Here is a 574,172-nt window from a genome sequence, read left to right as displayed (position 1 = left end):
GATGGAAATCCTTATCTTGCTGCAATCTCACACAGTTTCCTTGTGAAGGCCACAGGACAGAGGAGATTCAGTGTCCAGTTTTCCATTATCACAATGGGGCACAGTTTGTCAAAGTCTCCCAGGGATCCCTGACTTTGTTTCCCAGGAGCAATTAGCAGCATGTTCTGAGAAAATCTTATCTGCTCCTGGCTATACAGCATCCAGCTGAGGAACAGATGGTATGATCCTTTAGGAAAATGGACATAGAAGGGCTGAGGCAAATTAGACCATTCAGATCTACTTATCTGATGAGAAATGAAGCCCTGAGCTGGCATCAACCTTTTCTGAGGTGGCATGGGCAGGAGCACATGTGAAGATGGGTTACTGAGATGATGAGATCAAAAGGCACCTAGTCCAGGATTGTACATCTCCATTGCAGCCAGCTTGTGTGACACTGGCCAGCTGTCTAGCTGAAATTAACATCTTCTTGAGGTTTAGCTAACAAAGCTGGAAGCTAGGTAAGACTGGGTGAAGCTGGCAGAAAACAGAGAAATCTGCTGTTAGAGTACCTTTCCAGGGATTACCCCCTAACAGGGTTTTGTTAATCTTTTTTGGATTCTCGCCTGTAGCCACAGCAACACCGTTTTATCCTGTGACCAGGGAAAATGCTGTTCACTCTTTGTTAGTGAAGGTCTGGGCAACAGCTTTTATGATTTGATTATTTCAGTTGCTACTGTTGAGCAATCACTGAAAAAGCTCCAGTGAATACGGAGGTAACATCCTTGCTGAGGTGTTCCTAAAATTATCTGAAGTGCCTGTGCAAGGGGTATTCAAATGCCCTCACAGAACTGGTCCTTAGCATGGCTGAAGGTGCTACAGAGAAAGGCTCTTCAGGTGGTTCCCATCTCCTCATCCTGAGGCAGATTGGTACATGGGGGTATAGGATCAGACCTTGGAGGCTGCATGAGAGCTCTTTCAGAACTGAATATCTGTGTATGGCATTGCCTTAGCAAGGCTCCTGCCTGTCCATGAACAGTGTGCATCTGGGCTTGGGACTACAGTTTTGTCATAAGCACTTTGCTTTTCCATTCATATGGATTTAGCTGTGCCCATGAGAAGGCTGGCTGAGGTGACACACTGAATCAGGCCCTGTCTTCTTTGCTCAGAATCTTCACTTTTCTGCCTGCCCAGAAGAGTAAATGGGAAAGGCAAATGCAAGGGCAGAGACAAGTTTCTCCCAAACAGTCTCACTCCCCTCTCTACTTCTGTGGGAAACTACAACAATTAAAAAAAAAAAAAAGAAAGAAAAAAAAAAGAAAAAAAAACAAAAGAGAAAGAGAGAGAGAGAGAGATGAAAAAAGGGGGAAAAAAAAGAGAAAAAAAAGCAGTTGTCTTCTCCCCACAGCAGGAATCACAGTGTGAACAGCCACTGAGTGACAAAGTGAGAGTAGGAGGTTGGGCTTCACTATCTTTATTCCTCAGTGCATGGGGCTCACAACAAAGGCCATATGCCCTGATCCTAGACATCTTTAGTCTTTTAAGCAGTCTTCAGCATGCAAGTAGCTCTATTAAGCAGTATTAATTATTACAGCAAATGGCTATAAAGATCAAAATGAGAAATATCAGGCCTTTAAGTAAAATAGCTATACAGCTAACAACTTATTCAGTGTTTGCAGACAGTAAAAAAAGATGAATTAATAGTCTTTTTGGTGGGTGAGTAATTTGAAAGGCACTCCTGATTTCTGCACAAGCACTCATTCTTCATAGAGATTGAAACAAGAAGGAAGATTTAGAATAATACCTATCAAACTATGAGGTTATCTGTGAATTGTTCATTTTGACCATTCACTATCAATGACATGCAATTTGTCCCATTAAATATTTTCTACTACCTCAATGGATGAGATAGTTTTATACAAGAAAAACAGCTGAAGAAGGCTAGGACAGGTTTGTGAATGCCACCAAGTGAACTGCTATTCAACAAAAGAAACGAGACAGATTCTGCTCCTATTTCTCTCGTATTTCTAAGGGACTATTCAATGCAAGATTGATCAAGTTGTCAGTTACAAATGACATCAAACAAAAACCTGTGTGGCTTATTGATGAGTTTATTTGCAGTGCTGTGTTTTCTTTTTCAGCTCTTGCTGAAAACCAAAGCATATTGAATTGCTTGACGTAATGAAACTGATTCTTTATCTGCCATATTTTGGTACTGAGTAGTTTTATATATTCATTTACAAATGAAGCTCAAAGGCATAGCTCATTTCTCATTTTTCCTCCTTGAAAATGGTAGAGGCTTATATACTTAGAACTCAGTTATACCACTGAGTGACAGAAGTGTCTAATGAGATCTCTCAAATTTTTATTAAAAATATGGCTCAAGAAACAAATCCTTGGTTTAGGAAAGCAATTTTACTCCATATATACATTTTGACACAGGCAGTTCACTCAAAAAACAGTTGTTTAAAATATTAATCTTATTAGTAAAAATAAAGCAAACTATTACTTCTTATCTTTACACTTCAAGAAAAATTCTCACTCCAATACAAGAAGACAGAGACCTGAGCATTTCAGTAAAAGCAAACGATAAAAAACCCCGATCTCTATTTTTAAATGCGCCTCAAATTTTGGAAAGAAAATACAGCTGGGCCCTCTTCAGTCTAGTCTGTTAACTAACCTTATCAGGTTGAAATCCAGCCCTTTCCTATAAGCACCAGGCTTTTGTAGTGTTTTCTCGACCCACAGTCAGCCGCCCAGCTCACTAAGTGCTTGCATATGCATAAACAGAACAAGGCATCCTTCCCCCGGCTGCCCCCTGAAAGCCTCAATGCTGGAGTAAAGGGGAACCTTTTAAGCAGGGTTTTAATTAGCACCCATTGTTCCCTGGCTGGCAGGACAGGCAGAATGGCCCAGTGGTTTGAAAACGGCTATCACAGTGGGAATCTAACTTTGCAATTGAATCAATCTGCAAACTCCACAGGACTCGTACACTGAAAATAAAAAAAAAAAAAAGAAAAAGAGGGAGTAGACCAGGGCGTTAATTATAGTGGTGTATTCATACTGCTGCATTTAAGGGCCTGTGAGCATTTCTCTCATATATTTTTAAAAGGAAAATAGAATCATATAAATCCACTAGAGAATGAGACCTGGTCATACAAGTCTAAACATAAAAGAGAAATTCAGCATTAAGTCTACCACTTGCTCTTTAACTTCTAGCATCTGTACTGCAGATGGCTATTTCTGTAGATGTCTGAAATGGCTAACTGGGAAAGTGGGATTTTGGGAGGAAGATATTCTTTGGCTTTAGTAGGCTTGGTATATAATAAGCAGGGGTTTAGCTTTAACAGAAATTCCTCCGTTTTCAGTAGAAAGGTGCATGTGTGATGATGCATGACATGATGCAGCTGTTTCAAGAAAACCAGACTGCAATCATTGACTTGAATACCCCAGATAAGAAATTGTACAGGAGGTTATTTTTTCAAAATTGAACAGGTAAAATCTGACTGATTTTTCTGTTGTTCTGCACCAGCCTGGGCTCAGTTCCAGTCATGCTGGCTGTCTTGTGGTAGGCAGATAATTCACCTCATCATATGAGCTAGTTATTCCTGCAGAGGGCTTCTCCCTACGTTTTCAGGGACCAAACAAAAGTACATCTTCGATGCTTACTTCAAAAAAAAGATGGTAAACAAACATGACCAGTGAAAGCAAACTATACCCAAGCTTATTTGTCAGTACCATTTCTTTGACAAATATACGGAGACTGCAAAGATTTCTGTCTAAATAGAACACAGAAGGAAATCACATGAAATAAAATCTCGCCTTGTTATAGTTATGTTTTAAAAGATTCATTTGGTGTATTAGTTTCATTTCTTGATGTCCTTGAGGAACAATAGGTCCTCTATTCCTTGTGAGAGTTTGCACCATGAACAATACTGTTTTCAGGACAATAGTAACAATAACTCAGAGACAAAAGGACACTCCAAGCAAAAGCCTGTCAGTCAAACTTTGGACTGAATAAAATAATTTTTAAAATGAAAAAAAAAAAATTGGAATAAATCAGGGTTCTTCAAAAGTCTGATTTATGTTGATTTCTGCAATCAGTTCTATGAGGAATTGTGCCTACTTTCAGTGCCAAAAAATACTGTAAGGTTATCTTATTAGCACTTCTTACTTAAGTCCACTGAGGTTCCTTGACATCAAGATGAGGGAGCAGCGAAAAGGCCTGCTCTGAAGAACAGATATATTTATGGACCCTTTTCAGCTGCCTAGAGTTTGATCTGAATCAAAACATGGATGTAGCCAGGAGCAATTTGAGAGCTACATGCAAAGCAAACCTCCTGCTGATTTGAAGAACAATCTTTTAATTGCATGTTAAATGTATCTTAAAAGTTCACAAGAGAGAGCTGGCAAGGAAAGCTTTCAGAAGTTGAGAAGTATCAAAATAAAATTTTCTAAGTAAAGGCAAATAGAAAAGGTAAAATCAGCTCCTTTTCCCATTCCTCTCTCTTCATTCAATGCACAGGATTGGCAGAGTTCAAATAATGAGCAGCTATGCAATATTTGTGCCCAGAGGCCTTATTTACTATACACAATTCATATCCTGCTCAGAAGACAGAGTTATTAAATTCCCCATGAACATTTTCATGGCTCTACACACAATATTGTATCTAAGGGTTTTGTGAGCAAAATGGATTTATTTTTACAGTATGTTTCTGAGGACAGGGACACATTGCAACAGGAAAGTGTTATCGTCCTTTCATTAGGGGGGAGTTTTAGGTCAAAAGGCCAAAAGGATTCTAGCCATATAATTTAAAGAAGCATGACCTGATATTTTTGAGAGTCCTTCAAATTAAGAAGAGCTTTATCTATTTGAAGAATGAGTTACTTTGTTTACTGTATCTCCAAGAGGGAGTATTTTTTCCTCTATAAATCTGCCCACATCGCTCCAGGAAGGCATGCCAAAGATAAGTGACCATCTATAATTTTTGCCTTCATTTAATGGTCACAAATCTTAGAGCAACCCAAAATTTAACAACAAGGTTTTTTTCCCCTTCTTGCCATTAGCAAACTGAGAAGTCCCACAAACAGCAGTGTTTTTGTTAAATAATTTTGATTATATCTCAGAAAAAGTGTAGGTTCTCTGTATAGTGCAGATGATGTCCTGTGGGATAACAGTAGAATCAAGACCATCTGGATGCATTTACATTTAAGCAACTATCTTACAAGCTCCTTCATAGTCAAGGAAGAGAGGTAAGTTGCCTCCAAAGTGAAATTCTGAACACCTCAGTGGGGTGGAAGGTTAGTGCCAGTCAATGTGACTTCCCCTGGATGCCCCTTTGAGCCCACTGAAATGGAGGAGTTTGGGGTTGTGTACTCAAAGTGCCAGTTGGTGGTACTTGAGAAAAAGAAATTTTGCAGGCAAGTTGCCTTCTGGCATCGTTCTTTGCTTAGCTTTACAACATTATAATGTCCCAAGCTGGTACTTAAAATAGAAAATACTTTGGGGATTTACTTGCCTTCTGTTCTCCTAACAAAACCTGTGCTGGACGTCCCCAGAGCTGGAAGGTTTAGTGCCATCACAATAAGCACTGATACTTGTGGTGTGGAAAACTGCTTTCTGCTATGGAACCTGCACCAGCCAGAGCATATCCAGCATGGGCAGCTCTGTTGTGGTGTGCAAGAGCTGTGCCTTGCCTGCAGACAAGCAGGACTCAGAAGCATGGTGATCTTTTCTTATCCCCCAGAGAAAGGTGTGATGAGGTGAGCACAAGTCTCTGTCTATTCCCTCATCTTTTTTACCCTGCATCCCATGCAGGCCCACTTGCCTTAGATCCAAACCTCTACCCACCCCAATTCCTCTTGCAGTATTATTTTTGAACCAATTTCTTTCCCTCTTTAATTCCTCTTGCTATCTCTTTCTAGTATTCCCATTGCTGCTCAGCTTCACAAGCCTTTTTTTTTTTTTCTTTATTCAAATACAACACCTTCTTTTTCCATGTTGCTGGGTCCTGGCAGGAAATCCTGAAGGACATGGTTAAATGGATTTGATAGCCTAAACAGTCCCAGTCTATTTCAATTACATACCCAACTCAAGTGCAAGAATATTCTTTATAAAGAGAGTTACCAAAAGCTTAAAAAGTTTCAACTGAGAGTTTTCAAACTACATTTCAAGAAGGTTTAAAAATTGGCTGGATTTGGGCAACGGAATAGCAGAGCCCTCTTTTGACACAAGGCTGGCCTGAGTCACTTCACTTTGTGTCAGAAACGTGGTTTTGTATTGTATAGGATGGATCCTTTCACATGAGCAACTGAGGAGTGTTTACCTCAGACTACCCTGTATGACAACATCATTGTTTTAGCAAGCTAGAGAACTTTTAGCTGAAGAACATCCCATCTCTAATGTTTGATGGTTGAGACATTGTTTGAGAGCATGGGACATACATGTTTAAATCCTCTGGAGGAGCAGAAAATTGAGTTCAGCTTTCCAGTTCTGGAAGAAAGACCTAACTGGTAGGCTCTCTGAAAAAAAACAAAAACAAAAACAAAAACAACAACAAAAAAAGGGAAGTTACCAACCTTGCTTAACTTGTTTAATATTCCCCTTCATTGCTTTTTCCCAACTAAATGCTAGTTTAAAATGCTAGTGGAAAAAATATTTTTGGGTTACCTGCAGTCCAAATCCCAAAGGTGTTGTCTATTCTTTTCCCTGTCTTCATGGATAATGTTGGGGGTACCTATGATTTCCCACAGAAGGTGACATCTAGATGTAAACCTGGTTCATATGGGACAAAAAAGTCTTTGACAGCAATTCTAATGAACCTGATTTGGAAAATGGATTCTAACTCAATTCTTGTGAAACTTAAGAATAAAGGAGGGAAGAAAGTTTTATTAAAAGCAAATATTTCAGTCACAAAATAATTTGTTGAAAACCTGTTTTCCATAGGAAAACAGAATCAATGGAGTGTTTGACCAATCCCAATAACTACCCTAGTAAAATACACCTTAACATTCAATTTGAGTTTTCCTGCCTTAAACACAGATGCAACACTTTTCTTTCTGTCTTACATTTAAAATTTTTCTATCACATTGTCTGAAAGTAAAGAAGAAAAATAAAATAATACCCCTATCTTTCCTTTGGGAGAAAAAATGCTAAGGAATTTTTCACTTTTAGCTCTCTTTTACTAGCAACACATGGCTTTAAAAGTCAAGGTCACATTTAGCTAGTTGTCATGATGAATGAAAACACATGGGAAATTGGGCATATAGCATTTAGTTTGGCTTTCTGGGAGAAGTAACACACAAGAAACCCTGTCATGAAGAGTCTGTGTTTAGCCAACCCCTGGTACCTTTAACAGTCATCTTTTTGGCACTCGTGTTTAAACACAGTAATGAACCTTTTCCTCTCCTCATCTGTAAATAAATACCACCAATGTGTCCCTTAAGAAAATCATTAACAAATTTTATAAATGCCTGACCAGTCAATAGAAAGATTTCCATTTCAATTGCCCATGAAAAGAAGCAAAACTCTTTTTGCAAAATATTCAGAGCAAGTTCTGGTTGTGCATTGCAACTGTTTTCAAGATACATATTTAATAAGACATAACTGACTCAGTGCTAAATGGGTTTTTTTGGGGAAAAATAATAATAATTTATGTATCTGAGAGTTCATAATGACTGCTTTCTCCAAAGAAGAAGTTGAAATTAGCTAAAACAAAAATAGGGAAATTGCATTTTCCAGACAAATCTTTCTTCTTTTTAAGTACCTTGAAAGGATACCTGAGAAAAGCTTTCTTAGCAAAGCATCTGAACTACTGCAGATTAGGTTCCCCTAGAGGAACTCTTCTGGTAACTGCCTGCTCTAGGTATTAAATTAAAAAGCTGACCTGGGGAGCACAGGGGTAGCATTATGAGGAAAGGGCAGTGATAGGCATCAGCTGAAGAAAGACCAATATGCAGTTGTTGTTTGAGTATCCTCTGGAGGCTAAAAACCATTTGAAGACATTGTAAATTGGAAAGTGAGACAGTTAGAATTTTCACTGGTAAAGTCAAGAAACAGAGCACTTGCTGAAAAAAGACAGCAGAGTGCAATTTTTACAGAGTGGTACAGCAGTTCACAATAAAAACCTTCTCCTCAAGGGACCATGGCAGGCTTGAGAGATGGTCCTGTGAGAACCTCATGAAGTTCAACAAGGTCAATCACAAGGTGCTGCTCATGAGTTGGGACACTCCCCAGCATAAACACAGGGAGGACGGAGAATAGATTGAGTACAGTCCAAAGGAGAAAGGATAGGGCACCCACACCTTCCCTGGGCAATCTCTTCCAGTGCTTTACCACCCTCACAGGAAGGATTTTCTTCCTAATATCCAATCTAAACCTGCCCTCTTCAGCTTAAAGCCATTCCCCTTGTCCTATTGTTACATGTCCTTGTGAAAAGTCCATCTCTAGCCTACTTGTAGGATCCCTTTAGGTACAGGAAGGTGCTCTAGGCTCTCTCTGGCTTTCTAGGGTTTAATGTCTTTCAGTCTTCAGACTGAACAACCTCATCTCTCTCAGCCTGTCAATTCTCTCATTTTGCCCCCTGCCCTTAGGAAGGCGAATGTTCCAGCTCTGTGACAACAGCTCCTTTCAAGTTTGCAGTTTGATTTGTCCTCTGCTTCTTAAAAAACTATTCAAGAGATAATCCGGCACTATATTTATGCAGGACCATGGTAGGGATAAAGGGACCCTAATTACTAGGAGCACTTATTAAAACAATAGAACTCAATATTCCTTGATGGAGTAAACCAGGGAATGAAGAGAAAAAGTGGAATGCAAAAACAAACAACAAGCTGCAGTTTATGATGAGACTGATTGAGAAAATACTATTTTCTAATGCAAGCTCACAACTCTGTATCTAGCTCAGTATTTTAATATAGAAGTGATGAACCCCACATTTTTCCTGGTTGCAAGGAGTGACCCATGATTGTGCAAGAGAAATAACAAAGCCGGCGTTCATGTGAATTCCCTAAGTGTGCAGAGAGACAGAGCAAAGAATGAGAAGGTATAAATGATAACATCTAGTGACCCCAGAGCACCCTAAATGGGCAAAAGGAAAATAAGAAAAGAATGAGAACAAGGATTTCTAACAGCTGTGGCAAATTCCTTATTAATGTGTGCAGACAGCTTCACGTGTAGCAGTGACTGTGGAGAAGTGCTTTCTGACAGCTCGTGCCAGAGCCATTTTGTAATGTTAAAAGGCTAATTAGTCAAGAGGAGGGAGAAGGGAGCCAAACAGACTATTGTAATAATTCCAATTAGTCTTGTAATACTTTCTATCATGCACTGTTCATAAACAACAAAGAAAGAAATGTTGTCACGTTGTCCTATGCTGTATGATCACTCAGAGAGAAACTCTTATCACATGTGCAAGCACAGAGCAGGGTCCTATGGCTGCTGCTGGAAATAACTAAAAATGCCTTTTGGTTTGGGCACACTGGATATGGCAAGGGTCAGTTTCATGGTATCTCTGACTAATACAGGCCTAGGTACCATAGGTAATTAGCTTTTTCTGTAGTACTCAAAGTGTCGAAAATCCTTTACACAAAGGCAAAAGTAACAGTTAATTTCTTCTAAACCATAAAAGTCCTGTCTCTTTCCATATTTTTAATGTCCTTAAACAATGACAGAGCAGAGACAGAGAAATCATTACAACTCTGCCTGTGAGATGTTCAGGCAAGGCCCCAGATTCTCCAAGGACAATGTGCTTCAGGTGTTTAAGTGTGACAAGAGGACATAACCCTGATATTAATTGCACCTTCAAAGTGACTACTTCTTCCAGCAGCTGCAAAAGGAGATAGTTAAGCTTCATTAGCTAAATCCCAGCTCTACTTTGGATGCTAATAAAGGATGTGGTATAGCTGTCAGACAGTAATTTTTCCTCCTTGGAATCAATACAGCTTAAATTGCCCAAACACCGGGGCTCTGGTCTGAGGGCAAAGTCTTCATGGGTGAAGCGTGAGATCAGTGCACAACTTTTCATCTTTCATCCCAGCAATATTATTTCTACATGGTACTTTCAACCATGTAAATCATAGGCAAAGAAAGGCATCTCCATCAAGAGAAAAAAAGATATTAAGAGAAAAAATGGAAGATAATTTTTGTTGAAAATGGAGATGAGATGAAGAGTGTGCATCAGACAAGAACCTGAGGATAACACAAGCAACGAATCAGAGAACATGGGATAGGGAACACATCTCATGGAGGAACAAGGACTGTTGGGGACCAGGATGAAGATGCAGGAGCAGTTGTATTGGGATTAAATATACATGGGTAAAGAAATAAAAATATGTAACTTTCTTGTTCCCAAAACTTATTAATAAAAAGTATTCACTGAATGGGCATGTTTCTGGTCATGTTAGCATGAAACCTAAATCTAATTACTCTTTCAATTAATAACTTGCAAATACAAAGCATTTCAGACAAAATCTGCCCATACCTCCAACATTAGCATATATTAATGAAGACAGAGTACATGTACATCATAGCAGTGTCAACTGTTGCATAAGACAATCTTCTCAAAAGACGAAATTGCTGTGAGTTTTGGCTACTGCAGACTTATGAAGCTAGGGCATATGTTAAAATGGCATTCTGAAATCGAGTTAGAGTAGTATCTTGAAAAGCAATCTTTCTGAAATAATTTAGTGTCAAAGTAGGTAAGCAATAAAACATAAGTGTTCACTACGAGGCTGTGACAAAAGGGCTAATATAATCCATGGATGTATAAATGTAGGAAAAATGAATGACATCTTCATTTTTCTCTATAGCAAAGATGAATTCATTAGAAAGGAAGATATATTGGAAAAAAATTGAACTTTTAAAAGCAGAGCCAAAGACTTATTCAAAAGCCATAGAAAATACCCTACTGGGAGAGACTTAAATACTTCAACAGATTTAGTCCATTAAAAATAAAACTGAGAGACACTTGACTACAGCACAGTTATAAGAAGAAAATAGAGGGCCCTTCAGCAGTCAAGAAGGTATAATAAAGGTTAAATGCTAAAGCTGGACATACTAGAAAAGAGATTATGCACTTTGGCTTCTCGCACAAAAGGAGTGATCAGCCTTTCAAACAACAGAAATTTTGAAACTTTTGCTGTTTTAAATCCTCATGGTTTTCAGAGAAATATGATTTTCCTATGTGTGTTATGGACTAAGTCTAGAACAAGGAAAAGAAAAATGCCATTTTCACAGGTAAATCAACACACAGTAGGTACACTTCGTCAAAACTGAAAAACTGTGGAAAGCAGCACTTCAATTTTAGATGTTTTCTCTGTTTTTAAAACTTAATGAAGGTAGATTTGACCCAAAGCTATAAGGCTTCTGTCAAGTTGAATTGCATCTTTTGTTTCATGTACTGCTTTACCAACATGTTTTGTCTAGCTCTATTCAGCTCAGAGGTAATACTGTGAGATTTAGTGTCTTTGATTTACAGGTCTGATGAGACAATCAAATGATCTAGCCAATTTTAAAGTCTATAAATCTATCAATTTATTCTTATTAACAAAGGAACTTTGCAAGCTGATGTTTATCTACTGAGGTTTAATAACTTCTTTTCCTAATAATCAATGAGTACATTCTCTCATATATTTCACTTCATTAAAAAACCATTCTCTTTATCTGCTTATCTGAATGCTGGAAAAGCACATCCATTCATGCATAAACTATTCAATGAATTTGAAAATAAAGCTTTATGTTTAAAGTAGCATCCCACAGTCTGTTTCGGATGATTCCGTTTTCCCCATAAGCGATATGAGCTGTAATACTGGGTAGTGTGGACTAGTCTTTTAATGACACCACATCCTTTGAAGCAAAAATAGTTTGGTAAAAGACTTGTGGGTACCCCAACATCAAATACTGAAGCTTCTCATGAGAAATTTTCTTACAAACCTGAAAAGCAACAGGAAGAATTTGAAAGCTGGGAAATGCAATACTTAAGTACTTGGCAAAGTTCTCTTTTTATACTTAAATTCTGCTCTTCAAGACACCCCTCTGTGAGACAATGCAGGCGTCAGACTTCACCGTCTGTATTGGAAAACTGGGCTGCCTAATCTGTATAGGCAGAAGGCATAGCAGAGTTGAGGAGTTTCTATGGAGATGGGAATTGGTGAGGAAGTGCATTTTGTCCTGATTCATCCTGTCTTCCCGACTTTATAAGGGGCCATTATAGCCATTTATCTCTCTCTGAAAAAAATGATGAAGTCTTTGGAAGCAATAGTGAAAGCAAGGTCTAAATTTCACCTCAGATGAAGATGTCTGGTTTTTCACCAGGTCCAGCAAAATATACTTCACAACAGGATTTGGTTCTTAGACCTGACAGTGTCTGCTAAATATATATCAGCTTGTAGGCTGATTTTGACACTCAGTAAGAGGTAATAGAAAATAAGAAGCATTTTTCAAGTTACAGTAATGTCATAACACTAACCACTATCAAACAATTGTACCCTACTCAAACTCTCCGCAGAGAAAGTCTGTTGAACACAACTAATTTTTTATAAGTATGTGTAGATGCCAAAAATGTGTGAGTTACTAACTAGGGCATGCAAGCATGCAAATTAGAGGTTCTTTGCATCTGTATACCTGAGGGATGGCTGGAAAGTTTGAGCCAGATTTCTCCAGTTTCAGAATACATAGGATTATTCCAACTCTTATTTCCCTGTCTCCTCTGCCTCTCCCAGCAAAGTTTTTTTTAGGAACTGAAATTTATAACTGGAAAAGGAAATTGTTTGCAGGAAGAGAGATCTACAAAGCTGGATTTTTCTTTTGAAAGCCATTTGTTTGGCTGCTGTTACTGTGCATGGGTTTGAGGCTGCTTCCTTATCTACACATGTATCTTTTGAGAGACTAAAGAACTGGGCAGAGGAGTTAAAACATACCTTGATGGAGTCATCAAAGAGAAATATATGTCTGGCTTCAATTTAGCTCAGTTCAGGGACATAATATATATGGTGGACATAATATATTTGGTGGGTGACACTCATTTTCAAGGGCTTGTAGAGAAATATGTTTCCCAATTTGTATTCTTATGTAAAAGTTTTTCCTTTCGAATCTGTGAAGACCAGATGTTTTTCCAGGCTTTGTAGCACAAGCTGAAGAGGCTGAAGGCAGCCCTTTGCCTTCCTGCCCCCACGCTGTCCCTCCCTCAGCAGCAGTGGTGCAGCACAGTGGGATGCGGAGCTGATGCTGCGCTCCTCTCGGGGAGCACCAGGGCTGCCCCACTCCCCCACGGGCTCCTCCACTGCCCTCCCAGCACGGCCAATACGCTTTGGAATCTAAGCCTGATTTATTTCATAAAACAGGCTTTCCAGGAGAAAAATGTGAAAGTCCCAGTGGGAAGGAGGGAGGTGAAGGGAGGAAGCCACAGAATTGCAAATTCTGGTCCACCTCTCTGAAAAGTCACACCAGAGCTCAGGGAAGGTAAAGGGCCACCACATAAAACAAGTTCCTCAAAAACTGGAAGGAGCAAGGGTTAAGAATTTCCATAAAGCCGTGTAAATCTTGAAGACAGGAATACATGTATGTATATATAGATGCATATCTCACAATGACAACCTGATCACGGTACTTTTTTCTGAGTTTATTCTTAACATGCTCATCCCCTTTGTTTTTAAACTTTTGCAGTATAGTTTCATTTCCAATAGAAGCGAGATTGTAAAATAAGTTTAGATATTACAAAATAATCCACATATATTTCAAGGAATAAAATTTCATAGTTAACTTCAGTGTGCAGAAACAATAAAATTGTGGAACATTCAGCTCACATTAATAGCAACTAATACTTCATTACTGTTTCCAGTAAAACAGATCCTTTCTAAATATAAATTATTTTATACTGAGGCATTTTCAAAAGCAAAAGAAACAAAGATTATGGCCAATAATCTTGTTATTAGTTCGCAGATTCAGAAGACACTATTTGCAATGTAACATTTTGCGTGATTTTTAACAAACATAATAAATCACTTATTATTTACTTATAAAAACATTTTTCTTTTGGCTCTCTTTACTTCAGATTTTTACAATTACACAAAAATATTTTGAAGCTTTTCTAAATTAGATTGCTACCTTCCCCTTCTTTTTAGTTAATCAAAGATACTTCAACTATGGCAGACATATAGTGGCATTTTTGCCAGATCCCTTCTCTCTTCTTCCCCTCTCTTCACAAGCCAATTCCTCAGCTTGCTTGCCAGAACAATTCAGGAACCACATTCTCCTTGGGCAATGTGTATCACCTCAGCATTTTGTGGTTATATACATTTTACAGACCAAAAGATGCCAGGTAAGCCACCACTAGTCTTTTGTTCATTTGCTTGTTTGTTTCTTGGAAACAGGGATAGCAGGCCTAAACTCATTAAAAGTTATATAAAAATCAGCAGGTCAGCAGGGGAAGAAAAAGTCTGCAAGAAAATCTGGCCTCTAGTAGATACAGACGACAGCATTTTGATCTTTTCCAATACAGATATTCCCAGTAATATCACAGGACCTTTAAAGAAAACAAGGTGGCACTGTGGTGTTCAAACATTGCTTTTGCAACCTACACACCTCACATTAATAGAAGCTGTAGTTTTATAGCTTTGGGGCAGCATAGTCCCCAGTCAGGGGCAGAAGATGGAGGCAGAAGGAAAGGGAGATGTAATTCAGAGCAGGGCAAAAGATGGGTATTGCAGATGACAGAAGTGTATGATGGTGCCTTGATATCAGATAATACCATACCATTTTAGAATGACTTTACTTATGATAATAGGTTTCATTACACAGATGCATACACATTGCTGTCTTCTAGTTTTCACATGAAATTGTGAAAAATAATAAGTCTAATATTGCATCTTGATGCAGCAGCCAAAACATGTCACTAATCCAAATTTATAATCAAACTGAAGGAGCTAGAAGGCATAAAATTAATTGTTACTTTCTCTAATTTTGCAGGATGTGACACCAGAAAAGCCAAAGCAATAACAATTCTTCTAGTCTACATGCAGGAACCATCAATAGAAAAAAATTAAACCAGTCTGATTAAAGATGTATGACACTTGAAAACATACTGCAAATAAGCTAAACTCTTCTATGCATGACTGAGAGCAGTAAAACTGACACATCTCAACTCTACATGCAAATATTTGTAACAAGAGCGAAATGTCATCAGGCTCTGCTTTTCTGATAAGGTGTCAGTTTTAGAAGACAGAGTAGCTCATCCTTTTGTGATGAGCAAACTCTTGAGGCAGCTGCTGTCCTTTATGTCTTATTCGTCTCTGCCAGACCACAGAAGTGTTTGTAAGAACAGCAAACACCAGCAAGAATAGGTAAAAGGAGGAACTATAGCTCTAGATGCAGCAGAGGTTGTTTTCTGAGTCTCACCGAGGTATTTGTGCTACCCTTGAGCAAGGGGAATGCCCTCTGGGTTTTTCTCCCAGGAAGGTATCAGGGGAAACCCAACTAGGGAAATGCACAGCACAGCAATGTTCCCAGAGTTATGCCCAGGCTTTCCAGTTCCCTTTGTATTGTCTCTTTCTTCTGTCTCTTCTTTCTCAGCTAGGCATTTTAACAGCTTTTTCATCCATCTATCTTTTCTTATTTCTCCTTGCTTTTCTGTGTCCTCACTCTCCCTCACTTTTCCATTGGTGTATTCTCCTCACAATCCTTCATTCCTTCACTGCCCCTCCAAACATACCATCTTCCTCTTCTCTTCACATTGCTATTAAACCTCTACTCTGACACATCTCTTGTCTGTGTAGTTGGAAAGCACTTCAGGAGAAAACCACTGGGTCCTCTGAGACCATGTTTCTGTGGAAGATAACAGTAGATCTGTGGTCAGTGAGGTTTTGACCCAGAAGAGGTCATACGACTGAGCTTTGGGAGCACCTGATGTGGGATTTATGCTTACTGTGCCAGTGCTGAGAAAACAGGCTGCAGTTTGTTTGGTACCACAGTGGATGGCTGGGGAAAGCATTATTTCATAAAGCATCAGCATTTTGGCTCCTGTGGCTCTGGTGCTTTTGATCCAGTAGTGGGAACCCTGAAGCAGGACTTACTGTGTTCTTGAATGACAGCCTAAAATTGTAGGGCACGTAGCAAGATGAAGTTTACCTCAGCTTGTTCCTTAGGCACTTTTGGAAGAAGCATTATTTTATTACTAATGATAATAGTAGTAATAATATTAATAATTACTCTGTTCTTTAAGCCAACAGCAATTCAGCTGGTGCCTAAATTGTTGAAAATAACCTGGAAACATAATCAACTCAAACCACACTCTCTGCTTCCTGCAGGGGAAGCCTCCAGCATGGTGCTAGAAATGGTGAAGAAATTTCTATGCCTGAACTGCTTTTATATACCAAACCCTCTTGAGGAGAGCAGGGCCACTCTCTCACATGGAAATCAGCCAGGCCACATATTTGTCCCAACATGCTTGGAAATTGCCAGGAAAATGAAGGTGGAAGATTGCTCCCTGTGTCTGGAGCTGTTTGACTACCCTGAAATCTGTTTATCAAAATTTCATCATCATTTCCCTGCAATAAATACCAAAAGCCTATAAAAGGCTGCAAATATTGTGTAACTGGAAAAAAAAAAAATAACTAAGAGCCCTGCAAGATTAGCTGGAATGACACTGCACTTGGAAAGGGAGCTCCTGACTAGGGGCAGAGCATCCTGTGGTTTCAGCCTGCTGGGATTCAATACCTGTTTGAACACAGAGATAACTACATAGCTTACTGCTTTCAGCACATCTCCTTTCCTCTAGACTCCCATACCTCTGCCCAGAGTCTCCCAACAGAGCTGTACCATCTGTGCCCTGTGAGGTCTGCAGTGTATCTGTGATTGCCAAGCACACGGTCCTAACAGTCTGCAGCTGGCCTGTGATAAGCAATGATGTTTGCTAAGAGACCTTGACAAGGGGACAGTGTCTCCTTTTTCCACTCAGACAACAGTTCTGCATGGCAGGAGAAAAAAAAACACAACCAAAAAAGAAAAGAATAAAAAAATTTCCGGAAATGAAAAGGGGTAGCCCTAATTCTCAGAGTCCAATCTCCTGTAGTGTCAAAGATATCACATGGTGTTGAAGGCAGACAAACTTAACTGTGCTCAGCACACAAAAATCAGACCTTTCCTATGACTGAGATATGAGTTGCTTAACCAGAAACCCCAGAATCTGTGACAGTTCAAGCACAGTCAGTTTTTATATGTCTGAGTTCTTGGACAGCTGGATCTTGGCTGGGCTGCACTGTGGTTAAAATTAATTGCAGTCCTTTGTCATATTACCTTTGCTGAGGGTTAACACCCTCCTCTGAGGCTGAAACAGATGATCTGAGAGAAGGAGCTGCAGCATAGCTCAGAGCCACAACAAATTCTAGCCATGAACTTTTTCTAGCATATACCTGCATCTGGATTGTGGTACAAAGTACAATGGGATTTAATAACTGCCATTAAATTGGCAGACAGCCCTGCTCCTAGAGAGGGTTCATATATTTAAGAACTATGCAAATTATGCAGTATGCATGTGACCAAATTCTTTGTAGAGGAAAATCCCTGGGACTGTGTTAAATTAAATAGGATTATGGCTTTCACTAATCTGTATCCAGTGTGACCATACAAGGGTATTAGTTTGATAATATTTAAGGACTTAGCTCTACGGCAGCAGCAATCAGCTGTCTAAGCTCAGTGACTGTGTTGTCAGTGAAAATCTCAACTATTAAAGAAATTGTTATTTACATTGCCCAAATTAAACATGTGACACTCACCAGCTGGCAAACTAAGCACAAGAAAGTTATGCATAGGTCAAGCCATTTTTCCCTTTTGAAATAAGTAGAAAGAGCAAATGGTGTGATGTGACTCCTGTGAGCAGCACTGCTGAGTGCTGCTCTCCTGAAACTGTGGGCAGTGCTCCCATCAGCTCGGTGGGAGTGCAGACAAACCAGTGTGATGCTACCAAAAACCTCACCCTTTCATCCCAAGTCTTTTTCCTGAGTGGCAGAGATGGATTTTTTGAGTATTTAGCAGTATAGCATGGTATCTAACCTGGAAGCTGTCCTGTCAACTCGGTATTTGTTTACCAGGAATTACAATGCTCATCTATCTCCCGTCACTGAAACCAGAAGCAATTGTGGTATACCCTGACAAACACTGTCATTGTAATGGCTTCCTCCAAAGAAAGCAAACAGATAACTCTTCAAGCCCATTTCTGCACAAACACACACACGTGTGTATAAATACATATGCACACATGCTTAACTGGAAAATATTAAGAGTCCTCTCAAATGTAAATCCTAGCAATAAAATTTGAAAAACAAGCAGAGCAGGAAAAAGAACTAAGCCACAGCTTGGTTTAAAAGCCATTGAAATTTTCCCACTCATTTCAGTGAAACAAAGATTTTCCTTACCTGTATTTAAAGTAATATTATATCAATAAATGGATGATATAATCAGACTATTTTTCTATCTTTTACCATTTTTTATTGTGCTAAAGCTATAAAAAGTCTAAAACTACACCTTCAATTATCTTGTATGCATGGAGTTTTTACCAAAAATAGAATAAAACTGATAAGAAATCACTTCTGCTCCAAGAATGAGTTACACGAAAACATCGCCTTTTCCATTAGGATTGTGGTCTTAAGGTATTCAAATCTGCATGTTTTTAACAGGAGAGAAAAATATTTTTAAATATTTCCATTACTTCTACAGCCAGCACAGCTAAAATGAAACAATATGTTTAGCATCTTCTCACATGTCTTTTGTTGTTACTCTACCTGAAAGTTACATTTCTAAAAGAGACATCTGTAAAAATGCTATTGAGGATAACTCTGTGATTATAGTGCTGCAGAATGATCACTCATAAATATACAGAGCACAAGATATAGTGGGTTGATTCTTTACTCCCAGATAAGGCTTGCAGGACTGCCAGGACAAAACATCCTTTGTGTTTAAATGGAACAGCCATGCAGCAAAGGTCAGTCAGGGACACAAGCACAGAAGAAGCCCAGAGCACCTTTCCAGTTCCTTCAATTGGGTGCATCCTTTGCATACGTTTATCAAGACAGAACTACTCTGTCCCATCATACTAAAATCCTCATGCAGCTGGCTATGCTATATTAACAGGAAAGATACAAAGCCCAAAGTAGCCTTGCTCAGTTGGGCACCACAGGTGACTTCTCCAAGTTGAAAGTTCCCTGCAATGTTAGTGTGGTGTTTGATCACCTCACTGTCATTATCACCTCACTTCTAACTGCACACACAGCTCATACAGCAAATAGAGCTATGATCCATCCAGTTACTCTGCACAAGCTTCATAGGTTTACAATGAACTCTCTATGATTAAAATTCAGTTTCTTCATTTTGTTATTTGACTCACTTTTATTCTTATCTTATGATGAGTTGATTGGTTTGCTATGGGGTTGAGTGACCCAGATGAAATAACTAGGAAATGTCTGAATATACCCCAGCTAATTTTTCTTCTGGCTTAGTTAACCAGGCAGGATTTTAAACAAAAGGGGGTAAAAGAAATACGAACGTGAGTTGGAGTCATACCAAATTTCCTTAGACAGTTTTTCCTAAAATCATCAGGAACTCTGCTTATGCTTCCTTAAGCTTTCAGTATGCTTTCCAGATGGATGTTTTGAGATCCCAGCTCTATAAGCAAAACCATCCAGCTGCAATAAATGTGTGTCTGGACAGGTTCTTCATAGTACCCTGGAGCCACCTGAACTTACAGCACCTCACAAGGATTCATGCAGCTATGCCAATGCTAGGGCTCCTCTCCAGAAGTCACACAAGCTGTGTCTGCTCCTGCTTTATTTTTCATTTTAAAACTCAGAGAAAAGTCTAGCCTAGATGGCACAGATTTAAGCTAGAAATATTTTATTATCACACTGACAACAGCAATGTCAAATGGCTAAATGCTAAACGCTAAACTACATTTATTTAAAATAATACTCAACAAGCTCTTTGGACAATTCTTTAAAGTTCACTATATTTTTTAAATGCAATGAGGCATTTTATAAAGGCCTCATCCAGACTTGAACCACGAAAGTATTTGACTTATAAGTGTATTACTATACCATTGTAATGGCACAATGATAGTATCAGTGAGGGCAGTTTCCAGAGCTGAGTACTGTAGGTGTGGAAAAGGGCTTTGGGCAGGATTATCTTTCCTGGTGAGGAGAGATTCCTAAATACTGGAAAGTTTTCATGTTGGAGTTACCTCAGTGGTGCCAAGGGTGACAGTGGATCTCAATGCAACCAAATACCACAGAGACAGAATATTTTCTTGTGCCAATATTTATTAAATTCTCTGAGTTAGAGAAGAGAATTTGAGTAACTCCAATTGGTGATGTGCATTGAGGTATATTCTCTAGTAATTACTTTATCTGGGAAAAGTCAGCATTTGTTTTGCTAAGACAAGTAGAAAATTCTCTGCCTCCATGCCTGAGAACATAAACAGAAACAGAACAACTTATTTACATCAGAAAAATATTACCTATCAATTCATTTGCAGCACTGTCTCTTACTTGAACAGGAATAGGGCAGAGGTTATGACTCTGTGCCTCTTCATAATTGTTTTTGTACATCAAGCATGTTGCCAAGAAACATCTGTGTGTCTTGGCTTAATGTCAAGAGAACAAACAAACAAAAAAAGCTTCAAACATACCTGTATTCTCACATCCAATGTGTCAAAGCAAATCCTAAAGATATGATAGTAGCTCACAACTAATTTTGAACATGGAAAAATTGACATTCAGTAGTATGCCCATGTACAGTTAAACTGCAAGAATAGCCTCTGCAGTGATTTCAGTCTGGGCCAGCTTGAATTCTCCTGGCAGTTTTTGGGCAGAGTCTGGGAGCTGGCACAGTCCAGAGACAAGCAGTTTGCAGGTGGTCATTGTTCAGAAAATAATGTAATTGGGTAGATGTGGAATGCTCCATGCCAGGCTCTTCAATGCCAGAGAGCATTTGCTGGCACTTTTAAATTTACTAGAGTAAGTATAAGCCATGTGTTTTCTTTTGTCATTGTCAAAGGAATAGAATGAGGAAAATTAAAAACAACTGCCAATATATCAATCTACCCTGAGTTTTAAGGTGCAAGGGAAAAATAGGCTGCTAATCATATTGTTATAGACGCAGCTTAAAGGCCAAATTCATCCTTGTTCCAAATTCACTGACCTTTATTTCTATTTCAGATCAATAATAATAAAATATTGGCAAGTAACATGAAATAAGTTCCTCACAACCTTTGAGCAGTGCTTTGTCATCCAAAAAGTTAGGCTAGAATTGAAGTAGTTTGATAAGAATGAATCCTCTTAAGATTAATAGGTATGTCAGCGTCCACCTCTCACAGTGTAATATAGTTGTTTACTTCATTTGTAAAAAGGCTACCATAATTTTTCCTGGTGAAAATTAATTCTCAAGACATTAAAAAAATCAATTACCTAGCACAAAGCTTTCTTCCTAATGATGTTACGTACAGAAAATTCAATCTGGATCTTGAAATTATGGTTAGGGCTTTTTCTAGATTTATGTGTGTACCACTTAAAGGTTTTGCAGGTAACCATTTGCTCAGTCCCACTGAAAATGATGGCACAAAAGAGAATCTGCCTCTGTAAGCACCACTTGGGTGCAAAAAAACCTGAGCCCACTTTTCAATCATCATATTCCTTCCCCACTGTCACATCTTTCACGTAGCCAGCTGTAACTGCACAGAACAGTAATAACCTCCCTGTTAAAAAGCCATTTATAAATCACCATTTTTCTGATTTAAACAACATATTCTTTTTTTGCATAAGATTCTTATTCTAGCTATGGATTCCCAGCTGTATGAAGACAGTTTATGCAAAAGACCAAAACTGACTAGCACTGATTTATGGGTACAATATTTCTCATGCAAAATTATACAAAGAAACCACAGAATGTCACATGTTTAAACGTAATTCATTTGCAATGTGACTTTGGCTTTTTGGATGTGTACATACAAAGAAATTCTTCGCAGGAATTCCATCAAAGTGTAAGCTAAAAGGACTTCAAACATTGTCAGGTGCAAGCCATTGTAACTCATTTTAGTTAAGCATGAAGTTTGATTTCACTGAGCTGTCTCCACTGGTAGGACCTCTCTAAACCACAGTGCTGGCCTCTCCTCTGGTGAAACTAAACAAAATGCCCCATGTTCCAGTGTGAACATGATTCAAGCATTCATCTGGACCTAAGGACACTATCAAACCGACACAACAGGAAATGTGAAAAATTATCACAGATTGTAGCAAACAGTGTTATTTGTGAAACAATAAATTCTTCTTAGACAGTGTTTATAAACATACATTGTTGATCTGAATACTTCAACAGTGACTTAACATTTACAGACCAGAGATATAAATATTAACTCATCTTTATGCCACAAAGCACATCTTTTACCTGTTGGGATTTACTAGGTGAACCTCTTGTCACTCCTGTGCTCTCAAAAGACTAAAAATTTAGAAGGACGTGGGATAATAACGATGAGTGATTAAACGTAAAAGATGGGATTTTTAGATAAACTGCTCAGGAATTTTGAATTTTAGGGGAGGGGAAAAAAGGTTAGATTTAACTAAAAACAAAACCACTGCCTTAAACCTAAAGCAATTATTAGAAATACATCACACTAAATCTCTGTACCAGAAGATTGCAATAGCTCTGCTAAAAAGTCAACTTAAATCCACTGTTAAAGGAGTCTTAGTTGAGACTAAGAGGAATAAAAATGCAGCACCATTACATTATCAGATTCTATTAGAATAGTTAATTGCTCACATTTACCGTGATTTCATAATCTCCCATTATGGCAGCTGCAGGGAGGAGACAGAGCACAGGGACATGTGAAGTCTTGGCACTGAAATAACAGAATCTATGTTAAAGGCTTATTAAGACTATTTAATCCCTTTCCCTGCTGATTATGGATTGTCCTCCATTGTACACTTCCTAGTGTTTTGTCTAACCTAGTTTTAAATATCTCAAGCAATGGGAATGTCTTCAGTTCCCTTAGGAGATTACTTCAAGGCTAATGGATTTCACTGGCAGAGATGCCTTTTGATCTCCTGCCTGAATTTGCCCTTACTTTATTCCTTTTGATTAAGAAAGTTTCTTTCCTTCTCCTTTTTTTTTTTTTTTTTTTTGTGTGTGATAGATACGAGAAGCCTCATGAATATTAGAAATTCCACTCCCTTCCCCATTTTTACAGTGATAGACATTTTGTGAGTGAGGGATCTAGATGATTTCTCATCCAGATAAAGCCAGTAGCAAGCTGCCAGCAGTGCTAACAGTCAGTATAGTCATACTTCTTTGGCTGCTGCTGTGCCACTAGAAGTGGTTTCCATATGCAGCCCTCAGCCAGCTACTTGTCACCACCCTCTTTCCTAGAGGTTATGCACACCCTCCCACTCCTGATTTTCTGGCTGAACTATTGCTAGAATTGCTGCTTAAAATGAGCCAACTTACTTAAAGCCTATTTAAACTGTGAATTATTGCTTACCCATCTCTCTCTAGCTGACATGGGCTAGACAATCCTCCCAGCTCCATCTCTTCTAGCCCAAGGGAGAGATGGTAACCCCCAGCAAGGCAGTGGTGACCTTTGATGCAGCAGAGGGGAAATGCCAATGCAACCATTCACATTTGCCTCCCTGCTCCTGGTGGGAACTGGGAACGACTAGTGATGAGACAATTAGAGATTGAAAGGAGACAGCTGCATTGTTTACAGACTGAAGTGCCTACCTGAGCTTTGCACAAAAGTCACTCTAGTTTGCGTTGTATAAACAACTTGCTTCTTCACCTAATTTGATAAGATTACTTACAGTAAAAATTACTTTCTTTGAAAAAAAATTTGCATGTTTCGTTCACTACAGATGCTGACCATAACTCTGAAAAGAAGGACACACATAGAGTGGGGTCGTGCAGTGCAGGGTACCATGGCTGTGCATGCTGTACTTCCAGCCTAGCCTGAGTGAGGATGGGAGATCCAGACTTCAGTCAAACAGAAGATTCAGTCTGTCACTGGAAGTATTAGGTTTCTGTAGAACACTCAAACTGTACTGAGTTATTTTTGTATTTTATAAATACCCTAGATGCCATCATGAGACCTAGTGATAGAAATCACTAAGAATTAGGAAGCAGTGCATTTTTAATAAATGTAACAACACACACTTGTCCCTCTCACTGAAATAAAAATTTCTGCCTGCAAAGTATAACTGTTAAGAGAAATTTAAGTATTTAGGACTCTTTAATGCTTTGCAAATGGCTGAGGATGGGGTGATAAATACATTTTTCCCCCGGCCTGTTCCAAATTATAATGTTTTGCCAACATAGCTATGTCAGTTGCTGGTGTGAAAAATTCACGTCCCCAGCAGATATTGCTATGTTTGCAGAACTCCTGGTGTGGACGTAACTTTGCCAGAAGGAGAGAGCTTATATTGGCTCAACTTACATCACTTAGGGAGGTGGTGTAACTATGCCAGAAAAACTCCTTCTGTCAGTTTGAGCAGTATGTGCTGCAGGGTGCTCTGCCAGCAACAGCAATGGCAGAGCTGTGGGGTAGACAAGACCGTGATCCTTGTCACTCCATACATTCACTTTTAATTAGCAGATTAATCAACATGCCACAATTGAGAAAAGCATCTCATCAAAGACTGCTGCATTTATTGACATCCTCAGTCTGCCTGTCTGCTAATATATCAGAACTGCTACTTTGATGCCTGTCTTGAAACAAGAAACCATGTGCTACTCAAATGTGTACTCTTAGAAACCAGACAGCTTAAATTATGACCTCCCTAGGTGTGTTGGCACCTTTTTGTAGTCATATAATTTTATGTTTTCTTGTTTCCCTTCTTGGCATCTACTGGCCTCCAGACCTGTACTTTGGAAGTCTAGTTCATCCATCCAATCTCTCCAGACTCTGTCAAAAATATTTTTGATCTCTGTCAAAGATATTTTTAATTTATTCTGATCTAATATTAACTGAAAAATCTTTTAAAATAAAGGAGAAAAGAATTGTTACATTAAATTCTCGTGTCTTTAATATGTCCTTGGTGTACTTTTCTCCAAAATATCACATCCTCTTCTTTCACATGACTCTAAATGCTACTCATGCCTGAAATGTATATGGATAGATACTGATGGCAGCAGTTGGTTTCAGTATCAGCTGGTTCCTTCCTCCAGCTAGAGCGTGCCTGGCAGTTCTTTCCGGCGCTGTGTGACCTCCGTGTTTATGTCTAATATCCTGTCTCCATTTACCAGAGAGCTGTAATATCGTGCACACTCGGTAACATTTATGAAATGCATACAAGCAATAAAAGTATTGCTTAGGGAAGCAATAGCAAGGAAAATATTTCCATGGGAGTGTTCATTTGAACTAGGTCTGCCTTCCATACTTAGTCGCTTCAGCTTTACTTTTCATAACTGTGACTGAATGACCTGCAATATTTCAATCTATGGAGAAATACATGTCTGTCTAGAAAATGGAGTGGTACCTGGTCTTTAGGAAAACAGAGAAGATGTCTATCATTGTCACTATTATAACTGTTATTACTGTCCAGCATGTTTCTGGATGCCACCTTAAAAGCAAGAGAGCTGATACCTGCAATGGCATCTAGAATCAGCCCCTGGAAAATTCCTGACAGTTCATTCCTCTTTAGATAATATCATACAAGGGGTTTTGAGCCAGCAGCTCTTCCACTCCCCTTACTCATTTCTTTTAGCTGCAGTGTCATCTGCACTATACCACTGATTGTGTTTATTGAAGAAAAGGTAAAGGAGAACATCACAACCTCAAAACATCACTGAAATTTGTTGTGTCTTATCAATGTGCATACCAGTAGGTTAGGGATTAGAACAAGTGGAACAGAATTTATTTGGAAGAAGGAAAACGTGATGGTAAATGGCCCTCACAGTTCTGACATGTTTGTCTGGAAAGCAAACAAGAAAAGCAGTGCCACATTAAATACATATGGCATGTGTAAATATGCAAAACTAGCAGTGTATGCATTCAGAGCAAACAAAATTATTATATTTGTGATCAGGTATTTGGAAAAGTTTTGGATTAAGACTTTTTTTCCATTTTCTAAAACACTCTGAATTGTACCCTTAAACCAATATGATCATATGCATTTAAATAATAATTAATTTAAAAATAAATTGCATAAAGGCTACGATAAAATTAATGAAGAAAGCATTTCTAGTCTATAATTAATGCCAAAATAGACCCACACTGAAAGTAAGTTGGAAGAAAATTTCCAGTTGCACTCTGTGTGGACATCAATGAAAGGAGACTACGGTTTCTTTAAATCATGTAAAGAAGCAAGATGACTATCATGCTATTTTTTTACAGTGATTTCATTTCCTGAGAGTACAGCTTACTTTAAAAGTTTGCTAATAACTTAATTAACTAACAAGCTTAGACTCTGAGGCTCTTACTCCTGCCAGTCTCTGCCTCACACAGATATGGCTGTATTAAATTGGCTTTGTCACAGAACTGTTCTCTCTTCCTCCATCCCCTTGGTGTGACACAATCCTAATTTACAGGCAAACTTGAATAGGTCCTTTAAAACTTGATGATGGAATGCCTCTCTCTATGCCTTAATTATGCAAAAAGCTATGAAAGGATTTTAAGGAAGAAGAAATCTTTTAACCTAAATAAAGGCTTCTAATACAGAAAATGAAGCAAAAATTAGAATTCTCTTACACACAGAAGATGTGGCAGAGCAGGCAGGCCACCATCTTACTGATTTACTCTCACTGAGCAGGACTGTTACATTTCAGAGCACAAGGATATTTGGAAAGAATAGCTGGGATCAGCCAATTTGTTAACCTCTCTGCTAATACTGCAGGCTGTGGTGGTGTTTGTAATGTGGGCACATGTTCAAAAAAGAGCGGAACAGAGGCAACTCCCTTTACACAAACTTTTCCATTTTGTGACCACATCTTAAATGAGACCACATCCCTCCCATACAGACTGAGGGCCACCTCCCATTCCACCAGTAACCAGCTAATATTCCTGTAACAGCTACAATAACTGAGTTTATGAACTCAGCGGGGAAGTAAAAAGAAAAAAAAAAAAAAATAAACAGACCGGACTGGAAGGTTTTAATTTCTTTCCATTCTATTTGCTGTCTAGAAATGACACAGCTACAGCTCTCTCCTGCTGACAGGTGTCCTCTCTTTGACATCTGTCAGACTGGAGGTACTTTGTGCACCATCAATAACCACTGTCTGCAGATGACAAGGGCACGGTGTGATGACAGCTGAGCTAGATGTCACCTGAGCGAGGCATCTAACTGCAGCATCTGTGTTAGGGTGCTGGTTCCCCGTATTACCATCACAGAGGGCAAACCACCTCCAGAACTAGTGCTGGAGGGAAAGAGTCTTACTTAGATTAATCTGTTGTTTCCATCCACCGCAAAGGAACTCAGCCATGCACCTTAGTTCTTCTCACTTCTTGCATTCGGCACAAGTCAGGAGCCTAAAATGTGGCCAGCTTTACCTATCAGCCAGTACTGAGATCTATGTGCCATAGGGAAAATACAATGAACCATAAAAAACGCCTTGCAAAAGCCAGAGATGCTCCGGGAACTGTCCCAAGGTGAACTTGCTGTGGGGACTGAACTTGCTGCAGCTCCAGGAATTCCCGCTCCAACACGCAAACAACATGTGATTTCCTGTATCTGTTGCAGTTCTAAGTTTAAAATGTTTACTGCACTCCTGATGCTTTATCCACTCTGAAACAAAAATATTTTCCAACGGAGTGTTGAGCTGTGGCTAACTTCATAAAATGCCTGTTGGTGACTTACTGGGAAATGAACAAATAAACAAACCAAAAAAAACCAACCCCAAACCATTACAACACAAAAAGACAAAAACAACAAACCACCAGAAACATTTAATTTCCTCCACAATGAAGATGAATTCCTCCGAGTCTTTAAAAGTCCCTCAGCGCTCACTGTCCTTCCCAAATCCTCTCTCGTCTCCCTAACACGTCATTTGAAGCTCATTTTCAATTGGGCAATTAATAAAGCCAAGCTAACGTAATTAAGGGGGTTTTATTTGCTTGTCTGTGAGGTTTTCTGGTGTGTTTTACCTGGGAAATTCCTTAGGAGCCGTTTAACAGCTTCCCTCTGCGCGGGGTCCCGTGGGGTTCGCAAAGACGCGCCGTGCCTGGGCGGCTGCGGCAGAGGGACGCGCTCCGGGGGTGGTGGGGAGGATGAGGAAGGGCCGGGCAATGAGGAAGGGCCGGGCGGACTCACCTGGCGGGAGGCGGAGGCTGGGGCCGGGAGAAGCGGCGGAGAGCGGAGCCGGGCGGGACGAGCGCTCCACCCGCGGGTGCCCGGAGCGCCCGGCCCGGCTCGCCCTGTCCCGCTCCGGTCCCCGCTCCTGCCCTGCTCGGTGCCCCGCTCCCTGTCCCGCTCCGTGTCCCGCTCGGTGCCCCTGGGGCGCCGGGAAGGTCACGCTGCGGCCTGGTTCACTCTTTTATTGCTCAGGCACCACGCCGCTCGCCTTGCTGCTGTTTTGCAGAAATATGTCGGTTTGCCTAAAATGATACGGTTTCATACGGGTTGGGTTAGTCTCAGGGAATTTTTAGATTATTGAAACAGATTTGGTTTATAGAGCTATGTTGTCCTGATACCTTCCTATCACCTACCTTCCCTGGGGAAAATCCAGTGGGAAAATCCCTTGGTAAAGTACAAGTCCTACCATTGTATAATGAATCTCTTAAAAATGAATCTCTGTTATTGTTGGGGATAACTTTATAGAAAAGACAAAGTTAATCTCTAGCTTCAGGAGAGAGAACTTTAATCTAAACCTAAACTAAATCTAAATCTGAAACTTTAAACCAAGTTACTTCTACGAGGTTATACCAGTGATGAGAATAGACATTTTACTAAGGAGCTCAGTGTACTGAGCTTCTATAGCAGCACTATAGAAGCCAGAAACGTATAACAAGTGGTTTTTTACAATTGATTTTCTTTTATAAATAGCTTATATTGCTTTTCCAATTGGAAATCTCCACCAGTCTTGACATTTTATTTCAGCCATTGGAAGACTATTCATTAAAAGAACCACAGCTGCTCTGCAGGCACTCACAACTCATTATTTATAATTAATATCCTTCTATATGTGAACATTTACAAAAAAATCTTTTCTCTTTGTCCTAGTGTTTATGGCAGTGATGTGTCAGACTTCCAGTAAATTTGAAACCTGAGGAGTTTGTTTTTGGAGTCTCCAGTGGAGATCAAAGTTTCAATAATCACTCTCTCATTGAAAACTTTTGCCTGTATGAGGCTTATTAGTGGAGTTGTTACTATAAATACTGAGCAATATCTCTTTTATGAAGGTTGGACTGTTATAACAGCAAAATAAATTATTGCTGCACAAAAGTAAGACAGAAAAATTTCCCTGAGCTGGGGACCAATATACTTCAGCAAACACTGGCTGTAAAACAAAGAAATAGTCTCCTTCCCTAGCTCTCACAGACATGGGTTTCCTCTGATACCTTGGGAGGGAAGCTGAGCTACAGCTATTTCCTGACTTGCAGGACTTTGGAGGGATCATTGTCCTTTAGCAAGTGAAACTTTTCTGAAATACACTTATTCACACATAACTCATTAGCACAATATTTATGCATGACGTTGTCTTGATTCTGTCACTGTTGCATGGCCAGAGTCTCATTTTCCATCTATGCCAGTCTAACACTGCTGTACTTCCGTGAGCCTCTTAATTTTGGGCAGAGCACACAGAAAAAGACTAGAGATATTTACAGCATGAATAATCATCCCCATTGTGAATGTGTGATCACACAAATGCTTGGTAAAAACTTTAGTGTGGATAGAAAGAGACTCATTTGAAAGGATCCAAGCCACTCTTAGACTTTCTAATCTTTCCTGCTTCATCAAAGTAATTCTAAACCTTCTTCACTTTCTAAAGCTAAAGGACAAACATCTTTTGAAAGCCTTTCAGACATATTTATATGATTTTTCTAGTAAACAAAAGATAATGCTGATTAAAGCATAATAAATTATCATCCATATGTGCAAAGCATCTGTCCTTGGTCTGTGAAAGTCTTTCATTCTGAAGATGTAAATACTTTCATCTTTAAGTTTTTCTGTGCGTGTTTTTGGCTAGAAGTTAATCAGATAATTGTGACAGTATTATATGAAGTTTGACCTGTTCCAAAAACACTCCAGAGGATATCCCACGCTGTTGGGTGAAAATAGCTTATATGACTTCTTTTTTTCCACCTTAACATTGACAGGCTGACGATAAATAACAGTAACTCTCCAATTCCACTTTGGCTCACATGTGCAAAGACTCTTGCCTGACACGCCTGTGTCCCAACCAGTGCACCTGCTCTAGTACAGTCCTGTGAGCTTCATCAAATACTTCCCTGTATCATAACAGGTCATCCAGTGACTCTGAAACACATCTCTGCTGTTGGCAGAGGGCCACATTGCTTTGGAAACCCTCTCGCTTCTCCCAGCCATGGAAAAAATGTGCTTGAAAGAAATACTAAGAGATGAAGCGTTTTCCATTTTCATTGCAAAATATTCTGAGTCCATGTACTCGATCTCTATTTAAGGGAGTGTAAAATACCCCCAACTCAATGTCCCCAGCAGTTGACTCCTCTTGGATTTCAGTTATGTCACTGGAGCCAATAGAGCTGGGTGGAAGGAGGAGCTGAGGAAAAACTGAATGAAACAGACGCTCCTGGTTGGAAAGATGCAAAATATCTTGACACACTTTGTCTTCTACTCCTAGTCAAGGACACTTCTCAGTACAGTTCTCTACTGACTACAGCCTTTCCTCCCATAAATCTTGTAGTTTTATTTTTCGGTACCAGCCTGGCCGTCTTCTCACACTTATGCTGCCACATAATGCTATGGGACTGCTGGATTGATGTGGTGCTAGAAGTGCCTGTAAGCAAGGTTATCAAATAAAAAGTGCTGCTTGGTTATTTTTCAGCAGGCTTTTATTTTTTTCCTCAAACTAACTAGTCAAAAATGTATTTTTTTCTAAATTAAGTTCAATGCTGTTGCCAATCTGCTGAATATGACAGACCACATTGTGTACAGACACAAGCTTAAGACAGGATTTTACAATCTCTGCTAATTCCATTCGTAAGAGACATGGGAAATATAAGACAGTCCCTCCTGCCTCATTGTTAAGAGGCTGCTCTTCATTTGCTTTTCCCTCCCTACTTGCCATAAAATAGGTTATGAGATTAAAATGGGTTTTAGTTAATTTTTACTTTTAACTGTAATTATGGAACATTTGACAGGGGAAAAGGCTAGTGGAAATACCGAATCTGTTTTATCTAAGTGGATTTAGGCTATGTAGCCATAGCACAATGAAAGACAAAATTCTTCATAAGAATGAAGCAGAGCTTGAAATATGTTTGGTGTTGGGTGAAGTTACCCTAATTTATGGTGGGGAAATAGTATGTTGCTTCATTGTAATGCACTTCTGGGTTGATTTTGCACATTACAGGTATGTCACAGCAGAATTTATAAACAAGATTAACCACTTTTATAGCTTCACCTTGTCATTCTTTCACAGAAATACCATCTAGTAGAAATAAAGTAGAGATGGCTGAATTTCCAGACTTTGTAACAGGACGCTTTTCATTATTATGCTGGCAAAGTTATTGGAATGACAAGAAGAGGCAATAAGGAAAACAAAGCAATGCACATGCACACATGGATGTGTGTGTGTATATGTTTGCATTATGTATGTGTTCATATGTAGGAATGTGTACATTGCTACTGCAGCTTCTCTGGCCTTGGAGCTTCCCTTCAGCTGTCCTAAGTCAGCCAGCAGTTTGCAGCAACTATTATTTTGCCTGTTGCTTGCTGCTTCAAAACATTTTCCTTTGATTTCTTTTACTAGTTCTCTCTACTTGTCAAGCAAATGTAAGTTTTAGCTTCATTTAAGTGGCTTTCTTGATGTGGCCCTTATGAAGGCCTGAGGATTTTTGTGCTCTTCTATCTGACCCTGTTTCTTCTGTCAGAAACTCTCCCATGCCCTGATCTATGCCATTACTGAAGCTTGAATGCTATTTCCTTTAAGATCCTTGCTCTCAATCTTGTCCTGAGATGCTGTTACAAATAATAGGCCATGATGACAAATTACCATAAGCATTTTGAGTTCACCTCTTTTGGGGTTTTGGTTTGTCATGTTTTGTTAAGTCTTAATGATTTTCCTCCTTTTTCATGGCTATAGGATATGGTTATACATGACCAGATCCACTTGATATTTTACCATCATACCTGCCTAGGAACATTTAGTCCATCGGTGACTCAGCTTTGCTCAAACACTTAGAGATGCCTTTTTGGTTCAATTTAGAATACAATCAAATATCAAAATTTTGCACTGAAGCTAAGAAGCTGGCCAGTTCTGCTGTCCATTATATAAATATTTGCTTTCTTATGCTAGAACTTTAGAATAACTATAGTTTGGAGAAAATGAAAATTAATAACTAGCAGTTATACCAAGAAAATATCCATGTAGAGTTATATTCTGCTTGTACAGATTTGAAAGCAAAACCAGTGAGAGACTTCAAGTCAGTAATACAATTTAATAGGAAAAAAAGAGAAAAAATAAAATACATGTAATAATACAAAAGAAAAACCACTGACAGAGTCAGAATACAACCTGACACCCTGTCAGTCAGGGTGTTGGTAGCAGTCCGTATAAATGGTGGCTGCAGTCCTCCTGGATGACAGATGTGGTTCAGTTGAAGCAGTGCTCCTGTAGAAGGTGCAGTTTTCTTCCAAAGGTCCAGCGATGATGTGGAAAAGGTCCGACTTTCCTCTGGGATCCAGTGGAAAAGGCTGCCTTGGTGTTCCAAAGCTCAGTTTTTATCTAGGTAGGAAAGGCTTGGCTCCTGCCCTTGGCTGGAGCATCTCCCAATGGGATGATGTAATTTTATCAGTCACACAATAGGACTTAATGGTCCATTAACGGAATATATCTTCTGGAGGAAGGATGGATTGTGAAAAGATAATGATGACCATCCTCCCTGATTTTATCAGATGGCACATCAGCAGAGGATATCTCCCACAGAGATAAGGATCACCACCCCTCCCACATTTCAACAGATGGTGATAGAATACACATTTTTGTATTATAACCCAGGACACTGCTTTACCTTTATAATATTTCTCATCTCTAAAGCATATTCTTGATTTATGTCTTAAAGAAATGAATATCCAGAATTAAGGGGTAATGTACTGTTTTGTGATCTTTGAATACCTTGTTACTTTACAATGACCAGGCAACTTTCCATCTGTAGTTTTGCAATTTCCATTTGTAGTTTGTAGGTTCCTGGCTGACTCAGAAGTTATGTGTTTTATCTTTGTTGGTCTCCATGAGCTTAGTCAGGTAAAGTAGTGCAGCTTGAGTTACTTCATCCACAAGCCTCCTTTTGAAGTCTTTCCAAATGCCTCCTTTTGTTTTGAATGATTTGGCAGATATTGGGGAAAAAATAAAATCTTGGCTTTGCCTTGAAGTATGTCCACTTTTACTTTGCTGCCCTGTCCCTCATGTTGAAGGAAATTGCTAGCTGAACTTTTAAACTTGCTATGCTGAGATGTTCTGTGTGGTATTAAGTTAGCATTGCTAGCTGGATCCATGAGGCAGCTATGTCAAAAAAACCTGCTTAGGACTTTAGAAAAACACAGACTCAATTATGGATTACATACTGAGATTATGTCTGATTCCGTGATTTAATTTCTTTTATTGATCATGAACAATCTTAATAAACAGGGACATATTAAAGCCTGATGGTAATGAAAGAAAGAAGACTGAAATAGGAGATATAGATATGGAAATCTTACAGGAATTGTGGACCATATTCATCCCACTTGGAAATGCCATTCTCCAGCAGCTATCTCCTGACTACATCCCTGCTGAGCAGAGTGCCAGTAGGGATAGGAAAGGAGAAGCAGAAATGACTGTATAGGTCTCCCAGGTGATATCTGTGGTGGAGAAAAACAAAACACCAGTGTCATCTATCAAAGACTGATGATGCTATGGCAGAAATAAATTACAAAAGGGAAGATAAATTTCATACCCTGATATTAGTTTCTTATCATGGTATTTTCTGCCCCAAGATGGACTGTGTATGGAAATGGAAACAGCATATAATGTTGGATTCAAAATAAAAATATTCAATAAAAGTGTAGGCAAGCCAAAAAATCTGCCCATGGATTTGTGAATAAGTATGTGAGCAAGTTAGGATTTTTTTTGCCTTAATTTACAAGCAAGAACCCAGGCACAAAATTTAGTCCTAGTTTAACTTTCCAATTCCCTAATTCTCTATTAATAAAATCACCTGATAAGAGATGTCAGGGGTGCAGAAAACATTTCAAATGAAGAGTGATTGAAACTGTCTGTGACTTCTTTATTTAGAAAGGAGAAAAATAGGAGAGGCTCATTTGGAGAGAATCAGAATAATAAATGGCTAAATGAAGGCAGATAGAGCCAAGAGAGTTCCCATTTCCATGGAAGAAGAGGCCATTCTTTGAAAGTAACATAAAACCCCAAAGCAGTAAAAAAAATTACACTTCTACCAGTGTAATTGACAAGTCAAATTGACAATGACTAATGCTTGTCACTACAAGATACCATTAAGCTAGAAACCTTGGGAGAATTCAAAAGAGAAACAGAGATGAAAGACTTCCTAAATAAAATGCAGAAGAATGGGAAAAAATAAGTCTAAACTCTAGGAAAAAACTTTCTGGTTGGAAACAGACATCAGATTTAAGCCTAATGTCAATAGGAAGAAATTTTTCCTAAAATTACGTTGTTTGGTACTATCTACTACAAGGTCCTCTGCTTCAGACAGCATTTGACATTAGCTATAGCTAGAAACAAGGGTCTTGCTCAATGGACCACTGCATAACCTTGGTTGTATTGCACCTCACAGGAAGATAAACTAGATCTTATAATTCAGAAAATACTTCTGATTTTTCTCCCCCAGAAATTACTCAGCACATCTTTCCTTTGTGCTGGGAAAGGGGTGGACAAATACATGATATGGGAGCTGGTTTTTTGGTGGCTATTTTGGCAAGCTGTTATTTCATCTCAAGGAGTCTCTTACCTTCTATATGTGCCTGTCTTCTTTACAGTCTTTCTATTGCTCACAGACAACTTCTTTGCTCCTACCTGTCTCATTCTCTATTCCTATTCCTTCCTAATCACATTTCTGGCATGCCTCAGTCTAAAGGATTAATATTGTACTAAACATTGCTTGACCTGTAATTCAGGCATTATTTTAAAAACATTAAGTCTTTTTCTCTCTCTTGCTCATTTCAATCAGCTGCAGTGGGAAACTTTTCGTACAAGATCAGAATGTCAACAGCTTGTCAAATAAAACAAATTAAATGTCTCACTAATGAGTGGGGGGGGGGGGGGGGGGGTGAAATGGGTCCAGAGAACTACAACTATATTGGATATCCATAAACCACCTGGAAGAAAAGAAAGTGCTATTCCTATCCCTTCTTGTTCAGGTGAGAAGTAACATGGAATAAAATAAAATAAAAGGGAGGAGCTGCTCCCTACTGTATGTAGGGAGTTTTATGTGTGTGTGCAACTCTATGAGCTGCATAGAGCCAAGGAAGCACAAGCTGATTACAAATCAATAAAATTCCTTCCAAAAATTACCCATAGGAAGCTGCTCACAACTTCAAATGAAATGTGGACTTTGAGTTCCTGTTTATTATTTGTGCTCTGTGACTGCACAGGATAAGGACCTCTGTTTAGCTTAATCAATACTAAGATTTATGTTTATCTTCTGAAAATCAGTATTAGAAATTTTTTGGTAAAGTTAAATTTTCAAACAGAATGGAAAATATGAGATAATAGTGTTTTGCAGTAATATTGCTCTAATAAACCTAAAGTAAAATTTCTTTCAGCTGATCACTAGATGTGAGATGGAGAAGAACCAAGAAAGTGAAGTTCAGAAAGTGTTCCAGTCAGGGAACAAAATCTCAGATACTTATGAAGACATATAATTTCCTGTTTCGCATACATAGTTACCTAATAAATCCTTGTCTCTCACTGCATAACAACACTTTATATGACTTTGTATAAGTGCATTCTGCTTGATATCTGCGTGACAGCAGTAAAAGAGTATGAGCAATATATTCTCTGCAAAAGAAAACCTTTTTGATTGACTTATAAAAAGTATACAGAAAGCTCAACAATTTACCATTCAGACAATAAGCTATTCTCACAGAATTTATTTCTTTTTCAGTTTGCTTTCTATGTGCTAGCAAACACACATAATCAGCAAAATATAAAAGAGTAAAGGATTTATAACAGCACAATTTAAGCTTTTCTGAAATATCTTCTGCATTATCCCATGAAATCTGGATCTATTGAACTCTGGAATTGTGAGTTTGCCATAGGATGATGCTTGTGATGGTTGTGAAAACACACCTTCCCCTCAGGGGGAAATGGTAATTAACATATCTACTGTTTAGAAAGAAATTAATAACCATGTTTTTTCTATTTTTTCTCCCGGCTTCAACTATTAGTTATGACTGGGAAAAAAAAGCACAAAATGTTGTTAGGTCTTGTAAAGTAAAAAAACCCCACCTCTACTCCCCACTCCATTCCCCCCAAAAAACCCCCAAAAACCCACTTGCAAGGAAAAGCATGCAAGAAAAAGAAATTATATTTATCCAGATCCATCTCTCCAAAGAAACCTCAAAAATGTATCCAATAAATCACCCAGTCTTTTCAAATACCACTTTAATGTTCATGAAGGTGACTGTCATCCAGCAGGACGGTGTTCTCAAACATGTTTTTATCTGCATTGAAAAATGTGAAAATGTCCAAATGTCCAAGACAGGATTCTTGGAAGTTAAAGGACCAACATCCAAGTGTTATTTTGGGTAGTATACACTGTATGTTTTGGAGAAGACTTGGAGAAGTAAAATAAAAACTCCATTAGCAAGAGAACTATATATTTGATTTAATTTGGATACCTAATACATCATGGTGGAATTCTGCAGTGTTGTAACACCAGATCTACTTCTCTCATCTTTGAGATATAAAATACAAAAAGACTGCTAGGAGTCATTTATTGCTTTAAGAATGGCAGTTTTTATTCTCCAAGTTTTCTGGAAGAGGTGAAGGCTGAAGAAGAACCAAATATTGTTTGCTAACCAAAATGCGGAAAAATGAATTGAGATTAAAAAGAGAAAGAAAAGAAAACAACAAAAGAATGCCAAACCAAAACACCAACGAGAGGACTGTTTTAAGCTGCAGATGAATGCTTCCTTGGCAGATGGATAGGTGTTAGAATTTGACACTACAGAAATGCAAGTAGAAATTAATTTAAGGGGTTTTTATCTTGTATCTCTACATAACTTCACAATGATAAAAATGAGTAGTTGGTAAGACTGTGCTGCTGTGTAACCTCTTAGTGAAGGTGGATTGTAAAAGTAGTACAATGAATTGAAATAAATTTTAACAGCTGCTTTGTAAATGCATAGAAAAACATCAGTTCTCAAGGAACTTACTTTATATGATACAAGTCAAGCACGTTACTTAAAGAGAAATACTATGAGGAAGGAAACTCTCGGATTTTAACAAAGAAGGGACATTAAGGACAATCTACCTGTTTTCTACAAATTGTGGTTTTTCTACAAATTGTGGTTTTCTTCAAATTGTGCTTTTTGTCATTTGTAATCTAGTAGCATCTGGAAATCTCTGATCACTCATACTTCCTGCATTTCCCCTGTCACACCTTAAATGTTCCCATCTTTTTAAGTGGAGCTTTAGGACTCATACAGTGCTAATCTCCCCAGAAAATGTTTAAGTGTTTAAAGTTAGTGATGGATGACTTTGGAGAAAGAGCTCACTTCTCCAGGGTAACTGGTGAACACAGTAATACAATCTAAATGTCTGAAACATCCACATCATAAATGGCTCTATTGGAGAGTAAAACATGGAAAATTACTGCAATGACAGCATAAGCCTTTTACATATAATAACTTGATCATTATTTCAAATAACTACTCACAATTTTTTTATAAGTGTCAGCAACTTCTTTTTTCTACCAGTGTGTGTTTTTCTTTATATTTAACAGAGGAAATAAGTTAATTTGAAATTTCCCCAGTGCATAAAAACTTACAATTTGCAAAGTACTTACACTATTTAAAATAAAAAATTAAATTATCAGAGACATGTTTTCAAGAAACAGCTGAATCTCATGCTTTTATTGCCTGAAAGTTTCTATTTCTCATACTTTTCCTAACTTCAATATAATACTCATGAAATGTCAATCTCTAGAGGCTTAGGGACTGAAATTTTGCATTATCCAAGGAATAGAGACAGTACAGTACAAGACTCCACACATAGTTTCATGAAAGTGTTTGAAAGCTGGCCCAAAGGCTGTTAATACAGACTAACTCCGTGTGCTTTTAGGAGGGAACATCTCTGTTTGTAGGAACCTTGCACTGAACCCCAGACATTTTAGGATTTGGCCAAAGGGCCTTTTGTAAAGATATTTATTTGCAGCGATGAAGAAGTTTCACAATGTCAGTGTCTTCTGGGATTCAGTCGCCCTTGATTTATTTTTCTCATTGTCACAAATTGCAGTCTGACATCTTACACCAAGTTATGATGTTCCCTTCTGACATCTGCCTACCTTGTATTGTTAAGCAAAATAGAGAAAAAAACCTCACATAATCTGATATATATTATCTTTCCAATTATGAACAGGCACAACTAGAGCATCTTTTCATAAGTGTAAGTTATCTAGGACCCACTTGTAAAGATGAATTTATTCTTTCAAACTGTGATCATTTGGGATAATGAATTCCTGGTCTCAATGACTTATTTTGTACGGATTCAGGAAACATTCCTGGCAGATCTGGGCCAAGATCTTTGCCAAAATTATTTTGTTATTATATTATTTTCAAGAAATGAGATTTAGCTCAACCTGAAACGTTTTATTACATTGTCCCCGTATACTTCTGCAGTGAAGGAATATCAGTTTAATAACTGAATCCAATCTCACTGGTTTCTGTTGTAATTTCTCTTTTTTCCCCAGTTGTTCAAGAATGAATTAAAGAATGAATTAACTTTCTTTTAGCCATTTCCTTCCATTTCAATTTTTAATCTCATTACTTGACTCAGAAAGAAAACATTCTGGTTTTGTCAGGAAGAAGATATGCTTAACCAGAACAGAAACACAAAATTACACTTTATAAATAGCAGCTAGACAACAACAAGCAACACTAGTAATATCAAAACAAGAATGATCATCTTTTCCAGTTAAGCTAGATGTAACTATTTCCCTCAACTGTCACTGACTCTGGTGTAAGCAGTCATAAATCAGTGATTAAGAAAGTTTTAATTCTCAGTATTGGACTGTATACACTGGGATTTCCTCACAGTGGCTGTGTACCAAAGCCAGTCTTGAAGCTCTTAAAAGACAACTTGATTGTCCAGGCTGTTTCCTTGAAAAATGCAGGACACCCTCCAGAAACTGGTTCTTATCCCAGAGCCAGAGAAAACATCTGAGAAAAATTAGTGCATCAGGAACATTCCCATTGGATAAATCATATTTGGTAACTTGATGAAAAGGAAATTTTTAGTGTTATCTTCAGTAGTAGGATTTTGATGTCATGAAGTAATCTGAGATGTAGTGAATTAATTAGAGTTAATTATCTTCCCCTCAACAGTAAATAGTACTGCACCTACATTCAGATTTTGTGGTAAGTGGTCTACAGTAATTTAAGGAGCAATAAGCTCACAAAAAGAACATATTCGATGTTTTACTGGTATCTGTGGCACCTCAAAAGTTATTGGACCTGCATAACACTTTGTCATATAATAATTCAAACTTTTAAGAATGTTGACGATTCTGTAATTATGAACATGAAAATATTGCTAACACAGGATATTTAGACTTTTTTAGATTTCTTAAATCTTAGATTCATGTATCTCTGAATGCCTCAGTTGATTTGGTTTTTGCACTGTTTCAATTTGATAGATTGGTAGACTGTGAAATAAGATTATGTTTTAGAGTCTGATCATAAGCCAGTAAATTTAATGAATTAAGCCCTTTTGTTTAACCTAGGTTTAGTTTGGACCCTCAAATTTAATAATGAACAATACAAACAAAATCTTCATCTTGTCAAGAAGGCTTGCTGGCTTCTTTTCTCCATGCCCCTTATGAAAGATTATCTCTTCTCACTCACTTTAATCTATGAGTAGAAGTAATTGCAATTCATGTGAAAAAATGACATTTTGGCATTGTACAATTTCTAATGCAGCCAACACAATTAAACTAATCTTAGGAGATACAAAAATATGAGTTTACTAGATCATGGTAGACTCATGGGGACCTGACACTGGGAAGACATGAGTACATAGCAGGAACTACACATGGGCCAATAAGGGAAAGCCAGGACTGTTGTGAGAAGAGGGTGGTGATGTGAGAGGCACAGGCAGCTGAACAATTATTGAAGTAAAGACAGTGAAGACTTGTGTCTGAAATATCCTGACACCCTCAGCCCCCTTCTCTGTTATCTGGGTCTCAGAGCTGTCACAGGGGGCTGTCAGAATTAAGCTAAATTTCTGCGTTTCCCCTCAGGACATCCTGAACCTCCAGTCCTGAAGAATGATTTAATTAAGACAGTAGCACAGTTTTTCATCTTATGTCCTGTGCAAATGAACTTGTGCCTTCTAGAATTTTCCTTTCATTATGTAAAGGTATTTTTCAAGTGTGTTGCTCAACTGGGTGGACACCTCTCATTGTATTGCTTTGTTGACTGTAGATAAATTTATGTATGCTCTGCAAATGTGCCTTTTCCTGGCAAACGTAATTGTGGTGCTAATTTGCACTGCCTCTGCATAGCTGTGAGCCTGAGTATGTAACTCTGTACAACATGACTTCTGAAATGTCATCATAAAACATAAATGAGTGCAATGAATGGGACTCGTTAGCTCATCTGAAAAGAAAATACGTAAAAAAAGATTACTGCAACTGGGCATACAATCCTGAAAATACTGGATGCAAATCAAATACCTTTAGTTTTTCTGACTTCAAAGGAATGTATTTGGAAAAGGAAGTAAACAAAGTTTCTCTTGGACACACTGAATTCTCATGTCAAGATGAATTAAGAAAATGTGTGTTTATTTTTCTTGCTAGATCTTTGTGTTCTGCTTGTATAGCAAAAACATTAAGATCCAATAAAAAGCACTTCACCCATAGATTAATCCCCATGTTGTATTCTCATGTTTGAAAACTGGCCAGTGTGAAGGGCAGTTTGTGTAGTCCAGTAGGAATAAAAGAAGACAGACACCCATAATACCAAAAGTCTATTTAATCTCTATTCATTGTGGCAAGGATCGATCAGATGCAGCTGGAATAGCCCCTTGAAGTTTGTGCCAAGTTGTTGAACAAGGAAGGAGGCTTGTCAAAGTGGTTAGCAATCTCCTCTATGGAAAAAAAAAAGTGAAATAAAATAAAATAAAATAAAATAAAATAAAATAAAATAAAACCTTTTATGTCCTCTGATCCTCTAGAATGGTGCCCATTATAAGCATTAAAAATCACCCATTTCTTTAGCACCTGCATTACCTGGGTAATACCAACAAAGATGTCCTCTCATGTGAAGACTTTCACATATTTGAATTCAATATTTTCATTTAAGAGTTCCTGCTGAAGCAGAACAGTCAAAACATCCTAACATAAATATAAATATAAATATAAACAAATTAAGAAAAATAGGGATAATGAGATACCTACCAGTTACACATGAGGTCTCCTTGAAAGAAAGAACACTATGCCCAGAGGACACTGTATTGTGTTTTTCTGCTACACATGGTGTGTGTATTCATTACAACTCTCCCATGCCTGCATGAAATTTGGTCACAGTTCCTTCACTGTTAAACTATCACAAAATGCCTTGCAAGAAGGCCAGAAAGAATGAACTGTGGTTCCTGTAACAACTGAGAGTAACAGAGCAACTGTTATATGACCTCATTAGCAGGTTATGCACAACCTTAGCCATTACAACATGTTTCAGTAAGAGAGGGAATGTTGGGAGAGCCACTGGACCTCATCCATAAACTTTTAGCAAATGTGCAGTACAAATTCCCAGTTTATTCCCTGCTGACAGCCAGCAAGGATAAGCATAAGAGATTATAACTTCAATCCTTATGCTGATGACTGTTCCCCTAATACAGACCACTACTCTGTGTGAGTATGCACAGGAAAAATCTTTACTTACAAAAGATACAGGAAGTTTTAATTAAATTTTCTAAAATTTGTTTTAAACTGTCTGTAAACAATGGCAAGCAGCTGGTTTGCAATTTTTTTTTTATTTGTATCACATTATCTGACAAAAATGTTGATGAGATCAAGTTTTGGGACAGCCTACTGTGAGTTATTCTGTCTGGATTTAAGGACAAGATATATTTATATTCCCCTTTTATATACTTGTGAATAATAGGATTCCATGATGAGTTACAAAAGTCCCAAATGTCATTTAGCAGTGTCATTAATAAATTACCACATTATTAAAGAAACTCCCAAACATTTTCCTGTCTCTGCCCTGCTAGCTGCATCTGTGTCCAGCTGGTTGGATGAACCATTAGCTAAGCCACTTACCAGGGAGGCAGGTTCGTCACCCAGCCCTAAATTACAGACATCACTTTGTCAGATGAGAGACAATAAGCTACAATTTGGAAAGCACTACAGTGGCATTTAAAAGTGAACACAGACCAGCCGCAACACGATTAAAAATGATGACAGGTAACACATTGATACAGCATTCCAGGACTTAGAAATTAAATTATTAAAACTGACAAGAAGCTGGTAGTGTTGTAGGTTCTGGTCTTGTTGACAGAGAGCCTGCTTCCCCCAGACAGTCGCCAGCTGCCCACTTTGAGCATGCAAAGGGTTCCTCCAAGATCAACAGCTCTAAAGCCTGATGGAGGAAGAGAAGACATGTCACTCCAGCCAAGTCAGAGGAAAATGACAACGACTGTCTGAGCAGAAGCCACTTTTGAGATAAGATCATTGTCCATCTCATTGCTCTTATCTAAAGTCAAGTAGCAGTTTCTTTCATGAATTTGGGAAGGATCAGTGTGTATAAACATGAGTTACTTGTTCATTAGGAGCCATTTATTGTAATTACAGAAAGCAAGTGCTGCCGAAGGTGTACAGGAAAGACATCAGTGCGAGAGGGTTAATAAGCTTTGCACAATGAAATGTTAGATCTCCTTTCTTCCAAATGTAGACAAAAATTAGCAGCCTGTTGCAGCTTATGTGGGGGCACAGTTTTGGGGCTGTCTTATTAAGCTGCCCCTTCCCACATTAGCCATATCAGTTTGTCCTTTCTCAACCTTTCCACTAGTTTCTAGTTCTATGCCATAAAAAACAGTTTCAGTCTTCGGGTTTGAAGGAGATGTAGGAGCATGCTGTATATTCTGCTGGTGCAAAGAATTTCTCTGGATTTATTATACTCCTGGGACAATGCTATTGATGGGTATTTTGCTGAGGACTGTGACTTTATGATTATAGCTGTTTAAAACATTGTCAAAGATGACCAAAATTTAGAAAGAAAGTATGAAAATAGTTTAATAATTAAACAGCAAGGTTTTTTTTCTTGGAAGTGCTTAATTTCTCCCTTTGAATAAAACTGGCCATGGATTTATATTGGCTCTGTGAATTCCCTATAAATATGGTCCCCCAGACTCCATATTGATGGGAAATTTAGGCAACTCATTGAATTAATATTTAATTTTTCTTTTTAATTTCATTTATAGACTTAATTCTTAAACCTGGGAAATATGTACACTTATCTTAAAATTGTTTATTTTATTAGTGAGCTGGAATACATCTCCAAATATATTATTTTTTTAAATAAGCTAAGAAAAAAAACTACAGAGTGGTAAAATATAACCAAATTATCCAGAATGTCAAAAACTCTCCTCTATGATTAGAAGAAATAACTCTTGCCCGTTTAGCTCTTCTCTGAGGAGAAATCTGAGTAAATAAATGGCCTTTGTAACATGACCAAAAGTCAACAACACTCAAGCTCTCTCCCAAACCCACCAGTGTTTGTGCCTAGGAGGGCATCGTTAGGGCAATTACTTGATTAAACAGCCAGTCCATTTTGTTTATTTGTTACACTCCTCAGAGAAGAGCAGTTCACTCTCCCAGGAGCATTTGTGTATCCAGTAAATAGAGGCAGGTTAATTACATGCCTTAATATCACAGGGCAGAAAATGCTATCCCTTTGTCTTCTGCTAACCCACAAGCAGGAGCACAGCTGGAGAAAGACAAGACATGTCTTGCCTGCCTGGTTGTAGGCCTTGCATGTCTCTGAAGGTGCACAGCTCTGCTGAGGATGCAGTTCTCTTTTCACAGAGTTGTAGACAGATTTGCACTACATGAATATTATAAGATAGGTACAACAATTATATATGTCAGTTAAACATCATTACTGCTTATTGCTTTTGAGAGATGGCATTAAGAAGTGTTCACTGTATCTAAAAACATCTGCCACTCTTACTGATATTTGCACACATTTTCTTTCTCCTGTGCTCAGATCAATTTGTCTTTAAGGAAGATTTTCTTTCATTTCAGGTTATTTTGTCCATATATTTTCACTTTTAAAAATCCCTCATGATTTAAATCAAATCTCTGGCAATCAACATACGACACAAATACTTTCACTAGGGGGTTTGGAGTTTTTTCAGGATCGTGTTACCAGTCTTTGGCTTTGTCAATATCAGTCTTAAAGTGGAGCCTTGAAGAAGCCAGAAACATGGCACATTTCCAACTCTGCTTGCCTCTAGTATATGCAGACAACTCCCAGGCAGCAGTTACAGGGATTGCAGAAATCCTTGCAGGCAGCCTGCAGATGCAGAATGGAGGTGTGCCTGACAGCATCCAAAGTGCCTCACACTGAGCTCACAGCACGTCAGCAGTACATGAACCTCCAACTGTGCCTAAGAGGTGGTGTCTCATCTTGTCAGGGAAGCAATACCTGGAGCCATGTTTCCATGTTCACTATCTGGACATCTCTCAAAACATAACATAATATCTACTGTGGCTTGTGGATTTTTTCTGTCTTTTTTCTCTCATCTCCCTTATTCTCATCTTCCTCCTCTCTTACATATCTGGAACATCAGCCAGAAAAGGTCTCTGCCCAATTACTTTTCTCTCCTGAGCACACTGACAATATGCCTCCATGACTTCAGATTTTAACAGGAGTATCACTTCTTACATATTACTGAAATGCAGGTAGGTGCCTCTTCTTGGTGTGATTTCAACCATAGCAATACTACAGCTACCATTCTATAGATATAGATATATAGATATAGATACACATACACATACACATACACATACACATATACATATACATACATACGGTCTAAAGTTCTAGAAAAAATGAAGTTTTTGTTGCTTCATTTTCCCTAGGTCTTACATTACAGTAATGGGTATCAAAACTGTTAATAGACAGTGACATTAAAATATTGATAGTTACCCAAAATTACATATCACAAAGTTTAAAGGGGTGTGATTAGTATAAATCCACAAATCACTGAAATATTTGGAAGAGAAGCAGACTTTAAAAACAATTTTATATGTGGCTGTGATATATTTCACTGTTCAAAGTTATGTTTTCAGATATATAGAAAAGGAAATGCATGATTCCTTTCTCTAGTATAGATGCAAGAACCTCTTCTCCAAGTAAGACTGGAGTCTGTTCAGGAGATTCACCACTAATCTGTTAATAAGAGATGTGTACAATTCTGGACAGGGTGGAGCATCTCTTTTGACCTGCTGGTCTTGGTTCTGTACAAAGCACATTTTAAGGTATATCACACAGTCTCACCGTGTTCTCTGCCTATGCTAAGTAAATCTGATTCTTCTGTCTTATATTTCATGTATAGAGTAAGGGGTTTGTGGACAATGTATTTAGACCTGACCACATGTGTTTTGACTGTGGAAGTTCCTCCTAAACAGGGGTCACACTGGAGGTAGCAGAGTGTTTAACTTTCTTAGCCAACCTGAGTACAAGATAAGGAAGGGAGCAAAGCTTACACAGGAGCATAGCTTCATTTAGATAAATGTTCCCTAACTCAGTGTACTGCCTACATTCAGGTGGCTGGAATTTTGCTTTTGGTAAACTTAGAACTTTGAGGAGAGAATTAGCTGTGCAGACTCTGCTTACATTTTGCTATTTTACTGTGAACTCAAGATCCTTTTGATTAATTTATATTTTTTCAGTCACACTTTTTCTTTCCTTTTTTTTGTTAGGGTTTTGTTCATATTTCATTAGCTGAAATGTGACTCTAATGTCCTTCTATCCCAGTATTTCTTCACAGTTGCAGTACTTTGGCTCAAATAAAAATATTTGCTCTGTTATTACACTTGGGATTTCAGTGATTTGATTCATTAATTGTTCGACATAACTATAAAAGTGACAATAGCATATTATATAAAATCTTTACTGATTGCAATAAATCATGATGAAAGTGAGTCTATTCGAGTGGAACCATAAGCAAACTGGTAGAAGAAAGTCAATGCTCAGGATAAAAAGCAGTGCAAAAAGCATGACAAATATGTATTAAAAATATAAGTATTTTACTCTGTTACCTTTTTCATCTTGTAATCAGCTGTATCTTTTCAGAACCTTGAAACTTTTTCCTTCTCTAATCTTTTCTGCCTTTTTAATTTAGGAGATACATTTTTCTTCTATAGAAGAGTAGAGAGGAAACCAAAATGGACTGCGAGTTCCAAAACAACATAAAGTACTGTGAACTAAATGACCAATAGCTCTGCATAACAGCACTGAATAGTTGCAAAATTTCATCACATCATACCCAGTCATTCAGATGCTTTGACCAAAAAGGAGAAAACTCTCATGGAATATCTTCTGTTTGAAAAAAAAGAGGGGGGAAGGAAAAGAAATGGTTGATCTGTAATTGAAGAACAAAGATGAATTAAGTAATTAAATTAAAAGAGCTTCTGGGTCTAATGAAACTAATGAAATTCAAGTTGTTGACCCTCGAGTGCAATACAACTATTTTCCCCAAGGATAAGAGTCTTTGAACCAGGCAAGAGATCTTCAAATCCAGTGCAAGACAGTGACATGAACTCCCACAGGAGCTAGAAGCCATAATTTCTTTGACCTAGCTCTATTTGACACAAGCACTTTGCTGCATGTACATATGAAAAAGTAAGACCAACCAGAGAAAAATACTTTACTTCGTGAGCAATTTTTGCTTTGGAGAGAGGATAAGAAGAGAAAAAACTCATGTGGCAGGTGCCACTCACGTGTCCCAGAGTACTACTGGCAGGCACTGAGAAACCATGCTAATGAAAGGCAATTGTAACCCATATAAAGGTCTCTGACAACGAAAGTAGTATACATCCAAGCAACTGATTACCCATCCCTTCAAAAGGGAGTTCTAGCATTAGAGCTTGAAATAATCAAGTCTTGCTGTTTTACAGTCTTTAAGAGAAGGTGAAAACCAAGGCAATGTGGAACAAATTTTCTTGAGTGTCATGACATGGCATGACATGAGGTTCAGTAAGATGAAGTGCTGAATCCTGGACTTGGGTCACAACCACGTCATGCGCTGCTACAGATTTGGGACAGAGTGCCTGGAAAGTGGCTGCCCACTGAAAAAAGACCTGGGCTGCTCCTTGACAGCAGCTGAACATGAGTCAGTGTGTGCTCAGGCTGCCAGGAAGACCGATGGCATCCTGGCTTGGATTAGCAATAGTGTGGCCAGCAAGACCAGGGCAGTGATGGCTCCCCTGTACTCAGCTGGGGTGAGGCTGCACCTTGAATGCTGTGTTCAGTTCTGTGTCCTTCACTGCAAGGACATCGAGGTGCTGGATGTCTAGAGAAGGGCAACAGAGCTGGGGAAGGGTCTGATGCACAAGTCTCATGATGAGCATCTGAGGGAGCTGGAATTGTTCAGCCTGGAGAAAAGGACTCAAGAGGAGACTGTATGGCTCTCTACAACTACCTGAAAGCACGCTGTAGCAAGGTGGGGGTTGGTCTTCTCTCCTCTCCAAGGTAACAAGCAGTAGGACAAAAAGAAAGTGACTCATATTAACCCAGAGGAAGTTTACATCAAATATTAGGAAAAATTTCTTCACAGAAAGGGTTTTCAAGAATTGGAACTGGCTGCACAGGGAAATGGGTGAGTCACCATCCCCAGAGGAACTTAGATGTGGAACTTAGGAATATGGTTTAGTGTTGGACTTGTCAGTGCTTACAGCACCTGTTATACTTCATGATATTAAAGGTCTTTTCAATCTAAATGATCCTATTATTCTAAAACCTGCTCACCTGCCCCTCCCTTTTTGTCCTTTTTGATAGAACATTGTTACTCTTTGGATAATGCTGTTCTGTGGTTTAGAGAATCTATCAAACAGATCTCTTGGATGAAGTAGATGCTTTTATTTAGTCTGAAGACTTGGTTTCTTGATTCTGCTTCCCATACAGAAGCAGTTGGCCTTGAAGATGTTTTGGAGTTGAGTCTTGGGCTGTTCAGCTTCCTGGAGGTCATGCTTCTGAAACATTCCCTTTGTTTAGCAGTAAAAACTAAACTCCACTTGACTGAGCCTGCCTTTAGTGCTACAACACTATGTAAAAAAAGTGTTGGTAAATCTCACTGCTCCTTTAAAATCTCTGGTGTTTAGGAGAGTTCTATAAAAGAGGTGGGAGCAGGCATACCCTCACTCTGCTGGCTAGCAAACCATATATTCAGCATTTCTTTTTCTACATCTGTGACATCTGAGATTGTGTGTTTACTGTGGAAATTCTGGCTTCTCTCAGCTGGACAGTGCTAAAAGGCACTTTAAAGGGATGAGACCAAGGTGACAGAAAAGGAGTTAACTCGTGGGCCCAGTTTCTGCAGTATTCCCTGTTGCTGTTGGGCTCCGTGCTGCAGGTCATGTTTGCATTGCAGCATTACAAGCATTCCTGACTTTGTCTTTTTTCCTTCCCATTCAGTACACCAGTATTAATGACCATCTTGTTATCCCTTGACATCTTCATGGAAATATTTCTTGTCTTTCTTGTGGACAATAAAGTCTTTAAACACAGAAAAAACTCTCCATCTGTGAATGGTCTTTGACATTTGCAAACACAGCAGTAAGTAATGTTAAGTACTTTTCAATCTCCATGTTTTCCTTATTACTCCAGAGCACATCTCTCTCTGGTTTTACTTCACTTTAAACTGAAGAAAGCTTCTTTTAATGTAGTGCTGGCCGTGGGGTCCTCTTGGAGACATGTACTGCAGTTATGATATACACACATAAAATAAACAGGCTCCAGAAGGCAAGAGAAATCATGCAAAGATGACATTTCTATAACTGTGAGAATGGCCCTCTAACAGTGAGAAAGTTGTTAATTTAGGATTTTCAAAATAGAAAAATAAGAGTCATATAATCCAAAATCTTTTGTAAAATCACTTTTTAAAAATTTTTTTCCAGATTAAACAATTAGATATTCTAAGTGTGACAATCCTTGGTGCTAACAGATAAAAAGAGTGAAAAGAACCTCACATAGAAGTTATGTATGTTATCTTTCTCATGTCTCTTGTAGTGTTTTTTTATATAGTTGGAAACAGTCAAATGGAAAAATCATCTCTTACCCATATACCCCTACAAATATGACTATATAGAGTGGTGAAATTGTGTGAAACTATGCCATGTGAAGGCTGTCTGGATTGTACCTTTTTCCTGTAACTCTTGCAGAAAGAATTCTTCAGGTGAAACTATTTGCTCTTATAGAATTAGATACACAGGTAGACAACAAATACATGTACACTCAGTACTCATCAGTAATAAATGCTTAAATGGATGTAATTGTATTTCCAAAGTGAGAAAAAATAATCTGAAACAGCACTAAAAAATTCTTTTTAAAAGATTCCTGCTACTTTAAAATCTTGACTGCTGACTGTCTTCTAAATCTCTTCTTTGAAAAAAAAAGTTTTAGAAGTAAGGCAAGGGCCGTAAAACTGACTGAAATTAAAGTTTTGGCAACACTTGCTACTAAGCCTCCAGTAGTCTGTGGAAAACTTAAAAAATATGAAATTCATTTTATCCAAACATTTTTTAGGAAAACTTTATACGTGTTCTGGATTTTCTTTACCCTCATCACTGATTTCTAAGGAATATGTGTGCAAAATTAAACAAATCTGTTTCTTCTCTTTCTTTAGCTATTTCCTGGTGCTGCATTGGCTCTGTTTCATGATGAGCTGTTGATATTGCAAAATCTGGCTTGTGGTGCACAAAATAATTCAGTTAAAGAAGTTAAATGATTCAAATATCCCAATACTCAGCAAAGTGGAGGAAACTAAGAGACCTGTTTAAAATAACTTGCTGAAGTTTCAGAAAGTTGGTACTTGCTAGAGTTCCCTGAGCTTATTTTTTGAGCTATTGAGAAGAATTGGTAATACTTCACCTTTAAGAAAACAAGCTTTTTTTTCTTCAGTCTTTAGAAGTCTTTCAGCTTTTGATGTAGTTATAAAAGGCAAGTGTTTTAAATGTAAGTATTTGCTTTTCTTAATTATCTTTTGCTAGGAATGTGTTCTCAATAGGAATGGGAGGGTATTTTTCACATCATCGGGAGCTGTAATACACCAACAAAGATGGCCCTGGAAAAACATGGTGTTCTCCTTGGAAGTTCTATCTGGTAGCATTATAAAATCCCAAATCTGAGAATTCATTCTAATGTAGGGAACATTAAAACCAAATCCATGTGAGTATCTCTTTTTAGATGTTTTGATGAAAATGAGGTCATGATAATTGACAGAATTGCCATTTAGAAAGTTTGCTGTGTTAGGAAAAAGACAATATAGCTGTCCCATGTTTCATTCCTTCCATAAGGATAGACAGATTGCCAGTGAAAGTCAGGAAGGAAAATTACTAGCTTCATCTAAAGAAATGGAAGAAAAATCTTCTACTTGAAAAAGATAAATGAATTTTGATTTAGACATGGCACTAGGTTACAGTGTAGAACAAAAAAACATCAACAGTGATGTTCCCTCTGGCTACTGAGCATCAACTAACCTGAGTTGCCTATTTTTCTCTTTGAAGGGAAATTGCTTCATTGGCTAGCTAGGAATATAATTATTGTTATGCTATGATATAGACATTATTTGTTATTTGTTATTTGTTATTTGTTATTTGTTATTTGTTATTTGTTATTTGTTATTTGTTATTTGTTATTCATTTCTAGGAATTGAAACGTGCAATTCCTTATTTTTGCTTTCCAAAATGGTTTTGGATTTCCTTATAAGAAAAATATTGCAGTATTTTGGATTCATTTGAGTTAGAGTGTCCAAGTCACACCGTGTAAATCTATTTTTTTGGCCTAGTGAGAGAAAGTTAAAGCTTGGTAAAATTAGCTGACAGTTAGACTCTATGGTCCTTGTGTGTCCCCTCCTACTCAGCATATTCTATGATTCAATGATCCCTGATTTTATTACGAAGCAAGCCTTTCAATATAAAATGCACTCAAAACTGGGCTATGTAGAACTGGATGGGATAAAGTTAGTCAATTTCTTCTTATTGGACAATACTTGGACAATCACTTTCATCTGGTTGGAATACAGATGCACAGCTGCCCAAAGGGAGCAGGGACACAAATACCTCCGCTAGTATTACTGTAATTCTAAAAGACTCCACAGCACCATAATCTAGGAAAAGTCTTTTACACCATCATTGGTCAATAATCAGCATGGTCTTTTACTTAATATAAACACTGTACTCACCAGCTTTGTGGAGAAAATGTCTATGTACAATCTGATAGTGAATAAGGGTGGAACTACAGAGAAGGACAGAAGACACCATTACTTCAGGACTGTAATATATGACTAGTAGGACTGTCCTTAATGTGGCTATGTTCGTGCTTCTTAGATCTAAAGTTATTTTTGCACCTTAGGCTCAAACAAATAAATTATTTTGTCTACTTAAAATAAAATATGACTACTTAAAAAATATCAACAGTATAGATTTTACATATATTGCTTTTCTCAGATTATTTATATCAAAATTACATTCATTCTTAAGCATGAATTGTATGCCAACTCTAAAGGGGAATTTCTATTTGATACATTTAATCTCTAAGATAAATCCTTTGCTTTTGTTATGTCTGTCCTTGCTTTATGCTGGACCTTAATTATAAATAGGGTGATATTTAGAATGACAGAACACAATGTATGCCCACAAATACTTGTGTATACAATGATCAAGAAATTTGAAATAGTTAGCATCAGCTCCAAAATTGTGAAAAATACTCTGAGGAAAATTCAATCCAGAAAAATAATGAATTTTATTCTTAATTTTCTGCTCTTTCATTTATAATCAAATAATCTGTTGGTTTGGAACCCTAGTGAAAAAAAAAACCAAAACCCTTATAGCTTCTTTTGTAACTGACCAGTAGAGATCCTGTATCACTAAACTTCTGATTAGATGGGAAAGTCCATTGGAAATGCTGTCACTTTGTGTGAGAGAGCTGGGGTCTTTTCCAAAGCAAAAAATGGCATCTCTTTAGTACTGAGTTAGCTAGAATTGGCAGTAGATAGATCCATACTAAAGAATAACCCAAGAGGATTGTCACAAGAAGTGACATAGGAGACTTCAAGGGCTAATTAATTCTAACCTCAGCTGGAGAACAAGATTATGCAGGGAACATTCTATGGGAAGGACATCATTTGTTTGATAGAAACAGGCTCACAAAGAATATAACTATTTGCATTACATAAGGCAAAATATATATATGGTTAGAAAAAAATATACACATATATATGTAGTCTGCTTTCCTCCATGCACTTCTACATGATTGTCTAACTGAATTTAAGAGTTGTGGGGTTTTTTTTACTATTCATAGTAGGAGAAGAAAGCAATGCAAGAACAAGCAGTAACCACACAGGTAAGTCACTCATGGCTGTCCCTGTGGCTAGGCAGCCCCAACTGAATCTCATGGCTTTGAGAGCTGATGGACCAGCACCATTTTTCCCTCTACACCAGAAGGCACAGCTCATGTTAATTTAATGTGGCTGGCAGTGAAAACAAGGAACAAAGTTTTGAATAGATCTTGATGCAGCAGTATGTGGAACTGAGGAAATAATGAAGCTTTTTGAGGCAAACACTAAGCCTTCCAAAAGGGAGATGTGAGATGAGTGCCTTGTGAGAAAGCAGAAGATAGTGTCAGATATGCACATTTGACGTGCTGTTTACTTTACTTTGAGGAATAGAAATACAAAGCCTTCTAGTTTAAAACCAAGTACTGTCTTGAAAAGGCAGCTCTGTGTGATTGTGAACAACTACTGATCTTCAAGTTCCCCAGAAAAAGATACCTCAAAGGATAACCTCAAAAGGATATAGACTCACGTGGCAGAAGACTTTATGAGAACCACCCACCAGAGACGCAGACTTCATCCCACTCTGCCACCAGGATGCTGAAATTCTTTCAGATAAACTTAGCTGGTGATTGAAAGGCAATTGTTGACAATTTACTTGGGGATGACTTTGGAATGGAACTAAAAGTCAAGTCTTCCCCTCTATGCTTACAAAAATATGTGTTGGAATAACAATTTTCTGCACTGCAGGGAGACTGAAGGTCTTGTCCAAAATGTGCACAATGTAGCTGGATAGAAAAAGGTGCATCATTCCCACCTTTTCTGCTTCCCTATCTTCCAGGAACAAAGGAGAGGACCTAAGCCCAGGTATTTTCATGTCTCAAAGTGGTCAGAAAAATCCACAGGAGTTTTAAAATCCTGAAGTTTAGTCATCTCCTCAAGGAAGCTCCTCTGTGAAACAAGAACGTGGCTTCGAGCTGCTGTGGAATTAGGGTCTGGTCATAAGGAAGGATAAGATTATGCCCTGAAGCACCTTCTTATGAAGAGAGATAAATCCCAGAAGACTGCAAACCAGCCTGTAAGATGGAAAGTTGAAATTATGGATGTACAATTAGACAAAGAGGATGTCAGAGAAGTAAAGATTGGCCTCAGTTTGATCTGTCTTGTGGGGCCACTCTGCCCCTAGTAAAAGCAGTGATATCCTCAGAGCTGCTTGGCTTCATGTTCTGTTCCTCTCTGTTCCTCATGAGACCTTTACCTGCAAAGTCTGGTCACACCCCCATGTGCTTGTGCAACAGGTCAGGGCCAATCTGCTGCAGCCTCTTGCAGTCACCCTGGATGAAAAAGTCATAAGGAAAAAGTATGGGGATATATATTGGTTTGCCTTTACACTTCATTTGCTTGCCAGAGAGATTTTAGAAGATTTAAGAGAAAATTAGGGAAAAAAACCAGCCCTTTAATTTATGCTTCTTCATATGTTCTTAATCCTTCTTTTTGGGGTTAAGATTTAATCAGTATAAGACATTGCATGTGCATTTAATGAAATGTGGTTTTCACCAGCAAACACTGTCTCTGAATTTGGCCCCAGATATGACACCTGTTTTACACTTGATCTCCCCAGTATTTATTTCATCCTGAAAAGTAATTTACCACATGAAAAGCTCCATTTCTTGATGTCAGGTAACGTGATAATCTGCTTGGTTAATTAAGTAAAAAAACTAAATAAAGATTTCAGATTGGAAAAGTTCCATTTTGCCCTTAACAAAGTAATGTCAAAATCCCAAATAAAGTTGTGTAGATAATGCTAGGATTCTTACTGTAAAATTTTCGTTTGAAAACCACCAGTGAGCTCAGAAAGTTCAGAAACAAAATAATATACCATTTTAAGGAAATGGAAAAACTCTGTTTAATTTCACACAGAATGTAAAAGTGCTTCTCAGCTATGTGTATTTTCACTTATCCCCTTCTATCAGTATAAACCTGTATACTATTTAAAGATGTTTTGATGGAGGTTTTTTTTTTAAGGCAGAACAATTTAAGCAATAGAACAATTTAGGCTTGAGAAAATCATACTACTAGATGCATTTCTGTGAATGAAGAACAATTTTACTACTCAGAGGTAGCATATTGGGTGTATTATATGAATGAATGTGGTCTAGAAATATGATTGTCAACAGAAGCAGATTTTAAAATAGTTCTCAGTTTTAAGCACTTTTTCTCTAAATGTGTTCAGAGATTTGTGTCATCCTCCTGTGTTGCCTGAATTGTACTATCAGGGCTTTTTTTCACTTATAAGTCTGAATAAAAGCCAATACTTGTTTGTTTAAAGGAAAACAACCATAGAGAGTAAAGATGAATATACAATACCTGTATTTTGTATTTTCATTCAACCTGTCAAGGAGGAAATGAATGAAAGCCACACTATGAAAAGTTTACTGAAGTGTGAAGAGAGTTAAATAAATTGTTGAACAGCCAGTACCTGATTAAGTTCTCAAAATCCTTCTCCATTTAGTCATATCATAAAAGGTTAAACTTTCGTATCATAAGACACTTTTATTTCTTTATTCACTCTTCTAGGACATATTACATAATGAAGACATTCTGAATAAACTATATTCATTCTGATTTTGCTGAAATGCAGTTATAAGAAAAGCCCTCATCTAAATAGTTATTTTTCTCCAAAATCCATTAAATAATGGCATTCCTCAACCAATTATGGACATTAAAAATACTTTTCCTGTGCTACTATCTGCCAAAATGGAGTTGAATGTGATTTCCTCTGAAATGGCAAAAGTTTTAACTTAAAAAAAACCATTAAAAATAGTTTAAAAAATTACTTGTCATATTTGACCTTCCAAAATAAGTACTTAATCAGTTTTTCAAAATATATGTTTGTTCTTAGTGATCCCAAATTGCATTTGAAAATCCAATACTAGAAGCCAGCCACACTTTTCCACATAAATCCCAATGATCTTGTCTATTTTCATGCTACATATTAAGGAAAAAGGGAAGGCATATTTATCTTTCCATTAGAGTGTGCAGGCAAACCAAGCGAGCTTTTAACTTGTTGAAAAATAATTTTTTCAGAGGCATAGAAAATGGCAGAATCAGTCAAAAGCAGGCTGCCAGAGGGGGTCAAAAGAATCATTTTGCTGTGGTTTTGCACTGAACAACATATAGTTTTTTGTTCAAAGCTTTCTTTCCCCCTTTTCCTAGAGAATGTAGTGCAGACCACAGGAAATGAAAAAATATTCATTAAGCCGTCTCCAACATCAACTAGATCTTTCCAAGGAAGATATAAATCCCTATATTCACTGAGGGAGGAGGAGAAAGGTAATACTTTTTTATCCCCAGGGCAAAGTACAAAAACAATGAGAGAAGAGTCCTTCTTAAGCTATTCTTGATGCAATGAAATCATGCAGTGATCCCGAAACTGAGTTTTGGAACTCTCATACCAGGACATTTAGTTCTAGCTAAATTTTATGCAAAACTGAGTATATTGGCAAAGAGTCACAAGTTCAGGAACAAATGTCAGGGATGCACCACGAATCCAGACACAACCCAGTGCCCAATTTCCTCTCTGATAAGCTAGGGTATTTCTGGCTCCAAGTAGGAATTCCACTTCTTTCTGCAATATGCTGGAATCCTGTCCATTTGAAGACAAAGCAATGCACTGTGAAGTACTTCAGAGAGTTGTTTTGCCCAGAAAGAATGATTTAGAGCTAAAGTGAATGGTAAAACCATACAGAGGCATTGGGAACTTGTATTCAGTTGCTGAATCAAACAACATAACTTGCATGTTAAAATTACACATCCTTAGTCTGGATTTATGGAAAAAGGAGACCACATTAGAAGGTGCTAGTTTAGGTGTGTTGTTACTTAATAAGAATTTGCCAGGGCAGACAAGGGAACAGGAACTTCACCTAGCCTGAGGTGTTCACTGCAGAAAAATGAATAGGCTAAGCAAAGCTCTGCCTTAGGACTTGCTTGTTCTTCCAGAGCCCTCTGACTCATCTGTGCCTTTTTAAGAGCAAAGTGACCAGGGTTAAGAATTTGTATAGGACTATATTCATTGCTTGCTTGCCAAATTATGTTTGAAGATGTTTAAGCCAGAGGCCAGAGTTCCTAGAGTGGGATGGAAATCAGAGGAATCAGAGGAATCAGAGGAAATATGCAAGATCTGAGAAACCTGAGGAATAGGTGTGGGCATTCTGGAGTCTCAAGGAAAAATTTGAAAAGTACTGCTCCATTTAGTACCCTACAGACTTCATTACTGAAAAAAGGTGGCAGAATCCTTTCGAAAACAAAAAAACAATAAAAAATGGTAGGCTATCAGAGAATCATAGAATGTCCTGGGTTGGAAAAGACCTTAAAGATCATCTAGTTCCAATCCCCCTGCCATGGACAGGGGCACCTTCCACTAGACCAGGTGGCTCAAAGCCCCATCCAACATGGCTATATACACTTAGAGAAAAACACATCCACAACTTCTCTAGACAATCTATTCCAGTACCTCACCACCCTGACAGTAAAGAAGTTTTTTTCTAATATCAAATCTAAGTCTCCTTTCTTTCAGTTTGAATCCATTCTCCCTTGTCCTGGCACTACACGCTCTTGTAAAAAAGTCTCTCCCCATTTTTCTTGTAAGCCCCTTCAAGTACTAGAAGGCCACAATCAGGTCACCCTGAAGGCTTCTATTTTGCAGGCTGAACAATCCCAATTCTCTCTGCCTTTCCTCATAGGAGAGGAGCTCCAATCCTCTGATCAGCAGAAGAAAACATTGTATTTGGAAGCAGGACCTGTGCAGCTGCATGCGGGGGTGATTTGGGAGTACTCAGTCTCCTTCACAGAGGTCTATTGCACAGATATCATTTAGCTCTTAATTTCCTTCTGCAGCAGATCTGCATTGCAGGGCCCTGTGCTTCAGGCAAGAGCAGGATTGCCGGCTCTCTGCTCAGAGACTTTTAGTCCCAGCTGGGATGAGCAGAGCAGTACTATTCAAAGGCAGCATGCATCCTGCCAGGGACCATTTTTATCTTTCCACCACACTGAGTGACACTTATTTGGGTCCAAGTCAAGGGATCATATACAGGTCCCAAAACTTAGTGTGCTCTGATTCATCCCAACTCTCCTAATTGTAACCATTCCACACCAATGATCCCACAACATGTTCTTCCAGCTATTGGCACGCATGGTTTTGTCATTTGTAACTGCTAAATTCTTTGCATAAATATTAAAATGCAGTAGTGTTACAAGACATCAAAGTCATACGTGATTCACTAAATCATTTTCCTACGAAGTACTTTATAAATGATGCATTAATTCTGTCAGGATGCAGCCCTGCAGCATGGCTCATTAAGTCTGGCAGTTGCCTACTTTTCTTTTGATCTTCTGCATGGGAAAGGGAAATAAAAGTCATTTTTATCTCCTCAAGAGCATTGCCTACCACCTGCCCTGAAAAAGAACAAACAACATTTTCCATTTGAAGAGGACTTTTTCCCCTATCAGTTGAGAACTTCTCTCACCTGAGTTTACATGAAGTATATTTTTAAATTTACAGGCTTTTGGTATTACTCTTTCTCTAAATCAAACTGTGCTCTAAGCCACAATGGTGACCTGTAGGCCTGAAGGACACTTAAAATTATCCCAAACAGGTAGCAGGGGTATTTTTCCAAAAGAGAACAGTCTGGTTAATGTAAAACTCAACCTCTACTTGACAAGTCTTTCACAGCAGGTGAGGACCTGAACCATCTGATTAGAGATATATTCTGCACTCTTGACAAGAAGGGCAAGCACTGGTAAGAGGATATGAATTAAATGCAGTTAGCTACTTTTTACATAATAGGTCAGTTGTAAATGCTGTTGTACAGAAACTATTAAAAGGTCTTATGCATTTTAATTTCAAAGTGCTTTCACTTCAAACTTGGCCAAATGAATTTTCTGTGTAAAACATGCCATGTCTCTAGCAGCAGCTCTAGTTTTCAGCACTGCCCCTTGATAAGGGCTTAACAAGAGGAGGTTCAAATGACAGCAGCTGAAAGCTGGAATCAGCCCTGGTTACTGAGCCCAGCCAAGTGAAGCGTTCCTCTATGGATGGCCAGTGGATGCAGGTGTCAGAAATGCATCAGCATCTCCGAGCACCTCCCCAGTGGGCTGGTTTGGTTTCATACAACTGTCTCCACATTGCCTCATCAAAACCCCCTTCCAAGGGATAGACCAAATATCAAGACTAGGAAGATGACAGCCAGTTTTCTAAGCTTCTCTCTGCTGTGTGGGTGGGTGTACTGCTGCCTGGCAGTTTGTGGCTCGCTTGCGAGGGGTTCCTCTCTCAGTCACAGAGAGCAATGTGACAGCATGTTTGACTGGACTGGAGTGGGGCTTGGTATGCTGCATGCTACACTGCTTTAATGAGCACATCTAGGATGTTGACATCAGGAGATAGGTCAAATGTCAGATTTTAGACTTCCAAAATTGTAAAAGGAAGCTTGTTGATACAATGAGATTAAAAAAAATTTTAAAAAAAGCCATAGTGGAAACCTGAGGAGAGTAGATTACAAATTACTGGGTAATGAGCATATGCAGAAATGAGCATATTCTGCCAGAATGGTCTAAGCAGAGCCAACTCTAGATGTGAATTCTCAAAACCTTATGTATAATTATCATACTATACTATAATTATAGTTTGACAGGACACAGGGTAATTTTTAAACCAAAGTAGGTTTAGGTTAGATATTAGGAAGAAATTATTTACTGTAAAGGTGATGAGGTACTGGAACTTGTTGCCCAGAAAAGTTATGAATGCCCCATCCCTGGAAATGTTCAATACCATATTGGATGGGGATTGGAGCAACCTGGTGTAGTAGAAGGTGTTCCTGCCTATTGCAGGAGTGTTGGAACTAGATGACCTTTAATGTCTCTTACAACCAGTCTATTCTATGATTATAAATACTCATACAGAGGTGTAAAAATAGTGATATTATTAATAAACATCAGTCTAAACTACATCATTTTATTGCTAAAACTCATACTTTCAGTATTACTAATGCTGTTCTCAAATTTCCACAAGATTTTAATTCTCATATTTGCCTTTTCCTTTTCGCATTATTTCTCATAATAAGCATAAGTAGAACCATTTTAATAGAAACAGAAAAAATTATATATTAATCTATACGAAGGGCCACCTTCAGTGAAGCAGACTGAAGAAATCCATCCTAGTCTTCTCAAAAATCTGCAGCATGTCAAAGAAACTTTAGAATCAGAAATATTAAGTATTAGTCATGTTGCAAATTACACTTGTCTCAATTTGGACTCCAGATTCATTAAAGAATACTCAATTAGTCACAATTGCTGAATTTCAGCTACAGGCAGCTGTAGATTATAGAGAATGAATATTTAACATATCATTATCTAATTAAGATGTCAGCAAATAGTAGGCTTAACTAATTCAATTAGTTATTTAAAAATGTAATACTGACCAGGACTATTTTAACAAAAATTTGAAGGAGTTATTTTTAATATTGTTTCATCTTATGGGCTACTTTTTGTGCTACATGCAGCAACAGTGGGTAATGAAGACTTGATTTTTAAAAAATTGTACCACTATATATTGGTTCTATTAACTTACCAATAAAGAAGAATATGATACTTACATTTGTCTGAAAAATGGTAACTCCTTTCTTCCTGATTTATTTTTAGAAGCTCTTTATATCTCACACCAGTTCTATTTTAGGGTCTTAACAGATGTTGTCTATGTTGTCTATCCTACACTGTGATGAAAAGAGAATATTTTCTGACAGCTATAACACAGTCATTAAATGAAGAATAATCTTGCCTAAGAAATAAAGCCTCTGGGACATATATGCAACTGCAGCACCCAAATATGGCTCCAGTGCAGTCATCCCCGGTGTCCAATACCTTCACACTGGAATGCACTGCCTTACTTCATCCACAGCTCATACCACAAGTATTTTCCACCAAGGTCAGCTACAGATGTTCCTTTGTAGATGAAGTGAGGTATTGTGTAGCTCCTGGTGAATGACTTACTCTTTGTAAAACACCAGCAGAGGCAGTAAACATGAAAAGTTTTAATTTTCTTGCAACTTCATAGACAAATACATTCATTACTGCAAGTCATCAGGTAGGCTCTGCAATCACAGAATTTTTTTGAAATTTATACAGCACTATTGATATGGGAAAGAAAAACATGAATTATAAAATACTATCTTGGGAGAAATTTATATTTGCCTGTTAAAAAAAACCCTAACTTTTTGCAAAAGAACAGCTAAATGGGATCAGAATAATCTCTCAATGTAGCCAAATGTTTTGGGTTTTTTTTCCCCCAGGGTTAGAAAACCACTTTTTCCTGTCATGAAAAGACAAATCACAATCAGTCTGTCACATATAATTTGACAATTTGCAATGCTCTAACAGCAGGGGACCAAGGCACATATTTCAGACATTGCTACTGATAGAAGAGTTTTACAGTAGCTCCCAATTTCCATGCTGGTTAAAGCCAGTTGTATAACAGATAGCCATGAAGGATTGGTACACTGGAATCAAAGGAGTTGCCTGATTAGTTTTGGTCTTCAAGTTGATAATTTTTTAAACATGCATGAGAAATCAAGTACTATGCTCCAAGGATCAAGCAAACTAACAGGTGTACATCTTGGCACCTACAAATGCTAAGACTAAAAAAAAGGGAACCTTTCCGCATTAATTACAAGTTATGGCTTTAAGTCAATGGGTAGCAATTTATGGCTGGTATTTGGACACAAAAATAAGTAAGTAAAGCTTGCCTCTTCCTCTGAAACGTCTCAAAAGAACTTAAAAAATCTCCACTTCTTGGAGATAATGGCCATCTTCACAGTCAAAACTGTCAAATAATATTGATACCACATTTATTGGACCTAACATGTAAGACGTTATTTTATATGTCATTTTATATTTATATGTCATTTATATTTATACATTTATATTTATATTATGTTATTTTATATTTCTTGACATATAGAAAATATTAAAAGAAAAAGGAGATAAAGAAGATCAAAACTCTTCCTGCCTATGTAATGTCAAAAAACTCTGAGACAAAACAAAACCAAACCTGAATGCATCATAAATCCTACAGCCTGAAAATACTGAGAAAGCAGTTAAAGTATTGCCATTAAAGAGGGTAAGGCAAATGTACAGCCAACTTTCTCTTTGCTAATTTATTTTGTGGCTTTATTCCGAAAACCATGGCATGGGATTTCACACTGATTATCTCCCCACAATTTCCACATAAAGTATGTTCAGCTTGCAAGTAAACAGATCATTTTTTTTCTCTTCCTACAAAGCACTGGAAGCACAGCCTGCCCTCTGAAATGCAAGCCAAGTCTGCTGTTTCTTGTGAATAATCACCAGTTAAAGGCTCAGCCTGCTCTGTCACACGTATTCACCAGCACTGCATGTGAGATGCTGACTGGAACAATTCTATTTGCAATGAAATAGGAGGATGAACCGAATCTCCTTCATTTCCTCCCAATTAGCTGCAGTGCAGGTCCCTCCTAACTTAGTTTTGTGGGACTTGAGAGATAGGAAAAGCAAGAGTTAGAACTGCTTCTGATGGGGGAGGAAGCAGCCGAGACCAGTGATCATGTGTGTAAAGGATTTTTTTTTAAATTGTAGCATTTTGGAGATAGGACAAATTCTTAGTTGGTCATTGCTCCAAACCCTGTTGAAATGCCCAGCAATATTCTCTTGACCAATTCCTGAATTTATCAAAATTATTTTGAAAAGAGACTGTGTCAGGTCAAAACAAATCTCCACCCTGCACAGCTGATATTGGCAGTAGCAAAGGCTGGAAAAGTGTAAGATCAGGTCAAGCTTTAACAATGCTTCTCCAGGATACTGGCTTACCTCCAGCAGCAGACATCTCAGAGATTTTCTGAGCCAGGTCTGGCAGCATACTGAGGAAAGGAGTAACACATCTTGATTGCAAGCTACTGGCAAACAAGCTTCCCTCATTTCTGTGTAGAATCTGTCTCATTCTAGCTTCATCTAATATCCTTTCAATTTTTTTTTAACTGGTAGAAGCAGTAGGCAATTCATACACACTGACTTTCCTTATATCTCACACACATCTATTATATTCTTCCTTATTAATCTCTTGCTGGGCTGAAGGGTCCTATCCTAATTTATTGTGTCTTGCATGGATGGATGCCTTTGCAAATCCCTGGGCATCCTTCCCCAAATATTTACTTGCCTTCTTACTTACCCTTCTTGACATGGGGAAGGGGAAACAGGATGACATGCCAGTGTCCAAAATGTGTGCACATCAGAAATTTGTGGAGAGCTTTAAAAAAACTGTGTAAGTTGTCTGGTTTTTTTGTCATCACAAGGTGTCAGCCTGACTGAAGCCTCTTGGCTCTTCTGACCATATGGAATTGGTTGGGTTTGGGGTGTTATTATAAGCCAGAATTCTAATTCTTGAACCCTGGAATACTTCAGAACTTCAGAAATGAGAATTTTATCAGAAAATAAGTGGGATTGCAGCCCTCAACCTTTGGAAGACTTGGCTGAAAACAAAATAGATCTGGAGGAAAAAAAAGAAAAGTAAAAGTTATTACAATTTTTTTGTTAAGTCAAAGAGTTTATGGATTAGCCAGTTTTTGAATAAATATGGGAGTGATGGGTCAATAGTGAATTCCATTTGTCAGGCAGTGCTAAGTCAGAATACATACATAATCACATATTATTTTCTTTAATATATTTACCAAGTTCTATCTTGAAACCGCAGGGATGCTTTTAACACCCATTGATAATGTAAGAAGACTGAGCTAGAAATCTTCTGATGATTAAGAGCTTTCCATCCTACATAAATAACCAGCCATTTTACTCTCCCCTCAACTTAATACCAGCTGCATCCTTCAGTTCACTTAGCCTTTCCCTCTTTACTGATAGAGAAAAATATGCTTTCTCATCAGTCATTTCCCTGCACTAAAAACAAGCCAGCTTTTTTGCTTGACTCTCCAATATTTTGGTCTGCTAATAGTTTTCTGCTGCTCCAATTCCAGCTCGAATTGATCTATAGAGAGAAAAGCAGAATAGTGCACAGATAAGTCAGACTGGGAAGTTCTTCTGAAATTCCCCTTCTTTAAAAAGGCCTCTGATAATGGCATAACTATGACAAACCTCCTAGAAATATTTCTCAAGCTCTCACATAAGATGACAACTATTTTATTAAATTTTCTAGCTTCAGAATACTTCATGGTACAGGCACATTTTCATCTCATGATCAATTAGTTCTCCAAGATTAATCAGCTTCACATTTGTTTCAGTCATTTCATCTTACAGCAGAAATTCCATTTAATTCAAAAGTACTCAGTTTTTCACTGTTGTACTATTACATGCATTACATGTGTGGAATTTTTGTGTACTCAGAATTTTTCAGCCCCTCTTAAGATATTCCTGCTCCTCTCTTTATTAAGAACACTTTTTATCTTGGTTAATAAAAATCATTGCAAACTCCTACTTTTTTTGTAGGTAGGTCACTAGTGGAACTAGTGGAACCACTCAATTTTTGAATAAAGATATTTTGATTCAGAAAAGTCCGGCAATTCTTCAATTAATTTAATTGTCTCTATTGTAATTAAACATATTCTTTACATGAGGTCACACAAAATTATTTACGGGGTTTTTAAGAAATTAGACTGATTTTTATCTCCCTGTCTTTGAAAATCAGTCATCTAAAAAAGACATTATATTGCTTTGGTAAAATGCAAGTTGGATAAATCTATGCTCTATTTCATTTTCATTTACCTCTACATTTTTGGAATATTCTAAAACCTTGCACATAACTACATAGTACATACTACATAGTACATACTATGTAGTCATGTATGCCATTATTTATTTTTTATTTTGTAAATTCATATCCTATGCTGACTGTTTTCCAGTTATTCCTTTCCTGATTCAAGAGATTTATTTAAAAGCTCTGCTACTGGATCTGCAACTTCACGTGTGAGTTCTTGCAGTACTGCAGGGAGATTATCTAGTTCTCCCAACATGAGTACATTAGGTTGCTTGACTTTTGGTTTCCACTTCCATTTCCTTTTGCACATTCCCACTGTTCTCATGCTTCTGTTTCATATTCAGCATCACTATTCTTATTGAAAACTGATCAAAAGCTCTTAGAAACAAAACTAGTGATCCACAATTGTCTCACTGAAATCAAAAAGTTCAGAATTTTATAATCACAAGCAAAAATCCATTAAAAAATGGTTTGAAGGATTTCTGTGCCAAATACTGCTTCCTAGTGTCTGATAGCTGAAGACTTACAATCCAGAAAAGAAAAAAAAAAAATTCCAAAGCTATTTTATGCCACAGGGAAACAGCAGGAGAAAACAAAACCTCTGACAACCCCAAAGGACCCCTCAATGGGAAAGAATGTAGTTTTGCAGAGTGCTGCTGGACTCCATGAGATTTTTAATATTATTAAGGAGTGACCTTGCCCCATGCAACATGCTCGAAGTATGGCAAGTTTCTGAATCTATAAAAGCAGGTCGTTAGGTACTGCTTCTTTCATTTGTTCTCTCTCCCTTATAAAGCAAGAGAATAATATCTTGATCCTGCTGCAGATAAAGGAAAACTCTTAAGTCTTGGATTAATAAAAAAACATAAACAATAGGCAATAAACATTCAATAGCTAGAAATATTTTCTTATTTTAACTTTTTAGAAGACTTCTTAAAATCTCTGTCCTAGGCACAATATAAAACAAAGCCCACAAGTTCTGTTTTTTTCTGTATGTGCTGAAGACTCAGACCTAACTAGAGGAGGCCTGAAAAGTGTCCTTATTATATACTAATGTGCCTTTCTATCAACAGAATACCTTCATAAAATATTTGCCCTGTCCAAATTGTCTCCGATAAACCCTTAGCCTGTGAAAAGTTTTAGGACCTTGACTATGGGAGAGGTGCTGTCTTCTATAGAGACAGAATAAAACCTGCATAAGATAACTCTTCATGTCTCTTTTAGTTCTTAATAATGAAAACTGGATTTAGGCAGAAGAAGTAACTAGCCCTAAGGTATTCCTGGAAAGATCTGTCCAATAATATTTGTAATGTTTGCTACCCTCTATTTTTAGGTTGGCACACACTTCTTAATTGAGGGATTATTTAAGGCACTTTGAATTTAAATCTTCAATAATAATTATTTTTTGTTATTCACCCATATTATTTTTCCAAATTCCTCTGACTCTGTATTAGATAACTTTACAATACTTTACTCATCCTGTACTGACTTTTAATTGTATTTACAAAAAGCTGTCACTCTCTAAGAATTAATTCTGACACCAGCTGAATACATTGTTAAATCTGAGGGGACTGTGAGTGGAAAACATGCCAGAAAAATAACTCCTTGTGAAGTAAGAGGAAAGGAAAGAAACCACAAATTTTTAAAGTGTTGTTATCTGTGTATCATACTTGGAGATTGTCTTACAGCACCTTTGGTATTTGGTCTCACTCCTTTCTCTTAGTGCTTACAACATCAACTTCATCACTGAATTAAGATGATCCAATTGGGATTTTATCTCACTTATTTTCTCACTCCTGTCAGGAACACTTGATGCTGGCATGTATGGCAGCACATGGGAGGAAAGGCTTGTTTTAACAACCACATTGACTTTTCAGCCCCTCTGTTACCACAGCCATCAAATTCCAATTTATTCTTCTAGGGGCCCTCATCATTGCACAGTCCAGTGAGGACAAAAAGAAAAATAATTTGGTCACTTAAGAGTGAGAAAGCCTATACTCCCAAAACAAAACCAGTCAGACAGCTATCTCAAAATTTACGGGCTCTGTTGACTGACTCCTTACCTCTTCCCTGACTCCAGTTTTCCCAGTGCCTCCCCTTGCCACCATCCTGCACTTTTTCTGGGGGCTTTTCAACAGTTCAGTGACAGAATCATGTGAATACAAATAAATGAGAGGTCAAACAACACTCCTTTTCTTTATTTTAATCAAGATTATTTTGTCCACAGATCAAAAACTGATGGGAAGTAATATTTGAGACCAGCCCATAAGAAAACAAGAGGGAGATAAGAGCAATAAAAGCTCATTCTCACAGTCCCTCCCTTCTAAAAGGTTGCCACTCTGCTTAACCTATTTTGTCTACTGAAAAAAAGTACAAAACCAAAGAAATTATCAGGCAACCAAAATTATTAATTCAAATACTAAAAGATTGTTAAGTCATAAAATTGATGTGCCATGCTTTACAAGTATCTTGGCTCAAAGGTGCAGAGTTAATTTCTGTAAAGATTTTAAAGAACATAGAAGTGTAAATGAAACAACAGCTTTTGCTAAGGACAGCAACTACTGTTGTTATGGAAGAAACAAAATCAGTCTTTTAAAGACTTGTTTCTGACATCGTATTTTTCTACCAAGCCCAGACACTCATAGGTAAATTAATTCCCTACATTTTTTTCTTCATAAACAAGCTTTCCCTTCCATTTTCTTTTTTCTCTTTTGCTTTTTTATAACTGGGAGAAATATGCACTAAATTTTAATTTTCTTCTGCAACTGAATATCATTAACTAGCATAATTAACATAGATTTTGTTTTATTTTGCTAGGTATAACTAATGGATGGTAGAAAAATGCATTTAGAAGTTAATACTGTTCATGTTTCAACAGAATAAAAAATGGAATTCAAATTTAATTTTGAGAGCTCTTAATCTATAGTCTTGTCACTATCTCAGAGGCCTTTGCCAATTTAGGAGATTTAAAAATCGTATGTGTTACCAGTTGCTAAGTGCAAAATATTCCAAAGAAAGAAATTGCAACTCTTATTTATTTTAATGAATTCCAAATTTTGTCTGTGTACCCCACCCTTTAACTTTACTTTCACTTTAAAAAAATTAACTTCCACCACCCACTGATCAAGAAAAGGGTCTGGCTTTTGAAGCTGGAAGCAGTTGACATCTTATAACTTAGTGGCTTCTATGATGTATGATTTCTTTCTATGATGAAAATGCACCTTTTAAAAACATTTAAAACATATGCATGATAAATTGGTGAGCTACAATCTCCCAAACACATATTTTGCTTTCATATCATCCTGTCCCACATTAAGCAATTATGGAAAAGAACACTGACTACACCACAGATGTTTCCTAATTAAGTGGATCAAGGGGAACACAGCTGCTAATTATTTTTTTTTTGTGTGCGTGCTATTTATAGTCTGCCATGCTATATATAGATAGTAAAGTGTTAGTATGAATCTAAATTAAATTACTTTAAGAAAGAGTTTATTAAAATTACTTGAAACTTTATTGTTTCAGATCTGTAATTTAGCATAGATTGGATGTGTGCCTTTAAGTATTAGCTCCTGAGGTTCACTACTATGTTCCTTTTGCACTGTTTTGCATTTTTACTAATCAATGTCTGATGTTTTTGGGAGTGTTTTTTAGACTCTTTCTTTCTCATTCTTTTGATTCCAGTATCCCACCTGCTGCTACCTAAAGGTGTTTCAATATGATAGTAGTTGTTCACTTGAGCCATTCAGGTAAATATTACAGCCTTTTGGTTGACTTTAGTATTGTCTACATTCATTTTTTGACAGTATTTGCTAAACCTTCATGTAAAATTTCTTCTGGTAACTTCAGGCCTCTTCCTGACCCAAATAATAAAGGTAGGGGTGCATTTGAGTTTGAACCAGGGTGTACTTTGAAACTGATGTCCCCGTTGTCCCCATATGTCATCGCTGAGTGATGTTAGAGTGTGCATTTTGGATACTTTCGCATTCAATTGAGCTGGAAGACCAGGAGTAATTTGTTCCAACCACAAATGACCACTCAATATACATGACCAGACTAACACTAGCAAAAAATGAATATCCAAATCTTATACAGTGGTACCTTTAGCTCCTCAGTCTCACTGCATTCTGTTAACCCACTCTTCTGGGTAACCCTCCCTGCCTGCCAGTGTAAAGGTCAACTATGTCACTCATCAGATGCTGTAGATGGAGTTGTCTGTCATTCTAGTACCACCTTCTGGTTCTGAATAAACATTTGTGGTAAATGTCACATAAAGAAAGTGCTATTCTTTGAATGACATTATTGGAAAACTCTGAAATGGCTGCAGGGGATCCATTTAATAAGTGCAATAAGGAGAGAAAACCACAGTTGGGATTTTGAAAACTTTATCTGATGAGGCATACAGATCAAAGGCAGATGCATGAGAGATGCAAAGAGAGAATCCAAGGATAGCAGTATGGTTCCACAGGAAGAATGAAAGGACTCCTACTGAATGAGCAGACTATCTTAAATGTAACCTGGGATTCCTTTGAGGACAATGGAGGATGAACATGTCACAGAAGAATAGTAATTTACTTAAATTCTGAAGGTTTGCTTTCTTCAGATACAGATAAAGTCATTTGAAAAGTTCCCTGCTAATTAATTAGACCTGTACCAAACATTGTTTTTCATTCTGGCATGTAAAGGACTCACTCACAATTTGTGGTAAAGATTTAATCATAGTTAGGAGTTGTCATTCCAGCCCTGCTAAATTCTCTTGAGTTTATGCAGTTGATTCCAATGTACCCATAAACTTCAGTCATGATGGCCTTATCTAAATAAGAAAATTTCACAGACTCAGAGTGATGATAGGCTAAATGATTCTATTTCTAGAGTGATTACTGCTAATCTTTTTACCTGCATCATCTTTTATCAAACAAAATATTTCCCAAATAGAGTTTGGGAACATGCACAGTCCTAGAAGTATTGTCAGCTGGCAATGGTCCACTCCTTACCAGAGTGGCATTATACAGCATGATCATGACCAGAATATACCAGTGATCCAGGCTGGGAAAAGGGACTCTGCAAGCATTTAATTTCCTAATATAGATTAGCTGCTGAATTGAAGAATGAGCTTTAAACTTTTTCTGGCTCAGTGTAATGGAGTGTCCCCAGAGGGATAGGGCATAGGAATTAACCCTTCCAATCTTTAAGTAATACCATTTCAATTGGGAGATCAAATAAAAGAGAATATCTTGGTGAATATATGCTAGTGTAACTAAAAGCTGGACGTGATTTCACTGACAGTTTAAACAAAAGTTAAGTAATTTTTTCTAGAAAGAAATTCCTATGTTTAGAGGCTTGAAAACCCAAGACAGCAGTTTTATTCAGAATAATGCTATTTTTTTACCAGGGTAATGAACTTGAAATCTGCAACAAAAGCAATGATCCACAATGGATGAGTTTGACTCAATTTAGATTCACTCAAAAATGTTTCCATATTTGAAAGGACTTTGAATATATTTATAATCAGAAGTATGGTCAATGCTGCTTCTCTGTAAGTATTCTTCTATCTTTCATCATCTAGGATATTGTGTTTTCAGACTTGCAGTGATAAATTATATAAAAGAAAATAATTTGAAATTTATCAAGAGTTGTGAATTATTAATGCTCATAACATAGTAAAGATAAAAAACCAAACCCAAACCACATTCTTATCAAGATATACACATGTATGAGCAGATAACTATGAAAATAAAGTGTCTGGACTGCTGTGGCACAAACTCAATTCCTTTAAAATTTTAATTCAAAATTAAATGCTATCTTTTAAGAATGCAGGCAGTTTAGAAAAGTTATAACCCCGCAAATCTGTTACATTGAAAAAAATCGAAAAGATTTGTGGATACATAAAAATGATACACTGAGAGATAAGTTCCTGCTCCAAAAACTTTATTGTTCAGCTGAGATTGGACTCAGCAAACAAACAACAAAAAAACTGAGGTATGTAATATGGTAATGACAGAGAAAATCAAGTCTTACAGAAAAAGGTGAGCCTTACAGAAGAGACTGGAGCTAAAAAGCTCTGGAGGTTGTAGAGAAACACTAAATATTCTTGAAGATTTAGGAGAGCAGTGCAAAGAAACAGGACCATGCCAGAAGAGAGTTCATAGAGACCCCAGGGTTCTGGGTTATCTCTTATTTTACTTCTTGGAAAGAATCAAAAAGACTCAGGTTAATGCTGAAAGAATCATCTGTTCACAGTCTGCTGAGCGTCCTTCAGTGTTCAGTGATGAGTTGAACAAGGAATTCTCAGGAACTCACAGCTCAGTGCTGGAGTGTAGTTTGACTTGTCCTTCCTGGAATCATGGATTCTCCACACCCAGTGGAATTGCATGTCTAGTACATCATATCCATGGATTCTGTAAATATATTATTTTAAGGTAAAATTATGTATTTCTTGAAACTGTTGAGGGATGTTAAAACAGCTTAATAAAAGGAAAACAGATTTTCAAGGTCATGCTTAACAGCAAGGATCTTCAGCAGCAGGTATAACTTCTCCAGTAGTCTCTGAGGCTGGCTAATAAGGCTCTGCCATCTTTATTTTAGGTGTTGGTACATATACTCTGATCAAAAGAAGCAGCAGAGTTATGCTGGGTTTAAGCCATTAGAAGTAGAGGCCAATGAAGCACAGAGAGTGAATCACTGATGGACTGAATGCAACAAGATAACACTACACATAATCTTCCTTTGCTTAAATGGAAGCAGTACCAATTGTGCTAAAAACACCACAACAGATAATAGTAAAAATAGACCCTTATTCTAGTGCATTCCTAAATTTGATGATCATTACACATTTTTTATGAAGAATAATCTCATACTGCTGTGTTGTAGGAATCTCTAATGCCTTTATCTTCTGCTTAGAATATTCTTTCTGATGCTCAAGGATCAAACACTTAATGAGCCTTTCAATATTATCTATTCACTGTAAGTGGTAGAGTAAAAGTTTCATGGAAAAGAGTCTATTTGATCTAATACATATATTTTTATATACATTATGAATTCCATATTTTGCCTTTTGATGTAAATTCCCATATGTGGTCCTTATGGAGCCCTTTCTAACTATTTCATTATGGTGCTAAATCATTCCTAATCAACAGATAGGGATTATGATTTCAAAAACATGATTTAGGCCTTTCAGAATGCATGGAAGAAAAACATTAAAACCAAGTAACTGTTTCTTTTCATGCACAATTAATTCAAAAAATTTCTCTAAAAAAAAGACATTATTAACATTTAATAAATGAATTTCAGCTCTCCTTTTCAGTGCTGCAAATTGGATTATCAGATGCCTTGTTAGTACAGAATTGAGAGTAACTAGCTTTGTATTGTGTGCCTTAAAGAAGCCTGGTAGAAGTGATCTGTTCAAACATGGTTTGAAAATTATAGTTATAGTAACTTTGGATATTGTATTTTTTTCTTAATCAAAATTATTATTTAAACACAAACATATTAAAACATGATTATTGATTCCAAGGGTTCATTTCTGCTCCTTCATATAGGTAATTTTATAATAGTGGTTTGAAATACACTTTCAAGTACTTGCCTACAAGGTGTTCTTTTCCTTTACCTAAGAACTGGATTGATTCCTTGACCAATTAATTATAATTTAAGTCTTCAGCCTATTCCAGATTTTATTTGATAATAATTATACAAGGTAACACAAGATATATTTTTTTTCTTCTTCCTTATAATCTTTAGAAATTAAACTTTGCATTTTTGCTATGGAGATCAACTTTATTAGGGGTCTGATGTGTTTTGTGACAATGCTGGACTGAAGAACAGATGGTATTTTGCATTTTTGTTCTCTGACAGTTCCTGTGTGGTCACTAGTGTAAACCTTTATCATGGTTCATGAATGGTACTCCTCTGCTTAGTGCCTCACTCTGAGACTCACCCAAACCAGAGACTGCTCCCTTGCTCCTGCCCCACACCTTCCCTTCCCACTCTAGGGCTGGAGTTGAGAATTGGAGGCACAAAAAGGTGAAAATCATGGGTTGAGATAAGAAACAATTTACTGGAAACAGCAATAAGATAAGAAAATTAATAGTATCAGCTACAAGACCCATAACAAAAGTATACAGGGAGAATGATTAACCTTCAAAAATGCTCATGGTAGACCCCAACCTGACTGGACCACAGACATATTTTCCTAACTGGAAAAGGGAGGATCTTTCTTCTGGGAAGTGAGAGAGAGAGTCCCTTTCCCCTGCCCTCTGGCAATGGTGTAAGATTATATGGAATGACAATAGGGACATATCTGCTTGATCCACTAGGACAACCTTCCTGCCAGCAACTTATCAGGAGCTCTTCAACACACTGCATGTCCTTAAAGCTTTTGTGGTTCATGGAATTTAAGAAGAGTGGCATTGATTACTTCAACCATTTAATTATAAAGCAAAATTTAGAGTGAGAATATATTTTTTCTTTTTTTTTTTTTTTAAGTTCAGCTCGTTTAACATGCAGCATTCCTTCTTAGAAAATGCACGCATTGCATGCAAATGTTTGTGGGTGATTGCTTCATCCACAAAGAGGGACTTCAGTCACATTTTGGAAACACTGATAACATTAGACAACAACTTGTCTATTGTGCTTTTCATCAGCCATGGAGTCTGTAAAGGAATCTTTGGTTAAGGTATTTTAAGATTGCATATCTAATAAAAGATAATTGCTATGATTTCATCCTGGGATGATGGTTCGTCAGGAAGTCTAAGGCTGAGCAAAGGGATTCTTACACACAGTGTGTGGAAAACAACACTTTTGGTGATTCAAACATTCAAAGAAGTGTGTCCAAATTCATCTTCCCATGGAGGATGAGCTCTTACAGAGAGGGTTCTTCGGGGAACAACTTTGTAATAATTTCATTCTTTCTATCAACATCACCTAAATCATCCCAAAGTTACCATCACCCTTATGTTTATTATGCAAGTGTTGATCCCAAACAAGCATTAGAACATCTGACAGTCTGCTCTGTTTACACTGAACCTGTATGTGCTGAACAGGCAAATAATTGTGGATATTGTTGATGTTTTATTCCACAATGACTTTTCTATAATTATAAGTTCTGCAAATTTCAAATAATTTCAAATAAATTATGAACAAAGAAGAAGAGAGGATTATTTTCTCTTTGAAGATATAAATAGAATCCTGTGAAACTGAGTTCTGTTAGATCTGAATGACCAAGGCCATGTCCTGTGTCCTAATCTTCCCCAAACATTCACAGACTGTCTGATTGAAGGTTGCAAAACTTATATGATACAAGTCATGTTAGTCTAGCACTGGGAATATGAGTATGAACATAAGAAATCTTACAGATTTGACAGTCTCTTTAGTTTCCTGCACTTGAACAAATAGTGAATGAGTGCTTCATGCCTCTGTGCCACTAAGGTCTGGAAAGTGTCCAATCTGTTTCAGGCTCTAGACTTTGAACAGATTGTTTCTGGTCCCTTGTCTTAGTCTTTCAGTCTCTGTATTTAACTTGCCTCGACTCCTGAAACTATCATTCTCGGCTGGATGTCTTTTCGTTTCCTATGAGGCCAGAATTTTGTCTCTAGGAAAAACCTGAATTCCTGTATAGACCCTTAAGGCCATGAAATATGCTTCATGTTGGACAATTTTGATATGAATTTCTAGAATTTTTGAGGAAAATTATTTTCGAATGATAGTGATTATTAGTGGTCAAGTATAGAAGTGTCACAGATCCTCCTGTTACAAGCTATCATCATCTTGTCTCATGTGAGTAATTAGGTCCAATCTACCTGTCAAGGTCAAAAGGTATTGCCGAGTCTTTATTTTCTGTTATCTTTCTGATTGTCTGTCATGTTTGAGGCATGAAAAAGTGCAGCAAACTGAGAATAGATAAGAGTTTGGTAAATTTTTGTGTGAACCACTGATCAGCGTCACATCTTAGTAAGATAAGCTTCACTTAGTTTAACTGCTCTCCCTGGAAACTTGGCTTCTAAACAGCAGTTTAAATGTCCCTGCATCACAATTCTCAGTTCCTGTGGTAGTGGAGTTAGATCTAGATGAGATGCTACTGTGCCAAAACTTTGGGGTTTAGTCTTGGGCATCAGCTACTCTAGTATTCACAGCCCTAGAAAGTCACACTAAAAAACCAAAGCCGTTGAACACATGTAGTGTATTCCACTTTTCACCAATTCAGTTTCTTAATAGTGGTTCTTCAGATATTTGGGAGAAACCCTTTTTTATTCTTGCCACTAATAGACTTGTCAATGAGTGTTGAATGTTAAAGTTTTAATCAGGATGCAGCATCTTTGGAGGAGCTGCAGATGACACATTGTGCCTCCTGGGGTGCTCTCATCAGGCCTCTGATGATGCCTTGAGAGCCTGCCTAGAACAGAGGCTAGACATTGTTAAAGGAATAAAGTAGGTATTTATTTTAAAGGCCTTCATAGGATACATCTTGGGCAGTACAAGAGCCTGGCCATGGCTCCACCCAAGATGGAAACCAGACACGAGTTTTCACACTTTTATAAGCTTTGGCCCATTAACATAATGGGGTTAATTGTCCAATTACAGCTTCAGGTTATGAAGTCCCATCCTCCCAGACTGCTCTCCTCAATTCCCTGTTGTTTATACTTTTTTGGGCCAGAAGCTGCAATGGTGTCCTTGGCTCTCAGGCTGGAAAAGGATTGTTTTGTCTAACTAAACTGTGAAGAGAACTTGCTAACACTTTATATGAAGTTCAGAGTTATATACTAATGCAGTACAGGATCTGGAAAATATGAAAGCTAAAACTTAAGGCATCACTGAGTCTTCAAAAGTAAGGCCACAAATTTCTGGCTTTGAGAAGTGTGTTAGCATATTCTCCCTTAACTTGAAACTTTTCTATATGGTTATGTTCAATATTATTACTCATTCCTAAAGACAGAAGAGTTATACATGCTATTAGAAGGAAATTACTTCTGAGGGAAGAAAACTAATTTTAATTTTCAAGTATAAGGAATACTAACTGTAAAAATAATGATGGTGAAGGGAAGTATGTCTACAAGAGCCTGAGGTTGCAGTGTGACTTAAGTTCCCCAATGTCCAAGCTAATGCATTTTTTTGGCTGAAGTATAAATCCTTTATTTCACTCAGAACTACATAAATGAGCAGAACAATATTGAAATAATTCTAAAAATCCTTCAAATCAGTTACCAATTGCATCACCAAAATAATCAGGCACCTTTTAGCCACATAGCAGACAATTCCATAACAAATGAGACTGTCCAGGAACAGCCTGCAAAGCTGTTGAAGTTATATTCAGCACAGGGGTCCAGCATGAAAAAACAAATGTCCACATTAATGATTTCTTTCAGCTCTAGTAATTGGAACGATTGGAGTTCTGGATGATTGATGATTCTTCTATTAGCCATAAAAGCCTTCTAGAAATTATCTATTTAGTTTAAATCACGTACTTAGTTTTCACCTGATCCAAAGGCACAGAGTATTTGATATACGGTTGCTGTCATAGTGCAGCAATTTTGCAACACTAACAATTTGATCTGGAAATTTTGCTAAATTCTAATTATCTATGACAGTAAATATATTTTATTTTCTTGATCCATACCAATAACTAAAGTTTTCATTTATTGAAGTTTTCATTTAAAAAATTCCCATGCAGTTTTATAGCAAAATGAAAGTAAATAATGCCATTGGTATTCCAATGGTATTTCAAATTATTCTAGAATCCTTGAACTGATTAGATGTGATTTATTAATTTCTTTGAGAAGTTTATAAACAGTTAAAAATAAGTAATTTTTAAGTATATTTCATTTTATAGAGAACATGACATTTTTTTCTTCCTCAAATCTTAATTTAGGGATATTTTGGTCATTTTATAAGAGGCAATGAGGCAGGAAGCAAGATGACATGAAAAGAACAATTGCAGGCTATATAGTAGCTTTTAAAAATCAAGTTAATTAATAAATGTCAGAATTTTTACTTTGTAGTTTGATTTTAGCCTTTACAAGAGCTCCATTTAAGCTTGAAAATCAAATTAGATAATTTTTCTGGTTGCCATAATAATGTTATCTATAGTCTTTACAGAGAATTTTGAAATTTTTTTAGATGTATTCTTCAAAACCTGATTGTCAACTAATGAAGAAGATCAAAATAGAATAAAATAACAGTGAATTACACTCCATGTTAACTAGCATTCATTCAACTTTTATATTAATAAACTGGATACAGAATCCTGTATGTTGATGTGCGTATGCATTCTCACACATAATTGTATATACATACACACAGACTTCTGAAATTATTTCTGTTTGTTGGTTAGTCTTTTTCTTCTGAATTTTTACAGGAGATTTGGGTGCTGCTGAAAGAACACTGAGATCTGATTCAACTACAAGTGTGATGTTCTCCTGTTGCTGTGCAGCTTTCCCCATCCTACTCTCACAAACATGAGCATCAGAAGTTAATTCACCAATTCATCAATCTCTATGGAGGACAGAACAAATAAGACTCTTCATTAGTTAGCAGGAAATTGTCTGGCAATGTGTGATGTTTTATGGTTTTCACCTAAATGAAAATAGAGCATATATGAAAAATTGATGTGGATTTGAGACATTCCTTGTAGAATTCTGGATACATAAACCAATGAATGGACTATGTTCATTAGTATACATGCAATTCTTAGGTGAGAGTTTATGAATATGTTGGAGCAAACAAACTGAAACATTCTTTATTTTACCTTTTTCTCAGTGTTTAGTGTATGAACACAATTGAATGCAGATTGTGCTTGCCAAATGGAAGAGAGATTTCCAGCATTTTGCCTTACACCCCCGAGTATTTATGGCTCTGTATAGCCACAACATGTCTTTCTTATCATTTACCCACAGGCTGTGTAAAACCTTACCATGTTCTTTTTGGTATTTAACCCGTTAATGAAATACAGAAATTATGGAACATTTGAGGTTTTGCTACACAACGCCTGGCATTCTTCAAACAAGTGGCTGTATATCCAAACAAAAGGGGCCATTCTAATCTTAAGAGGGGTAGATGAGGTTGGAGAAGAGGTAACACAGCAATTTTGGGCTAGAGCAAAGGCAGAATGATGACAAAGAGTGAGACTTCATACTAGTCCCTTCTGGTCTGGATTACAACTATAACACAAAGCTGTGTGCCAAAATTGTCAGGTCCTTTAAGGGAACCTGCAAGGGAAAATAATGTGGCGATATTTTGGTCATTTTATAAGAGGCAATAGGCAGGGAGCAAGATGACAGGAAAAGCAAGGAAGAAAGCTGGCTAAATAATATAGTGCTACTAGTTGCAATTGACCATTCCAGAAGAAGACAAAGCAGAAGAGACAATAAGAATGATGGGATATGTTTTCCAGGAAAGAGCTTTTTTATCTCTTTGAAAAACTGAGGTTTTTATCATGGTTAAAGGAGGATTGCCACAGGACCTGTCAGGTTAATACAGCTTCCACGGTAAACAAATAGAGGAATGAGTCCTTCCAAATCCATCTATAAGAATGTTGTCCTCCTAGCAATTTTCAAATAGCACAAAGTTAAGTCTTCTTTTTTTTCTGAAGCAGAATTGAGGCCCCTCATTAGTTTTTGTGCCACATGAATCTTACACCAACCATCCTGCAAATATAATAAAAATATGAAGAACTGCTCTTGAAGTGATTACTCCATTTAGTGTACAGACACAGTTCATTAACTGTCTATTATAATATAAACTAACTCTTATCACTTCTAATACTTTGGCTGTTTGCTGACAAGGGAAAAGAACATAATTTCATTTTTTATCCTTTCATATACAATCTGAAAGAGCATTTACTTTGTTCTGTCAGCCATGAGCAAAGGGTCTGGTCCTATTCCTCCCCTGGCTGAACTTCCCTCCTCCCCCTGGCTGGGCTATAAAACACACACTGGAAAATCCTACCTACTGCTATAACAGTTCAGTGAGAGACATTATAGAGAAAAGTGCAAAAGTTACAACAGATACCTTGAAGCTTAACTGAAAAAAAAAAGCCCTCAGTGTATCATGAGACTCAAAACAATATCCAGAGGGGATGAAGTCTGCCATGTGTTTCACCTACGTGGAGTTTATTACAGAGTTGAAGATTACATTTGTTGTCTTGGAACAGAACAAGTATTGATTTATCCAGGACGAATTGCATTTCAGCTCTCTCCAATTTATTCTAAAAAGTAATCTGGGCCCCTCAGTTGTTCTGAAGTGATGTAGGTTATTCCAGAGGGCAGTTCATTTTGTCCTTAAGGCTCTAAAATAAGAAGGATATTGTTCTGTACAGAGGGAGTCTAAATGCTAAATACCCCTTAAAGTTTAAAAAATCTTGCAGAGCCATCCCAGATATTTAACAGCTTAATCCTTTTTTGTTTGTTTAAAAAAATAATAGAAAAAAAATAGAAAAAAGAAAATAAACACTAATTACCAGGACAAATACCTATAGAGTTGTTATGAAATGCTTACAGATTTGGTGCTAGACTAACTGTGGATAAACCACACAGAGGTGTTTTGTTCTACAATGAACATTTCACTTTTACCTGAAACAGATATTTGAAGAATAGAATGGTTGTTTTTATCCAGATATTTCATTTACTACTGTGATGCTTTTAGTCTTGGTAAATTATACTCCATCCCAATTAGCAACCAGACCCGTGTCCTCCCAGGTATTTTGCTGCAAAGCCCAAAGCAGTATACCTGCTCCTCTACTCTACTCTAATAATTACCTAGCAAGCCAGACAGGAAGCTGTTATCCAACTCCTCCTCCAGTCCTGTAATAACAAAAACATTTCTCTTGGCCAGAGTCTCCATTAACATGCTTTCCTTGTCACTTTTGCTTCTGGTTTTTATATTATCTCAAATGGAAAGCTTTGGTCGTGTGGTAGGTAACTAACCCAAAATGCTTATTCAAAACATTCACATTGTTGTGTGAATCCCTGTGGTCTTGATTCAGAAGTCCCTGAAGGTACTTCTTCCCTCTAACACTCCTAGATGGCATGCATTCTGAGCTCTGTAATTCAGTCTTCAGACAAAAAAATCTCTAGGTGAAGTAAACTCAAATGCTTGTTTTAATTCACTCTTGTAAGGGAAAGGAAATTTTTCTCATAAGAAGAGCAAATTTGTCCCAAACCACCCAAATGCAGGACCCAGATGCACTTGGAAACCTGGGCAGAGAGCTGTGGTGTGTTTCAGGCGAATTGCTTCTCTAACACTCATACATTTCCCTTTATCCTGGCTATCTTTCTTTCCTTTTCCTAAATACCTATCTTAAACCTGTTGTACTCTCCTACCCAAAATTGGGCTCATGTGTGAGAGATCTAATCACTTAACTCTGAGCCCTCTTCGTGCTGAAGGCAAGAGTTACATACAGTAATAGATTCTATTATATCTATACATTTTCTCCCTGGAACATCCAGGCCCCACCAAAAGCTGTACTAAGCTTACTAGGAGCACATACCACAGTCTTGTGTAAAATTGTGTATCCTATGGGCTCCCTGTCTGGAATGAGGAGGATATCCTCATGGCCTATAGGACTGCCTCATGTGCTCTTTCACTTTGCAAATCACAATTGAATATATCCACTTAAGTAGTTAATATATCCATCCATATTGAATATATCCATCAATTGAATATATCCATCTTAAGTAGTTAATATGGAATATTGTGAAAAAAATATTTTCAAGTCAGCTGAAAGGACTTCCTTTTCAAGTAATCTTCAAAGAATTAAAAGCACAATCCTTGATACCATTTGTCCTCAGCTATTTTTTTACCACAAATGTAGTATAAAATTTACTCAAGAGTATAGTTGTCACTGTGAGAAAAACATTATTTGTGGTGTACGTGAAAGAAGAGAACGTGTTCTTAACATTCCTCTTAACAAGAACATAAACTTGAAACATATCTATTTATTTTTATCTGATGTTATGTTCAATGGAGGAGGAGACTGAGGAAGATTTTCTTGTGTGCAAGACCCAGTCCCACAAACTCACATTTCCCAGTGCCCTAGTGGGGGATGACACCAACAGTGACCTCCGGGCAAAGGTGTTCTCAAGGGCAGTTTCAGCAGGGCTGCAGGTTCCAGGAAAGACACCAGGCACAGGGTTTGTCACAGAGCAGAGACAGGCACCAGGGACTGCACGCAGGAGAAGCTGGAGCTGCTCATCCACAGACAAGATTGCTGTGGGCCCAGTGCCAGACATGTTTCAGACAGTAAATAATATGTATAATTGGTGAATACACATGACTTTCTCAATTCCACCAGTTAGGCAGCTGATAAAAGAAATATTGTTATTGTTCTGTTTAATTAGCAGTGGAATTCTGGTTCCAGAAATTCTGCTGGGGATAGGAAAGTTAGGAAGACTGAAGGGTTACTGAACAGCCTTTTAAGAAACAGACTATCTAGCTGTCACAAAAGAGGACTTATTAGAGACATATTTCAAATCTTTCCTATATTTTGCTGTATGACAATTTTTCTTTCTTTACTTCATTCTTTTTCACACTTTTTTCTGTCATGTCTTTAATACATTTTTTTTTCCATTATTTTGGCAACTGGACATCACTGTTCAGTAAAAGCAAGCTTCTAAAAGTTTTTCAGAACCATCCAAGTTCAGATTAAATTGACCATCTCAAGAAAATAAAGCTTTATAAATAATTTTGCTCACTTGAATCAACAAAGCATGACTGAAAACAAGTACATTTATATTTAAAACTTGGAACTTTAATTCTAAGACTTAAAGCTGGATCTTCTGTGCATTCTGTGTTTAAATTTTTCTAAATATAGCCATAATACTTCATTGGAGCATGACACTTTCCCATTTTTTTTAGTAGTGCCATACCACCTTTTTATATGAGCCAGTGTTCTATTTATGCATGTAAAGTGGTCTGTGCTCATGATAGGTTTGGAAACATTTTCATAAGAAGAAATAGTTGGTTATCCAAACTTTCTTATTTCTCTGTATCTCATCTGATTATTTCCCATAAGTATATTCTGTCTCCTGTTGAAGAGCACACATGAAAAATGTCATACTCAATACTTTTGTTTCACAAAACTGATATACTGAAGGGTTTGGGCTTTCAAAATCGAGTCTGAATGTGGATTATAGCTATAACCATGGAATTGCTACCACAGCATCATAAAACGGTATAAAAGACTGTCAAACTTTCAGCACTTGAAAAGAAAGCCTTATTTAAAAAAATCTTTCCATATGTTAATCAGATGTTCGCACTACTTTGCTTTATTTTGATGTTAAAGCTGCCCAGAGACAGATATTATTATATTCAACCACCATCAAGTGGCATCAACTTTCTGGAGAAAACTGAAAGGATACAAATGTGTGTTTATCTTCTATGTGCTAAAAGGAGCTTTGCTTTGTTAAACTGGCTTGGAACAATTATGCTGCTAAGTGAGAGCCACATAAAGAAAGATGCATATGTGCAAAAATAACGAGAACAAAACTAAAACTAGTTCAAGGACCTTCAGAGCTTTTTCCAAATCTTAAAGTATGTCATCTACTGGAAATTTTCTCAGGCAAATAGCTAAGGAAGAGTAAATCACCGATTAAGAACTTATTTATGAGGGAGGAGGGCAAAAGGAAAGTAATAGACATCAAAATAAAATAAAGAATAGTGAAACAATTCCATTTGTCCTAAGACACTTCAAATTTCTTGTTATCCCATATATATCTTTCTGGAAGTTCACCTCTCTGCATTTAAGAACATTTAATGAAAGTGAAAATCAGCAACGATACACACAACTAAACAATAAAATTATACAATCATTGTGATTCCTGTGTAGCACAGATTATTTAAGATCCTTTAGTTAGTCATTCAGTCTTCAGAAATCAGATTTACCACATTTTTTCTGATAATCCTGATACTGCTTCCAACATTAAGTATTTTCATGAGAAGTATTTCACACCAGAATTCTCTGTTGAAACTGCCCACCAGTTTAAGCTTGTCTTTTTAACAGCTCCAATCTCTTGGCTCTTTAATTTAAAATTAACTTTTCAAGGGGCATTTAGTCAAGGCCTACAGACAGAGATTTTGTACACTTCCAGAAAGCATGAAGCAGCAAAATTTTATTCAGGCCAATAGCATACTCTTCAAGCAGAATAAGATACTCATAGGCATGGACAAAACAAGAAACACGTGTATCATTACCTCATCATCCTCTCCTGACCACTTTTGAGCAATACATGGGATAGGACCCTCTCAAAATCCTTTTGCTGGGCTCAATTTCTCCACAACATGGAGCTGCTCTCATCTTGGCTTTCTCTCTAACTTCTCTGAAGTTGGTGGAGTGCCTTTGATTTATAATTAAAAGTGCTTTTCTTCTTCTTTCTGACTCCAAAGTCCTTTTATGTGTGACTAACTTGGTCAATATGTTTTTTAAGTGCTTTACTTTCCCACTGAGAAAAATGTAACTGGGACAAAATCTACCCCTCTGGAGACAAACTACAGAAAAAAATTAGCTTCTTAAGGTACTCCTGTATTTGATATGGTCCTAGTGCACATATATTTGCTAACATAATTCCATTATAATTATACAGACATGGAGAACACTCCTCATCTATTTTTATAACACAAGCAGTTTGAGGAGACAGCACAGCAGCCTCTGTAGTAGTCACTAAAGATGCCTTAGTGTCAACTACTGTTCAGAAGCTGTGGGTTTTGCAGGCTGAAGCATCATATGCTACAAATGTGAAGCCACTGTTGCAGTCTTTGTCCATTGATTGAATCAGGAACAGATAACATTAATCCATGCTCTCCCTGATCCAATATTACATGCTTAAAATTGTAGTTAATGTAGTAGTTTCTTCAGATTTTCCTCACAGTTGTCAGACAGGACTCATGCCATAGAGGAGGTAAAGGAGTGGAAGATAACTGACAGAGCAGAGCACTGCTTCCTAAGAAAATGGGTATCATGAACTTAATGATTAGAGTTGGTTTAGTTGGGAACAAAACAAATTTATTCCAAAGTCACGGTGCAGGGTTTTTTCAAGTACCACTAGGAATGAAATATCTGATTTGGGGAAAGGGATGTGTGCTCTCTTGGACCTGAAAAGTTTTGGAAGTTTTGTAGGCAAGTTCATGGGGCAGACTTAGCTTAAATGACTTGCTGGGAATTTCCCTTTCTAAAATCTGGCTGGACTACCACCATGCTCCAGCTATATCCAGCTGTCAGAATAGCTGTTTGTGGCTATTGGGGATATCAGTGTGAAATTAACTGTGAAATGAAAAAGACCTATAACTGAACATTCTCTGGCAGTTAGTCTAGTCCAAGTCAATAAGCAGTGATTAAAGAGGTTGCTATGAACAGTAAGAATACCACACCCCAAACTATTTGCTTGCACTTTGAACCAGAGCATTACAGAGCAAATGTAGTTTCATGTTGTCTCTAGGAAACCTCTCATAAGGTTAATGGATACAGCTGTCTCCCTTTGAGATGAAGTGATCATCTGAGTTTAGCAGGAAAGCTGCAGCTATTGCATTCAGCTTGGGTCCATACTTTTAGAATAGTTCAGGCATCTAATTCCCACATCAGTTTTGCTGGACAGTAACACAAGCAGAAAGTGAGAAACAGCTTCTGGGGCTAATGCACAGATTTGCACTGTGATACAGCTAAAAACACAAAGAAACCTGGGTTCCAAACCCCACTACATCAGGGACAAACTAGGAGAGAAGCCCTGTGCTGTGCTTGTTAGTGATTTTCTCTTATGAAGTATGAACTACGTGTTCTGAATGCAAGTATATTTATTATAAGTAATAATACCAACATCACAAATAATAACAGCAACATCTTGAGTGAATCTTGGCTATTATAATTTAATTTTTCTCTAGTAAGTTATCAGCTCTCACTCTCTCTGGCAAAGAAAATCCACTTGCAGAAAATGTACTTAAATATAAAGCAAAATTTATGTAGCGTGAGAATTCTTTTCTTTATTATTATTTTTAAATAATTTCAGCTGGTTTAACATGCAATATTCCTTCTTAGAAAAGCTTGCTTCACCAATAGAAATGTAGACCAAGCACGCTTATTTCTCAGATTTTCACAGTTGTAGTGATTTTTACTAAAAGTATGATTTCTAATTGTGATGGTGCTCTTAACAGAGAGGACAAATTTCAGCTACCTGTACTCATACTGATTAGGAATACTACTGGGAATGGAAAATTCAGAAGAATTTGCCTCATAACTATCACCATCCTCATGACACAATGATATCAGTTTCTAAATCTAAATCTCTTAGTAAATCTCAGTTCTGGCTTTAGGGCTTGTTGCTTAAGCACTCTTTTTTGTTTGCAGAATTTCTGATCTTTATCAGCATTCAACACTTCTGAGTAAAAGGCATTTCTGCTGAATGGCCCATGCACCTTCACAGCTGCTTGCAACCTGACAACTGGAAATACTGGAATGTTCTTTCTTTTCTCTCCATTGTTCATTAAATGATGAAAGGAGGAAGACTGGCTCATTGCCAGTAAAGACGAAATTGAATATACAAATCACCTTGTCCCACAAATCAGTTAAAGCCAATAAAACTCCAAGGATCTTAATTTAAATCCAACTAATTCAGTTTTCATTTATAAATTAGCAATAATATTCTTGAAAGTTTAGTTCAGAATGAAATAATATTCAGTTATGGTAGATGTGAGAGAATGAAGAAGCAGAGGGACAACAGGGAGGGGAAATACCATTCACTGGGCTGAGCCAGGGTGGCAAAGAGAGTAGAGTGAGAACTGCAGTAGGGGAAATGGCAGCTAAATAATGCTGAGATGTGCAATTTAACTTGCACACCCTCTCTCTAACACCTGTTTATTATTGTGTGAAGTTTTCCAAATAAAATAGGATTTTGCAGTTAGAAACTTCTTATCTGATCAGATAAATCTACTGACAAAGTAACAATAAACTGAGCAAATTGACAGCTGCTATTGTGGTTGCTGGAACTTGTGAGCTATTTCCTCTTGTGAGGCAATGCATTTTCATGGCATATAAACTAAAATTACACAAACAAAAAAGAAACCGAGTTGAAGTTAACTATTACAATAGATGTTCATAGTTCTGAGGAAAGGTGACAGCATGGTTTTGCTTTAAATACTTATTTGTATTTTGTTCATCAATAATATCACTATGGATTTATCTGTAAGAATTAAGGATAATTACTGGGATTGCATGATCATTTAAATCCATCCTCAACAGTAGCAGATTTTGTCATAGTTACTGAACTGGAGGAGCTCATCCTGCTAAAGTAATCCTACCATGTAGTAGTTCCAAAAGGAACCACTGATATAACCTCTTCTAAAACCTCCTTGCATCTTCAGAGTCTTAGACTTCACTTGATATTCTTCTCTTATTTTTTGATTTTTGTATTTTCACTCTTTTTTTCTTCTTTTTTTTTGTCCTCCTTCAGCATACAAGAATATCTAAGGATATTCTTCCCTAAATCTAGCAACAGATGAAGACAGCTGCAGATAAAGTAACTTGCTGAAACATCAGCTGCAGCCAGCGGTTCCAGCTTGTTGGAACGCCACCATCTATATGCTTGAGAGACTTTCTGGAACCATACAGCACTATGGATGACTGCTAGGGGAGTCATAACATAAGACATGCAGATGTTCCTACTTACTCCACCCAGTCCCAGTTTATTTAATACCCTGAACTATCTTAGCTTCTGAAGGAAGCAAGAAATGATAGGCATTAAAATGCCATGGGCCATTAGTTCGTGGCATGTACTTCCCCCTTGGATCAAAAATCCTGATACCATAAGAGCCAAAGAACAACTGAGGTCTTACTTCAGTGCAACTTCTCAAAGAAAGAATACACCTGGGACTTTCTGTCCCTCAGATAAATGTTTACATCAGAGCAGAGTTTAAAAAAAACAAAACAGCAGTGAATCACTAGTAAAGTCTTTGTTAAATTTACAGAGGCCTGAGAGGCTGATGGAAAATTTAACTGATTATAGAAGTCCACTTTGTCTTTTTTTTTTAATGTCTCCTTGCACATTTGAACTTTAATGTACAGATAGGGTGAAACATGTAAAGTAGATGCATAAAGATGCTAGATTTTAAGTATTAAAATAGGAATACTCTATTTTAATAGGATGAAACCCTCTTTCCCTCTCTCAATCACTGCAAATGCTTATGTTCTCAGAGTCACAGCCTGGAAAAGAATAGATAGGAGACAAACAAGGAAAATATGGAAAAAATTATCTCCTGTGTGCTTTTTATTCAGGACATAGGGTTTGAAGGCACAACAGAGAAAATTCCATGTTATGAGGGAGGTCTGGAAAGCCTGGGTCTGTGTGAAGTTTTCCTTTTTGTAGTACCCCAAATTAGATGATGAACAAAGCTCTTGAGCCAGCTGTTCCCAGCCTCAGCAAAAGTGGGTGGAATGTAAAGCTGTTCAGTTCCACCAGTTTCCTCAACCTACAAATGCATATTGGTTTACAGAAGGAAAGAAAATTATTTCAACATCATACCAGTAAGAGGCCTAAAACCTTTCTCTCTTATCTTTGCAAAATATCTTGGGAAGATTCATGCTATGAGAAACTCAGTAGTACACAAGTAAAGGAGACATACAAAAGAGATCTCATTTTAGCACAAGACTGTTTCACTTACTTCCATTTATTAAAATACATCTATTTATCTCTCAGCCATTCCCTACTTCAGATGAATGTTCGTAGTAGGAGCTAGGGGAAAAAAATCACAAGCATCTGAAATGCCAGAAATAAAGCACCAAGAGTGAAGGTTGAACCTATCTAATCAAGTTGACACATCATCTACCTTAACTTCATGACTACCACACTGTGACCTTGAAGTAAAACTCAAGTGAGAGACACCACCATGGCATCCTAAAAGTACTCAGTGGATGGAGTGTGCTCTCTCCAGTGTCTCTGCCATGGTCACCTGGAAGCTGCTCAGGCAGTGCTCTCAAGAGCTCTCTAGTTTTTCTTGCCTTTCTAAAAGAGACCAGGGAGATTTATTCTCCCCCTCCCTTTTTCACACAGTAGAAGAGTGGTAATTAGAAAGCTGAAGTGCAGTATCCTCCTGTCATGCAGGCAGACAAACTCCTATTTCCCAGGAAGCTCTTTAACCACAAGACTATAAACATCAGGCTATAAACAATGCACCAGGGTGGGGTGGGAGGGAAGAAGTTCCCACTTTGAAGATAAGTCATGTGAAGGCATCAGATTCATCAGAGGAGAGGGTGACAGTGAGCAGACCTGGTGTCTACCATCAGAGAAAGGGTGGCAGGGTCTCACACTTCGAGAGAAAACTGTATATAACAGGTTAGAGCTTCATGCTATAAAAAAGGGAGAAATTCCAGATATCTTCCAGCAGAGTTTGATCCTTTTGTAAAGCAGTTATTAACACTTACACTTTGTGTAAGGATCCTCCAGAAGGATATCTGTCCATCAGATATCAAGTGCCTACAAGTACTTCTTTACATCCTGGAGGCACACAAAAGGGCAAGGTCCCAGACAAATATAGCTAGTCTTAGATGGCTGTGTTATATACTTCTGGCACACTGGATCCCTCATCTTTGTGCCAGGCCTACCTCCTACATTAAACGTAGCCCAATGTTTACTATGAACATGAGGTCAGGTGTCCATCAGCAGACCTGTTATAAACTGCTGAATAGATTCATGGCTGGCAAATTAGCTGTCTCACTGTCCTCCTTATTGCAACATTACTGAAATTCATCCAAACACTTTTTAACTGTCCTGTAATTAGAGGATTTTTGGAAGAATTTGAGAATGTTAGCAATCAAGACTCTGCCACTGCAAAACTAAAAATATGAAATTGCCTGTGTTCTTCTGTAAAAAGGAATTTTGCTTGAGTCTGCTCCCACCAAACAATGGATGTCATGCCATTCGCTTCAAAATGTGATCTGGACTTAGATGTTTAGTAAGAACTGGATCAACTGTTTTACTTCCCAACGGGCCACGGCAAACTTGGTTAAAACAGACTGGATTTAATCAAAATGTTTACATTGACAAGCTTGTTTACAGGCCTACAGGATCACCTGTGCAACCTCACTAAATTTGGAGAAGGAAAAGACATGAAAACGTAAACAGAAATAAAAGCTATCCTGTTTTAAATTATCTCTCTTGATAAATCAAATAGTTAAAAGTAAAAAAAACCCCAAAACTAGGAAGCCTGAACTAACAGTTTAGTTGCACAAAACAGCCGAATGAGATCAACAGAAAACTTCCAGGATGATTTGCAATTATTGGAATAAATGCTAAACCTATTTAAATTGACACATCATGGGCAGTAAGTGAATAGTTCAGAAGAGCATGTTGTGGAGATTGACCCTAGCACAAGTGCATGGGTGTGAATGGATAGAGTGCTGCTGACAGTCTTTGCAGCACGAGTGCCAGCACACTTGGCTGGCCAGTGTTCCTCATGACCTATGGTTACCAGATGTGCAATAGTTGTCTCATGATAACCTCCTATCTCTGCTTTTCAAACTCTAAGGATAAGTTTATTTTGAAGAGGTAGTTGACAGTATAGGAAACAGATAGGTTTCTCTTTCAGGATCAGCTAACCACATGCAGATGTGTCTGCCAAGTGCCTTATCCCTTTCATAAAAATGATATCTTATTCATCCCTAGCACAGGAATCTCTCCATGTTTTTCCTCTACTGCCATCTGCAATGGTATTTATCCCTCTGATCCCTTTCAGTCAGCACCCTAAACCACTTCCATTGCAGACCAGGGATGGAGCAAAAATAATTCCTAGGCAAATGCCCTTGTTTTATGGAGGGACAAATGTCCCTTAACTCCCTTTCCAACCAGCATATAAATGGCTCACATGTACTGCCTTAGCATTCAGTGAAGCCAACTGCTGGACAAGCCTGAGTCTAAGGGCATGTATCGCTAACTTTTTTTCTTGGGTAACAACATACCAAAATCTAAAAGTCTTGAGTTTCTTTCCTTGCCTTAACACCTTTAGACTTCAACACAGAGGTGGCCTCAATCATTAATAGCAACCAGATGACCTTCCCCTTTCACAGGTCCCTCACTGGGTTACACATTTTCAGTGAAGTCTCCATAAAAGTGGCTGAAAAGACTATTCATAAAAACTATCTGATATATAATACCTAATCTATAGATGCAAGTACTGCAGCACTGCAACACTTAGAAAGATCTGTTCTAACAAAATTCACATAATTTGCAAGATTTGCTCATGGCCTCAAACTTTCCTTGGTAGGTGGATACTTCTTTTGTTGTGGTTTGGAATCAAAGGCATCTGGCTATGGTCATTCTTTTCATCTTCTCATCTGGATAGTTTTACAGTTCAGGACAAAGTGATAGTTAATATTCTACATTGCTGTACTGTGAATACACAAGTGCCTGAGGATCTCTTCTCTACATTTTTTTTCCTCCATTCCATGAACATTATTTGTACCTGCATATCCAGTAATGATACTGTTTTTCCATAGCTAGAATACAAATACATTACAATCACATAACTGGAAACATTGGAAAAAGCTTTCTGGGCAAAGATGTAATTTATGTAAAAGAAACTTAAGAAGTGTTTTTCCCTTCCTTTACTGATTAGTGTTTTTCTCTTGAGGCCTCCTGGCTTTGGGGCTTCCATTTAGTGTCAGCATTCTGGCCCCTGAAAGAGCTGAATGGTTTCAGAGCCTCAGTCAGGAAAAAACAAACCCAAATGTCAGCCTTACACTTATTAAAACAATAAAAGCAATGATAATGCAGAAATAAAGTGTTTACAGATTGCTTGCCATATTACATTACCAGCCTTAAACATAAGCCTTTAATGAAGGAATGCCACATTAATAGGGCACCAGGAACTACTGAAGGATAAAAATGATGCAAGAACTTCTGGCATGGTAAATCCTTCCTTTAGAAAAGCAGACGGTTTTCCCCAGTAGCTTAAATCTTGCCACTGTTCCCTTCACAACCCATCAGAGGTCCCATAATCAGTATGTACAACTTGCCACACAGCCACAGAAGTTGAGAGACTGTGGAAGCTGAAGGGGGGATTCAGTCTGTTGGGTGGGTTGAGTAGATGTCATGAAAACCACACACAAAGGCTGTGGTTTTCCATGCCATAATTGATTTCTTCTACGAACAGCAAATTAGGGAATACTCAAAAGGAGAAGCAATTCTCGAGATCCTCCTGAGACATGTGTGAATTGGTCTAATACATAATTATTAATTATGCCCTAGGAGCTTTATTAATGGTAATTTATTAGGAATAGTCAAAAGTTATAGAGATATTGCAACAGAGACTTTGAATAAGCATCTATCAAGCCAAATAACATTGAAAGGAACAAAACAACAACATCAAGGCTAAACATCAGAGTAAAGAAGGATAATATGCCAATAATCTAGAAATGAAAGCTATGTCCAACTAGAAGAACAAGAGAATTAGGTCTAAAACAGTATCAATGGAAAAGATGATAAAGGAAGAAAAGAATGGACAATAGTAACAGAACTTCACATTTTCATTCTCCTTTGACAGTGAGTTTTCGTTTTCTAACAGATTTTAAGGTTCCTTGAAAATAAGCTAAAACATAATGCAAAAGAAATACATCATTTGCCTGGTGTTTATTCTATAATTAAACTTTCATATGATGCAAAAAAAAAAAAAATTAGATTAGTTCCAAGCTATCCTGACTGAAAGCACTGCAAGAGGAGTTAACAATATTAGACATTAAATAACAGACGAAAATCTAGGTCAATGAGTAGGACTAGACTTAATTGTATATACAGAATGATGGGTTGTGAATTTGTTGTGACCATTTGACAGGTATTCATCTACCCACAGCTGTTGAATTATTGTATAATAAGTATCTAGTGCATAGTGAGGTTCAATCAGAAGGGCAAACAAACCAGAACAAAGATACTATTGAGGGATTAAGGAACAAAGCATTGAACACCTTCAGTGCACATTCTTCTGAAAAGCCTGTGCAGTTCTGCTTGCCCTTTATCAAAAAAAGATACAATAAAGGGTAGAAGTACAACAAAAATGTTCAATGGTAGTAAATGGTTTCTGTATGAGGGAGAACTTTTCTCTTTGGAAAAGAGAAATCTAGCAGGGGATACAACTTAAGATCATAAGAAAACTTGGTTTGGAAAACACCTCAGGAGGACTCTAGTCCAAGCACCTCTTTTTTAACAGGGTGATCTCTGAGGTTTATCCAATTGGATCTGAAAAACCTCCAGAAATGTTAACTGTGCCTCTCTGGGAAACCTCTTACACTGCTGCACTGCCCTCACGGTGTAAAAGCTTTTATTTTTAACTCATCCAACAATTTCATGTTTCAACATATGTCCATCGTCTTCTTGTCCTCACATCGTGAAGAGCCTGACAGTTTTCTCAGTGATCTCAGGTATTGGAAGACATTTTTAGATCTACATGAAACACTCAGTTCCATCTTGGGTCAGTATAATCGTGACATTTATGGGAAACACAGATAATGATCACTCATTTTTTCATAATATGAAAGGCAGCAAACAACATTTTTTAACAAAGAGTTTATTTAAAAATATATAATCATTCTTTTTTTCCTATGAAAAATATATAGTTGTAGATGATGTATAAGTGTGGGCAATTTAAGGCTTTGCAGAATTAACTGTCATATGATTTTTTTTCTGCTATAAATAGGCTTCTGAACCCACAATTTGTGAAGAAAGTCTACAGGAACTTTAAACATATCTATGTAATGTCCATGCCACATTTAGTTTGGGAAACAACTTGTTCAAAGACTATTAGAATCTGGGAATGTTTGCAAGAAGATGCACCACCCTAAACTTTCCCAATCCTTGTATACTTTCCTGTATTATCTGCTATTTGTTGTTGTTAAAAACAGGGTGGTGATCTAATTCTTGACGCAGGTCTCCTGATACTCTCTGACTTTAGTCACAGACACAGAAATATTAGCACAGGCTCATGGGCCAGGCTCTGCTCCACACTGCATCCCTGTCAATGCCTGTTGGTTGTTTAGTCTTCTTTCTACTGCAGCAGCTTCTGGCTACTGCTGGATTTTCTCTCAAATATACACCCTTGACCAGCTTAATGGGAATATGGTAAACAACAACAGCTTGACTGTGTAAATAGAGAAATGAATGTTTAAAGAACACATCACTGCATCAGATCAACCACAATGAAAATGCAGGGGCAAGCAGGAAATAAACTGATTTTATGGGCTTTTGTTACCATTATGTATGCAGAGAAATACTCAAGTATGCAAAGACACAGAGTGCTTCTCTGAAGGGTGTTATACTTTCATATATAATTTCATTTATCCTTTTGTCCTGTGGCTACCCACAGGAGCTTTGTGAAACAGAGATCTGTTTCCATTCATGCTTCAGTGTTGTCTGCAGACAGCAGTGGAGTTACACTTCATGACAGACAATCTTCAAAAGGTTTGGAGGTTCAAAGTTTGTGTGGGCTTATCTGAATTTCTCAGGTCTGCAAATCTCATGGTATCAGCCTACAGCTTGGTACTTGAAGCATTTCCTGGTGAAATCCCAGATGGAAACAGAGGCATAATTTGACTTCAGAGGGCCCAGGCCAAGATATGCATTCAAGCTCCTGATAGATTTAAGAGGGGGCTGAGGACACAGTGCATGCTGTCAAAACATGAACAGATCCTTTTGTGCATGCCAGATATGCACAGATTTTTTGATTCTTCATGAGGACCCCACAGAAAAAAACCAAAGAAAGTCAATTCCCAAATTCCCACACATCAAAAAAAGAGGCATTTTGTAGAGGTTTTTTTTTGTCATTCTAATCCACTCCATAGTTCAACAGTTTCCTTAGATAATATTTGCAGTGTTGCTTTTTTTGTTTGTTTGGTTGGTTGTTTTGGTTTTTTTGTTTGTTTGGGTGTTTTTTTGGTTGGTTGGTTGGTTTTGGGTTTTTTTTGTTTGTTTGTTTGTTTTTTGGGGTTTTTTGGTTTGGTTTAGTTTGGTTTTTTTGTTTCCCCACAAAGAAAAGTCAACAGTTAAATCTGATAAAAATGAATGCACTTTATCTCCCTCGTGAATGACCAGTCTTCTGGTCTTTCCTTATGTTGTGAGCTGCATTTTGCCAATGACATCTATGCTTTCTCTCTATCTGTTTATGTCATTCTCATCCATTCTGCAGTTGTTCTCTCATACCTGCCTACCTACAACATCCTAAGCAATGCAGCAATACAGCAGTGACCTGATAATGTCATTACTTTAGCTTCTGGGTACTTCTCAAGAGCACTGTAAATTTGCAGGAATGTAAAACCAATGGGGGTGACTATTTTTTCAAGCACAGTCATTCCAATACTGACAGCTCTTTAATTGAATATGCCTGTCTTAATAAAGTGTTTTAAAGTCTTGTTTTTGCTGAATAGCAACATAGAAAGTGCAACTTACTAGTTCATGTAATTCCTGTCTTTCAAGTTTTATAATTTAAGCTTGGATAAATAACTTCCTGTAGCAGCAAAGAAGACCATTTATATATGAACTATTGCTAATTGAAAATTAATTGCAATGTATCATCTAATATACATCATCTCCTCTGAGTGGATCTGGTGTTATAAATGACACATAAAACATGGGTGAAGCAAGTTTCAAACTGCATGACCCTTCCTTTTCCTTCAGATTTTGAAAGTGGGGGAACTACACTAGAAGAACATTTTGACCACAAAGTCTTAGCTAGTTCAACAACAGAGTATGTATGTCAGTGTCCATAGTGCCCACAATTTAGTTCTGTATCTCCCTCATACCGCTTTAACTATGTTAGAGAATATGTTACAGATATTACTGGGATTAAAATAATGTTGCTGCAATGTAGATAAAACAGATATCTTTCTACTTTATATCCATTTCTCCTAATATTTTTCTGTAATGCAGTTCTTTTGTCACCAATAATCATTCCAGTTGAAAAGAATTTATCTGCTATGCAGTAAGTGCAACAGGAATTGCTCCCTAGTATCATTTTTCTGCCCACTTAGGGGGCATATAGTGACAAAATATGAATTGCTTATGCCATAAGAACATTTCTGTAGTAGTTAGGTGAAGAGGTAATTTCTCTGAAATAAGGTGGCAGTATTTGAGTGTATGGAGAAACACAAACTTTTGAAACACTTAGTTACAAGCTAAGAAAAAACAGAATTTTGCAAGTAGACATCCCTGAGTCAGCCTATTTCAACAAGCTCAGTATGCTCAGGTGATACAGTGTGCTCTTCATACTTCCAGAAGTATGGCTTTTAGTTCCACAAATTTTTTGGAGTCATCTTAAGCTAAGACTTTTTATCAGCGAATAGCTACAGAAAGTGCAGCAGATTCAGTACACATTTCATCTTAAATTCAGGAACCACAGCACAGAATGCATTCATTTGGTTCATTTTCCAAAGATATACATAATATGCAGTTCATCTGAATCTCAGTGAAACACGATTTTGAGAGTTTGCCAGCTTCAGAATGTTCCTGGGAATATTTATCACTGGTGTTCTCCATTTCCTTTCTTGATCCTCTCCTTGAAAGTCAGCCAAGAAAATGTGGATAAATATATCTGATAGTTTCTAAAATGTCTCAGCAACTAATCAGAAATAACTGGACCAGCTCTTGCAGAAATAAAACTGAATATCTGCCCCTTAATGTGTGGTTCTTAAATGTAGGACCTTATCTTTAATAAACAGTTCATTTAGAGTACTTTTACTGGGTTTTATAAATATACATGAAATTAAGAAGATCTGTATTAGTTGCATTTTCCCCCCTCTCATGCAAAATATTAATATCCTTGTTCCATACAGGAAAGTCAGTCTTTAATATATAAATTTCAATTTTGTACAATCTTAGGATGCCTTTTTTTCTGAAGAGTAATGGAAATAGTAGAAAAAATGCTGAACAAAATCCCCCAGTTCATATTTAATGCCTTAATAAATTCCAGATTTTGACTATGCAGATGATGAGGCAGAAAAAATCCTTTCTTTTCATTAAAAAACACATTAAAAACCCAAATCCAGGTTGCATTCTTTTTTTCACTTTGACTATCATCATTCATACAAATGTGCCTGTCTGGCAAGGACTTTGAAATATAGATATACTCTTGTGAGATACACTGGCTTTCCTGGAAAGTTAAGTGTTTTATTTCTCCATTAAATAGCGTTGGAGACACCAGCAGTTAGTGTGCTTCTACCCTCATGACACCAAGAACAGGAAAGAATTAGAAGGTGTTTTCTGAAGCTGTTATCTGAATATTGGGCTGTTACAGGACAGTTCTTTCTGACTCTTTTCAAAGTGAATGGCCTGCACTAAGGATTTCTTTGGTTAAAATCACTGACATATTATTAAAATACTTAAGAGTCCTTTCTCTATCATGATCACAACTTCAGTGCTTTTTGTCACGAGTTAAAGACACATACTCCCCACAAGTGTTTATTCAGGATCCTCCCCTAGTAGCACTTGTTGTCCAAAGAAGAGACAGAAAGGAACAGTTCTTTTTGTGTCCCCTCCTGAAAAAAGGATCTCTGAATGAACTCTATCTTTTCCCCTTATTTATTTTTGAATAATATAAATGCAGTAGATGTGTTATCCCTTTGTGCTTCATCTCTCTAGAAGCCAACTCACAGAAGCACTTACAATTGTGATGCCAGTTAAAGTGTCTTCTTCCTCACAGTAATAACAGCCCATGATTGGGTACCAGCAATCTCAAGTTCTGCTTGCAAGACCTTACCCTGGAGGGATCCTGGAGAATTTGTACACCTTTGCATGCCCCTGTAAGGCTTTTAGTGGGTGAGATAGGCTCTGCCTGTCAGTAATTCCCAGGGGGAGGCCATGAAGTGTGCATTCTCTGGTCCTTTAGGTTCCTGCGGCTGCTGATGTTGGGTATTAATCTGGTGGTAAAAATATGCGATATTCTTGGGCTTTCCTTGTTCTGCTCCATTGCCTAAAGCTGTTGTCCACTCCCACCCTGCACTATCTCCCCTCCACATCCCAGTCACGTTGCTTAACAATAACGCAATCAGGTATCTTCAGATTTTTCTGCTTGGACTAAAACATGTCTAACAAAGCTTATAATAAACTCAATGTGCTTTCCAAATATTCACATGACAAAAAAGCTCAATACAAAAAAAAGCCACCATCAAAAGCTCATTGCATGCCTCTGTGGATTTCTTTGTGGTTACATTACACCCCAGCAGAATTGTAGGCACTACGATAAAATGGAAATTTACTGAAAATGACAACTAAATGTTGAGTACATCCTACCCTCTCAGCAATTTCTGTAATGTGATTTCTAAATATTTCATAAATCAGAATCATTTACAGAGATTTCTATGGGATCTAGTAAAGCTCAGAGAAGAAGAGTTTGTAAAGCAGTAGTATTAATACTGACTGCCTAGGTTTTTTTCACTACGTGCTCTTAGCACATGTGTCAATTAGATTAAGTCTCTTCTGTTTGGGCTTGACTAGAAAAAGTGAAGTTGCAAAGGTTTAATTTGAAGAGACAGTAAAATAAAAGGAAAATAGAGCTAATCCCAGGCATAACAATATATCATATTGCATGTTGCCTTGACTGTCCAATCAAGCCATCAAGCATGAATAAGATTCCTCTGACTTCCATTGCCCAGACTAATTTTATCTTTAGCTGTGTTCAAAGGTTATTTGATTTTTTTGACATGATACAGCATGTCCCTGCTTGCAGGGCTTTTACTACCAGCCTTGAAGTTTGTATTAACATACTTTAAAAGGTGGAATGTATATGTGGAAAACAATGTCTCTCACAAATGGTACTGCAGGCTTTAGGATTTTATGGAAAGTTTCATCATTTCACTATTTACCTGAAGTCCTTGCTCTGAGGTTCTTGGGGTTCCAGAGGAATCTTGTCTTTTTTACTGAAGTTTTAAGGCATTAATGGTTGTGCAGAAAAAAAATTAAAATATGTCCTGCTCTTATTAACCTAAAAATTTTAAAAAACCCAAACCATTGACTCATAAAAGTAGAACTATACTTAGAGATACAGTGTGCATGTCAAGTCATATTCAAAACAGTCATTCTGAGTATTTGAGTTTGGCAATGTTGCAAATGTAGCTTTAGTAAAGTCAGTATTTTTATCTAAACTTGATCCTTTAATTGGCTTCATGCTATATAATATGCTGCTCTGATGCAGTGTCACTTTAGATGAGCTAACTAGGTGTTTATGATACACTCATTACCATGATATCATTCTGGATACCACTGCATCCAGTGGAGGTTGCTGTATTTCTGGCATCCTTGCTTAGTATTTCTGGTTATTGTGCATTTCACTTCATAAAAACATTTATATCTATAGGCCCAAATAAGATCTGGTCTAAGCAAATTTAACCTCATTTCAGGATCAACACAACAGTGGATTAGGACCTGTCTGCACCAAGACTACACATTTTCTAAAGCATTTATTTTACAGTGAAGGCAATATTATGATACTAACTAGGAGTACCACAACCTTTGTCTTTTAAACCTCTTTAGCAGCATTAATTACAGGAATTAAAAATTATGTTAATGTAATTTGGAATATATAATATACAACTGAAAATAACATCTCAATACTTAGAAATACATCCCACCAAGTAATATTTCTTGGAATTGAGAATTTAAAATTTTAACCCTATTTTTTTCTGCAGTAAAGGTAATTATAGTATAGATATGGTTTTCATTGCAATCACTGCTGTAGGGAGTCATGAAACAACTCATAAAGGATTCATAAACAAAATCAGTAAAAAAATGAACTTTATAATAAAGGTTATACTTACCTCAGTCTGAGAGAGCCAGAATATGCCATCATTTAAAGTAAATAGTAGTAATTTTAAAACAAACTTTTAAACTTGTCTAAATAGCCACAAGACACAGGAGAATAGTATTACTGCTTAGCATAGGCAACGCATTCACTTCATTAAAAAATCCTCTCCTTGTCACAAGTAGAGAACGAAAGGGTCTTCTCTAATCTACTTGGTTTTACCTCCTACTTTCTAGGTGGGCGCTGATTTTTAGCCTATCTCACTTCATGACCCTCGAGACTTTATTTTCCCTACTGCAGTAAAATCCTTCAAGACGAGAATCAGAGATTATCCCTTCTTCTTTTGTTAGCTCCTCATCAATACCATTTTGTTACTTCATCAGAATTTCAGCTGCCACATTTGCACTTTACAAGTCACTCTCTGCACTATGTTTAATCCATGTTTTCAGTTGTCTTGCAAACATGACAGAAAGATGGTTTGCTCCTGTGTTCTGTCTTCTGCTTCCCATTTCTGCACCAAATTCCAAAGTTGTTACCAATCTTGTTTTCAAGACCCATTCCCTCGTTATCAGTTTAATGCTTCCTCACTTTTCTCCCTCATGCTTTCAAAACTTTGCAGGTCTTCCTGTTCCAAATGCTTACCACTGTGCACTTATCTATTCCCTAAAGCATCTTTTTAAAATGGCTGTCAAACGTTATTTATCTGCTTTCCTTCTTCTTGTCTATCTCCCTTGATCTTTGTAGCTTTTGAGGAATGTCTGTTGGTCTGTCTTATTCCTGTTTCCTCATTAGGCATTCCTAAATGGAAAGGGCTCTTCACAAATTTTATCTTCCAGAGTCCGCCCTTGCTTTAGTACTGAGCCATATAACTCACTGTTCTCGCAGTAGTACCTAATCTTCTCCAAAATTACTTTTCTCAGGAATTTTTCTTCCTCTCTTACAATTACTTTAGCACTGTCTATTTCAATTATTCAGTTAGCATATTTTAATACTTTGTTCATAGAATCATAGAATGGCTGTGTTGGAAGAGATTTTAAAGATTATCTAGTTCCAGCCCCCATGCCATGGGCAGTGACACCTTTCACTAGACCAGGTTGCTCAGAATTCCATCCCACCTAGCCTTAAACACTTCCAGGGATGGGGCATTCAGAACTTCTCTGAGCAGCCTGTTCCAGTGTCTCACCACCCCCACAGCAAAGAACTTCCTCCTAATGTCTAATCTAAACCTGCTCTCTTTCAGTTTAAACCTATGCCCCCTCCTGTCACTACATGCTCTTGTAAAAAGTCCCCCTCCATTTTTCTTGTAGGCCCCTTCAGCTACTGAAAGGAGGCAATTAGGCAACCCTGAAATCTTCTCTTCTCCAGCATGAACAATCCCAGTTGCCTCAGCTTCTCCTGGTATAAGAGGTGCTTCATCCCTCTAAGCATCTTGGTGTCCCTCCTGTGGAGTTGCTACAGCAGGTCCATGTCCCTCCTGTGCTGGGGACACCAGGGCTGGACACAGCACTCCAGGTGGGTCTCATGGGGGCAGAGCAGAGGGGCAGAATCCCTGCCTTGACCTTCTGGCCATGCTGCTTCTGATGTATGCCAGAACCTTGCTTGCTTTCTGAGCTACAAGTACACACTGCTGGCTCCTGTCCAGCCCCACCAGCACCCTCCAGTCTCTCTCAGAAAGACTGCTGCTCTCACTCTGTCCATCACCCAGCCTGTGTGAGACCAAGTGTTTCCCCAAGCCAAGTGCAGCACCTTGCACCTGCTCTTGTTAAAGCTCAAGGGCCCATTTCTCAAGCTTGTCCAGGTCCCTCTGAATGGCATCCTGTCTTTCAGGTGTCAGCTGCACCACTCAGTTTGGTGCCATCTGTAAATTTGCTGAGGGTTCACTTGATCCCTTTGTCTATGTCATTTGTGGAGACTATTCTCTGAACTGGCTAGACATACCTTCCAACTGAATGGACAAGTTGTGATCAGCTATAAAATTGTAAGGTTATTTCTTCTGCCTATCATGGTCATGTAAGTGAAGAACTATCTGCAGTTCCAAAAGTGGTGACCACTGTTTCAAACAATATCTAATATCTGATAATTCCTTGGCCATTAAATTATGTCATTAGGAGTTTAAAAAAAATGTTTGTAAGATTGTTTGAAGCGAATGACAGATTTTAAATTTGGTTTTAATTGTTTACGTCTAACAACACAGATGACAACAGAGTTCATGTTGAAACATTTTGCTCATATGGTGAAAAATTAGTGGAACTTTTAAGTGAAAATTCTGCCATACTATATTTAAAGGACAAAATGGCATATTAATATAGAGAATATTGTACAGATGAAAACAATTTCTCAATGCAACTTTTAATTCCTCACATAGGAATTGACTGTTGCTAATGCTTGGAAATATTATCCTGCCTCATAGGGTTCTGTCAGAATGTAACATAAACCACAATTTGGCACTATATTCCCATGGTTTGCAGTTCTACATTTATCGTGAAAGTTGTGTTTTGCTGTTGCTTCAGGTTTGCCTGTCACATTCCATGCTGCTCCATGTCCATGAGGAGTATTCTGAAGTGAATAGGTTTGCCGCAGCAGTGAAATGGAAACTCACTTTTTAATGACATTCCATCATGCTCTCTCATGGCTTCATTTGAGAATATTTAAGACTTACAGATGCATGTTAAAATGGCACATGGGATATGACTTTAGCTGCAAACAAACAGCAAGTACAAGAGAGATTACCTGTTTAGAATAATAGCTTGTTAATGGGGAATATCAATCACAGAACTAGTTTAACTTAAGCAACAAGATCATACTTTGTAGAGATGCACAAAGTACAGGTGTCCAGCAAATCTCCAACTCTGTGAAATCAGCACCAGTCTTTATAAAGTATTTTGGGGGCATAATAAAGCAAAGTATAAAAAAGAATCAGCCATGACAGATACTTTTTTGCAGAATCTTTCTGCCTCCAATCAATAAAAACAGCAATGCAAAACAGATTCAAAGAACCACAGTGCTGAAGTTACCAGAAAATGCACAATGAGTGCATAATTCATTGTCACACTACAGAATTCAAGTATATTGTTAAAACTCCTTCAATTTGAATAAATCTGCATAACCATGTCAGTTAATTCATTGGATCAATTTCTTACTGAAGTACCAGTCAGAGTAAACAGCTCTCTTCTTTGTAAAATAAATACAAACAGTAAATCTTTGAGATGCTCATCAGCTAGAGGACTAAGAAAAAAACCAATCACTTTATCTGAGCTAGAGAAAAACTGAACAAAACAGACAAGAATCTAATAAAAAAAATACCTGGCCCATAGCTTTTGAGAGCTACTCCTGCTTCTCAGAAGTAATGGGATAGAAAAAGGAACATCTAAATTATAATTGACACTTAGCAAGTCTTCCTTCAAAACCCACCCCCGTATCCACCTGGCAGAGAAGTATCCACCTACACAGCCTTCAAACAGATTTCAGCCTTCCTTTACTGTTGAAGAAGAAATACTAAAAGATACTTTTTCAACTTCATTAGCTTAGATTTCTCACAGTCAAGCCCCAGAAAAGATACAGTCCTTTTGGAATATCCAGGCAACTTTTTTCCTTGGCTTTGAACAAAAGAGTTTATAGCATGATATTATAAGCAATCCTTTCAGACTTTTTTTTTCTCCCCCAGAGAGTTTGCCATACTGTTGTCACACATGTTAAATCCTATCAGCAAAATATTTTCACTCATCTGGATCAACTCACTCAAAGCCTGTCTCCAGTCAACTTACCCAGAATTTCTTTCATCCCAAACTGTCTAGCAGCTGAGCAGACTCCCTAGGATCACAAGTTCAAATATACCTACTTTCCACAGCACATTTTGGCTTTAGGAGTGCACTTCCATAGCCTGCTCTGCTTACTTCTTTCTCTGTACCATCAAATGCTGTGTTCTGCTAACATGTTTTTAATAACAGCACAGTATCCCATGCTCTGGGACAGAAATACCACAACAATAAGATACAACTCAAAATCAAATGGTTCGTCAAGAGGCAAGTTTGAGTTAAGAGGAAAGGCTTACTGGAGTTTTCCTCACAGCCTACTTGGGTGGCATCTTCCACCAAGGAAGCAGCCTTCTTTTCATTCAGGTAAAGAAATTCTCCTGCCTACTTGGAAATGAAGAGATTCTTTGCAGCCTGAGCACCCAAGTGCATGACAGGATTATGACATACCCAGCCACCCACATTGTCACAAAGTGGTTTCGTTTTTAAAAAAAACCACAAACACTAGGATGAATTTTAAGATGGAGAATGCTCTTGAAGCACTCAGCTTAAGTGAAAATGCACATGAGGAACTTCACACACAGACACATATACCAACGAAAACAAAAAAGGCAAAAAAATAACAGCAGATGTATGTTTTTCTATTTTTGCATGATGCAAATATTTCTAAATCAAATAACCAATAATAAGTCCTCTCAACATGCTCTCCAGCAGGGTTAAGTATATATAGTTATGATGTCACAGTCTGTAAGAATTCCCTTGGGAGGGGGAGGGGATTAGGCCAAGCAAGGTTGCCCATTTTCTTCTCACGGTCTTTCTGCAAAGTGACCTCTCAGAGCTCCCCATTCCCTTAAATACTGATGACAAATTGGAATGGAGTTACATTCACATTTAAATCTACAGATTTATCTCTATTGCTTAAAAAGTTTGTAGGTTTATTCTTGTCAAGAGCTGGGTCAGGAAAGCCAAAACTCACGTAGAAAACTAGCTAATTTTGCTCCAAGATATAAACTCCTTGCTGCTTTCAATGCCTGACGTTGTCCCCTGAGTTTGATGAGGCAATTTCCCATCTGCATTTTCAAATGAGAATATAGTTGAGTCATACTCTGGGAAAGGGTTGTTGCATGTGCCAAGGTGTCTCACAGTCAGGGCAGAAGAGAGTGTGTGACAGCAGGACTGCCTCCCTCTTTCCATTCCCACTTTACACAGCCCCTTTACAGAGAACAGTGAGGGTTGCTGAAGGCAGGGAAGCAGAAAAACCACCTTCATCCTGGTAAAGAAACACCTGCTGAGTTCATGTCATTCAAAACCAGCTTCAAGGCAGGTACTATGCAGGCACCATTACAAGCTGCCTTCAAAGTCAGCAGAACAAATGTCTTATTGAAATGATTAAATGGTAACCAAGTATGTCAGCTTTCTGTAAAGTTCTGTAAGGCTGGCTATTTCTTTGTACAAGTTATATAGTTTGACATCTTTAAAATCAAGTTAAAAATAAAGAGATCAGAAATGTTTGAATCATGATTCCACATAATTATTTTATTGTTTTATGTTAATCCAAAGCATGAACATAGTTTCTTGGAAAATCAAAGACAGATTTTAAGGAGCTATTAATGTCAAAGCTCATTACTTAAAGAACAATTAATAATATCCTTGCATCAAATGAAATCTTTAAATAAATGGTTATGGGAAATATTCTCTTGACTAAATTGAAAAGTTGCCATCTGTCTTTTATTCTTTTATATTATCTGTCAGTAAAATAAAATAAAATAAAATTAAATTAAATTTAAAAATCTTATAATTACAATAATGCTGTGATAAGCTGCTGGTGTTTATGTTAGTTTGCTCTCACTCAGAAATGCACATGTTTATAATGCAGCATTTTCTAATAAACGTTCAGGCATATATTGTGAACTTCTTGGCACCTAAGGAACAATTTACCATAAAGAGCTGAAAGAAAGCTGGGGGGTTTTATAATTTCAAAAGAAAAAAAATTAGATCTTGTGTTGTCACAGGCTCTAGAACAAAGAGAAATGCTAATGTCATTGAACAGCATCAACATCTTGAAATATGTGTGCACAAAGGAGGAAGAAGTTTTAGACAGGAGGATGTCTCTTGTAATTCTTCTGAGATCCCATGATTTTTATAAAGAAGACACAGCTTTTCCATTCTGAGGATCACATGCACACAGTACAAACATGGACTCTCTCTTAATAAAGCACACTGGTAAATATATCCAGCATTACCACATCATCTGTATTTAAACCATCTGTTTATCTAATGTCTTAAATGCAGAGAGCAAGGCACATAGCTATATTTTACATCAACTATTCCCTTATTTCATATGATTCCATTTAAAGCTAAGGAAGCCTAGCTTGGGCAGCTGTCCTGCTATATGAGCTGTGGTCACCAAGTGAGATCACCAGCCCATTTCATTGAGAGATCACCATGACTGAATGTTCCTGGAGGATGGTAGCCATGTCTTGAAATTTTGACTAAAACATACTGAGAAAGAAGCATTGCCCAGAAAATTAGTGCTGGTAAGTGCATCAGTTTGTCAGGTAAGACCTTGCAAGGTGCTGCTGGGTCTGTATCTTCACTGAGGAAACTGTCTGCCCATGTTTGCTGAGTTGTAACTTCTTGTAAGCTTTTCTGGGAGAGCCAGCTTTTCTCCGGGGAAGCAGATCTTTTTCTCCCCATCACTTTACACTGTACTTCCAGACCTCTTTCTCAGCTGTGAACAGCACCCACTTGTTTCCTGGGATAGGTTTCAGCCTCATTTCATCTCCCAGGCACAGACCCACTGAGCCTACACAGCCCACACGGTCGGGTCCCAGAGCAGAGCTGGGACTGCAGCACTGCTCAGCATCCACAGGACAGAGAGGGTTTCCTACCAGCTCTCATGCCCTGACTGCTCCTCAGCATGTGGGTCCATCCTTTCAGCCACCTCAGCTGACACACAGGAGCATTTCAGTCATCAGTATACAGTATCACCTTTATCACATAAACCAATGCAGGGAGCTTCATATATTCAGTAAAAAGAAAAAGAAACCGAGATGCCTTATAAGCCATCAACTGAGCCTCTGAACTGAACCCAAGTGGAAGGTGTAATATAACCCTTTTTCCTACAGATCCAGGGAGATACTCAATTCTTTGGGAAGAGAAAATCTTGGCTTTCAGAACTGGTGTCAAAGCTGTAGCCATTTCTGGGCACCACAAAGCAGAAACTTCTAGAGAAGAAGAATATTAACTGGCACAGGTTGATGTAAAGGATGAAGAATCTGCAACTAGGATCTGCAATACCTAAAATCCTCTGAGGGCCAAAAAATAATTAAACCTTACCATACACATGCACATACGTTCAGAAATGAAATCTGGTAACTAACTGGTAAGCTCCGGAAAGAAGGAATCATAGAATCATTTAGGTTGGAAAAGACCTCCAAGGATAAATGAGCTTCTCAGTGCTAACTTATGTTAGCTCCAGGCTCAGGTGGCAGAGTGTGTTATCTGTAAGATAGGCACAAAGGAGAGCTGTAATAAACTCTCTCAGACTTCAGCTTCAGATTCACTTTTCTGTCTGATGTTTTCTCTGTTTTTCTCCTTTTATTATACATGAAATGGCCATTTACATTTGTGGTGTGTGTTTGTAGACTAAATGTGCTTCATTAAATTTATAGGTATAGTGTGCTTTATAGATTTTTTTTCTTTATACAGAGTCTGGTCATTAGAGGTAATAATAGTAAACCATTGCCTCTCAAATTATGTTACAGGACATTATTACAAAGCCTGTAACTGTTCTGTTATTTATAGTCTCTAATTTACTGCTTTTTGTCTAAGCAACCATCAACTAACTGTACTCTTAAATCTTGCTCCTTTGCTGAGATGTTTAGACTACCATTTTTATTGTTACATGCTTTTATTCTTCAATTCATTCCACACAGACTGTTTAGGTGATTTGTTTCCTGCCTATGTGCACTGACAGCCCAGACACTGAGAACTGGATTAAGAGGAAATAACTCATGAGTTGGTTTTATAACTGAGAGTCCTATAAATGAGATTTTGATAGCACATATAATTAATGCTGTTCCACAAAGTAGTGGTTTTACCTGTGATCTGAGACCCAGGACTAATAGTTACTACTTTCTGCCAAAATTGTCACAACAAATTTTTACTTCTATTTTTTTATTACATTGTATTTGAACAAATGCTCCAAATCCAGGCATCCTCTAGAACAGATCATTTCCCTAAAGAAAATGAGCAAATACAACTGGAAGGCACTAAACTGAGCCACAAATTCTCCTTTCATCTTCTATAGGCACACACAAGCATGGTGAAATTCTGAGGCTATGAAAAAAGAGTAGATAACTGCTGTGATATCATTTTTCTGAATGCTTGTCTTAAAATGATAAATTATTATGGTTTTTTTCCAAAAGGAAACAAACAGTTTCCACTTCCAGTCAAGTGGCACCCTTAGTAATTTTCCATGTCGATACCAGCTGATTAAAAACAGACACAAATTATTCCTCCCATAGTCTGCAATAAAAGAAAAACAAATTTAGTAATAAAATATGAGGAAATCCTCCTATTTCACCTTAAATGTCAGCCAATCCTTTGTTCCCTTGTCATGATTTTAAAGGTCAATTATGGAAAAAATGTTCTGGAGAAATTGTAAGTACTGAGGTTTTTCTAACAAGAATATGATACCGGGAACTTGTAACATTTGTGTTTACGAATTTCTGCTGAATTGCTCATTCACTAGTTAAATTCCAGAGTCAGCAATGGAAGCCTCATTTAAGTGTAACCTAAAACCTATTTGTGGATTGAAAATGTCAATACAAAGGTTAATTCCTTACAGAAGTGTCTTTCAGAAGTGGAAATAAAAGTATTATAGCCTATAAGTTGAAATGAAGCCTTTCTCTCATTTATAATTTCTATGCACCATTTTCTCACTAATTAATCCTTCAGATCACTCAGGAATGTCAATAAATAGTTTTTTGTTCAAATCCAATTCAACAAGATTCTCAATATAATTTCTTCCCTCTTGCATAGACTGACTCAAACTGCAGCTTTGTTCTCGCTTATTGGTGCAGGATTGAACTCAGCAAGCAGCTGTACCATAAAAGGCAAATTGGTCGAGTTGGTAAATGACAGACTTCAGAGGCAGTTTTCAAAAACACTTCAGAATAACTTAAACAGTCACAAGATGGATTTTCACCACTAGAACTGGTAGATTGGGTGGAGTGACACCAAAAACTAAAAGAATAATGCTTGTAAGTAGAGTTTCCTTTTTCATTTCCTCATAAGTTTTGAGTAAATTCTTCCCTGTCCCTTTGTGAGTCTGAAAAAAAATATCCAGTCTACAGGGGTTATTTTTGGTTAAGGTGATCATCATCCAAGCATGCCCAGCCAAAAGATAAGGTAGCTCAAAGTGGTATTTGTATGAGTGAATTTTCCAGGACGCCGCTAATTGAAAAACAATGACAAATCATGACTGTGAGAAGCACAGGCAGGAGTCCAAGGAACAGAACAATTCAGATTATTGACAGTTGTATACATGAAATTCACCTCAACTTTAGAAAGATTTTTCAGAAACAAGTCAGAAAACTACAAGGGATTAAGCAAGGGAAAGATATATGGCAGCTCTGGATTATTCTACAATACACATCCTTGAATGTCCAATATATACTACTTACATTTCCTGTCTTTTCTTCCTATATCTGAAGTACAAAACAGAAGTGCAAAATATTTTTCTCAGGAAACATCCACACTGATGTTATTGAAGATAAAATCAATTGAAGACAGCTATATGAGTAAAAGCCTGAAAAATTATATATCTTTCTACCAGCAGGAAGAATTATAAATATCCATTTTCAAATACTTAAGAAATATAATATGATGATAATCCTCTCATATGAGCTTTTCCTGCAGAAAAAGTGAGGAAATTACTTGCCACTGATGATGGTTAGACTTCATGAGCAGGTCTGGGAAGGTAAGTGTAGATCTACATGTATATCTGCTCAATTTCTGCAAGTTATGAAGCAACTTGCCAGTGAGATATTTTTTTATTAAAGCTTCTAACTGAAGGCTGAGTTATACCATGATTTGTAAGGTTTGAGATCCCTTTCAAAAACCCTAGCATTAAAAAAAGTTTGTTGTAACTATTTAACTACATAAAAAACAGTTGTCTATATTTCTTTTATCCTACTATATTAACAGCATTTTTTAAATTTTCAGAATGCTCTTTTTAAGCCTTTATTATTTTATATTACTTTGTTGCATATCCTCATTTTTCAGCTAGATAACCTCAGTCAGAGTTCAAAGGAAGGATCGACATTCAATTGTGTAGTCATTGTCTTAGAATATAAAAATTTTCCATCTTAATTATAAAATGAGGAAAAAAAGGAATATTCATTATATCAATGGAGATGAGTGTTAAACATACTCTTTAGGATAAATAATGAGCATAAAACTCCACCCCTAAGGATGCTTTTATTTAAGAGTAAACCAAAAATCTGGAGGCTGGGGTATCATGGTCAAATCTACTCAGCACCCAAACTAACTTACCACTGTTGTCCTGTTCATGTCTTTTAGACAGGAAGGTAGAACGACTTGAGTTTTTATGGATACATAACTTAATACTGCTTAGAATGCATGTATTCCACATATTTAGTGTCTTGTAATTAAAGTATTCTCTTTTTCTACAAGTCTTTCTTTCTTTTTGATTGTCAATGAAACAAGTATTGTTTTCTCTGTTTATTCTCCTAGATTTTGTATATTTATGTCTTATATTCTGACATCTGTCTCAAAAATAAGAATTCTTTTCTTTTCTTCAGTAACAGTTCTTGGTCAACCATAGACCTAGGGTGAGGACAGAGGCTCACCAAAGTTAAAATCAAAGACTTCTTTGCAAGAGTAGTTGGTTGTTTTACAGCATCCTGTGAGGACCATGGACAGATCTTACTCATTTCATGGACTGCCATGAGCTCTGAGTTTAAAAACTGCTCTTAGCTAACATTAAATGAGAAGTTCTTCTATATTAAAAAGGACATATCTGAGAAAAAGAGTAAGAGAATGATGCAATCTACCAGGGCTCTGCATGTACACATAATTAAAAAAGAAAATCACATCTGAATTCTTACTACTCTATAGTTCCCTCGTCTCAGGCCAAACAAAGGACATTAGTGATACCATAAAACAAATATTATTTGAGTTAACACTCTGTTTGGTCAGATTTTATCTCCACGAGTGATAATCTAGTCATGATTAATTTTGTCAGTGGTTTTTCTCGCTCTACCTTCCCAAATCTTCAGCAGAGCTTTTCAGCAGTTCCAGCAAAGATCATGTAAAAGTGGAAGAAGTGAGAGTAGCATCTCCAAGCAGGCCTTCACTTTGGACAACAAGAATATAAATTTTTTTCCAGGAAGGAAAATTGTACAAGTTCTTGATGACTTAAAAGAAAATATATGAATACTAATATTTCCCATAATCTCAAAAAATGTCTAAATTACCTCAGACGAAATCTCTCAAAGTCACTGTTGTAGGAAGCTGGAGTATGTACTGTGGAGAGATATCTAAAAGGCAGATGTCACAATATGGAAAAGTGCAAAGGAGATAAAACAGCACCGCAGCTACTCTGAACAAAGTGCATTTGTTCCAGGTGGTTTTACTGAAGCAAATCCTCTGCCTCAGTAAAAGCAGACTTTTATTCTAGAAGAGACATAACTATAATGTAAACAAATTACTTCAATCCCCTATTCAGCTGGCCTCCTGTGTCCTAAGATTGTTGTTGTTTCTTCTTTAAGCAGACTGAAATACAGCTTGGCATCTCTACATTCCTAACCTACCACATTCCCTTATGGTCCCAGTTATCCAGCCTGTACTACTCTATTAATTATGGAGCACTAATTTTACACACAAATTCTGCACTAGAATGGCTGAAAAGAGAACTGCTAGAACTGTCTTACTACAGTCTCCTCTACTACAAAATGACATCATGCAACATAACTGTTCTGGCTCCCACAGAATTCAAATTTTCACAGCTCAAGCCAGGAGAGCAAGGTGATGGCATTTTTAATGTTCATAGTTTGAGTTTTATGAGCTAAGGTAGGTGGTCAGTTGCTATTTCATAGGCTCATCTGTCAGTCTAGTGCTATATTTGCAATACCGTGAGACTAAATGAAAATGTTGTGAGGAATCCTTGATGCTGGAAAGAGAATTTTTTTTTCTGGAAAGGCTGTTGCCTAGAGTAACAGGAAGTGATCTAATATTTCATGTAATAGACTTATTATTGTTAAATGGCCTCAATTTAACTTAGGTAGTCAGCATCTCATGACATTCACTTCTTCATTGGTAGTACTTGACAGTGTGGCAGAAAAGAAGAGGAAGGGAATAATAACTCCCTTCAATCACATCTCATTATGTTAAAAGATAAGTTGGCATTGGAGCAGGAAAGCTCTCTGAATGATGGAGTAAGGATTGAGGAGAGATTTGGCATGAAGGTCTTCTATTTTGATGATCTAGGATCAAATGCCATTTTATTGCCTCATAATCCCCGATTATATGATGACAGACATCAAGCTGGAGAGCGAAACCACAAGCATCATGCAGTGGAGAATTTATATTCATATTCTTAACACTTGAAGATATAAAAAAATATACAAAACAGTAAAGAAAATCAGTAATTTTTCCATTATATGTCATACCTTCCAGATGGACACAAGAGCAAAGTACCAGCCTCAGAATAGGTGGTCATTTAGGTAGGATGTAGGCTTGACTTTTACAAAACTAATCTGGGAAAAATAACCTCAATAAGAAAAAATGTCAACAAACACAATGCTTTTGTCCCCAAAGCTCTCCTGCTTAAACTCTTTGAGTTTAGGTTCCCACAAAAGCAATGGGGGTGAATGTTGGTGGGTTTTTTTTCCCATCCTGAACAAGATCATGCCTCTTTCCCAAAAGGGAGTAATGCAACCCAGTTTTATATAGGATCACAAGCAGGAATCAAATCCTTTTCAGTACTGTGAGTTCTTTTTGAAGGTAATTAATTTTGCCTTGAGAGGATGCTGCCTAGGCACCTTAACGCAAGCTCTTCACCTCACTGGGACCTGTTGCTCCTCTTTTGGGATTGCTATTCCTGTGTTTGAGACACCACCACAAGTTGTTCAGAATTTGCCTAAAAAATGCCAAGCCACATCCAAAAAAGGGCAATGAATTGTGCAGAGATGAACCAGCAAATGAGACACCTGTCACTGATAATCCTAAGTGTGCTCATGTCTGTTTAGTCATGATTCCCTAGGCCAACCCCAAGGAAAGTACAAAACATAGGTTTGAGGTCTATTAGGAAATCAGAAAATATACCTGTCCACAATAACAATTCTTGTGCACTATTTAGTTGGCTGTGGTATCATGGGAACTTAGTAGATTTATGGGATAAATAACCAGGTTTTGGACAAATAACTTTGTGTAGGGAGAAACAATATAGTATGCACATGCCTAAAGATAGAACGTTTCTCTTTAAAACATTTAAACCACAGACATTTCGAATCAGATGCATGCAATTAACCAATATATACATGGACATCTCATCAAAATTCATAACCGAGATCCTGCTAAAAATAGCAATAATGATACTTATACACAAAGGTGTCTTAAAAGCCTGGTTAACACAAGTGAAAAGCTTCTAAGAACATCAGTATGAGATAAATGAGACTTAATAGCCTGGACAGTGAGGAAATACTGAAATGTAGCAGAAACCTCATAAATTGTGACAGTGGCATTCCACAGAAAAGAACATGAAATTAGCATCCAGCACATGACTTTAAAAGCAAAATACTTTTACATTCAAAAGAAACAAACAGAAAAAAATCTACCTCCCAAAATTACATTGTCTAATCTCCAGTGGTTTTGAACAAAGAGGCACTAGATTTTTAAGTTAGTAGTCAAAAAAAACACGTAGAAAGCAAGTAAGTTGAGGCAGTAGTTAGAAATATACAGTGTCATTCTCCGTGTCTCATAGTCCCTAGTTTTTTCAGTTTTCATGAGTGTGAGCAAAATAAACAACAGTCATCCCTAGATAACAGTTATGTCTACCTAAAGCAAGCAAATCTATTTTATTTTAAACGGTACTGAAGTAAACAATGATGATATGAGTGTGAACCCAGATTTTTCACCTCAAGGGTACCTCAAATTACACCTTTCTGCACAAGAGAACCTCCACTATCTTATATTCTATATAATATAGGCATTAGTCAAAAGTCTAGATTTATAGGAAGCTGAGACCTTTCAAAACACAGCACTTTGGATATTGTGGAGAAATAGTCAACTCAGAAGAAAATGTTACCTATTGGTTTTCTTATCAAGAAATTTTACTTTCAGCTTTGACTGGCAAAGCTTTGAGTTGTAAGCAGTTCGTGGAATGTCTAGGTTATTTAAAGAATTTCAAAGTTTTTTCTAATTCAATGACAGCAAAAGTAATCACATAAAATTCAGTCAGCTTCCAAAATTAGCCTGAAATAAAGATGTGGTCATCACATCTGCAAATCTGATAATTTGCATAATCCTTAATGGGTCTCCCCTCCTCCATCCACCTCCTTGTTTAAGGGAACCTTTTGAATTTATTGTTTTATTCAATATATACATTCCTCTCTGTCCTAAAAAGAGATCAGCCCAGGAAAGAGCATTAAGGAGGCAAGGCAGTGCAGGGCTCTAAATCTTCGCAGTGTTGTTGCAGTTCCTATATATAAGAAAGCTGAAACTGCAGTTTTTCTTGCACACGTGTATGAACAAAGTTGATAAGTTCTAGTTGCTATAATGACTGGGGCTTGGCAAACCAAGCTAAAAAGTCTTTAAATGGGAAATGCACAAAAAATACCTAAGAGGCCAGACTCAGTCAAAGATTTCTGAGCTGCTCTTCAAGGCAACAAGCAAATTATTTGGAGATATAATTACTCTTGGTACATTGTATCAGTAGACATATCAGGATCTGCTGAGTTACTTTAGGCATTATAGGATTTCATTGCCATATTATTGCCTAATTTTTACTGGTAAGGACCTGGTGACCTGGCAATCAACAGCAAAAGGCTAGACAGAAAGCAGGTATCATTTTCTGGCAGAGTCTAACCATGTAACCAGCAATAAATGGATCCCATATGGTCTTCATCAGCAGAAAATATGCCATTTGCTTTACTTGGCTGCATTTTGATGCCTCATTTTAGGTGGAGAGATATGAGGGATCTTGACAGCCTGACAGGAACCTCATGAGTTTCAAGAACAGCAAAAGCCCTGCCAACAGATTATTTTTCTCTGTTCAGCACTTGAGATACTGCTTTTGGAATATAGCTTCCAGTTACAAGCTCATGATATAGCAGAAGGCCATCAGATAGTTAGTCACCTGCAGAGTACAACATATAGGGAGAGACTTAGAGAAGTCTGAGGTCTTGTAGGTCTTCAGGGACAGAAGGGAAAGGTGTAGAAAAAAACAGAGCCCGACTGTCCTACATACACAGTGATAGGACAAAAGACCTCAGGTAGATGATGATTCAGTATCAGAGAAAGGAAATTTGAACCGTGAGAAACCCCATGGTGAGATCAGGGTTCCCAAGAAGCTGGGGGAGATTGGGAAATTTCCAGCTTTAGAGATATTCAGGATTAAATTAGACAATACTGTCAATAAACAGGAACAAGCTGGTCCTGTTTTGAGCTGAGGGTTTGGTCAGAAGAGCAAAGAGGTTTCTTCCAGCTTTATAGATGCTAGGACTCTGTGACACTCAGCTAGCTTCAGCCTGCCTGCTGGAATTTCATAATGACTAAACAACATGCTTACAAGATTGAGCAGAAGGGGAATAGGTTAACTGAACAGAAGCAGAACAAAGATGCAGAAGACCAGAAACATTTCAGTGAGCTGTGCTGGTGCTGCTGGTGCTAGGAAAGACTAACATTAGATAGTTGCCAGTTGCAGGAGACACCAATTATTTTCCAAACTTGTTCTGAACCTTCATTTGAAATATATATATGAATATATATAAGGTAGTGCTGAATAATAAGTAAACCCAAACCCAAAACGCAATATTTTCTATCACCTGACAGATGCTTAGAGAATTTAGGCATCAGCCACCAGGCAGTTCACTGCTGTACTTTTGTTTTGTCAAAGTAAGCTTACTAATGCACAGCAACTGTTTTCAGACTGTACAAATTGCTCATTTGAGCTGCTTACAATTTTGAGGACTTTTTCTTCATGATTCAAAATTATTCGTTACAAAATTTCAGCAAACAAGCAGTGGTCTGTAGTTTGTGAATGAGCTGTTTGTTGCCAGTGTACAGCATGGACTTCATCCAAATCCTATTGAAGTTGATGGAAAATCTCCCACTGACTTAAAATAGGCTTTGGATTGGCCCTGTTGAGTGGCAGTACTCATTTTGATTGGAATTATAGGTCACATGGAATTTTTTCTCCAATATTCAGTGTTTCTGCCAACTTTCTGGACAATAAGAGCATTTGTCTGAGTTTTGACACAAAGAAAATACAGAACAGCCATTAATATAGCTAGAATGAATTTGTTGAAAAAACTCAACTATTCATGGAAAAGAAAATGGTAGTATCTGCCCAGACATAGTTCTTTTGGATTCACATGAAGGAGAATTTAATGATTAGGGGATTAATGTTTACAGAAAAGTGTACCCACAGTATTTTTGTGCTGAATACTTGTGTGTGTGTGTTCCCTTCCTTACTGCTTTAAAAAAATGTTTATGGAATAACATTGTGAATTAACATGGATACAGCTTATTTTGATAAGGATCAAAAAAATGGGACATTTTTCATTCCATTTTGGTCAATAAACAGAAGTCTCTCAGACTTTGAAGGCAAAAAGATTTAGTATATGTCTTCAGATTACTAGACCTGAACACACTACAGAGATAAACAAGGGGGCTAGTAAGCCTAAGACACTCTAAATATAGGCTAAAATTTCTTAAATTTGAAAATATTATATGCTTCATTTCTCTTGTAGCTTCTCACATTGAAAAAAATTCTGCTTACATACTCAGCTAAGTAAATCACATAAAAGACCATGTCTTTTTTTTCCTGGTGACTGAACACAGAGCTTAAATCCAACTGCACAATATAAGGCACTACTGGGAGGGGAAAAAAAAGAAAATAAAAAGAAATTTGGAGCTCATGTCAACTAAAATATTGAATGTTTTATTTATACTGAAAAGTAATTCTTAAATAAATTACTATAAAACGTCCTACACAATTTGCAACAGCATATCTGGGAAGATGTTGCTTTTTGAAGGGAGCTGCAGAAAAGTTCAGGTATTCAGAATTTTGGGAACTGGATTTCTTATGAATTTAGGCCCAAATTCACAAAAGGCAGACACCTGAAGTTGGCAGTAGGCACCAGTTATATATCTGTTTCCTGAAGTATCATACTGAAATCCATTAAAAATCTCCGATGTGTTTAAAGGCTGGAGACGGGAGATGTTGTGATACAAAATCCTGAAGTGCTACAGCTTTTGCTCAGTGCTTGCCTCAGCAATCTTAGACCTGGAGGACAGAAACACTGAGTTCCTTTCTCCTATGAAGTCCTGCTTTGGTGTTGTTCTTCCTGCCTACCTTCTGCAAAAGTCCAATTTGAGCTTATGTCTCTATAGTTAAGAGCTGCCTGCAAGCATTTATTCCTGCTTCTTCAGATCACATGAACACTAGCAGCAAGCCAGTTCTGGGAAATTATCTGACTGAAAACCTAAACCTTAAAATAAAACTTTTTGTATGAATCAATTCCTGGAATGAACTCACACAGTCACTCACACGAGGAGCAGATCAGGCATGAAATAAAGGACAGCATGCATGGCCAAGTGGGATTCAGAGTGAGATGCAGAGGAATCACCAGATAGAACCAGATTGGGCTGAGGAAATGCAGATTAGAGAGTGGGTTTTCATTGTATCATTATCAAGACAAGATTGATCTGTGTTAGAAAAAAAAGATGTAAAAGTAAATTCAGGCAGAACAGGAGATGGTGGCTCCAGCAGAAGAGCAGCTTCCTCATCTCAGCAGGTTTCAAATCCACAGGGCTCATTCAAGACAGTACATTTGGCTGGAGATGTCATGGTGGGTGTGTGAAGGGGAAGCCATTTTCTCTTTGTATAATGAAAATAAAGGAAAAAACATAGATTTCAGCATTCTTGTCCCAGTGAAACCCACCTGGGAGAGAGGAGGGTTTGTTCTGCCTGTGCCAGTAAACTAAGCTGCACCATGGACAGGACCTGTCCTGGCCACCAGGGCTAGAGCATCCACACTGTTGAACTGTCAGAGATCACTCTGGGACATTTTTGGCACTGGCCAATTTACCCTCCTCCAAACAGATCCTGGACATTGTCTGGGAATTAATGGGTGCCAGGAACAACCCCCACAAGAGAGTTTTAGAGGATAGAAATGTTTAGTAGCCTGAATATGGGCCATTTTTGTGCCATTTGGCCTTTGTGCCAGCACATCTTCCTAGAATAGACACTTCCTGTGGCTTTTATTTCTGTACCATAAAATGTTTGTGCGTTTTATTCAACAGTTGTTTATCACAAAATAAACATTAAGAAATCCCAGAAGAGGGTATCAGAACTCAAGTCTTATTTGCATCAATCAAATGCCAAACTAATCTCTTTCCAGACCCTGTGAATCTTTCTTTCTATACAGTAGCAGATATAGAAAATAACACCCATCTAACTAAATAAGATATTTTATAGGGAAATCTGTGTTTGTTTTTGAATTATCTGTTTGCAACTGATTTCCATGACCAGTTTTGCAAACTGTAATCTGCTAGTTCAATAGTTGATATTGCTTCAAATAAAGAGTCCTGAAAAGGACCTTGGGAGTTGAATGAGAGCCCTCCTTCAGCACGTGCTTCCACACCTCAGCTGGAAACTGCAGGTGGCAGAACCAAAGAATGGGCAGAAACCAGGTGGAGCCAGGTGAGAAGGGAAGGAGTCCACCACACTTTCAGAAAGATCTCAACCACACTTTTGGGACAGCTCTTTGCCTTCAACTGCTTGCATGCCCATCCTGAAACTATCACCTGAGAGAAGATTCCCAGAGAGAGATCCAAGTTATCAGTGTGGCTGCCATGTGCCTAATGTTTTGGTGAGTGCCATAAGCTGCTCTGCACCAGCATCCCTCCACAGGGCTCACCTGGAGTTTCTGAACTGATTTCATCCCAGTCAGCTGTTGTGGCAATTCCATGAATCTCCCAGCATGATCAGACAAATACATAGTATATTCTATCCTTCCTAAATGAAACTAATAATATACATTTCTCAGGTTTTTGGAGTACATTTTCACATTACTGATATTTGTTAAAACCAAGGTCCTTTCAGGTATTTATTTATAAGGCATCTCACCTACCAGATGTTCTCTGTTGAGTCACTAGGGACACATTCATCTTCTTGTGCTTCTAAACTTCTTTTATGATTCATGCTGCATGTCAATCCAGCCCATTTTTTTTCTGAAATATAAACATTCCCTTAGGTACCCCAGTTCATGTAGTTTCAATATAACCATATAAACTGCAATAAAGTGCCTGGTGCACAATTATAGTAAAAATAGCTCATTTTAAAAGTGAACTGCCAAAAAATTCAAATTTTTAAAAAATATTTTTTACAAAAGCAAAAATTTATCAGGTTTGATAATTGGTCAATTTTCATGAGCATTTTTTAAGCTGGAAATTTTTCAGTCTGCAGATGTCTTTTTCAAAAGAAAGACAGACAAAAGAACAAAGAGAGAAGAAAAATCAAGAGAGAAAGAGAGAAAAAAAGAGAAGGAGGGAGAGGAAGAGACAAAGGAAGGAAGGCTGAGTTAAGAGCTGCTGGATCCCCTAACAACTAAAATCTTTTAAAGACACTTTTTTTCATGAGTACAGAGCAGTTTATCTTTGAACTAACTGCACTGTATTTTATATTCACATAATAGATGTGCACCTTAAAAACAACTTGAAGCTTTATCTGATTCTAACTATATAAACCCAATTTTGATATATTTCCTTTCAGCTCAACATGACCTCTAAATACACACAAAAATTATAAACCCAGTTTCATAGCAAAAGATACAGAAAGATGGGTGGTTTTGCAATGGACAAAAGTATTACAGAAGGATCTCCATCTTAAATAATCTATGCTTTCTTAGGATAATACAGTATGTATCTTTATTGCTTGAACTTGGCATCAGTTTTTTTGGCCAAGCACTCTGGTGTTCTGGCTCATGAAAGAGGAAGCATAATTTGAAAAACAGGGGAGCACTTATACCCAATATTTTTGTCTTCCCATCTCTCCACTTTCTCCATAGCTCTTACATTTGAGTGGCCTTCCTAAGACGATGATGTGATTAGGCAACTTCTCCCATTTCCAGGTGGGAGGCAGGTGCACTCTTGAGGAGGGTCCTGACACAAATAAGTGTTAAACACTCAGTACCCCCAGGTTTTCAAATGGAGGGAGGCTGATGCTGTTGCAACCAGCCAAGATGCTTGTCCCTGGTCATGTTCTGAGCAGGAGATGGCAGCAGAGGCAGCTTGAAGGAACTGGGGTGAAAGGAGAAGACAGGAATTGAAGAGGAATAGTTGGCTACCCAAATATTTCACAAAGACATGATGAAGTGCTGTTATTTAGCTGTGTAATCTTTTGATTACTCAGGACTATCAAAAATATATGGCACAGCCATTTTCCTTTTTGTGAATAACCAACCCACGAAAATCCATCCCAAACAAATGCTGGAAAGTGAGAAAAGTGAGGTCTCTCCCTAGTAAAAACAGTAAATCATACCAGTTGACCTAAGGGACTAAAATGTTGGGGACTGCTTAGGAGCCTCTCACATTTTTATGCAGCCATTCTTATGTACTTGAAGGATAACCTGCAAATAAAAGCTTTACTTTGGAATTCAAAAAGTGGTATTTATGTAGATAAAACCAAAGCAAAATGCAACAAACTTGAACATGATAAGGGACTCCAAAGCTGTGGAGGAGTGATGGGTACATGGAATAACATCTAACAGCACCTCTTCAATATTTTTACTGAGCCTTGTCTGAAGGAGAGATGTATGCAGTATTCTAACTATATTTTTGATAGATATTGCAACATAAAGTGAGAAAACTTAGTGCACCAATTCACCTTCCATTTAGACCTCCTCATTAAATACTTTCTAAATTAATGCTAGGGCAAGACATTTGACTGTTGGACAAGCCCTGATAAATGAACTGGCACTAAAGCACTTCATCCAGGTGTCTGAAGCTATGTTCTTCATTACCTTGAAGTTTCATTAAGGTCATGTACAACCCATGGAAAATAACAAATTGAATGCCCTAAGTCTTAAGATCCATTTAATTTAAAATAATTCTCAGATGGGCATAACAACAGAATTATAGTCTCTGAGCAGGGACTCAGGCAGAATAAAAGAGAGAACCAAAGTCACAGCATTTGTTAAGCTGTTGACAGAAGAAATGGGCTGGTCAGCACGTCTGACAAGATGACCTGACCACTCATGTAAACTATTTTTGTTGACCATTCACACAAGCAGATTTTTTTGTCAGACACACTTAGTTTTAATAATCTCTCATCGCCCACATTGTCTAAAGGAAAAATCTAATTGGTGTGAGTTATTAATTGAGTAGCATGCCAGCCTGCAGCTCACTGGAATCATTACTACCTGTCATCAGGAAGAACTGTGTCTGAAAACACCTTGCAGGTCAGCAGATTTTTAATAACCCACACCTACTTGTGTTATTTTTTGTTTGTTTGTCATCACATTAACTTAGTGCTTAACCCCTCGCCCTCTTCAAGCAGATATACAGTGGGAGGAACTGTCAGTTATAAAGTCCTCTAATGGGAAGCTTTGCACCTTCGAAAAATGAAGGATGAAATGGCAGCTTAGAAGAATTAGACCTTCTCGGTTCATAGAAAGCAGATGAAGACAGAGGGATTGAGCTATAAAAAGTCACATGGAAAGGTTAGTGCTATCATCCAGACCATTTCACAGAGGATGCCTTAGCACAAAGAGTAGGGCTGTTTGAGGGAGGTTTAAGGAATTGTTTCATTAAAAAAACAAATTACTTCTCCCCTCCCTAAAAATTACTGAAGTTTGCAATAGCTTTCTGGATTCGTTATTTCTTTGGTGAAATAAAAAAGAATGGCTTTAACCAAGAGACTTTTTTACAGTATTTTACTCAAAGTGTCCATTTGGACTATGTGAAATTTAGCAAAATTTAGGGATAGTTATTGTTTTACTTACTTTTAATGGTTTTAATGGTTATCACAAATACATTCATTTTTAAAACAGCAATAAATCCCAAATTGAAAGTTCACAAGTGAGAGCCAGGATATCTCTTAGTGTCTGAGTACCTCAGATATCAGTAATATCTGGTGACTCCAGCCTATGGGGTTAACACAACAAACAGGCAAAAAAAAATTAACTATGTCATTCTTTGAAACTCCTGCACCTCATCTGATTTACAACCAGAGGATTTTAAGTGTTTGCCATCATTATTACAGAGTCACAAAATCAACTAGGTTCGAAAAGACCTTTGAGATCATCAAGTCCAACCTGTGACTGAACACCACCTTGTCAACTAGACCATGGCACTGTTTAATATCTTTATTTATATCTGTGAAAAGAAACAGTGAGGTCCCTGCCAATACAGTTAACAATACAGGCAACACAAGGAGGGCCAACTTTTGAGCACAGCTTAGAAAAAGGCATGAAGAAGAGATGGCTCCAATTAACCACTCAAGTGACAAAACAGGATAAGAAACTTGTCAATACCTACAGCATAAATAGAGACATCCATCTCTGCTGTTTTTAAGGTGAAATTAAGATGCAAGCTACAAGTTTGTAAATTAAGGTAACTTGACTGTTTAAAACCAATACAAAACAAGTGACTTGAGCCAGCTCAAGTTTTAAGCTTCATGTTTCTCTTCCCTAGCATTTATTGCCCTGTCTCAACGTTGCTGAGAAACTCCAGCCATGATTAATGTTTCCCAGTAGAAGAAATTTATAAGCCTCCAGCTGTAAAAGAGAGTGAATTCAATACCTAAATTTGATAGCTTTTGGTATAATTGTTTTATTGTTGAAATATAACCAGCATATTCAGTTAACTGACATTTTGGTCGTCAGTTATTCTTAGTTTCCTTCCAGAAAACAAAACACTGGAAAATATATACTCCATTTTATATTTTGTATCTGGCTATGCAGGACACAGAACGGGTAGAAAGCAAAATTCATCCTATAAACTAACAGCAACCCAAAATATCACCAAAGGAGATATTTTGGTCAGGTCAGTTGCTAATATACATAAGTTGTTAGGACAAACTGCATGACAGATTGCTGGACACACTCAAGCTGCCTTTGAGTGTCAGCTTTCTATTCCTGAGTAGAGCTGCAGCACTTCCCCAGATGAGCACCAGTTCTGCCTACACTCCACAGACAGCAATTCCCCATTTGTCCCCAGCTCAAACACTGCTCTAAATAGGCCATGGGCTGTTACCCAGTCCTCTTTCCAAAAGGGTTGAAACAGGTCTGTTGAATGTTTATTATTACTGCAGGGTTAGCAGAGGATGTTTGCATTCTCAGCATCTGGCCTTGTGAGTTCAATAAGGAAATGCAGACTTCTCTTCATTTTCAGGTGAGAGGAATAATCAATACTAATCAGCAAAAGGACCAGCAGCAAGGTTACCCAGGCTTGTTAGCTGGCAGGAATGGCACCAGGTGTAACCCTGAAACAGATTGCAGAAGGGAAGGCAGGAAAGGTTATTTTTAGATCTGTTGGCAATTTCAGTGCCTCTCTGTCAAGTATTGCATCTAACAGTGATCTGTGCATTTGTGCCTGATATTGTGCATAAATAACAAGGAAAGCAATGAAGTTGACTCATTAAATAGAAATGCAGTGAATGGGAACATTCTCACATAGTCTGTTAGACTTTCCAATAAATCTGGACCCAGTCTAGGGGACTTAAAAATTTAAAAATCCAGGGCCCTATAAGACAAACACTACATTAGCAACAAATTTGGATTCATATAATAAGAAAGACTCTCACACAGCCTCTCTCCAATCTAAAGGTATTAGAGTGTTTTACAGGACTGCAGAGAAAGATAATGAGCATTACTGCTTTTTGCAGTCAGGGTACTGTCTAAACAGCTCAAGACAGGTCACACTCAGGCTGTACAGAGGCTCAGATCTCAACTTTTCTGTTTTGTCTCTTAAGTGAACTGGTCTAAATAGTTGTTTGTTAGCTCCAAAATAAATCCTCTGAACTGTAAGCATCCTCATTGCCCTCTAGACAGTCTGCGTATTCAGTCTGGGTAAATGCCTGCACTAAATTTGAAGGTGTTCCACATCACACTCAGCTACAAATTCTTCCACTGACTGAAACTAGAATTGAAAAAATGACATATATCTCTTCACATGACCAGTCAGAATTAAGATGTTTATAGCAGAAGAGAAGCTGTTTAAGCTGCTACCACTCCATCATTCTAGCAGATACATCAGTCATTTCCTGTTCCTTTTTCAAGTAAAAGCAGGGGGAAAAAAAAATAGCCAGTCCTTCCCACTTTTGCCTGTGATCCGGGTAACAGTGATGAACAGGATTTGGCTGTGCCAAAAGGGATACAGTTACATCATGGAGTAATTCTTCAAGGGCTTTTTGGCTTGAGTTAATTTTGAAATGCTGTCACAAAAGCCTCCTAGAAACATTGAGTTAAATTTAAGGAAAGGAAAGACATATATCACTGTCACCAACAATTTGATAGTACCTTTCATATGTGCCAGCTCTTGCAGTTGAGTTAACATCTCATTGTCGGTTGGGTAAGTTGTCTGTGAACAGCTTTTTGATTTGTGGTATTATTCTTAACACCACAAATTCAAAGGCAGAAGATCAAGCTTTTGGTAGCTTTGCTGATCTCCTGCTCTTCTTCATCTTAATTAGTTCTGGTTTTGTGAGTGTTAATTTGTAATTTTTTGGGGGCCATGTCTAAGCAAGCAATACTTGTGAGTGTCAATCCTTGCTGTCTTCACTGGCATTGAACCTCATATAAACAAGCACAAAGGGACTTTTCCCTTACTCTCTCCTTCTCCCCAAGAACTTTAAAAGTTTGAGTTACATATGTATTTCAGAGTTGAAATACAGATTACTGTCTTTCAACATAAATCAAAGTAAAAGTGATACAGGCAGGCTACAGGAAAAATCTTCATTAGTACTCTCTAACAGTAAAATAGATGGTTTTATACCGTCCATGAGGTAATATTATTTAGGAAAATAAATACCCTTTATCTATTACAATATTTCAAAATATTTTACCATGTTTTTGTACTGTATTTTAAATTCAAATAATGTCAGTTTAATTAGCATTTTCATTTTGTTACAATAAGGAGCAGTTTCATCTGATATCTGAACACAGTCTCCACTAAAGGACATGAATTCTTCACTGGCACAGAATTTGCTTTGGTGACATAACAGGTCACTCTGATTTTAGTCCTGAGACCACCTATGAGCATGATAGGAGCAAATTAAAAAAGGTTAAAAAGGCCGTGTCCTCCCATGCTTAATTCATTAACACTGAACTTGATAAAATGCTGCACTGTGACTGAGTAAACAATAAAGATACATATTTTACTCAATATACAGTGGACCCACATGTGAGTAATGGAGGCACTTATTCTGTCCAGAGTGTGAATAATGAGAGCACTTATCCCATCCGTGGAGCAGCGCTTCACCGCTGTGCTCCCATCTGGGAATCTGTGCCCTGAACTGGTGCATACATCACGGACCTGCCACGGCCCTGGGACAGCCCCTAAGCAAGCAGGCACTTATTATCCACTGATTATAACTTATGCATTGTTATCCACCAGCATCACACCCTGCCAGCCTGGCCAGGTTCAACACACCTTGAGCAGCAGTGTGATGGCTCAGAGCTCAGCAAGTCAACTCAATCAGTGGGAAGGATGGGGGGAAGGTGTTTGAAATATGCAAACATATTTTCTGCTGTTGATTTCACACAATTCCATTATCTCATGAAGTTTTTGGTCCCAGAAACATAAAACATGTAAGATAACTACTTCAAATCACTGTCTGCTATGCCCAGAGTGAAAAGTAGGCAGGTTTACCTGATTGCTTTGTTCATTAGTTGTTTCAAACATTCAATATTTCGAAAGTTTCATGATTCCAGCAGTCCATATCTGTGATAAATGGTTACATATTTTGCTCTGCACTACAGAGATCACCATGGCTGTTGCATAGCTATTTTAAAGCTTATCAGAGCCTTCCAGATACAGTAAGTCACAAGAGTTCTCCAGTGCCTAAAGAAGTTTGCATTTATTACTTGAGATAGAGAACCATGTCCCATGCTTATAATTTTTGACTCCTCTTTTTCTGATCCACTAATGCTCACTGCAGTTGCATCACATGATCAGAAATAGCCCTTGAAAAAAATACAAACTTATAACCTGCTGTGTTCCCAGGACTTTTAGGATTTTGTTTCTCTATAAAATTTCAGCTGATGACCGAGAGATAGGGCTAGTGTGGAAGTTCAGCAGCCTGCATTTCTGAGATCACATTACAAAATTTTTTTAGAAGTCCTAACAGAATTAATTTCTAAAAGGTCTGAAAATTCTTGGGAGAAAGTTCTGGGACTGATTCCTTTTGTACTTGCCTTAGATCTCCACTGTCAAAGGACTTACTATGAACTTACACAAGAAAGAGTCAAACAAGGACTTTCCAAATCCACAGCAAAGCATTTGTATAATAAAACAACTGGGTGAACAGTGACAAATGTAAAAGGAGGTCAGAAAATATTAAGCTTTTTTATCAGTTCCATTTGTGCATCCCAAACTGATATTTCAATTTTTTACAGACAAACTTTTTGCCACAGTTAACAATTTTGCATATCCAGTATTAATCCTTTCCACTAGGCAGTAAAACAATCTCATCAGATTCAGAACAAGATCAGGTCCAGGGAAATTCCAGTACATAAATTCCCATCCCCTATCTTAACAGCTGATCAGTTGAACAGCTGATCTTTGTGGTAGACTGAAACTGAGCAATGGGGTGAAGCAGTGAAATGGATTAAATGTAGACCCTCACTTGCCTTCCTATTGAACAACTGTGTTTTCATTGTGGTTTTAACAAACACATTTCATATGGGTTTAGAAAGTCATCCTATAAAAAAATAGGTAGCATCTTACTTGTGAATATATATTTTAGGATTAAAGTGCGCAAAATTGTATTAAATGTTATCTGGGCACTTTTATAAGTCTATATGTAGTTGTAGAATTTGTCTCCAGAAGGGAAAAATGAAACAAGCAGAGTAGGTGTCCAAGACAGAGATTTAACCTGCTGGAATACACTGAACATTAGGTACCTGTGTCTTCAACACTGAGAATAAAAGAGACCAGATGGCTATCTTGAAAAACAAGTCAGTTCTAAACTGCTTGTGTCAAAGTGTTAATTCCATCCTTGGAGTGAAAATGCATAGTGAAAATGCCTACTGATCTGAATCCTGCTGAGACTTCATCACACCTACTGTCTTAAATGCAAGATAAGGTTGACACTAACCAAGAATAATAAAAGCAAATGATTTGTAAAAGGATTTGTGTCCTGCAGCCTTTTGGCCCTTTATGGGGCATCGGAAGGGTGGCATGAAGGGTGGAAAGGAAAATCATCACAGCCATTTTTGTTTTTCCTTCGTCTGGCAGTGTCACCAATCAGGTTTGTAGGGACATTCTCAAAGTCTGGTTTAGCGGATTCACCTGCCAAGTCTCACCCAGGCTTATTCAGATGATGTTTTTATACAAACTGAGTCACACAATTCCCCACCTCTGCATACTAATAACAAAATGCTTTTCCCTCCCTTATCTGGCAAAGAGTCTTCATTCTGTTTCTTTGAATGCTGAGTCCACAGAGGGAACTAAGCCCAGAAGCTGCTGACCATGTCTTGGAAGCCTTCACTAGGATTCAGTGCCTGAATGTGTGGCAGGAATTTTAGTGGTGCTTACTTAGGCAAATAAGGTAATTTATACTCATTCAGGCATAGATAAATAAATAGCTGTCCAAATACAGGCACAGTAACATTTGCAATAAATGTGGATGTGTATTTAATACTTACAGCTTTTGGGTGCTAAAATGAAAACCCCACTGAAAAAAACCATTATCCAAATGATACAATTTCGTTTTCCTACAGGGACAACATTCACTTCAGAAAGCTAAATTGTTTTTTGTTGTTTTCCCTGCCATATTTTGTAGCTGAAAAAAAGACACAGCTATAAGTACTTAAGGACTACAGTAGTGTTTGGATTTTATTACTCAAGTAATGTGTCCATGACTACAACCTGGGGTTTAAAGCTTGAGGAAGCATACACTTCTGAAGGGACCATTTCCCAAGTCAAGGACACATACAAAATCCTGCATCTGGGATGAAAGAAGAGCATGTAACAGTAAAGGCTTGGCACTGCTGGGAGAGAAAGAAGACAAGGAACTAGGGTGTTGGTGAATAAAACCCAGCAGTTTACCTCTGCAGGGAGGAAGGACAGTTGCTTACTTGGCTGCATCAGCAGGAGGATACTCTTGCCAGCAGCCCAAGGGGAGCATTTGTTTTCCTATATTTAGCATTTGTGAGACCACATTTGGAGTTATGCCTCTAGCTTTAGGCTCTGACGTATGAGAAAGACAAAAGGACATTGAGGAACTGGAGCAAGGCCAGTGGAAGGCCACCAAGATGACGAGGGGGTTGGAGTACCTGGTCTATGAAAAGCACCTGACAGAATGGATGTTGGTGAATCTGAAGGGGAAAAGGCTAGAGGTAGGAGTATTGTTGTTGCCTTCTACTACCTGCCAAGTGCTTACAGGGAAAATAGTGCTGGAGACACGCAGTCCTGTTACAAGAGGCAACAGACAAACTGCAGCAAGGGAAAAACAGCAGGTGGCTAAAGAAAGGCTGTTGAATATGCATTCTTGGAGATATTCAAAACTTTCCTGAATAAGCTCTGAGCAACCTTGTCTGACTGTGAACCCATGACCTCCCAAGGTACCAAAATGTTTCTGCTTTTATCCCTCTTCTCACATTCTTCCCCCCCCTAAAAAAAAACCCAAAGAAACCAAAAAATCCCGAACAAACAACCAAACGACCAGGATCTTTCATTCATCAGCTCTATACCCTCATCTTACAGAGGACAATACATCAATTCAGGCACATGAAAAACACTTTCGATCACAACTCTTTCATTAATTACAGACACGTTAATGTTTCCATGGCAAAAAGACAAGACAGAAGCTAAGTGACATGGTGATACTGCCACTCTCTGAAGTAATTGAAAACTTGCAGTGAAACGGTCATATTCTGAAATATATAGTAATCAAAATACTTTGTGATATTAGGCCTGTCAGGCCAACTTTTGATGAGAAATGAGTTCTTCCAGAAACTTTGTCTAAATTCTTGTCAGCTCACCTCCTGTGCTCCCAGCATTTCCCTGTCTGTAACAGGTGTCCTCAGGCCACAGGTGTGCCAGTGGGTGGGCAGATCTGGGACCCCTGCTCCAAACCCTGCAGCTGATCACTGCTGAATGTCCTCCTTGGCCACCTTGCATCCAACAGTGCTGTGGGAAGCACAGCCAAGTCAACAGCCCGAGCTCAGGGGCTTCAACAACACAGAGCAAAATGTTCCCACTGGAAGCAGGAAAACTTCCCTATGCATTCTGCCTAAACAGTCATTCCTACATTGAAAGAAATTTCAACTTTGTATCGATGTCTTTTACTTCAAAAATGAGTTTAATTCTCTGGATTAATTCTCTCTGTTCTTCCAGGCTTTGAGCATCTCATCACCCTACTGTGTGAGAGAGGGCTATGAATTACATTGCCCTTTAGTACAGATTATTATCTCTCAGACTCCTTACTTGTGAAATTTTCAACTTTTTTGTGAAAAACTTTTAAAATTTTGTGGGAAAGTTTTAAATGACATGATAAGCATCATGATTGGTTCTCTAACTGGCACAGCAAGAGAAAGAAAAAAAAGTTAAGACTAGCCCTAACTTTTCCAGGATTCAAAGCTTCACATTGGGCCCAAAGAGAAGTGTCTTTACCCAAGACTTGAAGTGAAGCTCAACATTGCTTCAGTCTGTTTAACCTTACTTGTCAATATCACTGCTTCCACATTAAATTTCTCTGTTTTTGAAAGATTACCTTTCAGACTGAGGATGTCCACGAGTAAATGAAAAATGTCTTCCTTTGCTTTGTGAAATCATTCCTTTGTCTTCATGGACTACAGCCAAGGACTGTTTGTGATAGAGATGATTAATGCAGAAATCAAGTCGAATGTGAAAAGCCCTGGGAACAGTTACTTTATTTTTCAGCTTTTACTTTCAGTTACATCAGGATAGGCATACACATATTTCCTTCCATGGGAACCAAACTCCATAAATTGTTATAGTAAATTCCTTACTGCTGGGAAGCTTAGATGGACAACCTCACATAGTATCATCTGCTTCATTACTCAGAGCTTTCAGCTGACTGTGATTATAATGCACCAAAAAAGCCCAGCTATGGTCTTTTTCTTTTCTTGAGTATCATTCAGTTTAAAATGGATGACTGCATTTTTGTAAGAATTTCTATTTCACTATACTAGAATAGTGCTTTTACTTCCCATTGTATCCTTTGGAGAATGCTCTATTACCTTGATCTTGCAGCTTCTTACACTGAAAGCAATAAGTGTTGCAGTCATTTTTTATCAGCAATGATAAAAGCTTTATTCTCCTCATGACAAGTAAAAAAAAAAAAGTTGCCTCTGTTCGTGACTTTGTCTGGGTTTCTTTAGCTTCCTGGTTCCAAGGAGAATAAGTCTCTGGAATCTCAATCTTTAGGTCAAAGCACTGTTTATAGATCAGCTAAAACAAATAAAAATTAGAAAATCATTTCTCTGCTGTCTATCACTCTGGGCTACGAAAAGCTTCTGAAAGCAGACTGGAAGAACCATGTGTCAGGCATTAAAATGTCTGATTTCCTTTTTCTGATCTCAAGTTAAAATCCAAATATTTAAGCCAAGCACTATATTTTAAAAATATTTTTTTCAAAGGGAATTCATTAAGTCTGCTAGTAAATCAGCATTTTCTTTTTAACTGCCCAATCCATTGCATTTTATGCTATTTATGTGACATTACCTGCTATTTGAGTAAATTTAGACTTTTGAGAATGGACTGGTGAATCTGAACTTCTAGAAGTTAATTGCTGCTAGGGTAATTTAAGGTAACCCTTCAAACTGCTGTTCCTGGTCGTTACCACAAAGATCCCACTTGAGACTGTTAATCTTTGACTTCCCTATTGTGAAGTCAAAGTAATACTTGCTTCTTATGTTAGGTCATAACAGCAATATTAAAAGGAATGGTTAAATGTGCTTTATTAGGAGACACAGAATAAGACTTAATGCATTATTTACCCAGGCCTGGCTAACTGAGTAGGTTTATACAGAGATATAATCTGGTACTTAACAGCTGCATTAAATACTAAAACACACAAAATCACACTCTCACAGAGCTCAGTTTCCATTGCATATTTGCTTACAAGAAGTATGCCATTAAATAGAGAGGCTGATGCTCATCCACAGCTTTAAACACACAGCACTGTTGTGTTCCAGGCTGCAGGTTTGTCAGAACCATAGAAGACATCTAAGAAAAGGGATTTATGCCTGTCTGGCTTTTGAGCCTGTTACATCAGTCCCTTGTAAGAGCTGCAGTGCTCATGTCTCTTCAGGAATTAACGGGTAAGAAAGCCATTGCACTAAAGCTCTAAGAAAAAAATGCAAACAGTCTTTCCTAAGGATACCATTAAATATGAATAACTGCAGCTCTAACACTTATTTAGTCATAAAAAAAGCTCACCTGCCATTGACAAAATATTGATGCACTGTCCTTCATGCATTCACTATTATAGAAGGGAAAGGACTTCCTAATAAAAATTTTCTCAGAGCCTCATAGAAGCAATTTTAGACATACCTTCTGATTCCCTCTCATTGCTACCTTTTATCAAATACTTCATTATGCTTAAACTCCAGTATGTATTTGACTTACAGGACTTTACATTAGTAACTGAGTTCTTTCACTCTGTTTCCTAAACATTAAGTAATGCTAGTGGGCAGTCCAATATTAGCTATCAGAAGATAGTTTACATGAAACAACTAGCTTTGAATTCTTCCTGGACATCCTTCCAGAAATTATGATGTTAGTGGAACATTCTAAGCAAAAAGGGGAAGATACCTTGCAAATAATATCTTTTTTCAAGTATTAAGCCCTCAGTTTCTGCTTGATTCGTGTTTGCAGCAAGCTTCTTCAGATGTTTGGTTTGCACAAATATTGTAACAAACCAGTTCACTGTGAGGAATGCTTCATTAGACAGCTTACAGGAAAGTAAAAAAAAATTATAGAGGAAACCAAGTACAACAGGAAACACTATCTGTTTCATTACAGTCTCAATTAAAAGCATTAAGTATTTACTCTTTCAGATGACAAGGAAATATTCTATTCCACAAGATCAGTACACTTTGAATCCTCAGCTTTCAAAAAGGTTTCTTGGTAAGTAGGCTACCCAGAAGATGAGCAACTATTTGCAATCTAGAGCTACAAATGAAAAATAAAGAGGTATTCAAAAATAAAATATGAACAAGACAGGGGCATATTTTGAATTTCAAGTTTTTTTCCCAGTGATGAGCACACTGTTCATCACTTTTCTAAGCCCTGCAGCTGATCATTGCTGAATATCCTCCTAAGCCACCTTACACAATTTAAAAAGTTATGATCAAAGAATGCCAAAGTTTTGGACCACAACTATTTGGTCTGCATAGCCACAGTTCTCATTTCTGATACAAGGTCAGGACTGTTCCATTAGAAATCTGTGCCAAACTAAGATGCTAATTTTGTATACCAGGCAGCAATAAAAACAAGTGATGTTTTGGTGCAGAATTTATCTCTCTACATTAAATTAGGGCTAAATTATTTTCAGTGAACAGATGTCGACTATTCATTGCCTTCATTAACTTCTACTGTACCTGGGTACCATGTAGTGCTAATAAAGTTATTGCAATTGAATTAACTTCATATTTTCATGGTACATTATCCCTTTGATGACTCTAGATCATGGTTTGATTTAATGCTCCTGGTGATCAGAGAGACTAAAAATTAAAGAATCCCATATGGTACAAGCATTGAGGAAGACTTCGGGACTTTTGTTGACAAAATAAAGATTTGTAATTTTCATCCATCCTAAAAAATAACAAAACAAATCCAGGAGAGAGACATCTTTCCCACTGTACCTTTGGAAGGCACACAGATACTAACATATTTTTTTAGTTATTAATTTTTCAGAAAAAAAAGCTCACTTTTATATCCATGTGCTTCCATGTTTCCAATGGAATCACTTTCAAGAAAAAAAAAAGAAAATTGTTGAGGCAAAATAAAAGTGAAACATTTCCCATAGTTCTCCATCTCACTATGAAAATCTGTTACTATTAAGGAAAGGTAGAGTAGAAAAGGCTCTAAGTTCAAGTCCTTTAGAATAAGGCAAACTGTGGCTTTGTTTGTATTTTATTTCATTTTCTTATTATTTTCATTAAGTGAATATTTCTGGTCCCATCCTTCCTCTCCAATTTTTTTTATGGCATTGCAAACCAAAAGAGGGAATGAAAAGGCAGAAATTCTTTGTCTGTGTGGTTTAAAATTCTTCCTTCTGGCAACAATTTTATTTTTAAATAAGGCTACAAAAATTAATTGTAATAATTTTTATTTGATTTAGCATGCCATACAGTTGTTTCTGCCTTCAAAATCTTATACGCCTTCGTACTGTGAAAAACCATAATTACAGTACAAGATAAAGCCTTATTTTCAACTCTGTGGAGTCATACTTGAGGGTAGAAGATACACGACAGATGATCAAGAGGAAAAACACAAATTTCATTTAAATGTTTAACTGCGCATTTAGATGAAACATTTTTAGACTCCCCAGCCTGAAAGAGGATGTATTTATACATGAAAATTGAACTGAATATTTGCTTTCAAATAGATACATGGTGGATAGGAAGACGCATTAAGTTTGCACTACAGAATAATTTAATTTGTAAAAATTTTGTCAAATTGGATGGAGCATATGCCCTAAGTATCAGTGATCCAGAGGGAAGGTGATTCCTATTCATTATATATGGTTTTTTACCCTCTAAAGCTTTATAGAGTTGCAGATTTTTACCTCTTCCTTTCTTGCATGACAGGAGACTATAAATTCATGCAGGGCACTTCTTTATTTAAGGAGTTTTAGATTAAATATTTAACTAAGTACTAGTTACTGAGCAGTAAGAAACACATAAAAACCCTACAGATTTTAATGTGTGCCAAATGTGGCATATGGTACGTAATTAAATAAAATAGTTGCTTAACATTTACAGTTTTAAGGACACTTAAAATTTTATTACTCTACAGATATTTTTTTTTACCTTGGGGGGGAGAATTCAGTCAAATCCAGCTTTCAACTAACCATCGACTTCACTGGAAATGTTCTTGATCCGTTTGAACTGCACCGGCAAAAAATCAGGTGATGCCTATATTTATGATCTAATCTTTCAGATATTGCAATTATGGGAGGAACAGAGGAACAAGGGACAAGTATACTCTAGTTAAAAGAGACTGGAAGGAGAAGGTGAATTTCTAGCCCCTCGTGTTCGTGGCTGCTTTGTGCTGCTGGTTTCCAAAAGAGTCCTTGGCACGACTTTGTCCTGGCCAGTTACTCCTCTACCCCAGCTCTGCTGTGCAGGGCTCAGGAAGAGGCATGGAAATAATCCCAGTAGGCAACTGCAATGCAGTGGTGCAGAGGAGAGCCCCAAGCATTTTTTATTTACTAGTACAGCCCGAGCTGTTGAAGTCAGTAATTAAATTCCCACTAAATTCAAGGTAGTCAGGATTTACCCAGAATTTTTTTGTTGTTAATGAGCAAATCTAGACAATAGAGCTCACTGGTCTTCATAAATTAACATTTCTTCAGCTGCTCTGTGTAAACTACAGTTTCATTGTGCCTACTTTCTTACAGGCCACAGAAAGACATTAGAAATCATGCTTTATTTACTGTCCCAGAACTTGTGAAACCTCAATGAAAAAAAATCGTTGTGTTAAGCCCTTAAAAGCATGGTGAATTGTTGTTTGAAGTTTTGTTTTGTTTTATTTTGTTGTAAAGGAAGTGCTGTATCTTAGGACAGCATTATTTTTAATGACATATCAGGAATCATATTTTGAAATGTTTGTCAGCTTTTTAAAATGTGCTATTGAAACCTATTAAGCTGTCAAAAGTATGATGAATATGTTAAGAAGTAACATGATCCTGTTGCAATTCACTACTTCAGAGTAACAGATCTCAAAGCCAGGAGAAGAAGGAAGAAAAACAATTGTTTGCAAATGTTTTGCTCTGACATTTTGTCCTGTCTGCCTTCACAGTCCACTGAATCTCACTGCTCTCACAGGAGTTTAAATGCTTTACAGGCAGTGTGATCTGACCAAGGAAGTCGGACACAGAAGCAAGTGGGAATGGGAAGAAGGGAGAAAGTACATCCAACGTAGCACTTTTGGTGTTCTGACAATTTCAACCAAGAGTCAACATTTTCTATAGGAAGCAGTGTGGTTCACAAAAGAGTTATTCCATCAAAAAACAGTGTGTCCTTCATAGTTTTGACTGAAGACTTTCAGTAAACCCTGACGTTAAGTTAAATGATACCAGGAAGGATGAACTTGTATCAGATTAAAGCTTTTGTCTTCAAACATACAAAGGTACTTGTTGCTGGAAGAGACACAGGAGTGTATTCTGTGATTAAAAATACTATTAAAACTGAATATTTGTTTAAACTAGGGAAAAGAACACTTTGGTTTAGTTTTGCTAGGAGTGAAATTGCTTGTCACATATACTAAGATAGAATATGGTGTCATATTTATGTGTGATGCTGGTATCAATCAAATGACCTTCCATTTGCTCATGCATTCCCAATGAAAAACAACAACTGACATCTGGAACAGTTTTCAAATCATTTGATGTGATCATTTTCTAAAGAAAACTGGCTGAATAAAATAATTATTCAATCAATTGAAATTGGATTTTATTTGTAACATCTGACTCTTATATTTCTGGCTAGCTGAAAGTAATTCCGTGATCCGTGCTACCTAATGATTTTCAATGGGTGACATAAACACAAAACATATTTGTAAGCTGCATGACCTTTTCTGTTTTGAATATATAAATGGTATTTCTGCTAACAGATCTACTAAAGATTTTCTAAGTGTCTCCCTCCAGACAGTTTTGTGTGGAGTAAGCACTCTTGGCAATTATGGCAGCACCTCCACTGAGTGGATTATGATGCAGACCAAGACTTGGCTGGGACAAAGGTGGTGGTCACTGGAGAGTACTTCTAGCCAGAACGCCTGGGTTTTATTTCTCCAGAAACCATGGAGAGTGCTGATGCATGGCAGGGTCTCACCAAGCACTCAGAAACCTGTAAGACCCTCCCCACCCCAGTCATTTAGATGTAGACCCCACTATTCTTTTAATTTAGAAGGCAAATGTTAAACAGAGGCATGAAACATTAAGTGGTTTGGGCGCTAGAGTAACAGGAAACATATAAGAATCAAAAGGGAAGAAGTATGTGTTAAGTAGGAAACAAAGCTCCATTTAGAGTGATTTTTTTTTTTCATTTACTACTCCTACTGTCTAAATTACCTTATGCAATTTATTTCAAAAGATAGAAAAATAACAATTCTAAACTTCTTTGTGTGAAGAGTCTTCAAATTATTGCTTGAGACTTCCTCGCAGGGACCTCCCAGAGATACATGGAAATTACAAACGCTACCAATTCCTTCCTCTAGCCAACCCATTCATCACATACTCAGCCAAGTACATCAGGGTAATTTGGGGTCTTGGCTACATAGAGGATAATGGACTTGGATGCTTTATAAAAATGAGTCACTTTTTCCCCCAACTGGGTATGTGACTGCCTCAGAAAGCCCTGATCATGGTTACTTAACTCTGCAAAATATCTGGAGTGCTTGAATGCCCATTTACCTTTAAAACACTGGGCAAATATCATGAAACTAAACAAGAAGCTCTTTGAAAATTGAGCACAGAATGGAGTTATTACAAGACCAATGCCCAGTGAGATAAAGTTCAGGAAAAGGAGAATCAAATTAATTACATTTTGCCTAATTTAGCATACCTCATAAAATTAATTCAATACTTCATCTAATCACCATAAATATATTCTTTTTATTTTCTAACTTTTAAAAATTAGAAACAAGCAACTAAATTGTCAAACCACTAGTAAAATATACATTTTGCACTGTCTGCTTCTCCTTACACAAAGTTCATTCTTCACACTTACTCCATTATCAAAACAAAAAAACATACAGTGTTCTCCCTGGAAAAAATAACTATTGATACATTACAATGTTAGTATATCCTTTCCTTGCTTTATAATGTTTTATATGGTTTTGATCAACCTGTATTTTTCATAACTTTTTAATAAGGGCACAATTAACTAGCATAGTTAACTAAATAAGTACTTCACTAACATTATATATTATGTGCACACATATACTTTTGATACTTCTTACAGCATTTTTATGGTATTACCATTGTATAAAAGTATCAACTGTGATACTTAGGTGAACCACTCCTGGTTTTCATTTTTGCTGTTGTATTCTTTTCTGTGTTTTTAATATAAACCAAAGATAGCTGGAATATGAGATATGTGTGGTTTTTTATGTCTGTGTATAAAATCTAGTGCTATATGAATCACTAGATAAACAGCTATTCTAGTAGATTCATTATCAGACAAAAAACCCCAGAATTGCTTATAGACATGTCTGTTTCCGTGGGCTATCAGAACACATGAGCAAGTGCTTGTTTATGTGCACTGAAGACAACAAAACAGGAAGCTAAGCCTAAAATACAGCTTATGGCAGTGCTAGGATCTATCTACCTGAAGTTTGAAACGTGAACTTGAGGTGTGTGCAGTAGGCATTATGGGCCATGTATGGAGATTATCTTCATATATTTTTGTATGACTCTCATAATACTCTGTATGTAAGAAAGATAAGAGGCACAATGACCAGCTGTGCTAAGAAAAGTGAATGAATAGAAAAAACACATCACTTAGCACTGTATTAAAGCAGTGCTGGCATTTTGTGGGCCAATTTAGTGTTGAACTCTAACTGTAGGTTTTCCAAACTGACTTTTAAAGGAGCTAATACAGGCCTTTAGCCTACCTGATCTGCAGCTGGTCTTTGTGAATACGTTCCTCCTTATTCATTAAAGTTATACATTTCCCAGATCATCTTGCTACTTTATCGGATCATTGGTTCTAGCCACTGGAGTGCATTTGTGGCCATCTCCAGTGGACTCCTCTCTGCTTCTGTAGTAGATATATTACATGTACTGATGATGTGTGTCTGAAGCCTGCAACTTTCTAGCGACTTTTGGCAAAAGTGCTGGTGTTCAAACATTATAAATCTGTGTGCTAGACTTAACAGTACAGAACATTCAAAAATGATCACAGTAACGTGGGCCAATTTCAGCTATGGTTTTGATTAAAAGTTTGATAGAAACCTCAGAGAAATGACAACATGCTTCCATAGATAAGCTCTGCAACATTTATATTCCACTTCACTGCACTGGGTTGATTCAAAGTGTATTTGCTTTTCCTGGCCACAGCTTAAGTGCTCAATAAAGTAACATTCTGTTATTAAGTGCTGACGCTTTTCCCCTAGATTAATGGTTTGGGTTGTCCAGAGAGATGAAGCCTTTTGAAGAGGATGAAATATACCAAACTGAGTAACATCTCAGATACTGGGCTTTTGCCCTCTAATGGTGTAAAGAAAGCCAAATGAAAAAAAGCATTTTTCAGATCAGTGGCCTAAGACTATTTCATTTTTTGTGCAATATCTTATGACCCCTCAGGAAAAATTATAGCATTTTTCCTAATGAAGATTGTTAAAATATGCCTTTTATAAATGCCCATGAATTAGACCTGACACTGTAACTCAACCTAGTAATGAAAATTAAAGGCTAGCTTGGACTGTTCTGCAATGCCAAGAAGCTGCACAAATTCGATTTTCCTTACCCTATTATTTAGAAAATTTTGTGATTTCTAAATGATTAAATAATTTTATGTATTCATTCTGCGCTGTTTAACTGATCACATATTATTAACAAACTATGAATCAAATGAGCAAGGCCTGGCTATATATCAGTATCCCCACTGCAGCAAGATTCTGAGCAGTACGTTGCATATTAAATAGCTTGAGAGCAGACTTCTTAACCATCCAATTTCTATTTGTTGCCATTACGTGACTATCTTATCATCTGAATATAACAGAAATGGTAGAATAGCAACACTGTACCCAAGAGTTACTTGCTGCATGCTCCTTGCATATTTACTTATCATTTACCCATCTGAAATCACAATAGAGTCAATCTCCCAATTGCACATTTCAGCCAGACATTGACCATTATGCTTTTCTTTCTTTCTTTAACAAGAGGAATTGCACTGAAATATAAAACAGACACTAGCTGCAAGAATACTGGCAGAGCGGCAAATATGACTCCATATTTGGAAAAAACTCTCAAGGAAAAATACATGTTGGCAACACTGTTTGATCTACATTTTAAGTGTAGGCTTGAGGATACAGTCAGTGTAAACACAACTATCATGAAGAATGTTCCTAGAAATAGAACACAGTAGGTCATTTCTTCTTCCCTTTCTCAATATTCTGGTAAAATACTGGACATTTCTGGAAGACACAACAAATACGTCACAAGAAAGCTACAAAAACTGAGGACAAATATTTCAGATACATATCATACCTGCAAAACAAAAGTATTAGGAAGAAAATAACTGCAGATTTTCAATGAGCTACCTCATGAGGAAAACTTCAGCACCCACCCACTAGTTAGAGGACCAAATAGTCACAGGTTGATACTAAAGAGTTGCCTGAGAACATCCTACACAGAGATACCAGCATACATTACATCCTGTATCATTTCCATAGCAGCTTGGCTTCAGCAGAAAGAGCATTTGCAACCAGCTATATATACACCATTCAGTATGGCAGGTGCTTGGTACAGCACATATCTCACAGTCCAAACTAATGAAAAAATGACCTAAGTAAGAAAATAACACCTCTTGCAGTGTCATGTTGCAGTCCTCTTAAGTCCCAAGGATTTGGGACTGACAGCCTGTCTCACTGAATTAAATAACAAAATATCCTATTATTTCAATAAAACTAGAAATTTTCTCCTTGGAGTATATGCTCAATTGAATTTAAGTCTCTACTCTCTTCCAGGTAGCCACTCTACCAAGCCAGGGATCTTTCCTGACATGTCTTTCCAGCAGAGAAAAACTGTCACTGTCCCATTTCACTTGTGCCTGCTGGATCTTGAATTGCAGAAGCGTGGCTATGGAAAGGCTAATTGCAATCACCCACTCACTTTTATTGTATTTATAGAATTCAGCATTCATTTCACTTATTTGCAGAACATGATCCTGTCCACTCTCTTTTAACTTTTCAGCTGGAGTCACAGTTCTGCAGAAATGGATAATTTGGGCATGCTGGTGGAGTTTGCAGCTCAGAGCTGGCAAAGAGGTAAATATCTAGCTCATTTGCACCTAGCTCATATGCTGTCAAAGTAAGATGAAAGAGGTCCTGTCACCACCAAATAGCAGTAATGAGAAGAAACCATCATGTAAATAAATTCACATGGGTAGATGGGTAGGAGCAGCACCTAGTGCACATTGCAAGTTGAATTTCCAAGTCAGAAGAACCCTCCAGGCTGTGCTTTGCCATGACTATGAGAGGCTCCATAGGCTGGAGAGCACAGAGATTCCAACAAACATTGTCACTTCTATCCATACATCAGCACTGCTTCAGCGCTGGGACATGCTGTATGGCAATGAATTTCCTTCCGGGTGGGAGGAAGAAATTTCTCACTGACAGAAATCTGTAACCAAAGCCAGACACATCTCTTTGTCTCCTTGCTTTGCTGCTATGTCCTGGGAGCCAGGCTGTAAGCATGAAGAACTTAAAGCTGCTATACCTAGGGGGGAAAGAGACTGCACATGAAGAGGCAGTGTTTCTCCACTCTTTTGTTAACACAGTTGCTTATTTTAACTGCTCTTTCCTCCTCATCCTTTGCTTTACCACTAAGGAAGGAGGTGTACACTGCCCAGCCCTCAGACCCTTGCCAGACTGTTTCCCTGCATAATTTATTCGAGTTTGGATCCACTCATTACATGTTATTAAGCTGTTTGAAGGCCAACAAATTTTATCCTCAGCAGACATCACTTCTGCCAGGTTACCTTTCCCCTGGGGGTTTGAATCCATCAAATACAAGCCTGCTGAGGTACACTCTACCCATACAAAAGGGATCTGTGTTTCTACTGCAAATCAAAGCCAGAGCCACTCACATAGCTCTAAGTCCTGTTGGCACAGTGTCCCTCTGAGAAGATGCAGGCAGTAAGTATATTGTCCATCTTAGCACAACACTTGCATGCAGAGCAGATCCAGCAATTATATTTATTTGATCCCTGCTTTGTCACTCTACAGGGAAAAAGACACCAGAAAAAAGACATTCACATGGACTCTAGTGCAAAAATGATGCATATTTGAGGGGCCATCCAACAGAGAAGTTTGATATCCTGCCATTTATGAAAGCTTTCCTCTAAGTAGCATGCAGAGATATTGGAGAAAACTTTTTCAGAGCCCAGGCACAATGTGAGTCTCATAGATGGCAAATACTTGGGCTCAAATTCCTCATGCCCTATTATGCCATATTTCCATCCAGATGACAGGGGACTTGTGCGTTCATGTTTCTAATCCCCTAATCAAATCTCATTATTTTTGTCTGAGCCATATCATAACATTTTGGTCTACAGAAAACACTCTTCTCAGTAACAGTAAATTTAATTCAGACACATTTTCGGGGCCCCAAACTGGCCAAAGAATAGCTCTACAGTTACAGCAAGTGGGGTTGCTTCTGTGGAAAGGTTTAACAAGGTGGACTGAAAATATTATTGGAGAATGTGGGCTGTAATGATTTTTACCTGGTGGGGAGTTATTCATATGAATGTTGTTTTATCATTTCAAATGTTACTTGTGGGAAGGGAATGTCACAGCTCTCCAAGAGCTACATTATGTCAGCTGCCATGCTCTATAAACAGATTACACACATCTTGTATAAACAAACTGTGGTTAGCTAATTATCCTGAACAAAAATACACACACAGAGAAGAAAATTCATTTTAAAATTATTAATAATGTAAATTTTCGTTTCAGCGACATATTTCCTATATCCCCATGTGTAGCTGCAACTTAATAAAACTCCCTATAAGATTACCACCATTTAGTTGGCTTCACAAGTTCAGATTGTTATACAGAATCGTGCCATGTTGTGAATTTAGTGCTAACCACATTGCAAACTATGACCTAACTTGGCAGAGACTATGTATATACTGTAAATAGATACTATGACAGGTGTATCAGCTAGTGCCAACAATCAACTTTTTAAAAATATGTAGTATCAAATGGCTAGAACCATAAATAAGCTGGAAAAACTGTATATAGTTTATTAAAATATTCAGGAAAGTTTTTTTTATTCAGACAGTAATTTCTCATTACTCATCTCATCAGGTAACATATTAGAAGTAAAACACTAAGTTAGGTCAATAAATTTTATTCCTTTTTTTTCCAGAATTAATATATTGCGCATAGTAATAGAATTTTGAACAAAAAGTAAATACTTAAGAGCACTATTAATTTTTGTCAGATAAGAAAGTTCAGTAAAGAACAACACACCTATGTCTTTCATGAAAAACTTAAGTTTGCAAAATATTTTCTGACAGCATAGAAGTTGAAGGAAGTATCACACAAAAGACACCCAAGAAACATGGTAGAAATTACTCTGAAACTGGGTTCAAAGCATGCAAAACACTTCCAAATTTGCAAAGACCACGATTCTTACAGATTCCACATCTCTGGAAGAGATGAAGAGATTAACTAGCAAAGCTAATGATTTTAAATCATACTTCCCAATGCTAACACACAGCATTAAATACAGCAAACAACTTAACTGATGTTGATATAGCCCAGGAATGGTTCCCATATGTGGTTCCTGACTATGTGTATACTGGGTAGTATATTTATTTCAGTGGTAAATAAAACCTTAATTCAGCAACCCAGTGGTTTACCAATAGGGCATGTGTGGATATCCAGCTTTTAAGAAAAACATTTTTAGTGGTATTCATAGCCACATTACAAAACCCTGCAGACAGAAAGTCCCTCATGAATTTCCATTGGAATTCCAGCCTAATATGGAACTCATGGGATATAATAAGGATTTGATTTTGTGACGTCTAAGGCAAAGCACTAGTTATGAACTGCTGGAAGTTTCACAAGTAAGTACAGAACTGACATCTTCAGTGTATTCTTGAATATGTGAACAGTACACACTGCCAGATGATCCACAAAGTCATTGTAATGCCTTGTGTTAAAGTTAATTGTAACAAGAATGTTGTCAAAAAAGTGCACTAAGATCTCATTTTATATAAGTTACAGTTACTAAACCATGGTTCATTCCTTCATCTACCTCAGCTCTCATGAAAGCATTATGCAGGAGAACTGAAACCTTAAATATAATCAAGAGGTAGTGGAGAGGTTCAAAGTTCTAAGAGCTTGTTCCATATTGTTATACAAGAAAGTATTTACAAATATGTAAAAAACCATGGGGAAATTAGAACATTTCTTTTGATTTCCACATCCAAACATTTAGCAAACATTTAGCAAACAATTTAGCAAACATCTTGAAAAATAAGAGGAACTCATAAAAGAAAATACAATACAAAAGAATTTAAGATTGCAATAATTAAGAGAAATCAATGATTAAACTGCCCACATAGCTATTATCCTTCTGCAAGTACATTAAAGACTGTAACACACTATTTTCAGTTAAATTGTCCAATTGACTGAGCAGAGTAGACCATTGCCCAAGACTCACTTATACATAGGTACCTAATGATTGCAAGACCTCTGCTTGCTGCAGAAGTTGAAAGAAACTCAAGGAACTATGTTCCTCTGAACAATTGCATTCAACCTGTCCAAAAGACCCTAGCTGCTGCTCAACAAGGTGTGCTACCTTTATTTTGGCTGTTCTCTTGGTGAAAGCTGCTTATCACTTTGTGTTCGAGTCTGGAACTGTGTACCCAAAATGGATGGGCTACAGTTAAAAAAAAAAATCCACCTTAGTATTTTAAAGTTTGGATTCGTATTTTTCTTGAAAATCTTAATAAAATGAGTTCTTTATCTCATATAATGGAAAAAAATTTAAGTGCTTTGAGAAGAAAACCCAAAGTGATGAGTCTTAGAGAAAACTCAATGAGATGAGTAGTGTGGGTTTTACAGCAAAGTAGTACATAACAATGCTACCAGGAGCACAAAAGAAAGTAAAGATTGGGCAGCTGCTTATTGAGTAAGTACAGCCTGCATGGGTGAATGGGGCAGTGATCTTGCAGGAAAGAAGCACATGATCACAGAAGTTACAGATCATCTAAAAGCTAATCACTGGAAAATTAAATTAATTTCAGAAAACAAACAAGTAACATCCTTAATTCTGGTATTTTCTAGCTTATAGCTGCAAGAGTTTACACCCAAAGGCAGTTTTATGTATGGTATTTACCTTTTTTGAGTGGGAGGGGGGCTGCTAAATCTACCAAAAAAAAATCTTTCCTGTGAATTCTTAAAATTTGTGTTACCAAGGTATGAACTCCTCAGCCAACAGCATGAACTGTCTGAGCTGCAGCTGGTAAGTATAGTGGATTATGTTCTGGTATACTTGTTATATATACCAGAAAAAGGGGACAAAACCTGATGGCTGGTTAGGAAACAGCTGAGGTGTCTTGCTTTCAGCAGTGAAACAGGGCGAGTGAGTTACTTCCCAGGACCTCAACAAGTTCCCTAGAGGAAACGACTTTTCTTCCTGCTATATGGAATATGGATTTGTCTTGTATTCCTACCAGATATTCATTCTCCCATCTCACCAAAGACGTACAGTGGCAGCTCAAATGGTTTCTCAACAGAGAACACACAAACACAAAAAAATGGAAGCTTCAGATCATACTATTTCATCCATAGCAGTTTATACAAAACAATAATACAGGTCCAACCCTGGCTATAATGGAGATCCTAGTTTCTCTTTTCCCTTCTCCTTGGTTGTGGACCCTGCAATAATTCCAGGCAGCAGTCACAAGGCTCCCATTCTAGTCATCCCCATCAGCCGCTCCCCAGCCTCTTGCTGCCTGGCAGCAAGGTTAACATGAAGAATTGAAAGCTCCTGAAGAAATCTTCTGTCTTGCCGGAGAGATTCAAAAGACTGTCAACATTTACTCCAACATGACAGAGAATATTGTGACCTGCTCAGCTGGGGAGAGAGAAAGGCAGGGAGGGGAAATTCTGCTATGGGAGAACTTGGACTCAGACATGCCTGACTCCCAAACACACTCCTCTCATCCCACTGTGTTTCTGCTTTTCATTTAGACTATTTTATGTACTAGGAGGGCGTTCCAACTAAACTGCTTCATGAGGCTCTGATCATGCATTATCAGGCCAAGACAAGCTGCCAGCTGCACCATGTAACATGTCACTCCTTTCTGAAATAAAGGGGAAAAAAAAAGCTTGAAATGGCTTTCTGTGAAAGATTGATACTACATTGTGTCAGCATGCTGCATGTTGGTCTTGTCTTGCAATCTTTTCTCACCTAATTACTACATATAGACACAGTAGTAATATTTAAGTTTATTTAAATTTATCCATTCATGTTTTTCAAGTTTAGAGTAGACCAACTTACTCAATGAATATGACCACCTGCATAACAGGTCATATTAATCCTACATCTAATCAGCATACAGTGTTCACATTTCTAAAAGCATTGCCTTACTAAAGAATGCTTTCCTTCTTCTGCTGTTAAATTTCTATTGTACACAATTATGTACACAATTAGTGTGACTTGTAATGTTATCCAGAAGTTGTTTAAGGGTTAAACTACAACCTTTTCTTCTCCATAAAAACAAGGAAATATCTTAGCAACTGACAAAAATCTTCTTGGAATTGTTATGTTCAGCAGCAACAGCTGAAAGCATTTAGTTTATGAGCCAGTATTCATCTTCAAAGACTCCATTCTGCCCAGAAAATAAAGAACAAGAGATCAATTAAGATCTCGTCCAGTGTGCTAGTAACAGTGGGAAACATACCTCACACAAGTCATAGAATCTTGGAATACATCCTAAGAAAACCAAAGTCTGATTTTCACTTTCTTACTTTTCATAGAGTACATAGATGCGGCTTCAGAGTGAGATGTCCAATCTGGGGGAATGTGAACAAAGAGAAGCTTAGGGAGCTCAATTCCAGAAAAGGAACTCATGTGCAAGGTACCAGGCTTGACATTATTTAGACACATTATTCAGGTAATAGATCACCTGTCATTTTACTTAGTATGATGTCATCCCCATGTAAAATATGTAGAGTATGGAGCAGGAAAACTGCATGTGGTATATTGCCCTATTTAATCCTCAAAGGAACTCCATCGAACTGTCATTTTGATATTAAACATGGACTTAATTATAAGATTATGAGATTTCATAGCAAGGGTTATGAAACTACTGTTTATTCATCTGAAAATGCTTAATTAGGTTTATTTTTAACAGGTTTTCATATTTTGTTTAGAATATTCCACTATGTTCCATGAAGAAATACAGAGCCCTTAGACACAGACCTAAGAAAAACTCAGGGAGCTGTACTTGAATTTTCCTGAAGATGAAAGTTTCTCAGATCTCAAGCCAGCTTGGCTCTCTGCAAAGGTACAGATGAAAACTCTGAAAATGGTAAGAATTTCCTCTAGCTTCTAAAAAGAGAGCTGGTGTAAGCTCCTCACTAATTTTAATGGCAACCAGGAGCTGGTTTTCTTCATGGAGAATAGGAACAAACTTTCATCTCACTGGTTTTCTACATCAAATTCAGAACATTTGCAAAGTTGAATCGTATTTTTGGGGGGTCCTTTTTATGGCTACTGTAAATTCTCTGTTCCAAAGTCTTGAAACCAAAAGGACTGATGTAAGAAAACATATAGCTTGTAACAGCAGTCCTTATAAATCTCAACCCCACACAAAAGAGCAAAGAAAATAAAGAGACAGAGAACAGACTTTAAGACCAGGGAAATAAAAGAAAGTTTATTTAGAGGAGACTCACTACCAGACTGGTTTGACTTGAATGACGTTTGTAATCTGTAAAGAGTCTGTGTTATGTGAGGTGAATACAGAGTAATATTCCTCAAGGGGAAGAGAACACTTTGCAAGACTTTCTTGTGATTCTAGAGCTAACACTTACTGTGGAGTAAGGCTTACAGCATTGAATTGCAAGTGCAAAAATATCTACAACGAGTGGAGGTAAACAGTCCAGTAGAGCACAATTAACTAACATGCATGTCAAGTAAATTATGGTTGTTTGCCGATAATTTTAAAGTAGTAAATAAGTGAACATTTGCCCTGTCTGATTCTCTGTGAAAGCACTCACATGCTTTTGTTTAACAAGGCTAGGGCAAAAGAGGGAAAAGTGGCTGGACAAGACTTTTTCAGTCTTAGTATACTCAGAGGGCTCCAGCAGCTGAAAATGTAGTTCCAGCTACCACAATAATCTTATTTTGAAACCAGCCTCTGACTTTTCTTTTATGTCAATGATTCAGACACAATATAGTTAGTAAGAAGCATAAATGTCTCCTTACCATTTTCAGGTATGTTCTTCAATAGACTTTAGGAGAGAGATTCCCCCAGATGTATACCTGAGAACATTTTCAGGATGTTCTTTGCAGTACTTACACTGCAAGTCAAATCTTTTGCAGTAAGTCAGACAAACTGAAAAGCAGCATCTCACCATATCCTCTTATGGGAAAATGTTATAAACTCATTTTGAAGGAAAAATATTATATAATTGAGCAAATGTTTGAACTACATTAGTAAGCAGAAAGTTAACTCCAGAGACACTGATTTTGCAAGCGCACTTGGAGCTCAGTTTGGTCTTAGAAATCAGGAAAACAGTTAACTGCTTCCATATGGACTTAGAAAACAAGGCCACCTTCAAAAGAACCTTTTACAATGAAACTTTTGGAAGAAGTGACATCCATAATTCTCACGTCAGCAATTCTTTTGTAAGAAATCAAAATTGTGTCTTATTGTGCAAATGCATACAAAATCATGTTTCTGCTTTGTTATGAACGTTTACACAAAGTCATGGAGGTTTTGGGGAATTGCAATCCCATCCAGTGCATTTTCAGTAGCATGATACATCTCATTTGAGATACAGAAATGCAGGCACACACAGGCATTGGTGTGCTACATTTCAGTGTCCTGTCTATAGTCACTATAGAAGAAAAAAATATATATATACATATATATATATATATATATATATATATAGGAAGAATGCCTGTGTCATTTACAAAGCATTCAACTTTCTTACCTGTTATAAATTTCCTGATCACAATTTTATTAAATACGAACAAGTCCCAAATCATTATTTTCCTGATCCTATACAACCTTTTTTCTTCCCCAGAAAAGCAGTATGGTAAGAAACCCCACTTAAACACTCAGCTTCAAAAGCTACCAGGGTTTTCAGCCTGCAGGATGGGTTGATGCTGCTGGCAGGATAGAGATTATTCTTACTGTAAATTGTAGGAAAAGGTACAGTACCTTGAAATGGACCAGCTGTTAATATTTGTAGCAGCTATTTGTATGGTATTTCAGTAGTACATGGTGGGGACAGACTGAAATTGCTGACTTGAACCATTTAGTATATAGACAATGAGAAACGGTGGTTGGATAATGGACCACGGTAGTGCCAAGAATAATCATTAGAACATGTCAGCACCTTTTTATTGAATTAAAACATGAGTTTCCAGGTACCAAGTACAGTGAAGATTCAGTGCCTCTACTTTACATATTCCCTAAGACCTTTTTATCTCAAAAGTTCTAAGGTACTTAAATGTAAGTTGGAGACAGAATAGTCTTACCTCTGGGGTGAAACTGAGCAGCTGTTTAACATCACATACAACAGCAGTTTAGGACAGCAGTTGCTAATGTGGGAAAACATACCCAGATGTTGACTCCTTGTCATTTTAGGATCACATCTTGCTTAGATATTCATACTCAGAAGACTGAACTCTTTCATGCCTTTGAAAATACTCTTTCCCCCTCAAATTCAAACGTGAGAGGAAAACATTACTTTTTTTCCCATATATAAAAGCACGATATTTATATGGTTTTACTCACAATTTTCAAAGCCCCTTATCTCATGGTTTTGCCTTCTTGGACTTCAGAACTCTTGTGACCCATGCATGAATATTTGCATCTCAAAAAGCATTGGAAAAGGAGAGGAGAAAGGACATGCTGCCTTTACTTCCAGACAAGGTTCATGGAAAATCAGAAAGGGTCTCCACAAAGGTCACAGATATGCATAAAGACAGACAGCTAATTTTGACAGCCACATTAAATGTTTTTTCAAGACCAGAAACTGATTTTCCGGGCTAAAGCAATGTGAAATGTCTTAAGTCTTTTAAAATTTCAATTTTATGTTCTTTTATGCACAAAAATATTTTAAGTCACATAGCTACATTTTTGTATGGAAGTCCAACACCCCTGCCCAGGACTAATGTGTTTCAATAGGTGCCACAATTGTGTTTTTCACAATTCAGAGCAACAAAATGCTCTCAAAGTCAAGCAAGTATTAAGTATTACGTAATATTATTGGGGTGCTGGCAGTGAAGAATTTATTTCAATATCTAATTTCAACATCCATGTTTTCTCTTGTCCATTAGCAAGGTTGCATTAGCAAGGCAATGCCACATCCATTGATAATGACTTCAAGGCGCAGTCCCAGAGCAAATGTTGCAAGGGGATCTCTCATCAGGCATAACTTTGGAATTTCCAGGCAGAGCACAAAAAAAGGACTGATCCCGTGAGCTTAAGGAACAGATATTTATTGATGGTGCTTACATGACAGAGTTTTTGGCTCAGTCCTGAGGAGTTTAGGGACTGAAACAAAACTGGAAGAAGTTCCCTGCAAGGACTGCCAGAAGGACATCTGCACAGGGAAAAAGAAAAAAAGCAGTGACCTACACTTCATAGTGGAAATGGGTGGGGCTCAGGCAATAGACAAAGTACAGACACAAAATGAACTGAAAACCCTGCTGCTAAGGAACATAAAGTTTTGATGCAAAAGTGATTCGGAAGCTCTAAAAAAGGGAAAATGTCTTAGAAAAAAATCTGTCTGCAGGAGCCAAAGGGATATGAGGTCCTTAATGACGTCCCTTGAAAATAAAGAGTTTGTTTATGGTAACAGTTTAAACCAGATCCTTGGTGATGATATTTCAACCAAAGTTAACTAATACAGTTAACTACAGATGCAGATCATATGGAAACCAAGGTAATCAAAGCTTTCAAGGCAAACAAGCATGTCTAGCCCTTCCTGCTCAGGCAGAATGAAATATGTTCAACAATACAAAACATGACAAAACACCTCTGAAGAATAAATTCTTTGGAGTCACATCAATAATTTTATGTTCAGATACAGATTACAATTGTTTATATTCTAATATATATATTTATTTAAATTTAAAATAACCCAAAAAAATCAAAACAGTGACAAAAGCAAAGGGGTAACTAAACAAAAGTAAAAAATAGCTAACAATACCAGAGCAAATTCTTCAGCCTGGGAGAGAACATGATGATCTAAAGATCCTTATCTCTATTCTCCTTGCTAAACTAGCAGGAAGACTGAAAGGAAGGCAACAGGGTTAGAAGGAGGATATCAAATCTTCTTGCTTCATCACCTCTCCAGAAAAGAGCAAAGAAAATGGTTAAAGATTAGAAAACACAAAGACAGAAAAATAGTTTGCTGGGAAAGAGGGGAAAGATCATAGCATCCTTCAATTACATGAAAAGCTCTTGTCAAGAAGAAGAAAATCATCTGTTCTACTTGCTCATGGTGGAAAGAACAAGCAGTGACAGCATCAAAGGTTAAACATTAAGAAAGAACTTTGGAATAGATTTTTCTGGGAAGGTCATGGAATTTCCATCACTGAAAAAGGTTAGACAAACATCTTTCAGGAAAAAAAAGATAGGTATAGCTGATCTAAGTTTAGAGACTTCGTGACCTCTTGAAGTCTTTTCCAGGACTATTTTCTATGATTTGACAACTTAAGCAGTGATGACAAACTTTACAGACTCCTTTGAACTCTTTGGATGTCATTAAGATTGTCCAGACCCTTTATTCTAGCAATTATTCACTACATAGATAACAAAGGCAAAATTCGCAAGAAGAGATGACACATTTTATTTTTCCAACTACATCAGGCTGAAAAGATACTATTTGGAGCACGTGTGCCTTTCTGAATAGAGCAGACAGGAAATCAGCACATTTGCATTGTTTAAAAGGACTGTTGGAGAAGTGCAGCTGTACCTTGCATTAGCTCTTAATATGAGGTCATGATATTACATCATTCTCATGCAAAACAATAAAACCTAATATGCTGAAGCGCTATATCTAATACTAGAAACAAATTCTAATCTAGTTAACATCTTTACTATTTGTTAAAATGTACATTTACCTCTAGAGTTGCCATATTTCATACTGAGAGGGAAGATACAGAGAAGGCTTCAAGGGACGAAGTTAGCTCATGTAAACTTAGCTCACATAATTTTAAAAATTACAATTTTTTTTCCTGTCATATTAAAAGGGAATTAAAATGATGGCTAAAAAAGCAAGTATCATCTCTAGCATGTGGTCAAGGGCTTCAGTGACATGAAGAGATAAGCACCAGCCTAATCTAGCATGGTTCTTCTGCAGGACAACCTCTCATATCTGCACTTGATTGTGATAAATGCTCAAGAAAAGAACAACAAAGTCTGGCTTGCAAGAACAATTTTTCCTTCCTGTCTAAGCCCTCATGTAAAACTGTCATGGATGGGAGGAGACAAAGACTGGGAAGGTTTGTTAGTTAAACCCTCTTTGACTTTCTCTGGGTAAAAAAAAGGACATTACAGGACTGTGCTATGTAGAAAAATTACTGGTAGGCAATTTTCACAGGTGATTATAAATAACCTTTCTGCTTATGAGAAGTATAACTTCAGTCATAAGACAGATGACAGTGTTATTGCATGTACTGTGCCTCCCACTTCACTCAAAATAAAACTAGATCCCATCAACATAAGCTGCAGCATGGAGCCTTATTCACAATTCCTGTGCTTACGTCATATTTTTCCCTATTAAATAGTCAGAACAGCTCTTCAGCCTATTTCTGTGCCTTCTATTTTTCTCTAAAATGACCAGTGAAAATATTCAGGACACATTGCTAGAAACTGCTTTCTACAAACTATACACATATGTTATAGGTGAATTTCCCTCATTCCTCCTAGAATAATCCTTCCAGATGTTTTCTTTCTTTCAGGAAAACTTCTATTCTATTCTATCCCACCCTAGTCTATTCTATTTCATTCTATTCCATACATTGTATTTTATTTCCATGCTTTAGTCCAATATTGAAAAAGTTTCTTTCCCCCAGTTTTGTACAGAATTTATCAGATTTGGTATGTACATACCAGATAATTTTAGAAATAGAAGTATGATACCAGGCAATATTTATACTACCACTTACTAATTACATGACATCATTGCAGGCCAGTCTATTAGATCAAACTTTGACTATCCTTTTTCCTCCTTTGCAAATCCCATGAAAGAGCTGATATTGCCATTGAAATCCCTTTTATATGCAAATCAAAAAGTCTGTCTAAGACACAAACAAATATAATTTCAGTTGTTAGCTATAGCCTAGAGACTCTGCTTGCAACATTTGGACAAACAGAAGCAGAGACTTCTCCCTGGTGATCTTCTCTTTTACATAGATCAAAGACTTTCCAGCCTTTTATGGGAGCCAGTTTAGGAATTAAAAGATGACTCGGCCTTATTCAAACATCAGACTTCCATAATACTTGGAATGGAATTAGAAAGCTTTAACAAAGCCTGTGGTTTAGAATTTGCACTTCTCCTTTAAACTTAGAATCAAATCATATTTTCAGTGTGAACTATGTTAAATAAAACAGCCTCTCTGCTAGCTTATAAAAAATTGGAGACATCTTAGCTGTACAAAGTCTGTAGTGTGTTTATCTGTTTGAAGGAACTAAGCCCTAACTTGCAGATGGATCGAGTTCAGCTCTTATTAAAATTAAATCAAATCAGTTTATAGAACATAAATGATGTTCTTAATTATTATGCAAGTATTTTTATCTACTGTTTGTAAATATGTGAGGTCAGCTGTACCTTTGTTAGAAAATAAACAAAGGAAAACAATTCAAAATGGCTGAGCATGTAAAGAAAACTTCTGGCTGAGCAGGCAGTCATTTTCGGAAGAAAAGCTGCAAAACCTCTCAAAATGTTGCTGTGTACAAAGGCTGTGTGTTAGCGTGCTACAGCGGCAACTTGCTTTTTACAAAAGTCTCAAAGGCAGCTGTGGACTTTGCCACAGTAAACCAGAGCTCCGGCTCAGCATCCTGAGCACTTGTACAGCACAGACAGAAGCGGGATGTGCAGAACAAGCCTACAGCAGCAGCATGAAGCACAGTATGTCAGGAAGAGGATAATACCACAGGACACAACTTGTCTCCAGCTCTGAACTTGGATTGACTATACATGCTCCTGAATCAGAAAGGGGCTTTCCAGTTTCTGAAAGCAGAACAGTCTTCTGAGCCTCTAGCACCCAATTAATTTTTGGTTATACTACTTAAACCAACATCTGCTCACCAGGCATGACTGACTGAGGGAAACACCCCCCACACATTTCTTAATCATAACAGAAGTAAATATTGAAGTAAGGTGCCACTACATGGCAGTATGTCACTACAGGAAAAAAATGCTCAATCTATTCTGCCTCAAAGTTATATAATACTTTTTGTTTGTTTTCTCACTCTTCTTTCTTCCCTTTAATATCCCATATTAAAAGTAAATGAAATTCCTCAATTTATTCAGGGAAAACAGATGACTGAAAGTTACCTTTCAATAATTTGTTTATTGATCACATACAGTAAGATTTACATTTCTGTAGTTTCTATATAATAGAGAGAAAGCATTAATAAAATTTTAACAGAGAGAAAATATATTAATATTGCAGTAACATCAAACCTAATGATTTCTGCTCATTTCCAATAATTTCCTGATTTTGAGAAGGAATTTCAACAAATAATGTCTGTTAATGTCCATACCTAGCCAAATATTACTGTACATTTGTAACTATTTCTTTCACATTTCATCAAGTCTCCATAAGTGCAATATTTTTTTTGTCAGAAGCTTCTTATATAATATTCTTATATAATATACACAGCATATCTCAGCCTACTAAACAACCTTACAAGAGCTCAGAGAGAAGAAAGTAAGATAAAAGAAAAAGAAAGAACAATATTCTTTTAATCTTCCGTGGACTCTTTGTAATGTCAGTTACCAACAGATCTCCTTTCTCAAGCAACTGGCATGTGACTTGTTCCAAAGATAGATCAGCAGAGCACCAAGCACAGTAGAATGAAAAAGAAAAAAATAAACAAGGCAAAACTGGCATCAATCTCCTAAGAAAGTATTCCCAAACAAGCCAAAAGCCTGGTTTATAAAGCCTACAGGGACAAGTATCCTTCTAAGCCATCTGCAAATGAAACTACAGTATGTCCTTCCTTCCTAAAAAGCAAAATTCATGTAAAGTCAGATGTGCAGGGAGAAAAAAAATCTTTCATTCCCAAAAGTTTGTGCAAACAAAAAGAATTTGCAGTCTCCACAACACATGAACTTTTGTCCTGCATTTTTATCTGCTGCAAAAACTGAACATAGTACTGTATTACTAACCAGTAGTTCACAGAAGTAAGGTACCATTCTGCTGTTTGGCCTGTCAAAAATCAGCATTTCAGGGGGGAAACACATAGTGTAAATGACAGATAAACAAGTTTGCATTCATCCACTCAAAAATCTATGGTTGATGTAAACATACAGCATAAAACTTCATCAATCCAAGACTGTCTGAGACACACCAGGCAGGTGTACTACCACAGACAAATAGAGCAAGAGCCATGGGCTTGGCTCCTGCTCTTGTGCTCTAAAAAGGTCTCCTGGAAGTTGAGCTCTATGAACCTTGGAGTCCTGGAGAGCAACTCCCTTAACAGACTTTCTCACTCAGGAACTGGAAAATAGCAAGCTCATACCTAAGTGCAGCTGGGACTACAAAGCAGAAAGCCTCTCCTTAGGAAAACAAAGCTAGAACAGATCTCAGAAAGTTATGTAGGATGCTGTCAGTTCTATGCAGGACCCATTATGCCATGCCAATTGAGGCAAAAATCAGAGAATGCCTTCTCCTGTGGGGAGCACTCCAGGAAGCACAGGGGACGTTGCAATTTGCACCATGGGCAGTGTTTGTGATCAGTGATCTGCTGCTTCATGGGCTGAAATGTGCTGCCATGGCAGCAAGGGCTGAACACAACAACAGGCAGGAATTAACCTGAATTAAAGGGAAATGTTCAGTTGTTAAGTCTGTTTTTATAATGTAGAATAACATCATTTAGTCTGCTGGAAGCAAAGGAAGCTAAATCACTCTCCAGCACTCCCTCTCCCACAAAAACCTCTCACTTATTTTGCTGCTAATGACTATCTGTCCCTTCTCTCTTCTCTAAATGCTATTTTGCCATGGTCCTTCCTGTGATTTATGTACATTAGAATTGCAAGCATGAATAAGAAGTACCTCACTTTTTTATCATGCCTTGTAAGTACAACACATTCAACCTAATAAATGTTCATTCTTTAATTTTTTTAATAGTTTTATTACTGATAACGGGAGTTTCTGTACTTATTCATTAAATTTATCAAGCCTTTTCTTTAGGAATTGATTTTGTAACTGATGAATTTATAATACATTTTGCTCCGAATTAATATTAATGTGTAATTCTAAGCCACTTTCGTCCTGCCTTACTGGATTAATTTAATGTCTTTTTAAAGATACAGCTCTATGTGACATCATTCCCCTGCTAGATTTATAACAGCCAATGAAGTCACCATAATAGTTTCTCATAATTTTCTTCTTTCAACAGTGGTCTAGTATGCCATTATTCCTGCTTCTCAATTATGAATCTAGCTTCTGGACAGGTAACCTTTACCTAGAATGCAATATTTAACTCACAATAACAGTAAGAAATACTTTACAGTTTCACTTTGATTAATAAACCATATATCAGTATTAGCAAATTTCAGTATATTTTAGATGCAATAGAGATGAGAAACAGTATAAAATACAAGGGTTAATATTGAAAATGTTGCACGTGTTTCTGAAAGAATCATATTTCTTTCCAGCTTTTAAATCTCAGTTCAAAATCTTGTTATTTGTTCTGTTTGTACCTACTTATAACACAGATATTTCCTTGTATAACGACATGCATATGAAATTACACTCAGTATTATATGAAAAATATTCCATATTGTGTTTTCTTTTCCTTTTACTCTTGTTAATGAGAGATTTAGTATGTTTATGCTCCTTGTCCCAAGTTTAACATTACTAGTATAGAAAGTAGGTGTGAAATTAATACCTTTCTGTAAAAACATTAATTTTGGCAGTTCAAACACTTTCAGCTAGAAGCTCTACCTTGGGCAGGCTGCACCTTCATGTCTGCACACTGGCTACTGGCTCCTTTTTCTCCTTTGGTTTCTCTCAGTTCCAGAGTCCCTTGGATGTCAAGGAGAGACATGTGTCTCATCTTTCTGCCTCAGTGTAGTGTTTGAAGTCCCAAGTATTTATTCTCATTTCCTAATATTTAGACTTTGTGTGTTGAATGGTGCAATGTCTTTGATTATTGACAAAAGGTTCACACCACAAAAAAAATTAGACCAACAGCTGGCCATAGCCATCATGTAGGACCAGGTTTACACGAAGATTCTTTATTGTAACAAAAACAAACAACCCATATATCTGTCTACAGAGTTAATTTACATAGGTACATCTCAACTGATTCTGAAATTAGCTTAAGTTTGGCAGTCATAACTTTGGTGCCCTGGGCTAATATGGCTGCAGGAGATAGATTTATGTTATCATAATTGTATAACATTTTTGGAAATGAGGGAAAATAGCATATTGACAATCTAATCATATGAACAGTATCCTTGTTTCAAACTTCAGATGTGTTTAAGAAATAAATACTTGTGTGTGGTCTTTCTTCCCTTTCCCTCCTCAGCAATTATTCTATTTCTTCAGGGTCAGAAAAATGAAAATGCTGGAGAGGAGAAATAGCAAGTTGAATAAATAGCAGGAAGGAGGAAAAATATGACAGATGAAGCAAACTGAGCACTAATCTTGAGAAAGATTTCCCTGGATTTTACAACATGTATTATTATACTGTTGCACACATTCCTCATTTATCAAACCTCCATTATAAAAATTTGCCCATCAGCTCTATACATTTAACTTCTCTAAGTTCATTGCAGAGCTCATTTGAGAAATATTGATGGAGAGGTTACTCTTTTCATGGCATTCAAAGTGTTTATGGGAGTAATTTTGCTCCAGGAGCATCACTTAACTCTACTGTATGCCACATGGTAAACAGTTCCCCTGATAAATTTTTTAACTCTAAATGTGAGGAAGAATGATTTTTACATTCAAACTCTTTGATCCAGGATTAAATTTGCAAAGTTCCACCATATATGTTTTCCTTCTTACTTACCTTTCGAGGAAAAAAAAAATAGAAATGGACATGAAAAAGAATTTAAAGGAACACAACCACTCCTAAAACAAAAGTTGTGTGTCAGCCCCTGATTAAACCATATTTTTCATTAAAGGATCAAATGTCCTTATTCCTGACAACTGGAGATAATGAAAAAATACAAACATGTGCTTTGTCTTTGTTGCAGGGTCAGGAGATACAATCACTCACTTAAACTATTAAATGTAATGCATACAAGCATAGGGAGATGAAAAGTGCCAGTTTAAATTAGCTTGACCTGTAGTGTTGACTCCTGGACAGATGGCATAATATACCCTGACTTCATTGCTGAGGCATTAGAAGCACACAGCAAGAGCCCATTGTGACATTAAGAAAAAGCTCAGAAGCAAACTCAGACTGAGATCCAAAAACCTGCTGGCCCCCTGTGAGGCTCTTGGCTTCCTTTTGCCAGACCTATTACAATATAGAATGAAGTCTTCTCAGTTTTAGCTAAAGCAGTGCAGTGCTCAGGCAATGAACATGCATTTTCTACTTTGCTGTCTGGAGTGTGTTTTAGGATGAGATTCAGAGTCCTAAAGACCAGACTCACAAAGGGCAAACCAGTCAAAGTCAATGTATTCTTCCCAGGAGAAGGAAAAGCTAACTGTACCCAAACCTCAGTGTTTGACAAAGCTGGCAATCCTTTTAAGGAGGAGTGTACAGGCATAAAAATTAGATAGATCTGTAAATCCACATATAGTATTTCTCATGAGATAGCAAGAGTCATCTAAAGAAGTCTTTCCCCCCATAAATTTTTGTACTGTTAGTAGAAACTGAAAGTTCCTCCACACACACAAAACAACCTCCACATAATTTTTGTAGATTTCAAATTCAAAAAGAAACAAAGTGCTTATCCAACTTCTCTTTTGTATTCATTCTCAAAATTGGGAGGGTTGTCTCTGCAGTGAATATATAACTCTCTGTGTAACCTCCTGAGAAACAGAAGCAGGGGTTTAGAGTGCAGAGCACTAACAAAGTAGCTGGGTATATAAAAACAAAGAGATAAAGGCCAATGGCATCCCACCAAGCAAAAGGCAGTTAGGAAAGCAAAGTAATTAGCCATTTTTACAATGCTTGGAAGTTGGCATCTTGAAAATGGTTGGCTCCAAATATCAGTGACACATCCATCTGCTTCTTCACTAGCATAAGATTGCAGCTACACGTTTTGGGAACTTAGAATTTAGGAGCTCTAAGTAACAATACTGTGATGTGCCCAGAATTCATCAAACAGGGTCACCTGCACCTCCAAAGGTCATATGGGTTTTGTTTTATCTGGTCCTTTATAAAACTAGAGAAAATAATATCCCTGAAATCTCCTCATGCTTCTGCCTCCTGCAAAGGCAGAAAGCATAACAAAGGGCAAAGAAAGTTTAGAAACGAGATGATGACATTGGATGAACCTGGCATGGAAGGACTGTGTGATGCTCTGATGCCATGTTATTACTCTGAATAGACCTGCCCAAGCTTCTCCTACTCTTCAGTAATTTTTATGTACTGAGATAACCGTACAAGAAGCCAGATAGTGTTTTATTCCATAAAATGTACCAGATTCAAATTGTTCTTGCCAGTGACCACACTTTCCATTTTGTTTTGAGGCCATAGTGTAATCTAGTTCTTTTCCCACACCCTCCACAAACTTTATTATTTTACAACCGTAAAGTTTTGGAAGCTCTCATTTTAAAGGAAGGAATTATTTTAAAAATAGGCAAAAATATACAAAAATATTGTCATCTACAAGTCAGCTTAGCATAAAACAAAAATCATTCAACCTCAAAGTCTGGCAGTAATCTGTGGCTCACAATTCAGGCATCACGACATCTTGCAGCTAATCCAGGCATGTGCTTTTAAAACTGTGTTCCACCTTTGTTACATAGCTTGCAGAAAGTCTGCAAGAAATAAAGTATCAAATGTGGTTTATTTTCAGCACAGACCATCTATTACAGTGTGAGTGATTTCTCTAAAGTTTTAAGTGCCTAACAAGAGAATGATTTGTGTTCCCAAGTCTGAGGTTTTTTCTAAATAGTCCTATAAAAGATATTTAATCCTGCAAATACTGCCTTGCCTAAAATTAGGCACCTGAGTAAGAAGGTTGAATTTAGGCATTCTGGCACCTGCTTTGTTAATTTAAAGCACCCTCTTAAATTTAAACATATTTAAGCACCAACACCAAAAGTGTTGGGCAGTTTCCATTAATCTCTTTCAGAAAAAAAAAAAAAAAAGAAAAAAAAAAAAAAAAAGAAAAACCAACATGCATTTATCTCCCTGACTAAATTTAATCATGCATATTAAAAATGTTGGCTTTTATGACTAATGGAAAGTTGAAATACTTTCTCACTGTATTATTTTAAAGGATTTGCAACACAGTGGAGTTTTCTGAGCAATCACAACACTGTGCATACACACTCTGCTTCTTATTTATACCCCAGTAGCACCGAGGCAGTGGATAATGGCTCCACTGTTGCAGTTACTGTACAGACAAAACTGTTGCAGCAACCTTTGCCAAATGTACAGTTTGGGTTAAGACCGAGCTGGAGGTGAAGGTCTAATCAGAGAGCACTCAGAGCAAGTGAGGGAATATTAAAAGCTCCCTTGCAGTTCAGAGCAAAGAGAGGCCTCTAAGTAGGGCAGATCTCCATTCCAGGCTGTCAGAAGGCTGAGTTGTAACATGAGCTGGGCTCCATTTGCTTTTCCATTTATATAAAAACCTTTTTGTTTCTTTTGTTATAAACTTAGACCTCCAGAATAAAGCCTCGAGGAAGGGGGGAGGGAGAGGAACACTTGCTGCCTGGAAGATGTAGTTTGTTGTTTGACCACTGTATGCAGCATACAGCTCCTAGCTATCTGCCCAGTTTGCAGAAGCTCCTCCACACCAGATAAAATTCCTTAAAATAATGCTGTTGTCCACATCCAGAGAATCTGACCCAGCCCCTGCCCCCAAGGACACTACTTTGCAGAGGAAGGACTAAAGCACACCTGGAAAGCAGAGCAAGAAGAATGGTTTCCTTTTACAATACTCCTATAGAAGAGATCAGTCTTTAGGAGACATTTTAAGATGGGAAGACCTTGGCAAATTAAGACTTCAAAAGCAGGTCATAGCAGAGAGGAAGAAATCAATAGGATGGGAATAGGGTTAGCATAATAAGAAAGCTCTGCATTTGACATTCCTGATGGCAAAGGGAGCAGACCTTGGGCAAAAGGAGATAAACCTGGGAGAGGCTATAGGAAGCTGCTCCAGGGGCAGCTGTATCTATCGAGCATGCTAAGGGGAGGCAGATCAGTAATAAACAAGAAAAATGTATTGATTGTGCAAGAACAGCATATACTGACATACACTTCTAAGAGATTAAAACAAGGAGAATAATAAGTAGTAGGACATTACAAGAATTAACATGGAAGACGATGAGTGAAAGCAAAAGTACAAGTGTTTTGTTTTTCTGCAAGAGAAGACATATTTACCTCTTAGTCATTCACAGAGGAAGCAACACAAGCTGTGTTGATGCATTGGTGAAGGAAACTATAAAGAAATTGAAAGGCTTTACTCAGCTGAGAGTTATGAGTAGTAATAAACAACAGCAACTTTGCTTTTCATAAAATCAGTTTTCATCATTGCTTTTATGCAGAGCCCTTATCACTGATCCCATTTTACAGAAGAGGGAAAAATGACATACAGCTAAGTGATACAAATCACCAAGGCTGCAGAGTGTGGCAGTACAGCCAAGGACAGTGCTTGGAAAATCCCTCAGCATTTCACTCATGCAGCTGCATTCCTGCTGAAGCCAAATGCAGCCATGGCTGAAGGGAATGCAGGGGGAAAGCTCTTTTGCAACAAGCAATGTGGGATACTTGAGAAGAGAAAATGAACTTCCAGGTGAGACATCCCTCTGTGAATTTCCATTGAGCAGGTTGAGTACCTGAATAAAATAATTCACTCTGCCTCCAAATGTAAACTCAAGTCCTGTTTGTCTATTCAGTTACCCACAGTGGTTTATCTTAGTCTTGTTGTCAGGACAACAAAACCTGAAAAGAGAGAGTTGCAGTAAATAACCAATTATTAAACAACGAATTAGGGCTGTACATGGTTTACTACAGTAAATTTAAATTAAAAGAAAAATGGATCTCAAAATACAGAAATTCCAGTTTGGAAAGCAGTGGTATGATTAACTTTTAGTGTTTTGCATGAGCTCTGTACTTAAGCTACTGAAAAGGTAAACAGACAACAAATTTCAGAAATCTGCAAAGTGATAGGAAATTTAGTTTTGAGACTGTCCTCAGATGTACTCTCTCATTTAAAAATTACAGAGGAGAGCTCCTCATGATTAATATTTCAGTCACTATCTATATCATAGACTTTAGGGCTACATATTTAAGGAGAAGGATGAAACAAGTAATCAAGACATTTGAAGATAGTAGCTATTTCAGGATTAACTATACACATATGTCTACAAAATTGCAAGTAACTCATAATTGCATATGCCAATGAAAAACCTGCTCAGAAAGACATGAAAAGTACTGTAAATACATATATATGCATTGAGGAAGTTAATCAAAATATGAAGGCAAACACAAAGGAAGAGCCCTGTTGTTCAGAACCAGAAAACTGCACATTACCATTCTCTATGAGCTCCCAGTGATTATGGAAAATAAAAGGGCTGAATGCACATAAGGGGAAGAAGAATTTAATATGAACTATCACTTGGATGATAGCTCTACCATGCCTTGGTCCTTTTGAGCCTCCCTGCTTCCCCTACCAGTGAGGCAAAAAGATCTAGGGCTGGGGCCTGAAATGCTTGGAGGTGAAAGAATTACAATGGGAGAAATTGTCTTCTTTTCTTTTCCTCCTATGAATCCCACAGGGGCCCAGAAACCACATTTTATAGCAGATATTGAGGGCTGACTTCTCAGCCAGTGTTCTGTAAAACATGCTTTTTCATGTTATAAAACCAGAAAAAGCCAACAGCATTAATATTTTAAATTTGATTATGTTAAAACAGGTTTATTTCTATTCCCTTCAGTTCCCTCTTTCTTCTTTTCTTTTTTTCTCCTTTTTTTTTTTCTTTTTTAATTATTCCAAAGCGTATTTGTCAAACACTGCAAGTTTGACATTTGGCCAAGTTTCAGCATGAAATTTTATATCTGAGATAGTACAAGCTTCTGTAAAATGAAGTAGCAAAATGCTTCCAGTTAGCTTTAACAATAAATGGAAAGGGGAAAGTTGCTTCTGAAATAAGGCTTTTTTTCCTACTTGTTACTAACAAGTGCTGGAACAGATTACTTTTTTATAGGTGCTATTTATCTTCTGCTTCTCCTTGTTATTGATTTATTAACATATAAAGAACATGTAAAACATATCTAAGTAAAGCTTTTAACAACACATACACAAAGTCTCAGAATCCAGTCATACTGCTTTTCAGTGGCATAATGTCATTCATTTTAATTGACATATTCCTGAATTTTATTCCTAATTTATAAGCCACAGAAGTAGATCAGAATCTGATCCACAGAGCAATAAGATCTTTCTCTGTAAAATTTGGTTTTAAATGTTAGTCAGTGCCGCAATGATCAAAAGATGCCACAACAGTAGCAGCATCTCTGTTATTCTGAAATTTTCTTGCTTGTAAACTTCAGACAAAACCTCTTTTTGTTTGTTGATGTGAGCATTTTAACAGGAAACAGGAGTTCAGCCACTAAAAAGCACTTTTTTTCCAACACAAATTTCACCATTGTACTGTGATTGACAGCCATCCCAATGTCTATAAACAACCTACAAGCCTCCCAAATTGACCATTCAGTTCCTGCGTCCAACATTTAAACACTGAGCGGTTTTTGCGCTCAATAAAATTCCTTTTCATTTCACCCTGGGTTGCCATGTCTCTTCAAACAGAGACAGAAAAGCAGTGCTCTGTGTCAGACAGATTTTAATTTTCAGTCCTCATCCATTCGTACAATGTAGACACAAGCAAACAAACCCTACCCAAAGCCTAGCAACCCACAGTTTAAACAGTCAATGCATATGAGCTACGGGATGAAGGCCTGGACCTGTTCACACATGAATAAAGAAGATTAAGATTTTCTTTCAAAGACATGAAGCCTTTTTGACAGCCTGTGTCAACAGCGCTGTCTGCCTCTCAATGTGAAACAGTCTTCTATCACAGGTTCCCACAGGGAGGTCTTGCTTATTAGCATGCTTTACACTTCCATTCCTTGTCAGTATTTAATTTAAGAATAAGGGTGCAAAGTTTTGCAAACTCTTACTTACCCACAATGAAAGGATAACTTACTGGAGACACTGAAAGGAAATACCAGCTAACATGAACACCTACAGGGTACACTTTTTAAAGAGGATAACCTAGAAAAAAAAAAAGAGAGAAAAGCAGTGGATACAGTTGTGTTCTCTGTCATTGCAAGAATATGCCAGTAAATTTGTTAATCACAGAAAGTCTCGTCTAGCAGGTTACTTTTGTGGAATTCTCCTCAGCCTACACTTTAAGTGTAATGCACGGGCTGCTGTGCAGGGCAATATACCAACTAAATTTTTTGACATAACAAAAAATATCCATCAAAACAGCAGCAATAATACTGACCAGGTTCATATATGAGCACAAGATTGAAGGAGGTTTTCAAAGTCATCAAATTGAGTCCACTGCTATCATAGGCAATATGACATATAATCCCTCTCAAAAAGTGACCAAGCGCTCTTCTAAAACAACACTGAGGACAACAAAAACCAAACCCATTGTTTTCATTCAAGAGAAAGATTAGTACTGGCTGAAACAGTTTGGATTCAATTTCTCTAAATGAATGACAGCACCAAGTCACCATTACAGATTGATGTTATCATATTGTTTAAAATCAAAATATTCTAAGACTCCAATCTTGCAAACACACTTAGGTAGCTGTTTAGATAAAGAAGTGAGTGGTCCCAGTTAGGGCAATTGCATCATGCAGATGTAGAACACATGCAGCTTTCAGGATTGCAGTTTAAATTTCTGGACCTAAAAATAATAGGAAAAAACCTGTACCTCCTGCAATATTGGCAAAACATTTTTTTCAGGAACAAACAAAAAATGTTGCTGCTGTATTTGCTCATTTCTTGGGTAAGACCACAGATTTGTTATAAGTTTTATCAGCTAACTTAATATTAAAAATTTGCTTTGAAATTATAAAAGAAAGTCAGATTTCAGGGCAAAAAATATTGCAACAAGGAACAGATTATGTCTCAGCAAAATAAGTGGGAAAAGCTCCAAATTTTTCTCAATATTGGACTTAAAATGACATGATTAAATAAGGATAGTCCTGAAAGCCAAGTCATAATCCACATCACTGGAAGCAAGATTTCAGGCAGAAAAATTATAAAGATTTTTTTTCCCAAAATCACTAAGATTTTTCTTAAAGCTCAAAATAATTTGTATCTACATGTTTTAGGGATTTTTTAAAATAAATTGTGCAGCTAAAAGAAAATTAATATTTCATGGCTATAATGTAAAATTCAACATGAGATACAGAAAGAGCTGAATGACCTTGTAACTAGAAATAAACAGCTGAGGCAAGGAAGGATAACTAGGATTATAAGGATCAACATTTAATGCATCAAAAAAATCTTCCTTTAAAGCTGTGTACTGTACACAAAAATGATTCACAGTCTTTTACAAGTATCTGCTTAGCAGATGCTTTCAACAGTATTCCTGATTTTTTCCCCTCTGTGAAAATAGCAAATGAGTGTGTGAAAGCGAATACAATTACATGAAAGATGCACTTGCTTTTATCCTGGTTCAATACATCTCAAAGAAATTATCTAGGCTTTTAATTAGTTATTTTTAAGACAGTACACTTTGAGTTCTACAATTTGATCCTAGCCAACATTTATTTCTGTCAAGCAAGTATGTGACTCAGTGCACTCCAGTTATAATTCATAACATATTTAGTTATGTTCTCAAAGCTATGTATTTGTTTAACAGAAATAAATGTCATCTCAAGTTTTAATTTGCTAAAGTTAAATTTGTCTAGCCATCTAGAGGAAAATTACATAGGTCAAAACACAAAGAAAATAAGTAAAGAAGATGTGCAAATACAATGTGTAAAGGACCCTGGATTTCATTCTCCCCAGTGTCAGTTATTTATAGGTATTAATTTTGAGAAGGAACACTAGGTTCTAGCAGCAGTTAGTGGCAGGCCTATAAATAAAGTATCATTTCCAACATAAAAGCAAAAAACCCCTTCAACAAATAAAATACTGATTTTTATTTTCTGATCAGTTCTTTAATGTTATAATATAAACAATATGTTCATGTCTTTGAATCTTTTTCTTTCTTTTCTTCCCCCCTACAAATTAATTTATTCACTGTCTCTCAGTGTCTCAGGATGCAGTTTTTTGGTTTGGTTTGATTTGGTTTTTTTTCTGTTTTATTTGAGATAGATGCATTACTTGGAGTAAAACACTTTGTATATTGTGATGGAAAATGCATCCTATTTGCAAGGAAGACTTTTAAAGGAATTTGGAGACCCCTGCATAATTTCACTTACACACAGACTTATCAGGGACTTATCAGAGTGCCACATTTGTTAAAAAAATTTCTAACCTCCATAGAATTGCTAGTTTTTGAAAAAATCTCTAAAACTCTGTGATTTTAATATTTTTCTGTTAATTTTCATCAACAAACAAGCTCCATGACAAAGTTGGTCAGTAGAGAAGTTCGACAAAGCCTTGTTGAAGACACCTTTCGACATGGCTGCCACGTCCCCTTATTCTTTCCCAGCTGACCTCGGTGGGCTGTGATTTTGCAAGTGATATTTCTGTCTCTTTGTTCCTAATGGGATTCTCTTGTCTCCATCTCCTCACCAGTTACGAGGTCATCCTTCTCCCTGGGGGCATTTGGCTTTACTGTCATGGAGCACAATGGGAAATAGCCACCCTTCAAGCAATTGTCAGCAAGTTTCTCAGAAGCACAGGAATTGAGGGAACAGTGGTGGTGGTGGTATTTCATAACTTTCAGTACAGCTGGCAGGAGTAAATATGACCACATCTATTAAATATTTCTCAGGAGTCCTCACGCACACTAGATCCACTTGATAGCATAGGCAGGAAACAGGAAGAAACTTGTTTTAAGTGTTTGCCTGACAGAAAGGAAAATTTAGGAATGTGTGCTAGGGGATGGGGATTTAGGAGAGACTGTGCAAAGACTGGCAGATAGCAGGAGAGAAAGTATGGATGTTGCTTAACCATTCCCACTCATTTATCTGGGGGATCTTTGAAGATACCAGTGTATCATATAGACAGGACTAGTGGCTGCCAAAGGCGAGAATGACCAAGATTTGTCTTTTACTGAAACATTCTGGTACTTTCAGCTATTTCAGAAGAGACATGCACACTGGGTCATGTAGCAGGAGTGCTCCAGCTTGCAAACTCAGAAGCACTACCCTTGTACCTTTGTGCCCTTACCATCAGTTTACACAGACTGACAGGCTGTCCCACAGACACCAGATTTCCACAATTGTAATTCATCTGTTACTGTATGGCATGCGTGGGACAAAATTACAGGGAAGCGGATGTTCAAATTTAGTCTTTCTTTAACTTAGAGTTTGTAAAGTGAATCGCTCACACAGCTCATGGGGTTTCTTCTTTTTACTTAATCCATATGTGATATGCCTGTTTCTGGTTGGTAGGGGGAAAGGACATGTTCTGATTTGGGTTTTGTGTATTTTTAATGATTTATCAAAATACTGAAGTGTTTAAACTGAAAACCAAAATCACTATTTATTTTGAGATGTTATTGCAGTACCTTGTATTTTTTTTCATTCACCAAGGCCCCTGACCAGGTTACCACTTTGACTGAAGCTCCTTTCTCCCTTGGTACATAGTCTATGACACTGGAAACTTGTAAAGAAATTTTGTGTTGGGCACAGAAATGCCCTGAATAGCATCTTACAGGCAGTCCCTCAGCTTGTTCTCCTTGATGTGCACAGTTCATAAACAATTTTTCACTGTTCACTCAGTCAATATTTTCAGAGGGAATTTTACAAATGATCATATTTCAAGCATAATTGAAACTACACTGCAGTTCAATGTTGTGTCCCAGCACCAGTGACAAATTGCACGACCCCTCCACTGTGCCCAGCTACAGGAACACAATACAAAATGTGAGGCTGCTCTATTCAATTTATTATCACATCACAATCCTCAAACCTCACTTACTAGCATTAAGATCATGGCCCTTCATCCTGTCTTATTCAGGTTTGCTCAGAGTGTGAATGTGGCCCAAAGTGTTGTACCTGGTATTTCAGGTAAGCAAGAATCAGTCAGGTCAAAATTAAGAAAGAGTTGTTTCTGCCCTCACACCTGTAAGCTGATTGACCATACTTGAGGAGAACACTAAATTCCTTCTGAATATTTTGGGGCAGTAATGAAAGCTTTTCATTACTTTGACACACAGCAAAACTGTGAGAAGGAAAGGGAACTGGGAGGATAGTGCAGGGTGAGAAAAACCAGTTAAAGAAGCCTCTAGTCCTTCTGGGTCCAGAATTCCACTCAAAGGGAAGAAGCAGATGCAGGGGCTGGAGGTATCTCTGGGCATGTAAACACTGAAGAAACTCAATCACACAAGAAACACTGATGCTACCTAAGAAATGGTAGTACCTATAGGACAACAATTTTGAAGAGTGACTTTGTATGCATCAGTGCTGGACTTATCCATAATATTTCAATGTTCTATACCAGGTGATGTGTGATCAAGCAGATTCCCAGTTGTCCCAATTTTTGTTGCCCTCACCACAAAGGCAAATAAGGTAAAAAGCAGTTGCTTAATGTTTTCATAATTTATAGTGTGTTTGACATTCATTCAGTTTACTCATCTTGTTCCTAATCCGAAAATAACCAGTTTTAAAACAGGGTATTCTGCAGATTTTTACAACTTTATAACATCTGCACCAAATATTGTGGGAATGTTTTAACCCAAGTTCCAAAATTATACATGATTTAATAAGGGAGTTGTTTATGTTGGTTAAACAAGTCAGCTATTGAAAACAGATTCATGGAGGATAAACAGCTCTAGAATGTGAATTGTTTAGGTTTATTGCATTGTCCATAAGTATATTTAAATATCAGTTATTAAATTAGGTTACTAAACTAGCTTAGCCTTACGTATTTATGTCTGGGGTCCTTGTATAGCATTTTGTGGCACAATGTTAATCCACCTATTAGCATTTTCAGATTAACCTGTTTGAAGAGTAACTGGAAAACAGGAACAGCATCAACAGGAAATGTTAAACAGCTATCAGTGTGTTTATCTGAGAAGATTTCCTGTCTGTAAATACAGCCAGTTTTGCACTGCTGTTGATGACAATTCACTGTGTGGAGTTTAAAGCTTTCATAGCTATGGCTCCACCTTTATGCATAACTTTTCTCGAAAAGTACATAATGAATTGCTAATTTTGCATGACAGCCTAGATTTGACTGGTTTAATAACAGAAAAATTGCTCAAGGTCTCAAAAAAGTACAGTGACACGCCTCTTTGCGAAATAATTTTCACGTCTCCTGATTGGTGTAAACTCTTTTCTTTGCAATTTCAGTGTAGCTTTAAGAAGCCATAATAAAATGCAGTTCCTGCTCCAGCATGCCAACAGACTAAAATAAGTGGATAAAACATATAAAGAGAAGATGGAACTAGTTAGGATGGCAGTACTAACAATTACTAACTTTTTTCTTAAACATTGTTCTTTTGCATCCACTTTTTTGCAGGTTTCTCCCCTGTAGACTAGTGAGCATGTAGGCCATCTCTACGAAGCATTACCAGAAGATGCAAATTAAGGAGTAGGCTAAGATGTGGAGGTCAGGAGGAAGATGGGTGGGGGTGGACGAGGAAAGAAAATTATGTAATCAGTCATTAGCAAAGCACCTCTCACTTAGACAACACATAAGAAGGCAGATGTCATGCATTTGCTAAAGTATATTTCCACCTGTTCTCTATTCCCCATCCTCACATCCTCTGCATTCCTTTACCAGGACAAAGAAAAGCTTAACTGTGTTAACATCAGGGTTAAGAGTTTCCTTCCAGTGATGATTTTTCTCTGAGAGAACATACTCCTTTCTTTTTAAGCAACATTTGGCTCACTAGCAGGAGAAAGTGACAAAATTTGGGTAAGAAGGCATCCAAGGTTTATAATCCACAGAGCCAACTCTTCCCACTGCTCTCTGCCAGGCTTCTAGCAGATGTTATTCTGCAGGTAGTGCCAGGAGCCAACTGCTGCTCCTGTTAGAAAAAGCCATTCTGCTCACCTGCTGGAGGCAGGAGTTTTGCTATGACTACTGCAGCCAGTTCCTGTTCTCTAACTTGAACAGTCCAGTCTCTCCCCTGGGGTGAAAGGACCCAGGACCACAGGAGACACAGATGCCTTACTGGATAATTGAGACCTAAGCATGGCTAGACAGGGATTGCAGCCACCTGGTTTTCACACAGGCACAGCTTTTGCCCTGCCAGGGAGGCAAGCCTCAGGGAGGCAGGCTTCTGAGAAAACATCATTTCATCAAATGCCAAACACCCAGCAGTGGCACACACTTTGTTCTCTGCAACACAGAGCCAGTGGTCTGATTTCTGCCTTCCCAAAGGCAAGGTTAATTGTCTCTATGTGATCCATAGAGCAGCCACAAAATAATGTGTTGAGAACAGATATCAGACAAGGTAAGAGCAAAAGAGAGGCATACTGATCATTCTTCCTCTTCAGCTGTCAGCAGGCACAGAGATTTGAGCTGTTCTGGCACAGAGCAATATTGAAGCTTCTGTGGCATGGCCACAACAAGCCATGCAAGTGGTGAACCGTGTCTGACACATGCCCATTAGGGTAATAAAAATGGAACAACTGCAAGTAATCAGGTCTCTGATTAGTATCAGTAAAGTCTTTGGCACTATCGTTTATCACAATTGCTTCAACACCATGCACAAGTTCTTGTTTAATATTGAGTCACACAAAAGTGTATCTTAAATTCAAGGGATAAACAAACCCTTCTCCGTAGTTCAGAGTTTTGTTCTTTCCCAGTTCCAACAAGACCTGTCCATAAATTATCACAGGATAGGATCACAGTGTGATTGAGGAAAGTCATGAGAAATCTGAAGTTTTTGGTAAGTTTAGCAGAATAGCAACAGAACACAGCTGACGAATACAGTAACACAAATCATAAAGCCTTATTGTCAGTACTGGAAAAAACTTATTTGACTAGCCCCACTTTAACAAAACACTTACTTTTTCCACCAGTGAAATATTGGGTGATTTGGTTGTTGGGAGTGAGTTGAGGTCTGATATGCCTGGTTAGTCTTTGGTGGGTAATTCATTTGGATCCTGAACACCTAGACCAGATGTTTGTATTTAATAGGTCAGTGAGTCTCATAAGCAAGTCATTATTTAATAGTAGAATTGGGTATTTCAGCATCTCTCTCTCCTTTTCCGCTACCAAGCAGACATAGTGTCACACATACACACTTTTATCACTTGTGTGCAGCATACTGTAGGCATTCAATAGCTTTAAGGGTTGTGTGTAGAAGACTGATGTAATTCTTTGCCGTTTATGAGAGCTCTAACTGTAGGTTTAGAGGATACAAAGGTTTAAGTATTCTGTATCTGGGACAGATTCAGAGGTGAAGCAGAAAAAGAGAGTCATGTTTGGAATATAATACAAGTGTGACACAAGTACCACAACAGTCATCTGTTAAGTCCTCCTACTGCCTAATTTGAACTATGGTTTTATTCATTAAATAGCATTTACAGCTAGATACTTTACTGAGCTGTCAGCCTTTCCTTAATGTGAATCTGGAAGTGAGTTCATTTGGGTAAGTCTGAATTCCAGATCTTTTTCTTCAAGTGTTCATTTTATTCACATAATTATTTTGGACTTAGTCCAGTGGGATAGGGTATGGTTTGGCCCATCGTTATTTCAAAGATTCCAAAATTTTCAAACATTGGATTGTAACTGAATCTGTGATACCCACAATGTATGAAGAAATTTAATTACCAACTGAACTCAGATCTGTATACAAATAAGTAGAAAACAGTCAAGAAGTGTAAATTTGAAGCTTATCAAATATATCTTTCCCCTCTTTCTCCATTCTTGAAGCTGTCAACTCCCACTAAGTAGCGGAGATTTTCCAAAGTGAAGGGCATAATTTGGAGTCACAATTGTGAAAAAGCAAAAATAATTGCTCTTTTTAATACCAAGTATTTTTATTTCCAACTATTATATATTAAAATGAGATTTTGATTAGGGCTGTTAATCAGAATATTTTTGTATAATTCAGAATTTTAGAGTGGGATATTGAAATTATATTTAAAGATGGGGTATAAAATAAAACTAACATCCATTAATATGAAAGAATCGATCCTTTTAAATACATAATGAAAATTAGGTATTTAAATCCAGTAATATAACTGCAGCATATAAACACATCCTCATAGTATCAATACATAGCTAAGTGTTGAAACAAACTTTAAAGTGAATATGGAATAAATTAATTAGAAACCCCAAGTTCACCTCATATTAAATATGAATGGTAACAATGCCTTATTGCATAATTTTTTCCCCCAGTGACTTTTATTTTCAGTTGCACAGAAGTTTTCCATATTTCAATTGTTCTCCCTGAAGTATGTAATGCTGTTTGCTCACTTCAGGCGAGTTCTTCTAGAAAGTGTCATCTTAAATGCTTCATCCAGTTCCAGGAATAATATTAAGGTTAAAATGGTGCTGTCCATGTAAAAATCCTTCCAGCTGCCTCATGAAAGAAGTCTGTTATCCTTGCTGCTTGGAGCAGAGGCACGGATCTGTTCAGGAGGTTTCTTGCCACAAAAATCTATGTCAATTAAAATGTTGATGGAGACAGCTCTGGAAAGCACATTGCTACATGGTGCAGACAGTCAGCTGAAGTCTGGCAGCTGATTTTTCCAAGGATCCTCTGGGCCCTGAGCACTCCTTATCCCCATACATGGACAAGGGGCAGAGCTAACAATGCTCCTGGTTCTAGCCCACCTCCTGCACCACTTTATGTTCTTAAAATGACAACTTCTGAAGTCCTGCTGAGCTTAAGAAATTTTAGTTCTCAATATTTTTAAGAGAAGGTTTCCAGAGCTAATTCTTATAATGAAAAGGCTGAAAACACTGTGTAGCTACATGGTGAAACCTTTAAAAAAAAAAAAATCCCAAGAAGTCTAATAAAAAGAACAACAGAAGTTTGGGGTTTGGGGTTTTTTTAACACAGTCTTGTGACTGTGAAGGCAGTTTCATGATCTGTCGTGGTCTACGTCCTGATATTTTAAATGCTTGTGGCTGAGAATACTGGAAATATTCATATTTTTCCCTGAGAGAAATGCTGCAAGGGATGGAGCAGTTTTGTCATGCCATTAGTCCAGAACTAAGACAGAAAACCAGTTTCTATCCATCAGGCATGCCATTCACATTGGTGTCCTGGCAGTAAAGGAAAGAATCTGATCCAAGGGGAAAGCGAGACAAGGAAACAAAAGGCATGTGTTGAGAGAGGTCAGAAGCTGGGGGTTTGGACGAAGGCAGAAGGGAGCAGGAGAGGGCTGAGAAGCAGAAATAAGCATGTCTATAGACAAGTGGTGAAATTGCTCCCTTTAGAAATCTGGGAAGAAAAGCAGCAGTCCTGGGTCCCTCTGTAGTGCAATGAAACACTGCTGTGAAAACCACTGCAAAAATGTGTGGCTTAACACCAGGTAATGGCCAACCACTGCAAGCATGGACAACCCGGATGACTGAGGTGTGAGCTGCGTTGTGAAGTTTCCAGTCTTGTTGGCCCTGCAGTTGTGGAGAGGCATTCCTTCCCCTGCTCCTTCCCTTAGCTTCCCATGTTAAAGGCAACCATATAAAATGGAACACATTAAAACAAAGAATCCCTCACAAAAGTGAAAATAGTAGGAATTAAGGTTGCTACAGATCAACTCTTCATACATGATCATTATGGAAACTTCTAATGGCACTCTTGCCCATTTCTTGCACAGCCTTCTTTGTAGGATTATCAAACAGACAACAGCCACTACATGGCTCTCAATTCTATACTTTTTCTCAAATTAATGTATTAAATACAGTACAAGTATTTATTCCCTATCTTTGAATTCACTCCTATTGTTAGTACTATCACAATGTTTAACAAATAAGGACGATTTTCCTGAAGTTCTCTTTCCATTTCTTACAACTAATGCTGGGATTGGCAGTAGGCAGCTGTGAGAAAGTTAATTAAAAGTACTTGATCATCTTTGCATGAAGAATTCTGTGACAGAAAGAGAGATAAGGGCCAATTCAATGTTGCTGTGTTTTTCAGTTTCTCGTAGTACTAGTCCTTTCTCTTCTTGAAAGCCTCTGTTTTATTCACTGACACCTTTCAGCTTCTGTAAAAACATAGCAAGTGTTCCCACGAGCAGACTCGTGCCATAAATCAGGTGAGCAAATCTCCGTAGATGTAGGACTAGCTCCCGCCCTTGGGATTTCTTTTTGCAGGTTATGTTGGCACCATTACTTCTGGCTCTGAGCCCAGCTGCAAGGAGAGACGTGTGCCTCCCACCACCTCCTCCCACAAGGATGTCATCAAGGCAACCCCGCAAGGTCCTAGCATCTGGCCAAATGGAAGAACAGCAAATGACTGGATGGAAAGATTCCAGACAGAGCTGGACTGGCAGCTGGATCTTGCCCTCACTATGTTCTGTGCACTTAATTGGTATTGCAATTATCATGTAATTAAAGAACATCATAACATGTACAAGTAGGTTGAATTAATATTACTTAGGCAGTTTAACCCCAGCAATTATTAACTTCTCAGAGCTTGACTTGGAATCTTAGCATTCATGTAGAGTAGTTTTCTGGATGTAACAGTCTTTACTTATCTGACAATATGCTTCATGCTTCATTTGCCAGAAATGTTATGAGCTTTGAGTCAACACATTAGGAGCATGTCTCTGTTTTCAGTGGCAGAAGGCCAACTTTTAATTTCACTTATTTGCCACTGGCTAAACTGTGTCATTTCCTAAACATTTCTTAATTTTTAAAATAAACACCTAACCAGTATTTCAATATACTAAAACAGAGTGTTCAAGTGAGTGGAAGGGGGAACAGAAATATGCGGTAAGGTGTTATATATGGGGGAACTCTACTCCATTTTTATTTTGACAGCATAGGGTGAAAGTATTTTGTATCTATTCCCCCATGCTTCAATTTACTGTAAGTTTTATTTTGGGTTTAGCTCTATTTTGCTTTGAGCAGAATTCTGTTTAATTTGCTTTATAGTTTTGTATTCAAGATATATGATGTTACAGAATAAAAGAGCAGCGCAAAGTACAAGATAGCTTGCATGTCCCTAAAAATGTAGGTAGCATGAATTAACAAGATTTGGATGTTCCTACTGAAACATTTGGCTAATAACAGATTATCATGTTAAGAAGTCAGATGATTTTACTTTTTCTGCAGAAGAGTGGATTTAAGACACCAGCACTGTCCTTCAGCAGTGGCTATCATCTGCATTCCCTGTGTGTGCTGACAGTGTTCAATAGTAGAGCATCTCTATTTTTAGGGGGAAAAAGCTCCTCTAAACTATTACAATTTTTTGTGAATTCTCTGCAATATTGAGACTTTATTATCACCAGCGTGCACTTCATCACAACAGTACTGTCTCTGTTTGACAGATGGAGTTACAGTAAAGTTACCCTTTTTAGAGGAACTGGGGAGAGTTGTGATGAGAATGAGAATAATAATTAAATGTAATATGTCACCAGATTGTAAATGTATATCAGATTGTAAATGTAATCTGTAAACATATTTTTTAAAAATCTCTGACGTACTGCTAAACGTATCGCACATTTACACTGATAATTTTATTATTCACTTGAACACTACATCTTCAAGAAATGGAACTTTTCCTTCTTCATGACTGAAGGGCTTATTGCTGACTTTGATTACTCAGGTATTTCCATCATCACTTGAGCAAACTTCACACCCAGAAGTCATTCCCAATTACGAAAACAAAACAAAACCGGCCTATTTCAGCTTCCCCAAGCTGAACTTTTAATTATTTCCAATATTTTCGATTAATTATTAAGTAAGTATTCAATTACTTTTAAATTTTTATTCATCACAAATATTTAATAGTTTTAAGGAAGATCCTTTTCTGCTGTTAAAAAAAAAAGGCACCACCATTATACAGCTAAGGAACACATAGCCATTAAAAATATCTGGATCAATCGTCTTTTATTTTGCAAAATGATAGGTTGCTTAAAGCTACTGAACATTAAGACATTAATAAAAGTGTCCAGGACAGCAAATAATCATAATAAGTGGTGTCAGCATGACCTTCTAATTTTATAGCCTTTTATTTGAAATACATTAATGAACAAAGCCATCAATCAATACTTCTATATTGAAAAGTCCATTTTGACTTTCCATTGCAATTTTCATTTCACCTATTTATATAGCTATTGCATAATTCAGACATAGACCTAATATTTCCATACATGAGAGAGAGACAATTCACTTTAAATATCCATTACATGTATTTTTAGATTCCATTTAAAGCCCCAAGGAAGTGTATATGATATGCATGAGAACACTAAATTAACTCATTAAGATAAGCACAATTTTGTTAGTGTTAAATCAATTTCTAGTAAAAGACTGCTTTCTTGTGCTGGTAATTTATGGAAAGATTTGACTGTTATAGCTTGCAGCAAATCCTCATGAGCATGTCTGTAATCTTACTATGCTGGAAGTATTACAGATAGTGAAAAATACGCTTAGGCATCATTTTTAGAGAATGCACTGTACCTTAAGGCATTGTGGAATCTTCATCCTCAAGAATATAATTTTTCACTATAGGGAACTTCCAAAACAGTACATGAAGTGGCCTCTCTCTGCCTTTTGGAGTGCTCATTTCTAATGGTGTCATGTGAACTTTCCACTCAGAAAAAGGGGCAACACAGAGATGAATTAGGGAACAGATAGCATTAAAAGGATGGTGGGTTTTAGGATCTGTATCACAATTCATTTTGTTTATTTGGACAATTCCAACTCTTTAATGTTCAGTTCACACTGAATATGGAATGAATGCTTTCTGAAATAGTTACCAGATAAGATTTTTTACTTAAATTTCACGAGCCACGTTCAATAGCTGCAAATCAGTGTAATTCCATTTGAATAAGGCTGCAAATCCACTGCAGTATAAAACTATTTAAGTCTGAATTCCCATGGTCCAAGCTTCAACCCCACTCCTGCCCCTGTCCTGGTCATCCTTGCCACAGCTGTGTGGCTGAGGAATGCCAGTGACCCACCCTAGGTGGGACTGGCTGAAAACAAACCTTTGATGGGGGAGCTTCCTAAACAGCTCTTGTTCAAGCATTTGGGTAACTCAGTGTGGCCTAAGGCAGAGAGAATGCCAGCTTAGAAGGGCAGCCTGGATTTCAATCAGCTCAGTCCACTCTGAGATCTTTGACACATGTCACCGAAACTTATTGCCTGACAAGGCTAAATTGTGTTGGTTTGAGTGGAATAAATCTTGCCACAGTAAGAACAGAGCAGTTTTCCAGGTAAGAGACTTTCAAATAACATATGGCTTGTCTATAAAACACTGAGATTGTGGTAGTTTAAGACACTAACTGAGCAGGGCAGATAGATGCAACAGATCTCTTCAATGAAATTACATTCAATAACAGAAAACCACAACTCCAGATTTAAGACTCCCTGATAGAAGTTAAAAAAAGGAAAGAAAACAACCCCCTCAGAAAAGCCCTGTCACAGAATTGTTCATTGTACAGATGTGCAGCAGACTTTTGGGTTAGTTGCTGAGGCTGCAGTTACAGTCTGCTTTGTACTAGGATCATGAGGAACATGATATGTGACTGTATCTACCCCAACAAATTGTGCATCCCAACATGAGCCAAGCTGGAAAGTGAGACAGCCGGAGCCAAGGACCTGACTTCCAAACTCTCTGTGTTTGGAAGGACAGGGAATACACAGAGCTCTAGTCTGCCTATGCAGAACAAATGCCCATGAGCTGTGGGGCTGCATTAGTTCAGCTCCTGAAGCACGTTTTCTGCTATGGCTTAGCTCAAATAGCAGCCTGTGTGCGAGGAGAAATCTCTGCAACTTGGATTGATAGAGAACTGGATGAGTCTCCTCAGGAATGCTCACTCACCTGGTCTGAGCTGAAAGGCTCACAAAGATGCACCCAGGTATGTGCTGGGATGGGCTGGATGGACATTGTCAAAAATATGATAGAGTCCATCAAGCAAACTGATGAAAGCTGTATGTGTGGAATAAACTGTGGTGTATCTTAGTACTTGTCATTTTTAAATACGAGGCAAAGTTCACCTTTGATACCTGAAAATGGTTTTCTTAGTGGTGTTTTTTTAATTCACGGCCAAATGCTGTATGAAGTCTTATACATACTCTGGTTTATTCCAGGCATTTTGCCTGAGTAAAGACATTAGGATCAGGCTTATAGATTCTAAATTCTTAAGATCCTTTGGGAGACATAAATCATGACTTCATATAAGCTGGCTGATTCAAGTGAAAGAAAATACATGTAAGAATGCGTACTTGTTAGAAATACATTTTTAAAGATATATTGAAAAATCAAGTCCTGTTGCACTGATGTCATCTGCAAAGGTGGGGCACTGCCTGTGAGGTACTTCAATGTTTTGTGGGTTCCTATAAAACCTGGCCAAGGAGCAAAGGCATTTCAGTTTAACAAGCTAATAAATAGTTTTGAATAACTTACCTTGTGTCTCATAACATTTGGAATCAAAACATAAGGCAAATCCAAGGAGGATAGAAAAAAAAAAAGAAATGCAAGGCTGCCCTCTGTCTCTTGCACTGGAAGGGATGTAGGGATAGTTATGGAAGCAGTCACTTTTTCACAGCCGTGATCCATTGGCTTTTCTGTTTTCTACCCTCTGTTTCAGTAAATGGAGCATTGTGCTGTATTAGATAAAACTAAAAAGATATTCTGATACCAATTCAAGATTCATTAAACAAAAAAGTGCTGTGCAGACAATTTTGCAGGGAATTATATGACCTCCACCAGTAAGCCAGAATGTTCAAATATTGCAGGAGGAAATAGTCCTCTATCTTGAGATAATAGTCCTATATCTTGAGATTTAGCCTAGAATTGACAGAGTTGATTTGCATTTAACATTTTTCCTGCATTTGGACTTTTTCTAGGGTTTTTAAATTTTCTGTCAGGATTGCAAGTCACCTTGGTGTTAGCACTGCAGCTTCCCCAACTCCCAGATAATCTGGCAACACTATTGTGATCCAATCAGACATTTCTAAATTGAGAGAAGTGAAAGAGGAGGAGAAAGTCCACATTCATGTAGGATGAAAAATTGTAATGGAGAAAGTCTGCATTTTACTACTGGGAGTATTAAATCCATTGAAGTGACTTAGCCATAGAACAAACATAAGTGAAAGGAACCTTAACTCCAAAATTTTTATTGTTTGCTGATTAACTATTGTCTAAGCTGACAAGTTTTGCCTCTTAACCTGCATTTGAGACACAATGCTTTTCTGTGGTGTCTAGAGGAGAAGGAATAAGAGAAGTAAATTATGAGAATAACATTATTCAATAGTAGTCCTAATTATACTGCACCTGCTTTGACATTTAATTACTCAGTTTAGCTATTTTTGATGAGAAACCTTAGGCTTTTACATGTAAAATAGCAGAAATAAATTTAAAAGAAATAATTTTAAATATTAATTTTATACCTGAAGTATCATGCCATGGATAACATCTGCTTTTTAGCTTCAGAAGGCACAAGACTGAATCCACACATAGAATTTCAACCAGTTCTTGCTGTATTTCATGTAAGAGCACATGAGCACTATGTGACCACTGTGGGGCCATTATAAAGGTTGAACCTACAAATCTTTAGATGTCTGCCATCTTTAGTCATACCTGAGTGCCCTCATTTAAGGTAGGGAATTAAACATGCAGCAAATGAGAATCACATGGGTAACATTTGGAAAATAATTACAATAACTATGTTGATGGAAATCATCCAAGAAAAGCTTTGGCAAAATGAGTTCTGAAGTACATTTCATCTGTGTTTACATTTTTCACACTAAAACACAAAGTTTATATTGTTCCCCTTTACTCCACCTGGGAAATGAGGGATATTTCTCTTCTATGTTTCCAAAAAAACAAATACAAGATTGGAAATAAATGTTAAACTGTTAGCTTAAGGGCGTATTTTCATCTTGTTTGGAGCTATAATTTTTAATAGCATTTCTAAGAGGCATACATACTAGGAGAATAAGTCCACCTGGACTTGTGTCAGAGGTAAGTGAGCTGAGCTGTGCACGTCTTTGTCTTCATGGAATGATCCAAGCAGTTTTGTACCTTATATGCACAACTACCTCAGTCATAGTTTTGCCCTTCATTTTGCCAGTTAGTCCCTGCATAAATAATTAAGAATTTCTGTTACTTGACTAGACAGTACTTCAGGAATCCATAATATCAATTTATTAACCTTTGCAGACTAATTTTCACAGCAAAAAAAGTGAAAAAAATACTCATCAACGCCTGCCTGTGTTAATATATTACAAACACAAGGCTCAGAGGAGTATGAGAGCTAAGTTGAAGGTGTTATTATTTGTACTATTTCTCTATTAGAGAAGCATGTAAGTGTTTCAAACAAGGCTATTGTAGCAAGTTCTGCACATAGTCCCAGACTTTTTCCCTGGAGAGATCTATAGGCCCTCCTTGTGTCCCAGCCACTCACTAGTACCTTCCAGTGGGTCAGGCTATACAAGCACCACCCAGTCAGCTTCCCTCCTGCTGTCCAAATAAATATCAATAAGTAAGGAGTACAGTGGGCTACTTCAGCTAGTGAAATAAGGTAAGGCAGCTCCTCTGCAAGAATAAGCTGAGATGGACCATGAATATGAATTGGAAGTTTATTTATCTGACGACTTCAGATGAACAATCAGTTTTTGACTGATGTCTTGCTTAGTAAAGAGCACTGCAGCAGAGCAGCAGGGATTTAAACAGAAAAGATGGAAGCCAGGCTGGAGTTTTCCCATTAATGTATAAAAGCATGTAAAAGCCATCAGATGATGGCCACTGAGGCTGGCAGCAAGGCTGGCTTAGCCAAGACAAAGCTCAGACACAGGACAACCCAGCAAAGGATAAGTAGTGCAAGGAGGAAATTTTGTCCACTATGGGAATCAATAGACTTTATCAACAAAAAGTTGAAGGAGAGGAGATTGAAAAACAAAAGAGAGGATCCTAGAGGTGGTGTTTTGAGATTAACCACCTGAAACAGATCAAACAGACTTTCTTCTCTGACCTAAGCACGTATAATTTACAGCTACAACAGTAAAACAACTAAGATACATCCAAACATGTTTTTGAGTTGCATGTACTATTAAAGCCACTGTGATTTAAAGCAGCAGAAGGCACTACACTGAGGTTAGTAAACACAAACCAAAAGGCAATAGCACAGATTACATCATTCAAACCAATTAAAAGGAAAATAATCAGAAATAATTTCATGTTGTGAACTAGTAGTGGCATTAGCTCTTAGAGCAAGTGCACCCCCATTCTCTTAAATCACAGCTAACATTTAGATAAGATAAATAAGCTTGGTAACCAGTAGTCCACTCTTGAGCATCTCACTACAATCATAAAGTCAAAACTAGCAAAACAATTACAGTAGTGTCTTCACAAAAGGGACACAATTTTATTCCACAAAAGTGGTCATCTAATGATATCCTAACTTGATTTCTGAATACAATTTAAAATCTTCTCAAAAGTGTTCTACCCTTTAATTCTATGGATCTTGCCATTGCAGATTGCACATACACAAAACATTCAGAAAAGGGTCTGAAAATTCACTCATAAATCCTAGAGCCAAATATAGTGTCAATAGGTATGGGGATCAGCATTTGCAAACTTCCTCCAGTGTCAGCAGTGGGAAAACTGTATTACATGTAGAATAAACAGAAAATTTGCAAACTCATAGGAGCTGATTAGGCTCTTTGTTTTCAAGTTTAGCTTAGTTTCAGCCCTATATATATTGAAAGAACCAAATAGTCAATTAAAGACTGCTCTTAACCTTCATGATTCAATGCTGTTGAAAGAAATGCTAAGTCTATGTACTCCTCTAATTCCAAAGTCTACAAATCTGGGGCTTTACCCTTTCATTTTACAGGGTCTCTGGGATACATAGTGGTAGGACTGCCATTTCTGCACAAGGAAAGAGATTCTCAGGACTCCCCCCAAAAACAGGGTTTCTATTAAGATAAAGAAAACAGGCATAAGAATTCACTGGCAAAGGCCTGCTCATAGCAGTTCTTGTAAAGGTGGAGACACACTGCTGGTAGAAACCATCATTCCTATTCCTGTCTTCAATCTGGCTTTCAGGATACTTTCTGAAAAATCTAAGCAAAGCTTAATTATAATAACCCTGAGGTCCTGGGCTACCCACATGACCTATAACTACATTTCTATTTGGTTTATGAGCATATCCTGAGAACATCTGGAATTTCTGGGACTTCACTGTACTAACAGCCTCACTAAACAGTAAATCCAGCCACATCCAGAGCTGTGCTGGACCCATGTTATTGGTTTTCCTACCTAAAAACATTTCTGAAGAAACGTCAAAAGAGACATTTAAAAAAAAAATGGTTCTACTTTATGCTCCAATGTGCCCTATATTTTGTCTGTCCTGTCTGTTACTTTACCCTGTGAAGTACCTAACATACTCCCCCACAGCTGTCATGCATATTTTTTCTCAAACTTTTAAAAGTCTTCCCTTTTGTTGGAACCAATCTGGAATGTTTGGCCAGCACTAGAAACTCATCTTGGAGGTGTTTAAAGAAAATTTAAGATTGTATCAGGGCTGTTGATAAATATCTACATGAGGGACATATATGAAATTAACTCTCTCTCATTTCGTCATCCTCTGAGACAATAGCAGGACAGCAAGGTCACATCCTTGAAATAATTTATAGCTTTTTTGGCACTTTCTGAAGAGATCTATTACTCAGTAAATTGATTTACTTCCTGTACCAATTGTGAGCAACAGACATTTTGTGGAATCTTTCCCATATTTCAAGAAAGGAACCTAATTTCGTCTCTGCAACATGAGAATGTCATAAGAATCCTTGTGACAGCAAAACAGATAGACTCACGATATGTTTAAAAGCCCTTTGAACAGATATCTGCCTAAACAAACTGCCCCCAGTTGTCTAAATGTTACCTGTACTTATATATGTTACAGAAAGAAAAAGAAAACTCCCAGAAGCTTTCTTCCTGATTGTACGCTTTTTATTTACTCCATGTACAGTTTATAGGAAAATGTGTTTTTTAGTTGCCAATTGCTAATATGATTTCATGCTTAGTTGAAAATCATAATCTCCCTTATAAATTAGAAGCATCACAGATAATTGATCTAACACACCAAGCTTTTTCTTTCTGTCAATTTAGATATAATATTAAAAATCAACTTGAAATGATAGAATGGTTTATGAAATGCAGCTACTGTCGGTTCTACATTTTTTAAGTAAACTTGTGCCAAAAGGAAAGCTCACACAGAGCCAGAAAGTCTGTATGAAATCATTTACTACCCCCCAAAAATGCACTAAAGACAAATTAAGTTCTGAACTTTCACTGATCTCTAATAGGGCCCCCTACAAGAAAATGTTTATTGTTCATGGGCCAACACTAAAAATGTGATTAATTTCAATTTGTGAAATATGCTTTGATCGTAATTATTACATATTTGAATGAATCATTAGAAAACCCCACCCTTGTCTGAGATGGGATTGCAAGTACACTGTTCTACAGTAAGGTGTGAGTCAGGTGGAGTGGTTGGAGGGAAGAGAGAGGCAGAAGTAACTTTTAAAACAGGATGGCGTGACTTTGTGCACACTAACATTGATTGCAATAAATCTTTTCTGCTTCAAATCAGACATTCCAGTGCTCTATCACTGATGAAATTCAGATTTCAAAGGCTGCAGCCAGAAAGCCTGGTTTCAATCCACCATTGGAATGGGGGCATGGGTGAAGGAAGAGAAAAATGAACTAAACTGAAGATGATGAGATCAGCTTTTAAAGTGCAACATAGTGTGTTTTAATTGTGGTTTAACATATATAAATATATAATTTCAGGATGTCAACTGTCACGTTCAGAGAGACAATATGAGGATATTCCAATCTTTCTAGTGGAAGCAAAAAGCTAGCTCAGCAGTATAATGGAAAAACAGAGGTTTGAAATCAAATTACATTGACAAAACAAAGAGGTGATTGATCCAAATTATATCCTAAGAAAACTCAGAAAATAACAAAAATATCCACTTTTTAGGCAGTTCATCTCAGAGTCCAAAAAAAGCACAAAAATTTAGCAAAGCTGCGGCAAATTTTGATTCCTTCAGTGCTGGCATATTGACAGGGTGTAGATAGAGAATGCATGTGGGCATGTTTTTTTCATAGGGCATTCAGAAGAACTGCTGAATTATAGTCTTCTCTTGGGGACTGGTCATATGGTACTGATTGTCCAAGTACATAATCAATTGTAATAAGACATAAACTGTGCAAAAATTATTACATTATCTAATATATGGCTGAGTTTAATGGGCATGTGCTTCAACGAGACTAGATAACAGAACTAATGTAAATTAAGTTGGTCCAAAATAACACACATTTGATGATTTCAGTGTTAATAGAGTTGGGGCTAGCATTCAAATACTAAATTAGCTGGAAACTGAAAGAGCTGACAAAGGTTTAACCAATATCTCCTACCTCCCTTAAACCAATACCTCCTGCCTTTGCCTCCATTAAACAATTCAAAGGGCAGGGACTTGACAAAAGCAAAAAGATCTCCAAAAGCCTCTCTACTAGCCCAACAAAACTTTGCCCTGAGACCAGTATCATCATGACCAGCAGACTCCAACAAACATGCAGTAAGTGTTGCCCTCTTAAAATTAAAATTGTAAACCCATTAAAAAGCAATGAGATGTTATTTAACTAATTTTGCTTGGAGATGTTTAAGCTCTTGTGAATGCAAATAATGACAGTTTTATATAGTGACAGATCAAGGCCAACACCCAGTTAGTAGCTGCGAATGCTCCATATCCTAAATAACTGCTGCCAGAGCACCAGGTTTGCTGTTATTTACTCCTCTCCTTTCAGTGGACACTTCCTGGTCCAGGCTTTGTTGTGAGGAGCAAGCAAACTTCACCACTGCCTTTTGGTCTCCTTCCTGTCCTGGCTCGAAGTCTGGGAGATGGATGCTCTCCCTGTCAGCATGTTTCAGAGCAATGGAAAACAACAGGGGTACGGAGAGCAGGACTGGAGTCTTCAGGTTTTTAGAAAAACAAAGGCTGTTTCCCTAATAAAAGGTACTAAGAGGGAAGAGGAAATGTGGCAAAGGGGGGATATGGGGAGGGGAAAAGTAATTTCTGAGGTTTGGGCTTTGCACTCAAAAGGATGTTTGCCTTGATGGTCAGGGCAGGTGTTTTGCAAGACTGACATTTTGTTCAAGGTCTCGTTTGTTTTCAGTTTATGAATGTCTTTATCATACACAAAAGTCTTCATGATGCTAAACCGCAGACTAAATCAGGAGAGATGTAAGAAATGTGTGGCAAAGGAGGCAGAATACAGGGAAAAAAAGGAAAAAAGATCTCAGAATAAACCAATTAGTACTGTTACAAAACTATATAAAAAGATTACAAAGACCAAAGTCACTGCCATACATGCAATGTTTTAGGGGGTTGTACAGCTATGATGGATACAGCTTTGCGTCTCAAGTAGAAATGAGCTTGGTTTCCATTATATAGGAAAAATAAGGTGTCCAGCAGATGTTGAAACTTGCAAACACTGGAGCAGTTCATTATAACTCACAGATGCTTTGAAGGACATTGACTTGAAAGAAATTTAAAATATAATAGCTGAATGCCTTTTCTACCTGAATATAGCTCAGCTCTTTAGTAAAACAATTTTTAAATGTAAATGTATTCAATATTAAATTAAACATATCTTTTAGAAGTTTACACTCATAGTGTCAGCAGCAGATATAAGTCTTTTAATAGATCGGCAATGACTACAGCCCTTCCCAGCTGTCATCAGGTAAAACCAAAGGATATTACTCTAAAAGCAGCAAAGTAGATTTGAGGTGTCTAATTGTTATAAAAGGGTAATTTTATTAGCTCAATTATATCCAATATGTAACAGAGTTACATCAAAGAAATCAACGAAATTAGCCCCATTAACATCCCCTTTCTGTCAGATCTGATTTGTGACAGGCTTCCCATACACACAATGATAGATACAACAAGTAATAAATAAAAGTCATCTAAATTGTTGCATAGTGTAGAATCCCCCTGAAACTGAATGGATGTCTTAGAGGTATGTAAGAAGTAAGGGAATCAGCCATCACATAGCTGGATATTACTTCTCCCCAGAAATATTAAAATAGGTCTAAGGACAACAAATCTGGGGTTCTGACAGATCACCCTGCAGCCTGTAATGAAGCAAAGGCCCCAAGACCACTTTCCTCCCAGCTATGTAGGCTGACTATCAAAAAACAAGGAGCAGAGCATAAATATTTCCAGAAAATGCACTTAGGCCAAATGTGCTTCCTAATGATGCTTAGTCCTTCCTGTTTATGAAAGCACTGTCTATTTATGTAGGAGGACAAATTAAGATAATTCCACTGATTTCTCCTTTTTGGAGTACCTAGTCTTGGCAATGAATTTTAAACAGAAGTTATGGTGGGATATTTCCTCGGTAATTCTTTGTCAGGAAGTGGGTGGAAAGAAGGAAAATCTATTCTGCAGCTACTGAGACTACAATACCAGACTTGCAGCAATCATATGCTCACAAGAAACTGCCTTCACTATATAAAAAATTATTACTGATTATATCTGATGAAATATCTTTTATTCCTGTGTGATAGCAATCACATTTTATAGCAAAATAAGGGTCTGCCCTTCTAACTGATTCAACAGGGAGATCAGGGCATTGAACCCAGACAAATATCCATCCTGGTAACAAGACCTACACATGTATGATAACCAGAAGGACGTTTTCAGCATAACTCAACCTTCACAGCACTGGCAACTACTGAACCTGCTCACCAAACCAAACCCTGCACGTCTACAAAACCAGTGGCCTGTGATTAAATTATAATATGAACAGACATACTCTTCTGTGTCTGAAGGTTTGCCATAGGTTTTGTGGCAGACTTAAGAGACAATCACTGATTGTAATCAGTAACTCAATGGTTATTTAATACACATATATTTAATATGGCATGGAGTAAATACAAGCAGGACCAACTGGTACCAAATGGCTAATTTAATTTAAAAAGCCAGACCACACTAAACTAAAGAAAAGAAATCAAAGAAAGAAAGACACTTGTTCAATTCCTAGGATGGCATTAGTAAGCCTTACCAAAAGCTGCTGAATATCTTGATGGTTTGAAACAGCTCTTTACAGGACAACCATAGATTGGCTCAGATTGGAAGGGTCCCTAAAGATCATCTCTTTCCAATTTCCCCAATACCTTCTACAGGACTAGGTTGCCCAAAGGCCCATGCAACTTTGCCTTGAGCACTGCCAGGGTTGGGGCATCTAAAACTTCTCGGGCAACCTCTACCAGTGCCTTACCACTCTCACACTGAAGAATTTCTTCCTAGCATAGAATCTAAATTTAACCTCTTTTAGTTTAAAACCCTTTTCCCTTACCCTGTCATTACATGCTCTCATAGAATGTCACCCTCCAAACACCCATTAGCTACTGGAAGGTCACAATGAGATGTCCCTGGACACTTCTCCAGACTGAACAACACCAACTCTCTTAGCCTGTCTTCATAGGAGAGGTGCTCAAGCCCTTTGATCATCCTCATGGCCCATGTATGGAACTGTTCTAAAAGGTCCACATCTTTATTGTGCTGAGGATTTGGGGTCTGGACACAGAACTCCAGGTGGGATCTCACGAGGGCAGAGTAGAGGGGCAGAGTCACCCTCCTCAGTCTGCTGGCTGCTCCTCTTGTGGTGCAGCCCAGGATGCAGCTCACTTTCTGGGCTAACAAGCCCACCTTGTTAGCCCATGTCCAGCTTTTCGTCCACCAGAACTCCCAGGCTGCTCTCAATGATTTCCTCTCCCAGTCCATCCCAATCTTTTCCAGTCCAAACAGCTAGTGCAGAGCCAAGCTTATTGCATTTTTTTTTTCTAACTCTCTTTTGGTAGCTTTCTGCATCATTTTCTAGATGTGCTGGATCTTACAAGAGTCATCTGTCTTTCTACCCTCTCTAGAGATTGTACAAAACTCACTCCATGCTCTGGATTTAGAAGCAGGATTTCAAAAGCTGCCTTTCCATTCACTTATTACAAGGGTCTTCAAATAAGTATTGGATTTGTTCCCAGGTAAGTTTGTGCATGCACACTTACCTGTGCAATGCTACATGATGCAAGGCACAGGATGTACAATACTGCACTTGGCTAAATAATAAATAATAAATAATAGCTATGTAGCCCTTACCAGAAGAGATAAATTGCCTTTCCAAAGAACACCTCACAGATATTATATATATCCTTAATGTAGTGATTGGCTTTACAGTAGATCAAATGGGTCACCATGGCACTTCCGAGAATTAATGCATGATGGAGAAATCTAAATAATTGATTACATCACCAAATGATTATCAGTTTCTTGACCAATAAGGAAAATAGTGGAATATAGAAATGTAATTTAGAAATGTCTACACTAATAATTTCTCAATTTTGCATTGTCTAGGTACAATCAAACAGATTTTTCTTGCTCAGTGAAAACACATAGCAGGAGGTTAGTTGTATAGAATAAAGCAGAAAGATGACCTTTCGAGCATCCATTTTTTTCTACCAGGGCAAGTTCCTGATTTCTAAACAGAAAAAAAAATGTTCTAAACAAATTTTATAAATGTTTCAGTTCCTTCATGGAGGCACAGAGAAAGAAAGAAGGACCAAGAGCTTCCAGTGAGAAATTTGATTATTGGAAATATTTACAGAATCTCCTGCATATGCACAGTCTTTTCCAAGAGGTCAGATGCAAAAGTGAGAGGCCATGAACTCATTCAAGCATGGGTCATCACAACTAGAGCACTCACTATGGCTCTTTAGTCTGGTAGAGCAGTTCCACATTTCAGTATTCAAAAGTCTGGAGCAAAACGAAAAAAAAAAACAAAACCAAAAAACAATTTTAAAAAAAGAAGAAAAAACAAACAAACAAACAAAAAAAAACCCCAAAAACCCCAAAAAACCCAAAAAACAGAAGAGAGGGTTTGGGTCCTATATCTTGCTGCCCAGAGCACTTAAGATGTTGGAAAATCCTATTAAAACCCTTCTTCTGATTCCAAAAGAGCAAACCCATGCCGCTGGTGTTTTGTGGGCAGGACCCTAAACACCAGAGTGCGCTACAGAGTGAAAATTTCTCTACTTTTTTAAGGCCAAGATTTGTGCTCAGTGAGGACTAGTAAAATTTCTGAATTTGCAGCCTTTTAAAAGACAGGATAGATGCTTTTCTGCTGAGGGTCTTGCTGTATTTAAAACCCATCTGTGCTAAAATCTATTCATTTGTTCTCTGCCTGAGAAGATTCAGAATATTTAGGGTTAGTTGATAACTAGAGCTGTTAAAATTTCAGATTTATTTGCAGAGTCAATAAAGTGGGGTCTGTTTGATTAACTCAGTATGTTTTTGATATGAAAATGAGACTTTGCTAGTTCTGATATAATCTATACATGCATATACTGAGATCTCCACTAAAGGAATCATGCATTCTGTGAATTTCAGTGCTTTAGTGTCCATGTGTAGTCAAAAACTTATCTAGCAGTCTTTATTCTATTTTGCTTGAAAAGACAGGAATGAAACAAAGGACAACCAAAACAGAAGACTGAGTGGGTTTCTCTAAACTGTAGGGTTGTGGGAAACAATATATAAAAATCCTCTTGTAAAAAGTTTGATCTCACATCCCAATCTCTTATTGCTCTCAGTGGATATAGGAATATTACTGTAGACATTTAAAAGACAGAAGATGAAACTTGATACTAGCATAGCTTAAATAAGGGCAAAAATTTTGCTGTGATCACTACAATTTCACTTGGCAAATGCTAGTATTCATGTCAAAATTGAGAAATAGCAGTTTCAATGCTGGTTTGTGTTTCTAATGTTCTAGTTTTGATAAAATGCCTGTATTCCATACAGGAAAAGTGTCTGAACTATTAAACTTTGCTATTTCTTGATAGAGAATGAGTATGAATGAGGGTGCTTGAAGAGGCTATTTAACCAATGTCCACATCAAACTTCAGACAAGCCTTTTTAAATTAGCTGTCAAGTTAGTATAGATAATGTTTTGATGTTTTTATAAACAAAGGTCATTAAAAGTCTACTGTAATCTCTGTGGGATTTTACTGATAATGGATAGGAAAAGTAGTGTTGTAATCCAGCCAGGTTTCATGGGGAATTCAATAACATGATATTCTAAAGTATTCCATGCAGTGATTCACAATATAGCTATTTTCTGTATATACTAGATGAACAATAACAGAGAGGCCACAAACTCTAACTATGTTGGCTTAGCTAGAGAATAGCAGGTTTTCCACCTTTATTGTCCATTATTCAAACACTGTTATTTAATAAAAGGCTAAATCACTAAATAGTTTAACAATGTGAGGCATGGCATACTCTCTATAGTCTATATAGCCTCTTTAAAAATGCAGGAATGCACAAATGCCTTGCTGTGAATCTGGTGGCCACTATCTTCATATTTTATGTTTACACTGCAAATACAGACGTGTATTTGAAAACAGATCTCATTTAGGTCTCAAATATTTTAGAATTTTGACATTTGAATGAACTGATTTGTTATTATTACAATGCTGATTTCATGTAACCACAAGTGTATAGCAAACTAATTGCAAGTGTCATCTCTTGGTTAGGTTACAAAAATACAGCCTCGTTTTTTTGGGGTTATCCTGCATGCCCCAAGGACACTGTAATCAAATGGAGGGAGCTATAAAATGAGGCAGGCTAAAACTAGGAACTATTCAGCATTCTTCAAATCTCATGGCATTCATCTAGAGCTTATCGTCTTGGAACAAGACAGCAGCTAGCACTTATCCTCTTGGAATAAGATTGTGTCTCCTGAGCCAACAGCACTTATCATATCGGCTGATTTGACCAGTCAAAATTCGTGAAATTTATACAAAAGAATGTATTAAAATCTAATCATCATCTCTAAGAGAATGTAATTCAGCATTTTCACATTCATACTTAACTGGAGTAGGATAGTAAGATGAAGCTTTTTGAAATATTATTACCCTTAGCATAGAAATGTTTTAAAATGTTAATTTTAATTTAAATGTTTAAAATGTGTATAAAAATTCACATCTCAGCATGCATCTGTGTGTGCTTTTTAGCAATGCACAAATGGGAAAGAGATTTTTTCTGACTGATAGAGAAAGAAGTCAGTGGATGAAGCTACTATGAATTGCAATAGTACATCCAGCTGAGATCCCACCTTAGTTATTCCTGAAGCCATGTCACATTCCATATTTGATTTGCTTCTACTTTGCTGGATTCAGCCATCCAAAGGCAAAGAGTTTCCAATATAAATATGAGGGAGACACTACAAGGGGTACCTATCAGAGCTGCTAAAACCATATTTCAATAGGACATGACTTTCCAGTGCTGTACCCTAAAATCAGAGCAGATTAGCTGAATGCTATACTCATATGGAACAAAAAGGCCATGCCATGAAATACTGCTACATCCTCACTTGTTGAGGAAAAAAGTAAAATTTGAGACATTCTTCAAACATGCTTATGACAAGAAACTATTATTGACATTGTATATCTTAGATAATCTCTATTCAGTATTGAGTTCTGCTCATTTGCAGTGTCAATAAATCAACATATACACATCAAAACAGAGGAAGACATCCATCAGGGTAAATAATGTTAATACTGGGTCCCTGATAAAAAGTAATCTTATCAGATCATGGCTTATTGAATTCAGTTCACAAGACATGAGGGCTTACTCCAAAACATGGGACACAGTGCACTTAGCAACTTAGTGCTTTCACATATGAGAAAAGTATGTTCTAAGTGTATCTGGGGGACAGAGCCCATTTATCACACCAAATTCTGAATTCTCTTTGATTTCAAACTGACTATAGGCATGAGCAAGGAAAGTATCTCCTTGAACAGGGACATTAAATGGTACTTGGCAAACTAATAAAGAAGAGTAGCTGGGAAAACCCAAAAGCTTGCATACAGAATTACAGGTCAGAGAAATGGATGTGGACCCAAAGGTGTGACAGTGAATAGAATCATAATGCATGCTTTATGGAGAGAGGAAATAACTCAAGTGATTTCCTCTTTGCCTTATTTTTTACATTCTTTCCACCATAGACAGCATATTAGGAATTAATTTTGGCAACAGTGAATTCCTATTCTACTATCACAACTCATAAAGTATGGGGAAGCCCTTTTCATGTAAAACACAACATCCCTCTTATCAAGAGACTCAGGAAAGTTCTTATTTACAACCTCCTCTAGTAATAGCAAACTGGTGGCTGAAAGGGATCAGGGACTGCATCACATGAGGGAAGGACAATTAACCTGCTGGTTAATTGTATAGAAGATAGTGCCATACCAACATTTATTAAAAATAGATGGCATTAGTTGAAAGAAACAACCTGGCAATTTTCCAGAGACCCTTTTAGTTAATCTTCCAATGCACTGGGCAGCTTTACAACTGAGAGGGCTAGGTTACTCAGCTCACTGGCAGTAGGTAAAGTAACTCCTCTCTTCCTTTCTGGATAAAGGGTCAAACAATTTTGGGAAGTCTGTAAATGTTCAGGGAAATATGCAACCTATCTGACTTCAGATGTTCAAAAACATTTAAAGCTGTTTTTAAATAAAGAAGAACCAGAATTCTTAATCTGCTAAAAAGAGACACCAGAATGCTGTTGTTATCATTTTAATTGCCACAGCACAATTATTAAGTTTGAGGGATGATCAACTCTCCTGGCATCTAAGAGAAGTCTCTCCCTTTTAATTTAGTCCCAGACCACTAATGTAATCTGAAAGCAAAAGGTGTGAAATCCCACTGCTGGAAATCAGTATCAAAGCTCTTAAAGTTTTACTGATGTTGGTCTATAGCCCCTAGTTTGAAGTTTCTCATCATTTCAGTCTTAGAACTGTACTTTGTTAATCAGTGAAGTTCTCTTTGTACTCTGTTTTCATCAAAAGCAGTAAAAACTGGCCCTACTTGATTGGATGGCAAAAAAATAGAAATAAAAACCAAGTTCCTCTATTTGTTCACTTTTATTGCAGTCCTGTTTGTTTTGGTTGACAGTAAACACTGATGTTTAATATAGAGGAAGTAAGTATATGTTACATTTATATAGACATATTTGGCATACTTGGGTAGAACTTAAAATTCTTTTTCCAAAAATAAAATATTTATTTCTGAAAAAGCATGTGTCAGGCAAGAACAATGAATTCCCATTGGAATTCTTCTAAAGAAACATTATATTCAGTATTACCATCATTAGCAACGGAAGCATTTTTTCCTTCCTGACAAATCAGATTGAGAAACCTATAAACCTATAAAAGTAAAGGGCTTGCCAGTTATAAATCTGCTGTAGCTACAGCGACTTCTACCAAACATAGCTCTTATTTTTTTATGTAAAGACTCAAGAAATGCACATATAATCCAACCTCCCAAAATGAGGGCAGAACTTTTTAGAAGTCTGTTATCACATATATTAATATGGAGCAAAACATAAGTAACACTTTAAACATTCACATTTACAAGCCATATATTTAGGGCCTAAGGATATTGACAAGTCTATGAAAGGACCGAGATACTTTTAATGAAAGTGGTCCATTCTTATAAATTTACTCAATTTTTACAACTGCAGATAATAATACAGAACATCATAGTGATTTCATGTGGCCAAAATGAGTATGGAAACCATGGAGTGTGTCTAAAAAAAGTACCTCATCTTGTTTAAAAAAAAAAAAACAGAGAAAAAAGAAAAAAAAACCCCAAAGAACAAAAAAACACCATCAGGAAGATTAATTTGTTGAAGTTAGACAGGTAAGTGTTCTGGAGACTTATGGAGCAGGAGGCCAGGGAGATGTTCCTCACATGAGGGATTGGTAAGCAGTAACAAGTGTGTTCCCTCTGTGACAGATGGCAGAGACATTCTTTGGTAAGACTCATCATGAAGGACACTAAACCCAAATGCTGACTCCTTGACCATACATTCATAGAAAACTTGGTGTGCAGGACCTGCAAACAACTTAATGTCTGAAAGGACAGAGTGAATGTCACTGAGAGCTAAGAGGTTCCCAGCCAATCTTTATTAGCAATATTGAGGCAGAAGGAGTTTGACATAATAAATTTTTTTCTATCAGGTTATTTTTCTTCTCCTTGACTGCAAAAATTACTACTCTTGTCTTTCCCAGAACTTACTTTTACTCTATCATCACAGTAATTCATTCTCACCACAGTACAGTAAAGTGTCTGAGCTCACTCTCTCCCTTATCACTTAATTTCGTTTTCCATTATAAAAGCAATTATGGTATCAGAAAGCACCTGAGACAACTCCTAATAAAGTCAATAGTTCATAATTGATTGCAAAAGGATCTGGGACCAGGTGAGAGGTTGTAATGGTAGATAATGCCTACTGATCATGTTTTTCCACACGTGGTTTTACTGTTTATTTATATGCATTGTTTGTTTATAGTGAATCACCATTTCTCCCTCCCACTCTCTAACCCCACGTCCATATGCCTATAGTACAATCATATTGTGTCCTGGATCTACTGCTATTTGCATTTCATCTGTGGGTTTCTGTAAACCTCAGCTCCATCTTTGACCCAAGATATAGTTTTAGTCTTTAGGCTTAGTACTTCTGAGCTTTGGGAAATAATCTGGCTGAAAGTGATTGACAAAAGAAAGTGGTCATTTTCAGGTCATCACAAGCCCTGTCACAAGGAAAAAGGGGAAGTTTCTCAGCAGTAGCTGCTGTAGACCCAGTATGAACAGAAGAGGCCCTGATGGCTGGAGGAGGCACTGACCATTAGGCAGTCCAGCTACAGAGCCAGATGATATCCAGCCTCAGTGAAATTATCATGTCTAGCTCACAAAGCTTTAGGTATTCAATAAATCATCCAGCATCAGCCAACTGAAGGGTAGAGCTCTACACTCATCTTTGGCAAAACAAGTTGCCAAATGGGAACAAATATCTTGAGCAGCATGCCCTACATAATGATGTTTGGCATGTCTGGTGGCACTGTCACTAGACAGACCAAAGAAGTTCCCTTTCCAACTAGCCACAAATAACCAGTGTATAAATAAAGTGGGTACAGTGAGGTACCAAGTCGAGTTCACTTCACTTGCACCAACAACACCCTCCTACAGTCCTGCATATCAGCCAAGTCACTGGCATCAGAGAATTCCAGTAATGGATATTTCTATTAGTGAAAAAAAAATTCCAAATTTCTTCTCCAAATATAGGTTAAGGGTTCCTGCTTCCAGTTTTGTTCTAATATGCAGTGCAACAATTAGAACTGTAAAAATAAAAATAGACTGCTGGGAAGAAAAATTTCATTGTGAAAATTTCATTCTCATCCTTCCAGTACCTGCAGGGAGCCTACAAGAAAGATGAAGAGGGACTATTTACATGAACATGTAGTGACAAGAGAAGGAGAAATGGATTCAAACTGAAAGACTGTAGGTTTAGATTAGATATAGGAAGAAATTCTTCACTGTGAGGGTGCTGAGGCACTGGAACAGGTTGCCCACAGAAGCTGTGACGCCCAATCCCTGGAAATGTTCAAGTCTAGGTTGGATGGGGCTCTGAGCAACCTGGTCTAGTGAAAGGTGTCTCTGCCCATGGTAGGGGGATTGGAACTAAATGATTTTTAAGGTCCCTTCCAACCCAAATCATTCTATGATTCTATGAAGATGAAAGCTAGAGTCAAGTACTCCCAATAATATCCCTCCCTCCCCATTTCTTGCATTAAAACTATCTATTAATACAAACTATGTGTAAAATAGGACTGTGAGATATTAAATAAACTAGTTCTATGACACCTTTTTGTAGTCATCTGTTTCAAATCTACAATTTGAAAACAAGTTGGCACACTTGATAATTCAATAGTGTCAAAATAATGCAATGAGCTTCAAAAGCCTCATGTTTATAAAGGATTAAGAGATATCTAATTATGACTGGTTTGTGCTATCAATCAATATGCTGCAATGCAGCATCCTCTGTCTTAGTCACGTTTCCTGGGAATAAGGTTCACTGCTTTGTGTGCCACTGACACAGGTCCTGCACAATGCAGGTGGTGAAAATTGCCATATGGTCAATATTAAATGGAAGTTGTTCTGCTATAAATCAAAGAGTGGTGCTGCCTGCCATCACTGGAAATACACAATCACTTTCCAAAAGGGTCAAACCCTGTTATTTGTTTTGGGTTGGCACTGGGCTACAGCACAAAAACCAATTTTCTAACCCTCACACAAAAAAGATACTTAAGCGTCTACTTTTTATCTATCTGCTTACTCTACCTGTCTCCTATAAGTTAGCCCTAACTAAATCTTGTTCCTCTGAAACATGCCAGTAGAATAGTCACTCAAAATTCTGTAGAGAATAAAGCTGCATAATGGTATGTAAAGAACAGGTATATTTTATTACATGATCAATTTCAACTTCAAGGCAGTACAAGCAATAAAAAAACTCTCAATTTTCAAATATTTCACCATAGAAACCTTAAATCTTATCAAAAAGGAATCTTCTTGAATGGAAAAATTGAATGTGTATAATAAATTTAGAATCCTGTATAATATATTGGAGAGTGTACCTCCTCTCTGTGACATAAATATTGCTTTCCATTGCCAGCAATAAAATGATTTTCTCATTCTGTGAAGTTACGAGATCTATCACCATATGAATAACTTTTCTCTCTCTCATGAAAGAGGAAATTGGTACCTCTGTGTACAGAATGTACAAAGCAAAGGGCAGATTTGAAAGCTCTGTAGGTCAAAACTGGATTGCAGTAAATATTGTCTGTAAGTCAAGTTCTGGGACTGAGAGAAACACTTTCTGGAGTGTTTCAGCACATCAGCATCAAAGAGAGGGTTTGCAGAAAGCATTTTTAAATGCTCTATAACAGCCCTGTCCATAGCCAGATACTTGCTTGGCAGCAAAACAAGGAAGACTAAATTGTATCATTTTGAGGATAAGAACTGCACCATTTACTTGTGGACCTGAGGTTATTCTCATACCTGAGACAGGACAGTTCATCTTAGGACAGCAGCAGGACGCCTTCCTGGGACATCAGTATCAGATGATTGCAGAAGTGTCAAAGGGCTGTCAACAGGGCATGGGAACTATGAGAGCACAAAGGATTTGGGGTGCATCCAAGGGTGTCAACAAGGATCTCTGTTTCCCAAACTGATCTTGCAATCACTTTGAGGGCTTCAGCTCAAAGTGTTGAGGTGGCCCAGCTGCAGTGCTGTGAGTCCTTTGGAAATGCATGACCAAGCAGCCAAGAAAGAGCAGCCTGGAGCAGAGATGCCCACCTAGTTCCACTCCTTCAAACAGAAAGCAGTAGAGAGGTACAGGATTGTCCACATACACAGCACAAACAGCAGCACAGAAACGCCTGTGTGCAAACTCCCTTCACTTCCCAACACATACACAATTTTCTCCACCTGTGAAGACACATCTGAGGCCATTCCAACACTCCACCAAGGAGAGCTACAATGAAAACAGAGCACTCCAGCCTATAAGCAAAAGGAAGTCCTTTGTGTGGAAAGCCACGCACTGAGGACAGACCATTAAGAGAACAAAAAAAGTGCAGCAAAAATGCCCTTAGCACCCTTGAAGGAGAGGAATTCAAAGAGCTTGATTCACTGGAAGAAAATGGAACCATGTGGAACTCAGGGCACATTTCACTGCATTTCAATCCATCTGGCCAATGCCCCTTTGCCTCTACCTGGAGGCAATCAGATTGTCATGATGTTAGCTGACACTCAGCTACATATTCTGGGTGGCTAAATGCCATCCCGTTTGCATTTAAAAAAGCAAAGAAATTATACAAACAAAATCCCAGAAAATTCATCTTGTCTGGTGGCATGTATTTTTCTACTAACACAAGTTAAAACGTAGCTAAAACTACTATTTTTTTATTGAAGAATGGAGAACAGTCTTTAGAAACTCACATGAGCTTGTGAGAACCATAAATGTTAGTTTGCTATGAGGTTAGTTAGTTTGCTAAATTGAACTATGACCAAACTTCTTCAATACTGAAGAAGCATGAAGGCCATAAAACAGAACACTACAGTACTCCTATGACATCATATGATATGAAATCAAAATGTAGACCAGTTGCTGGCACACTAAAGAGAGAAATGAGATTTTTTTTTACTGGCAGATCTTATGAATGTGTTTCAAAAAGAAAAATGCAGCTTTTACAAGCAATAAAACATAACAAAGAATTTAAAATTCAGAAATTCAGCATGCTAAAAGATGAAGTTTTTTATTCAAGTCTCTCTCAGTTATCATCCTCTCTCCCCAAAATCCCATGTTAGTGGTAAATTACAATTAATAGGAGGAAAAACTATCATTGCTTCTTAGAATCACTCAAAAATGCTTTTTGTGGATTAGAGTAGCCACCTCAATTAAGAACTTCAAAAAATATTTAATATGGAGGCAATGGGAAGGAGGAGAAAAAAAATTGTAAAAAAAAAATTGTAGCCCTGTAATTAATCTATGTCAAAGTTCACCTATACTCCAAAGAAATAGTTTAGAAAGAATGATTAAAACCTTCAGATGATATTTTTAAAAGGTCTAGTAATAAAATTGGATGACTTCCAAGCTCATAAAACACGAGGACTACAAGAGCTGGAACGTCACTGTATAGTACAGAATCTGCTAAAACACCATCAAGGATGCAAATGATCCTTCAGGATTCCAAGAAGATGCAGCTGCTGGGAGGCTGCTCTCTGGTAGGACAACTCTGCCTTGCAAAGAGAACACACCAGGTTAAAAAGACAACAGGGCAATTTGGATATGATGCTTGTCACTATTCAGAAATGGGTGTAGCTTTTTGAACACAGAATTTATTAATGCTGTGTATAAGAGAAGACCATTGTAAAGGATGTAGCACATCACACACGGGATAACCTTGTACTCAAACATTAATAGCAGTATTTCCTCTGTATTAGTAAGTACAGGATAAAACTTTATCTCACTGTCTCTGTTATCACATATCAGTGTAATCTCTGTTATTACATATCAGTGTAAACCAACATTTCATAACTACATTAGGCACAGAACTGGAAAGTGTCATGGGTCAGGTAAGCAGTTGAGACCACGTGACCATCACAAGGCCAAAGTCAAACAAAAAACATGTCAACATTCTCTGGAGATATTATTTCTCAGTATTGGTAATGTCTCATGGCACCCGTGAAGAGATAAGGACCCCTCTGCATGATGCTTGTCAATGTTCTCAGGTTTCTGAATCACTAATAAAGACAGAAGTAATATAAAAAGTATTATGAAAGATTGTTGAAGTTTATCTTATGTACTTGAATGTGATTCCAGTGGAATGGAGCACAGAAAGACACACTCTATGTTTTTTACACCAAGCTAGAGAAATAAAGCATTCTGAATACAGATAATTAATCTTGATACTGGAATAAACATTCCTACACTCTCAGATTCATTATCTTACCCTTCTAAAATCTACAGGGTGCAACATTTATTTTTCCTAAATAAGTCAACCTTCTTCTGACATGTCCAAATGCTGAAAAATCAGTGTTCCACCATTTGAACACAGTACTACTCTTTACAAATATTTTGTGTGCAGAAAAAGGGATAGAAGATAACATTAATTCACACTTGGAATTAATTGCTTTAAAGAGAGATAGTGAGTGCACCTCTGTCTCTGGAGTTTTTGCTATTCTTACATCAGGAACTTTAGCTCTGTCTTTTAAATAGTTTCCTGTCTTTGCACAGAGCAGACAGAGAATTAATGATGAGGTTGATGCTACACTCTCTCCCAGGAGGGCTATGCATCACAATACCCCAGGCAAGCCCATCAGATGTTTTCAACACATCCTCATAGGGAAAATATTTTAAATTCTGCAAGATCTGTGTCCAGATGAAAAGTCAATAACGGATAATGTATTCTGGACACAGAAATATAGCTTCACCTGGGGGGATAGGATGTATAAGTTGCTTTGGAATTTCAGCTAAAGGGCCCCAGACTTTATTAAACCTGGAGTTGTGAGTGTGTAGGTGTTGGATTACACACATCAATTGGAAGAGAATGATTTCTGGGGGCACTTAGGAGAGAATTTGAATTATGGTACTTATCAGGCCCCAGGGAGCATTTTGGCAAGTTTTTGAAATGCACTCATGAAATCCTCATGATTTTTGGAGACAGCTACAACGGCTGAAGCATGGACACTCAAAGGACTCTTTGCTGTTTCATGTCATGTCACTTCTACTGGAAAAGCAAGGTTTCTCAGAGTAGCAGCATGTCCACCTCACAGAGCACAAGTCCTTTCTGTGTGATGCTGACAAATCTGTGGGGCTGTAACAATGCTTCTTCAGCACTGTCTGTAACAAGGAATGAAATCCTGCCCACATTTGCATCACTGCAAAAATTCAAAAGGGTTTACAGGACCAATAATTCATTTTCTTGCTTTGGGTGGCATCTCAATTCATTGTTATCTGAGCTGAAGCAAGATATAGACAATTAAGATAGAAAGAATGTATTCGAGGAGAAAAGACCTTGTTCTGAGAAAGAGCTGTCATGCAAAATACAAGCACTTGGGTATATGATTTTCTAAAGATAAAGAGAGGGGTTCTCCATCCCCAGACATTCTCAGGATATGTTAGACAAACATTTGTCACTAATGGTTAGGCTGCAGTTATGCTGCATCAGGGAGAGGAACTAACAGGTATCTGGAGGCCCTTCCCAGCCCCATTTCCTATTGCACTCCCTCTCTGGGCATACACGTGTACATTTCTGGGAGAGGAGGTCCCTGGTGAGCATCAGCAGCTCAGCATTCAAGTAACTCACAAGAGGAACTATTTATTTTTGCTCTCCTGTGAGGTCTCTTCAGAGCTGTGCTGTAGCTGGTTTTAGTGGGCAAAAAGGTCTCTTCTATCTCCCACTTTAGAACAATATTCCATCATTAAGCTTTCAAAAGAAGGTCCAGGAATCTAGAGAAGACATTGGTTCAGTGATTTTACCTAAACATTTTAGAACTAGAAGCATTCCCCAGGACTGGCTAATAATAATTAAAGAAAAAAAAATGTGAGGTTCAAACACAGACACTCTTCATACAATAAAGATGCATGAGCTGAAGGGGGCATCAAATTCTACAGCAGAACTTCTGGAATAACAGCTGGCATAGTATTAGTCACTAAAGCACTGCCATCTTCCAAAAACAAAGATCTACTTGGAGCTTCATAGATTTAATTTCAGTTCTTGATAAAGTGGAATTTCTACCTTTATACTGTGTTTGTGTAAGTGAAAACACCATTAGACAGCTTTGCTGATTGAACTGAACTTACAGTCTAGAGCACTTGAAGATGCACCTTGATAGGTTTAAAGCTGATGTAGAGGAAACTTCTACAGACAGTACATATTAGATTTGCTGCATATCTAGGGCAGACAAGCCACAGAACATAGCAGCTGATTGTACTATCCAAAGGAAAAGAAAAAGTGTGTCATCAAATTAGATTCTATTTGATTATGCTTTAGTTTTATATAACATGCCAAGAAAGAAAACAGCAACCAAAATCCCAATGAACAGTTGTGTCAGAAATTTAACTTAAAAATATATGTCTTCTTTTAACTGGCAACTTGATAATTAAAAGTAATTAAATTCAGCAATAGACCAAGAAATAGGCCAATGCTGTCAAACCAGTGGTCTGTTTAAACTTTGTTGGATTAATCCCAAACTTTTGCAATTTCAGCTAAAACTGCAAAGCACCAAAATATCTACAAAACTAATTGCATTGCCCAACTATCTGCTCTCTAATCCAAAAAAAGTAGAAACCAGGGTGAAGACTGAATGGGTACAAAATTCTCTGAACACATATTTTTGCACATCTTTTTTTCTCGTGAAGCTGCCTGGAGCTAGTAATACAAAGTTAGTAAAAGCATTATAACTTTATGGTCAGCATGTTTACTGCAGAGCAGTCCAGGCTGCTGTAATCTAACCCAGGGGAGCTTTTCTGTATTTTACATGAATAAAGTTTATTGGATTAAATGTGAAGCGTGTCCACGTACAGCCACAGCAATGAAATGATAGCATCACATTCATGCATGTGAGTTGGCTTTCATCTAGTCCATATATTTCTCTGAATTTAGTAGTTGGATTATAGGACTTCCCCTGTACTGATCTAGCTACCTCTGTATAAAACTATTTTTCTCCTTCTTTTGAAAGTATTGAAAGAAGAAAGAAGAAGAAAGACACCTGAACTGTGAATAAGGTCGTATTTTTAGGAAACATATTCCCCCACAGGGCCAGAAGGTTTTGTTAATACAGAGTACAACTGATTGTTAAGTGTTATTAAATTACTGCTGAAGTTTTCAAGATAAGGATTTTCTTACAGAAACCTTCCACTGGATATTTCAAAAGAAATTGTTTAATTATAATCGCTTTATGCATGTAAATGTTCTTCCCTATTTTCCCTCAGTCATACCTACAAATCCTAGAGCTAGACACTGGGGTAGCAAGAAGGCAGTCTTTAAAATCTGATTAATGCTGAAGTTACTTCATATGAGCAGTACAGAAGGAAACCCATTAGTATTATCATGTTATTGAAATGAATATAGATACATTAAGGTTGTTTTTAAGATTAGCCAGATAAAGTATTAAGGGTATGAAGGTCTTAAAAGGAAGCAGCAGTAACTCACATGGCAATAAAACCTATTTTATAATAAATTGGCTTTTGAAAGCAAAACAGCTGCTTTTTAGACAAGCTACATGAATTTTTATACACTGAAACATGTTTGGATTTTTCATTAACAAGTAATATTTAGAATCCTGCATCCCTACATCACTGCATTCATACAGGGTTAAAAAAATTAAGATGCAAACATATGGCTAGGAAAAATTTATCTGTTTCTCATGACTTTTTTCCATCAAAATGCAGGAACTGAATAGCACCAGCAATGACCCATAAAGTATCTTTCTGAAAAGCGCTAAACCTACTCTGTTCCATGCAACTAGACAGCAGCACATTTCTATGCAGCTTTACGAAAGCTTTTTGGATGACTTTGAAGTGCCTGGTGCAGAGTCAAAAACAAACAAAAAAAATCCCCTCCACCTTGACATTCTAGCCAAACTAACTAGAGCAGCATCAAGAGCATCCACAGCTGACTCTGAATTAGACACCATGTAGGCACAGTTTATTCCATAAGCAATTGAGAAACTGCTTCCTGAAGCCAAAAAGGTCAAACAGAAAATGAGTAAGGCTTCCTGCAGCTTGGAGGTGAAAACAAGTTTATCACACATGACTTCTGCCTGGTCTGCCCAGCTGCTGCTTGTACTCTCTGGCCCCCTAAGCCCAGCTGCTTGTTGCCTATTAAGCGCATCTCAGCTCCTCCTTGGAGTTCTCCTGACTTGCTTCACTTCATTGCCAGCTTGTTTGCAGTCAGGGCACCAGGTGGCTGCTTCTCCTCTGCAGTGTTCAGTTGCAGGGCTGAGCACTAATACCAGCCAAAATTGTTTGCCATATGCTTTAGAGGCACTATAGCTAACCATGAGAGTTAAAAAATCATGAGATCGTGTCAAAATTATGAGAACTAAAAGAAAACAAACAAAACAAAAATCACAAGGGATTTTCTGTATGTTTTAGTGTGAAAATAAAGTGATATTTTCCATGGTTTTATCCTCTGCCCTTCAGCTTAGAAAGTGTCCTAGAAAAATATCATTGTTCTGGCCAGTCCCAAGAAGAGCCCTATTTCAGGAGCTCAGGGCTCTACAGCTTTTACAACTGAGACCACCCGACCCATCCTACCACACCTTGAGATACTTGTATACAATTAGTACCTGAGAAATTCTTAATCACTAAAAAAATTCTTGATGCACTCACTATACCTGAAACTGAAAAGCCGTTTTTCCCTCAGAATACCAGTGACATGATTGATATTCTGCCTTTCTGAATAAAGCCTGTCTTGTATTTTTTCACCTGTAACCAAAATTTCAAACCAGACATGTCCCTGGCCAAATCTGCCTGCCCTACCGGACCAAAACCATCTTCAAATTCTCATACATGCCAGAACTTCTAGAATTAAGATGCTGACAAATTCCAATTTCTTTCTCAACTTGCTGTGAGCAATCTCAGTTTTCCTGAAGTCAATGAAATTTTCCCAAGGATTAAATGTAGTCATAATTTCATCCAGTAATGACAAGCAGAAAGCATGCAACTTAGCAGATGTTTAGTGAAGCAACTGAAAGAAGAAAAGGCAATCTCATTTTATATTTTTTAGTGATGTCAAGGTAGAATGTAAAATGAGGGCCACTAAGGAAGAATAAAACTCATGAAAAGGAGATATTCACAAGAATGCTTTTCTGAGCACAACCGACTAAATACAGCATCTCGATGATAATATACCCTCCGATATGCAAATGAGTCCTCAAGTATATTGCAAACAGACACAGAATTAAAGATTTTCTTTACTGATGACAAATTAACAAAGTACCTTCCTGAAATGAACTTAAAGGACTACCCCAGGGGATTTCAGTACGCTAAATATTTTACATATAGGAACTGTACACTATGACACATAGCAAGTACTTGTTCACCACAATGTTAACTTCCATTTAACTGGATCATGACTAACACAGATCATACAGTTTCTCTGTATTTAGCACTATGTATTTGTGAGACAGAAGAAAGAAGTTCACACTATGAAACACTTATGACAGACAACTCATTTTTATTTCTTAAACAAATAGATGCTTTGTAATACTGTATTTTTTAATAGTTGCAAGCAGTTTCATTATATCATTATAAGATACAGGACCCGAGCATACATAATTGAAGACAAAGGAAACTGAGAACACACTTGACAGAATTAACAGTTAAATGAAATCAGTAAATGCAACTGCCACATCCCTTCATTTGATGTCTGTGCTAATGCATCTTCTAAAGTTCCAAGCACACAGCACACACCAGATAGAATATTTTAAGCAGCAAGTTTGGTTCAGTAATCCATATGGGTAACTAACACTCTATCATAATATATAAAATTCCTTTAGGTGCTTTATTTTTGCATGCATGCACCACTCCTTATTATGTTCCCTTTTTTAACAGAGTCTTTATTTATTTTAAAGATCAAAGTAGATAAATTCAATACAAAGCTATGCAGCACGAGCAGCACCTGTTTCTGCTACCCACACACACTCTTTCACTCATTCCCCTGTCTGACCTCTCACTGCAGGTGACTATGAGTGAACAGCTAGCTCTCTGTGAGACCTGAATGGGACATACACATGGGCAGATGCAGCAAATACTTTAATGTTTATTAATCTAAAAAAGAGCAAACATTACAAAAATATAAGGAGTAGAAAACCTTAGACAAGTTAAAATACATACAATCTTTAGGCAAAATTTGTTTTGGTCAGACAGAATTTAGTTTATCAAATGTCAATCCAAAACAACAGGGGTATAAACTAAACAAAATATTATAGTAAATTTATACTAAAATGTGATAGTTACCCTTCTTTCCTAAGGCCACTGTACCACAGTAAATACTCTCATTCAGTGCATTACAGCATCCACATATCAGAGCAGTTCCACTCATGTGCTGCTGATACTAGAAAAATAACTTTAAATTTTATGCATAAACTAATGCAAATTTTCAGGTGTAGTTTTGATCACCATAATTTTGTTTTTTATTAAATTGTTCTTCAATAATCCCACTGATTTCACAAACCTGTGAAATCAAACAGAAAAACACAGAAATTAGGGCTCAAATGTAACGTACACAAAAATGAGAGAAAAGGGAAAATTAATCCTTCACTGTGTTTTCATTTTGTTGGTTTTCCATTATGCTGAATTCACAGTTAAATAAGCAACGTGGATCAGTATGTTAGTGAACTCAATTCTTTTTTTTTGTTTCTAAAATATTCAGAAGCAAATAACAGTGTCCTTATTTATACTATTTGTTCCAATTATTCAGTGTTTTGGCGGGTTTTTTTTCTGCTATTCTTTTTCAATAGTGGTAATAGATTGCAAAAATAGACCGTGTTTCAAAAAACATGGAATATAATATGCATTTGTGATGAATCAGATAAACTGAGATTTAATTTAAACTGAGATTAATTTCTAGTTGTGTTCAGGTTGCAAACCTTCCCCAAAGCAAATGGAAATTTAGCTTTTACAAATATTTACAGATGCATATTGCAATGGACTGTTTTGCAAATGTTGCTGACTGCAACACAACCTGCCCTCTCCAGTGTTTGTATAAGATGTAATGCTGTAAGTGGACCTATTACATAGATCCAGTTAGAGAATCAAGGTTATTAACTGGAAATAAACACCATAACCACATTTAATTTACAAGTGAATGCATAAAAGTCTGTGTGCTACCTGAGAAGCCTTCACCTTGCCATTTTTAAACACTGAAGGAAATCAGGCACAGCAGCTTCACTCTTTTTGAACATTTAAATATGCAAACCCTGTCAGTGAGATTTAAGAAACTTGGCAGGAACAAACTCTTCCCATTATCTCCAGCTGATTAATTAAATACAATTGTCAGGTGGTAAGCCTGGACTTTGCATGTGATTTTATACTGATAATCAACAAAGCAAAGTACATACCACGAAAACCTCTGCAACAACAACAAATGAACCAACAACACAAACAAACGAAAAACAAGACATAAAGCCCAGGAAACCTTAGCAAAACTTTTTATCCTTTATTACCTTTAAATGGTTGGGGGTTTTTTGTCACTTATACCTAATGTTTAGCTGCTTTCCTTGGAGGTGCTTCATTTAGCAGATATTCAAGCTCTATCACAGTTCAATCTTTAAGTAAAGAACTTGTCTTATGGTGGAATAAAGAAGAGGAAATATGTGTAAGCCTGTTTCATTTGCAGATTCTTCTTGTGACTGCTACCCACAGAAAACCCAGGGACTATCCTTCTTAACTGCAGAAGTTAAGAAGTTAACCACATGTTAATGGCTTTGAGTTCATTGCATCCCTTAATTTTTGCTCATAACACTTGAAACTCCTGGTTGCTAGGACAGAGCATTTGATTTCCTTTGTCACAGTTTGATGAGTTGAATCTTTTTTGCTTAAACATCTACCTATAGATATCAAGTTATCTCTGAAGTTCCTGGTTGAATGACTTTATGCGAGCGAGGCAAATTCCTAACAGGGTTTCCCAAACCCTGGGTCATTTTTAATCATCCTTTGAAATCCCTTGAGTAATCCCAATCTGTTTTAATGGCAAGACACCTAACCCATAGGGTTTTTTACTGATATGATGTGGAATAATTACTTTGCTACTTAACTTCTAAGGCATTCAAGAAATGGTCCACTCTTCTTTGTGACAGCATTATGCTGAGAGCTCACACTGAGATGATCTTCTATGACCATCCTAAATCTATTAGGTCACTGCTTTCCAGGACAAAGCCTCATTATTCTGTAGCAGAGACAGATATGTTTCTCTGGTGCCAGATATATTTCATTTGGTTTAAATATACTTCATCTGGTTATAATAAAGTGCATTTTACTGGAATGTGGCCATTATACCAGGGGATTCATATCATTTAATAACTTCAACTTGTCCTTCCCGCCCATTATCCAAACCTATCAGACCCTAATGAGCCCCATTCATCTACATCTTCCCATTAGAAACTCTAGTTTTTGATTCCTCATTGAGCCAGCTTTTAATTTACCTAATGTGCGTCCTGATAATTCTCTAGGCCATTTTTAAAATTACAGTGTCATTTTTTATTACATTAAATGTCTTTGGGAATCCAAGTTTAGTATAATAAGTCAAGCTGTAGAAAAAGATACCTGTAGGTTTGGAAGCTGTACTGAAAAGAGCTTTCTGCACTAAAACAGGTTTTGAATTTTTTTTTTTTTTACTCACTGCAATGGAAAATTCCCTCTTCATACTAAATATTTAGTCCAATGTGAACTTTTCCAGAGTGAAACCAAGTATTAGTCAGTATGTATAAAGCAACATGCCTTAAAGCCTTCATCATATAAGAAGATAACAGCAGTTTTGGATTTAAGCACATACATTCATAAAATAGGAAACTTGAATCTAACTCCAACTTTCCCTAACTGTATTTGAACTCACCATTCATTGTCCAACAGTCTGACTTCTGGTAGAAATAATCTCAATCTCTCTTATTTCATGATAAATAGATAATTAAATCCAAGTGGGCAAGTTTCCATGCTGGAAAATAATTTTCATCTACCTTCAGACTCAAAAAAGCAGTTATATGCAGCTTCAGCTATGAGTGTCACAAGACATCCAGCCAAGACCATCCAATAGGAGAAATTCTGTTTACAGGAGCACAATACTTTCTAGTATTCTATTTCTGAAGTGGAGATAGAACTGTCTCAAGCTAAATATGTAGCCAAGCCAATGGCAGGTAGAATGAGAGACAACGTATTTTCTTTAATATATATAAGTGTATACTGGAGAAATGTAGAAAATAACAGAAGTTTTATGACACTCTTTGCAGAGGTTACATGGAACAGGGAGATACGACTTTTTTTACTGCTTTGTAAAGTTTGTATTCCCACTCTTGAAATAGTAAATGAAAGAAAGACACCAATAAGTTTCTCCAGAAGATTGATGAATTGAGATAAAAGTCTCCCACAAGTTTACTTTTGGGACAGATTCACTTGTGAGACAAAAAAAGCCATGTGTATTTATAGTTAATTTATTATCATAATTTATTATTATGAGAAAAACTGCCAACGACAACAATTATATTCTTACTAACCAGACATATAATTAACTAATATTTGAGTGATGCCTCATAAACACCTTACTCTCTAAAGAAACCACATCTAGCCTTGCAATAAACTCATACCCACTGAAAGAGACATTTCCAATACAGCTATGCTCCATCAGAGCCGAGCACAAACAGCTGAATTTGCATGACAGAAGTGGAATGTGTTTGTGTAAATGTCATAAAGTTTGCAATCAACAGTTGCTGCTCTAACCCCAATTCTGTCATTCTCACTCATACTGAGTAGCACCTGGCTCTAGCAAAAGCAAACTTTCACAGCAAAAACATATTCCAGCAGTAGACTCCTCCATATTGTTAACTCTGGCCAAACAATTTTCCAAGTCTTAAGAATACTTATTTGGATAATTAGGATAAATTGACTGTTTTGGCATGTGAATTTACTCAGTGTAAGGAACTTTACCCATAGACAAATACTGTATGGATTGGAATTTTACTAGAACAGAGTCTGAATTTCTCAAGTCTACAAAAAAACCCCATCTTTCATTCTTTTGGGTTTTTTCTAGGCAGACGTGTGCAAATGGGAAAATGAAGGTTTTCTTCAACACCTGTTGAAGTCATCAGCACAGTGTCTTTGACTGCAGAGTTTCAAGACCAGTGCAAGAATGAATGGAGCAGAAATCCCACTTCTTCCCAACAACCATTTGATTTATCAGCAGTAGGTCTTTCACTGTCAACCTTAGCAAAGAGTTTGCAAATGAAGAGTGGCAAAACATTTAAATTTCCTCCCACAGGTCAGAGGGCAAGAGTTCAAGACTTGCCCAAGATCAACTGAGCTAGAAATGAGCATCTAGTACTCCTTTTGGCAAGTTAGAATGAAGTGATAATAGACACACAACTTTGTGTGCCATTGACTACAGAAACTGGCATTCCTTAAGCAGATTAGCACAAATGAATGTTTTTACACAGATGATCCTTAAGGTGCCTCCCAGTCCTTAATGTTCTGTGGGTATATTTAATATAGATTAACCAAGTAGCAAGCTTTTCAAGAGCCTACTTCATTCATCTATCATGTACATCTGCTAGGTGGACTGACTGGAGGTAGATCCTTTACATCCAAGGCTGTGTGACCTGGGGAAACTTGCTGTGTGGGTTACTTCTTGAGTTTAGCACCCATGAAAGCAGACTCAGGCTTTTGGGCAGCAAATCCTTGCCAAGACTACAGATGTTAGGTCAAATTACACCAAAAACCTGTCTTTGTCTTTTCAAGGTTCTTGGAAGCTAGTGATACTTAAGAAATTTCCAATCTTCAGTCTTTGTAGGACCTGTTCTCAAGAGAAAATTCAAGCAGACTGTTGTCAGTTCCCTGAAAGGATGATTTTTTTTCTCGTAAAAACTGGCTAGAAATGTTCTGGTGGCAGTAGATGCAGTTCTTCTGTTTCTGTGCATCAATACACCATAAAGAAAATCTATTCTTGCCAGTTCAAAGAACTTTTATCAAACTGAAGGATAATGCAAGTGGTAAATATTTTCGCCAGATCCCTCCTTTTTCCAAGAATGATCTCTATGCATTCTCTGAAAACTCTTTGCAGATAATCAGCACATATGCAGATAACGGGGATAATAACTACTGCAGATGATGGGGATAATAATGTCTCCAGAATGACAGAGGAAGAACACACATGAGGCTCTGTCTAGAAACATTTTTAAATGTCTAAATGTTCTAAAAGAACACCACAGGTCCTTGATTTGGGATCATAGTACCTTGACAACTTTCATCTCTCATTGTGTAGAGTGTTTCAAAGGAGAATACATTTTGCAAGCAGAAGAGATTTAGTTTCTAAATTATAATAGCTCTTAAAATGCATGTGTTAATTCCTGTTTTTAATAACAAAATGTACATTACAAGAGCAAATAATTATACATTATCTCTTTCTCTGACCTATTGCCACAAACTTAATTAAGTGCACAAAAGGAAAAGGAAAGTGTAGCCTAAAAATTTAACAAAGGGTTCTTAAAATACTTTTCTTCTTTAACATAACAAATCTTTTAAGCTAGAATAATTTAAACTCTTTTATGTGAGTAGCTACTTGATTTAAAATGTTGTCATAATTAGTATGAAGGTTTAAAAATTATTGACTGCCACTTATCATTGAAACTTGCTGCTAAGGATAAATTTTCAAAATGCTGTCAGAGAGCCTGGAGAATTTAAAATGGAAAGTCTGATTTACAGAAACTGAGAACCAAGATCTCATTTCCATAGGACAAGATATGCGTTGTTGTATGAGTTTTGCAAATTATGTTTGTCAAGAGATGTTGAGATTCCAAAGTAACCCAGTTCTGTTCAGTTATCACTTGTTTTGAAAACAGCCTCTCTAAACTCTTACATCGGAATACATTTGAAACTGTTTCCCTTTTATTTTTTCATTCTTCTTCTTGTAAAACTCTAACCAGAAGGTATTACTTTTAAAGAACTCAAGGTGACTCACACAGTTTCTCTTTTTGCACTTTTTGTTTTCCCACTACCAAAAACTAGCTTTACACCTGGCTGCTATTATCTCAAAGTAGTCAAAAATGTGGTAAATATTATCCACATGTAATTTATTAAAAGCTGAGTCAAAGAACAGCTGTTGCTATTGTAAAGATTAATTCTGCAGTTCTGCTCAAACTCACAAATTATGAACTCCTGGGCCTTCTCAACACTAAATCACACAAAAAATATCCATACAGATTTATTACTTTGGGGTGAAAAATGATGTGCAATCTTGCCAGCCACTCCACCTACAAGCAGTGTCATCAGCAAGTGTGCCAAAGCCCTTCCTGACTCCGCTTTACAATCAGGAATTGGCAGCTTCTCTTTGTCAGCAGTGGCAGTTCTGCATCTTCTTGACAACGTCAATAGCACAAAAACTCAAGGCAGGGACGCTACCTACCATCATTAGTTATTTCTAATAAAATTTTTCACTATTATATTTCAGTTACAGGGAGTATTACTTTGATAAAGCCTTTTTGTTCCATCCCTTTAGTTATAGTAGTAGAAACAGTTTCTTATTATAGAGGGTGCACCAGCTAACTGAACTGCAGTCACCATGAGTTCACAAAGGGAAAGTCCTGTTTAACTGATTCCATAGCTTTCTATGGTAAGGTCACCCACCCAGTGGATGAAGGGAAGTCAGTGGATGTGCTTTTTCTGGATTTGGGTAATGCTTTTGATACTGACCCTCACAGCATCCTTCAGGACAACTTGTCCAGCTGTGGGATGAGTGGCTGCAGGCTGTGCTGGGTGAAGAACTGGCTGAATGGCAATGCTTAAAGGGGGCAACTGGTCACCAGTGCTGTTCCCTGGGGGTCAATTCTAGGGCCAGTTCTGTTCAATACATTTACCAACAACCTGAAGGCAGGAGTTGAATCCATCATTAGCACATTTGCTGATGACCCCAAACTGGGAGGTGCTGATGTCCCTCTTTGGAGGGACAAGAGGCCTTGCAGAGGGATCTACACAGACTGGAGCATTGGACAGTGATTAATGGCATGAAGTTTAACAAGCTGGGATGGACTAATCAGGCAGAGATTAGTGTAAGTATAAACTGGGAGAGGAGTGGCTGGAGAGGCTCTCTGCAGAAAGGGCTCTGGGGGTGCTGGCTGGCAGCAGGCACAGTAAGAATCAGCAGCGTGTCCTGGAAGCCAAGAGGGCAAACCCCATCCTGGGGTGCATCAAATACAGAATCACCAGCTGCCCAAGAAAGGTGATTATTCCAGTGTGTTCAGCACTGGTGCAGCCTCACCTAGAGCACTGTGTACAGTTCTGGACACCACAATTTAAGGATGTGAAGCTCCTTGAATGGGTCCAGATAAGTGCAACAAAGCTGGTGAGAGGGCTGGAAGAAATGCCCTATGAGGAGCAGCTAAGGACTTTGGGCTTCTCTAGTTTGAAGAAAATGAAGCTGAGGATTGACTTCACTCTCCACAACTTCCTGAGGAGGGCATGTGGAGAGAGAGGCACTGATCTCCACTCTCTGGTATTCAGTGACAGAACACATGGCTCAAAGCTGTGCCAGGGGAGATTCAGACTAGGCATCAGGAAGCATTCCTTTACTCAGAGGGTGAAAGACTGAACAGGCTTCTGAGGGAGATGTTCGATACCTCAAGTCTGTCACAGTTCAGGAGGCATTTGGACACTAACCTTAACAACATGCTTTTATTTTTTAACTTACCACTTTGTTTTTTGGGCAGTGACAATGACCTACCAGGATTCTTGGAATATTATAGCACAGGATTTTGGGTGCTCAGAAGTCCTCAGACCCACACAATTCAAGTACAGCAGCTATAAAAAACCATGTTGTGTATTTGATATGTCCTGGAGCATCAGTCTCCTTGGTCACATAATTCGCATCAGTCTGTGTGTGCACAGCCAGTCCTACCAATGTTTGTGGGACTGTAAATTCATTACAGAAAAGACTGAAGAAAAATTGTATACACATAAAAGGCAGGTCCCAGAGTCTCCCTTGAGTCACCTAAAGTGAGCTTTAGCTCACAGATAACTGAAATGCTCTGGTACAAGTCAAATTTGACCTACTGGCCTTGGACTACAATCAGCTGGATGCACAGAATCTCACTGTAACATTTTTTTAGTGTTCAAAAAGACTTGGCACATATTCTTCAGAATCTCAATGTGTAAATTTAAATTTCAGTCAAACTCTAGGCTATGTATGAATTTGTGAAACTGATTTATCACTAAAAAAGATTTTTTGCAAGTGGCACTATTTAAAAATAATTCTGTTTATCTGGCACATTTCTTAAGAATCCTCTATCCCTTACAGAACTGTTCCCTTCTGTACAGAAAACATCTTTTTATATGTTGACTCTTGATGTTTAAACCAGTATTGAGTTTTCTAAACATGCTGATTAATCTTTTCAACTACATCACCTAAAATATGTTAAGAAGCAGTTTGCATATTCACCCTTGCAGAACACAATTAAAAGAGAAAATGTGAAACAGTAAGATCATTTACAGGTACCTTGTAGGCAGGGTAAGTTTGCTACAATTTGAAAATATTGCAATTTTTAGCCTGTTACTTGTTCTGCCATTTGGACTCTGACCTTGCTGATCTTCACTTCCACAATTAGACAAATACTTCAAAAAATTCAGGATATTAAGGATTACTTGTATGATTAAGAACTTTTTTATTATTACAGATGAATTAAAAAGAATGTAAGCAAAATACAGATAATGGAGTTACAGACCTAAGGACGAAAGCTCTGTTTTTCAGACCTGGAGTTTTTTAAGTTTGGAGTTTGGGGTTTTTTTTTTTGCTGGTAAATACAGATTTATTAAACAGATTATCTATTTCAAGTTCATGTTATTTTCTGGAACAGCTACTTTAACATATCAGGACAAATTGTTTCACTTAGCTTAAGTAAACAATGTTCTGTGATCATTCTGTTATTGTTCAGTGACTACAGGAAAGCTTCTGCAAATCAATCCTATAAGGTTCAGCCCTCAGACAAAGAAGTAATTGGCACTTGTGGGAAAAGCTCCTGTGAGCAGGCATGACATCTCCACAGTATTTGAAGATATGGAAAACATTAGTAAAGTTGAGGGCTTTTGAGATATTATCTGATAATATTTGACATACTATCTGGTCCTTACACATATACTTACATTTGTCTTGGTCAGCTTCTACTCCTTCACTTTCTGTGTCACTTGGCAATATCCAAGGTTGATGAGCAAGTTGAAGCTGTTGTAAGAATTCATCCTGCCACAAACAGATCTATTTTAGATAAAATGACAGACAATCGTTCTGTATAAATGAAGACTGCAGCAAACACTAGCCTCAATTAACTAGAGAGGAAAAAGCCTTCAAAAACAAAAAAAAAAAACTTGCTGTGAAATAAAACCACAATGTAGAAGATGTGCAGGCTTCTTTGAAATTTTTGTTATCTATTCAGTAAAACAAAAAAACAACAAAAAAACTACAAACAAAACAAACAAACAAACAAAACCAAAAAAATCAAACCCAAACCCACTAAAATTAAGGGGTCTATTTAGCTATCTCTTTACAATAAATACAGATATGTAAGACACATACATAATCATCCTAGGAATGCAGTGACAGGACAAAACTGCAGATATTAAATCTGACCCTGTAGTTTTTGGACTGTATAGACATTTCAGATGCAATTTATTTAAGTGAGGCTTTGATTTGTCAAAATTTTCACTGTTTCTAGTCTAACAAGAACAAGAACCTGAAACCTGATTTAGAACCCATGGTTTTGTTGCATAAGGAGAAGGCTTAGGAAGGAAAAATATGGAGACTTTTGTCTCCAAGATACTATCAAAACATTCAAATATAAGTGTTTTACATGGTTAAAAATCCATATGCAGGTGAATATATGCTTTTGAAAATGTTTTAAAATTACCTACTTTTTTATATAATGTATATATGCATGTGTATAAAAATATTTTTCCATGCAGACACACACATATCTATGTGAACAGGTATATACACAGACATATAAAATACTTCGACACATTCCTTTGCAATATTCATGGGGAGAGATGAGACTGGAATGCACAGTTTTCTTTTCAAAAGCAGTTCAAACATGCAAGTTTAGTCTCTAAAAGAAAACTTCAACATTGGCCAGATATCATAAAATTACTGGCCAGATTTTTATAAGTTCTTGGAAAAAAAAAAGGGGGGTGGGTAATAACCCTGGTTTGTCTTACATCAGCTGAAACGAGAATTGACAAAGTTAAATTGTATTACGACATAAATTTTATTCTTAGGCTATCTGATTTAAATACAAAATCCAGGCTTGTTTAAATCAGTTTTGGGAGACTGAAGGCTGCTCAATTAAGATCTAACTTGCTGGGAGTAAATTATTAATTCTGTCAGTAATGTGTTAAAAAGTTCCATAAAGTTTGCTGCCATGGCCCAGCAATAAACTCGGGCAGGAGCTCCAGGCCTCACTCATGTGTTGTCATTTCCAATGTGCTGTGCTTGAGAAGGTTACTGACTACAACACTGAACCTGCTTTGGTTCACAGAACAGGATTCTTGAAGTAGGGATGAGTGATTCACACTGATCCCCACACTTTTTAATCTTCCAAAAACACAGAGCAAAGATATGAGCCAGGCAGTGGAACAGAATGAGAGTATCTGACCAAAAAAGAGAGTCCCCATCACAAGTTATGCTCTATAGTCCAGGAAATACGAGTACAAATTTTGTTAATCAAGGCTATATTCAAATAGTTTCCTACTCTTAACAATGACAGACTAATTAGGATTGCTGAATACCAATTTATCTGAATAAATGAAATTATTGTAAAATTTCATGTGTTCAGAAAATGATATGGTAAACAAGGGAATCAGCAGTATTTTCCATCTCAACAGCTATTGACAAGTATCACAGAATTGTGTCACTTTAATGGAATCCATCCTAAAGAGATAAGCAGGGTTCAACATTCCTTTGCCAATTTATACAAAGCACCAAAGGATTAGAACATGCATAAAAGTATCTCTGCCAAAGAATTTGGAACCCTGATTTATTACCTTTATAGAGATAATAAAACTATTTCTCTAGGTAGCATTTCTTTGCTATAATTCAATTCAGCCTTGAACAGAGCTGATAATAAAACACACCTGTTAGAACTTAGTAATATTATGTGTGCCAGGAGGCAGAAACTTGTCCACAAAATCTCAGATTATTATAAGTCTTGAACATTAAAAAACCCCAAAACATTCTTAACAGCTGATATGTTAAGAACTGGCTAAATTATTTAAGATTTGTGCTATAACAAGATTAAACCACCCATGCTGCAGCATGAACTTTACTAAAGCTTAAGAACTTTGAATTTTATTTATTAGTAATATTTTTCTATTTAGACTTATGTTACTCTGAAACACATTACAATCTAGGAAGCATACATAAGGCATTGAGAGACATGTTAAAATTCCCAACAAATAAACAAGTCAATAAGTAAATAAATAAATAAATAAAGCTCCCTAAGGTAAAACATGCTCCTGGCACCCAGTAGTCACATTCTTTTCAACTGACTTTTTCTTACCAAATATATATCAACACTGTACTGATTAATTCCATTAACATCACCTAAGAGTAAGGAAGCAGTTTTTTTCAAAAACCTTATCATAGTATCTTCTATAGGATTGGCAATATAACCACAGTGTATTTACATCTAGTAGAAATTTCCAGTTGAGACCATAAGGCTAATAAGAATAAAGGCAACTTCCCTTCTTTTATTTTAACAGTTTTATACAGGAAGAGGATACAAAACCTACAATGAAAGTCGCAAAATAAATTACAGTATCAGCCTTGAGCTTTATATGTTTGTGATCTGTAAAAGGACAAAGACGGACAGGACTCTTGTTCTCCTACCCCAAACCACCTCTGCCTTTTTAAAATATATCTCCACGGTCCAGAAACCAAACTGTGACACAATAAAATGAAATCATATGGTCACAAATAGGAATAAATGTCTAAAATGGCAAAAAATGTCACAGAACAGATGTATTTTCTGGGTATGTTCTGTCTAAATCCACTTCTCTAAGTGACCAGGAACTTAAGTGCACAAAAGACAGTTTGAAAGGGCTCCCAAAACTTCCAGTATAACACTCCAAAAATGAGACTGGGAGTGGCAGATTGGCCAGATCTCCATCAGCTACTTTCTGATATCCACGGGCCTTCACAACCTGGCAGAGGAAGGTCTTCAGTATGAATGTGTCATACCAGCAGCTTTCCCTTTGGAAGCAGAGATAGTCTGAAGTTGAGTTTGCATTATGTCAAAGGTCACTTGTGCATGTCAGAAAGGGTAAATAGGGTCTGAGCTGGGTCACTAGCAGCCAAGGTACTATTGTACTCAGTGAGCAAAGAGAAAGAAAAGAATTCGTCACTTCTAGAAGGGATTTTAACAGAGGATAAGATCCTGCATAGAAATGCTGAGGTTCAACATCAGCTTTTTACAGTGGATTGCTGGCTGAATCTGGACATGCTACTCTAACAAGAAAATAGCATAATAATATTGCTCACTTCCTAAAATTCTTGAGACAAATATATACATATACTAAAAGTATAACAGGACTGTTACTGTGAGAGCTCTCAGCAAACAGAAGTAACAAGACACAGCAAATTAAATGGGACTCTTCCTTATTATTACTATAACTACAGAAAGGCTGTGGAAGAAAGTATTTTTAATTGTCTGCCTTTTTACAAGAAAGATACAGTGATGGGCAGACTGGATATCTCTCACTCATTACATACACATACTTTCGGGAGTATATACAATAATTTTACTTGGCAACACATGACTATGTATCAATTAAGAACAAGACTGCCTAAAAAGAAGTAAAAGAGGGGTAAAGAATTTACTTGAAGACAACAAAACCCTTCATTTCTTCTGAGCATTTTTTACTTAAAAATTAATTTCAATTCTCCTTTTCTGGTATGTGAGAAAATTCTAACACACAAACACATCCCATACTTCAAAAGAGGACACAAGGTGACTTTTTTCGTCAAAAAAAAAAGAGAAGTGTTAAAATGACTTTTTTTTCCCATGGAAAATATGATTTGAAAATATATTAACTGGCAGTGAAGACACTTTCAGGTGAACTGTAGACACCTTCAGTCCTCATGTCTTTAATCTGGATATTCAATTCTAAGTGAAGAAACAGCTATAGTGATGGGATTAGTGCACTGCCATTCAAACACCAAAATAATGAGTATTTTTTTCACTGCCAAATTTAAGTAAGATTTCTTCCCTAAATTCTAGAGTATTCTGTGCCTCATTTCCTTTCCTTCACAACCAATAATGGACGATATATAATTAATTCCAATAATAGGTATTTAATCACCAATTTTCCTACAAGCAACCCTAAACAACACTATCATAAACTACATTTTAAATTTTCTTTAGAAGTCATGAGACTGATAACATATTTTATCAAGTGTCATACCCAACAGACTATTAAAACAGATGATACTCCTCAGAAACAATCTAAAAGTACGGTATTATTTTCAGTCTTGGAAAAAAGGTCTCCAGCCTCTCACAAATGGATTACAAAGAGATTGGCAATAATGGTGGGAACCAACATATTCGACCACTAAAAAAATTAGCAGTCTAGACATATAGTTCCTTCTCAAGTCAGTACAGAAGGACTGGCATATCCTGAGAAAAGACTCACCTTTGTAAGGCATGTATAGAGATAGACAGCACGGGTTTTCTTTCACAGGTGCTTTTATTTCCACTGCCCACACACTGAAGTTATCTTTAAGGCAGCTAAGGTTAGCAGAGGAGAATCCTACTCAGAATTTACAAGGTACTTTAACTTTTTGTTCTGTTTTGTTTTAAACAAAGACTAGTCCTGTAAAAGCCAATAATATGTGACAGGAAATTTTTATGCTGTAAATAGCCTAATTACCATGTATATAGTATTAGACAGTGATTCAAAAATGTTGAACATTTTCTCTTGCAATTCAGTTCGGTGCTTTGGAAAAACTTGCTCTTTCAGTGATGCCTATCTAATCACTCTAGTTGCCCTAAACTGTGAAATAAAAAGTAGATAAAAAAAATGTCATGCACTGCCAGTTTGGCAGAAAGAAAAAATACCATGGAACATAAAGATTAGATAAAGTTTTGTTTAATATTCCAGAGGTATGCACCTGTTAGAAACTGCAATGCAAATAAAACTGCTATGCATCGTACAGGCAAAGCCCTACTGAACTCATGGTAAATTTGGGGGACTCAAGTGTTTCAGTATGATTTCTGTAATAATACCAACATTCTCTAATGAGTACCTCTCAAAGCTGAGCAGTATTTCCTTGCTAATTTTCTCATCATTATATTTCAAGTTCTTTTCAGCACAGTAGGTTACATTAGGTATACTGACGTTACTTGAACATAAAATGCAATCAAGCCTTCACATTATTAAACATAGCAAAAACATTAAATGGAAAATCTTACTTCTGATAAACTGTTTCTCTGAGTAGTGACAGTTCCAACAACATCTCCACTCACTTGCACAGAAAGCCCTGAAGCAGCACTGAGGGTCCTCCCCATTTGGCTCTTAGATGACAAAGATCTGCTTCTTTGAATGCTAATAATGCTTTCCCTATTTCCTTGGTTGCTAGGGGTAAGAGGCCGTGACAACAAGCTATTTGGGGTCATAGGTCTGCTTCCTGGAGTTGATGGCCGGTTGGTTTGTGCACTGCTGCTTGTGACACTGGAGACCTGTGTTCTGCTGTTAGGGGGCAGCGGTGGCGATTTGTTTCCTTGGAGCTGAATGTTCTTCCCTGTCGGAGTTGGCACCTGAGGCCTTGGGGTTTGGCCCTGTGCAGCTTGAAGAGTGCCTTGATGGTCAGATGTAACTACACTAGGATGCTGGACACCAGGGCTTCTTGAGAGCCTTGCTTCTTCCCACAGTGCGAGGTCCTTCTCAATGTCTGTGCACACACACATGAACAAATGGAAAAGAAAGAAACTCACTATCTGTTTCTCTCTGGTTTAAAACTCTCAACGATTTTCTCCAATGTAAGTGAAAACCTGAAGCTGTGCAGAGAAAATCTGTTCATGCTTAAAATAAAATGCATGCTAATTAACAGTGCAAATGTTTGACAAGCATTTCCTTAAAGTTTGTTTACTTTTGATTCACTGTAAACCCAGCTATCCTGCAGAAATGAAATATTACCTCTTCATTGAATGCCAACACAACCTATAAAAATACCTCTTGTTTCATCAAAATTATGTCTCTGTGGCTTTTGAACAGTTACTGCAAAATCAAGATTAGTACCAAACCAAGATGGAGCAGTGATGTAAACTTGTCATCCTCAACTGCACTGAAGAGCAATCCAATACTGGCTCAAGGCAAAACTTTTGCTTCTGGCCCTGCTGTCTACTGCCAACCAAAACTCTGAGGGAAGTAACTATTGAACTCTGGCACGTTTGGATTTGTGATCCTCTTTGAACTTGAATTTCGCGCTCTGGCCTGCCATCAGTGCAGGTGATGGGGTCACCAATATCCAGAGTCCAAGGAGAAAAGGTGACAGCCCTACCTCACACACAGCCATAAGAAATAAGATCTGCTTTAAAAACACACAGATTAAGGACAGTGAATAAAAAATGTCTCCTGAAATAATTTAAATCATATTAATGCTTCTAATGAATTCTAATCAGAATATACCCATCAAAGTCAGGCGAGGGTAGCTGGAATTTAGGTTAGCATTGATAACATATGGAAATTCCTTGCAAGTACAAATGTAGATCTTAAAGAACAGTCTAATCAAGTTTATTTTATCTTACACTACTGTTATGAATTTTCACTTTCACTGGCATGTGCTCTACCATACTTGATTTTCATAGATACAGCTGATTATCTTTAAAATAGCAATGCCCTTTCTCATGAACATGCACAAGTCACAGTCCCAGAAGCTGCAAATTAGCAAAGCTCTACTGATTTAAACACCTATTAAGTCAACTTGTCTAAAATTAGCATTTATTTTTTTTATTTTGATAACAATTATTTCAGGTTCTAAAAGTCTTAAAAGAAACAGATTCTAAACTGCGTATTGGAAAACAAGATTTTCTTTCACTTGCGTTTACCAGTAGGTATAAAAGGAATGTTGTATGTTAAATAATTAAAGATGTGCTGCCTTTAACACTAACATGTTTTATAAGATCTTAAAAATAGGAAAATAAGCCATGCCAATTTCATGTTTCTACTCTAATACAACATATTGCACACAATTCAAATGCTATTACTAGAAAAGCTAGTAAAACTCATTTAGTTAGATAAAGGTATGTCTCAACTTTTTAAAGATTAAATATTTTGCTCTTAGCAAATTTCAAAACATAGCCAATATTTCTAGCACACAGTTAAGAATATTTCTAATTGACCCCTTAAAATTAATTATTTCCATTTTGAAATTATTACATCTTGAACTACTCTTCCACTGTGCTTTCACTTTGGAACTTCATAGAATCAGATAATGGTTTTGGCTGGAAAAAAACCATAAAGGTCACCTGGTTCCAAACCCCCTGGTTATGGGCAGGAATGCCTTCACTGAAATCATGTTGCTCAGAGCCCCATCCCACCTGGCCTTGAGCCTTGAGTTAGGGGCAGGACATTCACAGCTTCTCTGGGCAACCTGTGCCAGTGCCTCACCACCCTCACAGTCAAGAATTTCTTCACAGCATGTAAATCTCTCCTCTTTTAATTTATAGCCTTTATTCCTTGTCCTATCTCTACATACCCATGTACAAAGTGCCTCCCCAGCTCTCTTGCAGACCCCTTTAGGTACTGGAAGGCCACAAGTAGCTCTCCCTGTAGCCTTCACTTCTCCAGGTCAAACAATCCCAAATCTCTCAGTGTGTGAGAGATGCTCCAGCCCTCTGAGCATCTCTGTGGCCTCCTCTGGACCCACTCAAACAGGTCCACATCCTTCTTACACGGGGGGCTCCCGAGCTGAATGCAGCACTCAGGTCTCGAGTGTGAAGTGGTGAATCACAGAAACACAGAGTGTTCTGAATTGAAGGGAGCCACAAGGATCGTCAAGGCAAACTCTTCAATTTGGCCCATATGGGGATCAAACCTGTGACCTTGGCATTATTAGCACCAGACTCTGACCAACTGAGCTGATCTTAGAGGGGGAAGAAGCAGCTCCCTTAAACTGCTGCCTGCTCCTCCTTTGATGCAGAATGTGTAAGATGCCTGGCAAAAAATCAGGGGCCAATAAATGATACTGTGGGCTACTTCATTTAAGCCAAATCAAGAATATGGTCTTGTAAAGATCCAGCTTAGTCTACTTCTTTGCAAAATTACAGATGTACAACTTGCCTGTAGTGAATTCAGTATGCTAAGAAATAGCATGAATATTGAATGATTTAATAAGAGTTAAATAAACATTATATGCTGGCTTATGTTTTCTTAATTTCATATAGTAATCAAGCCTGCAGATAAACCAATTATTATAATCATTTCTCTACACATAATTAACACGTTTCCATAGCACAATTATTCAGTTTTATTTACACATCTTCTGTTTGATTTTGCTTTAATATAAGCTTTTCAACCAGAAGGAAAAATAAATCACACATGCCCAGCTTTGCAGTATTATCTGATTACACCATATTAAATAATTAAATTGAATTATGACTTAAGATTTTTTTTAAAAATCCTTGTTGATGTCATATAAAGGAAAATAAAATGCAACACAGCAACACAAAGACATTTTGCTTAAAAAAAATAAATCCAGAATAAGGGTATGATTCATATGCACTTACAAACTTTATTTTTTAACAGTTCTTCTTGTGATAAAATATTTTCCATAAGTATATAAAGACCACCAAATCAGTGCAACAAACCACGCTGGCAAGATACTGGAATAAACTACCCAAAAAAATGGTGAGAATATCTCTCATATGATATAAAGCAGCCATAGTAACATAAAAGCCTGGATTTTAGACAAAAATAAATAGTCAAATGTAGAGAAGGAAAAGAAAACTGCTCCAGTATCTGATTTTGTAAAACTGCTGCTTTCAAATATCAAGGTACTGAGGCAGCTGCTGGCAATTTGTTCTAGCTCCTAGTTTAGGCACAGACATCAAATTATGCCTTATGTTAGGCATAATATCCAGCATATAGTCCACAAGGGAAGACCAGGCCTCTTAAGAAGGTGTATGTGAGACAGGAGGCCATATTTCATCATTACACAGGTAATCCAAGTCATAGCTCAGGCATCTAAATTACTGCCTGGATAGGCAGCCATTCCATAGAATTAATAGGTTCCATTACACTTGCTAAGAGAACTGAAACAAGAGACTTGCTGATATCACAGACACTTGAACTTTTGCAATTGTATAAGACAAATGAGGCTAAGCAAAACCAAGGCATTATTATCTGAGGTACTCTGAACTGATTATTCACGGAAATTACGTTATTCTTGTCTTTGAGGGGAGTAATTGTCTCAAGCACCACTGGTGTTACAATAGGACATGAACTATTAGGAATACAATAGTTCAATGTCTAATAATTGGGCTGTTTTCATGTGAAGTTCTCCATCAGACAAAAATTACTGAGTGGTAGAATGGCTGAACCTCATGTTACAGCTTTACTGAAATAACAGACCCAAAGTCAAATGGCAGGAAAAGCACTGATGTGAGAGAGAAAATCTTGTGGGTCACACAACTGCAGAAGGAATATCAGAGATTGGGTGAATGTAGCTGGTTAGTTTACAGTCAATTAAGTATTTAAAATTCCATATTCTATTGAATATTGTAGTTATTACTGTCAGCTTTGCTAAGGGACTGCATTTTTCCTTGCATAATGCATGCAAGAACAGCTTGTATGACCATGGAAATGAGACCAGTTAGGACATAAATCAAAGTAGGGAATCTTCACCAGAATCTTCCTGAGTGACAACATAAGGAAAAACACCTCAGTAGCAGAGCCTTTGGGGTACACGGGTCCCTGCTATGAGACAGAAACCACATTATTGGTTTGATGCTCTCCTGATTCCCACTAGATATTCCTGGGAGTTTCAGTTTAGAGAGAAGACTAATGGATTTTTCAGTCTAGTTTGGCAGTGGCTGCAGCTCTAACAGCTATAAGCTTTATGAACGTATTAAAAAAATTGAATTAGAGCATCTCTACTGTCAGACACAAAACCCACCTAAAAAGGCTTCATTTGCATAGATCATAATTTATAATTCTTGATCCATTATGAGCAAAAGCTATTCCTAAAAATCTTCCCTCACTGTGCTCATAGCTTTGTCATCTGCCCTGACCTCAGCTGCAATACTCCCTTTCAAAAGAGGATACAGCTTTCAGACCATTGTCATTGGCAAGATAAATATCCAAAGTATTTTTAAAAATCATGCCAAAAGTGTTCCCTGCCTCACTCTCTAAATAACTTGCAAGAATGATCAGATAAATTTCATTTCTACTTTCATTCTACATATAGAGTCTTTACATTCCAGTGAAGCATTACTTTTCATAGAATTAGCCTATCAAGCTTTCACCATATGAAAAATAACATGCATAATATAGGACTGCCACACTATAGGTCTCTGTCATACCTTTTAATGAAAGCTGAAGATTTTTATAAAGCTCTGAAACATCTTTTTACCAAAAAACTCCACGCTTTTTGTTTTGTTTGACTTTTCAGAAATGTTTACCCCATCAAAGATGATGCAGATGTTCCAAAGCACACAAATTAGCAGATTTCACTCAACCAGAATTCTCACGAACAAGGTAAGTTTTTCCTGCAAAGCAATCTATTATCTAGTTAAAGAACAACTGCAGTCTGCTTTTAAAGACTATTTAACAGTAAGCAAAACATTAGTATCTCCTTATTGCATAAGTCTGGGTGAAACATGAAAACAAAAAAAATAGGTGCATTATTATGCTTTCAGACCACAGTACATTCAACATGGTTTAATTACTTTTTAAGTAGTGTACTTACTGTGATTACATTGAAGTTCATTACCTCTACAAATAAAACACGAATTGGTGTTTTCTTCAATGGAAAAAAAAAAAAAGAAAAGTTTTCATGTGTTTTCATCAGCATGCGAGTTAGATAATTTTTTCCTTTGTCTGAAATATTGGCAGAGCAAGCTGGGTGAGTACTTGTAAGCATTTTATGGTTCCTTGATCCCATACATACCAGCTAGGTGTTTCTCCATGGTCTGAAGCTCTTTTGCTGCTAAGGAGTCCTTTAGGAGTTTCTGCCGTGGGGAACCTCCAGGTCTGACAGTCACGGCATCCAAGGTCCAAACTGTCTGAGACTTACATAGATAAAAAGAAAATGGAGTACTTTTAATTCAGTTTCATATTTATATATGAAACAATAGAAAGAGTGGTGTCTTCATCTAGGATCAGGAATCTGGTGCTTATTACGTAGAATGTATACATTTTTATGCTAAATACTACAAAATATAATTTCTTAACATACATAAAATAAATCACAGGAATTAGTTAGAAGAAGCAGTTCTAAAATAACTGAAATATACACCTTCACATAAGCTCTTGCTCTATGCTGAGACATAGTAACAGGACAAATTCCTCAATGATTTACATTCTCTGCAGTTCCAATTACTTAGTAAGGATTGCACTTACTTTAAATTACCGTAACATTTGGCTCAGCATCTCTGCAAAGCTGCACTTCTGGGAATATCATAGAATTTCCTAATCAAAATTTCCAGTACTGTTTTATCACTGCAAGAAATATTCCTTTCCGAAATGGCAATTAAATCATCAGGGCAACATAGCAGTTTGAAAGGGTTGTCAGAGAACAGACCATTGCCCCAGTCTCTTCTTTATTGAACACTGCGGTACTCAAAATTATTTGCTTTTTCTGGAACCTTCTCAATCTATTTTCATTTCAGGAAATTTTTGTCAAATATACTATGAGGTAAACTTGATAGATGTGTATGTGAAATGCACAATAAAACATATGACCAATTGTGCAAGACTTCCTCATTAAAAAACCCAAATGAAAACAACAAACAAAACCATCAATTAAATAATTCTTGAAAGCCTATCTGAAATAAATTTTACATTATTACCTCACCAAAACATTTAATCTGTAGTTTAGGAAGTTTTGTTGGTTTCCTAAAGAAACAAGGCTTACGCAATGGTCTCATTGTCATTCACTTCTTACTAATTTTTAAATATTTCATTAAATGCCAAGCAAATGTAGAGAGGCCGCTATTTCAAAGACATGAAGCTGGGGCAATTTCAGAGAGAAGAATGACTGATCGGGGAGGGAGACCCAAGCTGGTGGCCCATGCACAGAGGGCACGCTGGAGCTGCGCACGGCTGACACCGCGCTCTGCGGATCTCTGCCGGGAGTGACGGCACTTCCCTGGACAGACCCTCATCCCACACGGAAAGGTGCAGCTCGGTTCAAAGGAGAAACATGAAAATATAGGTTTGGTATCATTTCCATTCACAAAAAAACCCTGCTTTAAACAGTGTAGCTGCCTTCCCTTTTAGAAAAGTAGGCATAATTCTACAGAAGTAAAATGTTATATGGGATATATTTTAGATAATTCTTAATCCGTTCCAAATAAACACTGCTTTGAATGCAAATGACCATTGTGAACCATGCATCTTTAAAATATAACAGAGATTTATATTTTTAAAGCAACAGCTATATTGTAATACTGTTTGTGCATATGCAAAAAAGCCCAGTCACAGCTACCAGCATACAAAATAGTTTGAAGCTGCAGATAACTCTATTCTTATTAATTCATAATTTTTTAAAAACAGTAATAACATTTATTTTAATTTGCCAAATGTTTTTTAATGCTAATTCTTCCCTGGTTAAAATTACCTGTATTTAATCCCATGCAAATATGGAAGAATAGCTGAATAAAACAGTAAATTACTCAGAAGTGAAATCATCTTCAAACATTTTTATTTCAGACATATCACTAGACCTGATTCACTTGTTCCCCTAAGAGGGCTTGAACATTTTTCACTTGGGTCCTCACTGTGAATTCTCCATCCAAATAACAACTGGGATTGTTGAGCACTCTACAGAAGATTAATCTCTATTAAATTACATCCCTAAATTCTCATTTCAAATGGATATTAATTATCCAATATCTATCTCTAAGTAGAAGAGTATATTATTCTGTGATCAGTTCCTCTGAAATAAATAAAATAAGAGATGGGAAGGAGGAAAAGGTATGGAAGAGAATGCTAATCTTTCATTTTTCAATCTATTTTTAGATATTCTCTGTTCCCAGATTTTTATGAAAAAGAACATTTTTATTTGCATGTCATAGGGCATATTTTCATATCTTGTAAAAAGCACAAGGAAAAAAAAACCCAGGGTTATAAGGATTAATCCTTTTTTGAATATATAATTTCATTCATAAATACAACTCTGTTGAAATATGGAATAAAAACTAGTCAGTGGTCTGTGGCAATACTTGACAACCAAACTGCTCTTTTAATATTCTTACATTGGACTATTTAAGCTTATTATAGCAAATTATTATCAGCTTTCAGTAACTCCTTAACCTGCCTAAAACATACTTCCAAAGCTTAGCCTGATGAGAAGATTTCACTTCCTTCGTCCTGGAAATGCTTCTGGAAATGAAATGCAGTTGGTCTTTCTCTTCTACAAACCTCTGCTGGTTTTCTGTACATTGTACCTTTACTGGACTTCTTCCCTTTATGCACAGTAGTCATGTAAGACTCATACAAAACAAAGATGACTGAGTAAAGGAAGCTCTCCACTGTTACATATTCAAACTCCCTTTCAGATACACAGTTCCAACACTCTGTGAAACCAAGATAACTTTGGATGAATTTTCCCCCAAATTTTGTAACACTTCCTGAGCATTTTCAATTTTATGTAATATCATAAGCTTTTTTTTTTTTTTACATTTTTTCAGCTAACAGCTTCACAAAAGATCAGAACAGTATTGCTATAGTATCTATGGAAGATGAGTTATTTAATATAAATATTATTAACATTTAATAATATTAATATTAAATATTAATAATATCACTAATATAAAATTAAATAACATTAACTTAATATTAATACTATTTAATATTATTAGTATTAATAAATATTATTTCATTTCATAACAAATGATGTGCTTATAATAATAGTACCTTCCAATTAAATGCTTACTTGATAGAGAATTAAATTATCTGGGAAAGAAAAGGGAGTAAGTATTCATTAAAACTGCACTGTAACCATTTTTCGTTCTTTCTTTGAAGCTAAATATTCCACGGCTATAATCAACAATATTTTTGGAGGCAGGCCTAGGTAATTTTTTATATATTTCTAAATAACACTGAGCATTGAAAAACATTTTTTAACGTTTTGAGACTTGAGTTCATCTAGGTGCACAATGCATAAACACAGACAGAGGTCCTCAGTTTCTCCAGCAAACAATTTATGCAACAGTCTTATTCCTAAAAGATAAACACAAGCTGAAAGTAGGGGATGTTATCAAGAAGGCTTTGGAAGCATGTCAATTCAAATGCAAGAATAAATGAATTTGTACAGCTCTAGTAAAATTCCCTGATGCCCCTTCTCTCCACTGGATACATGGCAGCAGTTTGGATATGTCACTTTAGAAAGAGATTCAGGCTTGCAAACCATTTATTTAAACATTTTTACTGCATTTCACCAAAACTTATCCTTTGTTTCCCAGCCAGGAACTGCAGAGATGAAACACTAGACTTGACTTAAACTTAAATGACTTAATCACAGCAGACTGAATGTAAAATACAGCATGTATGTATGAAGTATGTGAATAGAATCCTTCCAATTATTTCAGCATCTTCCAGACTACTATTGCCCTTGCTCATTCATTATGCTTTATAAATATTAGCACAAAATTTATAAATGGCCTATTTGCATTAACAAGATTAATGAGATCTAAGTATGAGGATGTTATTGAAATACATTCTTGTCTTTCTAAATTGTAGAAACAACTCTATGTCCTGTTCATCACCTTCAAACTTTGAAGGTGAGGCAGTGAGTTCTGCACCAGAAATATGTTCAAACAAAGCATTTGGGATACATTTGTCAACCTTGAAGGTCAACTGCGTGTCCATTTCTTAAGTGACTTCCTTTATATATCATCATCATTTCCTCACATACAATACATTCATTATTGCTTTTTTCTTCCTTATATCCCTTAGCCAAATTACTGCTAAAATAAAAAATTACACACAATAATGCCAGAGATAATCCCTTTCAGCACTGATTCCCCAAAATTCTGGAAAAACTGTAATTTACTGGAAATGCCACAGTGTAACTGAAATAAAATTAAGGAGGTCATGAATAAGAGTAAGAAAGTTTTTTCAAGCTCACTCCCTGTGCTTCAATCTGCAGCACAATGCTACACAGCATGAATCAGTACAGCTTTTGTCCCTAAAAAAACACCAGTGCAGATGAGAATATCTTGATCTTGCTGTCAAGCTGAATTGACCTGGGCTATGTAATACCCAGTGACATCTGGTGAGCTCTGCAGAGGTACAGCTTTTCAGAATAGCTAAGACCAGGAGCTAGTGCTCCAGCTTACAACATCACCTGGAAATCAAGCACCTGTTAGAAAATAAATTTCTCGTCCTTACTGGCCATAACAAGTGTTAATAAACTATTCAGCCTGCATTTCTATGCCATTTTGGTCTGTTTCAGAGTAAAACCCAGGTATTCCCGTGCACACACAGGTGGATGTGGAAGACTACCTAAACGGAATGATAACAATGAAATAAGAAAAAGGTGAAACCAAATTAGCTAGCTCCTGGCAATCTGTAAGTATATGAAAAGTGTTTTTATTGCACTTTTGATTCTAGATGGTTTTGCTAATTAAGTGGAAATTTTATTGGTAGCTTCAGGAGATAAGTGTAAGGAATACACCCAGGCTTAGTTTTCTATAATAACATAGCTTTTCTTTGCTGAATAACTTAAATATCTTAAATTGAGGTATTTGACAGAGATCCCTCTAAATAAAAAAAAAACAAAAACAAACAGACAAAAAATACGAACAAGAGGAAAAAACCCAACCAAGAAAAAAAGGAAAAACCCCAAAAAATCTCCACACCAAACAAACCAAAGCCTCTTTATTGAACAGCTTGTTTACAAGTGTCCCTTCCATTCTGTCCAAGCAGGTGGCAAGTACAGATGTTCTGCATGAAGGGCATTTTTTGGGTGCAGTATTTTGTTTAAGAATTCTTCACTCAACATGTACTTTCTGTAAAGAGGTCACCTAATATTTAATCTTTCAGCTTCCGTAATCTGTTCAAGGACATAAGGTGAGCAAACCATCTGATACTGTAAACATACAAGGCTTCTCGGAACTCTGTTACAATATCGGCTGCCACCTCTAATCCCCCCTTCCACACTAGAGCCGTTCTACTTGAAATGCCATGTAATTGAAATTACAAGCTTTTGGCTCCCCGTGGCAGTCAGCCAGCAGCAGATTTTACGCTAAACCTTACACTAAAAAAATGAGTGTTTGAGTTAACTTACACGTAGTTTTTCTGTTTACAGGAAAGCTGGAAGCAGGAAATATGTGGACACCCAGGAATCACATTTCAGTTTTTGAAATGCAACCAGAATAATTTTTTTCTAAACTTCAGTTCTGTATTATTTACTCCTATTTGGACTAATATCTAATATCTCCAAATTTGTCAGGCCCAAGAACAAAAAATTCTAGACAGGTAAAAACTAGGTATTCATTGATTTCCTTTTCTTACATATATTTTTCTAAAGTTCAGAATATTCTTTCAATTTAGAATTATAGTTTAGAGGATTAAGTATTTTCTAATAAGAAGATTTTCACCTAAAAAATGAAAGCTTTTTTTTTTTTGGCTCTATATACAAAATATGTGCCTGTGTCTGGTTTATGGATTTTGTTTGACATAAGAGAGGTCTCAACCAAATAGATTCAGGGTATGCAATTCAAACTACTTAACTACTTGCAGGAATTATCACTTATTTCCCAAGAACCCTGATATGTTCTTCTAACCATCTTGTATTGTTAACTTACCTAACAGTGGATAAACTTATACATTTGTGTAGGGTTTTTTACTACCAGTGGGAGAGTTGAAGTAATCTAATGTTAACTATTATTATTTTTATAGAATATTTAAATTTTGATATTAAAATTTGAAGTGTCACCTTTAAGTGCCTGAATTTCTAAATTACAAAATTCAGCTTGGATTTGAAAACTTCTTTATCAGAACACACCAATTTGAATATAAACATCTTCATAAATCTCCAATTTGAACATAAATATGTACATCAATACGATATAAATATGACCCTTATAATTCCTATTACTGTAAAGGTGCACTGCTGTTGTTCCTGATATGGCAGTGTGATCCTAAAATAACTATTTGAATGACTAACCCACTAAATGCTAAACAGTGACCCCAACCAGTAAATAATTTATAGATTTAGTTAAATACAGAAGTTTGGATGATTTCTGTTGATTATACTCAAGTAATTAAGTTACTTCATATATTATTCTATGGGAAAAAAATGGGAAAAGCTATGAAAATTTCTAACAAATAGAACCGAAATAAGATGACATTGCAATATTATTGTATTCAACATATATTGACAGCAAGAATAAAAGCTTCGTTTTTCCTTGTGCATGAAGCTTCAAGTCACTTTACTAAATGAATTAAAGAATTTATTAATTTATCACAGAAAATCCATGTCTGTATTTCTTCTATGAAAGCAAATGAAATGTTCCAAAGCAGTAGGGAATACAGGAAAAAATTGTTTAAAACAATACACTTCTATAAAACACTTTATTACAGTATTTTTCCCACAGCAATAAAGAGCAAAAACCCAAGGCACATTCATGCAGAAACACTTTTGGCAATCAGACAACTTTTTCTTCCAGTTTCTGCTGCATTTGGATTGGTTTGCCTTACATGGATAATTTACAAAGAAAAATATACCTTTTTATGTGCATGTGCAAAGCAAGATTCACATAAAAACCCCCAAAAACTAAGCATAAGTCCTGCTAGATCCAGGTGGTAAAAGAAACAAGTCAGAGAGAAGGCAAAGACTGCTCGATGTGATCTGCTCAGTGCATGTGCCCTGTTTCTATCTGATAGTCACTGTAAAGTCAGCAGCTTCCTCTGACACCCTGGTTTTCCATTTCAGCTGGAATTCCAGGCCATTTAAATTTTCCCTAGTATCACTTCCGTATTTTCATAGAGTTTTATTTTACTTTATGTTTCTGGAAATGTTCTAAACATTTGGCTAGCAAACTTTGTGTTCACCACAGTACAAAATTCTCAAGAAAAAGATTTTGTATTTTGCCTGGCACTTTTCACTACACAAAATATTTACCAGGCAGTAAACTAGGATCTCTAAGGATATTTTGAATGCTTGCTTCTACTTTGAATTCTTACAAAACACTTGGGGACAGTGCTGATTCCTGTAAATACTTCAACCAGCTTTTTGCTCTACTCACTTATTCATCCAGAATGCCTTGTTTGGGGTTGTGCAGCTCTGAAAATCTAAGTTCTCAATTTTCCAAACATTAACTTTTTAAATGAAAAATACAGCATAGCAAAAGATTCTATTTTTAAAAAGTATAAAGAAAAAGGTCTAACTATAAAAACCAGGGTTTTCAGAAATTTATATAAAAAACTGCAAGAAAATCATAATATAAACATAGTGTAAATTACATGAACCATGTTATAGACATAGATGTTTCCTGTCTCTTTTGAATACTAGTATCCAGATTGTTTTGGTATTCACATTAAAGATCTTACATGTGGATTCATATGTAGGACATGAAAAAAAGAACCTGAAGTTTTTTTCTGAAAATCCTTAGGCATAATTCTTGCTATTTTGTCCTGCAGTTTCTCTCAAAAGACTTATACTCTGAAGGCCAAGGCACCTTTCTGGAAAATTTGTCAATATACCTAAGCAGAGAAAAATTTATATAATCATCCATTTAACTAGCAACAAACATAAATTACCCTATTGGAATGCAGTACCAATATTAAACATTGCACACCTTGAACCACGTCTGCAATTTTTACATATAATATGCACGTTTGAGTGAATACCAAGAATCAATTTGTCAAATTTATGAGATATGTCTGATCAACATCTTATTCTATTTTCCCCTCATCTTGTATCTCATAAAATATCTAAAAATCATTCAAGTCATGAGAATATACTTTGGTATCAATTCTGAAATAATTTTACAGGCATATTTCTTACTGCTTGGAATGATTGTGGAAATCCATTGCAAGATTGCATTTACCCACACAGCCTTCTTATGAGGCATCTCAGTTTTATCTCTGTATTTTGTATATAAAGATTGTCAAAGAATAAGTCTCACTGAAAATTATTAGGGGAGCATGGAACAGATCTCTCCTTCAGAGCCTGAAAGGCAATGAGAACAGTTGGATCATTTGTTTATTTTTGAGGAAATACAGTTACTAAGTGTTGGATAGTTGGATTTTATTTTGAATATCAAGCCGATATAAAAAGACAAAAGTACACAATCAGCTAGCTACACACTATTTAAGCAAGAACACTAAGACACAATACACCAAAAAAAAAAAAAAACCCAAAGCATATGAACTAACAGTAACTGACTCCTTAGGAACTTAGGCAAAGTAGTTTTTCAAGAGCTCGGGATGTGAAACGATCTGCTTTTGCCCTGAGGATGGACAGGCAGAGCAAGAGCTGCAACTGCTCCTTTTTTCTTCCCTTTGAAGCACTGGTAATTACAGCATCAGCCAGTGTGGCTTTCAGGGATTCAGCCCAGGTAACCTTACTGCCTCTGGCAGTTCCATCCTCCAGGCAACCTTAAATAAGCCTGGAACTACCAGAGCACGAAATGAACACAGGTACATACTGTTTGTTTGCTCCTGAGCCTGCACACACAGAGCATACATGGAAAATTGTTCAGCTGAAGGCTGTACCCTTCTGTAACAAGATTTTGTTAATAAGCATAATGAACTTTTGTTTTCTTTGTATTTTTTTCCTATGTAATTCAATTTATTAGTTTCTCTTTCCCTACGTTACATGCCTGCAGGATTAATAAATCAAACTTTGTAGCTATGAGTCCAAATCAATAAGAAAATGTGAGTACAGAAAGTGCTGTAAAATTTATCTTGCCCCTCTGTTTCCTGGTGGGAAGCAGAAAGGAGGTTTGAAAAAGAAGCCCCAAGCAATGCCAGCTGAAGTTCTGTTCTTTACTCTTTTTGCCCAATATCAGCAAATGCTCTGTGAGCTTGCACTCCAAGTTCTCAAAGAACTTTAGGGTTTGATCTGGAACTCCATAACCCTCAACTGCTTTCATAAATTACCTGGTTGTAAATACTTTATGTTCAATAGTATCTAGCTTTATTCACACTGCTTAATCAGCTGCCTGAAAGACTGACATTTGCATTACCATTTTTCTTCTTTTTTATATTGCCCCTTTTTCCTTATCTAACAAATACTGAGCCCTTCTTTCACTTCCTGTATCAACACTGAAGAGTGCAATAAACCAGTACTACTGAACAGACTGAACAGGAATAATGTGTCCTCTTATACTTGTCTAAAATTTTGCAAAAATGAACAACTATTGTCAATTTCTTTACCTTAGGGAAAAAAAAAAAGCAATCCCTTCTTCAACCTATATTCAAACTCCTGGTGCAATACCAATAGCACCAAAATTACAATTATATAATTTAAAAAAAAATATTTTAATGCTGGTTTCCACAAACTGCATATATGCAAAGATTTTTTAAAGTTTCAAAATAAAAGAACTGATGGAGATATTACCAAGCATAATATTGCATTCTTTTTAAAATATACATATAAACTAGATATACATTTTAACTGAACTGTTCTTACTACTTTTCAAGTAAATGGTAACAGAAATCTAAATTATATTTGAGATATTACAATTTCATATTTCAGAATAAAATTTAGAGTTTGAATTATTTTGTTCTCTTCAATTTGTAAAATTGAATATTATCTGGTAAAATTAATATTTGACTAGCATTTAAAAACATACAGACTACGTATAAAATTTCTGTATTTTCAATGGGCAAGCCCAACAACACGTGGTTTTGTAGATTATAATAATTTATTTCAAAATACCACCTTTCCTAGAATGAAAAAATTAAAACAGAGAACTGAAAATTCAGAAGGGTTATGTAAATTTAGTTTTCTTCTCTCTAGGATGACAGTGCTGGCAAACATAACTTTTATCTCTATGCATAATCTATTTTTAAGAAACTAATTTTAAAAATGACAGGATTACCCATAAGGGAAGGTACTTACGGATGCTGCCACTTGAGAAGCACTCTGAAACTCATTAATATCTTCTGTGAGTGTTTCAACCCCAGGTACTTGAGCTGTTCCAAAGAGGTACAAGAGAAATGTAAATCACTCTAATCAAGTAATTGTTAGTCACTTTGAACTTAATGCCTAAAAATTTACTGCTAGGAAGGTAAATGTGGCTACTGTTAACAGTAGCCCAAAAAAACCCTTTAAGTACTGTAAACTATTTTTCAGTTACACTTCAATGGATTATAATTTATGTCTGATTTTAATTTATAACTTTAATGCAACATGGAACAGTGTCTTTAACATGACTAGAGTGATAAGCAAGCTTCCTACAGCTGCCAAGGTATTTTCTAGGTTCTTTACTACCTTTACTATTCAAACTAAATACTGTTTACCCTTTGCACAAGTGAGTAGTGATCTCCAGCTTTAATAAAATGAATAAAACTATATTCAACTAATTCAGTTAAAATTCCTGAAGTAAAAGGATTTGGTCAATTTAGACAAGATTTAAAAGCCTTGCAAGTATAACTTTTGCCCATATTACCACATTTGTAAAGTGACAGAATTTTTGAGGAGTCTAAAATGTCTCTTTGATGCATGTGAAATGACTTAAAACAGATTGTATGTGCCCATGTCAGAGAAAGAAATTTCCAAGTAACATTCTACGCAGTTTCACTCTTTGCCTAACACTCTGCTAAGGCACTTAGATGCTGCATCAGTGGCCTAACAAAACAAGATGTCCTGATCTTCCCCACATTCTGCTGGTATTCAGACACATAGCAGGGAGGCCCTTATGTTTCCAGAACCCAATTTGTTAAACATCTCAGCTATACTTACTATGAAAGCAGAACTTACAGTGAAGCGTGGCGACTGTGGTTATCAATTAATTGCAAACACAAATTGATGTGGAGGGCGAAGAGGTGATCATAATGCAAAGCTATGGTCAGGGAATTGTGTGGGAATTGAGAGATGATGTCACACTTTTGCCATTGCCTTATCTAGTTTTCAATCCTAATTCCCACATACTTACAGCCTTAATTTTTTACCCTGGTCATGCAGTTCCACCCAGAACAACACTACATGTGTTTCTTATGTTTATGTTTTTATTGAATGTCCTCAGTTCAAAACTTTTTCTCTACATTCTAATGTCTCTTTTGAACTTTCTAGTATAATGACACTCAAAAGGAGAAAAAAACCAAAACCAAAACGCCAAACAAACAAACCAGAACCAAAACACCCAACTATGTAGAAACTATATATTTTAGGTTTTTCTTGTTTCTACTAGCTAACTGCAAATAATAAAAACCAGTGACTCCTGTTTGATAGGGAATAAACTAATGGTGAGAACTTTGCTCTAGCAAAATTTATTTAGCAAAATAAGTATTGCATACCACGATATAATCTGTAGAGCTGTAGATGTAATAGCACAATAAAACAGGAAATACCACATTTATACAGTGGCATAGTACCCCAGAACCTATCCTTTTTGGTCCAATATTATTCCAAATATTCCAATATTATTCCAGAGTCACAAAAGAAACAAGTCTTTGCCCACACCTCAGGAATATGTGGAGTTGCACAATACACTGCAAAGAAACTCACATAATAAACTGCTTTTCTTAGATAATTTGAGGAGTGGTTTAGAAGTCTTATACTTTTTATTTATCTTATATTAAGAGATTAATCCCTATTAAATTACTGCATTTTAAACTTAATTCTGCAAGAATGCACAGACTGCAAAAGCTTTATTTGCTATAATGTCTTCTTTTCCTGCTTTATATCATGGCTTCACTCAAAGGGCAAGGTACATTTCAGCAGATGAGAATGAAACGAGTGAAACAAGGTTGCACAGTACTTATAAGAAATTGAGAATAAATGAACAATTATCCTTTAGTGATGCTATTTCTACTTATCTAATACCCCCTGAAAAAAATACAGTAGATTGCTTCTGCAATCCCACCAACCTGGAAAACACATTGGGGGCTGTTGGATGCAGGTTTTTGGCTGAATTCTGTTGTAGTGTGTATGCTTTGGAGCCTCAGCCATTCTCCCCATCCACTCTACAGAACAAGAGCAAGGCTCAGTGGAGAACTGACCAAAGGGACAAACCAGACAAGCTTGGCATCTACAGGGGAAGTCTGCTGTGAAATCATCTTTGCTGCTGCTTCTAATCAAAATCAAGAACCTATTAAATTCTTCCCTTAGTTCTTTCCTGTGAAGAGGTCTAATGGAAAAGGGAAACATTTTTGAGAGGTGTAGTTTAGGACAGTGAAAAGAAACTGCAGCTTTAAAGTGTCTTGTGTTCTTCGATCTTGAGACCTGATTCCTACCTCTCATTTTTACTACTTAGATCAAACACAAGTCTGTCCAATTCAGCAGGATTACACTAGAGGGAAATCAGTGTAGTGGTTAATTAGAACCAGAACCAGATTGTCAGTGGAGTCAGTAGAGTGTCTGATGCTGCACGTGATCTTTTCACATAAGCTACTACATTGACTTTAGTAGCTGGAATTACTTAAAATGAGGCTTATTTATAAGGGCTGTTAGATCAGATGTTCTGCCAATTACTTCTGAGCTTAGTTCATCTGAAATTCACAGGAGAGATGTTCCAGATCTAACAACAGAAACAGATCATTATTTAAAGAAAGCTACTCTCAACTTTGTTGTGCATCAGCACCTTACTTGCTTATTCTTGAATGAATGGTTTGCATCAGCACTTTCCAATGCAGTTTTCCCTCATTAAGGGCACGGGTAGTGATAAATAACAGCAGAACATAAATTCAAATAAACCTGGTAAGTCACTATTTCATGATGTAATACATCTGTATGAGGACATAACTAAAAATTCAGTGTAACAATGCCTTAGTTACTTAGGGTTTTTAAACAGTATCTTTATGAGGTCTTTTTATCATCATCTCATACATAATATTTATTGGAAATAAGTATCAGATGCAAAGAAAGCAAATATTCTGCTGCATTTATAGGAAAGATTGATAGAATGGGCAGTTGCCTGAGCACTGTGTCTGTTTATAGTCTGTACCTACTTGTGAAATGTAGCTGTGTATTTTTTGAAATCAAAGTGTAGCACTAGCCAACATTTTAGGATAAAAAGACCCAACCATATGTTTTGAAACACTGAATATTTCTGAGGGCACCTCTTGACAGAAATTTGGCATTACCTTACAATTGACCTCAGTCTTTTTGCCCAAGAGGCCTTGTTATTTTCTAGCTACAGGACTAACAGGTCTATATATATTCACAGACATGAGACAGATTCTTTTAACAACGTGAATATCATTGCCCCACCTACCTATCTAAATTTTACTCCCTGTATTTTATTGTATTTAAAAGAAAGCATCTTCCATCTTCTCTGTAGCCATATTGACTGCAGAAACACATGAAATGGCCAAAGGTAGAACAGCTATTGCACTTTTGTGCTCCATATCCTGTGACCAAGAAAGATCCAGCTCCAATATAACACAGCATCAGAACTTTCTGATAATTTCACCTTCTTTAATCCTCGTGTCTCTGCCACTTACCATAACCTAACTATTTAATTGAAGCCTGTAATTTCAGAAGATGGCATGGCAAAGTGGGCATATTTTCACTTCAAGAGCAAAGGTACGCAGGAGGGAAAATGGAAACTTTTTTGTGAACTGTAGAACTTTTTCCCACATGTCTGCCTTACCCATCTATTTGCTTTTGCTGCAATAATCTCATGCATGCATATTCCCTTATCTATCCCAAGCAAGCCACCACCACCTCCCTTTCTGGGAATCACTCTCACAACAATAGAATTTTGCCCTCCTTTCACACGGCTTGATTGAAGTCACCAGCCTGAGCATCTCTTGCTGACAATCTTCATGAAGATTGTAAGGACATCATGTTTTGAGATTCTGAGTGTCCTATTCCATTCTTCAGTTAAATGACCAATGGTAGATAAAAGGAAAGGCCAATGTCTTGACTGCATGAAACCATACATTCTCACAAAACCAGTTTTTAAAGATAAATTTTTAAATACTTATTAGTTACTAATGGTTGCTTTACAAATGAGACAATAAGTGAGAACTTAGGTTGCTGGGATACCTAATAGCACATACAATAGCATTAGATAGCAGACAGAGAGTAGGATTATTTTAAAAATACGTTCTGGGGTTTTTTTTGTGTTAATTGATCACCATAGTTAACTTGTCCATGGCTGCTGAAGACTACGCTGCAAATTAAAACATTTGTAATTTTGATTTGCATCAAAACTACAAAAAACATTAAAAAAAATTAAAAAATTTTGTAGACTTGGCTAGTTCTGCCCAACAGTAAGGGAATGGACTGAAAGACTTATCTTTGTAGATTCTCTGTCAAAAGTTCTATTTCTTTCTCTCTGCATTACAGTGGCAGCTAAGATAAAGTTAACCTTCATCAACTTTATCTTTCATAGGAAAGCTGGGCATTCTCTGGAAAGATATCATTTATGCAGTGCTTTTTTCAACATTTCAGGTGTTATTTGGTTCAAAAACCTGAGAAGAAATTGAAATAAGTTTGAGTGTCCTGACTGCAGATTAACCCAACATATGAACATGTTTGTATGAGGAAAAAAGGTGTTTTTCAGAGTTATTTTATAAACTCTTAATTTCTACTGTAAATCATTTGAATCATCTGATACATGTGTAGTAATAAATTAAATATTTCAAAGCCCATTCTTTGGCATAAAAGCAGCAATGAACAGCCCATGTCTATGCCATTAAGCTGTTTTAAATGTTAATGTGCTAACATAAAATCTGTATACTAAAAACAAATTTTGGTCCCATGTACCTCTCAAAATATGCCTAGGAATTATTCTGGAGTGTTAATTGGCCATGAAAAAAAATATGCTAGTGGCTCTTTGAACAGATTTGAAATGCAAATGATCGAGTTCAAATGCCCAGGAACACTCTCTTGGAAGTGTTTCATCTTTTACACACATAACCCCTACTCTCAAATGCAAGATGTTGATATTTGGGCGTTTTTTTATCAGCAGCAAATATTTACATAACTTACCATCAGAGTCTGACACTGCTGGCTCAGATGTCTGAGATACCATGGAGACATCTTCTGGCCTTTCTGCCAAATTATCTCCTTGCAATCTAAATTGTGGAAAAATGCAGTGAAAACATTTGCAGTCATATTCAATGGATAAGACACATAAGAACGTTATCCCTGGCTACCATACCCTGCTCACAATATTGCCCTAATTAAAGGAGCAGCTTTGCTGAAAAGCCCACGCTTGTGGTTCAATCATAACCTGGACTGTCTAGTAACCAAAACTAGCCTCCAAGTGTTGAACAGGCAACTGAATCCTAGCTTATGCATTTTTCTAAGTCTTATTTTACAGAAGTGAGGGTTTGGTGTGCATGTGAAACTGCAAGCTTCTTTCCCTACCTTCAAAAATATTTTAATTGACTAGGACTGCACTGGGTGTCCATGCCAATGTGTTGGCAGTGCAGTGGCCTTGGTGAGGAGAGGCTGGGGCTGCCCTGAGCCAGTCACAGGTGGCTCCATCTGGCTCCAAAAAGAACATGCAGGGCAAGGCTGAGCTTTTCAGCAAAAACAGTGGCACCTTGGAGGAAACATGTTTAAGGAAGAGCCAGCCACAGTGCCACACAGGCAGAAGAGCAGGGAATAGGAAGACTGGGAAACAGCAGAGGACACACCAAGGTCAAAGGAGATGGTGCTCCATACTACAGGCAGATACTCCCCTACAGCCCATGGTGAAATGCCAGAGGCAATATCCCATGCAGCCCCTGGAGGACCAACACCAGGGCAGGTGAGTATGTCTGGGATGGGCTGTGGCAGATGGAGATCCCACACTGGAGCAGGTGAAAAGTGTGGTGAGGAAGGAAGGGCAGAGAGGACTGACCATAACCTCCATTTCCTGACTCCCATGCACTGCTCAGTGGGTGGGGAGAGGATCCTGAAGTGAAGGAGTGAATTTGGGAAAGGGAGGTGGAAGTGTGGTTTAATGTCTGTCTTTTAGTTTCTTATCACCTAAACGTATTTTAATTGGCAATAAATTAAACTAATTTTCCCCAAGTCAAGTCTTATTTGCCCATTGTAGTAACTGGTAAACAATTTCCCTGTCTTTATCTTAACCCACAAGCTTTTATTTCCAGTTTTCTCCTGTTATCTTACTGGCTGGGTAGGGAACTAGCCCTTAGCCAAAGTTAACCCACCACAGGGAACTATATGTAAGAATATTTCCTCCTCCTTTGTTACTTGTTAAAACTAAAATACAGTAGTTATGGCAGGCTTTGTCTTCAGGCTTTCCTGCTGCACCAGCTGACTGCAATGCCCTGACAGCAATTTGTACAAATAATGCTTGTATCTGTTTTTTCAAATGAGGATCCCAAGAGTCACACCATCCTTCTCCAGGCTCTTATGAATCCTGAGTACAAATTCCACTCTGAAGAAGTGCTTTGTAGCTCTAAATGCAATTTAGAGCTCTATAGCTATACAGCAGCTCTATAGCTGCCATTTACATAAAGGTTATCTTACCGTGGATTTATTCAGACATGAAAAGAATAAGAAGAATGCAATTCAATTTTGCAAAGCCCAGGAATCATAAAAATGCATTGAAGTAAAACCTTGGGGAAAGAAATAACTTATCTCTTGGAAGAAAAAAAAAGTTCTTTTCACTCTGTATTCTTACTCTCTGCAGCTGTTTTACACTAAGCTTGAAATTAACCTTTGAAACCAAGTATAACTTCCTTATCTGCCCTATCTAAATTTCACATTTTATGACTCTCACAGTTATCTAATACATATGGATCCTAAGTCATCTTTTTGTTTGTAGGCCTCAAAACCATTTCCCCCACAACCTCCTCCCCCAATTACTTTATCTCCTTTTGTTGCCCCTAGAGCGATTTATTTATGATGGAAAGCTCAGTGTAAATTCATAATATTTCTTATCTAAGGTGGCAGATCCATAGAACATGAAACTCAAGAAAACAAAATGTAAAACTTAGAAGCTGTAAAACTAATTTTGAAAATTACTTCTATGAATCCTTTATAGCTCTGTACCTGGCTTCTAATGCTGTAGTTTCCAGTTCTTTAAAAGCCTAGATTTTCAAACAGAAGCAAATTACTTTCTATCCTAGAGATATTCAAATAGGGAGAAAACAAATTGCAAATGAAATAACTATGCAAAAAAGGGAAGATCTCAAAAATCACATAATTTGCCACTGCAATACAATTCACCCATCCTCCTTCATTACATACACATGCACATTTACTGCAAGCACCTACACATCTTAGAAAGATATGCATGGAATTGCAGGAACCAGAAGTGAGATACTCTTCTCTCCAGCCATGCTGGTAGTTTATTTATATTTCACTAAAAGGATAGTTAATCCAACTTTTTCTGCTTACATTACAATCATATAAAAACTATCTCTAGAAGTAGGAGCTGCTTCTTTTATCCCATCAGAATTTTCAACATTTTATATGTTCCCATTCTGAGCTTCAGTAAATCCAAACCAGACATGAATAACTGAAATTGTTAGAATTTTAACATATTTAAGCGGTCCATTGCCTCATGAAGAACACATACACAAAAAAAAAAATCTTTTCAATGTATGTAATCAGAAAATCCATTTCATATGATTTTACTTTGTAGGAAGAAACGGCTGGGGTATTGGGTGGATGGGTGCATAGGATGTTTGACATATCCATACTTTATTTCCACATCCAATTTTCAATTTATGTATTTCTTACATATAGCTTCATATCAGAATATATTCTCATGAAACTCAAGCAACAAAAAGTTACAAACACAATTTCTTGTCAAAAGAACTCTGGTACTTGAACTATTAAAATTTTTTCTTCAAAAGTATTATTATTCATAAGACATCTCCACAGTAAAATGAAAACACTTAAAAACTCTTAAGCAGAAAAAAGCATAGATTAGAAAGACATAGGTTTAAAAGAGTTACCTAAAAACTACTATCTTACTAACACCTGATGGACTACAGCTTTTAACCAAAACATTATTTCAGCTATTAATTATTTTAATGTGAGTCTAAATTTGATACCTGATAGCAAACATTTTTCCCATATCTGTTTCTAGTGTGATTTCTTGCTTAGAGGACATTTCAGTTATATTAACCAGCTGCATGTTGGCGCTTCAAGAGCTACAAAAGCAAACAGCCTACAGGTAAATATTTCAATTTTCTTTGACCTCAAAATGCATTATGCAGGGCTTCTTCCAAGAAAACGGTTAAGAACTTCAGGACGAAAGATATTCTGAATAAATTCTATAGATTTGGTGCAGAAGCATTATACAGGGTCTATCACTACAAACAAGCTTGTGGATGTGTGAATCACAGTCCTCCTGCCAGTATGATTTTAAAAATACAATTCATAGATTTATAGAATAGGTCAGATTGGAAGGGACCACAGTGGTCCAACTTTCCTGCTTGAGCAGGGTCATCTTAGATGGTTCTTGAATGTTTCCAGTGAGGGAGACCCCACAACCTCTCTGGGCAATCTGTTCCAGTGCATGGTCTCCTGCAAAGTAAAGAAGTTGTTCCTCATATCCAGGCGGAACTTCCTGTGCATCAGTTTCTGCCTATTGCCCCTTTTTGTCTTTCTTGGCATCACCAAGAAGAGCCTGGATCCAGCTTCTTGCAACCCTCCCTTCAGACATTTGTAAACATTGATAAGGCCCCCTCTCAGTCATCTCTTCTCGAGACTGAACAGGCCCAGCTCCATCAGCCATTCCTCATTAGAGAGATGCTCCAGTCCCTCCATCACCTTTGTAGCCCTTCACTGGACCAGCTCCATGAGCTCCATGACTCTCTTGTCCTGAGGAGCCCAGAACTGGACACAGCACTCCAGACGTGGCCTCACCAGGGCTGAGTAGGGTTAGAATCTCCTCCCTCAACCCACTGGCAATGCCCTTCCTAGTGCACCCTTAGGACACCACTGGCCTTCTCGGCCACCAGGGCACTGCAACAGATGTTGTCCACCAGGACCCCAGGTCCTTCTCTGCAGAGCTGCTTCCCAGCAGGTCAGCCCCCAGCCTGTGCTGGTGCATTCTTCCCCAGGTGCAGGACCCTGAATTTGCCTTTGGTGAATTTCAAATGGTTCTTCTCTACCCATCTCTCCGACGGGTCAAGGCTGGATACAGGACAAATTCCTACCTGGGAACTCCAGTGCATTAAATGTAGACAGACACAGTGATTCTCCTCTATGTCAACACTGCTGCTCTATGACATTCTTAACATCAGTAGTTAGAGAAACTAAAGTAAATTTGACGTTATAGCAGAATACTAGAATTTAAAAATCCAACATAGTTCACATAATACTTTCAAGGACTACGTGAGATTAATAAAATAATTACATACACTTAGTAACAACCATAGGTACTTTCTAACATCAGAACCTAAAGAGAAGGCATAAAGCATTCTGAAAACCAAGAAATAGAAATTCTTTGGGTAGACGACTGATTCAAAGTATGCATATTAACAATTGTCTTGTGCTAGTGTATAACGAAGGTTGTACTTTAGGAAATTTCTGAGCAAAACACAATTCAGAGGGTGATTGTCACTTACAGACAGAAAAATTTAGATTATATTTAGGTTAATGCTGTTTTGACCTATTCTTCCAGAAATATGTCACTTAAATAACCAAAATTCCATTCTATTCCTTCCTAAAATGAACCAGCAGAAGGGTTTTCATTTTCGGACGAAATCTCCTTTAATCTCAAATAAACAACTACAGGCAAGGGTTATATAATTACTGTGCATATGGCTGGCCTTCAAATTCTGGTACACAACTAAGGACTTATTTTTATTTTTAAACATAGCATACTAGAGCTGGATAACTGTGCTCAAATTCTGATGTTGTCTAGAGGTGAACAGCAACAGAAACTGAAAGTCCACTTGAGAGGAAATCCTGAAAACCTGCTATTTCAAGAAAATACAAATGCTTCTGCTGACTTTTTAGTAGTGAAGAAAAATTCCTCCATGGGCTCCAGGACACTAAAGGGCACTCTCCAAGGAGGAAGGGGGAAATTACATGTCTAAGCACTGCAGTTCCAGCCATTCTCTCTGCTCTGCCCTGTGTCAGCTAAATTTTGTTGAATTTAAATAAACACTTGAATGAATAAAAACTATTTTGGTTTATATGAAACATTTTTCCTGAAAACATGCATTTAATTGGAAAATTCCCAATCTCCATTGCTAAAGACTCTAGCTGAATATGGTGAGAAGTAGTGGAAAGTTTGGTAAAGAATCCTTAAATCATTCAGCAAAAAGAGCATGTTTTCATGACCGGCCAAAACAGGTGCATATTTTTAAGGGCACAACAACAAAGTTTCTGAAAAACAGAGGTACTGTCATGTTTGTATTAGAATCTCAATTAAGGAGGTTTTGACTTCTTGAATAGCTTATTTTCTTTAAATTATTTCAAAGTATATTACCCATTCTCTTGAAAAAATCCTACCAAATACTTCCACGATTTATAGTTAGTTTCTTTATGAAGGAGTTATTATTTTGGATCAAAAATTCTAATACACATTTTGTAAGATTAATGAATATAATGAACTTATTAACAAAAGAAACTTATTATACACATAACATGATGATGTTCCTTTGGCCGCCACAGGGAATTTAAGTCAGAGATGAGAAGAAGGATAAATTTGACTTATTGGACTTCCTTTTTTATTCTCCTTTCAAATTATCTGCCTCCTTTCTGTAATTTAAAACTTCTCAACCACATCTAACATCTTCTCTGATAGCACTGTTATACTGAATTATAATTTCCCTTGGACAAATAAATTACTCCAGGGAAGTTATAGCAACAGAGATCAGAAAACAAAAGTCGTGAAAGGCCCCACACGCTTTTAGGTTACACTGAATGTTTTCTTGCACCTTTCCCTAGCAACCTCAACACCAGTAAGAGTATTTCAAGCTTCATAGTCATCTGTTCTGACTTGTCTATAATATGGTGAATTTACTTCATTCTTTGCTCTGATCCAAATTTGGCTGATCCAAATTCTGACCTCATGTACCTTGACTTACTGACTCCACAAGTTCTATGCTCCCTTATACTGCTGTAAGATCCAAAGCTTTTTCAGCACCTAAATATAAAGCCAGGAATTTCTGACTTATTCCATTTGTTTTACTAATGTCTTTTACAAATATAAAAATTGTAAAACTGTGACAGAAAAGTTCCTATTGTATTCACAGGTACAGAGATACAAAGATGTCAGTTTTCCAGTACAGACTGTACTGGTTAATATAATGGTAAAATTATATTAAAGAAATATTATTAAAACATATACAGGCAAAAGTACTCTCTGTCTGGTAAAACTCCTCATCAGCTTTAGCTACACACACTACCTTCCTAATGAAGATTAGATGTTAAAAACAGTTTATATGACTTTTAGATCACTGAACTGTAGAAGAAAAATGCCTTAGATCCATGGGAGAAGAATCCTCTAACAGAAGATCGTGAGTTTGGTGAGCAATGAGCGTGGCTGCCATCTCTGAATCAACAATAGGAAAGCTCTGCAGCATGTCACCTTGTTATATTAAGAAATCAGTGTCATAGCTTTTGTTTTCACTCTACACTAAAATACAGGAAGCATCTGCATTGAAGAGAAATGAAACATGAGGACTATTGGATTATCCTGAAAAACATTACCTAGGAAGGCATTTCCAATATTAAACTATAAGACTACATGAATAAATACAGATATTTAATACAATTTCTGAATAAAATGTAGGAATATATGCGTAATGATACAATCAGCATGCTTTCCAATTTCCTTTAAATCCACTTTAAAGAAGTGATGCAAGGCCATCAGGCAGGAGGATGTTGTTATTACCAGCAATTCTATTCATCTGAGATATACAGCATTTGTATTATTTGAGTTTCACCCTGATCTAATATACAGTTAATCTAAAATAACTTCATTTTCACCAATACCATTCAAACCACAGTCTGTTTCTCGCTTTTGCACTCACTTTCTTAAGGACACTATTTTTCAGTGCTTAAACACTAGAACAGAGCAAATTATTTGAAAATTCATTCAAACAGTAGTTAAAAATGGATTTTGGTTGACATTCATTCTCCTTTTGCAAATTGAACACACTATTTTCCAGTCACTCTTGGAGATTTTTGTGGAAAGTTTTCACATCACCAATAGTTAATGCACAGCATAATGTTTTCAGCTGGTAATACAGGAATATACACTTGCTGAGCAAAACTTACACATTGACACAGCCTGCAAAATAATCTTTTTTGTGTGCTGTTTGCCTTTCCAAAATGTCTGAATGCAGGTCTTTGTGCTTTTAAATAAGTACACTCTGCAGCTATTTCTGAGGAGAACCAAAAGTGGAAATATATTTCCCAGAGTAAGGAATCCATAAAGAGACGGAATTATCTAATCCTTTTACAAGATGGGGAATTAGGCCATTCTTATGGCAATCTTTTATCTGCTGCTGGCTTCAAACCATTATCTCACAGGAGAAAAATTACAGTCTTTGTCAGTCTTTTCAGACTTAACACTCTTTCTTCTCCTGTGAACCATTTTTTCTAGGACTTGTGAAAGAGTTTTGTGTGTGAGTGTGCATTTGTGTCTTTAAGAGCCATATTAAACTGCTATCCAGAGCCTCAAATTATGCCCAACAAGCTTCCTCAAGCTCATGATCTCCTGGCTTCCTCCCTGTATCTTTTTAATCCAGAAGAAACTTCTTTGGCTAATATACATCACAGTGTTGTACAAAAACCAGAAAGAATCTATAAACATTGCCATAGAGAATTAGCTTGCAAAGCACACATCAAAGAGAGAAAAGGAAAAGAAGGGAGAAGAGCTTGGTAAAGCACTTGTCTTTTTAAATTATTGAGGGGGTTAAATGGATTTTGTAGGGGAAAAGAGAAAGAGATGTCTTGACAAGATCTGCAAATGAAGGAGAGAATGAAGCAGATGTTGCCCTCCATTAAACTGAGAGAGAGCAAAATAATTTTCAGGACCAGCAAAATAGTATCAATTTCATATTCAAATATGCTCTTCCTTCATTTTTACAAATCAAAACTAGGACATTCAAAAGGCCTAAAAAATCATTTACATCTACTGTTCTTAGAATTTCTCCACAGCTGTTTTAAATGTTCGCAAGTACACCAACTTGCTCAAACCAGTTCTCCTTTTTAAATAACCGGCCTGAAATTAAAAAAAAATAAATTAGGTACTGTTGAACAGTACTTCCTACAAAAGATAGTCTAGTGGCACATCACTAATTCAGAGCATCTTATGTTGCATGCTTCCTGCATAACCATAACCAAAACATATTAATACCCTGTCAGTTAAGTTACAGTAGGGCTATCTCCAGATAAACTTGGTGCACTGTCATGTTTCTGAAACCAGATTTATCATGGTAAGATGATACGTGTAAGATGTAACTCACAGCAAATTTTATGTGCCTAGTGCTCATGTTTCAAGTCTAAGTCTATTTTCATTAACATGTAAACACTTTCTTCGAACAAATGGAAGTCTTCCATTACTTTTATGTTGACTGACAATGATTTAGATCAAAAAAACAACTCTACCTCACATGTGCATGCTATAAGGAAATAAAATAGCTGTTAAATCTAACACAGAGAGAAATATATCAACTGAGAACACTGTTCTCTTCACAGATTATCATAATTTTTGATAACAGATGATTTTTTTTATTATCACAGTATTTTGTGGAACTTCTGATAGGACTGAAATTATTGCTTGGTGAATTTACCAAGTGGGAAATGTAAAAAAAGAGCAAGGAAAGAAATTTGATCTTTCCAGGACTTCTGCCTAAGCACTTCATGTAAATCTCCTGTCTTATATTGTTGCCTTCCCAAAACACTGTCAAGACTTTGAAAATAGAGAGACTTTGGCCATTCTTCCAAACCATACATTCATTGGGATTTTGCCATGAAACTAATTAACGTTTAGGACTAAAAATTATATTGTCTTGTGCATTTCAGAGGTCAAACTTAGATCCATGAACTCAAAAAACAATTTGAAATCACATAAATATTCTCTATTTTGCATACAGTAAGATATTCTAAAGAAACACAAGGCAGTGAAAGAAAAAGCAAGCCAGTGTGTTACTCTGAAAACTTAGCAAGCCAGCCTGCCAAATCTTAAAAAGTTATTTATGGTCTCTGTCTCTGATAACCATTAGGGCCAGCAAAAACATTTCCTGAATTATTTTCTTCTTCAGCGTTTTTCTCTTGCTTTGAAATAACAAGATACCAAAGTGGTACACCACTCCAGGAAAGCAGAGAAGGGGTTCATTTTAACTGTACTTAGCACTTACAAAATCAAAAGACAATGAATACATTATTTTGGTTATTTATGCATCAAAACTGGGCAAGTTAATCACTGCCCAAATGGAACTCATTGAAAAGGCGAAGTGAATACTTACCTTTCTTTTCTTTTTTTGCCACAGCTTTTTCTTTTCCCATAATTATTTTTGTTTTTCTACTTTATAAGAAGTTTTAACTAGCCAAAGGAAAAATATGGGGTTTGTTCTCAATTTTCCAAAGTGAAAGGAGATTTTTAAAAGTTATAAAGCACTACCATATGGAGTTTAATTTACTTATTTGCCACTATTAAAAGGAAAAATATGCAAATAAAACATTTTGTTTAGGACAAAGTCTGTGAAGCTGGCAGAAACAAACATGAGGAAAATTCAGCTCTTTTTAAACAAGAGGTCCAATAAAACTAAGGTTACAAAAAAAATAGATAAAGGAAAAAAGAATGTAAAATAGTGACATGAGTCATCTGGAATGTTTAGTACTTTCCTATAATAATAGCCACTTAGAAATAGTACACCGTCAGAGAGATAATATGAAATACACGACAGGAAAGAAAAAAATACATGTAGGTAATCAAAAGTTTTGATAAGATTTGAAGACAAACTTCCTCAAAGACTGTACATGAACCCTAATCACAGAATTTTTCCACCAACATTCAATCTGTGCCAACCACCTCCATTTGGAAGCACTTTTTTGTGGACATACATTTTAGAGAGCTAGGAAAATTACAGGCTAGAAAATCACTTTCAGGCCGGAGCCTCTCCTGTTCTCTCAGCTCCGTTCCCAGGCTGATAGCATGTTCAGTTTCAGTTAGGGAGATCTTCTCCCAGAATGATAACTTGGTCAAAATAGAATGGAATTAACAACATTAGATTAGCACCTGTTTTGGTGCGTGACCAGGCCTGGGAAAGAGGTGTCAATTTCTCTGAACCAATCATCTCTATTCTGCCCTTGGAGTTGAGGGAGACTGTACTTACACAGTGTGTTTCTGAATAAACTTGTCTCTCTTCCCTATCCTGAAAAGGACCATGTAGCTGTGTCTTATTTTGGCCACATCTAAAGGGTTAAAACCCCTTCCAGCAGCTACACTTTTTTCCCTTTGGTACTTTGAAGTAATTTGTTCCCAGGTTTCAGGAAAATTAACAAAACAGAAATTTCTGCCAGAAACTGAGTCACTAAGCTGGCCTAACCACTACTGGGCAGACATACAAAGACTATTCTTCGTGCAAATACATGTACCAAACCACAAGTATACCTGTGCCCGTTCCCCAGTATTACATCACAGTGTATAGAGTCAAATAAGGGATTATATGGAGCACTTGAGAAGTTATTCTTTCTGACACATATGTGTATCATTGATTAATAATATTAGAGTCCATAAAGAAAAACACGGAGTCATTTTATATTCACTAGGATCAGGTTTTGTTCTAATTCTATCACCTCTTAACACTGCAGTTAAAGGGATGATTACAGCACATGTAAACATACCAGAACCACCTTTAAGTTAGCATCTGCAGATTTCCTTCACAGAGCAATTTTGACAATTCATGTAGCAGCTAAGAAATATTTGCACATGAAGAACTTTTCCTGCTAGAATTCAATGCACACACAGCCTTTTATTATGTCACCCAGGTAGCACACACTGTTACATATGGTCAGGAAAAGATGAAGACAGTCCATGGAGTTTCAATGCCATTTAGTCCTGCATGCATTTTCAAGGTATTACTCCTTTTGAGGTGACTGATGTCAGAATGCTCAGTTTGGGAAAGGAATCTTACAGTCTGATTTGAACAGCAGCAGTCTGCTGAAAATAGAGCAGAAGCATCTATCATGATGGCTTAGTTTAATTTGGTAGAATATAAACCTAGACCTAGTGCCAAAAAAATGCACCAGTAGCAAAAGTTATATCCTTTCTTCTTCCAGGACCTATGGCATCTACAGAGTATGCTAGAGGTTGCCCCTTTTTCACCCTACCCAATCAGCCTCTATCCCAAAGTTGCCTGGTGCAGTATCCATTCCCTGACATCCGGACAAGGTAGGAGAGCCTATCTCATTTCAAAACACCAGTCAACCATACCAACAGTTTCTGTTCAGGGAACACAATCACAATGAGAGCAGACTGGTGATAAACAATAAGGAAGGGAACTTGTGCAGAGTGGAAGCTGAGGAAGCTCAGTAGGCTTCCTTTCATTTCTTGAGGAAAGCTTCCAGGAGCCCATCACCATTGTCTGTTTTTTAAATGTAGTCTTTAATCAGTATTTATGATATTCCTCATAGGGGTAACTAATTTCATTAATTTTTCTCTTTATTGTCTGAAGTTTCAGGAGTGTTGTCTGGGGACAGTGCATACAGTAAAATAGTTTTTTAACAGCAGTTTTTTCCCTCTTTACAGTCATCAGCTTTTCTGCTTTTGATAGTTAAACTAGATTCACTTGTCAAGCTTCAGACTATTTTCTTCACAGGTCATTATCAAGTTTTCCACCAAATGCTTCTTTATGACATCAAGTCTTATTAGTATTGTCAGAGCTTTGTGTTGCTGAAAAAAAGCACTTCCATACAAACCCTAACATTCTAAAATGGTTGAAGATAGATTAATACCATAGAATTTCCCAGCCAATCAAATAATTCCTGTTCTTTACTAGAGATATATATGATAGCCAATTCAAACCATAGTTCCACAATTTCCACCACTAATCTGAAGTTTATGTCAAATTATAGCTGGGTCCTTCATTTCTTTTGTCTCTTCCCCTGTAGGTTTCCTGGTTATCAAGGCTCTATGTCATGAAGATCTGCTCAAATTGCAGAGAACTAATATGTGATTCTAAACGTCACCTAGCATTACATAGTTTATATTATTATATCTCAGGTATGCATGGATGTAGTGGAGACTATACTGTAGAAAACTAAACTTTAAAAATTCAAATCGTTAAAGAAAAGGTAGCTGGTAAATAAACAAGCTAACTTGCAGACTGAAGGACAAAGATATCTTAAAGGAGTAAAAGTCACAGACGATGAGCAGGGTAAGGTTTCACAGGCAACTCACACTGGCATGAGAGTTTTTGAGTACTTTCTTCAAACCAGAAATATCCAAAAACATCTATTACGGCAGCATGCACAGAGAACCTCATTTATTCTAAATTAACAGCACAAGGATATGAGTTACTACACTTGAACTGTATTCCACATCCCAAGGGAGAGAGTAAGAAAAGCTCCATTTTATTTCTTTTAATGTATAGACGTACTTTGTTTGTTTATACCTATATTTTTGATTCCTCTAATACGTTAAAAGGCCTTACTACACTGTCCTTTTGCTTTAGCTAATCGTAAAATATTAACTAAAACATTGCATCTCAAACCTACATTTGTATGCGACTAGTGCTCCTTCCCGACATTCTTGTTCAGAAGCCTTCAAGCTTGTGGCACAGTATGTTTTCTATAATCCCATTTCTTTTTTAATCACATGCAACCCCTTTTTTTGTATTCTATTGATGTTAAAAAGAATGAATGCAGCCCTTGCGCTATTAAAAACAAAAAGCTTCTTACTTTCAGGAATGCATTGGCAAGACTCCACAAGAACAAGATTTAACTTTTGAGCATGGCAGTGGGCATACAAGGCTAATGGGTGGTCCTTAAAAAAAAAAGAAAAAAGAAAAAGAAAACCCCCTGTAATTCATTCAATAGTACATTAATATTATCTTTTACCTTATGGTTGATTAAATTCTTGCAAAACGCTCAATGTGCATGTCACAATACACATGAGAAATATGGAAGTGTTGTTTGGCTTTTACAAACTGTCATTTAAATAACTATTTAACCCATAAAAGTTTTGCTAATGCATGAGGATCTCTTATGATTCATTGGCCAAAACTGAAATTCATTTGTTTTGCCTGTATGTGAGAACGGATTCACAAAAAATGTTACAGAATGAGTCAGTCTATTTTATAAGTCTGTCAGATCAGCTGTGCCCTTAGACAAAGAAGGAATTATTATAACAATTTTGCTCAAATAATCTAAATCCAGATTTGTTTTACTAGAAGCACCCTTGCTAATTTTTCAGACTAAATAGAAAAAGCAAACCTTCCAAATACAGGGTTTTTTTGTAGCCTTTCTTCTGTATCTATAAACCTTGTTTTGTTCCACCTTGTGAATGATGTCACCCCTTCATTTAGATGACTTAATATGCTACTTAACTTGCCCTGTAGTCCAAGAGCAGCTATGGGAATAACATTGTTCTGGTAGCTACTTCCCCATTTGAAAAACCTCTTAAAGCTGTTATCCATCTGCATTTCACCCATCGTGTGTGAAACATCTATACAGAAAACAGTAAGCTCTCTGTTTCTTACAGTTATATGCCAGACTACAAACCAATTTATACTCCAGTAGAATTAACCCTTCCTTTAATTTCTCATCTCCCTCTGGGGACTTTTTTGCAAAGTTTTTTGGGGTCTTGGTTGTTTTGGGGGGATTTTTTAGTTTTTTAAATCATAAGCTGTAAAAACCAAATTGGTGAGACAGTTTGAAAGAATTCCCCATTTGTATTTCCTGGATGTCTGGTAACAGAACTTCACCTTTTTAAAAAATTACTGACCTGGTCTGTGATAACTATCTACCTGTTTATTATTTGAAAATGATTGGTGAAATTATCATGATTGAAGGTTAAATATCAGTTTCTAAAAAAATTGCAAGTTTCGAGTTTTATTCTAGTTCAGATTATGTCAATTCTGAGTCTCATTTCTTACAATACACAAACAAATTCATACTTCTGTCTAAGAGACTTAGGGCAAGTATTTTCCCAAATGCAGTGACTCAACACCATTACAGGTTTCCTCCACATTATAAACTGGATTTAGCTTGCTTTGTAACAAAATTGGTTTTTATCTCTAACTACAGTCACTTCCATTTGGCATTCCTTTTTTGTGGTACAAAGGGAAGGAGCTAAACTGGCACTGAATGAAATCTGATCACAAGCATCTCAGCATGGAGGAAAATCATTGGTTCAATCCATTCTTCTCACAAGTCACTGTGCTCTCATTGTAGGAAGCTCCAGAAACCACAGAAGTATAAGATGTACAGATGCACCCTACTGCAGATGGTTTTACAGGGCATACAAAATGAAACCAGCACTCTTCTCAGGCTAAGGTAACCTACACAGAGCCATACATCTGTTCACTCTAATTCTCAAATAATGAGCCAGCACTAATGATCTATGGCAAGAAAATATAATCCTAGAAACAGGATCATCCAAAACTTACACACTATTTTCATGAAGAAATAGGGTAGAACTTCAATAAGAGTATTTGTCCTTTCCAGGTGAGATACAAAATATTAAGCCGAATTAATTAAAGCTAATTAATTTGTCCTTCAATTGTTTAAAGAAACCCCTCTCAGAAAAGCTCCAATATACCCAAGAAAGTGGGAAAACTTCTGAAGGAGGTGTCATAGAAGGTAAATTGAGTGGAGACTAATGAGAGCAAAGCATTTTTTCAAAAATACAGCAAGGTTGAAAGGAATCAATTATGCAAATGCATGAGTAAAATTCAACTTTTTGTCTGAGCCAAGACACACGTTTCCTAATATTTGGAACTTTGCCAATTAAATTTCAAGTCAAAAGTCGTATTTCTTCTAGTGACAGCCAAAATACCTCCAGCAAACCTAATCGGGTAATCTGACTTGACAAACCCTATTATCTATTCAACATCACTGTAATTAATAGTTCAATTCATTTCAAATCACCTTGCACAACTGAAAAATGAGTAATATTAAGAGGAAAAGATACCGGCTTAATTGTAACCAAAAGCATGCATAACAACTTATATTGACTTCTTTTCAAATTGTATTCAAGCATGTCCACAATCAAATCACATAGTATTTATATATACACTGTACAGCACATGAGACTACTTAGAAAATGAAATATGAAAACATAAAAATATAATTTCTAAAACAAATTAATACAGTAATAGGTTCTGTATTATGACCTTACATTAAATATTAGCCTTTGTCATAACAATGGAAACAAAGGCCAACACTGAGAGACTGAGTCAGTGATCCACATATTCAGAATAATTTTATAGCACAGTATTTTCAATGGCTATATCATTGACTAAGAGAAAATCTAATTGCTCTTGAAACTAAACAGGAAAAAAAACTATCTTCATGACTTTGAAGCAACTTGTTTCATGTAACTGTCTGTACTCACTACTTCAGCTGCTGCAAGAAGGCTCCAGACTAAACCCCTGTGAAGGTATTGAAGAGAGAGCTAGCTGCACTAATAACTGTCTTGAAGAGAGGAAAAGTGTCCTCAGTAAGAAGGAAGGGATGCTCCAAAAGAATGGATAGACTTTATCACCTTGAAAAAAATGCTAGTTTCCTCACGATTGAATCCAACAGAAATACTCATTTGTCTCTTTTGACTTTCCTTGCTCCTGATGAGATGGTGTATTTTTTTAATTCCTCCAAAGTTTAAAGAAACTGCTAAACTTCAATAAGAGTGAAAAGAATCACACTCATGCAGGTATCACCCAGTTCCTCACCTATTTCCTTAAACACAGTAATTATTGAGGGTGCACAGGCAAAATAAAGCATTGCTTTGCATTCTCTGATAAGTGAAGTGACAAAAGAGATTTTGTGAGATCTTTCTCTCCCAGCTCATATTTTAAAGGACAGAATCATTTATTACATGTAGTTAAAGAACAATACCAATAAGCCAAGGTTGCTAGGTTTGGCTCAAGATCTGAGCCCTCTGTTCCCTGGTGTGCAGGATTGGGAGAATATATAGTATCTTGGCACCTGCTGTTAGCAGCTACTTAAGGGAATTCAAAAGTTAATTAACGTTTATAGTAATCCATAAAAGATGCTATGTAAGTTTTGAACTTCAGAATTTAGAGAATTTAAGGTTTCTATACTCCTTACCTCTCTACTTGTTAATCCATGGACAATGGACGCCAGGTGAAAAAATGTGCCACACTTTCATGTAGGTAGTTGTTTGGAAACATTTTACAACATAAGCAATTTGTTTGTATGAATTGGGAAGAATCCCATGACTGACAATGTTTGCTCTTTTCTAAAACCATAAGGCCACACTGCTGACAAGCCAAATTCTCTAGAATTACAAGGCCATCCAGTCACTGCTGCTCTACAGTACTGTGAGTTGAAGCTCCCTGAGGCTCCACAACCCTGCTAGAGATGCTATTGCACAAGTGATTCACTCTGCCTGTAGTTGTGCTTCCAAAGCATCAGAAAATGTCTTGAAGCCCCTCTGTCTACATAAGTGCTTTAGAAAAGTAGCAATTTACGAGCAAAATGGGGAAAAAAGTAGAAAAAAGTAGGGTGGCATATGGCCAAACTTTTGACTTAATTTCACCACAGGTTGCTTTTTATTTACAAGCAGCTAATCCGCTCTCAAACTACACAATAGAGCAGCCATTGGCAAAGACAGGCAGATAAAATTGGCATGCCTCTATATTGTTCTTGTTAATCTGAACCATTAACAGAAGGGTGAGAAGGCTAGTTTTGTCATTTAAACAGGCTTAAATCCTTTCTCCAAATGAGCTTTTGTCTACATAGAAGAATTCATCCAGGAAATTTAAGGGGTTTCTGTTAGTGTTGCATTCTCGAGTTGACTAAGCTACAGGAATACTAACCTGTTTATTTGGTGTTCATACTGTAAATGCAAAAATTATTGCCAGCTGTCAAAACCAAAAGGGGTTCAACCTGAATAAATTATTTCTCAGAGGTGAAACAGGATGAGATTATAAAGTGCTAAGAATCAACTATTTGAAATCCTGAACTGCACCTGTGCAACTAAATCTCCATTTATACAGGTGCTTTTCAAATTGGATTTGAACCCTTAAATTCCCTGATTCATCGCCTCAAAAACCACAGAAGCTCAAATAACTAATGAAATTCAGAGATAGAAGGGATTTAAATAGTTTCAAGCTGTGAAGTAAGGCCTAAGACTAACTATGTTCTTTGATTCACTGTTATGTGACATATCAAGCATAAACATAAGTTGCACAATTCAAATGCCAGAGATCATAGGGTAGCCAGTAGCTAAGTAATTATTTTTTTTTAACACAGGAGAGGTCATCACCTCGCCCATAAGCACAATACACAGACAAATACCTGGGGAAAAAAATGTATTGGTTAGCATGATCTGGTTTTGTTTTGATTTTACCTGGCACATCTTGCACATATATTCAATGTGACCTTTGCTTGAGGCTCAGCCGTATGAGCACTTCGGGTTTGATTGAATTTGCTCCCAGAAGACACCACACTCGTTACTCCTTCCATTCTGAGATCATCAAGATCCTCTGCAACAAGACAGAACAATGGGATGAACACATGATTAAATTTTGTAACAATAAAGGAGCTTCACCTATAGAATCACTAAAAATGGAACTGCTCAAAAATTGGGAAAGAAACAGTTACTTGCACATTTGAGAGTATTTTTATTTTCATGTATTATCATCCTCTTATAAGAGGTTCCTTAAAAAATATTCAGTATCATTTCCACATCAAACCATGCTGCATATTTTTTAAAACTTTATTTATCTGCTTCATTTCTAAAAAACTTGTCATCAAGAGATGCTGTCCAATAGCTCTATTTGACACTGGACATATTGGAGACAAAAATAATTTTTTGAGTGTATGCTATTCCTCTATGTTTTTTTCACCATCTATTCAGTTCGTGATGAAAAAATATTGCTAAAATAAAAGTGTTCTGCTAAACCGAGAAAATGTGAAATGAACATATATATCACATTGAAAGGGACCATAATGTGCATACTTAAATCTACCATATTTCTATAATATGGGCAACTCATAATAAAAACTGAATTTTCAACTACTGTAAAATCATTTACATTTTGAAGGGAGACAGCAGAGGGTCTCAGAGATTTTTTTCCCAAGATGACACTGGAACAGTGTAGCTCAGTTGGACTGTAAATGAATCCTCTTGGTTTTCAGTCTGGCCATTCTTTAGAGATTAATCTCTGTATCTTTTGCTAACACAAAACACAAAATATTTTTTGCTAACACAAGTTGTCTATGCCTCATCTATCTATAAAGCCCAATTTTCAGTTGTTTATAACTTGCTTAGACTCTAGTTGAAATGTAAACAAGCAAAACACTGGCTAGCTTCTATTAAATTACCATATACTGACCATGTAACCATTCCATATACTGAATGATGCCCGTGTTTATGGTACACAGTAGGTCATCATTTGATTAAAATGTCTTTCAGGTATTTTATGCACATGTATTTTCATATATTTACATTTACAAAAGAAACCTAAGATCTGAAATTAAGCAGAAAGTACAAAAATATTTTAAATCTCAATACAAGATGGAGAAAAGTCACAGAAAACTTTAAAATTTAAAATCTTAAATTCTAATAAATTCAATCAGAATTTAAAATACACAAGTAGTCATTAAAGACACAGTGGAGAACTAAGCTGCTTTTCATACACAAAAGAATGAGCTACAATCCCCCCAAATCTTTACCCAAAAATACTTCTGGTTGTCCTTTATAGTTCATAGACCCTATTCTTACCACTATGCTTCAAACTCAGGGCAATGTAGTCAGATTGTCAGGATTATGTCCCGTTAACAACACTCTTTTGGGGAGACATGGATTTTAATAGGCAACAGTCAATAACAGCTAGGCTAAACTCACATGAAAATTTTGTGACCAAAGTCCTTAAACTACATTCTCTTCTCTGAAATGTTTTATTTTAATGCTTAAAAAAACTCTCCTCCCCCCATCCCCCAGCCAATTCGTTGCCTTGATATAAACTGACAAGTGTACTGCAGTTTCTGGCATCATTTTACACCATTTCAACACCTTTTGCTTTAAATTTCATGTATGGTTAATGTACAAACTAATTCAAAGGACCTGGAAGGTTATATGATAGAGAGCTATGAAATCAATCATCTATGAGTCATTTCAGAAAAGGTATTACATATTTGGAACACATTATGTATTAAAATAAACACAGTTTAATTGTGCTTTAAAGAGGTGTGAAAAGTTCCATATTTTTTAACAGATGTAAACCACTGGATGAATTACAGGTTAAAAGAAATTGAAGCATATGCCTCAGGTTTTTCTCCCACTAAGTAGATGTGATTTCTTTAAATAAAGTTTTCAACTGTTCTCTGCTTGATTAACTTTTGGCTCTCTGACGACTAAGTGTTTTGACAAAGCAATGATACACGCTGCCCTTCCTGATACCCTTTATATTTGAATTTGGATATCAAATTCATGCATTTTTGTAATTTTTAGTCAGCTACCAGCCTTTTCCTCTCAAAAGAAAATTAAGTGGAACTTTGTGCAAGAAATGTGGATTCAAGAGCTGCCTGTAGTTCTGGCCAACAGACAAGTAGGCAGAATAGTATGCAGTATTAATTTATTGTCACATGCTGTTAGACCAATACAGTAATGTGCATACAAAATGCAGATTTTAGATGCCAAAAACCTACATAATATACAACGGCTATTTTTCTCAAGGAATTTTAGTTGATCTAATTCAACATTGGATGGAATTTGTCCATGGCAAACTAAAAAAAGCTGTTAATAACACAACTAAACTGGGAAGTGTAACTCCATCTACCAAATCCAAAGAATAACTGCAGCATTTGATTTAATTTGATCACTGCAGCTCTGCATTGGCATGGAATGATTTCAGTTTCGTCTGGATACCTCAGATTTACACTGCAGATATTGAACATTTTCTCATTAAAGCAACTGTGCTTCGAGAAGTTGCCTGTTTTGCAATACCCTAACTTTGGATGGGAATTTTTGAGTTTGCAAACAAGTTTATATGCCATCTTCCAGATCAACCCCATTTATTATTGAAGGCTTTTAATTAAAAAACAAAAACAACAAAACCAAAGCACCAATAAAACAATAAATCATACAGAAATGTTAGCACTAAACTCTGAGTGTATGTGTGTATATTGTTCAATAGTTCATGTGTGCTTTGCAGAAAAATATTTGATCACAAATAAGAAAGTTATTAAAATAAATACAGTCAGTGAATACAACAGTGCTTTTTAAGAGTAAAAAAAAAGAGCTCCAAATGTTCAGATGCTTCTATTGGAAAGAATCAGTCTTAGCAAAATAGGATTTCATTGGAGAGTCAATTCAGTTACAGGGTCTGGACACTGAATCTTTTCTCTTTCTTTGTATTCTTTGCTAGACCAACTAAAGATGATACAGCTGAGTGGCTCCGTGATTTTATTGAGCAGCAATGAGGTAATTCACAGAGAAAAGAGAGAAAGAAAAGCCAAGCCGGTGACTGCTTGTGTCATGAAAGACAAGAATACAACGAAACTTCTCAAATCCTTAGAAAATTGTTATCTCTGTATAGTAATAGGCTGGAAGTTCACATAAATGAAACAATCTCATTTATGCTAATAAAAGTTTGTTATTTTAATACATGATTGTTCACTGTATTTCTCTGATTTAATGTTCAAAGTCTGCTATTCTCTTAAAAGGGTATGTGAAGACACGGCTTCAGTCCTATAGAAATTTCCATTAAATATGTTCTGTGTGTTAAAAAAACTACATGTAAACTGAGCAAAAAGAACCTTACATTTTCCTCAAATCAGCAATTTACCAAAATGAATTCACACAGCTGCAATCTTTATGCTTTGCCATAACAACAACACACAAAAATACTTTAAAGTGAGATAAAGATAACAAGTGTAATATAGTATAGCACAGAACCAGATGTTTTCTAGATTAATAATGCTATGGGTTTTTTTTATAGATATTTGTGATTTTTTTAATAGAAAACTTTCACAAAAAAAAGGAGAGAGGGAAAAACAATTACCTACTTTAACTAAACAAGAATATAGCCCACTAACAAGGCCATGTTTTTAAATAGGATGTTGTTCACAATTATTTATTTCCTTTCCTTTTTGGGAGGAAGGGATGGGGAGAGGGAAAGGGGCACTCACTAGTGCCAAGTCTTCTAGAAACCGTGCAAGATTGCTTATTGTCTTGAGATGACAGGGTGTGGAATCATCTTACAAACACTTACAAGACTTGTACACCGTTCACTTTAAGGACAGACCCCTTCTTATGCAAAACTTCTATAAAATACAGTGAAAGCTTAGTTGCACAGAAGGCTTATGTAATCAGATCATACATTGTATTGTTTTATATGATACAGTCACTTTTGTCTCCTTCCTCCATTAAAAAATGCAGTAGTTTTGCAGGAGTACTTCGGGAAGTATAAGGTTCAAAACTGGAAAAAGTCTATGACAGCTCAGTTTGCTTGTTCAGTCTAATACTAAGAAAAGCATTAAATGTTTTCACGTGAGAGTAAAAATTCAGATAATTAATTCTGATTTATGTTCTTGCATGCCAGGAGTCAATTCTGGTGCACCAGTAAAATAATGCCTCTTTCTCTGAAGCAATGAATTTCTCAAGGTGGTGTTCTTACACTGTGGCAGACATTGATGTATTTCTTGTATATAGCATTGATTTGTCAAGGTCTGTTGGCTGAAGCACAGACTCTTAATATGCTCTACTAATGTCATTTGAAAATGAACAAACAAACAAACCCCCCCAACCAACCAAAAAAAAAAAACCCAAAATGCAAACAACACACCAAACAAAGAAACAACCCAAAAAGCCCAAATCAACAAAATCTGACTGCTGATAGAAGTTGTGGAATCCAAACTGCTTCATATGTCATATTTTATGTGTCTTATTATGTTAACCAATTCTCTCTGGTTTAGACAAATTACCTTGCCAAATATCAAGAGATTCCAATAACAAGTCCACAATAATTCCTAAAGAAATATTGCGGCAAGCAGGAATTAGGCTTACAGACAAGGACGAATCATTAACTTTGAATATCTGATGTTCTACTCCTGAAAAGCATATTTTAAATACTTGTTTCAACAGATGCAAAACTGGAGTTATGTTCTGCATTACACTAACTACAAGACATCTCATTTTGTTTCTTCAGTGTCATGGAGCAGACAATGCTGCTAGTCTGGTATATATGTTCTAATATGTTTATGGTAAAACATCTTCAAACAGCAGAATTTCACCTGGTTCTGACCCATGCCATAGACGTCTGATAAAAATATCATCCTAAATAAATACATCAATAGACTTTCACTCCTTAGGTGTATCTAAGATTTTTGAACACAATGTTCTGAAGGCATCTTACTTAAGAAGCATTTCAAGTTGACAATAAATTCCCTAAACGTTTGTGCTTTCACTGATGGATGCACAGAAATCCAATTGAAACATGATGCTGCTGAGTCCTTGAGTTTGCACATTTACCTCTACCTGTATCAGTTGTCAGAGCCAATCTAGCAGATTCTCACTCCATAGTCTAAAAACCACAAAACCAACGTGGGAGTAGGGAAAGCAGCATTGTTTCAGGTACTGAAATATACAATGAATCATTGATTCAAGTTCTTACTTCTAATCACAAGGGAGAGAGGAATCTTTCTTCAGTTTCTCCCTCTTTCTATTTTTGCCCAGCTGCGGCAGGAATTAACATAGGAGGTAGTCTTTTCTGATGAAGATGTTCGAGTTTCATTAAAGAACACTTCAGTATCTTAGAAAACTACATGAAACATTGGTCCACAGGGCTCTTGTTTATTCTCCCTTTTTCTACAAGGTTTGATATTTATTTATGGCTGAAAACAAGTAACTTGCAGGCAAGACTGATGGAACACTGACCTAGGAGATGAGAGCATCTATAAGATGCAGTGCAGGGGCTTCAGAGCACATTATGATCTCATTTTACTTACAATAGCTGACTAAATAACTACTGTTGCTCCTTACCAGTAGGGATTTCAAACTCATTGGTCTAAGCTATCAACTAGGCAGTTTCATTCAGTGCTAATGAATTATTTTTAAAAAATTATTTTTACATTAATGGGAATCTAGTATTGTTTGGAGCATTTTAATTACTTCTACATTTCCAATAAAATAAAATTTAGAATATTTAACTTGTTACATCACATTCTACAATGCATTACTGCAATTGCCATAATTGTCCACCAGCGTTTGTACTGTAATAATACAGAATTTCAAAAAGGTCATAAGGAGATAATACACAAAACATCCTGAAATTCTGGAGTTCAGAAGGCATCTAAAGGAATGTCTTTTGATTTTTGATGTTTTCGCTTGGTCATTTTTTTTTCCACTTTAAGTAAAGCAACTTCTAAAATTAAAAGCAAATTTTGATCAGTATTTCTAATTAGCTCCAATTCTGATGTCACTCATTCCTGCAACCACTACAGTTATGTGCAATTTGGGCCACAGTTCAACTCTGCATTCTTAAAAAGGCTTTTTTCATAATAATAGAAAAAGCTATGTTTAAATCCCTAAAGTTTCCTTCAATCATAACAAAAATATCAAAGCATTAGAAAATAATATATACTTAAAAGGTTTCAGTTTGTGTTTTTTATTTTTTAACAAAGGAGAGAGAGCCATAATATCTTGAAGTGCACTTGGTTAATGTAGTACAGATGTGCCTTACAATATATATCTGCAATACTGAATTTCACATTATATTATTGCTTACATTTTTCTTTATTAAGTCTATTTTGAATTAAAACTGATAATCCGCATGCTGTTTATATGGAGTTTTACAAAAATGAGCTAAAATGAATAATTCATTCCTTCAGTATTCCTCACAAAACACACAGCAACTACAGTGCATTTTCAGCCAATCAGAGAAAATATTATTCTGTTTAGCATTTTATGAATCAATTTTTGCACTGAGTGCCACCTTCATATTTCTTTGCAGCCACATAAGTTACTCTACCAGTAATCTACCTTGACTGGATTAATCCTAGCTAGGTTATGGAGAGGCCAGTGGAAATTCATATACCTTTTCTTAAAATGAAAGTTGAGGCAAAGCATAAAAATTGCAAATAATCTTATGCCAACCGTTTCAGTAACACTGAACCTTCCAAGAGTTGTGTGGATTTTTTTAGGTTTTTTTTTTTTCTTTTTTTAAACTGTTAGTCCAAAGATTTCTGGAGTGCCATTATGAATACTCTCTTTCATAAACCTACACACATCAATAATTCCTACAGAGCAAATATCTCTATTTCCGCAACTTATTTTTTAAATTAAAATCATTAAATTCCAAATATAATCAAACATTTTACTTGTCCTTCAGAGGATTTTCTTAATGAAAGAGAATCGCAACAAGTAAGAAGCAAGATGCTTATACAGCTTAAATTTTCTACTGATAAACTAGCACATCTCCCATTTTAGAAAAAGTGCCTTTCAGTCATGCAGTATTACACCTATTGTGCTAGAAAAGTTCCTGTTAATTTAGGGACTCATATATGAGTTATCTCAGAGGACAGTTTGGACAGGCAGGAAGAAAGCAAAGAAATCTCTAAACTCTCTGTGTGCACAGGCACATTCAGCAATAGATATTTCATATGTTGTATGTGAAATTTCCTAGCAAGCTCTAGGTGTGTTAAAGTCCTGACTGTGACAGTAACATGTAAGTAATTCTGTGCAAATCACCAAAGTTCTTAGCTAAAAAAACTAGAAAAAACATACTGTGGATCTTTTCTACTGCTCTTCAACTTCTGCCCAGCTGCAAAGGAGCAACTGCCCTCCTTGTTACTTCTGCTAACTGTGAATCCAGGATGACAACGGGTATAGCATGGCATCCAATGAACGAGGCTCTGCCATTTCTTCCAGCCCCATCCATCCATCAGCTTGCATCAACTCTGCTTTGTCCTGAGACAACACCATCTGTTTTGTATCACTATCCTTATTTTGGCCAGACACTGGGACATCTGGAAGACTGCACTGTCTACACTCCGAGAAGCAGACACTGAGCTGGATACCATCAGCATACCAATGGCATCACAGCTGACAGTACATGCTCTTCCTCACTCATTGATTAAATTCATACCACTGACATCTTTCCAAAGAGGGTAGAAAAAAAAATTATAATTTTATCTCCCCAGCTGGGTCAGGCAGATAAACTAGCAGGTATGTCAAAACCATTCCACATATCCAATAGATTAATAATTTAATAAAGTTTCAAATATACCACACAGTTTTCCAATATATATATATATTTTTTTAATAAAGAGAAGTAAATGCTTTTTAAATAAAGTTTAGGTTACTGAAAAACGTGCAGCTGGAGATGTTGTATAGGTGCTGCTTATTCAGTTAGATTGCTTTGTGTAACCTATGAGTTCAGTGCACTATTAGGTTATGTTTGCTCATGCTTTTGGTTTGGAAAGACAAAATTAGGTTTTCAGTTTTGCTGCAATGCTTGTGCAAGCATTCTGCAATGCAAGACAGAGACCTGGCTGAAATGGAAAATGGTCTACGTCTATGTATATATAATACATTTGTCTGCTACACTTTCATTGAATATTGCAGAACAAAATTTTTACCTAAAAATAAATCAGGCATTACAGCATGTTAGGTCATGCAATATTAGTTCAAGTCTAGTATCTAGTATCATAGAGATACGTTTGCTTTTACCCAACAATACTTTATCTTCTGGATATGAACAACATATTTCTCCCGAATATCTCATTTCAGAAGATTAAAACCATTTTGAAAATGAATCAGAAAATTCTACCTGACAATTTTGCTTTTCAAGACACATTAACGTTAATCATGACTCCACTGAACTCAAGAAGAATTTTCCATGACTCCACAGATTGAAAATTTTATCTAAAGTATTTCAAGTTTCTCCCTTTTGGGTTTTAGCTCTTTAATACGAGAGTTGTGAAATGCAGGTAGGTCTTGAGACACCTTTAACTTTGGAGTCCACAACAGTGGGACAGAATGTGAACCACATTCCCTGCCAGTCACTGCATGTCCTTTTCTTGTGGAGGATAAAAACCGCAGGCTAACCATTCTATCTACACTCTCACTAAGAGGGAGTCAGAGACTCTAGACTGGAAAGCAAATTCAACATCAGATATCCTTTAAGAGCTGTGAAAAAACAAGGGTGAATGAAACACAAAACGTTAGGAAGAACAATCATCATATGCTGGATGGAGGCAGCAGAAAAGAGTACATTGTATCACAGAACATAAATTGCTAATTTATTATATTTTCCTTCTCAAAAAGAACCATCTGTACTAATTTCTGAGACTGCAGGCAGTTTGACTGATAGAAAACCTAAAAATGAAATAACGACAGTCACAGTACAAACCATATCAACAGGAAGTACTGAGAAAATAAAGTAAAAAACTCAACAGCATAAAGATCTATTTCAAGCCAAAAGGAAAGAAGTAGCACTGCACCAAGAAGAAAGCTAGGTCAACACAAAAAGGCCAAATAATTCATGGTTTTTGATCTTCAGGCACACTAGCAAACCTCACCAGCCTTGAAATACTGTTAGCTCAAATGGCTGATGAATGAGGTCAAACTGCAAAGTGCTAACCTGCAGTAACTAAGGATGCAGTTCTGTATTTCAATAGCTTGTTTCTAGTGGTGAAGTCCCATTTATTTCTGTGGTCTTACCCCTTTCTACCATTCCCAGTGACAACAGTCCTTGATTTTTACCTGACTCTGGTACAAATGCATATGAAAAAAAATATATTTTTGATGGAATCTTCTGCATGTGTGTTGGTAGAATTGCAAAGCTGCCTTGGCACACTGAGGGTTCAACACAAGCATTAGGATCCATCTAAAAGAAACAACAGGAGCATACAGCTCTGCCTGAAGGAACAGAGGAAAAAGCAGGATCACTTTCTCCAACAAAAACAAGCTCTCATATTCAGTTAGGCTCAGTCCTTCTCCCAGAGCCATAACCTTAAGGGGTAAAAGCATCTGGTATTTAAATAACACTAACAAGTCAGAATATGAACATGTTTATCCAAGCATCAGTAATAAAAGAAAACAAGATATCATTTTTACATTAACAAAATGATACCCCATCTGCGACTCACCACTGCTGCTTTAATGACCTTAAAATTTAGTGTAATTTTGCTTCTTGCTTCTCTCAGGAAGTTCTTCAAAATTGAGATTCTATGAGAATATTCACATGTCTTCAGAAATGCATTCCTAATATATTACCACCATATGATTCTTAATTCTATGTGTTACCACATTAAAGATTCAACTTTCATTTTTTTAAAAGAAGTATTATACATGGCAAGTAATCATTGCCTTTTATTTTTTTTCTTACTTAACTGAGCAATGCCAAGCTGATAAAATCTAATATGATTGAACTTAGAAATAAGCTTGAACATGAGAAGCAGGCTAAAATCAGGTTTGTTATCAACACAGTGTCTTACGTTCTTATCACCTATTCCTAATAAGTTTTAAAATTCCTGAAATATGGTAATGTGCATAAATTAAATTATATCTGATAATATGATACAACTTTTTAAGTGAATGCAGACTTAATGGATAAATCTTGCTACTTTGAAAATTAACACAAATTAGAAAGGTGATCCATAGGCTCAAAGAAATTGTCAAAACTTAATAATTTATCAATTTCCATTACAGATGCAAATATTAGACTGAAATTAGTGTACACATACATTTGATCCTTCATAAAATTATGTCATATCAATTAAACTGCATTCCTCCAAATTCAACCCCCCCTTAAATTTCTTAAAACACAAGAAGCCGTTTGTAACATCTCTCAGTGCTTCAGCATATCCACAGAAACACTTTGCTCAGCTCCCAAATGACCTTAGCAATTATCTATGTACAATCAAAGTTCCTTCTCAGATGAGTACTTTGAAACAGTCTGGTTAAGAAGTCTAAGAAGTTCAGAACCATTTCAAAAGGCTGACACAACTTCCCAACACACCAGTGAAAGTCCCCCATATGATAAATGTTCTGTTTCTTATGGAGCATTTCTCTATGTGAATACTCAATATGATGTGAATTCTTGCCAAACTGTTGCTCATTTACAGACTATAAATTATGGTGAATATAAAGAAATCAAACCCATATAATCCAAATAAATCCCAAACAATAGGCTATCAGAAAGACAATTCCCAAGTCACGGGTGGTATAACTACAATATTCATAAAATTTGGAAGTTTTAACATGAGATTTTAGGTTCCTTAAGCAAATATATTATTCAAGCCATTTCACCAATGCTTTTGAACACATAAACAGAAAATTAATATTCAAAGACAAAAAAAATAGCTACTGCTCTGTGAGATCTTAACAATATTGTGCCCTGGTAACCAGCCATACATTTAGAACAAATTTCACCCAAAAAATTGCTTTTATCAAATCATTGTGTGAATATTCATAAAAAAACCCACAATGATGAATTCAGCCTAATTATTTGCGACTGACATAACCCAGTTGCTACCCATTTCCTGAAAAACATCAGGAAAACAAGATCCTCTCAGAAATATTCAAATATGCACGAAAACCATTTCATAAAATCCCCCACATGGGTACATTTCCCCATACAGCCAAATAGAGAAACAGATCTGGAAACTATTGTCAGACACCTTGACAAGTCTTCCCAATCCCCAACATTACTTAGAGTACTTCTGCAGTTAGGTGATAGTGATTGAATAATTAAATCTGCGACATTCTGAGGAATTGTCTCTCCACAGACATTAACTCACATTTACTTTTAGCCATTTATACTCTAACCAACTGACTGAGAGTCTGAAACAGGAATTAAATTATAAATAAGGTTCCTTTGTATACACAAAAATTACAATGATTCACTCAGCTTCTGAATATTCTAAATAAAAATAGAGTAATCTGTATGTCAAGAAAAAGCATTTTCCTGTGATGTGCCGAAGTAATCTTTCAGAGATGGGGCAGGTGAGCAAGAGGAAACAATTCCATTAAAGCAAGCATAAATTAGAAATGACTGTATTCTCTACATGTTGGAGAGAAATGAGGACTTTGTTTCACAGTTCAATGTTTGAAGAAGGAAATAAATGTTTAGTCACTACTTAGTACTGTAACAGGGCACTATCAGAGTGAATGGCAAGCTCTCTGTAAGGTACATGCAGGACACTCATCCATGTGTCCATGAATCCAGATGATTTGCCTTCAGGTGCTCTGAAATCTGCATGCAACAAGAGCAATATTTCTACATGAAAACTGTAAAACATGCTTATCTTCTCAATCTCAAAGCTTCATATTTTCAGTTTAGTTAGGCAAAAGATTACATATGAGGATAAAATTAGTTAGCCTTCATTTGCATTCCACATAAACTGTACATAATGATTTGTAATAGTTATTTAAAACAATAAATGCATTTTTTATATAATACAAATATTACTTTTTCTAGCCTACTGGACAATACTTTAATTGTCTGAACAAACTTGAAGCTGAAATTACTCATCAGAAGAAACTTGAAGGAAGACTAAAAAAGGATTACATGCAACATTATTTTCATACTTCAATGTCAGCATTTATAGATTCAAAAATGACAAAATACTAAAGTCAAAATATTTTAAAGTTCTGGAATAATGTAGGAATGTTTTGGACAAACAGAAAGTATGCTCTTTAGTTATGTTAAAAAGGACAAATATGTGACTATCATTTATTTTATTATGAATTATGCCTTTAAGAATAATGTAGTTTTTTATCATTTCATTTATACCACCTTTTTAAATTTTTATTCTCGTTATATTGAAAATAAAACAATCTCCTTGTAACTTCTGGTTCTAATAAAATAAAGGGAGAAATCTTTTTGAAGACTCAATTGGATTTGTCTCTCTTTGAATCTGGTTAAAAATCAAAACTGACAAATCCTATAATTTGCATATTTATTTATATTTAATTATTCCCAGGATGGTAAAGTTTCTCTGAAGAGAATTAAAAACAATGCAACGACTATAATTCTTTTCATTTCTATTTTATTCCTTCATTATTGGATACTTCAAAGGTATACCATTTCTTTACAGAGAAGACATTTGGGCTACATCAATACAACTTAGAAAAAAGTAAGACAATAAATGAAACCTCTGTGTTCAAAACTCCTTCTGTCACAAAGGCACACTGGAACCTCTACCATTTAGTACAGGAATGTACAAACTTCATGCATTTAACATCACATATATACACACAAAACTTATTAAATTTTAATTTCTTTTTCAGATGCTCAATACCTCAATGTCTTGCTAACCATTTCCATCCTCACTTTATTTCTTCCAAAGGTGACTCACCATCTTTCTTGCTGTGATCACACTCCCTCACAGCAAAACCTTGGCTTTATATGCATGGTGGCTGAACTCATCTTTTACTGCAGAGGAGCCAGCATTTAACTCTTCTAAGCGTGCTCCCTGTGCCACTTATTGCTCAAAGACCTCAGTGACTCAAAGAGCAGTTTCATAATCAGTTTAAGCTAAACCAAGTCTGTGCTGCCACTGGAAGAGTCAGACCTGCTTGTCCCACATGTCAGCTGGCTAATTTGTCCATCCTCATGCCAGCAGCCTTGCTTGTGTGGCCCACAAGGAGCAGGGCCAAGCAGCTCATCTCTCTGAAGGTCATCTCTTTCTTGCTCCATTGATTTTGAGCTCAGCTCAGACTCACTCGGCAGTATCTTTTCAGATGGTTTTTATTCAGACATAGACCCTCTCAAACAGCCAAACAGAAAAGCTGAGTTTAAAACACAGCTCAATATTTGTTTTCAACTCATTGTCTATGGTATAAAAACAGTTAAATTAAAACAGGATAATGTCTTGTTATTTATTATACCATCAGGAAGCATTTTTATAGAAAATAACAATACTAAGTCATCTTAAAATATTCTTTTTATTTTCCTTGGAATACGAGACTGAAATTCTATAGCCTACAATTTGAGGAATTATTTGGTATCTACTAGAAATTAATTTTAGGATTTAATTTTAATTTAGGATTTTAATTTAATTTTTAAATTTCACTTTAACAGCTCTTGTTTTGCACGTAGTTTATGCAAATATTGTATGTATTATCTTGAGACCACTGCAGTAGTAAAATACAGAGAAACATACAAAAATTGTCAAAACTTTCACAACTCCAAAGCAAAAGGTTAGAAGATAAATGTGCTTCAAAAATTTATATTTAGATTAAACCAGCACTCATGACTGCAGGGAAAAAAAGACTTAAATAATGAAAAGACCCCAAATAAAGAATTATGTACAACAGCCTCCAGTGTCTACTTTTACTTTTTACAACTTCATTGACTTCAAATTATCTAGTATCAAAGATAACTTAGATCCTTATATTTAAATCTAGCATATTTCCTTTTTCTTGCCTCATCTTTGCCCATAGCCACGGGTATTTTTAATGGATTTGTTACTTAGTGTGTTCTTACTCTACTTGTCTCTCCCTTATCCTTCTAGTCCTCACTAATTATGCACAGGGTCTGGTAGCTATTTATGATAACTGACAACAGCCTTCAGTTGAAATCCTCCTTTAGGTTATTTTTTATTTATTTTCCAGCATTCCTATTTTGTGATGTTATAAAGTAATGATTACCCCAACTTATCTTTTCAGTAATTGTGAATTTCTCATCTCCTCTTTTTGTCTCCATAGACTTTCAGTCGGCCACCTGTCTTGAACTATAGCCTTCACTACATTTTACCCTTCTTCATAATTGATACATTAATAGTCAAAATATCTTAGATATAATAGCACCTACTGCCAGTTTATTCACATACAAAGAACGATGTCTTCATGACTGCTGGGTCATTAAAGAAAATGCAGGAATAGGCATTGGGAGCAGCACTACTTTTGATGTTAGCGGGTGCAGTGCAGTTACTACACTGAACTTGCAAACCCAAGGTACTGTGTACCACAGTGACCCTGTGAACCACAGCAAAAGCTAATGAGACTCTTGGTCTACTCAAAATGACTCACACTTAGAAAAGATGGCACTGGCAGTGGTATCTGACTTGGAGTGTTTGAAACTATCCTTTTTTTGCAGGGAAGTCACAACTTTTACTGCAGTACTCCTAATTTTACCTGATGGAAGTTGTATCCTGTAATTTCTTAAGACAACAATCAAAGCAGACAAATGGAATATTGCAATTTTAGGTGGGCTGAAGACCTGCCTTGAAGTGTTGCTATTTATTTCTTTGTTTTCAATCTCACTCTCTTCTAATTTTTATCAAGGCTTTTCACATTGCATTTTAAGTTCTGACAACATCAGAGGAGTTCCCCTTCTGAAAACCCAGATTAGTTCCTTCTGTACTTAGCTATAAATTACCTTCGACTTTACTCTGTTCTTTCTTCCTGGTTATTTTTCCTCTTTGCTCTTTTTTCATTTTAGCAATTACAACCAGTATTCTACTCCCATTTAATTTTGTAAAATAGAACACTCTCAGAAGTTGTTCACATGCAGTACCCTATAAAAAGAATGTCAGGCCAAGCAACAGCTTTTTAGTCTAAGTTTAATATCCTGTTTTCAAGTAAGAACAGGTAACTTAAATAAATTTGCATTTTGCCATGTAATTCACTGCTTTGCATATGATTTAAACGCTTGCAGCATTTACATTTGCATTTATCTTCTAAATTTTAAATTCAGGCTTGCACTTGGTATCATATTGAATGGTAAAAGCACACACCTTGCAACATACCATAAAATTAAAATCCAGCCTGGCAGGGAAATTAAAATACACAAAAAAGGTAGAGTTACTCTGTAAGCTGCAAACCTTATGAATCTTGAATTCTCATGGATTTGTGTTCCATCTCAATAATTCCTTCATGCTAATGTCAGCTGTTTCTCTCCACGTTTTTTAGAGTATCCTCTCCCTAGTAATCCTGCCCACCTTTCTTCTTTTCCTCTCCTTCATTAACTCAAACAGCTTGTCCCAAAATGCTTCAGCAAGTCAGCAGATGCTTTGTTTGTTTCAGAGCCATAACAGTGATCAATCTGCAGTGGTAACTCTTTACCTTGTACTGAAGATTCAAGATGGTACTAATGCGATTGTCTTCTAGCCAGACACCCATTTCCAGGGAATAGGAGAAAATTTCCTGGATTAGAAATCTGTGCGTTTCAGTTGAAATTTGACAGTAGATTTAAAAGGGCTAGAACTCAAAGGCAGAGTTGCACACCTTACAAAATCATCTAAGTCCGCACAAAAACAGCCTCATTGGAAAACGGGCTGAAAACTTTCGGGGTGAAAAACGATGTACAGGAGACATCACTATCGGGTCACATTATGCTAAAATCACTTGTGTTACTGTGAACGTTTTCCCCACTGAAATAAACCGAAGGTAATGCTTTTTTTTCAGTTTTCAGTAGTTGTAGCAAGCTTAAATCCTTGAAACTTCGAATACATGAAGTCTCTGGCAGACTCACACTGCCTGAAGTTGCCACCAGGAGAAACCATCTTTCCCTCCTCTGCCAGACAGTGCTGCTCTCCTAGGCAGGAGCAGCTTTCCTTAATGCACTGGGCTGAAAACAACAGTGATTCACAAGCTGATTTACAAGCAGATCAGATGTCTCTGCCTTGAGGGCTTCCATATCTATTAAAGGCGCGGGGCAAGGCAGATGGCTGAGGGTGGCAACTACTCCAGCCAACAGTCTCCTGCGGCAAGACTGTCAGAAGCCAGACAAGAACCAATTTATACTCACTAATGATTTTGTATGCCCTTTTTCATTCCTTCTCTAAACTGCTATCTATAAAACTTTTCAAATTCTGTCTGTCTTCAGTCGTTTTCCTTTCATTTTCCATTGTCCTTCCCTTTTGCTATATCTGCTCTGAGATGACAGTGCCTAGAACAGAAAGGCTTTATACCAATCTGGGATGGGGATAACTCACTGGATACAAACAGCAAAAACTGAAAGACACTTGAAAGCAGGATATCCAGTGCAGACAATGTATTATTTGGACCTAATAGCATGGGTCGAAGGTATCTGGCTCTCTCTATGTTCACAGCTGTTGTGGGCCTGCAAACATATCATCACAACCATTCATTTTAATTTAGTTGTCTGAAAAATGTAGCAGTAGGACAAATCATTCTTTCTAATCTGTTCATGTATATTTCTCAACCACAAAAGACATCTAATATAACATTGCTAATTTTTAGAGAATACTTCACTTGTTTTTGGCCCTGACCATCTTGGCTATTTTAGAGTAATGTTATAAATATCACTTATCTTATCACCTACTTGCCATTAAACGATAACATTCTAATAGAGGTACTCACGGAGATACTGGATTGCTAAAATAAGAAATATTATAATGCTTAATGTATTTATTAATTATTCCTTTTTTTCCACATGGGCAGCTATTAATCCATGACAGCACTTTATTTTTCACTTTATCACTACTTTATCTCCCTTTTATGCTTTTGTTAGAGGTTTTGGCAAGTTTTTTTACAAAAGTCCAAGTCATCCCTACTAGTACCTCCTAGCTAATATATATTTTGCCAACACCTTCATGAATCATAATTACACAGACTCAAATACGAAAAGATACTTGTACTCAAGCCTAGTCACTAGGAACATCCCATTTTTGTTGCTTTCTAATGAGAAAAATAAACTTGACGTTACTATGAACACACACTTTGCAAAAGCAGAGAAAAATCCCTCATACTCAAATGGTTGGTTTACTAAATATTTAGAGAAAGAGAAGCAGTAAGTAAATATTTAGTAAATATTTAAATATGTTTGAGACCAATATTAGCCTCAGAAGCCATGTTATAGCCCACATCCTAAGAATGTATTTCTTATGAGAAGTTCTAAAATATTTATATGGAAACTCCTCTGATGTCTTCTTTCTCAGAACTGAACCTAGTAACCAACTACCTAAAAATTAATCAGACTGCAAAGGTAAATTCATTCCTTACATACAGTTTTCTAAAATTGGTCATACTCTGAAACAAATTGGGTAATAAATTCAACTGGTTTTAGTTTTAATGCAAAATAAACATTATTTTAAAAAAATTATATTTTCTATTTTCACTACGCAAGATGCTGGTTAATAAACAAGTACTGGGCTCCACAATTTTTCAAATAAAGATATTTCTTCAAAGATATTCAGTGTGAATTAATGACACTGGGATATTGCATACCAGCTGACACAAAACAGTTATTTTACCTATCACCAAAGGGATGCTAGTAACACTAAAAAAAACACATTCTTGACTATTCTTTGAATTGCAGGGTTCAAAAAAAGGGTTCTGATATACACTGGCATTTTTTTTTAATCAGGGAAGCTTAATAAAAAAACAAAATAGAATTGAATTCTTCACAATGAAACATCAAACATGATTATATGTTCTTGAATTCTGCTAATCGTGATTAAAACTCATCTTCATAGAGAAGTTACTTGAAATGCTGTATAAATGCAACATTACACCAACAAGCATCAAAGTGTAACTTCTAAGCTCTCAGAAATTTTATGCTGTGGCAAAAATTATAGCAAAGAAATGTGGTTTTGCCTTGCCTCCACAACTATGTCAGAACCATTCCTTATATTAAATAGTTTTGTAAATGCTGGCAGCTTTCCCTTTCATGCAGCCTGACTACTCCAAGAAAATATTATCTATTTCACAGCCAAGAGCCGTTCATTTGGTATTGGGCAGACTGCCTTTAAGAAATTATACAATGCCTAGGGGGTACAAGCACTATTTATTCTCTAAATTTCAGTTCATTTTGTTAACCAAGCATGCAAAAGGACAATAGCTCAGACCCCATCCTGTTAAAATATGTAAAACTACAGACAGAAGTATTTGCCATACTGTTAGTTAAGCAATGCCTTTCTAGAGGTAAAAAGACCACAAGCTTTTTCAGAATTGCACAACCGTTCTGGGCCACTGAAAACAGAAACCTACCTTCATGATCACCAACAATTTTCCAGATGCTCATTCCTTCTTTTAGGAAAAACAATCCTGAGCTGACAAAGATGACTTTGGTGTTACCTGCTCTGTATTTCAAACATGGTTCATGCTAGTTCTAATTGAACATTATCAAATATATTTCAGTAACAACTGGCTTCACATTAACAGGGCAAGGCTGATGTTCAGATATCCATGTTTCAGCTATATTCAAAAGTACTACATCATTAAGTTTAAGCATATTTAATTAAAAAAAAAAAAACAGGTTTGCTATATTTCTGCCCCATACAGCACAGATTTTCACCAGCTTTTTTTACCCAGCAGCAATGATTTTGATAGGAATTCCTCACAGATATTGTTGCTGAAACCTAATTGTTGTCACCACACCAGCCTAAGAAAGCCTACTGGGCAGCAGTCAGCATCAGCTCTCAGAGTATAAGGGTTGGGAATTTCCAACCTGCAGTTTAAAGAAGCTGGAGCTCTAACCAAAGATCAGGTTTACATGCTGCACACTGTGAAGTGAACATGGCATCATAACCTGGCCCTTAACTGCAGATTTGGACATACACCACACTTGTAAATCCTGAGCCATTCTGAGTGACAGAATTGCACAACCACAGAGGGGCTGCCCCTGAGCCACAGATCTTGCAGGTCCCAGTGGCTCCTCCGTGAAATTGACGTTCTTATTTTTCCACCACTACTAGTAGCTGGGAAATTGTCAAGAATGTCATTTCCAGTAGCCCGCGGCAGCAGAATCATGCATCTTCACTCAAAGGGATTTACAAATTCCTTACTTGGAACAAAACATTTAAGAAAATAATAAAAACAATGTCTGCTACTCATTGCACCTTAATACTCATTCTTTTTCTTTGAGGCATGTCTAAAAAGGCATGTGATTCATAAATGTCAAAATTCCAAACCTGAATTGCAATTTGAAAATACTCTGCCAGTTTTTCAGTAATCCCTGGGGTACAGGAAAACACAGAATAAAGATGTAAGTACATATCACAGGAAATACCCTACCCTTTTACTGGCAACAAATTATGAGAATGCTGCAACATTCATTCTTACACTGTAATTCTTGACTTTAAACTTGTAATATTACAACAATATTCTCCTTCATGACAATGAATTAATAATACCCTATTATTTGTAACAAAAATAAGTAAAATCCTGTAGTCACAGAAAAAAACCCAAATATTAGGCTACAAAACTTGGGATTGTTCAGTCAGGAAAAGAGAAGGCTTCAGCATGACCTAATTGCATTGTTCTAAGTAAACAAAGGGAGTCTACAAGAAAAATGGAGAGGAACTATGTACAAGAACATGTAGTGATAGGACAAGGGGGAATTGATTTAAAATGAAAGAGGGTAGATTTAGATTAGGTATTAGGAAGAAATTATTTAATGCAAGGGTGGTGAGGTACTGGAACAGGCTACCCAGAGAAGCTGTGGCTGCCCCATCCCTGGCAGTGTTCAAAGCCAGGTTGGATGGAGCTCCGAAGAATCTGGTCCAGTGGAAGGTGTCCCTGTCTACAGCATAGAGGTTGGAACTAAATGATCTTTAAGGTTCCTTCCAACCCAAATCATTTTATGATTCTATGATTATAAATGCATATATATGTGTATTACAGACTTTTGCTGGAGATTACTTGAGGTCAGTCACATAAATATATACTAAACTTCACGTGGAAAAATTGACATTTATTTTCTGAAAAATAAAGAGCATGATTCTGCAGATTACTTAATATGATTCTGCAGATTTACTTCACCTATCATCCTGAAAAAATTACTTAAGATAAAGATGCTTGTGAGAAGTAAACTTGAACAATAGTACAACTGCTTTTAATTTTCTTATAATAATGATGAATATATGCAATTTCTTTCTTTTTTCCTTATTTCTTGTACCTCTCAAAAGATTTCCAAGAAAATATTACTGAGTTAAATGGTTTTATAATTTCTAAGTGTAAGGAACACAAAACTGTCTGCTCATGTTAAGATAATTGAGTATCTATTTTACCAAGGAGTTTTTAGACTTCAGACACTGAAACAGGAACCCAAAATTTTGTGGCAAAGCATGAGAACTGCATTACTATCAGACATCTTATTGACACTTCTGTGAAAAACACAGTCAATGTGGCATCCTTGTAAGAGGCTTAAAACTTCTAAGTGACCCAAAGTTAGTAAAAGCTTTTAGGGCTAGCAGCTCACTCTACCTACCATACATGGATACTGACAGGTGTATCCTACCTGGTGAATATCCCCCCTCTACACTGTACATCCTTTTTGAAGGATCCAGTGTTGGACAGCTAATCATTGTTTGTTCTGCTGGACACTTGCCAGCATTGTTTCACCAAGCATCAGAACTGACTGCATGCAGTGCAAATAGAGAGTAAAGTGAAGGATGGACTTGGTTGGAAACAGGCGCAGAGAACAAGAGCAAATGTAATCACATATTAAAAAATGACATTCCTAGCATATATTCTAACAAGGAGTTCAAATGACATATGCAACAGAAGCCTAAGCCCAGTATTTCTCAAGTTGGGATTAAATGTCCTGCCATTTCTCATCCATTCATACGTAAAAAAAAAAATTAGTCCTAGGTTTGATAACCCACTTACTGAAGACAGAGCTTACAAAGGGACTGCTCCTTTGTAAGTCCTCTGGAGTTGTAGTTTTGTCACAAAGTAAAATCACTTTATTTTTTGCCAGCTAAGTTACAATTACGTCATTCTTTTATCTTGCATTCTTTTTCTGCTCGTTGTAACTCACTTCAGTTAATATATGACATGCCCCAACAAAACAATCCACACTATTCTCCATTCTGCACTCTTCTCTCCCAGGAATTACAGTTGAATTGCATCACAGATACAGGTAAATACTCTCTAGTGTAAGGTTTACGTTGAGCTAGTGATGATTTTCAGTAGCAGTATCTTTGCAAGCCTACATCTGTGTATAATAATCATCATGGCTTATTAGATATGATTTCTCTGAAGGGAACACCTGCAATACCTATGCTCTAGAAATAGATACTATTTAAAAGCATCTTTTCAATAGCATTAGCTTGTTTTTTCCCCTAATCATCTGTGTTGAAGTGATCACTCACACTCACACACATACTCACACACAAAGAAGAATCTATCAGCACCGTCTTTTACCCTACAGACTTTTGAGCCATTCATTTTCATAGGGCAAGGACTTCTATTCATATTTTATAGCAAGAACCCCTTAAAAAGTAGGTGATTCTAACCTAATGCTATGTTTCTTTTCACAAAACAATTTGCAAAACAAACTACTTTTTCCCTTATAAGATAAAGAGAAGCATTAGGGGTTTTTTTATTTAAACCACAAGTTCTCCCTTCTTTCAACAGACTTAACTCAGGCAATTATTCGAGATAGGCTTTTGTATAAACAAATCAAATAATAAAACATTCAAGTCGCTAAAATAGCAGCACATTCAAAAACTTGCTAGAAAAATAGTGTCAGGATTAGAACCATTTAAAATTCAGTTTTCCCACATAATTCTAACAAAGTAAAAGATGTGCTATAAACTAAAAGTATGAATTAAAATCTGAAAAGAGAAAGCAATACATACACAATGAAAAATTTTCTTTGCTGGATAGAAGGAAGCTCTTCAAACGCACTTGACCTACAACCTCTTAGAAGAAAAAAAAATTGTTTTAAGTTCAGTAGGAGGGGTTTGACAGCAGTTGTAGAACTAACTTCTTATTTTCTATAGTGATCAACATGAACTTCATAAATTGATTGCAAAAACTGCGTGTACTTTTAATCAAAATTTGAAATAATCAAATGGTCCCTATTATTCCAATGCAATGTCTTTTGAACACACCAACTGAGAAGTTGTTATGTGAACAGTAAAACTCATGTTAAAGAGAAAGTTTCCAATTGGTTAAAATTTAAACAACTGAAGCTGGAGATATTGAGCCCATTTTTATACATTCTATACATTCACATTCTCTTTCCAAGAGTTTATTTTTCTGATCTGTACACATAAGGTATTTTTAAATCTGATTTTGTGATAAAAACTTCATAGAAATAATATCAATGTTATACTGAGGAAAAGGATATAATAACCAATGCAACAAAACAAGGAACAATTCTATTTATTTTGTGGCAGGAGGATGAATGAAAGATGGCCATTTTGATGACGGATTTCACATATTTTTTGTTCCACACTAACTAGCTCTTTCAGCCTACTTTCAGATACAAGTAACTGTAGTTTTGTAGATGTGTTGAATTAAGCAGATGTTATATCATATACTATGTCACGCTCTTGATCTATAAATCATTTTCCAGCACTATTTAAATGTCACCATTGGTAAGTCTAGCATTAACTACATGCTAAGTTAATTACAAATGTAATAAAATTAAATGAAGTTCAAATTTATCACAGCAACAAAGTTTATTCTTGCAAAAATATAACTCAGCAACCTTAACTAAACATCAGCAGTTCTCCTTCCTACACATTTATTTCCTCCCCATATCTAAATAACTGCTTTGCCAGCAGATCTACAAAAATTGGGATAAATTACATATCTAAGAGAACAGCGGTGGCAGTCTTTATGAGCAACAATTGTTGATATGATTCTGTCATATTTTGACAAGTGTTGCTCTGAGTTCACTTGCTTCTACATTAATCAAGATGACACAAACCAGATATTCAAAATTTGTACAATCAGATGAATCACGCAACAGGCTTACAAGACCATTGACCTAGACTGGAAAATCGGGCAAAACTCCGCGCATTTTGTTAAAAAGGACAAATTTGGCAGTTTCAAATAGCCACTATAATGCAGGCTAAATGGAGGTCTGTAACACCTCATTTTTTTGCTGCACATTTAAACATTTCTTAGTTATGCAGAGGAATAAGATGTTTGCTTTCTCCTACGAAAATTTTATTTTTTATTTCAAGGAGTAAAAATCCTATCTGATTCATTTCCTCTATGCATTACTTTTATTTGATGCATATTTCTACAATGATAGTTTTAAAATCAATGTTCATTGCAAAAAAAAACAAACAACAAAAAAAACCCAATAAAACCAAAAAAAGTTTCTGTGGACCACAGAACACTAATTAAAAATTGCTTATCGTTTCTTGCAGTCATATGCAGTCTTCAGTGTGAATTTCCATACAACTCTTAGTAAAATAAAGCACCTATTTTTTTTTATTTTGGTATATTTTGAATGGAAAAATAACACTAAAGGTTTACTCTGCGCCTTTTTTCGCTCCGTTTTCTTGCCTATACGGTATTTCTCTCCTGCAACATGAAGCACTTAGCTCGCTTTTTAAACAGATTAAATCTCATCTAGGTTTAGATTAATCAACCCCTAAGGAAAAGCGCCAGCGCCCCCTGGTGGGCACGGCTGCCCTCTGACAACGCCGGCGCCACTCCGAAGCCTCAGCTCGGCGACAGAGACATTTAATCGCCTTGCTACGCGTTCATTCTTCCCCATCATCCACTAGCCTGCGGAACCAGGCCTGTAAACTGCAGCAGCACTCTCTTCTTTACCCACAACGCTCACCTGTGTATCCGTATTTTTACTACGAAATACATGGAAACAGGTTTATGAGGAATATAATGACCTCTATGCTCTTAATTTTAGCGGCTTCTTTCACGAAGTAATTAGAACTAGTAAATCACATTTATTATGCTGGCTTGTAATTTTAAGATAGCTGAATGCTGCTGTAGAACACGAGAATGACAGGCTGAACCTGAATGGTCCTAGTTCAAATGGACGTAACAGTCCATATGACCTACACGAGAAAAATGCACTAAGGAATAGTCTCCTCCTTGTAGTGAGGCTGCTTGCAGGGCAAAGTTCCCAGTGCCATTCACAGTTTTTCACAGTTTAACATTGCAGATTCCTATCAAGTCTAAAGTTTTCAGACAGAAGTCCCACCTGAACATAATTCCAATGATATAATTGTTATTTCAGAGTAAATAGCAATCACAGTATCCCAGTTATAAAGTCTTCAGAGTATAAATCTTTGGTGCAGAATAAAGACATAATTGCAGCACCAATGAGAAAGAGTCCCAAATGCAAAGCAGCATCTGGAACCAGTGTGCCAAAATCAGTTAACTCAGGAGCCTCTCAGTTCACTTCTGGAATCATGTTTATCTCTGTAGGCAGACAGTGTCTGAGGTCATATCTGAGGCTTTTCATTGAGCCATATGCCAGATCATTGTACCTTCTATTAACAGTGTATTACAGGAAACATTTCCTTTCTGGAAATGGAAAGAAACTCTTCCAGGCTGTCACAAGTGGCAGAGGCATTAGACTGAGTCAGCACTGAGGTGCACTGCAGAAAGTGAAGCCTATCCCAGTCATTCTCAGAGAAAAACATCAGTTTTTGAGCAACTCATTTTGTCTATGTCCAAATACTTGTGCTAGAGTGATACTCAGGATATGAGGTAACTTTGCATCCAAACAAAAACCTTTAAATAAGATTCCACTGAACTCATTGTACTGTATGAAATTAACAGGGACATGTTTTTGTAAGAAATCAGTATAAAGCAAGCAAAAATCTTAAGATTTGGCCAACAGTGAAATAGAAGATTTCTTTATTGACCCGTTTTTTCATTATTGATTTAAAGAAAAATATTGCTTATCCATCAGAAGTTTCTTCTGCCTTTGGATTATTTATTTTCTTAACCACCATTAATCTCATCAATATGAAAAAAAAAATAAATGTTTGCAAATTCTGTTTCCATTTTAAAAAATCTAAATGAATGAATATAAGCCCTAGCAATATAAGAACATTAATGAATTTTGAAGACAACATAAACTGAGGCCGAGGTTCCAAAGTATCCTGACCAGGCTGTGCAGTAGTGGAAAAGGACTAGATGTTTATGACTCCCACATGCTTTTCCTAGCACTAGCATTACCTAGTTCTGTAGCTTCCTCTCTCTTCCAAAGATGTGAATCCTGTAGTTTCTCTGCAGACTGCAGCAGTGAGCAGTGTGACTCTGCATCTCTCTGCAAGATACTACTAAGACCTCATCTCTCGCCTGTTCAACCAGGACTGCTTTGTGCGGGTCACAATAACACCTCACTTTAAATTATTATATTCATTGCATTTTAAATAACACTGCCTCCTCACCTGTGTCATGGTTAAGTGTATTAGCCCTAGTCTCTGTCAGGGATTTTTGAGACATGAGGGTGTTGCTGGTTGCAGAGGTTCTATCTGCCTTCATTTGTAAATTTGTAATGCTTCCTTGCACCAGATATATCCGTATTTTATCACCTCATATTCTACCAGCTAAAGTTCCCACTTGTACGTATATAAATTCATACACTCTCCATTGACTATCCACTGATTTTTTATTTTTTAATATTCCATTAGGATTTTTCTATCTGGAGCACATTGGTTAATACTAAATTTTCATCTAACCTGTAGGAACTGTTTCTTTCTTCTACCTAAATATGGGTCGCTATCACACATTCTGGGATACCTCCAGGGCATGCCCAGGGACTCATTTTTCCATATATCTTGTCATTCTCCTACTCCACCAAAAAACTAACACGTAGGTGTTTATTCAAAGCTAAATGGGCAAAATTTATTACTTCTACTAACTTTTACTCAAAGCATTTCACCTCATAATTTTAACTTCTTGTTACTGCCCTCACAGCTGCTAAGCTACTTACCAACTTTTAAAACCTACTACCATTTTTTAAAATTACTTGTTCTGAAGAGAAAGCAAAAACTGGAAGCCATTCACTACTACTTATTTAGATAATTCCAGGCAGGCATTTCAGTCCACTTCAAAGGCTCAGGAAAGGTGAACTATAATAGGCTGTAATTATTTTTCTAGGTCATTTTATATTAACTTTCTGTCTGTATAATTTTAATATTAACTACTTTGGTGTACCAACTTCTTAAATGTGACACAAAAATGTATTTACTTCTGAGTGTTTAACTGGACAATATCCTACAACCCTCTCACCTGATTTTCTTCCTAAACAAAATAACGTTCTGGTATTGAATCAGCCTGCAGCATCTTTTTTACGCCTATGGTTCTGGAGATAAACATGAGGTTTGACAGAATTTCAGCAACATTAGAGGGCTCATATAATTCCCTTCTAGATGACTGAACTGGTAATCAGCTTCTGGTTAGTTAGAAGTGCAGCTTGTACCTCTAATAGTTGTTACCATATTTGAAACTGTCTTTTTATGTTAAGTATTACAGATGTGAGAGGAATAAGGAAATACAGCAATCATTCACGCATGTTTGCATGACAGATACAATTCTAATACAGGTTATCTAAACCATCTAATATTTTAAACCCCTCTGCATGTCTTCTAATCACACAGAAAGTATCCTATTTCATTACCTATCTTACTTTCCCTCTGAAGCCTAGACCTAATGCCTTTGTCTCAGTCTGTGTGCTTAGTTTGAAAAAACATTTATTTGCACAGTAGTTTACTCAGATATAGATCCAACATTAAGTTTCTGATGATCTCATTTTGAGTATATTACAAGCAGAGTACAGCAAAATTACATGTCATGGCCCTCTATACACTAGCAATTCACTGAATCATTCAGACTCAGAGGGACCTCAGGATGTCTAGGGCTCACTGTCCTGCTCAAAGTAGCATCATCCAAGATGCTCAGCGTTTTACCCAACCGAGTCTTGAAAATATCCAAGGTCAGTGACTCCATAATCTCCCTGGGCAAACTGCTTCAGCAGTTAAGTATCCATACACAGATTTTTTCCCCCTTTATATTTAATCAGAATTTTACCTGTATCAATTTCTGCCCAGTGTCACTCATTCTCCTGCTGTGCACCTCAGTAAAGGGCGTGCCTCCTCTCAGGAGCCTTCATTTCAGCTCTGGGAGGCTGAGTTCCCTCAGCTTCAACCCATAGATAGGACCCCTTTATACTGGACAGTCTTAAAAGGGATGTCTCCTGCTTCTAGCTGCTAGACTTGCTGCAGCATAACTTACTCAATCTCTTTGCTATCACAACTTATATCCTCTGTACTAGTCCATGCATTTAGTTTTTTTCTTTTTTTCTTCTTAAAGGATTGTAAGAAAACACAAGCTGTAAGAACAAGTGAATGTGAAAGGCATGGAAAAGGCAGAACCTCTACTTCTTTACTATCTGCTTATCTCAAAACTGTTATATCCCATCACATCAAAGTATCTACTGCAGCAGTTGAAGCTTCAGGAAACCTGAACTTCCAATTTGACCCACATTTCTGTTCATGAGGTTTTGTCATTTTTAAGAAAAAAAATTAATAGCCTCAAGAAAAAAGGAAGACAAGGCTCTATTTTTCTATTCATCCTCCTAACTGTACTATCACTTCTTCTCTAAATCACTTCCTCTTTATTATTTTGCTCTTAGTAGACAATATCACACATACACGAGACATCAGATGCACTAGCTCACTGTTGTTTCTGCTGGGAATACTAGTTATTTTGAAATATCCCACTTGTGGAGAAGAATGTGTTACTAAAGTTATAATCTTATTTCCCCACCCTGTTACAGTACTTCTCAACTCCAATTCCATTTTGTTAGGTTTCACACTAAAAAATTGCAGTTTTACAGTCCGAGAAAAGATCTTACTTTTAAGATGAATTACTTCTCAATAAAATCACACACCTAATTCTCAGTTTCTTTCTCATACTTACAAATTCACATGAAAGATCTGTGAATCTAAACATAAACAATAACTACCCATTAAAAACTAAGTGACCAGTCCTCTGGAGTTACTAACATCGGTAGTGTCCAATTTAACAGACATTTCAGTCTGATTTCCAAACTAACAAACACAGTCAGCACTCCCTACTTATCTTCTGCGATTCGCACACTTGTCCGAGTTCATCAATATCTTTTGAATAGTCCTTCTATTAATTCTGCATCAATAAACCATAGTGGCAATTATGAATTATACCAGTTACTAAAATGGATGTCAAGTCTCAGCACATGCTAATCTTACAAACCAAAATTAAAAGGCTTTTAATAACTGTTTAGATACTGTTTGAGTTTGGTTTTTTCTCCCTGATAATCCACTAATATTTATTGGGCACTGATTTTTGCTACAGGTTTTGATGGTAGTAGGAGTAACTTTATCATATGATTTGCTGCCTATACATCTTGGAAGATGTAACATCAGCTGCTGTGTTATCCTGCCACATGGCAAAAAACTACCCTGCAGATGCAAGTTAATTTTAACATCACGAAACATTCCCTCATAACAATGGAAAACCCCACCAAAAGGAAAACGGAGTAGCACACAATTTTTGCATCACCTTACCTTTAACTGGAAGTATTTGGGGTAGACGAGATAGGAAATCCTGAAATCCAAATACACAGTCTGTTGGAATGAGCAAGAAACAACAGCCTTCCTGCCCAGAGAAAAGCCAAAAATATTTGGTGTATTCGTTTAATGAAAGGAGACAAGGAATCAGCCCTCAGGGAATAAATTTTAATTTAGCTCTGTGTGCTTTTCCCATACTATTGGCAGAACAAGAATAATTAATACAAGAATGGACTGATGAGTGATTTAGGGGCAAAGAGGTATGTTAAGAGTACCACCTAAATAGAAAATATAGAAAACACTTTACCAAACTTCAGACAACAGGAGAATTACTTACTATTTTAAGGCAAACTACCTAAAACTATTTTGTGTGAAGACCCTAAAATGTACCAAGTACATAGCAATCAAATGCTACATTCCACATCAAAAGACTTTTTTTTTGAGAGGAGAGAGAGATGACAGCAATGTTTTAGATACCAAATTTCTCATTACTATGATGGCATGCATAAAATCCTGCCCACAGCCTCATTTTAGCATTACCACCTTGGGATCAGCTCCATTACATACTCCACTTGAAACTGAAACAAATTTAACTGACCTACTGAGACAGAGAAAGATGCAGAAAACAGGTAAAGCAAAGTACGAAGTGACTCTCTACTCCTACTAAGTGTTATGAGCTGCTTGGGCCTTGCACTGTTTTGAGTACAGCTATGTATTTGAACCACACATTTAGCTTTCCTCATTTAGCTTTCACTTTTAAGAGGTTCAAGCAGATTGAGCTTTTTCAGGGCTTGTTACCTAAATGCTGACTCCTTCTCTTTGAGACTAGGACACAGTTCTGCGATTCTCAATTTCTGTAACAACTTGAAGATATTTTTTCTCAAAATACTCTTTTGTTCCCTTCCACAATCTATTCATATGTTGTAGATGAAGTTCTCATATAAGTGATATCTATCTACATTGAGATGTAACTTTAATACACCTTCTCATCTCTCTTTCCTTTTTCTTAATTGCAGAGGAAGGAGCATCATGAGACCTCAGTTTAACATGTAATTTTTTAGTTTCTCCCAAAATCCTCCTTAAAGAGTCACTGTACTCCACATAAGAAGCATATAAGCTCATGTCTTGACAAGTGCCAACATAATTCCACTAAATCATGTGAAATTAGGCTTTTAATGTTAGGAAGCAGCAAAAATTATATATTTTGATTATGACTGCTTTCTGGTGATCATTTTGCATGGCATACATTATCAGTTCTGGAAATAGACTAGTTTCAAATCTAACTCTTAACAGAAGCCACAAATATAAATTAACATCAGTGAAAAACAGTAATTAAAATATACTTTAATATTCTAGTTAGGAGTAAACCACAAATAACCTATATCTCAAACACATTTGGTGTGCCAAACTCAACTACCAAAACCAAATAAAACAGAAAAATGAAAGCAAATACAGTATAAAATACTGGGAAACAATGTATAACGATTTTTGAATTAGAGTACTTACATAAGTAGACAAGATATTAATAGTATTTCAACAAAACTGCCTTGGGTTTTGGGTCCATGAGATTCAATAGTCTTTTTCAGAAATTTCATACACTTTCCCCTAACTGAACCAGAATGTAAAGCATCTATATTCATTAGGAAATGTAAATAAACCCTTATTTTCTGCAAATGGCATTAAATTACAGTTTCAACAATTGGAAAGGCTTCACCAAGTAATTAATGCATCAGAAAAACCCAATATGAATTTCTGAAAAAGGTGCTGTGGTGTTCTGCAGCACATGGCAATGGAATCAGTTTTTCTACATGGATTTTCAACACCTTCCTCTCAATAAACTCTAGTTTAGAAAGACAGACTGAAAAGCACATTTTAAAGCATTTCGTTCATTGTTTTGGCTTGGTTCATTTGTTTCAGTTCTTGCTTTGTGTTGTTATATATGCCAAATTCTATCCATTATTATAAACAGCACTGTGATTCAGGGTGCAAAACCTAAGAAATATCCTTGCAAAAGATATATTTTGGGTTGGTTTTTTTTTAGAATTTATATGTGTGATTTATATATATATATATGTAGATCTATATGGCCAGCCGTCAAAACCATGCTAAATTTATACTTGACTGAATGTTCTTTCTGGCAGTAATTAACTTATTGTGAGCAAATTATCTGTATATAAAATAAAGGACAATTTATTCATAGAAGTTGATATTTTCACAATTCAGAAAAACATTACAGTAATCATCCACATATTAAAAAGGAAAATACATTTAAGTTCTGCTGTGTTTGGATATAATTTCTTGCCTTCATACCCTTGTTTCACAATATTAATTAAATTCACAAATGTCTCTCTGAAGAAGACCTCTCCCTGTCTATTACTTGGATGAACAATCTCCCCTCAGTACTTGAAAAGAGCCCCAAAGCCAAGGAATTCAATGAAGCAGTTCAAATCCTAGTTGTATGGGGTTGTGATACCCAAAATCCAGTAATCACAGTAATTCTCACCCTGCTGTCACCTCCCTGAATTGTCCGGATAGCTCTAGATCAATCCTGTTCTCCCAGCACAAAAACTCATTTCAAATGTCTTGAACCGAATAGCAAAGAACCCTCACCAGAGCTCACAGGGCTCCCCTGCTCTCCTCTGTATCTCCAAGTGAAGAAATCCTGTAACTTTTACCTAAATTACAAGTTTGACTGTTGTGATTTTTTCCTACTTTCCCTGCATGCTCCAAAAAGAGAATGTGTTTGCTCAGGAGCTGGCAGTGGTTTAGCACATAGACTAGTCAATCAAGCAGGCCACATCTCCCCAGCCAGCTTGTGAACTCCAACATTCGCATTCTGAGCTTCAGTGTAAGCTAAAGAATATATGTGGAGTACAGGAGGATAAAAGTGCCGATTACTAATAGTGGAGAATCAGCACCCTGACTAAAACAGATCAAGGCACAAAAGTAATTACATCCATTGGTGGATTTCCTTACATATATTGCCACAGAATGATTTCTCCAGTATGTCTAAACTAACCTGAGTCTCCTAAAGAAGTACAAAGTAGTTAAAACATCAATTTATGCAGCATTCTAGGGATATCCCATTTCTAGGGATGATACAAAATCAGGGAACGTATATAAAGATACTTTATTGATATGCAAATATGAGAGGTTAGCAAATGTGGCACCCATCTACAAGAGCAGTCAGAAGGATCTGGTGAACTACAGGTCTGCCAGCCTGACCTTGCTGCTGGGGAAGGTCATGGAGCAGATCATCTTGAGTGCCACCACACAGCACATGAAGGAAAACATCACGTCCACATGGGGATCAGGATCACCCAGTATGGGTTTATGAAAGGCAGTGTCTGCTTGACCAACATGATGTCCTTCTACAACAAGGTGACCTACTTACTGAACAGAAACACTGTGGATGGTGTCCCCCTGGACTTCAGTAATTGACACCACTTCCCCAGTATTCTCCTAAATAAACTGGCTGCTCGCAGTTTCAAGTGCACTTGTTCATTGAATGAAAAACTGGCTGAAGGACCAGGCCAGAGAAAGGTGGGAAACAGTGTTGCATCCAGCTGGTGGCTGATTATCAGTGGTGTTCCCCATAGCTCAGTATTGGGGCCACTCCTGTTTAATATCCTCAGCAATAATCTGTATGAAGGGATCAAGGGCATCCCCAGTCAGTTTGCAGATGACAACAAATTGGGCAGGAGTGTTGATCTGCCAAAGGAAGGCTCCACAGAGGGGTCTGGACAGACTGGATTGATGGGCCAAGGCCAATGGTACGTATAGGGTTCAATAAGGCAAAGGGGTGGGTGCTGCCCTTGGGTCACAGTAACTCAGTGCTACAAGCCGGGGCAGTGTGGCTGGAAAGCTGCCCAGTGAAAAGGGCCTGGGAGTGTTGGTTGACAGATGACTGAACATGAAAGAGCTGTGTCCCCAAGAAGGCCAATGGCATCCTGGCTTGGATGAAGAACAGCACAGTCCGCAGGACCAAGGCAGTGATTGTCCCTCTGTGCTCAGCACTGGTGAGGCCAACCTCCAATCCTGTGTTCAGTTTACGACCCCTCACTAAAAGAAATACACTGAGGTACTGGAAAGTATCCAGAAAAGGGCAGCTGATTAAGGGTCTGGGGCACAAGTCTGATGAGGAGCAGCTGAGGGAGCTGGGGTTGTTTAGCCTGGAGAAAAGGAGGCTCAGAGGTGACCTTATCACTTCTACAACTCCCTGAAAGGATGTTGTAGCCAGGTGGGGGACAGGTTCTTCTTCCTTGTAGCAAGTGACAGGACAAAGATCCAAGTCATGCCAGGTGAGGTTTAGATTGGGTATTAGGAAAAATTTCTTCATGAAAGGTTTGTCTAGCACTGGAACAGGATGCCCAGGGAAGTGGCTGAGATGTGTACATGTGGTGCATAGGACATGGTTTAGCAGTAGATATGCACGTCCTCCAGTCTTGTTTAGGTACAGGTTTAAAATAAACTTTGGTTTCTTTTACAAGTATAAATTAATGACATTTTAGGCTTCTGCACATCATTATATTCAGTACACATCTATTCCTTGATAATTAATCATTCTTTTGAAGCTTTTTTATTAGCTCATGTAACTTATTTTCACTCAAGAGAAGCTAGTATCCCTACTATAATTGGTTTTCTCTCTCTACTGTCCCTATAGCAATATGAAGCATAATCAACCTCCCTCTCAATCCATTTTATGCTTATCTAACCAGTAGTTGCAACAAGTGTTGCAATATGTGACTAATTCATTTAATAATTTATTCTAACATTACAAACATACTCTTAACCAAACAATAGAACTTAGCTTACTGAAATTTACTGCAGGCTAAAAATTCTATTTAAACATCAAATACTCCTAGTATTAAGCATAGTAAAATGCAAGAGCAGGATTCTATTAGGACTTTAAACACCAAATCCCTCTTCTTTGAATAGCAAGTTAAAGCTTCGCCTATTCTCAGATCAACTAAAATACTCTCACAGATGTTTCTGTCTCTTAGCAAAGGGCCACAAGATTAAGTGAAATCAATGAACTCCATGAATAACATTAAACAGACCTGCACATTTCTGTTGCTCAGTGACTTTATATATTTGCAGAAAAAAAAAAAAGATAAACAGAATATGGTATTTGCTGAACTTTTACCTCAAAAAGATATTTAAACCCGCACCTGATGGAGCCTAAGTGCTCTTCTAGAGACATCTGTTACACATACACTGGCACCAGTGCACTATATCTGCCACTGAAAACTTCTCCTGTCTCCCAGGAGTGTCATTTTCTGTACATGCCCTACATAGCACATGCCCACTGGTAGTTTTGCCAATTTCCCAATAGCTTCCAAAAACAGAAGACTCTGTGAAAATAATATTAGGAGCAATTCAAACATCTTTCTCCCACACAATCATTCTACTTAAATCACAACAGGACAGGCTACAGGCCAGAAAACTGTTCTGAAGATGTAGTGCAACTCACATTATCCTTTCCAGGGCTTTGTGGTCTCTTTTCTGAAAAATTATGTATCCTAGTCACATAATAGAGGTTTTGTTCATCTGGGAAAGGTAACAAAAAGGAACAACCTGTTGCTAGTATTCATAAGATTTATCATGCCTAGAGTCAGCTTCCTGCATATTGTCAAAGACCTTTAGGAACCAAGGAAATCAGGAATGTCTGTTAAACTGGAGGAAATGTACTGAAAACATTGCACATTGCACACCCTTTAATTAAGAACTCAGAGGCTCATTAGAAAAGCAGATATTTAAGGGGTAGACTACCAGACATTGAGCTACAGTCTTATCCTTCCAGTAAATGCAATTTCCACAATATTCTATTTATCTCCTCTTGTTATAAAATGTAAATATATCACCAGACAACATTTCAAGGGTGTTAAAATGATTAAATAATTAACATTTGAAAGCTCTTGAAAAAAAAAGAAATTTTAAAGATTAGAAGAAGAGTTATTAAAGCAAAGAGAACGTATCAGGTAGCTCCCAAAGCAATAATTGAAAAGTTTATTACCAATTGAAGTGCATTTCTAGCTCTAAAGATTCTGGTTTATTACTGTATAGAAGGAATTACACACAACAAACATGAGGCAAATAATCACTGAACCTTCATTTAAGATTTATACATTATGAAAAAAAAAATCATTATTTTTGTGAAACAAGCTCCAAAGAAAAGAAGAGATGGTTTTACTAGTCCTGGTGCTCCAAACACTTAAGTTCAGCTCAGATATAGGATTATTTGCATTGAAATCAGAGAGGCTCTTCAGAATCATACAGACTGACATATGCATCAATTGCAGGAAATTGGCTTCAGTTATCACCACCTTTCACATAATGACAGTTGTGTGAGTGAAGTTCCTGGGTACCCTTTGCAGTGGTGCTACAGAGTTAACTACTGCACAGCATCTGTTAACATATGCTAACACTTTTAGTACCATGAACACACAGAAAGATTGGGCAAAACCAAGAAATTGCTTCTTGAACCTTATGACTAAATATCATGGAATCATAGAATCATTTAGGCTGGAAAAGACCATTAAGATCATCAAGTTCAACCATAGCCCTAGCACTGCCAAGTCCACCAACAAACCACGTCCTAAAGTGCCACATCTACCTACCTTTTAAATCCCTCCAGGGTTGGTGACTCAGTCATTTCCTTGGGCAGCCTGTTAAAATGCTTGACAAACCTTTCCATAAAGAAACTTTTCCTAATATTTAACCAAAATCTCCCCTGACATGACATGTGGCCTTGTCCTATCACTTGTTACATGGGAGAAGACGGAAAACTCCACCTGGCCTCCTTTCAGAAAGTTGGAGAGTGCAATAAGGTTTTGTCTGAACCTCCTTTTCTCCAGGCTAAATGAACCTTGTTCCTTGAGCTGCTCCTCACAGGACTTGCTCTCCAGACCATTATTGTGTAAAACAACACAGGATGTCTTTCTCATCTTCCTTACTTGTAAAAACTTTAAGAACATATATCTTAAGTCCCAAGCGTGCTAAAAAAATCCTAATAGTTTTACTATGTGTATGTTTATGCACAGCAATACACTTAGACAATTATATTCTTACACTTAATCAAATAATTGATTTTTTAAAACCAAGTGAGTGATGCTTTGGTGACTGTATAATCAAAATTCAGAGCAATTTCAGTGAAAATTAACAGTTCAGTCCTCTCCAACATTCATCAGTGAGATATTGAGGGAATAACATAATTTTAAGGTCTCAGTGGACTTCAGCCAAATGTGAGAGACAGCTTAAGCCCAAACGTCATATAACTCCAAAAGGGCTGCAGAATTTCTCAAATAACTATGTCAGCTCCTGGTTAGAAACCACAATTTACAAAACACAATACTTGGCATTATGATGTGTGAAAAATGAGTCCCTCGACATAATTTTGCCCCAGTCATCAACTGCACGACCCCTTAACATTTACAAACACATGTGAATTAAGTTACAGTTCTCAGCTTTTTGAAGTCAAGAAGATCCTTTCCACTTTGATGTTATCTGTCACTCATCTATTACAGCCACCTGCTTAACTGAACACACTTAGAAAGTCATCAGCATGGGAACAGCCCTCCTATGCATCTTATCTTACATATAAAAAGTGATAACTGAAATCAGAATATAGGCCTGTAACATTCTTTTTCTTCTTTGCACATAAATTTCTTTTGAAATGGATAACAATGTAATCGTTTCTTTTATTCGGAATATAAAATAATTCTAGTTAAAACCTTCATTGACTCATATAGGAGATGGGTTTTTTTAAAATAAAATATGCAAAAAGTCAGCTTCATGCTTTTAATATCTAAATAAATCAACCAAACTCTGAAAAAGATTGTCTTGAACACACCTGAAGATGGATGTTTGTGTTCTGCATTTTAAATATAGTGTATGCTTTAAATTATCTGCTATAAATAGCAGAACTGCTTTCCCAGAATCCTGACTTAAAAGCATAAAGTTTTGTAATTTTTTAAGAAAGAGCTGAATAAACAAAGAATACTGAACTCTGAAGAGAACAAATCAAAGAGCTATATGCAACAATGCCCTGCAATTCAGTGATGGCAGAAAGCCATGATTTGAAATTAGTTATATTGCATACAACTTGTGCAAAAAGCATTGAAGCAGTTAATGGATTAATGTGGTACATAAAAAAAAAGAAATTCAATCACAGTATCAAGCAGTTACTGACCTGGAAAATACAGAACGAAAAATACCTGTATTTGCTGATAGAATCTGAAGCTCTTTATGTTACCTTCAAAGGAAAACTAAAACATCCTTCCCATGTAACACTGTTATATTCTCAAATTTCAAGCAGTTCTAAAGAATTTAGCCTATATCAATGTAGCCATTATATCAAATATAACACATATACTGTCAGTAAATTGCAAAATGAGAATTAAAATAAAAGCCAGTTTTTCAGAAGCACAGCACTTTAAATACCAAGATGTGTAAAATGAACTTTCTCTCAGTGGTTGTTACTATAACATGGCAATATTATAAACACTACAAGCATGGCTACTCCTCAAATATGTCAGGATTTTGCCTCAAAATCTCACATTCATTTCTATAACATCCTACCCAAACTGGACGTCCTGTTCATGAGCTTTCTTAATTTTAAGATTTTGTGTAAACTTAGCCAGTTTTGACGAACTGCAGGACAGAAGAATATTTCAGGTTTTGCATGGCACAAAACTAGAATGTATTCTTACAATGAAGTACTTATTAAAAAAACCCCAAAACACTAGTTTGTACATAGATCATTTTCTACCCAAATGTCAAGACACTAGAAAATTCCTTTATAATGCCTTCTTGGTTCCAGATACCTCCAGGCATTCAAGTTTCTGGAAGAAAATACCTGTGCATCTATTGGATACATTCTGCTCACTATCTGCACACGTCATTAACAAATTAACAAAAATCTAATTAAATATAGATTATTAATTATAATCAGTATAATTAACAAAAAAATCTATCCTATACGTGACAAATAATGAGTGATCCAGGCCAGTCTCTTCTTTCTTGTAAAACAGATGCATGAATCAAAATTACTGAAAAAGTTATTTATTAATTCACAATTAATTAAGAAGAATTTTTTTTTTTTTTTTTACCATGAGTGTGGTCAAGCACCGGAACAGGCTGCCCAGAGATGTTGTAGAATCTCCATCTTTGGAGAGAGTAAAAATCCATTCAGAAGAACCTGCTATGGCTGATTTTTTGAGCAAAAGGTTGGGCTAGATAGTTCCAGCAGTCCCCTCCAACCTCCACTATTCTGTCTTCCTTTGAAGACTATAGTCAGAATGCAACAGAAATATAGAAAGCAAAAGAGCAGCATATGTTTTCCTGATTTTTAGATTAAGGTCCAACCTGAAAAAAAAATCATACCAGAATTCATAACCTCAAGAAAGGTGAGTTGAGATTGTGAGTTTCCCATGCTTTGATCCCACACAAGGTTCCATAGAGCAGAAACTGTGAAAAAATATTGAAATCCATGACTGCCTTTTAAGCATCATACACTGAAACTTTGAAAAACAGCAGAAAAGAAAATATTAGGTACAACTAGAACTATTATTATTAAATACAATTAGTAATTCTAGGAAAGGGAGGCAGCAGCGAGCATCAAGTCTTCCAGAGTGCAATTTAAGATTTAAGATACAATTTTAGACAATATAGTCTAGTGGAAAATTACAATCAAATCCTCTGAAGAGATTACAAATTCACATTACATAAGCTTTGTGTAGCTCATAAGTAAAAAAAAAAATCTACTGAAGTTAAAACTGTAATACAGCTAAGAAAAAGAAGAACCAGATGAAAGACAGTGAAGCTGATTCTGTTCCTTGTATAGAAATATATTCTGCAAGTAGAACCTCGAAGGGATTTATGTAGGAAACCAAATTAATTACTTTAAGCACCTGAAGCGTTTGATTTCATGGAATTTGGATGTAGCTGGAAGTTTATTCACACACATTTATGGTCTTCATTACATTTCTGCAAGTTTCACGTTAAACCCTAATAACCTTCACACAGCTGCTGAATACTTTAGCTTCAAACATAGTGAGCAGTTTCTGACTAATCTCTGTTTGATTTTTTATAATAAAAAAATTCAGAAAATGCACATAATTTTTTGCAGTTACCCAGTAGTTCCATTGCATCATCTTCATTGTCAATGTCTTCTTCAGTTACAGATGGAGCTGTGCTTTGAGCAGAATCAAAGGAGTCTTGAGAAAGCATGGCAGCCAGCAGTTTCTTATGTTGCTGCTGTTGATGTTTTAATCCTTTGGTCTTTGGCTCCATTTTTAAGCTGTGAGGGAGGAAAGCACAATTTTCTCTTACTGGTGCTCTCTTCAAAATACATCACTCATTCTCTGATCACTGGATGTTCTAAGACATTTTGTGTTTTCAGTTTCTACTTAAAAGTTTTGATTGAATTTGGGAGACTTCCCATTGACTTTATGTGCACTAATCAAGTCTACAGAAGCTACATGTATAGAACAGCAGGATGTCAATAAGTAATCAGTATTGCTAAGGCACTGATGCATAGCAAAAAGTTGACAACAAAGAACTCCTCCCTTGAGTGGTTTCGATACCATTACCCCACAGGATTAAGGGCTTTATAACAATTTTCCTGATTTGTTGTGTGTCTGATTTAAATAACAGAGAACTGGAATTGCACAGATGTTAGAAGGGTCTAAGGCAGAACTTGCTACAATTTGCCATTTCTGATTCTCACTGTATCAACATAAAACAGACAGAAGTTTGGTGCCCCACATGAGCGGCACCTCATGAGTACCACCACCAACTCAGACTGTCCTTGGAGTCTGTTGCAGAAGGCAGAATTGTTGCAGATGTGTGATTTTTAGTATAATCAAAAATTGTTCATTTCTCCAGAAAAGATAAACACTAATAAGACTAAGTGCACTTTGGAGATGAAGAACAGGCTTTGAATTTAGGACATCAGGTTATGGATGAGGCCTCTGCAAGCTCTAGTTCATTTCACGCTCTAAGAGACAAGGGTATCATAATAAAAACCACTCAAATTCCCCACTGTGTACATATATTATCCCTGGAGGGAGACTCCAAAGAGCCTTGCATCTTCTCAGAATTCCTCCAAGACATTTTTCATGTAGAAACCTACTAACATTGACTTGGAAATGAGTTTAATCCTATTTTCATGGAGTTCAAATTTCTGAAAGATGAGCTCGGTACTAGCAGGATTTCCATAAGGACTTTTCTATGGTCCCTTATCACTTATTAGTACCTTTCCTTTCTTCCTTACAGCAGCAACAGAGAGCAGTGCAAAACCAGTGAAAAACACAGTCTTTCCTCTGTACCAATCCAGGACATTAAGGACAAAAAGGTGACCATCATTTGACAAGATGTCATTAATACAGCTACCTCAGACTGGCTGCATTATCTTTCCTGGCCAAAGCAGCAGTGACACCTGTCCCTTCAGCTCCTCTTTTTTTTCCTTTTTTTGAGCTACTGGGCCAGATTTTCAAACATAACATGCAGACATGCTTCCATTGCTCATCATCACAGGAATGCATGCTTTCCAGGAGGAAATGGTGGTTCTGTGACACCACACTCGTAGCACTTACTCCACCAATGATTTGTTTATATAGTGTTTCATTTATGTACCATTTCTTTATTTTTAGTGACAAGTAAAAACATAAGACGTCAAAATAATGGAACAATTACAGTTTGGCCTTTCCCATTCTTATATTTTAACTGAGTATTTTAATTAGTTCTAGGAGTTTGCTAGCTTATCCCATAAATCCTGATAAATAATGATCAATAACCTATCACTTTTTATTCAAAGTGTTGCTAAATAAAATTTAACAAGGTAAAATTGGAAACATTGAATGTGGATTTTTCAAATTGCCCCCTCTTTCATTTGCCAAAATGAAACCTATGTTTACAAAATGCAACTTAACTATTTAAGGCTACATTAACTATGAAGTAGATTAGTGAAATACAGATGATGTAGCCAAACTTTCTAAACAACTGATAACGTCACTCTTTTGAGAGCAAAACATACTCTTCCCAATATTTTTGGATGTACTAGTTATTTGCTACATTAAAACTAAGTTATTATTACCTAGTACTTGTCTGGTGCATTTAGTATGTGGTATATTCCAAAATTCTGCTTATAGCACTTCACAGTAACACTAAATCAGACCTTGAAGCAACTGCCAGTTATTCCTGCACTATTATTAAATATTCCGATGAAACTTGATCAACATGGGTCTTTTAAACTTCCATGTATAGTTGGCATCAATTTTAGTATCACCACTATCTTGAAGTTCTGAAACTTTATGATTCCTTTGCAAGACTGCAAACACGATTTTTATAAATGCCATACAAAAGCTGAAGAAATGCTAATGAAGCAAAGAATTATCCCAGACATAAAATCAGTAATCCAAATGTAAATCCATATGCTGCATGTAACTTAGTAGTTACTCATTTCCACTCAAAATCAGTGCTCTCACTTAGCAATACATATTTTTCAATAGGCCTTCAGCACTTACTGCACCTAAAAACAGAGGTATCAGTATCCCATGAGTCTTTCCTGGCATCAAGTTTCCTATATTCTCTTTATTCACACACTAGGCAACCTGATTTTGTCATGATACTCAACAAGATGCCTCCAATACTATTCTCAAAGCCACTAATCATATTTTTATTTATAGCATTAGTTGTGAGGTTTCTCACAGCTTGAACCACCCTCTACAAAGAAAAAAATGGGCTGCTTTGAATCATCTCTGTTGCTCAGAACTAGACCTCTTTGCTCCCTTCTGGAAATTAGACAGAGATGTTTATTTCTTCTCCTTTCTATTGACAGAAGGGATACAATATCCTCAATTTGCTCTGAAACATAGAACAGATCTTTAATCAATGCCTTTACTGGACTGCTGAATAAGGAAAAAGAAACCCAGGCCTGCACAATCAAGCTGCAGTGCCAGTTGCTGACTCCATTATTTTTCCAGGAACTGCACTGGAGAGACCCAGAGTCTGAGTTGTGTTGGTTCCTGTCCAAGGTCTGGCTGAGGGATCATTACTACACGCTGCTACTTCTTTGAAATAGTAGTACCCGCAGCTACCCCCACGATAATCTAATTAAATGAAGTACTCATGGATAACAAATATTCCCAAGATGTGAGGAAAGTTAATGAATGCAGTCTGTAAGAGCACAGCTAGTGACACATCAGCTTCGGTGTGACAGGGAGGTGAATTCCAAGGTAGAAAGCACATGGATGTGACGGGAAGGAATACCTTAGACCTTTTCAAAGGGAAAGTAGAGAATTTCTGCCTTCTAGAAAAAGGAAGAAAAAGGTGTCTGCTCCAGTCAAAGTACTAGTTATAACCCGGGAGAAATGCTACAAGGCTAAGGGAGAAACATAGGTGTTTAAGCCAATTAACAGAGGCAGTGCAGAAGATTTATCCCTTTTAAAGCAAGGCTGTGAGTACTTAACCTTCCGTGATAAACATATCTTTAAATCATGGAAAATGGACTCCTTGTATTATAACCTCTTCCACGTTGCTGAAGCACAAACTCTTTCAGTCAAGCTCAGTAAATCTTCAGAAATTATTTACTCCAGAGAACAAAATTTCTCTTTGAGAAAAACTTGTTATTAACACCAAAAACCTAAGATGTGAAATGAAAATGAATTTAGGAAGTCCTGTTAAAAATAACATAGATACTGTTACCCTTGTCTACCTCTCCTTTAAATGGGAAAATCAGATTTATCGCTAAAGTGTCAAGAAGATTAATAAACAGCTACTACCAGCCCTGGAAAGATGGAAAGCTATGAAGTGTCTGAATGAAGCTATACATCACAACATTATTACACATGGACCACAACCATGTCAGAATACACTTGGCTTTTCACATGGGAATACATCCATAGGATTGCAAATGGGTGTTAAGTTAATCATATAGCAAAGCATGAGAAGAAAAAAGGCACATATTAATGACTTCTATTTATTCTGCATATGCCCACACTATGGAATGGGAATTCAAAAGCCCTGCACTCTGCTCTCAGAAATGGAGTTTTTGTAACAAAGACAGCTGTTTCACAAAATATAAATTTTCTAGGCCAGATCAAAAACCCACCTTCCTCCAGGACTGCTGCTATCCTCGCTGTCCCACTGCTCATTTTTATTTCTTGGTATTGGTGGCTGCAGCATCTCAGCAGCCAGAGGGTCTGCATCATTCTCTTCACGGCCAATCCATTCTCCAATCACACGAGGTCTGAGAAGGGGGGTGTTAAAACCTGCTGTGTCCTGAAGAGAAATGAAAATTTTTAAAAAAGAAACAATGCATTGTTTGTTCTCAATCATAGATGTAAACAGAGAAAGAAAAGAAAAAAAATTGAAAGTACAAAACCAATGCATTGCAATATCATTTCACAGGGCTACAAAATACCCAGAAACAATGATGGACTAATTAGCAAAATTCCAAGATTCCCCATTAACAAAATTCCAAGAAATAATTATGTACCCTGATGCCTCCAATCACTCTTTTTTTTTTTTTCATAGCAACTGTAGAAAAATCACTTAAAAAAAAAATGCAGAACTCTTAAAACCTTCAGTGTATCTGTTCTGCTAAGCAACACAAAGCCATTTGTATAAAAAAAAAAAGCCAAAAGACTGTTGTAGATTAATAGCATCACTCTTATTTGCTTTATGAATTAATGCAAAACTAATAAATACGCCTGCATTTTGCATTTTAAAAATAACCCTGCTGGGCCTTACACAATGTATCTTTCTATTCCGAAAATGGTATTAACATTTGAATAAAATGCATTTCTGAAACTATTTTTAAACACTTACTGGAGGACAATAAACTGGACAGGATTACAAGAAGCAAGAAAAATGTAATTGATATATTCAAAACAATAGCAATAACTTGCACCATCATATTAGAATTTAGATTAAAGAAACCAGTTGAAAAAGAAACCTTAAATTGTATGAAAAAGGAGTCTGATGTAGTGAGTATCTCTGTTTTCAATGGGTGATGTAAAACAGCATAGTAAAACTAAAAAACACGCTTGCATAGCACAAAAAAAAAGAAATTATGGGATAGGAACAATTATTTTTCTTTACTTAAATTGTGCATAGGCTACTAAAGACATTTGAAACACAGTGCGCTTAATTAGGAGAGGTATATTCCTATCATTTAACAAGTGAAAATTATAGGAAAGCAAATCCTTGGCTGTTACCTAACTTAGTACCTCAATAAATATTCCTGCCATAAAAGAATGCTTTCCAAAAAAAAGCATCTGGAAAAAGTACTGCACACAGACTATGTAGCCTAGAAACCATATTTTCTCTCCTTCCTAAAAACAAACCACTTCTGAAATCTCCTCCTAATTGAAACAGATACAGCAAAAGCAGTTTGAAATAGAGGTCTCTACTGAAATGAAAGCAACAAACGAAAAAAAAAACAAAAAACCCCAAGAAAACAAAAAAAAAGGCTGCAAAGTGCTTTCAATATGAATATATTCACCCTCCTCTGGCTAGATGCTGCAATTTTGCTGAGCACAAGAACCTCTGTTTTGAGAGTCAAATGTAACCCAGGCCCTGGATCTGACTCACTCCCGTTATGTTTTGCTTTTTGCAATGTGCCTGTGAGTGCTTTACCACACTCCACTCCCCATATCTCTGTCCAGATTTGTCCATCACTTGACTAATTCACTTTTACACAATGTTTGTTTTCTGCAAGGACCACTGAAAACTGAATCCATGGCTTCAGATGTTTTAGGATACTTAACCACTGGTGTTGGGCTTTTTTTTATGTGCTTACAAATACATGTTTTGTGCATCAATTTGGAGCTGTGGCATAGTCAGGTAATGTAGACTAGATGACAGTCACCTCTGGGCACTTGACAAGTGTAACTTGTCACAGGTGTGACAATTCTTGTGAGCTTAGGAAAAAGATTATTTCACTTCCCACAATGCCTTAAAATTACACGAGGTGCTTACATTAGTCTAAATATTAACCATCTGTCCCCTTCTGAGGCTTATTTTTGTTATTCTAGCTATTTTTTTCCTTCTCTTTCTCCTTAGGATAATTTCTAATAATTACTAAAAATTGTTCCTGGAACTAGTTAGTTAGAATAACTTGCACTGTCAATTTTGCTAAAAGCTTTCAGTCCCTTAAATAAAAGTGCAAAGCACTTAAAAATTGCCCATAAGTTTTTCCTGACACTACACACTGCAAAATCAACATATGAATAACCAAACATGAATTCTGTAACTGTCCTTGCTACGCTAATTTCTTTCATAGGCATTTTAGGGATAAAGTAGCACTTTCATACTCTACTTAACAGAAATGTAATTTACATTACAAAGTCATGCTTTGCCTCACTTTATCACCTTTTTTTTTCTTTTTCAATTGTGTTATATTAGTACACTATGGTTTTAGTGACCTAATTTATCGTCCTCCTTTCAACTATAAAACCATCATCAGTGAAAACACCAAATGGAGTATCAGAGACAGTTCTGTTCAGAACACCAGGATATTTACTTGGCAGTCTATTTCAAAGGCTGCAAAATACTGAGATGAAGTATTCTGTTCTCAAACAAGATTTTATAGTTTTGGTTGTTTTTTTCATATAAACTTTAGAGTCTTAATTGATTTCCAATTTATATTCACCCGTAAGTAACAGAAGAGATTGACAGTGGCATTAGTGTGCACAGAAATATTTTCAGTACAGGCAGGTATTTAAATCTGCACTAAAAAGAAGAGGACTATTTCATGGTGCAGTCCAGGTGTCATCCACTTATCCACATCAGTGACTACCAATTTGACACACTCAAGCTTCCTTTATGTGAAGAAAAGGAAAAGAAGGGAAAGACTGACAGACAGCTGATTCTCCTCTTCACGTTGGGCTGAGATTAGGTTGCTGGATGAAACCTCTACCTGAGAGCACAACGTGTGCGTATCCATTTATTTATGCATCACTTAAAATGCTCAATATTCCTATTTTGTAATATGGATTTTGAGGGAATCTCCATGGTGAGAAATACTTTGGCATGAGAAGAAATTTGTTTATTTTTATGACTTAAGAATAGTTGTTTTCTCTATTTTATTAATTGTAAGCTGTTTTCATTTTTGAATACTACATATGTCCTAGACAGCACAGAAAAAGACTTTTAATATTAACATTACGGGTCAAAATCTACTATTAATTTTTAGATCTTCACTTGGGTCTAACTCTGGTTCTCTAATACTTAAGTGTCTCCCATTATTAGTGTTTGAAGTGACTGAAAGATATCATTGGGAATTCCAGACAAACGTCACAATGTTATGACAGGTCTCACTCTTCAGTGTTTTTCTCTAGAGTTTTTTTTTTCAGCCTAGAATTCAATTAATATCAAAAAAAGAGGCAAACATCCTAGCTCTTCTTTGTTTACATTAAACCCTTCACATTATGCATGGAAGTGTGCAGTTTCCTAAAATCCTTCAATAGTTTCTGTTCAGTGGCAATGAGGGTGAGTCAGTTCAGAAATTTGTATTATATTAAATCTGCATCTTAGTTTTAAAATATGTGACTGACAAGGCATCTCTTCTTATTTTCTTTACAGTGTACTTGCAGTGCCAGTTTCTGGCTTTACAAAGCTTCCATGGCCTAGAGACTTAGGCTGAATCATCAAGAGAGACAGAACACCAAGCTCTGCAAGCTTGAAGTAAATGAAGGCAGTCTCTACAATAAATCTATTTTAATTGCAGTAATTTTAGGATTTTTTTGGCCTTTTTTGCAAGGTTACCAGTGAACTCAAAAATTTTAGAAGATTATGTCAAACTGAAAGATTCTGTATTGACTGAAAGACTGACCTTGTGTGGCTGTATTTTTTTATCCCCGTCTTGGACAAAAACTCTAAGTACTGACAAAAAGCTAACAGCAGATATTTGACAAGAATCCATTTAAATGAAACACTCTTTCATAAAAGTGATTCAGATCAAACTGGTTTTCTAAATCCAAATGCTGGAGTAACTAAGCAACTAACTAATTAACTGGATTGTAGAGGGATTACTTGGAGGAGGAGTTACATCAACCAACAATGCTGATTAAGTACTCTCCTGACAAAGGCAACTAGAGATTACTGAAGCCAGAGAAAATTTTTTTTTTTTAAAAGACAATCAGAAACAAAAATAAAGAAACATACATGTGCATTCTCTGTTTTCTCTAGGTTCGTAATCTAAACCACAGATAAAACAGCGTAATTATAGGCTCTGTCATAATCTTAGTTGCCCAAAATATTCCTGTTCATCAGGAAAATAAAGTGAGGAAGAGTATACAGAAGAGATGCATATGTCTCTCATAACATCTATGCGATTCTGATGTTTTAACAGAATCCAATGCCAAGTTTGGCCATGCTGTTCTAAACCCAAGACACGCACCTCATGAGTTAAATTATTAATCCAAACCACAGATGAACGTGATTTCAAAAATTATTCAGTGCTGGCACAGTTTAGATAAGGAAGCTCTAGTATCAGCATGTATTAAAAAACTAAAACTTGACTACATTTATATCTGAAAAATAAACATCACCTGTGAACATATTCAGGTGAACTAGAACCAAATTCTCTTTAATGTTAAAACAACTATTGTCAGGTTGTCTTTAGCTGCTTTTGGCCCAAGACAAACAATATATGAAGAAACAAGTCACAGGAACGTTTCAGAAATTAGCTTGGGTAAGGGATCATTCCTAGAAGGCAGGATTCCACAGAATGGTTTCTGGCCATTCTTATATTTTTAACACAGACTAGATTTTACATGAATTAAAAATTCTTTAAGGATCAAACAAGAAATAGAACTGTAGTTCACTAAAGATCATGGAGATAAAAAAATCACTCTTCTTCTCTAAGTCTATGCTGAAAGCCTGTTGAGCAGTAGTGCACAAATGATGCATGCTAAAGAGTTTAATTGTTTGGGGTTTTATTTATTGTAGAAATAACTTTTAATTTCAAGAACATTAAATCTATTAAATTAATGTATATAACTTAATTCCAAGTTTTATTTTAGAAAGCCTACCACCCTCCAGTAACAAAATAGCCCTGACCCTTCAAGGCTGGATCCTATGGAAATTCCCCAATTATGATTTTCATCTCAGTTTCATATCAAGTAACTAAATTAAAAAAACATGAATGTTTTTGAACAATAAGATATCATAGTTAAAAAACCCAAACCAACCAGAAATTATTTGCTAAAATATATATGAGAAAAGTATGTGAGACCAGGCTCTGGCCTAAATTTGCTTTTTCCTCCTTCAAAGAATATATTATAGTGTTTTTTCAACAACAAAAATACAACAAATTGAGCTTTTATGAGTATTCTTAAAGGTTAGGGTTCTAATGGAAGGACTTTCTAATTGTGTTTACCATCACTTCTAAGCTCAGTTATGGAAACAGGGGAAGAATTAGGCTATAGTTTGGAAATGGCAGCCACATATGCACTTGACTGCATGGTAGCATATATCATTTTACTTAACTGGCCTTCCTTGGAGAATGCAGTGAAAATATTTTATATGCACTTGTGTCAGAAGAATTTTTGTCCTCATTTGACCAGCAGAAACATCAGTTATTTTAAAAAATTATATTGTTCTATATTAGGCATTATTTTTGTGTCTTATATACCTTTTGAACTCATTTTCCTGAAAGCAATGGTTTCACACCAAGAACACAATGCAAGTTGCTCGGCACTAGAAGCACACTGCTGCTCATGGCTGAGAACAGGGAAGAAAAATTGGTTCTGCTTCCTTAAGTATTTAAATAAACCTAGCTTGATTACTCTTTCAATGTAGAATTTAATACATCTAGAATTAAAATTCATGTTAAATGTGTAAGGTATCAAAAATGGCCAGAACAGAAGAGACCATTTTTGCATTCAGCAAGGAGGTAAAGACTGATCTTTATGCCTTGTGCTTTCCTGAGTAAATCTGAGCAGTAAAAATAATTTCTAAATATTCTCACAAATCATATCTGAGAATGCAGAATTCAATTTCATGGGTAAAAAGTATTCAAGGCTAAATGTTTCCAAAAGTACACAAAGTAATCCAAGAGACTGTATTATGCAAAGATGGTGGCAAGATCAGAAGTATTTCCATGGTCTCATTAAGAGTCTCAAAGTCAGTGACTTTTTTTTCCATACTTGACAGCCTATCCTTGGTCAAGATCTTAATGTATCCACACATACTGTACTTACCCATATAGCCTTCCATACCCAAACCTCCTCTGAACCCAAGAGAACAGACACGTGTATGCCAGGACAGCAGCATGTGCCTTATCACAATCATCTGTCTCTTTGTACTGTTCATTAGACATCTCTTATCAGTCTTACCTTATCGAGTTCATCAGAAATAGCAATGCCTGAAAACAAAACAGATTAAAAAAATTTAGAAAAATACTTTCTATACATGTATTTTACTATGGTAAGTAAAAGTAAGGTTAAATCTGAAAACTATACATACAATCCTCTGCATGCTGCTGTACCATACAAGATATCATATTTCATTCCATTAGTGAAATTGCCTGGAAATAATACACTCTTCATTTTCCTCAGCTGCAGTATTATCAAAATTACTTTTCAAAAAACTATGGAAATGAAAATGGCAGATGTGCCAGTAAAGTGACAACAAATTTGAGCATACTTCTATGTGCTTTCTAAAATTAAATCAGCAATATCAGATTTACCAATGGATACCTTATTATGCAAATCTCACCCTGACCAGCATGCATGACACATTATGCTGCAATTACAGGGCAATATGGACATATCTCTTCTCTCTTTTTTCACAATACAAAGTGGAAATGATCCTATAAAACTAGGCAGAACTTCAGAGAATAAAGTAAAATTTCTCAATAGAATGCAAAATGTTTCCTAAATCCTCTGACCAAGAACTTGTACATTTGCTCATCTTTTCTGCAGATGCCTGCCCAAGGCTTTCCTATGCTTGCTTCCATCATGTCATGTTTCAATTATTCTATTCTGTAGCAAGTTAAATATGCAGAGTTGGTCTCAGAATGTTTAATTTATTACAAACATCAGTATATCACAAGGAGTGCTTAAGTGATCATATATATAATGCTACCATGTTGAAAATTCTGATAGATTCGAAGCAAGCATTTCCTAGATTCTTGTGAGATTTGATAAGAAAATTTCCAGATTAGAACAAAAAACAAAGAAAAGCTTCTCCTGGTGGTGAAAATAAATGAAGTACCCATACATAGGAAGAACACATACTTGAAAATTGTTTTCTAACTCATATCATGTTATAAAGACACCTTCTTTGACAAAATGCCAGAGATGATATTGCAAAATATGTATTATCAGCTGAGTAGAGTTACTCTTTCTAAAATCACACTAAAGAGTACAGCAGTATAAGTTAATATGTAAGCATATACATATATAAGTCTATACTATTTGGTATACCATGAATTCTTTGGGGATTTTTACTGTGCTTTTCATCATTAACTCTACTTGGCTAATTCTCAGTTTAGATGAATTCCTTAGAGCAATTTCTATTTTTAAAGGAACAAAGTGCTAAGAGCACTGCAATTATAATTTAAAGACCTCATCAACACATAAGAAATATGGCAGGAGTTAAATAAATATTTACAGTAATTCAATAGTACTAAAATGGATCAAATTGAAAAAGATCCGTTTTGACTAATCCTTGTATCCCTCACTACAATTAACCAGTTTTTAATAACCTCAGACTTTTACTTAGCCCAGACACAACACTAATGTCCATATAATATAATAACCAGGTTGCATCAACCAGACTTTAAGATATTATGAATTTCTTCAATCCCAAATGGACATCTTCTAGAAAGAAGATAATTGCACTCTTGAAGGTAGTAAAAACCTAAATCAAGCTTCTTTTCACCTCATCTTTGAAGACCTGGCTCTATGAACCAGCTCTCCATCACACAGATCCATTTTGCAAAAACAAGGTCATTCTACAACCACATATACTCTCTAAACCGTCAAACTACTTTGTCAGCAATTTCCCATAATGTTAATATAGCTCGTTTGGTTTTGATACAGGCTTATTTCCCCATATTGAAGATTGGGACCCTTTACTTCTGCTTCCACATATCCCTGAGAATGGATCTTTGTAACTTGGAAGAGGACAGAAAGGCAATTTTATCTTATGTCGACTTACTCCTTAAAAATATATATATATTTCAAGTATGGTAAAAGAAAATATAAAAGGCAATCCTGTCATTTCCAAAAATCTGTTCCAAAAAATGCTAAGTGTTTTTTACTACTCAACTGCCTGTGTTGCCACAAGAGATCAGTACTAAAAGTACAAAGTAGCAAATGGAAAAAAAACTGCAGACACTACTATATGTCTCAGTCAAAAAACTCTACTAACCTCTCTGATTAAACTACATATAAGACATAAAACTTTAAAACATCCATAATCAAAATGAGTGTGCTTTTAGTAAAATGCTTTGTGTAAGTCCTATTGCTCCCTAGAACTTACTTTAAATTTAGAGAAGAGACTGAACTGAATAATTGAATTGACCAGAATTCTTCAAATTTCTTCTTTACTAAACTGGAAACAGTAACAAGACACTAAAATGAACTGTATTTTTTAGACAAGCATGTAGAGAATTAGCAGCTTCTGAGGACATGTTGCCAAAATAAAATTTTACAAATTTACAAATCTTTGATCTTTGCAATCACAGAATTAAACCCACAAATTCTTTTTAGCTCTCTCTCTCTAATGTGGTGTCAAGAGAAAACAAAAAGGATTCTGAGGAAGAAACTTTTTAAGGAGCTTGTTACAGCAGTCTTAGCACAGTGATTCCTCTGGAGGTGGTATTTACCATGTCAGTCACACAGACTTTTTCTTATGTCTTAAGCCTCATTAATATTAACAGTACTCTTTCAGTGTTTGATAATACAACTCCATTACCCCAAAAAAATTTGGATGTAACAGCTCTTATTTCGTTCCAAGACACTACTGCACCACAGTTAGTGTGTGCCCAACTCTTAACAATTTTCTTTGCAACTGCCAAATTCACAAAATGTCTTGGCTGACTCTGAGAGGAGGGGGATTTGCACCCTGTGTGCAGTAGACAGAAAATCCCAACATCATTTTTCAACATCATTTTTTGGGCGCAGGTGTCAGGTGGAATAATATGTTTTCCAGTTTTCACAAAGTACCTCCTCAAAAAATTAAAACTCTTGCATATTTACCATAACATTAAAAAAAACCCACAAAACAACTAAAGAAGCCTTAATCTCAAGTCCCGAGAACAAAACTAGAGACAGTCACAATTATTGTACAGGAGTATTTAGGATTTCTGTTAATTTCTTAATCCTCAGCAGACTCATGACTTTTCAGTAGTCAAATAGGTTAACTGTCAGTTACTTGATTTTCAAGTAATACACTGACAGTTTAAAATAGCTGAATTTCTATAAAGAAGTGATAGAAATGGTTGCTGTCTCCAGTTCATGTAATTGCTAGTATCCAGACAGCAGCATTTTTCAAAAAGAAAACCCGTTTGTCACTTCTTTATATAGGTCACAAAAAGCAATTGATTATGCTTTCTGCACTTTCTATAATTGTTTTCATTTACCTTTTATATATTTTAAATAGGAAAACGGCATTATAAAATCATAGAGTACTAGAGACAAAGGGAAAGCCCATTCCATGAAACTACTAAATGGAAACAACATTACAGTTTTAAGTAAAACATTTATAGGCATAGCCAAAATGTCCATACACTAAAAACTTTTAATCTTATGACACTTTAGTCACTTCTTCAGACTGTAACCTTTTCTATCAAAGCTTTATCCTAATCACAAAAAAATCTCTTAACACAAGAAAAATTGACACATCTAGTTTACTCATCCTTATATTCTATGGCTTTGTTAGAATAAAAGTTACTATGAACAACTATTCTGACTTCCCCCAGCTTAGAGCATTTAAAGCCTGACTCTGCACAATGATGAATGTAGAGAAGGACATTTTAAAGCTGCATCATCATTGCCCTGCTGCAAGACACGGAGTGACAGATAACTGTTAAAACTACTCTCCTGTCTTTTTTGGGAGAGGTCTTCTGTTGTCAAAGGCAAATCCTCCAGAAAAAAAGGAGTATGCTTTACCTTTTCTCTTATAGAAGGTGTTTCTCACAGACAATGTTTGCCATAGTTTTATATCATAATGTGATTGACAGCTATACAATAGACCAACCACTTTTACCATTCCAACTAAAGGGGTGAGAAGTTTGCTTCCCACCATCAGCTAAGGCTCATGGACAAGGTTTAACGTGGTAATTATTTAGGTAGCTAGTTGCCAATTTCATGTCTTTAAAAAAATCCTCCCTTTTACAAGCAATTACTGGTGCTCAAATTTGATCAGGCATCACAAGTATCCAGCCCACTCAGTTGTCTGCTGAATTACACAGACAAATTCAGGGCACTTGTTTCTACTTTAGGAAGTAACAACTCTCTGTGCTGTAAGGGTGCTGAACAATGAAATAATTGGTATGAACATGTTTCTACAGTCCTTCAGAAATGCTCCACAGCCACAACTAGTGCCATCTCTGATCAACAACAAATCTGCAGACGGGCTATTAATGCTTGTACAGCCTCTCTCAGCTGGAGCACTCATTCTGTCACTAGCTTGGATTTTGAAGAGGACTGGAAGAACAATATACTCTCTAGTTGCAAGAAAGTTTTGGCATGCTATGATTATATGAAATACATCTAACAAATAATGTAACAACAATGTAATTTATCAATATTTATTATAGTTTAATTATTATCATGTCTACTTTAAGCAGATTGCCTATAAACTGTATCTCACTCTGTATTAGCATTTACCTTACAGGTTTTTTATATTTAAAATACTAAATCAGTTGTTTGACATGCCTCTTAAAATTAGCATGGATTATTAAAACCATTCTTTATATGACTATCTTAGATTTCTCTTCCCAGTCTTCTATCCCTATGACAATCTGCAGCAGCAAAATGTTAACTATGGAGAAATAAAGATGTAGATCAATACAGAGTTACAGCATCTTCTTTGATGTAAAAGCCACCTCTCAAAACATTTTTATGTAATTTATTATTAAAATTATATTTTAATAAAATAAAATCCTTCTGAGTCTAGAATGAGTATCTTCCACAGTACAGGTTTGCTGCTTAGGACATTCTGCTTCATTTCTATCTTAGCAAGAAATGAACTTTATTTTTAAAGAAAACTGAACATTGTTAAAAACAATTCCATGAGTCTAAAATGCCTAGCTTTTACATATGCACTTCTTAGCAGAAGAGTTTTATTTATCCAATACCTAATGTCTCCACTCAGTGATATTATTTCTCTTTGAAAAGAGATTTTTAAACTTTGATGTTCTCAATTCAACAGCATAAAATTAATTTTCAAATCAAAAGGCACCACACCAGTTCAGGTCTCTTCGAAAAATAGCAATTGATGTCATCTACATGAACTTGTGCAGGGCATTTGACATCGTCCCATACAACATCCTTGTCTCTACTCTGGAGAGACATGGCTTTAATAAGTGGATCATTCAGAGGGTTATTGCTGGATGGCCACACTCCAAAGAACTGTGGTCAGCAGCTCAGTGTCAAAGTGGAAGCCAGTGGTGAGTGGCTTTCCTCAGGGGATGGTATTGGAATGGGTGCTGTTTATTATCTTGATTAGTAACATGGCCAGTGGGGTCCAAGTGCACCCTCAGCACATTTGCTGATGACACTAAGCTGTGTGGCGCAGCTCACACACTGGAGGGAAGGGATGCCATCCAGTGGGACCTTGTCAAGGCCTGAGAGGTGGGGCAGCTGTGCCAGCCTCATGGAAGTTCGACAAGGCCAAATGCAACATTCTACACCTGGCTCAAAGCACTCCCAAACACAGGTACAGGCTGAGCAGAGAATGGATTGAGAGCAGCCCTGGGTAGAAGGACATCTGAGTGTCGGTAAACAAGAAGCTTGACATTACTCTGCAGTGTGCACCTGCAGCCCAGAACACCAACCACACCCTGGGCTGCATCAAAAGCAGTGTGACCAGCAGATCGAGGGAGGTTATTTGCTGTCTTTACCCACTCTTGTGGGACCCCACCTGAAGTGTGCCAGCTCTGGAGCCCCCAAAAAGATGCGCATGGATGTGCTGGAGCAAGGGTCGTGAAAGTGCTCAGAGGGCTGGAGCACCTCCCCTATGAAGACAGTCTGAGAGAGTTGGGTTTGTTCAGCCTTGACAAGAGAAGGATCCGGGTAGACCTTATAGCACCTTCCAGTACCTAAAAAGGGACTACAAAAAAATATAGAGGGACTTTTTACAAGAGCATGTAGTGATAGGACAAGGCATAACTTCAAGCTAAAAGAGGATATGTTTAGATTAGGTATTAGGAAGAAATTCTTTATTATGAGGGTGGTGAAACACTGGAACAGGTTGCCCAGAGAAGTTGTGGATATCCCCTCCCTGGAAGTGTTCCCAGGTTATGTGGGACCCGGAGCAGCTTGATCTAGTGAAAGGTGTCCCAGGCTCATGGAAAGGGGTAGAACTAAATGATCTTTGAAGTCCTTTCCAACTCAAACCATTCTATGATTCTATGAAATGGCAAGGCATAAAATGTGTAACTGCTGCATTATTCCTGATCAGATTTACAGTAGCTTAAAATCTGGCAATATTTTCATATGCTATACACACCTGAAATTACAGATCTGGTGTTCTGGTAAGAATGAAAGTTTTGGAACTTCAGAGATATCTACCACTTTTGCTTTTATTTGTGGTCCTTAAATAATTACAGGAAGAAATAACACAAAAATTTGTTGAGGGGCTTTTTTAAGATTTGCATTTTCCTAAAGGCACAATGTACACTTGAGAAGACTTATGTGCATCCAATCATAAGAAAATAAGATACGACTACTTTAATGTATGCCAGACTACCATTATTTAACTCAATATTCAAGGACATATTTATGCATTTTCCTAAACATCCAGAAGATGGCCACAGAGCTCCCAATAGCCAGTTTTCCTACCTGCCAAACAAAGCTTTCTGGATTTGACATATGGCTTTTGATATTCAAAGTTTAGACATACTAAGACAACCCCAGTGCAACTCTAACTTCACCAAATTCATTCTCAGGATCAGTCTAGGCCAGGGAACTTCTAGATGGCTGGACTGTCAACCTCATAGTGCATGTCACAGATTCTGTGACAAACTCCAGGACAGAAACAGCATTCTTATTCTACCATTATTAATTCTGCAGCTTTGAGCACAAACACAGAACTATTGTATCATGTATCAACTATCCAGCAGTTCACTGCCCCAATGCATTCTCCAAATCTTCAGGGAATGCTTATGTTCTTCTTACTGATGGGACAGGCCATCTTAGATATACTTGCATCTCCCATGGCAAAACCTTGTGCCACACTGCAGCAGGCAGCACTGTATGTTCCTGTCCCTGTATGAACCATGTATTGAAAACAAAGAAAACTGAAACTATTTCACACCATTCTTGGATTATAAAGGACATGAAATGGTTGCTTTGGTTTTATCAAACAAAGCATTCCTCCCCCAGAAAAACTACACAAAAACCTAAAAATATCACTCGTTTCTGTGTAGGAACTTAATGATATCTTTTTTGCTGAATGTCATAATAGATATTCTTATAATATTCCTTTACCTACAGAGAGTCATTTTACCACTTTCAAAATCAGACATATTTCCTCCAGTAGTAACTCAGAGATTTTCTGTGAAGGCATGTTGAAATGACACCCCAGAGACTTTAGCAATGAGGGGCATATGTCCTCATATCATTAGGCAAAACTTTAAACTTTTTATAGTAGTATCTGTCTTGAACAAGGATAATATTCCTCCCAACACTTTATCACATTAAAACAAGAAAAACTGTCATCTTCAAGGCACCACACATCAACACAGGAGCACAGTATATATCTTATAGTCACTGTCTAGAAAACATGGATTTAATCCCTCCTCTTCCTATTGGCTTTAAAAAAGATAAAAAAATTAATCCCTAGCAAAATAATCTCTGCTTTAGACTTGCAGAATATCTATATCCGAGATGACAGTCACACAAATACCAGTTCTGCAATAGCATTAGAGAAACTTTTAGCAAGGTAAACACTAAAGAAAACGACAAAGAAACTCTAAAAGACACTCTAGTCTTGAAATTTAGGAGAGGTTGGATCAGAATGGCATATACTTTCATAAAGTTGATTAAAACATCTGCAGGAAAATGATGCTTTTAACTAAAGTAGCAGTGATCTCCTGGCCATAAAAGCCCCATTTTATAATTGAAGAGTAATATTTATGCTCATATTGCTCCTCTTTCAATCTTAGAAAATACTGTGTTATTACTCATACATCATACTAAAAGCAAGTGGATTTTATGAGCAAAGGCAGTATCAGATAACAGCTGTAGTACTGAGATAAAATTATCTTCCTTAAAGGTTTGATTGAGCTTATCTAAAAATGTTGATCTCAAAATAAATCACAAGCATTGATCTCACACAAGAATAACATGAATTTAAAGTTCAGACTGAAGAGAAGAAGGGAAAAATTCTCTACATGATGACTAGTCTTGTGGTTCAGTTAGCAGAACACATTTAGGGCTAGATGATCAACTGATAAAAGGGAAGTCATCTTTTTAGACTCTTTATAGACTCAATTTCAGATCAACTATATACAATTGAAAAAAAAATACTAACATATTGTGTCTTAAGACAATGCCCCTCATAAAGCAATTGACAAAATTTAGTTATGTGTCCTGAAGATGTGCATTCACAGTTATATCATCACGATCACCACCATCAGAAATGTCAGGCTTCAATAAATGTTAGTGGCATTCAACTGAAGTTCATTTTCTATGACCGGAATGTAAATCATTAATAGTTTCCGACAGTGTAGAAGCTTCTAAATGAAACCCTATTCTAATGTTTGTCAGAGACTACTAAATACATTCAAGTAGTTCATGATGTATATATAAATCTTCTCACATCCCACATACTCGCAGGTTCATCCACAAAACTGAGGATATGATTTTAGCAGTTTGTTAACATATTGTGATTTTGTTTAGAACTTATTCTACCCCCCTAGTTATGAGATTTTTACTCTTGTTGCTTATCTTCTTCCCTGTAAAATATAAACAGAACATACACTTTTACTATTTTACTATTTTATATTTTTCTTAAAGAGATAACATCATGCTTGCCTTTCTTAATATAGTTATAAACAACACCAACTGATTCTAACATTATGGTAAATAACTGTTTGAGATATTCTGGAAGGACTTGGAAATCTTTCATTCTTGAAGGTATTGAAGAGCCTTGATACCTGGCTCTAGATCAGCCTGCTTGAGCAGCAGTGATGGACCAGATGCCTTCTAGAGGTCCTTGCCAACCCTATTCAGAATTCAGTGAATTCAGAATGACAGAATTCTGTGATTCCATGATTTACTATGAATTTCTAGCAGTATCTCCTACTAGATGGAAAACCATGGTTTTCTCATTTACTGATTGTTTACTGATTATTCCCCTTCAAAATTAAGAAACAAAAGAGGATTTTCCCCCTTTGGGTTATACATAGATACCATCATTTCTGGGATTCCCTAAAACTGACTTGGATTCATTATTAAATAATTTTGGTTAATGTTAACTTATTAGCATTTTTTGACCTTACAATGTTAACTGAATCCAAAGCATGATAAATTTGCTTCTTCCCCTCTGATCTGAAGTGTACACCTGGACTAAACAAGGATTCAAACACTACTAACAAAATGTCAGTTACCTTCACTAAAAGGCTACTTGTGATTATGAAAGAGTGCCTATCTCATAGCAGAATATATTTTTTCATCAAATGCAGTTACCTTCAATATGCACATACGCACGTATTTTCAATATGCACCTTAATCCTTAACTGTTCATGTAAAAGATGCAAAGTTGTTCATCAGGTATGCAGACTTCTAACTAATCGCAGCATGATCTCACTGATTTAGTCCTCAATTTTCCTTTACTCAAAACTTTCATAATTCACTGTTTTCCATACCTTGTTATCTATTTTTCCATCCTCAGAAAATGAGGGAATGACAAAGGCATATTCATTAGCAAGATCCTTAGCTATATAGAGTTAATTCTGTTTAAAGGCAAACAGGCCAGAAAGTGAAATACAAGAGCATACATCTGAAACAGGATGGAGCTCTTCTTCCTTAATATCAGCTCAGGAAGAAGGGTGACAGCAATAAAGGTAGGAACTCTTGCAATAAAAGAAAACTAAATATGCACAAGGGAAATGCAGTATATTCCTGTAAATTGCTTTATAATTCAAAATCTTCCCTAAATAGATGACTTGATAGTTACAAATCCAGTTCAGTGACATACAGCTGATTGAAGAAGCAAACATAATCCAGCTCTCCCATGTGGGTAAGCCTCTGAAAAATGGTATACTTAAATCAGCAAGCTCCACCCCACTTGGACCATAATTAGACTAATAATCTTCTCCAGACTCTCAAAACTCCTCAGATACTTTTACCTCTGAGTGTGAAGTCGCTTGTTGGTTTCTCAGACCTACTAAAACACAGAATTACTCACTCTTGATAGTGGTTGGGAGAAGGGGTCCAAATAAAAGCAAGTTCAGTTTTAATCACTAAAACTGAATATAGAAGAGACCAGACCAAATATCCAAGTCTCACCTTCCAAATCTTACAGGCAGGTCTAATTTTGCATGAAGTATACAAGTGTGTCTCAAAGCAGGTATCTAGACAGTATAGTAAATGAAGCATTAGAAATCAGAATTTAATTCACAGGCTATGTCCACTGCCTAACAGGCATCAAAGTTACAGAAACTCACTAAAAGAAACTTATCTTTAAAATGTAAACAAATTCCAGGACTTGATGGAAAAGTAATTTAACTTCAAACATTTCACTTCATGCGTCACTCTTTTTTTTTGATTTGACAAGAATCAGGAGAGGTAGATGTGGGATGTTGTGATGGCGTTTTTAAAATTCACCACATGGGATGTTTGTTTGGGTACAGTAGAGAACAAATTTCATGCACCTCATACTTTTAAAGTCCTAGACCTTCTATTCATTCAAGGCCCATAAGATATTTCCTATGTCCAATCTACATTCTATCTCTGCAAGAACAATAAAATTAATTTATTTTCAAAATTCTACCTTTTCTTTTCTTAAACAATTTTCATATTTTCCATTTTGGTTTCTCAATATCATGCTGAAATGTAAGAAATAACAGTAATATTTTTTTTTATTTCTTGAAGTGAAAATCAGAAGTACAAAACCTGGAAACAAGGACATACAGCTTAGAATTAATCTGATGCAAGTGTTTAAGTGATACCAACAAGAAAAAAAGGTTAAAGTGCAGAGTAACTAAAAAAGAACATAAAAAGCCGTAAGAAAAGATATTATAAATACACTAGAAAATGAGAACAAATTAAAATACAGAACTATTACATCAAAGAGAAGGAAAGCAAGTAAGAGATGATATAAAGAATTCCCAGTGTTCTATACTTTCCCTGCTTCAGTCTTTACAAAAAAAAAAAAAAAAAAAGTCAACTGCAGCCAGATGCTTAACAGTAGTGGTTTTAAGAGGAAAAACTGCAAGCCAGACAAGGGAAGCTGAAAGATGTGCTTGTGATTTAGAGACATTCCAGTTCAGACTCTTGTGAAATTCACTCTAGAGCATTTAACTAACTGATGAAATCTCTAATCCTTTAGCAACTGTCTTTCAGGAACAAAGAGGACAGAAAAGGGCACATACATATCTTTGAATAAGAAAATGGGAAGATGTGGGGAACTACAAACCACCAAGCCTAAATCAGACAACAGCAAGAATCATAGACAAAACTGTTAAATAAATAATGTATCAACAGCTAATGGAATAGAAAGGCGATAAGAAAGAGCTGACATGAATTTATCAAGACTGAATCGCATCAAATTAGTCTAATTGCATTCTCAACTGGGAAACTTGCCTAGTGGGTAAGAGGAAGAAGCAGATGCAAAATACAAGACTATTTACTATCCTAGATGGTACTTCAGTGAAAAAAAATTCGAGAATTACAATCTACGTGAAAACACTGCAAGGTAGAAAAACATCTGGTGGCAAGAAAAACACTTACTGAGTAGCTTTCAAGGGCTGGTTGTCAGATCTGAAATGGGATCATGAAGAGGTCTGACAATATTTCCATTAATGATCTGGATGAAGAAATAGAGAGCAGATTCATGAAAGTGAACTCATTATCCGACTGAGAGTGATTTAAAGCACTCTAGTGGATGGGATTCAAATTCTGTATTATCTTGACAAAACACAAGAAAGCATCAAGTTCTAGCAAGAAACGGTGAAGAATGTTTGTGAAATAACTATGAAAAACAGGCTCCAACAATGGTGACCAGGTACATTCACCCAGTCTAAGTGTAGGACTCAGAAGAGCTGCAGTTTAATGCCCCAGTTAGAAAACTGTGGGGCAAGGAGATGTACAGAATGCTGCAAAATCTATTTTAGGTATAAGGAAGTAGAGGTATAGTTTTATGTAAAAGTGGAAACTTCACAATATTCTGAAGGAAAGACAGATGTAGGATTGAAGAGTGGATTTAGCCATTAATTATTGAACTCTCACATATGATTGGTTTGTATCTCAAGAGAGTGAATAAATATTCCATTCTGAAATTTAAAATATTGTTTCTGTATCTTTGTGGCTACAAGTCTCTGAAGAAGAAAACCTTGAAAACAGCACTCAGATTCATCACAAGCAATAGAGAGGCTGCAAATCAGACACTGACCAGAGCTAGTTTAGCTCCTTACAGGCAGAAATTTTTATTTTTAATTTACTGGAAAAGTATTTCAAAAAAGCTCCGTAACTATACTACTATAATACAAGTTTGAAAATTGCTCAGAATATAATTTTAGTGATCAACCTAAAACATTTTGCGAGAGTGGGACTTGGGAAAACTAGTTTTGGGTATTTGGCACAATTTGGAAAAATGCTGAATCTCAAAATTCCTTGCTAAACAAATCTTCCTTTCCTCATTCAGCTCTGTCTCTGGCCTTTCCATCTGTAAATTCTCCAGTGAATCAAGAACTGCCAGGGATAAAATGTAATGAGAGAAGAAATAAATGTTTCTCACAAAAATATCTCCCAGATCATGCCACACCTAGTTTTCATGTAGCATAGTGAAGGAGTACTTGTCACCATTTCATACTTTAAAAATTGTTAGCAGTATTTGCTCCCACAAGTGTATTTCAGAATTCTCTTCTACAAGAAAGCAAGCAAAAGGGAAAAAAAAAAAAGAGTAGCTATTCCTGATTATATCCAGTAAGCCTCAGAGCTGTCCATTACATGAGTGTTTAAAGGGTAATACATGGGGTTTATTACAAAATAACTGTATTTCATGTTTCTGAGCATTTATGTGAGATCCTTTAAAATATTTTGTTTTGAAAACTAGAAAGTCAAAGAAATCAAGGATATAAAATAGCCAAATGTTTTTCAGTAACAGGTCTGAACTCCATCAATAAGGTTGAGGTTTTACAAAGGTTAATCCCATTTAACTACCACACAAAGGAGCAATCTCCCTGCTGTATGTTCCCACCATTTTTAGTAAATCAGCTCCTTGTGTTGATCTCTTTATGAGTTAATTCAGCTCACTAAACTGGTAGAAAACTAATGTTAAAAAAAAATAAAAAATGGCGCAAGGGTAGTAGTTTCAGTTTCCAGGAAAGCTCCTGAACTATCTCAGACTGTAAACCTTATCAACAGGAATGTAACTGCTGATGTCAATGACCTTGGTCTTCATTTAAATGAAGACCACCTTCCTGATATATACTTCCAAATTACAATTCAGGCCGCATGGTTACATTAAAAAACTAAAATCAATCAACTTACTGCGAGACAGATTCTCAAGGGCTTTTCCAAGCTTTTTGCTCTCTTGAAGAATATGATTTAGTTCATCAAAATCATGGTTCTCCGGTTTTGTCTTCCAATCCCATTTAGGATGCTCTATTGACCTTGGCACTAAATATACACAGATATATAGATGAAGTTTAGATTTGGTAGTTCAGATTCCTACAGTAGAAAAAAATCTGCACAGTGAGATTACAAGCTCAAGTATCTTGGGTGGAAATTACTTAACTGTCCTTTTATTTTAACTGCTGGAAATATTTTCTTTGGTCAATGCAAAGTAAAAACATCTAAGAACAAATGCATACCTGAATTATTCTTGCAACTGAATTAATGTTAAACAGGATAATTAACATTAGTAATTGAAAATATTAAAACTAATGCAATAAAAAATATATTTAAACTATTGCACATGATGGTATATCATTTAAAACAAAACAGAATTGTGTAGCCTAGGGGTCAATAAGAAAAAAATTCAAAACAAAAATAAGCGACTGGTACTTTTGGCTTTGCTAGTTATTTTATCATGAAGAAAAAAATTATTTTAGATACAGCTTTTAAAATGATCTTTTTCTTTTCCAAAAATTATAAAATGTAGATAACACAGCTCATAAAAACAGTAAAGCAAAGTAAGTCCTTATCATTCCTGTTACAGCCTCCAATCTTCATTTCACTACTTAAACAAACTCAGCAGCCTTTGGGAAGCACAGACCTGAGCTTACAGTCTGCTGCTCATTATCTATTACCAAGGCCTTTAATTTTAACAGTTTCTCAACTGCTGAGCTAAGTTTACATACAATGAAGAGGAGTGTCTTGAGATACATAGGACACATAACGAACAGAGCTTCTTTGAACAACATAAACGTTTTGAGCAATTTGTAGAAATGAAAACAAATACAATGCTGTTTCTAGAAGTTCAGTGTTCAGAAGTAAGTGAGCTGCTGCTTTTGCCCCAAAATGCCACTGTTGGGTTGTCTCCATTGGGCACAGCATTAGCATGCTAGTGTGAAGATGATGATGTCCAGTCCACCTTTTCACCAAAAGGACTTAGCTGCATTTTTACCAACCATGATTTACCACTTGCTGATCACTCAAAAGTAAATTCAAAGAAAAGCTTAAAATATCCAATATATCCCAGCCTGCTTCAAAATTTTTGTTTACTATTTTGACAGCTGTCAACTAATCTATGCTCATAAACATCATTTTCACTACATGCTAAGAAGGTAACTTACAGACTCCTACGATTGTGCTAAAAAGGTAGTTTTGTGATAATTTGGAACTTCAGAGTGCTTTTATGATGGTATGGGAAAATCAGGCTCAGACATCAAGTCTGGCGGCTATTACAAAATGTATTCAATAACTCGGTATTGAAATTTGCCTTAATGCTGACTTCCCTCTGTGTGATTACAGAATCTGCTCCACTTTGCATCAACTTCAACTTTCCCTTTGTGGAGGTAAATCAATAGTCACCTTTTCCAAATAAAGAAATGGGACAAAGTTATGTTGAAGTCCTTCTTTCACAAATATCACGATTGTACCTCCTGTAGACATAAACCAACTCATCTTCAAAACAGATATCTATAGAGAGTCTGACAACCCAGAGTATATCCTGATCTGTAACACCCACTCAGGAACCTGGCTATTAGGGAAGTTAATATATTAGACTGCAATTACAGACATTCTCAAAGACAGAAGACAAAAGAGACATCAAGAAAGACCTATAGAGATAAGAATAGAAGGAAAGGGACACAAGAACTCTCAGTAAGGAGAGAGGGGAAGAGAGAAGCAAGTTGGAGTGTCAGTCTTGTTCTGCTTTGTGTTCAAAAAAGACAAGTAATGTATTTCCTTCTCTGGACAATGGAAATAATGAGTAATATATGGAAATAACGGTAATATAAATTTTAAAAATAAAAATAATTTTTTATAAAATGAATTTTTAATAAAAATTAAAAATATAATTTTTAATAAACTAGTAAAGAAATTCTATGAAGAGTTCTCTCTATTTTCACCCACCTTTGTTTTACATTGAGATCACAGGCTCCTTTTGAGGCCTTTTGCAGTCATCTTACCATCACCCTTCTGTGTGCCAACACTATATTCTACAGCATCACTCAGTAGCAGTATTACAGACTTTTCTATGTTTATGCTGAACTTACCACAAAAAAAAAAAAAAAAAAAAAATCTCACAGTAGCACCAGAATACAAACAGGCAGCAATTTAATATAGTAAAACCATATAAAAGGATGACCAAACCTCGGAGCCTTCAGGTTGCAGAAAATTTCCACAACCTAGAATTTGATACCATGTCGGTTTGAAACAAAACACATTTTTCAAAACAAAAAAGGAATTTTGAGAAACCATACACTTTTGAAGGAAAATTTGTGATGGAACAGAAGCTGAATGAAACAAATATAAGTTCCACTTGACAGCTGTGGAGCTTCCAGGATCAACAACTGCCAAGTATATGGACCAACTTATATCAGGAAAGAGAAAGTCTCAAGACTCTTGTTCTTGAAAATTAAGGACATTTGCTCAAGACAGTGACCTGGTTGCTAATTTCAGAGAAATGTCTCACAAACACAGGAAGCTTGGACTGCAGCTCACTAGATGGATAATGGTGGAAATCTGCTTTGCATGCTGGTGTACACTGAGCTGTTTTACTGAACCATTTTGTACTTCAGTGAAAAGATACTAAAATAGATATACTGTCATGAATTATTTCTATGTTTCAATACAATTTGTTTCAATGCCATGATTTTGATTCTGAGGAATCAAAACAGAGGGAGAAGTTAAACAGAATTAGAACTGACTGGAATTTTTGTAACTTCTAGACAAGACATAGTTCTTCCTACTTACCTAGTCTTTCAAATAATGAATGGATACTAAAACAGTATCTATTTATTAGCATCATGTGGACCATGTTTGTTCTTTCAAGTTCATTTTCTTCCTGCTTACAGATTTTTTCAAAATATAAACTTTGATCTTCTCAGCTGTAGGATCAACAAGCACTGGTAATTTTCAAATGAATGGCTTTATTGGAAGTATTCAGAACCGTACAAACACCATATGACCCTTCTTAGGAATCTTTTCAAATACATGATCCTCCTCTGTATGCATGAAGTGTGTCATTAATCATTTATGTGCATGTGTTACTACACACTTAGCAAAATCCTTTCATTATACTTCGACCTTCATCTTTCATTACACTCACTCATTCCACAAAATCGTATCAGTTATTTCAAATCTCTTATTACATTACCCACCTCAACCTCATCTCTGTTGATAGATTTATTATAGTGTTATATATTATAGAACACTTCCTCTTGAAAATATATGCCTACAATTCAGAAGATTTATTACATCTACATTGTAGCATTTGTATTGAAAAATGTAGAGTTTCCCTTTATGGAGCTGAGATTTTACCATCTCATCTTAGGAGACTGGACAGACACACTTGCCAGTATTTCTGATTTTCTGGTGGTGTGCCCTGGCCATAAATGCACATTAGATTCATTCACAATTGTATTATGAATTCTGCCACAAATCAGCACACTTTTATTTTCTACTGGATGACAGTACAAGATCAGTACTGGTTTTATCTACCCACACAAGTCTTTTCAATGCATGATCTGCAGACTGAATCAGACCAGTAGCTCATTAAATGCAATATTTCATTAATGCATTGTATGACCATCTTACATCTCAAAGAACAAAAATATGTATAATATAATTGAAGGTAAAATTACTCATGCATTTAAATTCTGTAATAGCATTCAAATTTGAGTTCTTTCATAATAAATCCAAACTGTTTTACATAGTTCTGGATATAAAAAGGCTAAAAGAATGATGGCCTACAGTCCTACACTGACAGAGAGCAACTAGAAGCATGCAATATTGTACTTGCATATGGGATGTGAACTGAAGCAGCATGAAAGGATGATCTGTGATGTCATTTAATATAGAGGTGATGAAGAGATCAACCTACTTTGCCTAAAAGTAGCTAGCTGGGAAACAAAAAGTCTGTTTTACAAACTATTTTGAAACTTCCAAATTTGTTTTTCTTCATATACAGAATGTGATCATTTAAACATTTCATTTATATATACACAAACACTCCTAGCACTAAGCTTCTTCCTTGCCAGACTACAGCAGCAGCTTCTGCTTAACTCTGGTTTTGTACATACCAAACAAATGGTCAGGTGGCTTAGGTATTAATGCTTGTTTGTGTGTTTCAGGTGCACCTGAGATCATAACAGGCACGAGGAAGTGGAAGTATCTTTCCAGTAAAAAAGTAGAAAGCATAAGGAAGAGACATTTGTGCAGGAATAACATGCACACCACAGTCAACATCATTCTGCTAAGGGGAAAAAAAAATTTCCTAATTAAACAAATCAAATACCCTCATGTTCCCAAAGATTCCTGTGAAGTAACAATTCTGAATAAATGTACAAGTTCTGAATCATTTGAAGCAGACAGTCACAAGACAAAAATTCTGAAACAGAACATAACAGAGCTGATGGAGTCCATTACATTTTGGGTTTGTTTTGGCAGTTTGGGGGAGTGCTTTTTCGATTCTTCATGTGAGGATTTGTTCTTTTCTTTTAAACACAAATCTGAGACTAAATCTTTAGGTCTCAGCAGGTCCAAAATGTTCTGTATCTCAGATGAGTCCTTACTACCTCTTTGGAGATGCTTTGGGAAAAAAAAGTACAAGAGGTAGAAGCTGAAGATACAAAACAAATGGAATATGGTGTGCATATTTGGACAGAATTCCTTCTAAACACGCTTGCTGATCTGTGTAGTTGAAGGGTTATATGGTACCCTTGATTTTGGCAGAAAGAAAGAAATGTCAAAAGAACAGTTAGAATATTAATCTATATATACATATTATATATACATATATAGATTAATATAAGAATATTAATCTATTTGGCAGAAAATAAGAGAAGCGAGATATGGTAAAAAGGCACATGTCTGAAACCAACCTCTGTGATAGCAACTAAAACAAAATGTAGTTCAAATACACAAAGTATTTTCCAAAAGTTGCAGACACAACTAATTACAGGTGTAAGTAATGAAAACAATAGGATTAATTAGGATCACTGTTATGGAAAAACAATGGAAGTGCATAAGCAGCAAATGTTGGAAGCAGAGGATAATTAGGCTGGAAAGGAGCTCAAAGTCTTCTAGCCAGGCCTGGTGGCCTAGACTGGTCCATTGAGGGCAGGTTGCTCAGACTGCTCAGTTCAGTTTTAAATATACCCCATGATGGCAATTCCACAGCCTCTCTGGACAACCTGTTCCAGTGTTTCACTACCCTTGCATTTTAACTTTTGTTTCCTCTTGTCCTTTCACTAAACACTCTTGAGAAGACAAATTTATGTCCTCTCATTCATCCTCCAGCATACTGGTTGATGGTAACAATGAAATCTCCCCTGAGCTTTCATTTCTCCAGTATGACCAAACCAATTTATTTCATCGTTTTCTTGTCCATCATATGCTCCAACCCTGTCATCATCTTGGACCTCCACAGGACTTGTTCCAGTATACCACTGTTTCTCACAATGTACTCCAGATGCTATGCCAAAAACAAACACTGCTGGCTCCACTCTTGCTACTGCAGCCTGGTATGCAGGTCACCTTCAGCACTCCATGAGCCACAGCTAGTTTGTATGCCAAGTCCTTGTCCATCAGTATCCCACATCTTTTTCTGCAAAGCTACTTCCTAGACACACATATCCCAGTTTACACTATTGCTCAGGGTTATTTCATCCAAGATGTAGAATTTTGAATTTGACTGTGTAGAACTCCAAGAGGTTCCTCTCAGCTCATTCTGCTGTCCTATCCCTCTGAATAGCAGCCAATATTATGCAGAATACCAACCACTTCCTACAATTTGGTCTCACCTTCAAGTCTAAGAGAAATTCTATCTCATAGTCCAAGCATCAGGAAATTCTTCTAAATGGCAATCTCACTACCAGTCCCTTGAGAATGCCATTAAAGATAGACTTTCCAATTGGAATTTGCACTGCTAGACACAATCCCTTGAATCCACCAGATGAGTCAACTTTTCATACATAATCTTGTCCACTTATTGAGTCCATATCTTATCAACTGAATTATACAGATACTACGGGAAGCTGACAAAGGTTTTGCTAAAGTCATGGTATGAAACATCCATCACTGTTTCTTTGGTTACAGGGCCAGTTATTTCACCTGAGAGGACAACTGTGTTTATCTGATCAGACATACATGGTCTCATAAATCCATGCTTGATGTTCCTAACCACATTTTCTTCCTTGTGACTAGGAACACCTTCCAGGATAGTTTGCTCAATAATCCTTGCAGAGGATGAGGTTAGACTCATCAGATTGCCCTTCCTCAAAATAAATGAGATATTTGCATTTTTCTAATCATCAGGAACATCCCACAATCATTATGACCTCTCAGTGATGACAGAATGGCCTTGCAATGATATTAGTCTCCTCTTTCAGCATGCTTAGAATCAATCCCATGTAGTGCCATGCATTTATGAATGTCCAGTTGCACTAAGCACACCCTAATTCTACCTCCTTTGTAGGCAAAGCTGCACTCCCACACACTTTCTAGACTTGAGTAGCTTGAGAGTGAGTCTTACCAACTGAAGAGTATTATTAAGCATCTTCAGCCCACAAGGACAGATCCTTGACTCCAGTTGTCTTACAGAGGTATAAAATAATTCCTTGTTCGACATGAGACCTGATAGTTTAGAATGCCCAGCCTCCTCTTTGTCCCTCTAATGGGACAACCTAAGGACCAACAAGCACAGAACTTGCAGTAGGCACACATTTGAGGGGAGTGACATGATGTCCCCCCTCTATCTGGGATAAAGACAGAGAACTCGAGATCTTTAGGAGATGGCATGAAAATTATATGATGCATACCACAGAGTCTGAAAAGCAAGCACAGGGCAGAAGGAAGGAACACAGTATGATGACAGGAACAGCTCACAATACCTTTTGGCCACTGTTTCTAACAGTTAATCTCCATAAATTGCTGTTATCCAGCAAATCTGTAAGACTAGACACAGATTTGCGTGACTGAGCATTTAGTTGGATATCTCTATTATTGAAAATAAACTAAAATCCACATGCTTCTTTTGAATAGACTTAAAAATTCATGTGCCCATTGAGAGGTACAGTGGAATTGATGACCAAATTGGAGTGTTTTTGGAGCAGGGAATGTGCTTCATGAAGAAGAAACAGAGACAAATGTTCCATTTCTAGAAAAATATAATCTTGACAAAATCCCGTACAATGGGACCCAGCTACCTTTAAGAGTTGTTTTTATTTGTTGCAGTTATTTATTTTCAGTAAAGAATGCTTCATAACTAAGACTATTAATCACTCAAAAGTATTTCTATTGCATAAGTTTATCATTATTTACTTTACTCATTGTTGTGTAGTATTGTGACTTAGTGAGGTCACTGGGCAATTTTCCTTTGACTCCTTTGAAGTCTAGACTTTCCCATCCTGCTTTTATAGGAAAGACAACTAACTGTTTAATGCAGCATACTATATCTCTGTTCTCATCTGGTACACCTAATCACACTCAGAGTTATAAAGATTTGGTCATTAAGTATCAAAAAGCTACAAGAGTCAACAGAAGAAAATATCATTTTTCAATTTATTTTGGAGAAAAATCTTGTACAAACAATTCCTCAGGTATGTAACTATATTTGTATAGTTTTTATATGTATGCATATTGTAGATATATTTATTTGTGAAAAAACCCAGCATTAAGAATCAAGCTTAAAAATTAGATTTCTTCAATACTCAGTACACAGGAGCTATATTTCATTAAGGCTTGTTGTCTTCATTTTCACTGATTTTTTACAGGTAGTTGACAATATTCTCTTCAGCCACTCTATTTCTACTCTGCATTTTCTTTCAGTGTACATTTAGATTCCTGCAGCAACTCTCAGAACAGTAGACCTTTTCTGCTGACACTTCTCCCATACCTTGAACTGTATCTGTTCATAATTCATAGTTTTGAACTGCCTGACACACAGAAAAAAAATCTATTAAGACCAATATCAACAGAACAGATTTTACGTGTGCAAAATGGCAGTGCAAACTAAAACATCAAACCATAATCAGTATCTGAACACAAAATAGTGCATGACACCCAGATATTAATCTGTTTTTTAATCAATCTATCCAGAAATCTTTTCCATCTACAGATGACAACATAGGGCATTATAAAATATTCATAATTCAAGTGAGATTAAGGCAAGAATCAAACTCGTCTAACATATATATATAGACATTTCATCTGCTCACAGTTTGCTTTCCATTTTAAACCTCACTCAAACGAAAAACATACTATAGGTTGGAAAATATGCACAAATTATTTATGTAGTGAAGTTTTCTTACATGACTTGGACTCCGGTGATGGTGGAGAAATGTTGGACACAGCAAGGTCGCTCTTTGACTTTTTAGGCTTTTTTGCATTTACCTGCCAAGGCTTATCATAATTTCTAAAATCTCTTCTTGTTCCTTTATTTTCTGTCAAAAGAATCAAATTAGATAATCATAACATTTGTAGGGTCATTTTTCAAAGACTTACAAATAATTAATCAAAAAAACCCCAAAGTATATAAATCCAAATTACAGACAGCTATTTTTTTCTCCTTTTTCTGATTTATTTTATATTTATTATATTTATTCCACGTTTTAAATATCAAAACTTAGAAATTAATATGTTTTTCATCTAAAAAGTCTATTTTTTGTTATGAAGAAGTCCATGTTATGTCCCTGTTTTACTGGCTATGTTAAAACTATACATTTGATATAAACGATTGACTTGTCAGTAAACTAACACTTTGGCTATCAGTAACTGTTTAAGCTCTATATCTGAAACAGATCATTAGCCAATTTTTATACACAAAACTAACATTGTAATAGTAGCTTGTACCAGAATATGAAAACCAAGACTTCTACTCTACAATTAGAGCAGATACTATTTCAGAATATTGTCTTAATGCTTCTGAAGATTTACAATCAAAAATTATTCACACTGGAGTTATAAAGCATAGCATCTCCTCATTAAGGCATGGGATGATAGGAAAATACCTCAATAGAGGTTAATCACAGGCACAAATACACCATGGGAGGGAAAAGGAAAACAAAGAAAGAGGTCAGCAAGGGAACCTCTCTCACTGAGATTGGGACTGTTTCCATTCTGTAACTCTGATCCATACTCACATGATACATACATAGGTTTTGCTGACAGACAGCAATGTATATCAAATTCAGTATCTGCTGGACAAACAGGATTTATTCTGCATGCTCAAAAGTATAAAGCAGTACTTGTTCAGTAGGTGCATGTGCATCCAGGAAATCATGGACATAACTGTGGGAAGATTATACTGGAGACCAGCCCTTTCCAGCACACAAAACATAACATACCTGATGTTTCACTCTCTGCCCAGAGGGCAGCAGAGCCAGACAATGTTCTCTGCAGCTGACCACGGTTTCCCTGCTTGGACTGAAGGTGATCAATTAGAAATGGGATTGGCTGGTCAGGTGTCTCCGTTATCAGCTTGGTCATCAACTCCTTTAAAAAATTAAACCAAACCAAAAAAATAGTGAGATATTGCACCAAAACTAATCTGTATTTACCAAAAGAAAATGAGCATTTATAAAGGAAAAGTTTGTTTTCAAATTTGAAGTGAACAGCTGGAACATTCACTTCCTCAAACTGCTGCTAACTTTGTCCTATGAAGTGCTCATATCTGAAGTGTTCTCAGCCTATACAGTCTCTTATCCACTGGAACATAGGTTTAAAAAGCCAATCCCTGCTACCTGTTCAAATTTACCCCAAATAGTAATACTGTCTATTTAACCACTCCAAACCAGCACCTCTTCAGAGAAGCGAGTAACTTTTCTGTGACCAATATGTCCAAGTTTCTTCTCATTGGAAACTGGAGTGTCAGGGAAGTTTGTGAGTTTTTCATCTCATCCAGACACAGAACAATTGTCTAGTTCAAATATGCATTCATACCTGGGAACCCCAAGGTCTGTCTGATCAAACAGGTAGACAGTTTTTAAAGCAAGTCCTCAAAAATACTACAGTATAGAAATAAACAAATATTTTATTCCACTGTTGCAGACATGGATACAAAGCCAGTGTCAACAGGAAAGCATCTTCTATGCCAGGCATTGGTACTATCCAACTGCTGTTCTGCACCTTGGCTGTGCAGGGCTGCAGAAAAAGAAACACTCTCCATTATTGCTGCTGGAGTTCTTTCCGGCTTCCTAGGCATAAAACACATCAGGAATCCAGAAAGAAGCTGTGGCTCTGCTCTGCACATGTGCTCTGAGAGGAAATGAATGACTCAGGGCAGGTGAGGTGACCCTGAAACCCATGCAGGTCTACAGGAGATCTGTGGCTGCTGCTGAAAAATGAAAAAGCTCCACAGAAGTAAAAAACTATGGGATGTACAACAAAATGAGAACAAAATAAAAACAAACAAATAAACAAAACCAACAAAATTAAACAAAAAAAAAAACCAACCCAAGCTAAATAATTCAGAGCATATATTCTCTCTTCACCTATCCCCAAGCATAAACCTTAACACAATTTAAATACACTTAAGTCTATCCCCACTTCATCTTTTCCACACACTTTCATTTAATATAAATCTTTTCAAATGTCAGTAGTTACTTAGCACTACCATCAGTTGGGAAAAGATACTTCAGAGGAAGTATACCAAACAGCAGCAAACATGAAGAACTGTACACGGGATTTTTAAGGCACAGCAGATTCTCTTTGTCTTCACAAGACATGAGATTTGGCATATTTTCTTCTTTTTTGGACAATCTTCTGTGATGTCATTCTTATACTTATCCACAGTGAAATGAAAACCCTGGGTGTCTTTGGTTTCAAACTGGAACTCCACAGGGAGAAATTAAGCTACTTACTAATCTTAGAATTTTTGAAGCTATGGAGTGTAACTTCATCTAGACTGCCTCTTACCAAGGCAGGAGAAACCCTCCGATATATATCTTACAAGAAAAATTCAGAAATTGGAGTCATTCATATTTTAGTTGCTTGGCAACACTAACAGCAAACCTTTATTCTTCCCCCTGCCAAAATGCAGAATTAGTGACAATGGAAAGATGTAATCTAGTGCTTGTAACGGATCACAATAGCTATAGTAATTCCACTGCAGAAGATTCTATTACCAAAGGAAAAGTGCCAATCTGTTACATCTGACTTGTAATTTAAATAATTTCTCAGAATCATGGCTTGAAAATTATTTTTGTCTTAGATTACTAATACATTCCAATCTTAACATAGTATTGAAAAAGGTAATAAAGAAAAATGAGAAATTTTAGAATGCCTACATATCCCTGTAAGACAAATGCTACTTGATTGTTGCCATAACTGATTTGCTTGTAGCAGGAAGAAATGGTATTTAAGTAACAGAAACACATCTAATAAAATAAAACTGATGACAGTATTCCTTACCTCTTCTGAGATGTAGCAAAAAACCTAAAGATCAAGGTGATGTGAAATTAGATTCTATTAAAAAAGACTTTTCGTACCTACTGTTATATTGATAGTAAAACTTGAGTGATATAGAGAATATAGATTTTTCTGTGCTGTCCCAGAGAATAATCAGAATCAGTCCTATTCTGAGGCAGCAGTAAGAAAATTTTAAGGAACTGCAGATAGAGGCTACTTTTATCTGGAATAATGAATGAGTTGTACCAATCCTGTACACCTAAAATAAAATTAAAAAAAAAAAGAAAAAAGAAAAAAGAAAAAGAATATATAACACTGCTGAAATCCTCGTAAACTGAAGAGTGTGTTGTTCAGAAAAAAACCCTACTTATTTGTGTAATAAGCCTCAAACTAACTTGCCTCAAGCACTCTCAGAAATGTCACTAAAAGTAAATGCAATTTAAAATTAACACAAAGGCAACTCAGGTTACAAAATGTGCCATTTCAGGAAGACAAAGCTCTTTATTACAAGTATTCCACTGCGAAAGGGGAGAAAAGAAACTCTAAGGAATCTGCTTCTCAAGCAAGGTTTGAAAGCAGTCTCCAATTTACCACTTTCCATGGAGTTTCTGAACTCTGGACAAGGTGCAAAGAACACCTCCACTCTAATAACAACAGCTTCAGACATATACTCTGTATAAATTCCCATTCACATGCTGAAGGTGTTATCTTTTCTTCCATATCCTTCTGCCTCACACACTGTCACATATCCCAGAAATAGGATCACAGCTCCATGACCCTCACGGCCTTTGCCCTTGTACCAGTTTCTGCCACCCAGTTCATCAAGGGACACAACTCCATCTGCTCAGCCCTCAACCTGTGCTCTTCAAGCTCACGCTTCCTTTGAGACTTTTGCCATCCCCAGCAAATTGGCAATTGGATGGAAATATGTTAGGCTGTCTGCATTCATTTGCCTGGCCATGCCATGAGGTGGAAGGTTTGGTTGGAGGGGCAAGAAAGACAAAAATAAAGCCAAACCCAAGCCACAGAAAAAAAATTGCACAAAGCTTCACACCAACATTAACTGTACATGGTGAGCGCTCTCCTAATTTTTTAAGTAAAAACACATACTTCTCTGGAAGTGAAAAGATATTACAGATTAGGAATGTCAGCTAAAGGGTATTCTCATTCTAGCACATTCTCTAGCAAAACTAACTTAGACTTCTGATTAAATGATCGAAAGCTTATTTGATGATGTCATCTGTTGCTCGGGTGACATCTCAATAGACAGTAGGAATAACATACTACATGGCACTCTAAATACACTTTCACACGTTTGAAATGTCTTTTAAAAAAAGATGACAAAAGCGAATGTATTAAATAAGAACTGAAGCATACAAGGTACAAAAATAAAATTCCTTTTTGGTTAGCAGCAGTCTGATCTGACTCACAATGTGCTAAGTAGGCAAGGTTTCACAAGAAAAAGAAAAGGGAAAAGACCAACTAGTCTCACTGAAGACGCCTCTGCATTAACAGCAGAACAAGTATGGCACAAGATCATTGAAACATTCATTTTTTCATGAACAAATCATCAGGTAAGTTTCAACTCTTCATAAAAACAGAAATGCAAGACACCTAAAGACAAGTCTCTTAAAAATATTAATTATACTTTTCACACTTATAGCTAAATTTCTAAGTTTTCTGCACTTCAAATAAAGCAAGTCTCTTGTCCTGTGCACAACGTGCCTTATAACAACAAATAAAAATGGCAGATTGGGTCTCCATGCTGCTCACTACCCATAGTCTCTCACCTTCTATCTTCTTTCCACTTCTGTGCCCTCTTTTCACTCTACATCCTGTCTTTTCTATCAGTGGACTCCACACAGTCTCTTTCTCCCAGCTGTGTAACAAGTGAAGAAGCTGTTCAGAAGTCAGTAATTATGAATTCCCTGTGCATCCTCGAGACACACTAGAGCACAGGAAAGGGGCCAAAGGAAACTTCCATGGTTACTACAGACTAGAGCACTAAGATGAAAACATCAGTTTCTGCTACTTCCCAATTATATTGCCCAAAATTAGTCTCTGCCTTGATTGAAAGAAGAATGAAAAACAGCAAGGGGATACAAGCCTTTTCAGTTAAATGTTTCAAGGATTTTACCTTGCAACTGTGCAAAACAGGTCTTCTGTCTTCATTCCCTGCAAAGGTATCTTCATGTGCTCCTACATTCACTAGTTTTATTGAATTGTTACTTAAGACTGCTCAAAAAACAATAACTTGGAAAAGTTCATTTGTGGATATTTCCAAGAGAGATTCATGCACATATAATGAGGCTGCAAAAGATCTTGAAAAAAACACCAGGTCTAAAGTAGTGGTTTAATATATGAATTATTTATAAAGAACATACAGAATTTATAAATAATAATTTATAAAGAATTCTTTATATCTTTCACTATTGTGCCACCCTGAGGTCCTCTATTAGTTATTCAATGAAGGCTCAAATTTTAATTTCCTTGTAACTGTCCATGCATTTAATACAAATGAAACAGTCTTCACAGTCTATTAATCATAGGCCCAATTACAAGAAAGTCCTAATTAGCCCTGTCTAAATGTACCTATTGGGTTATTAAGTTAATTAAGAGACATTCTATCTTGCCCTGTAATTGGCAATGGCAACTACACAACAATCATGTTTTAACTGTACAGACTTTTATAGACTATAGCACACAGCATGCATAGATTCTGGCTGTGTTATGCTCTTTTTTTCATAGATTAAATTAGAAGTTTAAATACAATTAAATACAGCAAGTCTTCACAGTGATGTTAGTAGTGACTTTGTCAATAAAGAAGTCATGAGGGGCTAGATATCTCCCAGGTGACCAGCCAGAGTATGTCCACCTAGGATAAGAACTGCTCTCCTGGCTCCACTGACTTATTGGATATACATGCATTGACTACAGTGAAGCCTGGAAACTTAGACAGACACCTAAATTTAGATTTGCTAACCCCTTCATACAGGCTGTAAGTGAACAAAAAAATTGAGGGAAAATTTGCAGAAGGACTTGCAGTAGGTTTAAGAAACTTTTTAATGACTGACACTTTTGTTAGAATTCCATTCTGATTAGATTACATTCTGCAGTAACAAAGCAAGGAAACAAAAATAAATAATTTTTTAAAGTATATTTTAACATTATTCTTACTGCCTAAATTAAGAGTCTGCAATTCTTAAACGAGAGCAGAAATTACTGCTTAAATGACTGCTTCTATCAAAAAGGAAAAGATTCTTTTCTATGGAAATAAATGAAAAATACCAGCATCCTTCTTTTGGAAAATAGCCAGGCTTTAAATATTCTTGAGCAACGTTAAATTAAAAGTGGTAAAATCACATTATAAACTATGAATGATATGGACTTCAACATATTTTACATTCATGAAATGATCATCACATCTCCCTGTAACATAAATTACTCAATCCTACACAAATTTTCGCATAAATAAAATTCACATGCCTGTACCATACTATTTTCTTCAAACTAACCATAGTAGAATAACAGCTGAGCACAAACAATAGCCCTGTTCAACTTGCTCATGAAAATATTCAGACTTTTATCTAGAATTGACTAAAAAATTTTCAATCAACACATTCTTTTTTCAAAGCCTCACTGATGCCATTTCAGACAGCTGTGCAGTTAAATTTAATATCACAAGACTGTAGTACACAGCATGGGAACACAACCCACAAAGAAATTACTCTGGACATAGAAGTAAAATGGGAGTACAAAGCTGATATGGTGGCTCTGATGCTTCGGTGCAAACAAAATTCCCCGAAAAGTGACATTGCTGGAAAATCTAAGGTATGGGACTAGTGGCACAGGTAACATTTCACAGAACAAGAATAACAAGAGGAAGTCTGAAAACAAACATCATTGAATAGCTGTCTTTTTCAAGTGTTCATCTACTAAATATCTGTACCAATTCAATAAGAAAAGTCTAATTTGGTGGGCTATGTTACTAACCATTTTTTAGGGGGACACTGGAGAGCAGAATGGAAACAGCAGACTAGTTGCACTATAAATCCTGTGCAGATCATATTATCAGTTTCCTGACTCGGATGAACTAGCTCCGTCTGAAATCATTCCAACTCACGCATGTAATACTTGATAAAATATGGATCATTCATCTTTCTTAGGAATGGATGGAGTCTGGTGGACAATTTCAAAGTTTCACTGAGTAAGTTCATGACACTTTATCAAACCACTACACACATTATGATATGCAATATCTATCTGAACCTCCTGCAGTATCTTTTCACTTATTTATCCTTTGACCTTTTTTCCTCTCCTAATCTTAGTATGTCAAATATCATTGTCCCAAATCTATTTCACCACTCCTAAGTTCACAAAATAGCTTCAAACACCTTCAATCTGTGGCTTTACTGAAATGTTTCCTTTCTCCCATTCATGCATTCCGAGAATGCTGTCAATAGAGAAGTCACTGCTACTAGGTTACTCTAAACATTAAATAATTTTCAGTAGAAGAAAAGGTTAAAGACATGCTCTCTGTAATGCCAATCATGACAATAGTTATCACATTTCCTCCCATAGTTTAGTTTTCAAATCACAAAGATTTCCTATGATAGCTTATACTTCTTTCTGCAATCACGTATCTCTGCATGACAATCTCACACTTGTGGAATTGTATCTACCACATCATTATCTGAACTCAGTAAGGATTTATCAAATGAGGGCTGTTCATGTTATTGCAGAAACATTGTAAGGTTTCCCTGAAGCACAATTCAGAAGCCTTCCTCAGTTTCCATCCACTATATCAACCACCAAAATTCTGCCCTCAGGCATGCACTTCACAGTTCAGCCAAAGTAAATGAAAACTGCTGGTTTTCTGAAAGGTCTGTAGATTTACATCAAAAGAAATACTCATAGATAAAGACTAGGAAAGACTATTACAACCTGGACTTAAATTACAGCCATAAAACAACACTGACTGCACACCACTGTCTTACCTAAAAGCTAACTCAATAGGCTGGAGCTGATCTTTCTCTGATCAGCTGAAGTGATCTCATTTCAGTTTCAAGGTCTAAGTTGAAATCACTTGTTCCACCATGTGCAATGACTTATAACTGCAACTGTTAAAAAAAAAAAACCCCAAAACTCATTTCCAGTTTAAGCTGCACTGACTTAGCTTTAACCTGTCTGACACAATTTTTTTGAGAAAGGGTAATGCTAGAAACTAAGGTAGCAGGTATTTTTGTGGCTACCTCTGGTAGGCTGACCCCAACTAGCAGCTAAGCACACACCAGCCACTTATTCATTCCCACCCTTGGTGGGATGAGGAAAAAATGAAAAGAGAAAAACCAAGAAAAATTCATGGGTCAAGCTTAATAACCAGAGGAAGAATAAAAGAAAAAAAGACAAAATCAAAGAACAAGTGATATCGAGGCAATCGCTCAGCACATCCCACTGCTTTGCCAGTCTGCAAGCAACAGTTATTTCAGAAAATTTACTCCCCGGGTTTAATTGCTAAACATGACATTATATAGTAAGGAATATCTCTTTGCCCAGGTTGGGTCAGCTGTTCCAGTTGTTCCCCTCCCAGCCTGTCCCCACCCCTGGCCTGGTTGGTGGTGGGCAGAGAGAACAGATAAAGCCTTGAGCCTGTACAATCACTGCTAAGCAACAGCTAAAAGACTGGTGTGCCAACACTACTTCAGTCACAAATCTGAAATCCACCAACATACAGGCTTGCTGTGAGGAAAATCCAGTCCCTGTCAGACCCAGCAGAGTATCACTATAGAAAGGGTTATTCCCCCCACTCCCCCAGTTACTTTGCATTGCTACACCATTTGATTTACTCAAGTTATACAGAGAGATAAATGTGATATGATGTTTTAAAACATTCTACTGCCCAGTGTGTCTAGCCAAACTTATTAAATATTCTGTGTAACTTCTATGCATTAAAATTACTATAAAAATTGCTTTTATTTTTTAATCTTGACCAAGAATTTTTAAACTGTTCACGTGGAACTTCAAAGAATAACCAGCAATTACAGTGACACAAAATGGAGAATGTGATTTACCAGAGTCCAGGGTGGGGAAGTTCTAACACAGATTTAATTACCTTGACTTTAGCTGCCTACATAAATTAACCCTAAGTTTGCTCCAGTAATGTTCACTAAACAAATGTCAGATAAGTTAACATATGCTCCCTGATTGTCAGAATTTACTTAAATCCTGTCATTTGGAGATATTCCTTTAGTACAGCAACAAAAAAACTATGAGCAATATGCAGCATAATTACAAGTTTTATTCATACACTTTGAATAGATTAATATCTATTCAGATACACATCTTAATTTCCTGTTATTTACCTGTGAGAGATTGTCTTGGTCTCATAAGACTTCATACCAATGTTGTAATCAGCTTTTTAAATAGATCTAAATGTTTAATATGCAACAATACAACAGAGATTTCTGATTGGAAAGGTCAGAATTTATTGCCATGGAAAAATCTGGAAATTAATTTTCACCACAGCAAAATACAAAGAGGTTTTTTATATTTGTAGAATTTATATACTGCAATTGTGCCTCGACTCTTTAAATAATACTAACAAGTGCTTTTTATATAGCATTTTGAGAAGACAAAGAGGTTATTTCACATGTAAGCAGTTGCTTGATTGATTTAAAGCTATTTGTATCCTATTTCCCCCCCAACAGGAAAGGTCACACTGATTTGTCTGTCACAGGTAACACAAGATGTGCAGTATCTTGTCAGGATAATCACCACTGTGGACTCTCTGCAAGATCTCAAATGCTTTTGAGGACACTTAGTCAGGTTCCGTTTGGTTCAACACAGCTTATACTCAGTGATTCTCTAACTCCAACTGGAAAATCTTTTGCTATTACAGGTAACACTTTTATATTAAGTTATTTCAACCTGCCCACCTAAGTATAAATGAAGCTTTTGTTTAATTAACACATTTGAACTTTGATATTTGAAAAAAAAATAGCAAAACCCACAATGAAATTTGAATGAAAGAATTGGTCTCTTTAAATGCAAGAATACAAGAATCTTCTGCCATGCAGAAGCCATCAGTCCACAGATATAAAAAAAATTTATTACAAATGCATGAATTAATAATATTGTAATAAATATCTAAATAACCATGTTAGCTAATAAAAAAGAAATATTGACTAATTTGTTTTTATATGCTAGAGATCTTCCTCCATTTTGTGTACTATCATCTATTAAATGTTACCACATGATAGTGGCAACTATTTCATTTCTAAAAGGTATCAGTGTACCTCAGTCTATCTTCAGCCTCAACCAGGAATACACGTTAATAATTTCAGTTCAATTGGAAGCAAAATCCACCTCTGATAGCTTCCATATGGATTTTCATCATCCATCAGTTCAGCCAAAATTACCTCTATGATTTTCCTCATCAGCAACCAAGATGACAAAGAAAACGCTTCAATGATTTGTTTTTTCTCTTAATTTTTTCCAAAGTTCTGACAGATTTCAAACATTCTCTGCCTTCATGGATTATCTCTATTTCAAGTCAAATTAAAATAGATATTTCTGCTACTTAAGGCGAAGAAACTTCTGAGAATGATGATTCAATCACAGACTAAAAAAAAAATTTAAAAATTGAAGATTAGAAACACACAGTGAAAAAGAGTTGCAGGTGTCCATTTTAACCTAAACAGTGCAGCAGGCTAGAAGCATACAGGTTTAGAACACAGTATCAACTGTGAAGAATCAGGCAGGAGAGACACAGCAGTAAAATTACACAGGAAGAAAGTGTTAACACTGAGTGCAGAGGTACCCATGTGCTACATGGCTCCAGTCGCTTTCCAGGGTGCCCAAACTGCTTCCCACTGGCACTACCAGATTCATTGCTCCGTCTCAGCCCTGAGAAATTACAGTCACTGCCTGTCTCCATCTAAATCTAAATGGATGCCCTGCATCTATGGCTGCAATTTGGGGAGGTACTCCCAGGCTTCCATCTGGGATTCTCCCAGAAATCAGGCCCTTCAGGGTCAGGGTTTCAAAACAAACACACACACACAAGGATGAGGTCTGAGCCCAGGAGATGACACCATCTACTGAGGATGAACACCACGCTGCCCAGCTGGCTGCTCCTATGACAGAAAAGATTACCCTGCTGCAAATGCATGCTCCAAGATCCTCTCCACAGATTTACTTGTTCACCTCGTTTACTGTCTGCGTGATGCCTTGGAATAAGACTCAAAACTCATCAGACAGATCTCCTTTGCAATATGTCCAGACAATTTCTGTCACAATAGGGCATCTTTTCCTCACTACAGCCAGAAGATGAAAATGCAATATGAAAATAATAGATATTTGCAGCAGATAATATTTTTTTTTACTCACGTTTGGCTACTAGAGTCACAAAGGAAAAAAAAATTTAAAAAAAATTTAAAAGAAGCTTTAACCAGTGCACAAGTGCCTTTAGATGTCATAAATCAAAGAGAGAGATCTGATCATCATCATAAGAGACAAAAACCTCTCACTCTACTTCCCTGCTTTCTACAATTGTATTGCCTAAAGCACCATGAGGAAGAATACATCGCCATATAACTTCTGCACAGAAAGAGTCACTAGAAAACTTCCTTCAGACAAGACACTTCCTCCTTAGAGGAAGGATGTTCTGTAATCATGCCCAGAAAAGAATTCTTCAGCAAAAGACAACTGATGAGCAGAAGTGAACATACAGTTGAACTGTAGGAGGAAAAATACCAAACTTTGTTGACCACATACAATAGATATATCGTGGATGACATCTAGGCTCATGTTTAACAGAAGAGGTTCTAATGCCATTATTTGTTTAATTAGAACTAACTTACATGCCCGAGTCCTTAAAAAAACCCACCCAGGGAAGTAATGTGGAAGAACTCACAGTAGCTCTAAAGAGCAGCTGAAAATGGAGAACTGTGTCAATACCAAGCTGCAAAAAAAAAAGGCTCTGAAAAGGCACGATGTCAGACAGCACTATTTGACCTCTGAGGCCAAGTGCATTGGTTGCACAGGCTTAAGGCTGACACTTCTATCATGCCCACAAATAAAGTAGGTCTGAGATAATGGGGACAGCTAAATAAATACTAGCTTACGTAAGCTGGATACGCTTTCCATTCTGTAAGTTATAGATTAGCTAAGCTACACATGTGATGGCAAAATTAAAACCATTTTAAAATAATGCAAAGCACAATTATGAAATAAGAAAAAAAAATATTTATCAGTCTGTGTGTACCAAAAATAAAATCTAATGAATATATTTTTTCTGAATGAAAAAGTAGCAGAAAAAAATATTTTAAAGACATTAAAAAATGTGAGTACTAATAATTAGATCATATGGATAAACTTACTAAAGTCACTTTCTAGCCCAAACAAGGTAACTTTAACACATACACAGAACTGGTATGTTTCTTAAAAGTGTCATTTGCACTTCAACTATCTCCTCCATATAAACTGTCACTATGGATTTAGTCACCATGCCCTCACTAGCCTACCAGGGACATGACCTGCAACATCCAGGAGCTGTCCTCTGGCTCAAGTTTTCAAACAAAGGACTAAAGTTCTATATTTTACAAGAAAGCTAGAGCCTTAGGTGGATATTTAAAGAGGTACTGCTGTACTGGCAATTGGAGACTTTCTATGGGTAGCAACAGTAATTCTTAAGGACAGATAATTGAATTATACCTAGAACTGGAGTTAGGCCCTTCATTTCTCATCAGACACTTCTACCATCAAGACTGCAATGGCTTAGGCAACTAAAAATAATTTTATTTCTAGAAGCTGAAATCTGGGTGATTTTAGATGATGATAGGGTTTTGGAGCTGTGGAGCTACTTTTAATAACAGCCAAAGCATTATTAATCTGATTTTCTAATGCTTTTTTATTTAGAAAACAATGTCTGTGAGTCACTGGTATACATTTTTTGTTTCCGAGACTGCAAAACAACTTCCCAACACTGACAGCGATTGCCCAATTAAAGCTTCCTGATGATTTGATTGCTCTTTATTTAACATTATACTAAATCTGCCTGGTTATGAGTGAAAGCCTTCCTCTTGTAAATCAGACTCTCACAATTGCAGCAGGGCTCCCTGTGGGAATACAGCATGCTCACATGGACTGTGCTGCAGCCTTGAGACTTGTCAGTGCTCTGAATTGCCACACTAAGCAGCGGAGAAGGAGGGAGAAATCAATTTTTTCTTGATTGTATGGCACCAATTAATGGGATTAATAGCACAACCAGGCACTGAGGCAGCATAAAGAAAGAAGAAAAAGCAGAAAGCCCAGAATGAGCTCAGGGTCTTGCTGTGAAAACTCCTAAACCATGTGAAGTCCATAGGAACCAGAGGGGTTTGCAGGCTCTATGCTGACACACAAGACAAAGGAAGAGGAAACACAAGCACAAAATAATACGTGATAATGCAGCAGGACAGCATCAGCAGAAGTAGGAGCTGTAGCCAGATAACTGACTATCATTTTAGTATCCTAACTACTATATTTTTTATTTCCTCTTCTTACTAGTTGACTTTTTATTCAGTGTTTAAGTAAATGTTAAGTGAATCTTCATTCTGGCCAACTTAATTTTTGTAATCTTTTTTCTATTATCACAGGGAAACATGGAATAAAATAAATTCTCTTGAGTTTCTTTTTCTCCCCTGCTGCCTTTTTCTTTTAGGTATTCCTCCCTTAGGGAATAAGAAATCAAGATTAAATCTCTTACTCTAGTAATTTAGTCTTATTTTTGTGTTTATCTCTCTGCACTGCTCCTTATTGGTAAGTCTACATGCAGCCTTTGTCTCCAAATCACTTCACTGTCTTACACTTTATATTAGACTACAGGCATTACTATCAAATGGCATTATTCTGAATCATGACACACTTAGGAGGAGCTCTGAAACCCCTTTTTAAATTTTTTAACTGGGGTTTCTGCATCATGCAAAAGTATGTCCTCAGCACAATTATGGGTGGTGGTTCATATGGGCACACCAGAGGAATTTCTGCATCTGCAAACCTTGGTCTTCTCCTCAGCTTGAATTTCCCTGGACACCTCTGCTTCATCCTCATTACATAGGAAGGACAAGACTCTTCAGAATCCTTAGCAGGACGAACAGGTCACACTGGGTATATGGAGCATGTCATACGCAACTGCAATGGACACATGCAATGAACACAATGTGTCTGGACAGGAACACACAATACCTGCTGTATTTATATGGGATCTGTGTCCAGCACACACAGGATTTTCAGGCCTGACCCAATGTTTCAGAGTGTCTGTATGCATTTCATAGAGCATGTACATGCACACACATTTCAGTCTGAGAAATCCCAGTATATCCAGTCATGGAAATTATCCATCTCTCTTTTCTTCTCCATCAAATGAAATAATATCCTTAATTACACAAAAGCCCCCAATTCCATCTCTACAAAACTATCAGAGTCTCCATCATAAACCTTTTCTCCTCCTAACTGGCCTAAGCATAATTGCTTCTACAGATTGTCTTCAAAGGTCACCTACAGCTGAAACTACCCTTCCTTTTCAGTTCTATGAACGATCTCTCAAGTCTCCAGAAGAGACTGCTTCCACTTATTTAGGCTCCTAGGATGAATTCTGTTACCAACAACACAGAACAGCTTTTCTGCATTAGTGCACCAAAAAGAAAATGAGACTTTTACGGATCATTCAGAATTCCTTTCTTTGATATAAATACCTGACCTAAGGAATATTTCACAATCATCCATTTACATCTCCACTCATATAAATGTCAGTAGAGGCACAATGCCTGTCAAACTGGAGTGTAGTGCCTTCTTAAGGAAGGAGTTCATGACACAGGAGCCAGTGTTAATAGTGGTCCTAAGGACACTTGGAACTCTCTGGCAAATCCACGCCTAAGTAACACATCCAAGATCAAGTACTAGACGTATGAGCCAGACACTGCAAAATATGCATACTCTTTACATAGTAAGTTATATTTTCTTGTATTTTCCCTTTCTCACTCTTTGGTTATAGTCTTAGCAACAACCAGCACTAGAACATTTCTTTTAAAAAAAGGAAGTACAGATTCCAGGTAACCATTTGACAGTAGGGACTATTATAAAAATAAAATAGAAAAGAAAGAGAACATTCTGGCAATGTAGCATTAATCTTTTTCATCTCATCCCCTCCCATTTCCTATCCTTTCTCACTCTTATGCTCAATGTAGTCATATGGTCTGTTTCCTCCTAATTTGTTCAGCCATCCTCCCTAATTATTCAATTCCCTCTTCTGCTCCTTCACAGAATCAACTGGGGTCCATTACATTCCCCCAACCTATGGAGAACTGCACCTTTAAAAGACGAGATCCATAGGAAGCTAACAAGCACACAAGCTTTGCAGATCTCTTATGCTCACCTAGTAGCTTAATACTGGAGAAAAGCAGTTGTCCTTCTGTCCCTCCCTTCACCCTCAGGCCACCTATATTTTCTCTCCCAAGTCAATGCCACATTCCTCATCAGACTATGTGGTGACCCACTGAGCTCAGCCTACTGAACAACTTTCACTTCTTTGTAGGTTTCATTTTCTTCTATTTCATATTCCCAAGCTGGGTAAATGTGACATGACACAACCACCAGTTCTGGAACAAGGACAGCAGGAATGTGCAGCCAGAAATGAAGATGAACAAGATCAGCAGCAAATGGCTATTAAATCAGCCTCATAGCCCATAGTCCTGAATACTAAACCATCAGAATGTCTGGAGTAAAACAAACTATATGAGGAGGAAAGATTCAATTAAAAAGGTTCCAACACAGTTGAAAGACCCAAACTCTCATGATTCCTGCCCCAGAAAGCAGCTCCTACAAAAGCCAATAAAAGAACTATTGTACAGCAAGTATATTGTACCAGACACTAAAGAGAAATATGGTTTATGAATAGAGTGATTTCATTTACTGAATATTGCAGGGAGCTGGAAAATGAGGAAAGAGATAGGATGTTTCACATAAATACACAATTAAAAGTTTCCAGTCTCTGTACGAACAGAAATTTTGTAAGAGGTGGCTAATGTAAAATAGCCTTCTATTTATCATGGGTAATGCACATGTATTCTTCATTTTCTATGTGCATTTCTCATAACTGTAACACATCTCCTCATAGTGCTATATATGCTATATTTATGCCAAAATCTGGGGTGGTTCACCAGAAGCTCCATGTTTAAGGCAAACATAATGAATTTTATGTGAATAAGGGAAGAAAACTGCCCAAATCAGTAGAAGAGCAAAACCAGGGGCATCATAACTACAGCCAAACAATTCTGCCTGAATATTTATAGATACAGTAAGTATTCAGTGAAACTGAGTAGACAAAGGAGAATTGACACAGCACAGCATACAGGACCTGACGCAAAAGTTAAGGTCATCAAAAATGTGTCTGCTGCAAGCTTTTTAAAAGGATACTGCCCTCTATACTAAGAGCAGATTTGGATATTGGGTTGTCTTGGCAAAGGCATAGGTGTGCATTTCAAGTGATCATGCTCTTTACCTGTGTCCTAGGATAAAAATCTCTAATCCTTGTTTCTCCTATCAGCTGTGTGCTGCTTTTCATCGCCTTTAGTAATGTGTGAGACAGCCTACTGCCTTAGTCAGGAGGCCAAGGGTTTCCTAACAATTGTATTTGAAAATGTTTTTGCTTTCACTGATTTTTAACCACATCTTATAGTTTAGGCAGAGGAGATTCTTAACATAGAACCTATCCTTCTGTCATACTTCACAGCCCATACTAACATTTCTGAGGAGAAAAAGCATTCATCTGTTCAAGGGGGGTAATGCAGAAGATAACACCTCATTTTTGTCTGAGTAATTATAGATACTAAAGTGTTTGGGTAATGTTTGTTCCAAAAGTTGATGAACATAAAAATGCTTCCAGCCACCTCTTGTAGTCCAGAGGTAAAAAAAGTATCTCTATCCCTCCTCACTCATACAAAAGCCCATGTGATATTTTATTTTTCTGAGAAATCATAAGATTTTTTAAAATATATTGAAAACCACGGTACGAAAAAATTCCAAGTAATCATTAGACAATTAAAATGAGAAATTAGCCTCCAATTCTTTATTTGCATAGATAAGACAAGTGGAAAGATGCAAGTGAGAATAAAAGACATCGGGAAAAAAGGAAAGAATATTGATTCAAAATAAGAACAAATTGCAAAAGAACATGATGTCAAAATACTTTCAAATATTATGCTACTAACTCAATTTAAACATTATGTTTCTAGCTTCCATTTACTAAGTTACACTTTTAAAATAAGGAACACTAATAACAGGTGTCTGTCTAGGTGTTTCTTTTTAGTCAGCGCCATGATAAAGCAGATAACTAAGAAAACCACTTGCTCCAGAACAATAAAATAGCACATCATGTGTGGCAGAAATGCTGGTTAAGGTAGTAGCTGCTTCCTTCCCTCCCAGAAGCTCCTAGAAAAACAGAAGGCTGAGACTGGTGACTCAGGAGTATGGATAGTATCTAGCCCACTTGGAAAAACATAAATAAGTAACACCAAAGAACACGTTAGAAAAAATGATAGGCTGAGTTAAAACCATCAAGGTATTTTACTTTTTATTTGCCACTTAACATTTGATCTTTTGTACCAAAAAGACTGTATTAATCAAAAGAAACAAAACAATTGAAGACCTTACTTCAACACTGTTAATGTAATCCGAAACTTTGAAGATACTTCCTAATGTGATAAAACACAATGAAATAAGACCAGTAGTAATGGGCTTATTTTGATCCAGATCGAATAATTATTAGATTGAGTTGCCATAAAAAATTTACTATCATATCTGTTCGCTTTATCCCTTACCATTGAGCAGACAGGCTTTGCTGATACGGGATGGTGAGAGCTACTCATCTGAGAACTACTTTTCATTTTCCCAGGTATTTTTTGATGCAACATAGTTATGCCTTCTGCTCTCCCTCTCAAGAAACGAAGTAATTGTCATTCTGAGAGTCTTAAAACATTATAAGTTTATGTAACAAAAGGATGCTATTATGATACTGTCACCTTATCATTTTGTATTTTAGATATAATTCTTCCAATTTAACTACTACTTGGATTTTTATTTATTTCGGTGTCTATTGCAAAAGAATTTTTAAAAAAGTAATTAAGAGAGCCCACTTTTCCATTTCAAGCAAGTAATATTTTTGCCATTATGGAAACAAGGTTTATGTGATTACTATCTGTGTTCTTGGCCACAAAAGTGCATACCTGTATCTATGATCTCTTTCACTGTCTTTTTCCAATTTGCTTTTAAACTCTTCAACTAACTTCAGACAAATTCCCAGAGGAGTCACACCACAAAAATGCAACTCCTTTTAAATGCTGAGAGATTAACTAGTCAGGTAGCAAGACAGTGTAATTTTCCTCATTCAGGAACATTTTTTTCTTAATCTTAGATTACACAGGAGAGTAGAATTATGACTGCCTCAAGCACACAGAAATTTCTGACATTTGCATCTTGTTGGTCACCACAAAAGCCAAGTAATAAGCATAAAGCCATTGGTTACAGAACTGTTTGTTAATGGGAAAGGGTGCTTCTGTAGTATTAATTAGGGTCTTTCACTTGTTTTCCCTTAAAGATAACTATGTCTAAGGCAACTATGAAACTATATGAATTCTCCAAAACGCAAAAGACATGTCTATACCATTTTTCCCTTTGACTTACATTCCCCTTAAATAGGTCTTTTACTTCAGTGCAAGTTAAGGCTACAGTAACACTCTACTGTAACATGCACCAACAAAAATAAAAATTAGAACTTAAATGTGAATCCCTATCCCCTACTGTGTAAGACTGCAGCATTTCTACATCATAAATGGTTTCCACACATCCTTTGAAAAACAGCTAACACCGGCTTCATTGCAACAGACATGGCCAGGCTGAAACAATGTCACTGGGTAATCAGCTAGTGCTGAAAATGATCCTTGTGATGTCTAAGTACGGAAAAACTCAGCCTTACAAAGGCTCCACCTAGCTCCTTGAAATCAAATCCTTCACTAAATACATTTGTGTAATCCATAATACAGACCCTTTCACACTAGCAACAGAACCTAACCCATTAAGTCACCAAAATACTCAAAATTTTGAGGTTTTGAGCAACCTCAAAAGAAAACAATTCTTTGAGGACATCTCTGTAATTCAAATTGCAGATATTACAGCTTAAAACATAATTTTATACTGTGAGAAATGATGAACTGGTCAATTAGACATTCACGTTTACAGTATCTACCTTTGTGTATTTAAGAACCAAGGGTAAGCCTTGTTTCAGAAGACAGTCCAAAACTCCAAAATTCGTCCCCAAACTTTGACTTAAGTCAGTCAGAAGATGCACTGTAGATAGTGTTCATCATCAAACAGGCTAAGGTTTAATGAAGCTTTTCACTAAGGTTTAGTGAAAAGCGTAGTTATTTTATTTAAATAAAGGACACCACGGCATAATATACACCAATAATGCTATTTCATTTAGGGAAAGAAAAATCATCACAGATTTTTTTTTAAAAAAGTTTCCCATTGTATTTGCTTCGGTAATTATGTCTGCCAAACAAACAGCAACAACAAAAAAACAAAACTAAGGGTGGTATTATGAAGCCTTTATGTTGTCTGAAATAAAAATTACAGTCCTAACCCCACATTACTTGGAGAATAAAAAATCTTAGGTAACCAGGGGTTTGGCATGTTTACTTTGAGAAGAGTTATTTTGGCCTTTTATAACTCAAAGAAATTACAGTTCTTGGGTTTGCATAATAACAATGTACCTGCTGGATGCTTTTTTAGCTGCAGCTCTAGAAATAAAAAAATTCCAAAACACTAAATTTATCTCAGAGCTCTTGAAGATTTATTGCAATCTGTTCTCAAGTGTGCTGATCCAGCTTTCAAATTCACAGAAACTAACTGTCAAGTTGCCCACATGACAGCACAACTGGATGCTAAGAGATACAGCTGTACAGAAGAATAGGTGTATGGATACAGGCAGCAGGATTATTCATTGAGATTATTAGCACACAAAAAGAACTTGTTGGATTGGATGCTTGAAATGCAAAGTGGGTCAGTACTTCACTCAGACAGAAATGAGTGGGTGCTGATTCTGAATACTCCGTCCTAGCCAATTTCAGGCACATAGCTCCTGTTCACATTTTAGAATGACGGGAAAAGAAACAACAGTGAAGCTTCATCACGGAAATAATTCATATTTAGAATTCTTGTTGCATTTCAAGTTAATGTGAAAAAAAAAATCTAAAAAATCAGGTAGTGCCATGGTATGTGTTACCACAAAAATCCCAGAAAAGAGGCATTTCTAAAGGGCATTCCTCAAGTCTAAACTCGTTGTCTAACCACAGTATTCTCTGATGCCAACATTCTCTTACAGAAAAATGTCTCAGCTTTCAAAAAGAAAAGAAAAAAGAAAAGAAATCCACAACACAAAAAACTACACAGCAGGATAAGGATTCTCACGAAACCTGACATTATGTAAGGGGTTAACTTAAGACTTACTTAACTTACTGTCAGCACTAACAACACCTTCATGCCCTGGGGCATTTAGAAGTTGAGCTATAGGTTCACAGGAATCTTACCTGCAAAAATCTTGGGGAACTGAAAGATGAAATGTCAGAGAAGTAACAGTTTTGAAAAGCCATGACTTGGGGACATACATTCGAAAGGGAAAAATGAGGCTGAAGCATCAAAGTTGTTTTGCAACCTGTCTTAAATCTCAAAATTGACACAGTCTCAGATGCATACAGTAATTCCCGCCCACCTTCCTTCCCACCTCTAACCTGTAAGTAAGAATTTACCTTGTAAAAATGTTTGGAATCAAGTCAATCTGTGCTGAGTAACCATTCATAGCTGAGTGCATAGGGCTTCCTACTATGTGTTAACACATACTGGTAGTCAGTAGAAGACCAATGCCTGCTGAGTCAGCTTAAGCTCATTAATTCTTTCTCCAGGAGGTTACTCCTCACATTTCTTTACAGAGAAGGAAACAACTTCCTAACCAAGGCAGAGCCTAAGGTCTTCCTATATCTCATGTGTCAGCACTTACCTTGAACACTTCTCTTTCACACAAATTAGGAAGATAATTCAAGTGTCAAATCACACAAAACTTCAGCAAAGATGTTCTTAAGTAGGTACTGCTGGTTAATGAAGTACAAAAATCCCTAACCACTGTAACAGAAAGCCACAAATACAGGACAGAATGGAGAAAAGAGACATAACCAGGATAACTGCAAGCAACCGGAACACAATGACCTACTAGCAAGAGCAACTACTGCTCTTAACTGTAATGCAGAGGAATTGTACTTCACCTTCAGTACACCACCAGCTGTTTCATCCATCAGTATTCTGTGCCTCTGTAATTGTCTAAAATCAACGGTGTAAAGTCCCCCAATCACTTATTATTCATTATGCAAGTATGAAATACAATCTGTTTATGCATCACTAGCCCTGCCTTGATCTCAGAAAGCACACAGTTCCTCTCTCCTTGTCCTCCTTTCCTGTGACTGCCCTCAGCTACCCAGTATTAGTCCACGTACTCCCTAAAATGTTGACTTGAAACATATATTGAGCAATTACAGTCACAAGTTGCTCAGCAAATAACACTGGAGAAAACTGAATCCAAGTCCACTCTGCTCTGAGCTGGTATTAGGAATTTAGTACTCCCTGAAAAATAAGGATGGTTGTCATCTATGACAAGTGATAGTTAATTAGCCTCCAGAGCAGAAGTGGTACAAGAAAATGCTAGCTGTTCCTGGATGAAAGACAAAGCACAGGTCTCCTTTTGCAATGTGTCAGAACTTTTAGACACGTGAAAAACTGAGGTGTTCGTGACTATATCTGACTGTGAACACATGGTATTCTTGAAACACCACAAAGCACATCGAATAGGAATACTAGTATAGAATACAAGATTCATCCTCACATAGTCTTTGATGAATTCTCATCAACTTCAAATACCTGTCTTCCTTTTTCTAAGGACTACAAGATCAAGCACAGGTTGCAGATCTTCAATAAACTGTTGAGAACAAAAAGTACATTAAAAATTAAATATGTAAGTATATTTTAAATGGCCAATCAGGAAGTAGTAGAGATAAGAATGATGATCTTCCTCCCCTCAGTGTAATGGATTAAAATAACTGTAAACAGCTGCAGGAATGCTATACCCCTAGATCTTAAAACCAGTCACTAGTATTCAGGTGTAAGTAGATTACACACCAAAAAGTTTTCCTAGTATAGAGGAGTGCAATGAGAACCCGTAGACAGCCTGCAGCGTTGGCAAAGAGCCTTTCACAGATTCTTTCTATCACAATGAAATTCCTACATTAGTGAAATACGTGGTGATACATGAAATGCAGAAACAAACACAACTTCTTAATCTTTCTCTCCACTGATAACTGAAACATCCTACAAGAATCCAGAGACAACCATCTTATACTACAGAGAAACTAGGTTAAAACACAGTGACTCAGAACAGGGATGTCAAGCGGTTCGCTTGAATTTTAATGTGTAAACCAACGGGTTAAGGAAATTTAGAAGAAAGTGAGAGCTGTCAAGGGCCTAACTCTTGAACAACCCCAAAGCACTGAATTCCCATTGAAATAAACAAGAGTCAGTTATGTATGTAGACCTCGCGACATAACTGATTGAACAGAATTTTATTCAGGAATTGAACCACACAAATGTTTCCATTTTTATGAATTCTTTAACTAGAAAAATCACCTGCTGTTCCCTAGTACCCTGTTACTGTTCCATCAAATGGGGCTTTATATATTGCAAAATAAAAATATCTAACACTGCTAGCACTGAACCGGCAGTCTATTTCAACAGCCTATGCACACAAAAAAATATAAAGCCAGACCATTCGTGAACAATTTTCTAGCAAAATTTGACCCTTTCTTATGGGGGGGTAGCAAAATACACACTGAAGACGAGGTATCCACCACGCCAGAATAAGAGATTTCACACACAGTAAGCTTGATTGAGAGCAAGTTAAATACTGAAAAAGGGAGACTTGTGCCTCGTGATAATACTGCCAGAGTGCAGTGCATAATATATGTGCATTTAGATATTTAAAACTGCATGAGAAACAGGATGACAAAATGGTAATAATCACGATTGCTCTAGTACCCTTTCAAATTCTAAGTATTCACAGCTTATGCACTAAAATAGTAAAATATGCACATCTCTGCATCTACAAATCCCTGCAAGTGCATCGTTGTAAGAAAACGGAAAAATAGAGCAAAAACACGGTGTGTGACTGCAGATGAAAATTTCAGAAAACACCATGGACACGGACTTTTCGCAGGACAGACTTCTTTCCGAGTGTTCGATGCAGAGGGTGTGTTTCCCGGTGGGAGGCACCCACCTGTCCCTCACCGCTGGCCGGTCACGGAGGGGCAGCGCCTCGGGGCTCGCCCGCGGGCCGTGCGGCGCTCGGTGCCCGGTGCCCGCTGCTCAGCGCTGCCGCCCTGGAGACGGGCGGGTTTGGAAGCGCCGCCTCCCCTCGCAGCGCACGGCGGGTGCGCGGTCGGTCCGCGGCTCCCCGCGGCCGGACGGCGGGGCCGGGCGCTGTCCCGCGGCCACCGGGGCGAGGTGGCAGCGCCGCGGGGGCGGCCCCGGGGACTCGGGCCGGAGGCACCTGTTTGACGACCCGCGCGGAGCAGAGGGCGGCGCGTCCGTGGCGGGGCAAAGGAGCGGGGCACATCCTCGGGATAGCCGGGAAGGGACAGGTGCGCGGAGCTCCGGAGGGGCGTGGAGGGAGGGACATGAGGGCACACGCGTGGTGCGGGGCGGCAGGACAGGGCGAAGCAGCTGCCGAAGCAGCACCTCAAACTCATCCTCGCCCCTGCGTTAACCTGGGCTGAGCGGTGACACCCCCGCCCTCACCGCTGCCCGCCGCGGAGGAGCCGGCCGGCAGGAGCGCACCTTACCTCGAAAAGGGGACCGATCTTATTCTTCTCCAGGTAGGCTTGGATCCTAGTCTGCTGGTGAGACGCCATGAAGAGCTCCGGGGGCGGGGGCTTAAGCTCGTCTCCCCCGGCGGCGGCTGCAGTCCCTCCGGCTGCTGGCGGCTCACTCCCCCGCCGCACAAGGGCTGCCACAGCGGGAGAGGGCGGAGGCGCTGCCAAAGTCCCCGGGACGGAGCTAACTCAGGTAACTGGGGGCGGGGGAAAGGAGCCGGGTGCCAGTCGCCCGCTTAGCCGGGCGCGGGGCTGGCTGCCCTTAGGGAGCAGCGGGCGGGCGCTGCCTGGAGCGGAGCATGGTGCAGGGAGGAGAGGAGCTGCAAAGGCGGCCCCCGAGCCCGCGCCGCTCCGTGCTGCGTGTGTCTGTCAGTCCGTCTCTCTGTGTTTTCTCTGCCAGGCAGCGCCTTGGTGACGGGAGCGGCCGCGGCTGCCGCCCTCGCCACAGCGCCGCTGCCGAGGCCGATAGCCGCGGGCTCCTGTCAGCTCCGCGGCCGCCGGCGCCCGTTGACGCCCGGGCTCGGCGCACAAAAGGCGGGAGCGGGGGAAGGGGGAGGAGAGCGGGCGGGAGGCGGGGGCTGCTCTGCCTCCGCCGCTCCCCTGCCCGCCCGGGGACGGGCTTGCCCCCGGCAGAGCCGCGGCCCCCCCTCCCTGCCGGCGTGTGCGGGGCCCCCACCTGGCTCCGGTGCCCCGGGTGGGGTGAGCGCCGCGGGCCGCCCCGCGTCAGGCACCTGAGCGGCACGCGAAAACTTCAGCTGGGGGAAGGTCGCGGAGGAGTGGAACGAGTCGCGCTGCTAGCAGGGAAGGGGGATGCAAGGACTACAGCTAGCGCTTTTCCTTCATTTCTGTTTAAATTACCTTTAAATCTTAAAATGCTACCTTTCTTACGATGCCAATAAAATTCCCAATTAGGTGCAATGAGCATCTTAATGGAATAATTGGAGTAGCTATGTAGGTGCATCCTGGTCGCAGGTTGTGTTGAGTTCCAGCAAGCAGCCAAGGGCGCTCGGCCAAAACGCGAAGGAGCAAATAGGAAATACTCAGCTGGCTTCAGAGAGTAGTGAGTTAATGGCTACATCAAAGAATCAGTATTTATCCTGTCTTCAAGTAGTTAGTATCTCACCATTTCTGGAAGCAGGATCATAACCAGCTTTTTTTCTCTCCCGATTTAGAGAAGAACAAACAAAAACATGCTTCTTGGGGTTTGACACTTCTATTCTTCTGCAATAATTGATTCTTCTGCGCTAACATTAACCTGTTTGGTAAAAAAAAATTACTTTTTTTTTAATAAGGATTTTTTTTTAAAGAGACAAAACAGCTTTGAAGACTATTGGGAACATTCAGCACATCTGCTGAATCAGGCTGCCTGTTCCCAATCAAGCAGTGTTCTGCAAATGCAAGAGTACAAGCGTCTCCTGATTCAGAAACCGCTAAAGAAAAGAATTAATTTTGTCAGAAGTCAAAAGATCCTGAGTTCCGCTCCCGTAGCCATTGCCTGTTGTTTGACTTCAAAGTCCTCCGTACTGACCTAAACCTCAAGCTTCTACCTAGAAGGAGGTCAGGTGTAAGTGTATTATAAAGAGCTTGCAGCACATCCTGTAGTGTAAGCAATAGCCTGTAGAATTCTTTAATGGTTTGCTGTAATGTGTTCATCCCAGTCTTACTGAGGCAGTGTTTGTTTCCATAGTAGTCACTTAAAAATGGCACATTTTTTTATTTGGATTCTTAGTGGGTAGTCTTCAAAAATTCATATCAGCTCAGAATTTTAGCGTATCTTCTTCCACAAAGTACTGCCTGGTGCCACTTAAATAATATGGTGCTAAGCTAGTTTAATCAGCCTAATGAGGATCATACACTCATAAGGTAATTGGCAGTGATGCAGGTTCTCTACAGTGGCTCTAATGATTTCCATCAGATGAGGATATTTGTGAAATTTCATAAATCTTGCCAGAACCCAGACTGCTCCAACAAATAACTTTGTAAAATTATGCCCCCTCCCATGATGCAAAAATGAGAACATATGTTTCTATAGCCCTGCACAGACTGACTTCTCAAAGTAGCAGCACTTCCAGACCTGCTGGGATATGGACATATCAGAACCTGCAAACTGTCACTGCTCTGTGTAGACCAGGAAGAGGACTGAAGAAAAGAAACAAGACTGTCAGCAATATGAATAGAAAAGAGAATTTATTAAGAGAGGTTTTAAATATAGCATAACTGTCTATGGTTGCATATTGTACAATTAGATAGATGCCAAGATCTAATTGTTAAAACATCAGAGTTTTGAGGATTTCTGTGTTTTGGTTGGTTTTTTTCTTTCCTCCCGCTGAATCACAGAATGATTGAGGTTAGAAGGGACTGGTCTAAGCCCCCTGCTACAGCAGACTCACAGCTCGTTACCCAGCACTATGTCCAGGTGACTTTTGAGTATTAACCAAGAATGCTGGATTTTTTTTTTTGTCTGTTGTCATTGTTGCTTCCTTTTTCCCTAGACCATTTTTCCTTCTCTTAATTCTCACCCCGACGTCTAATCTAGATTTTCCAGTTGGCTTGGGAGACACAATAGCAGTCCTGCTGCAGCTGGGAAAGCTTCCAAGGCCAAATGCAGAATTAGCTTTCTAAACAGACATGTCTTGTAACCCCACAGCTCCCATGAGACTTAAGTGACAGGTTATCCTTTGATGTGGATTAGGTATTTTAGGGAGACACAAAGACTGTTCCTTACCAAGAGCTTCATGCTACTGTTACCTAGCTGAAGGTCTTCAGCAGTTCCGTGACAGTAAAGCCTTCTGAGTGCTAAAATATGGGAGTTCATGTGTCTCCTGCAGAGAGCACAGGCTGAGTGACACGGTATTATAGGAAAAGGAACTTCACTGATAGCACTCTTTTCTCTTTTTTTCCCCAAAAAACCGCAAAAACTGTTGCTAGATTTAAAACAAGCCACACCAAGACAGCAATCAATAAATACATGTGATTTGCAAATAAGCACAGAAAGCTGGATATGTGCCTGCTGTCCTCTTAGTTGTTAGGAGAAAAACATTTTAAAAATGTAATTAAGATCTTCTAAGTTTTTGAAACTGGTATTAAAACAGTCTTTTAAAATTAGCTTTCATCTTAAAACCAAAGGAAAAAATCTCTTGAATTAAAATTACTGTTTTAGGCATGCCTGAATTTTTGTTACTTTCAGCAACCTTTTTGTATGAGCAACTGAACACTAAATTACTTTAATAAAATACAGTCTATGTATTGCGCTTCGCTATGGTCCTGGATTTGTGTGTATTTTTCTTTCAGGAGCAGTATACAGTGTGCACATCAACTGAACACTCAGCAGTGAACTGCAAGAGCAGAAGTGACTGAAAAAAATTGCACACAGACATCAAAAAATGAAAAGTATCCCAATTTAAAAATATATTTGCCTCACAAAACAAGATTCCCAAAAAACAAGGAGAAGGATCCAAAAGAACAGAGCTAATTTTAAGATGCTTGTGACCACATTCTATTCAGTTCTTATCCTGCGTCTGTGCCTGTGATATCTGAGCTCCCTGTTTCTTATCATCATATGTTGTTGGGTTTCTCACCCTTCGCTCTTTTCTTCAAGAGAACAGTGTGCATTTTTTGATAGGTCATTTCTAGTTTGACTTACTCAATTCAAGGACTTCGCTAAAGTAGGGAGCCATTAAATAATTCCATAGTATTCCACATCACTTCAGTCATGCCATCTATTTTTCAGGAATAAGTTTGCTGCAGTTCCAATGCTGAGCACTGAATTTTCAAAGTTACAGTCAGTTGCAGTACCCATTCATCATTGCCAGAGTTAAGTTACCCAGGCTTCACATGCAAAGGTGTTCTTCAGGAGTCAGAGCTGCCACTGCCTAGCAGAAAAAGAAATTGATGATTTGGCTGGCTGTAAAGGTACTCTGTGGGTCACAAGTACCTAGTGCCAAGTCAACAATTTTTCCCTTCTGGCTAAAATTTGATCCATATGCTCTGTACGAAGTTTATTTTTTGAGATGGCATCTGGAGTACAAAAGAGACATTACAATCTAAGAGGAAATATAGTGGCAATATATGAATTTATTACAAACCTTTAAATGGCTTTCTAGTTCCCATTAAGTGCTTTATGTTTCAGCTATCAAAAATCATCAGAAATTCCTTAACAAACCTTTCAAAAGCAATTACAGAGAAGAGAAAAAGTAGTAGGCACATCAAAAGAGGTAGTATTCATCAAAACCTGATGCTGTTTTCCTTAGAAAGCTTTCTGTTTTGTCAGTGTTTCCTTTCATGTAACTCTATAACAAAGAATTCTTCTTCCATTACTGTGATTGTTTCTGTTGAGTTTGATATTCTATGCAAAGCCATTATCTGCTTCATGAAGAGCTAAGAGCCATTAGTCAACAGCTGACTAAACGCAGTTCTTAAAGTATCCTTGTGCTTTAAATAAAATGCAATTGAAGTTACATCCAGGAGAATAAAAACCCTGAGTTCCTGAACTTTATAAATGAGGCATTATTTTTTATTGCCAAAGCATGGCCTTGGAACATTACAAACCCCTGTTGTAAAATTTTCTAGAAAAGCACACAGGCACACACACATTGGCTAAATATTGCAGTGCTCCAAGCTGTTTAAAATAATGAAGGTCTAACAGTTCCTGACCTAGAAAGCTGTCATCTTGCTTTTTATTTAGTATTCCCCTAAAAATGGGTCTGCTCAGATGTCATGTTCTCAAAAGAAATTGAAGCATCTTACTGTATTATGCTGAAATACCAATTTACCTTTTATCCCATATCAAGTTAACTGACAGAATCGGGAATAACATCACCAGAGGGCTGATTTTGCACACTTAATTTTATCTGGTGGGATTTTTTTAAATGTACTCAGTAAATGTTAATATATCTATGAGCTTGAGTTTAAGCAACATCAAATATCCTTTGTATGTTTTTCTCTTCACACCAAGATAGGAGCCATACAACTTCAAAATCTGAACTTGACCCAAACTGGCTGTAAAGAGCAAGGATTTCTTTGCATCTTCATTCTCATAGAGAATTCAACCAGTGTTTTGGATATTTTGTCCTTTATACATTGTGATCTTGACCACAAACAGCTTCTGTGATAAAAGATTTCCTATTTTCTGCAGGGCAGGAGCTCTTGAGAACTTGAAAGTTTACATTATCATCAGGCTCTCAATAAGGACAAGAACAAATCACTGGAAAATCCAAGATTCATAAACCCCCCCTGTGCTTAAGGAGGATGAGTGTCTACCTCTTTGACTCCTCCTGTTATCAGATGTATTCTGTAATTTGTTTTCATGCATCGTGTTCACTTTCCTGCTTCCAATGATTTGTTCAGGAATGCTCTCATCCTATTCAGAAAAAAATTCCATCTCAAACTGAAGAATTTAGCTCATATCATTTTAGCAATCCAACCATTAATAGAAATTACTACTCTTTCAAGACTAGTGCAGCTTATATCCATTTTTAGCACCTTTATAGTTGTTTTCTTTCTGTTTGGCTACACATTAGCATAATACGTAAGTAGAAGTAGCAGTATTTATGAGAATATTGGCAATAGAGTTGGCTGTATATATTAAATACATTTCAATGACAAATATGCTCTGAGAATTTACCCTTATTTGCAGTATGGCAGACTGCAGACAGGATTTATTCAGAAGCCAGCTGCAGAGCAGAACTCTTAGTACCCTCCTGGAGATGGATTGGCCAGGTTCACATTTGGCTTCACTGACACCCAGAGACTAAAGTAATTAAATAAGAGACTTGCAACACGGAACTGACAGTTACATTCCTCATTCTTTCTGAGGGATAAAACTATTAATTTAATTACTTGGTAGTGACTAAGAACATAAAATTTCAACCCTTCAAAAACTGTTTCTTTCCCCTCCTTCCATATCACTGCCAGAGCACAGACCATTTTTTCTGTGCTCTGTTGGCGTTCTGGTAGTGTGGATGGCAGCAAGGACTGAACCAAAACCTTTTGGCATGTCCTGCTCAAGAGTCTGGTCTAGTTCTTCTAGCCCTCGACTAGTAACTAATACTATGCAGACCAGCCACTAGAGGGGAATAAAGAATCGTACTGTTTTAACGTAGGTTACTGCATCGCGAACTGCTTTGCAGGGACATCTCAGCCATGGCCATGAGCAAGTGCTGTATCTGACTCAGCTGGCAGTGCTGCTTCATGCTGCAGCCATTACATTTGCATTCAGACAGCAAGCTTACTTAAGGGTCTTTAAACCTATGTTTGTACACTCACTGCATAATTATTATAAATGTTTGTACTGCTAACTGTATCCTAATTACTTGTGGTGGTAAAGTTATGTAGGCTCTGAACCACCAAGCATTTCAGCATGTTTTATTAGCTAAAAACATACATCTAAGTTAAGTTTTTCAGGTGCTAAAGATAAACATATTCAAAGTGCTTTGCCAGATGATGATATTTTCTAGGGCAGAGAGGTATGGTCATCAGAGGAGATCAGTCTAACTAGCCTAGGAGAGCTGTCAAGACTTAGGTGCCTGTAAGACCCTCATTTGGGAAGCTACTGAAAGCAGGTAATGATACTAAAGCTGCTGAAGAGTTACTGAACCAGTGCAGAGGCCAGTCTAGATAGTGGAAGTTTAGGACAACTGATTTTCAGATGGTTGAGTTAGCTTTTGTCTACATAACTTTGACTTCTCTGCTTTTTACAATGCAGGTTAAGACTAGTCAAGAATTCTTATTACCCATCAGGAGTCCCCAAAACATACAGGAAGCTGTTTTGCAGGCTGGTTTTTATTACCAGAACAAACCTAAGAATGAACAGGATTATGTTAAATTAGCATTCCAGTGATGTGATCTTCCAACACTTAAAACAAAAGAAAAGAAGCAGTTCTAATCCAAAATCAGCAAGAGATATCTTGACGTAAATTTTAAATCTTTAAATTTCACAGTTTCAAGACCTCTGAAGTCCCCTTTTCTCCTGCCCGCTCTCCTGACACAAAGCTGTGATCTGTAGTAACTCTTTCTTTTGATAATAAGGCAAAGATTCTGCTGTATCCATTTGATTGCAGGAAGTAGAGTCAGAAAAAAAGAAAAAAACAACAAAAACAACACAAAAGAAGTAGTGGTAAAAAATATATGAGTTGGCAATGCCACTGTATCTTATTTTCCAGGCTTAATAGAGCTGGGTTTGAAGACAATATCCAGGGACAAGAGCTTAAAAATGGAAAATTTACTAACCTAAAGATTCCTATCTTCACACAAAAATCCAAGCAAAGAGGTATGTATTGCTTTTTAGTAAGAGGGAGGCTAGCAATGATCCCATTTAATTTCCTGTAGTAGGAAGCTTAGCAACTATTCAGTAATAATATCTCCTTAGGTGATTGCTGCTTTTACTTGGAGGGATGTGAAATTAGAGGAAGTCCTTGAAATATTAATGCCAATGCCCATTACAGTCCTTGAAGAGGAAGACAAGGACACTGGACTGAATGTGCCATTGAATGCTTGCCCTTGGCAGTGTTTCAACCATCACACACACATCTGATTCTCTCTAAAGTGGAAAAATTCTTGGCTTGGGACCCATCCCCTTGGGTTGTTTCTCATGGAAAATACTGGACACAGGGCTACTTCATCATGACTGATTTGCTTAATTGGAAAGAGAGAATTATATTTCTGCTGTGAAAGTAATTGGTGTTTAACATTTTTGCATCTAACCGCTTTCAGAAAGTTTAAACTGATTTTCCTGAAGCAGTGTGTGCACAGGTCTTCACAGGCTGATGCCTTCATAATCAGTTGTATTTTCCACCTGGTACCCCAAATCTTAGCCATACAGCTGTCTCCCACTAGCAAGTATGAACTTGAAACATTTAAAATAATATGCATTACAATAAGAATACACATCAGACAATTAGCAAAAATGTAATTGAATTTTTCTACTGTCTGAAAATAGAGGGAAAAGGTTGCCTTGTTATTAGTAACATGACATCCTTAATAACATTTTAAAATGTAATTTTAATCTAGGATTAATTTTCCAGCACTTGATAAAGCAATTTAAATTCATAAGCTTCATTGTCCTAAACAATTTGGAAATAAAGGATTATCTGCAGCAAAACTGAAAGGCTCATTTGGAGACTACCTATGTGCCTAAGCCTTTTTATGAAAATATGTAGACAGTTATTTTGCTGGAAACCTTTTTCATGCAAATAGATGGATGTATTGTCTATTTAACAGAAATATTTTAGCTTGAGTCATGTTCTTATCAGGAAACTTAAATTCTAGACTGTATATAAAAAATAATAAGTGGGTTGGTACCAACTTTCCCTCAAAAGAATTAAAGAATGGAAATATAGACCACATACAGAGATACTAATTCAATGCTTATAAACAATACTGCAATTAACTATTAACTGTATTTTATAAGAGTGAGTCAAGATTTTAATTTTTTGGTAACCACTGGCAGATCTGCTTTAAATCATCTTAGTAGAATGTTTAAATGAATTGTTTATGACTGTTTACACAGTTCTATTCTAGTTGGATTTGTGAAGTCAGTCTTGAATGTTTTGTTTGAAATATTCATGCCAATTGACCCATGTAGAATTAATGTGGGTTTTTCATAATGTGCTATAGCATAGTGGCTTTCTTTACAGCAAGAACTTTTTTCTAATTATTAGGTAAGCATTTGTACATGATTTACAAAACTGTAATTTAGAGACTTCAATACATTATCAAAGATAAGAACAAGAAATTTGTCGCAATTTTTCTGGCTTTGCTTTTCAGCAAATTCTGTAAAGGAGAAATTTTTTTAAAAGAAATGGATACTAACAATTGTGAATTTACATAATGACTTTTTGATTATATCTAAATGATGGCACAGAAGCTGAAAAAACATGGAGAGAAGCATAAAGACTAACTGATAGGGAAATCACTAAGGGAGGTAACTGTGTGAGTACATAAGTAATATAAACAGAGTGAGTGAGAAAAATACTAGAATCATGCATTGTACCACATTAATTCACTGGAGAATGTGGAAAGGGTTGTAGACCAGGTATCATGGTTCATTAGAAAATTATATCTGCCAAGCTTGCTGTACTATGCTATGATGATACTTTAGTCAAAATGACAAAGTAAACAACACATTTATCTACTTGTACATAGGAAAGGAGAAAAATATTCCAAGAGATTTGGAATCACACCTGCAAGACAGAGACTGGATCAGTACCAGGTCCACAGCAAAGATAACAGGTAAAAATAACAGAAAACCTGAAGCTTTGAAAGGAATTTTTAAAATTATGTTTCTGCCAGATTCATTGGTGCAGCTTTTTTTAAAGTAGCAATATGCTGCACTTGAGGGGGAAAAAATAAAAGCATGAATGAGCAGTCTGTTCAAACCCGAGAAAATGTAAGAAAGATAACACTATTGTCAGTATCATCAACATATAGTGAGCATGTACACAAGTTGCTATTACTGAGCTTTAGGAAAGAGGTATTTGGAACATTTCAGAAGGTTTGGAGAATCAATTCAGATAGTTACCTGGACTGATACAGAGATGGAGGTGGTGGCGAGCATTCTGCTAAACAATTTATCCACAGGCCCATTTGGGAATGCAGTACCAGTCTTACTCATGTTTTTCCTATTTCTTTTCCTCCTGTGTACTTCCTATTTAGAATTTATTACTACTATCAAGAATTACTCAGAATAGATGATTACATTTTCTATCAGAGTAGATGAGTGCATTATCTACTTCTTTATTGTTTATTAGTAAGGATACTCTTCAAATTCTATAAGAATGTGGGAGTAAAAAAGAAATAAAGATTATTCATTTTTGGAACCTGAGCACATCATACAAAATAATCCAGATGTTCACTGACAATGCATTTTCCTACAGTAAAATCAGCATCTCTCTCTCTCTCTTTCCCTACTTTCTACTGAGTTTTCTATCAGTAAAGGCTTCTTACATACCCCGTTGTCTTTTCTACCTTTTTCTTTGGGATATACGAAGCATTCCTGCCACTGAAAAAATTCTATATCCCAGGATCTGCCCTAACTCTTGTCAATCCAGACACTAACATGGGTTCCAAGGGTAGGAATCTCAGTTACTTTAGGCTTTGTTATGTCCTTCTCATCTGCTTTATGCTGAAACATTTGTAGTAAAGATACTTCTGTGTTTCTTAAAAGACGTTTCTTTAAAGATACTTCTGTTCTGTTTGGCACTTTCTGCAGGTGTGATGTTTCAATTCAATTATAAAGAAGTTAATGAGCTTCAGTACAACTTTGTTCCAATGACATTAGGAGATATTTCCTCAGGAAATTATTAATTTTGTCTTCTGTCTCCAACACTGGTAAACTTTTTTTCAGGGAATCACCATTTCTGCCTTTTTACTCAAGGTCCTTAAGTCAGAAAAATAATTATTTGTCCCGTAGCAGCTCTATGGAAAGAATTAATGTATTGCAAGTGTCCTCTTCCGTCATAATGCACTAGTATTGAAGTTGCACTGATGTTGAAATCCTTCGCTCGTCCTTTTCTCCACCATTCCTTTCTAGAATGTTCCAATCTCGGTTACTGCACTTACTCCCTCTTTGTGTCCTCATTTACATAGTCTGCAATGATAAATGTTTATATTCTGCCTCATATATTGGAAAAATTGTATTTGGGATATTTCTCCAAATCATTTATTTGCTAGCATCCAAGAAAATGTTTACTTATTAATAGCTTACAAATGAATGTCCAGTTGTTTCATTATGCATGACCATAATGACATTATGCAGAAATGTATTTTCTTTCTAGAGTTATGATTGACTGGTCCAAATTGATAAGTTGCTTTCTACTGCAGTGCATTTTAACAGGGATTCCAATATTATAAACACCAGCACAAGTTAACAAGTTACAGTCTGTTTCATGACAAAACCAAATCTCATTAAAAAAAATTTTCTCCTTAGTTTAAAAGTAAATTAGCAATAAGAAGTATTAACCTTCGAGTTAATGTTTCTTGCTGTCTGAATAAGCTGCTGTTTCAAACTTGAATCTCCTTTCCATTATAACCCCCATTTTATACAAGTACATTCCAGCCAAAAGCTGGATAGCATATGGACATCTTCTTCAGATTTTCTTTCATTATGTCAGAAAAACAAACAAACAAAAAACCACAACATTATGTTTCAAAATTATCTGGTTCCAATTTCTGAAAGACATTGAAATTACTTCTACCTCCTGTGAGGATAATACCTAAGGAGAACAGGAGAGAAACACAGAAAGCAGTGCATTGAAAAGGAAGGAAATGGAAAGAAGACATTTTCCTTTACAAGTAGAAAACAGAGTGTAATTTCATTTCAGTTCACATTCAAGAAGCTTGAAAAACAACATATCAAAAATGCAAATGTATACAATATGTTTAAAGAAAGTATAATGCAATTGGTCTGTGTAGTAGCTAAATCAGGAAATTGACTGTAATTGTAGTTTATTTTATGAGAACATAATATAATTACGAGACTGTTGAAAGAGAAGCTTATATACATCAAAATTAGTGGATTAAGACATAATGTTCTTATATGAAATTCTGCCCTCAGACTCCGAGGCAAAGGATAAAGTGGCAGAGAGTGGTAATGGAGCTGAGAGCCCCACAGAGGATTAAAGAAAGCCATACTGCCATCAGTGCTCAGCAGGGGTGCAAGGAAGGAATCAGAGGATCATTTCAAAATGAATTGACTGGAGAACTGTGATGGGATGAAGAAACTGCATGAGCCCTAAAACACACCCTTTTTCATAGGCTGCAAATTAGCCTTGCCCTATGCCCACACAGACAGTCAAGAGTATGAGGATACGTGCAGCATTCGGTGTCCAGCCTGGACTGGAGGATAAAGTTCCCAATGGACAAAATGATCTTCCAGCTGATTCAGAGATGAAAAAATAACGCTGTTTTCTTAGAGCTCTACGATTGCAGAGAGTAAGATTTGCCACTAGCACTGATCACTGAGGGCAGGAGAAGCAATGCTTGTATATTGCTTGGACATAAAAGTGACCTGTAAAGGGATTCGTTCGTACTTCCTACAGAGCTTCCATTAAATGTTTAGAGTAAGTGAAATAAAAATTATAGGATGAAAAAAAAATTTACATGGAATACAACAGTGGCAATGAGCTGAGGGATAAGATCAGTTGTGTTTTCTCATATGAGCTACTGGAAAATAAGATCAGAGACTATTTTGGCTATAGTCCAAGGAGCATGCCAAGCAGAGCAAAAAGATTACGAGCCAAAGGAACATTAAGAAGTGAGTGATTACAATAAAATCAGATATAAAATATGTGAAAAATGCATGCTGCAAGAAGAGCTAGTATGCTTTTAATAAGTGGAGTGGAACTGAGGTTTGGGAACATATAAATTGCAGTGGTTGATCTATCCTAATGACAAAAGTAATGTCAATTTGGACAAAATAAAAATGAGAAATTGGGACATATAGATAAAAAATTCTCTAGTGGCAGACTAGGAATCAAATAGGTTTAATATACATTCTGTACAATGAACTGGGATTAAAATATGCAGTTTTATATTAATATGCCTCCCAAAAGATTCTTAAAATGCTACCCAACACTTTGGCAAAGTGACAGCCACAGCATAATCACCTTTAAAACATGTGTGAAACCTTTCAAAAGTGTGATCCAGCTGGAAAAAAAAATGCTGCTTGTTACAAAGACATTTCTGTGGTGCTGTATTTTCTATCAGCACTTTGCATATGTTCACCTGAGCTTCACTCCTACATAATGCAGGAGAGCTTTTCAGTTTTCCAGAAATTTCAAATTTCTTGGGTCAGGATTCTAGAAAGAGTAATTTTCCTGTTCTGTGTTAGCCTAGGCTGTCAGACTGCCAGGGCTGACTTTTCTGCATAAAAGTGTTACTTTCTACCAGCATTTGAAAAAGGAATTACCTTTTCCAGTTAGGAATTTCTAATGTGTGCAAAGTAGAAATCTTCCAATAAGTTATAATGTTCTGAGGGGTAGTAAAAGTCTTTGGTATACATTTCTCCTTATAAAACAAAAATGTACAGCTTAATGCATTACAAAGGGTGTTGTGAACTTGCCACTCACCCCACCTGGTTTACCTCTTCTTATAAGTTAATATAGAGTAAACAACTATTAAAACTACTACAACTATGTAGATTTGGCAAAGATACAGATTGCTTGGATTGGCCTCGTCTTACCCAAGTCTGCAATGGAGCTCACATTTATATTTGCAATAGAAATACACAAAACCCCTTAAAGTTTCAATTAAAGAAGATCTAAAATCTAAGAATTTTCAGTCAGCATCTTTAACAATAACTCTTCTTGTCTGTGCATGTGGGCATTTTTATGTTCATTCCACAGAATGTGGCAAAAGCTAGTCAGGACGTAGGAAAGTGTTTGGCTTTCACAGGTGTAACTGTCATTGCAAAAAAACCCAACTTTCTCCGCCCTGTGTCTCCCTCTTTTCTTTCCTCTGTCTGGAAATCAGCATGAACTTTCAGAGTCACAGTGAACAGCTCTTGTCATAATTTCCTACTACAAATGAGTACTTTATTTTGCAACTTGTAGCTATTGAGATGGTATTATACATATGTTCATATTTAATTATTTAATGTTATTAGCAAGTCCTTATTGCTTTCCTTTGTATATGGTCATTGTATGTTTTCATGGTGGCAGAAATGAACAGTAGTTCTTGTTGTTTTGTGATCTCGTCACCTCATACAAACTAATTTAGATCAGGCTGCACCAGGTTTGGATGCTCATCCAAAATCCTAAAAGGGGCTTCAGAAGATTGAACTGGTGATTTGCAGTTTGAGAATTAATCTGAGGTGATTTAATGCAAATGACCTGGAAGGTACTAGATTGCCACAGTTTTTGTGAGGTGAAGAGTGGATTCCAGCTCCTGACCAAATTCAGCTTCCTTCCTCAGAATGTTTCTTTCTAAGTAATATTATTATCACTCACACAAATAATAAAAATTTACATTCACACATATATCAAGAATTCCTGTGGACAAAGGAGCTCTCTGAGGTGAATAAATGTAGGATTTTGAGACGTATGACAGAGAATAAAGTATAAACCAAATAGCAAAACAATAACTAGCTTATTGTTGGAATTGGGTAGAAGATTACTGATAAAGATCAGAACTGGAAACATGAATCATAACACAAATTTTAAAAAGACTTTTCTTTCAAGTGTGATTAAAACTTCTAGCACAACAATATCTACTAGATAGTTTCAGTGTTTCCTTTGGATAGCTATTTCAACAGATAACATGGACAAAATTTGTAACTACTTATTACCTTCAACTTCATTGGTCATGTATACATTTCTTCTAATGTGCATATGTGTTAATTTAAAAATCTTTAAAATCTTTTAAGCCAAGTGTTTTCTATCCAAGGGCAATATATTATTAAAAGACATACAAATGTACACATATGACATTTCAACAGAACTAATGCTTTTAGTGGCAGTTAGATTTTGCTTTGGTGGAGGTGTTATATAGCAAAGCCAAACAAGTTGTGCATCTGGAGAACATGTGATACTTTGAAAAAAAAACCACCTGACATCATATAATATATAATACATCCTAAACATATTTACAAATGAGAAGGAAAACTCAGTAATTAAAAAGTGATGACAAATTGAACAAATTTTTTTTGGTCAGGAAAAGATTCACTGCATAATTCAGAATGGTTAGAAATTCCTAGATAAAGACACAGGCAAAATATTTAGGCGCAGAGATAGAAATTGCCTACCACAATTCAGTGGCAATCCACATTACATGTAATGCACAATATTTCCAGTATCTATTAGGGAAGTCAAGGCTAGTAGAATCACATGGGCAATTAGGTCAGCATTGTTGTAATAGAAGTCATAGAAATTGCAAAATTGTGGACACACACATTTAGAGAGCTAGGGAACTACAGCTTGGAAATTCTTTCCAGGCCTGGATTTCTCCTGACTCTCAGGTCCATTCCCAGGCTGACAAGCTGACTGCAGCTTCAGTTAGGGAGGAAGTCTCCCAGGGTGATAACATGGTGAAAAACAGAGTGGAATTCATAATAAAGATTAACACCTGGTGTCTTTCCCGTGGGATACATCCTGAGGTACTGTCCCAAAGATGTTTTTCCCAATTGTCCAATGAACTACTGTCCTGTCCTAGCTGCACATAACACACTTTAAATACGGGATGTCCGTACAATAAAGTTGACCTTTTTTCCCCCAAAAAAGGTCCGTGTGTGTTGCTGTCCTTTCTCTCTCTTTGCAGCACAGTAACCACACAAAATTAAATAGAAGTTATATCCAGATGTTTACATTTAGGTGCCTAGAGACAACCAAGTCCTCGTTCCTTAGAATTATATGCTTAACTACAAAAATTGTAGCTTCATGAGCACAGAGTCATTAGGAGCTGAGTGGTCTGCATCTCAAGAAATGTGAGACCAGACCACAGAGACAAACAGGACAAATGGAAAACAAAAAAAAAGGCAAGGCAAATGCAAAAGAAAAGATCATATTTAAATGTGTGCATATACACATACATTTATGTACGTGTGTGTACATATGTACAGATGTGTCTATATATATGGTGTATTTGTGATGCCTGAGGAATGAAAAAGAAGAGATAAAAAAGTACAAGATTCCATGTCTGATTATAAGTCCCTTGAAAAAATAACACAAAGCACAGTTAATTTGAAAAGTTTCCATATTTCACTGGCTAGGCCAACTATTACTAATATTAACAACAGAATACGAGTAGGAACTTTCCAGTTCCTTTTTTCCAATAAATTTGTAATTTGTTTCCAATTACAACTTTCACACAAGGTAAATCTTCCATTCTTTTTTTTGCCCCTTATCTACACTTTTGGTTGTATTTAGATCTTATACATTACACAATTTATGCAAAATCCTGGTAGGTAAGACAGCAAGAATCGCCCCAAAAGCCGTGGCAAACAGTAATTTTTACTCCTGCAATGGACACACAGTCGTGTTTCAAAGTGCTTAAGTTGAAATAACATTTTGAGCAGACAGAAATGGTTTCATTAATTTCAATAATGCCATTCTTACATATAGCAGACAAAACACATTTAACTTCTATTTTGCATAACTTTAACACAAACTAAAACAAAAAAAATTACTATGCTCAAGTCTAAAAAAACCCCAACACTTTTGTAGTAATGGTTGTTTTTGAAGTAACTTTATGTTTGTTCTAAATGACCAGATACTGTCAGTTCCAAGAAAGAACTTTCAACATTCAAAGTAAAGAATTAAAGAATGGGCTTTTCTTTTCTATTGATGCCAGCTTTTCTTTTCTGTTGATGCCAGCAGACGTGCAAACCCCCAAATGATACAACATTGACTGTATTTCCTTATCAGGCTGTGGGTCTGGGCAAGCTCAGGTTCATGCTAGAATATCATAACAACTTTGAAAATTAGGGCTAAAAAGGGGTTTGAGACATACTTTAAGCCATTCTGTGGTCCAAAGACAAACTCAGCCATATCTGTAACATATGAAATATATTCCTTATGATTTGCAGTGTGAAAGAGTATACAAAAAAAAATCAACAAAATAAACAAACAAGCAAACAAAAAAAAGTTGCTTGATTTCTGGTTGAAAAAAAGATTTAAAAGAAAAGCATACTGAGAGTAAACCAACTCTTTTTTATAAAGTACATTTTTCTTTAGAATATTTAGACAGTTAAGCAAACAATGCTTATTCTTGGCTCTCTAAGTTTCATTGAATCATTGTGCTGTCACTGGTTGCTATACTGTTTGGATGAAAACGTATACTTTATCATCAGTATCTCAGTCACCTATTGAAAAATTAATAGTAGGATACAAAGACCCTTCCAAAAAGGGATGAAGCACAGTTTTCAAGCCATCATGAGGAGGCTATATTTTAGCCAGATTTCCATCTCTGAATTCCCCTGAGGAATCCTGTTATCTATTTTTACTGCAAAGAAAACTAAGTTTTCAAATACTTACTATATTTATATGCATACCTTATCTTCTTTTTAAGCTCTTGTTTGGAATTCTGTTCTCCATCTCTCATCCAGGCCTAAAACTTAGAAGATTTGCTACAGCTCTTTTTTTTGTTGTTTGTTTGTTTGTTCTTGGATTGAAACTTTTTATAATAGTAAAGATATTCTGACTTCTTAGTCGAAAAAGTCATGCCATATTCATTGTTCAAGTAACTACTGTAGGAAACTATTTGATGATCCTTGACTGTAGTTAATAGTCTGGAATGCCCTGTTCCTCCTACTTTTGCTCTTTGTTATGCTTCTTCTAAGTGTGTTTAGTACAGAAAATTAAATCTCTCAGCTCCCATGTAGATGTCACGAATATTTGAGAAGGCCTGAAAATGTGGTATTAGTTTCAAAATGCCATTTACCTTTCTACTTTATTTATCATCTAATGGTTTTATCCAGAAACTATTATATATTTTTTTGCCTTTAATCTGACAGTTAAATGAAATTGCTGACACATTCACCACACATTTGAAGTCAACAGTAATAATTGGATAAGTGGCATGTATTCACATTTTTGGCATGGAAAGATCCATAAATATGTGTCCCCATAATCTCTGGGAGCCATAAAAAGGCAAAGAGCCCAACTACTTATGGGGAGGTCAAGTTAAAGACTAGATCATTATTGAGCACCCTGGCTTCGTCCACTCTGCCAAGCAGCTGCAGTGCAGCTTGACACACCCCTTACCTTCCATCTCTTCACACCTGCACAGAGGCTGCTCATGTAGCACCTGTAAAGCCTCAGGGAAGCAGCACAGCCAGAGTTATCCACAGCTGCCAAGTGAAGTGCAGAAGTAACTGCTGCCTGCTCCTGCTGTTCTTCCTCCTCCTGCTCAGGAGTCCGTGCCATTTGAAGTCTGTCTTTCCCGAGTCTCCACCATTGCAGAGGATGAGCCATTGCTATGTAGACGGTAAACTTTCTGTAACAAACTGGTCTTTGAAACCCAGTGTGTTGGTTTGAAAGCAAAACCAGTGAGAGACTCTAAGTCGGTAATATAATTTAATAGGAAAAAAAGAGAAAAAATAAAATTAATGCAATAATACAAAAGAAACAAACACCGACAGTCAGAAATACAACCTGACACCCTGTCAGTCAGGGTGTTGGTAGCAGTCCGTATAAATGGTGGCTGCAGTCCTCCTGGATGACAGATGTGTTCAGTTGAAGCAGGGCTCCTGTAGAAGGTGCAGTTTTCCTCCAAAGATCCAGCGATGATGTGGAAAAGGTCCGACTTTCCTCTGGGATCCAGTGGAAAGGGCTGCTTTGCGTCCCAAACCCCAGTTTTTTATCTAGGTAGGAAAGGCTTGGCTCCTGCCCCTGGCTGCAGCATCTCCCAATGGGATGATGCAATTTTATCAGTCATACAATAGGACTTAATGGCTCATTAACAGAATATATCTTCTGGAGGAAGGATGGGTTGTGAAAAGATAACGATGATCATCCCCCTGATTTTATCAGATGGCACATCAGCAGAGGATATCTCCCACAGAGATAAGGATCACCACCCCTCCCACATTTCAACAGATGGTGATAGAATACACATTTTTTCATTGTACCCCAGGACACCCAGGTATTCAACCACTGAGCCGTTGGACACCATGCTAGCCAGGCTTCCCATCACAAAGAAGTTTGAATCCAGAGGAGCAGTGCTACTTGTTGAGTACTCCTGGTGCAACACTCCTAGCAAGAGTTTTCAGAGGCACACATATTTGAGACTGTGGCTCACAACATCTAGCACCTGCAGGAAGCCTGTGGAGTCTACAACCCACAGCTTGTACTTGATCAGCTGGCCATCAATGAGGGGTAAGTGTGACTGGGAGGAACATGCAGGTGGATGAGGGCTTCATCTAGTGGCAATTGATTCAGCAGCCAGAGTAATTTAGGTTACTGGGGACATGAAAGCCATGCTGCCTTCAAAGATCAAATTGCTTATGGTTTTCCAGCTGAATGTTGAAAATCTCCAGGATTTTACAGCCTGTTTGGGGCAGAATGTGCTAGGGGTTAAAGTGATGCAAGTCTTTTCCTGTAACACTAATCACACTGCATTTCCCATATTTTATCTTGTGACCATCACATCTTGTGCTTCAACTCTGGACTTATCTGAAGAATCTGTCTTTTCTTCTACAACCCCCTCCTCACCAGGCTGAGTGCCAATCCTTCAACCTCACCTTGTCTGCCATATGTTCCAGCCCTGTCTTCCTCTGCTCTGCTCTCTACAGATTGTAGACATGTCTTGACTCCCATCACTTAACTATGATATGAAGTAAGACAAAGTTTGAAAATGCTAAAATATTTAAAAACAAAATCCCAAGTAAAGCAAAACACATTACAAAAATACTTTATTGTTTTAAAGTTTGATGTAAACAACTTTCATCCTAGTTTGATTCTGTCCCGTTGTTGACCTCAAATGTGTAAGGTGGCAGCTTTCCTCATGAAAGGCTTTGGACTCAGTTTAGCAATACACAGAAAAAAAAATGTCGGGGCTAGTATTTTGGACAATGAGCTGTTCTTTATGGAACTGTCCTTTACGGAAATCCATACAATAAGAACCTAATGAGGCTTGTTCTAGAAAACTCTTTATTTTGGAGGAGAGGATGCATTTCTATGATTGCTTGATAGAAAAATTTATTATTTTACTTTCTTCTGTTACACTTCTTTATATTTTAAACTGTTTAATTACATTATTTCTTGTACCAATTGAATTTGTCAGTCTCTCAGTAAGACAATAGGCCTTATATCTTCATGTTCAGTTTTTCACCAAGATGGAACTGTCTGCTGCAGGGATATTGATGAAATCAGTGGAAATTCCCTTTATGAGTACTCCTCAAAATTTGACCATAATGAACAGATGCTGCTGTCTTGTAAGATCTCTAGAGTATATGGAGTCGCTCCATAAAAAAAGTACTATTCATAAAGAACCTGCATAAGCATTATTTTTTTCTATTGCTATGTATATTTTCTAGAAAAGGAAGGGTTTTTTAAAATACAAAATATAAACCTTCTCAATGTGACAAATTTAACAAAATACTAGAGTATCAAAGAAAATCCTACCTTCTGTCAGGCAAAAAAGACTTTACAGTAAGAGCATTCAAAGTGTTGTTATTTTATACATATCAGAACACAGATTCAAGATGTGATATTGACAGTGACTCATTTTACCAGAAAAACCTGGCAGACATAGTTGCAGCTTGGTTTTATGTTCATAAGCCATCATGCTGCAAAAAGCCTTTCCTCAAGAAGCTTTTTTGCTGTAAGCCTAAATATGAACACTTACGGTAAAATACTCTGGACTCTTTAAAACACAGCAGAGACACTCATGAACTCGGTGGGTATTGACTGTTTTCAGAAATAAAAGCATTCAAGGGCGTAAATCTTATTCCTTTTCACTCAAGGCTTAAGCAGCTTTTGATTGAGTTCTCCATTTAGATGTGCAAAGCCATACAAAGTACTCCTGCATCCAGTAAGAGGCCATGGACCATGCTGAAATGCAGATTCAGTTCTATGTTATAAATTCCATCCAAAACAAGCATCCTGACATTCTGGATACGTGCCATGATTAGTATTTCAACAAGGTGTAATAAAACTGAAGTTACTAGAGACATTAATGAGTCAGAGCCAAGCACACCTCCTCTTTAAGCTAACTACCCCTTTCTCTGCTGCTTCAGTAGAGCCAAGTAGAAATGGCTTTGCTAATACTTATACTGTACAAAAGGCAAATCCATAGAAGGATGGTGTGTTTGCCTCTGGAACCACTGGAATAGCAAACTCCCTATTCTATTAAGGGTTTTTCCTTTCCAGAAGCAATAACACCAATCTAATTTAGAGGCATGTAGCTTGTCTCTAAAGAACAAAGCTCTGGTATTCGTTAGCAAATGTTCAGCTCTAGTAGTCACTCCCGAATAGAGTCTGAAAAACTGAAACGATTGATGCAGTTTCCATCTTACAGCTTTATTTAAATGCTTAGCAAGTCTGCCCAAATGACAAGTTACAATGATTTTCAACCTGTTCACAGCTTCCAAGATGCCAGCCAGCCTTGAGGTTTTTTTCTGAGACAGGTAGCAAGAAACTTTAACTAATGCAACTTACTTGAATATAGATCCCTACAAATTCCTCTAGGGATAACAAGATGTGACAGCTCAACTGCTTCCATTCCTATTAGTTCCTTTTGCCACCATTGAAATTAAAAAACTGTAAGAAGTAGATATTTATTCATGTGTTTATTTTAATTTAAGTTTGAGATTTGAGCCAGGAAACTTCATGCAGGGAGTAGAATCTGAAGGAGCAGACACATCTGAGAATTCTGAAAATACTGTGCAACAATGAAAAGCTATCTTTATGGGTTTTTTTATAGAAGGGGTGACCCTTGATATTTTAAATGCTTCCCTAAAAGTATAGGAATGCACATGAACAATGCCAGTTCTATGTACAGTTCTCATAATTTCAATCCCAGATACTTAGTTTTTCAAGTTTTTCAGTAGTCAATAGTCCTTGTCTCATAAGGAGATTATCTCCTTTATCACAGAAAAAAAAAAAGTTGGATTTTCTTTCCACCAGGTAAAGTTACTTGATGTTACACAAATTCTACTGGAGGAAAAAACAGAAAGGAAATATAAGCAAAGCAGACCCTCCTCTACCTGGAATTAAAGTTTCATTTAGTACACAAAGCTTGCTGTTCTTCACATTTCTTTGTTCCATCACTTGCTTTTGCATTTGTAATCCAACCATACTGAAATTTCTACCTAAGTTTTGGCTGGGTTTGCAGAATTACAAAATTACTGTTTATAACATTTACTCAGCCCAAATCATAGTAAGACTACAAAGCTATTATCTGAGCAAATTTGTTGAGAAAAAAGTCACCCTATATTCAATCCAAACCCTATTCAAATCAGTTTTTTTCTGAATATACAATGCTCTGTGTACTTGCTCAGGTTTCAAGCCCCATGAAATGTAAGAACTGAACTTGGAAATGTTTTATACTGCTATTCTGATCCTTCTTGTAGTTTCATTTGTCAGATTGAGAGCTTTCTCTCATCTTCTCATTCAAATGAAGGCTCCTTTAGAGGCACCTAAGAAGCCAAGAAAGTTTTGCCATTGGATCTGAGTTTTGAGCATGGCTTCTGTCTAAAGACCTTATGCATCTTACCACCTTACTTATCTCTCCCTCGCCCTCAGCTGCTCTTTTCTTCCTTGGCAAGTCCTAACTAATTTAATTTAATTTGGAGGTACTTGAGAAAAAAAAGAAGATTCTGTATGCTTAGAGAATGAGACCATGCTAAATAATTAGTAAACTGGTGTAAAACTTTACATCTCTTACTCATTATGTAGACAGAATACAGAAATATTGCTGAGAATTTTTTTCTTTTTTTTGCACCTGACCCATTTGTTAGAACATTTAGGGCAAAGCAGAGCTAATTATCACCAGCAGAATTACAGACTCAGCAAATTACATAGCTTCTCCTTTGATAGCTTCAGAATAAATACTAACCTAGTAGCCTGAAGAGTACTGACAAGTGCCTGACGTGGCAGGTCTGGTCCGTTATTATAGGAATAATCTATAGCTATGTGGTGAAATAATTAGGGCTCAGCTGTTCCTAAAAGCCTCTGCCAAAAGAACCAAGTGATTCATTACTGCAGGCACTCTCTCAGTTGGTGCTTCTGAAAAGTTATTGATTCTCCAGAAAGTCCAGAGGACACAGATCTTCCTCTTCCACATTCATGGAACTGTATATGGTCCTTTGCTCATAGTAAAATCAACACACACCTGTGGGCTGTATTCCCTGGAGGATGACTGGTTATACTACCTCAATTTCAAGGTTGTGTCAGAGCTCTGATATGACATTTGTATTCTGACAAAGCTCCCACTAATGAAATATGCAGGAGAATGTCTACTTTGTGTTTTTAAAGAAGTTAAATAGATTACTAGATTGTGGTTGAGACTTGCATAGTTTTGGGCATGCCCCAAAGCTGGCAAGCAGGCAGGCAGTTGACTACAGAAGTTTACTGGTGCAAATATCAGGAATTCAAATGTCGGTTGGCATGAAGAGCATCAAAAACTTGGATAGAGATGCTTGGAAGCTGAATTTGAATGCTTTTCTGTAGAGGAAAGAGAAAACCTTGAAGGTCAAAGGGAAAATATTATTTATGTTCTACAGATGTTGAAGCAGAACAAATTCCATGGATTAGGGATTTACCCTAAATAAATACTTAAGTGCATGTTAGGTCTGAGAAGGTTTCTTAACTCCTTTATAGTAATGAACTGTACTCCTTTCCTAACTTAGTTACAACCCTGCAATAGGATAAGGAAAGTATGTGTGATATTTCCAGGTGGATCTAAGAATGATGTAGTACCTAAAAGACTGAACAACATAAATATGTCAACTGTCCAGCAATACTTTCCGATTACTGTGGTGCATTTCATTATCCTCAAGGAAAACTAGTTGGAGATTTGTTCTATCGCTAATGTTTCAACAAATAACTGACTTATTTGAGTTGTGATCTTCCAGACTATTCACAACTTAAAGTCTTTGGACAGTTGATGTGTCTGGGAAGCTGTGGTAGTGCAAATGCAGCATGAATAATAAGGTTCACAGTGAGTGGGAGCTGGTCAGAGAGCTTGTCACTAGGTATTTAGCTGAAACATTCGTATATTCAATGGCATTTTTAAAAGAAAGAGAAGACAAAGTTCTGAATATAAACCAGAATCTTTGGGTAACATTATATTGCCAGTAAGCATTCAAATATAGCTTGCTTTGCACTGGGATTGGCAGCTAAGGGGAAAGGTCTTTCAACAATGACTAAAGCCAAATTAGACAAACATATAGTGAATGGAGTTAAATACTGGAATTGCATGTGAGTGTGAAAAATGTGCATACATAATAAATGTAAGTGAAAGATCAATAAGTGAATGATTAAGCTTGTTTATAATAACTGGTATTTCACTTCTATTCTGAAGGTAGTTAATGACACCATGAATATTACCTCATTCATCTTACATTTGTAGTCATTTAGATGTGATTCTTAAAGCTACTCCTTTGGAAACAGTGCAGATAGCCTGGTGAGATTTTTAAAAGCATTCTGATGCCTAATTACTATGGAAATATGTTGGATTAGGCTTCAGAAATTTTAACAAGTGTTTGTGTTTATGATTAGGTAACCACATACAAATGCCTCATAAAAAGGATTTAAGACTTTTCCTGCAATAAACTGGTAGAACTTAGGTGTTCACTGTAAAATTATTGGAGTTTGCTCATGGACAGGAGCATTAGCTTATTCTCAGTGTGATGGATATATCTGGACAATTGGCATTTGTTGACACCAGTACCTAAAAATGAGGAAAAGTTGCACATCAGAATCCAAGTCCAAAGTTTTGATTCATATCTTTACACCAGTTGGGTATATATGTTTGTGTGTATATATATATATATATACATATGTATATACTCTGATAACTCAGCTCCAAGCCACCTCTGAAAAACATGAACAATTCCTGATTTTACTCTTAGATACTACAATTTCAGTACCTGCACCATAATGTCAATATTGCTCAAAATGGCTTGTGAGTCTCCCTTCTGACTGAAAAAAATCCTGAGTGACTATAGGTCACTCAGGTCCACTTAGGGGGCTGGTAGGCAAATAGATTGCAGTCTAACTCTCATCTAAGTGCTTCTGGAATCTGAAACAAAGAAGGCCTGATCCCAAGTACATACATTAATAACATCTGACACAAATGAGGGTATAAAAATCTTCTTAGAGTTTTTGGCCTGTCAACTGAAAGTTTATAGTCCAAACTAAACAGCGTACACTTCTATGAAAGTGCTTATCCCAGGACTGCACCCCGGTGGCCTGGCTGTGCTCTAGAAAAGGAGCAATTCTTTGTCTCTCCTGCTGTAGCTATACAGGATATATACAGATATACAGCACTGGACTAACAAGAGTGCAAGGCAGAACCACCTCAACACCTCCTCTGTCTGTCCTACCATACCTCCATGCTATTCTGCAGCAGCTGAAACACTACATAGCTGTCACTGCAGGATGCAGAAAGCAAATTATTTTTTCAGCAGACAGACTGTTAAAATCTAGGTAGACGAAAAGTCTAATTTCCTATAGAAGTATAGTTAAACTGGCCTGCATGGGAGGCAGACAGAAAATTTCACAGGAAGAGCAAAAGGGAAGCACATTTCTTCCATTTCACCCCATCACATTCAAAGCAGGCCTGCTTTCATGTATCACAACTTTGAAAAACCCGTCAGAGCTTTGTTATTTCCACACTGCACTGACAGCAGTGCTCCATGACACGCTTCAAGCCAATTCTGAATGAAACAGAAAATGATTGTGGTTCAGTACATTTGAAAAGCCCTCAGCATCTGTGATTTTCTTTCCTTTGAACATGAGCAGAGTCCATTTTCCATGCTGGTTTATTCTTTGTCCTCCCCACTGAGTCTGTTTTAAGGAAGGTTCACAGGGATTATTAGCGTTTTGAAACATGGAAATAGAACTCAGTAGAAGAACAGTAAAAGGAGTTCCTCACTTTAGATAAAATTTTCTGCTTCTTTGGAGAAAATTTTGAACTGCTTTGAAATTTTCTGAAATCCTGATTATCATGAGGGATATGTCCCCAGTTCTTTTGATCTAATGTGGCCTAAGGCAAATATAAATGTTGAGAATACCTAGGGAGAAAGTTAGAATTTCCACTGAGTTTTTTGCCCTTCTCATACTAAAACACAATATAGACTGTTGTCCTGCTTGTATTCTAGCTGATATAGAATATCTGTTTCCTGTTCTTCTGGCAGCCATATATATGAAAGACCATCAGGAAATCTCACATTCTACTTTCATGACACTGAAATGAATTTTTTTTGTTATAAGGTAATTTAGATTATAGAACACCAATGTGCACGGGGTGCATTTTTACCACAATCTCAGCAGAAAGCACTTCAGTCACACCTCCATCTTCAGTCCTCTCTTTGCCTGACTGCTCACCACTAGGAAAAGTGCTCATGCAGGGAGCTCCAAACATACTGTGGTCATCAAGAGAGCTGTTGAAGGCACAGTAAGCCCATATGATCAGTGTGACTGGAATATTAGCTTTACTGTTCCTCTGAAAGGCATCTCACCTAGCTGAATAAATGAGTTCATTAAATTAAAAAAAAATAAAAAAGAAAATTTCTTTAAATCTCATTTATATTGTTTTGTTACAGAAGAAAGTAGAGAGACATTTATTGATTGTTTCCCACATTAGGTATAAAAATAGGAGTTATGATTAGGTAGGGGATTTGTGTTTATGTAAGGATAAGGCCTAAGACCAAATGAGATTCTCTTTCTCCTCATGACTGCTGTGTGGTGAATATCCAGATAATGTAATTTAGTCCTATACTACAGTTTCAAATATTAATGCCTTCTGTCAAAGTCATGGGAATTAGTCCAGAAATGAAAGCCTACTGTCTGTTCTGTCTCTATCAGGCCCACAAATGTCCTTTAAAATTGGCACATTATTATAATTATTTCCCTGTTTCCCAAGCTACTAATTTTCCAGGGTGTGCTGTCAAAATTCCAAACACCTACTCAACTTCTTAATGTATAAAAGCTTTATGTATTTTCCTATCTTGGAACAGCATCTAATATATTGCTAAGCATTCAATCAAGCTTTACTTTGTCTTGACTTTGAATTCAGCTGCCACTCAACATATTTTCAAATGTATTACAATATTAGCAAGTAGCACTGATTAGCATCAGACGTTATTTCCATCTTAATCTGGGTGATACTTTGTCATTAAGTTTTGTGATGATGCACTGGCTGTAGATAATACAGTGCTGATGTTCATTTGCTTGCAGTCATGTCCTGTATTGGTTTGATTAAACCTACTCTATGGCTGGTTGATGACAAAACCTCATTGATTACATGTGGTCTGCTTCTCATTTCCAGTCAAGCTTTCTGTCTTGAGACATGAATAGTTTCATTAATTGGGTGAACTAAACACGTTGACAGCCATTCAAGCTAGTCTGGGTCTGGCATAATAGTGCTGGTATTATGGATTCATTCTCTGCAGTCAATGAAAATTTGGTTATTCATTTAAATGAAAGCAGAATCAAAACCTATTGGTGTTCCTTTCATTTGATTATGCTCCCAGAATATATCCAGTACAATTTCCTCCTACTTTTAGAGGCTGTTATATTTCACAAGGAAAGACACTGATTATTTATTCCAGATGTTGAAATCCCTCCTGCCCTGATAAAGAACTCTAAATGATTAATGACTAGCTAAAACCTAGAGCTTAAAAAAAAATCTAGATATAAGTTAAAATTCTAGCAATTAATATTGAGTCTTCTATAAAGCATGCAGTTGTTTATAAAACATCAACTATGTTAAATACTTGGAAAAACTAAAGCCAGATCTTCAGGACATTCCACTGCTGTGTTTATATTGCTCAGCATTTGCCTTATCTTATACTCCTCCTAAGTACCCAGTGTCTTTTTTTCCCTCTCCCATCCTGATTATATTCTGGAGATCTATTTTCAAATCTTTTTGTCAAATTAGGGATATAGACATTTTTGTACGCTACCATTAGTCCCAAGATTCAAATCAATGGAAGAAGCCTCCCATCTTCCTTGTGACTGGAAATCGGAATTTCCCCTTTCCCCTCCTGCCTCTCCATTAATCTAACTCATTGGTCTGCTTCAAGACAACACAAGGCAGGAATATGTTACACATGGACAAACCTGTACCAGCACTTCCTCCTGGGAAGCAGCAAGGGCAGGTCTGCTCCAGGAGGACAAGCTGGGACTAGTGGGTGAACAGTGTACAGTGGCCTCCCCCCGAAAGGACCCAGAAAACAAAAGGTTCTGCTGATACTCCAGGGATGATCAGACTGGGGAAAATATTGAAGCAGGTTCAGGATCCATCCAGAAAGTATTATCACAAGCAGCAGAAGATGGGATTGGGGACAAAGCTACCTGTAGCCCAGGTTTCAAGGTTCACCCTGGCCATATGATGCTGCTGACAGGAGCTGCCCAGGCCTGATCTGAAATGCTGCCCAGAATACAGGGCCAGTAAGTGCAGGGTGAGGTTATTTTGGACAATTAGGGCATTTTAGTGTCCTCAGAACCCTGGCAGCTCCACAGAGCAAAATGAGTATGGAAATAAAGAAGGGAGGGCAGGGAATCAAGTACTGTCTGGGAAAGTAGTTTCAGAGAATTAAGATTCTACAAGCAAGAATGAAGTAACTGTTAGCAATTCCACTTCATTAGTATAAGCCAGCTATGAGCTTCATCTATCCTATTTCTGCATGACATAATGAGCTATTAAAAAACCTTCAAAGCAATCAAATACATACTAAAAGTAAGTTTATAGGTAGCATTTAAAAGGAAGTGTCTTTACTGTCAAAGCTTAGCAGACATATTTTGATGGGAGGCGAAGATATTTTATCTTTTTTGAATCATTGACTCACACCGTGCTCATTTGACATGTAAGTGTATCAAGTGCCTTTGCACACTTTTTGACTTTCAAATCATGTGATGATAGCAACACTTGCTCATGAAAGATGCAAAATTACTGGACACCCAAGTGTTGCCATGGTGTAATTGATTATCTTTCTCAGCAGTTGTTTCAAAGCACTGTTTATTCCTATTGTATACACTGATCAAGAAAAGAATTACTTGGGCTTTATTTCTGAGGTATTCATGGCAGCAAGACCACAGAAATGAGGAGCACTGAAAAAAGAAACTTCACTTTTAATGGTAGAAAAGCAGACCATATTTGAAAACCTGTGGTTACTTTTGCTGCTGAATACTTTAACATGCCATGCTGCCTTCTTTCACAGAATTAAAGAGAGGAATCCATAGACAGAAGAAAAAAAAACCCAAAACTATCTTTCAAATATAGTTATCCAGAAATACTTAAATCCTCCTCTTTGCTCACAGAAGATGGAAAACAAAAGGGATTTTACAAAGTAATTGTCGTTGCTTTTGGTCCTGTCTCCATTAGTTCCTTTCAGTCCTGGGTGTCTGTTGATCACAACAACCATACCAAAATCGGAACTCACTTCATTTAGAGACAACTGCTCTGCAAGGTCTAATAGTTCATCAGCTTTCAAAAGAAACAGTGCAAGTGCAACTCCTCAACCCCTTGGCATCCCAAAAGATCCCTCTAAAGGATCAGTCATTTATTGGTGGTTTTTTAGTACATGGAGTACAACACTCCACACTGTGCTTGTCAGATTACCCTTGTGCACAGCAGTAAGTGGAAAGTCCTCAGACAAAGAAGTGCAGAAATGGTGGGTATTTCAGAGCTTTGTGGAACAGTGATGGCACCACGGGGCCAGAAAGCAATTTTCATGCCTGTGTCTCTTCCAGCTTTCACACAGTACAACTGCCCAAAGCCAGGGGCTTCTGCTCATGTAGGGTTCAGTTTTCCAATGGTTATAAAGATATATTTCAATTACCAGCAATAAGCCTAAGTTGAGCTTGAGTTAGCAGAAGAGATTCATATTAGAAACATTTATTTCTAGAAGTTTAATTTCTGTTCTCCTGCAGGGGAATTCCTAGGCAGGCACACTGAAAGGGCTGAAGACTCTCAACCCCCTCCCTCCCAACTTACTTCTTGCTTACAAATAAAGAGGTTTACAGTGGCCATATTATGAATAGTTTTATTGCTCTCTGACATTTTGTAATACATTGTTACCATTCCAGTCTTTACTATGTAACTAAAAAAATAAACCAGAGATCTAAAAGTACACAGTTATTAGTCTTGCCCAAAATTGATGTAGTAACCGATTCCAAGTATGCTACAAAGGCACTTTACAAAATAAAGGTAAAAGTAATTTAAATCCATGTTCCAAGGATCTTTAGTTCCAAAGTTTACTTCCAAAAAACTCCACTACCCACAGAACCTCTAGTTTGATTGTTTTCAAACAAAAGCTGGCTGAGACATTCTGTGTATGGCCATACTTACACGTAATATTTCAAAGCAGTAATGGTCTCTTGTGTTTAATGAGATGTTACAAAATATATTCTTAATCTGAAAAATGTGTGCAATACTCAATGCAGAAATTAAGTTCATTTTTAAAGTGTAACACAAGTATAACCAAATACATACACTATATACAGGATGTAAAGAAGTCATTAAGGCTGCTTAGTTGTTTTAATCTGATGTATGGTACTGCAGATAGGACACACATACACACACAGAAGATGTCATGGATATTCCCATGAAAGTCCAGATCTAAGTACTTGCAGAAATGTCCCAAGTACTTTGAACACTCTATTGGACTTTCAAACTGAAGTAGATGCTATTTCTAAAGCAGATTTCTAGTATGGAGATTTATCTTTTTAGAGAAGAACATAAGGAAAAAAAAGCTTGATTAGCCTCTGGACAATCTGAAATTTCTCACTGATGTTAACATCTGCATGACTGTGTGTGCTGTATATTCATTTATACATACGTAACAAGAAAACATAAACCCACATCTAGCAGGAAAAGGGAAACATTAATAATAATAAAATGTCTTTAGGAAAACTTGGTTGATATATACAGTATATAAAAAAACCCTACACAATTGTCAGCATACAAAAATATGAGTTCAATATCTTTTTAAACTTCAAAACCTAATGATGAAAAATCCAGGTATCCTGAGTCAGGTATGTACTGCACATCTAATTTACCAATGCCAGAGGATTGTTGGAGTACAATTAGAAAAGCACTACCTGCATTTGTCAAGTACAGAGATAAAATACATAAGGCAATGCATTAGTTCTTTTCATACTGTTAAACAAAAATAGTGCAAAATACGCATAAAATGCTGGCAGACATATCCGTGAAGGAGCTGTAAAGTAAAAAGTACGGAACAATATGCAGATATATACTACAGCTACTGATTTTCTCATCTAAATGAAAATAAATGAAAGACACTTTCCTTTTTTGAGCATCATGCTTAACCATGATGTGTATACTCACATTCAGGCAATTGTCTTAAATACAACACATATATATATACACACACTACATCTGACAAAGAATTAATAAAACATGTTTGCTTGTGAATTTCTCTGGCTAAAAACAGATCAATAAAAGTGGTTCTTTTTTTTTCCATTAAAGGATTCTAACAAATGAAATAAGTATGACTACTATAAATCCTTCTTGACTGAAGCTTAATTGTTTTGGCTCTAAACCAGTAGAAGAGCAGTTCTGACCATTACTGACTGCATTAAAATAAACAAATACAAACCAATCCAAAAACCTGATGCATTTGCTAAAACCCAGTTAAATCTACCCAAAAAGCAACTAAAGATTCCAGCTGTCTCAGTGGACATGAAATTGGTTGGTTGCTTCAGCTGACAGCAGGAGTATTTACTTTAAAACAGATCTCTAAACACAAAGTCTGACATTGAAAAACTGGACTATATACATTTTTATATTTATTTATTTACATTTACAATCTACAAGGAAAATAGGTATTAAAGAATAACTAATTTGGGGAACTAGACTGAATGGTCATTTCATAGACTAAAGACTGTTTAACATCCTATTATTCATAGATGATGGTTACAAAGGCCAAGCATCATCAACTCTACTTAAAATCTATGTTTTCTCCAAGCATAGATACTATGCCAACTCATAGCAATTCCGCTGTTCCTTGGCTTGTAACACTCCCTTCCCAGGCTAGCATTGAATCATGGTACTATTTGTTAATGTATGCCTCTAGATCCTTGAATTTATTCCCAGAAGAATTACACTTGCCTTGGGCGAAAAAGTAAAAATTACATAGAGAATGCTTTCCCTAAACCAATACAACACATTGTTGCAAAAAAAGGCTACATAACCTGTTTCTGTCAAAGCAAAGATTTAAGAAGCTATAGGTGATAAAATTCTTGTAAACCATCACTCTTGGTCATCTCTTGTCATCTGTGAGTTTAAAAGAGGATAAACATATTGTGATGAGAATGGATATTTTTTTTTGCTCTGCAAGTGCACCTTGCATAAGGGATAAATATGTCCTATGCATATACCAAACAAGATAAACAGCTTTAATAATGAACATATGTAAATTTATATTGTTAGAATGGACTTATTAAAGTCCATTTAATGTTATTAGAAATCAATAGCATGGTGTTAGAATGTTCAGAGTGCTCTGAAAGCAGAGGGACAAGAAAAGCAATCTCAATACTACACAATACAGGCCACTGGAGAATGTTTTGAGAAATCAAGTCCCCACTTTTTAACAGACAATAAGTAGGCCACTTATGCCCCATTTCCTCTGAAAATAGGTTGGACTCGATCTATATGTTGGAGTCAATTATGTCAGAGATCTTTTCCAAACTAATTGATTCTGTAATTCTGTGTGTTACTGGGGAATCATATTTTTATATGTTTTCTGTAATCCTAGAAAACCAGGGCTTAAGTTTCTCAGCTCCTTTGATAACAGGCTAAACAGACACTTTACTTTGCAGTATGGGTCACCAATAAAGCTCATAATGCTGAATAGTTTTTTGAAAACTGTCTCTAGAGAGGGCAAAAAGAATAAAGGACCAAAAGTTAGATAGCAAAATAAGAGGTCAAGATTTCTGATGCACATTCATGAAACAACAGCTAAAGAATTTTTTCCAGTGACTGACTTATAACTATTTGTCCCTTAAAAATGTCTATTATCCCATGATTTCAACAGCAAAATGAAACAGGGAATTATCATACTATACAGGGAGACTATTTTGGAGTATTCGCATTCCTACCATTTTCAATGTTATGTAAAAAAAAAAAAAGTGATGACTAGTTACAATAACGCATGTGCATGCAGCAGATTTTGTCCTCTAGGTTATTTTATTGTATACAGGCTCAGCAGCTCCATGCAGACTACAGCTGACTTCCCTCATAGTAAATCAAACCTCATGTGGGGAAACCCCACGGGAAGATGTGAGCTCAGAGCTGGGCTGACAGCGGCACGCCCTGGGCTTGAGGTGCCTATGGCTTCTCTGTACTTCTGATGTCTGAACAAGCAGAAACTGAAATTACTGGTGCTTTTGCCCGGAGCAGGAATTCCCATAGTCAATACTGCTGCTCTGAATGAAACAAATCTGAAAGTATGAGATCCTGAATAGAACAGCAGTTATAGAAAGCATAGCTCTTTCTTACGTGTAAGCATTAGGTCATGCTAGACAAAAGCCTTTAAAAGAAATATTTTTTTTTAAATTTTGATTTTCATTTTGCTTTTGTATATTAAGTTTTTTAATCAAAAAGATCATAGTTCAATAGCTTCTAGTAACTATGAAAGAGAGTAAACTTTAAAGCACAAAGGTGAAGTTGCTACTGGAGTGTTCATTACTGCATGTCTTTGTTATAGTTTAAAGCAAACATTCTCAGTTTATGGTAGGACTAATTGATATGACTACATGTTGAAATCTACATATATGTCTGCGCATATATATCTGTGGATATATAAAAATATTTATTTTCTTAGCAAAATTAAGGTCTGTGTAAAAACATTTAGAATACTGAAAAAGGTAGGAGCTCTAATTCCTCCTTTGGAGAAAAGTAACAAGTTACCTAAATATCCTCTATTAAAAAACCCACTCTCTTCAAGAGTACAGATCCTTTTGAATTCTCACTTATTGTAGATTTATAGATTCATAAATATTTAGATCATATGCAAAAATTACATTGTGAGGTTTGATTGCTACAGCATAACTACAGGCCGCTGTTGTACAAAAAATAAATTTTATTCGGCATGTGTCTTGCACTAATGGAATACATAGCTAATGCTACAAGTAGAACTATTTCAGAATACAGTTTTTGTTTTAATGTGTTCATATATAAATCCTTATTTGGGGGCATTTTCTCTGAAGATTCTTTGGCCAAAAGAACAGCCAAATGCAGACAAAATCTCCCTGGGCTCTCTAAATAGTTAGTACAATTTCAAAATAAATCTTTAACAATTACTACTCCAAAAAACTGAGGTGCTATACAAAACAATTCTGATAAAATGTGGAAAATGGTAGCATAAAACATCAAAACCCCAAACTATGCTTGAACTTCAACCAGTCATTTCCAGTTTAACAATACTGACTCATCTCTGCCTTCTGTAGATTTGTTAGTGTAGTACTATAGAAGAATATACACAACTCTGGAAAACTCTCAAGTGCAGAGATGTAAATGTAAAACATCTATTAGAGTCTGAAACTCAGCCTAACAATGGATGAAGATCAGACTCATCCTTCTCCTTCATTATAATGGCAGCTGCAAAAGGGCAGAACTTTACCTTGTATGCCATACCATCAGGCACTCCTAATACCATGTAGATCCTCCTTCCAAAGCAGTGTGACAAGCACTGCTTCTGACATGGCTGAGTTTACTGATTACAAGCACACATCCATAGCAGCTGCCTGCAGCCATTAAACACAACTCTGAAATGAACATTCCATCGTTAAACTTCACATTATATTCTTGAAACAGTAAAGTCAACATTCCAAGAAATTATGATGGTGACAGGAATAAAAGCTTTATCAAGTGCAAAGGGCCCCATACGAAGTGCATGCTCATTATCAAGCCTAGTTTATCTAGGTTTCCACAAAAACACATTCTGCATAGTGTACAAGTGAAGACGTTGCCTCTGAACAAGACTTTTTCAAGCTGCTGGCTATACCTGTCATGTGGCTGAACAAGACACATCAATTTAATCTGATTCCAGTGTAAAATTCCCAAGGAAGAGTACTATCCTATGAGTGTAAGGCTGGAGTGCACAGATTTCAGAAATGCTTTTGGGAAGACATTTTTCAATGCCAATGTATTTCTTTCTTTGTCCTGAGTAAAACATTTATTTTCTTATTTATCGAAGCTGCAGGGACATACTGCTATAGTGCAGTTGGATTTTTGTCATATAGTCCCAGTATCCTAAAGGCCATTACTGGGTTGTGTTCTGGAGCAGATCTCCTCATTCTTCTCCAACAGGTGGTGGTGGCTGGCACAGCTTGTATAATCTGGCAATGACAAAAAACAAAATAATTATTATTCTGAGAACTTGGTCATTTTTAAGATGAGTAAATTTAAGGAACACTAACTAAATCTACATCTTTCTGCACTGCAAAACAAAAGATTCTGAATTCAGTTTAATACTATCAATGTGAAACTAATAAAATCTTTTTTGTAAGTAATATTGTTTACATTGAAAGTGGAATCATTAAAACACGTATCTATAAGCAGTCTTATAAACACATTTCAATATAGAAAAATTTTCATATTTTTGAACAGAAGATGCCTTCATTAATCCTATTATCAGTTGTTGCCTGGATTTCTGAATAGGAAAAGCTGCTTGGTGAATGCAATTGCCTCCAATTCTGTTTTGTCTTGGCCAATCAAACCTCACTCTAAAAATATTTCCCTGAAGAACTGATGCTATTTGAAGTACCTAAGACAGGTGTCAGACATGTGACACTAGCATGCAGATTTTAAACTCTCCCTCTTTTTCTTCATGGATGAAGTCAACAGCAGTAAGATTTGGTTCAAATGACAACTTCAAGTACAGATTGAAATAGCCACTGCTTTTATAAAGGTTTTTTGACTTCTATTAACCCCTTTTGCAAGGACTCGGTTATTAACAGGTGTTTGGAACTTTACCCTAACAATAGAAATACTGAAAATAAAAGGCAGTCATTCTGACCTCACACCCTTTGTTCTGTACTCCTATCCAGCATACAGTATCTCCTCTGAAACTACAGCAATTAGAACCAGCCATAGACATGATCTCATTTGGAGATTACACATATTCCTCTGAGAAAATATATCACTGAAGGAATAGCAAAGAGAAATCTCCACCATAATGTGTTCTGAAGATGATTGGGCTCTTCCACATAGTCATATGGCAGATTCAAAAACACAATCATTTGAGGTCACATTATGCTGACACCCAAATATCTGTTTGGATCAATATATAAGGCAATACACATATATCTTATATTTTTATACTGATGAGAGGATAATGTATGATCTTCATTCCTTTACAAGGAAGCAGAGAAGAATAACTAGGAGTTGAATTATCTGATTCTGCTGGCATAATAAAGCAGTAATATTCAAAGCTGGCAGAAGACAGATAAAATTACAGTCAGGATCTCATCTAGAGTAATTGCAATGGGGTTAATACTTGATGTTTTAGCAATATTTAATTTCTATGGAGAAAAGTGCAGAAAACCTCAGCCCCAAGTACTAAGGTCTGTGCATTTTTCAGGTTATAGCAGTAATCACTAAGATTGTCTTTCAGAGCAAGTGATATAAAGGAATTGTGAAGCAAACTAACAATAAGGCTGCATAAATCCCTAAGGATCTAAAGTTGCTGAAGATGCTATAGAGCAGAAATAGTCTGTTCTGGGTCAATATCTATGGAACAATTATTTGAGATGGTACAAATATCAAGAAACAGTGGCAGCTGCAGACAACAAGAGAACCCTGTCAAATGATGTTAAATGAAACCAAATATAAAATTGTTTTCAAAGCAGAGAACTGAGAAGCTATAGTATTGTTTAGTAATACATCAAAAGCATCCTGCTGATGACAATTCTGGCTTGTGCATCTAATGCCCAAACCATGGAGGCTTGGGATATTCCTTTGACATTGCTACTGCTGCTCACTGGCAAGGTGACATGCTGGGTACATCTTTCTATTCTATGTTCTCATAATTCTTCTTCAGCATTTCAGTGCTACATTGTGGGAGCTTTAAAAAAATCTCATTGCTAAGTTTCAACTTTTGAGAACTTAGGTTTTTCCTTTATCACAAGAATCCTGAATCTAGACAAACATTCTGTCATGTTGGGATGGGAAAAGTTTGGGTTGCAAGAATTCTTTGGCTGTCTCCAGAATTATGTCATGAAGGAGTTCACTTAAGGCCCAAATTGTACTATTCAAAATATGAAAATTCTTCTCTCATTAATGCTTTCTTTGCTTTAAATGTAACAAAATGCTACTTTATTGCCATGGATTCCCACAAGGCAAGACATTTTTCAAGGATCTTTGGTCCTGGGCTGCCTCTAAGCTAATCACATTCACACAGTCATCTCTACCAGATTTTACTAATTTCCTTTCCTTACTGAAATTTAAACACCACAGTGGATCTGTTATCTATTTCACATACATGTCTAGCTCATTCAATGTGTTCTCATTAGTCAACAAAAACATTATGATTAAATTGGTAATACCCAGTTTAAATTAATTCTGGGTAACTAAAACCATTTTAAGATCAAATTAAGAACATGGTTGGTTGGTTATTTTTATTCATAAGTATTGTGTTTTTAAATAAACATTTCCCATACCTACAATCCATCACAACATTAAAAAGCTGGATAAATATAGAACAGCCCATTTTTCATTGTAATGCATGTTTCAGAAGTAGACAAAGAGACTACATCATCCCCAAATGCAGCTAGAACATGGTTTTGCTGAGATGCTGTGGTACAGTATTTCATTAAAACAGGGTTATGGATCCAGTTAAGAGTATTTACTCAAACCCACTAAATACTACAAGTGATGAAGTACTTACTCCAGTGTTTTCATAATTAACATGAGCTAGGTTTCATTTTTCAAAAATGGGCATGTTTTGAAGAGCTACATAGCCCGAACTTCTGCAACTAATCACTTGAAGTGAAATTGTATGGCTAAGAGTGCAACTAATTTTATGTACATTTAGAGCCAAATCTTACCAGCTAGAGCATAATACAGCCAATGTTTACTGTTAGTTTTTTAGCAACTAGGACTGAAATTGGCACAAAGTAGACAAAACCATGGTCTAGGACACAAAGAATCAGTTACCTTGGCACAGACTGTGGCGTTCGATCCCTCACTCCTAAATTCTTGGCTGTGTTTTGTACTCTCGCACCCTGTGGAAGAAGAACAACAATTTGACTTCATTTTCCCCACAGTAAATTAGGAAATTTTCTGAGCATTGTAGATGAACAAAACTATTGATTATAATTAATTAACATGTTTCATCTCCCAAAGCAACTATTATCTTCTAAGGTAAGAACCAAGTTAAGCAATAAAGAAAAAAATCTTGCCACTTGTCACCAAATAAATGTTCACATATAGATCTTGCTAATTTAGAAGAGAATCATAAAAAAATTAACATTTAAGGTTTAAAACTATCCAAACACATATCATTTCAATTTGTTTGACTTTTGTCACCCTTCCATGTAGAAGTCATAGATAAAGTTCTGTTCTGACGTGTCACTTATTTCCTAAGAACTATTGAGCAAATAAATATTACAGATTATTTTCTATGAAAATACTAAATAAAACTAACAAAAAATGGCCTAAATAAGGATTAGAGAAATGCAGGTTCTGATCTTCCTTTATAATCAGAGAATTAAAAAAAAAAATAAACCAAAAACCAAACAAATAGGCAGGAACCTCCTGAGATTGTTTAGTCTAACATCCCTGCTTAAAGCAGGGACAAAAGAAAAGTTGGTACCTCAATTGGTCCTTTCAAAAACAATACTGAAAATAGTTTTGTCTCTCTGACTCCTCTAGTAAGGAGGAAATGGATAAAACATGCACAATATTCACATACCATGAACTATCATGTGAAAGACACCCTCTTCTGCAAACATACCAGCTTTCACATATCAAAGAACTTAGTAAAATTTCTTTTTGAATTATGAGATCTAGCTCTTAAAGTGCAGTTTTATTTATGTAAAGTAGTAATAATTAAGAAATATCTGTTAGGCTCACTATGTTTTCTACCATTTTAAAGGAGATGGAAACTACTTGTTCTGTCAATAATAAATATACTGACTCTCCATTCATTTCTCCTGTACTATGTAAATTCAGGACAAAATAACAGAGAATAAAAATGTATGACCTCAGAATTCTTACTGAATGATTTTAGATTGACATGAACCATCAAAGATGTATTTCTAACAGAGCTGCAGTGCCAGATGCACATGAAGTAAAATAGGCACAATAATTGGTTCCAGATACAGAGTAAGACTAAACCTTTCAATTGACTGAAATCAGGTACACAGGTAATTGACAAGGTCATGGGCTGAAACAGTACATGGAAAAGACTGGCTGTTTACACACAGCTAGACTCTCAGATTGTATGTAAATCAACATGTACCACAAAAACCTACTGTGTCCTTACATTTCTTTAAGGCAAAAAAATGGTGATAAAGATAGAAAAAATAACTAGAGTACATATAAAACTCAAGGCAGAATATAAAAATATTTTACTATAGCTGCATCTATCTCAGTAAGACTGTCTCCAACAATTGCAAAGGCACATAACTACAGACCATAACAAACATATGTCTTTCCCCAGAAACTCATCCAGAATTCAGTCATTAGTCATTCAATACTTCCTCTCTTCATCAGCAAGTATGTATTTAATCAACTTTGGTGATTCTCTTCTTTCTCATCTCATCTTGTTCTCAGTAATAAATACACATCACTAACCTTATGAAAGATCCACATCTTTGGTACAATCTTAGCTTGCTACATCAAGAATCAGAGAATGGTTTTGGTTGCTAAAATTTTAGAGATCATCTCGTTTCAACCTCCCACCATAGGCAAGGACGCCTTGCACTAGACCAGAATGCTCAGAGCCCCATTCAACTTGTCCCCAAATATTTCCAGGGATGGGGCATCTGCAGCATCTCTGGGCAACAGAGTCCAGTACCTCACCACCCTCACTGTAAAGACTTTTTTCTAAACCTAATGTATAAAATTTATTCTAAAATAAAGAATCAATCTAAGCCAACTCTCACTTTGAAGCCATTCCCCTTGCCCCACCACCATATGCCCTTGTAGAAAGCCCCTCTCCAGCTTTCTACTCTTTTAATTTCATTTAAATCTGACAGTTTCATTAGATGCTTTAGTTCTGCACAGGTAAGACAATGGTCAGTCACTACCTGTGACACACATTCTTTAGAATCCTGTTATCCCCCCTTCATGAAGCTGAGCAGTCCTACATTATTTTGTGTTTCTATCTGTTCTGTCTATAAACCTTTCCCAACAATTGATAATTTTCTGTGACCTTCTCTGAATCTTTTCCATTATGCTATATCCTTATGGAAGGGATAAGAATATCAGATCGTTCCAAATGCAGGGGCATGACAGCATGATTTCTACTTTGCCATCTATCCCTGCCTAAACCATTATAACTTCTGCTTTACTGATAACTGCTGCAAATTGAGCTGATGTTTTCTCGTCATACCCTGAGGTCTTGAACATAAAATGGAATGGCAAGCTCACAGTCAATTATTTTGAATGTGAACTTAGGGCTTGTTTTTTCCCCAGTGTTCTTCACTTAAGAGTAATCTACACTGATTTTCATCTACTATTTTACTGCTCAATCACAAAGTCCTGCAAGATTATTTATAATTCTTCAAAGTTACATCTCATCTTTAATAAAAGACTTGAAAAGAGTTCAGTGGAAAATAAGATAATTAGTTAAGAAAACACAACTGAAAAATGACAGATCAGATCAACTGATTTCATCTATCTATGAAGTGATGGATTATCCAGAAAATGATAACCAAATTTGGGACAGACTTTTTTGCAGGTGCTGTAGCAATAGGGAAAGGGGTAACGGTTTTAAACTAAACAAAGGTATATTCAGAATAGATATAAGGAAGAAATATTTTATGATGAGGGTGGTAACACAGGAACCGGTTGATCAGAGTATGCTAGATGCCCCATATCTGGCAATCAAAATGCTAAAACTCCACTGCTAAATAGGGAAGAAAATCTGGTTGTTACATTTATGGTATACTGGATAGAAAAAGCGAATGGAAGGGGGGAAAAAATAGAAGAAAAAAGCCACTTAAACGAGGCACAAAGTAAAGCATTCTAATGAAACTGTTAAGAAAACTCTGGAACAGACCACATGGGAAGCACTGTGCAGGAGTCCCCCCTACTGGAGGTTTAAGAATAGATACAACAAATATCTGTCAGGAATGACATAGGGATAGATGTTGGTTTTGGTTAGACATGTTGAGTCCAGGCTTCTGCACCACTGGCCTTTTGTCAGTGCCATTTTCTAAAATTTTATCATAATAAAGAAACCTCACCATGACAGACAGCTGAGACTGGCATATGATTAAAGCACTGAGAGCCAGAATATATATACATATATTTGCAAAAACTATCTAAATTAATCACACGCTGATCCTGGACGTCAGTGCTGTGAATACCTCTGAGAACAAAACCAGCCTATTTTTACTTGCATCACTCACTAGACAAACTAATTTTAGTATCTTGCTCACATAATAAATCAAATGCATTGATTTAAAAAGGAGTCTAGCTTTATATAATCATGTAATTTATTGTTTAGTTGGGGCACAAATTAGACCTTACTTAAAACCACCAAATTCTTATTTATTTTGAGGAAAAGCCCCCAAGAATTACCAGCAACTTGCTACGTGACATCTTTTTGTCACCACTGAACATCATTATACCATTTCTGTTTCAATATACTGTTAATTTATACTTCTCCAATTATATTCTCAATTGACACTGTCTCACATGGGCATAAGGGAGAGCTGTGCTACATGACTCCAGACTGCTACCCTCTTCATACGGGTACTGCCAAAGCACTGGTGAAAGATGATGACAGTTCTGAGACATCATCAATGTATTTTTTTCTATATGAACTAGTATTCTTACTGCCATGTTTAAAATTATAGGTTTATTTTCAAGCTACACACTAATTTAAGGATAGCAAGAACCAGTCACATAGAGAAAACACATTCTCTTTCAAAAAGCTCTAAATCAGTACAATTATTATGAGAACTACTCACAGAATCACAGAATCAGGTCGGAAGTGACCTTCAAGACTATCGAGTCCAACCCTTGCCCTAACACTTCAATTAAACCATGGCACTGAATGCTACATCCAATCTTTTGGGCAGACCAATCCAGTACTTTATCACTCTTCCTGTAAAAAACGTTTTCCTAATATTCAACCTATATATGATAAGGTCACCTCTGAGTCTCTTTTTCTCCAGGCTGAATAACCTCAGTTCCCTCAGCCATTCTTAACAGCCCCTCACCAGCCTCGTCTGGTACCATAGATTTATGAATATCCAAGCAGCTCAGCAGTTCTCTGACTGCCTCCTCCTGGATAACTGGGGGACAATTCTGCTCCCTGACTTCATCTACCATTCCAGGAGGACAGTTGTCCTGAGGGTAAGCTGTCTTCCCACAAAAGACTGAGGCAAAGAAGGCGTTAAGCACTTCTGCCTTCTCCTCATCTGCAGTTACTAAGTTCCCTCCTGCATCCAGTAGAGAACACAGGTTGGTCTTACCCTTCCTTTTACCATTAATGTAGTTGTAAAAACATTTTTTATTATCCTTTAAAAAAGTTGCCAAATTGAGTTTGAACTGAGCTTTGGCCTCCCTAATTTTTGTCCTACGTGCCCTAGCAATCCCTTTAAATACTTTCTGAGAGACTGATCCTCCTTCCAAAGATGATACATCCTCTTTTTATTCCTAAGTCCTCAAAACCTTGTTGCCCATCCAGGCTGGATGTGTTCCTCATTGACTCATCTTTTGGCACACAGGGACAGTCTGTTCCTGTGCCCTCAAAACCTCTGTTTTGAAACACACCCACCTTTCCTGGACTCCTTTGTTTTTAAGGGCTGCTTCCCAAGGAACTCTCTGAATAAGTCTCCTAAATAGGCCAAAGTCTGGCCTCTGAAAGTCCAATGTAAAAGTCTTATTGATATTCCTCCTGATTTCACCAAATACCAAGAACTCTATAATTTCATGACGGTGATGCCCCAAGCAGCCTCCAACCACCACATCTCCCACCAGCCCATCTCTATTTACAAACAAGAGGTCTAACATAGTCCCTCCCCTGATGGGCTCAAAATATAGTGCTGTTGTTGTACTTTTTAAAAGGTGTGAAAACATGATTAGTCACTTAAAAGACAGCATAAATTCTCTTCTGGCCTTTTCTGTTTATCAGTCTTCTAGTTACCTTTTTTCCTCAGAGCTCTCTGCCCTCCTGCAGCTCCTTTCCTATTTCTCTGTCCTCTCCACTCTGCTGCATCCTGAAGTTGCACTGCTGTCAGGATGCTTTACATAGTATTTTGTTTGTGCAGATGTTTACATGAGTATATATACATAAGTAAAAAAAAATTACCAAAAGATAGTTGGGATACTTTGACAATTTTTTCTCTATTTTATAAATAAATCAAAACCTCTTAACTAAAGCCATCCCACAGACCCAAGTTCACATCTGTTCTCACAAGTTGGTCTCCTCTGTTTAGTTCTCACAGACCAGGTACTTGTTATCTTACTATAACTGACAAGACAATTACTTTGAACATTGTTCCAACAGTACAGTTGGAGCTATTATTAGTCTTGTTCAATACGATCTTGACCTCATTTAATTATAAAAATAATATAATTCCTGAGGTTATCCTTTCAGTCAGGTGTCTCTGATTATTCAGCACTGGTGTACCAAATTGGAAAACACATCAGCTCCAAGTAGAGGTAAGTTCCTCTTGTGGAAAGCTGATACTGATAGGAGTTAATGCTGCTGAGTAACAGATGGAATAGATGTCCTTTGACTTGCATCTCCTTGTGGCTAACACCTTTATTCCACAAAAGGTTTAGTGTGTAAATGGGATAAAAAGTTTTTTCTTTGTTTTATGTGGAAAAGGCACATGTATTGCCCTTAACTAAATGTTCTGCATTAAGCCCCAAGAAGCCTTTTTATTCCTTTTTCTTCCAAGTTTTATGCCCTGCATTATGATCCTGACAATTAAATTCTACTGATAATTTAAACATTAAATCCAAACAGGTTTCTAGAAAGTACCATAGTGCATTTTGAAATTACTCCAAAACATTTAGAATTTAATGGAGGGTTATATTTCTACTCCAAGACCAATTGAAAATTACAACAAAAAATTATTACTCTATTAAATACCATAGTGGTTTCCTGCAAGAGAAAGAGTGTGTGAAAAAAATCTAGATATACTAGCACACATCTTCGCAGTGTCTGTGTGTGGTATTGAGATATTGGTACCTTGAACAGCTATTGATCACCTGCTGTTTTACTTCAAAGAATGCAGCCTCATCAAAGGGCTTTTTTCCACATCTGTATTTGAGCAAGTACATCTATAGCTGCTCAAAACCATGTCAGTTTCTTTCATTTTGTCTTTCATTTTCACTAAATAAACTGCAGAAGATACAAAAATGAATCAGCAATTTTTTTAAATGGCCTAGATCTGTATTTTGAAAATGTACAATTTGACAGAATACATCCTACAAGTGGATTTATGCAAACACCTACAACCGTATTTTTTGATTGCAATATAAACAGATCTTCCTTTTTGTCTAAAACTACAGGAGCAGACATATCAACCTATACATGCAAGTTTATCCACATAAAGCAATAGCCTCCTTTTCAAGTCAAGTTAAAGCTGTAATTCCTGAGCAGATATATATGACCTCACTCAAGAACCTTGAGGGTGTTTATTCACTACAGAGACTTAATTTATGCACCAAAATAAGTGAAAGTCCAATACAAAAAGGAATGAGACTAAATACTCTGATGTACCCGTGCTCAGCAACAATGCTTACATAAAACTAACTGATGTGAATCCGTGGTCTGAGACTATCCACAAAATTGCTTTAACAGACTAAAGGTCACATCTAGCATATGCATATTATTCTCTCTAGCAATTTAGAGGTAAAGTACAGCTGTTTAATCATTTTCATAACTGTGATTGCTGCACAAAATATGTAGTAAAATTAATGAACATAATAAATTAGTGCCATCTAGAACCTAGAAATTATGAACCTTGTCTTATCTGTGATTAATTGTTACAATATTTAATTTTGTTTTTTTTCAGTTCAAGATTGAGTGCATCCTGTATTTTGCTTATGATTTTGATGTAAGGTTGAAAGCTACCACAGGCTGGGATATATGTTCCATATGCATGCAGAGCAATTAAATCCCTCCTCAATCTCCCTTTCATCAACTGAACACGTTGAGCTCTTTAATCTTTGGTTTATAAGATTTGTCTAACAACCTCTGGACCATTCATGTTCCTCCTTTGAATTCCCTCCAAGATACAGCCTTTTGAAAGTATTTTCTGATAACAAGATATTTGAGAAAATGTTGTGCTAATACAGTAGAGTGTATCCCCCATTTTCAGTTTATATTACCTTTTAATCCAGTATTTTTGGCTTACCTTAGCACCAAGAGTTCATGTTGAGGTGGTTATCTATCCACAACACCCTTTAAATGCTAATATCCTATTATGACCAAAGAGTGAAAAACACTGTTTTGTAATAAGGACATTGTCCTTAGGAATCTTGCCTTGAAAGCTAAAAACAATGGTATTTATTTCTCCTTCCCTTCTACACTTCCCCTTAATTCAGTGCATGAGTCACTTTTTACTGACAATAGTTAATAATCTTAAGTTGCTTTTATCAATCATATATATTAAAATAAAGGCTGTCTTACTCAACAGACTACTCTGATGTAAAGTGATATCAAGGCAGTTACTATACAAAAATCATTTAGCAAAATCATAAGAGAAAGCAAACAACTGGTTTAAAATGGCCTTTTTCTGTATTAAAAAATAAATCATACAACTATAAGGGAAGAAAATTTAAAAGAAGAAAACACCCAAAACGCAAACAACAAAGAACCCAAACTAAGAGAACTCAAATAGACACTGCACAACATTAGGATTGGGATCATTTAGGAGGCTAAAGAATGCTTGGTGGAGTCTGTCTTGCTTGATGACTGTTGGATCCCAGAAACCTGGGATTTTTGAGCTTTCTGTGCTTTCTGGCACTGATCCCCTGGAGAGCACTGCTTTTGACCTGAGGCCTTGGAGAAGGCTTTCAAATTTTAGTGATTAAGTTAAAAATCATGGGTGTGTAGTGAAATAGAAGTGAGTGCTTTCACATGGTAAAGGGTTTTAAATTTGAGGCTTTTATAGTACAGTAATAGGTATGGGACAAGATGGAGGATTTTGGGTGGTGTCTCTTTTGGTGCTCATCCTTCTTCTTCATGGGTTTCAGGTAGTAGTTCCTGGTTGGACAGTTAGGGCCACACTGAGAGTCATGGGAAGTTAGTTACTGGGTTAAAAGGATAAATAATATAGGTGTTAATTCTCTATTGGACTGTTTAGCTTTAAGAGACCTTGTAGCAGCTGAATCTTCCTCCATTTTACTCACTTGCAGCAGGCGGCTAGAAGCACTGCTGAACATTCTGTATTTTTTAATAAGATTTAATAAACAACCAAGCCCGAACACGAGAAAATCCGTTTCCTTCGTGCATTTTTTTTAATCCTGGCTCTGAGTGAATGCAGAAGAGGACTGAGACAAACCACTGATGAAGCAGTGCAAATCTCCCGGCACTGTTGGAGATGACCACACGTGCTGTTTGGAAGCGTGTGGTGTGCCCACAGCCTCACCTGTTTGCGCATGACGTCCGTGGCTTGCATGATGTAGCGAGGGGGCAGCCCATGGCTGCGGGCCAGCGTGATCGCCTGCTCCAGGGTGACGCTCAGAGTGCACCTGCAGTGGGGGAAAGAGGTCAGCTGTCTGGTAGCTCCTTAAAACAGCTGCTTTTAAATCAATCATATTTAAAAAAAATAATAATAAATAAATAAAAGATTGCATAGTAAACATGCCCCCCTGTGCCCTGCTCGCCCATGCAGGCATTAGCCTGAATGGTATGATGTTTCTAAGATTTTGAGTGTAACAACTGCTCCTGCTGACTTACAATCAAATGCGTTTGTTTTGTTTGGCTCTTAAGGAAAAAGCCCCAAACAAACAACCCCAACTCACAAAAAAACCCCAAAACAACACACAAAAACCCACAATAAAAACTGGCTTGGCAAGTGCACAGCTTGGAGAGTAACAGCCCAATAAAAATATTTTTTGAAATTGTATAAATCCCTTTTGAGGTTGTTCCTGCATGTTAAATCTCACCCTCCACTCTTAAAATAGACCAAGGCTTTTTACCAGGATCCCAATCTCTTACAATTAATTCAGCCTGGTTATTCTCTTGGCACGTCAGTACAGTGCAATATTAAGAGAGATTTAGCCTTTTCAAAAAAGAAAAAAATGAAAACTGCATTCCTTCAAATCAACTGTCCTGTTCAGGACAAGAAGAAATGGTTGGTTTCTCATGCAACCAAGACCAAAGCTGTAGAAAATCATGGATAAAGACAAAACACCCAAGTCGAAAATGGTGCTTTTTGGAAAGAACGTGTTTGAGGGTTGCTATCACCCAAGAGGTGAGAGAGGCTCTATTCTGCACCAGTAAGTTGTTTGATGATTTTTCTCTTCACAAACAAAGTACTGCAATAATCAAATCTCTTGAACCAGAAAGATGAGTTGTACAGAAAATGATTCTACCTCAGCAGAACCTGACAAAAGCTGCAATTTTCATGTTCAAATAATAAAATTAAGTCACATTATTAATATATAATTTTGAGCACCCTTTTGGCAAAATCCTGACCAAAGTGTTCTGCATAGTTTATAATATGCACACAGAACAGACAATATGTTTCAATCAAACACTTATCTTGCTGAGCAGAAGATCTGTAGGAGGAAAAATATGTCTGTACTTATTTTCTTACTGAAAAAAATCCCGAAACCCTGACACATTTTAAAAACTGCTTAAGTAAATTTCTGGACTGCAAAAAGTTTCACAGAAGTGAACGTAGAAGTTACTAAATTTGATCTGTTGCTTTATTAGTGGCCTCTCATAAAAAATTTATAAGCTAAGTGATTGTCCTTGGTAATGAGATAATTTTCATTCCCCCGTTTCTTGTATACACTGACCTCAGAGTTAATTTGAGGCAAAAGTGTATTGATCTTTTCTGTGTTTGATTAAGGTGTAAGATAACTAAATTAGAAATTCTAAACATTGTTTTTATCTTGTCTTTGAAAAGTGAAATATTGCACAAAATACATACTCATAATATTTGCCGGCACCAAAATTTAAACATCCAACCTTCAAGACCAGACTGCAAAGGAGACTTTGTTCTACTGACAATGGAAAAAAGCAAAAGTGTCTGAAATGTAGTTTGACAGTATAATCTAAACCAAACAAAAAGGGCAAAAAGTTTCTCAGTAGGTATAATATGTATTAATGGGCTCAAAGTACAGCTCTCAGGCAAGCAATTCCTGAGCCAAGTTTTCCAGAAATCACATCTTCCTGGAACCCTTAAGAGAAAAAGAACCAAAAAATTATATTCTGCATGCATGAATCAAAACTAACAAAAGAATCTTCTAAATGAAGGTCATCTTGAAGAATTAAGTGCAATTTTGTGATTGAAGAAGACTGCCAAGCTGCTCCCTATCCAAAACCTGATGAAATGGCTGATGATCACGGACATTACGAGGCCTCTACATTTGGACAGTGACAACCATGATTCAGAAATAAGGCTGCCAAGTGTGTAGATAAAGACATACCCAGAGTGGGAAAAGCAGAGACAGAAAAACAGCATAATAGAGATTTCTTTTAGAGGCTGCTATGGAGGTAGGCAATAACAGTACAATTCTGAAACACAGGTGCTAAAATTGAAGATGCCTCTTCATGGTAAATAAGAATGGCAATTCTAAGGATAGTATTTTAAACATATCCTATGAAATTAGTAGCAAAGACATGATGACAGTAATGATGTTAATTATTATCACACTTCTTCAACAGAATATTTTACATTTGAGGTGAAATCCTAGAGTAATGCTGGTTAGATACATCCATTTTCTCTTTTGAAAAACCTTATTCATTAACAGATGTTAAAAGTTGTTAAAATAGCATCAGAGACATGACTGTATTTGAATATACTGTTTTATTAGAGGTGCAATTTAATATCACCAGATTTTGTGTTCCTCCTATGGCATGTAAAAGCTCTGATGAATGGCAGAGTTAAATATAAACTACAGATTATGGCTTTTGTCCTGTGATTATGAAATAAGGCTACTACTTTCTAAATAGAAAACCAACAACACTCAAATAGTGTCATTTTAGTTGAACACCAAATCAGTGAGATGGCATCTTCTAATAAAACTGATCATATTAACCTTCCATGAGTCTGTGCTGAAGTGACGCATTTATCTACATACTGGTGTTTTCTCCCAGCTCTTCAAACAGTTTTTTTTAATTACTACATACCCCTTTTCACAAATCAAACTGCCCTAGACACCTACTGCAAAATAAAAAATGCACACACAAAACATCAGATGGTAACACGGAAAAGTCATAACTAGAAGTACCTCAGCAATAGGGCTGCCAAGCATGGAGAGATTAAGGAAATGCCAATTTAAACCAATGTAACTTCTAAAATTTTATTAAACAGTTTGAAATCTGGTTATTCTCCATCTTGTAAGACTCTTCTGCTGGCCTAAGCAAAGTTCAATATCAAGGATTATCAGCAAATATGTGAAGTAATAATCCACTTTTCTCCCGCATTTTGAGAGCTGATAAACAGATGGTATTAAAGTTTACAAAGCAATCTGGAAGCAGTTCTGATCTCTGACAGTAGCCTGGTCATTTGGATGCAATCAGCCCAGACAAGCCAAACAAGGAAAACATTTGGGGAAAAACCCTCATAACATTCTGTTATGGGAAGCATAAAGCCCAAATCCATAGATTTTACAATATAAACAAATCAAAATCTGTTCTGACTCCCGCTCTTTTCCTCTCACTCCTTTTTTTTTTATGCAAGAAAAACAAAAGACCCAAATTTATCACCTCAGAATTTATGTCAGTTAGAATGACAAATTCCCTGCCTTGACAGATTAGAACAGCAAAGCAGAGACATTTGGATTTCCCAGGACAACAGGGCTGAGAATTCCTCATTTCATCCATTTGGTTTCCAAGAAACAGAAGGGGCTGCAGCTGCTCCCAGCTCCTGCCTGCTATCCCCAGTCTCCCATCAGTCATGACAGTATTGATGAGAAGATTAAATACAAACTTTCAAACAACTTCTGGATCAAACCATTCTGAACATGCCTGAAAAAGTAAGGTTAAATTATTTTCTATCACCAGTACTCCATTTGTTTCGGACTGGATGTGATTTCCACTAAAAGACTGCAAATCAGCTGGACAGATGCACATCTGTCTTGAAAAACAGAGTTGTAAAATATGAATACAGACTGAAATTTTCTGAGAAATTGATTATTTCACATCAGCTTGTCTAATATCACTTGAAAAGAAAAATAATTTGAGTTTGTGTTCACTACCTACAGAGGTGCCATGCAGCAAAGTGTATTATCTAGGTTACCAGACTAAAAAAGATCTAAATCATCCAACTCATTCTCAGGTTTCAATTAGGCTTTCAGCCATTCTACATCTGAAAAGGCACCAAAACATCCCTTAGAAAAATGCCCTGAGTACAAAAGATGAGGTGTAACAAATTGGTTTAGTAGTTACCATAGTCAGAGATGTCAAAATTAATTATGTTCTATTTCAGTAGGAAAAAAATATGAAAAGGTTGCATGTATGCTTAGTCTAATTAAAATCTAAAACTTCTACTCAACATGTAATTTAGTGCCATTATTATTTTAATTACTTTTCTTCCTGTACATCATAAGCTAATCATTCCTACATTTGACCACTTTTTAGACCAACTACACTACAAGTATTCTTTTTTTTCTCCTGTCATTTAAATTAATAGGTACAGTAGGAATATTACTTAAGTCAATGCATGCAGCAATTAAATACTTTGTGTTAAAGTAAATCACTTTGGGGTAAAATTTTTTTGAGGCATTTGTCTATAATTAGTAGCAATGGCTGGGTAATATGCATCAATTCTGATGAACAACCTGAAGAAGAAAATAGACACAATGAAACTAAAAAGGAGGACAAATGTTGTTCAGGACTATAAAAAATAGGTGTACAAACTATAGGCAGGCCTAATTCAGGATTCTCCCACAAGCTCTAAGATGTTCTCATTGTGGGAATATGTCTCCATGCAAGCAAACCTGAAGCTTGCATTTTCTGTGCCCATATACTGAAACTTTTCTCAACACCATTGCTTTTCAACAGAGGTAGATTTGGCCAGCCATAAAAGATTAGAGAGAAAATGAGCATGAAGTTCATACACCAAACTACTGTATTTCACAATTAGAGTAAACTCTGCTGGAGTTCAGGAGTTAGTTTCAGTCCCTTTATGAATCTTTGTGAAGCTGAGATGTTGCCAGTGTAGAAGGGTCACTACTTTAAAAATCAATGTTGGATGGAACCCGTACACCAAAGGCCAATCCAACATATAGAAAGCCATTATTCTGCACATGAAGTGTATTTATTCCACTCTGAATCAAAAACAACACTTCAAAAGTAATTGTGTGTGGAACATACACCATCACCACACAGAATGGGCATGTGCAGCCCGTGTTAATGGGATTTTCTGCCTTTTATCCATTAAGCATCAGCATGCAGGGGGTTTCATTCACAAAAGGCACCACTGTGGTTACACAGTTGTGCTAACCTCAGAATAAAGGTATCCCAATTCCCTTATCAGGCATACATCCACCATCCTACAACAGGATAATCAAACCCAGCTCTCTAGATATTTTCAGACACAAACTACCAACAGATTTCTGACTTAATGAAGTAGATGGCATGAACTCATCAAGCCAGAGAATCAGTCTTGGGAGGTGAGTGTCTACTAGTCATATATCATACCTACCTTTGGTAAATGAATTATTTTGTAGGTTACAAACATATTTTCATCAGGGGTATTTGGTTCAATATTAGTGATTTTTAATAATGAAGTATGAAACACAAAGGAGGTAATATTATTATTTTTTCTGTAGATTGAAAGATTATTATCATCCAATCTATTTCCAGAAATAAATGTAACTATTCTACCTCTTTAAAACAGAGAGATTTTTGAAGAAAAACTAAGAAGAAAAAAAGGCACTTATTTTCACCATACATCATCTGTCATTTTTAAAAAACTGCAGGGAGCATCTTTTCACAATCATTCTTTTCCTGTAAGATCTTATCACCTCTAGCCAGCTGGAAATGTTGCAAGGAAGCAATTTCACTATTAAATATTCTTTGCTTGATGAGAGAACAGCACTTCCAAAAATTTGAAATATTCCTTGCCTTTTATTTACTCATTTTCCATCATACTTGGAAAAATAAGCAAACACAATTTAAAGGCATCTGAAACCCCAGCTTTGACCATTATCTCTCATTCTGTGCAGAAAGTCTGTCCATTAAAGGCTTCTTCCTCTGTAAGCAGGCGAATAAATCTGATAAAAAATTGCAATTTACTTCTTGTCTTGTAATAATTCAAGCTATTCACTTACCTCTCTTTATGCCAAAAATTAAAGCAGATCTGGTTAAGTTTTTTTTTATTTCGGATTGTTTGAGAGGTTCTATTTTCTTTATATTGTAAAGTAGAAGATTTTGCATGAAAAACAAAATTTCAAAGACCTGGACTGCAGATAAGGCAATTGTGCAGGAACTGAAGCACGCAAGGATGATTCTACAGAGCACAGTAATAGCACTGTGTGTCAACCCTGCTACTAAACATCCATAATGTTAAAAGAAGACCAAATAGAAAAAAAGCACACCTTGAAATACACATTAGTAACAACTTAGATCTGTATTTTCTGTTCCACTGCATTTATGTACTTCTCTGCATTTTCAGATTGGTTTTTGAACAAAATAGCCTCTCAGAATTTAAAACACATGCAAGAGAACAGCACGACTATAATTCATCCATATATATGTTAAATATACTAGAGGTGACAAAGCAAAAATGTACCAGATTGCCTATGAAAGACAAATATAAAGCAAAATAAAACAATTACTACTGCAGGAACAGTATAACACTATCTGTGCTAAATGTCTTGCTTATGTTAAGACAAATTCTCACATATTTCAAAATTATTTAGCTGGTTTTAGGTAGTAACCAGCACAGAATGTAATACTCTATTATCCTCAATTATTTTACATAAAGAGAAGTTTGTTTATGCCTCAGTGGGTATGGTATCATAAAAATACACTAATTGTAGACAGATATAACAGAGATACCATTTTAAAAATAGAAGAGAATCTTGTCTAAATGGGAAAGTAACAGGACTAAAAGCCCAGCTGAGACCAGATGGCTGGAGAAGGGTATGGATTGGTTTTTCTGTCTGTGCTAACCTGTCTCCTGAAAACAGTCACATCAATTCCCAAAAGCTTTCTTACTAGGGAGTTGATAGCCTAAATACAGCTGCAAAACTCCAAGGATTTTCTTTGCAGCATGCACTCATTGAGCTCAGAACTAAATTCTTACAGGCAAAATTCTGAATTTAAAAAGAAGAATTCTTATGATAGAATGTCAAAAATACAAATCTGGAGTACCTATTTTTCACCTTGTTTCATTTGATTTCACAGAAAGGCAGCTGACCATGATGGACAGCTTATGGTGCTACTCTGCTTTGCAATGTGGAAGATGAAGCAGGTTTAGCTGGATTGCAGGACTGCTGCCAGCTACAGGAGACAGCATAATCAACACTTGGCAAAACCTGCCTCATCCTTCAGCCAAGTGTCTGCCAGCCAGAACCCCACTGCTTGAAGGATGGTAACACTAAGGAGAGAATTTCTTCGGGGGAAATTAAAATTCAGAAAAGAAAATAAGACTCTGAATTTTCTGGGTTTCATCAAGATTATGGAAGATTTTTCCCTTGATCCTTCAGGAAATGCAAAAATTTAAATAAACTTGGGATTTGTTTCATTTGGATGCTTTAAATGATTCCTTTGAGCCTGTAAGGCCTATGGTCCCTGAACAGACATCTGCAGCTGCTGCACCTAATTTCATTTTGGCACGGAAGGAGGCTAGGACATGTCTGTGCAGTGCAGTCTTGCTCTTCTCCCTCAAGCAGGAGCTAGAATCGTGATTCAATAAAATTTAAAAGTGCCTTTCATCACCTGCATTTGTACAGACTGATAGCAACTTCAAACAGAATGAACACAAGCAAAGAAAGCAGAACATTGTTTACAGGGTGACAGCTGGCTGGCAGAAATAATTATGAACTATTAGAAAAGGTAAAATAAAAATGCAAACTATTGATTTCTTGAACTAATTTACAGTTCCGTTCCTCTTGTTGATCAACAAGGCATGTTTGCTTATGATAACCCAAGGGGAGGTTTGTAGCACTCACATCACTTAGGACAGTGAAGGTTAAAGGGACTTATTTTCCCCCGTCCTTGGTTTTCTGGTGCTCAAAATGTATTTGAAAAGAACTGCTGTCTGAAATAGATATAGGATTGCAGGCTGTAATGTAAATTGGTAAACATACTGGCATAATAAAAATCAAAGAAAAGCAATCACCAGCAATTCAAAATCCCTAGCATTATCTGGGATATAGGGATGAAAGTATGAACTCTGTCAAGCTGTTTTAGCCTAGCGCAGTGTAAAAAGCAATTTAATATGGATCACAGAGAAGTCAGAAACCAAGACACTGCTGATCCAGAGATCAGCAATCACTGTCAAAGCAGACAAGGCTGCTGTTTCATAGCTCTTGGCCTCTTCTGCATTGGACTATCACCCAGCACCTCTCTCACATGTTAGCTGGGACTTGCCTCTGGTTAGTAGGAGCAGTGGCAGGACCTCCCCCTACCCCCTTGTCAATCCATGACTCATAAATTGAGAGAACACAGAAAGGGCTCTCCAGTCAGTTCAGTAGGAGATGAATACATATATATATATCTGAATCTATATCTATCTCTCTCTATATATGTGTGTGTATATATATACATATATATTTAAAATTCTATTTAACATATTTAAACTTTGACAGATTAATGCCTTGCTCAGCTCCCACTCCTCATGAACAAAAGAAAGAAAGTTGATGAATAGAGCACCCTGTACTCTTCCAGAGACTCTCAGACATTCACTCCCTTAAAGACCAATCATAGAAATTATTAAAGTGAGGGCTTTAAAAAAAAAAAGTATGGGGGAGCCTTGCTTCAAGTTGAGCTTCATTTGTGAGCTGGCAAGACTAGCAAATGAGATTTTCAAAACAAATATGCAAGAAAAATTCACATCTTTTCCCCATCTGTTTATCTAGTAGCATCTGTAGATAGTACCAGTTTTCAACTCATTTAATATCCGTGGCCTAGTGTTAAAAACAGTCATGAGTCATTGGTCTGGGCCCACAAAATGTGAAGTTCTGCAACTGATCACAATCATGGACTTCACAGTATTTCATTTCTAACAACACAGAAAGCCAGATACACTGCTGAATACAACCAGAGATAAATATCCCCTTTCACTGAAAATCAGTACCTTGAACTCTAAAGAACTAGCTAATAAGCTAAGGAGCACTATTTTGCAACATTATCTGCCCTGATGAAATGCTGTGCCAACAAACAGAAGAATTTAGCTTTCAAGATTGCAGGCATAAAGCAAAATCCTCTATGTCTAGGGGACTTAATCACATCCAGCATCTTACTCTTTCCTCTTCTGTCCTCCTCACAGGATTTCATATTGCTGCAAGACTATCTCACTCTGAGAGCAGTAAGAAGAATTGGTTCACAAAAACACTGCAGAATTTAGCACTAGAAATGCTGGGCACAAAATTCACTGAGCAAACCTGCTAGCTGGAGACAAATCAAGCTTTCTATCTGGGCAAAGGCAATTTCAGAATGTCAAAAACCAAAGCCCACTTAGTACTGGACTGTAGAGATGTGGCCTCAGGAGACCAGAAAGAGAAAACAGTACATGAAGTGACTTTATATGACTCCAAATGCTAAGGAAAAACTTCTTCATCCACCCAGTTTGCACGTGCAATAGTAATTTCAGGCAATTGTTATTAAAAAACTTTCTTAGCTTGAACCACTTAAAGGGACCTATTTCACTTAGAAGAGTGAATGAATCCCTTCTTGTCTTTAAACACATGAGTTTTCTTCTGAACTTCTGGGAACAAACCCCTGCTTATACAAATCCTCAACTAGCCCATTCCTTTTTCCTGGAGGGCGTGTCTTGAAATATCTGTGATAATGCCAAGAGTTGATGTTTCTTTCTCTGAACAGATGGTAACCACAAAGGCAGTATTAATGCACAAATGAAATAGCAGTATCTTGTACCAAAACTCAAATGGACTCACTGTAAATTAGAACTTTAGAGAAAAGCATCTTGCACCTTCACTTTATGTAAATAGATGATGATCAATCCTTTAACATCTAGACAGAAACCCACACATAACACTTTTAAATCCCATTCCCATCCTCAGAATATAGTCTTTAAAACCAATATGCTGGTTTTCTTAATTTTGTGGGTTTTAAATACACTTATACAGACATTTTAGGAGTCTTTACCTTTGAGTTAGCCCTATTTTTGAGCAGAAATTTGATGACCAATTACTTTTCACCTTAGAACAGTTCATGTTCAGATTTAAGCAAACCACATCTTACTCAGTCACCAAATTATTCTGAATAATTTGTGACCCATACACTACAGGGTAATAGTTTATTTGGGCCGTTCTGACTTTAGTCTTAAACTATCAGAATTTTTGGCACAAATGTACTGACAAATTCATGAAATGACGCTCAAATCAGGAGGCAGTTTTTCCATCTTAAAAAAACCCCATCAGAATTATGCCTGAAGTCTTTTCTGATCACAAAAGACATGAAAATGAAAGCAAGACAAAGAAAAGCTGTATAGCCTCATGGTCTTCTGAAAGAGCAGTGTCATGACAGCCCACGCTCTATGGTATTTGCACCTTCATCTGATACAATGACTAGTGTTACATAACAAAGCTTTTTCCTGCTATTCCCTAAAATTAAGTACAGTATAGAGTATGTTATGTACACTTGTATCATTGACAGAGAGTAATACACCAACTCTCAAACAGCAAACACTCTCTTTATACAACTTAATTTTTTTGTCTGTATATGGAGCTTTTCCTTTCTTTTATGCCTGATAATCTGCATTGCAGCTTATGTTGCAATTGCCTTTTTTCTTCTTCCCTCCTCAAAACTCTTTGGAAGAAAGGATATTACTTAAAATGAGGAGAAAGTAATGCTCATTCTAGCACAAGGTATTGGTAACTAAGTCTGCTAAAATAAGGACTTGCACAGATCAGAAACTAAGCAGCATATTTAACATACTGCTAGTCCTGATCTACAGTTTGGAATTCTTATGAGAAGAGCATATTTCTAGTATCAGATTATTTCTTATGTTAATTCTTTGATTTGTTGGGGTTTTTCCCCCTCTCCACTTTTAGTCTTTGCCTTTTTGGTACACTGTCCCAAAAGACTGTAATCTGCCCAGCTGAAGCATAAATCTATTGCTGCCTGTAACAAATATGATTAAAGTACTAGAGTGCTCTGTGATGATGCTATTGTCATATATATTTTTTTCTATTAAAATCTCTTAGGTTGATGACAAAATTCAGTTGATTATAGGTCAGTCTATTTTTTGGTATTGTGTTAAACACATTGACTGTCCTTCAGACTGAACCTCTTGTTATCATAAGGTGTACCTGCAAAAAGCATATGTCTTATGTTTCATTTTTTTCCTTGAATCAAGCTCTACTATTATTCACCATACCATACAAAGTAAAAACAAACTTCAGCATTTCTTGTCCTATTAGAGTCCAATATCATACATATTATTCATCTAGGTAACATTCCTCTTTCTACTTTAGCAATTAAGATTTCTGCCTTTTACTGACTTGAATGAGGAACAATCTCATTACAACTGCACAAACCAAAACACTTGTACTGTCCATTTCTGTCAATCACTGCAAACACAATTCTAGAATTTCACCACAAATCTTTCAAGTATATTCACTATTTCATGTAAGACATTAGACATTAGCGTAAGATCCATCTCTAAAAGAGCAGCAGTCTCCAACCTGCAATGACAGAGTGACCCACTGCAACAAAAGGAGGTAAAAGAAACTTGTCATACCGGTGAACTCCGCTGTTGCACATGATGATGTGACACGCCCCAAGCCTGCTGCAGAGCTCGGATGACACGGAGAGCAGCCCGACGCCGGAAGCGCTGCACGCGGTGTAGGCGCAGGCAGCCGTGCGCTTGGATCGGATAAAGGACCCTATGAGCCGGTAAAGCTCATCCAAGCAATTGAGAGGCCTCATCAGCTGCAAGAGAGGAAGAGAGAGAGAGATGGGAACATTTGCTCCTGAAAGCACATGAAATACTCTAACAGAGTAGGTCGTCTGAGAGGCAGGTAGAACACCAGGTCTGGCTGAGAAAGCCAAATTCCATGACATAAATACAAAACACAGAGTCTTCTGTTACACAACATATGACAGCTTTCTGAAGCTTTTCAGTTCTTCCCATCACTGACTGTTTCGTTCCCAGTCCTGCCTATGGAGTGTTTTTCACTTCAATAGACTCAATAGACCCATGAGTGCTGTATCCATTAATGGACTGGGAAAAGAAAGGAAGCCATGAAGAGGCAACCTACAACCCTACGCATATAGATACCAAGACTTGTTAATTGACTTGCTGAGAAAATCAGCTTACACTTATGACAACAGTCCTTTATTGATAAAAGGTCTAGTTCCTAATCCTAACAACATCAAAAATAAAAATTAACAGATGTGGCAAAACCATGCAAGCAAGAACAGTTAACTTTGTTGCAAGATTTAACATAATCCCAGCATTCCTGTACTAAGAATGAAGTAAAGAAGGCAGCTTTCAAGTGCAAAGTTTGTGTCAGAAGAGGAGCCTTCAAAAGTGATCTAGCAATGAAAACCAGTATCTCATGGTGCTTTGTGTAAATGAGATGTTCACAACACAAATTTTCAAACTACCTAATTCCAAATTCCCACTTCTCTTTATTCCAGAAACACAAAGATTCCAACAAACCCACATGCTACTCAAAGAATTAATCTTTCAAAGAACAGATTAAATTCCCTAAGGACAGTTTTAACTAGTTAGAGAAATGGCAGCCTCACTTGGTCCTATGATAGTTACTGCATTGAAAAGCACAGATGTCAAGAGGATCAGCTATAACAAACAGCATATTTAAACCTGGGTACAAACAGAGTTAACTTGGTTTAGGTCGTACTGGTTTAACTTGCATCTGTCTAAATTTATTTTAGCTGGTGTCATCTACTAATGCAGAGCTATGGACAATAAAGAGAAAGACACAGCCAAAAATGGATCATGCACTCACTCTTGGCTTGCTCTGGTTGTGAAATAAATGCTAGCTTAACCTAGCATCCCTTGGTCAGATGTGGATTATAAGATGCATTTCTCTTGCCCTTGAGCTTTTTGCTGAAATAGCTAGGGAATAGGTTTGGGGGTAACAAGCACTTCCCTCACAGCTAAACAACCCCTGCTGCACCTGTGACTGCTAGGCAAGCTGCTGACTCCCCAGGGAAGGAGTGGCAATTGTCCTTCTTCCCTCATGTGCAGTCCTGCATGGATCCGAGAAACAGGAACTACCAGGCTGTTTAACACCAGTGTTGGACAACACTGACATAAAATTTTAGTCTGCCATAGGGCTCAGCTGATGAGCACTGTTATTTCTCAAGTCACAATAGCTCAATCACTTTTGTAGGCAAGACCCCAGGAATTTCTTTATTCCCCCTTCCCCCTACTGGGGTGCAATAGAGGAATTAACTTTCCAACAAGAGAAGAGAGCATTAAATTAATTTTTACAGCCCCTGAGACCTCTCAGCCACAGAGGTTTAAAGACAGATGAAAGCATTTGAAGAAAACCTAAATGAGAAGAATCAGAAGAAAGTCTTCTGAGCAGGATGCTGAAGTAGTATTTAATTTGGAAAAGCACTTCCAGCTTTCAGAACAAGGGATTTCTGTTTGCATCTGTCCTCCGCCATCCTACCCCACATGCTCCTAGGGCAGTTGCATTGCTCTGAAAGCAGAGTGAAAAACGAAAGTAATGATTCTTCTTCTCAAACACAGATACACCCCTGCCACACCTGTTAATCCAGAACCACATGGCACCACCTACCCCAAAAAACACAGGTGGGGCAAAAAGCTGCAAGAGAGCTCCTTCTTTCCCTGCCCCTCTCCATCCAGCTTTAAACAATTCAATTTTTGATGGAATAAAGAAAGTCTCAGCAACACAGTGTGTAACATACAGAGTTTAATTAGGCACTTAACATTTTTATTTACCTTATCTATATAAGCTGCTTTAGATGTTGAATTTGGAGGCAAGTTTGACTTGTCCAGGTAGAATGCCCTGAAAGAACAAACAGATAGAGTAAGGCAAAAACTAATTGTTTCAAGTCCTGAACAAAACATCTACAAGGGACTATTCTTAGACACTATCCTAAGGTTGGAGGATTTTTTTACCTTATGGTAAGAGAGGATGAAGGAGTAATACAATAATAAACAGGCACTATCACTCCTTCTTTTAAAGTAATAAGGAACATTAGAACTTTTTTTTGTTCTGGAGACAAAAAACTGTCCCTCTGCCCTTTGACAGTACAGTGCAAACCTTTAACATCTAGTTATCAGAATAAAACAGGATCTGAAAGTGATTTTCAGCAAAGCTACCCATGAAAAGGTTTGTGGCAACTGTATAGATTTTAAGAGTGACTTTGGGAAAACTGGCATACAAGCAGTGCCTGAGCTTCACATTCTACAAGCTTTTTTTATATTTGATGTATAAAAGCAAAATCCCCATGAAACACAGTACTGACAGAGGAAACATATACATGTTCATAATATAAAATCAAACAAAACCCATAAATCCTACAGGGGACAAAAATGCATTATGCACGTCTTCTTCAATTCAGGAACCCTAGAGGAATATTTGTTTTAACTTTCCAACTTATAAGCAACTTAATTGCTCACCATGGAGGAGCTATCATTAAACATCTCATAGGTAAATATTGTACATATCTTTGTGATAAGATCACAGGTTTTATTGGCTCTGCAGCAACACAAGTCTGTCCCTGCCACAGCAGTAAAGTTGGACCAGATAGTCTTTAAAGTTTGTCTAACCCAAACCATTCCACGTTTTTCTCATCACAAAACTCCTTCTGCTGGTTGTAAAGCTCATAAAATCTCCTGTAGCAGCTGAAAATAGAAATATTTGGTAGGCCTCTCTACCTACCAGTGAGAACCAGGCAACAGCTACTAATGCAGAAACTCTGGGCAACATTTAAATGAAACAGAACAAGAGAAATTCAACTGAACTGAGGAACACATAGGGGAAAAAAAAGAGAGATTCTCCAATGACAACCTCAAGGTATCACTGAGGTCTAGCTCCAGTGTGTGTGCTCAAGGCACAGACCTGATTAAAGGTGACAGATAAGCCACAATCCAAGCTGGAACTAAGGAGTTTGGCAGCTCAAATTCAGTTGCTCTATAATATGAAAAAGTCTCCGTGCATCCTAACTCTCAAACAAGAGGATCAGCTGGATCCTCCAGTCATTAAAGCATTGATTCATGTAGCAAGGTTAAAATTTGCTCCTCCAATTTAATTATTGGATCTAGGAGAGAAGCTACATTGCTGCACACTTGCTGGGCAGGGGTGCAGACTACAGATCTGAATACCTGTTACACTTAATCAAGTAAATTATTCCAGATTATTGAAAAAATCCATCCACCTTTTATTTGTTTGTAGTTTTGAAAAACATCTTCTCTCAAATTTGAGGTTTGAATTAATTCCCTCAGAAAGCACAGCAAAGCTAATCTAGTTCTGTTATTCCATTAAGCCTGCTGTGTGATCCACAATGCACTCTGTATCAAAGGAAGCTGGGCACTGTTGAAAGGAAAAGAGGTTTGTGGAGAAAATTACTCATAAATCACTTTGAATGGCCACAGCACATAAAAGCTACCTCAGCAGCAATAGACCAACCTTTTCTCTTTGTTAGCAAAGCTACAAAACAAAGCCTCACCCTGCTCTCCACTGAACATTATCAGACTGAAAACCTATCTTTTTCCTGCCATACAATAGGAAAACTTGCTTCATTCAGAGACTGTTCAGCAATCCCATCTCTTTGGACTGAATGTTATTCCAGCAAATTCATCTGCATTAAATGAAAGCAGAAACTAAATATGGAACAGTACACTAATTAACGGAGTACATGGAAAATAATTAACCCAGGGTATAAAATGAAGCAACATGGACACTAGAATGGGATATATGGTTATAATCAATTCAGGCAATTATTCATTAACGTAAAAAAACCCAAACAAAAAATCAACTATACACAACATTCATTTTAAATATCAAAATATCCTGTTACAAGTGAAACTATTCCTTCCCCATCAGATAACACTCTCAGATGTTTCTCAAATGCTTGAGTTTTATTGCTTTTCATAAAACCTCTCTTCAGTATTTTACAGAACATGACAACCTGTGGACAGCATATAAATTACCAAAGCACTTCACTTAATTACTAAATGCTTGTTAAGGTCCTTAATCATATTTTATGGGAAAAGTTAATGGCAATCTTGGCATGGTGCCCAATTTGGACAATATTTTCTAATCCATTTGAAATGAACCGGAATGAAATCATAGTACTTTGTCTCTAAATGTGATGTTAGTTTAGCTTTTAAAGCCTTGCAATTTCTCTAAGATCCAGCAGAAAAGCCTTCCTTTAGAAAAAAAAAAAGTAGATAGACCAATACACAATAAATCTGCTGAGGACTATTGCTGTGTTCGACTTTTCTAAGATATCCCCCCTTATGCAGCAATGTCAAATAATAGAGACAAGTATCTCAGAGAAAACTAACACCAGGATAAGGTAACAAACATTTTAGGGTTCAAAAAGAAAAATCTCTAACAAGATAAATGCTTTCCCAAGATGCCTTCCCAGAACCTGAGTACAAAAGAAACACAGAAGTACTGATGTTTTCTTAGTGGAGGATACCCTCCAAAACTGATAGAGACATGTATGAAGTCCTGAAAATTGAAATTTTGCAAATAGAACCCTAAGAAGGTTTCAGACCTGCAGAGATACACATTCCTGAGTAACTTTGAACAGAAAGATAATTCAAGCAAATGCATGTCATTAGTCTTATTCTCAATTTCTTGTGCCAGTAAACTGGTAGGATTATCCTAGGTATTGCCAATCTTTTCCTCAAAATACAAGGATAGTAAAGAAATAATTGGAGAGGTAACTGGGTTAAGGCATTAAATACCACTAAGCTGTTGATTTTGCTCTGGAAACATTTTGCTTTGATGTTATTGCACAGAAGAATTTGGCCTTTTATTTCCACATCACTGTGACAAACATATAAATTAATTCATGCTGTCCTCAAGAAAAGCATGGAAATGGATCTTAATTCTACTAAATTTTTAATCCCTCAGTCAAAAGATATTCAAGATCATGTAGAAAAGCACAGTCAGCAACCTGAGAAAGGACATATCAGAACAGAGGTGTGAAGTAGTGAAGTGTGTGAGTCCCTAATTATTTTCTTCAGCTCAAACTAAAAAGCACATATTTATGACACAGATAAAACAGTATTTCTGTATTTTTGCATCTGTGTGCATACATACTTTTGTATTTCTTTAATTACAATTTATGTTCTGCCATATAGTTTTTAACTATACAGATGAGAGTGTGTGCAACATGCTTATTGCATATATATGTGTATATATATTTATAAATATACATTTGTAGATATATTTATATACATATAGTATATATGTAAAAATTCATTTTTTTCTGTAGTAAATGTATCCATTCTGTTACAGCAAATTATTTCATGTATTTTTCCACTAAATGGCAAATCTCAATAAATGATAAATTACCAAGTATAATTACCTTCTCAACCTATGCTAAGACTCAGCAATTTTAAATCACGTCTCCTAGCATCTGTCAATACAATCCTATGTACAGTGTCACCAGCATCCTCAGTAGTTACAGAAAGGTTTAATCTTAACAACTGAAAAGCTTCATGACAGTACCATGACTTTAAATTGTCAAAGAGCATATACAGTAATATTTTGACTCTCACAACTATTGTGAAAACTGAAGAGCAGAATAGAAATTTTAGTACCATGTGGCTCTAATTATGTGTAACTTTTATTTCATGAGTCAGGAACCCAGTAAGCCCTACCCTTTGGTAAGGTCCTAACACCCTGGTACTCAGCACTGGGGAGGCCACACCTCGAATCCTGTGCTCAGTTTTGGGGCCCTCACTGTGAGGAAGACCTTGAGATGCTGACCCATGTCCAAAGAAGGGCAATGAAAATGGAGAAAGGCCTGGAGCACAAGTCTTACAAGGAGCAGCTGAGGGAGCCGGGGTCGTTTAGCCTGAAGGAGGCTCAGGGGGGACCTTATTGTTCTTGTAATGAGGTGGGGATTGGCTTCTTTCTCCCACATGACAAGTGATAGAGCAAGAGGCAATGTCCTCAATTTGTGCCAGGGGAGGATTAGATTGGTTATTAGGAAAAAATTCTTCACTGAAAGGGCTGTCAAGCCCTGGAACAGGATGCCCAGGGAGGTGGTTGAGTCTTTATCCCCAGAGGTATTCAAAAGATGTGTAGATCTGGCACTCAAGGACATGGTTTAGTGGTGGACTTGGCAGCACTGGTTTAACAGTTGGACTCAATCTTAAAGGTCTTTTCCAAACCTGCATAATTCCATGATTCCTGGCTCACCCCCATCACAAAGTGGCAAATCAGCTTTTGTCATGGTGTAGGAATGGTATTCTCCAATTTAGTCTTCCCTGTGAAACTTCTCCAAGCTATGCACAATTACTCACTCCCCCTTCCCCTGCAGTGGGCTGGAGAGGAGAACTGGAGACACAAAAGGTAAAGATCACAGGTTGAGATAATGTGAGGTTTAGGAAAACCTCCAGGTGCCTCTTGGGCACCCATACTGCTGGGTTATATTCTTCTTTAAAAAGCCAAGCAAGTTAATAGTTGCTATAATGTTATTTATTGCAGAAGCACATCAGTCTCAAAGGCAAAAACAAAGCAAAGCAATGGCATAAAGCAATGGCAAAACTGCAGTGGCAAAATGCAATGGCAAAATGCACATGGCATAAAGCCATGGCATAGAGCCCCAGCTCTCCCTGATGCATGTTATTTTATAGAAAGTTTCCAACCAGCTAAGACACAAACTCGGACCACTGCTCCTTAACCTATTAGAATTCTGGTCTCTTAGCACGCCAGGCTACGTGTAAACTACATTCATGGCCTATCTTGTTCTAACTGAAAAATGTAAGCAATATTCTTAACTCTAACTCTATTATGCCTGAAGCTAGGTTCTTGGAGCCTCTAAGGAAACACCAGTATGTTTTTCAACCTTCACTAGAACATGTACTTCTTCTCAGGCATCTAAGACCTTTTACTCACTAAAAACACTTAAAACTTATTCCATTTACTTACTTACTTATTCACTCATTCCATTCAAAGACATTAATTAAATCCCTGCACTCTGATTTCTCTCTGAAGAAACTGGAGAGACTCCTGACTTACTGACTCCAACAGATAAGAACAATTTACTAGAAACAGCAGTGGGGCAAGGAAACAACCAGTAAGAGCAACAATATTAATGGCAAAAGTGTCCAAAAGAGAGAGTGATTCCCACACAAAAATGCTCTCTGTGGATCCCACAGTCCGACCACAGCCATGCCACCCTGACTGCTCCCTCTGGCTCAGGACCAGCACCACATTTACTGCACCAGGAGAAGCCTCTTCTCCTTGGAAGAGACTCCCTGCTGCTGGCAATGAGGTGAGGTGGTATAGAACAATCTCCATGTCCTAGCCACGTCCCTCCTGGCTACGGCAAAAATAAACCCTGTCCAGGCTGGAAACAGCACAACTATTATTTCCCTCTACTGTGAGGAATAGTGCAGGCTTTGGTAAAGGGGATGTGACTGTATGGTGAGACAAGAAAAATACAGAGAAAAGAGAAAAAATAATTAGGTTTAGTAATGGATTTAAATACTTACAAGCGGGGAGAGATATTAAGAAAATTTCAAAAAATGAAACTTAAGGATTTCCTTGGCAACCATCTGCTTTAGTGGACTAGACTGGGAGTATAGCAGGGACACAGACTTTCAACTCTTGAAAACCAAATTCCTAAGAAACTAGACTCTTAAACTAAGGGGAGGAATTTTCATAAAGCTCCTCATTTTCTTGCAAGACTGCAGCATCTGGCTAAACCATTTGTCTCCCACCAATTTAAACTATCTGAAGTAAGGTATGTTGAGCAATTGGCACCAGAATGGGCACAAGCATCTGAGGTAGAAACAGAGGAGGATGCTTGCAAAGCAACAGCCCTGCTATTGAACCAGGCCTTTCACAGCCCTACTCTTAAACCTTTGTAAACACAAAAGCAGGTGATTACATAAATGTGAGCATAGAAATGTCAAGACACAGTCATGGATGACAAAAAAAAATCCAGTCTGTTCTACGTAACACTGCCCACTTTTCACCTGTTTTTCAGAATTTAGTTTCCAGCATCTCTACCTACATCCAAGAGCACTTGAAACCAGCCTATTTGTGATGTGAAAGGGAAGTTCTTTGACCACAGACCAGTCACAGCTGCCCTCCTGCTTCTCTCATCACTGTCAAAACAGCCAAAGCCACACTGAACCAAATAATGCTAAATAATTGCTTCTACATTTCTCTTTCAGACAACAGATGTCTCCTTTTTAGCTCCTGATATTCCAGACATGGAATACACTCTTAAAAGAGACAACATGCCAAATATTCATCATGTAGTTAAGGTTTTGACTCTTGCAGGCTTGGGCTGGATTCCTATCAAAGATCAGGAGTGAAAGAAAAGGGTCCACCTCTGATCACTGCAGACACACATTCTCTGTGCTTGCAGCAGATAAAGAAAGCAGGATGAACTTGATGTCCACCTCAGTGAGCAAAGAGCCAGTACATATAACTTACCAAGACTCATATTTTTCAATTACAGAACACTACTGATAATAAATACTGATGCTATTCTGTCAAAAGTCTAAAGAAACAATTTACATTCACAGAATGAGCACAGCATGGAAAGAGTAAAAAAAAAATCTCAAAGCTAAATTCAAGCTGCCTGGTAATATCTCTTAAACCAGCTGGACAAATTTAATCTACTTTTCCCAGGATCTCTCTATTCTCTCTCTGGTCTTGCTTCACTTAGATGCAATAAATCTTAATTTCTGTTCTATCTAATGTACTTCTCACTAAATTCATCAGGAGACAAACTTAGCTATTATTTCTTTGTTATATCCTTCAGAGTGAATGCTTAATTTTCAATTTCTCTTTCATAAAGACTCTGCATATAGAGAGAGTTATGTCACAAATTTTTAGATATTTGGAACCACATCTTAAAAATCTAAGAGTCATTTCGATTTCCAAAGTTTATAGTCATATAAAAGACATGATAAATTTTTCTATATAGTATTGCAGTCCAGCTTTACTGCTGCTGTTTTGAACACAAAGCTGTGTATCAAATAGGTAGTACTGAACACAGAAAAGCAGTTTTTCTATGTGATTTAGAAATATCTCTCAAACCCATAACTCTCCTCACATCACTCTTCTAAATTTGATGGCAATGACAGAAACTGTTAGCTGCTCATTAACATGTCGCTCACTGAACTGAACAGACATGAAGGAAAGACCCATCACAGGACAAGAGCAGCACAGGGACAAGCAACATAAGCTTCTTGACCACTTGAGCATTTGCTTTGGAAAAGCTTTCCACTGGAAACAGTTGGGCAAAGAGTCTGTCAGCCTTAAGGTGGATTGTAATGTATTTACTACAGGTATTGATATACAATCCAGCCTTTTTGATAATGCAGGTATTGCCTTGAGGCTTCATCATTTTGTTTCAGAGACAAACAAGTTCTTTCTTTCATAGAAATTAACTACCTTTAAGTGGATAGATCCTTTATGTCATTGTAACTCATTTATAGCAAAGCAACTATTAGAGAATTTCAGTTCAGCCTGAAGCCATGAGTGCCATCACATCTATTTTCTGCCTTGACTAAATTATACAGGATACAGAAAATATCGTCCTGCCAAGATGCCTGCAGCTTGAGAGCCTGTTGTGCGTGTATACGTGTGTGTATAAATAAAAAAGATGTTACATTCCTCAGAGAGATTTTGTTCCATGTTTGCAGACATTCTAGGGGCAGACAGCTTCCTTTTCTTATCTTTCTTAAAATTAAAAGAAACAAGAAAATCCAACAACATTAAAATCTCATGAATTGTAACATCCCTGAATAAAGAATTCAATTAAACTGGCCATTGCTCTGTGGAGGATTACTTATGACATAAAATAAATACAGGAGGCTTCAGACAGAAAAATTGTTTGAAGTTACATAGTAAATGAAACTCTTTAAAATGACAGATATTACATTCAGTGTAATCAGATGTTCAATGTAATAAGGGTAGTTAGCTAAATCATTTGTCATTAGATTCACTGATTATAATTGCTTCCTTAGCATAACAGACTTGCATTTGCCTCCTGAAATGATATACAAGAAAGCAGCAACGTAGGGAGAAAAACCCAACCAAAAAACCAAGAAAACTCCCCAAAAAAATCCACTTTTTTTCCCCCCTTACTGCTTGCTTTAATTTTTCTACTATTATGGCTGTACAACAGACTGCAGAAGTAGCTGCCAATAACCCTGGACACAGCTGACTTCAAAGAATAGCTCCAAATCACACAGAATGGTAGGCAGGAAGGAAGGAACATTTTTTCCAGACTTTTTTTCTCTATTGATGCACAGGCGAGTTAATTACTACACTGTGGTAATTAACACCCACACCAGTAGTGGGGATGTACAGCAACCCTCAGCTGTCTTTCTCACAGCAAGAGCCTCTCTTTGGAGTAAAGAACTGGGTCATCATATAATCAGGGGTGTCACAAGAAAGTGCCATGCTGAGGATAACAGAAAATTAATGGAAAAGCAGAACTCTCCTGACCTCACCTTCATCTGTTATTTTTCTCATTTTCTCTGTAAGTTCCCAATCCTAAACACCATACCACCAAAAAACAAATTTTGCAGGTGTTTAGATGTCTAAATGTGAGCGTACAGTTCTGAAGAAGCATTAAAAATAGTCCTCTATCTAAAAGCCATTAATTTTTAGCTAATAAGGAATTAAAGAAATCATCTGTATAGACAGTTTTGGAATCCAAGCACATACATTGATGTGCAGTTTTCAGCACCTACAGACCACCATAGTTTGCTCTTGCAGTCAACAATGAAAGCGAAGCACACTGCAGAGACACAGAAGCTGGAAGTAGGCTTGGTACAGCCACAGCCCTGCACCCTGCTGAATGACCTGTGCCCTCAACATCCTCGCTGCCTTTGTGATACATCCCTTATGTGCACAGACATATCCAGGAAAAAACCTCTTAAAGCATAAATGTGCTTGGACTTTTCTGATTAAGCAGCTAACCAGAAGCACCTGTAGAAACTGCATTTTAATAGAATGTTATAGGAGGGACAGCTTTTACCCAGAATGAGAATGCAAACTACAAAAAAATACCCCAAAAACATCACCACTAGAAAAAAAAAAAAATTGATCTAAAAATGTCAAATATAGAGATAGGAAGACTGAAAGCGCAAGCTTCCTACTGCACACTCAAATTCACATCCTGGGCCAGCAAGGCCAAACCTACAACCACTTGGACAAACATTACAGAAATTTTCATTCTGACACTGAAAGTCCATTTTCAAAAACGGCTTACTTTTTGCAGGGGGCTAACCCCAAACCCTATATCTCTTAGGATAAAAACTGTTCTCATATCCATCTAAATGTTTTACTTTGAATTCATTGTTAAGTCCAAAGACTGGCTGAACTATGGCGTGCAGCTACCCTGTCAGGGTCTGTCCCAGCTTCCAACAGGCTTGCATCACAACCAATCTGACCATCACAGCAAGGACCATAAGATTTATTTCTATGCAATGCAGCAAAAGCTAGCATACTGAACCTTACTGCAGGAAATAGACCTTTACCGGTTTTAAGGACCATATTCAAAGGACAGAATATATTTTAAACAAATAATCTTTAAATTGTAATTTTGAAGCATTACTCTCATGTTTTTACAATTACATAACTCAAGACTTGCAAGACAATACTTAAATCAACCAAGCAGTCTGAGTAAATACAGTGCATTTGTGAGATTTTGTTATTCCTATCAGCATTTTGAGTAGTTATGGATCTGAACACCAGTGCAGTGTCCTGCACTGTTGAAGCAAAATAATGTCTGGTATCTGTCACAGCAAAAGGATTGATTCAGGATGAAAAAAGCCTGTTTGAAAGTGAAGGAGAACCAAAGGAGGAAGACAGGGACAAATGGGAGGAGGAAGGAGAATACAGACAGGTCTTACTTAACATTGACCTCCACAGTGGTCAGATACATAGGCTCTTTTTACACTGCTTCTAAATTAGAAGATAACTGCTGAGCTATCAAAAACATAGTAAAAACGATCTTGAAAATCTCTGCTGGCCTAATCATTTTCATTCGGATGTACTGAATGTTTCTCATTAGCAAACAATTTGATCAGGTTCAATTTACATTGCTGGCAACTACTAGCACCAGCTCAGTTCTCAAACAGAATTTGAACATAACTTTATTTTCCTTATCAGTGTCACAGAAACTGAATTGGTGAACTATAAAAATAAGTGCAATTAAAAAAAAAAATCCAGCATTATTAAGGATAATTGTGGGTTAGATGCTGAAAATTTCTCAGCAGATTGAAATTTCATAAACTAGGTATTGGTTGTTTTGTTGTTTATCTTTAAATAACATCTTTATTTCAATAAAGCACTTCCTACATACTGCTGGTGTAGAGGATGTTGCCTCAGGAATTGTAGAAGAACTCAACTTGAGCTTATCTTAAAATAAAAGTTCCCTTATATTACTCGTAAGATTCAAATAGCTATGGTTAAATCCATTACAGAAGATGGAGGGACATTTCCTCCATTCCACATAAGCATGAAATTCTATAACCAATTTTCAATTGTCTTTCATATATTCTCATGAAAACAATAATCTTATCAATGACTATTTCATAGCAGAGGTAGTATCTGCAAAAGCCCCAGAGCAAAAACCATGAAAGACCAAAGCTCTCATGATGCTCAAATCAGTGTCAAGGAGGACAATTTTGCACCTGGATTTATTGCATCAGTTCTGATACTGTGGAAAAGCTGGCCCTAGTTCTAGAATTATAAAGGACCTCTGCAATAAAAGCAAAAGTTCAGCTTCTTGATTTAATGGCTATCCCTTCTGAAATCCACTAAAAATTTCCTAATATATCTTTTGATTTATTCAAATAAATAATCTGTATATTAATCCTTTTAAAGCACACATCAGTATGAGATCCATCACCTAAAAATATTATATGTACTAAAACTTAAACAAGACTTTACTACAAAGAATTAGTAGGTAGCTGAGCAAAGACACTACTCATTTTTTAATTTACTCTCTTCCTTGGTACCAAGATAGACCAACATCTCTGTTTGCAACTGGGACCGTATACAGCCAAGGAGTCTCTTTTATTTCACATTATTATTGGAGCATTATTAACTCAATGCATCAGGAATAAGAGAAGCTGAAATTGTTTCCTGAGTTCTCATCAATGGATGTCTTGGCTGCAGTGTCACTGCCAAACATTGCTTTCTTTCCCACTAGTCCCCATGCTCTTCTCCCACTACTTTTTCCATAGCTGTTGCTCCCACTTGCTTTTGGCTGCTGTAGTGACAGAGAGATTATGAAATTATCATCAGATGGACATCTAGCAAGCAAGCAGCACATTCCTTTTATATGGAGAAAGCATGGCTTATGGGTTGTATCTCAAATTACTTATTTTATTACTGATTAAGAGGTGCTGCACAGAGGGTTTCTTCCACGTGAAGTATTATTGCACTTGAGTATGTTTCCAGTGAATATTAAATTTCTTTGTTTTTTGTTCTTCTTCAGAGCAATTACCCAAATGTTCGTATCTTTTGCTGCTGTAGTTACTTCATTAGATTCTCCTGGCCAAACACCTACACAGGCTAGCAAACAGCAGAACAAGAATGAAGCATCTGCTTTTCTGTTTTTCCTCTTCACATTTTGTCAGTTACTTCCTGAAGCTGTTTGTGCTGCACTCAAGAAATGGGTAGAGTTCACCAGAAAGCAAACAAATCAATTACTGAATGTTCTAGTCAGACATTAGAGAGCTGAAAAAAACATCAATTCTTTTCCTGCTCTTCTGACTGGGCAGAGATAGCCACAGTAAATTTTGTTAATGATAAGTTTGTCATGGTAACTTCTTATAAAACTAGGCCTTGAAGCTCAGCAACTCACCAGAGCTGAGTCACAACTCTGTAAAGGGGAAGGTACCTCATTATAGCCACAGCATGAATGGAGGACCTAACTCATGAGGTAAGCAAGGTCAAGGAACACTAGAGCATAGAGTCGAGAAGAGTTTCTTTTAAGGATTTTCATGGGAGGTTAAATTAGTCTTATTCATAGAAAAAAGCCAACACAAAAAGTCTTGTCTAACTGATAGAATCTCTTTCCAGCACTAGCTGATTTCATCTAGGCCAAATACTGGCATGACCAAAGTTCTCAGTAAAATTGATTTATAACATAAACCTTTCACATAAATAGTGAGACACTTTTTTCCTAAATAGGAAGCTCAAACACAACATATGGAAAACAGACTAAATAAATACATTTGTCATTGCCATAAAAGTGCACTGACAGACATGTCACACCAAAAAAAAATTTAAAAAAATACCATACTCACTGAGTATAATTGGCTTAAGAATCGCTTTTGCTATAGCAGTACTTAGATTAAAAGAGAATCTAGAAATCCAGCTGCTTTAATAACAAATAAGATAAATAATTTTGCAAGATCTGTGAAGAAAGCCTTCCAGACAGAGGATCAGCTGGTGAAGGAATTTCAAAGAGACCCTCATTTATCTTCTTCCCCCTTCTCCATTGTCCTTGAGCTTTTTTTAACTCCTGTTCTCTGCTGCTTTTATAAACTGCCTAATCGTCCTGGTGAAATGACATTTCCATCCAATTTAATTTTAAAAGTGAATAGATGTAGCTTTACCAGAGTCCTTTGCACTCTTCAACTCATGTGGCAAACTAAGAATAGTCAAACAGATGTTTTGCACAGACACAGTGACACACAAGAGTGATCTATGCACCCATTTTCCTTAATTTACTTAATAACTAATTGATTATTTTGTGTAATAGAAATTCTGTCTTTATGTGCAACTCCTTAATGAAATATGTACCACAGCTGAATAATATCTACATATACTGGCAAGTATGCACTCTGTAATCCATAGCCAGTGCTGGTGTAGGTATCCAAATATGTCTGTATTCCCATTAGTATGGTGGGGTGTGGGGAGAAAGAGCAGGAAATGAACATTATTTTTCAAGTCCTATTCTGTAGAAATTAGGTATATATGGTCCATAAAATCAGATCATAACGTGTAGCAATTCTGATATTAGTGATCAAGTAGACCTTTCCTTTTCCGTATGCATTAGTACAACAACTGGAGGAAATTACAGCTAAAACTTTCAGGAGAAAACAATTTTTTGTAAAAGTAACTTAACAGTGCAGAAATCAGAAAAGTAATAATCATGAACCAAAATCCAACCACCATACAACACATTTCAGTTTAAAACTGTGTCACAGAAGCATAACCCTGTAAGCTAATTCCAGGAATGTTGGTTTATTACCCACCGTAGCTTCTGGTTATACTGCTTGACTTTTTCTAGTGAGGCAGCATTAATCTGAGCTTGAAACTCTTCCACTGACACGCTGTCTCTGTAATAGTATCCTTCCATGCTCTCCAATGCTGTGAGAAAAGAGAGTGGAAAAGAGAAAGATCAGTATTAAATATTTAGTAATTGACTTCTTTGTAGTTTTGTTCACACACAAGTGAATTACTTTTTAACCTTGAGGCTGTGACCCTACTGTGAATTGCTGAGCTATTTCCATATGTAGTCAAATTCGTACAGATCCCTCTTAAAGATTTCATTTACAAGAGAAATTATATTTCTTGCCCTGTGCAAAATATAAAGGAGAGCAATAATTTGAGTTTCTCTGCTTTAATTAAAGTTTTCCTGCCTTTTGAATGCAAATGTGGGGTTTAATTCTGATATACCCTGGAAGAAAACAGTAGAATGAGCTGAGGTAGAGGAAATAAAGGATCAATGTAACTTTCACAGAGGGAGACCTAATAACTTCTCATGAAGCACGATTTTGGGAGATGTGGAACATCTCACCTAGAGGTTCCTCTAGTTATCCCCACTGATAATGTGAATACTTTCCTCTAGATCAAGTAAAGCGAATTTTGTTGAATCTCTGAAAATGGTCTAGAAGTTTCTTTTCAAGGTAAGTGAAGTCAAATACTCATCTGTGTCCACCTTTGCTGTATTCATTTCACCAAATCAAGGATAAATATTGCTACAAGAATCCAGGAACTCAACAGAAACGTCAATAAAAGGATTCTCATGAAAATTTGGACTGGAAATATTAAGAACTTCTCATTAAGATGTCAACCACATTATAACATAAACCCCAACTCTTGGTGAAATATGATTTTTTTTGTGGAGAAACATGAAAGACTTTGCAATTAGGAACACTGCTCCTTTAGTAATCCAAACACATTCTAAGAACTCATCACCCTATCAGAAAATGCAAGCCATAAGCAGAGTTTTCATGGAAACATGCTGCTGCCTTACAGCTTCAGCTGCACACAGAATATTAATTCTGCTTGTATTGCTTAATATGACCAGTTAATAAATAATTCATTCATTCATTGTAAAAGAACATGCAAATTGCACTCCCCTTCTGTGCTTTCACAGTTTGTAATTCTACTTCTGTGCGAAAAATACTAAGTTTCAAGAGTCAGACTTGATCCTTCTTTGGTTCTAAGTCACACCAGAAAGCTCAAATAAAAATATCCACTGAACTCCTTTTGTAACAGCATGCTAACACAAACAGAATTGATAATCCCTACTGCTTATTTTACTGGCATGAAGTTGGTTTTATTCAATTAGATTATCCAAGCGGGAAACTCAGTCATGTGTGAGGACTGACAGGAGCACAGAGTCCTGCCTCTGCGGGGTCAGCTCACAGGTGCAGGCAGGGACTCCCATGCTGTGTGCTTTGTCCCTGCCCTCTCTGAAGGGTTTAACATTTTTACACCCAATATATTAGAAAGTTCTTTTGTAAGGAAGCTTTCCTCACAAGCATGTCTTCTATGGTATTTTTCAATCCAAGATAGGATATTATGGTCTGAAGGCATGGAATAAATGGTTGAGAAAGCAACCTGGAAGAGTACAAGCAGAGCATCACAGGTATTTCTGTTGTTCAGTGTCTTTATCTCTATAGCTACTTTATTATTGTAGCTAATGACAAACTGGGACAAGCAATGGATTACACCCAAGTGCAGGGCCACATAAAGAGCCAGGCTCTTCACAATGGTGTGAACTGGAATAACGAGACAATCCACACAAATTGAAAGAAGAGCTGTTCCAACTCAATAGAAAAAAAAACTTTTTCACTATTAGGGCAGTCAAGTAGAGCAACAGATTGCCCAAGAGGTTGTACAGTTTCTGTCCCTGGGTGCTTGCAAGATCCTACTTGTTAGACATCCAAGCCACCTGGTTTCATGTCACAGCTGTTGCTGTTATGAGTGGGAGGTTGGAATAGAGATCTCCTGAGGTCCCTCCCAACCTGAATTATTCTAACACTCTATGAAAACCTAAAAAATGTTTCAAAACTATAAATAATTAAGACACTATGTAACAATTTTAAATAAACAAAATTTTCATTTTAAATAGTGTCTTTAAATTCATTGCCGAGACATTAAGTCTAATGTAGGAAATAGAGAAATCTAAATGCCAATAGCAATATCTCAACATCCTCAGCCCTAGTCCTGCAAATCGGGATCCTTTTGAATGTATACACACTTGGGTATGTGGTTCAACAAATCTGCTTTTTAAAAATGGAGAGATAGATAATATAGCCTGGGTAGACAACAAAAAATGTTATAGTTCCAATCATGTAGCTATGTAGACTTGTAATTTTAGGCATGGAGCTCTGACACTCAGAATAGAGGAACGCAGAGATAAACAGTCTGACATCCACTGACCAGTGCCTTTGACGAAGTATTCCAAAACCATGATTTTCTAAGTGTTCCATTTGAAAATATCATAAACCATTGCATTTTAGGCAGGAAACAACTTACCTATGTTTAGATTAGGGGAGCAAAAATTTGCTTCACAGAGAAACTTAAATAAGATTTCTACATTAGTAGCTAATAAATTTCAGTTACAGATGGGAATCTACTGAATTAGTTTGATGGCAGCCAAACCTCATAGGAAAGAAGTAAAAAATAGAATCCCAATCCACTCATTAATGAGGTAAAAAACCTTCAAAATAATGATTTTAACACTAGGATTTAAAGACTTATCCAGGACTTCTTATTCTTGGAGTCCAATGGACTTTTTTAGAGGATGATCCTTGAAAATTAAAGAAATTTGATATGATAAAGAAAGAAGAAACTTTCCATTCTACTGAAAAATACTAAGCAGATGTAAACACTTGAATGGATCCTTTTTCTTTAGCTGACTACAGAAATGCTTATCCTAAGAATTAAATTTTTTTGGGCTATTGGAAACAGAAGTGGAAAAAATTTTGCTAAATAAATCTCGTAACACACCAAATCCCCTCCCCAATCTAAAAAAGATCGTATTTCCAGGAATTCAGCTGAACCAAGGTATTTTCTGTTCTCTCTCAAGTGCTTTTTTTGTCTCCTTTACTGAAATTTGCCTCCTGCTCATTTTTCCCTAAGACTGAAATCAATCTGTTCAAAAGAAAACCACCGAAGTCTTCATTAGTTTGTTTAAAAATAAAATTCCAAAGATCTTATTTATATAAAAATTGTGCTTTTTGACTTTATAGTAAGTTCAGCTATTTATTTATACTTCTGTGCACTATTTTCTTTTACATCCTGCTTGTCTACCAGAGACCAAGCTCCCCTCTAAAACTTCATTTGTATGCCTGACTTCTGCCTATTCCACACAGACCCTGGAAGCCTTTCACAAGGTATGGAGTATTTTCGGCTCCCTGTGAAATCAAAAGCAGCTCAGGGCAATCAGCAGCTCACATTCACCATTTCAGTGAAGCAAACTTCATGCTCCTGATGACTGTAATGACACTGCAGCTAATGCAGGCTGCCTGTAATTTATGAACAGTCTGAGCATCAGCGCCACCATTCCTCACTTGGTAATGTTTGCAGAGCAATGACTACATAAGCCTGAAAATGCTATTTAACTCTTCATAACATTTTCAGGAGACAGAATTCTCAGGGGGATAACAATTTAGTCCTCAAATATGAAGTAATGGGAAAAGATTACAGTAGCATTTGAAAAGCAAAACACTTTTAAGGACAAGTTTCATAGTCTGACTATTGTCCATTAATGGCTAAAAAGAACAAAACAATATTGATAGATGAAGATTCACCCTTTGTGGTTGGAATCATGTAACTGGCATAAATTTAGAAATTGATGACCATGCCTCTATTTTTTATTACTGATATCAGCATTTCTTCAATTTACATTTTAATTCTAAGTGCTCAATAAATGTTCACCTTAAACAATATCTAAATATAAGGATTGTACCCTTATTACTACAGAGGATTCAAATCAGAGTAAATAAATGGGAGTTTAAAGAGAGTTAGCTATTATGTGAAAGAAGCAGGACAAGGGGAATTGAACCTCAAGTTCTCAAGTTACCTTGTGAAAAAAGTACTGGGTGGATTTTAAATCCGCCTCCATTCTTCAGCCTTTGTGGAAGCTGTTCAAAATGGTAACCATCAAGGTAGAAGTAAACCTTTAGTGTTTGCCGGCTTCCTTCTGCTTGGTATGTGATTGGTACATCTGAAAAACAGCCAGTGTTACCATTTCATTGTAAGCAATGACACATTCTTTTCCAGAAACTGTTGCACACAAAATTAATGCAGTTAGATAAAAAAATCACTGCCAACACAACATTCAGTATTTTTCATTATACGTTGTTCCCATAGATAAGTCTCCAAAGTTGAAAACAGTAACAACAAAACATAGTGACTTGCATTACTATTATTATTATTGCATAGACTTTTTTTACTGTGAGCATAAATCACATTGTACCTAAATGGTAAAGATTCCAAAGGGCATTTTTCAATACTTATGGTAATAAGGAAAAAACTTCTCTTACTGATTATGCAGAATCATAACTGAAAAAAAAAAAATTGCCAGCTCTTGACTACTGTATGCATGGTCAGAGTGACTGTGGTGGCAGCATTTAAACGAAAAGAAAATAGAGAATTCATTACAGTCCTCGAACACATGGAGGTTCTATTTATTAGCACAGACACCTCAGTTGAAAGATCCTGCAATATGAACAGTTCATGACAGAGTCACAGGAGGCCCTCCTGGAGCTGCATTTCTGTGTTGTTACCTGGTTTAGCAGGGATTCTTTTTAAAGCACTCTGAGCAGGGACCTTACTTGAATCAAACCAAAATAACTATGGTCTTACACAAGCTAAATCCTACCTGACTACCAGGCCTGTGCTACTCAATTCTCCTGAGCACAGGGAGCTCTGTGGAGTAGCTTTGTGTCTTCTGGTTTTGGTTATTGCAGAAGCTCTCTCAAGTGTGGTCTTAATCCAGCAAAGGAATTGTTTCAGAAGGGCTTGATGTGAAGCAGACATGCTCTCCTCCCTTCCCAGGGGACTTATGAGACAGGAAAAAAATGAGGCCTCTTTGCTCACTAAACAAAGTTCACTGCAGGAAAATATCTACTAGCTGGATATATATTAATAAAGGAATGGCTGAAAATGAGCAAAGTGTATGAACAGCAGACTGCAAAGAGTCCTTTCCTGCTGAGTTGGGCAAGTTTTGTGAGGAAGGGATCAGGACCCTGATTGTCTGCAGCAGCAGGGCTCAGAGAAAGCTTCTTGCCCAATTTAAAGCAATCCAGATAGTGCCTGCCATGTCCTTTCAAGGAACTCTTCAAAGAGTTATTTATTTTTCACACAACGAAATGAAATATGATTTATGCTTCTTCATCTGATATCGGTTGCATTTCCCTACCAAAACCTTCAGGCTATTTTCACACATTTCTTCAATAACAGCTGGGTCTTTTGGGGACTTTCCTGATGCAGTCACATACTCCCAATAGAAAGTTCAGCTAAGCAAACAATTTTGCCCCAAGGTTACTGACATTGCCAGATAATGATTCTGCATTGTCACCGATTATAACTGTATTTCAGTACATCTAGGAATATCAGGAGAGCTATACATCTACTTATTATCCAGAATTCCAAGTTATATAAGATTCCTTGTGGGAGGTGATGTTCTAGGAAGAAAATATATTACAAAACCAGTAAAACCCAGACATTATTTACTCACTTGCGACTAGTGGTTCTGGCTCTGATTGTCTGAAGTAGAAAGTAACTTTTTCCAAGTCAAACAATGCAACCAATGTATCTTCTAGCATAGCTTGTTCATCAGCCTAAAAAAGGCAAAATAAAAATTGGAAAGGTCATTTCAGCCAGATGTTTTCCCTACCAGAAAAGATATAAGAGAGCAGGACATCAAATTAACTACAGTGTTGCACAACATTTCACTGCTGCAGTGTATAACCTATTTAACTCCTAGATTAGGTGAATCTCTGTTTCTATTGGCATTATCCCTTTTATTACTAGTTCAAGATTATTAAAGTTAATCTTATCACATCATACAGTAATATGTGTATAGTTAATATATAGCTACCATTATTTCTCATATCTTTTAATCAAATCATTCTGTCATTATTCTGTAAGAAACCAGACTTTAACACCTTGTCTTGCCACCAGGTCTATCTTGTTAAGTAATAGAAGGGAAATGTGAAAACTGTGTATTTTTTAAGCCATTTCCTTTTAAAATTTCCATAACTTTAGGATTTCACTTATGAACAAGATATTAGAGTTTATTGTGTCCACTCTAAGCACCAATAATTGAATCGGAAACTAAGAGAAATTATAGCTCATGATGACTTGCACTTCATCTACAAAACTCCAGGCACAAATCAAGTACATAGATGTACCAATATTCTGATTTGCACCTACAGTTCACTCTGTGTACTTCTGAGCTAGAGATAGTAAAAGAGATCAGGATTTCTAAAGACACTTAACTGAATCTTTAAAAAGGAAAATAGTAATCTACAATTTTGTTTACCTTGAGTTAACTATGCAGAGCAATTTTAGCTTAAATCAATAATCACTTAAAGTATTCTATTCCTTATACAGCCCTCCCCTGGCTCTTTAGATTAGCAAGAGCCAAAAGGAAATCCGAGGCATGCATTTTTCCCCCTCTAAGAACTGAAACAGTACGATGGCAAAGAATAATAAATAGCTTTCCATAAATTGACAATAAATTATAGTTTACAGAATGATAGAACAGAAGAAAAAAAACCCCATGATTTTCCCTGATCTATATAGTGAAATAGCATTCTCCCTTGTACTTATGAAAAAGCAAATCTGCTAGAAATATCTTGTCTTCTGGCTCAATTTATTAAGTTTATGGACAGAGTGATTTTGTCAGCAGAACAGTCTGAATACCATAGAGCAGCGTGGGAAACTCTTGCACAACTGCTCATTCTTTACCGAACTCTGGCCATAATGAGTGCAATTTCCTTCAAATACCCTTGTTTAAAATAACACAGATCATTTGTAAGCCAAATAGTACTGAGAAGGTATTGAAAAAGCTTCCTTTAAATACATTTCCCTTGGTTAAGAATTGTTAGGCAGAAAAGACTAAACTTTATTTTCAATTGGACAATGCATACTGCTGGTATCTGATTATGTGAAAATAGCTGAGTAGCACACACTTTCACTACAAAGGAAATCACTGCGATCTCGAAAGAAAAAATATCATTATTCAGAGCTGCAAAGACAACAGTTGCTTTGTGATAACATAACAACAAAGCACATGGAAAAACATTAGACAGGCACCAATGGAATTTACTCTTGAACTCCAAGTATTGCACCACCTGTTGGTGTTACACGTTGTCAAAAAGCATCCAGGACCCAAGACATGAGTCCAGGCTTCCCAGACTATGCTCCTCATGTGGATAAAGAGTCTCTGATTTTATCTGTTTGTAAGCTGCACATACCCATGCAAACCCATGTACCAAAACTGCCTGTGATGTAGCTGGTTACACTGGCTTAAGTCAGTGCTCTCCAACAATAGCATAGACTAAGACTTTATGACTGTGCTTTAGAAATATCTTTATTTGTATTGGTCTCTTCTGCTTCTAAAGTTTCTTGTGTCAACTTGTCAGCAATTTGCTGCCGAGACAGACAAGGAGAGGAAAGAACATATTTGATACTAAGAACATCATCTGTTATTTACATGGAGTTTTATTTTCAGTGAGCAACTCCAGAGGTAGAGAAGACTGTCGTGGAGCAGGCTATGCAGACTGTTTCACAGTTCCCCTGGTTAGCAGGAACCAGTCTAGTGTGAGAAGCATCTTAAATAGCTAAAGAAGCACTTTGGATAACTAAGGATTAAGGGACTACAAAGCCATGTCCCATTTTTAATTGTTTCTTAAGCCATGGCTCTTTGCCAAGCCTTGTGAAGAAATAGCTGATTTCCAATTACTCTGACAGGCTACAAGGATTTTCCATATCACAGGAGCAAAACAGACCAGCATGTTTACTCCTTCAACTACTATACACCTATAGTTTTTTAGGGGGAAGTGTGATAAAATTACCTAAACCAGGTATTTTATTTATCTTGTATTGTTGCTTATTGCAAAACAAAGTTCTGCTTATCACCTTATAGTACATTCAATCCCAGGGAACAGCTACAACAGTAGTGGGGAGTCAAGGGTAAACTCACCATCTGCTAACTCAAAGCAAACGGAATACTGTCTTTGTGAAAAACTTATTTCCCATATCATAACCAAGTATTTCCCAAATCTGTAATTATCTGAATTGTACCTTTTCCAAATAGCAGCTAACTACGTACCAAGATAAGCACAAAGGACACAGAAAATAAGATCGACATCTGAGACTATTTAACCATGTCCCTGGTTCAGGGAATGAAAAGGGGCTCTAACCAAACATGACACATGAGGAGCCTTACCAGGTTTGGAGAGAGCAGGGACTGGAAATGAAGGAGAAGACCTGCACTGGCTATCTGCTCCAGCCACCTTCTGCTGGCCTCCAGGGTCTCCATTTCATATTCTTTGTTGTTGTCAAACATCTGATTTAAGGCCACCATCAGCTGCTCTGAAAACGCGCACACTGTGGCCACCAGGCTCTGGCAGAAGACCATGTCTCGCCTCAGTTGTATCTCACTATCTGTGAGAGGTAGAAGCCAAAAGAGGAAAAGCAAAAGTAAGCGGGAGATTAGTTAACAAAAAAGAAACTAGGCTGTAATTCTTTGTCTAAAAAAAAGTCATTTTCATGTCAAGCAAATTACAAGTCAACAGCCTAATGTTATCTCTAGTTAATAGTACTCCATGACCCAATTTGCCATTTTCCTCATTAAAATATTATTTGATAATCCTAAAATTGCATATGAGTGTATTTAAAAACTGGAATTTAAAGTATTTCTTCATAAACAATGTACATTTCTCTCAGATTTTAATGTATATGTCATAAATTCTATGTACTTGTGATGTCACAGGACAATGGAGGCAAGTCAGGTCTCTTTGCTGCAATGTGAGAGAAAGCTGGGCCCACAAACATTTACTTTCCACCAGAAAGCAAGGACAGTCAGAAGCTCTTAACATGACTGCATCATCTGGTCAACTCCACAGCTACCAGCTGGGGAGGGCAGATGAAGACTGTCTGCTGGAAAACAAAGTATTGCTCCCAGAACACCATCTATCCAAATAAAATTTATATGAATGTGAATCTATAAAATAAGTACAGAGCAGCATCACATATCCAGGTGATTTATGATATTTATGGTGCCAGGAAAGTCCAGAACAGGTCTGTAGGTAGATAGCTATGGAACATTAGCAGCTGATTTAAATTAGGGACTAGCTAACCTACCAAATTATTCTCAAGGGCACATGTATTAGATTAGCTAAAGGTCAAAAAGAATTAGAAAGGGAAACATATTCTCAATAAAGAACAAAACTGTGATGATAAATATTCAGCACTTCGTTCTTGTCCTCTTTTCTGAAGGTCTTCAAGTAATTTTATCATTATAAGCTGTTAAGCAAACACCAATCACAATGGTACAGGTAGACTTCATCTTTCTCAGAGCAGGAGAAGCAGATCAGGTGATACAGAGGTCTTTCTGAAGCCTAAATATGCTTTAGTAGCATGTAGTTAGCATTTAGTAGCAATCTTTGCTACTGGATTGCTCTGCCTCCAAGAGGCTTAGTTCCTTTTCCAACTTTTCTATAGAGCTGACAAGAATTCTGATGACTGGATAAACCAGCAGAAATTATTCGGTACTCAGGGAATTACTACCAAATTTTAAAATGTGCTTTTTTTGGAGTCCAAATATTTCTCAAAGTAATCTCATTCTGTCTATTTTCCTCTGAGATCTTCTTCAGTCTTTTCCTCAGCTATTGATAATAGTGAACAATCCTTTGCTATCATTTCCATTTTGACAGTTTCTCAGAACCTTGAGAATATTTTCCATAAATAGTCAAACCACTACTGTTTATGCACTGTGACTCAATGCCTTTTTTATTATTTTTTCTTTCTTTACTGTTCAGATCAACCTCTCTGTCTCTCTCAACTTGTGCAAATCCAGAACAGAGAGAACTTTCTTCTTTAAAAACAACGTACGTCTCCAGCTCCAAAAATCCCACTGGCTTCTCCATGGTCAAAAACTTTTCAATGTTACAGCAGTGCTCAGGATTTGAGCCCAACACACATTGTTTCTTTATTTTGCTGAATTTCATCTCTTTCTCTCTAACAGCAGCTGGCTTCCTCTGCATTTCCTGCTTCTGAAGCAGCCTTCCTGTGTATCAAACACATTTCTAAATCTCATTTAATACTACTAGAACATTATATACTGAATAGAAGAGCACTTTGCAGTCCTTTTACAAAAATATTTTATACAAAATAAACTAGAGAGTTTACCAACTTCTTTTAAAAAAAACCTTATTTTAAAAAATCAAGGGCATTTAAAAAATCAATCTAGGGCATTTTCTCAACTCACTTCTGATTTTAAGATAAATGAAGAATTACTAAAATATTTTCTAATATTTTGAAGAAATCTGACAACAAAGAAAGATTATGATCCCCTTTATTATATTGGCCTTGTGTGTCATAACAAAGATACTTAAATAATGCACTCATGCACTGCTGTAAGATGGTCAAAATAATGAGCTTTTACAGTTAAATTGGACTGCCCACTTGAACACGTAGGCACCTACAAACTGTAGGGAAACTTGTACCATATATTGTATATATATACTTGTACCATAGATATTATTTTTAAATACCTATTCAGTGGCATTAATTTTGCAGACACACATCCCTATTTTGTGTATTTTAAGCTGTATGGAATGACAGTAGAATAATCAGAGTCCTTCCAGACAGGAGGAAGTTAAATATTCTCTAAAAAGAGATAAAAGGAAAAGCATGGGTTAACATAGCAATATAAATCTGGAAACAGATGGGAATGAAAAGAAAAACAGCAAACAGGAAAACGCCCAGAGAAGAACGACGGCCGAGACACTGTGCAAAAGCTGAGTGTTTAATACTTACTTTATCTGCCAAGATCTAGAGTAAATTACCAGATAAGGTATTTTGCATTTTTAAAAAAAAAAGAATGTGCAGTGTCTGTTTAAAAATATCTGAAATCATGTTCTTCAGGAATCCTTTCTCTAAACAGGGGGATGAAGTTGCTGACTATCATGTTTTATCATATCTGAGATTTCCCTCCTTAATGTAAACACAGTATTTCTGTTCAAAAGCAAAAATCATTTCAAACCATCCACATTCACTTTCCCCCCCTCCAAAAACAACCAAAATTACCTGTATATTCTAGAAGTGCCAAGAGTATTCGTGCCTTCACCTCTTAAAGAAAAAGAAGAAAATATTTTGAGGAAATGGTTAGAAGAGCTTTCATCAACATAATATTTTAGAGTTTCTCATTTCATATCAGTTTAACTCCAACTTCTTTCTAGGCAATGCTGATTCATACCTACAAAACAGTAATGAATCTCAACTTCACTTAATTGTGCATATGGCTTGATAATAATTAATAATCAAAAGCACCATCACTGAGAAAGACACATGAAAAGGCAGCTGCTATCTCAGAGCACATTTGAGCATCTGGTCAGAGCAAGTCCATACATGGAGAATTCCAGTCCCAAAACTTTGAAAAACAAGACCAGTTTTCATTAATTCCCACATTAGGCTAATTCTTTCTTCTCCTTCTCTTGTACTCTTTTGTTCATACCCAAAATTCTCAAATTATCCTCACTTCCATGTATACCAAAGCATTTAGGAAAAATACAGCATTTTCACTTTACTTCCAGCCTTCACAATTTTATTTTACTTCAAAAATGTCTTTTCACTTAGCAATCTATGAAGTAAATAAGTACAAATTTTAAAAAAATCTTAATTTATACTGGCAAAAATGTGGGTTTATCTCTCTTTACACTTCCCTCCCACCTTTTATGTTTTCCTTGGAGGGGGCTACTTTTCAAAGGCTGCAGACAAGCTGAAGGAAGTCCACTTTATGTACCAGAACACAAATTTAAATGTGTTAACCAGTGCTGCAAGAAACAGGAGGGTTAAAATCTGCCATAACCTTAGAGAGTGCCAAACTTTCAGCACATCAGTTGTTCTACAGGTACTGCTTGAAGGAACACAGCACTGCTTAACATGCTTTCACATCTTTCCAAACCTTCTTTCACACACCCAGGTTTCTCTGCAGTCCCATTCAAAGCCCTGTCCTGAGCACAAGCAGGGCTGAGATTGGCTATATGGACAATGAGATAATTTGGTAATGTGTTTCCCCTACACTGGTACTGCCACAGCATCTCAAATACAAACACCCAAACATTAAAAACTACTAGTTATTCCTGAAAATCCCTGGTTCTAGGTCTTTGCCTTAGCCTTCTGTCTTTTGAAAAAGAAAACACAACACCTTACAGAGATTAATAACTTGGTGTCTTGGAGTCCAGACATAACTTAGTAACTGAAAACACAGGGTAGGGAAATACAGCTTTTACCTGAATAACTTAGATACATCGAGGCTATTACTTGCAGCTTGTTTTAGATAGGATTTGTTGGATCTCTGAATTCAAAAGAATTTGAGGCATCTATAAATAGTGATTTCCTGCTTATGGGAAAATCACAGGATGCTGCAACTCTCTTTTATCACTGCTATAAGTTTTCTGTGCTTCAAAAGATATCCACAGGTAAGAAACTATTTTTAGATTATTTGTCCACTTACCTGGGACTAGAATGAACCTCGGATGTCAATCATTTGCTTTTCAACAAATACCTATGTAATCTCTCACTCCTTCTTGATACATGTTGTATGGAAAGCAATAACTCTCTAGAAGTTTCTCTAAGACTCTTATTTGTAATGCAAGATGCCTTCAGTTTCTTTTAGTTTTATATATCCTTTTGTGCTTTATTTAAAAAAAAAAACATATTATTCTGCTATTCTGATCTTTGCCAGGAAAGGCTAGGTTTTAGTTTTATTTTGTTTTTCACACCTGAAAATATTTCAAAAATACTTTGCACACATAGTTTATTATTTAAATTGACATACTTTTTTTTATACCTTCAATAACTGAAAGGCTCCATCACACCTCACTCCTAATTTAAAATAGATGTGTAATTTATCAATTGCATTGTATTTCCTGTTTAAACTTAAAATTACAGTGCTAGAAAAACAACTGCACTTTTCTCATGTAGTTACATGTCTAGCTGGCTAGAAATCTGGCTTGCTCCAGAACACCTCTTCTTTTGATCAAAAATTTTACCTATTTTTTCTGATTCACAATCATTTACCTACACTGTTCTTCCTCTATTTGGTGGCTGTCCAATTCCTGCCATGACTACTGCCCTCTCCACCAAAATCAAGTACTTCACCTTCAAAGATCTGCCTGTGCCAACAACTTATCTTTAGCTTTATTGGTTTAACAATTTATTAGGCCCAGTCAACCCAAGAAATAACTTCATTCTTTTCTTTAGTCACTTATCTCCAGATAAATCCTCCTGGAACCTGCATATTACTTCAGAGAACTCTTCAATGCTAGCAACTAGATTTGCCTTCTCAGCTGGCCTTTCACTGTAACCATTGAATTTTTTTCTTTATGTAATGATATGATAAGGCAAATAAAATGAGACAAAGCAATCTCCAGATATATTTTAATTTTACTGTCAAGGAAGGTTTTGTTGGGTTTTTTCTGTTTTGTTTTTTTTTTTTTTTAATCTGTGCAAACCTTCATGGATTTGTTTTTAATAGTTCTCCCAATTCTAACACTAATAAACATAAAACTGACAGACCAGAGCAATCATCCTGAAGACATTCTGAGTTTTCCCATTTCATCATATTTATTAAACAAAGTAAATAAAAGGAATCTTAGTACCTAGGACTTAAAACATTTCATCTTTGTGAGGCTCCCATGTCTCCTGCTTTAATGCACTAATCAATCTAATCTAATAGATTCTGCAATGCAACAGAACAATGAATAAAAAATTACAATGTCCTATGATACTTTTATAAAAAGAAAAATGAGTCAGTTCCCAGTAAGAAGATTAATTTATTGCATTCATCTTTACTTTAGCATTGAGCAATAATGGTTAAGTATGTTTACAACAACTGGAGGTTTTAATTACATTTTTTTGCCCACAGTGAGTGAAGTTGTATCCATGGTCTCCTTTGACTACTTCCACTTAGAAGAGAAAAATGTATCTGCTTTCCTCAATTACTGAGATATTGCCTTTTACTCAGCAACAAACAAGAAGATTCTTCTAAAATCCCAAGACATCATTCAATTCGTTTTCATAAGCCCAACTAAACAGTCATATTAGGTGACACCTTTTAGGTTTTTTTCTAAATCAGGTGAATAAGAGGGGAAATGGGGAGATGACTCTGAACCATGTGTTAGGTTTTCAGCCATAAATAGCTCAGGGCAGTACTGGTGGTTCTCCTAGGTACCCAGACCAGCTGAGAACACAATGTATGATGGCAAGACAGGAAGGAAGAAATGAAGATACAAATGGAAAATTTAGCTGTTAAAAACATTACTAGCCCTGCTTCTTGTTCATCTGACTTCAGTTAAATCCAGCTGCTGGTTGTGTCTCAGCGCTGAGTATAGTAAAAAATAATTTTTGCATTACAAAGAGGCAGCAAGTCACTTGGACTTTGATGAACTCTCCCACAAAATTTTGAACAATCTCAGCTCAGTATTGAGGGTATATGACCAAGGTTAAAACGGGTCAGGTGTACTGACTCTATTAATGGGCAAACAAGTTATGTGAAAATGGTCTCATCAGCTTAGCTTCTCAAAGGGGGTAAGGAAGGACTGTTCATGACATTTCCATTCCTCCTCGACTTTGAAAGATTAAAACTTGAAAATAATTTGGTTTAAGCTGATGAAGGGATTCAAAACTATTTATTAATTTTCCACTCAGTGACAGCCACCATTAAACTAAAAGGAGTATTCTTAGTGTTGGAGAGTAAACCCACTGTGATTGACTTCAAAAAGGAGACATTTATGTGGTTGTTTTTATAATTTTCTAACCCAGAGTCTGAAAATATGATGTATCTCAAATCAGAAATGCCAAGTCAGAGAGAAGACTTTGTTTAGTTTGGCTGGTTAGTTTTTCAAAGTTTATAATAACAAAACTAATCACAAAGTTCTTTCCCATTGGTCTGATATTTAACAGTTTCTTTAAGAGACACTGTAGCAACCAGCCCACAAACAGAAGAAACCAAACACACACAAAAAAATAATTTAAAGCTAGTCCTAAGTTTTTGTTCCCACATAGAATCCTAGCACAAGCATTTTTATTAAAGTAATATTATTCTTTATTTCTGTTTCTTTATCAAGCAGCACAGGAAATAAAGCAGGAATTACAGACAAGATATTCTAAAGGGAGAAGGCCATTTACTTTCTTATGAAGACATGGGAAAAAGCCTAAAACCTCAGTGCACACTGTCACTTGGTGGCAAAGAGGAGCAGAGTACTTGGCAACTTCTATACAGTGGTGGAAGGGAGGCAGAGGAGGAGGAGTAATAGCATCAGTTGGGATAGATTAAATGAAAACCATAGCTTTTTAGCAGAAGGAGAGATAATGACTCCAGAAAAGCAAAAAGACCACCAAGGTACAAGACAAAAGCTGCAGAGTCTTAATCTTTCCAGTTAAGACAGTGGGAAAAAATAGTTTCATTTCAGTAAAAGCCTCATTTTGGTGTATCAGTCCCATGAAGTTCTGTGACAAATCAGTCAAGCCCACTGGACTTCAGTAGCACCTGAAAAACCTACCACATCTAACCATATGTTTGTTTTCACTTGTCAGAAGACTATTTTCTCTTCAGAAGACAGAAGGCTAAGTACAAGACAGCTGAGAAAAACTCCACTAACCTTGTTATTAAGAGTACAACCTATCTATAGACTACACTGTGCTCCACAAATCTTGCCTAGAAGCAACAGGACACAGTTGTATCCCTCTCCATTCCCTCCCTCTGTATCATTAATGAAGTGTTTATTTATTACCATGTTGTCCTTACTAACCTTCAACAAATTTTCTGATATTCTGGGCAAGGCTCCGGACACTGCTGGGGAGGTTCCAAGGGTCTTGCTTGATGTGGAGTCGTAGCCTCTTTGGACAGCTGAGCTTCGGTTCCATTTCTTGCTGAAACTCTAAGCAAGGACAAAAATAGTATTTTTCTGCTTAAGCCTCCTGAGAAAGTCACAGAGAGACTTTTTTTTTCCTAAATGTTTCCACTGCTCAAGGAGTTGGCAACTTATTTAACTCTAGTTAAAGCTATGTTGACAAGTCTAATAGTAATCTAAGATCCCTGCTTAAGTCTAAGAAGAGAGTGAGCAGCATCCCCAAAGATGATTCTTCCTGAAGCAGGTACAAAACACAAAAGGTGCATGGTAAGTAGGACCCTGGAAGTCTTAGAAACAAAATTGTTTCATTCAGAAAATTAAGTCTAAACCAAAATTACTTACTTAAAAACAAACAAACAACAAAATAAAAAAGAAAGGAGGGGGAAGCACAAAAAGGAATTTATATGCTCTTTCATGCAAATTCATTTAGGAGGTAGTAATTCAGACTTTGTGAAACCTCACAACTGGGGTAAAAAACACCTTCTGGCCACCTAAAACCAGTATTCTTTGCTAAAAGACACAGGTAGGGTTAATACGTCTTACTATTGATATTAATAAAATATTTAGTTTCCCATAGAACTTCTTTTTTTTTAACTCAGTGTACTGAAAGAAGTCCTTTCTATTTTTCATCACTTATGACTACTACCAGATGCTTATTTATACCCTTAGACTTAAGCAACCATACAAGTGGTAGTAGAGTGTCTGAATTTACACACAGGATATTTCTTTTTAAGCAATAAGTAATATTTATATCAGTATATATTTGGCATAAATATTGCTGTGACTATAAATCAGAAATTATTTATAAATCAATTTCAAACATAGTATAACTACAAAAATAATAAAAATTTGGCATTAGTAATAAAATAGATCAGGAATGGCTTCAGTAATTGTGACAAAAATGTATTAAAAACACCTGCAATATAAAAAAACTGCTTCTTGTTTCAAAAACCTCAGCAATACAACAGTCAGTTCAGAGTATACAATTTAGCTTTGAAATTTTTTCCTACATTATGCACTAAAATGTAAGGAGCAAGTTTTCCAGTAAGAATTAAGATCTATTTAACATGAACTTCAACAATTAGTTAATGCAGAATATACTAAGATTAAGCAAAATCAGTTCTTTAACACCAGCTCAAGGAGTGGACAGCCATTTCCCTTCAAGCTGTCTTTTCATTCTCACAGCTAGAATTAAATGTTACCTTGGAGGCCTCGTCCTGGTGTAAAGTACTTTGTCTGCTCAAAGGCCCTCATCACAGCTGGTCCTTTCAAAAGATTGGCAATTGAATCGACCTGTTGGGATCAAGGTTCTGTGAGAAGGATGTTTTTTACAGCAACAATTAGCAATTTTTTTTAAAGAAATGTGGGCTACTGACAAGCAACTTTGGATTCGTTCTACCTAATGGCTCTAGTTAAAGTAACAAACTAGAGAACATTAGACTAAATTTAAGTACCTGTTTAATTTGCAGGTCTGGACTATTTACAGAAAAATGAGGGGAAATGAGTAAATACATACCATCCCAGTAAACAGTGGGAAGCAAAATTAAAAAGAAGAAGTATTTTCTACAGACATCTTAGCTCAAGCACAGACATCAGTGTCAAAGCCAAGAAAATAATCTCATACTTGACCAAAAAGATGCTCCAAGCAGCTATGGAGCTTGTCCTGTTTATCATGGGAGATTCGAACACTTATGGGAAGCTCATCACCTGAAAAATATTTTAAAATGAGAAACTGTTTAGAATCTTCAGCATGTTTTCCAAAACCTTTGCAGCTTAGATAATCTGCTTTGCACACAGACTGATGCTTACACTGTCAGGACTATAGTAACTGTTCTCCCTTATATATTTTGCATTTATTACCTATTTGATAATGCAGAAATAGCTCTTGAAGATAGGACCATATTCAAAACCCAACTAGTCATGGTTCTGGAAGACCTGCTCTAGATGAGCCTGCTTGAGAAGGGGACTAGTCAAGATCATCCCAAAAGGTCTCTTGAAACCTCAACAGTTCTGTGACCAGAACACACAACTCTTCTGGAAAGCATACTAAACTCCAGACGAAATGGCCAAGTAGAGTAAACCCAGTGTGGCAGGTCACAAAGTCACTGAAATGCATTCAGTGTAACGTTTTTATGAGGACTCTACAGATAATTTACAGTCATAATGTTCTTACTAACTATATGGTTCTGAGATTCTAGTAATTCAGCAAAAATACAGCACCTAAATCTTGTATTTATATGAAGCTTTTAGTAGCACATACCACATCATTTCCTAAGAAAGTGCAAAGGAGGAGGACTCTCTAAGGTCACTGCCCTGTCATTTGCTCTTTCAGAAAACAGATGATATACCTTGAATTCTTTCAAAAAATGTTGAAAAACTGAGCTTAAAACTGGTTTTCCTCCTTGATGTTGGTGACAGACAAGAAGTAGCCACTTGATAATTTATGATCCAAATTTATTCAAGGTTAATCTAGACTCATTTTTCTTATGTCAGTGAAACACTTTAACAGCACTTTTCTTTCCTTGATTTTTTAGCTCCTTTAGATGTCCTTACAACCATTATACCTCTTCACAGAATTTTAATTGCAACAAAGTATGGTGCCCAAGAGCGCTGATCTGGAGTTAGCCAGATTAACTTTGGAACCAGATGAAAATTAAGTCAGCAGAGAGCAAGAGCTTCACTGAACAGCAGTATTTGTCATCTGAAGCACTGTGTCTGTGCTTGGCTAGCAAAGATATGCTCTTTTAGGCACCTCAGCTGGTATTTCAGCTTGACACCACACAAGAATATATCAGCTCAATTTTTCTTAAGTTGAAGATACAGACTCTGGGTCTCCTCTTTTATTAACAGCTTGTTATGTCCTTCATCCTTTACTCTGTATTAGCTAAGCTATATAAGTATTTATAATTTCTGGAAATGAACTTCTGTCTTATTCACATTACTCTGCATTTTTCATAAGCAATCTCAGATACCTTGCATAATGTCTTAATACTTTCCTGTTCCAATTGAAAATATCTCTCCTGGTACAATGAGCAATAAAAGTTTGCCTTCTCCACGGCCAGGCCTCACTGGTGGGTCATATTCAACTAACATGCTCAGTTTTTTCTTTTTCTAAATCATTCCCAAATGATAAACTCCCAGCTTAGAGCAAATATTTTTTTATTATTAGTCCCTGAGTATATGACCTCCTTCTCCATGCAGTTAAATTCCATCCCATTCCTATTAGCAGCTGCAATTACTTAAATTCAATTTGTCATGGCATAAACAAGAATGTGCTTCCATGTGGCCTCACATTCCTTCCTACAAACACACACAGCCATATCCTGCAATCTAAGTGCTGACACTGGCTAGGAGAGCATTCCACACTCACCTAAAATGCTCCTTACACTGTGCAACACAATGCACTGTCAAGACATGAAAGACATGAAAAGCAGTGACTCCAGCAGCTCTAATACAGCCTATTCACATGATGGAATGTTGGCTCTCTTTTACAGAAGGATTCCTAAGTGCAGCACTAGCTAGGCAGAAGCAAAATTATGTACTTCTATTACTAAGGAGGATGCAATTTTTAAAATAAAAACAATAAAACTGCCAGATAAATGAAAATAATAAAATTGAATAAAAGAAATAAGACAGACCCATAGACTACTTTTCCAAACATACCTGAATCCATTTCATCACTGTGAAAATAAGAACTGCACTGACTGCTACAAATGCTGGTGAAAGAGGCAATGGAGTTCCTATTGCTGTTGCAGTCACTTGAAAAGCAAAACACAACACAAAATAAAAAAAAAAAAAAAGAAAAAGAAAGAAAGTTATGTCCTTTAACACAGGCTCTGTAAAAAAAGCTATGGAAATTCTCTTTTCCCATCTTAAATTTAATGATGAGATCGTCTGTGTAGTTCTTTATACACAATAAAGAATCCCTGTGCTTAGGATTTCATTTAATTTGCAGTGCTGGTAGAACTCAGAAGACTGGATTCCCAAAATAGATGCTTCAATTATCTCCCTTCCCCTTACCTGTGAACAAGTACTTGCAGAATAGTAATATAGACTTTGAATGCAAAACAACCAACTTCTCTTGCATGAGTGGCAGTTTTTTGAATCTGTGGCCTCAAATGTTTTAGTTACTTCACATTTTCTCCTGGTCCATAGCTAACACAAACACTGAGTCTTTACAACTTGCATAACAGAGTCTCACTGTGGGTTTACAAGATTTGATTCATTTGAGTAGAACCAAAACTCAAATTACAAACTACTTTCCTTGTCAGCCAAAACAGTTCATGATCCCATCTCTTCCAGCTGTTCAGTTTTCTAGAGATGTATAGACATTTACATCTGTGGCTTCAGTCAAAACTTCCGTGCATACAAAATTTCACCCACATTGGTCTAATAGGGAGATTTGGGGATTTAAATTTGTATTTTTTTTTCTGCTCCTTTCTCTCAAAAACAATTTGTTCTCTACAGCAAATACATGGATATACACCTACTCCTGCAGCAAAACCAGAGTAAATCGTAGACTTTTGTACTAAAAATCCTATGAAGATAGATTTGAATTCAAAGTCTTCAGACTTAGTTTCAATGCAGGAAATGCTTAAGTAATTATCCAGCAGAGGGAGTCTTAAAATCCCAAGTGAATGTAAGATAATGTAAAAGTGTACCTAAGGGATGTTTATACATAATGATATGGGTCCTATTTTATTATTTGGGTGTACCCATTCACCAAGATTAAAATATCCATTCGTAAAATAACACTGCAGTTATACACCTGCTCTCTATTTGTTTTCCTTATTTGTGTAGATACAGAGGTGTCTTTTCAATAATTTAGGCAGAGTGACTTACATTTCCTGGCTAACATACCTGTTTTGATCCGTAGTCAACGAGGTAAGTGAATGAGTTAAACTTTTAAATGAAGCAATATGATGTAATTACAATCATAACCATTAAGCAGATGAAAAGACATCAGTAACAACATGTTCCTAATAGCGGGTGAACAGTCCCAAGGAGTATTAAAAATTTCTGGCTGAATATTAAGAAATGTTTTCTAACTAACTCTATTCACTTATTAAAGTCTCCAAAGGGGAGATGAAGGTTAATTAAAACTGGATTGTGCAAAGCATGAGAAAATAAAACACAGGAAAATGAGAAACAGATTAGATGTATTTGCTGTATCATTCTGCATGATTTTTGTGTTGTATTATAAGGTTTAGAAGGAGACCCTACAAAAAATGAGAGCATTATAATGGCTGAAAATAGCCAAACAGTTCCACTAATAACCACTGTGGCATTATGAAAGCTGGAGATCTTAAGTATTGACGAATACAATTATTTTTACAAAGAAAAAATAATTCTAATCTCACTCCAACACTTGTACTTAATGCAAAAATTTTATTATTATTCTGCACGTGGAACTCTAGGTTTTATTATTCGTACACAGCCAGAAGGGACTGGAATCAGAATAAAGAAATTGTTTTGAACATAGAGATGCTCATGTCTTTGGTCACACCTTCTGTCTCCACATACAAATCCTGTGCCAGTTGGGAAACCTCCCGAAGGGAGCAAGCACATCACTGGAGCAGCTCATGAACAGTCAGTCTGGCACATCACGAACATGCAGGAAACTCTAAATGTGCTTCTGCTGGACCAAGAACTTTGCCTGTGCATTCACCGTGTTAAGGACAAGACAAACTTAATCTGTACAAATTATCTCTGCATTTATATCTCTATGGCTCTCTTTCTACTCTGATGAAGTGTTCATATCTACCAGGCTGCAGTAATCAAATATAGCTTAGAAAGAGATCTCAGCAACACAGGGTTCTGTAGAAGAATTATGAACCTACTGAGATTCTAATTTCTAAGCATAACTATGATACTGAACAAATAATGAGCCCTCATTTTACTTGCAACTTAAATTTAAATTTAATTTTTGTATCATGTAGTTAACCAGCTCTCTCTAAGCAAGAGAGTATAATCTATATAAGAACTATACTTGCTACGATTACTCCTTCTTTTTCAAAATTCGTCGTATTTTCATTCACAGTAAACAAATTCTAGAGGTGAGTTGATGTTACACTATTTAGAGTGAAAGAAGGTGAGAAATATATACTGATAAGCAGTATCTTTTTCTTTACATCAGGAAGAATGGTGGCTCTATCACCTTGATTTCCATGGTAGATATTTGGTTTGTTGTTGGAGACATAAAACAAGTGATTTCTGGTTTTTAAAAGACAGGTAATGTAAAGTTTTACATCTCTGCTTGTGATATCCTATCCAGATTTGGGTGACCAAGATGTAATAATTAATCTGTACTCATAAGAGTTTATTTTACACATCTTGAGGCTACTTACTCCTCCATTAGTAATGCCACAATCATATTCTAATAGTCTTAATAACCACTTGGTACTTTAAAAACTTCCATATTTTATTCAGTTGAAAAGTAAAAATATCATTAATAAAGTTACCTGTAAGAATCCCTGTTACTGATGGTATCATGACCAGAATCTTCTTGTTCATCACCTGTTACACTGAAACACACTTTCTTCCCATTCCTTTCACCCTTTTCAGTATCACTGTCTGCTGGTATTAAAGGCTCAGGCGTTTTACGTTCTGATTTGGGAGAATATGTTATTGAAGAAAGAAGGCTGCGAAACACACACAAAAAAAAGGGAAATTCATTTTTTCATTCCAGCTTTTCAAAAGTGAGCTAGCAACAGGATAACGTTTCTCATCACCATCCTCCAACTATTATTCTATAATATGTGAAGGGAATATCTTAATTCAGTCAATATCTATTTGAAACAAGGGAAAGAAGTGACACATTCTGTTGTTAGAGAGTCTAACAGTGAAACCCATTAACCTTACCAAATACTTAATCATGTATGAAAGCAATGATTCCAGCTGGAGAAGAAATACAGCACGTTTTTGGACACTTGGGGTCAAACTGCATATTAACATAACTATTTTTAAATATGAATCCTGCACTTCTTAGCACAAATCAAGAAAACAAACGAAAGAAACTGTATGTCTATGAAAAGCATGTGTTTTCCCAATTACTATTGTACAAGACGTGCCAGTGTGCATCACAAACTATTCTACTAGGGCATTTTAAAGATCTTTATTAACATCTGTGTACTTCCTGACATTCAAAGTGTCTAAGCCATTATCACTAGTAAAACTGATGATTAATATACAAGCGTCTCTGACGAGCACAAAAGTGACATCCAGCCAAGAGGAGAGAACGGCGCAGATTGCTACTTTTAGAACATGCAGAAATACTGGCAGTGAAAAATTCATTTTCTTGGATGATTAATTCTTACTGAGATGCTCTAATTTACTTTCAAGACCAGAACAGCAATAATGGGCAATTGTCCTTTAATTCCTATTGCTCAAACACTCCATTAAAATCACATTTCCAAATTAATATTTGTATTTCAAAAGCAGTATTTTTCTTGCAAAAACTACTTGCTAACTGCCTGAAATCAGAGGAGACTGAACTAAGCTTGTTTTTCCCCTGGAATTACTTAGAAATAGTAGCAGGGTTTTATTGAAGGAGCTGTCAGAATGGTCAACTGGCAAACTTTCTACAAAGTACATGGTAGGATTCAAACATTTTAGATCTTAGACGAAATTCTTGCTGCTAATGGGAATAGGCAGATTTTATCCCACATATAGTTGGAGATACTGATCTAAACTGCAACTAGAATACTGAAAAATTATATCAAATGTATAGTTTCACTAGAATTTAAACTCAACACTCCACTGGACTGATATCTTTTGGGCTACATGATGCCCTAACACTTTGTATCAGTAGGAAATCACAACTCAGTTCTTTCCAGTCACTGGCAAGCATAATTCTATGAATACAGGAAGAGAGACAGGGCCCATATTTTACATCAGTGTTCAGTGTCAATCTTGAGCTAGACCATATGTGTTTTTTAACTTGTCCTAAAATAAATGTGTTATAGAAGCAGAAACCCTAGGAAATCAGTTCTTCATACCTGTAAAACTTATTTTCTTCTTAAGAAATACATAAGAGGTTCAAGAAGAGATTAGACAAATTCATGGCAGATCATTCTAACACTGCTCTTAAACCAAAAAGCCCTTTCCCAAAAGACCATATAGTTCTGCCTGCTGAAAGATAAGGACAAAGATGAATCTATACTTTTGCTTCTTCTTGTGGTCCCACTCTCATTCACTTAAAAATTAAAGTTCATTCTAGTAACTTCTTGGGGCTTTCATTGTTGCAAGAAAATAATCAAGAGTAAGAAACAAGCATAATGAACTGCAATTTCAGCTCCTGAAAATATCTTCTCCATAGCAATTATTTATCAAGACAGACAGACTATTATATCCCTTCTTTTATGTGACTGCTGCCAAGAGTTCAGTAAAAGACTGATTAAGGTAGCTGGATTTTTTTCCTAAGTGGGCTATTCCATTTCTCTCAGCAGGCGTGTTCTTTTTCTTAGGAAAAATGTTTTGCTGAACTACCATGAACGAAAGATGGAACTTTGGATTACCAAGTTCTAGAGCAAGAAGCTACTGATGTGCTCAGGTCATCAGGTCACTGATGTGCTCTTAAAAACTCAGTCCAGGGAGTTTAAAATGAAAACCTGGATACATCCCCTCCTCAATAATCATGCTTAAATATATGTTTGTTTTTCTTCTTAAACATAACGCATGCACAATACATTTTCTCCAGAGATGGGCCTACCCCAAACAAAATTACCTTAGATGTCTAGCTCTCAAAGGAGAAACATGTGTGAATAGTAATTAACAGCTAGAGAGTCTCTGTGAAGAATATTTTCATGAAACAAAGCAACTTAAATCTTAAAAATAAGCCCTCACCTTTGGAATTACTCCTATGTGCAACTCAAGTCAACACAACCCTGACAAACAAAACCTGCTACGGTTAGTCAAAGAATTTAAAATGGCAATAACAAAAAACCTTCTGCAACCTCTGACCTTCTCTGCCTTTTCCTCACTCCACAAAGACTTGAAAACTGTTCAAGCCTCTTGTATACTCCCGAAAGACATATTTCCACAGAAGAGCTGGGATCGTGGGAGAGCACTGAGTGCATAAGAACCAAGTACACGGCAGAGTCACCATGTAGAAAATTTGAAGGACTTATTTCTATCTAACACCTAGGAGCAATATGGGCTATCTGCAGCACCACTAAAGGACTATGGGGATACCATTAAACTATTTGAATGTGAGCAGAGTGAAGCCTTGAGAACCTCTGGAAAGGGAATACATATTCTGTGTGCATTTCTCTCTCTGTGTCAGTACTGTATCACTTATCCAACCAAACCTCATCAGCAAACCATCGCACAAACTCTTAGATGATGCTAGGAGTACAAAATCTTCTCTTAAATGTTCCCTTGCCATAATCCATAGGCTCTCATAGACGTGCTCTTCAGATGAAGCACTCATTTTTCAATTCACTAACAGCCAGCAGAGGTTGAGCAGATAATACTGCCCCAAGATTTTGTGAGCTGAAACACAGACCAATACTGACCTTAACACAGAGCAGAGACCTATAGTAACATGAATGTGCAAGTTTTTCAACAGTAAGTATAAAGGGTACCAAATAGTCATTCATTAGTCCAATTTTTCTGTCACACAATATCAACATAAATTAAAAATTGTGATAGATACCATGTTCATATTATCTATCCTGAGAATATTAAAATAATAAGGATTGTTTAGGATAATAAACAATTCAGCAAAAAAAAAAAGACATGGATTTTATTGTTACTATGCCACAACAGAAAAAACAAATTCTACTGTCTCTATAAAAAACATAAAATTACTGTTTTCAAGCATTTCCTCCTAGCTCTTCAAGTTCAGTAATTTCTAATTAAAGCACAGCCATTGGATCAACTATTGTGTCACTCTATCTTTTGTTTCTTAAGTCCTAAATCTCAAGAGTTAATTCGTATCTGTAACTAAGTTCTAATACACCATATACTTCTGAATTGCTCAATCCTCCCTGTTCAGCACTTTTAAGTAGGCCTCTTGGCTGTCCTGTTTCCTCTACAGTAATTACTCACTGGCAGTCCACTCAATGTCCATGAGGAATAAAGCATGAAAAGTCTCAGTCTTCCAATCAGCCAAAGGTAAAATTTGCTAAATACATCTGTATACCTTATACAAGATCAGCTACAAGGTCAGTGTACAGAAAAATTAGGAATGAAAAAAGTGAACCCTCATGCTTACTGCCAAAACTGCATGACTCTTAAAATGAATATATGTCTAGACATACATACATTCCTGTACACACAATTTTTCTGTGAGTGTGTGTATTTATGTATACATTTACACAAAAGAAAGGCTCAGAATTTCCTGTGCTTTTGCATCAGAAGCTCAAGGGAATAGAAAGGAAAGGTGTGGCATACTGGCAACTGGAACTTCCTGAAATACTGACTAAAATTCCACATATACTTTTCTGACTTCCATGAGGAAGAAAGACCACACAGGCTTTACAGACAGTTGTTTCTAAGTGCACTAAGCACTGAAATTATCATGAATTTAATTAATTTACTTCAGCCTGAAATTTAGCAGATATACGTAAAGGCACAGGAAAGAACATTTTCTTAAAAACAGGGTCAATTCTTGCTTTCATTCCCATTGCAGTATGTGATACATTACAATTACTTATTACTTCAATAACTATTACAATTACTATGAGACCAGTAAAAAAAAGAAATCCAGTGCTTAAGTATACATGAAAGGACAAATCATGCTACAGTCTTCAAGATAAGGGGAGAAACAATGATATACCACTTCTCTACACTGAAGATCATGACAGATTGTCTTTTAAACTGAAAAAAGTTTGCTATTTATATTTTAAAAATTAATTCCTGACATTTGCATTCCATACAGGACCTTTTAAAACCTAAATACTTCTTATCCTTCTTCATCCTTATCCCAAGACAGTAAATAGCCCAGGAGTCAACACACTTACTTTGCAAATGAAAAAGCAAGTTATAAATCCTTGTCCTGAATTAGGACTAACTGTGATGAGACTCTGAGACTCCCACATTCAAGCCAAATGTCCTAATCACTCAAGGGTGGCTCTCCCCAAATCCATAGTTCTTCCTCAAGGTCAATCTGGTTTTGAAAAATGTCTAACAAATTAGTGCTCTCCCTATAGGTGAATAATGCCTTACCCAAAAATTCATCTGTGGGACTGTTCAGGAATACCTGGAGAGCTTAATAAAAGACATTTTTATACCTCTGCCCTTTGTTTCCATTCTTAGTGAAATTGTAGGTGACATTGTGTGCCTCATATATTCCTCACTTGAAATTAATTAACTTTACCACATTCTAAAGAAAACCTACAAAGTGGAAAAAAGCCTACAAACTGTGGGAAAAAAAGTCAGGCATGCTGCAAAAAAGATCAAAGTACAGCATCACCTGCACTTAAATTCCTTATTCCAATTCTATCTGAAGTCAGCTTTGAGTCCTATGCTACACAAAAGCATTTCCCAGATTTGTCATTATCTTCAATGGAAAAATTAAAGGCAAGTCCAGATGGTAACATTTACTTACTCATCTATTTGACAGACACATGTTTCCACCTCTTTCAGTGCAGCTTGTAATTTGAAGAGCAATTTTTGATAGACATCTTGTGTTTCTAAGTCTTCTTCTTTTAAGAGGTACCTCAGACCATGGCCCTCTTGCTGGCCAAGAGACTGTCCTGAAGGAGCAGCCATAGTAGTAATGGTATGTTGGACATAAATCATGGGATTCAGTTTACCTGGGGATAATCCAAAGGAATTTCATCATTATCTCTTTTTCAACATACATTTTGAAGTTAGTAAAATACCTAACAGACATTGAAATATTCTTCTGATTAAAAAGTCATGCACTTACTTAATTTTGCATTTTATTTGCATTTCAAAGTCAAGCTATTTAAGAAAAAGTTATTGAGAAATTACGACTACCCTTTATTATGCTTTAAAATATAACAAAAAATCAAAAGCAGAGTGATTTCAAAAAGGCTTGTCCTTAATTTTAATATTTGGGCTATAAACCTAAACTAATTACGTTTTAAGACGCTATATCAGAAGCACTGGAAGTAGCTCTTTCAAGCTCGATTGACTTACCTTGATCAGTGTTTTTATTTTCCTTTTCATGGGAAGAATGTTTTCTGCTGTCTAACTGTACACCAAAGGCACTACCAAGGGAAGTTGAGGTCTTAGGGTAAGACACTTCCATCACATTGATATGACAATTGGTTGGACAGAAATCACTGCTGTGAAGTGGTGAAATCTTTGACTTCGCTTGTTTGAAGGTAGGCCAAGCTCTGTTTTTTAATACTCTTGAAAACTACAAGTAAGAAAGAAAACCAGATTTTGATTATCAGCTCTTCTTGTGTCCACACTTAGCTAACAATACCCATGTATCTAACTAGAAAATAAAAGCTTAATATATCTCAGTCATCCTTGACTTAAGACATCTTGACTTTGTAATTTCCATCTTTCTCTAAAAGATAAAGATGAATATTTTTCATTTTACATTTTTAATATGTTGTTTTTTGAAGCAAATGATATTTTAAGAAATAAATAGCTCTATAACAGAGAGATAGAATTTATTTCCCGTGGAACATAATAAAAAATTAAGTGTCTTTCTGGGGAGCAAATCTGGAACTGCTGTACTGCCCATGACATTTGTAAACACCGGCCGATGTTTTCAAACCAGTATTTTTCAAAAATTCGTGAAATTTTTGTCTGAAGCTATAATGAAGACAAAATCAGAAAAGCAGGAATTCTGAATTTCTTATTCAGGAAGAAGGAAGTCCTTTTTAATTATATCTTATCCTCCTGCATTAGGAGAAGCATTGTCAGGGGTTGGAGGGAGGTGACCCTATTCAGGTGAGGCTCCCCTTGAGTCCTGGGCTTCACAGAAATGGACATGGGCATATTGGAGAGAGCCCAGTGAAGAGCCCACTGAGATGATTCAGGGACTGGAGCATCTGTCCTGTGAGGAAAGGCTGAGAGCCTGGAGAAGAGAAAGCTCAGGGGGAAACACATCAATGTATACAAATGCCTGAAGGAATGGTGCAAAGAGGACAAAGCCAGGCTCTTTCCAGTGCCAGTGTCCAGTGCCAGGACCAGAGGCAATGCACCCAAACTTAAATAGAGGAGTTTCCTCTGAATATCAGGAAACAATTTTGCACTGTGAAGGTGATCAAGCACTGGCACAAGTTGCTCAGAGAGGTTCAGGGAAGAGAGGTCAGATCTCCCTCCTCAAAGATGGTCCTGGGAAATCATCTCTAGGTGGCCCTACTTAAGCTGGATTGGTTGGACAAGATCTGCAGAGGTTCATTCCAACCTCAACCATCTTTCTGTTTTGAGTGACATTAGGAAGCTAACAAGCACTAGTACATATAAACTGCAAACACCACATTTTACAGACTTTCCTAGCCCAGCACCTCTTCTCCCTCATATATATCAGCTCAGCAACGAGGAATGATTTTTATGGTCTAATTCTAATACAGTGCTTAGCCACATCCCCCTTGACTCTAATATCTTAAATTCTGTACAGTATTGAATAGGTTTAGAGTTATTTGGCTTTTAAGATGAGAAGATGTCAACCCAAAATGGTGAGGATTGAACTGGACACTCAGCAACTACACCTACTTCAGAATCTGGTCATGCAATCAAGCCCTTCAATTGGAAAAGAGATTTGTCAGTTGCAAGTAGGATTTTTGTCAATATGTATCATTTCCAATGCAGTTTGCTGTTAGGGAAGAGTTTTTTTTTCTGAGAAGATGTAATCAGTGTTTTAATCAGAATATCTCTCCAGTCAAAATATTGCACAGACCTACTTCAGCTATGAACCACAGCTCATGTCATGCATAAAAATATCTTCAAAGTTAACTTGCACAGCTTCTTCACTAATAAATGTCAGTAAAAATTCAAATCAGTCAACTTTTTTACTAACACTTCAGTTGAATTAGGACACATGCCTTCTGCAAACTAAGATGCTCCTGTACTGGGACTTAAATTTCTGTTTATTTTTGGTGTCATACTACTTCAGCCTGATGAACACTTGTTGGGATAATTACATTTAAATCTTTAGATCACAACAAGATTTGGAGCATTACAAGAAATCCAATTATGGAGTTGTTCAAAGGCTGAAGAATGTACAAATTGTTAAGAAGGGTACTAAGGACATTCAATGATGAAAATGCTTCTGCAAGTACATATTTCACATCTCAATCTCCCACACATCCTGCTCCAGAGAGACCAAATGCTGGCTATGATTTAATCGGGTCATAAGTCAGGACCAAAATTCTTTTCAGATATGTGTTGAGAAACATCTGGGACTCATGGCACTGGAATCAAGATCCATTAGGAGCAAAATGTTCTGATAATAATAATAGTAGGAACTGCAGAAATCTACAAGACTTTTATTTATAGAATTCGAACTTTCACAGTAAAACCAGGAGCCAAGCTGGGCTCAGGCACTCTGAAAGTCTCCTGTAACTATGGTTACCTTACCTTGCCAAGAAAATGACATATCTATTCCTGAAATCCACTGCATTACTAATTGTCATTAAAAGCTGTAACTGTGAAACTGCTGATTCTTGAGCAGATGAGATTTTAAGTGCAGTATGTATCAGAAATACCTGCTTCTAGACAGTGTAAGAAGTATGAAAACTTCCCTGAGGCTGGTTTTTTCACATCCAGCAAACACAACAAAATTTGATTTACTGTCTTGGCCTCCTCTGTAGAGGCTGTATATCATAGTCAAATTTTTCAGCTACAGAAAACATATAAATCATCTGCCTGCTATTTGAACTGTAACTATTAATATGAAAACTAATGAATTTTGGTTTTAAAACAGCTATTTTGAATTTTAACCAAATTGGAAACATGGAGCTTTGTAATTGAGGGAAATAATGAAGAGATCAGATGTTTGTTAAAGCAGTATCAGGATTCTTTTGATGTCTCCATTGACACAACTCAATTTATTCCATTTCTTTATAGAGAGCACCCGAAAAAGTCTGACAAGCTGCCTTTTGACCTTCATCCTACTGACTACTGAAGCTATAGATACTCCTAACTATTCTCCCAATTTTCCTTTGAAAACTAAAAAATTATTATCTACTCTTTAAAATTCAGCTTCTGCAAATGTGTGAAGCTTCTTTATTCACTCTCCTTTTCCTTTGCTTTTTTTCCCAATTTTTTAATGTATAAACTCTCAGACCAGTCTGTAAATGTCACAACTCAGATCCACAAATGAGGTAAGACAGGGCAGACCCACTCTTTTGGAATCATTTTGAGTCTACTTCAGTGTAATTCACCTCCCCATAATTAGGTTCCATGAGAGAGGAACAAGGAGTCTGGATGAGAAAATGAGTTTGCATTAACAAAATGGCAAATGTTTGATTCATTTACACCCTGGTTGGTTAAACAACTGTACAGAAATGCACTGATAGCAATTAGAGGTCACAGTCTGAGCTATTTATTCATTCACATATCATTAATTTAGATCTCAAACATATGAAAGTCAGCACCTTCTCCATTTTTCCATGCTATTATGTTTTATTAAACCAAGTAAAGCTAATAATTTACAGAGATGTTACTATTAACAGTTATGCTAGTGCCTAAAAGTTGAATAAAAAGGTTAAAATTTGGTATTTGAGCTGCACTAGAAAGAAAAAAAACGGTTCTGTTGTTATTGCTACATTTTTGGTTAACATCTGCAAATTCACTGGAGTATTGGTTTAAGGCATTTACAAGAATGATGGCCCTTTTGCAGAAATATGCAGCTGATTGTGTCTACAACTGGACACAGCAAACAAGAAAGAATATAAACTACCCAATGTCTAAAAAAGGGATAAGAAAGAGAATGGCTCGAAAATAATTGATGCAACTACTCAATTAAGGCATTCATGCTTCAAAATAGCCAAATTTTCAGCCACATTTTTGTCACTGCCATAGACACACTGAAGAGTTATTCAAAGTATACCACATTCTCCTGTTTTTTCCTTAAAAGACAAATATAATCAAGCTTAGGACATGCAGGTCATACCTTTTTATAACTAGAGATTCTTCTGTAGATATGCTCAATTTTCTCACTGCAAATGACACTGAATTTACTTTGAAGTTCAGTGGGGATCACGTCATTTAAGGAATTAAGGCTGTTGCAATTCTGCACAAAATGTTCATCACTTTTTGCCAGTGCTTCAAGAATCTAAGATAATAAAAACAAGAGTATGTTATAAAATTAGGTTGACTAAAATTTTGAGTTAGTAATCATCTCTTATAACTAAAGCTGAAAAGCTTGATAACATTACAGAAAATGGTGCACAACAACAATGAATGAAGTTTGGGACACAAAGAGGTTTTCTTAAATCTACTCCCTGCTAAGTTACACCCATAAGTATTTTTGCTTGGCTTCTCATGACATTGTCTGATAATGGATTTACTACTAATTTCCTACTAATGTAACCACTATAGCTCCTCTGAAATACATTATCTGCTGTATTTACTTGATCAGCACATATCAGCAAAGCTGCTGAATTCATTCATTCATACTAACACATTAAAAAAGCATAAAAGAAAACGGAGTGCTATCCTCTTGTATATTCTACATTAAAAGGCCAGGAAATAGGGCACAGAATAAGCTGTACTGGCCAGTGAAGACTGAAGTCTTGCTATAATGGTGAGAGAAAAATAAATAAAAGGCATGTTGAAAAAATGAGGGTAGTATATAGCCTTTATACATATTTCAATGCATCTTTGAATTTCTTTCAATTTTTATTTGATATTTCATAAATAAGGGAAAGGGGCAGGAGGAATAGAAGACTTTGAAGAGCTTTTAACATTTTTTTAGATTTAAAGGCTCAATTTATAATGACAACATAACTCATTTTACATCCTGCGCACACAATCATCCTCCAAAACAGCAGAGAGATAAAGGTGACCATTTATAAGGTATCAGATGAAAGATATATAATCATAGGAGTAAAAAAAGACACAAGTTTCTCCATTAGTATTAAATACAATGAGCATTAATGTATAAAAAAGGCTTCATACCTTTGCAGTCAAACTGAAAAATCCCTTTGGTTCAATCATTTTTTCCAAGACATGACACTTTATTCCAGCTGTGCTGTCATACTCATAAACCACTCCATACTCCAGATGAACATTGTCAACAGTCAGACTCACATGATCTTTCTTTCCATCAATTATTGCCATAGTGTTAAATTTGTCAATTACCTCTAGAGCAAATAAAGTAACAAATCAGTTGACAAGCCCTGGCTATTAAATGAACTATAAAGGACATAGGCAAACATTCTAGAAAGAAGTATGTTCTGATCATTCTATTGGAAAACATTCATTAAAAAATCTGGCTGAACAATATAAAAATCAAAACACAGTAGATTTATAGATGTTAAAATACTGGACTGTAAAACAGGCAATAGTCTTTCTTTACAAGCAGTTATTAAAGGAGGCTAATTCCATGTCATTTATAATCCAGCAACATTAAGAAAGACTCAAAAAAGGGAAAACTTGGAATTTCTAAATAAAGTAAAAGAAAATCACTATGAAAATTGTGAACATTCAGAAATGAAACCACAATAACTTCTTTATGAAGAGAACATAAATACAGTTCACGTGTTAACTGTCTCTTTAATTACAAGTGGCATATGAGTTCAGTTTTATCTAAACGTCAATTGCCTGAAAATAATCTGAAGGATTGTCGTTTTTTATTGCCTATGCAGTAATGACTAATATATCTAGTTTGTCATAAATGATTACTAGTGGTGAAAATAAATCGGGTAATGCCTAGGTTTATATTTCTTACAAATGAAAATAAACAGATTTTCCCCAAAGTGTTCACAGAAGTATTTTCTCTAAATGGGAAAGACAGTACTTTTCAAAGAATAGCATGTTAAATTTATATGTTTAGAATACATAAGAAAGCAAATCCTTATGCAAAACACATCTTATGATCTGCTCAAAATTTCCTCTCTGCAAACAAACCCACTGCCTACATTTTCCTTGTATTATAATAGCACTTTCAGCAACAACAAGATCAAACAAGCATCACATACCTTCCACTTTACAGTCAAAGGCATCGCCTCCATCATCTCCAGAGGGTTTGGTGTTTGTTTTCTGAAGATCTTCCTGTGCACTTTCAATGCTATTGTAAACCCACTGTATAGAATCTTGCTGGAAAAAAACCAACAAAAAATAGACAGCTAGAAAAAGCTTTGCAAGTGCAACTGATGGCAACTATTTCATTATTTTTAAGACCTAAGTTAAAAAAAAAACCAGAGAATTTTGGCATTGCATAAAACCATCCAAAGAATTCTGGCAAGTTATTTTTTATTTCAGCATATATTGTCATGAGACAGTATGAAGTCTGTGACAGTATGACATCCATAATTTTCATGTCTCTGCCAAAAATAATTTAAGGCATTTCAAATCAAATTGCAGATTAAAAAATATTTTTCTCCAATAAATCATGGTGGGGGGGGGAAAGAACCAGTTTTTGCTTTGCTCAATCTGCTGTGCATCCACAAACCTGGTGGCAAATGTTACAGAATATCAACCAAAGACAGAGAATGTCCAGTTAACCTATCACCCATGGGTCACTGGCACAAAGAACCTATACTAGAGCCCTCCTTACTTGTATTTCCCTTTACTATAAATATTTTACTGGTGTAGTAATATTTTTTTTAATTTTTTCCCATGGATTACCATCCCCCTGTGCTCCTCCAAATAAAAGACCCACAGGTTCCAGAAGTCCACCATCTTCCATGGCTGAGTGACACACAAGCAGAGGAATGGTGGCTTACATGGGTCATACAACCTTTGAAGAAGCCACGTGTATGTCTTACATCTCCTACCCAGTGTGTCACTCAGCCACATGTCCATCACACCGTTGTGGAAGGTCCTATCAAGCACGGCATCCCCAGATTACTCTTTGCCCCTTATGCTTCAAAACAAGCTTGACAGTTAGTTAATCACTCATTCTCCAACAGCTACAGCAGAATAAATGACATGGTTATGACAAATCTGAATTCAAAAAGAAGTTCATGGAAGAATTCAAAGTCAAGCAAGGACAACAAAAATTTAGGCTGAATGTTAAAGTCTTCATGCAAAGTGCCATCCGGTTATCCTTTGCTAAAATACAACATTCAGCTTCTATCTTTATCCCATTGGTATGTTCTCTCTTGCTTTCCTAGATTCATCTATGCCTTGCTTTTCACTCAACAGCATGAAATATTTTAATAAGAAAGCTTAACTTTCAGAGCTCTGCATTAATTGTTTGAAAACAGCTGTGCAGAAGCTGATCAACAGGAAGGCTTCTGAAATCCACACTTCTCAGGTTCACCTCAAGGCTTGATGCTTAGTTATGGATTCTAAAAGACTTGCTTGGCAGCACTAAGCCAACCTCTAAAAGGAAATACTAACTACTTAAACTGGAAGTCTCTTTTTCAAAAGTTAACAACCAACCTAATGCAATATGACTTGGAGCAATGTTTTTTCAAAATCATTACAGGAGAACAAACTGCACATCAAGGTATCACATCATGGTTAGTATCACTGCAAACAAATCGTAATTCCAAGAAGTAAAATCTGGTCTCAATTTTCTTTATTCAGACAAGACAGAAGATAAACACTGTCCAACAGAAATTACATAGTTATCAACTGAAAGAAGCTAAAATGAAGCTTCATCCTCTAGGTGATTAGGAAGACTTTTTACCCTGAGAAGTAAAAGATATAAGAAACAGAAAAATATTCCCTTTCAATTATGCAATTGGGAACCACAGGAGAGATTGCAATATTCTTTGTAATTAAATTATAGGCTGTAGGCACTGCACTTATAAAATAGGAGAAATCCATAGTCATTTTCCAAATAAAAATTTTAAAACCCCACCAAATTTCCGAATAGGAAATTAAATTTTAGCTGTCTTTGCACCAGTGGGAACACTACCATTTACATCAGTCTAGACAATTCTCCCATAGTTTTTGATAACACTGTATCCTAAATTAACTGAGTCTGAGGAACTTCAGTTATCTGTGATTTGCTGAATTATGATCAGCTATTTTTTAAAAGTGAAATAAATACTATGTATATGAAAAAGACTCAAGTTATTATACAAGTGATTAAGAAACCCAAAGTAATTTTTTAATGTCAAGTCATTCACACCAGCCAACAGTCTTTGGATGTCATTAATATTCATAGGAAGTCTACAGTTATACACAGAGAGAACAAAACTGCTATAATGAATTTAATTTATCTTTTATTCTAGCCAGTTTTGCTACTGACGAACAGAACAGTTTCTCTTTACTAGAGTGCATCTTCCTTTAAAGCATAGATGAGCTTGATCTTGATATGCCATGTAACGATTTCAATTCTGCATTATCATTTAAACACAAACATCCCAAGAACATTTTCATAAAGATTGTTTTTATATGATCCAGTTCTAACTATATAATTCTTATAACTATGCAGTAGGTGTGGGAGAAGGATTCAATTCTTGATTTTAATTGGATTTTTCTCCTCAGTAAACATGTACTTGAAGAGTTTGTGAAGTTCATTAATAATATCTGTTCACAGTTTATGAAAAATTTGCAGAGAATTAGAAAATTACATTATACAATCCAGCTTAGTTTGTTTTTTTCTTAAATTTGTATTTTAGAAGTCTGAGATTTTGTCCTTAACTAACATGACAAAGATAACAAAATTTGCATGCATTTAAAAAAAGGATATTTTGAGTCCTTGAAAATATGCTTATTCTCAAAACTGGAATGCAATGGGAATGGGAACTCTTTTATGGATGGAATATATGCAGTCTGCTCTCTGTGTACTGAAGTGTAACGAAATTCTGGAAGAAGATCAGTTTTATGCAGTTCATTCTACTGCTGCTGAGCAAGCAGCAAGCTGTGTGATTCCCTCTCCATCAAGATGAGAATATACCTCAAAATTCTTTCTGCATAGGACTGCAGAAACGCTTGAAATAGCCCTTTAAAAACACCATATAAAAATTATCTATGATATTTATTTCAGTGCAGAAACTAAGCAGATTTTGAACACTACCATTGAGCAATCTTCAGCTTTCATATTTCCATTGGCTTCCCTTCAGTTTTATTCGCCATTTCTTTCCTCTCACCCCACTCAAACACAACAGATATGTGCACAGAGATAAACACCACAATGTTTACTTTGACCAAAAAGAGAAACCTAGAAGAAAATGTGCAAGGGCACCAAATGAGACATACCTGCATTGGCCGCCTGTACTTCCTGCAGGCTGTGACATGAGCAATAACACTGGCATGAGTCTCTTTGCTGACATTAATTCCATTCACTTTGATTATGCACTGGCCAGGGTGGAGACCTGCCGCAGCTGCCACTGTTCCTATTAATAAAAACCCACATAGTTAGCAGAGTTCTTTTCCTAAACATCTCCCTTCAAGCTTACAGTCCAAAAATCCTTTTTTTAAAAAATTCAGAACCTGGTCTGACTGATCCTTGCATACTTCCCCGACCACAGAGTAGTTCTGTAGACCAGTTGGATGCCAAGAAAATGGATTTTGCTAGCAGATGTTTCCATAAAAGAGACCAGACAGTTTTCTAAAGGCTGCTTTATAAAACAACAAACATTGACTAGCAATGTGTAAAAAATGTCCTCAAAGAAAAGGACTTTAAAATTATAAAATGGCTCTAGCTTGAAAGTCTAATTACAACTAATTACTATTACTGATTACAACTTTACCTACTTTTATATTACCCAAGCTTATGAGCTTCTTGTTTAAATCAAGTGTTTCAATTTTACATACAAAACAGAAGATTTCTGGCAATACATAAAGAGTTATAAGAGCATACAAGCATATCATGTTAATCATGAAGTGAAATATCTAAATTCCAAAGACATTTCCAAAGATATTGTTCTTATTCTCATCTTCCCTACCAACACAATTATAGCAGAGGACCTTACAGTTTTAAATCAAAATCTCAAAGACAATTAGGTAGAATATCTCAAATTAAATTATCAGAGGGTGGCACAAAGAGACACACATGACACAACACCAAACCAAAATATTCTCTTTAAGCAACATAAAATATTTGGTTGAGTGACTTATTTTCACAATGAAATAACCATGTTGGGAAAATCTAGAGACTGAATAGGCACTACAAAAATAGCAGCTGTCTCCAGGTCTTTGCAGTGTGGTTCAAACTCACTCCTGAAAGGCAGCCTGCTGGGGTATGACCTTAGTTCCAGCTACGTGAACATTCACCTCCTAATGTCTCTTGATACTGCCACAGAGGTGCCAAGAAGTAAAAATCTACTGCCTAGAGACTGCCAGACTGGGGTGCAGAAGCTAGGGACTATGAAAGAAAAGGCTAGACTGAATTTGCAGAGCTGACAAATAGAAAGCTTGTCACGACTTCATGACTTGTCAGTTGAGCATATTTGACAAGGAAATAACTTAGAGAATATACATGACCTTCCCTCCTTTTAGGAATTATCACTATTAGATTAAAGTTGTGTTTAAAATCTAATAAAAAAGAAAGTAATTGGAAATTACACTATTACCAGCTATCACAATCTCCCCTCTCCCCAAAAAGACTTAAAAATAAACTTATAAATACATCTTATTAAACATCTCTCTCAAAAAAAACCCCAACAAACATCTCTTCAGAAAACCCCAAGGTCCCAATTCTGCATAGTATTTAAGCACATGCTTAAAACCTTCCAGATTTAGCAAACCACACAAGCAAGCACTTGCATATTGTTGAGGCTAATTGGAATAAAGTATGTGTTTAATGAATAATGATAGGCAGTTGAATTGAGATCCAGGTGCAGAAATAATTATCACATCAACTACTAAGTCTGTAGTTTATTAGTCTTTCTTCTGAAAATCTAATTTCTGGCACCACAGCCTAGAAAAAAAGTCAAACTGTTCAAATCTGGCTGTTTTGCAGATCAGTTCACTTTTAACTCCTCAGTTACAAAGGCGGGAGAGGGGAAAGAGACACAACTGTCCCACACTGCCTGAAAATAGAGTTAGTTTGCTCTACCATAAACAACAGGAAACAACAAGAAATAATGCTTCAACTTCTTTTAGCACAAGTGCACTGCTCAAAAACATTGAGTTAGGATAGCAAGCATCTGAAAATCACATCCCAAAAGAGTATTTACATGAAACATCTGCAATTACTAAGACAAAGCCATTAACACTCTTGATTCGTAAAAAGCACATTTTTTTGTAAAATGTTTTCAAAACATTGCAGAACCACACAGACACCCAGGAAATTAATACACAGATTCCCAGCAGCCATTCATTGGACAAAATGAATATTGCATCCTTCAGCTACTCCTTAATCTATAAAAAATGCACATCTTTAACTTAACTTTCCTACATTGGTATAACTACATTAAAAAAAAAAAAAGAGTTGGAAGATGTATCCAAAGCTTACAGAGTTTAAGTACACAAAACAATTACATTTGAGTTTGTTTCTTTGGGAAAAATAATAATCCAAGATGGATTACTGGACCTAATTTTGATTTATCTCAATCCAGTCATTTGGATATTAAATGTATATTTACCAGTACCACTGGCAGCTCTTATGGCTTACCTCTCCCAACAGCATGGACAACAGATGGGCCAAAACCCCGGATTTGGAATCCAAGTCCATCTGCAGAGTCAGGAATCTTCACTGTCCTGATACAAGCAAAGATTTAACATGAATGTAGCAAAAAGTAGCATTTTGTTATTCAGCAGCATATAGGTTACAAGGGTATAAAACCCCACGCTCCTATTCAAATCAGTTTTCAGATTTTGCAGCATTCATATTCCAGATACCACGCACCACCAACATCAGAAACAAGAGCAAGCTGAGACAATACAAACAATCTATTTCACAGGGAAATTCAATATGCTGATTATAATCAAAATACCAACATAGCTTTAAAATTTCTCCCGAAAGGACAGATATTTGGGTAAGTTGCCATAGCACAGCAACACTGAAAGCCCTAGGAAGGCAGGCAGTCTCTCCCAGCTGAGGGGACAGAGCCTGGGGACAAGAGATCACAGCAAGTCTGATCAGACAAGCTGCAGAAGACTGCAGAGCTAAGATCCATATTACAATTTAACAGAATCACAGAATGTGCTGAGTTGGCAGGGACCCAAAAGGATCATCCAAGTCCAACTAGTGGCCTTGCACAGACACCCCAAGAGTCACAGCAAGTACCTGACAGCATTGTCCAAACACTTCTTGAACTCTGTCAGCTTTGCTGCTGTGGTCACTTCCCTGGGGAGCCTGTTCCAGTGCCCAACCGCCCTCTGGGTGAAAAACATTTTTATAAAATCCAACCTATCCCTCCCCTGACAGAATTACAGGCCTTGGGTCCTGTCACTGGTCATCACAGAGATCAGCGTCTGCTCCTTATTTTCTGCTCCTGAGGAAGTTGCAGACTGCAGTGAGGTACCCTGCCACAAAAGGAAATTTTGTTTGATAAGCAAGGCTTTCCTCTCATGAAGCCATGCTGGCTGTGACCAATGACTGCACTGTCTCTCAGGTGTTTTTCAATACCTCCCAGAATAATCTTCTCCATAACTTTACCAGGCACAGAAGTGAGACTGACAGGCCTGTAGTTTCTCAGGTCCTCTTTCTTGCCCTTCTTGAAAATTGGGACAAAATTTGCCAGCTTTCAGTCAGCTGGGAGCTCTTCACATTGCCAAGACAGCTCAAAAATTATCAAGAGAGGCTTCACAATTCCACAAGCTAGCCCTTAGAGTATTCTTGGATAAACCCCATCAGGCTCCATAGATTTTTGGGAATCCAGCCGAAGCAGCAGATCTCACACAGTTTGAGGGTTGGCTGGGAGTTGATCATTCTTGCAGTCATGGTCCTCCAGCTCAGGGCACTGAGACCCCTTTGGTCCATCACTCATGTCAAAGATGGAGGTGAAGAATAAATTAAACACCTCTGCATTGTCCCTGTCCCCATTTGTGAGGTGACCATCCTCATCCTGTAACAGGTCAATCTTATTTTTACATTGCCCATTGCCATTAATATACTTGAAAAAACTCATTGTCCCCCACATTTCTGGCCAGCTTCAACTCCAGTTAACCTTTGGCCACATGACTTTTCTCCCAGCAGTAGTGAGCAGCATCTCTGTATTCTTCCCATGTCACTTGACCTTCTTCCATTGGGCATACACTTTCCTTTTTAGCTTTATTTCCAGAGAATATTCCTGTTCAACCAAGCTGGCCTTCTGCCTGACCTGCTTAACTTCCAACATTTGGGAAGTACCTGCTCCAGTGCCCTTAGGAGGTGATGTTTAAAACAATGAAAATTGACAAGCACCGATGGACCCCAACAACTGCAAAGGCTTTTTCACTCTGAAATAATGAATCCCATCAGGTGTCAGCAGACAAGGTGTTGAGTTGATAGCCCCATGGTCAACAACCCCAAAATTTTTCTGCTTGACACCAAACTTGGAGCCATGCATTGACTTGATCAATCTGCCTAAACCTATAGATATCATTCCTTGTTACTGGAAGAATCAATGAAATGAACTATTATGTTCCTGATCCCTCTACCAATCGTCCCAGGGCACTGAAGTCTATTTTGATTGGCCTTGAACTTCCCCTGTTTTATTTCATCACTGCCAGTTTGAAAAATCAATAGCAGAGAGTAATGAGAGAGCCTTACTGGACAGGATTGTTTTCCAGTAATGTCCCTTATCTGAGCCCCTAGGACAGCAGACCTCCCTGTGAGTTGGGTCAGGTCTGCATATCAGACCCTCCATTCCTCTTAGGAGGGTCTCCTGTCACAACTATCCTTCTTTTCCTGATAACAGAGGAGGTCTTGATGCAGGTTGCAGGTGGTGTTGTTTCAGGAGGCCCCACCCTTTCAGACAGCTCTTCCCCCACCTCATCAGTTGTTTGGCCTTCTAGATTCAGAGCCTCATACCTGTTAGAAAAGGCACCAGTCCTACTTGCCAAATTCAGAGAAAGAGGAACCTTCTTGTTGTACATGCAGGATGTGCCTCCAGCCTTCATCTTTAACAGGCCCTTGGCTAACAGTCCTTTGACTAATAACCCTGCAGGGTTCTGAGTCCATCTGTTTCTTCACCACAATGGAGGTTCAAGACTCCTGGGAATCTGAGACTGTAAGCTTTGCTGAAAATAACCAGCCTGTCTCTTGCTCATTCACTGAAGCACTGCATAGCCAGTTGACTTCTTCCTGTAGCTCCACCTGCAGCACAGCTCCTCAAACACAGCACACTTTCTGCAAAAAAATTCTTTGTAGTCCCCAGCCTCGCAAAGAGGCATCAGGCACTCTCAGTAAACTGTGCCTCTCCTTGCTGAGTTTTCTTGAAATAATGTTTTGTTGCAGTTTTTCTGAGCAGGTATGGAAAGTACCGAGTTTTGTGAAGTGAGAATTATCCACTGCTGTTTCTATGACTTGTAAGCAAGCACATTGTGCTGTGCTCCTGCTTGGTCTAAGAACCAGAGTAATAAACCTACCGACAAACCTAACCAACAAAAACACAGTTCTGAGAATCAAAATTCAAATCTACCCCTTAAAATTAAGCACTGAGCTGGCCCAAAGTAAGCTGGCATACCCTCGTGATATTGGCTCAGGGGATACATAAAGCAACACAGCTGCATTAGCCCTTATCAGAGCTAGTTAGATCATGCATAACAGTGCACTGATTTAACTTTGCAGCCTCTTTCCATCCAGAGCCAGCTCTGTTATTATTTCAGAGATCTTTGCCCCAAGCTCCATTTCCCATTGCAAAAGTAAACAAATTCAAATTGATGCTGGAAAGTGATTTTAAAATACATTTGAACTGTAGTAAACTTGATTTACAGGCAGTTTTGAATAATACAATTGCATAATTTCTTGTACTTCTTTTTTTTTGTAGTATACCTAATGTTAGGCATTTGGAGATGATTATCATCAGAGGTAAGATCTGAACTTCACTGAAGTTGATATTTTTTAAAAAATATAACAATATATAGAGATTCATAAATTTTCATTTGAAACATTTTGTAAGTGTAACATCATTTAATATACTCATATTAACTATTGATACCATCCATATGATTGCATTCTGAAACTGCTTTGAGAACATGCTAATGAACTATGAAGGACCATCACTGGCAGTTTAGGCTAAGAATTCAGGAGAGAACTGTCTTCGGTGAATTCAGTTGAGCTAGCAGCAGCACAACTGAGGGAAAAAGCAGGGAACACTGAGAAACAAATTTGACTCCTTGAGCTCTGCATTCACTACATCATCTCTCTAAACCTTGAAATTCACTCATAAGCTGAGTCACAAATTAAACCAAGATTTGCATCAAAGAAAGGCCAAGGTATGCCTTTTATGCCTTCTATAATCTTGTAGTCTGGGGAATTTTTTAATTGTTATTTTTGTTTGTTTGGGGGTGGGAGCAGGTCTTGGAATATCAGTCCAGATAAGCATCTTTATGCCTTTTTATTTATTTCTTTGCTCTTTTTTCAGTTCTGGGTGCCATTTTACTTCTCAAGACACCTTTGCATATTAAGAGGAGAAAGAGATCTTCAATCTACCACTTAACCAGAGCCCTTTCTCACTGAGGCACTCTGTATGCTGTATGGTAACAGAGGATGGCACCTCTTTATTCTGCAAATTTTGAATAAAAAATTATTCCTGACAAGTTTTTCTTAGTCTCTTCCTTCTTTGTTATGTATAACCTAGCAAAAACTGCATTAACTTTACTAATATACTGATGTTCACCTATTAGGCTTCACTTGGTATTTCTTTTACATAACAAAACTCGTGTTTAGGAATGGTCAAAACTGCACAGAAATGCATGTGTTACATAAAGATGAGGAGCTGTTTATTTCCTCCTGCTGTTTACACAACCAACACACAAGCTGAAGGGGCCCATGAGGCCACAGAGTCTGATGATGCCAAACCAGCAGCAAATCCCCAGACACAGGAATTTGTTTAATACACATAATGAGAGATAAGTGGTCAAAACTGTTCATATAATCAAAGAGGCTTCATTTAAGCTTGCAGTACCTGCATGTATTTAAAGCTGCAGAGCTGAAGATCCGAAGTACTCATGTGATTCTTTTGCTGACTCACAAATAGCATAAAACAAAAGGCAAATCAAATTGCTTGACTTTGCAAAGTCAGATCAGATACAGAATTAAAAAGCCCTTTACAGTAGTGCTCTCTGAAGTTCCACTGGTCTTAAAATTCACTTCAGCTGTTGTTTGTAAAATTTCCCAAAGGAATGACAACTTACTCTCGAGGTTTAGTGCTCACAAGAACCCGCAGGGGCTTTCTGCTGTTTAAACAGGCTTTCAAGAAGCAATCCACTTCACTGAAGGGTCGCAGAAAAACCAGGTCACCGTTAATGGCAAAGATTTTCTTCCCAACTTCCAAGCCTGCCATCTAGAAAATAACAACAGTTGTATATATGTTTGCTTTTTATAAGCACTAACTTTATGTTTTCCTCTGCTGGCATGTAACCCCAATAGAAAAAATGACATTCACGTTTTCTTTACATTCTTTATGACTCCTTCACATAACACACACAAGGGACTTACACCACAAAATGCTTCTAAAACTGGTTAAATTCATGTGACGGGTAAACACTCATTTTGAAGAGAGCTAAATATAGTGTCAATCAAAATTTTGTGACTGTATTAAAATATCAGTTAATTTTTAGTAATTACAACAGCTTTGATTGAGCCATTTATTTTATGACAGTATTTAATTTTTCATCCACCATTTTCCAAAGGAACTAAAGATTCTTTTCATAAAGAAAGACCCAATTAATATTTTAGTAAGTGAATATTTGGTAAGTTCCAAAATAAAAGAGTTTTTAAACTTTGGCCTAACGAGAAAAGCACCATAACAGTTGAACTACAGCAGTACCAAGAGTTTTTCAGGCTATGGGAAAAGCCCTAGTGCCATCTGAGATTATGGAAGAACCTGACTGCAAGAAATCACCCTATTTAGCTCTGTGGCTGAATTATATTATTAATTTGCTGTGTCTATGTATAATTTAAACTTGTACTCCACCGTGAGATTTAGAAAGTCTTGAAATCTAAGTTCAAGTTTTTCTCTCATGAAAGAGCATCATACTTTATCTTTACATGTATAGAGACTCCCATGCTGTGCAGTAGAATATTAATTAACCCAAAGACAATCTAAAGCAATGCTACCAAACAGGAAGAGTGTAATTTATTCATTCGGATTCTCAAATTCCAGACTTTATCTAAAGCTTGATACACCCTTTACTATGAAATATATCAACTGCAACTCACAGACTAGCTCTATACCCATTTCATATTCTTCCAATAATGTTAATTTCAATTATGATTAATTTCATCACTGGAATATTATAAAATGCATAAAAATAAAATGACAACTTTTATATTATCACTCAATATGACAATTCAGCTGAGCAGAAAATAAGTGTTAGATAATGGTCAAAACAATATTTTAAACAACACAAAAAACAAGGAAGAAAATAAATAAACCAACCAAAAACAACAACAAAACAAAACAAGAAAAAGGAAGAAAGGGGAAAAGTTTCATAGGCATAGCTTTCTTGGTAAGTGTTCACTGTCACCTTCTACTACTATAGACTTCCCTAAATGATGTCCAAAACATGCATCTGTGATCAAGTAAATATAACAGGGAAGATTATTTACAATATTCAATACCTCAGCATTTGATCCTTTCTCCACCACTTTAATAATTGGCACCTTATTTTTATCTTCTAAACCAAAACCATAGGTTCCTTCATTAGATTTAATCTGTAAAATATTTTTTAAAAATATTGTTCAGAAAAGCATTAATAAAAACTGAAGTATGTCTTCATTAAACAACAATAAACTGTCCTAATATATTTTCACTATGACTAATTTTTTTACTCCAAGTGTGTAATTACGGTGTTTCACTCACCAGTAATGACTTGGCTATGACATTTTCCACTACTTTTAGATCATGTTTCATGAGTCTGTGCTTCATATTTGATCCTTCCATTTCTTCATCCGCATAAAAACGGAACAGCAGTGGTTCATCTTTAAATTCACTTTTCTCTAACACTGTATGACAGAAACACACAAGTATAAATCTTTATTTTCTTTTGAACTTTTTAATATCATGTCTTTCAAAAACCATAAAATACTGAACAAGCATTCACATATTGATTGCTAATAAACCAATTTTGTGTGTGAACCTAGGGAAATCTTTTAACATACACAATTGTTATTTGGCTATATTACAGAGAGATAGGTATTACTAAGCTCATTTTTTCAACTACAACATCTGCATTCTACCAAGGTGAGAAAGTGAAAATATCAAGCACAAGGGTTTTTTCCTAAAAGGGATTTTAAAACATGATTTTGAGAAGTTCTGCTGGGTAGCTGCTGAAGATGCTCACCACCAAGTTCAAGCACTCTCCAGATGGTTCAGAATTAGAACCAAATTTTCTAGGGATGTGGAAGCAAGCAGAACAGCCAATGGATGTATTTTGTGTGTTCAAAAGTCAAAGGGAAAAGAATGAACAATACTGGAGAGAATGTTCTCAATGCCTTGTCTAAACAAGCTGATAAAAGAAATTTCTTCCTCTTTTCATTTCAGTAAATGACCTAGTACTTCAATCCTTTCACTGAAATCTTCCCTCTGAAGTTATTAAATGGGTCTTTGTCCACCTTAATCTTGGTGCTGCACATATCTCTGGTCTCCTCTCCCTTCTTTGTTCTTTGCTATCCTTATGATTTTCTCGTTTTTCTCCAATCCACTTTCTCCCCTTGTCACCACTTCACTTTTTTGAAGTCATGCTCCTCCATACTTTATTAATTCCCCCCAAAATCTCACATTTCTTTCCTACGTTATTTTTTATTGTCTCATCAGTGCCGGCACTCATTACTTTCTTAAAGCATTTCTTGCAAAGTGACTAATAAACCTGCCCCCACTAAATCCTTTGGCAGACTAATTCCTCAGCACGTGCTATAAAATTGGATATAATTTTCAGAGTATACAATAGCTATTTTTTTTCCTTGAAGATTGTGGCGTCAATCTATTTAGTGATACAATAGAAGAACTTTCCATCTGTTCTGTAATACCTTTATCAGCCCCTGCATTTCCTTCCAACTGTGCAGATTAAACAGAAAGTAAGCATAGCTTGTACAGAACGTATTTACTTACCATGGTGCATAAACCCATTATCACAAAGAGCTACACCAAATATCATAGCTTCCTCCCTCGTCCGACAATCCCCCTGTTAAAACACAGTACGTTTTTAAAATCTATTTTTATATATCAGCAAAATGGAAATTGTGCACAATGGTGTAATCTCACAGGGCTGGCAATTACTGTATATCACATTTACCACCAACATCTTTATGTATACATTTATAGCATATAGATATAAACCAGTGTATGCATGTTTATCATAGAATCAAAGAATAGTTTGGGTTGGAAGGGAAGTTTATAGGCTATAACGCCCTATATCTACAAATAAATAGGAAAAGACTTAAGTAAGACTTCACTCTCCTTTAAAATTGAACATAATAGAATATAACAAGCATTGAAGTTTTAAACTTTTATTTTACGGAATTAGTGCACGTTGACAGAGTTAACAGGATACCATGTTGTTTTTTCTTGTTCATTTAAAATGAAACAGAACTGATGGCAGCAAATTGGTACTGACTTTTTCTCATCTAGTTAGTAATTTAGAGTTTCTCATTTCATTTCATTTTAAGCCATGGACAGTGTTATATGCTGAATCGCAAAGCTAAGTGTCATCAAAACATTTCAATTCAATTTCAGATAAGGAAGATAAGCACAGTAGGGATGAAAAGCACAGCTGATGACAGCTGATTTCTATTATTTTACTAGTTTAAGAGGATTACACTTATACACATAGTTTTAATAACCCCTACAGAAAGTGTTTGTGTGTTGTTCTTGATATATCACTACCTGTCAAATCAGAATTTAAATGCAAAAAATAGATAAATCCAAAGGTGTCTACTTGCCTGGGCAATCAACCAATCTATGAATTTGTTAGCCATAACCACAGATTTGTAAGTTCTCAAGTGATAGTCTTTATCCCTGTTCAAAATAACACAAAACAATTTTTAAAAATCAAGTAAAGGCTCAGAAGAAAGAGAAAAATACTTGTAGTTTATAAACAAGTTAATGCAAGCATGAATTGAGCACTTAATTAAGGGTTGAGAATTTTTCTCTGGAGGAAAAAAGTAGAAAATTAAGTCTTTCTTGCAGACAGAAAGGAGAAGGCTGATCACATCTTATTTGGATGATATTTGCACTAGAGTATAAAGGCAGGTGTGTTGTTACAGCTGGGACTCTTCAAATGAGGTAATGGTGTGTTAGTAAAGGAGTGCACTAATATCTACAGTAAGCATATAAGGATATCCATCAAGACCTAGGAGGCTCTAGAAGTCCATTAAAAAAGTTATATTGAACAGAGTTGGCAGCCATTTAGTGGTTCAGTTATGCTTTTTGTCTTGATGGCATTTCCATCTTATCTGATTACTCTCAAAAGACCAATCTTGAAAACATGGGTCAGGTTCCTACATTCAAACACAGCATCTTCAGATCATGTACTTCTTCCCAATGACTCCCTCAGGGCTTCCCAATTGGACTCACCTAATTACTGGGGTAAAGAGACTGTGGAGGCGACAGTACAGTCGTACACCCTGGTAAAGGGAAAGAGGTGGTGAGTTAACCACACCTTCACATCACAGACAAGAGGCAGGGACACAGTAAGGAAGCCTGTATGCTGTCAATGGATTTCATTTACATAGTAAAAAGATCTGTTGAAATTTTTATGTATTTTCATGTGCCAAAACGACATTTCCTGATAACAATATTAATGAATAAATTATGAGAACAAAAACATCTCCAATCTTAGGTTACTAAGCTTACTGAGACACATGCAAAACAGATTAGCTTAAAGGTAGCATTAAAATTCTAAAGGTTTCAAATACTTAGAATGAAAAGAATACAAAAAATAAATCAATGCTTCCATGCATAAAGGTTGTCCCAAACAGTGGTTGCTATTCTACACACAACTGAGTAATTAAAGTAAAAAGCACTGCATTTCATTATATGCATCAATACTTTGCTTACAAATTAGAATTATAACTAATCAATTTTAAAAATGCAAAAAGATTCAAAGATTAGAAATGTTTTCTGTTAAAAACCAATAAATTATACATCTGGAGTAGTTTAAGAAACTACTATCAGAAAATTGTATTTTAAAAAAGAAAAACACATTAGTATTACTTAGGAAACTATCAAAAAGCAATTATGTTTGCAGTATGCAAGTAAAATGACTAAAAGCTGTGTCAAATTAGTTTCCATCCTACTTTACTCTGCCTTGCAGTTCAGTATTGTAGATTCCTCTAAATGCACTTTACATTAACAAGTGGAGCAAAAATTAAATTATACTGCAGTGTAATACTTAAATGCAGACATTTCTACTGACTGCAAATCATGACAAATTTGAATATGAATTAGTTTAAAGGCAACTTAGATCAATCTTTTCACTGTTGTCAGTAGCATAGATGGGTAGTATAACCTATTATGTTTAAACATCTATGTGACTATAGATTTACTGCCTTGTTAGGGAGCTAATAAAGGACACTCAGATTTTAGAGAAATTTGAAAGCAGTTTCCTACATGTATCTTCATATCTATTAGAAGGACTGAAAAAATACAATAGGCTGAACTTCAGCTTCAGGATCACCCAGAAACACGGGCAGTGTATCCCACATATGAAACCACTGAATAACAACTATAACTGCATAATAGAAAACTGTCATTTTGTATTTAAAATGTGTAAAAAACTAACCAAAATATTACAAAAGGAAAACTTAATTTGAGAGTGGCAACTGTAAGGGGATGTTGTTTATCCCAGCAAATCTTACACTACTTTTCAAGCAGAATCTGTTTCTGATGTGTTCTTCCTAATAGTAGCACCTATTTTATTCTGTACCTTGGAGATCACATCCTGCATCTCATTTCTGGGATAGTATGTCCCATCATCATAACGGAATCTGTACAGCATGTGTTCAGGCTTGAATTGGTGCTTATCTGTAACTAAATTTAAAAAATAAAAAGGCTTTGTTAGATGATTTTCTGCAGAAACCAAGGAGAGAGAAGACAGTCATCATCATTTCTTCTAATAAGAGCCCTAAACACAGCAATAGGTAGATTTCAAACAGGGAGGCCAGGAAGCCAAATTTGATCATCTGCCCTAAGCTTCTCTATGCCACTGGTGACAATATTCCTTAGAACATTTAAGTAGTACAGAAGAAGACAAACAATTTCAAGTCACAGGGCAAAAAATAATTTGACCAGTCTTGCAGTGGGAACAAAGGAGAGGGGAATGTCTTCCTCTATATATAGCCACCTTAACCTCATAATTGCAAGAGACTGGCAATTATTATGAAGATGTTGACAATCTATTTCCCCAAAGACATGGGAAAAAGGATGCTAACAGGTGGACTTCCAATGTTTAACGAGATTCAAGCAACAAACCTCACAACTTCAAGCATTTTGTCAAAACAAGTCCTATCATAGGATACAAGTGTTCTCCTGGAAACTGTACTGCTGCAAATCTTTCTGAAAAATAGCTGATCCATTTGATGGTTGAGGACAGGATTAGCATTATCACCACCCTAAGATAACTACTTTATTAATTACAGCTTTGCTTGCAGTTGTAAGCTTTAATTTTTAAAGTCAATTTACATGTCATCAACTGATAAAGGAGGGTGCTGTAACGTCTTCATTTTTCAGAGTAACACACTTGACAGAGTTCGGTAATTCTGTGCATGCCTTCCTATAACAAGTAATCAAGCCATCCTACAGAATTCTGTTCCAAAAATTTAGTTAGGCATCATAAATTTTGTATAGTGAGGTGCCTTCCATCTGTGTTGTTTTTCATGCCCCTCCAAGCTCCTCACTATTTCCACACATCATCTGATACACAGACATAAACATTGAGCTTCATACATTAAAACCAGTGTCATGTGCAAAAGTAAAATAGCATCTCTACTGCATTTGATATATCTACTAATAATAAAGCCCAGGACACTATTCCAATTACTTTGAACTCGTCGTTATTCAAAATAATTCGTAAGCTCTTACGTATCATTGCCTCTAAATACATGAGATACAGACTGCAAAATTTTCACATATAATGCATAAAGTAAGCATCTAAGTGAATTTTAATGGACTGTGACCATTTAACTAAGAAAAAAGATGACTTCTAGCTCTATAATTAGAAAATATTCGTACTGTTGAAGAAAAAGATTCCAATAGATTAACATATAAAAAGAGTTCCTTATGGCCAGCAAGTTGCAAAAATAAAAGAAAACCATCAAGACAGTTTTGCCTAAAGCCAAATTATTCCTCAATCTTACAGGGAAGCTCTGGGAGGGAACCAGGATGATAAAGGTGCTTTCTTGCATGCCTATGACAAACAGACCAGGCTATGCCCTCTGAGGAACACAAGTACCATTCTGTCTCTGCAGTCCCAACTAACCACAGTGCATCAGGAACTAAGGGAGTAGCTCCACAGAGCTGGGTTTCAAACACTTAAGCTCACAAAAAGCTGCATTACCACTAAAATAAGAAAAGCTAAAGTGGTTTGTGTGTCATTTTCAACATGGTACCTACATTTATGCTGTGATAGGTATTTACATGGCATACACTACAAAAAGGGAACTGATTGAGCTTTCAGCTGGTCTTTCTTTGAATTTTTTTGCCAAGGTAATTTTAAATTGGATCACTACATCAGACCAAGAAACTGCACAGCCACATAATACCTATTCATTTTAAAACTATCTGATATTCAGTTTATTTTTATAACTACAAAGCTCCTTAATCCATTGAGACAAGGCTTCCATCTCTAATCAGATGCAGTGAGTGGACAAAGTACCTCACTCCATTGACTGGTATCAGTAATGTCAGATATCAGAGAATTCCACCGGGTAGATTTAAAATAGCAGCATACAAAGAGATTTTTCCCCTTAAAAAGCAGAGGGGAAAAAAAGAAAAAAAAATAACTTTTCTACTTGCCAGAGTTCACACATCAGGAAGTACAACAATGTGCATCACAACATGGTTCTGTCATTGCTAGAATGAACTCCAGCACAGTGACAATAATGGCCAGCCTACTGAATATGCAAACTCTCAACAAAGGCCTCTACAATATTTGCAATGTAAATAACAGCCAAACGTTCTTCCTCCCTTGCTCTCTCTGTGAAAACAGATGGTTCATTCAACTTTATTTTAGGAATGTTATTTTCAGTGAACCACAGCTGGATTCACTATTCAAAATAGCATGTCTGGCTCACATTTCTATGGTCTACTATAATTACCCTTTTATCTCATGAAGTTAGACAATATTCATTTAACTTTGCATTGAGAAAATCTATGGGTGTATTTAGGATATAAATTACAAGATCAGGAGAAAAATCTATGGCAACTGAATCTTTCCATTGAAAACAATTCAGTGTGTGTAGTAAACATAATAGCATCTGACATTTGAATGATGGTGGAAAAAAAATCATGTAGACTGACATTAAAGAAATGAAGACTACATGGCTACTGATGAATAACTTTAATATTTTTCCTCCTACTCCACATATGTTTGAAACACACACAGCTCAGTGGCACTATGTTTCTCCCACCTTCTTTTCAGTCAAGGAAACTAAAATCATTGCAAAGAACTTAAGTATTAAATTCATTGCTGCCTGGAGTACAGAAGTATTAAAATGTATATTATCAAAGATTTCATCTAAATTCACACCCTGGATCTATGATGCAATGGTAACTAACTTAATAGCTTTGTTTTGAGTGACTGTACCTATCATATGTGATTCTGTAAAATATAGCTTCAAAACCAGAAGTTTCTCCAGTTTACTTATATGGTCCTGTTAGAGATAAGGACATGCTCTGGTAAGAGAAAAATGTTGCCAATACAAATTACTTGCAGAAATCAAACTTTCTAACTGGCTAAAAAAATGAACCCTTTCAGCGATACTTTTCTCTACAATGAACTAAATGCAGAGAGTTGGCTGCAAATTTCAGCATCAAAATATCAATTTTAGTAACTATACAATGTATTCAGAGAAGGCCTTAAAATTTAAAAGATTAACCTGTTGGGTTACAAACTCATCAGCTTCACTTTTAATATCTAACAGATGAGCAGGCACATTTATCAAAATAGCTAGCTGTGACTCACTGTCATGTAAAATTCTTAGTTGAATACCTAGCCCTAAAATGCCTGGCCTTAATAAAGGTTAGAATCCTTACAAGCAGTGTACCGTTCTGTTTCCCCAGAATTTCTTTTTGCTTACAAGAGAACAGCAATGTTTTTCTAGACTCTTTTCCCGATGTTGTGATCTCAACAGCATAGAGGAAATCTGATTAATTCAGTGGAGCCTTTCCCAATAAATCTGCTATGGACAGGGACAACGGCCCCATGAGGCCCCTGAAATGATATAATGCAGATTCAACAAGCTGTCTTGTGTTAACAAGATCATCTTTTTTTTTTCAAACAAAGTAAGTCCATTCTAGTTACAAGAATTATCTTGAAAACAAATAAGTTAAAACTAACTATATTTACCATGGTGAATAATGCCGTTCTCTAGTAAAGCTTGGCCAAGATGAACACCTTCTTCAGATTTGTGTATCTCTCCAATTTCTAACAGCCAGGACACAAATTCACTGAAAAACAGATACAGAAAACAAACATCTCATACCACCAGATCTACTGCATGTGTCTCTCCGTTCCTCGTGTTTCTTATGAGTCTCCTAAATTATTCTTTAGCCCAATGATTTTCAAAATATTGTACCACCTTTAAAAAAAACCTCACTCTTTACAGCTTTTCTATTATTTTGACATAACCATATATAGATTCCTATGAGATGTCTTTTTTGCTCAGAAGTTTTCCATGCTTGAAGTTAACCTGGCACATAGCCAAGATTTTCCATATTTTCTGGGATATCCTCAACTAGCATAGCTGCATTTGATCAGACAGACCAATATCAGGCAATCCCAGGCATTCCTACTGCACCTGCCCAGGGCAGGTATGCCATGATGGCAGAACATAACCACAGCATGACAGAACAGTAGGCTTGTTACTTCCAAGGTGTGTCAAACATATTGACATCCAGAGCATACACACCAAGTATATATTCATGTGCAGAAAATGCCTGGCTTCCACCAAAGCAAAGCTGATGCAGTTCAGAGACATTGGATCTATAGCCACCATGGATTTGCATGTTACAAATCCAAAGAAAGGTGCAATGAGGTAGTGCAACCTTCAAATTCATGGGTTTTAACTGGTGACCCTGGGACCAGGAGAAGCATTCTTCAAAACAGTTCACTCCAAAGATAGAACTGAAAAGAAGCCATTTGGTGGTGCATTCAAATGGCTCCTCAACATGAGTGTGTTCTTCACCTACATCCAACTTCACTGAGGAAAACTGAAAAATTCATCTTAATCCTGATTTCATTTCTCTTCAACTGTGCCACTTCTGACAGTTCATAAGAATCTCCCAAGTTTTATTTCCCCTTTTGAACTCTGTGGTATCATCGCAACAACTTTTTTGTGAAGAACACTCTATTTTATAAAAATTACTTTCACACTTAATTTATGGTCATAAGTTTTCATACATCTCTTATGGCCAAATGAAATAAGTGATTACCTTTCTGTCCCCCAAATGATTTTTTTTTTCCATATACACATTTTTAGGGCATCTATTTCTCTTTCATTCTTCTTAAGCCATAGGCATAATAAGGCATTATAAAGATCCTCCTGATAATTTAAACATGTAGACCTTATTTAGTAGCTGTTCCTGACCTTCAAGCAAGGGGAGGACAGGAACTGTTTTAAGAGACAAGGATTACTTAGGTGGAATAAATAAAATTTTACACTCCAAACTAGTCATTACAGAGACAAAATGCATTCAACAAGTTGAGAATTATTTCTTGAGAGAAACCAATTCACTTGATGCATTTCCATATTTTCATCATGCCCTTTACAGCCTTGTCTCCTTAATAGAACTACTTTGCAAAATGAGTACACATTTATAAATTTCAGGCAGACCATTTTACATTCTGGCTAAATTCTGTGAGGCAAATAGGCCTAGCAGACATTACAAATGAAGTGTGATTTCTGCAGAATCCCAAAGAAGATTTAAAGTGTGAGTTTAGAGGGTAAGAACTCATGCTATCAAACACATATAATACCTTCCAAGAAAGCATTTGGGGAAAGTGGTTAATTTCCTCTTCCTGTCTTTGATGAGATTCCCTTGTTTGCACATCATTTTGTACAATCTTTCTCCTTGCTCAGAGATCATCACCCAAGTGTCCTGTTCCATGCCCAATTTTAAACCTGCCGAAAATGCATTAACATTTTATGAAGTGATATTGCAATTATATTTCACTATCTTCCCTGAAATGGAGAAGCAATACTGATATTTTACATAGGGAAAAAGTTAAAGAACCGTTTTTCGTTATTTTCTCATGATCAAGTTAAACCATGAACATCTGATCTTCAAAAAGCATAACCAAAATATATTTTTCTCACAGGGAAGTTAAATTGTTACTCTACCGACATCACCATTTATTTTGTAATAATAACAGCTTCAGTATATGAATATTTGCAAGAGTGTACTCATGTTTTCACAAATTTAAAATAAAGTGCCTTGGTTTTGCTCTTACCATGTGATAATAAAAAGGTCTTCAATTAAAAGGATTATTTTTCTAATTTTTAGTTAATAGTAGTAACAAGTTATCAGGTATACATATGCTAGTGTCACATAGAGAATACACCCTTTTTCCTCAAAAGCATTCAGGCTTTGCAGAGGAGTTGGAACTAGAAAATCTTTATGGCCCCCTTCAACTCAAGTCATTCCATCTGAGAAAGGGTCTGGTTCTTCTTTAGTTCTGAAAATACAGCCTGAAGAAATGTGTCTGTCATGAGAAGAAGCTAACAGTAGTACTGGGCACAAAGTATTGAATAAGGATTGGCTTTATTATCCATGAACCAGATAGCAGTGATGTCCCACAAATAAATAAATCTTGGAATTTCCCAGGGAAAAGAAAACTTAAGTAATATACTACTTCTGGAGCTTGTAGGATATTGATGCTGTTATTTGCATTGACTTTTCAAATAAGGTCATCACAGCATCATCAGTCTTTGACCACCTTTGAAATAAATTTCTAACTAACTGAATGCCTCCAGTGTTTACAGGAATGATGCCTTGAGGAGCTGGAACAGAGGCTACACACCGAGTTAAGGGGAATAAAATGGGTATTTATTGAGAGGCCTTACAAAAGGCCTACAAAAGCCACACCCTAGCACTAGGAGTGCTACACTTGTGACCCCTGCCTGGATGGCTCCAAGACAGAAGCAAAGGAGGGGTTGGTCACAAAATCTTACACTTCTACAGGTTTTGGGTCATTTGCATGAACCCACCCTCTACGTTTTCACATTGTTTGTGCTTAGGTCCTGAAGTTTGGAGAAACTGTCCTTGAGTTTTTAACTAGAATAGGACTGTTTTGTCTTCATCACCCTAGCACATCAGAAAAGCACATCCAAGGAGAATAGGAAAACTTAAAACTAAAGGCATCAAGAAAGCTCCCAAATTGACAGAAAATTTCTGCAAGAAGTTTCCAATCTTGATTTCCCCTAGCAAACAAATACAATCTACAAAGAGGTCCTAGTGAATCATTTTATTACAAAAGCTGAAAACTCTGCTAAATCACTTAATTCAGAATATTGTCTCCTATTCAGCTTCTGCTACATGGATTCCAAGTAAAAGTACAGGTTTAGTTTCTCTCAGTCCATCAAATCTCTAAGTCTTCCAATTCATTTGTTTTTTGACAATTCTGTATTGCAATTTGAATCTACGTGTGCCTCGTCTCCTCCTTATTTCATGGTTGTCTCCTTGGTGGCAAACCCACTGAGAGAATCAGGACTTGAAAGCTTCCACAAATCATAGGAAGCTAAAATCCTAAGACATGCATTGGCTTTGGGATGTCTGCCTCAGATCTCCAGCTTGCCAAAGTTTAGTTCCAACTCATTTCAACTACCAGCTGCTCAGTTGATTAGTGTGAAATAGTAGGAATTCATTAATACAAAATACTACTACTTACTCTTTGTATTTCTTACCTAAAGCATCAAGAGCCTAAGGGAGACATTACACTTAATAGAGAAGTAAGATTTACTGAAAACGTTTTAGTCAGTTCCACACAAGGTTCTATACAGAAGCAGACAAACCTGGGGTTTTTTGCATGTCTACCATATTGCTTTTTCATTTTTAAAATATTTTCATATTTTAAAAGTGTTGAGAACTTAGAACCCTAATGCATCTTTTTAGCTTTCCTGCTACAAATTCCTGATGACATTGCTGATTATTAACCGGTGCTGAGATGCCCTTCTTGGAACTCTGGTCCTACAGCAGAGTCTAAAAAATCCAGTATTTAAAAGACCAAAGAAAATATTGTTTGTGTTCATTTATAACAGAGGCACAAGCCAACAGTTACTACAACAGGCGACAGAAATTCTACGAAAATCAGGAAAAGAATCACAGATCTAAATACAAGGTCATATTGTCTTTCAGTATCAAGGCTCCAAATAACATTTCTAATTAGGATATTTCAACTTGCAAATCAAATTAGCTCCAGAAAATGATGATGCGTCATCTTTCCCTGCTTCTACTTTGTGCTGGGTTCACCTTCAACACATGAAGTTATTCGTGGTCACATTTGAGATCAGGATTATATTTCATCCAAGTATTCTCCCACCTTAATTCAGTTACTCAGAAAGATAGTGGTTTTCTAAAGGTGACTGGTCATGGTGATTACTTTCTTGTGTATGAGACAATACATCCAAGGTGGAGTTGTGAATGTGTTGTGTACCATTTCAGTTTGGATCATCTGCACTAAGATCCAGCACAGAAAGCCAGCTCATTTCAGTTATTCAAATGGCCAGTCACAAAGGAAATCAGTGCATACAAATCCCACAAGACATTTAGGATACATCCTCAGATACTCAAACCACTATAATAGACCCTCAGATACACAAATCATGATAAAACCATAATTGTCAATGAATTTACGACAATTTATACTGGTTGAGGATAAGCTGTAAAATCACTGATTAAATCATCTCCCCATTTCCCAAACAGCATTTACAGCAGCATCTATGATTCAAGACATTATGCCCTTCCCAGTACAAGTTTGATTCATTTTTCCCAGACTGGTATTCATAAATCTTCAGCTGAAGCTGACACCACAAGTTTGCCTACCAGCTGGTTTTGCTTTATATCTCAACATAAAAATACAATATGGCTTTCTGGCAGAGCAACACAAGGAAGTTTATTGACCTACCTTTTCTTCTCTCTCGCTCTTTCAAAATAGCTTCCAGCCATTCTTGCTTCTCTTCAGGGGTTTTTGCCATGCATACAAACCATTTATTCTTTGCCGTGTTGTGGATCTTCCAGCCATTAATAACAGTGTGGCCACTGCTGTGGTAGTCAGCTGGGAATAGATAAAATTGCTTAAAGAGCACCAACTCTTAAAAAAAGCAATAGCAATAGCCGCCACAATTACTAAAAACTTATCATCACACATAAAAGTCCAGAAAACACAGAAGAATAAAAATTAATTTAAATTTATCTGTGCCACCGTGAACTATGGAATAACTTAATAAACTGAAGCTTTAATTTTAGTAAATAGTGTCCTTTGTAAAGCGTCACAGAGATTTGCCTAGCATATAGAAGAAGGTTTAAAGTCAATACTGAAACAGGCTGGGTCCTATTAAAAGAAAAGATAACAGTACTTGGAGTACTTTTGTGTTAAACTGCAATAAATAATTTCTTAAACAAGCAGCATTGTGCTTTTGCCCCTTAAATTGCTCAGAATTGCTATGCTGATTGACTGATTTACTATTAAGTGTAAAAAAGGACTAAATATACGGGGGGAAACACAATTTCAATTTGACAAGTAATCTAAGCACAGATATTTCTTGTATCTTTACTGGTTACCTGAATAGGTAAATATCTACCCTTACTATTGACAAATGGAAATATAATAAAGATATTTCTGATCTAAAACCAAATACATAATTCCTGAAATATGTTCCTAACAGCCTTATGTTCAATGGGCACATTAGTAGAGGTAAGGGTTGCTGATGCTTTAAGATAACTAGAACTCTTGACACTTAACATGTAAAAATATCTATGCTATAGAAATCAAACTATGTACTACTTTTTACTCTATATTTACTTCTATAGCAATTTTACCATGCTAGTCCATAAATCTCATTCAGAAATTTCAAAACTAGCCCCCTAACTATCCTTCATTAGGATTACATTAATTTCCTGGGGGATAATTTGTGAGGCATAAATGTCTTATGATAAGAAATAATCTTTTTTTCATTAAGCACAGACTAAGAACCTAGAGCAAGCAACTACATTACAAAACATTCAAAAAAATCAAAGGTCAATATTTTCTCACCACAAACTTCCATTAAGTGGCAAAATAGTCCTAAGGCCAACCCTGAACTAGTGCAATAACTACACAGATTTTGGTTCAGTAAATACTTTTTCAGCCCTATTTTTTATGATGAGATGAGATTTTCTGAAACTGAAACCCTTGCTGAAATGCTTGCTAAGATTTATCATAAATCTCAGCAGACATGTTAGTATCCTTTCAATAACTTTGCATTTTAATTAGATGGAAAGCAGCCAAGCTTTGTGTACTGGGCTGGGAAATGTCAGGAACTACTAGAAAATCATGAGACTGATGGCTAATTTCTAAACCAACAAAACTTTCTAGTACTCAAAGCACGTAAAAAAGTGCAGACAAGTCTATGACAGGGGAAAAAATGAAGTTATTTTTCCAACATAGTGTCTATGCCTCTTAGTTATTTATCATATTTTTATTTGCATAGTCTATGCATAATATCCTTTGTTTCTTTAAAAACATTGTTTCTTGAGAATTACCCATCATACTATTCATGCTCTCTTAGAAGATCAGACCCAGAAGTCAAGGACAAGAAATAAGTCTCAGACAGAAACTCTCAGCTGACAGACTGCAGATCCTTGGAGATCAGAGGCAGAAGCACTACTGGAGGAAGTAATGTTAAGGTTCCTTTGTTTATTTATTAAACTAGAGGTGAATACATATAAAACTACAGGTCATAATTTTCCTGTGGTCTTTTTTACTGTGTGTAAACACATCACAAGACACATTGAGTAGGGAAGTTATTACTGGTGCACTGAACCATAGCAGTTAAAAATGTGGCCAAAAAAAAAAAGAAAAAATCAAAAATGAGGGCTCAGATTCACGAATGGATTTAGATTCTCTCACTTTGGACAAAAAATTTGGTGTGAACTTAGTAGCTTAATTCAGAAAAAAAATGGTGTGTCCAGACACTCGAATCTCTCAATGTAGAGATGACTTTTTAAATTTGCAGCTTCCTTGGCAGCTGAGGATTTGTAACTGCAGGGCCAGGAGCACCCCAGCTGTTTGACCACACTCACCTCATTCCACCACAAACCCACAGAATTCTGGGAAAAGCCCAATCACCAAGCTAGGTACCATGACTGCCTAATGTATACAGAGGGCACTGAGCTCAGGTGAGAAAAGCTGGATGGTAGCAGTTGTCCATCTTTGTTACAGTAACACACTGCCATGATGCCCACTTGGACTTCAGCCTCTCTAACTGCAATCCCTACAATCCCTACAAGGGGAGCAATCCCTACGATTTCTCCAAGGCTTCCATGAACAATTTGTTCTCCCCAATACACCCATATCCATAGTCAAGAGCAGCTCAGCATTACCCTGTCATCCCATATAAACTCCTACCTCCTATGGACTGGCTATTGGGCAAAATCTGGAGAAGAGCAGCTGGCCAGCCAGGAGGTGTGCATGTCCTGACTGCCCAGCTGCTCTGCTCATATGCACTCTTCACATCAGTGCAATCACAGCTGCCAGTCAGGCTAAACAAATAATTTGAAAACCTGACATAATGGTTACAGAAGGAAGAAGAGCACGACACTGTTGTTTGCACCATGCAAAGTCTGAACAAGCAGGATCAACAAATCATTAAACCTACAGCTTCCCTAGGAAAGGTGATGAAAAATGACATCATCTTTTAATGTGACTTGGTAATCCATTAAAGCTTGTAATTTGAATTGCAAAATTCAAGACTCATATCTTTGAGTGCTGCATAACAAGCAATTTGTTGCAGTCATATACGAAAGAATTTTCTTCTTTCCTCAAAAAAAATAAACAGAAGTCTCTGTATCGAAGTACTTTTAGGTTTCTTGAAGGTTCTTAGGAGCATCAGTGCTCAGAAATACCAAGGAAATAATTGCTGCACAATATAAACTACCATCCTCCATGTAGAGTTTTTGATGCAGTTTCCAGCTACTTTTATCATACTGTGTTTTTCCATATCATGCCTCATTTCAAGACTAGAGAGGAAAGAACTACTATACTAGAGGCAAACATAAATCTGGTATTTCCTAAGTCTCACGGGCTTGTCTTCATAAACTAAGTACCGTTCATTTAATGGCTGGTGAATGCCTTTAGAAATGTATTTTTCTCTCAAAATTAAATTTTAGAAACTGGTACAGAAAAAAGAATATGATTACCTTAAAACCACTTTTCTAACACTTGCAAGTGGTTGTGTAGCCAGATTATTTTAAGATCATAAATAGTCTGCCCTGATAAGTAAAATGCATTCCACTTTAATCAGTGCAATCAAGAAAAAGCAGAGTGCTTCATGGTGCTGAAACAAAAAAAGAAAGCTTCCACCAACTGTACTGCTCAGCCAAGGCCTAATTTCATCAAAGAAAAATTGCTTTTCAGAAAAAGCTTTGTTAATTTCTGTAGGCATGTCATTAGCATGATAATAAATCACACTGGGAATCCGTTTTGCTATTTCTATGCTTCTACTCACAAACAACGAAGACTACATTCCTACATCTAACAATGCTGAGAGCAAACACTCTCAGTTGCCTCGTTCCCTAAAGCTCCAGGGCTCCTTTATATAAAGTGAGCAGAGGATCCCAAAATCTGCAGTAAGGAACTGTGGAAGTATCATCTAGACACAATAGTCTTTAATGCCTTTAAAGAGATCCATCTGGAGTGCATTACAAAGATTCCTGCACAGATACAAAAATACAAGTACTCTGCACCCAGAGCTTCCTCTCTAAACTAGGAATCACAGAAACTGATAACTGATGATTACAGAGAATAAAATAATACAATGCCAAAAAAACCACATGCAAAGCTAATGTGAGTGACACTAGGACAGCCATATTACTCCTCCTGGGAATGCAATGAGACAAAAAGAAAGCAGCAGAATAGTACTGGGTTACAGTTCAAACGCAGATGACTACAGGGGATGAGAAACAAGACATCTGGGTGCAACAAAGGAGAACAGTAAAGAAAGCAGAACAGACGAAGGTTAAAGAAGGACATCATGATCTGAGTGAAAGAAAAAATATCTGTGTGAGGGGAGGGAATACAGAAGTCTCACAAGGAAGAGAAAGAAGAGCAGGTCAAATAAAAAAAAAAAAGGGAGTAACAAGAAAAAGGCAGAAAGATGTCACAGGCCAGGGAATTAATGCAGAAATTTCCCCTATTTCAAAGAGAACTATAGAAATAAGGTATGAAATAACAATTACAAGGGAAAATAAATTTTAGGATATTGGATAAACTGAAATGGAAAAAGCAGAAAATGCACTGAAAAGAAAAAAAAGCAGGTAAGAAGAATCATAGCACAGTTTCAGTTGGAAGGACCCTTAGAAATAAACTGCATTGGGCAGGGACATTTTCAACTAGATCAGGTTGCTAGAGCTCCATCCAACCTGACCTCAAATGCTACCAGGGACTGAGCATCCACCAACTCTAAAAAGTTAGAAATCAGACTAACCAAACTAATAATGTCACAGAAGCATGGAAAGAAGTATGGATTTTGGAAATAATGTGTAAATAAAAGTGACAAGATCTGATAAGGCTCGGGAGAGCAAAGGGGAAGGAAGCATGAACCCTCCAGTACTGGGTGCAAGGCTATAGGAAATGGGGACAGTAGCAGAATTTCCTGTGGCTGAAGGAAATTAGACAAGTGGTGTCTGGAGCATAGAGGAAAACTATTTGTGCTTAGCCACATTATTATTATTTCATTGAGGAAGAAAACAGGCAGGAAGGAAGATGAACAGTGTTAAAAAGACCTAGGACTGAATAACCAGAACAAGTAAATGAAGAAAGATAGGACAGATAAAGGATCAAAGAAACGTTTACTAAAGCAAACACTAAATGCATGACAATATATGGGGAGGAATCAGCTAAAGATGAATAGCTATAGAATTTTTGGGATATTCATCAGGAAGAAATTGGGTATAATCATCTGGACACAGTAATGTTAACACTTGCAAGCAGAGATGCTGTCTTAGAAAGTGACATGATGCAAACAGGGAAACTGCCTTTCATTTCTAAAGCATATTTAGGAAGATGAAAGAAAATAAATGAAAGGAAGTAAAACAGTACACAACAGGAAAGACTGAAATAATCAACTCTCTTTTTTGCATAAACAAAACACTGAGATTTTATACAAATAAAACTAAACGTTGGGCAGGGATACAGGCTGGAAAAAGGGAATAGCAGGGTAAAGAATATTGAATAAAATATATTCAGCTCAAAGAGGCTTGAAGAAATTCACTGCAGTGTACCCATAGATAGCTTGAAATCACTAACTAAATCAAATCACAGTGGACCTAGTGAAGAACATAATCCAAAACAGATGTCAAGGAGTTCTTACAAAAAATGTCTGGTAAGCAAAGACAATGAATCAAGTGTGACACCACAGTGCTTTACCTTATATTCAGCATTTTTCACCATTTTTATCAATAGCTTAAATAGTTCAGTGGTGACATTGTTCACGGAACCAAGAAGCATTGCAAGAGCTTTGGGGAACAAGATGTGAATTCTGAATGCTTAAGAAATTGTAGAAATGGTAAGAGAAAACTCGGTACAGAAAAGAAAGTAATTATCAGTCCTACTCTCTGACATTAATACAGTATAAAATATAATGGGATTGGCACCAGCACTGCACAAAACACTCTGCTCTGGTATTCTGGAACAGAAATGAAAATACGGAAAAATAATGCTCTCAGAAACGCCAAACAATCCTAGGATTAATAGCAGACATCCCACATTGCAGCACTACAGTATTATTCTGGCACCAGTAAAATTTCAGCTCTAGACACTTCAGTTATGAATTCCAAGCATTTATTAATGTAATTTCTTTATAAAATTGAACATGAATGACAAAAGATGGAAGCAAATTGATCAAAAACAAAATCCAAGGACAAAAATAAAATAATAAAATAAGAAATAATAAAATAAAAATACAACACATGAAAAAAGGTTGAGAGACTTTATGAGATGGAGCAAAGAGACAGCAGTCTTCCAATAAACTATTCTGTTGCAATAAGAACAATAGTCAATTTGTTCTCCAAGTCAATTCTACTGTCTACTCTATAAAACAAGAAGTGAGCAAATTATTTTGAACACAAGGAACTCAAAAATAGAAAAAAGGTCTTAATTTAAAAGAAATATTAAATTCCAGTGAAGCTTACTTAGAAGTAAAATCATTGTTACTAATACTCAATTTTAGAACAAAATGACATTGAGAAATGCTTGGAATCCATAGTAGAGGACAAACCTAACACTAGTTTAGAATATCAGGAGAAGCAATATATAACTCACAGAAAGTCTCTCCAGACTTACGTATTTACAATGCCACTGCAAGTTTCACATACCACTTTTTTTAGCTTTACATTAAAAAAGCCCAAAATATTCTAATTGCAAGAAAAAGTAATTTTTGTTAAGTTCAAAGGTTAAACTCAAGTTTCTAAAACAAAAATTGACATGCCTAGGAATACTTTGGTTTTTCACTCTACTAATGTATGTCAGGAAATTTTCAAGTAATCTTATAGCTTATATCCCTAAAGATATTTTTAAAAACTTTCCTTATATTACAGTTTCAGCATTTATAGTGTTTCATCCCAACAGAGGTAGGTTTTCTGCTGCTGTTATAAATATACCATGTACCTAGGGATAAGTTCTTTAAGAGTGCTGTAAAGTGAAGTTCAATTTGTAATTTCAGTTGAGCAATAAATGTCACCTTATTTTATTACTCTCTTAATGTAAGCATAAAATAGTCATCTATGGCTGCCCAGCTAATAATGGGTGAAAGCAATGATGTGCCACAGAAGCAGAATTTTAATATTAATAGATAGTGCTTTTACAGCAGCATCTTCTTCTTTCTTCCTAAATATAAGGAGCATCCCCCATTCTCAAAGAAATTATGAAGCTGCATTTGATTTCAGCACCTCAAAGGACAGCTCTGTAAATGAGTCACACAAATATTCTCACCTGTTCCATCATCTACGTTCTCTACTTCCATCACTTCCGTGTTTATTCTGCCCCGGAAAAGGTAACGGTGGCCATCTGTCGATGCTTTGCTGTTCTTCAACCTCCTGAAAAAAAGGAAGAGCAGAAGAGCACGTGATCCACTCCCTTCTTCTGTGTTTCTACACTGCTGCCTGTGCATTCAGCATTCAGAGACCACAGTAAGGATCACAATACCTTTATACCTGTGCAATTGAACTGTGGAAACTGCTGCTGAATGGGACGCTGCTGATGGAAATGCAAAGATGTTATGGCTGGTAGGATTAAGCTAAAAATTCCTACCTGGATGAGAGCTCACTGGGAAAATCTCACTCTGTAAAAGCTCTTTTCCAACACTTTGGTACCTCTATGCTGTTGTCTGCCATCAAAGACAAAAAAAGGAGAGCCTTTCCTCCTAACTGATGTGCTCTCCCTATGTTAGTCTAGAAATTCAGCATGGGGGTAGTATGACTGAAAAAAATTAAATGAGAACATCTTTGGATACAAATCTTGACCTATGTAAATTAGCATCATAAATGGGATTTATGTAGGGAAGAGTGAAGACAACATTTTTCCTTCCTAATGTAAAGGTTAACCAAGAATTGTAATTAAGGATTGCTGAAGCCTTGTGGCAGTTTCACTGCAATATATTCCAAAGGACTTTGCATTGCTGTAACCGTTCCCAGTGAAGCCAATGCCTTTGGAAAATCCCAGTCCTAGACAGCTTTTCACATCTCAGATAAACCAGGGATTATTGTCTACTCATTTTCACCTATGATGATAATTAATACTGTATATTGAACAAAGGTCACTTGCTAAGAATTAAGGATCTCCTGAATTTTTACCTTCATTCACTCCAAAAAGGTATTAATTTTCAGAAAATTACCTGCCTCTCAATCATTACTTCATTACTGCCTTATGAGTAATGCTACTACACCATAAATTTATTATTCAAAAATTGAGTAATACATTAAAAATACAAAGAAGGCAAAAAAGCAACACCAGCATGAAGCACATGTTTTTTCTTTCCAAAGTGAGTAAATCCAATAGCTATACCAAACCCAAGTATGGCATTCCATATTTAGATAACTCTGCCACAAAAGGATAGTTAAAATTACATAAAATATCTCATACCATAAAGGCAAGGCAATTTTTATTAAAAACTACCAAAATACAATTTTTCTCCTTACATACTTGTCAATCAATACTTAAAGTATCTTGCTGGAAATAATCAATTCATTTCCCATTTTAAATTTATATTCTAAATTGACTAACTCCTGTATCCACCATGGTAACAGTCAAAGATATGATTGTTCAAAACTAAAGAAACCACAGACAACCATTCATGCATTTTGAGATTATCATCCAATAGTGCATTTTAATGAGAATATGGCTATGAAAACATAGTGGAGGACAACTGAAAAAATGCTATGTAACCAGTAACTTGTTTGTAACTGCTGGACAATAAACTACAACAAGCACCAGAACTTTTTAAAAGAAGATGTATCATGTATCCAGGATTCTATCAAATATCTACCCAGTAATATTTATTTAGTGGCCACTCTAAAACAACTCTTGGATTAAAGAGACAAACAAGCATCAAGAGGAATATATGTACAAAGGAGAACCCTCATTTCTCACAACTTTATCCAGAGAAGTTTGTTGCTGAACTAAGGAATTGCTCTTTGGAATGCAGCAAACAGCAGCTTCCTGTTTTTTATCCCTGATTACAAATGTAAGGCATGAAACTCTTGAATCTGTAGAGAATTATTTTATTGCACAAGCTACAATACTAATCTGTCTGAACTAAAAATTCAGACTGTTTACACTTCCTAGAAGAGGGTGAGGCCATCACATATAACCAGCTGTGGAAGGCTGACAAAACTGATTCCTTTTCCCCACACTTCACTGCTAGGATTCTGCATGCATATAATTTTTTCCAATTGCTTGCATTACATACACTTCTCTTTGGTTGATAAGTTTCTTCTAAAAATGCTAATTTTTATGCTGTGGTTCTTATGGAACAGTATACTCATGATTAGCTCTACTGTGAGAAAAACATATTACTTTTGAAAGTAATCATTTACCTGTGCTTTTTTTTGCAGTAGACGAGAAGATTATCAAAAAGAAAAAATATCCTCTCTTGGATATTTCCTGCTGAAATTTTCAGTAGCAGTCCACTTCGCAGCATTTCTGTACATGTGTCTGTGATATTGGACCCCTAAAATTAAGTGGAAAGAGATAACTCATTTAGTGAGCACTGAAGTATTTTGTATCAACTAAGGAAAAGTTTCTTATAGAAACTCACAAGTATTACAATTCTTTGGAAAGACTGAAAAACAAGTCATGGTAATCTACTGCATTGTAATTATGTAATAATCTGCAATGATATTTAACACCAGCTTTGTGAATAGATACAGTTTAATCACAAAAAGTTTCCAAATTATATTACTTTTGTGTGAAGACCTCTCTTGAAAATCAGGCCAACTTCATCCAGTAACTCCTATCCTCGGTAACTTTATTCAGAAATGTCTGAAAATGGGGCTATACAAGGCATAATCTATGTCATGGTGAAATTGGAAGCTGAAGCAACCTGGGACTTGAATATCACTAAGGGTAGATACTTCTGTACTAGATTAAGCTAAGCACAAAAATAAAAATTAAAAAACAGCAAGATATAAAACTTGGGCAAAGCTAAGAGCGGCATGTGCAGCTAGGACTGTCTAGTATACCTCCTCCTAACCTACTCCAAAGATATCAGAAGTTTGGTAAGGCTTAGCTGTTTGGGATGAAACTTCCCATGCCTCATTTTTGCTTCAAAACAGATCATTCATGTGAAAAGGCATCAGGCATTTTCATAAAAGGTAATGAAAGAGAAGCAACTTTAAGGAAGGAAAATATTTTCAAAAACAAAATTATATGAAAAATTCATGGCACTTTTATGTCTTGTAAAGAGAAATTTAACTCTCAAGGAAGCCTGCCTTGAATTCTGAGGTGCATTTTGCTAGTCCGAAAAATCATGCTCCTGTGGGACAGAGCTGCTGTCAATGTGCATGTCCATCCAATTGTCCATATCAATTCTATTGATAATTATACTATCTATTGTGTTGGCTGCATCAAGCATACACCCAGGGTTTGAAGAGTGACTTGAGGGAGTCCAAGTCAGCTTGGAAAACCTGCAAAAGCCAGGACTCTCCTGTCATCGACACATGTTCTGAATGGTTTAGGCATGTGATAGCTGCAGTTACTTCCTCTTCTTGATCTAACCACAGTAGTCCAAAGAAAAATGGATTCAATTAAGAGCCAAGGAACGGTCACGCATTCTGCTCTCACAGTTCTTCATCCTACTGTTCATCCTTTGTATGTCACAGCTGTGAATATTGAGCAATAGTTCCGACTATCCTGAGGAGAATGCAGTCTGTTTACAGAGATAAGTGAGATTGCACAACCACCTGGAACACAGTCCAGGTCTCTAAGCAAAGCCACTTCAGGATCTGCATTAACTCACCACTCCTGCTTCCATTCAGGATCAAGTGATCAAACAAGCCAAAGATGAACATCACCTATAGCCACTACAGCACATTTCCCTTCCTAATACAGCATCACTACCAGCAAGCTAATTTTACAGTTTTATTCAAAATCAAACACTGAAACATTTTAAAAGCACACTCAGTGATATAAATTAGGACTGCATGTAATGCTTGTTGACCATAATTACAGAAAAACAGGTCACTTTTCCCCATTCCATTTCATTGCTTTTGTGTATGAAAGAGTAAACAATATCTTATTCTTTGTTTCAAATTTGCTGGAAGAGTACTTACTAACAATTTGCATTTAAAAAGGTTGGATACTTTTCTAAAGGGTCTTGGCTTATTTTTGCACAAAACTTCAACTTTGCAGAAAAATAGTAGTTTTTTATAAGGAAGTAAAAAAATATCAACTTAAGGCTTCAGAATTGTACAAGAAGTTTCAGCTTTCTGAAAAATGATGGGATTTTTTTCATAGAAAGGATTTTATAAAAATCCTTTCTTCTTTTCATATTGAAGAATTTCATTTTCAGTATCGAAAAACACATTTTTCCCAACAGTCCTAACAAGATCTGCTACTGTGCCAGCATCACATCATAAAATAACACATTTAGTACATGTTTTAAGTATATATAATTCAGGCTACCTGACCTCATCCATGATTCAAGTTCGATGTGATAGTACAGCAGTGAGGGTTACCTGTCTCACATTACTACACTTTGCTAATGTTATCCTCCTAATTTTCTTCCCTTTCTAAAATACACTCTTAGGTGATGAAAACAAGGTTCTAGAGATACCTTTTTCCCTCAGAGACATTTCACCCAAAGACTGAATAGTGCTACTGTCCCTTCTCAGATACCTTCTGACAAGATTACAACCCATGCTGGTGTGATTGCAGGTCAGTGAATTTTGTTAGTGCTCTTTTATTGGCTGAAGACCAAGGGAATAAGCAAACAGGATCAGAAGTCACATCTTTTTGTCCTATATAACACTGCTAATGCAGAAAAATCCCCTGTTATTCCTCCGCCTATGTATTACTTGGGATTTGTGTGTTCCTAGTTTTTGGGTGGGAATGGAACTGAAACAGAGAAAAATGGAAGGACATATTATATGAAAGAATTGCTGTTTCTACATCTGGAGTGAGCATTGCTCTCCGTCACATCCCTTAGAGATGAAAAACATGCCTGAGGAAGGATGAAGCAGGGAGAACACAGAAGGACTGCCACATCTACCATGCCATTCAAAGGGCTGACAACCATAACAAGTTTTCATGAAGGATGGAGCTACAGCTTCAGACTTTCTTCTGCACAGCTAAAACTGAACTGAACTACACTACCTACAATATTTTTGGAACAAGTATTACCAAAAACTTATGACACTAACATGTTTTCATTAAGAGTTTGCACTGAAGCTACCACAGGAATTTCCAATATGAGCAACTCGAACCTGAAAAGCAATTTGCTATTTCCAAGTTTTCATGGACATTTAAACTCAGTGCTTGTAAGAGGAGATGATAGAGTTGCTCAACCTAAATGTAAAATCACTACTACTATGCTATTTATGCTTCTGTATATTTAAAGTACCTGCAAGTAGAAATCATAGGCTGTTTTCAGTGAAACCAGCATTTTTGTCATCTGTCAATTTGAAAATGCCATGTATTATAGAAACAAACTTATTTTAATCATCTTCCGACAAATCATATAAATGATTCAGCTGGGAAAAACGACCTGCAAAGCAGACTTATACTGTGAATCTAGATAAATTTTGCCTCCATCTGTTCTATTGGGTCACTAAAGACTGTGCAGCAATCCTCTTCTGTGAGTAGCACCCCGACCAAATACTCAGTCCCTTTTGAGGATAGCTGGTATGGAAATTAAAAGCCCATAAAATCTTGGAGCTTGCAGGTTGTTTAGATATAATTGGCTGCTGATAACTTTCAGCTGTCAGTCACACATCTATGACTCTAACTACAGAAACAGCTCAAGCAAGGGGTCTAAAATGTGGGCTACCATGACCATATCAAAAAATAAAAACACTTGAAGGAGAGAGACTATAAGCAAGAAATTTGAAACTATAAGCAAGAAATTTGAAACAAAACCTCCCTCATCCTCATTTCATTAAATATCCCTCTTTGACATTAAAAAATTACTTCTATTCCTTGAAACAAAAAGCAGCATGGGTTGGTACTTTTTGTTACCAAAAAAAAAATCTGTATATTCTGGGCAAATTTCTGTCAAGCACAGAGGTTTGTCCATACTGAGTCAGTGGCAAGCATGTTAATAGTGATTAAAGTCAGAAATTACAGACTAATACTAACTTACTCTTCTGTACTTACACATGGACATAGGGAACAAATAAAGCTTGGAAGGGCTAGAAATTCCAGAATTTAAGACAGAAATCTCTGGTTAAATATTAGTTGATGATATGTTGGAATGCAAAGGAACAGACTATCCCATGCTACTGTCACTAAATTGGCCTATGACTCAGAATGGGTTGTTCAGCTTACAGCTTGCAGCAAATGCAACAATTTTGTGTTTTCTTCTCTCACTGAAACATCCACACAAATTTTACTGAAAGACTCCTTCAGCTGCTGAGCCATCCTCCGACTGAGACAGCCACCTACACAAGTTCTGAATTCAGGCCAATAAATTCAACCACTTAGGAAATTAAGTGAGAAAGTCATTATATTCAAAATCCTCTTTCTTGAAACAGATGTTCCATTTTTTCCATGAATCTGTATTTTTGTCATAATAAACACAAGCTTCATTTTATGACACTTAAGCATGGGAATTCAAGTCATGCTTTGATCAGATTCTAAAAATAGTCTTTTTTTTTTCCCCTTTCCTTCTAGTTGGGGCCAAGAAATGTGCTAAGCATTTCCTTCTGGAAGGAAATCTCCAACAAGTTTGTCTCTTTATTTTCAGCATTGCAGTAAACCAGATGTTTATTTAATTAAATCCACTCTCAAACATTACACTCAGGAACTTATTTTTTTTGTTCTTGGGAATCCTTCAAAATACTGTTAGCTCATATACATGCTCTGGAATTCTTATCACTTCAAGGACTAACCTTATACTATGTCTGTGAAAGGTGCACATATTAAGATCAAGGCAATTTTGCCAGATTGTGCACCCTATGGTTGCCATATGATATCAAACGCCATCAGTTAAAATACAATAAACACCACATAACTCTACTGGAAACGTCCTATTTTAAGACAATGGCACTCTTTCAGAGTTCAAGCACAGGTGAAATCCTAAAATGAAACCTAGGAAATGGGGAGGTGGAAAAAAAACAAAACAAACCCCACCAAGGTTGGTAGGAAATTACTTTGTTCCAGAGTAGAGAATACATTCTGAGCACAGAGAGATTAACTCTGTTTCAAATGCTCATGTCCATATTGTTACCATTCCTTCTTTTTATCATTACCTTCACTCATTAACACATTTCCAAAAGCAACCATATTTCCTACCAGATGCTTTACCAAGAATTCAGAGGAAACTTGATGCAGGAAAGTGGATTCCCATTTCAGGGATAGAGGTTTGAAAGCAGTAAGTTCTTAATCAACTTATATGACTAATAATGCATTGAGTTAATAATACTGTAACTTTACACTTGAGTGTGTTCATTAAGAAGGGCTTGACAAATATCTATGACTCAGACACTGGAAGCAAGTAGAAGAATTTTAATCACTTTAGTGCAATAGAAAATTTAATTGAAAAGTTAAAAATAATAGAAGGAATAAAGTGGTGATAGGCAATAAGGATTATTTAGTAAATTTCCTTGCCATTAAGTATTCAGCACTTAACTTGCTATTGCTTCTATCATGAGGTTATCACACAAACACTTCCAATGCATTTAAATATTCAGATACACTGACCTTCCAAAGTTACTGCTGATGACAGCAACTTCAAGCTAATTATAAGAAACACATTTTCACCTAGCCTAAAGAAGCAGCTGTTAAGTGATATCCTCTCAATTAGAACATTTAGAATTTTACTTTATATTAATCCTTTCTTTTTCAAAATCCTACAAGCAATAAAATGACATTTGTTTTGAATTATTTTATTTGAGATAGAGGGTTACAAATGAGTGCAGAAAGTTTTGTCTGAGTATAGACCAGCAATTACATCACTTTTCTACTTGCTAAAATTCCTTCTTGTGATGCACAGTGAATTTTAGTGATATTTCACAGTGATTCTCATGTACCAAAAACATTACAGTGCACTGAGCTCCAGCATGAGATGATTTGCCAGAAATGGAAAAGCATTTCTTGAAAATGGTGCTACACAAGGAAAAAAATACCTGAAGTGAAACATTTCAAATCACACAATGCACTGAAGAAAAATGAAGAATCTTGATTCAAGTAAAATTAGTAGCTTCATCCACTTTTAGAACGAACCAAATCTTCCTACACTACTCAACTAACAGCAAACCAAAGGTTTGCAAAAGTCCACTGATCAGGAGATTTCACATGGAGCATACAGGCAATAATTATGTGTGTCATGGGTAGTATTTAGGGGGATCTTTGTTCAGATCAGTGCTCTTTTCAGGTAATGGCTTGATCTGCTGAATCCTGCTGGATGACAGGGGAAAACTAAATCCACTACTGCAGAACCAGAACACATCCTTGGGCACAGCAAAGTTCAAGACACAGCAGGTACAGTAAAATCAGGAGGTGCAGGGAGGGAATAGGGCCACGTAGAAACTATTTATTTCTGCTTTTTTACTTATTACTACAAATACCTACGTAAAAGTTGACTATTCTAGTCAATGTTCTTACTATTATTTGTCACACTTTGTGGGGAACTCTCTCAGTTAAAGTTCAGACAGGTCTGCCTCGAGGCTTGCTTTGTTTCAGTCTCCCATCTGTGTCCCATCCACATCCCTAACCCTGTATTTCCCCAGCATGCAAAGGAAATTTCCCACTATATAGACTGAGATCCTTCAGTACCGGACTAACATGCAACAAATACATTTTTCTTGCTACATCTCCCAGTCTGCAAGCCTTCCACAAACCTTAAAGAGATAAAACCTTTTCCTCTAGTTCTTGAGCAGCTTTCTCAGGAAGAGAAGTAGCATATTCAAGCAAAGTATTCAAAAAAGCAAAGAACTACTTCCATGTTGAAATCTGCCTCTTAAAAATCCTGTCTTTTTGTTTTCTAAAGTCAGTTTTGAATATAGTTACATCGTTTGCTTTATATTTCTTTCATTGAAACTTCACTTGTATTTGCCTTCCACCCCAGTGCATGTCAATACAAAACACCCAAGGCAACTTAAAGATAAACTCTTATCTGCACCTGTTTTCCCATATGAACTAATTATAGTGCTCAGAATAATTCAGAAGGAAGATTTTGGTGCTACAACTACTTGATCTCGTTGTTTTCTTGGGGAAAGGGTGACTCTTCTGGTTACTACATAAAATTCTAACTCAGAACGAGATCTATGGTTACTTCACAAAACTTGGAGCACTAAAGTTCTTCCATCTGCAAAACATTAAAAATCCCTACAAATCTCGAACAGATTCCACTGAATATGGTTAAATTAGTTTCGCTCAGTCAATATTAAGAGACTACCAACAAGCTGACAAAAACTTATAGACTCAATGCTTAACAAATAATAAACAATATACAAACGTTTTTTCAACCAAAGTGCTGCTGGCCCATCAGAGACAGCAGTAAAATAAAATCAGCATTTAAATTAGGATTTATAGATGTGTCTGTGTGCACAGATACCTGTTAAGACAAATGCTAAATAACTATCCTTCCTTAAAGTCTGCTATTTCAGACAGCATTGCTCAGTCATGGACAACTTAATTTGCAGAGTAGATCTCAAAAGCTGTGATTTCACAGAACTGTGGACTTGACAGAACCTCAGGATCACAAAAACAGCGCAACACGTACTGGCTGAAAACTGTTATTCCCTCCTCAACATAGAAAGCAACAAATCTTATGACATTAATGATAATACCTCCCATCCTTCAACATGAGACTGCCATTCTTCCAAAAATTCTAATTTTTCCATTTGTCTCTTGGCCTCATTTATGTTGGAACAGACAGCTTTCATGGCCTGGAGAGCTTCCATTAGAGCTGCATAGTCACTGTGCTTTCTTGGAGTCCGCTTCAGTAATTCCTATTTAGACATAGAAAAAGCGGGAAAAAAAGGAAAAAAAAAAATAAAAAGAAAATAAAAAAAGAAGCCAGTCTTTGATGTCTAAAGGTCCATTACAGGAAACTTAAACCAAACCAGCATACAAAAAGAAAGTAGACAGTCTTCTCTTTTACTAAGCAGAAAAATAGTAATCCTTCTAAAATTGTGCCCGAGTAAGACACTAAAACTCAAGAGTAACTAATTACTAACAATAAATAATCATCATGATTTAGGAAGAAGTTTGCATTTCTTCATCCTCCAAAAATGTTTCTTCTTTTTGCTACTTTCTCCTCCAACAATGTTTCTTCATGTTGAGCTTTGGGGTTTGGGTTTGTTTTTTATATTCTGCAGGATACAACTGTTCAAGAGCAAAGATAACAATTCTGCTTAAAAAAAACCCAGCAGATCATTCATGTCAAAATTAACACCTGCCTTTCCTGCAACTCAGGGCAGAAAACGCATTCCTTTAGCTCCACACTATTGTTTAACCTCATGCAGTGCAGCAAAGGACTGAACAATAGCTTAGGTGACTCACTGATTTCAGACAGTATGACAGCCCTGCTGATAAACAAAAGTGGAGCCACCAGCATTTGTTTGAGATTTTCCATCTCAAACTATCAACTACCTATTTACAGCTGGGCTGACTGAGAACAGCCTTCAGCAAAGCCCCAACCCTTCTGCCACCACACCCTGCATTTAAATTTTCGTAATACATTCGTTTCATTGCTCTAGAGTAATTCGTTAGTCATTTTTCCCTGTTTTATCTGTATGCCTTTCAAAAATAGAATAGAAAAATAACTCCAAAATAGACGAAGGGAATTGTAAAGCCACAGCTATCTCGGATGACTCACACCTCATTGTAATGATTATATTTTTAATTTGTTTTAAAAACTTTAATTCTAACCTGTTTCTTTTTAGATTTCTTTTTAAGTCATATACCTCACAATTGGCAATCTTGCAGATCAAAACTCACACGTGCATTGTGTAAAATACTGCCCAATAAAGATTTTTCAGGTAGCTTTTAGAGTAGAATCTGCTCTGGTTTTCCTCCCAGAGTTTGGAACAATAAGCTATACAAGATCTTAATTTGTTAAGCAACGATTTGGTATTTTATTTCCTAACATGATATATTATAAATTCAGAGGTTTGAATAACTAACGTTTATCATCACATTAAGGTTATTTCATTGATTCAAGTTGTCACAATATGGTAAAAATAAACATACAATTGTACATAAAAACATTTATAGCACCTTACTGTTACCCACAGTTTTTCTTGTGGAAAAAAATCTATTAATATTTTTCATTTTTGTTTTTTTGATGGTAAATTAGCATAATCAAAGTATATCACCAACAAACTCTGCTATCCCAAGCATTTTAAGCAAGAGCATGATTAAAACCAGCTCAGACTCATTAAACTCTCCCAAATGGCTCACTTCTGTCCAACAATGGAGAGGCAACCTTACAACTACAAGCAGAACAGAGCTAATCATCTCGATCCAGCCAAGCTCCTCAGTTCTTTTAATACTGATGTCAGAAGATTTGCCACCAGCTTTAATGAGAGCAAGGCTGGGTCCAATATCTTAATAAAGAGATAATTCACTGGGAAGGAAGATTGTTCCTGGAGTTCAGAAACATGCTTAGCAACCAGTTTTATATAGGAAGTATAAAGTCCTTAATAAAAATCTCGTAAGTACCTTCAAAAGAAGGGGATACTTGCATATTCTCTGTATTGGTGTCACTAGATATCCCTCCAGGGGTACATCTGTGTTCTTGCGTCCTCCAAGGAGCATGCAATTCTGGAGTGGGAACAGGTTCACAAATTATTGAAAAATCCCAAGAAAATTATCAGAAATAAAGACAAAGGCATAGGTACACAGCGATGTTTGGCTAAAGTATACACAAACCATGTAAATATATATATATATATATATATATATATATATATAAATACAAGAAGTGAGGTTTGCAAGACTGTTAAAAGTACAGGCTTGAACACATGCACAGGCTACCACCCATGACAAGGAAGTCACAAAGGCAGAATGCAGTCCTGTCATCTAAGTACCTTCTCCATCCACTCTGAGGAAGAGAAGGACTTAAATTTCTTAAAGTTTGAAACTAAAAGACAGTAAATAAAATGCTCAAAATATGCTTTCAGACTTCAACAAACAAAAATAAAAATATTACACGGTGACCACTATAGCTGTTGTTGTTTCTAAAAAGTGTTTGCACTTAGTATCAAAGATGGTTTGAATGTTTGAACATGGCCATCCTAATATACACCTCAAAAAAAAAGTTCCGTTTTCATGCTTATATATTTAAATTTAATGTGCAAGGAATAAAATATCATTAAGTCATGGGTAAAAGGCTATTAAAAAGTTTCAACAAGACATCTGATTATGGAAGCAGAGAGTAAATTAAACATTGGGTGGAAGTACCCAATAAAAGCAGCTGAGAGAGACAAATGAATAAGGGCTTTTGAGGATAAGAAAACACGCAAAGGACATGACAGCAAATATTTGGAATTGTGGGAATTGAAGTGTAAATACATGAAGACCTGAAGGAATGATGACAATTATTTTATGGAGAGATCAGAAGGCATTGTGATGCAAAGGTATGAGATAATCTCAGCTTCAAAGAACAAGATGTCTAAACTGAGGACACTAAAGAAAAGCAGTTTAAGCGAGCCAGATGAGATGTTGACACAGACCCCAGATCTGGATGCAGACACATCGTGGATGGAACAGAGGCTGCACAACTGGGTGGCCACACATACCCTATAACCAGTGCTGCTATGGGGGTCTCCACACCCACCCTTACGTCTCTGCTTTGTACTCATGCTTAACCAGCTTCTGCCTTATCCTAAAGGATCTCACCTAACCTGCCAACACAAAAGCTTTACTGATAAAGACCAAGTGAGATAATGGCAGTGCAGACTACAGTTATTATAACAACTGCCTCTATACTCAAAGGCTCAAAAGTTCTGGTTTCAGCTCCCAGTTATTTATAGATAACCACAACTCTAATGACCTGAACCCTTTGGTGTGCCCAGAAGGCTTTGACTGTGCTTTTAAATCATATAGATATTTTGTTCTCTAGGTTAGACTGCTGCCACTTAATCATACAGACATGCCCCAAAATCTATGAGGAACCTAAAGCAGATGAGAAAGCCTTCTGCATGTGCCCCAGAGCACATAACACTGACAAATCACGAACTGTCACAATGGCAGGCTTGGTTTCCTTTGTCACAAAACAAGCTCTTTGCAATCTTTCTCCAGAATATTTTGCTTTTTGCCTCTGTAGTCAGAATTCACCCTTTCTTCTTGAGTCTGATCGTGCTGTTCTCAATACAAGGACCACGTGTATGAAGCTCCTCAATCTGGGACAAGGTGAAGGATACTGTGTCAACCACCACAGAAAAGTAGGACAACCTTGAAGCAGTTTTTAACTGTGAATGACCATTTCTGTATAAGAGATTCTTAGTAAAAAGGCAGATGGTGCCTCATGTCACACAGTATCTCCCACAATAAGGAAATCCCCACACTGCTCATTAACTTGGCTGTAAGTAAGTGCAGCTGGGGAGTCTGTTCTGGTAATTTTCAAAGCATTAGTGAGCTGCAGCAGGACTTCACCAAGAACTCTGTCAACAGCAGCAGTGAAACCCCACTGCATGCTGGAAATGATTAATAAAATTAAATAAGAATTGTGATACTGTCAGCATTGGTAGAATTTTTCTTTTTCTCTCAACACATCTGTGATGTTTTGCTGATAGGGTCATTTGCTCTTCAGTCTCAAAACACAACGATCAAATGTGATCACTCCAAATTTTGATAGCATATCCATGGACACTTCCTCAGGTATTTAAGTTCCAATACAGTAAGCCACACATTTTAAAGCTGACCTTTTAACCACAGGACACTATGGAGGAAACACAAAAATCATTCCACACTGAATCTTTCTTTTAACAACTAAAGTCAACTATTAGCAAATATTTAATATTTACATGGAAATTTGTTTTGCTGGGAAAACCATAAGGACTATCACACTTAACATTTTCAAACCCTTCCTTACTTGTCTTTAAAGTAAAAGACTACTTGTGAAGCTGTTTCTTTCAACCTTAGATTAAGTCAGTGTCTAAGATTAGAATGGCTACTACATGACCCATAACAAAAGATTTTTCTGTCTGCAACAGCACTGGCTGCAGTACCAGAACGTGGATCTCCCCTTCAGAAGCTCTGCTGAGTCCTTCAGCTCCTTTCTGTAATTCCTTTTGCTATCCCTCCTCATCTATTTTATCCTATTCTTTGTCCTTTCTGGAGATTCACACCCTTGTCTCCTGGCCAGCATGTTCAAGGCACACTGCCTAATGCTGTATTATCCACAGATCCAAGCACAGCAGTTGAAATATGATTTAAGCATCTCCTTCCTCTGTAAACACCACCCCCAGCTAAAACTCTCTGCTAAATACTTGCAGGTGTGCTTGTACTTGTTACACGGTGGAGGTGACAGTGTTAACAATTCACTGGCCCATCAAAAAATATGAAGCTAGAACACCAGTTCAAGGTTTATTTACCAAAAGAAACGTCCTCACTGTTCTTATTTTGTTCAGGTCAAGAAGAACTTTCTGTGCCTTCTCGTGGTTGCTACAGTATTCATCATAGATACGGAATTTCTCTTTCTGCAGAAACAAAAAGAGACATTGTTTTTCACTTGTCATTTTGATTTTTTTTTAATTAATAAAATATGGATGAACACTTTGCAATGCTGATAGCTAATATAGTCTTCATTCTAGAAAGTCAGCTCTTCTTCATACATTTATTATTTGAGGTCTAGACTCAAATTATGAACAGTCTGGGAGCACCACTTGGGAATTTCAAACATAGATTCATAGAAAACAAGGTTGAAAAGGACCTCAAGGACCATCTGGTCAAACCTTTCTTGGCAAAAGCGTGGTCTAGACAAGATGGCCCAGAACCCTGTCCAGTGGAATCCTTAATGTATCCAGTGTTGATGAATCCATCACTTTCCTAGGGAGATTATTCCAATGGCTGTTTGTTCTCATCGTGAAAAATTTTTCTCTGATGTCCAACTGGAATTTCCCCAGGAGGAAATTGTACCCATTAACCCTCCTATTACTCATGTGATTCTGTAAAATCCATCTTTGCAGCCAACCTTAAAAACTGGAATATAGTGATAAAGTCTCATTTTAGCCTTCTTTTCTCCAGTCTAAACCCAGTTCTCTCAGGCAACCACATGGCACAATTCCCATGATCAGTCTTGTGGCTCTTCTCTTAAACCTGTCCAGACTCTGGTTAACCCTGTCCACATCTCTTGTATAGCATGGACCACAACTGAACACAGAATTCCAGCTGTGGCCTAACAAGCACTGAGCAGAAAATGGTAATGATTTCTTTATCTCTGCTGGTGATGCCCTTGCTGTTGCAGCCCAGCTTGCTCTTGGCTTTATTTTTTTTGTCACAGCAACACACTGTTCACTCATATTGACATGGTGGTCCACCAGGACACTGATGACCTTTTCCACAGAGCTGATCCCCACCTAGGTAGATCCCAGCCTGTGCTGCACTCCTGGATTATGTTTTCCCAGGTGCAAGACCTTACATTTGTCTTTGTTGAAATTCATAACGTTTAGCTGAAATATTTCAGAGCTTGAACTACCACAAATACACAGGATAAAAACATACATGAAGAAAATGCAAGATGAGTGGCTAATTTGCTGACATTATTATCCAATTTGTCTGCAAACACTTGTTTTCAAATATGATACATTTTTCAGAACAGTTAAAAACTGATGTTATACAATTTGTAAACTGTTTCCACTAACCATTAATAGGTTTCTTCTGTCACAATGAATAATAAAAGACTTAGCAAACAAATGGCACTCTAACCAGAGATAACAACGAAACCTGGACTTTGTGTTAGGTCTACAACTGGAAGCAAACTAATTTGTCCTCATTTTGCAAAGCTCTATAACAGTAACACCCTTGTTTTGCTCCAACAGGAAAAATAATACTCCTAGAAACCAATTACTACAGGATACAAACACACTTGTGGAGGTACTGCAGTTGTTGGAAATAAAATATCTTCACAATCCAGAACCATGGAGGCACTTCATCCAGTATATACAATTCTTTACTCAATACTCACATTTTTGCATAGCACTAAGGGGGAATAAAAAGATAAGTACTACTCTTGTTGTTGCATGCAACCTTATACCTCCATCTAACACATAGGAACAGCTTTGCCCAAGTCGTGGGGCTCAGTTTGCCTGAGCTGATCTGGTGAATATAAAAATGATAAAACAATAGAAGTTTGTCATTTAATATGTTCTTTCTTCATTGTCCTCCTATCACTTTTTCTTTTTTTTTTTGGATATGGAAGTAACCAAGAGATGAACTTCAAAGTACTCTTCATTACAGAATCAAGTCATATTTAGGCTTCGACTATGTACACTTATCATCGTGACAATAATTAATAAAAGCAAAAAATAAAAGAAAGACATGGAAAAAAGGCTGAAATAAAAGATAGCATACATAATTCAGAAAGCAGGTTCCAACTTCATGCTGTGCATTAGGTTCTGGCTGTAAACAATCCTCCACAAGGGACAGGAAGTTTTTGTGAACTGCAAGAATATCTTCAATATTTGAAAACAACATCTGCAAAAGAATAAAACATACATAAGTGAAACATCAGATACAAAACAAGAACAATGTAATTAAGAGACTAACCTTAACTGTTTCTTCTGTGACATTTTTATCCACTTTGGCTGCTGCACATTGGATCATTCGATGAAGAAATGCCTGCATGAAACAAGACAAATAAGGAAAAAGTTATTTCAGGAAGACTTCAACAACTTCTGGCATGTTATGCTTTAATTTGTTTCCCAAACTAGAAATAGAGCCACATCAGAATATTATTCATAATCTAAAACAAGCTCTTTATTTATAAATGATTTAGTAGTCCTGTTATTCTAACATGATAGAAAAACCTATCTACATAGTGTTAAAAAGAGTAAAATATTAATGAATCTGAGAAACTGAACATTCTCTGAAGTATCACTTCCATCCTGTACTCATACTATAATCAAGCAAGAGGAAAATGTATTAATTTTCAAAATCTCACTCTATTGCTTTAGAAATTGAGCAGAAGACAAGCTGAAATAAGCTGCTAATTTCAAAATTAAACTGATCAGGAGATACTATTATGTCATGTAACTTTTACCATAGCAACCAAAAGTTAGATTTCAGACGTATTAATAATCAAATTTATTGTAAAGTAAATTGGCTTAAACAACAGTCAGATGCACCTGGTTTTGCTTAATGAAAACTCTTCCTTCTTCCCTCCCCAAGAACCTAATCCCCAGGGATCAAATGAGAAGTTAGTAATACCACCAATGAAACAGCAAAGTTGTAAGTTTTCTTTTATTTTACATTCAAGAACTGTGCACAAAAAGAAGATGTGTACAGTAAGTAATTCCTAAAGAAATAAATACCTCAAGTACAAAGAACAGAAGCAATTTTTAATTAATTAACTTCATTACAAAGATATTGGTAGATTAAAAAAATGTCTACACACTGCAGACTAAAATCGTACGTTGATAATTCTTCACACAGACATGCATTTTCTTCAGTCATTAAAACCTGGCACCACAAGTGCACAAATGTCACGTCTTTCATAACCATTCAGCTCCGAGTCACTGTGCATTGTACACTGTACATGAGCTCATCTAAATTCTGAAGTAGTACAAATTTCATAAAAGAGGCAATAAATAACTGTGTGGAAAGATAGCAGTCACAGTAACCCTTTTTGCCCTCTGCTGGGTCTTAAGCATTTTCATTCCCAAGCAATGCTCCTTTCTCTGCTGAAGAGGACTATGTAACTGGCACTACACATTTTTATTACTGAAGAGTCAAATCTAGTTATCCAGGACATAAAGTGAATTAAGTTTGGAATACTGCCAGCACACTGTATGTTTCCTATCATCCTCTACAACGATGTAGATTTTCTACTTCATTAAACCCGTCTCTTTCCTGACTGTTTGTGCTTTCTTTTAAATGTTTTACTGGTGCTAAAAAAATGCCATTAACTCATTTGCCGCAGTTAACTGATGGTGGATGACAGCCCTCTACATCATTCCTTGCTAAGAATATCCCCAGAGGTTATGGCAAACTTGCTGCATGCGTTATCTGTACAACCAATCCCACAAAGAGTGAAAGCCTGCATGACTTAGTTAAATTTTGGAAGTTTTCACTAAACCATGCAACACCATTAAATATGCTTTAGAATCGAAGAGGAAAAAATAATTATAAGAACTACATCTGAAATTCACATCTATTTTTACTGTCTGTAACTTCTCCCTGTTCACATTATTTCCCCATAGACAAACACACTGCTCATCTCCACTTATGTTATCTCAAAAGACCTTCATTTCCTGTAACTGTGAAGGAAGGTGAGCATTAAGTTGGCTGATGGTGAAACTAAGAAGGAACTGAGAGCTGAGGCTTTAGTTGATCCCAAGTGATTCAAGACACTAGATGGGAGTCATGAGGTCAAGAAGAGAATATATCAGCTGCAATAAACAGTTGTCCAAGCAGCACTGTCCCAGACATCACATCTGCAGAGGTTATCAGAAAATAAATCAAGGAAGATCCAAACTTTTGCAGAACCCAGATATAAATCACTAATTAAGGTAGGGAGGCCTGGGACAACTTCAGTCCCTTCCTGCAACTTCTTGTAAGCCCCTGTAATATTTTGCTGTACTCATTCTGCTCTTCCACTAGACCAGGTTGCTCAGCACTCCCTTCTTCTATCACTGCAGATTGGCTTCCTGAAAAATATTATTATGCTGTGTCTCAAAAATCAATGCACGTGACCATTTGTAATTTTCAAGCACTTACATGAAGTTCTACAAACTGCACATATTGCAAAATAATTGGAATAATTTCACATTTTCTAGAAGAGTAGTGTTAATTCAGGGGAGTACAGGCAGGGATGGATATGTCTACATCCAAGGCTGATCCCTGGTGGACTACACTGATTGTGGAGTGAATAATGCAAAGCATTGATGAAACCCAGGTTTCCAGGACATAAATCCCCTTATCAACTCCCTTCCTGGAACACAGAGACACCATAGACTCCACACACATAACACCTCTGCATTAGTACTTTGCTAGGGAGAATGGGCAGCCATCATCAGGCAGGAGGATGGAGAAGTAATTGCTTTTTTTTACAGTGTAAAATAACCTCAATCCAGCACTGCAACTATGAAAAGACTAATGTCTCTGAACTTATAAAACACACATGTCTCAGAGAGAACTGACTACTCAAAAAATCTCCAGAATTATTTAAGCATCAATCAAGGACAATCATGGGCATTTCTGCAAAAATTAGTAGACAGAGAAAAAGCAGGTAATTTGCAGACAATTGTAAGGAGGACCCCAGCACAGAAATTAGACTTTAAAAGGAGAACATATAAGGATAGACAGAAACTACTCAGGAGCTGTCAGCTCTTCAGTTAATGGGAAAAAATTATAAAAGCTTTTGAAAACATACTGCATAAACTCTAATTAACCATAGAAAAAACACACCTGTAAAAATATAAAAGTAGTATGGACATCTCAGCCAATTTATAATTCACTAAAGAAATAGACACATAAAAACAAAAAAGAAAAAAGAAAACAAACCAAGAAGTCAGGAACTCTTCTGAAATAGCATTGAGTTCCTTCTAAAACTTCTACCATTATTTTAAGTATGAGACTCCAAGTCCACACTCATTACTGAATACCACTCATGAAGTGGCAAAATAATTACAAATTGCAAGGAAACAATAGAACGGATCCTGCTCCTGGACTGACCAAATAGCTGTAGGAATCAACTGATGTACATGATTCCCATGCATACAAAAAACCAAAAAAACAACAAAAATCACCAAAGGGAAAAATCCGTTCTAGCTCAATATAATTTCATCAAACACACATGTCAGTAAATCATGACTCATCTGTGTTTACTGGGGTATACATTGCATCTTGCTGAGGTTACTTCAATATTCATCTACAATAGTGTAGAAGTGTACATCAAACACAGAATAACAAATATCTCTGTGCACTCCAGGGTCCCAGAGCAATGTCACCCAGACAAGGATCCTCAACTGTCTCAAAGCTTTTCAAGTGAATTCCAGAGTTTCCCTTAGCTTCCTTACAGTTCTTAATTTTCTCAAATAACAGCAAAGACATATGGTAAAAACAGAATGCAATTCTCTAGATTTTCACCTTGTGCCACCAGCATTCTATCCACCTTGCTATAGTATAGGAATTCAACCCTGCAGCACAGTAAACAGCAATTCCTGGCACTCCCTGCCAGCTGGACTATTGATGATTTCTCTTTTAAGAGATCTCCACACATTTCAGAGCAGCAACTTGGCTGGGTACCATAAAGAGCAGTCCACATTTCAAAGACCAGATGAAAAGCAAATATAAAGGAAGATGTTTGTTACCCACATTAAAAAAACAACACCCAGTTTTGTTTGTCAGTTTTCAGAACTGTTTATGGAAAACTCTGTCACTCTAGGAATATTCTTGAGTTGCTCAGAATGCCACAACTCCTGCCTCAACAAACCCTGGCATTCACATTACAAACCCAAACTTTCTAAAGCATCCTTCTGGAAACTTCATTAACACAAAATGGCATCTGCATAATCAGTGCATATCTGCTTTGGAGAAGAAATGCCCCAAAATGCTGATAAAATTCTAAAAATGGAGAGTCACACAGTAAGAAATTTTATGATCTTTGCAAGTCTGACAAACTCACAGACCGAAACCCGGGGTTCCAGCTAAGTCCTTTGGAATAGAGGAGCAACTACATATGAAATACATAAGACAACAGTTTAGTGCTAAAGATCCCTGACTCCATTCAGGTCCTATTGAGAACATAAAAATGCCTTTATTTTCAGCTGTGACTCAGGGTCCCTGTAACATGGTGGTATAGAGAAGAGTAGTTCACCTCTACCTTTGAGAAATGTGGTAAAGAATCATTTGGAGATGATCCTATGCTAATAACAGCAATGAAGCTAATTACACACTTTGTTCATACTACCCAAGAACTGTTACATACTTTTTGTACTATTCTCTGTTCTAATTCTTTTACCCTTTGCCTGACATTGCAATAACAATACAGGAAGCAATGGGCATGAAAATTAAACCATAAAACAGTGACAATGCAAATTCAAAGAATTATAGAAGAATTTGTTCATTATGAGAAATAAACACTAATGTTTTTGCCTGTCTGCTGATCAGCTGCCATTTTGTGAAGCAGCATTTTCTTACAAAGAAGACACACTGAGTTCCTGTTATGGGGATTTTGACTTCTGGTCTTATCAAAATAAGAGTTGCATTGTTTGTTGTTTGATGGGGTTTTTTTCTTGATGGTTGCTCTATGTGTTGTTGAAAAAAAAAAAAAACTAAACAAAAACCTACCACTGCTACAGATAGCACAAGTAGCTGCCAACAGCACAAATGACTTCTCTGACATCTGGAATGAAATCAGGGAAAACAAAGAAGTCTGCCTGCAGAAGACTCCCAGGGCACAAAGAGTTTTCGCCTTCTTTACAGATAACAAGTCCAGAAATTATGTCAGAGCTCCCGGATCACAAAAAATATGTAATTGTCTTTCTGAAAGTAATAATCCTACTAAGTAATAATCCTTAGGATTAAGCCAATAAATAAATATTGGGTTTTATTTAAAAAAAAAAAAATTTAAATAGTTAGTTATTTTTCCCCTCAGAATCCTTTTAATATGTTTCTACCCTTAAATCTACACTGTCATAAACAAAACCAAGGTGGACTGCAAAATACATATGTATTTTTAATAAGGTAATTTCCTGCACATTTTCACCTTAGGAAAACTAGTTCAAGTGACGTGCCCAACCTATCATAAAGCCTTCTGAATAAAGCTAACTAGCTGCTATGAACATTAAAATTCAATACAATTTTATTTTGCACAGTGTCAAAGACAAAATCCTATAAAGGGACCCACTACAAGGAAATGTTTATATTTTTATACAATCTTGTTATGTCTATGATAATAGCTTCATCTTCATAAACTTAGAAATATAAATATTAAATATTTGCAGTTTCTGTGTTCTCTCTTTACATTCTTAGTCTAACTGTCAGCATCTGGATGGTGGAAACTATTTTGGTCTTTTCACAATATTCCAAATGATCCTAGAGAGAACATGAAGATCTATACTTGGGAAGAAAACTGCTCCCTATCATAGCTGACTAGCCTGTTGTGGCTAATTCCGTTCACAGGCACCGAGGTAGTATTTAGCACAGAAGTTTTGCACACTATAATTAATGCACATCAGATTCCAAGTCCCAGAAGAACACCAAGCCAGTTTTGTTGAAGCACTTTTGTTTGATTTTGCTACAAGGAGGAAAAACACAAAAATCAATAGAGAAGACTCCAGCAGCAGTAGCAGCTGTGGCAAACACTGTGTTCTGACCCTCCTCTTCCCATTAACCTGTGCCAGCAGCAGTGGCACTCGCTGCTCAGGCTGGCTTCTGCTACAGAACAAAAGACTCTTCTTCTCTCTCCAGTGATTCACCAGCTGAGGCACCACCTGTTTCTCCCATCTTGCCTGCAGGACTGGATGAATCACAACCAGCAGCCAGAGCATCAGCCAAGGTCAGATAAATTCTTTCTCCCTGCTGTACCTAGAGCTACTTTCAAAGCCAGCTTCATATTCCAATGCCTGTAAGTACAGAGGGAATAGATGGATAACATCTGCAATGTTTTCCATTCTAGAGAGAATTCCTTTTCACAACCTACCAAACAATCCATTTCTCCATTCTAAGGGGCATCACTCTGTCTGAAAGAGCATCCCTGACTTCTTTCCTTAAAGTAAACATGAACTCATAAGTACACACACGTATATAGAAATTACTGCTTTGAAAAAAAATATGTATCTTCATAATCTTCTCATACGTGATTAATATGATGACACATTTTGGGATAATCTCGAACCATTCTCCATCATGTATATTTTTTTCTCTATCACATCAGAAGACTTCTAAGAGTAGAGCAAAAAACCCTTTCCTCATCCTCTTCTGCAGCTCAATCACCTTTACTGCATTTTGCAGTCACTGAATGTTTTTCAACATTATACTGGACATCTTGTTCTTTCTTTCATGCACTGTGAGACTTTTATAGTCACTTCCCCCCTTTGACGAGGAAGTGCCCCCTAAACTCATGTTCCCCATCTCTAAAATCACCTGAGCTTTCACTTTTGATCCCTTCCTTCCTTTCAGCTCCATTGCAGATGAAAGTAAGAGATTTATAGTTAAAGTCCAGTTCCACACAGCCAGGCAGGATGTCCGATGTCTCCACCCTCTTCCTTGCACTGAATCCATTCTCAAAAAGATTTAGTACAACCTTTTCCTGGCCCAGTTCAGAAGACATCTATTCCTTTTCTTCCCATATGCCAAGAATCCGGTCACTGAAATCAGGATATCTAAGTGTCCTTATTTTAGGAAGCTGTTCTTCTGAGCACTAGCTATGCTCTGGCTGAAGTATGGTTGATGAGTAACGATGGAGGTATTCACACACTTGCAGTTGAGATCTTCCACATTTAACCAAACCAGAGGCTGGATGTCTGGCTGGCTCACACATGCTGCTGTGATCTGATGCCACATACAGAAAACTTCTAGAAGTTTTCTAGATTTTTTCTTAATTAAAGTACAGCTTAACCAGAGCTTTACTAAAAGGCAATATAAGTGGTATAAGTGATATACCCCCACCTGCAAGATAAACAGGAAGCAGTTTGTCTAATATTTTTGGCAAATATTTTATGTAACATGGGTTGCTGCTAACCAAGCCTTTATCCCATTAAAAATACAACCAGGTTACATTCCAGTCTCAGCATCACCAAGAGAGGTTCTGGAAGGCAAAAAAAGAGATTGTCCTGACCCCTGTGAACTTCTGAACAGTCTGCTGGGATTGCAACAAACTGACCAAACAAGAGGCATCCAGTTCAATAAACAAAATACTTCCAGTATGCCAAGAATCCTCTTAATTACATTTTGAAGATTTTTTCTTTAAGAGAAAGATACTCTGTATTAAAAAATAGTCTCATGTATGTGGAATTCCCTGTGGCAGTGCATCATATGGTCCTGTTGGTTTATGTCATGAAGTGAATAACGCACTGTTCATCACACAACTGGTCTTCTATCACTCAACTTGAAATGGAAAAGAAATGGCATCTACCATTACAGCTTACCTCTCATAAAAGTCAGCTGTTTCCTGAATTTATAGAACATTACGTTCTTGTTAGGAAATCTCAGTGAATTCAGCTGTGTCCACTACTGGTAAACCAAAACAGGAATCTAGGAAACCTCAGAACAAATCTACATCTGGAAGTAACAGTATGTTTCCATTACATAGCAATCACAATTAGAAAAGAATTTATGTGTTTGAAACCTCTATAGTTCATACCACAGTATCTGCTTCTTTTATGTAAGCATATCTCATTCTGTCCAAATTGGGAGAAAAAACTTGAATTTTTATTCAATTTTTAATAGCAAAATTAGGATTTTCTTAAACTTTTTTTTTTTAATAGGAGAAAACCAATTAGGAAGAATTCAACATTCCCAGAATATTTTTGAGACAACTCTAATTCTACACATGAAATTTTATTTCTTTAAGCAAATCAGTAATTTCAGAAAGTATAAAAGATGAGAAATACATGAGAGGACAAGATGAGAAACACATTTGTCCCAAACAACCTCTCCAAAATAATTATTTAGATTTTCTGATTTCTGAATTTGATAAATAATAGTTTAAAATCTCAAAAATATTACAAGAAAGTCATCCTCTGTACATCTCTTATATCCTTCTTAAGTCCATTAACACAGTTCAAGATAAGTGTAATGATTCTTTTCTGCCTCAAAAATATCCACCATAATTAAGGAAGCCATGATCTTTATCACTTATGAGGAGGAAATAACCTGAAATAACATATCACATCTCCACTTTCAGAATTTATATATAAGTATTAATTCCTATTGTATCTGAATAAGTTGACTCAGCACTAATGAAAACAAGTTATTTGGTCCTTCATGATTAATGCAGCTTATTAAAAAAACAAACCAGCAAACCAACATTCTTACCTATAAACGGAGAAAACTTGAAAATACTGACAGGCAATCATAATGGAAGCCCACCAATCCCTTTTTACATGCTCACTTTTCAACACACACTTTTTTTCTAATATTGGAATGCACAGTCCTTAATTATGAATCTATGTAATGTTTAATATGGCTAGATGCTAATTAAGAATTAGAATGCTTGAGAGATCTACAATTTTTATTTTCAGAGTTGCATAAATAAAATGTACTCTCAAAAAATATTCAGTGCAAATTCTGACTGCCATTTGCACTTGCACACTTGTGCCAAGAAAAACACAAAGGAAGGAAGAATATGAAACAGCAGTTTTCTTACCCAATTTCAATTCTTTACAAAGCTTGCAGGGAAGCTGTAGTGAATACAGAACTTCTATAAAGTGCTTGCTCCTGATCACAGAAAAAAAATCTGAAAAATCCCATTTAAGTTCTTTCCCAATCAGTTGTAATCAGAATGCTTTCCTACATAAGGAAACATGTCTTGGATAATTCCATTGCTTGCCATTTCAGCAGGTCCACATTTAGATAGACTCGTATGCAATGATCATTAATAAATCCTGCAGTATGTTATGTTTTTCAATTTGAATCAGAAATCATATTTATTACACAAATACCAAAATATATAAAGGAGAAAACTACTGGCTTCTGAAAAATAGATGCCAATGTTAGTTGTCTTACTTCAGTCCAAAAAGAATATAATAATACAAAAACTTAAATTATCTTACAAACAGCTTCATACAAACAAAAGATTGTTATATGTCTCTATTCCTTATCCTGAGCTGGTCTCATGAATTTCCATCTGCCTGAATGATTTTGAGCCAATTTCCATGAAAAAGCAATAATTAATAATTTTTTAAGTGTATTTGATACATGGGATGCTTCAGCTTTGCAAATTCAAAGCATAGCTCATATTTTATTTCTTTATTGGTTTGATAACTATCAAAAAGAGTAGATCATAAAAAAATTAGCTCTCTTTTTCCCTTATTCTATACATAAAGCAAATATCTACACATCTACTTATGTACATCCACTGTACATTAATTACACCACAGGATATTTACATGCTAATCACCATTTACATCCATCAAAGAGGTTCCATATCTTGGAGGATACAGTGATCACCGAGTACACAATTTCAGAAAACTAAATGGAGCATATTAACATTCAGATTAGAGCTGTAGGTGTAAAGCCACACCATTTGAATTTATCCACATTAGCTGGATTGTCTTACTGTCAAATAAACTCCTAATTTCAAGAATTATAGACAGGATTCTACCTGCTCAATAGGGAGAAATAACCCCTTACACATTCACAGGCTATCCTTCTCTCACTGGTCCTTTCTTTTCTCCTTTTGCTATTCAAGCACAGGCTCTTTGTCTTATGTAGGTCTATGGCCTGTCTTTGGCTTTGATGAGTTCCCAGCACAATTGCACAACACACTGCCCTGTCTGTGGAGCATGTGTTCCTCAGGAACACGGATTGCATGGCTGTTCTTGCCCTTTTCATTCATTTTTATAGGGAAACAGAAAATAAAATCTGATTATAATATAATTTTGTCTTCTTAATGATTTTTTTTATTGGAATGCTAGGACTCTTATGATGGCACAGTTTATTATTACCTTTTCCTGAAATAAGAGCCTCATTCTTTTAGGCTGTAACCAAAAGCTTTAAAGCATGCTCTGGTTGAAGGAGAGAGAAGTAGGGATTTTTTTAGATATTAAACCTGTAAAAACGGTACAAGGAGACTGTCACTCCCAGTCAATCCATGGGGACAGTCTGAAGGGCCACTATTTAAATTAAAAGGAGGATATTCAGCAGTCACAGCATCATGCAAATCACCCTCCTCACCAAACCACCTGCATGATAACTGCAGACAAGCACAAACAGACCACATTGGTGGCAGATGCCATCTGTAAATACTCAACCAGAGTTTGACAGCACTGAATACTACTCATACCAGGACACAGTGCTGCTTACCAAAACACCCACGCTGATTCCACAGACTGAAGTCTAAGTCTTTCCACATAAGGTTACATGAGGATATGGAACGTTTTTTATTTAATAATTTTTACCTCATTCATGAATTTGCTGTGAACAACATACTTCCAGTTCCTATTCTCCAAAGTAAAAAAATAACTGTCTAAACCATTCAAAGCTCCAGATACCAGACTTCTAAGAACAACACAAGGGAACAATGGTGCTAGTGGGACCAGGAAATCAAGAAACCATAAATAAATACCAAATATTGTTTTCCATCGTCCTCAATAGTTCTGGATCCTGCAGTCCATGCTTCCTCTACATGAGGAAATGATGCCTCTGCAGGCTTTCCTGGTTTCCATAATAGACCACTACAATTTGCCACACCAGGGCCAGCCAAAGGCATCACACTTGCAGACAGTGAGCCATGCAGAGGCTCATCTGTTGGGCAATAATAAAAGCTACTGTGATCACAGACTCATTTGTTGACTACAGTGTACTGCTTCGGCATTAGGAAGCCTGATTTACCCCTTTTAAGGAACAGGTCATGGGTGGCACCAGTTATGGATAGCACAACTCATCTGAGCCATGGGATTACACACATGTATTGGTAGAGATGGCTTGGAAATTAAGGCAAAGTAGCTTCAGGAGCAGATCCACAGCTAAGGAGTATCTTTAAGAAGAGACCAAACATGAAGATCAGGTTTGAAAGTCTTCAGTCTCTATATGATCCTGATAAAAACATTGTCTTCCTTCTTCCCTTAGATCCTGCGTGTAGGAATGATCAGCAGTGGGAGGCAAGCAAGCAGTGAAGTCAGGGCAAGATGCTCTCTCCACTAACACTATTCCAGATATTAAGTTTTCACAATTATAACAAAAATTAAGGAAGAAAAAATTGCAGGAAGTTAGATTCTCTTTAAATTATGAAGTATAAGCCCAGAAGAGTAACTAATACTTCACACACACAAATGAAACAGGCACTACACTAAATAATTCTGTCAGAAGGAAGACAAAAGAAAAGCAGATTTCTTGGTCTTTCAGGCTTTATCTTACTTTCCCCAAACTGCCTGTTAAAAATTACTAATTGCTAAGCTTTGATTTTTTTTCCAGCAGCATGTGAAATAAACTGGGATAAGAACAGAGGGAGGTTGCCAAATCCACAGTTAGAAACTTTCCACAGGCTTTTTTTTTTAGAAGAAACGGAGTTTCATTTCAAAATATTTTTCTAGCCTCTTCTACTGTGAAGACTGTAGTGCAATAATTTACAGAATGGATACTATCTCTATAGATAAACAAAACCATCATTCACAAGAGATTTGACCTTAACCTTCTGTCCTAAAATAGTATGGCCGATTACATAGCAGCAGCAGCCCTCATCCTTAAAATATCTTTGACTGAATTATGGAACTAAGTGCTAGTCTTGACTTCAAGTTTGTTACAGACTGCAACTAACTAAAAGAATAAAATATACAACTAAAACAAACAGCTATGTTTATCAGAAAACAAATTCCAGCAACTAAATGGTGAAGCAGAAGTATGTACTGTTGAATTCTTTCCTCTTGTTAAAAAGAAGAGCTCGAAAAAATGCACAAACTGAACTTATCATTACATCAACTTAAGCAATAAACTAAAAGCTTCCAGGAAGTTTATCATCCTGTTTGCTGACTATAATTTGGCTTGTTTTGTTTTGATACCATGTTCCTGTTCCTTCCACTCATATCCTCCAAATCAGGCAAAAGCACTGGAACCTCAATGCCTATACTCCAAACACTTACCCTGCCCATATACTTTGTGTTATAGGGCAGAACGAGTTTTCTGTCTTCCCTCAAATCTGAGGGGAAGAGCGAAACTGTGGCTCATTTGGCTATGGAGGGGTAACAAAAACATATGTCAAGAAGTATCCTAAACATACTGGGCATTTACTGACCAAAGTCAGTGCAAACATTTAGGTAACAGGATGTTAATCTGATACATTTTCATTTAAAGAAAAAAAAAATCACTGTGGGTCCAACAAACAAAAAGATTTAATGTTTACAAGAAGACCACCATTTGTCGGATGTTATGATATATTGTAATCCTATATTTAGCATCATTTTTATGGAATTTCCTTTCCATTAATAGTTCACTTCACCAGAATTGCCAGCAACAAATGTGCAGAAGAGCACAAATCCAAAATGGTGTCAGCACTAATATCGTCACAATCATTTCTGTGACAAGAATAACTGATTGATGATCAGCATAGGATACTTCTCATCACATAATTGATATTTTCCTGTAACTTACGTGCTGTTTTTAAAAATCTAAGTCTGGGATAGTGTGGTTATAGCTATCACACAAAATGACAGAAAAACTTAAATCTTACCCATGATTTCATAAGACCTCTCTCGATGATGACTTCAAATTAACAACTTTTGAAATACAATAGTCATCAAAAACAACTGCACTCCCTTTTGTAATAGATAAATCAGTGAACAACATGAATTCAAACATTTGCATGGGACAAAAATGAATATGGTGTTAGGGAACATTTCCTTTTCTCCTTTGCAGTCTGTCATTATCTACAAAGCACAGTAAGCACACATCACATTTTACTCTGTGTAATGAAACTCAGTATCCAGGACTAATATGAGTGAACAGAAGTTTATGACAATCAAATATTGCACACTATCCTTCTGATCCATGGGTGGACAGATATCCATATAAAATAGAAATACAATACCCATTGCAACAGAAGAGCCTTCTAGAGAAAGCCTTCAGTCAGTATTAATGACAATATGACAGGGCCTTAGAGCACAGAACTGTCCCACCTGAGGGTGGAAACTTCCAGATGCAAGAAGTTCCAAGGAGGAACACGAGACACAGGATCCTTTCTGGAAGCACCATAAAGCTCATCTCATTTTCCAAAAGGATGGCTGACATCCAGATATTGTTTTTCAACTATCCTTTCAGACAGCAAGGACACTTCTTTTTCACTGTCATTCAAAGAAATAAACCAGAGGAAAAGAGCACAATTTCCTGTCTATTTTTAAAAATCAGAGTTCACCTAAGGAACAAAGGTGGGTGGAGGCCTCAACACTATTGAGTCCTTCTGGACAAGAGTAAGTGCACAGAAGTAGGCAAGATTTAGAGCAACCACATCATGCTCAAATAAATAAGCCTGACAAAGGGGAAAAAAAAAAAGTCTCCATGTGCAGAAAAGGCGTGCCAATCCGAAGCCAAATCCCCAGTAAAGATAGAACTACTCTTGGCTGAGCTATGCCTTAGGAGCTCAATAAATCCACACAGTTTGCAAGGCCAGTGCAACAAGTATGTGGAGGATTTAATGGCCAAAGGGGTTTTCCTGGTCATGTTATATTATCAAGTTTTGGTGAATTTTCAAACAGCAAATGGGTCTTATTCAGAAGCTAAAGCATGAAAAGGATCAGATCAGCAGCAAGATCAGACTGAGAAGTCAACTAGAAATACACACCCTGTAAACGACAATGGTATGTCATTTACATACATACTATTGTATGTAAATGGGTAAAAGTAAATGGCATGGCTTTATACAAATACCTACCTATGCAACAAACTATGTTCAAGGAAACAGGACTAAATTGTTCTCTAAATAATCCACAATAATCTGTATTTTTATTTTCACTTCCCAAACCAGACACGAATTTGAAAAGATTTCATAACATGCTCCCTTTCAGCAAATGAGTAAGTATATTATAACCGCACAGTGTCTCTCTTTATCAAATTTCTTCTGCACATGAAAAGTTCCCACAGCAAAATTCCGGATTACAGCTTACAGTGAAACCAGAGGGGTTTCTGAATGTACCTTGCACAAGTCTCAATGCAGCATTGTCAGTCTGGCAGCTATCCCAAAGCTATTTGATATTCTTTATTTAAGCAGCATGCAAAGACCTGGAAATTTCTCAAACTAAGGAAAAAGCAAAGTTGTCAATAGACATTAACCTCCTGCTCATACACAGTCCGATTCTTACTTGGTCATGGACTATCATATGAGGGAATTCTACGAGAACAAATAATAAAACAAATCTCTCTTCTTCCTGAAATGTTCAGCATTTATTGGAACTGAATGTGTGCTTCCCTTCCCCTCATAGCAAACGAGAAAAATAAAACACCTGATTGCTTATTGGATATGCCCTGTTATGTTCAGTTCCTTGTTAATGTAGGAACTGAGGCAAAGTTTTGCTCTAATGTCTGAAAGAGTGAGAATTCCATGATCTAGATCTAACTCTTAAAGTTCACATCTTGTGTCTCACAGCCTCCTTTTTAGGAACAAACCAGGCTACTGTTTTTTCCACGGGATCACACAATAAAGCACAGAACAGGCAGCTTTGGCCTCTTAAGGTCCAAAACCTCTTCTGTATTCAGTGGGAAATCATTACATAAGGCTGCTCCTGGTAATTCATAGACTGCGAGCTTGCTGAGCTACGGGCTACTTACAACTTTTTTAGATTAGGCAGTAGAATTTTGGAATTCTGATAAATTAATGGAGCCTGAATGAGCTTGACCCACAGTACTGAACCAGTGGGTTCAACGTTCATGTGAAAGGTCCTGTGATCTCCGGAAGAAAACTTATCAGCAGTTCCTTCAGGCTATTCGGTCTCAAAATTTCCAGTGCTGTAAAATCTGCCCAAAGGTCTGATGTATCTAGTTTTTGAGATTCCTGAGCACTAGAGACAAGCCAAGTAGATACAATCCTTCCAGCTCCTATGTTTAGACTATGTATGCTCTTTTCAATCCCCATAAACGCCAGTGGATTAATTTTTGACCACAGGAAAACATCCGCAGCTTTACTGTTTGTGTCTGTTTGGAGTGAGTGCTGCAACAACTCTGATAGGCAGGAGGACCTACGTGCCTGCTTTTGCCTCGCTGCCATGAAGCAAGTCTTGCTCTCAGAAAAGAACTTCATGCCTAGTCACTGATTTTGGTGAAATACTGACTTTGCAAACTGATAACTGTCTTTTCAATGTTCATCTTGCAACAAATTTTGTTTCTTGACCACTTTATTAATAAATCAAACCAGATTTTGCTAAGGGTGACTTTTCACTGTGTGTATGCATACAGGATTTCCACTGTAAAGTGCTTTGTTAGCAGGCTTCACACTCACAGGAGCTGAAAAAGAGTCAACTACATCGACTGTTATCAGATCCATTACCATGCTATATAAAATCAATTTTGTACCCTTTAAGTACAAAATACGAACAGGACTTCCAGCAATTTAAAAGTGACCTGGAATTTCCAAAGAAGACAAATACCTGGGTAACAACAACAAAAGACTTCAGAAGCCCAGAGCAGACTTCCTACATAGTCAGATAGTTAAGTCTAAGAAATAATAATCACTAAGTACTTGCTTTAGAATTCCCTTCTATAACATATAAAGACTTCTTCAACAATCAGTTTGAATAGCCTTCCAAAGAAGTAAATATTACAAGGCTGGAAAAAAGGCTGATGAATGGGACATTAGTATAATACTCTCTGTTACAAAACCCAAAATACAAAAATTTGCAAAGTGGAATATTTTCTCACTACATGGAGGCTAGATTGTCTGATTATACGGATTACAAATGTATTCTTTCAAATGAGGAGGCCCTTTAGGTAAAACTAGTCAGGCTATGATTTAACTGATGCATAATTAGGATGGTATTTTTTTCCAGCTTTTTCATTTTCTAGTAGCCATTGTATGTAACAGGTTTTTTCCCTTGTTTGGCTTTCCTAAAAAAATTACATATTCCATCTGCATGGTTCAGTCCTACTCCTGTAGATCTCGTGCTATCAGATAATCCTCAGGTGAAAATAACTGAATCCAGCCACATATTTTCAGTAAATGTCACGTTAGCCATTTAAAGTATGTTATCTGTACGATGTTACACCAGATTATTGTAAACAAAAAGTAAAGTGTCAGTGCTAGATTTTGTTAGAATATTGACACTCTTCACAAATTAACTGAACAGTAATGGGTTTTTTTTTAATTTGGTTTAGATGGCTACAATAATTTTAGAACATATTTTAAAGTTCTCTTACATGATTCCAAGGACCTGACTAGGTTCTTACTGGGTTTGAACCTCATGATCAAGCTGTTTTGCTGATTTGGTATACTGGTCATTCACTTCTAGAAAGGATAGAAACTCTTACTGAAATATATTTTTCAAATGTGAACTGTCAGCCAAGTCTGCAAGGCAAAATCCAGCATCACCATTTTACTCTTTTTCCTTATCCATAGGACTGCATGCTAAAGATATCAGATTTGAGTCTCCAAAGCTCATAAAAGTGCTGGTTAATTAGATATTTGGCATGCACAAAGAACTGGGTTTTTTCATATAATATAATATAGTATTCTGGAAATAGAGTAATCCCCAGTAGAGTATATTAATCTAACTAGCATGTTTCTATCTCCACTCCCTCATCAAAACAAATTAGACTGTATAAACTTTCAAGGTCCAACACTTTCTTCTACAGTCTGTGAAAACAAAACCCTGACAAACATTTCACTCAATTTCATTCACAGGGTTAAAAAAAAAGGAAGACCTGGAGAAAGGAGAAAGCAGTCAGAACAATAAGGATGTGCTGATGCAAGCAGGAACTCAAGCCCTTTTTTCCATGTTAGAAGAACGAGAACACTCCTCTCAAAGAGGCATTAGGTCAGCGACCTCAAAAGCAAGAGGCTGGTAGCTAACACTCCTGGCTGAAACAATGTCAAGAACACACTAAAGCACACCCAATGCTTGTGATGCAACGTCATTAATTAATTAACTAGTATTTCTATCCCCTTTCATGCATTAGTCAATTATGTTTGCAGTTCGAAAACGATGTAGTGCTCTGGATTAAATTTCGAAGATTATCCAGGTTAAATCTTGAAAGTAAAATATCAAATCATGGGGGAAAAAAAAACAAAAAAGTGCTGAAATCATTTAAGGCTTAAAAGCCATGCTTTTAGAAGCATGTGCAAAGCCCCAGAGGGCAAAAGCTTAGATGGTGCTTTTCCTGATTTCTGCTTTCTCCACCTTTTTTTGGTTGTTGGGGGGTGAGGGAGAGATGTTTTCGTTTGTTTTGGGGTTTGGTTTTTTTAGGCTTCTTGGCAATACAAGTGCAAAAACCATCAGCGTCTGAATAACTGGAGAACAATAATTATGCCCCTCATCCAAGTGCATGGAAGCATATTAGTAACAACACAACGAGCTTCCACAACTTATTTGCAACATTCAGTAACTTTTTCTATATACTGAGTCTGTAGAAGCTAGAAGTGAAAAGGGGGTGATGCAACAAATTTGCAAAAATGGCACAACTAAATATGTAAAATTAACTGTCTTTCTCTGCAAAGAAAAGTGAGTTCTGCAAAGACGCAATTAAAAGACTTAATTTTCCGTGAAGGAGAATCAAAACTGAGAAGACTAAAGCCACAAAATCATCAAATCCACTTATGTGAATTTATGTTCATCTGGAATACTTATTAAGGCCCATATTCCCATAACAGACCCACGTAAATATACTCTGGTATGAAGCCCTTGGTGCCTAATAATTCCAGAATGTGCAGAACACAGACACAGATCTGCAGCAAAATAAACTGGAGACACCACATGTATTCACCTTCTCTATAGAATTTCAATATGGCTTCACGAAATCACACAGACAGAGCCTTGATGATGTAACAGATTGTTAAACTTCAGTGAAATGGCTACGTTGGACATTTCTGCTCCCCAGGCTCCACACAGATCTCTGCAAGTAATCATCTTATAAATTCATATTTTTTTTAAAAAAAGCCCAATCATAACAAACAAATAAATCCTAGTGCATAGTCAGTGGTTGTACAAGAAGCATTTCCTGATGTTCTTGCAGGAAATAAGGCACATTGCTGTCTTGGCTACCTTCCGCCTCAAGTGCAGAACCCATTCTTTGATTTTGTCATTCCTTAGCAAAAACAAAGCAAAAAGAGTATTGAAACAAAACAATGAAAAAAAAAAAAGAAAAAAGCTAGCCTTCCTGAAAAAAACATCAACTAACTACACATGGTTTTCCCCTCCTGCAGAAAAGATGAAAAAACAAAAGCCATATGACAACTGCTAGTATTATCGCTTAATACGTAAATGGAAGAAAATCATCATTATGTCCACAATGCAAGAATATACTTAGGGCTAGAAACTTGGCAGCACTCTTGCTATCCTAGATGAATAATTTTTAGCAAACTATTTTAAAGCCCATGCACAATTGAATTTCCATTGGTGTCCAAGTTTTTCAGAGGCATACAAACCAGAAACTTTCTTTTTACACTGTGTTTCAGTGTGCCTGAATCAGGAGCAGAAAAAAACTCATTTTGGAAAGTGGTTAATTCTTACATCAGGATTAAGTTAATTGTATGTGTTTTCTTTTACAAAATTTGCAGCAAGTCTGAACTGCAGAACTTGCCAGTCTACTTACCAATTGTAATTTTTTTCTTTAAACTGCATGAAATACACAAAAGTACACACATTTCTCATTCATAGTTCTGAGAGGTTTTGAAGTGAATTTTATATTAAGTTTTTGCTTTAGAAATTAAGCAATCATTAAGCAAGGTTTTGAGATATGACAATTCTTACGTCATTAACTTGGAAATATCATGGGTTTCCTTTATTTTCTTTAATAACAACTAAGAATTTACAATAAAAAACAGGTCAGAGTCATGAACCTTTATCACACTACCAAACAGCTGCTTCCACAGACCTGTGGGAACACTGGCTAGAATGGGGGGCCATTCCCAAGTTTACAGATCACAATCCTATAGACACCAGACCACTGTGGGCTACATTTAGCATACAGATATAGAAAGTTCTTTAAATCTAAAAAAAATAATAATAATAATATATAAACATAGTAATAATTTTCTCCCAGTTACAACACAGGCTCTTAGAGTCAAAGTCATCAAGTCAAACCTTTGACCAAACACCACCATGTCCATTAACCACACCACTAATTGCCACATCCAGTTGTTTCTTGAAAACTTCCAAGAATGGTGACGCCACCATTTACCTGGGCAACCCATTTCAACACTTAACCACCCCTTTAATGAAGAAATTCTTCCTGAAAAAGCACATTTGATATAACAAGATATGTAATTTCCTTCTGTTCTTCTCCATGCATTCTTAGTCTCAGGAATTAAGGATCCACAAGGCTGTGAAATACAACTTTTTGGTGATGATAACTGTGAGAAGCCATTCTGAGACTATTGCTGAATCTTACAGTCTTTCTAAGAACAATTCACTCAAAGTCACCAGGAAAAATATCACCTATTGCAATAGCAAGTGAAATTGGGATGTGAAGGCTTTCTTCAAGACAGTTAAAAATCCAAAGCAAAACAGAGTGCATCTATTCATCCTACAGACAACAGTCCAGGTAAGAACATACAGGAAAGAGCTGCCTTTGCAATGGGAAGAGTCACCATTTGCCTTTTCCACACAGTAGAGGAATTCAATGCCCTGAGGAAAAAAAAAATTTAGTTTAGGCTTGAAATCACCACTCACAGCAGCTCTATGATCACATCCAGGGAGCCAGGCATCAGTTCAGACACACAATTTATATAAAAATCAGGGGAACTCTAGAGTGGTTTATTATTGCTTGTATATTTTTATTTCACTTTCAAAACGTCGGTATGAATAAAATGAGATTTCTTCAAAAATAAGAACTTGCTTTCTATGACTTTCTTAACCAATACAGAGCTGTATTTCTAAGAGCAATGTCAAATGATGACTACAATCCTCATCTGACCTATAAAGGGCCAGTATTTGAGAATTCTGTCAATCTGCTTCATAGAAGATTTCTGACCCACATACACTAATCCCTTCAACAGATGATCCCTTATCACAGATGACCTCTCAGGTCTGAAGTTAACTGTGTGTTTTCTCAAGACCAGCACAGCCAGCGCCTATATTTTACTTTTTATATCATTTATTAACATATACTCAAGTACTAATAGTTCTTACTTCCTTCTGATAATAATATGATCTTGTGCTATATGATGTTATCTCATAAAGACTCCTTTGCAGGAGAACTCACAGGCTGACACGGGAAGATAGTGCTGCCAATTTTTTTTGGGGGGAGGGGGCTAAAGGGGGATCAGTATAGCAAATGAAGGAATTGAAGGTATATTACTGTTGCTTGCTTATAATATCAGTAAGAGAAGTTGCCATTACTTTCTTTATTTAAAAAAAATCATTTTTGTGCTTCCTTGCAAGCTAAAGAAGAAAAACCATTATAAGTTATTACCATCTCAGACCCAAGAGAATTTGTAGCAGATTTGTTCAAAAAGCACTTTTATCAATATCCATTATGTAGATACCTTATATCCTAAGATCATCATAATCTGCAATACCAATTATCAAGCACCTACAAACCAGATATTTCAGAGTTTGAAATTTATTGCACATTCCTAGAAAGAGGTTCTATCAGTAAGCAAATCACTCAATTTAATGAACTATGTGAGGGAATTTATCCACTGAATTATACCATTGGCTATATTTAAGAGTGCTTTTAGTCAAAAAAACCTGAGAGAAATTACAGAAAGATTAGGAGAGGAAACATATGTTTACAAATGCTAATAATCTGCTTATGGGCCAAATTTCAAAGACATTAAGTTTAACATAAATTTGGACTTCACTTACCGTAGCATGAACTATATCCAAGACCTCTAAGGTTTGGTGATTGCAAAGAGCATGATGATCAGGAAGAGACAGCACAGGAATTCTGTGCCGGAGCCATTTGTTAACAGCTTTCTTTGGATAAGACAAATATACCTGAAAGTCTGTCTTTTAGCAATGCCTAACACATCTCTAATTCACACTGAATTTTAAAGACATAGTCTTCAGGCTCTCTGGACCATCTTAAAAAACCTGAGGCTTCATTCAAAAGCAATGAAACTAAGTTTGAGAAATTAAAGTATTCCTTTAATGAAATTGTGTCATCATCAAGAGTAAGCAATATATTCTTTCTCTCAAATTCTTGGGTTGGTACATTAAAAAAAGTTCAAGAGGTTGAAAAATTTCAAAAATATGAAGCTAGAAAATTTTGTTTCCCAACCTATAGGTACAAAACCAGGTAATCCATGTAGTACTGCAAGGACTTAGAAATTTTTGAAACATCAAGAGGAAAAAAAATGTTGCATCAGAATTTGTCTTTTATTTTGCATGTATAACCATCAAATCATACAGTGATGAAACAAAGAAAATAAATAATTTTTCAAGTGGCATGAAGCAATGGAAAAAGGATTCCCAAACAATTCTGGGTATACGGAGCCTAATTTTTTGAAAATGCAAAAAAAAAAAAGGTGAAATTCTGTAACTGCTGTTGGATTTTGTGGGAATAAAAAATTCAGATAATTTTACCATCACACTAAGATTTGTAAATTAATCCATATGGTTCTAAAAACCTCTAACATTCAATTCAAGACTCAAGGTATGTGAGGTGCAACACATTGCATTTCAAATTTATTAACATGTTTGAAGACAACTTTAATACACCACATCTGGGGGGGGGGGGGAAACGAACAAAAAAAACCCCTCCTAAACTCCAAAAACACCCTCCTGAACTTTAAGGAAGATCATGGAGAACTACTCACTACAGCCCAAACTGTATCAGAAAGGAAAATGCCAGAGCATAATTATTTTTAATTAGGTTCCACTAACAATGAGAACACTTCTTACCACTTGAAAAACCTCAAAAATAATACTCTAATCATCATAATTCAGGCCACTGTCGTAAGCACTGCTTTGTTTTCATACACTTTTTGGGGTCCTTTTTCCTAAGTATCTTTCCTATTGGTTGCAAATAATTTAAATACCACCTCTCAATTGTGCTTTAGTAGAGTTGAGTATATTCAAGGACTAAACAAAACAGCTACACAAATATTTTAATTATGAAGGCTTGTTTCCATGTTTAAGCATCCTAAGAAACTGCAGACAGCTTAGTGCAACAGAGGGGAAGAAGAATGTCCTCAGACAGCAATAATAAACAAACACCCTTTTATTCTGGTCAGACCTAGTAACGATTGGGCACGACAGTGCTTAGCTCATCCTATGAATTTAGATCACTGAGATTTTTTTCTCCTAACTCATCGTCACCTTTAATTCTTTGAAATACTTAATTTTTTCTCATGCTCTGAAACCATATCACTCCTTCAATGTTTCTCACTGCAGTTTGGAAGAAGTTTTGGGACCCTTCACCTACTGGCCAGGAGGATGTCAGGCTCAGAAGACAAAAATTAATCTGTTTTGTCTTTAATTTCATTTTACGAAACGACTGAGACCTAAATTACCCCAACATTTGACTGTATACACCACAGTGATCATGCAAAACAAGCCACAACACCAGAGAAAAGCAGCATTTCAAAATTGACTATAATTCAGGCATCTGAGTACAGTAGAGGAAAAAATCCGCTCACTTTCCTACCTCTACAAAACCCGTTCAAACCCAGCAAGGCAATGACAGTACAGAAGAGGATTATTTGCTCCACATATATAAAGAACTATAAGCAAATTCATTTTCTAAGTCATACAGACTACTTTCATCCTTAGAGCATTAATAGCTAGTAAGTGGGAAGACCTGTAATATCTTTAACTACTGACTGAACTCTTTCCTTACTGGAAACAGTTGCCTTCCAATTAAGTTTTCAGTAATTAACATAATTTGGAGTGGGGGAAAACAGCCAGCCCACAAATTAAAAATTTCACAGTTCTAATTAGGCTTGGACACAAAAAAGGTTACATGTGAAAACAGGTATGGATAGTTTTCAAGGTTATAAAAACCTTGACAAAAAGCTGATTACAGTCACACTGGTCATTACAGCTTTATTCTAAATTCTCCATAGTTTTTTCTTTACAGAAACAACAGCGACACAGCCCATACTTCAGACTGAAATCACATTAATTAGCTGGGCAGCGAAGTTTCAAAGCATACCAAATGCTTACTAGAACCCACTCTGCTATTGTGTTTAACTTTGAAAACAAGTCATGATGAGGGAAATCTACATGATAAGCATACTTCAGCTACAGCAAAAAGGTTTTAGTCTGCCTAGAAATTGGCAACCTCTGGCTGTGTTTTCTATACTTTATGTTATGTTTCTCTGCTCGCTGGAACGAATTGGCTGCTGTGAATGAAAAGAAACTTTGCATCTAATCAGTGGCATGAATTTAGACTGAAAGTTGCTGTGCAGGACTTCTATGAAGAATCTGGGCCCTCTGCCATCCTTGTGCTTGTGAATGAAGTGGCGTGAGCCACATGCCCTCCTCCTCCTCCTCCCCAGCTGGGGCCTTCGCCCTTCCCTTTGCTGGGGGGACAGGGGAACCAGCCCTTCCTTCCCTGGTGAAACGACCATGACCCAGAAAGGCATTCAGTGCCATCAATGCACTGCTTGAGAGATCTCAGCTGCGCTTTCCATCCTGCTGCTTCCACTCCTGGTTTCTAAATCAACTCAAGGACCAATGGGGAGGGAGCCCCCCGTGCTCATTCCCTTGATAAATGAGCCCCTAAACTGATCTCTGACCTCCCTGCATACTTCTCCTAAGTTACTGCTGACCCCAGAGGCTCTGCAGTCCACTGTCCTTAAAGGTTTGACTTTGGTTTTCTGTCAGGACATACTGATCAGGAACAAAAAATAAACCCACAACTTTATTACCATACAATTACTCTAGCAGCACAATCCCTATTCTTCTATTCACTCATAAGGTCTGCCATATGCTTCTGATTAAAGTACTACATCCAGTGTGTTTTCAGGACGTACAAAACAATACAAAATCTATTAGGTTAATATAATTTCACATTTTCTTCAAAATTAGTAATAGATATCCTACTTAACAAAAAAAGGTCATAACATACTAAATTTTAAATATTAAATATTACTGCTATTAAGTAATTGATTTAATTAACTTCAGAGCTGAGTCAGACTTGGAATACATGCTTTTAAAATTTCAAAGAACAATCACAACGTCTGTTTCAGATGTGTATTTGTTTAGCTCTCTTCTACAGTCTTTAAATATGTTCAAATAGTGCTCAGATTGACTTCAATAATGCACCCCTCAAAACAATTTTAAATATGCAATTAAAACAGTAAAACTACAAAATAACATCTTTTTCTGTGGAATACTGTATTAATGGTTTTCTTCCATTTAAAGTATTAATATACTGAGGTGCCTAGCACATAATTCAAGGTTACCACTTCAGTTTTCAGAAACTTCTCTATATAATATCTAAGTTTTCCCATTCCAGAACTGTTCTTTTTACATGCCTACCCAAAGAGTTTATCCAGATATGTTTCCATTCAAACTGTAAATATAAATAAACCCCTGGGCTTTTACATTTTTCATTAATGAACACTTCTCTTTTGCTAAACTACTTTTAAAAGCATCCCATTTTATTAAAAAATATATACTGTAGTGCATCTCAAACAACCTACAGCTACATGGAGACCTCAACAGGTCAATCCCAAACTGTGAAGGAAACTTCTGACTTTGAGCAGGAGGAAGGTTACTGATCTCTACTTCATAGGAGGAATCTTTCCCAAGTGGGGAAAGAGTGGGACTCCGGAAGAATCTTCCCTTGTCACCTCTCTCCATCCAACACAAAAGGCATCTCTTTGTCCCATAGTCAAAGATGCATCAGACAGCAAAACTACAGATGAAGTGTGAAGTGCTTTGGCAAGAGCTGAGAGAGAGGATACACTGGAAAAGCAATGGACTTCTAGTGTGATCACTCCCACTCCACGCCAATAACAGATTCTCAGTAAAACATATTCCCTGGCTGTTATAAAAAAATGGGGTTGGTCAGGCAGAGACAGCCATGGCAGGAAACAGAGTAAGGGTTAGTACACTGGTTAACTGAGAGAACAGGGACTGGCCACAAACTATATCTTTATCTACAACACTGAGTAGATACTCTATAGTGAAAAAAATCTGTATATATGATGACGATGAAATCACCCAAGAGGAGTAACAGATTTAGCAGAAGTTCAACAGATACCACTCCCTGGCACTGCAATGAAGTCTAATCTTTCCCTGCTCTTCTCTGTCCAACAGGATTGCATTAACATGAGCAGTGAAGTACAACTCCAGTAATTGTGTTTAAGCTGAAAAACATACATTCTGACATGTAAATTGATACTCATCTCTGCATAAGTCATTAACCTTTACATTCAAAGCAGAAGTCTCTACTGCTTCAGAAGAGAAGCTGGTAATAGTAATAGATTTAGTAAACCTTGGAGTTTACCAGAGCAAAGAATTTCACTTTCCTAGTGTTTCATGACTATTTCTAAATAACCAGGAATAAACAAGAAGACCTGGAAATCCAGAATTTCAGTGCAACCTTTTTATGCAGAGCACACTCAACTGTTTTCATCTTGATTTCTACTTACAATTCATTGGCTTTTTTTGCCTGTTCTCACTTGCTCGCTATTTCCACTGTTATCATCCACTCCCAGCTCATCATTCTGTTGATTTATATCCTTTTTCCCTGATCCTACATTTATGAACATATTCATTTTGTGGGAAAAGAGTCAAGTTCTTTCCCAATCCAGCTTTAGGGTTCGGTACTGAAAGGGTGCAGGCTATCAGAGATGCAACTGCTCGGAAAATCCTGCTCAAGCCAGTGGCTCTGGACTGGAACAGGCTCAGCAGCAGTAGAAAGGTGGCAGATGAAGAGTGAAATCAGTGCAGCGGTGTGCAGGGTGCCAAGAACACTGAGTGCAAACAGATTCTGTGGGCAGTGATGGTGGAGGCTTCTAATTAGCCTCCACTGGGCACTTCCAAGCTTTTCACTTGGTTGAGCTGACTGGATTCACACAGAAGAGCAAAAGCCTGTTCTCTGACATTAGGAAAATAACCCCACTGCATCCTCCACCTTGCCTCTCCCGCATGTTTAATGAAATTCTACCAAATATGAAGGTGCCAGTTTCCTGATGAAACACGCAGAAAACTCTATTGTTGCATTGCATCTGTTTATTAAAAGCAAATGTACTGTGCTTTACTGACTTGGCTGCAAAACAGTAAAGATAAGCATTTCATTTGTGCTAAGTGCTTAAATACATGCAGAATGATGCTAATACTCAGTGTGCTGTACAAAATCAGCATTATTATATTTTCTCAATATTATAAAATTATTAAAATATGGAACTTACCTTAAAAACTTTAACTACACCATGAGATAAAATGAGTGGTATTTTTATAAATTAAATCAATAAAGCACTGTTTAGGTAGCCCTCACTAACAGAGAGCATGTGCATATGCCTCTGAGAGGCACCAGTTTCTATTTAAAATATTGTTAACACCTGAACTATTGTGTTTTCTCCTATCACATTATGTTTTCCCTGCAATATCTTAAAATTAACCAGACTTCTCCATCTGATTCAAAAACAATTAGCCTGCTCCTCTTCCTTCCCCCCCACCAGTGCTGCTGGTTACATTTTCATACCAGTGATCCTGCTCAACAGAATGGTGGAGCAGCCTTTTACATCACGTTTTCTTTCACTATGGCAGGCCAATCTATATTGGAAAGAATTATCTAGAGGTTCAGACATGTCCCTAGGAGAAAATTAAATTTACCCCCCATGCTATTTCCCTAACCAAGTCCAGGAGACATCAAAAGCTTTCAGCATCCATAGGTACACACTCAGACTTTGTTACCCATAAATTTTAAAATGCTTGGACCAAGAAAATAAAATTCCAGACACTCAAGTGTCCTGTTTTGCAATTTGTTACTGGCAGGGCTAGCAGTTTTTGCAGCATTCCTCAGTCTTGGTCGCTGCTCCCTCCCATCTTTGATTCAGCAGTAACTCCAAATGCCAGTTGTCAGAATACCCAGCCCACAGCAAGGGGCACCTCTGACAGGAACAGTATGGCTTGAGTTCCAGTTGTTCCAAATAATGGAAGTCTGAATGCACCATAAACAACAGGCAAATCTCAGAATAACTCTAGCATTCTGAGAATGCTTATCCATTATGTGTTATGCAGCACTATTATCAGAATGCACAATCTACAATACACATTAAGAGTCTTCTTAGCTAATGTAAATTTGGACTTTCAAAGTAAATATTTATTTAAACTAAGACAAAGCACTTCCATTATGACACTAGAGTTCCAGGATAATGTTAACTTCTTTTTGCTTTTTTGAGCATGTACAGTAGCTTCAGTAAAAGCCTTTACAAACACAAACATTAAGTACGCTTCTGGAAACAAGTATTTTATTCATCGTCACTTAATGAATTCATTTTTTGGTTACAAAAGAGACGTGACAAAAGCTGTCATCTTTTATTCATACTAGAGGTAGGTAGAAGAGACTGAAAGTAAAAAAACAGAATATGAATAAAGGAAATCTTCACAGCATAGGAAACAGTTTTCAATGGAAATCTAAAGCTGAAAATTTATAGATAAATCTGATGGAAATCTTCTGAAGTAACAGGAAATCGGGGAAGAATGCCAGGAGGCCTACATGGATGAAAAAGTAGCCCCTGGACAAACTTAAACACAAACAGGTAGTTTAAAATGGATGGAAGTAGGGCAAGGTAGCCCAAGAAGAATATAGAAAAATTGTCTAAACAGCCACAGAGATGGTTAGGAAAGTAGTGGCAGAAGTAAATCTGGCCAAGGACATCCATGTAACAACGCCAGCTTCCATAGGTACATCAGCAACAGATGAGGGAAAATGTGGGTCTACTCAGGAAAGATACTGGTAACCAGTTTACCAGGACATGGAGAAGGCTATGGCAGTGCCATTTTGTCACTCAATGCCATTTTTTACCTCTCTCTTGACCAGCAGGTATCCCAGCCCCGTTACCTGAGGTGCAAAAAGTGAAAGCAGTGACTGGGAGAGTGAAGAACTACTCACTGTAAGAGACTGGGCTTGACAAGACCTAAGAAGCTTCACAGTGGAACAGGTAGCCCAGAGAGGCTGTGGGCTCCACCTGCTGAAGGCAGACTAAATGAGGCTTTGGGAAGCCTAATCTGGTGGAAGGTTCCCTGCCCATGGCAGCAGGGTTCAAGACAGATTATTTTTAATATTCCTTCCAATCCAAACCATTCCATGATAACACCAATAAAGAAACAAGTGACAATCTAATAGTCAGCTTTTAGGAAGGGTATTTAACTTAATTCAGTAGCTGAGCAAAAAAAGGAAAGACACAAAGTCTCCTACCCAAGTTTGTCTTCATCCATTAACTACCTAGATAAATTCCTGACATAGGCATCTCTAGTAAATGCCTCATGTTAGGACTGACTCCCAACCACATACTTATATATATTGCATAGCCATAATGATTTTATTATTCATATTTAGCACAGCTTTAGTTGCCCCTGAAACAAACTTGAAAAGCAAATTGGTATTAGAATGGCATCAGCACGTTCATTACCTCACCCTAAAATCTAAGGAAAGTTTTTTCCTAATATTTTTAGTTAAGTGGACATACATTAGTATGAGCATACAAATTTAGAAGCCTGTTGTGTAAAAGTTTGCTTACAGAAAATTTGGAACAACGTAAATATATTTTCATTCTTCAGTTATCAAATGAAGACATTCACTAAGGGAAAAGCCAGACACAGACTTTTTAATTAAAAATATCCAAGCCTCTGTTGGGTAGGAGCAGCAGTATCTAATTCCCCAAGGCCAGGTGGCAAAATCCGGTGTAGTAGTTATTAAAAGAGCAGTAAAAAGAGTATGAGATGATCAAATCAAAGTCCATGCAGAGGCTGAGACAAAGTGCCTTGCCTGAGTCCTGTCCCCATGTGAATAGGTGGGGGTAGCAGAGTGCTGGCAATTGAACTGTTTTCACTCTGCACAAGAAGCACTGGAGATCTGAGGAGAATCTGAAATTTAACCAGCAGTCTGGTTCCTCAGGTCTTTGTCTTAGTCTGGGCACAGAATCAGGCTACCTCATAATTTATGTTAATCATATTCACATCTTAGGTCTGGTCATGACTCATCATGGCTTTAAACTCCGTGTAATTTTAGTGTAAGCATGTAAATCAAAATTAAAGATACACTAGGAACAGAGGGCTAGAGATATCTGTATATAACAATCTGCTGAAGTAGAAACTAATTTATAAGGTGATGTGACATAATGTAAATTTGGACATTCAAAGTAAATATTTATTTAAACTTCACACAGAAGGGCAATATTTGATAGCACCTGTTGTAGCCACTTCTCCTAAATGCATAAATTCACAAAAACAGTAGTCGCCTAAAATACTGGGGTTTAGATAGCAGAAGCTATCTAAAGGCCAAAAATATTATTTTAAGGTGCTTCATTTTCTCTTAAAACCTTAGAAGTGGAATTTGATTACTTGTGGAAAATCTGCAGTTCATCTACATTTTTCATTAACCAGAAAAAAATCCTCAAATCTTTAACTGTACTGGACTTTCTACAACAATAACAATATTTAATATACTAATATTTGCTTCCCATCCATAATGCACAGTAAAGCTACAGCTGCCCTATTGACAATGAATGTTGCATCTATCTCAAGTCCAGTTATCTATCAATAACCATCCACCATCTCCTAAAAGGCAAAATCAAGTAAATAAATTTGCAGAAATGGAAGAATAAAGGGTCAGCAACTAGAACTGCTGTGATATACTGGTATATTTTGGAAGTCTGTGGCATAACTGTAGTAAATGCTTTATTTGTTACCATTAGTCAGAATATGAGAAACATTTACTCTTATTAAAAGTTAATTAAAATGTTTTTTAATTTTAATTTTTTGATAAAAAGTGAAATAAAAAGTTTTGGAAATAAATAGGAAAGTCAAAGCATTGTATTATCCCAGAGCTGGTGGCTGGAAAACAACAGGAAAAGGACTGGAATAGCCATTACAGCCTTCACTGCCATGGTACATTAAGAAAGACAGCAGCATACAAAGAACAAACATTTTAGACACAAAATAGCATTTTGCCAAAGCCCTGTTTTACATCTAACAGTCCTTGCAGTCAAAAGCCAAATTGCACTTGGCAAGTAAATATGGGGAATTTTTCATTACAAAGATATGCAATATGCAAATGCATAATGGTTGTCACGGTGGCCATATTTTAATATTTTATTTTTTCTTTTTGTAATAAGAACATCTCATTTGGTCCAAACACCAAGCTTTATTAGCAAAATCTAGAAGTGCAAAAGTCGTTACTTTCTGTGCTGGATGCTGCTGTAGAAGAGATGAAAACTAATTAATCCAGTGTATTTTCAGTACATATTTCTCACAGGATGCTCAAATAAAGTTCATCTGGTTCTTCATTTTTCATGATACAGCAACTGCCAGCATCACTTGCTCACACATATAGTAATCTACATAAAATATGTTTAAATGTTAGGACAATATTTAAACACTTTAGGACAATATTTTATGTAATCCTGCATTGATAGCCTTTTTAAAGTGGCATTTGTACACCAAGTAAGTTTGACAGAGAAACAAGAGAAGCTTTGTTAAACAATTCACCTGAAAATTTTGCTTCAAATTAATTTAGAAAAATATGTTTTACTGGACTGTATATGTTGAAAAGTGCATTACAAAATCAAAGTTAAAAACTTAATGAGATTGAGTTGTAACTACTCAACTTTAATGACTTAAAAACAGGTACTATAACAAATGATAAACTACTGTAACTATAAAATGCAACTTATCTTTAACTTGGAAGAAGTTTCTTCACTTGGTTTACTGAATGACATTATGAAGTAATTCTATCAGTAGTACAGCTCCTGTTCAACTTTTATCTTCATGCATTGCAATTAAAATTATCTTTAATCATGGCTGATGGTCATCTCCCTCAACTCACGGGAATGTTCTATAACACAAGTAGGTGAAATTTAAAGACAAACAATCACTTTTGAACTTACAGGTTGAATATTGGCTAAAAAGATTTTCACATGTGGGGCCAGTCAGTGTTTGTCTTTCCCTAGCTATGGAAACCCATAACTTACATTGTAGCAGTATCAGCATAATTTATCCTCAGCTTCACATGAACATTTCATCAGAGTATTTGCTGAGACACTGACTTGCCAGCCTTCCCCAATTTTGTCCTGGCACAGTAGACTCAAAACAAAGCATGATTCATTTTTGCAGTTCAAATCCTTACTATTATGAAAAGCTTCCAATATTTGTACTCTCCTCTGCTTTCCTTTTCTATCAGTCAGGCCCCAGCTTTATTTCATCACCTATCTAAAACTATTCTAAACACAGTATAATACATCTGAGTGTTTATAAAGAGGCAACTTGAAGCATTCCCTGATGTCAATTTGCTATTTCTAAGTGCAAATACTGAGATGTAATTGAGATGGCTAGAAGAGACAGTAAATTGCCTTAAAATATTTAAGAGTGAAGCACTGCTTTTCAAGAGAGATCATAGCACCTTCATACAGCAGTGGCAATCAGCTCTCTCTGCAGTCACAGTGGGACAGAAGATCTTCCTTGGTAAGGGTCGAAGACAACTTCAATATCTGCAGAAAACAGGAAACTTTCCTTCCCATTCTTTCTGTCCGGTCTGACTATTGTAACAGTTCAGTAAAACTAAACATGGGAAAAAGTCCCTTTATTTCCTGTAAGGACAACCTCATAGCATATGGGAAGAAATTAACACACTCGTACAGAATATAACTGCCAACTTCCAGGCATTATTCTTAATAAACAGGATCTCATGCAGTGTCAAAGAGATAAATGAACCCTCAAGTAAAAGAAAAGTTATTGCTATCAGCTCTTCACTCTTCTGCCCCTGCCCACATAAAGAATCCTTCCAGGTATATTACAAGATATTTAAATGTGGTCTGCAACCAATTAGTTTTCTAATTTCCATTCATTAATTCCAGTATTATTATTAATGGTGTTTGTGTTGTTCTGTGTAACTGAACTACAGAACCAACATCTTAATAGAAAATGAACCTGTACACTTAGAGAAAACAACAGATACAATCCTTCTACTTCATATGTCTCTGCTGTAACTCTAAGCTGCAGAAAGATCTCAGCTCTGCCAAAAATATTTCCAACATTATGGAAACAATCTACAACCTAGCACTTCTGAAATGTTCAGTCACACCCTTCTGAAAACCTGGAGGTCTCTTTTACTGATAAAAGAGATTAACTAAAGACAGCTCACACACTGCTCTCTCCAATAAAAATTCTAATTATCTCTTGATAATTATTGAAATTTCATGTTTTAATCATAAAATAAAAGCAAATTAGCACACAATAACTAAATTAAAAGATAATGGTATTTTCACACCTCAAGCTGACTGTATTTGAAGATGTCTAACAAACACTGTGCTTGTACTGCTCCACACTCACAGCAAACATCCAATAACATGGTTAACTTCTGGGACCATGAGCAGCATCTAATTTAACACTGCAAAAGCCAGTGATGCCTGTCCTATTAACACATCTACTGCAGTATGAGAAAATTTCATCACATACCTGCCATGTTTCAAAGGGGAGTTTTGTGCAAGTTTTCGTTTTTAGAACTAATTTTAGTAACCCTTTCCTCTTCCTTTTCTTCCTTGCTAGTGTATTTTTCCTTTATATTTTCTCCTTCCTGTTTCCAGAGCACAAAAATGCAATCTCATATAAATACTGTTCATATTTATTCCTGGTTGGCTACTTAATCCTTCACTGAGACATCTTCCTAGATCTTTTCCCCATTCACATGGCAAAACAGATTGGTAAGAAAAAGCAAATGGCAGCTACAATTCATACTTCAAGAATCTTGCCCAATCTCTAAAAATACCACTTGTCATATTTAAAGGTAAGTAAAGAGGCAAAAAAAGTGCCTCAGTAAGGGGCTAACTACACATTGCAGAAGGATAAAGAGAATTTTAATGTTTTTCAGTCAAGAAAGATTATTATGACAAGTATAAGGTACTGAATTGTGGCTTTTCTTATCATAATTCAGTACCTCAAACACTTATTACAGTTGTTTGGGAATGTTAGTTTTTGCCCTCTGAAAACTGTATGCAAAAGACTAAGAATTAAACTAGGCAGAAGATCAATGAAATAGAAGAATTAATCACAAAGGAATTTGAAAGATGATTGAACATATGAAAAGGGTTTCATAAAAAGAATAATTAGATTTCCAACAAGAAAAATAGTGATGCAAGTACTTAGCAAATTTTTTTAGACAGGATATTTAAAAGGTGTAAAAGGAATTATTTTATGGGATACACATTCAGAAGTTACAGATGCCAAAAAAATACACAAATACAAAAGTAAAGTGATGAAACTCAAATCATTTAGTTTGCAACCAGGTACAAGACCTACACTCTTCAGGAGAGACAGCTCCCAATCCGGAAGAACAAACCCCCTAAGTAATGCTACTACTTACCATTATGAAAAAAAATACTGTGTTGTAGTTTAGTAATGGTATCCCCAAGTTAGTGCTTCCACTGAAACCACACATCACTGACTCACTCAGCCCCTGCTCCCCCCTTCCCTTGTGGTGGGCTAGAAAGGAGGATTTGAGGCACAAAAGTTAAAGATCACAGGTTGAGATGAGAACAATTTACTGGAAACAGCAATGAGATAAGAAAACAAACAGTAACAGCAACATTACTAATGGCACAGGGCAGGAGAAAGAGGGGAGTGATTCAGATGGAAACAGCAGTACCTGACCACTGCCTCCACCATGCTACCTTGACCAGAAGGGACCCCTTTCTCCCCAAAGGAGATTGCTTTTTTCCCATTTCAACCAATTATGTGAGATGGTGTAGAATGATCACCATGTCCTAGCCATGCTCCCCCTGTCTACTGCAAAAATTAACCCAGTCCTGGCCAGAATCAGGGCAACTGGGATAGACCTTTCCTTAAATCTGTCACAGCAAGTCATAGGCTCCTTCCAGCATGTCTCATTTTAGGTCTTTATCATATCCAGCAAGTTCCTTTCTAAGTATTATTTTATCATACCTTTCATGAACAAAAACCAACAGGCACTAGCAGGAAGGAAGCAGCTCTCATTATAAATGTAGGGTGGCCATTTTTACAAAGGCATTCCATGAATCGAGACTTATTTATTGCCTTCCTGCTTCCTACAGCTTCTGCAAAATAGCTCTCTCTCCCAGACAACAAAAAGGTAAATACAAACTATTCAGCCACAAGCATTTTACAAGTGACACAACACAAACTTTCTCTACAGGTGTGTGTCACTTTTTCTTCCCTCTACCTTGTCAGGCTCTGGTATCTTTTTAATCCAAGTGGTGCTCATACATTTCAGAGCTTCAGTTGCTGCCACATCTATTTAAGTCTCAAATGCCTCTGTGACTCTTAGAGCAAAGACCACACTCTACAGAATGTCTTTGAGATCTAGAGTCAGAGGACGTCTCAAAGCATGCTGTCACATGCCATTTCTTCTAGGAATCCAGATACCTTACCCAAGGAATTTAAGAATATCATAACTTAGCACATACTAAGCAACAAAATGAAGTTATTTTCCAGTCTTGTTGCACAAATTCATAGCATCCCAGACATCAATCACTCTGTCACAACATATTTGATTTAGGCATAAAGAGACTAGGATTGTTAAGTTAACATATAAGAACATTGATCCCTCACTCTAGGAATGACTCGTTTTAAAACAGCCATAGAAAATTAACAATTTTTTTCACAGGTCAAATTACAAAACACTTTTTTAATGTAAATTCACCATCACATTAATTCAATAATAACTTCATTTTGAAGTGAGAATTCATATAAAACTTCCCTAGGAAGGTCAAGGATTTAGATTCTTTATTCTGCCTCACTCATCAAGATATTATCAATTTGTCAAGGGGCCTGAATCACACAAATTATACTGAAATGAAGAAAGCCACTTTACTACAATGTATTACTGTTTTTTCTAGTAGTCACTTGAGTTCTGTTTCTCCTACACATTCCCTTCATGTTCTTCAACCTTGAGCTTGAAAGCTCATCAGGGATGCCAGATGACTTGGCAGCCAGACTGTCAAAAGCACAAAAGGACAATCTGGAGGTTTCATGGGACCTAAAACAAGTGTCAACCCCTAATTTCTCAGTTCTGTCCCTACAACAGGATAAATTCAACTGTAAGCAACCTATGAGACAATCCCAGGAGCAATCAAGCTTGCTCAAAATGAAGCTGGCTTTGAACACTTATCCTTGCAGCTTCTCAGACATTTTAAGTAGGCAACCATTCTTTTAGCATCAATTATATATGAAGGGAAAGGGCTGCTTTGCTGTCAGAGTAGTGAACTGGGAATCAAGACATCAGATTATAGTTCTGGCTCTGGCACAAACTTCCACAGGGAACCAAAAATCAAGATCTAAGTTTCCCATTTGTAGAACTACACAGGTTTGATTTATTAATGAAAGCAATGCACTGCGACATCTCTGAATAGAAAAATAGTACAAAAGTGACAGATTATCTGTTTCCTGAGCTGAAATTTTTGAAAAATCCTAAAAGTGCGTACCTGAGTCTTCTCTTGAATTTTAAATAATTGGTCATTTGCACTGCAATTTCAGAGTATAAAGGAAAGTAGAGATGCAAACCTGAAAATCCTGCTCTCCTGAAATTGGCTGAAACTTCAAGGCAGTCAGCCTTTTTTTCCTGTCATGGCAATAAATTGCAAACTGATGAGTCATGGAGGTTGGAAAGGAGGTCATCTAGCCCAATTGCTTGAACAGAGCAGTGTCAACTAGAACAGGTAGTCCAGTCTTGCCTAGATGACCCTTAAGCAAAGTAGAAAACATCCTCTGAGCAACTTACACCAGTTTTTCACCAGTTTTATTGTAAGTAATATTTTTTCCCTTCACATCACGTTGGAATTCCCATCTTCCATGGCCTCTCCTTCCACTGTGCACCTCTAAGAGGAATGTGGCTGCATCTTGCCCTCATCTATCCATCCGTGAATTGTAGACAATAAAAATTCCACCAAGCCTTCTCAAAGCCAAAGAAACCTTTTTCTCTCAGCCTCTTTGCAGCAATATGCTCCTGGCCCCTCCTCGCCCTGCTGGTCAGTCCCAGCACCAGACTTGTGTTAGTAGGTAAATTTATTTCTTCAATTAGGGAGCCAAAAATTTGACTCTCAGAGCAGAGGGGTAAAGAATCAACTCCCTTGACCTACTGGCAATGTCCTTGCTAGAACAGTCCCAGGATGCTGATTCTTTTCTGCACTGCAAGGAGGCAATTGCTGACTCGTATTCCAGTTCTTCTCCACAAGTACTCCCAGAGTAACATCTAAAGCTTTCCAGCTCCCAGCCTGTACAAGTGAACAGGGTTATTCCATCCCAGGCACAGGACTCTACCACTAAAATATATCACCCAGCACCAGATTCAGACACCTCTTGAACACCTCCAGGAATGGCAACTCCACTTTGCTATCTTCATTCTTGCATTCCTCCTGAGCAGCCAGTCCCACCCCAATCCACATGCTCACCAAAGACAGTGATAATCCTGCTCAATCCCAAGCAAAATGCATGTAGTTGAGTCCTAAAGCAAAAATAGTTGGACAAAATTTCTGAAGAATATGCATGAGTACGTGACTACAAGAAGTTCTTCAAGACACTTGTAAAAAAGAGTCTTCAATAAAATTCATTACCTTGCTCAAGGCTATATTTCATTCATGGGTAATCCAAATCCTTTCCAAGCAGGGACATATACTTTACTTAGAGATACATGGTTGTAGCCTTCTACAGATTAGCAAGTCATACCAATCAGTATCTTAGGTCAACTCCAGCTAGTCTGTATTTTTTTTGGCCAAAAGGCTGCTCCTTTTGGTTTCTAACATAAAGAACTTTTCAATTTCTCACATGTTGTAACACTGTGACAATGACTTGAACTTCATCTAATTGACAAAGTTGCTCTGCATGCAGACCTTACCAAATAAATACAAACCAAGCTTGGGATACCTAGTTTTAAAGCTTAGTGTTTATAAAATGATGACAAAAATTACTACTGAAGTGGGTTGAAAAATATGCCTCCATAAATGTTTGAAATCACTGCAAAGAGCATATTATTCAGCAGCATTAGGCTGCACAGAATAACTTAAACCTGGAAATTTTGATGGATGGTGCCCTCCAAGCAGCCTCTTCTAAATTAGCAGCTCACACTACGAATTTGTAAAATACATATGCCAGGAGAGTTAAGACTGAGCTATAAGGCAGAGCAAAGAAATAACCAGCACACTGAAAATATTATCTATAAATACAGATAAATCATGAAGTTGTACAAAACTTCTAAGCATATTATAGTCTTCGGAAGATTAAGTCTTAGTCTACAATAAGTCTTAAGAACACAAGTTTCTCTGGAACAAAGATTTCCCCCTTCAGTATTCTAAACTTTTCACTCAACAGCTCAACAAACCATCTTTCTTCCTAAAGAAGAGTTTTTCACAATGCAATCTAAGTGTATCTGAGAGCAGTAAGAGGAAATACATTGAAAAGTATGAAACATTTGTCATTGTCTAGCATAAATCCTTCCAATTCCAAACAAGATAAGATATGTATTTGAAAATTCTTCAGAAAAACTCTGCTTTTTGCCATTGTCCTATATGGCATGAACTCTGCACTCACGTAAAGATGCACATAGATACACACACAAAAAATCTTCCTTGCTAATCCATTCCATAAAGCAGAGTGGTCAACCTTAGAGCATGGGTTACAAAGAAATAAACAGCTTTTAAGCAGTTACTCCTACTCTAGTAGAGACCACAGGTGGTGCCATTGATATAGACAAGCAAAGTCAAAAATAGAATGCCACACTCACATTTTTAGTTAACACTTAAGCAAGTTAAAAACAGCAAAAATTGGAAGTGAATGGAAAAGATATTGACTTTCTATGGTAATTGTGCTTGCACTTCCTTTTGACTTTTTATGATGAAGTAGCCATAGAATGCTGTTTTTCTTTTCCTGAAGAGAAAGGAAATCACATAACCTTATCAAAAAATGCAGCCAGCTAAAACCCTTCCCTTCCATTCATTTAAATCCCTTTTATAAAATATAAATGCAATTATGAAAAGCACTATGAAGTCACTAATCATCACTATAATTGAGATATACATATAACATATTCAGTGAGTGGGACTAGATGATCCTTATGGGACCCTTCCAATTTAAGGTATTCTGTGACATATACACACAGGCACACAAAAACAGCACACACAGATACTTTGTTTTTGTCAAACCACAGCCATAAAAGATCACTTATAGATTGTTCTTTTTTGTGGAAAGCCCAAATCTATGTTTATTATATAGCATACCCATTTGAGGAGTTTTCATCCATGACATAAATCCTCTATTGCTACTCAGGGTTAGTAACACTGAATTTGACTATAAAAGTTACCTGAAGTCTCAATTACTACAATCACTTCTCCAAGTAATTAGTCTGCTCACCAACCAGAGAAATATGTATTGAGCCAAGAGACAGGGATTGTTCAGCAGGGGAATACAGATCCCGAGGAGTCACATAGACACTGAAAAGGCTGCACAACAAACCTTATAAACAGTATCTCTTTATACCAATTGAATGGCAAGGATTCAGCTTCCCTTAACAGGGCACATTTAAAGAAAACTAACCTTTTTTTTTTCACTTTAGTGCAAGCAGAAGATAGTACAGTAGGCTATAATAAAATCAAACTGATACTTGAGAGTTAACTGGCAGAAACATATATATTCACTGAGAGACTCTGTAAACCATACTATAGTCTACATAATAAACTAGCTTTGTTTTTTTCCCCCAGCTGCTTCAAGATCTAACAAGTCACTCCAGCTGAGGCTGTGGGGAAGGCTGACAGAAGTGCCAACATCTGCTTCAATTCCCATCAATGTCAAATTTGTCAGAACCCAAAACTGAACCAGAGAAACAATCTCTGCCATAGAAAATTAAACTCTGCTTCCATGGATATCCCCTGAAGACCAAGTTTAGCAGATCAATTACATTTCCAATTTAAATTCCAAAATAAAGTTTATTTCCAAAAAATATATATGTTTATATTATATATTTATATATACCTACATATATGTACATGCATCCTAAAATTCTTTATGGCCTAGTTTACCCTTACTGGCTGGTCCATTAGTGTAGATCACAAACATAAGAACTAAGCGTTATATCAGATAATAAGGTGAAAAATTAAACTAGCCACTTTTTAGCAACTCTTTACTATTAAATACTTTAAAATTTCTCATCAATTTCTGCCCACAGTTGTACTGGTCTCTTTACTACTGCTATGTTGAGGATTTGAGTATCCTGATTACACAGTAAATGAAACCTCGCATGAAAATATTCGGCAAATTACAAAAAAAAAAAAAAATCCAACTATATTTTTAAAACTCTCATTAAGAATCATATATTCCCCAGCATAAAATCACAGACCAATGAGAATCTAAGAAAAGTTTATGTAGTTTTGCTCTAGCTAGCTAGTCATAGAACAGAATCGTTAATGTTGAAAAAGACTGCCAAGATCATCAGGTTCAACCAATAATCCAGCACTGCCATGTTCACCACTAAACCATGTCCCCAGGTGCCACGTCTACATCTTTATTACCTCCAGGGATGGTGATTCCATCACTTCCCTGGGTAGCCTAGTCCAAGGCCTGAACACCCATTCAGTGAATCAATTTTTCCTAATATCCAACCTACACTTCCCCTAGCACAGCCTGGAGCCATTTCCTCTTGTCCTGGCACTTGTTAGCTGGGGAAATAAGACTGGTTCTTACCCCACTACAGTTTCCTTTCAGGTACTTGCAAAGAGTGATAAAGTTTTCCCTCAGTCTCCTTTTCTCTAGGCTAATTGTGCTTATAGGGCAACATAGGAAATTTTCCTTATGTTTACACAGATCACAGTAAATATAGACATTTGGTCATTTGCTGTAAAGAATGAAAGATGAGGCACATATTGGTAATGTCACTTTTTTTTAAAGCATCTTTACCAAAAGTACTCAAGGTAATTATTAATTATTCAGTCACACAATTGGATGACATAGAATTATTTTAGACGGCACAAACATTCACTGACTGTTGCTTTCTGTCCCCTCCAGAAAGTGCATTTTGCTAAGAAAAAAAGATTTTCCTCTATTCTTGCACGTAAAGCTTCTCTTTCATTGGAAAACAGATATTGCCACAGGAAAATGGTATGAACACCAGCAAGAATATCCAGAAGCAGAAAACATCCAAATGTTAATTTAGCCAGTAAAGTACTGGCTAACAGAAACTTAATATTGTAGGTTATTTTAAAATATAATAAAAACCTCTATCTACAGATATAGCTTTAAAGGCATTTATTGTCTTAAATTCTTCCATCGCTTGGTACTTTTAAGAAAATGTAGAAGGAACAAAACCTCTGGTATTGCAATGACACTCTAAATGTAATAAAACATCTGAAGGAGAAGTATAAGCATTTATTCATAATTTCCTGGGCATGCCTCCTTCCTCCAACATTGCTGCAACCACTGGGAGAGACTTAAGTTTATCCACCTTACATATGTTTACATACCTCACTGCAATTGGCCCAAAATTGTTATTGCTCTGTATCACTGAAATCTCAACAGACTACACTACTACAGTTTATTACTGGAAGATTCAGGAGATACAAAAGAATAATATTAATACAACCAGACCTTTTCACTCAGATTTGTTTTGTGATGAGTGCAGATGTAACAAAATATACTGTATTTACACAGCATAAATCCAAAAAAGAAGAGGTGAATGAATTCACATAGGAATTACTACTCAGCTACTTCTTTCTAATAAAGTAACAAATATATCAAGTCTTCTGCTTTGCACCTTACAGTGTTACAGACTTTTGACAGAACATATAAACCATGCTACTTTGCACTACACTGATAAGTGGAGGATAAGCAATCATAGAGGACTAGGGGGAAAAGAAAATACTTTAAATAACCAACCAGAAATCTGTTCTGAGCAATCCTCTTTAATTTCAGTGTAAACAAAAGAACCTCGCATATAATAGGTATGTTTCCAATGTAGGGAAACCAGCAAAACATTTCCCGTGTTGACACACACCAGCAAGTCACTTCCTCCTTATAACCTCTTCATTCTCTAGCCATGCACAGGGCTTTTTTCATTTATCAAAGTGAACACCCTGTGAATATCCTACTAAGTACTATGAAAACTGCAGGTACTCTGAGCAAACTCTTAGGGAGACTATAACTGCCTTTAGCTTCCCAGTCATAAAGGAAATGTGGTTTCTACCACAATGAGCTCCACTGACACCACCAAGATGATCTAGAAGCCTGTTAACTTTGACTAGAACATAAACCCCTTCTGCAATGATGGTTTTGATGGCTTCCATAAAATCAATCTGATGGTCTCCAAACTAGGCCTAGTCCAGTGGCCCTCATAAATCCACCATCACAGTTGATCTCAACAGCAGACCTCACAGGTAGACCAAAGGAAAGCTCAGAAGTTGTTTCCTCAAACAAAACTGAGGCATAATTAGAACATGTGACATTTCTCTGTGAAGGATTTACATCTCTGAACTGTCACTTGAACCCTGTCCACAATCATTATTTAATCTGAAAAGCTGATGTAGAAGCAAGTATTTAACACCAACCCTTCATCCGTTCTCTACATTATTTATTTAGATCATCTTGATCCAAACTGCAAAAAGACTTAATACTGAATTCAGTGTCTGGATAGAACTCGAAACACATAGAAATAGAACTTGAAATACCTCGAAATTCTGATCCTTGGGATAATTTGAGCACTTACTGCTTGAACTCAAATATCTATGTCTAAAACCTTGGAATACAAAATTAAAGATATTACAAATTCTTCAAAGTTGCTGAATCCAAGACTCTAGCATACACCAAATTTATGGCTTAAGGTAAAATATGGAAGAACATTGCCTTAGAATAGGTTTTTTTTAAAATAGGTAAAACCTGATCATTAAATGGAAAGAAGTAAAGTAATTGTATAGCCTCTTTTTCAAATATACATGCTAAACTTAAAAAAAAAAACCCAACATATTGGACCATTTACCATTTTTCATGGTTCTGCTGAGGATAAACATATGGAGAAAATAAGCTACTCTGTAGATCTTATTTCTCTCCAATGTCTGTGCTTTTATTCTCCCTGTCACAGCCAACTTAAGAATTTCCTCTTTCATGGTAATAAGCAGAAAGTCCACAATTCTCAAGGCAGCAAAGCAGGAAGTTTGCAGTTGGAAGGATTTCCCCTCTTCAATGGGACAGGAGGAGAGAAATGTATGATGGGGCTACTGTGAAAACTTTTGCAAGCAGCTGATTTGGACATATTTATCAGAGCCCTAAAGTGATGCTACCAAGATCAGGCACAAATGAAACACCGCCCACATCTGTTCTGCAATAATTTGTCACTTTGGCTTTTTGAGAGAGTGAGAACTCCTGCCTTTCTGACTAGGGTATTACCTGGTACCAATAATCCTATGAACAGTGATACTCAAAAGTAGAAGGAAGCTAAAACTGTCACAACACAGCTCAGCAGAACGCGCTACCTTCCCAGCTGACCCCGTATCACAAGACAGGAGTGAATGCCACATGTGGCTTTAATGCCAAGCAGCTGCTGCACACCAGCACCCCCTCTGTCCTGCTCCCTCCCCCCTGCACCGCTGGCTTTCCAAGACTATCACAAGTAGTGGAACTGCGGCGCCCTAAAATGAACACAAGCCCCCACACCCCGTAGGTTTGGGGGAACCCAAACCCATCACCCCCATCCGCTTCCACGCGCGGAGATGCGCGATCACCAGCGCCAAAGTGCGGCCGGGGATCGGGGCGGGGGGGCAACGTGCGACCCCTCTCCGGCTATTTCAAAACCTGTTACTCTCCCTCCCTCCCTCCCTGCCTTTGAAGCCAAAGCTCGGGGTGTACATCCCCGTCCCGGCGGGAGTCCCGCTCAGCTGCGGGAGCGGCCGCGGCCCCCGCTCAGCTCACCGACACCAGGAACTCCAGCGTGCCCACGTAGTCCCGCTCCGTCTTGAGCAGCTCGTTGAGGACGCACACGCGTAAGCGAAGCTGCTTCTCCAAGTCCTTCCCGCTTTCCCCCTTGCCTTCCCCTTTGCTTTCTTCTGTCATGGTGCAGCGAGGAGGGTCGGTGCTCCCAGCCCGGCGCCTTCCCCCGAGCGCCCCGGCGCTGCGCTGCGGACAGGGACAACAAAGACCCCGCCAAGTCACCCAGCGGGGCCGGGCTCCGGCCGGTCCCAGCCGCCGTCCCCGCTCACCCCGCTCCCGAGGTCCGCGGGCGACGAGCCACCCCCGAGCGCGCTCCTTTCCCGTCAGGAAGGGGACAGAGCCTGGAGGAAACGAGCGGTCACTGGTTCCCAGCTCGCCCTGCTAGCTGAGAGGTTGGAAAGCCTCCGCAGCCGCACAGCCTTGGACATTAATCAAAAGCTTTGTATCCATGTGACTCCAACCCCTTCCCCCCCTCCGCTAAATCTCAGGAAAAAGGAAAGGAAACAACTTCAGGGAGGATTGCGTGCCAGCAGCTGCCTGTTTCACACACAAGCTGCGAGCTCCAGTTTGAGGCTAATTGGAGACCTCCAACAACAGAGTAAAAGAATTATAAAAATGTCCCAGCAAGCTGACTGGTCAGGGAATCGGCAGTTGTTTTTGTTTTGATTTTATCATCAGCAAAGAGCCATTTCGACTTCCCCTTCCACACCTTTCCCACGAGATGTATATTACAATGTGTATTAGAAATACGAGCTGTGATATTCTCCCTAACAAACATACACGGCTAAGCATGTGCTGAGCGGGTACAGAGAAGTTCTTTGAAGACAGTAAGGGGGTTTAGACTGGCTAGTTAGTTCGTTTATTGAAACAAAGTGCTATAAACTCTCCACATGATACAGTTTTCCGAACTGCCTATCAGATTCGCATGATACATTAAAAGGATAAAAAACAATTAAATAGGTATTTCAAACAGCTAGCAAAAGGTGTACAGCTACTTTAGAAGAGGGGAACTGATTTCTTGAAGACTGAAATATGTCAGGACACTACCATATAAATTTTAAGACCACTGAAGAAAGCTGAAGTTTTCTCTGGCTAGCTCTTCAGTTTGTGACTGGAAAGAAAATACAGGTCTTACAATTTACATACTCCATATCAAATATCTTTCTAAACCTGCCACATCCAAAAGTGACAGAATAAAATGAAAACCTGAGCGTGAAACTCTTCTACAGCTGCAGAACAAATTGAGGCAGTGAGAGGAGTCCTTTAGTGGAAGAGAATAAGCAAATATATTTGTGTTCCAATAACTAGGCATCATCAAGCTGTCTGCCTCAGACATTTTTTATGAAACAGAGAATACACTTCCCACAAGAAGTTCCCCAAAGAGCAGGAAAAAAAAAAAAAAGCCTATTTCTTTGAATGTGACCTACTTCCTTGCATCCTCCCCTTCCCAAACAACACAAACAGCTCCTGTGCATAAAGACAAGGCAAGGAGCAGCAGTTGCTGAGACAAACTCTGCCATATGTATCCTGCTCAGCCATTTATGCATGTGCAGATAAGCCTGGAACTTGCCTGCTGACCTCAACATAGCTCCTTCCTCAATATGGTCCTGGTCCCTTTCAAAAACAGACACTGATTATCACAAAAATCAAAACCTCATATTTTTGAGTACCTCATGACCCTGGTAAATTTGGTTTAAATGGACTGATGGGTTGAAAATCCAAGCACAGCTCACTGAAGCCTCTTTCTTTAGAAAACCTGTTTAAAATAGACACCATGTCTGACGATCAGCTCAAAACTTTTTCACCCTCTTGGTGGGCTTCGTCTGTGAGACACTGTCCCAAAGGCCTGAGGTTTTGTGGCATCTGCCCTGATCCTAATGGAGACAAGGTGCTTCACAATTGCATTAGCATCAAGAAGGCTACTTCCAATCACCCACTGAAGCCCATGATGAAGTTCTCAAGTGATAACCAGAAAAGATGCAAAGTCACTGGAGAAGAACACTATTGTTTCACACTCCTAAATGCATACCCTCAGTCATCACCTAATGCCTCTAACTTGTTAAATTTCCCACCAAAAATTTAAAATCAAAACTTGTTAAATTTCCCTCTTTCTTTTAGGAAAGCAGAAGTAAGGGTCCACTATATTCTTTTATTTCAGACATTCTCCTGTGCTCTCAGCTTCAACAGTGTGCCATTGGTTGTCACATTCCCCATGCACACTCACAAACCAAGGTGACAGCTAAAAGAGGAAGGAGCAGCAGCTTAGTATTTCTTTCTCATCACCTATAGAAGAAAAAAAAGAAAAAAAAAAAACAAGAATCTCTTCCCTTTTAATGTTTGTATCTCATTGCCAGGAGACCTTAAAAGCCAAAGTGATTCTTGTCCTAGTTTACACTCCTGCTGCCCTCACACAATGCTCCTTCATTCAAGCAGGCAACTCCAGCTATATCTGGGCCAGCAAAAGCATTAGGGACAACACACAAGAGATTTTTATGACTCATCTACAGCCACTGAACCCAGCAAAACCCACTGCAGATGTGCAATGATAGGAAAAGTCATCCTAAGTGCCAGACACAATCTATGGAAAACATACGTGCTTATAGGCTCAGCCAATTTCCCTGACAACCTGCTTGAAGTAATAAAGACATGGGGCAAATTACTCTTTTCCCCTATTTTCAGGAAAAAGCTAAATTGCTCCAATTTTAATTGCTCCAAAATTAAGTAAAAAAGGATGAAGCAGAAGAAAGGTAGAACATAGAGACAAAGGATTAAAAAATTTAGCCTGAACAAGATATTTTAAGCAACTAAACAGCTGTTTTTACACTGTGATGTACCAGGAAACTTGACTAGTAGATAACTTGTTTCTGTATTTTAGATAGGTAGTGCTATATAAAACAGTGTATTGATTATGCTAGCATGTGGGAGACAGCAATCTTTACTCCCTATGTGGAAAGACACTGATTTGGAGAAACTAGAAAAATCATACTGTTCTCATGCAATGTTATAACTCTGGAATGCAAAAAACTATTTTGGCCCAAGGGTATTCGAGGCCCAAGCTGGATTTCTACTTAAAATCCTGTTGAAAAAAATATGGCAACATGTATGGCCTATACACATAACTGAGGATGGATGTGACCTCTCCAGATCTAGTCCAACCCTTCTGCAGAAGAAGGCCCAGGGCAACAGGACAGGCTGTCCGGCCAGGTTTGGAGTAACTCCACAGATGGAACTCCACAGTCTCCATGGGAAACATGTGCCAGTGTTTGACCAGTATTCTACAGTTAAAAAAAAAAGAACACACTTGTGTTCAATCAGAATTTCATGGTTTTTAATGTGCACCCATTGCTTCTCATCCAGCCAGCTGGCACTAGTGAAGAAAATCTGGCTCCCTCTTCATCATTCCCTCCCATCAAGCATTTAGAAACTAGGACAAGATTACCATGAACCTTCTCCCTTCCAGGCTGAATAGTCCCATCTCCCTCAGCCTCTCCATGTATGTGAGATCTTCCATTTCCTTTGTGTAATCTTTGTGGTCCTATCTGATGATCTGGAACAAGATGCCTCATTAAACATCTTATGTATGACAGATGATAGCAATTAAACTTCAATGATCTGCCATGGCACTTATGGTCTCTATGGGAAAACTCCATGGATTTGTTTCTGTGTTGCCACTGGATGATGGATATCAATGCAAGACAGCTCCAGTGTCACACAAGAATGAAGTCAAGTGTTCTGCAGGGCACATTATCTTGTATTACAGCACTGTAAAGTATTCCCCAGTTCAGCCGGGATTTTAAAATTGTCTTCTTTTCAGAGAGCTGAAACAAATTTCTATATTCGGGGGAAAAAGAAAAGGACAAACAAAATTCCCTAAGAATTACTAAGAGGCCCATGCAAAAAATGTGATAACAAAGACTAACAAAGTTTACCAGAATAAAAGCAGTTTCTTTACAGGTGGTTCTAGTACCATACTGTACAATTAAAACGTTAATATGTATGGGACTAGCTGTAAAATGCTGTGAAGTAAGTAAAGTAAGTATGAAGTTGGAGAGTAAACAAATTGCAAAGTTGACTTTTGCCATATTACTGTCTGTTCATTCACAGAATTTACACCAAACCAACTTTGCAATGGCAGGTTTTAAAGAAAAGTCATTTGTACAGAGTGAACCAGAATAATCAGTTCTATAATCTTCCTTTAAGGCATTTTGGAAGAAAGATGGAGGTACTTTAACCACTAGGACATTTAAATGGTCCCAAGCATAGTAACTTACAAACTTCACTGCAAAATAATCATCAACATAATGAGTTAATTAGTATTTTTAAAGCTTTCTCCAGGTATTCTGAGTACAAGCTGATCTCCTTCCCAAAACCAGACTTTTTTACCCCTAACTGCTACAAATATTGCTCTCCCAAGTATGAATGCAAAGGACATTACCACAAAGCTTTTCCAGAAGCTTCTTATGATGATGTGTATCTATCCACAAGGCTTTTAATAATTTTATTCCCACCAGCACAAGGGACACAGTAAACATCTGTAGTAAGCTAAATCTTAACATTCAGCTTTACTTAGCATAGAAAGAACTACTGGTGCATGATCCAAACCTGATGTATCAAAATATAAATCTAAAATTATATAGAGAGATTTTAGCTCTTAATAAAAAAGGGTAATTTGCATTTCACTTAATGTATTTGATTTTTCCCTGTGGGGATAAATTGTACCTTTAAGAAACCCTGCTGCAAAAGCCACTCAAGTCCTAGAATAACAAATGATGACCACAGATAGTTTTTCTTCAGAATGTTATCTAGCATGAGCCAGCACGCACACAGAACCCCAGGACAGGAGCAGAATTAGTCCAAGAATATTTTGACTTGAGATTGGTATTAAAAGACCATGTACTAACACAAATGCATGGTAAGATTTCCTCAAGAAACTCTGATTAGTTTGGTAAGAAATTAGCGTTACCTGAAACCACTATTACAAAATAAAAACAGTCTCCACAAAGTTCAAGCCCAGCTTTGGTATCCTGATAAAAGCTATTTAAACTAAAACCTCACCTTGTGTAATGTCTAAGCGAAGAACAGAAAGAACAGCTGCAGGCAATTACTTCACCTCAATTTGAGGACATCTGATTACAGCTTCTTCTCATTAGCTATTTAGCAACCTTTTTAAAGATAGCATAAAGTTGAAATAAAATTCATTATAAACCATGCAAGCTGAAATAAGAGGAATACTATTTATACAAGTAATGACAAAAAACACATATTGGTAAGAAATACAAGGTCTTTTATGCTGCTAGCCATCTTTATATCACTATGGATTCTACATGCAAGAGAAGCCATAGCTGATCAATTAAAGCACCTTTTTTGATCTGCACATGGGATCTCTGCAGAGACCAAGGAGATTGTTTCCACATAAATCCCTGTTGCTCAATGACAGAAAAAAAACCTCAGCCACTTCTTTGTTTTATAGCTAAGAGACAAAGTATGATACAGAGAAAAGTGTAATTAATTTACACTCAATTTACTTTAGGGTAAATAAACAATCATAAGAAGATATTAATTAAGTGCTTTCAGGAATAATGTTAGCTGATGCACATAAAGTTCTCTAAAGAGTGTGGTGCATTTGTTTGCTTGTATTTAATCACAAGGCAGTAACTCACCAATGAGTTTCCAATTCTAGTTGTTGAGCTGTTATATAAACATATGCAACTATTTCGAAGGACTTAGAAGGTGGAAAGAACATTAGATTCATCAGCTGGTACAAACTATGAGACAGATCTGTATCTGACTTTTACAGGCATCCTTTATATTTTAGCAAGTACATTACGTCTAGACTCACTTGAAAGCTCTCTTTCTTTCTTGAAATACCTTTGATGAAAGAGGTATTTTTATCACATCCTAGTAAGGAACTTTTGTCCCTCAGAGTGCAAAGACTATTGTTATTCAGAAGTTAATACACATTAAATATTTAACAAAAATCTTCATTTTGATGTTCAAAAAGGTGGGGTTTTTTCTCAAGTATTTTAATAGCCTTACTCTTGGACAATGACTTAGGTATTTTTTCATCAATTTTTTGAAGTGTAAAATTGATCAGTAATTTCTCTAGTCACTGCATGTGCAGTGTAAGATACCATCAATATTTGCTGATAATCTTTAATCTTAAACTAAACAAGGCTTCCAACTGGGTTTAAAAATTTCATATTTTGTTATAGTTGCTCGGTTGAGTGATACAGGATCCTAAAATACCAATTAACTTAAAGTTCAAGACCAAAAAAGAAATCTCACCTCAATTCATACTTTGTCAGAAATTATTTTTATGCTCCCAAATATGCATCTGAGAGAGAGGGTAGGGAGCAGGCAAGGAGAGGTAACATAAAGCAGATGTCCAGAAGCAAGCTAGACATGCCTGTTAGCAGAACACAAGTCACACTGGCAATACCAGCACAAAAGAAAAAGCATTTGATTGGTCTCAAGATTTCCATTTTCTTTTAAGTAACCAATACTTGCACCATCTCTGTGTCTGGCAAACCAAGAGTAAATACAGACTGTTCAAGTTATGATGTGCTATAAGGTACGTGACAGCTAAGTTCCTCTTTTCTCCGAGTTCCTTTTGCCATGCAGCAACTTCCACAGATAATAAAAAACAGCTGAGATAGAGTTCATTGGTTAAAGTTGAAAGTACAGAACAAACTGCTATTATACTCCAGAGATTTAATGTTGATGATACCCAAAGCAGATATTTTGCATCTCCAACCCTTCAGAGAGCACAAGACCAGAGAACGAAATATTTTGAAACTATTCCAAACCAAGAGCTCTAGCAAGACCTATCAATCAAGAAAAGACAACTTTAAGCTGAAAAATTAATTTGGATTTTATTATGGTTGATGCATTTTCATTATTAAAGAGCTGAAAGAATGATAACTACTACAGAGAAATCTGAATTTTTGTCTTCCCTAGGTAGGATTGCAGCTTTCAGAAGACGAAGCCTGCCAAAATGAAGGCTTTAAAAATGTAGAGCTTATCAGCAGAAAAGCAGAGTAAGACTGGACATGCCCAGAGATCAAGGCCAAGTACAGAAGAGTGTTCCAGTATTCATTTGCTAGATTTTTATAAGAACTAAAACCTTCTGATTTTAAAAGCAGATTTTTTTTTTAAGAAATCTGAATGGTAGGTTAACCACAGTGGCAACTTATTTTACAGTAAGATAGTTCACAGATAAACTATGATTTGTATGTTTGGATGTTCTTTTTCATTTGTCCAAACAGGGAACAAGACAAGGCCCTGCAGGCCAAGCTGTGTGCCTCAACCACAAAACATAATATAAGGTTAGATCATCAGCTGACATAAATCATCATAACTCCATTAACTTCACTGACCATTAAAGACTCAGCTGGAATATGGACTAACAGCATAACCCTACTTGAACTATTGCCCATCTATTTTAGCTGTGTATGAGACAAAGACATTTTACTGCACACTTTAATGTACTTTTCTTCCCTAGAAAGGTAGAAAAAGGAAAGAAAATATTAAAAAGAAAATTTTAAAAATAACTTCCAAAAAAATCTATGAACTAAACAAACACACAATTTCTTTATAAATATACTTAGTTGGTCAATCATAAAATGATTATACATTAATACTAAATGTTTGTCAAATACTTTTATTAAAACATGATCATTTTTTCAGAGTCGCTTTATTGTTAACCTTCCCTTTCACTTCTACCTATCATGATAACATATATGACTTTATTAATATAGTCATATCATTTGTCCCCAGTGAACTATGAAATGTCAACCTTAGCAATACAAATTCCTTTCAGGCAACACTGATTGAACAAGGATGTGAAATTTTTTTTCTTAAAGACAAACTCCTTCATTAGCTCCTCTAACTTCCAGAATTTCGTTTCCATAACGTAAGCACTTTGATATATCTAACCCTTTCTTGGTGGTATAATCCAAGTGACTACCATTCAGGTATTAAGCAACATGACTGAGACCTGGTACATGTTTATTATCTCACCCTTCCTATAAGGGGAAAAGGCCTATGAGGTTAAATGTTAAGGTTGGGATTTAAAAAATAACACATTGCTGGTTTTGTTACTAGCTAATTGCAACTTATAATGGAAGACAGTCAAAGCAACAGTCCTTGCACTACAGGTAGAAACTGTTTAAGACAGCAACATTCCCCAATTTTGGGGCAAGATGATTGCATCCCTTTGAGACTATGATGAAGTTCCTTTATTTCATATGTACAACTATTAATGCGAGTGTTTCAAAAATACTTTGCTTAGGTAAATCTAGATTTGGAGGCTCTGTCTCATTTCCCTGCACTGTGGGACCAGATAATAACCAGTTCTGAATCCAGAAAAGTCAATCAGACAGGATTTGTCTAGTTGGTGTGGATTTATCTGCAGTTATAAAATACTTTTTCTTGACCCTTATGGGAGAGTCTGTAAGGAAGTAAGGAATTGTTACAGTAACATATATCCAAAAAATCATATAGATGACAAGGACCTCTAGCACTCCTAGATTAAACACCCTGCCCAAAGGAAGTATATGAGAGAAAGCTATGCAGCTGAGTTTGTAGTATCTGCCACTCTGGGAAACCTAATCCAGTGTTTTAGCACTGCTATAGGTTTTTTTCCCCACGTGTCACCAGCTTTTTCCATATTCTTATTTATGTCTGTTGCCCATCATCCTTCTACTATATAACTCTGAGAAGATTCTGGCTTAATGTCTCCATAATTTGTAGAGTTACAGAGAGCAGCACCACCCCTGCCTGTTCTTCTACAGCATGAGCAAACCCATCTGGTACTCTCAGCCACCTCTTGTACCCTATAGCCTTCCTGCTGGACTCATTCCAACATGCCAATGTCTGTCTGGTACTGAGGAACCCAAAACTAGGTATTGTGCTCCAGCATCAGCCTCTGAAGTGTCAGACAGAGGGGAAGAATTATTTCCCTCAACCTGCTGCACTGTTGTTCTTATACTCAGCCAGGTATGGCATCCAGCACTGAGTAACTTCTCCTTATGAATGGAATGTCCAACCTGCCAACTAAGCTGATTTTGAAATACTTTTGTTCTGCCAAGTACAACCTGAGAAGAAGCCAAGTAGTGTCTCAATATTAGTCTCTTCTTCATTATTACCTAAGTTAAGCATCACTCTGCCTAATAGAACTGTTTATGTTCAGCAGCAGTATAATGCTGCTCTAAGACAAAAGCTTGCTAGCTGCAGGATATAAATGTGTCTGCCAGTGACAGCACACTGATTTACGAGTGTTGAAAAAATCAGTAATTTGAGTACAAGTTAGGTGTAGAGCCACAACCATTTATGGCCATCTATAAAGGCCATGTAGCAATAAGTGCATTATGGCAGCTATGGGAATAGGTGATTAGGAATTTCCTGTGGAAGCAGCATTTTTATTTTCCACAGTAAGAATTCCCACTCAGCTGCTATGGTACTGTTTGGACTCTAGAGAGTTTCCTGCACAGGTGCTCCACGACCACTGGAAGGAACTGCAAAAATGTTTGTGCAGCTAAAAAGCACACAAATATGGTCAGTCAACTGTACAAAATCACAATTTAAAAAATGTTTCACTAGACATGATGAAGACACATGGCTAGAAAACAGTAACCTAATAACTGAATCTGGAGTTTACCACTAATTTGTTGTGCAAGCACCATTAAGCTATTTCACTACATGCACCTCTGGTACTTAGCACCTATTAGCTCTCTTTACACACTTGACTGCCACTAACCCATAAATCAATAGAGGCTTCTTTTTTTTTTTTTTTCTGGCAGTTTTTATGTTTTCATGGGCCTTCATAACCCACACTTCCTTGCTCGCATAATCTCAAAAATACCTGCCAATGTTTCCACAAAGTACCTCCTACTGAAAAGAGACAAAATTTGCTGCTGTTGTAAACCAGAATTATCAGTAAAGGGCAGCAATCCTACACTGGCAGGAATTCACCATAGGAGACTAAATAGTAATACCTGTGCTAATCTGTGTAAATTGTAATATCTGATAAACTTTCCCTTCTCAGACAACAGAATTTATTCTGTTGCAGTAATAATGTTGCCTCAATGTCTATCTTTTCCATTGCTTTTCAAATTACTGCAATAAAAAATATTTTATTTTTACATTACAAAGGAGGTAATACATAACACAGCTGTAAGAGCTATTGTTGCAGTGAGTTATCACAGATTTCCACACCACTTGCTAGTGCAGTTTGGCTTCCCTGTGAGGCAGTGATGTTACAGCCCTGATACTTCATTCCATAAATAAATGCCTGGTGAAATAAATGAAATTGATGGAATAGAATCCATAAATAATGCCAGATGCAGGACTTGAACTTCCAGCAAGGACTGGTGAACTGAGGTTTATCAAGCAAATGAAAGGAATTATTGCAGTAAGATTTAGAGTACTAAGCCTTGGACAATCATATTGCCTGGATGAAGAAACTGAGCCACTTCTGAAGCACAAATCCAAATCCCAAGGCCTGCATTCCTTTTGGTAGAAAAATATCCTTTTTTTATTGTGTCATTCCTTGCTAAAACATGACACATTTCATAATACAGGAACTTGATCTGGTATCATTGCTACATATCTGGGTCAGTTTAGCCTAGATTGGGGTTCTTTAGTCTGGAAAAGAGGAGGCTCAGGATAGGAAAAGGTTTGGATGTCATCCATGTACACATACACTAGAAGGGAGGTAGCAAAGGTGCTACAGCATGTCCAGCAAAGGGCAGCAAGGCTTGTGAAAGGACTAGAGAACATGTCTTATGAGGAACATCTGAGGGAGCTGTGTTTGTTCAGTCTCGAGAGGAGGAGTTTCAGATTCATCACTCTCGACAACTTCCTGAGGTTTTGGTGAGGTAGGGGCCAGTCCCTTCTACTGAGCCTGCAGTGAGAGGACCAGAGGAAACAGCCTTAAGCTGAGCCAGCAGAGATTCAGATGAGATACAAGAAATTTCTTTTCATTGTTCAGGTGGTCAGGCACTGGAATAGGTTGCCCACAGAGGTGATGGAGCCACCATCCCTGGAGGTGTTCAAGAGCTGCCTCTGGGGGATGGTTTAATGGTGTAGGGTTTACAGTGGTAGTGCTGAGTTAGTTTGACTTGGTGATCTTAAAGGTCTCCTTCAACCTAGAAAATTCTATTCTAAAGCAGAAAGAGCTGGCTCTTTTCAATGGCACCCAGTGCCAGGACCAGGGGCAATGGGCACAAACAAACACAGGAGATTCCTTCTGAACATCAGGAAACACTTTTTCACTTTGAACTTGATCTAGGACTGGCACACCTTACCTAGAGAGATATCCATCCTTAGAGATATTTAAGAGTCAACTGAACATGGTCCTGGGCAGCTGGCTCTTGGTGGCCCTACTTGAGTCCCTTTGAAGGGGGTTGGAGCATATGACTTCCAGAGGTCCCTTCCCTTCTCAGTCATTCTGTGAGTTTTGAACTGCCAGGTTCAGAGGGTTTTGATCACTGGCACAAAGTCTGGGTGGAGGAGAGTTTATAGGGATATATATGGGAACTGGTACTGGATCTAATATTCTTTATCCACTTCATTAATAATCTCAGTTACGGGATAAAGTGCATCCTCAGCAAGTTTCCATAAGATATAAAACCAGGAGGAATAATGGATACATGAGATCATTGTGCTGCTATTCAGAGGCACCTCAACAAAAAAAAAGCCCATGAAATTCCTACAAGAGAGAATGTGAAGCCCTGGAAGCATCAGCAAGCACTGGCAGACAACAAGAAAGAAAGTTGTTTTGCAAGGATGGACCTTGGGGTTCTGAAGGACAACATTAGCATGAACCAACAACATGCCATAGTCCCATGGATAAGACCAATACAGAGCAATGGAAAAATGTAAGAGGCAACAAAAGAAAATAAGTAAGGAGCAGCAGAAGGAAACTGCTACACACTGATCCAAACTACCTCTGCCACCCATCACCTCACAAAAGGGACTGGGAGTAACCCTCAGTGACAACATGGGACGTGAAGACAAAGAAGATGGAAGAAATGGTATCTGGGGTGAACTTAAGCCTCAGAAAAGGGAAAGAAAGGTGTTTTGCCTGAGTATTTCAATACTTGTCTTCTTTCTCAATATCCAAATCAGTAATTAAATGTTCATGGCAGCTAATTCTCCCACTGGAGTCTGTTCCTAATAGCCCTTTGACTCTGCACAGCCATAGCCTACCATTCCACAAGTGGTAAGCTACAGCTGACATTTCTCCCCACATGCATACACACAGCAGCTGCCCTCAGAGACTTAGGAGTCTCACACTGTTTCTTATAGATCCTCAAAACTTCTCTTCATCTACACTCAAACTGCACCAGCACCCCAACAGTAATGAATCCACCACAAATCTATGGTGTCTGCAGTGCCCCCAGTATCAAACACTATCCAAGTATCCCAGTCTCTCTAGTCAGAAAACCTTCCCTGCATGTTAAATCCTTACATCTGGAATTTAGTCTCAGATTGTTGTTCAAGAGGGTAAAAGTTGCTTTCTTATCTCTGTCTTGTTTCACCCCAGTGCTGCCATACTAGCTGATGTGGCCTGTCCTGCATTTAGCTCTGCAGTGCTGGAGCAGAGGTATTGCTACAGACTATAGCTCCTTCACTGTTGTGATCCTCCCCATTTGCTCAACCTCCCACAAAAGAAAGCAGAATCAATAAGACAACCTCTGCAAACTACCAAATATACCCGCTCTGATTTTAACCTAGAATTCAGCCATGCAAACAGCTGCATTTATGCAAGCCAAAGCCAACAGGTTCTGTTCAGGTATTGGCACAGTACCTGAAAAATTAAAACCAGGAGATCTGCTGTGTAATTAAACAGCATGTCAACTAACTGAACAATTCCCCAATCTAAAGCAACCAGAGAAAGAACATTTTCTGAAGCAAGTTTACTATGAAAGAAATCATCAGCCTTTAGAATAAAGTCCAATGTCTGGTGTTTTCCCCTGGAATTGCATGTGCATAAGAACAGCTGTGTTGAGGATATAAAGAACAAAAATATGTGAGATATAACTTATTTCACACCAAAAAAAATCCATTATGTATACAGCAGGGAATCAGTAATCTGATGTAAATCAGAGACTACATAGAAGTGACTGAAACAAAGAAATGTCTGAAATACAAAGTGCTGTCTAACTGCTTGAAAATATCCCATCTGGTTCCTCCAGTGAGCTCAGGATACCTGAGGCGAGGCAAGACAAAAATCCATCCATTTTCTTTCTAGAATCTTCTTCCAGGGATCAGATGCCTGAACAGGGTCCTGAGTTTTCCTGTCCAAGCAGACACTCTGGACCCAAGGGCACCCAGAAGTCCTTTCCCACCTCAGCCATTCTGTGATTCTATGGGATTGCCATTGCACCAACTCATAATGATGACCAACCCTCCTTTGCCATGTCAATCTTTAAAATCTCACAGACAGAAATCTCTGGTTAAGAGTATTAAAACACGTATTTACTGTCAAGGGTGAGTACAAAGACATCTTTTTCTCAGGTCCTGAACCTGCCATGCCCTGACTCCCCAGGAGTCCTCACTCCATGCTGGCCATTGGCCCAGCACCCCAATGATGAGGCTCCCCTCACCCTGCTCCTGTTGTGCAGCAGGAGGACAGGTCTCCAGCTTCCCCCAGCCCTGCCCTGCCTAGCCATGGGCTCCCCAGAGCCAAGCCCAGCCAGGCCTCTGCACAGTCCCATTGCCATGGCCCTGGCCAGCCATGCCTGACCCTGTGCATATCATTCATCCACTCGTCACCTTATGTGTACTTTCCTAAACACAGTAAGTATTAAATTTATCCTTGAATGCTTAATTAGCATCACCAGAGTTAAAAATTAAGCATTTATCTAAGTGTTTACAGTTAACACCTTCACAACAAAAACATGACAATATATAACCAGTGTGAGAATAACTGAAGAGTATTTATTGAAATTAATATTTAGGGAGGTTTTAGGCATTAGTAAAATAAACTTTCGCAGCCATCTTAGGGTTCCAGCGATTTGGCCATGAATTTTTCTATGTAACTCACATTTACATATCCTGAGCTGAAGCTAAGATTTCTAGGGGAGAAGTGAAATTCAACTCCAACATCAAATTGTGTTGTGTAATTTAAAACTAAATAAATTGGTCTATACAGCAGCATTATAAAAGTGTGGTCTATATTTTCACGGAGTTACTCTGTATAAATTCATTTTAAATTTGATGGAGCTTTTTTTTTTGGTTTGGATTGTGTGTGGAGGCAAATATATTTTCTTTCACAGAATGACTGAGGTGGGAAGAGAACTCCAGAGGTCATCTGATCCAACATGCCCACTCACACATGGCCTTCTAAAGCTGGTTGCCCAAGACCATAGCCAGATGGATTTTGGATGTCTCCAAAGATGATGATTCCATACATCCCTTGGACAACCTGTGCCATTGTTCAGACACTCTCACAGGGATTTTCCTATGATGAGTAGCAGAAGAATTCTCTCTCTAACTGGGTACAGTTCTGTTACTATACATCCTTTTTTTCTTTTATTTGCCCTGGTAATTTTGGTAATTTATCAGCTAACGGGCAAACAGCACTTCTGAGAGGGTAATTATTATTATGCTTATTGAAAAATTGGAATATTACTCTCTTGTATGCAAAAAACCCTAGAAAAAAAAGGCAGAAGCTGAGTGCTTCTAATGGCACTAGAGAGTGATAAAAGAGTAGCTTTGAAGCAGAAATTGTAATCACCACCACCGTGGTTCACAGAACTAAAAATACATAAAAACTCTCAAAAATGTTCATGAGGAACATTTGAGTAAATCACAGAACAAATTGAGTCATCTTGTAGGACACAACTGGAGGAACAAAAGATCATTGATATGGCACTGGAAAATATGTCTTAAACATAGTCAATCCACTGCCAATCTTGTAATACTGTTGTAGCAACTGTAATTAGGACAGAATAACATTTAAGAGCATCTAAAGTATTAAAACAAGTGAAGTGGTGATGGTGCCCCTCTCTGGTCATTAACTATGTATCAGATGCTGTTTGATCACATTTTTCATAGCTTCCAGACTGATTTACATGTGTAGGAAATTAACCCACAACATTTTAGATATCAGTCTTCACAGTTCTTCAAAATGTATTTTAACGTCATTTGATTTCCCAGTAGAGGAACAGACACATGCAGTGTATTTATAGGCCTCTTTCAGTGCTGTCTAGTCTGGGAAATGAACCATCTATTTTAAAAGTGTGTTTGTTTTGGTTAGGTTTCCAAACTGATGACTAAAACATTCTAAGTACCTAAATAACAATAAGCTTTTTTTTTTAATCTTCTCACAAAAAAAAAAAAAGCAACCTCTGAGTTGTGTACAGGTGCAAATTAATAGCAGCAAGAGTTGAAGAGTAAATAAGGAAAGACATGCAGATAAGAAATTAAAACTGCACAACTGTCATTTGCATATTCACCAGAGAATATGGATTTTTATCTGTGATATTGAATTAATCTTTTAAGTCCACACTTTTCTTTACATATAACAGTTATGTTTTCACATAAATGCAAAATTAAATCTGAGCTCACATCCTTTCCTCTAATTTATTTTCTTTTTAAATAAATGGCCATAGAGCCCTTATTAAGCATGAAAATGCACGGGAGCTGCAGTGGCTGCTTCCAGATTCTACAGGGTATGCAGGATCAGGCTGGCAATGGAGCTAATTAACAAACCAACCTTTTAGCTATTGCTGAGCAGTCCTTGCAGAAGGTCAAGGATTTCTCTGTGCCTCTCTGACCACAAGCAAGCAGGCTGAGCAAGATGCTGGGAGAGGACACAACCTGGGCAAAGGGACAGTCCTTGCCATGCAATGACATGCTCAGCAACAAAACTGGATGGGAGTCGCAGGAAAAAAGTCAAGATAATATTTCTCATGTGAAAGGTCTAAAAAAATTGGGGGTAGAGGGCTGGCAAGTATCCAATTTTCCATCACTAATAAAGGAGAAAATTATATCATTCTCCAGCACTTCTGATTACCCCACATCTTATAAGCATTTGATTAGTCAGATTTGAGTTTTCCTCATTAAAATTTCAAATAAGAGAAAACAATAAATGTCTTATAAATGTATGCTTTCTAACAGTAATCTTTTGTTAGAATAATGCATCAAGAAAAAGAGCAGACTCCAAGGGAATCAAATCACTGAAAACAGAGAAAGCCAAACAGCTATTAAAAAACTAGGTTTTACTTGTAAGTGCTCAATACATTTAATTAGTTTTAATCATCCTTTCCAACATGTACCTTTAATTATTTCAAAGGCAGCAAGAAAAGAACAAGAACACAGTAGTTCATTTTTGTACACTTCCAATTTAATCTACTTGCTCTTAAGATTGTTTACAAGAATAATAAAATCAACATTTTTGGAAAAGGCTGGCATTCTACTGGCTGCTGGATCTCAAGTTGGTTTTTTTTCCCCCTTTGAACTGTTTCCTTAGTATTCTGAAATTATCTTCTGGAAAATTAAGAAACAATGAAGACTTTTATCTGGCCAAGTAGTCTTTTTCCCATGCACTGAATTGCTAGCTATTAACAGTAAAAGGAGAATGCAGGGAACACAACGTGTATGCAAAATTCTTTGATAGCCAAATCAAGGACACTTTTACCTTCACATCTGTACCTAAAAATCTGAAGAGGGACTTTTTACAAGAGCATGTAATGATAGAAAAAGGGGGAATGGTCTTAAGATAAAAGAGGGCAATTTTAGGTTAAATGTTAGAAAGAAATTGTTCACAGTGAGGGACTGGAACAGGTTGCCCAGAGAAGATGTGGATGCCCCATCCTTGGAAGCGTTTGAGGCTGGATGGGGCTTTGAGCAACCTGGTCTAGCGGAAAGTTGGGACCCACGTGATCCCAAATATCTCTTCCAACACAAGCCATTCTATGATTCAATGATTCATTCATCCCATACCTATCATTTACCCACTACACCAACAAAATAATCAGACCTTATCCACTAAGTCATAAAACTCAAGACTGGGCACCTAGCAGCACTCCCAAACTCAGCAACTTTATAGCCTTTGCACACATCTGTAGCCATATGATACTGTGTCACAGATTGATGGCTTCAGTGCTGCTTTCAACCCAACACCTCTTAGCTCACGTGAAAAGAGTTCAAATCTACATCACAAATCACAATAGAACAGGCAGAGATTGATTTGTGATGTAGCTTTAAAACACTACTCACTTTCAGCACAGCAACAGAAAAAATCCTGATGCCCAGAAAGGCACACACACGTATCTCTGTAGTTGAAAAGGCTCTGTTCAGGAAATAAAACCATCCTTTCCCACATAACTGCTGTAGGGATAATTTATATCATAAATCTAAAGGGAAAGGTCTTCCTTATTGAGAAAGCAAAGCTAAAGTAAACTTCTCTGTCCTATTTAGAACAAGGATGCTTAAGTAAAATTCCTCATTTAGGTTATTCTGAGCCTAGAAGTGAATGGACTTAAAAGCATGATTACAGCAGTGAAATATTATGTTTTTATCTACAAGTGCTGTTGCTTTCAGCACAGAACAGGACAAATGAAAAAGGCTCAGCATGTCTAAATAAAACAGATTTTTCACTTTTCCCAGTCATACCAGTGAGTTTAATAAAACATATCTTCCCCTTCAATCATTGCTTCATGATAGCCTTGGTAGTCATGAATGCAATAGTTAGTAAGAGTATGGCATCATGAGGCTTTGGTCTTACTCCTTTCCTGTTCTTGCTCCCAACTGCACAAAGAGTTTGCTCTTGGATTCTGGTTATTTTCCTGTTCTTTTCTCTTGCTCAATGTATCTCTTCCACATACAGAAACCATGATAAAAAAACCTGTCACCTCAACACATTCACCCCCAGATACTAATTTCTTTACTCACTTTAAACAGGAATGATCTTAGAAAAGTTTGGGGATTTTTGAAACATGTTCCATCCATTCTACTTATATTGCCAATAATGATTAGGTGAATGATTTCTATCAACAGTCCGTAGATTAAAGTATATGTCTCAAACAATACAATATCCTATCACTTCTATTTTTATCCAATTTTCATAAGGACTTCTTATATTAACTTATTTCTCCTTACTTAATGCCACATAATATCACTCAAACAGTTATTGAGGAAAAAGGAAAAGTAAGTGACATACATAATTTACAACTTCTTTTGATTAATCATCTTCTGCTGGCAGAATTGTTCATCTTTCATGTAAATAGCTTGGGAACAGTCAGTAGCTCTACTGGACTAACACTATATAAAAGCTACTGCTCAATTATTCATACACAGATTAAAGTGAATTAAAACCGTAGTCTTGGAACATCAGGAAAATATTAAATTACCAAGAATTGCTAATATAGAAACCTTCAAAGAAGTTATAGAAGTCAAATTCTCAGCTACAACCTACTGTTATCGTTTTGGTCCAAAAATCAAAGGAAATTTTTTTAATATGGTTATTTATTTTTTCAAAATTGCAATTAATTGTGCCAAAGACTTCAGAGAGTTTTGTTCTTGCTAAAGGAGATAATTTCAAGGGATAAATTACAGACGCAGCTCACAGGACTTATATGATTTTATACTGACCTCAGGCCCTCTGCAGTCTTCTCATGACTAAAAGGGCAAGCTGGAGCTAAACATTTCCTTCCCTGATCATGATACCTGCAAGATGTAACATTGATGACTTCAGATTTATCATAAATTTGGGGGAAAAAGGGATAAAACTTGAATTTAGCATTGTGGAGCAATATCATTCTGTAATAAGAGCTCTAAAGATTCGTCAAAGAGTCCAATTTTGCGTTTCTCAATACATTTTGGCACTCATTTTGAGAGTGTCAAGGATTCAGAAAACCCAGGTAATATACAGCCAGTTTCTCACCTGACATCTAATTTTGCACAAAGTTGCTGGTCTGTTATGATCCCAGTAAGAAAGCACTTGGACTCTGTAAAGCATCATTTAAAGTTCTACTTATTAGAGATAACAGTAAAATGAGAGAAAAATAAAAGTAATTATATGTCCTTTCTGCTGCTGGCCATTCTGAATGTTCAGCATTGGATTTAGTCTCTGATGCCCATGTAGCTCACATGGAGGTCAACATTCATAGAATGTTGGTAATTTGAATTATTATAGGATTTTATTGCAAGAAAGCCACTCCATTTGTCATTTGTACTACCAAACAGAAAGGATGTTCACATGAGAACTTCTTGCTGTGCCTTTAGATACAGGCAGGGCCATGAAGGTGGTGTAACCTCTGGTACGTGGTGGGAGTTACCTGTAGACATTTTTCCACAGGGAGTGGGCTGAGTCTGTCCTGAAGCCAAGGGACAAAGGCAGCACAGCACCAGCTTGAAGGCAAAGCTGCATGTGCAGAACAGCTCAGGGTGACTTTTGTGGATCACTAACGATAGAGCATGGTCTTCTGATCAGAAACACTACAGTCATCCTTCACACAGCCTGTTTCCCCTAGAACTAATACTGTATTTTTCAAAGACAGACACTGAAAGGCATTTACATTTCTCCCCAAAAGTTTTACATACCCATCCTGAAAGCTCCCCCTCTCTCAACTGCTCTCCTACCACAGAGAGAGCACAGGTGTCCTTATGAAGCTCACATACAACCACCAAAAATTCCACTTCCACCATCCCTTCTTTCCTACAACTGTATACCATTAAATACATCATGCAGAATTGGCATTAAGTTAATTTAATTGCACAAGCACACAGCTAGTTTTTCCCCCCATACTTCTTCAGTTGTACTAAAGGCTTACAGTTCCTGTGGCTTTTTGCTCATTTTCATTCTCTTCATCTGCTCCTTTCTCAAAGACAACATGCTCCTTATTTCTACCACTCAGTTCTACTTGTATTCACCTCTGTTCATCCCAGCTATGAAGAAACGGCAGCTTGCATGCATGCCCACTTCACTGTAGCAATTACATCAAGATGAGCATGACTGGCACCATCACCAGCCTCTTATTAAAAATTTTTCATGCCTTCTGTCAGTGAACTTGTCCCAGGCAACTCCACACAGCACTGACTCCTTTCCTCCTTCTCTCTGCAAGTTTCCTTTTTCCTTCTACAGGGCCAGCTAACTCCAACCTGTCCCTTACCCAACCACCTAACCCTGCCTGTCCCACACACAGTATCTTACCTTATCTGTCCCTTACCTAACTACATATTCCTTCCTCCTCACAGCACAGCCAGCAGACTCTATTCCAAACTGCAGCAAACGCTCCAGCTCACCCACTCTTTTATAACCCCCATCCCATTGGGCAGGCAAGGCTGTCTCCACTTCTGGCAATCAGTACAGCTGTAATTCATTGAGAAAAATTGCCTTCTGCACTATCCTTACAAACTGTCTTCCCACACTTCACAGCCCCCTGTCTGAACACCCATCCTTCTTCCCTTCTATATGCAAGACAAAATAGAGTGTTTATATGTGTCTGTGCATGCTTTGGTGGTTATTTACCCTAAAGCACACACTCATACACGTGCAACCCTTGGCTGGGTCCTGGAGTGGAAGAGGATACAAGTAAGCTCAATTGGGCACAAACCCACATCCCTGCAGGAAGTGTAAGAAAGAAGTTATTTCTCCATCTGCAAGCTGCAACATGTAGCATCTTTATTACTGCTGCTCTCAGGGCTGAGCAGAGCTCGAATTCAAGGATATATTGTACCTTCAAACAGCATAATCAAACTCTGAAAATAAGACTAAAGCCCTGCACCCAGAACTCTCTGTACCTGATTGCTAGAGAGCATGAATTTGATATCCTGCCTCTACAAGTCACTGCTTTCTGTACTAATGTTCAAATTGTAGTGCACCAGAAGCAGACATGGGAAATAAACACTGCTCACCTCTATGCACATAGAAACAACTGGGGCCACATTGCAGCTCACTCCATGTGGGCCAAGCCATGCAGTTGTCACGGCTACGGTGGCATTCACAGGTGGGACCCAGCACACAGGTTAAACTGGCCACTGCACAAGCAGATCATGGCCAGGGCACACACTGATGATGTTGAAAAGGCTGAAGTTAGGAGCCTCTGGTAGGCATCTATAGAAATGTTTCCACTCTTGTTCTAACTGAAGGTAAACTCCAAGCCTAACATGTGACAAATGAGGAGTGACACCTTCTACCATGGGAAAGAAAAGTGACAGGATCACACAAAAATACCAACTACATCTGTGAAATGCTTAAACAACCACTTGCCACTTTGGATTAAATCCTTAGTTTCATTAGTTCACTAGCTAAGTAATATTCAGAACATCAACTTTTATTAGGAAAGAAAAATTTCATACAATTAATACACAGAATTAAAATAATTCAATCAGGAAGACATGCCGAATTTTTAATATGCATCAGGTGCATCCTTTTCATCACCACTGCATGGCACAGCCAGTGTGCTATTGTCCCAAGCACAGGTGATTTAATCACTAATTAATGAAATGCTGCAATCAGAAATATAGCACAGCAAGCCTTTGGGTCTGTATGAGACACTCTAATCAGATTTAAATAGTTCAGTTATTCCATTTACTGCAACAATCTTTGTATTCATATTTTTTTTAAATAGAATGAGACAATCCATGTCAAAAATGCTGTTACCCAAGTGCAAAACTGTATGTACTGTAGGCACTTATCAGTAAGTAGTTGCCTAATTCTACCTTAAGTCTTGAAGCAGCTGTTGGGTTTGTTTTGATAATTTATTATCATTAACTTTCACAGGTTTTAATTCACTATATTCATTTGAGGTTTATTTCATTATGGCCGCAGGACCTTTAGTATCATGATTGTTTTCTAAATCCAGTTTGCTTCAAATTTCAATAATTACACAGAACTTGCAGTTGTAAAAACAGGAAACAAATATAACAACAGATTTCAACATCAGTAGACAAAATTCACCTAAAATTACAGTAAATATAATAATTTTTCCAACTTAACTACAAATTATTTTTTTTAATATCAAAAGTGAATGATGCTGTGCTCGTTAATTTGACAATTTGGGTGCTGTTTTTCAGAAAGCTGCAGTAAAATGCAGCTGCATTATTCTTGCTGTGTACTGCCCTCTCGTGGATTCATCAGAGAAGAAATCTGAAAAAAGGAATCAAACAGACCAAGGATATACAGACACCCAGGAGATTGTTTCCCAGGCCCTGTAAAGCCTCTGTACATGCCTGACTTTGGTCACAGAAGTCGGTCCACAGCAATTCACACCCAGAAATATACAGAAGCATTTACAGAACTGATTTCTAATCACTCAGGGAATAAAAATATTACCAACACTTTGCATTCAAATTACAGCTCTTCATGTCTTCAAAAAACCTATTTATGGTTTTTACATAAAAATACCTTATAGATTGAAATTCAATAATTTTAGCTACAAAATCTTATTTTTGTATCAAATATAATTGAAAAACACTTTAATTAATGAAAGCCTTAAGCTGCTTTAGAATCAAGCCAAATATTTTAAAATGAAGCCAAAGTCTACAGCACTTTTAATAGACATTTACAAGTAATGTAAATAGTTTAGAACTCCTGTAAATTTATGATACACATATTTGCAGGTCAAGACTGGTAAAACACCCAGATTTTGACTACCAGAAGGAACATTTTATGCAAGCTGCAGAAAAGAGAGACACTTCAATACAGCTGGCACATTGAGCAAGACAGATCTGCAAGTATTCTCAAAAAAATCCTTTGAGCACCAATACTGTTGTTTGCTCTATGTGAAAATATGAGTTTCTCTGCAATTCAATCTGCTCCTGAAATTCACAAATTCCTGGATTTTTTTAGTCTTCAAAGCTGGGTATACAATTTATCTCTGAATGTGGGATAGACTGCCGCATTTTTTTAAAGGAAAAACTGGATTTATTCAAAGGCATGCCACAGGAAGGCTGCTTTGGTCTGTACAGTGTATAGCTAAAAGTCTGTGTCAATAACCTCATTCAGCCCAGTCCAAAAACTCACATTCCCTTCCACTTCCTTCCCCAATTAATTGATTTCAACTAATTTTGAGAGGAAAAAGATCAGAAGCTTTCAATTAACATGCTCTTACTATAGCGTGATGAAACAAGCTCTGCCACTGATCAAGGAACATAATATATCCATTGTTTCCATCATATTTTAAATTAAGGCTTCAGGACAGGATAAATTACTCTTTATTTCCTCTGTATCCAAAAACGTATGCATTTCAGAATGCTTTCACAAAAAGCAGATGGACATTTTTTCAGGATAAACAAATCCTGATAACCTAGGATTTTAATCCATGTTGTCAACTCTCTTATCACTCAAATCAAGATATCTTGGACCATAACTTTGACAGGAAATAAAAGTATTGGAGATGAACTGTTACAATGCATGACCACCTTCTTACATAATGAGGAAAAACAGTTCTGAATTCAATGCTGTAGTGAAACTGAAGATTCAGCTCACAATCTGAATTCATTGCTGTCATCTAGGGGCAGATCAAGGATACAGATTTCTCCATGCCAACAGCATGGAAAAGTCTCCACCACAGCCCTTCTGCTACCCAGCTGAATCTGTGCTCATTTCTTCTGACTCCCAGGAACCAGAATAAGCAGTGCTTTTCCCTTGCTTCATTC

General features: G+C 36.9%; 2 protein-coding genes and 3 long non-coding RNA genes across 11 annotated transcripts; 3 read left to right on the top strand and 2 right to left on the bottom strand.

The window, feature by feature from the left end:
• The first annotated feature begins 153,816 nt into the window (after positions 1–153,816).
• On the top strand, positions 153,817–178,048 carry LOC148225496 (uncharacterized). The gene is made up of 3 exons (XR_015807664.1): positions 153,817–154,049; positions 154,375–154,429; positions 172,523–178,048. It is a non-coding gene; the product is annotated as an uncharacterized LOC148225496 (long non-coding RNA).
• A 24,966-nt stretch (positions 178,049–203,014) lies between these two features.
• On the bottom strand, positions 203,015–351,733 carry C1H8orf34 (chromosome 1 C8orf34 homolog). Of its 7 annotated transcripts, none has more exons than XM_088176012.1 (14): positions 351,599–351,733; positions 328,562–328,709; positions 327,527–327,658; positions 319,098–319,226; positions 305,544–305,572; positions 299,312–299,481; positions 295,332–295,498; positions 256,355–256,490; positions 238,876–238,961; positions 233,836–233,909; positions 223,708–223,828; positions 218,012–218,490; positions 212,697–212,805; positions 203,015–208,849 (listed from the first exon to the last, which is right to left on the bottom strand). In XM_088176012.1, the coding sequence occupies exons 1-14, from the start codon at positions 351,665–351,667 to the stop codon at positions 208,758–208,760; spliced, it is 1,941 nt and encodes a 646-aa protein (XP_088032138.1). In that variant the 5' UTR covers positions 351,668–351,733; the 3' UTR covers positions 203,015–208,757. The 7 variants fall into 7 exon arrangements, with proteins under 7 accessions (XP_088032138.1, XP_088032097.1, XP_014728493.2 ...); XM_088175971.1 differs by having other exon boundaries at positions 203,015–204,033; XM_014873007.2 differs by having other exon boundaries at positions 203,015–204,033; positions 212,697–212,790.
• Positions 351,734–351,737: 4 nt separating this feature from the next.
• LOC148225494 (uncharacterized) lies at positions 351,738–409,502 on the top strand. The gene is made up of 5 exons (XR_015807662.1): positions 351,738–351,821; positions 358,789–358,895; positions 360,770–360,856; positions 404,976–405,626; positions 407,062–409,502. It is a non-coding gene; the product is annotated as an uncharacterized LOC148225494 (long non-coding RNA).
• Positions 352,351–354,883, top strand: LOC148225495 (uncharacterized). Its single transcript, XR_015807663.1, has 2 exons — positions 352,351–353,192; positions 353,661–354,883. It is a non-coding gene; the product is annotated as an uncharacterized LOC148225495 (long non-coding RNA).
• PREX2 (phosphatidylinositol-3,4,5-trisphosphate dependent Rac exchange factor 2) lies at positions 381,257–550,789 on the bottom strand. The gene is made up of 40 exons (XM_014873008.2): positions 550,542–550,789; positions 507,253–507,324; positions 507,058–507,180; positions 505,080–505,184; positions 502,204–502,305; positions 500,328–500,489; positions 492,918–493,051; positions 490,816–490,919; positions 483,754–483,903; positions 480,607–480,751; positions 478,978–479,078; positions 475,339–475,442; positions 473,988–474,037; positions 473,354–473,429; positions 472,524–472,596; positions 471,276–471,418; positions 471,035–471,127; positions 469,606–469,754; positions 464,936–465,021; positions 462,577–462,713; positions 459,399–459,516; positions 458,377–458,561; positions 457,370–457,531; positions 453,433–453,655; positions 452,876–453,083; positions 447,786–447,965; positions 444,988–445,082; positions 442,949–443,031; positions 442,527–442,617; positions 441,223–441,351; positions 436,496–436,537; positions 433,632–433,849; positions 430,914–431,016; positions 429,255–429,398; positions 425,191–425,305; positions 411,697–411,763; positions 409,498–409,688; positions 398,038–398,140; positions 389,411–389,478; positions 381,257–386,592 (listed from the first exon to the last, which is right to left on the bottom strand). Exons 1-40 carry the CDS (start codon positions 550,680–550,682, stop codon positions 386,547–386,549), a joined length of 4,821 nt encoding a protein of 1,606 aa, XP_014728494.1. The 5' UTR covers positions 550,683–550,789; the 3' UTR covers positions 381,257–386,546.
• Positions 550,790–574,172: the final 23,383 nt, after the last annotated feature.

This window comes from Sturnus vulgaris, chromosome 1 (assembly GCF_052056855.1).
Source record: "Sturnus vulgaris isolate bStuVul1 chromosome 1, bStuVul1.hap1, whole genome shotgun sequence".
In the NCBI taxonomy this organism is placed as follows: domain Eukaryota; kingdom Metazoa; phylum Chordata; class Aves; order Passeriformes; family Sturnidae; genus Sturnus; species Sturnus vulgaris.
This window is presented reverse-complemented; position numbering and strand designations above follow the sequence as displayed.

Excerpts from the sequence above, each read along its gene's own strand:
- C1H8orf34 (XM_088176012.1), bottom strand. The coding sequence starts at position 351,667 with ATGGCGTCTCACCAGCAGACTAGGATCCAAGCCTACCTGGAGAAGAAT. Across the intron at positions 327,659-328,561 it reads GGCAGAGAGTGAAACATCAG|AAAATAAAGGAACAAGAAGA; the intron begins GTATGTTATGTT and ends TTCTTTTGACAG. Across the intron at positions 319,227-327,526 it reads ATCACCGGAGTCCAAGTCAT|TGCCAAGGTCAATAGAGCAT; the intron begins GTAAGAAAACTT and ends GTGTATATTTAG.
- PREX2 (XM_014873008.2), bottom strand. The coding sequence starts at position 550,682 with ATGACAGAAGAAAGCAAAGGGGAAGGCAAGGGGGAAAGCGGGAAGGAC. Across the intron at positions 433,850-436,495 it reads GGCACTTCTAGAATATACAG|ATAGTGAGATACAACTGAGG; the intron begins GTAATTTTGGTT and ends TACCTCTCACAG. Across the intron at positions 425,306-429,254 it reads CCCAGTACTTTTTTCACAAG|CATTGGAGAGCATGGAAGGA; the intron begins GTAACTTGAGAA and ends CTTTTCTCACAG.